The sequence below is a fragment of the Peromyscus eremicus genome, chromosome 13 (assembly GCF_949786415.1).
Source record: "Peromyscus eremicus chromosome 13, PerEre_H2_v1, whole genome shotgun sequence".
NCBI lineage: Eukaryota > Metazoa > Chordata > Mammalia > Rodentia > Cricetidae > Peromyscus > Peromyscus eremicus.
This window is the reverse complement of record NC_081429.1, coordinates 455,872-1,032,587: the sequence shown is the minus strand read 5'-3', so window position 1 is coordinate 1,032,587 and position 576,716 is coordinate 455,872. Positions and strand designations below refer to the sequence as shown.

At 41.0% G+C, this 576,716-nt stretch overlaps 2 protein-coding genes, 1 non-coding gene and 2 pseudogenes across 3 annotated transcripts; 3 read left to right on the top strand and 2 right to left on the bottom strand.

Moving 5' to 3' along the window:
• Nucleotides 1–2,050: 2,050 nt before the first annotated feature.
• On the top strand, nucleotides 2,051–198,174 carry Dner (delta/notch like EGF repeat containing). Its single transcript, XM_059278712.1, has 13 exons — nucleotides 2,051–2,068; nucleotides 4,051–4,383; nucleotides 6,970–7,064; nucleotides 9,231–9,397; nucleotides 38,695–38,840; nucleotides 83,819–83,972; nucleotides 102,348–102,461; nucleotides 130,290–130,514; nucleotides 156,432–156,554; nucleotides 169,804–169,917; nucleotides 179,086–179,217; nucleotides 190,882–191,128; nucleotides 198,058–198,174. Exons 1-13 carry the CDS (start codon nucleotides 2,051–2,053, stop codon nucleotides 198,167–198,169), a joined length of 1,980 nt encoding a protein of 659 aa, XP_059134695.1. The 3' UTR covers nucleotides 198,170–198,174.
• Nucleotides 62,515–62,595, top strand: Trnaa-agc (transfer RNA alanine (anticodon AGC)). Its single transcript has one exon. It is a non-coding gene; the product is annotated as a tRNA-Ala (tRNA).
• On the bottom strand, nucleotides 152,821–153,155 carry LOC131923389 (small ribosomal subunit protein eS26-like; annotated as a pseudogene).
• A 63,180-nt stretch (nucleotides 198,175–261,354) lies between the features above and the next one.
• Nucleotides 261,355–274,482, bottom strand: LOC131923588 (POU domain, class 5, transcription factor 1-like; annotated as a pseudogene).
• Nucleotides 274,483–281,329: 6,847 nt separating this feature from the next.
• On the top strand, nucleotides 281,330–518,896 carry Pid1 (phosphotyrosine interaction domain containing 1). The gene is made up of 3 exons (XM_059278109.1): nucleotides 281,330–281,575; nucleotides 394,125–394,271; nucleotides 516,788–518,896. The coding sequence occupies exons 1-3, from the start codon at nucleotides 281,546–281,548 to the stop codon at nucleotides 517,262–517,264; spliced, it is 654 nt and encodes a 217-aa protein (XP_059134092.1). The 5' UTR covers nucleotides 281,330–281,545; the 3' UTR covers nucleotides 517,265–518,896.
• Nucleotides 518,897–576,716: the final 57,820 nt, after the last annotated feature.

The window sequence follows — 576,716 nt, the reverse complement described above, 5'->3', positions numbered from 1 at the left end:
CATCGTAACAGTGGTTACCTTTGGAGAACAGGCAAAATAGGGACCAGGAAGGGACTGGGAAAAGTTATTCTTGCTCTTGGCTTTGGTGGTGGTTACGTAGACACCTGTTTGATGACACACACTGAACTGTGCATGATTGTTTGGGGCACTTGTATTATACATTGCAACTTAAAATGACATAGGGCCAGTGAGATGGCTTGGAGGGTAAATATACTTGTTAGCAAGTCCGATGACCTGAGTCTGATCCCTGGGTCCCACATGGTATAAGCAGAGAACCAGCTTCTGCAGGCTCTCCTCTGACTGCCATACATGTTCTATGACATACATGCATGGATGTCCCTCTTCCCTCACCACACAACAAATAAGTGAAAAAAAGGTTTCAAGTTTTTATGGCTAATGTAATACAATGTTAGATTATTTTGATCTATGAGAGGAGTTATAGGCAAGCACCACTGTGAGCAGCTACCTATCCCTAATTCTCTGCAGCTGCTGGGTGCCAGGCATTGGGGCTGGGGACATTCAAGTGAACGAAAGGTCAGGAAAAGAACCTGACTTCACAGGCTTATATTATAATAGAGGAAGACAGAAAGTAAATAAACTGTCTTTTAAATATGTTAGAAGATGCCAGACATTTTTGGGAAAATAAAGGAGGAGAGGAGGAGTCACTGTGACAAGGGGTGGACACTGCCTTATTAATGAGGATGCTTGGGGACATCCGTATCAGAAGATAGTAACTGAACCAAGATTTACAGGAAGCTCAGAGCAGCCACAAGAATCAAGGCTTTCTGTGCTGAGGACTAACCAGTTATAAAGGATCTGAGGCAGGGGAATGCCTGGAGGGCTGCAGAAACCACAACCAGGAGATAATGGAGGGAGGGAAGGGGTAGATAAAGAAGCCCAAGAGCTGGAGGCAGAGCATGTAGGATGGGGAGAGTCCATGAAGACTGCGGCTTCTGTTCTGAATCAGTCACTTGTTTAGCATCAACAAACATCAATTGTAAGATAACAAATGTGCCCTCTTAGAGACAAGGTGGCCATACACAATGGATGGCAGGTGGGACTTGTTCTCCTTACGAGGTTACTAGGTGTGAACTCTGCAGGGCAGATTTGATGGTTATTTGTGCTTTTAGCATTGATTTCTAGACATGGTGCAGTTCCAGTCACACAGCAAGCCCCCAGTCAATATCCATTGAGTGGTCCTCTTACTGCGCCTTTTTTCTAAACATGCATTTGAGGGCTGGGGAGTTGGCTCAGTGGGAGAAGTACTTGCCACACCAGCAAAATAATCTGAGTTTGAATCCCAACCCCTCAAGCTGTACCAGGTGGCTTGTGCCTGTGACCCCAGCACTGAGAGGCCACTAATGGATGGATCACTGGAGATTTCTGGCCAGCTAGTTCAGCCAAAACTGGTAAGCTCACGGGATCAGTGGAAGGAAGAGCTTGTCTCAAAGCCTAAAATGAAGAGTAATGAAAGAAGATACTTGACATTGACCTTTGGCCTCTACACACATGTTCGCACACATGCACTCACATGTGCATGCACATGAACATGTACAAACATACCACACACAGAACACAGATGCACAAAAACAACACACTTGAGGTGGTATTCATGATCTGAGTTTAATTCCTGTTAATTTTTGCTGTCTGAAGAAATGGAACACTTACCCTTTGCTTGATCCAAAGGGACTTTGGGGCATGGTAATTTAATGTCATATCTGTGGAAATGAATTACAAGACTCATTCTAGGCTGGGCTGTAGTGTGGCATTGTGCTGGTGTTTGTTAGTGGTGGCTCTTTCTCCTCCTCAACCCTTTCCCATCCCATCAATGACACAGGTTCAAGGTTGTAGGTTGTAAGGATGAGGCAGCTACCCTGCAGTGTTCTTCTGGAGCTCTGTGTGGTCATGTGAGGGGGGTGTGGTGGGCATCACACCCAGTGGCCTCGTGCCATAGGAAGGGTGGGTACATTCGCCTAAAGGTTCTTTGGAGGCTGCTGACTGAGGAGTGCCTGATGTCTCTGTGAGGAGACTGGGTCCCTCTGAGAGTGAGATGTCTCAGCAGCTTGTGGTAATGATGGAGCAGAGGGCCCAGAGTCTCTCTGTCCCCAGAATGGCAGTCCTCACCTCAATGACAACAATTCTGTCAGCTGCTTGATAGCAGCTTCTGGAATTAATTTCTGTATCGATCCCTTCTGATTTAAATGTAGTTCTGCCTTTTTTTGTGCATGTATCCAATCTTTCCTTTGTGACGAGGTCATCCTTGGATGATTTAAAAGTTGATTTCAGAAACATGGTTGTAATTGTCCCCTTTGTTCTAGCTAATTAAATTCTTCATTCCTCCTGTCAACTAATTCTTGAGGTGACATTCATTCCACTGGGCCATCCTAAAAATAAACTAGAAATGAGCCAACAATGGTAACAAAACATGTAGCCCATCCCCCATCACATGCTGTCCAAATAGCAACCAATCCATCCACTTTATTTCTCTCAACATTTTAAAAAAGCCTTGCTATCTCTCTTGATGTGCTAGAAATAGAGTGGTAAGTAGGGCACTGGAAAGGTCCTCATTCACAGAGCCCACTTTTTTTTGGGACAGAGGGAAAGGGATTCTTTTAGATTTCATAGTGAGCAAAGTCTTCACCTAGGGAAAGAACTGGACACGGTGGAGCAGGGAGCCATTGTGGAGTCTGAGAAAGAGACACCAGGCAGTGGACCAGCGCATGCCACGCCCCAAGGCAGGAGGCTTCTCAGAGCCAGAGACAAGACGTGTAATCCACCAAGAAGATACAAGGAAGAGTGGGAGGGGCAAACTCTGAAGGGAGGAAGGGATCAGATTAGGAAGGGCTGCGCCTTCTTGGAATGGTGTGTGGGTTTTACTTTGTGCCTATAGAATATAAATATTTAAAATTATTGACTATTTTGATATCCTCTTCAGAGAATAACCCGTCGGCTCTTAGAGATTCTGAGCAGGAACCACTGAGTGATAATGCAGTACTAATGAGGTATTTTTGGAGCTTCACTTCATTCAGTCCCTAATCTTCTTCCATCCCTGAAGGAGTCTATTGGAAATTGTCTGATGAGCATAATTAGCATAAGGAGCGCCATTTTTACCTCCTGAATTCTGGCCACACATACTTGTATGAACACATTTGAGCAAGAGAACTGAGAGTCCCCTTTCTATTCCATTGAGTCTATAGTGTATTCTATTCTGCAATCAGCTCTGAGAATTTGGGGTTTAGCAGTTGTGACTGAATTTTCCTTTATCACTGGGACAAATTGTCACTGAATAGTATAGAACATGAGCCCCAACTCTGGTACCAACTCTAGAGGAGCAGGCAGTCCTTGGGCTACTGTTCTGTGGTGTGTGTAGTGTGTTCCCAAGTACCAACAAATGGCTCTTCAGAGGTCAGCAGTGAAGGACAGATCAACATGGACACAATGAAGAGACAGAACCGTCTCTTCATCCTTCCCATCTACTGAGACCCGGTTTCTCTGGGATGACCCTGCAGAGTATGGGGCTAAACATTTCACAAAACTCAGCTGATGCTCCTACAACTCTCTCTTCCAGCCAGAGACTATCATAAGAAAGACAACTCTGGAAAGCATTAATTGAATAACACTATCTTAAAGATCTGCTTGAAAGATCAGGTAGGAAGTTGTGAGATATAGGCAAGCCAGAAATTGGACAATTATTTCTCATTCAGAAATCTTACAAAGGTTTAGGATGTGAAAAAGATTCCAATTTAGATCCACAAAGACATTTGTCATGACTGGCAGCTGATGACAAAATCCTTTATAAGGAGTCTTATTTTAAATTTTTTGTCTAAAAAAATCTACTCAATGATGTGTTTCTGAAATCTGTGTGGTTTAGGGTGTGTGTAGGGTTGGGGTAGGCTGTTCTTTATCATCTTTCTTTTGATGAGCTTTTGCAAAGGAGTATGTGCTCACAAGCAATAGTGTTAAGAGCTGTAACCCAGGGAGCTAATTTCCTATCAGCAACACCACATTCCTTGTGAGGGAATAATTGACCCATTTATGGTCTCCTTTCAGTTTGTTACAGATCCTTGTCTCAGCAACCCTTGTCACCATGGTAACTGCAGCAGCAGCAGCAGCAGCAGCAGCAGCAGCAGCAGCAGCAGCAGCAATGATAGCTACCTCTGCATTTGCAATGATGGCTATGAAGGTCTTAACTGTGAACAGCCACTTCCCAGTGTTCCGTCCTCTGGCTGGACAGAGTCCATGGTACCCAGACAGCTTCAGCCTGTCCCCGCCACCGAGGAGCCTGACATAATCCTGCCTCGCTCTCAGGCAACCATGACACTGCCAACCTGGCAGCCAAAAACAGGGCAGAAAGTTGTAGAAATGAAATGGGATCAAGTAGAGGTAAGAATATTGTATGGCATTTATTTTTTACCAGAGAAACCAGAAATGTCAAAACAATTCCAGTGGTTTTAATATAAGCAATAAAAGGAGAAGGCCTTTAAGTTAGTCACTGAGCAAACGATGTATGCAGCCTTACATCCATTTTTACTTGTATACATGACTTTTTAGCACTGGGTATTGAACCCAGAACTTTACAGATGCCAGACAAGTATTCTAGCACTGATCCACCCCCACAGCCTTTCCTTATTTTAGACAAGGTCAGGGTTGCTAAGGCTGACCTCCAACTTGCTATGCTGTCCAGGTGGGCATGTGACCCCCCCCAAGTCCAGATTATATGATGATTTTGTGAGCAAAAAAGAATTCAATAAAAAATAAATTGAATTATTTCCTGGAATGGTCTCTATGTTCCCTTCTGTGCATTAATTTTGGAATTAGGGAGCTAGTTCAATGTGGGGTTCACACAAGGCTGCCATATCATAGGCCTACACACTGTTGACCCAATTACCATGAATTCATGAGTGTTGTGGTCCTGTCATGTCTCAGAAGACACTATTTCACTCTGGTCCTCTCCAGTCACTGACTCTTACTGTCTTTTTGCTCCCTCTTCTGTGGGGGTCTTAAGACAAAGTTCAGTCTGGCCTGGAACTCACTATAGGGTCTAGACTAGCTTTAGACTTGTGTGGTCTTTCTTCCTCAGCCTCCCAAGTGCTGGAATTGCAGGCTTACACCATCACATCCTGCAATTAACTTAAAAATGTTGTTATTAGCATATGGTAATTTAGATAATAATGAGTTTATTATGGCATTTTCATATATATACATAATGTATTTTGCTCATATTCACCCCATTACTCTCTCTTGGCCCCTCCTGTAATCCCCCTCGCTATCCCAAATATCCCCCATCTACTTTCAGTCGTTTTTTGTATGCGACCCGGGCTTTCATCATGGTTGCCTACAAGAGGATGGGTGAGCGTTTGTTTATCAGAGCATGGGTACCATACCAGTGGGGGTCAGTCCCTCTCACTCCCTTCCGTCACTAATTGTGTGTAAACCTTCAGGTTGGTGGGATCCCATGAGCCCCTCCCAGCCCATGACAGGATGATGGTGAGCCTGGTCCTGTGCAGATGTCTGACAGGCAATCACAGCTACTGTGAGTTCAAGTGTACAGCAGCTGTGTAATACCTGAAGATCAGCGTACCCTTTACGCCGGGCTCCTACATTCATTCTGCCCCTTCTACTTCAGTGTTCCCTGGGCCTTTTTTAGAAGGAGGGAAATAGATAATTTATATTTGATCCAGCATCCAACAGTACTTATTCTCTGCACTTTGACCAATTTGGAGTCTCTGCAGTTACTTTTTATCACCAATGTGAGCTAGTAATACACAACAGTGTAACTTAAAAGTGTAGGTATCAGGGCTAGAAAGGTGGCTCTGCAGTTAAGAATGCTTGCTGCTCTTCCAGAGAACCTGAGTTCAATTCCTGTCACGTACATCAAAAGGCTCACAACTGCCTGTTACTTTGGCTCCAGGGGCCCTAACTCCCTCTTCTGGTCTCTTCAGGTACTATACACACACACACACACACACACACACACACACACACACACACACTCTAAAATAATGAAGTCTGGCTGGAGAGATGGCTCAGCAGTGAAGAGCTCTTGAATGCTCTTCCAGAGGTCCTGAGTTCAATTCCCAGCAACCACATGATGGTTCACAACCATCTATAATGGGATCAAATTCCTTCTTCTGTGTACATGAAGATAGTGTATTCATATACATAAAATACAAGAATAAATAAATCTTTAAAAAAGTCTTTCTTTACAAATGTAGATATAAGCTGGGTGTAACTCCTGTACTTAGAAGGTTGAGGCTTGAAGATCATATTTTCTGGCCAGCCTGGGTCTATGCAGTGAGACTCTTGAAAAAAACACAAAACTAAACTAAAACAATACTAACCAAAGCAAAACAAAAGAAAAACAACAACAAAAACCCCACCAAACCCCAAAATTCTAGTTGGGGAATGCAGCTCGGTGGTAGAGCACTTGTGTATGTTCCACCCTGGAATCAGTTCCTGGCACTGTGGTGTAGGGAAAGAGAAGGGCTACCTTCTTCCCCCACTGTCAGTAGGCAGGGCTCCTGGGCTCCTGACACCCTCAGTACAGAGCCCCATTCCCAGAAAGGCCTTTGCAGGGATGGAGGCTGTTGCTTCTAGGCAACAAGGTTCCGGCTAGTCCTTAGCTAGTCCTGCCTCTGTCCTTTAACAGGGTCAGCACAGAGCAGGAGCCAGTGGCTAACTGTCAAAGGAAGAGAGCAGCAAGTGACATCTGCTGTCTCCACTGAAGCATCTGTTTATCTGTTAACAATCCTGCCCATTTGCAGCCCACTCTCTGCAAGGCTGCGTGTCGCAAAATCAAATAGCAGTGCTTTCCTTTTCCTTTGAGTCTCCAAGGTTCCAATTGTCCCCTTCATGGTCAGGTGACAGTGTCATCACTGAGCCAAACAAAAGGGACACAGCTCTAGATTTGACTTTATGTTGTTATCTCCTACTATGGTTCCCCAGGGTAACGGGTCTTCTCTCTTCCAGGTGGTCCCTGATGTTGCCTGTGGGAATGCCAGTTCCAACAACTCTGCAGGTGGCCGCCTCGTGTCCTTTGAAGTGCCACAGAACACCTCCGTAAAGTAAGAATTTTCTTGGTTCAAACCTGTTAAGTCAATACTGTGCACAGTGTGCTGGGGCGTGTCTACTGTGCATTTGGTGTGTCGATGGCCAATCCTGTAGGAATCCTGATGAATCCCACGTAGGAACCTGGCCAATGCCGCTCGGAAAACAAGAGTGAGGAGGACCATGGTGGGAGGTCTGGTCAGCTGCACAGGCGCAGTGGGAAATAGGATCAGTCAAGTTAGAGCTGACAGAAGAAACCCAGAAGCCTTAGGAAAGATTTGGAGCCTCTCACCTCATCTCCAAGATGGCTTTTGCTTCCAAAAGTTTTAATAGATCATTAAATTCAATTGTGTAATTTACTCTAAATTAAAACAAAAAAATCTATGCTTCACAACTTTCTCTTTCAAAGCAGCATAGAGAAAGCGTTGGGTTCTCAACTTCAGCTGTCCAGTGGCCGACTGCCCATTGTCTCCTGGGAGATGGAAAAGAGACAAAGGAAAGCAGCTGTGGCTGGGCAGCCACCCGATGTGTACGGGTGATTTACACAGACGCAGGGAGGCTGGCATCTGCCCAGGGGCACACAGCTGGGAGTGCTCCAGACACACTGACTGATGAGTCTGTCCTTAGTTGCCATTAACTGTCACCCTTCCTACTCTAGCCACTACCCTCAGTTCCCTAGGGGACTTTAGAAGACAGGAGACATGTGGCTTTGTCCTGCTAGTTCTGTGCATCGGCTCTCTCCATTGTATGCATTGGCTCACTATTCACCTGTCCTGTGGATACTAACCAACTTTGCCTGCCTGGTGTTCCCAACAATGAGCTCACTGACAATGTCTACAGAAGGGACTTCACTAAACTGACCTGGCACATTCCCACCTCCCCTGGGAACCCAAGCAGTGAGGTCACTGTGACAGAGAAGAGCCTAGATAGGCACTGAAGTTCTTAGAGGAATGCTCCCATAGGCAGTGGTGGAGTATGAGGTCACTCACAGCTCTACCAGCAGGGGGAACCCCATGTTAAGTGTTTCAAGTCAGGAGCTTGGGAGCTGGTTTGAGGTGAACATGTTAGTTCATCACTGTTTTACTAAGTAGCTTATGTGTCTGCTCTTGCAGTGACATCCTCCAGCTTTCTTGAGTTGGTCATGTTGTCCACCATCATACCCTTTCTCAGTAGTCCTACTCTCATGCTCCTTCTCAACAAATCTGACATTCTCTGGACCTCTCTTGGGTGGCAGGAATGGACAGAAACCACAGTATAACCCAGGCTGAGCAAGACAGGAATGGCATGTGATCTGTGGGCACCCCAAATTCATGTGTGGGTGTTACTAGTCCCTTATATGGTACTTTCACTTATTCATGAATCCAGTCATTTACCAAGATGTTATTGAGCTCTGTGTCACAACTGGGGAGCTTGTGGTGGGGGAGAAGCTATGTGGGGTCTGCTGACTGAGGGAGGTAGGAACTGGGTCCTCTAAAGTACAAGGAGAAAAAGCAACTGCTGGCATGGTATGCTGGCACCATAGGAAGGAGCCTGGGGTCTCATAGCAGGGGTGATGCATAGGCTGGGGACATAATTCCCATGGGGAGAAGGAGCACAGGAAGCTTGGTGGCCAGGCAAAAACCCGGGAAGAGATGTGGGTAGCTTTTTGGTGTTGGAGCACTGGGTGGCAGGGACGCAGACGCTGGGACTGGAGCTGAGAGGGAGCTGGCAGGAGTTCACTGGCTTTAGATGATTTACTATTCTCTGAATCTTATCCTGCAAGCCTTGGGAAGATAGAAAGCCTGACACACTGCTTCCTGTGATAGCGTAGCTCAGAAGGATGGGTTGGATTGCAGTATGCATCTATGATAAATTTAAGCAGGATTCTTTTTACATTGATCTGTAAAAGAACTCAATCTGCCTTGTATTATTCATTATCATTAGCAAAAGATGGACTACTGACTAGTCACTTTGTGGTAGACTTTGAACAAGTGTGTGTGTGTGGGGGGTGGTAGACATTTCCGATAAGTGTGGTTACTTAGTGTGTACAAGGTGGGCGCTTGCTTATACAACCACTCCTTTGCTTTCCTAACACTTTGTGTGGCTGTACAGGCCATCTGTATTTTCATCTCGGATCTGCTGAATTGGTTCTAAGATGAATTTTAGCAAGAGCGACTTTGCATTGATTCAATTCTTGTTTTTAGAATTCGGCAGGATGCTACTGCTTCACTGATCTTGTTGTGGAAGGTCACAGCCACAGGCTTTCAGCAGTGCTCCCTCATAGATGGACGAAGCGTGACACCCCTCCAGGCTCCAGGGGGGCTTGTCCTGCTAGAGGAGATGCTGGCCTTGGGACCAAATCACTTCATTGGTGAGTTATGGAAACCTTGTCAATCCCACTTCTGACTCAGCCCAGACTTAGTTTGCTGTTTAGAGATGGTGCACAGGAATTTTGTCTAGAGAATACGGTGGGAGTTCTAGACAGCTCCTGTTGTGCTCTCCACTTGAAGAATGGTTTGAATTACAACCAGAACATCCTCCTAACACAGCACTTCCAGTGTGACTGTAGTGCAAAGAGCACGGGTGCTGGAATTCAGGAACTATGCTCTGAGTACTGACTCAGAAGTAACAGTGTATGTCTGCTCTCTTAGGGTACTCTTCCTCCCCGATCCATTGCCCTGCCATGCATCACTTCTACTTGGTTGAACCTATCTATCTCTGTAATTTTTACCTTCTCCAAATTACCATATAGCTAGGAAGTTGTTCTCAAATTCCCCTGCCCTGGAGAGCAAATGGTCTGGTTCAAAAGAGAAGTCATCAGCCTTTCTCCAGCCTTTCCCAGCCACTTTCTTGCTCCTCCAAAGGACAGCCTTTCCCCGGAGCAGTGTTCTGATATATACTGCCAGTTGGCTCAATCTGTCACTCAGAGTATACTATCTCTGGAGTCAGAACTTGTGACTCTAGCTTGTTAATGTCATTGATTGAAGACATGGGGACTTCATAAGAGCTTATTCCATTTTGTAGTTTTAGTGTGGAGACACAAGTTCAAGTCAGAACTCACTCATCAGAGTCCAGTGTACCCAAGCCTCTTGCTCTGGCTGTTAGAACCTTCTTGGGTCCAACAGTCCCCTCCACAAAGATGGGATCAGGCCACAGTTGTCTCAGGAGGGGTTGGAAGGGTGATATAATGTCATGTATATGAAATTGCAACATTACAAATATTAGTGATTATTCCAGGGTGATTACTTTTTCTGAGATATATTATTCTATAAAAATGAAAGTATGTGCTGAGGTTTATTCTCCAAGACGTGAGCTTGAAGCAGGCATTATGATGAAGACCAAAGGCCAAGAGGAAATGCGCAGCTTTATTTAGTGTCTGCTGCAGTTTATTTTTCAGTCACTTTCCTCTCATGAGAACATCCTTTCTCAAGCTTTGGCAATCCAGATATGGGGAGCAGGGCTTTCACTGGATGGAGACAAGGTCCAGAGACACTCTGAGGAATGGAAATGGCTAGAAAAAGAGGAGAGGCATTGAATTTCAGATCAATACTTGACTGTCACATGTGTTCTAGATAAACAGAGTTTGGGTGCTGAAGTCCTTGTCAAGATGCCAATCTGAATTTTATTCCCCAGGACATTCCAGGAACTGTTAGTTAATTCTGTATCTGTTGTTACAATTTATCTAAAAGGAAGTACTTGGTGTATTATGATAAATAATTTTATTTTGTATTTCTAATATTTATTTATGTGTGTGATTGTGTGGGTGTAGACATGTCACATGTGAAGGTTGGAAGACAGCCTGCAGAAGTGGATTCTCTCCTTCCACCTTGTGGGTCCCAGGATCCAACTCAGGTTGTCAAGACTCTGCAGCAAGTGACTTTTCCCACTGAGCCACCTCACCGACCCTAAATCGCTTTCTTTCATAGTGATCTGAAGTTTTCCCCTGTCGTGGATTAATTGCTCTTCTGTGACAGAGAACCATGTAATATTTTAAGAAAGCACATGAAGCATCCCGCTACTTTAAAATGTCATTGATATTATTTGACTTGAAATATTAGCTGACATTGCTTGTCACTTTGTAGCGTTACTATAGGTGGAGACTGATATTGTAAGTGGTGTGGGGTTAGTATGGAAGGACTCACCAGTGTTACTATGGACTTGTTTGGAGATGGGAGAGATTTCATGAACTCATGTACAAGTTGAGCTCATGTTGCCAATGAAAAATTCATAGAAAATATTTCTCATTCAAATGCAAAAAAGATACTTTAAAAATTAACTCCACATGTTAATAACCAAGGGATCCTTCCCTTCAGACTAGACTTTAGGTCATTGATTCTCAACTTTCCTAATGCTGCAACCCTTCAATACAGTTCCTCAATGTTGTGGTGATCTCTTGACCTTAAGATTATCTTGTTGCTACTTCATAACTGTAATTTTTCTACTGTTATATATTGTAATATAAATACCTGATATGCAGGATATCTGATATGTGACCCCCACATGTTGAGAACCCCTGCTTTGAGTTCTCATTAAGAGATAATAATTCTGGGTAACATTATTTCCATACACCATTTTGTCACTTTGGACACATGGGGTCTGATATCTTTTAACTTTGTCAGTGTTTTACTTGGCTGCCCAATAGAGACCACAGTTTTCTAGTATGGGTCTCTTTAGCAATGTTCTCTTTTTAAAAAAATAATTTTTAAAAAAGTTTATGTGTCTGTGTATGTATGCCACATGTGTGTTGGTGCCCAAAGAGGCCAGCAGAGGACTTTGGATTCCCTGGAGCTAGAGTTACAGCTGGTTGTGAGCCACCTGCTGTGTCCTGGGCCCTCTGGAAAAGCAGCACATACACTTAACCACTGACCCAAGCACTCAGCATCTCCTTCAGCCTTGTGTTTCTCTCTTTGAAGATAGCAGGCAGCCCTGTTTCATGCTCTTCCAAGTTAACACATGACCAGCTCCCCATCTGGAGTACCAGCGTTCTGTGTGTGCCAACCTCTTCACACAGTCTTTTATCTTAAAGAAACAAGGCAAATCTTTGGTCGACATTGCAGAAGCTTCATGCTTATTACATGGACATGCATTTAATACTTTTTGTTTTGTTAAGTTACTTATTAAAAACTTACTTTCATAGGTCTGGGGAGATGGCTCATTTGGTAAAGTGCTTGCCACGTAAACACGTGGAACTAAGTTTGATGTCCAATAACCACATAAAAGGCTGGGTGTGTCTGTGCATGTGGGTGGTCCCAGCACTAGGGAGGTGGAGACCTAAAGATCTGGTGACCCGCAAGTGTAGCTGAATTGGCACACTCCAGGTTCAGAGAGAGACTCTGTCTCAAAAAATAAGGTGGAAGGTGATTGAGTAAGACACTCAGTGTTTACCACTAGCTTCCACACAAATACACACAAATACACACACACACACACACACACACACACACACACACACACGATACATGTGGGTGCCTATGCACCAAGGCATGCACATGTATACATACACACACACACACACACACACACACACACACACGCACGCACGCACGCACGCAAACGCACGCACGCACGTATACACACACACACACACACACACACACACACACACACACACACGCACACAATACATGTGGGTGCCCATGCACCAAGGCATGCACATGGAGGCCAGAGGACAACCTTGTCTAGTTAGTTTTCTCCTCCTGTCTTTTCTGTGTATTTATTTTATTGAAACAGAATCTCATTAGGTAGCCCTGGCTGGCCTGGAATTTGATGTGTAGACCAGGCTGGCCTTGAACTCACACAGATCTGCCCTCCACTGCCTCCTGAGTGCTGGGATTAAAGGGATAGATCACCACACCTGGTCTCTTTCCATCTTTTCACATGGGTTTTGAGGTGCAACTCAGGTCATCAGGCTTACGTGGCAAGTGCTTTTACCCATGGAGCCCTCTCCCCACCCCTTACAGTACTTTTTCCAGGTGGTATTTCCACACGTGAATACGTTGTACGGTGTCTAAACCAGGCTGACTGTCTCTGTCTCATCAAGCACCTATTGTGACTATCAATAGTCACAAGCCTCCCCTCTGCTCTTCTGTTGAGTTTCTTATCATAAGCCTGATATTTGACTACAGAGGATGGTACGTGATGTATGTTCTTTGGACCTGTTTCATGATTCTCATGTTTAATATTTTTTACAGTTTTCCTTCATTACCATTGCCTTATTAATGTTTATACTGTATCATGGGAAGAAGGAAAGAGATGAAGTGGATGTCTATGAAATATATACACCTCCTGCTGTGCCTCTTCCATCAACCTCTTCCCTGAGTTGCCGTCAAATTCTGATGCCTCTGCTCTCTGCTTAATTATCCCTTCTGTTTTCCCCAAACATGCCTTTTTCAAATATGTACTTGGCTTTATGCATTGTTTGGGGGTAAATAACTCAATAACCTTTGCTTAACACTGTCTGCTCTGCAGGGAGTGCCAACAGTGCTCATTAGCTCTCCGGCGATCCATTGGCCCTGTGGTTTGTACTTCCACAGTCAAGTCCACAGATCCAGTCCTAGTTCCGTGGAACAGTGGCTTGCTGGTCTTGAATACAGTGTTTGTGTTTAATTTGAAGTTGCTTGGTGACTTGGGAGTGATGGATGATCTAGGGGTAAGAACCAAACTAGCCTTCTAGGGGTGTGGTCTCTGTTAGGATGTGGAAGGAATGGATTCAGGGCTCTCTTAGGGTGAAACCACAGAGGATCCCTTCCTCAGGCTTTGTCCTCTCTTGCCCCCTTCTTTCAGGTAGCGTTCTCTCCTTTGCATGGCAACACTTGGCTGTGCTCAATCACTGCTCAACTCAGCCCCACCTGGATAACCATCCTCCAGCTGCTTTCTACCTTAGATGCCAAAGCCATCTTCTGGACCCCATTTACATTTCCTCTCACAATACAACACCAAAACAATAAATTATCCTCTTTGGAGTCTTTCATAAGGAAAATGACTAGCCAAAGATTTTTCTCTTTGTGGGTCCTCAAAAAAATCTCCATGGATTCTCAAAAAAAAAAAAAAGCTCCCTTAACTCTTCTATTATCATTATTATGTTTATTTGTGTGTGTTTATGTGTATATGTGTGTGCAAGTTTGTGGGTGTATGTGTGTGTGTCTATGTGTCTAAGCATATGTGTATGTGGAGGCAGAGGTCAACTTTAGATTTTGTTACTCACGAACTATCCACTTTGTATTTTGAGACAGGGCCTCCAAGTTTTTAGGCTAGGATGATTGGCCAGCTTTGGGAAGTAAGCATGACCATACCCAGGAAGACCTTGAACTCCTGATCCTCCAGTCTCCATCTCTTATGTCCTGAGATTACAGGCACTTTTGTCCATCACCACACTTAGTTCATATAATGGTGGGGATGGAGCCAAAGTCCTCACATAGGCTGGGCAGTGGTGGCACACGCCTTTAATCCCAGCACTCGGGAGGCAGAGCCAGGTGGATCTCTGTGAGTTTGAGGCCAGCCTGGTCTACAGAGTGAGTTCCAGGAAAGGCGCAAAGCTACACAGAGAAACCCTGTCTCAAAAACAACAACCAAAAAAACCCAAAACCAAAACCAAAACCAAAAACAAAACAGCAAAACAAAACAAAACAAAACAAAACAAAAAACCCCAAAACAACCTCCCCCCCCCAAAAAAAACCCAAAAACATAGGCTAGGCAACAAAACAGCAAAACAAAACAAAACAAAACAAAACAAAACAAAAAACCCCAAAACAACCTCCCCCCACAAAAAAACCCCAAAAACATAGGCTAGGCAGTCGATGTACCAGCCAGACACATCTCTAGCCTGGGGCATCCAAATCTGTGGTTGGATTGCTGCTCACTCTTCCAGGAAGTTCACTGGTAGGAAATTCCCAGCCCTACCAGTGTACCATGTATTCTTCCCAACAACCACATCCTCCCCCAACTCCGGCTCCCTCCTCTTCTTCTAGCTCCTTCTTACAATGTCTGCATCAGACCTTTGGTATTCCTTCCCCTCTGACAGCCAGCATCCTACAACTGGGGAATGAATAGTCTTCATTTCCCGCCGCACTGTTCTTGGGGTGTTGGTTCTACGTATTAGGTGGACTGTGGGTGTCTAGAGAAGAGGGCCCACGTCACTCCTGCTTGCAGTTGGGATGGCCAAGGGTAGTCACCTGCCTGGTGAAATTCGGTTGCACAGCAGGGATTCCCTCGGTAAATGCCACTCAAGGAAACTTCCAGCTACAAAATGTCAGTCTTAACAATCTTTGTAGACTTTCATAACCCACCTCTGTGACATTTAAATGCCCTCCTTTTTTTTCATTGCATTGAAAGAATTTTAGAGGATCAAAAGAAAAAAAAAAGGAAAAAAAAGAAAAAGAAAAAAAAGGAGAGAAAAAAACTTTTGATCTTTCTTGTGGGAATGCTACATTTGTCTTTAAAGGTTTCTTGCTCAGGAGGTCAGGGTAGGAAAGGTTAGAAAGGTAGACTCATTAACATCTTCTTTTGATGAAAAACTTGAGATTCAAATCTGAAAATGCAAAAATGCTGTGTTTTCATGGTCATCTTAACTGCGATTGTATAAGGTCTGTTAGCTTCTACAGTACAAGTGGGGAGTGAAGCCCAGAACTTGGGACACATTAAAATACAAAGTAATAGTTATTAAAGACCAAAAGCAGAGGAAGTACAAAATCGCCCACCCCATGTATAATTTAGGTAAGTTCTTTCCCGCACTCATTTAGTTCACTAGAAAATGGCTGTGAGGAATAAGTTGTTTTTAAACCAAAACCACATTTCATATCATCAGCAAGTAGGGTCTTAAAAATATTCTTTCTATTGAGTATGAATATGTAAAAAAAGACTTAACCTTGAACTTCATGGTTTTCCAAGTACTGTCACAAACCGGCATTGTCATTTGATGGTATCCACGTTGATTGTGGTGATGATGAATGGAGCATACTGTGTGGAGTTCCACCTTGGATATGCACAACGCCACAGCTGGCAGGCTGAGGTTCCAGGGAGCCACAGCTGGCAGGCTGATTAAAAATGTGCAATAATAATCAAGAAGTGTGCTAGGGTAGAGTAAAGCCCATGTGAGCCTATGCGTGAAGTCACGTATACATAAAGTTGTCCATGCGAGGCACTAAGGGGATTCTATTGGTGAAATTATTTAGGCCACTCCACGTAGTTAAAAGGAGATTTATTTAATGGCGTAACTTACAAATTAAGGGATAGGTAGGTCACGGGGTCTGGGGAAGGTGTATCACAGTCCAGCGGTGTTCTCTGGAGCTCTGTTTTGTTTACCTCCACCATCCAGGGTCCTGGAACCAAGAGAGTGTTCGCCGATCCAGATCTCGGGTCCCCAGGCGCCTCCCTTGGCCCCGCCTTGTAGGCGTGACAGTTGCCGAAGTCTCAATGGGGGTTGGAACTTCCAGAACAAAGCTGGAATGGCTACCCACTACAGGATTCTGCAGTGTTTGAGTTCTGAATGTTTGACATTGCTTCAGAATTTCAGAGAACAAGCTGCAGATACTTCTGAATCTGGACACAGGGATCAGGTTGGGGATTTTCTTGGTTCCATGCAGCAAACATCAGGCCTTTTTTTCCTTTCTCTGCCTCTGCATTCTGCCTTATTCTCTTTCCTTTTTCCTCAGTCTTCTATCTAAGAAGTAAAGATAGTAAGATTTATGTATAGATTAATTTGGAAAAATTAAATACTAAGGAATTATTTTTATATTTTAAAGATTTATTTATTTTTTTCATGTAGCTCTGGTTGGCCTAAGATCAGGCTGGCCTTCAACTCACAGAGATCCACCTGCCTCTGCATCTGCTGGGATTAAAGGCATGCTCCACCATGCCTGGCTACTGTTAGTAAATTTTATTCCAGATTTTACCTGAAGATTTTAACTTAAAAAAAAACAAACAAACAAACAAAGAGAAACAACTTTTCCTGGTTCTTATAACTTAGAGACAACCCTTGGGACTCTGGCCAGCTAACCTCCAGAAACTTCTCTCAGCTTCTGTCAGTGATAATTTCAAGCAGGGTAGTAGTCTTCTGATCACCTCTTTTCAGCCAACTTTATGGGCTATTGGAGCTTTTCTTTGCTTTCTTCTTTCGTAGGAGCTAGGGCAGGAGAGAGGGATGGAGGAGGGACACAGGAGGCCTGAGAGAGGGAGAGGGAGCAAGGGCCAGAACTGAGGGCCAGAGAGAAGCACAGAGTGCTCCATGTATGGACTTACTGGACAGTGGTTTTCTTTCAGAGAAACAAAGCGATTTCCCATCTCTCTGACAAGACAAAAGGCTCTATTGTTTATTTCTTACTATGAAAGATAGATGGGAGAAAGGTAGAGGAAATGGAAATTTACTTCCTTACAGCCCCCTCCATTGACAGCCCTGTTAGAATGCTAACAGAGTGCTGTGAGGTCTGCTCGTAGATTCCTTCCTGGATATGGCATGCGCGTACAGAGTGAGGTTTGGAAAGGAGAACATGTTCATGTATACATGGTTATCTGCCTTTTGAACTTCATGTCTCACTGGCATTCCTTTATGTGAGTGGGTAGAAATTTATAGCATTATTTTAATGGCCATATGGCAGTCTGTTGAATCAAAATATAATTTATTTAAACAACATACTAGTGTTGAACAATTATTGAACAATAGCTTCCTTCCCTTACTCTGTTTCTGTCTTTCCTCCTTCCTTTCTTCCTCCCTCCCTCCCTCCTTTTCTTCTTTCTTCTCTCCCTCCCTTTTACTCTTCCCCTCCCTCTCTGCTTTCCTTCTTTCTCTCCCCTGGCCCCATCCCCTTTTCATTTCCTCCCTCTTTTCCTTCCTGCTTTCATGGCTTCCTTCTCTCCCTCCCTTCCCTCCTTCTCCCCCCCTCCCTCCTCTTTGGATCAAATTTCAAGCATAATTGTAACTGTAGCTTTATGTTATCTCACGACATATGTGGATTCAGTTCTACAGTACAGTATTTTCTGGATCAAAAGGGGTTCAGTTGCAATGGCATTGTTTGATACAGGTCCTCAAATTGTCCTTCACTCTCTTTCTGTTCCCACTCACAGCAGCCAACTTTTCCTCCATGCATGTTTGGTGAGATGCTGTTTCGACACCACCTGACTTTCCTCTCACACACCTCTCAGCATCTCCTCAGCAGCCTGACTTGTAGGATCTCTTCCAGAAGGAAAGTGGACAGAACAGTTTCTTGAAAAGGGCGACTTTAAGTCACAATATCACAGCAGGAAAATGGCCATTGTCATGGTCATCATTACGTTTGTGCACTGGAGTAAATGTGCAGAAGCAGAGGGGAGAGAGCAAGCTCTCATCTGTTCTCAGGGCACCATCACACTGTCCAGCTTCAGGGATGGGTGCTTCTGTGACACACAGAAGGCTTCAGTCCCTGACTGCAGTTCCCATCTTCTCCATTTATTTCACTTCCCCTCTGCTGTCTCCTGTAGGTAGATTTTAAGTTCCTTCTGTCATAGACCTCTTCCCAAGTCAGAAGTTTTCATGAGAATGTGACAAACATGGTCCATAAAAGACAAATGTTTGGAAAACCCATTAGGGAGGCTTTAGAGAGGAACACTGAGTTTTTCACAAAATCCTGATTGTTGTAATTTTTTTTCAAAGGTTGTGGGTATAAAACTCAGAGTAGTAAGTTAATGGTCCGAAGAAGGTCGTGTCAGAAGGAGAAAACCTTCCAGCCCTGGGTAAGGCATATAAATAACTAGGGCTGAGTTTTCAGAGGCCTCTGGTGCGTTCTCATGTCTGAGGCTCTTCCTGACATTTGAGTTTCTGAGTGCTGGGATATTTTTGGTTTCATGGGCATGCTTAACAAGCAACGCACTCACAGCTGTCTTGTTTAAATGCTGCAGTTGTGAGCCTGACCTACAAAAGTTATATTTGCTGGGTAGACAAATGGAAAAATCTCTTTAAATGAATACACTAACAAATTCCGTTAACCTATATGGTTAACAGTAGGAGACTCCAGAACACTACCCTATGAAACACCTGCAGTTCCCCACAGTCCTGCTTATCAACAAGCATCAGAGAATGGATTTCCATGCACAGGACACTGTTGTCCTACCAGGGATGCAAAGAAATATAAGATGCTATCTCTGACTTGAAAGGTTTCAGCTTCAGGCCCATGGGCTATCTATTCTTATTAAATAAGCCACATAATTCTTGTGGTGCCGTTGCCCAGTCTTGCTGATAAAGTTACATTCAAATAAATATAGTACAGTAGCCAAATAGTGAATTAAAATGCTTTGAATCTTGTCTTTGTGAGGGATTGTGGAGAGCAGAGGAAATGCAGCCCTGTTATGTAGCACATCACAATGACCTTGCTTTGAGGGGCTCCATGTGCTTGGCACACCTGCTTTCTGAAATCTTCGTTCTAACCTCCAAATCCCCACCCTCACCCCAGTCCTAGCCAAGTACCTAGTCTTGGTGGCTTTTCTGGTCTTTTCTCGTCTTGTGCTCAGTTCTTCGTTTGTGTGTCAGTGCGCACAAGGGGTGTTCGGTTGCACTTGGTTCTCTCTGTCCTGACTGTTGTCTAGATTTCCCTCTGCAAAGGGCTTGACCAGGAACTGATGCCACAGGCAAGAGTTCTTCTTGCGTACAATTGACATAAGGGGGAGCTAGAAAGATTCGCACAGCAAGCAAGTTGTCTTGGTGTGAGGATGCTGCTCATAGAGAGGTAGATGAAAAGGCAAAGACATGTTTATTAAATATTAGTGAATCATACAAAGAATTTAAGGGCTGCGTGCTTTTAGAAAGGGAGAATATATATTAGTTATTGTCTCCATCACCGTAACCAAATACCTGACAAGATGCAACGTAAGGGATGATGTGCTTATTTTGGTCCATCATGGTAGGAAAGGCATCGTTGCAAGACCACCTTCTGGGGGCCTAAGGATGCTTGCTCACCCCAGTAGCAAGTAGCAAGTAGATCAAGAAACAGACAGAGAAGAACGTTGGGGCTCTTCAGGCTTTCTCCTTTTCTTTCTTTAATTCATGTCCCTACCTATGGGTAGTGTGCATCCTACACTTCTGATGAGTCTTCTCAGTTAAACCCCTCCTGAGACCCCCACAGACACATCCACATGTGTGTTTTCCGGTGATTCTAAATTCAATCAAGGTGACAGAGAAAATGAACTACTACAGTTGCCAAGGGGAAAGGCAAGGCGTTAGACCTGAGGTACGCCATGACCTGGGCCTTGAACAAAAAGTAGAGAAGGGCACAAGTGACACCATGGTGGAGGGGGATGCCCATGGTGTTTGCTACCAGCAGATGAGTTGTCTGTGCCAGTGGATTTCAACAAGAAAGTTGGGAGGGGATGAGAAGTGTGGGTGGAACTGGAAAAGGGTCACTGTTGTATTTATCTCACAGGCAGGAGGAGGTGGTGACAAATAGCACCGATATATATTGTGAGTACCATGGAGTAGCTTTTGATGGTGAAAAAAAAGATAGGTATCAGGTGAGAGGGGCAGCAGGTATCAGGGATATTCTCATATTGGGGTTTGTGTGTGTGCTCATGGTGTGTGTGTGTGTGTGTGTGTGTGTGTGTGTGTGTGTGTGTTTGTGTTCTTATCAGCTGGCATATATCAAATCAAATTAGAGATAGAGACTCTTCTTTTGTTTAGTTTAGATGTGGTATTGATGTTCTGCAGCCAGTTGAAAATACAGGACCCCAGCTGGGGAGGAGGCAGGTGGGCTCTGTCTTGGCAGCCCTTTGCTGGGAGGCTGGAGCTGGAGTTCCTGGGAAAGAAGGAACACAGCAGGAAAGGGTGTAGGGGTTGGCGCTTAGAGACCTGCTGTTGTATGGCTGTGCCCAGAACGGGTCTAGGAAGCCAGGCAGAGACAAAGAGAAGGGTCTGAGGGTGTGGCTTCTCATATCTGTCAGCTTGATTCTTCTAGTCATCCAAGCCCAGGCCTTGAGTTCATCCTTTCCTTCCTTCCCCTTCCTAATCCATCCATCAGGAAGTGTTTGTTCTCAAACTTCATCAAACTTAACAGATCCCTCTGCCCTCACTGTGCGGCGGCCCAGCCCCAGTCTCTCGCACCCCGGCTGTCCTAGATCTTCCTGCTTAGCCTTCTTGTGTGTCCACCCTGTCCCCAACATCTGAGCCATATTGGGAGGGCTGTTTGCACAGTCCCTTTCTGCTCCCTGCTCTCAGTTCTTCACTGGCTCCTCTGTCCCTCAGAGCAGACGCTGAGGCCTAGCAGCCAATAAGGAAGACCCAGTGTGTCTGCCCTGTAAATAAATGTCTGGTCTGTTCTTCTCTGTGAGAAGCCCAGGAATCCTCCCAGGTATAGGCTCCTCCCTGTTGGAGTCCAATGATGCCTACTTGTCAGAACCTCTGTGTGACCACCTTCTCTGACAAAAACAGCTTCCTTCCTCCTCATTTGCACCCAAATGCTCTCTGAACCCCACTCTCTTCCTTGAGGATAATCACTTCCTTATGGAGGGTAGCCTTTCTACATCAGCGTTTGTTACTCGGGTTAGAATATAAGCGCCTTGAAGGCAGGGAGTGTGTATGCTTTGTTTAGTCTTATATCATACACACTTAGCGTAGTACATGTTTGGTAAGTATGCGGTTCCTGGTAAGCCAGCAGCGACATATTTTATAATTATGGAAACCCAGTTCAAATTTGCCTTTGAGAAATAATTAAAACACAACACAACACAAACAAAAAAACACTCCGCCCCATTGTACCCACATCCCACAAAAAATTTCCCAAACCCAGGGTCAAAGGTGACAAGTGAGTCCCACAGAACTGAAAGTTCAGAGGCAGATCTGGCTTTAGTAAGTGTCACCTTCAACTTTAATCAAATAATTTCCTGCAAGAAAAGTGACACGTGCCTGTAATACCAGGAGGCAGAGTCAGGAGGAGCACTGTAAGTTTGTGGCCAGCTGAGTGTCAGGCCACCCAAGGGTACACAGCAAGACCCTGTCTCAAAAAAAAAAAAAAAAAAAAAAGACAGTTCTGTGACATATTTGTCCTTGGTCTGGTTTTAGATTTTCTGTTGATACACAAGTGCAGTGCATCCATTCCTCCATCATCCATCCATCCATTCATCTATCTATCCACCCATACATATACACACGTAGGTGTATCTGAATACACACCTACACAAAGATGTCCACCCACATGAAGACCTGCATGCCTCAAGGGAAACAGGTAAACCTATGCACATATTTAGTTTAAAAGACTTTTAATTATAAAATATAATTATAATTATAAAATAGTATAGCAGATAATTATAAAATAGCATAGCTCATAGCATGCCCGAGTGAGTGTGTGGTCCACAGTGACACCTAAGGGAGGGCATTGCTTTAACAGAAGCAGAGCTTTTAGGATTGGAAATAGGACTAATGCTTTGGGGTGTGTGTGTGTGTGTGTGTGTGTGTGTGTGTGTGTGTGTGTGTGTGTGTTAAATAGTTAATATTCATGAATGCAAAACAATCAGCTAATTAACAAATTTGTATCCTGTTAATGAGATAGCTGTACTTTGAAAAGCATTTCATTTGGACTATTAACACAGAACTAAGCCTGGTTTTGAAGCATGCATTCCATACCAGGAGCTGGTTCTCTGCCTTTGGTGGCAAGCAGGTGGCTTACTAAGGTGGGGCCACAGTTGGGACTGGAAATAGAACCAGAGAGGAATGGGAGCCATATGATATTTCTTGTGGTGTTTTCTTTGTTTAGAATATAAACCAAGGTTGGCTTTGTCTTGCTTTGTTTCGCACCTCCATTTTACACACCGTTCACGACTCCGATTAGATATTCCAACAGAGAAGGCAGGCTGTTCAAACAAAGCTGAGTAGGGAATTGGGACTGTAAAGGTTGTAAGAGAGAGCAATAGAATTTCTAATGTGCTGCATTGACTCTAACAGAAAGGAGCGATGGTCAGATAGCCACCCCGAGGCTTTTGAAAGGACTAAGCAGGCACAAAACCTGCTCTGGACAGAGGGGGAGAACCCTTTCCAACGACGGTCACATTGAAATAAAGGACTGGACTTGGAGAGCTAAGAGGGAAGAACTCACTCTTCCTCTGCCAGCCTCCACCAGGGCTGGTGTGGTGTTTGTGGTCTGAAGCAGGCCCAGCGCACTATGAGGCTTTCTGCCCAGGCTGGGCTGGGGCTCGGGGTTCTGGGGGCTCCTGGGTGAGGATGAAGCTTGCTTCTCTGTGGACAGAGCAGTTACCGCTCACCACCTCCCCTGGAGCTGGGAGCTGGATTATTCACATCACTGCTGGCTTTCTTCTCAGGGTTCCTGTGTTGCTCCCCCACTCCACTGTTTTCTCATAACCTCAGGTTTGCTGTCCCCATACTCACTCACTGTGTTAGCCATTTTCTTCTGCTTACAGGGACCGAATACTTTATAAGCAGCCGCTTAAGAGAGGAAGGCTGACAGTTTGAGGGCATAGTTGGTCATGGCAGGGAAGGCGTGGCCAGAGCAGCCTATGGCAGCAGAGGTAGAAGTATAAGCTGCTTGCTCAGACCTTTTTAGACCAGTAAGCAGGGTGTGGCTGTAACCCCTAAGACCTGCCCCCAATGACCCATTTCCTCCTCGGGGTTCCACCTCCTCAGGCTTCCTCAACTTTGTGTTAGCTTTCTGTTGCAGTGATAAATGACCATGACCAAGGCAACGTATAGAAAGAAAGCATTTATTGTGGTTTCTGGTTCCAGAGGGTTAGAGTTCATAATGGTGGGGACAACATGACAGCAGGTGGCAGGCATGGCTGCAGGATCAGGGTTGTGAGAAGCCACATCTTAAACCATAAGCCTGGAGCAGACAGAGTGACCTGGAAGTTTCTAACCTCCAAGCTCACCCCAGCGAGGCACTTCCTGTAGCCAGGCTGTCCCACCTAAACATCCCCAGATGGTGCCACTCACTGGGGACCAAGTGTTCCATTCCTGATGGTCAAACTATTGTAAACTTCTCAAAAGAGCTTCCCAACCTGGGACCAAGCATTTAAAGGCAGGAGCCTGAGGGGAGACATTCCACACTGAAACTACAATCCTCAGGCTTATGCAGTTACGTATGTGTATTTCTCGGTCTTTATCCCAAATGCTTTCTGAATGTTCTGCTATGAGTTAGAAACCTGTTTGGTTCTGGCAATAGAATTGTGAGTATTTGATGAACTTAACACTCGTGGATCTTGTTTTAGTGGGGCAACAGCTATTAGTGAAACAAAGATTCAGTCAAACAGACAATTGTAATTCTGACCATCCATGGATATACAGTCTATAAAAGAAATGGACATAATGTTGATGTGAGGATCCTGCCTTGAAGGGTGACAACAAAGTTGATATGTTAACTAAGCAATGGGGACACTCTTCCAGGCAGGAAGTAGGAGATAGGTGTGCAAATGTCCTGAGGCTGGAGAGGACATATAATATCAGAGAAAATCCAAGGCTATAAGGTTGGAGCTCAAAGAAGGAACTGGAAAGTGGTAGAGATATGGTGGATATCAAACGTGTTCTGTGGGAGAGGCTGTTAAGTTCCCATGGCAGTAAGGAACTACTCTGTAGTATCTGAAAAACACATTCATCTTAATCTAGAACACCCATTGAAGCATCTGCATTTAACTCTGCAGAGAGGAGACTGCTGTCAAATGGAGTGTTTTCTTTCAGACTTCATCTTCAGGCAAGTAATGGTTACAATTGTGTTGGACCCTAAGTTACAGTTTATTGAATGGACTCTGTAAGCCATGTTGGGTCTTTATAAGCCAGATAAAAGAGGGCCTGAGTAGTGGTGTGATGGTTGGCTTTGGTTATCAACTTGACCTGGGGAGCCGGGCGGTGGTGGCACACACCTTTAATCCCAGCACTCGGGAGGCAGAGGCAGGCAGATCTCTGTGAGTTCGAGGCCAGCCTGATCTACAGAGAGAGATCCAGGACAACCAGAGCTACTCAGAGAAACCCTGTCTCGAGGAAAAAAAAAAATAATGACCTGGGGAGACAACTCAACTAGAGATAGTTGACATTGGTTGGCCTGTGGGTATGTCTATGGTGTCTTTGTTAACTGATGTGGGGAAACCCAACCCACTGTGGATGGCACCATTCTCTAGGCAAGGGGGTCCTAAAATGTGTAATAGTAGAGAAATGGAATTGAGTACAAGCAAGCAAGCAGCACATATGCATTCATTTCTCTCTGCTTTTAAGCGTGGGTATGATTTGACGAGCTATCTGATGTTCTTTTCTTGACTTTCTTATAGTGATGGACTGTAAACTGGAGGTCAAACCTGACAGAAACCCCTCTCGCCCACAAGTCACTTTTTGTCAGAGTATATTATCACACCAACTGAAGTGAAACCAGGATAGGTAGAGCCCTTTCTGGAGCCCCAGCAAGTGGAGCAGCTAGGGAAGGCTGCCTGGGAGCCTCTTGAGGCATGAAGTGAAGAGTAGGGCAGCCTCCATGATGAGAAATAACACCAATGTGAACCAAAAGTAACCCACTGAGTCAGACTTGCCCTCTTAACTTTCACACTGCCTTCCTCTTTCCTCCCTCAGATTATGGTGCACCATGAGTGCTTTGGTGCAGTGCATCAGTTCTATTTTCTAGCACAATAAATTCATGCATCAAAAAAAAATAAATAAAATTAAGCAGAATTCAAGAACCCACCACATCCCAGCTAGAAACCTCAGCAAATACATTCAAATAACTTCTTTCATATGACTTTGAAGTTACCTGACAGCCTGGTGGGTGACCACTTACACTTTGGATTTTGAGTTGAAGCAGAGGGGAGAGCTGTGAATAGAACTAAAGCAATCAAAAAGATCATGCTCAGGATGCTTCTAAGGGCCAGGAAAGCAAACATATCAATCAACAGCCTTTTGAGGAAACTCACCTGAAAACCCAGTTCCCTGACCACGCTTGTGAAATCACCTTCAGCCCAATTAAGTGTGTATTTATCATCTCCCTCCCATTAGCACATGTGATTAATTATTTTGGCATTCACTGTAATGCCATTAATGGAGAACCATTCATTAACTGGACATGGTGGCAGTTGTGTATGTGCTACAGTGATTTAACAAGTGACTTACTAGGATTTGATGAGCTCAAATTGCATGAATGGAAGATTAAACAATATATAATTCTGACTGATTATAAGAGAGTAATCAAACTGACATTGAAAAATAGATTACACACACGGAGAATTTCAATTGTACATTCTGTGTGAGCCAACAAAATTTCAAAGGAAAATACAAATTAATTTCCATGTTCTCCTAATGAGTTCTTAGGACTGGCATTTTTAAAAGATGTTCAATTCTGATGTGTTCTTCATGTACAATTTGAAATGGAGATCATTCACATGCTTAAATGGAGATTATTTGATGCCAGAAACAGGGACATGGATAGATTTGACAAGCCTCATTGTAAATTTTGCTTCAAATAAGGATTTTATGATTTGAGTATTTTTATAACATTATGCCTTTTATACTAGTTTGTTATTCTTATATAGGTTGCTTGTTGTCCTTTATAAAAAAAATGTCTTTTTAGCCCTGTGCTATCCTATGAGTTGTAGCTATCCATTGCTTATTTATATAAACACTTAAAAGGAATTATTTCACCCAACTCTAGGTTAGTGAACCAGTGAGTTTATTAGGGCTACTTACAGGGTCATGAATGATGATTCAAAGGCAACTGCATCATTAAAAGCTCACCCCCAGAATGGCTGATGACTTCTGAAGGCTGCATCTCTGGAAGACTCTTTGTTCTTACAGTCTTGTAGGCAGGTTGGCCAAACAGAGAATCTCCTCTCTCTGGCTATTCCTTTCTGCTTATATAACTCTGGAGAGTGGCTTTTGTGACTCATAAATTTCAGGAAATTACTGGGACTTGTGAGTTGTTTACTTTATGGGTCTTGATTAGCCTTTCTCTAGGGTGGACTGTTTTAATTTTCAGAAAAAGATCATATAACATGAGTATAAGTTATACTTTGATTTAAACATTATTTTTAGCTGGATGGTGGTGGCTTGTGCCTTTAATCCCAGCACTAAGGAGGCAGAGGCAGGTGGATCTCTGTGAGTTAAAGACCAGCCTGGTCAACAGAGCTAGTTGCAGGACAGCTTAGGCTACATAAAGAAACTCTGTCTCAAAAAACAAAAAACAAAAAACAAACAAACAAAAAAAAACCAAAACAGATAACCACATTATTTTTATTTATTTATTTATTTATTCTAGAAAGAATTTTAAAGGGTGAAAATCATTTTTAAAATTTCATTTCAAAGCTTTGACTTGAAGGACTGAGCTAAGGGAATATCTCAGTGGCTTTCTTGCTTGTACCCTGACACTGCTGGTTTTAAGGGGAACATATTTTTCTGGAGTCTTCTCAGGACTCGCACTGGGTTACATTCAGGATCTGCTCTGGCTCCCTTAAATTCATATGTCAAAACCTAATTTCCAGCTGTGGCATCAGGAGGCATGGACTTGGGGAGGTAATAGGTTGTCAGGGTGCAGTGCTCATAAATGCAATTAATGCTCATGTGAAGGGACACTTGTCTCCTGGAAGTCCCTTACCTCTTCTTGCATGTGAAGACACACTGAAAAGATGGCTACCGATAAATCGAGAGATGGCCTTCACCACACACCAACTTAGTTGGTGCCTTGAACTTTCCAGAGAGATCAATGTCTCTTGTTTCAAAGTTAATCGTCAGTGGTAGTTTTTCCAGAACCCCAAATACGAAGGCCTCATTTTACATGGATATTGTTTGTTCATATTACTGTTGATGATAATGGTGATGCTGATGGGGCTGGTGATGATGGAGGTAATAATGATGGTGGTTATTATGATGGTGATGATGACAATGATGATTTATGAAGTCCTTATCTATTTTTGTATCAAAATCTTTTCATATTATGACCCCCTGTCAAAATAACCACCTAGGAAATAGGTACCGTTACTATTTATATTCCAGAAAGGCACAAAAGTTACTTGAGTTCCTTCTCTTCTTCCTGGTCCCCTAGAAGGTGAGCCATTCTGATAATTGTCCTGCTGTGTATATAACAAACAAGAGGCAGAGAGGGTGTGGTAGAATTAGTATCTTGTTCCTATGAGGAGGTAACACAGTGATGATTTCCTCTAGACCAGATGGCTAATGTGGTAGAATAGGACAAGAGAGAATATTTCAATTCAGAGAAATTGTAACCTGATACCTGTAGCCAGAAGTTTCTCCAGTCCCACCTGGCCCTGTGGCCCCATAGCCATTTTTTAAATAATCACTCAGAGACTTAATATGAATTGCAAATTCTATGGCCTATTGGCTCAAGCGTTTTGCTAGCTAACTCTTACAACTTAACCCATAACTATTAATCTATGTATCACCACAGTGTTCCGTGGCTTTACCTGCATCCCATTACATGTTGCTCCTTGGACGGTGGTTTGGCGTCTCCCCAACTCCACCCTTCTTCTTGTCTTCAGTTTGAATGTACTGCCTATCCTTGTCCTGCCCTGCCATAGGCCAATGCAGCTTTATTTGTCAACCCATCAGAGCAACACATATTTATAGCATAAAGAAAGACATCCCATAGCAGATACCAGCCTTGGGAAAAGGAGTATTATAGCATGAATACCTTTCTGAAAAGAAGTTGAACAAAAATATAGCTGTTCAGGCAAGCCCCAAGTTAAACTTAGGGAAGACACTCCATCCATACCTCTTTGTTAACCTTTAAAGCCTATTCTTGGACATTGCAGTTTCAGAATTCTCTGTAGGTTGCATAGAGGATGCTGCCTGAGTAGAAAGGTAGTGGTAACATCGCTGTATATGACAGCAGTATGGGTTGAGAATAAAATTATATTCAAATGATAGCAAGTTGATTGTACATTTTCCTAGAATGTCTTCACATTATCCATTTCCCCCCCTTAAAGCATAATAATAATAATATATAATTCCTGTAGTCATTTGGCTAGGTGTAACCCATTTAGTGATTTAGAACAAGAACATTCAGAATGATGACTGCTGTTTATGTGCCATTGTGTCCCCTAATTCAGGAGTATATTTGCCTAGATCAGTGATTCCCAACATGTAGGTTGTGACTCCTTTGGGGGTTGAATGACCCTTTCACAGGGGTTGCATTTCAGATATTTATATTATGGTTCATAACAGTAGCAAAATTACAGTTATGAAGTAGCAACAAAAGTAATTTTATGGTTGGGGGTCACCACAACATGAGGAACTTTATCAAAGGGTCACAGGGTTAGGAAGGTTGAGAATCACTGGGCTAGATCTTACTCAGGAACCCACAGAAAATGAGATATTTTGTATGGGCAAACTGTCCCCTCAAACAACTTCCTCCTCTAAGCATCAAAACTCACAAGTGTGACTAGGGTGCAGCAGTGTGTGGAATGCTTGCCCTGCATGCACAAAGCCCTGGGTTGGTTCCCTAGCATCCAGGTGAAGGCAGTAGGAATTGGAAGTTCAAAGTCATCCTTGACTACCTGGTGGAGGCCAACTGTTGTCTCAAATACAAAACAAAACAAATCCCAGCAAAATATTACAAGCAGGTACAACAGTCACCAAGCTTTTAGGTAGAAACTGACTGAAAACTTTGTGTAGAGAAGATAAAAAGATTGCAATGAGGTCTTGAGTCCATGGTATGGCCACCAGGTTCTCCAATGGGTGCCAAATAACTGTATTAACACAGGGGGACATTTTTGAAAGAGCAATCCAGTACCTCCTCCCAATTTACCTCCTGATCTGGATTTCATTAATAAAACAGGCCTGAAGAGCAGTTGAGTTCTTGTATTCAAGGAGTGTTAGGTAGCCTTGTTTTGTTGGCCCCGAACTTGGTCTTGCCAAGCGCTTACACCCAGAAGGAAGCTCTTTCCTCCTGGCCCAAGACACTGTCAAAGAGTTGATTTCTTCCATTTTGCTTCCCGGTCTCCATGTGTTGGGTCACAGATGTAGGCAGACTCCTTCCTGACTTACTATGCTTTGCACTAAGCCCAGCCTGCCTTCTTAATAGGCCAGCACAGGTGTGCCATCCCACCCCAGTGCCTAATGGAACAAGACATGGTCATTGTGAGCTGGCTTTCCCAGTGTCAGAGTTAATGCCAGAGCCCTAGGTCAGCAGCTGGAAGCTGCTATTTGAAAACATCCATGCTTTGGGACTTCCTGAGTTGAGAACAGTATTTATAGGTTATAAGTTTGTGCCAAATGACTCCAAGCATTAATAGGCAAACTCGGTGCAATCTATTTTGAGCACCCACAGTTCAAGAATTTATGGTCGCAATTTTTATTTTCCATGTACCCTTTCCCTTTAAGAGCGAGGAAAATGATCTTGAACCAAACGACTGAAGTGAGATGTGCAAATCCCCTTTGCTATTAATCCCAATGAGGTGTTAACTACAAAGTCCATTTAAGACTCTTTAGCAATAGCTTTAGAGAAGAAGGCAGTAAAATAAACAGTTAATGGCCTGAAGCCAGCGTCCCCTGCACTTTAATTGATGCTTGACCACTGCATTCCAAGGATAATGGTTGGGCCCTCCTTCACTTCTCACTTGCACCTAGGGGGGCTGTTGTAAGAGGCCTGGTAATGATTGGAGAACACTTCCTTACTGTGTTAATGAGCACCCCTAGGCAGCAGCAAGAGCACTGTGTGTGTTTGTGTGTTGGGAGAACGGGGAGGCAGGAGAGGAGAAGTGGGGGGAGGGAGGGGGAGCCCAACTTTTATTTGTCATCCTAACTAGTTCCTTGGGGGGTGTTAACAGATCCCTGGATTGCCTTTGTAGGGTTGCTTTCTTTATGGTTTTAGACCTCAGTAGGGAAATCATCCAGCCACATACCAGATAGAAGTGAGCCACTCAACATCTGTTTTTCTCCAACCCTTTCTTTCCCTTTTCCAACATCTAAATGGCAAGTTGAGCTCTGCAGAGAGCTGGAGACTTACCCCCACCATGGACCAAAGTTTTCCTCCATAATACAGTCACAGTCCTAATCTGCTGTAGTTCTTCATGCTTTCTAAGAAATCTCATTGTGGCACATGGTGGCTCACACCTGTAGTTCAGGTACTTAAGAGCCGAGGCAGGAGGATTGCTGTGAATTCAAGGCTAGCCTGGGAACATCAGGGACCCTGTCTCAAATACCCAAACAAAGCACACAAGCAAATTAACTAGCAGACCAAAATCCAAACCACCATTCTACAAAAAAAAAGAAAGAAAGAAAGAAAGAAAGAAAAAGAAAAAGAAGAAAAAAGAAATAAAAATCTTAACTTTTCTCACCAATTCTACAATTGAAAATATTTTACAGGCATTTCTTTTTTAGTATAATTATGGACTGGTATTGATGCACAACTCAGTTTACAGGCTAAGTGTAGTGGGACATGCCTTTAGTCCTAGCATCTGGGAGGCAGAGGCAGGAGAATCTTTGTGAGTTTGAAGCTAGTCTTGTCTACAAAGTAAAATCCAGGACAGCCAGGATTACACAGAGAGACCCTGTCTCAAAAACCAAAAAGCAAGCAAACAACTTGCTTCACTTACAGAAACTGCGTTTCTGGTCTTGGTGCCTGCCGAGCCCCACTTTCTCGCTCCTCTCCCCTGGAGTTACTTCTCTGTTCCTGTACGTTTGTATCATCTGTGTTAGATGCCCCCTCAAACAGTTTCAGAGGTTCATCCATTATGATCGTGAAGGGAGCATGACTGCAGGCAGGTGTGGTGCTGATTCTGAGAGGGCTGCATCTTGCAGGCAACAGAAGGTCGACCGTCACACTGAGGGAAGCTTGAGAAAAAGAGACCTCAAAGCCCGCACCCGTAGTGACACACTTCCTCCAACAAATGCCACTCCCTTTGGGGGCCATTTTCTTTCAAACTACCACAGCGGGCCTATATTAGGAATTGCATTACCTCTCATCAGTGCAGAACACAGCTCTCATGAGCCTCAAAGGGGACGAGAGGCAGTTTATTCTGGAGTTGAATATGAGTGAGCATGGCCTGGGAACACGGATTCAGGTTCTCCCAAATATCATGTTCCAATGTGGTGACAGCTTCATGAATTTTTAGAGTAACAGAGGATAGCATAAATCAAGATGCTTTTCAAATACATTGGTGAGAACAGCAAATAAGTATATTCCCACAAAGCAAGGGAGTCTTTGCTATAGGACTCAGATGCTCTCATGACATTCTCAGCCTTTGGGTTGGTAGAAGCTAGAGCTCTATTTGTATATCCCCAAAGGATTTACCTAGTTTAAGCCTCAAGGATATTAGGTCAAAACACAGAGGTGGGCAATAAACAGCTATTTTGGGAGTTAACAGTAGCTCAAGATACAACATCCCAAAGCTCTACAATCATCGAGGTTCCAATAAGTCAATTAGTCATATAGAATGTTTGATGTAGGGGTGTATTTTTTTTTTCTGGGAACTTCATTTCATAATATGTTGATTTCATATCTTAAGAAAGGTACAGCAGTGCCATTACTCTGAGTTTCTTCTAAGAATGTAAAAGTGTCTGTAAAAGGGATCGCACTTGGCTTCTAGCAGCTCTCAAATGATCATAGCCCCAAAGAGCCTCCTTTCATGGAATGAATTCTGTTTCATTTCAGGGGGCACAGTTTCTGCCCTGGGTATGTGGAATTTCCCATTCACTCCTTTGCTCTGACTTAGCTGCTGTTTGATGGAAAAATTGAACAGCACTGCTTTTTCACTCTGGGGTATTCCAGGCATTTCCCCTAGACATCACCAAAGGGAGGTATGGAGGCCCAAATTACTCAGGGTCAGAGAATGAGCTTGCTTTACCCAGCAGGGCTGCATAAGGGGATGATTTGACCATAGGGTGTGGTTACCAGGTGATTGGAAGGGTCTAGACTTGGCTGTGCGGTGTGCTTTGATCTTGCAAGGGGGAGGTCTTTTGCCCCACCCCTTAGCATTGTTATAAAAAGCCCTTTTGAATAAGCAGGAAAGGCCATTGGGTATTGATCCAGGTCCTCCCAAAGCTATTCTGTGTTTCTGTCTTTCTCCTCTTTGCTATCTTTCTATCTAATATTTTCTTATTCCTCTCTCCTCCTCATAAGAACCCTTGAAAAGGTGAGAGCTGGCCTCCCATAGGGAGGAAAAAAAAAAATTAATGAAATTACACTCTGACCTGGTAGGAGCAACTAGCTACTGTTCTCATCATCACACTCAGGGTCTTGTACACAAGCTATTCATCCCAGTGACTCAGTTGAAGGGATTGGAGAACATGGCTCAGCAGCAACAGGTATCATCATGTAGTTTGAGAACACTATGTATGTGTTCATACGTGTGTATGTATGTGTATGCGTGTGTGTCTGTGTGGAGGCTCAAGGTTGACGTAAGGTATCCTCCTCAATTGCTCTCATTTTTTTCAATTTTATTTTATGTGTGTCAGTGTTTTGCCTGCAAATATGTCTGTGTACACGTGCATGCAGTGCCTATAGAGGCCAGAAGAGGACATGGATCCTCTGAGACTAGGTGCAGATGATGGTGAGCCTCCATGTGGGTGTTGGGAATCAAACCCAAGTCCTCTGCAAGAGAGGCCATTGCTCTCAACCCCTGTGCCACTAATCCCAATTGCTCTTGTTTCTTGAGACAATCTTTCATTGAGTCTGGAATTCACTGCCTTGGCTAGACTGGCTGGCCAGTAAGCCCCATAAATCATGCCCTATCTCCTCTCCAATGTGGGGGTTACAGGCAGATTCTCCATACCTCGCTTGCCCGCCCACCCCCACCTCTCTCCTTCTTAAGATGTGTTCTGAACTTAGGTCCCCAGGCTTGCACAGCTCACACTTTACTGACAGAATCCTCTCTCCACCCAGACCCCAGATTACAAAGTTTTATTTAAAGAAATGCCTCTAGTGCTAATTCAAAACAGAAGTGTTTTTTTTTTACGTGCCACACCTAAAAAGTCACAAATATGGGCAGCAGAGGAAGCTTTTAGCTTAGAAAGATGGTTTTTCAATAAGTAAAAGATGACAGGCAGTGTGGTCCTCAGGTAGAGAGAGTTTATAGATAACTCCTACATTTAACTGGGACAGGTATAGCTTCATCAATAGTTCAGTAAGGCCTTTAAGGCCCCAATACTCATGATGTTATTAAGCATATACAGCTAACGCAGAGTTCTTTCTTTCTGAGTTGCACTAAGAAATTCAGACATGTATAGTGAGTACTGGAGTAAACATCAGTTGCTTGGATTCCAAAAACATGTGAATAAAATATACTCTGAGAGGCTCATGTGAATGCCTCTCATTCTAAATGATTGTCACTTCAATTAACATTATGAAGTGACTTAGTTTTTCTACCGGATTCTTAACTGGAAGCACATGCCTGACTTACATTGGGGAATCTTTTTCTTTTTTAATTATGCATTTGTGTGGGTGTCTGTGTGTGTATGTGCATATGTGAGTGCCGGTGCCCTCGGGTCTGGCACTGGAGTTGTAGGCAGGTGTGAGCTGTGCAGTGGGTGCCGAGATCCGCACTCAAGAGCAGCAAACACTCTCATCACTGAGCCATCTCTCCAGCTCCCAGGAATCTTTTCCAAAAACACGTCTGCCAGCATCCTATTCCAAATCCCAGATTCTTTGTCATGTACGTTGGGGTCTGGAAATATGTAGTTTGGAGAATGTCCTGCAGGATATTGAAGCTTCTGTCCTCATTTCTGGGAACTGGCCCCATCCTATGCATGCTAGGCAATTCTCCTACCACTGAGCTTTCTGCATTTTATTTGAGACAAAGTCTTACTAAATTGCCCAGGCTGGCCTTGAACTTGTGATCTTCCCACCACAACCTCTTGAGTAGCTGGGATTATAGGCCTGTACTACAAGGCCTGGCTGAAGCTACTAGTTTCAACACTACTTAAGGAACCACTGCTTCTGACTGAAAAGTTTAGAGTGACAGGAAGCAGGGTGACTTGTCTTCGTTTTCTTAGCCTGCTTGGCCACCTCATTTGTAGAAGTGGACTCCATTAGTGCTCAGTGAGGAAACAGAAGCCAATTATGTAGAAAACGACACATTGTGTACTTTTAACTATGTACTTGTCTGAATTATTGCTGGCTAAATGAATTTAATAGTTGGACAGAATTTTGAAAAATAATCTTTGGAAGAAAACTTCTTCTGAATAATTGTAGAACATTATGAGTTCTAAATGTTTAGTGAACAGATGAAGTAGATTTTACAAAATTGAAAGTATTTAATGTGAAATCCGGGAACGAAGCAAAGACATGAAAAACATTTTTATGATGACTGATACCATATTTTGTCTCAATTATTTTATGTGTAGAAACGTCATTTGGGATAAGATCTCAATGTTTGTCAGTCACCTTTTGTCCAGCCAGGGTAATCCTAAATTGATAATTACCTAGGATTTGTGCATTCCAATGATTGCTGCTCTTCAGGATTTGAAGAGAACATGGACTGGTGTGACACTCAGTTGATGAAGTGACTCTGACCCTGAGAATTCATGTAATAAAAGCTGGGCATGGTGATGCGCACTTTCAATCCCAGAGGCTGGGAAGCAGGAACAGCCCAGGGCTTGCTGGTCACCCTGCCTAGCCTACTTTGTGTGTGCGAGGCAGGTGAGAGACCTTGACTAAAAATAAAGATGGAAAGTATCTGAGGAACAACACTTGAGGTTGTTGTAAGGCCTCCTCATGGACATGCATGACATGCCCCTATATACACGTGCCCCCCCCCCCACCTGAGTGGACATAGTACGTCTTTCATAAGGCATTCTGGAACTCTTTTTTTTTTGGCCACCATCTTTGCTGCTTTGGCTCTGTGTACCCATGTGGTCCCCATCCCTTCTCCAAGACGTGTTCTTTGCCACCAAGGAGGTGTCAGTAAGGGTGGCATAAGACAGAGTCATAAGACAAATAGTTGGGGACTGGTGCATGACGTAAACTTGAGCATGGGTAGACCCAGCCAAGCTCAGAATACACTGGAATATCAAGGGAAAGCCCCCAAGTGAGATGAGATCAGAGTAGGATCTCAGTGGTTTTCAGCGTTGGAGAAGGAGGGGTATTGCCAGCTAGAGAGAGTGGTAAAGTGTTAGCAGAGTTGAGATGCACAGGGTGTTTCTGCACAGTGCAGAGGCTCCATGGAGCAAGCCATTCACTTCCTTCCTCCCTAAAGTGTGTCTACAACAGAGGTTCAATAGGAAACACTAGGAAGAAAGCAACCTGCTCCCCATGGACTAAAACACCGCTCTACACCAGAAATCCACTTCTAGTCTCCACCGAGACACCAAGTTGGCACAATGTCTTTGTAGGGCACATAGGGAGCAGGTATAGTGTCAAGACTTGCCTGAATATTCAGGAAATAGAGGTGTGCAGTGCAGAAACTAACTTCCCACAGCTGTGAGGAATAGTTCTGAGAGCAGAGGGCTTCATCAGCATTCCTGACAACCCACTTGCTCTGTCAGGGACTCTGAGAACCACAGCACCTTGTAACTCCTTTCTTTCCCCAGTTCAAGGCCTGCTTCATGCTTTGCTCTGTGACTGCCCTCCACTTAGCATTTAAAAGAATGGGAAGTGAACCCAATATGTCAAGGAACACTTTGAACAAATCTGTGGTAATGAGTCTTAGGAAATAATACAGAGCACCCCCAGGGTGCAAGGGCATTTAAATTGAGAACACTATTTAGAAGGTTGCTGATTTCTCATCTACAGAGGCAACATGTGACCATCATTAAGGAGAGGATGGTAGCTGTCCTGCATGCAAGGCAGACCCATGGCATTCTGTTTCTTACCGTTTCTTATTTTACTTCAGTGTTCTCATGAGAAAAAAAAATGTAAGTCTGCGTACATCCCTGTGCCTCGGGACAATGAGAGGAGTAGATTGTTAAAAAAGCTTGAATATAGTAACCATGATACCCTTCTGGAACTATGTATTATAGGTATCTAGCCTGTCAAAGCCTGTATGAAGTTCTGATACCTGAAGCATAATAGAGAATCTTAAACTTAAAAACTCCATTACATGAAAATTAAATCATATGTGACTATGAAATGAATATAAGGCTTACACCCAACAATTAACTTTTTGCATGATATATATGTACATATATATATAAAACATATATAGCATATATAGATATAATATGTATAAAACAATGTTATATAGCCAGAAGCTCTCTTCATGTGTGTGTGAGTGTGTGTGAGTGTGTGTGTGTGTGTGTGTGTGTGTGTGTGTATGTGTGTGTGCCTTTGGAGACCAGAAGAGAGTGTCAGATCTCCTGGAGCTAGAGTAACAGGCAGATGTGAGTTTTCCAACATGGCACTCGTTGGGATGGGCTGATACAAGAAATTTCCAGAACTTTTGACTATCCAGAGTACCCAGGAGAGGAAGCAACGAGTAATACATGCATTTTCTCTGTGGGTGAATCTCAAAAATTATTATAGGACCAGCCTTAATAATAGTCTTCCCAGGGGCCCAGAAGAGAAACTATGAATGACGAGAATTATTTTCGGGAAATGAATCTAAGTACACCAAGCTCTTTGTCCATCTACTTTATTCCTCTGGGATAAATTCCTGTCTACACAGCTACAGTTCTGTACTCAAGCCTAGTTCCTTTCTCTCTATATTTATCTACTGTGCCCTCTAAGTTCTATCTTAATTCTCTCATCTTAATTCTGCCTTGTCTAGGTTCTTCTCATCTTGTTCTTACCCATCTAGTACTTCCCCATCTGGCTCTTCCTCATCTTCCATCTCGTCCTCAAGTTCTCTCTGGTCAAAATCCTCCTTATAGCTCTCAGTTCTCCCCAAGTCTCTGAGGTGTTCAGTTATAAACCCAAGCAGTAGCAATCCTCCCCCTCCAGCCAGGCCACCAGGCTTGAACTCCTACAGGGTCATAAAGGCAGGTAAGAATTTTCCTTAGGCAGTGACCCTCAGGCTTTCTTTTACAACCCCAAAAGGGAGTGGTTAAAGGAGGAGGTCAGCTGAGAGCTAATCATTGTTAGTATATCAGAAAGGGAATTTATGTGCTCAGTCTACATTCCTAGAAGTGGTTAGGTAAGAAGTTAGGAGTCTATCATGTTAGTAAGGCTGTATAAGAAAGGAGGGTCTCACCTTAAATTGCACAAGAAATAAAGCTATCTGCCTGACCTAGGAGACAGGTGTTGTTTCCATAAGGGTGTTACCTTAGTTCAGGAGATCATTTGGCCTTGGATGCTGGATAGGTATTTTAGATAAATACAGTGTTAGGAGTTCTTGGAACCACACATAGCATACAAGAAAATCATTTTAGGAACCAGCTAATATATATACAAAAGCTAAAATATCACCAAGACTTCTTAAGCCATGGCTTGACCTAGAGTAGCTTTTGTGATAGTAGTTGAATTCCATTACATTTTCCTGCTTGCAGCAGGTAAAGACCAGGGTGTAAACTCAGAGGTTGAGTTCTAAGATGAAGCACAGAGATGGGACTGGCAGACAAAGTGTCTCTCACAGGACAAGGGCAGGAGCAGAACGGAATGATGATGGACATGCCTGATGCTCCCCTTCTTTGTCCTTGGCAATTTCCCATGATGCTTGGAGGGATGTTGCATCTTAAGGACCTGAAGTCTGAATCAACAGAAGCTGTATGGCTTACTTTATTCCTCCATGTTATCGTGTTTATCTGACGTTCAGACTAAATTCAGCGTAGGCAAAATTCTAGTCTTGCAGAAAGTGTGTTGGAAGAGCTTGCTTTACATTTCTTGTTATCCTGTTTTCTTTTAGGTTTTGTGAATGATTCTGTTGCTAAGTCCATCGTGGCTTTGCGTTTAACTCTGGTGGTGAAGGCCAGCACCTGTGTGCCTGGGGACAGCCACTCCAATGACTTAGAGTGTTCAGGAAAAGGAAAATGTGCCACGAAGCCATCAGAGGTAAGGGACACATGGGAGCTTCTACATATTATTATAACTAAACAAATATGTATTTGTATATATGTGTAAGCAACATATAGATACATGAGTTTCCATGTGACTTTTAAAGTCACTGGAGTAAGTTCTGTGCAGAGATAGACCTTCTTGAGTTAGTACGAAGCTGAGGTTACTTCTGGTAGAAGAATCAAATGAAATGGAAGAAAGCAAAAGTCATCATGGTCATTTATTTCCCAGGATTTGAAACTGTGGCAATCCCTTCCTCAGGCTAGTTATGAAAGTGAAGGAACAGCAAGAGAAGGTGTGGAGAACAGGGTGACCCAGTAGATTTCATCTTTGAGGAGCCAGCATTATAAACACTATGGAGGACCCGAGCCCCGTTCCTCACTTTCTTTGGTAGCTGTGGTCACATGACACCAGGTCTCTTGTGAGTAGGGCAAAGGCCTGCAGATAGTTTTCTCTTCTGCCTTCTTTCCAGTATTGACAGGAATCAGCTATCAGACCAGCAAAGGGCCATGACAGTCACTGGGACCATCATCCCTGCGTCTCAGGCTCCCTTCAAACCTTTTTGGCAGATTGCCTCTAGACTCTAACTGAAGATCCCAGCAGGGGTGACAGTGTTATTAATCTGGGTGCCTGTTCCATTGGGGGTGCCCATTCCTCCCACTACTTCCTACTTCTGGCTCCAGCATATTCTTGTTTATTTTCTTCTCTCCATTTACATATACACTTCCACCAGAGTAATAGTTAAGCAAACATAGATTCTCCAAAAGCCACAAGGCTATCACTTGTTTTAGACAGATTTTAAGGGATAAATAGGTAAATTTTTTGGATAATGTAAGTATATTTCATAACTGAAGTGTGAACTTTAATGAGTGAAGGGAATGGGGCTAGCTGACAAAAGGAAGAGGCTTTCAAATAATACTTGTCACATGGAAAATGTGCAGTTTCACTGTTTTAGACATAATATTGCAATTGCTTAAATATGCCACTCTCTTGTAAGATGTTCCTGGAAGAGGCAGAGTGTGGTAAGGAACCTAAGTGAAAGTGGGAATGATAATTTCTGGTGAATCTTAGCAGACAGATGTGAGGATAAACCAATTCAAAGCTGTTATCCCTCCAGTAAAGGGAGAGAGAGGATGTGGGGTAACAGGAGGTGAGGCATGACCTACAAGCAGTACCTACAAAGCCAAGAGGGTCTTCCCTGTCTACCCCTTCAGGGCAGTCTGTTCCCTTTCTGAAGGGAAACTTCTCTTATCAATGCATTTTATGGGGGGGATCTAGAAGATACTGAATGTTCCCTCATGACATTGAGAGCTGGGCTGACAACTGTAGAGTAGAAGAGGAAGCGATGCAGAACCTACTCAGTGAAGTAGTCCCAGAAGAGAAGAGTGGGAAGTGATGGAAAGTGTCATGGCTTCCACATAAACCTGCAGCGAAGATGTGCACAGCTCCCATCCTTACTGTCCCCACCAAATTGTTCTGAGGCGTGATTAGTTCTGACAAAAAGCAGTGTCAATAAAAGAGAACTGTCTCAAAGGAGCACTGCCACTCTGGAAGTTTTATCTTATTTTTTTAAAATTAACTGACAAAGTAACAGATGTCCTTATGCCATTCTCATACATACCTCCTTTGTGGTTGACCTGCTCTTCCTGAAACTCTCTCTCCCATCTCCCCACTCCCTGCTTGCATCCTTCCACCTGCAGTATTCTCCTGTCACTTCCATATCACATGTGTTCTGTTACCTGTCCCTCTTCTTTCTCTTTCTCCCTCTCATGGGCCCCCTTTCTGGTTTCCTGGCCTCTGACCACACTCACTGCCACATAAACTGTAACAATCAGAAGCTGGGATCCACATGTGAAAGGGAACAGGCTGGTTCTGTTTTCCTGAGTGGAAGCTACCTCACTTAATATAATATCTTCCAGCTCCATTCATTTTCTGAAATTTTCATTTTTCTTTACAGTTGAATGTTTCTGTCGTGTGTGTATTTATCATATTTTTTATTATCCATCCGTTGATGAGTATCTAGGCTAATTTCATTTCCTGGCTATTGTGAATAGAGCAGCAATGACCATGGCTGAGCAAGTGTCTCTGTAGTAGGATCCGGAGTCCTTTGTGTATATGCCCAGGAATGGAATAGATGGGCCAGTGGCTGATGAAGTAGGAGGCTTCGTTCTGAGCTCTGTTTTCTAATGGCTGGCCCTTTAGGGAAATGTTTCACTAGAAGGTAGTCATCATGTTGCCATGACATGTTGTGGGTATGCACTGAGGATGTGGGACTCATGTGAGGAAACTCTAGCCAGGGGACTCTGCTTGTATTCAGATTCATTGAAAAGGCTGGAGAGGTATTTAGCACCTGGCAGATAACTTGGAAAACCTTGCCAAACACGGGATAAAAAGACTCAAAACCCTTGGTGCAGAGTCTGCACTCATCTTGGCAGATCTTTTCAGAACAAGCACATCTTCACTGGGGACATGGGCTTCTCTGAAGACTTCCAGCAGCCATCTCCTTCCCCAGATGCTGTCATCTCCTAGCACTAGGTCAGTGTGGAGTTCACTGCTATTGGCTTTGCATTTACCTTCAGAATGTTGTGATCAATTACCACATCTGAGTCATTTTGCATGTGTATCTGTGTGTACGTACACGTTCCTATGTATCTGTGTGCGTACACGTTCATGTGTATCAGTGTGTGCGTACACGTTCATGTGTATCTGTGTGTGGGTACACGTTCCTGTGTATCTGTGTGTGTGTACCTGTTCCTGTGTATCTGTGTGTGGGCACACGTTCCTGTGTATCTGTGTGTGCATACACGTTCCTGTGTATCTGTGTGTGTGTACCTGTTCCTGTGTATCTGTGTGTGGGCACACGTTCCTGTGTATCTGTGTGTGCATACACGTTTATGTGTATCTGTGTGTGCATACACGTTCCTGTGTATCTCTGTGTGTACATGTTCATGTGTATCTGTGTGTGTGTACATGTTCCTGTGTATCTGTGTGTGCGTACACGTTCATGTGTATCTGTGTGTGCGTACACGTTCATGTGTATCTGTGTGTGTGTACACGTTCCTGTGTATCTGTGTGTGTGTACACGTTCCTGTGTATTTGTGTGCGTACACGTTCCTGTGTATCTGTGTGTGTACATATTCCTGTGTATCTGTGTATGTGTACACGTTCATGTGTATCTATGTGCGTACATGTTCATGTGTATCTGTGCGTGTACACATTCATGTGTATCTGTGTGTGTGTACATGTTCCTGTTTATCTGTGTGTGTGTACATATTCATGTGTATCTGTGTGTGTGTACGTTCCTGTGTATCTGTGTGTGTGTACACGTTCATGTGTATCTGTGTGTGTGTACACGTTCATGTGTATCTGTATCCCCAGCCCCTGAGCCAATGATCACCATGTTTGTTTGAAACCTAACACCACCCGGTGTGTTGTTCTCTAGGAAGGAAATGCCTCCTCTAGTCAGCTACTAGCTATGGCAAGGACGGGGATTAGGAAGGTGGCTTATCTTTTTTGTGCGTACTTGAGATCTGTATCTCTGTCTGGGCACTGTCTGGGCAGATACAGTGACATAAGTAGCTGTAGCTTGTGTTTTCACAGGGTCATTGTGTTTCTTTTTATTGTTCCCTAAAGTCAGAAGTCACACAGTCCAGTCTTCTCTCCGTGCAAGAATCTACTTTATAGCACAAGAAAAATAGAACTGTATTTGGCGATTTTGTTTTATTGTTTCTAATCATTTTATATTATTTTATTAGATCATCCATCAAGATACAAACAATTCTGTTACTTTTACACCACTCTCACTGAGTAGTTGAGCTCATTTCCTTCCTGTCAGATGTATTTTGGTGAGGAGATATTTCTCAATCTTAGGTCTTATGGAAGGAATTTTAGAGCTGGCTACCAATTTCTCTTATTGAACTTTATTACCAAGGTTGTCCTGCTAACAGTGGTCACCTTTGATGATTGGCCCCTTGATTATCTGTGTGTGTGTGTGTGTGTGTGTGTGTGTGTGTGTGTGTACATGTATGTGTATGCTTGCACATATGGATGCCAGAAGTCAACCTGGGTAACATTCCTCCAGTGCTGTCTGCTTTGTTTCTTGAGACAGTGTCTTTCTCTAGCCTGGACCTCACCAAATATGCTGGCCTAGGTGGCCTGATCCCCAGGGAGCTGCCTATTTTTCCTGGCCAATACTAGCATTATAAGTGCTTGCCACCACATCTGTGGTTTTTTCTTTCTTTTTTTAAAAATGTGGGCTCTTGGGATCGAACTCAGGTCCTCATTCTTGTAAGACCAGCACTTTTATAACTGAGTATCTCCCCAGCTCCCCTTGATTATCTTACAGGTGTTCTTTCAAGAAGGCAGCATGGGGCTTTTTGAGTCTGCTTAGACCCAAACTACATGGTATGGACCTTGTCTTTGAATTGAAAGAGCTTTGTTAGAACTTTCTAACAATATGGAGCCAATAGGATGGCATGGGAATAAGTTTATGCCACTGTGAAATGTTGGCAAGTCCTAAATCTAGTGGCAGAAGCCTGAAAACTGGAGACTACAGAAATAATTGCAGTTGAGTCCCAAGACTGTGTGTTGCTGCAGAAACAGGGCAAAGAAAGTCGGAAGATATCTGCTGTTGGGATTCTCTCTGGCTTGGGGACGTCAACCTTTCATTCCAGACAGGTCTTCTCCTGACTGATGAGGCTCACTCACGAGAGCAACTTCCTACTCAGGACCTACTGATTTCAATGTAAACCTCATTCACAAACACCGTTCCAGAACAAGATCCATAATAACGGATGACTAGATATATCGGCATGGTGGCCCAGCCACATTGATGTGTGAAATCGACCATCACAAGATTCTCGCTATACCATTGATTCTCTGTTGCCTCTTTCTAGGTAGTTAATTGCCTTGTACACAAGTCTAAGGGTGTTTTAAAACATTCCATTGCCTAAGAACAGCCTGAAGCCATTGACAGAAGGTTGCCTTTCAGCCTGTCACTCAGACTCTGATGCTATAGTTAGGTGATTAAAGGGAAGGTAGACTGCAGGCAACAGTCCCATGAACAGAGTCCAGGAGTGTGTTCACCATCACCCCTTTCATGCTGATCCTCCATTGTGAGTGCGCACCATGTTTTCATTCAAGGATTGTCCCGTTAATAATGAACTCAAGACGGAAGTGACTGGATAGAACAATGACTGTCCTGTCATTTCCCACTTGTTGATTTTGTGTCCATCAAAGGTAAAGGGGTCAGGGCTCTGCTTTCAGGGAATCACCTAGAAGTTTCCCTAGCTCTTGCCTTAGGAATGAACCCGCTGTATTTTGGCTTTGAGGCTGGAATACCACAGCCACACACTGAGACTTTGCTTTGAGAGAGAACTCAGCTGGCATTGCTCTTGTGTCCTCAAGACCATGTCTTAGTTTGGTCTCCAGCTGTGGAACTGGAATCCTGACCTTGTGGCACCTCCCTCTCTACTCTTGAAGCAGTCACAGGTTTGTGCTCTCTGGAATCCTGTCTGACACATGGCCAGACTGAGTTCTTCTACGTGGCCTTGATTTATCATCCTGTATCATTGACTTGATATCCCTATTTTCTGTCCCACATAGCCTAGGTCGGTGACACTGCCCTTTTAGGACCCTTCTGGCCTTATGACTAATCCCTTTCCTTTCATGGAAGCTGGTGCTCTTTTGTTAGAGTTTCCAGGAAATCCCAGGTCCTGGGTTTGTTTATGTCAGAGTTTATTTGCAGAGAAATGACAGAGACTCACAGGTAGTGTTTCTAGCTTCTGCCTTCCTTCCCCAGCACCCCTCTGGCTTCTGCAGATCTCTGTGGTTTTGTTCTTGCTTATATTGATTTCTGTCTGAAAATTAACATACCTGCCTGCCCTCTGGATCCTGTTCTCCCGATTTCCCAACTAGAGTTAAAGTTCAGCTCCAAACATTTTTGTTTCCAGAAGTGTCACGGAGCAGTTTTTTCGAGTCTAGTTGTATTTTTCTTGTCTTTTGGGGGAACAGGGCTTTTGATTTGTGTTTGTGTTTTTACATGTCTGTCATGATTTGCACCTATCTCATGCCTGGGTTCTTGAGTGCCTGCTTTAGTTGCTAGGCTTCCCTAGGTTCTGGAGGACACAGATTGGGTCTGCAAAGACATGGCTTGGATGTTTAAAAGGAGTCAGAAGACCTTGGGAGCAGCATGCTGGAAGAGTTACTGATGGAGTGGAGCACAGAGATGCACGTGTTCACAGAACTTTGCCCAGAGAAATGTCTGTGATAGGCTTGAGAGTATGGGGCGGGGACATCCCCACAGTCCGTGATGGTAGGCTCCCTCATGTTAGCACTCGACTCTGAATCATTCTGCATCTAATGCAACAAGTAGCATAGCCTTTTGCATGTGGGAGCTGCTGCTGGATCCTGAGCTGAACAAGGAAGAGAAATTTAAGATCGGAGATGTGATAGGAACCAGTTCTTCAAGCTTTGAGGTAGATTGTAAACTCAGTTTTACATTTGACAAAAATAGGGATGCCACAAACAAATGGTGAGTTTTGAAAATATGGAGTCAGAAGAAAATACTCTCTGCTTGAAGACTCACAGTTAGCAGGAGCTGGAAAATTGTAGGCACCAGTGACAATTCAAACATTACAGCCCTTTCCCCACCATTTCAGAAAGAAACAGGTCAGAATGGTTTAACCTGTGACCTCTCTGATGCTGTCCTATTGGTTTGCAGCCATCACCATAGGTGAGCCTCTCATTAGGTGGCAGTGGCATGTGCAGGAAGGGCAGACAGTTGTCATAGTTACTCACCATCAATGAACTAAGAGCTAACTCTTCCGCATTATTAGTGCAAGGCAGAGACCCTCATGGGACCTTGAGAAAAAGGCCACTCTGACCTGGCAGGGTTGCGAGAAAGCAGTGGGGTGGAAGGGTAGATGAGGAACTCACAGAGAATCAAAGGAGTAGTCGCTGTTGCTTGAGTTTAGCATCGGAAGTCTAGCTGGCTGCCGATCACTGGGAATGCAGAAGGACCTTCACACTTTGTTTAGTGTGCAATGGGGTCAGGTTCCCCAGGCTCTGCCAGAACCCTGGAGAAATCTCTCCTTCAAGTAGGCATCAGGACGCAACAAAGAGGGTGCTAAGTAAAATAATGGATAATGGGAGACACATGCCTGATGAACCAGTTAATAGGTGATGTGTTAAAAAAAAAAGAGGAGAGACTTGCTCTTATTGTAAGATAGTGTTCTTGTAAAGAAGGAGGCCAAGTCTTTGTTTTTTATTTGTTTGTTTGTTTTTCCTACATAGAGTAAACAACTTAATAACAAGACTCATTAAAAACTTTGAGCCTGGACCAGGGAGATAGTTCAGAGAGTAAAGTAATTGCTGTTCAAGTCTTGAGGTCTTGAGTTCAAATCCCCAGTATCCACAAAAGAAGCTGGTTGTGTTAGTGTGTACCTATAATTCAGTGCTGGTGAGGGAGAGACATAAGGATTCTTCAGCCTGCTGACCAGTCAGTCTCATTGAATTGATGAGCTCCAGGTTCAGTGAGAGTCTCTGTCTCTGGCATACACACACACACACACACACACACACACACACACACACACACACATTAAAAATACCTTTGAACTAGAGGGTATATGCTTCGGAAGTGAGGCCAAGGTAAAATTACACATGTAAAACTGCCCAAACTAGTGTCAGATCCCCTAAAATTTAAAACAAATTCTAAGGAGAGGGTATCAAGTATATTTAAATAGCTTAAGACACCTTGCCTGGCCACACCCTCACAGGACTCAGCAGTGATAAAAGTCGGCCAAGGTGCTGGTGGTTCATTATTAGCAGATGAAAGGAGGTGAGATCTGAGATTTCACTTGCAGTGAGTACCCTGTGGACCTCAGAGAAGAAATGTTTTTGTGAATAATAAAAAATAAGTATTAGGAAACATATTAACCACAGGGATCATCAAAGTGAGTGTGGTCCAGCTGTCGCTTTTTCTTTTTAATGGGCGTGGCTAAGCTCGGCTAGGATTTCATCAACTTGTGTTTGAATTACCACTCTTGGTGCTAGTGTAACTAAAAAGTCATCTTTGCCTTTCATGTCCTAGAACAGAAGGATGACAGTATCACTGCCTGTGTCAAAATATGGCAGCATGCTTGAATCACTGATTCTAAATTATTTTGAGAGATGATTCTAAATGACATCTCAAAGGACAAACGTCTCAGTGTGCTTTCTAATGGGCATCAGTGTTTCGTGTAAGGTTGACTGTCTCCTGGGGCTAAGAATTGCAGAGACGTTGTGGAGGGCTGGTGTCATTCCAAACGTACTAGGGTGAAGATTATATTATTGGTTGGCATTTTGAGGGTCAGAGAATTTATAGTGGAGGTGTTTTTTAGAGGCCTCGCCACTTATTTTATTTTAAACAGCAAGAAAGCCAATATACAAGACAGATTGAAGTCCTTTGCTCAAGGCCTAAGAGCTAATTCATGGAGGAAGAGTGTGAAGAGAAATTCCTGGACTTGTGGCCCAGAGTTCCCCCTGTTGGGCCACACAACCTGTCTGTTCCTCCTGCCACATGTCGCCCCCCTCTAAAATTTATTTATAGTTTTATTTTGTTTTGTTTTTGAGACGGGTGCCTTGTAGCCCAGGCTGGCCTTGAACTCATTATGTAGCTGAGGATGACGATGAGTTCTTCCTTCACTCCCTCGTGCCCAGCCTATCACATCTTCTTTCAAGACACTCAGCTGACAGCAGACTCTATTGTGTTTTCAATGTCCTCATGTTATGATCACTGTTTATAAGGCAATCCAGGCCTACGATGGAAATACATGTTGGGTCACTTGGCATTACCTTATACGTTTAGACATGATATTTCTCAAGCATTCACGTGCACATGAATCCTGTAAGGAGGACCTTGTCAAACTGTATGATCTGACCCTGGGGGTCTGGAGTTGGGCCTGAGGTGATGTACAGAGGGAAAGAGCAGGACATTGAAGGCATGCTGTCACAGCTTCTTGGAGGGGCCAAGGAGACTGGACTGTTCTCTTCTATGATTTTCTTTGGCATATATTATACCAGGGGCTCAACTCTCTGGACCTTGTCTAGAACGAAGTTTGAGAAAATAATGTTTTATGTATTGTGACACAGGCTTCACAAAGAGAAGAAATGCCTTTTTCAGAATTGTGTCGGGGAATAACTAGAGTTCACTAATTTAATTCCTACTTTTGTGTGTGTCCATTGTCCTGTTTTTTTTTTTTTTTTTTTTTTTGTGTGTGTGTGTGTGTGTGCATGCGCATATGCAAGCTTGAATGCACATGTGAGCACGTGGAGGACAGAGGTTGACATCAGTCATTCTCTACCTTATTATTATTTAGAACAGAGCTTTTCACTGAACCTAGAGCTCCCCAGTGGCTAGGCTGGCCATTGACGTGCTGGCAAGCCCCAAGAACTTCCCATTTCTGCTTCTCTATGCTGAGATTATGGGGGTAACACTGCACTCAGATTAGAACTTGGGTCTCATGGTTGCATAGTGAGTGCTCTACCATCTCCCCAGCCCATAATCAACACAAGAGCAAGAAACGCAACACTAAAGGTCTAACTAGACTTTTTTGACTGAGAGATTTAAAAAAGCCTTCCCGGGAAGTCTGGCAGGAGTGCTTTCCCTGTTTCCGCCTCTCTGAAGTGCTGAATTTTCATTTTATATGTCAGTGAGCTGCTAGTCCTACTAGGAAGATGTGGGTAACCAGCTGTGTACCTGGAGGGCATTCACAGGAGGGCATTGTGCCCTTGCTTAGGGATCCAAGTGCTTGATCCTAGAGCTGAAATTAATTTGGTTGACCCCTTAGAGGGTTTTTTTACCCTCTTCAACATCCAGTCCCTCAGCTAGTGTGATCTGATGTTTAGTCTGTTAGGAGATCACCCCATTCCTTCTGTGACCTTACCTTACGGTCTAAACCTCTTCCCAAGCTGTGTAGTGTTGGTGGCTCCCTAGTGACCATTTGCTTGTGTCTGTAGACACAGCTGTTAGGAGATAGAACAGCTGAGCTAATTTGAAATGGGACAGGGCCACCAGCAGGCTCCAGCATTGGCTTCTAATGTGTCCATATGGCAGGCATTGTTGCAGGCTATCTTCATTGCGCTGACAGTCACACACCACTTAACGGTGGGGATATGATCTGAGGAATGTATTGCTAGATGGTTGGAATATCACACAGTGGCTTATGTTAACAAAGCCAGCTTTATTTATTGATTGATTGCTTTTTCCTAAGGTAGGGTCTTGCTGTGTAGCCCTGGCCATTGTGAACTTACTGTGTAGACCAGGCTGGCCTTGAACTTTAGAACAATCATCCTGCCTATGCCTTCTGAGTACTAGACCACAGGTGTATACTGGTACATGTTTGTATGTGTGTGAGAGAGAGACAGACACAGAGAGACAGAGACAGACAGACACACATACATACATACACACACACACACACACACACACACACACACACACAGAGAGGAGAGAGAGAGAGAGACTATGCTATGGCATACTTATGGAGGTCAGAGGACTTGTGGGAGTTGGTTCTTTCCTTTCACCATATAGGTCTCAGAAAGTTTTAAACTCAAGCAAATGCCTTTATCCACTGAGCCATCTTATCGACCTGGAAGACGGCTTTAATATCAGTAGGTGACACAGTCTTATGGATCACAATGGTATCTGCAGCCTATGTGACCAAATGCCACAGTGGAAGTGGAGCATGTGGCATGCCCATAATTCTTATACTTGGGTGGAAGAGACAGGCAGATGGCCAGTTGGTGGTCAGCTTTAGCTAACTAGCAAGATCTTGTCTGAAAGAAAACAGAACTGAACAAGACAAAAAACAGACAACTGCAAAGCCAAACAAAACACAATGATTCCGTTTATGACTGCAGGGGAGGGAGATCTACTGGCCTTGCTGAGCAAATCGGGTGCCCTTGCAGGCCTTCCGTGGCCCTTTTTTGCACTTGACCCATTTCTGCCTGCTGAGTTTCAGAGTCTCCTGCAAATGTCCTCTGGATGCCAAGTCAGTAGTTTGCTTTACAAAACTGTCTGGTGTCACCTAACTCAGCAGTTTTCAGGCTTTTATTTATTTATTTGTCTTGGTCTTAGGCCTCCATTACATTCTTAATGAAGCAGCTTTTGGAGGCTAGTTCGGTCTACTGGTACCTACTGTAGAAATAGACTGAAGAAAAAGTTATCAATCCATTATATTAATAAACTCATCACAAGTTCACATAAACAACACTTACTAAATGAAAAATAGCTATATTTCTCAAAACAATGATAAAAACATAGTTAGAGAGTGGCTTTTTTTTTTTCTCTTACAAAATTCTTCAAGGTCTAGATTCAAAGAAAGCAGCTGGAGTTTTACAGATTTACAGATTGCATTTCCATGCAATCTGTCACCATGTGGTGTTTTGGTTTCGGTCTGGGAAGAAAATCACCCTCCCGCAGGCATTTAGTTGGAAAGGGGACAAAAGTTTTAATAGCTTTTTCAATAATTGTGGATATTCTTGAAAAATCTACAGAACTTGACAAGTGGCGAATTCTTAAAGGTTAATTGAATGTGGTTGGGATCTGAAACTCTATCAATACACTTTTGTTACATGACAATCTGCTGGTCTGTGTACAACTATTTTGCTTATGAATGGGGCCCATGGTATCTCCCATCAATCATATGGAAAATATCACATCACTGAGTTATAACTAAGCTTCCAAATGTTGATACACTCCGTGATACCATATCAAGAAAGTCACAACTGTGGTTCATATCGCCACCAGTCTCATCAGAAAAGCCTTTCAGTATTGGGAATCTGCCAGGTATTAGTGGAAGATAACAACTTTCCATAACTCTCTAATTTGTCCTTGAAAGCTTGGGTTTTTATCTCTGACAACAAAAACTCTTGGTTATTGTCCTCAAAGTGACAGGCCGGCTTTGCTCATTTGAGAGAAAATGTCTGCACATAGGCAGGTTTGGGTAAATACAGTTGGCCTTTTTGTCATTATTTTAAGGAAAAGGGGAGTTGGGAGTGTTTGCTTGAGGTGACCTTTGGCCTGCCAAGGTATAAGGTGTGTTCCTCATTTACTTGCGGTTCTAGCAGAATGTTAAGATGTGTGCTGGAGGGCTGAGAGATTTCAGTCTTATAACCTTTACTCCCTCCAGGAGAACATTCTAGTAGACCTGACATTTTCCCTGCCATCCTGGATGATGGTGAAGCTCCCAAGACAACTGTGACAAACATTTGCCACGGACAATGGGTGATTTTTCTCACCATTATTTTGTATTTTTAGTACCAAGGCCAATATGAAAATGATTCGTCTTAATATTTCTATACTGTAGTTTTCACCTTCTGAATTCCTTGAAAGGGTCTTAGGAATGCCTCAGCTTGAGAGATTTCTGATGCTACATTTTGTGAATGTGTCCAGATCTTTTTTTCTGAGTATTTTCTTTTCCTTTCTCCTCTTCTTCCTCTTTCTTCTCCTTTTCCTCCTCCTGTTCCTCCTTATCCTCCTCATCTCCCTCCTCTTCTTCCTTCTCCATTGTCTGCTCCTTGAATGCATGTATTTTTTTCTTTGAGCTCCTGGTCAGTTTCTAAAAAAACTCCTTGGATACTTTCTCCATCTTTGTTTTCTTCTTGGGTCTTCCCTGCTCTATGCCCATCCTGGGGCAGCAGTTTGGACTCCTGGGCTGTCTTGTCTCCTGGATTAAATGTTCCCTGAAGCTCTGTTAAAGAGAGAAAATGAAAGCTAACCAATTAAAATGATGGAACGCTTCAAAAGTGTTTAAAACCACTTTCCTGCTGAATGGACATTGCAGGCTCCATTCAGGGGGAAGTAAGTAAAGAGTAAGCCTCACCTGGAGTCTGGCGCTCCCCTCCTAGGACATAGCTGAGAACTCCCTCTGGGTCAAGCTACAGGGAAGACAGGGATGGGGTAGGGAGGAAGCAGATCATAGAGGAGGATGGGGAGGGGATGGGGCACTGGTAACCTGTGTGGCTTGCTGTTTTAGTAAGTTTGGCTCTGAGGAGAGAGACAATGAGGCACGGAAGCCCAGGTGGAAAGAAGAGCATTTATTGTAGGGCACAGGGTGTGCTACAATGAAATCAGCCATAGGGAAGAGCAAAACAAAACATGGCCGTAACATATTAATGGACTACCACTGCCTCTGTCTAGTTTCAAAGACTTTTACCACCCCAAGATAAAGCCTCATGCCACTCAAGAACTCCCCGTTCCTCCATTCTCTACTTCTAGCAACCTCTGCCTCTGTCTCCATGGCTTTGTTATTCTGGAGGTTTTAAATGGAGTCATATTGAGTGGATCCTTTGTGTGTGACTTATTTCACTCTGTATTTCCTAGTTCATGCCTGTTTCAGAGTGGTTTAGTACTTCATTCCTTTAATGGCTGAATATATATGAATATATATGACTAATGTTCCATTGCAGGGGGTCACAAGTTCTTTGTCCCATATCCAAAATGCCAGCAGCTAAAAGTGGTTTGGATCTTTAGAACTTTGGGAGAAGAGACCCAAGTCTAATTAGGAGATTCCTTCATGTTTCACATACACCTTGTCCACATATCTTAAAGGAGATTTCATTTAATATTTTAAATAGCACTGAATGTTTTGACTGCCACCTCTCCATGAAGCCAGGTGTAGGGTTTTCCACCTACACCGCCATCCATGTCTGTACTCCACCTGATTTGGACTTTGGAGCTCTTTGGAGTTCAGACAGGGATGCTCACCATGGTTGGTTTATCGATTTATCACAGATGGGTTTTATGTTGTCCCCCGCTTTGCTTCTGGTAAATAGTGCTGCTATGAAAGTTGAATGTCTGTCTGTTTCCCTGTTCTCCTGAGGAGAGGAATGATTCTACCTCATAGGTAATTATGTGTTTGCACTTTTAAAGAGTGGCCATATTGTTATATACAGTAACAAAACTACTTGACAATGCTACCCAAAGAGTATGGGTGTTCATTTTCTCCACATCCTCACCAGATTTGATTCTTCACATTGACTGTGTGGTGTGTGAGGTGGCATCTCACTGTGGGTTTTCTTTCTTTCTTTCTTTCTTTCTTTCTTTCTTTCTTTCTTTCTTTCTGTCCTTCCTTCCTTCCTTCCTTCCTTCCTTCCTTCCTTCCTTCCTTCCTTTCTTCCTTTCTTCTTTTTATCTTAGTGTTCTATTGTTGAGAAAAGACACCATGACCAAGGCAGTTCTTATAAAAACAAAGCATTTAGCTGACGGCTTGCTTATAGTTTTAGAGAGCTAGTCATTATCATTATGGTGGGCATGCATAGTGCTGGATCTGTAGCTGAGAGCTTTCCTGATCCATCCACGCAGAGAGGTGGATGGAGACACTGAACCTATCCTGGACTTTTGAAACCTCCAAGCCCACTCCCCAGTGACACACCTCCTCCAACAAGGCCACACCTCCTAATCCTTCCAAATAATTCACCAGCCAACTGGGGACTAAGCATGTAAATATATGAGCCTATGGAGACCCATTCTCATTCACACCACCACATCTTCTTTCCTCCCTCCCTCCCTCCCTCCCTCCTTCCTTCTCTCCCTCCCTCCCTCCCTCCCTTCCTTTCTTCCTTCCTTCCTTCCTTCCTTCCTTCCTTTTGAGACAGGGTTTCACTATGTCATCCTGGCTGGTTTGGACCTTACTATGTAGATCAGGCTAGCCTCTGACTCATAGAGATCTACCTGACTGCCTCCTGAATAAAGTGATGAAAGGCATGTGCTGCCATGCTCAGCACTCATCTCTCCCTAATAATGAATGATGAATAACATGATTTATGCCTTTGGAAACACATTTTGAAATTCTGTATCCAAACTAAAACTGAGCTTACCTTTGTGTATGAGGCTGGACTGGGTGACAGACAGGATGACAAAAAGTGAAAGATGGCCCTTTGTTGAGTTTTGTGGGTTCAGCAACTCTTGGGATTCCAGATACTTTGCTTTGGCTCATGGCAGATGGTTCAGCCTCCCTGGGCTATGTGCAATACTGGTCTAGGCTGGGTTAGAGCTGGGATTCCTGCTTGGTCTAGCTGCAGGTTATGCTTGGCCTAAAAATCAAAGATTGGTTATTTTTAGGGAATAAGTAATAGGACAGAGATAGAAAAGATGATAAATTAATATTAATATTGCCTTAATGTTGAACTGGTCACCACCACCTCCCTGGGGAAGAGTCAGGACGCAGCATCTCCAACCTCTGTCAGACAGTCAAGACCATCATATGGATTTCTGTCCAAGAACAATACTGAGAGCCTGGCCCGAACCTGCTTGTCTGTTTCTTATTGGTCTTGGGATCGTTCCATGCTAACGTCCTTTCACATAATGGGCACTTTGTGGCTACTAAGATCAATGTTTCAGGCATTAGTCCCCTCCAAGTCACCACAGGGGATAGTTTCTGGTTTAATGGTTCTGAGTCAATAAGGGATGGAAAAGCTGACTCCAGAGGGAGAGGAGTTGGCTCCTCCTGGAACTCAGCAGCTGCTCAGTGATGGATAGAGTCAGCACGCTTACTCCAGGCCCTTCTGAGCTGTTGCCCCGAGTGCAATCCTTTCTGCTCCTGGCTGCTGTTGCTTTCCACACAGCCTCTGGGCAGGGAATCTGAGCGGGTCTCAAGCCTCAGGCTGAGGTGGTTATGTGATACGGGCAGTGGGATATCATTTAGAGCTTGACTGCAGAGAAAGGCTCAGAGGACTGTAGCTTGACAGCCTTCCAGGGGCCAGAAGAGGGCTTGGCAAATGTGGAATATTCCAGAATTGTGAAGAATTTGAAGGTCATTAATTATATAGAACATGAGAATGACCATTTAAACATTTTTGTGGCAACAATTGTGATGTTTTGGCAGGAAATGGGAAAACTGGAGCAAAGAGAATCAATCCCTATAGCTGCTTATACAACATCATTTATATACTTCATAAATAAATTGTATATGTGTATTCAGCTGTGTATCTACAAAAAAAAAATACAAAGAAGTTTGTTTTTTCTCCATAATCAATCCCTACAGTATACTGCAGTATTTTCCTGATTTCTGTAGAATGTTTTTTATTTCTTTCCTCTTGATCTTTTTCATTTCCTTATAAGCGTGTGTGTGTGTGTGTGTGTGTGTGTGTGTGTGTGTGTGTGTGTGTATAGACTAGAAGTCAATGTTGATGTCTTCCTTGATCACTTTCCACTTACTTTTTGAGACAGTCTCACTGAGCTTGGAGTTTGCTGATTGGGAAGACAGCTGGCTAGCCAGCCCTAGGAATCCTTCTGTTTCCGCTTGCCCAGTGTTGGGATTACAGGCATGCACCCAGCTGTTCATGTGGGCACTGGGGAGCAAACTCAGGCCTTCATTTTTTCACAGCAAGTACCCAACCCACTGAGCACCCTCACCAGTCTCTCCCCACAGGGTTCCTTCACTATGTTTTGGTTTTATCCTTCCTTCTGTACTTCTCGGGTCCCACTTTCATTTTGTATATCTGTAAGCACTGGAAAGTAAAGTGTAGAGCAGTAGTGAGTAGCATGGAGTCGAATGTAATTATAAAAAACAGGTAAATAAAGCATCAACGGGCAAAAGCATTGTATTCAGTAGAAAATAACACATTAAAGGGAGGAGCCAGATGTCAGTCATGAAGACGCAGGTGACAACAAACAGGCTTCTGAGGAGGCAGTGGCTGGGGCTTAGCCAGGGACACTGAGAGTTTGTCGTGGACTCCAGTCACTTTCCAGCCAGAGCTTGTCCCTCTGTTAGGATTTCTCCTGCATGCTAGAGTTTGGGGCTTAAAGGAGGAGGGCAGAGAAATTGTGCTTTCTAAAATCAGAAGCAGCAGCCGGTCTGACTTTCGCCTGAAGGGCTTTTTCAAGTTGCTAAAATAAGTGAAAAATGTGAGAAGTTGGGGCTTCCATATTTAGATCAGTATGACACTATCCCTCCATCTTCTATCCAGAATAATTCCATCTGCAAATTAATAAAATACACTCCATTGCATCCAGCTTGATTGATAGAGTCACGGGATGCTCACCAGACACCAGTTCCACAGCTGTGCCCTACAGGAAGGGTCTGTGATGCTCACGCTGGCTTCATCCAGATGTTTGGGTGGGAAGGTCGACGCTCTGGTTGTATTGTCCTGGCAGGAGTGGAGGTAGTTTAGAGAGGGAAACCACACTCTGCTTTCTAGCTATTGGATTACTGAACACTGGACCCTCCCCCACCCCAAATTAAACCTTCCCCAGGAGTCTCAGGCCTGGGAAGGGAAAGACCAAGGCTCAGGTTCCAGCCCATGGAAGAACTTGTCTCCTCCAAAGGGAGTTCACAAGGTTCTGACAACTTAATGGACCAGACCAGCTTGTCCTGTAGTAGGAATCAATGATGGGTGGGAACCACACTGTGACCAGGACTGCTTAGTTATGCCTACCCTCTCCTGTCCTCTAGTTAATTCTAAACTTCATGCCAGGACTGGGAAGATGGGATTGAAGGGGTCGTCCAGTGACCTCCTTATTTGTTCCTCTTCCTAAAGTGGCCATACTTAATAAATCTTTTATTCTCCTTCCCACTGTTGTCTCCTTAATTGGCATAGTAAGGATAAATGATGGCGCTTATCCTGTCAGGGCTACAAGAGTCCAGACCTTTATACTAAAAATTCTGATAATGTAGGATTTTTATTTAGACTGGAATCTAAACTTTAAAATGTTCATTGTGTTTCCAAGGATCCTGCCATGTTTAGCTTTGTTTTGAGCAGGAAGAAGCATCTGGAGGCCTCAGTTTTGTTGTCTAATTATAGTGAGAAGCAAAGGAGACAGCAAGTACCTAGGTGTTTTTTATTTTTTTATTTTGAGATAGGGTGTTAGGTGGTGCAGGTTGGCCTTGAACTCTGAATCTTCCTGCTCTACTACCCATATAGGCATGCATCATCATGTCCAACTAATACCTAACTTTTAAGGAGTTGGCTTAGGTGATACTGGCTTGCATATTGGTTCATAGACAAGTTTGAATCTTTGCACACCAGTAGAGGCCATTTGTCTCTGGGTAGATATCAGGATTCAAGGTCACTTGAAGGCTCCAGCACTTACTAGAATTCCATCACTGAATTCCCTGAAGCTCTAGCTCCTCCCCCGAACCCGCCCCCAGTGATAAGAATGGTGAAAGTGGTCATGTTACAGTCTGTGAGATGTAGACAGTGCTGGGTTAGTGAAACTCAGTATAGATGAAAAAAAAAAATCCTTGCAGAAATTAAAGGAGATCTCTTATGTGGGAATACTTTGCCAAGGCCAATGCCCAGACTTAAAACTGGTCAAAGTGTAGAGAATAAGAGTGCAGTTCTCAGCCCTAACTGACCCACATGATGGGGCATCCTTATCCATGCCCCTCCATTCCCCCGAAGACTCAGAGAACATCACCTGGAGAGGAGAGGGAAGAATGTAAGAACTGGAGGCTGGGCTGAAGAGCAGTGACATGCTGTCCTCTGGCCATGACATGGCCGTTGCACTACGAACTCATAGTAACTGTTGTTATCATACCAGAATCCTAGCATAGATGGGGGAGTGCGATGCCTGTGCGTCAGTAAGGAGATGGAGATAAACCACTCTGGAGACAGTTTCAGGGAACAGTGTCTGCTTCATTGCACCAGAGCAACCACTTATATAGTGGACACCTATCGACTGTCATTGGTGTCATTACCTCGGATTGGACAGTGAGTGCTACTCCCATCAGGCCAGCTACCAGCCACTTCAGAATTCAGTGTTCTGACTTCTGGGGCATGGCGTCTCATGCCTCTTACTTAGAAGCACAGTGTGCCAAGTAGGCCGGCTGCCAGGCCATGCCTGCATTTTCTCCTACAGGGGAAGAGCTCCCCAGGTCCCACCCCCAATGAAGGAGCTACTGGCAGCTGATGTCTACCGAGGGAGGGAGAAGCATTCTTCTTTGAGGGTACTGCTACTAATAATAGATTTCCCATGACTCCATGCATGGTTCCACACCCCCACGCATGGGCAGTACTAACCAGACTTAGTAGATTATTTTTTTAAAAAGAAAGAAGATGTGAAATTAGGAGGGGAACATGTTGGAGGCTATGGAGGAGTTAGAGGGAAAATGGGATTGTACATATGATCACATTTCATTGTATACATGTATAGAATTCTCAAGAGTGAACAGTTACAATAATAATAAAATAGAAAAATACTTCGTGATGGAGGCAGCACACATAACATACAGTCTACTAACAGTCACCACCCCATGACCTCTGTTATGCTTGGCATCCCCCTGCCTCTGATCATTTTTGTCTTGAACTACCCAAGGTGCTTCTGGCCACTACAACTGCCTTTAACTGACTACTATACTTGCACTTAATTTCCTTCTTGGAATTCTAATTTTAAAGCCTAATTGTTGGAGGAAAGTTGCTGCTTGCATTTTGGAAGCCAAGCCACCAGCATGTACTGTATTTGCTGGCTTTTATTTTTAAAGACATGTGCCACTGGCCACAGAAATCTCCAACCAGTTGTTTTACTTTTTTGCCATTTTTTCTGAGGTTCTGATTAGCTAACTGTATTTTTGTTGTGTACTTAAGAAATGAAAGTGCTGACAATTTTATCTAGAAATATTTGTTCAACTTTGTGATTATTCCTCAGAAGAGACCTAATACATGAGTGTTAAAAATATAGCAAATCTGTAGTTACCAGTGGGCAGTAAGGGCAGGAGATGGTGTACATTAAAAAAATTATTATGAAGGTCTACACTTAGGAAATATATTTTCAAAACACTCCTTTATTTCTTATTGTGTAACCTAGGCTAATTTGTAACTTATTATGTAGCCCAGGCTGGCCTGGAACTAGCAATCAAGACATGTTTGTAAGGAAATGAAAGTGATTAGGAGCTGGGGAGACGACTCTGTGTGTAAAGTGCTTGCTGTGAAAGCCTAAGGAAGCCTAAGGAAGTGAGTTCAAATGCCCCAAACCCATATACAGCTGACCCTACACATCTTAATACCATTGCCCCTATGGGGGAGACAGGAGGCCAAGGCAGGAGGATGATCAGAAGCTGTGGGCCAGTTTGCCTAGTGTATGTATTAGCAAAATGACCAATATACCATGTCTCAAATAAAATGATGGTGAGAATTGATGCCTGAGGTTATCCTCTGATCTCCACATGTGTACACACACACACACACACACACACACACACACACACACACACACACACACGGGAAGAGAGGGAGAGAAAAAGAGAGGGAGGGAGAGAAACATTAAAAACGTGACTGCCCTGGTTCTGTGCTGTTGAGCAGAAATCGGTGGGCTGAGAAGGCTCCTTGGGGTAGGTCCATGACTATCTGGGGTGGAAGAATCTTTTATCCAAATGTCTTTGAGCCATCAGCTTGGTAGGATGCTTGGATTTCTGTTTTTTCAGCTTAATTCCTTTGTAATAAAGGCATGGTTTTTTATTTAAATGCAAATGTCCCTGGAATGGTAACATAGTATGATGTCATTTACACTTAAAACTGGAATGCCTTTGCATCATCTGAGATTGGTTTTAGTAGGAGAGCAGGTCATTCTAGAAGGCAGATACAGCCTGGCAGAGTTGCCTAGGAGAACAGGGGCAGGTTTTAATAGGCTTGTCAGTGGATTCTAGCCTTGTGCTTGGGAAGGCTGGTGATGTTTCAGTACTCTTGAAAACTGTTAAACTGGGTAAACCAAAATCTTGTAAAGGTGCCCAAGAAGCTCATGGGTCATACAAATGGCCTTAAGCTTCATTGCTCAGCAGAAGTCCAGTTATACAGCATTCACAGCAGACAGGAATTAGAGCCAGTTCAGAGGATTCCCTTTGTTTTAAAACTTTTCCAACATAAGATTCTAAAAATTATAATGAGAAGAAAGAATTAGAGATTAGCCTGAAGATGGAGTACTGGAGTGTATGGCGGTCACACTCCAGGGTACCTTGGCCTTAGAGGCTTGCTTGTGTAAAATGAAGTAAGCTTAATGTGTCTCTTGTCACCAAGTGGATCTGTGTTGGCTCAAAAACTTCCACATCCAACAGCTGCATGGGACAGGCATCACCTTCTGCATCATCACCAGGGGATACAGAGGCTGTTGAAAATGAAACACAGGCTCCTTCTTCTGAACCAAGAACCTAATTCCAATATTCTTGTCTAGGTGTCCCAAATGACTGAAAAAAAGAACGATCTGCTTATAGTGGTTAAAAGATGATACATTAGGGGCCTGGAGAGATGGCTTAGCAGTTAGGAGCACTTACTTGTTGCTTTTGTAGAGGATCTAGGTTCAGGGTTTAGTTCCAAGTACCCACACGGTGGCTTGCAGCCACTTGTACCTCCAGTTCTAGGGATCTAACATTCTCTTCTGGCCTTCATAGGCACCAGGCACACCCATATGTACATACATGCAGGCAAAACACTCATTTACAAAAAAATAAAAAATAAAAAAAGGTTCATTAACCAAGAAAAGTTTGAAAGGAAAATATGAATAGTACTAAAGTTTCCATATTCCAAGTTGGTCTGCAGATTTCCTTCCCGGTTAGAACTGGAGGATCATGTTATGATCACAAAGAAGATATCTCTTTATGTGTACTTCAGAGATCACAAATAGTTAGAAAGCAAGCAGGATTTTATATATGAGTATTTGTTAATGAGTTTCTCTTAGAGATTATTAAAATGATTCATTTCTAATTATTCTGAAGAAACACATTTATTAGAGATAACCTGACTTTTGTCCACCATTAAAATGATGAAAGCAATAAGTTTAATGAGAAAAGATTAATTCAAATGAATGACAGGACCTTCCCCCTTTGTTGGTGTAATTTCAGTTTGTGTAGGTATGGATTCCATAAAGTAAGAGATTCCATGACTAGATCAAGGACTCTATAGGTAGTAAATATACGAAATTGAAAAGCATTTTTAAAAAGGTGTTTTTAGTTTTATTTTATGTATATAAATGTTTGTCTGCATGTATGTACATGTACCACATGTGTGCTTGATACCCAAGGAGAGCAGAGGGCACTGGAACACCTAGAACTGGAGTTACAGATGGTTGTGAATCTCTGTGTGGATGCTAGGAACCAAACTCGGGTCCTCTGTAAGAGCATTTAGTGCTCTTAACCACTGAGCAGTTATTCTAACCTCCATGAAGGTTTTTTTTTTTTTTTTTTACATGAGAAATATGTTCAGTCAAATCCATTAGTATCTAGAACCACATAACCTTTTAGACCTTACGTTTTGATATCAATATTCTATGTTTAGGTGAATATACTCATTTCTACTCTAACAAAGGAATGAAAATAGCATTACCCCCAAAGGGAGACTGAACTATTAGCTTTATTGTTTTTTCTTTGCTCACAATCTCTCTGTATTTGATTTGAGGCAATACACAAAGGGACATAAGCTGTAAAATTGCTTACTAAGAAGAAAATAGATGCAAAAGCTAAGGCAAAGGAGAATTGTAAGTCAAGATGGAATGGGAAGCCAGGTTAAACCTGTAACTGGTCAGAGGAGGCCTGTGTGATAGCTAGAGGTGGGAATGGGGCACACTCACACATGCTGGGTAGCTGTGGCCCATGGTCTTGTAGACCACATGTTTGGACAGATGAGGAGAGACAGGGATATGGGGTTGTAGGATGGAGAGAGGGCAAAGAACCTTGTATTGGAGTGGTGTGCTGAGAGTGCTTTGTTGTCAACGCTGGTACGACACAGGTAGAGGTCTTCCCCCTCCCACGTCCCCCTGCCATTCCTTAAATATGTGTCCTCCTTTTCTTTACTTTCTATTGTTACACACACACACACACACACACACACACACACACACACACACACACACACACAGAAGCACAAGCAATAAGTATGTAAATACAACCTGCTGAGTACATTCGGTGTTGTTTGTAGTGTGTTTTTAGGGCTGACTACTTGGTATCAGATAACTAATCAGGTGGCTTATTCATGGGGAAGACTAATGCTCTTTCTCTCTCAGCAATCCTTTAATGGCCTGCAGCTTTTTGTCTAGGGGTGGAACCCCGTGAGATTTCCCTGATCCAAGTTGGCATGTCAGCTGGTGTTGTCATTGTTCAGGTCATGTTTTTTTTTTTTTTTTTTTTAAAGATTTATTTATTTATTATTTATACAGAAGAGGGCGCCAGATCTCATTGCAGATGGCTGTAAGCCACCATGTGGGTGCTGGGAATTGAACTCGGGACCTCTGGAAGAGCAGTCGGTGCTCTTAACCTCTGAGCCATCTCTTCAGCCCCTGTTCAGGTCATGTTTAAGCAGCTGTGTTGTTGAGATTTCATGGGTGTAATGTAGCCAGAAGGTTTTTCTGGTTTTGCCTGGTCCCAAGGTTTAATATTAATTACCAATTGTATGGCATATGTCAAGCTTTTTGCTAGCTTGCTATTATAACTTAACCCATTTTTATTTATCTATAAATTGCCACATGGCTTTGTGGCTTACCCATATTTTCATATCTTGTTTTTCTTGGCGGCGGCTCACAGCATCTCTCTGTCTCTCTTTTCTTCTACCTCCCTCTCCTGTTGGAATGTACTGCCTAACCTTATTCTGCCTCACTATTGGCCAAACAGCTTTGTTTATAAACCAATCAGAGCAACACATTCACAGCATACAGAAAGACATCCCACAGCATTTACCCTTTTTTGTCTAAATCAAAAAGGAAGGTTTTGGGGTTGAGGATTTAGCTCAGTGGTAGAGCGCTTGCCTAGCAAGCACAAGGCCCTGGGTTCGATCCTCAGCTCCAAAAAAAAAAAAAAGGAAGGTTTTAACTTTAACCTAGTAAAATTATATATAGTGAAACAGTTATCAACCAAGAATTACAGTTACAATATCTAGTCTATTTATATTTGGCAAATTTAAAGAAAATATTTTATCTATCTTATATTTGTGAGTTTAAAGTTTCATATATAATTATCTTTTATCAGAACCAAGGAAAATTATAACTATCTAGTCTTCAATTACATCTAAGACCCCAAAAGGATATAATATTACCTAAGTAAACAGGAAGTGCATTATAAGCAACTTCCAAAAATCTAGACTGACAGAGTCAGCTGGCTGCCTGGACAATCATTCAAAGTTCCTCTGTAACATTGGGGCATCCATTTTTAGCCCATAAGCCTAGTCTCTCAATCATTTTTTCCTGTGTCCTGTAGAATGTCTGGCAGTCTCCTCCGTGAAGCAGGAAACTGAAGGACCGTTTTGCCTTGTTTTGGCAAATTCAGTGGTCATTTTTCTGTGAGTCCTGCATGTCCAGTCAATACAGCAAATTATCAGCAGTCCAGGCAAGAGCAATTTCTTTTTTTTCAATTTTTGCCAAGAAAAGATAAATTCCATATGGAGTGTCTTCAATGCCCATCTTTCTCTTTGAAGTAAATTGGTGCTGCCAGGAGCAGACATGTCTTATGTCTAGAAAGTCTAAGTTTTTAAAATATTTTAAATGCCATATTCTGTAGGTCTTTGAAGTGTTTGAAGATTACCTACCTAATTGAAATATATCTATGTATACCTATAAAACTTAACTAACATTACTCTAAGTTTGATTATCATGGATGACTAATTATTAATCTGCATTTCTCAACTATATACTACAGTTTCAAATGAGTTTCACAAACAAAATACTTTAAACAAGAGTAGAAATATACATACAGTATAACAAAATTAACTTTAAATTTTTATCAGTAAACTAAAATCCATAGCATTGTAAAACATTTCAAACAAGTTGTTGCTCTTTAAGAGTAGATTCAATAATCTACCCTTTCATCCTATCATATCTATATCATATCCTCCCTCCCATTTTTTTAGAAAGAGATTGTATTTATAATCAATATTTTGGGAATTTGCGCATAGCTTCTCATACTATTTCCTGCTGGTTGGGGGTGCTGGTAGTCTTATGGGGATCCTGAGAAAATTTGAGATAATGGTCAAGTCCTAGGAAGACCAGATGTAACCTTTGTTGATAGGTACCATCTGTTAAGGTTCAGGAGGTCTGGCTTGATCAAATCTGATCCATCTTAACCTGGAACAAATCCATAGCCTCTTGTTTCCTGTGGAAACAAAAGCAGAGCCTCCTTTTTAAAGTAACATATCCTTAGATCCAAATTTTGAAGTCAAGATACCTTTAAAATATACATATTGGTTTAACTCAGCAGCCTTTATAATCAAATGTCTCTCTCCAGTTAAAAATTCCAAAGACAATATAATAATATGCAATATCCAGATTCTTTGTGTAATTTTCATCCTTATGTGGCTTAACTTTTATATTACTCTTATTGTCTCTTTAAAGACTTTATTTTTTAAAACTATTTTTTATATAACTGTCTAGCCTCCTTTTTTTCTCTTTTTCAAGGCTACGTACATTTTTATACATAATGTTTTATACATAATAATAATAATAATAATAATACATTTTTATACATAATAATACATTTAGAGGTTTATTCCATCTGAGTCTGTCTTATTCTGAATCTATAATCCTTTTCTGGCCAGGAGAGATTTTAAACTGTAAAGCTACATGGCTAGGACAAAACGCGGTAGCCTTGGCTGCTGACTCCGCCCATTTCAGCTTCCCAATATGGTGGAGGTACCCAGGAGAGTCATGCGTACTGCCAACTCTGGGGTCCATGTTGCCTTCAGGTAGCATGCAGCTGGCGCATAAACCTTTTTTGTCTGTATGAGTAAAAGCTAAATAGGCCATGCAGCGTGCTGCGCACCTTGGAGACACCTCTGTGTACCGAAGCAGGCATCTGCCATGCTGTGCTCAAGCCCAAATGCTGTGGCGTCTCTGTACCTTGGCGTCTCTATATCTTGGTCCACATGAGACATGAAGTAGAAAGCTGTTCTTAGCTCAATTTTAGAATTTCTTTGTAAGTTCTCTCAAGTTTTAGGTGGAAAGTTGAACCAACACGTTGGGCAGCCAAATGTAGCTGGAAGGTTTCTCCGGTCTTGCCTGGCCCCAAGGTCCCACAGCCACTTATAAAATAATCATTCAGAGGCTTAATTTTAATTACCAATTGCATGGCCTATGGCAGGCTTCTTGCTAGCTAGTTCTTATAACTTAACCCATTTCTATTTATCTATAGGTTGCCACATGGCTTCATGGCTTACCCGTATTTTCACATCTTGCTTCTCCTGGTGGTGGCTCGCAGCATCTCTCTGCCTCTCCTTTCTTCTACCTCCCTCTCCTGTTGGAATGTACTGCCTAACCTTATTCTGCCTCACCATTGGCCAAATAGCTTTGTTTATCAATCAGTCAGAGCAACACATATTCACATCATACAGAAAGACATCCCACAGTAGTGTAGTGCCATGTTAGAAGACACAATCCTGCAACAGACTTCTTGGTCCTCTGGCTCATGTAAGCTTTCCAGCCTTTCCTCTGAGATGTCCAATGAGATGTTGTGTTGTATAAGTTAGGGCTGGACACCCCATGGTTAGTTGCTCTCTGTATTATGCCTTTCTGTAATGCTCTCTGTCTGTTACAAAGGGAAGCTTCTTTGATGAGAGGTGAGAGCTACACTTATCTATGGGTATAAGGATAAATATTTAGAATTTAGTTAGGATTTATACTGATTTAGGAAAGTGGCACTAGTATTTCTACAAAGGTTTGCAGTACCAGGCTTGACTTCCCTCCTGTTGAGTGGGGCCATAAGTCTAATTAGACAGCTATTGGTTTCTGCAATATATAAGTGCCACTATTGCACCTTTCAGAATATCTCGCCTTGCTGGCCACTAATGTGATTCGTAGACATCATAGCTGGGTAGAACTATTCATTGTTTCCTCCCTTGCCAGGTTGCATAGCACCTTCCTGTACTATAAAAGCTGCTCTTCAGAGAGAAAGCTTTCCAGTCAGATTCAGGTAAAGTCATCCAAGTCCTCTGCAGTGTGGGGTGTCTTCAGTAGCAGTAGGGACTTATCTTTAATCTCTGGAAGGCAACTAAGGGTCATAACAATAGCCTATATCGTCTTGGGAGTCTTTTGGACTCCCCTGACCCACAACTCAAAAGGATGTTTCTCATACTTGGTACTGGGGTTTTGTTAGACAGTCTATGCTTTTTGCAGGGAAGGCATTATCATCCTAAGTGGCATAACTCCATTTTATATATATGCACTTATACGTGTTCTATGTAATTTTAGGTAAATATAAAATAATATTCCATATGGTCTTTAAAAGCATTCCTAGTCTTTTTTTTTCAAGACAGGGTTTGTCTGTGCCTGTTTTGGTGCCTGTCCTGGGTAGACCAGGCTGGCCTCGAACTCACTGGGATTAAAGGCGTGTGCCACCACCGCTCAGCTTAAGTCATTCCTAGTCTTATTTATCACTCCTCCCTCCTTCTTTTTCTGTATTGTCCCTTCTTCCCACTTCCCAATTAAAATCTCTTGATTTTCCTCTTCATATCATCTGTATCCCGCTATTCTCCTCCTTGGAGCCCCTTTTCCAACCCTATGATCCTTTGTGCTTTCCTTGTTTCTGTGGTTATTCCAGGTTATATACTCATATCTGAAGATTTGGCATCAGTAACCTCACATGAGAGAGAACATGCAACGTTTGTCTTTCTGGGTCTGGATTAACTCACTCCATATATAATATACTCTAGGTCCATCCATTTACCTGCAAATTTCAATTTCTTTACAACAGAATTGTAGCTAGAGTTTTCCTGCCTGGCCCACAGTCAGGCAAATCTCTCTCACCTGCCAGTCCCACAGCCACTCAGACCCGACCAAGTAAACACAGAAACTTATGTTGCTTTCAAACTGTATGGCCGTGGCAGGCTTCTTGCTAACTGTTATTACAGCTTAAATTAATCCATTTCCTTTAATCTATACCTTGCCACATGGCTCGTGGCTTACTGGCATCTTCACAAGCTGTTTCTCATCGTGGCGGCTGGCAGTGTCTCTCTGACTCAGCCTTCCACTTCCCAGCTTTATTCTCCTCCTTGCCCCGCCTATACTTCCTGCCTAGCCAACGGCCAATCAGTGTTTTATTGATTAATTAGCAACACATTTGCCATACATCCCACAGCACAGAATAATATTCCATGGTGTATATGTACCACATTTTCATTATCTGCTCATCAGGTGAAGGATGTTTAGGTTGTTTCCCATTTCCTGGCTATTGTGAATAAAGCAGTAGTGAACATGGCTGACCAAGTATCTGCGGACTAGAAGAGAGTCCTTTGGGCAGATGCTAAGGAGTGATTTATCTGGGTCATGTGGTAGTTTTATTTTGATTTTTGTAAACTCTCCACACTTATTTCCAGAGTGGCTATATTAATTTTCAATCTGATCAAAAGGGAATGAGGGTTCTCAGCCCCTCACATCCTTGTCAGAATTTGTTGTCATTTATTTTCTTAATCTTAGCCATTCCAAGTTGCTTTAATTTGCATTCCCCTAATAGCTAAAGATGCTGAACATTTTTTGAGGAATTTCTTAGTCATTTTTATTTATTCTTTTGAGAACTGTCTGTTTAGATTGATGGCCCATTTTTTAACTGGGTCACTTTTCTTCTTGACTTTTTTTTTTTTTTGAGTTCTTTATATACCTTGGATATTAATCCTCTGTCAGATGTATAACTGTCAAAGATTCTCTCATTCTGTAAATCTCATTTTCACTCAGTGTGTTGTTTCTTTAGCCACACAAAAGCTTTATAGCTTTAGGAAGTCCTATTTGTCAGTTAGTGGCCCTAATTTCTGAGCAAATAGAGTCCTGTTCAGAAAGTTCCTTCCTATACCTACACTTTTTAGGAGACTTCCCATATTTTCTCCTAGAAGTTTCAGTGTTTCAGGTTTCGCATTCAGGTCTTTGATACATTTGAAGATGATTTTTGTTAAGGGTGATAGATAGGGGTCTAATTTCATTACTCTACATGAGGACATTCAGTGTTTCCAGTACCATTTGTTGAAGATGCTATTTTTTCTACAGCATGTTTTTGGCGTCTTTGTCAAATGTCACATGGCTGGTATTGTTTGGATCCTTTATTCTGTTCCATTTTGTGCCAGTATCACATTTTTGTTGTTGTTACAGCTCTATAATAGCATATAGCTCTGCAATAGCTTGGAATCTGTTATGGTAATCCCTCCAGACTCATTCTTTTTTGCACAGGATTGCTTTTGCTACACTTTAGATTTTAAGATGTTTAGAATCTTGAGTTTTGATTGGTGGCAAAAGTTCTGGGAATTCAATGATTTAATCCACAAAGTGACAAGTAGTCAAACTACAACTTGTCCGTAGCACCAATCCAGTGCATTCAGAGAGTTTGGCAGGCAGGTACCTGTGAGTTTCTTCTCTGCCAAGGGTGAAGGTGGGCAGGTCTTCATCTAACACAATCAGCATCCCTATGAGGACATAGACACACTGGGGAAAGACCATGTGAAGACACTCTGAGAAGGTGTGGTTTCTACAAGTCAAGCAGTCAGGTCTCAGAAGAAACCAGTCCTGCTTAACACCTTGTACCATAAATCTGTAAGAAATGTTTGTGATGGTCAGTCCACTCAGACTGTAGGGCTGTATAATGGTGGCCCTCACAGACAAGTATAGGGAGAGCAGGGAAAAACTCATGAGGTAGCTGTTCAACTCCAAGGGACATGAAGTCCCCTGCACAGCGTTCCTAGGGATTTGTGCTCCTCAACAGGACTCAACCCCAGGGTCACTGGATCCAAGAGCAGCATAGGCTTTGGGGTCATCCCCTTCAGATTCTGTGCAGTAGTGTTGTTCTCACCACCATTTTCAGGGTGCTGCCTATGATACCTCGTTTGTACTTGGTCAGCCGGTGTACCTCGTTTGTACTTGGTCAGCCGGTGTACCTCGTTTGCACTTGGTCAGCCGGTGTACCTCGTTTGTACTTGGTCAGCCGGTGTACCTCTGTATAAGAATGTCTCTACAATGAGATGGAATCTGCCCCCACCTGCCTGTGACTAGTCTCATGGCATGATCTGCTTCCAGTTGGCAAAACAATAACTACCAATTCTGTGAGGCCACCCAGAGGATTAGTGGGAGTGGTACTCATGTGATCTGTGGCCCATGGTGGGGTCTTCTCCACAGCATGAGAATTTGGTATTTGCCCTGTTCCTGTCGAATTCCCATCTTTAGAGGGTGTTCCCACAGGCTTATCATCTTTGCTTCCGTGGACAATAACCCCAGAAAGATGTCGAGCAGCTATGCATTCTCCTATAGTTCTTCCTCATTAATAATGTGCACATAACATTTCTATTTTCCTAAAGCTTTTTTCCCTTACATTTTTTTGATATAACAAAGAAAGAATTATGAGGCTAAATGGAATTTTAAAATGAAAAAAGTAGAATGGTGGCCTTGTGGGATCAAGGTTTTTTGTTTTTTTGTTTTTGAGGGGAGAGGAAATTCAATAAAAGATGAATTTTCAGTGATGTAAAGTCTAATTTTACTTTTGTTTAGATTAGAATGTGGCAGTAGACAAATACACAGCTGTTAGTGAATTGCAGATTAAGGCTGATGACATGGAAATCTCATGCCTCACCTCAGACACCCCAGGACTGCTGAGAATACTCCAGGTGCCTGGATGTGGTTGGAAAATGATCCTGAGCAATCCCATTCTGCAAAGACATGCATCTGGGTTTAGGGAAACTTTTTACAAAATTTCTTGCAAGTCATTTACTTTCTCCTCCCTCAAGGAATAAAGTTAACTCTATTGTCCTTTCAAAGGAATACATAGGATTCTCATTATTGAAATGTACCATTTTTCTATTATTTTAAAAAAGATTTATTTTATGTATATGAATATTTGGCCTGCATGTTTATGTTGAATGTATATCAGGGCTGATATCCTCGAAGGTCAGAAGAGGGCATCAGATTCCCTGGAACTAGAGTTGTAGACCTTTGTGACCCAACATGTAGGTGCTAGGAATTGAACCTGGATCCTCTGCAAAAGCAGCCGGTTCTTTTAGCCACTGAGCCTTTTATCTAGTCCCTTGTTGACTATTTGAAATTTTATATCTAAGCCAAAGGAGTAAATTCTGTGAATTCATGAATGTCATGCCTGGAACTTAAATGTTTATATGGTACATATGGTTTGGTTTAATGTTGGTTTTCAAGAAAATAAGCTGCTACATTGCAGTTTATCAGCTCAAATAGAAGAGCAATGGTGTCTAAGACTGATGTCAAAGTCGACGTATGGACTGTGAGCCCTAGGAGTGTGTTTTTGAAATTATAAATGTAATTAATCATAGAGCAGGATGACCTGGCCAGGAGACAGGACTGCAAACATGCTGTGCCTGGTGAGTGTTCCTTGAGCACTGTGCTCCCCCAAGAGGCATCAATTTGTCTCGTGGCCAGGTTCCAGACGCTCTTGTGTGGCCTCAGCTAAGGAAAAGACATTTATAGGCATTTTGACATTGTAAATAGAAACCTCTTAAATTTTGTATCCTAATAATCTTTTTCGTTTCTTGGAACATGAAGTCAGAGTTTTGAAAAAGGCTAAATTCAATCTAATCTAGGTGTGCTAGACCATCCTTCACTTTTTAACTGTAATTCATTTACACTTAGTCAAAGAAAGCTATGTTTGGTATTTTTAAAAAAGATTTATTTTTATGTTTATTATTTTATTTATTTAGTGGTGTGTGTCTGTGTCTCTGTGTGCGTTTGTGTCTGTCTCTGTGTGTGTATGTGTATCTGTGTTTGTATGTGTGTCTCTCTGTCTCTCTGTCTCTCTGTGTGTGTGTGTGTGTGTGTGTGTGTGTGTGTGTGTGTGTGTGTATCATGTAGAGGCCAAACGAGTATGTCAGGTGTTCTCCTTATCACTCTCTACCTATTCCTTTCAGTCTGGGTCTTTCCCTGAACCCTGGTCTTAAATTTTGAATCTTTCTGGCCAGATAGGAAGCCATCAAGACCTGCTGGGTTCTTATCTGTCCCTTTCTCATAGCTGAGGTTATTATTTCTGTGACGTCAAATTCTCATGTTGCATATACCACAGGCATTCTTAATTGCTGAGACATCTCTCTAATGTAATGGTTAGAATTTTTTATCCTGGTGTATCAACTCTGTAATTTCAGGTCCAGTGACTACCTAGTCTGATTTTCACAGCTGAAGGGGTGGGCTAATGGATTCTTTTTTTTTTTTTTTTTAAAGATTTATTTATTTATTATGTGTACAACATGTATGACTGTAGGCCAGAAGAGGGCGCCAGATCTCATTACAGATGGTTGTGAGCCACCATGTGGTTGCTGGGAATTGAACTCAGGACCTCTGGAAGAGCAGTCAGTGCTCTTAACCTCTGAGCCATCTCTCCAGCCCGGGCTAATGGATTCTTAGATGAAGATAATACAACAAGATTTTTGAAGTCTTTGTTGTCACTGATTCAGTGCCTTCAGGACATCTGTGTGGTTCAGGTTGGACTCTGGCTCCTGCTGTGTGGTTTTTATGAGTGACAGAAGCTAGTTGGGTCCTCACCTCCTAATCTAATGCTCATTCACAGTGACCCAACCTTTTTGCAAATAGATCTGCTGAAAGCCCTCATTCCTGGAATCATCTTTATAGACAGTGGTTCCTGGAACTCCTCCAAGAGCTAGGAGCAAGAAAATTCCAGACAATACTTCTCAGTGCTGCAGTTAGCATATTGAAGTCTTCAGAAAGTTTACTTTCAGCCATTGCAGACTGAAACTCTCCTCTTCCAGCGGAGGCTCAGGCTGGGTGTGCCCCATTTATGACCCCTGGCTGCTGGGGGAAGTAGAGCTGTGGCCACTCCTGTCTCCACCTTCCTTTGGCTGACCCCTCTCTTCAGGCACACAGGGCTGATTTGATGGAAATGTGCTCTGTTTTTTGATCCATGTCTACAAGGGGAAAATATGTCAGTCCCTTAGGCTGAGCCCAGCTTTTCCTGCACACAAGGATATGAAATAAATCTCTAGAGTGAGACTTACACAGGATGCTCCCCACCACTGTCCCCCAACAACAGCATCAGCTGGTTCCTCAGGGGTGAGCTGGACGCAGTGCTGAAGTGGGTATTTTTTTTTTTCTTGGTCCTTAGCCAGGCTCTCAAAATAAGAACAACACATTTCATTTTGGAAAATTTCAGCATATATGAAAGTAAGAGCAGTCTGGTACAGTGCTATGTCTGCATTGCTTGGCTCCACCCATCATCAACTCAGTAGACAAATTTTGACCTTGCCAACATCTAGATGCTTAACTGTGAATAACCCAGATGTTCTTTGGAATCTAGCTGGTCTCTCCTGTAAATCAGTGTTGGCTGGGAGAGTCCTTTTGAGCAGAATGGGTTGAAGCATCTTTGCTATGTTTTCACAGGTACAGGTATAACACAAATCTTAAAAGGTCTTATTAATAAAAAACACGGGAGCCAGATATTGGGGTGAATGCTGAAAGATCAGAGAAACAGAACAAGCCAAAGCTAACCTCACCTCGCCAATTCCTTAGCTGATCTTGCTTCCTCAAACTGGATACTTCTGTGTCCTCATCCGAATGGATCTCAGCTGAACTGCTCCCAAAAGCCTAAAAGCCTAAAAAGGCTCTAGTTCCTGGTCTTCATGCCTTATATACCTTTCTGCTTCCTGCCATCACTTCCTGGGATTAAAGGTGTGTGTCACCATGCCTGACTGTTTCCAGTGTGGCTTTGAACTTACAGAGATCCGAATGGATCTCTGCCTCCGGAATGCTAGGATTAAAGGCATGTGTGACCCCTGCCTAAATCCATGTTTAATATAGTGGCTGTTCTGTTCTCTGATCCCCAGATAAGTTTATTGGGGTGCACAATATATCAACCACACAGAGGGACCTGTTAGGCACTTCTTGGTTCAGGATGCCTTTTCAAATCCTTATTGCAGTTAGGCCCTTTGTATGGACCAGTGGTCCATACAAACCAGTGGATGTGTCTGTGATGATATATATGTATCATACCTATGTAGGAGAGATAGATGGATGGATGGATGGATGGACGGATGGACAGACGGACAGATGGACAGACAAACAGATAGATAGATGAGAGATAGAGAGATAGAGGGAGAGAGAGAGAGAGAGAGAGGGAGAGGAGACAGATTCTGCTCTTGTACAGAACCCTACTGCAGTATCTGCTTACTTATCTTAATTTCATGAAACACCAACATTCAGTATAACTGCGATCTTAAATTTATCATCTTTGGCAAAGGATAGATGAGGCTCTCTATATAAGTCAGTTCTTTTATTTCCATGACAAATACCTGAGAGAAACTTTTAAAGGAGGAACAACATATTTTGACTTATGTTTTCAGTCCATGGCTGCACAGTTCCCTCCCTCTTAGGCCTGTGGCAAAAGAGAAACATCCCAGTGGAAAGCACGAGGGGAGAAAGCTTCTCACCTTATAGAAACCAGAGAAACAGGACAGGGAAGAGAGAGAGAAGAGAGACCAGTGGCAAGAAATAGCCTTCAAGGACATGCTCCCAGTGACCTGTTTCCTAACTGACTGGGACCCATCTCTAGTTGCAACCACCTCTCAATAACAATATCAAATTATGAATTCACAAATGCATTCACCCCTGATGAAGGTTGATGCATGTTCCAGTTGCTTTCACTGGGGGCCAGGTCTTCCCCATACAAGCATTTTAAGGGAACTCTTCCTGTTCAGCCATAATAATTTGGCAAGTTTGTTCAATTGTACTTAGGCACTTGGTAGACAAGAGACATTTTTAACCAGTAGGAAAACTGTTTATGCCTTACATTGATACTTGATAAATGTGATGATATTCTCAAGAAAGTGAAGAGACTTGAGGCAGTGAACTGAAGGGGCAATCAGTAATGCAGAGTTAAAGGAGGCAGCCTGACAGGAAAGGAGTGGGTACAAATATGGAAAACCAGAGCAGGCACTGAATTTTTCTGCTGCCATTTGCTTGAGGTTATTTCCAAGTACGGATGAAGGGTTCTCTCAGTGCTATATGACACCTGAAGCTGCACTCAGTGTTACAGTCAACAGCTGTAAATAGAAAAGGACTTGGAATCCAACAATATGAGTTTAAGCTTTGACCTTGTACTTGCTATCTGAGACATTTTAAGTGATTTATCTGATTTATCTGTTGAGTCTGTTTGCATTTTATAAAATGGATCTAGCAATACCCACCTGACAGATATAGGGTAGGTTAATGAGATAATTCTATGTAAGCAAAGTTCACCAAGAATGAAATTCATTATCCAGGCAGCTGGTGTTTCTATGTTCACACTGATGCCATGGAGACATCAAAACTAAGTCTGGTTTCCTTGTACCTTTCTTATGGAGAAGGTAACATAGAATTTGGTCATTTCATATTTTTATTTTTAAATACTAATTTTTATTCTATGTGTTTGAGGGTTTTGCCTTCATGTATGTCTGTGCATTATGTATATCCCTGATGCCTAAGGATGCCAGAAGAGGGCATTGGATCCCTTTGAACTAGAGTTAGAGATCATTGTGAGCCACCATATGGATGTTAGAAATTGAACCCTGGTCCTCTGGAAGGGCTAGTGATCCATCTCTTTAGTCTCAAGTTCTTTTTAAAGAGAGAAATACAGTTGCTCAGAATGGTTATTTTTAGGCTGGCTTGTCTGTCCTCTGGCAGTGAGATTTTTGTGAAGTTGTAAAAAAGACAAAGGATGAGACATTCAAAGTAGGTTGGGGCCTTGACTGTCATGCTGGGGAGTACAGACTCACTCATATATTAAGCTCTGTATTATATAATATTTTCAGTGTTATATAATACTGAAAAGAAAAAAATCTCAGTCTAAGTCAGAATAGAGGCCTTCACAAGTCAGGTGACAGGAGCTGAGTTAGGAGAAAGAAGTAGTCACGTGGGCTGCAGAGCCCTATGGAGTAGTCAAACATGAGCTTCAAATGACTTACCATAGCTAACTCAAAAGGGCAATCTGGGTGCCTCATGTTGATAAGGAAAACATGTAGTTGCTGGGACTCACAACATGAGTGAGTTTCCCTGGGTCCTGAGTGAGCTTCCCTGGGTATGACTTGCTCATGGTGCTTCACATAGTTATGGCGTCTGCTGTTCTTGACCACATCCTCATAAGTAAATGCAATTGTAGGGATGCTTCTTATGGGGTCTTCCAATACTCAAATGATGATGTAAATTGAAGTAGCAACTCAGGGCAATTTTGTCAGGGGAACAAGAAAATGTAGCTGGGGTTCTGGCTCTGATGGCCAACTTAATTTAAGAGTAATGAAAAGCCATGATTGTACTGAGAAAGGATTTTTTTTTTTTGAGACAGAGTTTCTCTTATAGTCAAGGATGACTTTGAACTCATGATCCTCTTGTCTCCACCTACCAGGTGCTGCATTTACAGGTGTGTGCCACCTGGCTTTTTGTTTCTGTGAGACAGACAGGGTTTCACACTGTAGCCCAGGCTGTCCTCAAACTCATGGTAATCCTCCTGCCTTTATCTACTAGAATCATGCATGAACCACCATGCTCAGGCTAAATTCTACACCTGTATACTTCTTGAAGACATTGTCTTCTCCATTAGCCATTGAATGGGATCAAAGCTGATCTATACTCCACCATATTCCCTGTCCTCTCATATTGATCTACATTCCTTAGCACTATGTGGCAGGGTCTATCTGTTGCCATTCTAAGATCTTATCTTCCAAAGAATGTGTCCATTTCTTACATTGTAATATAAGCTCTACAAGCAGGCATAGTTTCTTTCTGTCCTTCACCATTTCTCTAGAACCCACAACATCGTGACACATGGTGGGTGCAAAGCACGCTTGCTGAATGAGTGTGATTAATAAATTTGTGCTGGGCAACATCTCTTTTCAACGATCTGATTGTTATTTTATAGCGTGGAATAAAGATACTGCACATCTTTGGAAAATCGCCTAAGATAGTAGGACTGACATCATTATAAGGAAACTGAAGGAGTGAACAAAATGTTCCTAAGTGGCTCTCCAGCTTCCAGTCTAAGGAGGCTGTAGGACCATTTGTTTCAGGGTTGGTTACATATAGGTAAACTGTGGTAAAGAGACAAGGCAACAGATTATCAAGCACCATTACTGTGCCAGTATCCTTTTGGGTCTCTTTTGGCACATCCTTCCCCAAGTTTTATATCATGACAGAGGCCAGAGCTTGTAAGGCTGTCTATCTCAATGATTCCCAACATTGACACCATCAACATTTGGGACTGGAACATTCCTTAAGGTGCACTGTACAATGTTTAGCAGCATCCCTAAACTCCATTCGTTAGAGGCTAATAGCAGGTCCCCAGTTGTAACCACCAGGGATCTCTCCAGATATTGATAATGTGTCCTGTTGGGTAAAAAGCTCCCAGAGAATTACTGCCCTGTATGATGTCACATCTGATTGTATTTTTCCACGTCTAATTACTCCCTGTCACTTGCTCTAATCTGGCCATATTGGCCTCTGGATCTTTCTTGAATGTTCTAGGCAAGTTCTTCTGGAAGTCTTTTCATTGCCCGTTGACTTTACTTGGGGTGATCCTTCCATGGACACCCCTCTTATCTTCATTCAGTCACCATCTAGCTCCAGTTGTTGTATTCCGGCACATCTTCTTTAAAAGCCTGGTCTTTCCAGCCCTCCCAGATCAGTTCTTGGACTGAAGTTGGTGCTCAGTGAGCTGTTGAATGAATGGGTGGGTAAGTGAATACACGTATTACTGAATATTCCTTTAATCTGGAACTCTTCGGTGTAAGCCATGGAGAAAGACTCATTAATATACAAATAGAATGTTTGACTTCAAGCTGTTGAGGAAAACTGATATTCTACCCTGAGTTTGAAAATTAATCTCTGAATGACACATTTCATATTACTTCAAAATTATGTTTACTTGTACATGAACAGTATTTTGACAAGGGTGCATCTTTTGGTAATTTAAGTGAGCTACTAACTTCAAAGACATCTGCTTTGTCTCAGCCTGGCAGCATTAATTGGACTCAGATTCACTTTCTCAAGGATATTTTATAGCTTTCAATGATTAAACAATAGTTTTCCATAAAAATATACCGACATAGTTTCTCTTATCATGAATATTCACAATTTCTTATAAGTCAGCAGTCTTGAAACTATAAAACAAACTTCTTTATCAATTGAGTTTGTTCTTTGATAATTTTACACATGTATATACTGCACTCTGATTGCTCCTCCCCATTGGGTCCCTCTCATCACTATCAACTCCCTTTCCTACAAGTCCCTTTTTCAGATTTGTGACTTTTGGTTTGGTTTTTCCAGACAGGGTTTCTCTGTGTAGTTTTGGTGCCTGTCCTGGATCTTGCTCTGTAGACCAGGCTGGCCTCCAACTCACAGAGATCTGCCTGGCTCTGCCTCCCGAGTGCTGGGATTAAAGGTGTGCGCCCCTGCCACTCGGCTTGGTTTGGTTTTATAACCCACTTGGTTTAATCAGGGCTGGGTGTGGCCATTGGATTGGAACCTGATGGGGTCAGTGCACAGCTGAAAGCAACAACTCCCCTCTCCGTGAGTCTGTCAAGAACCAGCACGAGGGTGCAGGCCCCTGAGCTCATTCATGCTCCCTCCAAACTAAATCTTTTAATAGTACAGGAGAGTTCATTGTCCATGCAGGCACTTGAACTTTACAGTGTGTGCTACAGAAGATGCAAAGATTTAACAAAAACATTTCATATTTATGGATATTTAAACATTTCCTTCCTTGCTCATCAAACAAAATTGAAATCCATTCAGTGTTTTGCTTTGTCAAAAAGCAATGGCTTTAGCAGTTTCTTATCACTTCTTTCAATGCTTAAAGTGAAGCAAACTAAAGCATGTGCCTCTGTTTTAGCTTTGAATTAAAATAAAAGCCAACTTGATAATATTTGATTTGGGGGTCTTAATAATTTATGTTTACAATCCACATGTTTTTTCATGGTACTCACTCAGTAAGTTAAAATGCATCTCTCAGATAACCAAGGCAATTTATCTGTAGTATAGAATGTCTGGATACAAACCAAGCAAATTCTAGACTACCGCTGCCTATACTAATGGTGTATGGCAATTTACCACCACAGGAGGCCTGTCTGTGTGGGTATCTGCTATATATTTCAAAAATGGTCACAAATTTTCCTCTGCACAAAGGGCTTGAGACACAAATCTTGCAAATATTGAATGTGTGTTCTCTTTTGCATTTGAGCAAAGAAAAGATTTTTCTCATAATATAGTTCTAGAGAAAGCAGTTTCCTATTTAAAAATCTCTGTTGCTAACAGTCCTCATGTAGCTTCAGCCAGTCACAGTATCTCTGCAAACACAACCAAGAGGAAAGCCAGCATCACGGAAAACCAGATGAGCCCAGAAACTCTTGCTAGAGTGCAGAGGGGGAGGTCTGTTCAACAGGAGGAGCTCTGAGAGGTGCTAGGTACCCAGGGCAGGGAACACAGCTTTCACTGAAGAAAGCCTGCTGCCTTGACTCCAGCTGTTCTGTGTCTAAAGAAGACCACGTCCTTGAACTAAAAAGGAGAGTTGGTTGCGAAAATCAAAACAGGAACTCATCCTGTTCCTGTAGCAGAAAGAAGCGACATAAGCCCTGGCAGTTTGATCATATTCGAGGTTGTATATATATATATATTTTTTTTTTTTGGCATGGCCTCTTGCTTCGTTGGCAAGTTGAAGACTACTGCTCCTCGATTCAGCCACTTGTTGTGAAGTGCCCTTTGATGGCATAAAACATGATCTCATGGGAAAGGGATAGGTTTTCTTAGAAAGCGAGTTTGCTGTGGGCAGAAGGGCAGAAATGGAAGTGTAACTATGAGTGGAACCAAAGCCAAATAAAAGCCATTTTGCAGAATGACTTCAGTGGGTATTCCAGGAACATAAAGATGAGTCAATGCTAGGAAATCTAGACATACAATTTATATAACAACAAGAGACAAATGAAAGCAATAATAATTTATACAGAACGTAAAATGGCATGATACAATTCAACATTCATTATAGCAGCCCATTATGGGGTAAATTCTTCAAACATCTTTGAGATCAAAATAAAACGACTGCTGATGTGACTGAGTTCCAGGGAAGGGTGACATTGTTATTTGCAGTCTATATAATTTTTTTGTTCTGTTTTGTGTTGTTCAGAAAGCCTTGAGACTTAACTGAAAACTGGCCCATGGTGAAAAGTCAGTGTGACAACTCGTAACAAAATTTTATTAGCATTTTATGTCAGGAATGATCAGTAGCGAGAACAGTGGGCATCAGAAGAATGGAATGAGGAAGCTCTCTTGTCACCTATTAGGAAATCTAAATGTATAGGAGTATTATCAAGAAATGTACCACAATGGTTAAACTGGATTGAGAGGTGAAGTATATTAAAGAGAAGTATGTGCAGATGTAACTGTCTTATTAAATAAGAAACACAGAGGCAAATGCAGAGTTAAAAGCCCAAGAGGTCAGAGCAGTAGCTAAGAGCTGAGACTAAAACCTTTTTCTTACCCCTCACTGCTGCTGCTGTCCTTCCCCTCAGAAAGAGACCTACTTCCTGTGTATCTTTTTATTGACTTTCTGTTCTGCTTTCTCATTGGTTGTAAACCCAACCACATGACCTCCTCATCACTACTTGTCTATACAGACCTCCAGGTCTTCTATGGTTGGTATTGAGATTAAAAGTGTGTGTCTCCATGTTGATGGTGTCCTTGAACACACAGAGATCTGCCTGTCATGTGGTCAGGATTAAGGGTGTGTGCTACCACTGCCAGACTTCTGCTATGGCTTGCTATTAGCTCTGACCCCCAGGCACTTTTATTTATTAACATACAAATAAAATCACATTTCAGCACAAATAAAATATCACCATAAGTACAGACAACTCTGTCTTCTTTCGGGGGCAAGGAAGGTATGGGTTGTGCTGATAGGGTACTGGATAGAGGTCCTGAAAGTATCTAAGATTAGTGGCTGTCTTAGTATTTCTATTGCGGCAATGAAACACCATGAAAGCAAGTTGGGAAGGAAAGGGTTTATTTGGCTTACACTTCAGCATTGCTGGACAGGAACCCAAAGAGGGCAGGATCCCTGAGGCAAGAGCTGATGCAGCGGCCATAGAGCGGAGCTGCTTACTGGTTTGCTTCCCATAGCTTGCTTAGCCCACCTTCTTATAGAGCCTAGGACCAACAGCCAGGGATGGCACTACTCACCATGGGTTGGGCCCTCCCTCATTGATCACTAAATGAGAAAATTCGATATAAATGTAATTAACGAGGCAATTCCATGTAATTTATCTGGTAATCAGGAGAGGTTTATTTCTGGGGTAACTTACAGCCAATAGGGGTTGGTTACAGGATCTGGGAGAGATGAGGTACCATCCAGTGGAGAAATCTGGCTTGGTCTACCATCCAGCTTCCAGGACCATGAGGTATCCAGAAGAACTAAGCGCGTAAGCACCTCGAGTCTTAAAGGCCTCCTTCTCAGCCACACCCCAGGGGCAGGACATAGGCAGGTGTGGCAGTTACCTGCTGTCACACTAGAGGCAGTATTTCAAGGTCAAAGCTGGAACCCACTACATCTCCCCACTTTTGTCTAAATAAGAAAATTCTAACCTAATACAAAACTATTTATAATAGGGATGGTTATCAAGTATTGTCCCGGAGGAATAAGGGATAATGACCTAGACAGGATGAAACTACACCAACAAAAACAATATCAAATAAGAAACACATACTAAAAAATCCAGAGGAGTCTGGAATATAGGTAAATGGCACATTGCAGAGATCATTCCAAAAGATATCCTACCTTGAAGAACCTGAATCTAATACTTAATATGTTCTAACTAAGATACAAGAAGATTGTAATTATAACTGTTAGTCTCCAATCTCAAGGCCAAAGCTGGAACAGCTACTCACTACAATGCCTAACAGCTGGATCTCGTGGAGGCATTTCCTCAAATGAGGTTTCTTCCTCTCTGATGACTCTAGCTTTTGTCAAATTGACACATAAAACCAGCCAGTACAGTGGTATGCCAATAATACCAGTTCTTAGTGGGCTAAGGCAGGAGAGTTATGAATTTAAGGCCAGCTTTTACAAGATTTTATCTCAAACAACAATAACAGCTATTAGGGCAGGTATCTGGGATAAGGGATGGGAAGAGAGGGTGGGCGGCAGAGATTGTAGGTGAGGCTTTGGAACAGTGGTGATAGAATGCCTGCCACAGGGCTGTGGAAATGGCCCAGTCACTATAATGAATGTCAGTATGAAGACCTGAATTTGATCCCCAGAACCTGTAGGCATAGTGGTGCTTGCTTGTAATCCCAGTGCTGGGAAAGTGGAGACAAGTAGATCCCTGGGGCTTGTTGGGAAGTCAGCCTAGCCTTTTTGGTGAGTCCCAGGCCAATGAAAGATCTGTCAAAAGAAGTAATGGACAGTGCCTGATAAACACACCAAAGGTATGGCTTCCACATGCATGTGCATACACTTGCACATTCACTTTCACACACGTGCACCTGCAGGACACTAACACTCTATCCACCCTCATCTCTTTCCATCTCCCCAGGAATACCTATCCATGTACAGGACTTGGGGAGAGAGCCAAGAAATGTGCTTTTGTTTAGATCTTTTTAAAAAAAATTATGTTAGCTAAGTAGCTTTATTCTTTGGATATAATAAAGGCAGGACATGACACAATAAGAAGGCAAATATAGATGTATTAAGCTATGGGTAAATTTTGAGGGCTATATAATCTTCCACATTGCCACTCTGGAAGACAGTAGTCACATACATTTCAAACTCATTACTCTTGGTGAACTTTTTTGACTATTCTTCGGGCACTACCATCCTTACGGACTTGAGGGCTTTAGTGGTAGCAAATCTCCATATTATATAGACAAACTTTTAATTTTTCAATTTTTATTATTTGATAATTTCATACACACATATAATACATTTTTACCAAAGCATTTCTCTCCTCCAGTCCCCCACTGCTTTTCTCTTCCAGCTCTCCCAGCTCTCTCTACGTTTTAAGCCATACAGTCCACTTAGCGCTGCCTGTGTACACAGTGTAGGAGCATTGCTTGGAGCCTCTCAGCAGTTTTACCCTTGAAGAAAGCTGACTCTCCTTCCCCCAGCAGCCATCAGTTGCCTATAGCTCCTCAGCTAGGGGTGGGACTTCATGGGCTTCTCCTCCGTCCATGCGGAGATTTTGGCTGACTTGATTTGTGCCAGTCTTGTGCATACAGTCACAGCTGCTAGGAGTTTGTGTGTGCAACAGTCCAGCAATGTCCAAGAAAAATAATTGTGTCACTGTAGAACTCCATTAACTTTGGCTCTTCCATGCTTTCCGCTACAATGTTCACTAATATTCTTCTCTTTGGCCTCCCCCATCTTCACCATGATCTACATGGTTTTGTCTAAGTGTTGGAGCCAGGTCTGTGTTTTCCTCATGCCTGTAGGAAGGTCCAGTTTTCATTTCCCTTTTTTTTCCTTTAATTGTTGTTACACACACACACACACACACACACACACACACACACACACACACACACACTCCTAAATATAAAAACACAACCTTCTCATCTGTATAAAGTTGTATGTATGTTTTCAGGACTGATCATTTGGTATTGGGAAGACGATTGCTCATACTCCCAGCATTCCTTAGGTGCCTGTAGTTCTTTGTCTAGGGTTGAGGCCTGACGAGCTTTCCTCCTTTTACATTAGTATGTCAATTGGTGTCATCTTTGTTCAGATCATCTTTAGGCAGTCATGTCAGTGAAATGTCTCTGACATTTCTAGGAGATACAATCTCACGTCCAATTTCCTGTTCCTCTGGCTCTCACAATCTTTCCATTCTCTCTTCTGTAATGATCCCTGAGCCTTAAACGCAAGAGTTGTATTGTAGATGTATTTGTAGTTACTGGGCTTTGCAACTCTGCATGTCAATTAATGGTTGTGGTTTTCTGTAATGGTCTCTGCTGCAAAGAGAAGTGTCCTTGATGTGGGGTGAGAAGTATACTTATCTGAGGATATAATGATAAATATTTAGAATACAGTTAGGGATTATGCTGGTTAATAGAGCGGTAGTTATAGGTTCTCCTCCAAGGTCTGTGACTTCATTAGGTAGCGGGCTCAGTTTCTAGTACCAAGCATGAGTCCCTCTTGATGAACAGGTCTTACATTCAACTAGAGAGCTGTTGGTCACTGTCATGTGCGCCTCTGTTGTACCTTTAAGGTTATCGTGCCATGCGGGTGGTTGTGGTTCATAGTCATCATACCTGCGAGTAGGACTGTTGGGTGCTTCCCTTCTGTGAATGCTTGCATGGCATTTCTGGCACCATGAAAGCTAGTCCTCAGGAAGAAGGGGTCAGGTCAGATTCAGTTCTGGTCCTCTGGCCCTTTGTCTGAAGTGCGTGGTGTTTTGAGCAATAGGGACTTAGGAAGGTCCAGTTTGATTTGGGCTTTTCGGCTACTTTAGAATAAACCTTTAATTCAAAGTCATTTTTTTTAGTCCAATGTTTGAGTTGTAGCACTGTATTAAGGTCATGTGTCTGTAATAAATGAAATGAAATGCTGCTTGAATCAGATCCTTTATATTTTCCCTTGCTCCCAGGGTCTCTTTGAGATCAATTTATAAAGTCATTCAGTGAGTCTGCTTGGTGCACTGGAAAGATGGGCCAAGTAGGCCATTTGGTTGTGAGCACTATCTATGCTGAGACTTTGAGCTGGTTGGCATGGTACCCAATTTGGATGGCATGGTGTACTATGGCAAAGCTGCCATTCCCATGGGTCAGCAAAACTTCACTTTTAGTTTAAAACAAGTTGTTCTTTCTATTTCTATTTTAGGTAGATTGAAAGTGGTTGGGATAAATATGAATAAGCTATAAAAATAAATGTCCAAAATTAAACTGCAAAGAGCCACGTACTATTTTTCACATAACAGGATTTAACCAGATTATGACATAAAGTTGGGGGATTAAATCACTCAGCACTGATGCCTTTATAAAAGGACAGGACTTTTGAACCTTCAGTTTTGCCCAAAGCATGTGTTTTAGAGTATTGTATTCAAGTATTACATCCTCTATTTTTGTGTCTTAGGCAACTTTTTCCTGCACCTGTGAGGACCAGTACATTGGCACATTCTGTGAAGAATTTGATGCTTGCCAGAGGAAACCCTGCCAGAACGAGGCGAGCTGTATCGATGCAAATGAGAAGCAGGATGGAAGCAATTTCACTTGCCACTGCCTTCCTGGTAAGGTTTACTCAGCCAGTAGCCAGCAGGTGTCTCTCTGGAGAATGTATGCACATCAATTACGGGTGGGCAAGCAATATTCTGTTCAGCTGCTGGACAAAAGGGTCTCATTTTAACTCATCAGTCTGCATACACTTAAGGACTGGGAGAAGGAAGTGGACGTAGGCCAAACACACCCTGGGCTTGCTTTCAGATGTTAGGGTGTTTTGATCAGGAAAATGATATTCTTAGTCAAGCAGTAAACTGTATGTTTCAGAAAACAATTGCACAAGTATGTCCTGAAATGGGGTGGTATTGCTCTAGGTGATTACATCAAGTCACTTAAGAAAAAATCTAGGATGAACCACACAAGTTGTTGTGCACAGGCACCCGAGCCTCCCATTTATGATCATTTTCTTTGGTTCATGTGTGAACCTCAGCCTGAGTTCCCAGCAGGCTGTTCTCCATTACAGGGCAAGTCTTATTAATATGGGGTATTCTCGAATGGAACATGAGATTTGAAATTCTCTAAGCATTTGAGCAGTTGATACTGTTGTGAAAAAGTGAAAGAATATTAAATTTTTCTCTTGCCATGTGAACAACTCAAATCACTTTTCTCCTTTTGCATCTCGTCCTGTTGCCAGTCTCTGCCACTGTGTGGGAACTTGGAGTGAGATAGGGGTTGAAACTGGAGGGGGGATGGGAGTCATAGAGGTTTGTTACTCCCTGTATGAAACACAGCCGAACAGTGTAGAAGTTTATCAACTGGAAAGGACAGTTCTTACTTATCAAATTTTAGGAATCAGATAGTAATTTGCCACATTTGTCAAGTCATTTTGTGTGTGTGTGTGTGTGTGTGTGTGTGTGTGTGTGTGTGTATGTGTATGTGATAGACCAGATGATACTATTTTTCTACATACACATTTCTAAAAGGTCATTGCATATTGTAGCTTCTATTTTCTGGCTATTTACAGGTTGATCACATGCGTCCTTTCACGGCAGTGCACATGGAACAATGTCATTCATTTGAACCATTATGCCTCCTACGTTTGCATGTCTGGGTTAGATTCTTCTCCAACCCACTCATCTGAATGCCACCTTGGTATCTCTATTTGGATGTTCCAGGCCCTCGTAAGCTCAGGCATTTCAAAACTGAACTCAGTGGCCCCAGCTCTACATAGCTCATCTTCCTGTCTTCCAGCCAGTCCTCTACAAGTTATCCTAGGTGCCCCTTGCCTTCTATTTCTTCACTGTTTTTACTTCCAAGTACCCTCTATTTTTACCACCTGTAACAGTCATTTTTTTCTTACTGTAACAAAGATACCTGAAGGAAAAGCTCAAGGGGAAGAACTTCTTCGGGTCCTGATTGCATGGTTGTTTGAATCCTTTATTCTTGGACTGTAGTTAGATAGACTTTGCTTTTATAGTTATTACATTTTATGCCTTATTTAAGATACTGCTTTCTTGTTTCTGATCATATTTTATTTCTTCTGTTAAGAAAACAGCTATTTCATAGTACCATATTTATCAACAGCTATGAGTTGTTTTACTGCACTGCTTGTTAATAAGGCAGTTGTAGTATTTCCTGAATATTGTGTCTTGCCATCCCTGCCCCACCCCCCAATTTTCCAAGGAATATCATGTTTACACCTAGGTGTCACCGCATGTTGTTCACAGATTAAACGGGGCTCAAGATGAAATGAATGCTTTCGCTGGTGTGAACACAGTGCTTTGAGTCTCTTTTTGGAGATGGGTTGCCTGTTTGAAGTTGTCCACCTGTAGGAAACTCTCATCCCACGGAAGCTTACTTTGTTTAGTGGGATTTTAAAACAGCTATAGAGTTACAGACACTATTTAAAAGCTTTTTTAAAATTCTTTGAAAGTTTCATATATACATACAATGAAATAGGATTGTATTCATCTCCCATTTACCCCCTCCAACTCCTCCGGGATCTCCCTCCACATGCTCCCCTCTCAACTTTATATCCTTTATGATCCTTTAAAAAAATAGTTTATTAAGTCCAGTTTGTCAGTGTTCTTAGTTACTTGAGTCAGTGTTGGTAGAAGAAAGAGTGACCCTACGGGATGTATTACAGCTTTTGCTAGCAGCAGCGGGATCAGCTTCTGATGAACTGAATGCCTAGCAGCTTGCAGAAGCCTCTTTATTGTTACACAAAAGGTACTTTTAAGTACGTCAATTTCTGCATACCAAACCTCTTATCTGATCCAGCAGTTGTCTGAAGGAAGAATCACCTAAGCAATTCTCAGACTTCTTGGTTTGCCAGGTATGTCTGGGGACTAAGTCATGCAAAGGCTATGAATGAATAATTTAGGGGAAAGCAGCACCATAAACCTCAGATAACAACCACTGACTATGTACAAAAGGTTTCTCAAAAGCCGAGGTGCCATCTTTCCGGGATTCATGGCAGATGTGTGGGTCTGTGGAATCTCTCTCTACTCCAGTTAGTGTGGCCCATGTGTGCATATGTGCAGGTCCATTCACAGGAGAAGGGACCTACCAGTGGCCGGACTCTCAATACAAAGAATGGTTTTCTCTCTCCATCAGTTGGGGCGTGACCTCACCCATCTGTGCTGGAATTCTGGCTCGCTTCGTTTTGTGCGGGTCTTGTGCAGTCAGCCAGTTCAAGAGATTTTTTTTTTTTTTTGATTCATGGGTAATCTAGAGATTATGAATATGGTGGGTTAGAATTTGAGTTGATTCAATAAGAAACACTTGTCTTTTTTGGTTTTTATTTGGTTTTTAAAACAATAGCTCGTAAGCAGGACTTTTCTAGTTGCTGAGAAGTCATGGCTTTCAGAAAAGCTATGTACACATCTGAACAATATAAAATGAGTTCTATATTATTGTTAAAATTTGTATCATGAGGAAAATGTTATTATCAAGTGTGATAGATATTACTCTTGAAACTGGCAATACTTTCAGAAAGAAGATTATCAAAGACATCAAATACTGCAGGAGAATCTAACAAGAGGTTCTGAATTTGGAATGAATTAAATCAGGTTTTGTCTAAATACTTGGTAATCTCCCATTGCCTGGTCCCCATGTGGGCCTTCTGATTTGAATTGATAAAATTAACTCTCTTTGGTTCTTGAGCCTGCCTGGGTTTGGGGAAGGAATACACACAACTCTCTCCATTATGTCAAACCCCCTGCTTTGGTAACACACAGGAAATATATGGGTAAAATGAAATTTAACTGTTTAAACCAAGACTATTCTTTCAAGCCTTCTAACATCAAGAATATGATTTTTCCTCAAAGGAGCCATTTCTTTTTTGTTTGTTTGTTTTTTGTTTTTGTTTTTGTTTTTTTTGTTTTGTTTTGTTTTTCCAGATAAGGTTTCTCTGTGTAGCTTTGCGCCTTTCCTGGAACTCGCTCTGTAGACCAGGCTGGCTTCGAACTCACAGAGGTCTGCCTGGCTCTGCCTCCCGAGTGCTGGGATTAAAGGCATGTGCCACCACTGCCTGGCGGCTGCTTCTTCTTCTTCTTCTTCTTCTTCTTCTTCTTCTTCTTCTTCTTCTTCTTCTTCTTCTTCTTCTTCTTTTTTATTAAAGAATAGCTGTGATATAAATTCACAACTGCCACTGCCAAAATATTATTAGCATTTTGCAAAAGATTTCCATAATGCCTCAAAGCACCACATTGTTCTGACTAATCGGTGATTTTAGACTATTTTTAAGAACTCATCATTGCTGAGGCAAGTGTAGCATGTGGGTCCCTCTACTGTTACCTTGGAAACATTGATTGCTAGAGGGTCAGTGCCTGTGAAGTTGGTACCTCCACCTGGGAACAAGTCCCCACATCTACTGTGAGTCCTCACACGCGATCCAAATGTGTTTAAGTGGATCATGGTGCTGTGCTTAAGGCTGCTTCCATGGTTTAGGCTAGAAGGCATTCGAGATCTTTCCTCTATATGTGTGAAGTCTGGAGGTTGAAGGACACATTCAAGGTCACAAGGCCTATGGGAGAAACAGATACAGCTCCATTACTCTGTGCCCATCTGTGAGCTTTTGTCTGCACACCAGTGGCTCCTCAGTTTTTCATTCACTCTGTATAGTAGAAGGTACTGGTGGTTCTAACTTCTCTGGTCTTCTCAGAAGCAGAGATGGCATCAGTTAGGACTAAGGGGGCAGGGATGGTAAAACCAAAATTATGTGGCTCACAGAGAATTTCAAGCTGGCCTTTCTGATTTACTGGTTATGTGACCATCCTAAACTTCCTTAAAGCCCTGGCAGGTTTCTTCATCTTTAAAATACAAGATGATGAAAGGATCATTCATTCACCCAACAGTTATTTATCAAATGCTTGCTACACATCAGGTGTTTTATGGGTTCTCTGAATACAGCTGCTCAAGTCCTTGTGCACGCAGAGGTCACAGTTTAGGGGTTGAGATGGCTAAACCATGTGCATGCATGTGTGTACTATGGTGTCTGTATGTGTGTATACATGTATGTTTGTGCGTATGTGTGTATACATGTATGTTTGTGCATATGTGTATATGTATGTGGTCAACAGAAAGAAATAGGGTGTGATTGGGTCAATGAGTGACACACTCATGAATGGAGTTGCTGTCCTTATAAAAGAGGTCCCTGCCTTCCTTTCTGCCATGTAAGGACAATAGAAAACATTGTGAGGAAGAGGACCTGACTAGATACCGAGTCTGCTGGCACCTTGATTTTGGACTATTTAGACTCCAGTTCTACCAGCATGATGCTGTTGGCATTTCATAGTTCCCCAGTGTCAGGCACCAGCTCACAGGGATCTTGTCCCACAGATGATGGGAGCCTTTGATGGCCAACTGCAGTGGCCCATGTGATGTCCCTCTTGGAAAGATCAGTCTGGAACTGGGGGAAGAATGGACACCAGAGCGCACACTGAGAAGATGGCTAGGAGGCCATTGGCCATCTAGGCAGCATATAAGCACAGCTGGCCCATTGCCTGTAGAAGTGACGAGAGGCTTTGACTGGGGATGTAGTTGAGGGTAGAGCTGATGATACTTGCTGGCCAGTTGGATAGGAAGTATGATTATAGTGAGAAATTGTGAATGCCTTCAAATTTTTAAAATAAGAGCTCATTGAGATATCATTCATATATTATTGAAATATATAATCCAATGGATTTTTTTTTAGTATATTCAGGGTTGGGTAACTATCATTACAATAAATTTTAGGACATTTCATCACCTCAAAATAGGCATTCATCACCTGATCCTACTACTTCCCCAAACTCCAGCTCTAGGCAACTTTCTGCCTCATAGATTTGCCTACTTTAGACATTTCATATAAATTCAGTTATATGATAGGTAATGTTTATAAGCAGTTTTTTCCCGTTGAATACAATGCTGCTATGCCTCATCCATGACATGACGTGGATGGGTACTGCTTTCTTCATAATTCCTGAGTCATTTTCCCCTGAGGAGACACACCATGCTTTGGTCATCCACTCATGTCCTTATGGCTGGAGGCTACTGTGGAAAATGCTGCTGTATTCTTCCCAAGTCTTGCTACACCATCTAATCTTCCATTTTGGTCCTTTCCTCTTCTCTACTATATTCCATGTCCCTCACCATCTCTCTTGCTTCTTATCTGCTAGGGACCCAGGTCTCTGTCTGAACCCTGCCCCTTTACACCATTAAGAATGCAGCAAATCGTCACTGCTTCTCTGTGTTCAGCCACTTTCTCTCCTTTCTTCCTTTTTCCTCCTCTCCCTTTGTCTTGATCTCTAGTTCCCTGTCTTCCTCCTCTCTCCTCCCCTCTTTCTTTGTCTTTGGTACATATTGATCTGTTTGACTGGTTGTTTTTTAAATGAAATCACCGGCTTGCTCACATCACATCATGGAGCTGCTTCTCCGAGGTCAGGCGTCAGTGTCATCTCCTTCTGGCCCTTTTTCTGCCCGCAGTGCTTATCTTTTTGGAAGCATTCTTTGTGTGGTTTGCAGAGCCTTTCTGTGTACATTCCCGAGTTCTCACAAGATCTCATCTCCCGCTTTCCTTTTTAGCCACTCTCCTGGGCCTTTGATAGCAATTTCTCATTCCGAGCTGTCACCACAAGACCCTCCTTCCAGTCTGTCACCAGACCCTCCTTCCAATCTGGCCTCTCACCTCAGCTTTGGCGCTATTATTGGACTTGGCATTGATGCATCTGCTCACTGCTGCTGACACTGCTGGTCTCCCTCATTGCTCAGGCTGGATGCTGGACCTTGACGGTTCTGCCTTTCTATCATTTATCCCTGGACACTCACCAATTCACCTTATTTATGGTGATTCCTTATCTGACTCTTTCTTCCTATTCCACCACAACAGCCCTGATTTAAGCTGCTGTCATCTGCTGCCTGAATGATAGTGACAAGCCTCTGCCTCCCTACATTCCATCTTTTCTTTGTTCACTGCTGCTTGTGATACTCGGGAAGCTCAGACTGGGGATGACAAAGGGGTGCTCTGGACTGAGAAGGGCAAAACTAGTGCCCAGATGATGTTGTTATTTTTCATGACCTTGGGGAAATGCTTTGATCTTACTGTGTCTCTATCCAAAGTAGGGTGGAAGGATGGTAGTCAATGGCCACAGTTGAATGACTGCTTTGGCAATACAGTAGATACCTGTGGCATGCTCAGACAGGTACTTGCCTGGTACATAGTCAGCACTCAAAGGTGCCAGCTGCCACATCTGTTGCCAAAGTGAGAGCAAAAGCCACTGCTTCCTTCAGTCAGAACTTGGACTTCAGCTCTCTGTGGTTCCTGTACTGGACCATTGGCAACACTTAGGACCTTCTCTCTCCTCTCCTAAGGCAGGAGAGCCAGGCTGCATACTGCCCCTGCCTCAAAGAGGGTCTGTTGGCCCTCATTGTTAGAATTCTGCCCTCACTCCAGCTGCATGACTGCACATGCACAGTTCATGAGTTAAGCAAGGGTCTTGTGTCTTACATCATCAGTGTGTGTTGGTGATCACGTATGCGCAACGTGGTCGCACAATCTGAGCATGCTCAGCGTGGCTCTGTAAGCCCACCTGTACCTTAAAGAGCTGTGACTCAGACCCCACCCTCTCTTTTTCTCTCTCTGTTCTGTTCTGCTCTCTCATTTTCCCTCTCTCTGCACATGCTTTCCTCCCCAGGCCTGGTTCTCTTGTCTCCCTCCCCCCAATAAAGCTCTAAAACTAATACTGGGTTCTGTCGTGACCGTGACCTTTCCATGTGGTAACCAGTGCTGTAACCAGCGCCACTTATCATTCATTTCATTGGTGCCATGACTCGAAGGAAGAAGAGGAGGTGGGTACAAGGGAACATATGCATACACAAACATACATGTACACATAGTCATGTTTATATTCTTATATATTCCATGTTTGTACCAGTGCAAATGGACATGCAACACATATACATATACATATATATATATATATATGTACATCATACACCTGAACACAGATATACACATACATTTATATGCATTCACATGCTCATGTATATACACACGAGAGAGAGAGAGAGAGAGAGAGAGAGAGAGAGAGAGAGAGAGACAGAGACAGAGACAGAGACAGAGAGACAGAGAGAAACACACACAAGCCCAGGATGAGTGGCCCATATGGGACACCTCTTTCTCTGGCCTTGGACATTGATACAAGAGAAAGGTGAAGAATAAATTTCTTTCTCCATCCCTTCATCCTGAGCTTGGTTTAAGGGCTCCTTTATGGCTCTTGAATATCATCCAGCCCAGAGGTATCCACCAGAGAAGGCTACTCAGACACAGGTTCAAGCCAGTAGAAAGTCTTTATTAGCTGGCCAGTGATAACACTGGGTATTCAGGACCCAAGTGCAGTCCCAAGCCTTTCTCAGGGTGGGATTTTAGATACAAACAAACAAAACAACAACATCAACAACAATCAAAACACATCCTAGATTGACACACCCCAGTTAGCAAGAACAGTTAGTCAGAAGCAGAACTTCAAAAGCCAAAAAGCAAGGTTAGTACATTTAGGGACTTTCCTGGAACTCTGGACTTGGATGGATTAGGTCTTTGCTCTCCTTTGGTACTTGTTGCTGATCATGTCCTAGGTTCCAAGGCCTGACTGGCACTTTCACCATGGCTTCACTCATGCTAAGGTCTGGGGACCTGTTATACTTTTTAAAAAAAAATTTTCCTTCAATAATCTGAATTATATACAAAAATTTTAAATGAATAGCATTAATATTTTATATTAAAAGAATACTTGCTGGTCACTTTCCTGTTTAGTAGATACACCATGTCAGAATAATCTGGAAGGGTTTTTTTTAATCTTTATATTTCAGTTTTAAGAGTGGTGTGTGAGTGTGTGTGTGTGTGTGTGTGTGTGTGTGTGTGTGTGTACATGTGTATTTGTCATGGGACATGTGTGGACATGAGAGGACATCTCAGGTGTCACTACTCATCTTCCACCTTGTTTGAGGCAGAGTGTCTTGGTGTTAGCCACTGTGTACACATGGCTTGTTGGCTCTTGAGCTGCTGGGAATTCTCCCATTTCCACATTCCATCTCATAGCAGCAGCACAAGATCACAGATCTCATAAAGCACCTCATCTGAGTGCTGGAGAATCTGAACACTTATTCAGCTGGTGGTTTACCCCGAGTCGTCTCTTCATACTGGAATGGTTCCTTAGACTTAAGCCTCTGGGCCCACCTGTGGTTTCTGCTTCAGCAAATGAAGGATGTTATTGCTCATTTGCCAGATGTTCCCAGATGATGCTAATGCTGATCACACTGAGAGGACCACTGTTCTAAATTGCCTGCAAGGAACTGGAGCTCAAATGATAATAGATAGGCACATTGCTCTGTGGACTTGAAATCCACAAATTCTTCATTCATTCACAAAACGCAGAGCCACTTGTGATACACTGGTGCCTAGGCATTGTACAAGCTTCTGTGGATTTAAAGGTACATTTGATAGACATTGGACCTGCTGGTTAGAGTTGATCTCATTCAATGTCTTGAGAGCTAGGCATCTTTATCCTCATTTTGGGCATTATGGGAATGAACGTTCTGAAGACTTGGATGAGCTCACTCAGCTTACCACCATGAACCAATGGTTTCCCAAACTATATCCTTTCTGCTCTCTCTACTTCCTGTGTATTTGGGTATTAGATATATTTGCTTTCTTTCAAACCTTGAGATTAAGTTTTTTTTTTTCACTTCTGCTGAATGCCAAGCTTTCTTTCATGCTTTTATTCACATCACACATTTCCATTTTAATTATATGCTACTGATTTGCCTTTTGTGAGCCATATGTATCTTTCTTTACCTTTGGTTTTTAACTTAGGTTTACATTTGTCCATACATGTTTGGTTTTCTCATGCCAGCCCATCTTTTTCTCTCTTTCTGAATAATTCCTGCCTTCCCACAATGAGATTGCATGTACCAAGATGGAATAGCTTGATGGTGCACAGATTCCTGCTATTTATTTATTGTCTGGCATGCGGATATTAGGCACTGCATCTCATCTCGGCAGCTGTGGCTAAGGTGCTGGCACCAGCTGCTCATTCCCAGAGGGTAAGATCTGAAGCTGGTAAGCTCTCTTGGTGGCATGAGGCTTTCCATTCAAGTCCAACAGCTTCACTCCACTGCACAGGCTGGATTATAAAAAGACTGGCTGTGCTAAAAATAGCTCTCACTTTAATTCCCACTTTGGAAGCTTCCAGAACAGTGCTCCAAAGAAACAATTAGATTCTCCCTCACAGAGCTAAAACATCAAGGGAAATGCTTTTCATTCTCAGTAGAAGAATCACGCAGTAACCTTCATCAGTACAGACAACTGTGTTGGGAAGGGTGGTCAATGTTTTCTTTTACAGATATAACTGATAAACTGATTTTGAAATAGTCTGACTCATTTAGGGAACTTTCCTTACATGCATGTGATTCATCCTTGATCTCTGAAAGGTTTCCTTTGTTTGGAGGGGTCAGGTAGTGCAGTCATAATGACAGATGGGTAGGCAAGGTAGATTTTATTATGTTGTCAGAAGTCAAAAGATACTACTTAGCTGTAGTTTTGTCTCAGTCATTCTGATACCAGATGGAAAAAGCCATTCTTTTTCCATACGCCATTAAATTTTAAGATGTATACTGAAATACAAAATAGTATAAAATCAAGTTTTCCAAATATATATTAGATAGCATGTAGTTTGTTAACACCTGGTGTGGTGATTTGAAAGAAAATGGTTCCCCAAAGGGAGTGGCACTATTAGGAAGTGTGGCCTTGTTGGAAGAAGTGTGTCACTATGGGGGTGGGCTTTGAGGTCTCTTTTGCTCAAGCTTAGCTCAGTGTAACACAGAGACCACTTCCTGTTGGTTGCAAGATGTAGGACTCTCAGCTGCTTCTCCAGCACCATGTCTGCCTGCATACCACCATGTCTCACCATTGATGATAATGGACTGAACCTCTGAATTGTAAGTGAGCCACTCCAATTAAATGTTTTACTTTATAAGGGTTGCCGTGGTCATAGTGTCTCTTTACAGCAAGAGAAACCCTAACAAAGACACCTGGTGAATGGGTTTACAGTCTGATGCTTTTCTTAAATGCACATGGTTATCTTCTGCCTGGTATTTCTGTCATGAGCAGGCTCTCTACCAGGGCGCACTTCCTGTCATATGTGCATTGATTCACCTAACATTACTCATGCTTAGACCTCTATAAAAGTACTGGGTGTTTGTTCCCTGGGTGTTCCCTGCATCTCTGAAGGCATTCTTGTGAATCTCCAAGTCACACTGTTTTATCTTTGTTATACTAGAATGTTTTCTAAAGAAAAAAAAAAAAAAAAAAGGCTGTGTGTGGTGGCTCATGCCTTTAATCCCAACAGTCAGGAGGCAGAGGAAGGCATATCTTTGTTATCTGTGAGTTCGAGGTCAGCCTAGTCTACAGAGTAAGTTCCAGGACAGCCAGAGAGCCAGGGCTGTTACACAGAGAAACTCTATCTTGAAAAACAAAAACAAAAACAAAAAAAAAAAAGAAAAGAAAAGAAAAGAAAAGAAAAAAGAGCAACCCTATGATTCTCAGGCAGTCTTTCCAAGCTACCCATTGTGAACCAATTACTTCATTCTGAATATCCCAATGGTAAATTCCTCAATTACTTAGAGTTTTAGAGTCAAATCGTGTAGTTTAAAATAGTCTCTGATTTGGAGCTATTATAAGGTACTCCTAGAATTCTGATTATTCAAAATGCTGTGAATATACTATCTCTAGTTTATAAAGGAGTGGTTCTGTGTAATGGAAGGAGGAGGGATTGGGATAAAAATAATGATTTTCAGTCTGAAAGGATAACATCCCTCTGACTTGGGGTTTCCAGCCCTGGCATTAGGGTCATTTTGGACCAGATAGTTCTTTGGGGTGGAGACTGTTGTATTTTTAGAATGTTTGGCAGTACTCTGTACCCACTAGATGTCAGTGGCATCCCTAGTGATCGGACATTGAACAGTGTCACCAGACATTCCAATTGACCCTGGGGGCGAATCAGCCCAGCTGAGAACCACCGACTTGAGGAATCTAACCTGATCAGGGACTCCTGAGGCAGAAAAAGGTGATGAGTTCTGTTCCTGCCATGTTAATTTGCCATGTTGCAGGGAACCATTGGATGAGGAGTTGGAGAAGCAGGACTGACATTCAGAAGTGGGCCAGCTTAACTTTCAGACTGACTGAATGGAGAGGGATCTCTGAGCAGGATGATTGGTCATTGCAATTTCCCAAGTTGGGGGTGCTGGCCACTGTAGCAAAAAGTAAGGTGATTTTTGGTAGTGCATGTCTTAGCCACTGTTTTATTGCTGTGAAGAGACCATGACCAAAGCAACTCTCATTAAAAAAAAAAGCATTTAATTGGGAGCTTGCTTACAGTTTCAGAGGTTTAGTCCATTATCACCATGGCGGGGAGCAGACAGACATGGTGCTGTAGCAGAGAGCTTTACATCCTGATCTACACAGGCAACAGGTAGAGAAAGTGATACTAAGACTGGTGTGAGCCCACCCCCAGTGACACACCACTTCTTCTGGCCACACCTCCTCCAACAAGGCCACACCCCTCCAACAAGGCCACACCTCCTCCAACAAGGCCACACCTCCTCCAACAAGGCCACACCTCTTAATCCTCCCCTAACAGTCTAACTGGGAACTAATCATGCAAATATATGAGCCTATGGGGGCATTCTCATTCAAACCACTGCTATAGTATATTTTGTGAGATAACCATTTTTCTTTTTCTTTTTTTAAAGGCAAAAACCAAAACCAAATAAATAAAACTCCCCATCTTTGTGTTTATTTTTAATGCCCATTAGGAGAAAGAGTAGAAAGCACACTTCACTTATTTGGTTTCTGGATATTGTTGCTTTGGAATAGGAAAAAAAAAAAACCAAACCTTAGTTAAAAGATGCAGTGAATTTAGAGAAAAACCTTAAATAAATGGGACTCATTCCTTGAACAATTATTTGTGTTGGGAAATGTTATAAGTTACAAATGTCAAGGGATTAATAAGACAAAGTCCTCATTCTCAAGAAGTTGAGAATACATGTGTAAGGCAAATCCATTCATGTTCATCAGATAGATGTACTTAGAAGTGAATGAATGAGAGAATCATCTCAAGTGATGGTAAGTGTAAGGAGACAGAGCATAGACTCTGGGAATAAAGCCTGCTCTTAGGATCTTCTATATGAGGAAGAAATAAATATATTCATATAGTGACAAGTAGGCATATACATCAAGTTCAAGGTAAAGGGTCAGAGCCGCAGGTCCAAGTCGCTGATTTCTGAGCTTAGACCTAATGGGCATGGCAGTCCCAAAAAAATACAGAGGCCAACTGCATAGCCATGTAGAGTGACCTGGCTGAGGTCTCAGATGTTCTAGAATGGTTTTGTGCCAAAGAAGACTATCAGAAATTGTCTTTTGTGGGACAACACAATGGATCAGTGGGTGAAGGCACTTGCTGCCAAGCCTGATGACCTGGGTTCCATCCTCAGGACCCACATGTTGGAAAGGAGAGAACTGACTCCTACAAATTACCTTCTGACCCCCCCCATTCACTGTGGCATTTGTATGCACAAACAGACAGACACACAAATTTTAAAAAATTAAAAAAGAAAGGAGTTATTCCTTTGTGTTTGTTCCCTTAGGAGAATTAAGTTTTAAATAGTGATTTCTGAGATCTGTTAAACATCTCAATGTGATCTAACAACCTCACACACATTTCAATTTAAACTTCATTAGCCAAAAACATAATAATCAGTTACCCAATTTAACATTGTGATTGGAATCATGTCTGAGAAGTTCTCTCAGACATCATCCATGTCTCTTCAGTTGTGATGTGTGTAATCTTGGCATTCTCACATACCAGATTAGCCTAACCAAAACCAAAGTGGTAATCCTGTAGATTGAACAGAACCAACGCTGTCCTTTCTGTAGTTGGTTTGTTTAGAACGTTTCTCATGGCTGTGACCTGGTCCCTAACTAGAAGCAGCTGAAGGGAGGAAGGCTGTACTCTGGTTCTCAGTTTGAGGGGTACAGTTTGTCGTGGAGGGAAGGCATGGTTCTCAGTTTGAGGGGTACAGTTTGTCGTGGAGGGGAAGGCATGGTTCTCAGTTTGAGGGGTACAGTTTGTCGTGGAGGGGAAGGCATGGTTCTCAGTTTGAGGGGTACAGTTTGTCGTGGAGGGGAAGGCGTGGCAACAGGCGGCTCTCCAGTGGTGGGTGCTGACAGCTGGGTCTTTTCACCTCCTCCCATATTGGTGGAAGAAGATACAGAAAGCAGACAGGAAGTGGGACTGGGATGAAAAAGACCTCAAGGTCTTATTCTGGTGGTTAAGCCCCTACAGCAAGCAGAACTATTGTCAGGAGACCAAGTGTTCAGACAGATGAGCTAACGGGGCATTTTTATGTTCAAATCACAACACACTTCTACCTCTTTCTGGGGTTAGAACTCCTGTAAGCAAAGGAAACACTTTATTGTTCTAAGCTATTTTCAGTTTTTGACCCACATAAACTGGAGCTTGCAGATTCACAAAACCTGGGAACCCATACAGGTCATGCCTTCCTTTTGGTCCTTTGCAACAACATGTGATTCTAAGTTCACAGTCTTCCAGTGCCTTGATTTCACAACTCATAGCCACTGGCTTTAAGAAACACCATCACTTCAGTACTCTGATAGTATTTGCAAGTCTGACAAAGGTTGAAGCTAATTAGCTTCCTCTATGTTTGATTGGATTTATGTGTGTGTGTGTGTGTGTGTGTGTGTGTGTGTGTGTGTGTGTGTGTGTGTGATGTACCCATGTGTACATGTTTGTATGGGTATGTGCATGTGTGTGGAAGTCAATGTTGAGTGTCTTCTTCAATCACTTCTTCCACCTTAATTTTTGAGATGTCTCTCACTGAATCTGGAGCTTACCACTTCATCTAGAGTACCTGGCCAGAAAGTTCCAGGGATCCTTCTATCTCTGCCTCCCATCCTTGGGATTTCTGGGCACACACTACCAGGCCTGGATTTATGTAGATCCTGGAGTCTGAATTGAGGTTTTCATTTCATTTCATTTCATTTCATTTCATTCAGACACCTTTCTGACTGACCCATCTCCCCAGCCTCTTCCATGATTCTTGAGGCAACTTCATTGTCTTTCTATTTGATCCTTTACTCTGTTATATAGTTTATTTCTAAATCTTTGCTGTCTTTATTTTCTGATCTTCCTGATGGACTTTTGTCTTGGCTAGCCACTTACTCAGCCTCCCCCTGAGTAAGTTGTTAGTAACAAGTTAGTTGTTTCTAACTTTCTTTAGTAATGTCTTTATAAGATGGCAATTCTAAGTTCATGCTACCCTTCTCTGGGTAGGGCAGGGCTATGCCTGTTTTCTTTTCTGTTTTTAATCCTGTATTCTTCTCATATCTTTATCTAGTCCCAGGCTAGTGTGAAGCAGATGCTAAAGACCAAGTTGTTTGGTGAGTTTAAGAACAGAATGAGGCCAAGTGGTTGCCGCATGGTGGTCAGTGGGGAGAGTGGACAAAGAGGAGGAAGGCAGGGGTCAGATCATCTTACCTTTCAGCCACTGACTAGTTTTCTTCTAAACCCTTTGGGAAGCCACTGGAGGGATTTACATATAGGTGTAGTAGTAACTAAATTACACCTTCAAATCTCTCTCTGGTTAATTCTATGTGGAGAATGGATTGAAAGAAAGCCAGTGTAAAGTGTTGGTCTGGGAAACTGTTGCTAGAGTCCTTAGAGACAGTGATGCCTGGGCCTAGATGACATAAAAGGTGTCATGGGGCTGTGGCAGTAATTTGGAAGGCTGGCCATAGTGCTTGTGACCCAGTTGTTAGGAGGAACCCTGCCACTGGCTAAGGACAAGAGCTTTCACACTCACCAATCCTTGTCTGTTATTGCCATTGTTTTGTGTAGATCTTACACTGGAAACCAGAGTGAAGCTTGTCATTGTCCTGCATTTTAGGGGAAATGTCAGTATTACTCACACCTGCTCTGCATAGCTCTGTGCCTTTACATATGTTTTCCACCACTCTTTGTTGACTGCCCACTTCAGGGAGGCTGAGGAAGTGGCTAGTCAGGTAGCATCAGAAAACAAAGACAGTGAAGATTTAGAAATCAACTATATAACAGAGTAGAGGATCAGACAGAAAGCTCAACAATAATTCCTGGCTCCCCATGACTAGCCTGGTGCGGACAGGCATCAAAACTGCTCTGTACACACACAGATGGATATTGTCTATCATCACTAGGATGCTAGCGGTTGCTAGGATGCTGGTAGTTACCAGGTATTTGCAGTATTGCCAGGGATGCTCTGTGTCTCATAACCTCATAATCCCAGCCTGCCTCTCTGTACTCCACCAACACTGCATGCCTCCATTATTGTTTTTCATTTGTAGAAACTCTGAGGATATGCCAGCAGACTCATAGATTACAAGTCTATCCATTTAATCACAATCTTTTCAATCATATTTTTCTGTTTCTTATACTTTCAAAATTCTCAAACACTTTAAAGCACAAGGGAAATAAAATAATGAGGTAGAGTTTACCTCAGACGAGAGTTCCCTCACTAGGGACCCACAACTGACCTTGGCATATGAAAACCATTCTTTCAGACCTTCTGAAGGGATGTAGAACTCCTGCATTGTCACCCACTCAGTGCCTGTGGCATCCCCAAGTCACTATGGAAGCCCAAACACCTAATATTAAAATATGAATTAATTTCTTTGATTGATTTCTTATAAAACCAGTATACAGTACTGGCTCATTGAACAGTACCTCAGATGAATTCCACTTATAGTTTCATATCATTAGGTCTATAAAAATAAGTGCATAGGGATATTTATATTTTCACACAACTGCAGTTCTTAAAAGATAAAATTTTGGTATTAATACATGTGGCTTAAAATGAGATCATTGAGAGTGGGAGGTGATGGGAGGGTAATGGGGTGAATATGATCAACATAGGATACCAGATAATATTACATAAAATATTAATAGCTTGAAACTAGGTGACAAGTGTGGAGGGCTAGATCTTAGTCTCCCCATGCTTAAGTATGTTTGAAATTTCAAATTGTCCAAAGCAATGGTCATTACAATTTTCTTCTATCATCTCTCTTCCCTCTTTTTTAAATGAGGCTGCTACTGTGTAGCCCAGGCTGGCCTGGACTTTGATATCCTCCTGCCTCACCTTCCCAAGTCTAAGATTACAGGCAGGACCCTGTTCTGGCTTCTGTCTAGGCTGCTTGGTGACTTAGGCACAGCTGTGTTTAAGGGCTTGGGCCCCAGGAGTCTGAATCCCTGGAGACTGTGCAAAGGGTTTAATCTTTCTATTCCTCAATTTCCTTGTTTGAAAAAGGGAAGGGATGGAACAGGAGAGCAGAGTGTATATATGGTAGACTAGTGTTGAACTCAGGGTTGCAATGGAGAGAAATTATCTCAGATAAACAAACAAACAAACAAAAAACCCCCAAGAAAACAAAAAACAAAAAACAAAAAAACAACCAAAGTACAAAGTACACGCTCTATGTGAACACTTTTTTTTTTAATTAGCCAAACATTGTTCGCAGCCTTCTCCTTGCAAGCATACTATCTCCCACTTTGAATCTAGAGCTTTCATTTGAAGCTACATTCTTGCTGTGATGTCATACTGAAAGATTCTCTTTGGAATTCTGAAGTAGCCTCTTGTCTTGGTGTCAGGCTTTTAGCTCAGAGGCTGGTGTCACTCCTATCCCTGTTGATAACTGGAACCCTCTTGGCTTGTTTGGGCGTGAGTGAGGAAGAGTCCTGGTTGGAGATGCTGAAATGATTGCCTCCATCCATTGTAATTCACACTTACAGGACAGGTAATTGGAGTTTAGACAGATCATCTCTCACTCACTTCATTGCCTGAGTTCTTCATGTCTCAGCTATATGTGCTGGCGATGGCCTTTCAAAACTAATAATCCAGAAAGGCAAGTTTTCATGTAGTCCAAGACATCATGGAAACATACAAAATACTACTGTATAATTATAATGGTGTCGAAGATATGTCTGTTTAAATTTATAATGGGAATTTTCTCTAGACTATCAATGATTTAGTCACTCAGATATCACCAATGAAGAGCACCATTTTTTGCCTTGTATTTTATATCTTGTATTTTCCATATTTTCCCTGAAGCATTGCCCACTCTAAGATGAGCATTTTTGTGTGCTGTTTTCTTTAAACTTGCCTCTCTGGAGGGCTTTGTTTTAAAAGAGAATTAAAAATCTGGGATTTATTTAAAGCCTTCAGGCTGCCCAAGGTGTTCTAGGAGATTTACAACCTGATTTTCCCACCGCTTGCCTGGGATTATGTCACTATCCCACAAGATCACCTGGGGGCTAGCTTCAGAGGAAAGGGAGAGCTGGATTTATTACTCAAATAAGTATTAAGAATAATATATTAATGTGATTATTGTTCTATGTGCCGCAATCTCTTAGTCTTTAAAATGAGAGCACTGGGTACAGAATTAACACAGGCAGCTACTTTTAGTTCTAAATATTAGACCCATTAAAACTATTTAATTCCTCTTGTATAGTGTGGTATGGTGGTGACTGAGGGAAGATAGCCCCCTCTCAGTCCCAGGGCACTTCATGTCAGAGGGATAATGTCCAAGGGACAGTGGAATTCAATCTTAGCTTTTACAGCTTCTGATAATATAAAACTCAGAGTTAGTATGGGAGAAAGCAATTTGCAAAGTGAGTACATTTTGAACCATAGCTCTAAGGTTCTGGTTATAGAACTACACAAGATCAAGGAGTGTCCGAGACACTCTTGTGCAAGGCTGTTGCCTCCAAGGGTGGACTCTGGTTGAGTCCCTCAATTTGGGGGTGGCTCTGGTGGTTTTAGAATACCAGGTCTTGGACAACAGGCATCTTCTTTTTCTGCAGGTTATACTGGAGAGCTTTGCCAGTCCAAGATTGATTACTGTGTCCTCGATCCTTGCAGAAATGGAGCCACATGTGTGTCCAGCCTCAGTGGGTTCACCTGCCAGTGTCTGGAAGGTAAGATTTGTAATTCTTGGGAAGCTTTTCATTTTCCATTCATAAACCCTTTTGATCAGTTTGGTACTTTTGGTTTCTAAACATTCCATACAAGAGAAACACACACACACACACACACACACACACACACACACACAATTTATAGAGCAGAACCAGAATATGAGCCCCTCAGTTTTGTTCTTTTATTTATTGAGAAATGGTCTTGTGTAGCCCAGGCTAGTCTAGAACTTGTTATGTAGCTGAAGATGACTTTAAATTCTGGATCTTTCTGCCTCTACTTCTTGAGTACTGAGATTATAGGTATGCACCACCATGTCCAACATGGGTTCTCTTTACTGCTGTGTTTGAATAATAGATACAATCTGTAGATGTAACAGTCTTATTAAATAAGAAACATAGAGGCAAATGCAGAGTTAAAAGCCCAAGAGGTCAGAGCAGTAGCTAAGAGCTGATACTATAAAACCTTTCTTACCCTTCGCTGTTGTCCTTCCCCTGAGAAAGAGAACCTACTTCCTGTGTGTCTGTCTTTTTATTGACTTTCTGTTCTGCCTTCTCATTAGTTGTAAACCCAACCACATGACCTCCTTGTCACTGCTTGTCTATACAGACCTCTAGGTCTCTATGGTTGGTATTGAGATTAAAGGCGTGTGTCTCCATGCTGATGGTGTCCTTGAACACACAGAGATCTGCCTGTCATGTGATTGGGATTAAGGGCGTGTGCTACCACTGCCAGACTTCTGCTTTGGCTTGCTATTAGCTCTGACCCCCAGGTAACTTTATTTATTAACATACAAATAAAATCACATTTCAGCACAAATAAAATACCACCATATTTCCCCCTTTCTATTTTAATAAAAAGAAAAAAGGAAAAAGTTATAACTAATATAAGAAAAACTATATATGAAAGTACAATAACTATGTACAATATATACAAGCAATAAATACCTAAACAATATCTAGTCCATTTGCATTTGACAAATTCAGAGAAAATAATTCCATTATCTATCCTATTTTTGTAAGTCCAAAATGTACTTGATTCACTTTCTATCCTAACTTATATTACTAACAGAACTATCTTATAACGTCTTTCAAATTTGTACACTTACACCTCTTTAGTGAGTTTCTTTTCTGAGATTCTTAACAAGGAAAACTATAACTATCTAATCTTTAACTAACTATAACTATCTAATCTTCAACTCTCTCAGAGACCCAAGAAGGAAATAATATTACCTAACAAAAATAAAAACAGGAAGTGCATGCAAGCAGCTTCCAAAAAAAAATGTGAGTTGACAGAAACAGCCAGCTGCTTGGATAGTCACCCAAGGTTTCTTCGCAGTGTTGGGCATCATCTTCAGCCTATAGGCTTAGAGTATCTGACAGACTTGTTTGTGAAGTAGGATGTACACAAGGTCAACAGTTCAACCTCACATTTGGTGAGAGCAGTCCATGTACCAGAAACACCTGAATTCCACTAGTGTCATGTCATAATTCAGGATTTTAAATTCTGGAAATTGTTGATGTTTTTTATTTTTTGAATTCAGCTGTCCATTCTTCTTGGCTTGTGTTTGTGGCTTTATCTTGGCATCCCATTTTTCTCCACATCCCTTTCTTTTCAGCTTGTGGGTGACTTCAACTCTTTTATTAAATGCCAGTCTACCGTTGAGAGGTTAGACTCCGTCAGCTTAGTTACTCTTTCAAGAATAACTGTTTCAGCTGCTGTTCCACTGCACATCAGAAGCCATCAGTCCACTGCCTGTTCAGCTGCCTTTGAAGAAAAGGACACTGTACCTTTTCCGGATTGCGAAGGCCACTTCAGGGATGGTGCCATATTGTCCTGGCCTCAGAAGATGCCTTTTGTTAAAGCCACAACCACAGTTGTTTTGGCAAGAATCGGTAGTCCTTTGTTTCATGTCCTGTCTGTCCATTTTTGTCCTGTTTGTCAGCAGTCAATTCGAGGATACTTTGTTGTCCAGTGGCTAACTTTTGCCACAATGAAAGTTAACTCCATATGCAATTTCTTCAATGCCCATATTTTCTCTGAAGTAGTTTGGTACTGCCAGGAGCCGACATGTCTCATAGTTATAACAAAAAAAGAAAAATTTTCAAAGTTATTAAAACATTTTAAATGCCATACTCTGTAGATCTCTGAAGGGTTTGAAGATGACCTGTCTATCTAAAATATATCTGCTCGATCTTGAAAACACACCTAATATGACTACAAGTTCGATTGTAATGTCTAACTACTAACTTTTATTTCTTTATATCCTAATAGTTGGTAATAATAACATTCAAGGATCAGCAAATTGCATTACATTGTTAAATGAATGGTATAAGTACAATATCTTGAACAAGATTAGAAATATACGTATAGCATTTTCTAACAATATCAATCTCAATATATATAATTTGTATACCATATACAAAAATCTAATCCAATGTTAAGTATTGTGATTGAGATTAAGGGCATGTGCTACCACTGCCAGACTTCTGCTTTGGCTTGCTATTAGCTCTGACCCCCAGGTAACTTTATTTATTAACATACAAATAAAATCACATTTTAACACAAATAAAATATCACCATAACAGTCTAATAATTTTGGTGATTTTCATACACACACACACACACACACACACACACACACACATTCACACTACATATATATGTAAAAATCACCAAAATTTGACACATATATATTTGACACACACATATATATTGACATACATATATATACATATAAAAAGGAACTAGCATAATAATAAAATAGAGCCTAATAGTGAAACTCCACTCAATATTTCTATTTTGCTTGACTTGTTTTAGTTCCCATACAAACTCACATTTAAACATCCAACGTATCTTGCCTTCTTTGTGCTTCACGGCAACTTTATGATGTCTTAGAAAAACTAAGCCACCTGGAGAGTCCTATCTTTAGGGCTGTTTTTATTTTAAAAGATGGGCTTGCTGCTAGGAAAGAGACAGGCAGGTGGTGGAAGGTAGAGTCTGGCATTGGGAATGGTTTTGTTCCCATTTCTGCTGTAAGGGGATTACTTTAGATCTTTAATGTTGTAAGAACAATGCTGTAGTAGAATTTTTCCATGCTTAAAACTGTCAAGTAGGCTCCTGATTCACAGATACAATACAGGCAACTACATAGCACATAACTCTGCAGAGGTTAAACACAGACCCTGCACAGAAGACATCTCCTTACTTCAAATCACCGGAAGCTGTCCCTGGCCAAGAGCCTGGCCCTCTTTTAATACCTGGGTTCCTGTGAGCTGCACCTGGGTTTAATTCCTACTCACTTAGTTAATCACCTACTCACATGGGCAGGATGGATGAATTACCCCCAGCCCCAATTTTGTGTGTTGGTAAAGCGTATGGTTCCCATAGTGAAGGGGTATCATACATATGCTTTATGAGCCTGCTCTTTACAGCACCTCCCACCCTCCTTTTATCTTTCTTTGGCAGTTCAGACAAACAGGAAAACTTGGAGGCATACCAGGACTGATGGCTGAGCAAGCAGCACCATTGTGACTCTACTACAAACACTCTGTAGTTTTTCAAAGCTTTGTCACGCTCCGGATGAGTCAGTTTCCACCTACCTCCTTTTAGACTTATTCCTTCAGTCAAGGTCAGGGTTCAGGGACATTATGGATCCACATGGGATTTTTGCAAAAAGAGTTTAGTCAACTCCCAAATGCTTTATCATTTCTTTGATATTTAGTAGAAAGGTACAACAAACTCCAGAGCCTTAAAGAGGAGAGATTGCACAGCTTGAGCTAGAACCGAGGGACTCAGCTGTCACTCATATATCGTTTTCCTTCTTGGCAGAGGCTTTTCTGAGTACTTGCTATTCATCAGGTGCTGTGCGAGGTACTGGATCTTGATGGTTGGAGCAGCCCAAAGGGTCCCTCCTGGGTCCAGTGTTGTTTGTTGAAGGCCTGAGGGCAGAGGTGATGCTGAGATGAGGGCTTGGAGGTAGTTTGTTGAAAGGGGGTAGGGTAAGGCTTATAGGGCTTCCCGGGCTGCAAGTGAGGAGTAGAGGGAGGCAGAGGCTTAGGGTTCGAGTCCAGCCCTTCCACTTACCTCTCTAGGCCCCTAGGACCCAGGCCCTGGGACACAGCCAGTCCCCGGGAACCCCTACCCAACTCTACCCCAGTTGCCAGCCAGCAGGGAAAACTCCTGTGGGAAGGCCCCCCACCAAAACCCCCCATCGGACCCTGCAATCCACAAGTCCCACACCCCGCCTCCATACCCATCTGCCTGTGACCCCAGTAACTTCCTGAGGTGTGGAAACCACATACCTTTGTATTCCATGGATAAGTAACTTTGCCTTCTGGGGCCTCAATATCACATCTACAAGATGATAAGGGTAAGTGTAGGGATTCAAGGGATCTCCTTCTGTTTTCAATAAAATCTAATGCAGATAAAAGAGGTTGGATATGCTCTCAACAATTATTTAATATTTTTGTCATTGTTCCATCATTAATTTGCCATTAAACCACTGGCAAATTTAAACCAAGTAATTTAATCGTTTTATTCTGGGACAGTATTGAACATAATGTAGAGAGAGATGAGAGTGTAAATAAGGAGAAAGGTCTGGGGACAGTTGCAGAAATCCAGGAAGTAGCTGACTCCCTGGAATTGAAGAACAGACTCTAGAAAGAAGTAAGCAGCTGATACTGTGAGGGAAGTTCAAGGGTAAAAGACAAGGCCTCTTGGGAAGGATTGACATGGAGAGCCGGGGGCAGTGAGAGAGAAATCTGTGGTTTCCATCCCTTTCAGGTTGTATTTCTTAATGGAGGAAACAGAAATGGGGATGTGGGTTTTATAGATGTTGTGTTCAAGGGGCCCTTTGCTCACACTAGTGAGATACCACTGAGGAAGAAGTACTGGTTAAGTTTAAACGAGCACCATTGACCTATAGTAGGGTAAGCCCTGTGTACCAGGTCTAGGATTCTTCTTCATCCCATGGTCGTTTGCATGCACCATGCTGTGGAAACTGTGGTATTCAGGCATTGAAAGGATGAGGGTGAGTTTCCCAGCAATCTTTTTATTCAGAGATCTCTCTCACTAAAGATTGACATGCTTTTGGGAAGGCCTGGAAGCTTTGTATCAGGAACATACAACTGGTGATGAGCATTTGAAAAAGCATTCCACTTTCTATTGAGAATTTTTAGTGTCCCATACATTGTACTTTGCTTATATTTTCCTTATCACTACCCTTCCCCATCGCTCTTCCCTACTCCCCACCTATCTCCAGAATAATTAGTTCCCTTCTGCTTTAATGCCATCTATTATCTATCTCATCTATCTATCTATCTATCTATCTATCTATCTATCTATCTATCTATCTATCTATCTATCTATTTAATCATCTATCTATCTATCCATCTATCTGTCTATCTAATAATCTATCATCTATCTATTTATCTATCTATCTATCTATCTATCTATCTATCTATCAGCTATCCATCCATCTACCCATCCACCCACTCCCCCCTCTCATTTATCTATTATCTATCATCTATCTATATACTGAGATTCTTTTTATGAGGGAAAACATGATATTTGTATTTCTGAATCTGGCTTATTTTGCTTAACATGATAGTCTCTGGTTGCATACATTTTCCTGAAAGTGTTACAGTTTTATCCTCTTTATGTCTATATTTCTTCTTAGGGTGGTTGGATAGTAACTAAATATGTAGAGCAGTTTGTCCTTGGAAAAGAGCCTGTGCCTCCAGGATCCTTCTCACATTAGCCACACACTAAAGCAATTCTGAAAAGTGTATTAAAGCATGAAATGTTTTGGAATTCTAAGCCAGCCCTTGACCTCCTTGCTTCCTTTCCACTTTGTCCTTTGTGTAGTGATGCTGATTTTGTCTCCTCCCTGTCATGCCTAACGAGTAGGAATTTTATTCATTCCCCTTGTTGCCCCCAAGCCTCCAGTAATCCTAGCTATGGATCATGTTTCCTGTTTCCTGTTAGAAAGAGGTTACTATTCAGTAAATGAATCACCCATAAAAGACAACACTTAGATGCTAATTACTTAGTCCACCAATTTGATCCTAAGTCAATTTCATGAAGCTCGTACTATTAATATTTTTATTTAATGGACTGGAACGAGGGCAAGCAGCTTGCTTCTGGTCACATAGCCAGAAACTGGAACCCAGGTGACTGGCCTCTAATGCTCTTTAACCACTTTAACCATCTCTGGACATATTCTTTAAAATAAGTCCTATGGTGTTTATTTTCTATATACATTTTGAGACAGAATATGTATCCCAGGATGACCTTGAACTCTTTATATAGATGAGGATAGTTTTGGACGTCTGAACCCCCTGCTCCCCCCACTCCCCGAGTGAGAGGATTTCAGATGTCCATCACCCTCTGTTTGATGCAGTGCTGGTGATTGAAGCCAGGATTTCCTGCATACTAGACAAGCTACTGAGCTACACCCCCAGCACCCGTGATACTTCTAAATTTTTTATTAGTTCTTTGAGAATTTGATACAATGTATTTTAATGACATTTACTCCCCATCTCTTTCCAGATCATTGCCCACACCCACTTCCCCATCCACCCAGCTTTATGCTCAAAAAACAAAACAAAAACAAAAACCACACAACCCCAAACCCCCCAAACCAAAAATCATCAAGGCCAATGTGTGCCGCTCAAATGTTCTTGGATGCCTGGCCTTCCACTGGAGTTTGGTCGACTCCGGAGCTCTCCACTCTCAGAGAGAAAACTCTCCCTCTTCCAGCAGCTAATAATTACCAATAGCACTATGGCTAGGGGCAGGAGTTTGCGCACAACTCCCCTGTCCATGCTGGGATTTGGTCTGGCTTGGGCTTGCACGCGTCTTGCACATACTGTCACAGGCTTGGGCTTGCACGCGTCTTGCACATACTGTCACAGGCTTGGGCTTGCACGCATCTTGCACATACTGTCACAGCTGCTAGGAGTTCCTGTGTGCAGCTGCCCTGAGGCTTGCTCCCCCTGACTATCTTTGTCACCATAAATATGAGTAAAGTAAATGCAGTTTGTTGAGTTCTTAAGCTTCTTTACTTCTCTACTATTTCAGTTCTTAAGTCTGGAAAAAGGAGACCCTCTCTTAAAAATAAATTATGGAATCTGCTCATAGCAGTCTTTTTCAGAAAGTCATGGTTTTCCTGTGGACAGGGCTTTCATCAATGCCTGCTGGTGTCCCTCACCCTATCTTCCTTCATACCTTTCCATATAAGGCTCCTTGTTCTTCTGATCTGGATGAGCATTCAGGGGGTGAAGTCTTTCCTGGGAACCGTCTCTCTGACGTCAGCTTTCTCCAAATGCCTTTTCCACAGCTCAGAATCAGGCACCAGGGAGACAGCTGTGTTGCCACCACTAACTGTCTTTTGGGGTGTATATGTTGATCTCTGACACTAAGATGTTTGTCTTCCATCACTGAATACATAGTTTTTAAAAATATTACTTTGTGTATGTGAGAATGAGCAAGTGTGAGTGCCCAAGGAGGTCAAAAGAGGGCAGCAGATCCCAAGGAACTGGAATTACAGGAACTTGTGAGCTGCCAGGTGTGGATGCTGAGAACCAAACTTGTGTTCTCTGGAGGAGAAGTACAAGCTCTTAATCACTGAACTATCTCTCCAGCCTCTGAATTCTGATTTTAATTAGGATTTCTACTTACCTTTCTCTAGGTCCATATTTGAGAAGTATTTCTCATTCTGATTATAATAGGGACTGTAAAAAATAAAATTACAAACAAGCATTTGCTTTTATTTACTTTATCGAGTGGTAACAATGGCAAAGACAAGGAAGAAAGCCTGGCATTTTAGCCTGTGGCTATGACATTCTCTTTCAGTGTTATTTCGTGTTTGCCTCAGAACTCTGAGATCCTTTAATTTGAAATTGGATGAATTTTAACCCTGAAGGTTTCTGATTATATATGTACCCTATCACTACATACCGACTTTTCAGTGTGTGGATATGTTTAAGCACACATGCAAATACAGTCTGGATGCTACCATTCATCCATCCATCTATCCACCCATCCATCCATCCATCCATCCATCCATCCATCCATCCATCCATCCATCCGTCTGTCCATCCAATCAACTTCAGCATCTCAACTCTCCCTGGGAAAGCTGAAAGACACCACAGAGATCAATAAGGAATAAAAATAATCAGTAGTGATAAAAGCCATAAGGGATGTCCATTGTGCTTGCAGATGTGACCATTCACATGGTACAGGGCACACCCAGTAGAATGGAGTCCCTTTGTAACATCTGTCTGTCACAGGAGGCTTATAGCAGCCAGAGACTAAAGTACAAATATGGGCTTCATGTGCTGTTTTCAGGAAACATTCTTTGATCCAATGACCCTAAAACATCAGTGTTGCTAAATAGTAAGGTGTTTATGAGCGTTAAACCCTTTCAGTATGTAGTCATAGATCATAGGATCTATGTGGACCACACTTGCTGTGTCACCATGAAGGCAAGTGCTGCAATTTGGTGGGGACCCCTATCTTCCATCTACTATCAGATGCAACTCGGCTTTTAAACTTATAGCACAGAAGCATCCCCACCTGATGTAAAGATAAGGTGGTGTTCTCTGGCCCTGAAAGCAGGAAACCCAAACCTGGGTTTAAAGATGAAGCTGTGGAGTCAAGTGGTTTTAAGTATGGATTTTAGGGTCACACTGTTTAGATCTGTGTCTAGACCCCAAAGTATTTGCTTCTCCTAGGCTCATTTTCCTCATTTCCAAAATAAGGATGCTATCAGCACACGAGTTACAAAGAATCCAAGACTCTAGCTCTATACATGAGAAGTAGGGAGTGCTGAATAAATTAGCTAGGATAATGACCATTAATTAGGCATGTTACCTTGGGGGAGTCATATGAAACTGTATCTCTTCCTGCCACCTGGTTATAAGATCTTGACAACTAATTACTACCTTTACTACCTTTCTAAATATCTTTGATTCTAATATATCATTTTAAGAGTCTCTTGATAAATGCATACATATATTTTGTTTTAGGTAATGTTCATAGTGGAAAGTTTAAGCATCATTAGAGGAGGCCTGGGGTCTAGACCTTTATATTAGCCCAGAGGTCTTGCAACAAGCTCTGTGGGTTTATCCAAACTGTTTTGTTTTCCCAAATTTTATAGCCTTGAGTACTCTAGCCATATAAACCCTCTTGTCCAACTCCAGTTTCAGTGGGAATGCTTTGTACCTTAAAAGGTTTATAGGAGCTCAGAGCACATGGTGCAGGAGTTGCATCTGAGCTAATATGTCCTGTTCAGGAACTAGACATATCATCTAATACTTGTTTAGGTATCAGAGCATTCTGGGAGTGGACTGCTTTCTGCAGTATTCTAAAGTGGATAATGGCTTGGTGAAAGCATTCTCTTAGGACCACATAAAACTGTGTGTATTTATATAAGAACTTACAATGTGTTCCCATAAACCTAACAGGATAGAATACATGTACTTCTTCCTCTCCTATTTGGCAGGGTCCCTGAGCCACCACTTTACTTAGGAACTATAGTAGCCAAGACCCTTGGTTTCCAAGTGGTGTAGAGTTTCACCTTTGGAAACAGAATAGGGCATTCACTAAGTCTTGCCAAGTGTGAGTGATGTTTGCTTTCTGTGTCTTGTTAATAGAGTTTAATTTTCCTTTTATGACAGAGTTATCCTTTTCTTATCTTTACTTTCCTCCCCTTTTATGCAGAGTCCAGGGTCTCTGAAACTGTTGAAATAGAAATACTGCACCGAGCTTTGTTTGCTCCCCCCCCCCCTTATCTGTGAGGACAACAGCTGCAGGGACATTTAGTGAGTGACTGGGTCCTGTCTCTCCTAGTTACCTTTTCCTTCCCCCTGGGAAATCCATGGTGATGGGCAGCTTCAAACTGACAGGTGGCAGTCTGGAGTTAGAATCTGGTGAACGAATGCATGGGTAATGATGATGATGATGTCCTTATGTTTTCCTTTTTTTTTTCCCCCAAAAGAAGTGGATGGGTGTAGTTGGAAATTTTCCTGTGTCCCACCTGGTCTGCAGCTTCTCAGACCCAAATAAACACACACAGAGCCTTATATTAACTATAACTGCTCAGCCATTAGCTCAGACTTATTACTGACTAGCTCTTACATTTAAATTAACCCATAATTCTTGTCTATGTTTAGCCATGTGGCTTGGTACCTTTTCTCAGTTCTGCCTTGTCATCTTGCTTCCTCTGTGTCTGGCTGGTGATTCCTCTCTTTGTCCTTCCTCTTCCCAGAATTCTCCTCTTCTGCTTATCCTGCCTATACTTCCTGCCTTGTAGCTGGAGTTTTTCTCTCTGGGTTCCATCAAGCCCCAGCAGCCCACTTATAAAATAAACACACAGACACTTATATTATTTAAACTGTTTGGCCTAATGGCTCAGGCTTCTAGCTATCTAGTTCTTACATCTTAAATTAACCCATTTCTATAAATCTATACCTTGCCACATGGCTCGTGGCTTACTAGTATCTTACATGTTGGTACTCATGGTGGTGGCTGGCAGCGTCTCCTGACTCAGCCTTCCTGTTCCCAGAATTCTCTTCTCTGCTTGTTCTGCCTATACTTCCTGCCTGGCTATAGGCCAATCAGCATTTTATTTATACAGAGTGATATCCACAGCACTGCCTGGCTGCTGGCCAATTAGCATTTTATTTATCAACCAATCAGAGCAACACACATTCACAGCATATAGAACAACATTCCACAGCAGATAGGGATTGGGGGGATAACTCAGCAGTTACAGTGTTTGCTGTGACGACCAGAGTTGGGATGCCCAGAACCCATGTAAATGTATGGTAGGCTTGGATACCCACTTGTAATTCTAGTACCTGAAAAGTGGAAACAGAAGGTTCCCTGAACAAGCTTGGTAGCTGGACTTGCTATAATTGGCAATCTCTGGGTTCAATCAAGGGACCATAATATATAATATATATATATATATAGTAGAGAGCAACTGAGGAAGACTCCTAAAGTCAGCCTTGGTACTTTACATACATGTATATGCTCCTGCATACATACATTGTGCTCCCATACAGTTGAACACATGTACATATACCTGCACATCATATATATGTGTATATATATATATATATATATATATATATATATATATATATATACATACATACATACATACATACACACACACACACACACACACACGAAAAAAGGGGGGAAGGATGGATTCACCTAGCATATACACATTAATTCAATTTCTGAAGATGTGTCTTCAGACCTGTGCTATCAACCCCACACAAAGAACTATAGGCAACTAAGGAATATTGAGAACAGGAGAAATAGTCTTCCTGAGGGAAGAGCACACCAATTAGTTCTATCAAATGGTCAGCCCTGAAAACATGCATACAAGTAACACTATACAGACTGAGCAGGTTATATTTATGAACATATATGCACACACACACACATATGCATGTAATAATGCAAAAAGAGGCCATGCTTTTGAAAGAGAGCAAGGAGGGGAACATGGGAGGGTATAGAGGGGGGAAGGAAGGAAGAAATGTAATAATATTATAATCTCAAAAAGATATATTCAGAGTTGTGGCTCATGGTGACACTGCAGTATCTGCAGTAACGTAGCAGTCATGTGATGCCTGCCATTTATTGAACGTGCACTGTGTCTTAAGCAGTGTGCTTGTCCTTTAAGGTTATTGATTCAGCATAACCTAGGAGTTAAAAGCTGAGACTCAAATCGTTGCTGCTACATGAGTTTGAGTCTGTGTTCATCACTTACTTCCGGGTGACCTTGGGCAAGTTGTTTCAATTCTCCAGGCCTCATTTTCCCATCTCTGCAGTACTGATAGTATAATTAGGAGCTACATGGCAGGGTTGATCTAAGGATTAAAGAAGTCATGAATTCACACTGCTTGGAACAATATTTAACAGAGTGTAAGTGATTAAAGGTATCTTTTAAATTCCCACAATGACTGTAAAAGGTAGGTGTTCTTGTACCACTTTAAGATGAATCCTATGGTTTTCTGGTCCTGGTGGACACAGGTGTTTGACTCTGACAGCCATGTTCTTCTTGTGTTCTGTCCTAGTTTCTTGTCTGTGGTGGTGATAAAATACCCTGACAAAAGGGCACTTAGGGAAGAAGTGTCTATTTTAGCTCCTAATTCCTGGTTATATAGTTCATCAGGGTGAGGATGTCAAGGCCATAAGAACTGAAGCTGCTCGTCATATTATATACACTGTCAAGAGCAGAGAGCAATGAAGGCATGCATGTTTAGTGCTCAGCAAGCTTTCTCTCCTCTTATACAGTCCAGAACCTGCACCCAGGGACTTGGGCTACATATAGTAGGCTGAGTTTTTCCCCATCAATTATCATAATGAAGACAATCCTCCACAGGTCTACCTGACCTAGACAATCTCTTACCTTGACTCTTGCTAGGAGGTTCTTCCCTGTGTCAAGCTGTCAGTTATCTATGCATCACATGACCAAGTCCTCTCTAAATATATTCTTTCTCTTGTGATGGCAGCTGGTGCATAGCCATGCTCCATCAGGGGACTCCTCTTTGAGGGCAATGATACTAACTGGGTTTGTGTCCCTCTGAGCACATAGCACTTACAGACAGATGAGGTGTTTGTTGAATGAATGAGTGAACAAATAACTCCTAACTGTCCCAACAATCTGTTTATCCTATAGAGGAAGCTCATGTTAGAGATGGATTAACAAGCAGTCACTGAAGCAAACAGGTGGCTCTTCCTGGTTAGAATTACAAACTTAGAGACAGCAGTGGGGAGGAGAGCTTGCATCTCATTAGCTGCTTCCAGTATCTCACTCATGCTTTGGGTCATCCAGAAACTCAAACAGACTTTAGAAGTACCCTCTCTAGCTCTCTTCTTGGTCAAGACTGTTGCTCTCTCCCAACACTGTGCTGTCCTGAGGTCCTTCTCTAGGTGCCTTAAGACACAGGGAATGCCTTCAATGCTGGTGTCTTAGTTCCCTGTTAGCAGTCACACCTGTTGCCACCCTCAAGGCCAAAGTCTTCAAATTCAACATACCCCATGCTGGTTACTGATCTACATTTTTGATTACCCTCCAAATCCTGCTGGCTTTGTCTGGCTTTCTCGAGCCTTTGAGGTTGTTGTCCTTTGGTTTTGATCTAGAGTTCACAATCATGATTTGTGACAGTCTGGTTAAAAGTTTATACTTCATACTGAGAATAGAAAGAATGTGGACACCATTGTTTTTTTCCAAAGAGATGCAGAGCTCCTTTGTACTAGAAACATAGCTAACTGAGAAAGTAAGTAAATTTTATTTTTTCCAAAGCAAGACTTATCTCTTATTACCTATTTTTCTTTTTATTATTAAGAAATTTTCTATTTCACATACCAATCACAAATCACCCTCTCCTCCCTCCTCCTGCACCCCAGGCTTCCCCTCCAACCCACCCCTCATTCCTACCTCCTCCAAGGCAAGGCCTCCCATGGGGAGTCAGTAGAGCCTGGTACCTTCAGTTGAGGCAGGTCCAAGCCCCACCCCCTGCACCAAGGCTGTGTAAGGTTTCCCACCATAGGCACTGGGCTCCAAAAAGCCTGTACATGCAACAGGGACAGGTCCTGATCCCACTGCCAGGGGCCCTTAAGCAGGTCAAGCTACACAACTGTCTCACCTATGCAGAGGGCCTAGTCCACTCCACAGCTATTGGTCCACAGTTCATGAGTTCCCACTAGTTTAGTTTGGTTGTCTCTATAGGTTTCCCCATTATGATCTTGAAGCCCCTTGCTCATGAATCTCTCTTCTCTCTTTGACTGGACTCCTGGACCTCAGTCTGATGCTTGGCTATGAATCTCTGCATCAGCTTCCATCAGTAACTGGATGAAGGCTCTATGGCCAGTTCAGGCACCCTCTCCACTATTGCTAGTAGTCTAAGGTGGGGTCATCCTTGTGGATTTCTGGGAAATTCCCTAGCACTCTGTTTCTCCCTATCCCCATGATGTCTCCCTCTATCATGGTATCTCTTTCCTTGCTCTCCTTTAGGGCACGGAGATGCAGAAGATGGGGCTGACTTAAGTCCTTAACTTGGAGAAAAATATCCTGTTCTGTGGAGCAAGGAGGTAGTCTGAAGTATCTGGTTGGGCTCTGAGTCCTACAAACTTCTTAAGGCAGGACACAGAGACCCAACCTGATATACAACTGACCAAGCAAGCAGTCTGGGCAAGCGAAACTGTTCAATTTATTAATTTTTGGTTAACTAAATCTTTTTTGATCCAACTTTGTCTCTTGTGATTTAACATCAGTTTGGTTGATACTTATGCTTCTCCTAAGCTAATTTTTTTTTTAGTTGTTTTTCTTTTCTCTTTTTCTATGGTCTCCTTTTGAATTTCCCCATTTATAAGTGATTGTAATTTAATTTGTATGAGGAATGTGTTATTTTAAGAATCAAGTCTGCAATGAATGAAGCTTCTGGTCATTGTGATTGCCAATCCATTGGCCATTTCCATTGCATTTTACCACAGTCTGCTTTTCTATGATAGCTGAGATGTTATATAGCATTTTAAATAATTACAAGCATTTATCCAGAATTACCAAAAACATGTATACTCAAGCAAGCTTAAAGAAGAACGTTTCATGATTCTGTTCCCAAAATACAATCATTTTAGATTTTAGGTAATGTCTTTGAAGAATCATTTTTAATGCCCTTTGAAGAGAAACTAAAATAGAATTTTAATGTCACATCTATTTATCATCTATCTATCTCATCTATCTATCTGTCTATCTATCTATCTATCTATCTATCTATCTATCTATCTATCTATCTATCTATCTATTTATCTATCTGGGGTCTTGCCATGTTAGACTGGTTTCAAACTCAAGTGACTGATTATCTTGCCTCAGGCTCTCAGGTAGCTAGGATGCCAGTGCTTGACCCCAGAACTACAGCCCGGGTTATCTCTCCAACCCTCCATGTATGACCAGAATCATTCCAGTATCTGTGGGAAGAAACTGCTGCAACCTGCAGGAAAACGTAAAGGAATTCAGCTACTATCACAAAAGCTACTACTTGGAAAAGTCAAGGACTTCTCCAAAGGTCAAGCCATGGCTTAAGAAGTCTTGGTGATATTTTAGCATACCTATCTACATAGATAGATAGATAGATAGATAGATAGATAGATAGATAGATAGATAGATATAGATATGCTGGTTCCTACAGTAATTTTCTTATAATGCTATGTGTGTTTTCAAGAATTCTAACAGTGTATTTATCTAAAATACCTATCAAGCATCCAAGGCCAAATGAACACATGTCCCCTAGGTCAGGAGGATAGCTTTATTGACCTTGTCCTTTAACACTCCTCTTTTGGGTTGTAAAAGAAAGGCTGATGGTCACTGCCTGAAGAAATTTTTTTTTTTTTTTTGGTTTTTTGAGACAGGGTTTCTCTGTGTAGCTTTGTGCCTTTCCTGGAACTCACTTGGTAGCCCAGGCTGGCCTCGAACTCACAGAGATCCGCTTGGCTCTGCCTCCCGAGTGCTGGGATTAAAGGCGTGCACCACCACCGCCCGGCTGTGAAGAAAATTCTTACTTGCCTTTATGACCCTGTAAGAATTCAAGCTTGGTGACCTTGCTCTGCCAGAGATTTGCTATTGCTTGGGTTTATAACTGGATTTCTGAGAGACTTAGGGGGAACAGAGAGTATAAGGAGACGAAGAGGAGTAGAGAGAGAGGAAAAAAGAGAATGGAAGAACTAGATGGGTAAGAACTGGAGAGAAATGGACTAGATAGGAAGAACTAGACTGAAGGGCTAAGAGTACTAGAGGAACAAGATAGAAGATGAGGAAGAGCCAGATGGGGAAGAATAAGATGAGAAAGGAGAGGGGAGAGGATCTAAGATGGGAAGGAACTAGATGGATGAGAACATAGATTGGGCAGAACTAAGATGAGAGAATTAAGATAGATCTTAGAGGGGTCAGCAGATAAATGTAGAGAGAAATCAGGCAAGAAAGGAACTAGGCATGAGAGCAGAACTGAAGCTGTATATGGAGAGAACTGACACAGAATAATAAAGTGTATGGACTAAGGAGTTTTGTGTACATAGATTCATTTCTTATCATCAAAGATTAATTATCAGCTGGTTGTAGATTCCTCCTAGACCCTGGGAGGAGACTATCGAGGGAGCAGACCCCCCTAATCCCCGATAGAAACAGTACAGCATCTCCCAGCAGCATCTCCCAGGATCTTCCAGCACCCCCCAGCATCCCCCAGTACCCCTCAGCATCTCCCAGCATCTCCCATGTATTCTATATCCCTCACTGAGAAATGACTCCTAAGTGAACCTTCTCCTTACTTTGCTGTAAGTACACTGGAGCACACTCAGAACTAAACTCTCTACCTTTATTCTGATTCAGTGATTATTTATGCACCTATAATCATAATATCTGATGACTAATATTCATCCTTTTCATATTTCCTCATTGTCATCTCCAAAATCCAATCCATATGTATTAGTTTTCTTTCTCTGACTACTCTATTGTGTAATGATTCTATTAGAGTATGTTCTCATCCCACATCTGTTCATTCTCATGCTCATTCACTCCACAAATATTTACTCATTGCCTCCAATAATTTAAGTACTGTGGCTGCTGAGACTTAGCAAAGAAGGGAGCCAACATTTTTCTTCTCATTGAGGGTGGAAAGACAGATGGCAGGTGAGCTGATACACAGATATGCCATTTCCAATAAGAAAAATGCTATGAAGATAGCAAGTGGGGTGTTGTGATAGAAATTCCGCTAGATTGGAGTCAGCAAGAGAGGCATGTATAATATGTGAGCCAAGAATGAGAGCACAAAGAGGCTGAGATGACTCAGCAAAGTGTCAATCATGCAGGCATGAGGATTCTAGTATGAATTCACAGCACCCACGTGGAAGCTTGGCACCATCATGAATATCTGTTACCTAATCCCAGGGGTATGGTATGGTGCAGGCAGGTGGGTCCTTAGAGCCTGTTGGACAGCCAGGTTGGATGAATAAATGAGCACCAGGTTCAGTGAGAGACTGTCTCATGAAATATGGTAGAGAGCCATAGAAGAAGATGCTTAGTGTTGACCTGTGATCTCACACACATGAGCTTAACATTTACACATAGGTGGGCACATCCACATGAACATGGACATCCAACAGAGAGAGGGGAGGGAGAGAGAACTAGCAAGAACTTCCAGAAAGGTAGCGAGGCTCTAGGACTAGCCTACTGTACTGTTTCTGGGAACTGAATGGAAGCCATTGGGCCCAGCTGCCAGAGAATGAAGCATCAGGCTGGATGGCAGAGTTAATGCACACAGGACATGCTGCCCATGGGAGGGACACTCAATGTTATTCTGAAGATGATTGGAAGTATGATAACATTTGCATTTTATGAAAGCTAGTCTCATAAATTGTGGGGAATTGGTTGTAGGGTTAAGCTAGACCAGGGAGTCTCACTGGAGGACACTTGTATTAAGGAAGAAATAGTAGTGGCTTTGGGGTAGGGGCCAGGGAACACCCCAAAGGTACTTGAGTTCAGGATATGTTTTGGCAACGGGAGCTACAAAAATCCCTGATTGATGGGCTGGATGTGGGGGTTCACAAAGGAAAGAATTAGATTCTCACTTGTTGCTTGAACCATTCCCCAAGGCTGCACAATCAGAGTTGTTCCACAGACTTACACACACACTTCCTCCATGTGACTTGCCTTTATACTATCAGTACAATTGCTAGTGTTGCTTTATTTCATATACTCATTAATATTGCAAAGCTATTTATATTTCTGATAGTACACAGAGTGACTTCCTTGTCTTGCAGTTTAAAATTTCTCAGAAATGATTTCTTTTGGTCTTAAATACCTGATTTTCATAATGTGTGTATCTCAAGGGTATTTTCTTTTTATTTGCATAATGCATATTCAGCAGACATTCATATCTATATTGGTTCAGATACAAAATTTGAAGGCAGAGTCAACTGGGTAAATTATGGTTTCTTGTTTTCCTGTTCTTAAATCAGCCTTTATTGCCTGGTAGGTTTTTTCCTGCAGGTCTGTTTTGTTTAACTTCCATTTTAGCCCTTGAATCCATCTTTTTTTTCCCTGCATTTTATTCTTTTGCAAAAGTCCTTTGAAATCACTTGTCTGGTGACATTGCTTCCACATGTTAGGGCTTGAGTTTTTCTCTGGAGCTATTCTGTTTTCTTTCCAACATTTCCTGATGTCTATGGCCTGAACAACTTGAGACCACCTATCACATACAAGAGGTGCCACTGTGGTCATTCTTTCTGCACGTGTTGGTTGATGTTCATTTCCTTCTCCCTAAGGAGGTTTGTAAATCCAAAGTTTTCTCTTCACCTCCTGGTTGGGACTCTGAATTTTGTTCTCATACAGTTTGCTAATCTTTGGGTATTTCAGAATTGCTACTTTAAAATTTTTATTAGTTCTTTAAGAGTTTCATACATTATATTTTGATCATATTACACTCTCATGAAACTCCACTCCTTTCTACACACATCCAATTTTGTATTCTTTTTTTATACACCCACTGAGTCCCAGTTAGTGTTGCCTATATAATCTGGGGCCACACACTGAAAGAAAACTAGTTCACCTTCTCCTGGCAGCTGTAAATTGCCAATAGTTCCTCAGTCAGAGGTGGGATTTCATGACCACTTTGCCCGCAGTGGAGAGATTTTTGTCTGACTTGAATTTGTATAGGTCTCATGCATGCTGTCACAGCTATTGTAGTTCATATGTGCAGCTTCCCTGTTGCAACTGGAAAACACTGTTTTGTTGTCATCATCCACCACCTCCAGCTCTTACAATCTTTCTGACTCCCCTTCCCCCAGTTATTCCTGAGCCTTGGGATGAGGGGCTATGATGTAGATACCACAGAACTTAATAGTAAAACCGTATTGCTGAAGACAGCACATACTTAAATCACAGAACATGGAGAGATCAGGCTGGTATGACTCTTAAGCTTCATCCTTGTTGTCTAGCTTTCATGATACTGGATGGGGCTCTGGAGTAAGCAACCACTTTCTGATTGGAATTAAGAAGGTCTGCTCCAAAAATGCAACCCATACCTGGTATCATTAGATGGGCCAAGAGCCTGTGACTAGACAGGTTCTAGGTCCTAGGGGAGAACCTACTACTTCTCCTCTGCTGAAGGAAGATAGTATGAGACCAATTGCTAATGACTTATTGTTATACCCATAGATCATTTCTCAAACCCCATCAGAGAAGCTTCTTTTTATAGTAGATGGTGATTAACACAGAGCACCACAACTCAAAATGGTGCAGAGAACAAGAGTCTACGGAGTACTCAGCAATACTACTGTTTATTAGTTGTTTTTTACTATTTATGGTTCAATACTCTACAGAGCTGTATTCCATTTGTTGTTCTGTGCATAGTTTTTTTGTTATTTTTAGAATTATTTTTTTCTGTGAATGTGGGTACACACAGGCCATAGTGAGTGTGATGAGGGAAGAACCACACTGGATATGGGCTGAGAACCCAATCTAAATAAAAAAGGAAAAGAAGCCAGAGAACCTGTTGAGCACTGGCATACATCTATCTCTGTTTCCTGGGTATGCACAATGGGATTAGCTGCCTCCTACTGCCATGCCTTGATGAACTGTAGCCTCTTAGACCATGAGCCAAAGTGAATACGTCATCCTTTAGATTGCCTCCTACAAACTGGGATTGCAAGCATGACTCTCTGTGGCTGGATCAGTCATGGTTTTGTATGCGAGAACTTTTAACTTGCCAAGTGCTTTTACACAGATTTTCCAGTGTGAGGCAGCACATGGAACTTAAGAACAGATTTCAGGTCAGATGAGGCTCCATTTAATGTTTAATTTTGTCATTTACATGTTAAATGTTTGTGGACTAATTTCCTAACATCAAGACTCCAAGCCTTCTGTAAGATTTCTATCTTTCAAAAATGAGGCTGAGATGTACAAGAGTGTTACTTGATGATACTGATATGTATTATCAATTCGAATTTGATTGCATTTCAAATAGTAGATAGGTTAAAAACTGCTATCATAGTGAAGGAGTTTGAGAAATTTACGTTTTGATGAGATCATGTATTGCAAATCCATGAACATGGTATAGCTCTTTTTTTTTTAAATTTGGCTATTTTAAACTTAAGTAGTATTTTATGGCTTTCTCTTATTAAATTCACTTCTACTTTATGTTTTAAAAATATTTATTTTTATTTTATTTGCATGAGTGTTTTGCCTACATGTATGTATGTGTATGCTTGGTGTCCACAGAGGCCTGACCATCAGGTACAGATGGTTGTCAATTGCCATTTGGGTTTTGGAAACCAAACTCTAGCCCCCACCAAGAGCAGCAAGTATTCTTAATCATCGAGCCATTTCTCAGGCCTCTTTTATGTTTTATTGATAATACTGTAAATTGCATTTAAATTTATTTTCAGTTGCTTATTGCTAGTGATTGCTAAGAATACAGTTGTTTTTGTATATTTGCTGTCCTGATAGTTTACTATTTTTACTCATGGTTCCATGGTTTTTGTTATAAACTCCTTTGATTTTCTTTGCATAAAATCATAGATTGCTAAATAATAGAATTACGCTGTTTTCCTTTGTAATGCTTTAAGCTTTTACCTGCCTTTTGCATATAGTGAAATGTTGAATGTAGGTGCAGAGGGTAGAATCCTTCCCTCATTCTTTACAATAGGGGGAAATATTTATTATTATACTGCTAAATATGTTACTGTCTGTAAGGTTTTGTACATGTACTTTCATTATAGAGGAAATGAGCTATTTTAGTTTCCTGAAGTTTTTTTGTTTTAGAGTAATGAATGAGTGATAAATTTTGTATAATGATTTTTTCCATACTTATTGAAATGACCACTTAATATAAAGTGTTATGAAAGGGATATCTTGTTTCAAATATTGTATCTACTCATTAATTTTGTCAATTTACTACATTAATCACTATGAAAAGAGTCTTTCTCATATGGCTTCTGGCAGTTTCTTTTTTTGGGGTTTTATTTTTTTATTAAGAGATTTTTCTATTCATTTTGCATACCAACCACAGATTCCCCTGTCCTCCCTCCTCCCACCCCCTCAGCCCTCCCCCCAACCCACCCCTCATTCCCACCTCCTCTAAGGCAAGGTCTCCCATGGAGAGTCAGCAGAGCCTGGTACACTCAGTTGAGGCAGGTCCAAGCCCCTCCTCCCTGCACCAAGGCTGCTCAAAGTATCCCACTATAGGCACTAGGCTCCAAAAAGCCAAATCATACAATAGGGATGGGGCCCATTCCCATTGCCAGGGCAACCCCTAAACAGTTCAAACTAAACAATTGTCTCGCTTATCCAGAGGGCCTAGTCCAGTACCATAGGAGCTCCTCAGCTATTGGTCCACAGTTCATGTGTCTCCACTAGTTTGGCTAGTTGTCTGTACTTTTTCCAATCATGGTCTTGATATCTCTTGCTCATAGAATCCCTCCTCTCTCTTGTCAATTGGATTCCTGGAGCTCTGCCTGGAACCCGGCTGTGGATCTCTGCATCTGCTTCCATCAGTCACTGGATGAGGGTTCTATGATGACAGTTAGGGTATTTAGCCATCCGATCACCAGAGTAGGTCAGCTCAGGCACCCTCTCGACCATTGCCAATAGTCTATGGTGGAGTCATCTTTGTGGATTCCTGGGAACCTGCCTAGCACTCTGCTTCTCCCTACCCCCATGGTGCCTTCATTTATCATAGTATCTCTTTCCTTGTTCTCCCATTCTGTTCCTGTTCCGGCTTGAAACTCCTGCTCCCCTAGGCTCTTATTCCCCTGTCCCTTGCCCTCCATTAACCCCCCTCACCCCCAATTTGCTCATGTAGATCTCATCCACTTCTCCATCGCTAGGCAATCCTTGCATCTTTCCTAGGGTCCTCCTTACTAGCTAGCCTCCCTGGAGCTGTGGGTTGCAGTCTGGCTATCCTTTGCTTTACATCTAGTATCCACTTATGATTGAGTACATACTATATTTGTCCTTCTGAGTCTGGGTTACCTCACTCAGGATGATATTTTCTAGTTCTATCCATTTGACTGCAAACCTCATGATGCCATTGTTTTTCTCTGCTGAGTAGTACTCCATTGTGTATATGTACCACATTTTCTTTATCCATTCTTCATTTGAGGGGCATCTAGGTTGTTTCCAGGTTCTGGCTATTACAAATAATGCTGCTATGAACATAGTCGAGAATATGTCCTTGTGGTATGATTGAACATTCCTTGGGTATATGCCCAAGAGTGGTATAGCTGTGTCTTGAGGAAGATTGATTCCCAATTTTCTGAGAAGCCGTCTGGCAGTTTCTTTTGTACTTGAAACTATCTTAATTAGATACCTACATATTTGGGATTGTTAGATCTTCCTAATGAATTACCTGCTTTCTATATTAAGAGTTCCTTTAATGTCTAATACATTTTTTTTTTTTTGTTGAAATAAGATCTTACTATGTAGCTCAAGCAGGCCTGGAACCCACTGTGGATGCATTGCCTTGTTATTTATTTACTTTTAATGTTTTTTTTCTCTTCTTTTGCCTTCAACTTTATGTGTTTTCATTTTGATAGTAGAGTTCTTCTAGAGAAGAACTTGCTATTTCTAATGCAATCTAAGAATCTCTGCCTTTCATTTTAGGTACTAGTCCATTTACATTTAATATAATTATTGATATGATTCACTAGACCTTGACTCCTTTTAATATTTTCTCTTAATATATTATTTTCAGTAGTTTGGCTATGATGTTAGCATGTGTTTTAATTTATCCTTCTTATGGTTCAATGAATATTTTGTCCATGGATTGATAATTTCCACCAAACTTAGGAAGAATTTAGCCATATGCATGTAGTCTAGATGAAAGGAAGTACAGAGGGATAAAGTACTAAAAGCAAAGGGTACAAAAAAAAAAATAAAAGCAAAGGGTACACGCCAACTCTTTCTTAAGGAAGTTTTTCATATGTAGATTCAGATTATTTACACTTATATCTCACTATCCAGAAATGGAGTGACAGGTCAATATATTACTATAGCAGATGCTATGAAGTGTAACTATTATTTCGTCTCTGTGTGAGCTGAAGTTCTCTAATGTAGGAAGTTGGGAGATGGTTACTATGATACTAGGTAATGAGTGAGGGTTCAGACAGATACCATTTCATCTCATTACTGGCTTCTTTACTATGTACTCTGTGTGATTGAATGTTAGAACAGAACCTTGATTTGAGAATCCTGGGTTCAAATCTGACTCTCCTTTTCTAACTGTATGCCTTAGGGCAAAGTCCTTGATTTTCCTGTCTACTTCCCCATTAGAAAATGAAGAAATAACAGCACTCATGGGGTTTATAAATCCTTGGAATGGTAAATATACTTCTAACTGCTTGCATGAGCAAGCGCAGTTTCAACAGACTCCTGTTGAACTTATGAAGAGTTTTTTTTTCTTCTGAGATTTTCTTTTCTTCTTGTATCTCTTCCCACAGCTGTTATCCCAAGAGCTCACCAACTTTGCCTTGCAGGGTGGCCCAATAACTGCATGTGTTTAAAGAACTGTGTGTGACCAGCTCTTGATTCCAGAAAACGCCCTTAGTCATGCTCAGGGATACAGCCCTGGGGAATTCTGGGCAAATGTGAAGTTTGATTATGTTCCAGAGATTGCTTAACAGGCCAGCTTCCTTCCAGTTTCCCTATGCACAGTCTCTTAGTATACATAGTAAAAGACTCACAGCTTAAAGGAAGTTGAATCCAACATTTATTGGGTACCACAGGTCACCGTACTTAGTCTCACCTAGTAGGAGTCTACCACATTTTGTAGGTAAGGAAATTGAACTGAAAATGATAAGATACTTTGTTCAAGGTCAGATAGCTTGTAAGGAAAGTCAAACTTTTTTTTTTTTTTTTTTTTTTTTTTTGGCTTTTCATTACTAGTATTACAAGCCTTATTCCTGTTCCCCTAGGAAGGTCATTTACAGGGCAGCTGAGGAGGAAGTGAGTCATTTACAAAAGGATGTCATATGAACAAGAAGATAACGATGGCTTGAGCAATGGAAGGAAATGCAGAATTTGCTAATCAAAGTAAAGGATTTTGAAAATCCGGCACAGCGTTCTCTTCTTCCTTTCATTCCTAAATGAAATACTTCGGGTGTCCTGCCTCCCAGCTGGACTGATAACCCTCACTGCAGCCCCCACCCCTTGTGTTTTCATTGCAGTTGGTGTCAGGGCCATGTACACGGTCTCTGGCTGCCACATACAAATGTGGCTACCTGTTGTTCCATAGTTAGCATTTGGGAGTTACTGTGCTTGCATCTTAGCTCCATAGTAATTCCAAATATCAGACATCATCAGTATCTGCATCCTACTCAATGCCAGAACAAGCCAGAGGGATTCAGTAGTAGCCCTGGGTCTAACAGATTAGCGGACAGAGGTGGCAATTGAACCCAGTTCTCTTTGTCTTCATCAGTTGGCTGTAGGTTTGTGGTTTTGTTTTTAAGAGTTCCTCTTTTGTTTTATTGGACTGTGCTTCCAAGTGCCATGCTGTTTGGGTACCACGGCTCTGTTGTGTTTCCAGAAGTCAGCTACTGTGTCACATCTAGCTTTGTTCATCAGGTTTGAGGCTGCTTTGTCTATATGGGGTCTTTTGTGCTTTCATATGAATTTCAGGGTTTTTTTTTTTTTGTTATTTTTCTGGGAATGTCATTGATATTTTGATGGTGATTGCATTAACCTGTCAGTCACTTTGAGTAGTATAGGTATTTTAACAATATTAATTCTTCCAATCTGTAAAATGGGAAACTTTTCCAATTTTTTGGTGTCTTTTAATTCCATTAATGTTTCCTATTTTTCTTTTGCTTTATAAAAATTTTCATACAGTATTTTGACTGTATTCCCCATTCCAATTCCTTCTAGGTCATCACACTCTCCCTGTCCATCCAACTATGTGTTCTTTCTCTTAAAAATACCAAAACAGCAAAAAGGCACAAATAAACCAACAAAAATATGAAGTCCATTTTGTGTTGGCCAACTTCTCCGGAGGCAATGAGGCCTGCCATAGAGTCTGGTTGATGTACCCACTGTCATTCCGTTGAAGAAAACAAATCTCCCATCTCTCAGAAGCTACCAATTGTGAATAGCTTCTTGGCTAGGGGTGGGGCTCCATGTGCACTTCCTCTACTCAGTGCTGGGATTTTATCTGACTCGGACCTGCGCAGCTCTTGTGCGCTGCCTCTGTATCTGTGAGTTCATCTATACACAAGCCCCATTGTGTCTGGAAGATGCTGCAGCTCTAATTTTTGAACTGTTTGGAGGAAGAGCCCCATCGTTTAATTTTCTTAAGTTAAAAGGTAAAACCCTAGGCCTCTGTCTGAATGCAACTTGTGGGTTGACTTGGTCATTTAACTTCCCAAACCTGTCTCTTCAGATTAGGAAAATGAGAACTATTTATTATTGTGGCACAACCAAATTGGATCTTTCTATTTCCAATGGCCATAGTGCGTTTTCTAGACCCAAATAGCAACAATTAGTTTTGTTCTAAAATTAAGATGTTTGAGATAGCTTTATTTTTTCACAAATAAATTGTTAAATAAGGATACTTCATAGTGATGCTGCCATGTTAATGAGTGTTTAAACATCTTCTTTTTAATCATAGCAGAATGGAATACATGAAGGATAGAAAAATATTCTACTCCAGGCGACTCTTCGGAGAATGCAAGCGTTATCAAGACTGATTGTATATTGTATTTTTAGTTTGGTTTCTAAAATATAAAAGCTAAGAGAAGTTTATAAAATATTGAATGTCATTTAATTTTTTTTCTATTTCTACTCAGTATAATTTTGAGCCAATTATGCCCACTTATGAGTTGTCCTTCAGATAATAAAATCTGGGACTATTTTTGTTGATTTAAAAGATTCACTATATTCTTAACAATAACTATAGAAGTTGTCAATATCACTAAGGAATTATGTATGAGTATAAATAAATATAAACTAAAACAAATGAGAAAAATAGATTATCAAAGGAAAAGTGTGCATGAATGTTATTTAGCTTTTATTTCTAAAATTTAAATATTTAATAAAATTTCAAATTAGTCTTAAAGTATTAAAAGAAGCTTACATTCATAACACTGTTAAATATACACTCCTGTGTGGATGAAGAGATGTGCAGACACACACACACACACACACACACACACACATATATATATATATATATACACACACACACACACACATACACGCACACACACATACATACATACATATATATATATATATATACCATATATATGTATATGTAATTTTTTTGGCCTGAGAAATGCCAAATTTTATATATACAAAACAATAAAAAACACTTACCTCACTTATCTGATAATCTCATTTAAAATTAAAATATGTAACAGCTTTACATAATATTATATCATAAAATATGCTTCCATGTATAATTTCTAGATAATAATTCAATTTTCTAAAATGCACAATTCAGCAATTTTAGTAAATCCACATAGGTGTGAAACTATTCACATGGATCATTTTTGAACATTTCCTTCAATCCAGTGAACCACCCACATCTGTTGTCCTCAATCTCTCTTCTTACCCCAGCCACAGCAATCATACATCTATTTTCTTTATTTACTTTTAAAAAATTATTTTTATTTTATGTTCATTGGTGTTTTGCCTATATGTATGTCTGTGTGAGGGTGTCAGATCTTGGAGTTACAGACAGTTGTGAGCTGCCATGTGGGTGCTGATAATTGAACCTGGGTCCTCTGGAAGAGCAGTCAGTGCTCTTAACCACTGAGCCATCTCTCCAGCCCCCTACTTTCTATATTTTCATGTGTTCTTTTTCTGGACATTTCTACTAAGTGGCATGATATGATATATAGTCTTCTGATATATGATCTTCTGAACATGTCTTTGTTCTTAGAGTGTCATGCTTTGGTGACTCACTCATCTTGTGGCTTATGTTGGTGTTTAGTAACTATTTCCAAATGGCGTTGCACTGTAAGGATAGATGTACCATGTTCGTTTACCCATCATCAGAATCAACATTTAAAATATATATATTGTCCATTGGGTTGAACACCTGAATACATTTATTAAAAACACTGACTTGTACATTTTGGAAGAATGAATTATAATCTAGAAATTATACACTTAAATGTATTATTTGTTTTCAAGAAATTGAATAGAAGACAAATGATAAGTATGGGTGCGATGTCTTCATTATTTACTATTTACATGTCTTCTCTCTTTTACACTTAGTGTTGTATCTTATACTTTTAGGTAATCATTGTCTACTTATTTTTGGCATATTTTAGATTATACATACACACATACATATAACTAGACACATGCCGTGTGCACATATACTACACATCCAAGCAATTTTTTGTGTTTATGTCTTGTGTTTCAATAAGTGTAGAAACACAGGATTTGATATTTTAACATAGGGTTACCAAATCTATGATAAACAATCTAATAGGTCTTAGTGGGTTGTGACCTGTCTGAATTAGTGATTGTATGCAAACATGTTCTAATTTTTTTTATTATTTTTACTCTTTGAGACAAGGTCTCATATATCCCATGTGTTCCCAAACTAGCTATATACCTGAGGATGGCCTTGAACCTCTGAAGCTTCTGCCTCTGCCTCCCTAGCACTGGGATTATAGGGCTTGAGCCATTATGATTAGTTTACATAGTGCTGAGGATTGAACTCGGGGCTTAGTCCTTGCTAGGCAGTTTACCCACTAAGCTATACCTCCAGCCCTGCTTTAAGAGTTCAAAGCTCTTCTATGCTTTCTTGCAGGATACTTTGGCGCTGCTTGTGAAGAGAAGGTAGACCCTTGCATGTCGTCTCCATGTCAGAACAATGGCACCTGCTATGTGGACGGTGTGCACTTCACCTGCAGCTGCAGCCCAGGCTTCACAGGGCCGACGTGCGCCCAGCTCGTGGACTTCTGTGCCCTCAGTCCATGTGCTCACGGCACATGCCGCAGCGTGGGCACCAGCTACAAGTGCCTCTGCGATCCAGGTTGGTTCTCTGTGTAGACAGTGGAGCTTTTCCTAGACCACTTGTTTGTGCATCTGAGCAAAAGACACCCACAGAGTGTGACATGCATAGAAGTGAATTCCACTGGTTTGTGCACACCTACTCGTCAGACTTACTCTAGGTAGAGCTTTAAACATGTCTTTTCTTTTACCCATGGGCTGTTCATGTTCACTGTGAGAAAATTGGAAAGTACAAGAAAGCAGGATGGAGAAATTTAACAAAAGACGGAATCTTCTAACACAATTTTAGTGTCCAGTGCACAATGCAGTCCATTTATCACTGCAGTGTTAACTCTTACTCCGTGTGTAGCATGTTATACTCAACTTCCTCAGTAAACGTTCAATAGCTTTATCATTTATTTCCCAAAAATACTTTGCATTCATGATACGATATTTAAATTGTGGAGGTTTGGAAACCCAGAAGTCAGAGTGATGACTTGTTCTCATTGATGTCTTCCTTATCTACTAGTTGTCTGCAGAGAACATGTGGGCAGCTCTCTCCTTTCTCTCATTTCCATTATGCCAACGTCTATCCGTGCATTACTTCTCCCCACATGTGACCCGGGTCAGTCAGTGTGGCTAGCCAGTACCTGTTTTCACTGATCCGTGACTGTGCTCTAGTACTGGGATGCCTGCTTTGTTATTCCATCTCTCTTCAGGGCCTGAGTTTCCCTCCTCTAAGTTCCAAAACTCATCCACAATATCACTTTCATCATTACAGTGTAACATAGTCACATACCTCATAGGGATGTTTTGTTACAACATACCACACATACATTGCTGGTCCATAGGGTTGAATAGCCTCTGGACATCCTAGATACCTTAGCATGTATGCGAACACTCTCAGTGATGCTTGCACAATGCACTACTTGAGATGTTTCTCCATCCTTCAGGGACAGGTAATATGCTAATGATTGTGATAGGTGACACTCTGCCCCAAGGACTAAGAGAAAGGTGTATATGTGTTTAAAGAGATTTTGAATCAACAACTGTACTGCTGAGCCATTGCTGAGTGGGTGACAATCTTCCTAGGTTCTTAGCTGGGTATGTCACATCTTTGGACTTTTCAGGGCTATATTTACCTGGAATACCACTGTAGATTCACTTTCTACCTGTGGCCTCAGACTCATTAGAGAACCTGAGCCAGACTCCAACCTCAGTGCTTCTGGGACTAAGGCCCCAATGCCTAGTTCAGAACTTCCAAAGGCCACGTCTCAGACTCAGAAATCAATTAAAAGAGTTAGTGGGAAATGCAGCTAAGCTTTCAAAAGGTGATGCAAAGTTTTTTGCATATAGACTCTTAATTCTCTGATTTTTCTAAGCAGCTGATATTTTGCCAAGTTCTTTCTTTCGTGCTCTGCAATACAGAGGAGGGGCTGTTTAATCTGCTTGGTAACAGCATTAGGAGTCTCCAGAGAAGCAGAACACACACACACACACACACACACACACACACACACACACACACACACACACACACAGGGTTATTTTAAGTAACTGGCTCATACAGTTGTGGGGACTGGCAAGTCCAAATCCGTAGGGGAAGCTGGCAGGCTGCAAAACCGGCATGACGTCTGTGTTGTGCTTTGAAGCTAAAATCCTTCATCTGCAATAACCCAAGTCTTTGCTCTTTAGGCCTCCAAGAGCTGGGCTGATTCCTCGCTCCATTGCATTGTCATCTGCTTTACTCAGTGACTACTGTTGTAAATTTTAATACCATCTAAGAGAAAATGCCTTCAAGGCCTGTGTATGTAGAGGAAATATCTGGATACCGTCATCTACCTAACTAGTCAGGCACAATTAATGATCACAGTAATATTTGCGGATTTTCTGTAAACCTTGAAGTGAAGTATCCTCAGGTCCCTGTGTAATGTCCCTGTCTTTTCTTTTCTTTTTTTTTTTCTTGGTTTTTCGAGACAGGGTTTCTCTGTGTAGCTTTGCGCCTTTCCTGGAACTCACTTTGTAGACCAGGCTGGCCTCGAACTCACAGAGATCCGCCTGGCTCTGCCTCCCGAGTGCTGGGATTAAAGGCATCCCTGTCTTTTCTGAGTCTTCGTCATCTACCTCCATGGGAGTCTTGGTTGACATGGTAGCATGTTGGGCCTGGTTTTCATGTGTGGGAACCCAAGCCCATGTGTAGTAGAGCTGTATGCTGGGGAAGGAGGCAGAACAGGGCTGTGCTATTCCCTACCTGATGAGCATACCCTTAGGACAGTTTGGTGTGTGCAGACTGAACAAGGTGCCATCATACTGGACAGAACCATGCCTCACACCTGGCACAACTAGGGCTCACCATGCCCAAGCTCTCTGGAGATGTCACAGCACATGGGGTCGCTCCCCCTCAGTGGCAACTGGAAGTGAACTATTGCTGTTAGGAGCTTCTCCATATTCTATTACCTGCCTGTTAGAGCTCTCTTTCCCTACAAGCCTCACAGAGAAGACCCAAGCAAGACAGACCAGAAAACAACGTCATTTTCTCTTTTGAATTCCTGTCTTAAACACATTAAAATCTCTGGCATATTTAGTACTTTAAAAAATTTTAAGTGGACTATAGTTATTTGTCTCTGTCTATTTCTGTCTCTGTCTCTCTGTGTGTATGTGTGTGTGTGCATGTATGTGTGTGTGTGTGCATCGTGCATGCGTGTGTGTAGCTGGAGTTTTTCTGCCTGGTCCACATCAGGACAAATCTTTCTCACCTGCCAGTCCCACAACCGCTCAGACCCAACCAAGTAAACACAGAGACTTATATTGCTTACAAACTGTATGACCGTACCAGACTTCTTGCTAATTGTTCTTGTATCTTAAATTAATCCATTTCTATAAATCTATACCTTGCCACATGGCTCGTGGCTTACCAGCATCTTCACATGCTGTTTGTCATGGCGGCGGCTGGCAGTGTCTCTGACTCAGCCTTCCACTTCCCAGAATTCTTCTCCTCCTTGTCCCACCTATACTTCTTCCTGCCTGACTACTAGCCAATCAGTGTTTTATTTACTAACCAATCAGAGCAACACATTTGCCATACAGACCATCCCACAGCGTGTATGTGTGTGTGTGTGTGTGTGTGTGTGTGTGTGTGTGTGTGTGTGTGAGAGAGAGAGAGAGAGAGAGAGAGAGAGAAAGAGAAAGAGAGAGAGGAGAGAGAGATTATCCTAAGCAGAAACATGCAACATACATCACTTAGTGTTTCTCTTTCTACTCTGAGAAATGCAGTTGGCAGCCATGGAAAGGCCATGCCTCTGATCTATTCACTATGAATATAAGACATTTATAGAGCATCCCTGGGCCTCAGTTTCCTTCTTGGGTAGGAAGTGTGAGGGAGGGATTCAGTGCAGCTCCTCTGCTTGTGTGGCATTAAGAGCTACCCTTTCAACCTTTCCAAATTTTAAGTGGACTATAGTTATTTGTCTCTGTCTGTTTCTGTCTTTGTCTCTCTGTGTGTGTGTGAGGATTCCAATGACATCTTTTGAGGCATAGTGGACTGAGACATCTCCCATTTACATTTTGCTTTCCCCTCTGTTCTCTGTTAAGGCTTCATCTGTGTCCACATTTAGATTGGTAGTCACCTGTGGTCTAGCACTATCCCTGAAGAGCCTTAAAACCCACAGAAAACATATCTTCTATTCCACAATACCTTCATTTGTTATGTACTCTCCAGTGGGGTCCTAGAATTGATCCCATGAGAGCCCGGTCACTGAATTTGGGACATCCAATTGCTTCCAGAGGGAATAATCTTTCAGGTGGTTGAGTGACTTTCTGTGAAATGAAAAAAGGCCTTTAAACATCTGGCAGGAATTTACATTGGAGGAAGTGAATATGACAGGTCTGTGAATGGGAAATTTCTTGTTTTAATTTTTTTGGAGCATGTAATTGCTTTACCACTCGTTTGCATAATAGTTGAATCTTGTAAGAATGGGTGAAATTGGGTGTCTGGCTGCAGGGCCGTGGGCTGGATCATCTTTACAGAGAGCAAACAGATCTTGTTTCATAAGTGGCAGCAGATTGAAATCATACCAGATTGGCAATTAGTTCTTATCTGAAAAAAACCAAAACCAACTGTGCTATTCTGATTACTGCAAATCAGGTGTGTCAGGTGCTTTCTGTTCAAGCTTCAGTTTCAGCTTACCATTCCCAGTGTTTCTGACGGCGTTTTAATACTAAATAATAAAATGCCACTGCTGAGTAATTGCTGAAATGTCATCTCCCAGTGACAGTTTTAAGTGACAAGGCACTCGTTCTTTAAAAAAAAAATTGCAAATTGAAATCTCCCAGAGGCTGGAGAAGTAAGGTCTTGGAAATGTTGCATGTATTAGATGTGAACATGTCAAGGGCACACTGTGGCCATTGCAGGTGGAACCCTGGCATCTTGTGACTCAGTACAATGGTGGCATCTTTTAGATGCTGTTTTAGAGTCAGTGCTGCAGATACCCAGTATCAGACGCAGTGGCTGACTGGAGGGACCCGGTTCAGCTTTCTTTTGACTGGTTTACCCTCCGGATGCATTGGAGTGAGCACTCTCCACTTGCTTGCTTGCCAGCCCCACCTCTGCAGGGGGATCTATCTTAAAGAACCGAAGCTACAAGGCATTAGAGTAGTTTGCATGCAAATATATGTATCAAATTAAAATTTTAAGATTATTATCTCTCATGACCATAAACTCAGTGTCAGTCAAATAGGCTCCTGGACCTGGCAGGGTGTTGGCCAAATTACCCAGCCAGTTCTCCACCAAGGGATCCAGTGACATCATCTAGACATAGACTGCAAAGTAAATAAAATTAGCCTCCTTCCAAACAAAGTCCTTTTGCTCTTGTCTTTAGAAATCATATTTATTGGACTCAGATACTATTTTGATACTTTTTGGACTCAGATACATTTGCCTCGCCTGTGGGCTGCATTTCTGCTGTATGGCTTGTGAGACACAGCTGGTGTTGCTTCCTATTGTGATTTTCAGGCTTGACCACATTGGTATTCAGCTAGCACTGCCCGGAAGCAGAATAAAGATAAGACCTAATGGTTAGGATACTCATAGTAATTGAACAGCAACAAGAAAATTAACACACCTATGAAGATAGGAAGGTATTTAGCTCACTAATGAGTGTCTGGATGTATTCAGATTCTGGGATAAGTACAGCAGGCAACTTTTATCTTTATTAGCCGGGGAACTTCCTCTGGTTTACTGGATGAAGACAGTTCCTATATTGACATGCTGTGATCTGCTCCAGCTTCCTGTTTATGAGAGGTATGGATTGTGTATGAGAGGTATAGATTGTGTAGGTATATATCTCTGATTCCCAATCCTGTGACACCCTTCCTGTGTCATATTCCAAAATGTAGTGCCTGTTTTTTTATCATCTGGACCCAAAAAGGAAGAAACAAAGGAAGTCTTGTTCAATCAGATGCATCTTCATTTATGGAGACCTGCCTTACTCTTCATAATCTGTACTCTGCCAAAAAACAATACCCACAAATAAAAACAATTTAGATCTCTACTTTGAAGTGTTGATGGAACTAAGAATTTTGGAAGAGAAGAGCAGCCGCTGACATCTTGCCTGTCACCTGCAGATGGATCCTAGAGTTATTAGGAGCCGGCTTAGTGCACATATCACGGAGTCCTGTTGCCTCCTGTTGGACATTAAGACAAGAGTGATGATATTAGACATCACTCAGAGGCCATGGCAGAGGAAGACAAAACAAGACCACATCAGAATTTTGTCTAAGACAAAATAAACATTAGCCTAGGCCTGGTGATACATGTTTATTATCCCTAGTACTTGGGGATGTTGAGACAGGAAGATTATAAGTTCAAGGCTTGCCTGGGCAAACAACTGAGATCTTGTCTCAAAATAGTGAAATGGGGTTGAAGATATAGCTCAATGGTAGAGCACTTGTCTAGCATGTATGAAGGTATAGGTTCAATCTCCAGTAATAAAACAAAATAAAACAACCCCAAGATAACCATGTAACAATAAGATGCTGAATATTATCTTTGCTCCGTTTCTACTGTCAACTTAGTTGCCAGTTGCTTCCTCATCAGTTACATGTACATACCAAATTGTCCTCACCATCTTGAACATTACATTTTCTGACTGAGGTGATGAATAGATAAGGGCCAGGGGCTGGACGGAGCTTTATAAGGGAAGTATTTCTTTATTCACCAGCCTTTATGATGTAAGACCCATGGCTGCCATTTCTCTGCCCTTGACTCCACTAGATGGGAATGAAAGACAGATGTGAATGTAGCTGATTAGGACCCAGAGCCTCTGTTGCCTCAGAATAAATAAAAAACAGGGTTAATCTGTCACCTTCATTCATTGAGGGTAATAATGACTGAAAAAATTAGGACTTTAACTGGAGTTTCTAAGTGCTGGTTGTCTTTGTAGCTCCCTCAGATTAACACATCAAATTGAGTCATTAGCCACACAAATTTGCTCTGTGAGTGGGGCAATGGCCTTTTCCAGGTTGGCTGTGCTTTGAGTTGCTTCTGTCTCTGAGAACTTACTTCATCCACACACTGTGCTAAATATTTGACATGTTTTCTCTTAAAGAAATCGAGGTATCTAGGAAATGGAGATGGCAGAAAATGGAGGAGATGGAATTCTCATGTTAATTTGTATTTGCTCAACATTACAGACCCCCTGTTCTTGACCAAAGGCTACACTTCTTGAAAGTCTAGTTGTGGAACCCCTGCTCCCACATTAGTTGTGACCTTGGCCTCTTTCTTTGATTGAACAATCACAAGAACAAACTTTCAGACTCCTCTGTCTCAGCATTGTTTATGAAAACCTGGGCACTTGAATTGAAGGTGGCCTTGGCTGTGGGTCAGTGAGTGACTCTTAGACAGTAGAAGTTCTTACATCCCAGCACAGAGGTGTCCACATCTAACACCACAGGGAACAGAACTCTTGTGAGTAGATAGGACCGCCCCCCTCCTTCCTGTCTTTGCTTCCCTCTGAAGATCCATCCATGTGCTGCTTTGAACTTGATACCGAGGGCTGCCTGACTTGGGAATTTATGACTGTATTTGGCCTGATGTCTGCTGGGTGCACCTAAATAAAGGAGCCTGCCTTTCTATGACTCAGAGCCTGCAGACCCAACCACGTGACAGATGCACTGCTCTATCAGCTCTGGGAGTTTCTCTTGATTGGCATGTCTCAAATCCAGGGTCCATGATACCTACTCATAATATCTCTTATCCTCTACATCTTTGAAAGTCTCCTGTATTGATTACTGTGAACCATGGACTCCTGATCTGGAAATATCATGGTCTCTGAAATATTCTTTTTTCTTCCTACTTTTGTTATTTTTAGTTTTCTGTCTTGAGATATCTTTGGTGTCCCAAGCTGTCCACAGCATGGCCTCTGTAGAAATGACTACCCATTATTGTCAATAAATAACAGTGGCTCTTTGGGACCTTGGAACATCAGCATTGGAGACCCTGTAACAACGGGTGTCATTGGTGATAGCCATCTCGTGATTGCCCATAGCTTGACTCCAGAGTCCATATTAGACAACAAACATGAGTATTCCTCTGCATGTCCTATTTTTCCAGCCTTCTAGCCTTCAATATGCTTGAAGATTCTTCTGTGATTGGATTTGTACAAAGACCTGAGGACAATGCCCTGCATTTCCCTTATTGTTTGCCATTGTGCCCCTTGCTTTTCAGTTTGAAAGCTCACTGTGGAAGCCCATGCTTTTACAGAATTGCCTCTATTTTAATGAAGATTCAGAGCACTTTGAGTTTGCCTGGAGAAGACTGATACATGACCCCTCCCTCCCTCCCTTTCTTTGTCTCTCTCCCTCTTCTTTCTTTTTATCATAGACCAGCTCTATGGTGATTATAGGACACCACGTGTTCCTCCCTCTCACTCAGTACCTCCTGTCCTCTTTTTAAAACTTCCACTTGGCTTTATAGGAGTTGACCAACAGACCTTTAAAACATAGTTATTTTATGTGTGTGAGTGTTTAGATTGAATGTATGTCTATGTACAACATACATGCCTGGTGCTCATGGAGGTCAAAGAGGGCATTGGGTCCCTGGAACTGAAACTATGAATGGTTGTGAGCTGCCCTTTGGGTGCAGGAAATTGAACTCAGGTCCTCTGGAAGAGTAGCCAGTGCTCTTACCTTTTGAATCATTGCTCCAGCTCCTGGACTTAGGTCTTAAAGACACGTTTCAGTTCATTTTTATCATTCCACATAATTTTATTATTAAAGATTCATTTATTTTTATTTTATGTGCACGGGTGTTTTACCTTCATGTATGTTTGTGCACCACATGTGTGCCTAACGCTTGTGGAGGTCAGAAAAGGGCACTGGGTCCCCTGGAACTGGAGTTAGGGACAGTTGTGGTGCTGTGACTAAAACCCGGTTTTTCAGAAGAACAATAAATGCTTTTAACTACTAAACGTTGCTCCAACCCACAGATAGATTTTTTTGATGGCACAGATTTAAAAAAAAAATCACAAAGCAAATGTTTGTGGTCTAGTTCACTGGTAATATATTGTTTTCAGGCTAGAGAAGCAGCAACTGAAGTGGTCTGGACTCAGAAGGATGTGGTGCCTTGGGCTGTGGTTTTGGAAAAGCTTTTTACCAACAACTCCTTAAAATTGCCTTTCCTGCCAGTTCTATGGCACCTGAAAGCTTTTTTATCTGGGTGGTCTTACTCCTTTAAGCTAGGCATTGTTTCTGGAAATGAAACCTTTGTATTAGTTATTGCTGCATAACAAACCACTGAGAAACTTGCTGGCTGAAAACAGCCATTTACTATTTCCGTCCTATGGGACGTCTTGGGGAGGCCCTAGCTGGACTCTCTTTGCTCTGTACAGCAGGGGCTGTGCCCACATTTGCTTTTGCGGTCAGTTGGCAAGTCAGCTGGTCCTGGGTGACCCCACTCATATTGCTGGACTGTTAGCTGGAGTGACGGGGGATAGGATTACATTTTTCTCATCTTCCAGCATCTTCAGTGCTGCTTCTTCACTTGACAGCTAGGTACCCAGAGCAGCAATGGAGGACTAGGCCTAATATACATGTAAAATGTAAAATTGCATGTATTTACTTATTCTGTGTATGGGAACCCGTGTGCCAGGAGCACGTGTGTAGAGGTCAGAAGCCAGCGTTTGAAGTCAGTGCTTTCCCTCCTGCCATGTGGGTCCTGGAGGTCAAACTCGGGTCATCAAGCTTGATGGCAAGTGCCTTTAGCTGAGGCACCTCGCTGCCTCCCCTCCCCCATGCACTTTGTAAAAAGCTGCTGCTTCTCTTGTTTGCAAATGCTCCGTTTGAGCTACTTGCAGGGCCAAGCTCAGCATGTACTGCGCACAGTAACACAAGCCTTGTATGATAGTCTTTCTCTAAGAGCAGATTTGAGGAGAAAGGAAGAAGAAGAAAACCTGTTCTTTTTGGTTAGTTGAGAAGGGGAGCGGAGGCCCCAAGGTTGAGGCAAGGCTAATGGGCCTTCTGGGACCCTCTGCTCTTCTCCCCCCCCCCCCCCCCCCCCCCCCCCCCCCCGACTCGGCTTGGTTTCATTATTTACCAGCCGCATGTTCTCCTGGAGTCAGCAATGATGTCCCTTTGAGCTTCCCTGCTTTGAGACTTCTTACACGTGATTTTTTATGTATCTTTAATTCAGTATTGGCAAATGGAACAGAACAGGGTGACTAAAATGACTGACTTGTAGTGCCAGTTTATTTACATTTTGAAATTTTCTTTCTAATCCAGTTATCCCATGGCAGTTTTGTTGGCTGAAATATCTCTATGATGGTCTTCAGCCAAAGCTGTGCCACTGAAGGTCAGGTTCAGCCCATCTGAGTTTCTGGCCGTTTGGGATAGTAGCCAAGCTGGGAGGGGCACACTAGCAAAAATGTTTATAAAAGAGTGAGAGAAGTTTCTTGGGTATTTAATAATTTTTTATTTTTATTTTTTGTATTCCACATATTTACCTGAGAATGGCAACAACTAACAAGAACATTAGAGGACTACAAATTTCATCGTGCCTCTGAATGTCCCACGTTAATTGACAGGGAAAATAGTGTATTCAGAAGGGAAAAAAATCATGGTCGACATTCTAGATACCATGTACCTAAATGATCTGGGATAACCCCGGTCACATTTTGTTCTCTGTCTCACAAGTCTGTGGCCTCAAACTGTATATGGAGAAGCCCCTTTTTACAGAGCTCAGGCAGTCAGTTTTACAAACTCAAAATTTCACAACTTTGTCAAATTTGGAGTTTGTGAAACTGACTGCCTTAGTTTGTAATTTCCTGACAATATTCTGAGAGGGAGGGAAGGAGGGAAGGAGGGAGGGAGGGAGGGAGGGAGGGAGGGAGGGAGGGAGAGAGAGAGAGAGAGAGAGAGAGAGAGAGAGAGAGAGAGAGAGAGAATGTATTAGGTATGTATGAAACCTGTTGTTCCGTCCCTGGTGCTCTGATAAAATAAACTCATATAATGCAACTTGAGGGAGAAAGGGTTTATTTTAGCTTACAGTTCCAGAACACGACCATCACTAAGGAGAAGACTAAGACAGCAGGTCACAGTCACATCACAGCCACAGTCAAGAGCAGAAAGAAATGAATGCTTAGTGCTTAGCCAGCTTGTGCTCAGCCGAGTTCACTTGGTACACGGTTTAGAACACTGCCCACAGTGGGTTGGGTCTTCCTGTATCAATCAATTACCTTAATTAAGACAATCCCTAACAGACAGGCACACAGGCCAACCCACTGTAGACATCATTCCTAGACACTCTCTGTGCAGGTGATTCTAGGTGGTGGTAAGGTGACAGGCAAGCTAGTCACCTTACCAGCTGTACACGGGAGGCCTGGGCCCCACCCTGAGAGTGACTGAGGTCTCAGCAGGACCTAAGAACATGCGTTATAACACATTCTCAGGTGAATCTGTTGCTTGCTGGCCTGGGAACTGTACCATGGGAACCTCTACTACAGTGCGGTGAGTGTAGCTACTTCAAGGTATATATAGTCTGAGTAGCACAAATCCTAAATTCTTGGGAGTAAATAGGTTTTGGATTTAAGATCTCTTTTTTTTTATTTTGGAATATTCGAAGATATGTAATGATAAATCTTAAGGATAGGACCCCAGTCTAAACACAGAAAAATACTTTATTTCCATACTTTTATAGTAAACTAGATATGACCTTATGCAATATTTTGTAATAAGTTTGTGCACTTTGCCTATGACCCATCACAAGATTGAGTGAGAAATTTTCGACTTGTGCTATCATGCTGATTCTGAGAATATTTCAAATTTTTGGAGCATTTTAGATTTCAGATGTTAGGATTAGGTCTTCTTAATCCATTGGCAAGGCAGTAAATTAAAATAAAATTTAATCGATTATGAAATAAATGAAAAGCAATTAATCATTTGAAAAATGCTCCCATGCCTTAATCTTTCACAGTTTGTGTCTATATATTATATATATTTATGTATATAAATAAAAATATATGTGTGTATAGACATCTCATCACCTCCATCATCTCTTTTGTGTGTTTGTCCAGCATTTAGCTGGAATATTCCACAGCTGGAAACCTCTAGCAGGGGAATCTTTTCTTTCTCAGATTTCCCCTCATCTTTGCCTAAACTGTAAACCAAACCACAACAGAACCATCTTTCAAATCACTTAAACAACACTGTCTTATTCGTTCCTTAACCTTCCTGTGTTAGTTTTAGTACTTAGAGGCATTCCCATTGAAAAATGATCTCTATAGAGTCCATGGGGTGAATAGTTTGCTTTACAATGAGTAATGTCCATTGCAGATGTCCCATATTCAAAGGACACATTTGTGAATTTATTTGTGAATGGTGGGAAAGGAATATTTGAATATCTAGTTTTGTTGTTAAAGGGAATAGTATTTCTTCTTTAAATACAGTTGGGTGGATTGATCCTCATCTTCTGTTACCATATATTCTTTTCATAAAAGACATCTTTTTATGGTGCCTCTGTGATTAAATTGTAAAGAAACCCCTCCCCCATGTAGCCAGTTTAGATTGTAGGCAGAATCCACCCTCTAGTGGCCAAATGCAACATGAAAAGGTCCTTAGAGTGAAAAAAGAGGAAGGATTGCATGTTTGTGGGTTTTTTGTTTTTTTTTTCATGTGACTAGGTTGTAACCTAGTTCTGAAGGCAATCTTAAGAGATGTCTTTTCAGGCCAGTGTTAATCAATATATTGCTAGATAATTCTCAATATGATAATCAAGTTTAAGATGAATCACCTTTACATAGGCAAGTGCTTCTGTGCGGCAGGTTCTCAGCAGAGCTCACTTGACTTTTGGTGCTCTTTGTAACCATGGCTGTGCTATCCACAAGACATCAGCTTTGTCCTTACATGTGATTTGGAAGGAGAATTCTGCTTGCTACTATAGATAGAATGCTGGTGGTTCGCTCTAGTCCAGTGCTATTAACATTTTTCCTTCAAATATAATTTATGATGTATATGTCAGAATTCTGCCCTCACTCCAGCTGCATGATCACATGTGTGCAGTCCAGGAGTTAAGCAAAAGGTCTTGCGTCTTACATCATCAGTTTGCGCTGGCAACTATGTACACCTGGCGTGGTCGTGCAATCAGCACATGTGTGGTGTAGTTCCATACTGGGGGCCTTTAAAAAAAACCAGCCACAAACCTCACCCTCCCTCTCTCCCATTCTGCTAAGCTCTCTCTCCCCCCACCCCACCATCTTTCTCCTCTTTCCTCCCCAGGCCTGGTCCTTTTTGTACCTCTTCCTAATAAAGCTCTCTGCTACTAAGCAATGGGTTCTGTCATGACCGTGACCTTCCCACCAGTAACCAGTGCTGCCACCAGTGCTGCTTATCATTCATTTCAGTATATACTTGATCTAGAGAAACTTCTGGGTTTTAAACAAAAACTTCCCTGCTGATTGAATAGTATAATCCTTGTTTTTAAACGTGTTTTCTTTATTAGCGATCCCTCTTGGTGTGGTGGGTGTTTCCTGTGTCTGAAGAAGGCTTGTCCTTCCCTTTATAGACTTGGAGAGTTCCTTTCATCTCATCTCTTAAAAAGTCTCTAATGAAGTCAGGCCTTTTCTCATTATTCACTGTTCGACCAGGGATTAGATGTGGTCATCGTTTCCCTTATAATGTGAGGCAGTATTTAAATTTGTCATAGTACATATATCAGGAAAGTGGGGATGATAATGTCCATTTTTCTATTTTGGAAAATGTTTTTTCAGGCATTTTAATGCATATTTGTTCAAACCAGACATTTGAAAAAAAAAAAAAAGGAACTCTTCTGCATTTATGAATTCACAGGTTACTCTGCCCTATGATTTCATTTCTTAGCAAATTTAATTCACCCCATTTGACCAGGTGTGTTCTCTATTTACTAATCTGTGTTCCTAAGGAGCATAAAATGTACCATTATAAAGAGAAAATGCAGAACGTGCGTTTGGGTATTGAGCAGTGAGTCAAAACTCTACTTCCAAGTGGGAAACCAGATCCATCCTGGAGTTTACTCTCAGGGGATGAAGCTGTAGAAAGGGGGGCGGGTTTGAAAAGTCAAAGATAAACAGTGTGTCTTGTACTAGAAAACAACTGGCCTTTGAGCCACTGGCTTGAGAGCTGGGCCAAGCAGTTGTGTACTATGGAATGCTGAGCTGGTATTGTCCATTTCTTTCAGTGAGGTTGTATGTGTGTGCTCCCTACGTAATGTGGTGTTTTAGAGCAATGGCATCTTTTAGCATTCAAATACTCAGAACTTTTACAGTGTGTGTGAACCTGATGCTCATTTCTGGAGCACGACTCCTAGGTTGTCAGTTTAGATAATATTTGTACCTTGGCCTGTTATGCCCAGATTTCGGGGAGCCCCAAAAGACCACCATAGAGACCAGATCCCATATGTAAAAGCAAAGAGCCTTTATTTTAAGCTCGGAGCTTGGTCTCTCTGTCTGTCTGACACAGTGAGCAGAGGGCCTGGAGCCAGGGCAGGGTGAGGTTTTTATTGCAGCAGAGGTTGAGGTGAGGGGATTTTCAGGGTTTAGGACCCTGCATGGCTGACGGTTTGCGCTGGGAATGTTTGGAATGCCAGATATTTCCCCTTAGATGCAGGCCCTCCCTGGGTGGGGTCAGCTTAAGGCTGTTCCTGGGTCCAGATGTTGCCGGTCACAGCAGCTGTGTCTGGGCCTCTAAGCCTGTCATGACAGCTGTGTGGTCAAGGTGTTTGGGGCCTTCCCACAGGGCCACAGGGCCACATCGCAAATGGATCAGGTGCTTATTGTGTGGCAGACATTATGCTAGGTGCATCCCTTGTGTTAGAACCTCATGGGCAGGGTCAAGTGTTTGTCCTCTTGATGACAGGACAGGAACCTCCTCCTTTTACAGGCGTCCTTTATTGTTGCAGATTGTGACATTGATGAAGATGTCACTCATTGGGACTAAGCTGCAGTCACATACCTGGGTGGCCTAGAGGTCCTCACATGTAAACACTCAGTGTCGACTTACAGAAAAATATCAAACAAAGAGAAAATGATATCAAGTACGATTTTGTTCACAAAGGATAACTTGGGAAGCACAAATCCTACAGTGTTGAAACACCTCTCAAACTCAGAAACCTCACCTGCCTCTACAGGTGACCCTCTAAGAACAGTGCCCAAGGACATTATACCAGGAGGTGATGCAGATCATTAGGAACCCTGACATGTCTGTGAGGGACCCTGCTCTCTGCCTGCTCAGATTTCATCATATTCTCAACTAATCTCTGGGCTTTCCCATCTGTATTTTTTTGTTTGTTTATTTCTTGTCTTCAAGTTGGCATCTCTGGGTCCTCCCCTCTCCTCCTCCCATTCCTATACATCCTCTGGCTTCTTGTTTTTATGAATTACTTAATTTTTATTAGTGTGTGTGCACACATGTGTACATGATGTACATGGGTATACATGCTATGGCATATGTGGAGGTCAGAGGAAAATGCCTCTACCTGTGGAGCCATCTTGCTAGCCCTACATATCTTAAAAGCTGTAGCAGGATCCATCTCTTTAGCATTTACTTCACTGTTTGGAAACAGAATCAGAATTCACCAAATACTCATGAAACAAACTCATTATTTTTCTCAGATCATTTGTTTTTCTGAGAAAAACTGTCAGTCCCTTTGGCTCACTTAAGGTTAGCTTCTAGAAAGTGCTTTGCATTCTTTCCTGCCCCCTCACTTTCTTCAGCCACTTCCCGCTAATGAATTTGACTATGTTCAGAAGTTTGTAGAACAGAAACTGGCCTCAGTTAATGCCCCCTCTTCCCCACAGAACATTGTTGCAGAAGTTCAAGATAAGACAAGGCAGGAGTCTGGCTTGACCCTCACACCTCCTCATACGCTACTCATCACCAGGTGTTTCTGGTTTACTTTTCAAGTTGCTCTTAGCAATGCACTGGCACCACCTTCATCCTTGATGGGATCCCTGCCCATCGTGGCAGCCTCCTCAATGGTCTCTCTCCTCCCAAGTGTTTGAAGTAATGTTCTGCCCTGTAAAATGAGGGCGTCACCCAGTATCTCTCAGTGCCCCGAAGCTCCCTGCCTTAAGTAAGTCTCATTTGAAAGCTCATTTTCATTAACATAATAGGATTATGTCCTCCATGCCTATCTCTCAACTACTTTGGGTGAGGTGGAGGATTTGATCTTCTGAGAACTGGCCTAGACTTGACTCTAAGCCATAGATGTTCCCATTTATCTGCTCACACTGGAAAGAGGGAAAGACTTAAAGTGTCCTTAAACCTCCGACTCACATCTCACTTACTGAAGTTTGACTACAAAGCAAACACAGGTAAAAAGAAGTTCTTTCAAGCTGCTTTTGCCCTAAATTCAGGTGGAGCTGGGGTCTGAGCAGCGAGTCTTGGCCTGTTTGGCCTGAGCATATGGCTACTGGGTATGGATGATCTTGCCAGGTTTTTTTTCTTTGAGGCAGCATGAAGCACGAATCGCCCCCTTCTTTCTCCAAGGTGACAGGAATGGATGAGTTGCTGGAATTTGTCACACAATGTGTGAAAGCCATCTGGCTACAAACAGAGCCTTAGAGTTTGGATTTTTCAGAGGGTGACAACATGATGTACCAGGCGAGGGAAAGAACTAAGGAGTAAACAGTGTGGCCTGCAGCCATCTTACATTGGTGTTTGAATCATGGGGAGCCTGTGGGGGAAGGCGAAGAGCCGGCCTTGGGAGGGCTTGCTTTCCAATGGAGTGAGAAGGATGAGCACCACTTCAGACCAGAGCAGCAGGTGTCTGGGAGCATTCTCTTCTCCACCACATCTGGGCTGCGGTCTCCTTGCCTGAAAAGTAGGGGTATTCCTTCCTGGAAAGTGGCTCCACCACCCCATTTGCTGGGGTGGGTGAGGCCAGAGCACCCCCAGTTCTCAGTGTTCTTTAGAGGTACAGAACCAGCAGTGTGTGTGTGTGTGTGTGTGTGTGTGTGTGTGTGTGTGTGTGTGTTCATCTGTTCATCAGAGGGATTTGTTAGATTGGCTTGTACAACTGGAAGATGGGATAGTCCAGAATGACTATTGATGTGGGAGAAGCAGAAAACTTACTAGCTTCAGTTCAGACAGCTATCTTATGCAGCCCCACACTGACACCAAAGGCCTACAGACTCCTTGGAGGGTTCTCTGCATTAAAACATGGAAGAAGCTGCAGCTTGATGTCTATGGGCAGTGGCAGCCGCACCTTCTCAGGGTGAGCTTGCACACAATGGCTGGCTTCCTATGTGTGGTGATGTGAATAAGAATGGCCCTCATAGGCTCATATGTTTAAATGCTTAGTCACCAGGGAGTGGAATTCTTTGAAAGGATTAGAAGGTATGGCCTTATTGAAGGAAGTGTATCATTGGGGTGGGCTTTGAGGTTTCAAAAGCCCATACTGAAATGATAAACGGCACTGTTTGTTTGGCGGAAGAGTCACGAGCCATGGTTACCAGAGTTAGAATGGGCTTTATTAGAAAGAAGAGGGGATAGGACGGAGAGAGAAGTCAGGCCTGGCAGAGAGGAAACAGAAAGAGAGGCGCAGAGAGAGCGTGTGTGTGTGTGTGTGTGTGTGTGTGTGGGGGGGAGTCTGTGCCTGGCCTTTTAAGGCGGGGACGCAGTTGCCCGCTGATGATGTAAGGCATTAAACTTGGAAGAGTGAGAGCAGGATCCTTACACATACCAGGCCCAGGCTCTCTCTCATTCTCTCTCTCTCATTCTTTCTCTCTCTCTCTCTCTCTCTCTCTCTCTCTCTCTCTCTCTCTCTGTCTCTCTCTCTGTCTCTCTCTCTCTCTCTCTCTCTCTCCTCTGTCTCTATCTCTCTCTCTCTCTACCTGTGGATCAGGATGTAGTTCTCAGCTACTGCTTCAGTGCCATGCATGCTGCCATCGTAGTCATGGACTAACCCTCTGAAATTGTAAGCAAGCCCTCAATTAAATACTTTCTTTCATAAGAGTTGCCTTGGTCATGGTGCCTCTTCATGGCAGTAGAACAGTAACTAAGACACTGTGCTTCCTCTTTAGTCCATCAGGTCCCCCAGCCTGTGGGGTGGTTTTATTCACATTCAGGGCCAGTCCTTTTCCTTCAGTTGTTCTTTTCTTTGTCCAACTTCTCTGATAACTTCCTCCTGCATACATGCTTCACTCACCCTGGAGGCATCTTTTAATACAGTCAACTTGATAATCAAGAGTGACCATCACATTCAGCCTGGTGGCAGAACTGCAGTAGACTTCTCAGGACCTCAGAACCACCAGTAGGGGTACTAGGCTTACTCTTGCCATTATCCCATTGGTTTGTGTAAACTTAGTTTCAGATGAATCCAGTGTTTATCTCCTTTTGTGGAATAGCAATGCTGGAGATACCCAGGGCTGGTATTATAATCAGATTTCAGTGGCAGATGAAATCTGGGGACTGATGCTAATTCCTTTTTCTCTGATAATTTCTTGTTCACTCTTTGCAACAATTTGGAACTTCATGTCCCCAGCTCCCTTCAAATCATTCTTACCTTAAAGAATCTAGGATGGTGGTTCTCAAATCAAACATCTATCCTTCACACAATGACCAGAGACAATTTGATAATCACACCTGGAGTAAGAAGGCTGCTGAAATCTAGCGTGTAGGAGTCAGGGGTGTGCTTAGCACCCTACAGTTCGCAAGAAAGTGCCCAACAGTGAAGTGTGATAGGCTCCAAAATATCAATGCAGTATCATATTTTCTGCCTCCACTTATATTTGCATATATTCCAGGGTCCCCAGTGGATGGCCTGACACCATGTGCCAAACTCTTTCTAAATGGTCATCTTCGGCAACGTCCAAGATCTGGAGATGCTCAAGTCCCTTGTAGAAAATAATATTGTATTTGCATATAGTCTATGTACTTCCTTTTGTATATTTAAAGCATCTCTGGGTATTTCATAATTCCTAATAGTATATAAACATTATATCATCAATGGTTGTTTTATTATTTTAGTTAGGGAGTATAACAAGAAAATAATTCTGTATATGTTCAGTCAAATACAACTTTCCTTCCAAATAGTATTTAGCTGTGGTAGACTGAGTCCTTGGATGTGGAACCTACAGATACAGAGGGTAGGCTATACTCTGGGGTTCAGCATGGGTACACTGGTATGATTCATGTCCCACACAGGATGAAGAGAGATGGTACTGAGAAGGGCGTGAGGTTTATAACTTACTGGTAGTTTATTTCTGTAACTTTCCATGGAAAGTTTTCAGGCCACAATTTACTTTGGTTTGTTAATGAAACTGCAAAAACTAAAACTTGAGATAAGGGGAGAGCACTGCAGAGACATAGTTAAGAATTATGTCTGAATAGGGATATTATGGACTGAATTAGATCCCTCCCCAAATTCATTTTTTGAAGCTGACTCCAGTGTGATTATCTATGGAGATAGTGCCCTTAAAGAGGTGATGAAAGAAGCTGGGAAGACAGCTCATGTATGAAGTGCTTGCTATGGAAACACAAGGACCTGAGCTTGGTGCTCACAACCTACCTGATGGCTCACACAGTGCCGGGGTTGGGGGCAGGGCTGGGTGGTGACAGGTGGATCCCTGGAGCTTACTGGCCAGCCAGGCAACACTGTCTCAAAAATCAAGGTGAATAGCCCTGAGGTTGACCTCTAGCCTCTGCACACATATACAAACCTGTGCACTCTATACAAACATGCACACGCATGAACACACATGTAAAGAGGTCATTAAATTTCAACAGGGTCCCAAGGGTGAGGTTGTAATACAGTACCTGTAGTACAATACCCTAGCAACCTTCGTAGGTAGAGGACACAGCAAGAGGTGGCTATCTGCCAGCTAAGGACAGATCAACCGGATGTCCTTGTTCTTGGACTTCCATTCTGCAGAACTGTGAGAATTAAGTTTCTATTATTTAACTGATCCAGTCCATGTTGTTTTGTTATGGCTGCCCTAGCAGATCGACACACTAGACTATGTGTTTTGGAACAACATGAGGAAGTAGGAAGAGCACATGGGATTTAGTGTATGGCCTTCTTTACCCTTAATTTCTCCTCTACAAATTGAAACTAGTTATGCTCTTTTGTTGTTGTTGTTTTGTTTTGGGGACAGGGTTTCATCAGGCCTATGCTGGCCTTGAACTCACTGTGTTGTTGAGGATGACTTTGGACTTTTCATCCTCCTGCCTCTGCCTCTCCAGTGCTGGGATTATAGGTGTCCACCACCACACCTAGTTCATGTAGTACTGGGGACGACATCCAGGGTTTTGTGCACAGGAGGCAAAGCACTCTACTAACTGAGCTACATATTTCCGTTTGGGTTTTGATAAAAATTTAACAACACACACAAAAGGCCTGTCTTAATTACTATTCTATTGCTGTGAAGAGACACTATGAACAAGGCAGATTATAACATAAAAGCATTTCATTGGGGCTTGCTTATCTTTTTGGAGAGTTAGTCCATGACTATCATGGCAGGTAGTGTGGTAGCAGGCAGGCATGGCACTGGAGCAGTAGCTGAGAGCTTACATCCTGATCCTCAGACAAGAAATAGGAAAAGAGAAACTGGGTCTGGTGTGGGCTTTTAAAACTTCAAAGCACACCCTCAGTGACATACCTCCTCCAAGAAGGCCACACCTCCTAATCCTTTCCAAACAGCACACCTACTGGGGACCAAACATTCCAATGCATGAGCCTGTGGGGGCCATTCTCATTTAAACCACCACAGGGCCTGACATCAAAGCAGGCACCACTCACTTGTTACTGCACTTGGAGAATCTTGCAAGTAGAGACCTTGCTATGCTTGCTATGTGGCTTTGTGTCTGGGGTACCTGGGACTCCTGGAATGTCATAGGCACGTGTGAGCTGTCAGGAGCATTTTGGATCCAGTAAAATTGTTCTGATTTGGTAGATTTCCCATCCAAGAAACTGTTGGCGTGGTTGTGAAACAGCAGCCATAGCCTCCGCCTTCTGTTCTAGCAGAGGAAGAAGTGTGAGGAACTCAGTTGATGATTTTAGACACTTCCAAATTGTAAGATGGAGCTCAGCTGAGGGTAGAGTGGTGACTTCACATTGCAAGGCTGGGGTGGTGGCTCATTTGGGGAAGTGCTGGCTGCACATACTTGAGGACCTGAGTTCAGATCCTCAGGACCCATGTAAAGAGCCAGGAACAGCAAGCAGCAGGTATCTACAGCCTAACATTGGGAGTGCGGGCAAGGGCAAGACAGGCCGATCTTCGGAGCTCACCAAATATCCAGTCTAGCTGATCTGGTAAGCTTCAGGTTCAATGAGAGACCTTGCCTGTGGCCTTCACATGCACACCCAGATGCAAACACGGATGCCCTGCTTCATCACTCTGCTTTATTCCCCTGAGACAGGGTCTCTCACTGAGCCTGGAGCTAGGCTGGTGGCCAGCAAGCCTCTTATTTCTCTGCCCCTGGCTGGCATGCTGAGGTCACAAGTGTGTGCTGCCATATTGTTTTTTTTAAATGTGGGTGTTAGGTTCCACACTCAAGTCCCTGTGCTTGTACAGCAAGTGCCCTTATCCACAGAACCATCTCTCTGGCCTCTTCTATTTTTTTTTTTTTTTTAGTTCCTTGGACTAGCCAAAGTTTTCAAACCCTAGGCTTACTGCCCTGGGCTAATTTGTTTGTCTGAATTAATTATCAGCAGGGGGTGGCCGCCTCATTTCTCAGAGCCCTTCTCTTTTGGAAGGAATGCCTTTTAATTCAAACAGTACAACGTAGGGCTCTTTGGCAACTAGTGTAAAGGGTGCCTTGACATTTCTGTAAAGGCATTTAAATGTTACTGTCTCCGAAGAAACAATTTTAGAATATGAAACCTTTACCCCCACCCCCACCTGGGCAAGGAAGAAAAACATCACCAGCTTAATTATATCTGTAAAATAACTTACACGTTTGCTTTTCATGATGCTACTAGAAGATAATGGTGCTACTTGCAAATTACAAAATAATTATGGATAATTTGATGAAACTTGCTTTGGATTTTTGTCGCTGTAAATGACACCTTACTTTAGAGGACAAGGGTACGTGGAAAGCCATATATTATCCTTCCTGATTGGTAAAAGATCTGCTGGGAGACAAACAGTTGGAACAATATTTCCCAGGAGAGCCTCACATGGGCATATCAAAGTCCTTTTGTAGGTGTGGGATCAAACCCAGTGCCAAGTACATGCATGCAAGCAATCTACCAACTGAACCATATCCTACTCTCATAACAAGACACTTAATTCTCTCTCTGCTCCTCTCTCTGTATGTGTGTGTGCGCACACATGCGCGCGCGCACACACACACGCACGCACGCACGCACGCACGCACGCACGCACGTACATGTGCACATATGTGCATGAGTGCGGAAGCCAGTTGTGTTATTCCTCAGGCACTGTCTACTTTTTTTTTTTTTTTTTTTTAGGACAAGGTGTCTAAGTTGGGGTTACTATTGTGATGAAACACCATGACTAAAAGCAAGTTGGGGAGGAAAGAGTTTATTTGGCTTATGCTTCCACATTACTGTTCATCATTGAAGGAAGTTAGGACAGGAACTCAAACAGGGTAGGAACCCGGAGGCAGGAGCGGATGCAGAGGTCCTGGAGGGGAGCTGCTTACTGGCTAGTTCTCCATGGCTTGCTTTGCCTGCTTTCTTATAGAACTCAGGACTCCCAGTCTAGGAATGGTACCACCTGCAATAGGCTGGGCCTCCCACATCAATTACTAATTAAGAAAATACTCTGCAGGCTTGTCTACAGCCTGATTTTTTTTTTTTATAGTATAGCTTCCATTTTATTTTTCCAAGGTGTTTCTTCTGTCCTTATGAAGCTGCCTCTTTACATGGGCTTTAGTCGAGGTTGAGGTGCAGCAACCAGCAGGTCTAACTCGTGGTGGGGGTGTTTGGTCCTTCTGGGCTCCAGGGTCAATTCCTGGCCACCTTGCTCTGAGTGACACAGCTCACACAGCAGAGCAGCATGATGTAGAGTTGGGGAAGCACATCAAAGACACTGGCTTTAGCTGTGTCCCTGACAGCAGCAGCCTCTGCAATGTTCTGAATGATGAACTTCTTAATGGCCTTGTCCTTGGGCATGCATCAGGCACAGTTCATGCAGCAAATTGGCTGTATATGGCTGAGGCCTTCTGTGGCACTGTTTTTTCTTCTTTTGGTCATCTTGAAGCCAAGACCCCAAAGAGCCTACAGCCTGATCTTATGGAGACATTTTTCTCAGTCAAAGTTCCCTCCTCTCAGACGAGTATAGCTTATGTCAAGTTGACATAAAACTAGCCAGCACACAGGATCTCTTGCTGGTCTGGAATGTGCCAATTAGGCTAGGCTGGCTGGCCAGCAAGCTGCAGGGATCCATCTGTTTCTACTTTCCTAGTACTGGATTTACAAATGTGTGCCTCCACGCCTGGCTTTTTTAATTTTAATTTTTTTTCTTAATGTGCATTCTGGGGAATAAACTCAGGTTCTTGTGTTCACAAGACAAGCAATTTACATTGGCTGAGCTATCTCCCCAGCCCCTAGTTCAGTATATGTAGAGTATTTATTGTGATAAGAAACATACAGCATGAAGGTATACTTTAAAGGTACATTGCAGAAGTGCTTGCCATGTGCACACTGCTATGCAGCACATCACTGAAACTACACTACACATTGGCCAGCAGCTCCCAATTTCTCTTTCTCACACCCCTGGAAATGTCTTTTCTATGTTTTGCTTCTGTGAGTTTGACCTCTAGCTGTAGGATTGTGCAGAGTTTGTCTTTCTGTCATACCTTGTATGATGTCTAGATGGTTCATGTTGTAGCCAATGATAAGATTTCCTTTTTCTTATATCCCAAATATCATTCTGTTGTGTGGACACAACACATTTTCTTTAGCCATTCAGCTGTTGGTGAATGGTTAGGTTGTTGCCATATTTGGGGTATTATGAATAGTGCTGCAATGGATGGAGGAGTGCTAATATTTCCCTGAGATTCTGCTTTTAATTCTAATGGATAAATACACAGAAAACAGGATAGCCTAACCATATAGCATTTTTATTTTTAACTCTTTAAGAACCTGCATATTCTTTTCCATGAAGCTGTACCATGTTATGCTCCCACCAACACTACACAAGAGTTCTATGATGGTTGAATTTAAATTTAACTATTAATGGTCAACTTAACATAATCTAGAACTACCTAGAAAGAAAGTCTCTGTCAAAGATTGTTTATGTCAGGTTACTCAATGGACATCTTGATTCCATCAATTAAAGTGTGAAGACCTACCTACTATGGGTGGCACCATTCCCTAGGAAGGAGAACTTGGGTTGTATAAGAATGGAGAAAGTAAGCTGAGCACTAGCATGCGTGCATTAATTCATTGCTCTTTGCTCTTGACTGTGGGTATTACTAGGTTCTTTGAGCCCCTACCTCCATGACTCTCCTGAGACAATAAATTCTGCCCTTGAATCATGAACCAAATAAACCCTTTCTCTCTTAAATTGTTTTTGTCTGCTGTTTTATCACAGCAACAGGAAAGGGAACAAAAATGGGTTCCAGTTTCTTCTCATTTTCAACAACTCTTGTAATTTTCTGTTGTTTTTCTTTCATAGATGGGCATCCTAACAGGTATGATGTGGTTTCTCAATGTAATTTTAATTTTTACCTCCTTGATCATTAATGATGGTGATGATCCCTTTATATACCTGTCCACTATTACAAGTATCTTATACTACACACAAAAATCATGTCATTTTTTAAAAAATAAGTGATTTAACATAAGATGTTAAACTATAAAACTCTTGGAAGAAAACAACTAGGAAATTCTTCATAGTTCTTGGCAATGATTTCTGGAATATGACATCAAAAAGCATAGGCCATGGTGCTGACTTATTCTATAGAGTGAGATAGTAGCTATTTACTGTTGGCAAGTTGTTGAGTTTCTGCTGTTACAGTGGAAACAGGTGCAGACAGTACATATATGGATGGATTTGGCAGCATCTTGATAAAGCTTTATTTGCGCAAACAGCCTGGGACAGAGTCTGCTTGTAGGCTGTTGCTTGCTGAAGACTAAGACTTTTGTGCCTGTGTACTGTTGGATGCTGAGCCAGCTCTCCTCAGTTGATGCCAGGAACAGCACCCCCACCCATCGTGACAAAATGCCAAATGTCCTCTAGAGGGCAAAATCACTGCTAGTTGTTGACCCTCTTACCTAATTGGCTGAGATAACCTGATAAATACTCTAAGGAGAGCTGTCCTAAGATAACAAAGCATAGGATAAGGTAGAAGAAGAGTCAAAAAACCTGTGGTGTATTTGTCTTAGGTAGGTCAAGGTTGCCTCAAAGGGACCATTATCACCACCTAAATTTGGAAAGTGGCTCAAAAATAACTGCAATGGTAACACAGTTGCAAAGTGCTCTGTTAATAATGCAAATATGAGCTTAACCTACTTTTGTGATCAGTACAAGAAACCACATCGAACACACTAGCATGTTCTAATGGAACTCTGAGTCTGAGGGCTTTCTGTGTGTCAGAAAGACTGGGGTGTGGGGTGGGGACAGCCAGCAAGTCCAATTCCCACTTGGGCAAAGGTTTATTTTTTCTGCTTATCTGAATTCAGAACAAACACAGTCAGAGGGAATTTTGAAAGCACTCACATGGTTCTCATTGTTTGGACAGGGCCAGACAAAAATGGCCTGTTTTCACAGCAAATTGGCAATAACACGTGTTTTGAAATTTGGAAACAGCGTAATGCCTCATTTCAGAGAATGGTGTCTTCTTGTCTTGTAGAATAAACACCTGTTTTGTAAAATAGGAGCATAAAAGCTGTCTTTATAAAAATTGTTGGGTTTCATTTCTATTATTCTTCAGTAATTAAAAAATTAAGTACAATTTGAAATCGTATAACATATAGATTTGTGTTTTTAAACAAACAAGTAAACAATAGCAAAACAATCTCACATCTCAACAGAGCTTCAGTTAGGTCCCTTTGAGCTCACTTTCTCTTTGGATTAGAGGGGAAAAAAAACTTCCTTCTTTAAGAAAATTTTCTTCAGATAAGTACATTTTTCTTACTAACAAGGAGAAATAGTGTGGAAATTGTCCTTGAAAGGAGCTAGTTGTCATCACGTGCTAGAAATGCTGCTATTTTCAATGTCTCTTATGACTAGAGTTGATACATTTGGTGACTGACTTTTCCAATGCCTAAAGCCTTGGAATCATAAGGGCCAGTAGGTGGCTAAGTAGATAATTTCTTCTTTTCTTGGGGCCATGAAAAAATATGTGAAGAATTGTATTCTCAACAATTCACATTTCCGTGTACTCCCAAGGACCTCACCCCTTAAGTCCCTCCTGCCTGGCCCCATAGCTTCTACTCAATACCAAGTTACCTTCTTTGCAGATCAGCAGAATGTAAGATTTTATGGGATGCTTCTGACAACAGCTTTTCCTCTCTGTCCCCCAGGTTACCATGGCCTCTACTGTGAGGAAGAATACAATGAGTGCCTGTCTGCTCCTTGCCTGAATGCTGCCACCTGCAGGGACCTCGTCAATGGTTATGAGTGTGTGTGCCTGGCAGAATACAAAGGTAAGCTATTACTTATGATTTCTTGGCTCTAAATGACCATATCGCATGGAGCTCTCAACTTAGCATGTAAGCTCCTAACTGGAGCATGGATTTGTTTATAATCAAAACCAAATACTGAGACTGGGATGGTGGATGGGTCCCAGAAGACCCATTTGTAAGTCTCAGACTCCCTTCTGATAAGCTGAGAAACGCTTCTGCCTTTTTTTTTTTCTTACATGCATCTTTGTGCAATGCATATAAAGGTAGACACTGAAAGGGTTGTTAATGTATGCTGGCAGAGACAGGTCAAAGGCTGTGGCTGGGAACAAGAAAGAAGAAAACATGCTGTTCTCTATGGCTTGTTGGGTAAAAACAGTATGCCCTTGGTGAGGGAGACTGGGGAGTCTCCTGTATTGGCAAAGATGTGAGTTCTTATTAAACAAGTCAGTTGGGAGGCAAATGTCAATTCATCTGATTGGATGCCTGTTAATGTCACTCTGGAAAAACAGCTGACATTGATGGGGTAGTTATAGTGTATGGATCATGTTCTAAGCATGCACGTGCATTAACTCATTGAATCTTGCTGGCAGCCCCACAGGACAGATTGGTAATATTATCTGTCATGAGCCAGCCTTTAGAAAGGTTCCTAAAGCCTTTCTCCCTGCCTTTACTTTGGCTTCTAGCCATGGTGTATGGATGGTGTGGCTTCATCTAAGCCCAGATGCTCAAGTGTGAGAGCCACAGCTCACAACAGCTACACCATGAATTCTGCTTGCTAGTCATTGCACAGTTCCCTAAGCCGGAACACCAGGGCTGGCTTTAGATTTTTGAAATACTTTTGTGGCCCTATTTATGTCCATTTCCCTTAACCTTTCAACTCCTTTCACTGCTTACTTGATGTCTTCCATCTGCCTTTTGCTGCTTCTCTTTCATGGACCCTCCTCTATTTTATGATCTTTCTGGAAAGCTCCAAGGACTGACACATATGAGGTGCTCAGTGAGAGCTCTGGATGCAGCTAAAGCTGACTAGGTCTTTATGCCCAGTGCATCTGCTGTTTCATTTGGAATGGGATACCCAGTGACAACCAAGAAGCATCCACTTCCTCAAAGCCACAAGGGCAGACATGTTGGCTTATCTTTATGACTTTTCAGCTTGGGCTCTATCAGAGCATGGAGAATGAGAGAATCCATTTGATTCTGAAAAGAAGAAGAAAAGAACAATGACTCTAGTGGTTTAATTAGTTCATCTCAATTGTGCCACAGGTCTGTTGAGCCTGGACAATCTCAAATCGATTTTGGCCAATGATACAGAGATTTCCAGATCCTTCAGTAATAGAGTTGATGCGGGCAACAGGCTTCAAACAACTAAAACTACCAATGTTCTTTAGTTTGTGGAACAGATCTCGCCTTTATAATTAGCAAAATCATTAAGCAGATGTATCCTGAACATGTATGTTCTTCTATCTCTTCTTCTATCCTTGACCTTTAGCTCACAATGGCCTTACTAAGCAAGAAAAATATAGTTGCATTTAAAAGCCTACCAATGTCCCTGAAAATTCTAAGGCTATGATGTTAACTTTTTCCATGTAGTTTCCATACATTTTCAGTGTTGTTGTCCATATTGTTGTTTCAAAATCACAGCATGTCTTCAGAAGCCCTGTATCAAACTCCTCATTCCAAACACATACCTGACTCTACCTCTATAGGATAAAAGAAAATTATTATGTGTAAAATCTTCAAATATACCCAGTTACCCTCCCCTCCCTCCCCTCCCCTGCTGTGAGCCATGACTCTCAAACTTGAGCTCACATCAGCTTCTGCCAGCAGGTTGTTATAGATCACTGCGCCTTAACTTTCCAGCTTTTTAATTCTAGGCTTAAAGTGGGGCCCAAGACTTTGCATTTCTGACATATTCTCAGGCGTACCATTGTGAACTCCTCCCTGTAAGTGTATCTGAAATGACAGTTGCTGGAATGTCATTTTGTCCCATGTTAGCTGGCCATGCTTCGTCTTGCTTGAGCTTAATGCTTGCCTGTGTGCTCTGAGTTAGGAGCTTCTGTCCGTCTGAGAAGTTCCCTCTAATTACCTTGCTGTTTGTACATCTGCAGTGTTGAGCATTTCTTTTACCATATAAATAAATGCATTCCTAGTGTAAGAAAGTGAAGATTCTAGAAAGAGAGCAGCTGAAGCCCAAATTCAATGTCCTTGATCCTTTGAGGGAAAAGGTAATAGGAAGATGAGGTTCTCAAGGGATGTTATAGGAGCTGGGGAGTCCAACTTCTAGTCAGAAGAGAAGGTTCAATTCCGGGGAGAGCTGAGAACTTATGGAACTGATAAGTGAGGGGTGCAAAGGACCCCTGAGTTCATGGAGTTGAAGGGTATGCTGTGAACACACCATACATGACCTCAGAGGGCTGCATCGCCACCTCATTTTGTAGACACTGGCTGCTCTTCAAGGGAGTTGCATAGTTTGGAGGCCCTAATCCTTTCTTGTGTGTCTGGAAGAGAATGGTTTTATCCTGTTCACACCAGTGGGCCCTGAGAAATCCAGACTGAGAGGCCTCTCTACTCTAGGCCACAGAAGACAGGACCCAGCTGGCTGTCAATACTGTCAATTTAAAAAGTGATGTGTCTTACTTAGAATGGAATTTGAATCTGGAGAGCACAAAGGTAGAACTCTTTTCTGATAGACATAAACATATGAGGAGATGGAGGTAATCGGAGGAAAAATGGTTGCTATGGAGAAAAGATCCAAGGGCTCTGAGGGCAGATGCTCCAGAAGGAGAAGGGTCAGGCCAAAGCAAGGCCGGCGCCAAGGACTATACAGGACCTCAGTAAGAGGAAGAAACCTGGCTTGCAAGTGGGATAGATTCAGGGTGCCCAGTGAACACAATGTGAGAGTTGTCATTTCCTGGTAGCCGTTCTAACTCCTAGCCTAAACAGAACATTCTATAAGATTTTTTCATGGGTTGTGCAGGTTGCATACAAAACAGAGAGAGGACTGGGAGATTGGGCAGCATGCAGCCATATTTGGAATGCTAAAGGACGGGGGTTAGAGGACCACCTAAATTTGAGGACAAAAGAAAGATAGTTCAGTTGGTGACGTGCTTACTTTGCAAATATGAGGACCTGCGTTCAATTTCCAGAACCCACATACACAGCAGGTGGGGTAGTACACTTCTGTAATCCTAGTTTTGGGGAGGCAGAGACAGGGGGATTGCTGGGACTCACAGGCCAGCCTGTCTAGCCTATTTGATGAATTCCAAGCTAATGAGAGACCTTATCTCAAATGAGATGGATGGCATTTCAGAGGCTGATACCTAAGGTTGTTTCTTGGTCTCTACATGCACACACACATACCTGTATACTCCCTGACATGAATATATAATACACATGTGCATAAAAACAAGAAATTGCCGTACACTCAATAATTCAGAAACCATGATATTTCGTACCCTCTCTGGGAATGTGTTTGTAAGAAGTGTCCTCAGGAGACATTTAGATAGTGAAGGGGAAGAACAGGAGGGATGTGGGTAGACTGATTTAAGTGCAGGGAGTGACCCAGATGGATGAGAGCAATGTGACTGTGGTAATTTAATGGTGAGGAGAGTCTCTTAGAATAGGCGCAACTGCTATATTAGCTGGCTGCTGCCACGCAGAGGCTTGCAATACACCAGTGGCTTAGGATATGTATTAGTTCTGTCGTCCCTCAGGGCACGAATAGCCTGAGCTCTAAGCTAAGGCTGGAATCCAGAAGGATAAGCTCATGAAGACCCCCAGGGCTGGACAGAATTCACATTCTTCCTTCGGGCTGTAGAATTCATGACAGCTTGCTTCATCCCTATTGCTCCAAATTTTCAGTGTCAGCAAAGGCCTGGGTCCCCTTAATGGCTTCCCCAGTCAGGGTAGGCCCACCTAGGATTTGCTTTCCAAGTAAGCCGATTAGGAACTTTAAATGTGTCTTAAAAAGCTCTGAACTTTGCTGTATGCTCTGGAATAGAAGTTCATATTCAGGGGGAGAGAATTACATGGGGACAGATCACAAGGGCTCATGGGGGGAGGGATTTAAATAGCCAAAGTAAAGTTCTATATCATTTTAATCAAGTCTCTATGAGGCGAAGGAGTCACACACGCCTGTTAAAGACCTCCTCCCTAAGAGCAGATAGCACATTAATTATCTTTTTTTTTTTTTTTTTTTTTTTTTTTTTTTTTTTGCTGGAGCAAAATACCTCACAATCTCAATTTAGGCTGCACCTTCACAGCTTCATGCACTGGCCTCTCAGAGCCTCCTTGCAGGAACTCCAGCCCTGTGTTAGTTATTGCCTGGTGTTAGTGACTCTCTGGGACTTCGGCACCAAATTCCGTGAACTCCTCAATCTTGCATTACCCATGCCTTCAGAACCAGTACCATGCAGTTGATGAGGTGCACCATGAAGTGGTGCTGTCAGTTTAGAATGAAGCCTGGCCCCCTTGGACTGTAGTTACACACACATCTTACCTAGGCAGTGGTTTTTGATCAGAGAACTGTAGCTAGAGTTTTCCTGCCTGGCCCATGGTCAGGGCAAATCTCTCTTACCTGTCAGTCCCACAGCCATTCAGACCCAACCAAGTAAACACAGAGACTTATATTGCTTACAAACTGTATGGCCGTGGCAGGCTTCTTGCTAACTGTTCTTACAGCTTAAATTAATCCATTTCTATAAATCTATACCTTGCCACATGGCTCGTGGCTTACTGGCATCTTCACATGCGGCTTGTCATGGTGGTGGCTGGCAGTGTCTCTCCCTCAGCCTTCCACTTCCCAGAATTCTTCTCCTTGTCCCGCCTATACTTCCTGCCTAGCCAATGGCCAATCAGTGATTTATTTACTGACCAATCAGCAACACACTTGACATACAGACCATCCCACAGCAGAGAATCTTCCCTTCCATGCTATTCACAGTTTAGTTCATGTCTTTCAACCAGATTTGCATTTTCACAAGGCACAGCTTTCCATGGGTGGGATGAGAGGAGTAGGCCGTAGCCATACCACAGCCGGGATACTCTCCTATCTTGAATTTCTTCTGCCAAACAAATGAATCCACTACCTTAGAAATTAGTCTCCCAAAAGTCCCCAGGGCACAGAGAGGATGCAGCCAGATTGTTTACCAGAATATAATATGGTTTGAGAACCAGTGTTCCTGGCAGTCTTTGTTTCTCTCTGAAATCTCATAAGCCAGGCTCCATGGTCGACACTTCCCTCCATATTCTGGTCTCATAAACTCCCGGTGGAATGGCCTGCTAAACTCTGTCCATAGCCTTCCCCAGATTTTTTAGTCCCCAATTCCAAACTCTTTCATGTTCATCTTGCAAACTAACCTCAAAAGCCTAAGAACTACTGTAGCTAGAGTTTTCCTGCCTGGCCCACAGTCAGGACAAATCTCTCTCACCTGCCAGTCCCACAGCCTCTCAGACCCGACCAAGTAAACACAGAGACTTATATTGCTTACAAACTGTATGGCCATGGCAGGCTTCTTGCTAACTGTTCTTACAGCTTAAATTAATCCATTTCTATAAATCTATACCTTGCCACGTGGTTCGTGGCTTACCAGCATCTTCACATGCTGTTTGTCCTGGTGGCAGCTGGCACTGTCTCTCCTACTCAGCCTTCCACTTCCCAGCTTTATTCTCCTCCTTGTCCCACCTATACTTCCTGCCTGGCCACTGGCCAATCAGTGATTTATTTATTGACCAATCAGCAACACACTTGACATACAGACCATCCCACAGCAAACTACCTGGTCAGATTTATCATAGAAACTACTCTATTTGTTTGGTACCAGTTTTCTATATTAATTCCTTTCCTCTTTGATGTGACAAGAGCAATATAAGGAAGAAAGGGTTTGTTCTGGCTCACAGTTTGAGGATGCAGTCCGTCATGGCAAAGAAAGTATGGTGGCAAGAAGATGAGGTAGCTGGTCACCTTGCATATGTACTCAAGCAGAGAGAAAATAAAATTCAAGCAACACTTTTAAATGGACTGGCAAGATGGTTCAGCGGGAAAAGGTGCTTGCCACACAAGCCTGGAAGCCAGGGAATTTAAAAATTAAGGATGCTAGAAAACATGGCCGGCTGAACAGAAAACAAAATGTTTGGATACATCTCAATGCATTCTACAGGAACAGTGACAATAAGAGCTCCGCTCTTCCCTGACTTTGCACGCTCCTCTACTTAGAGTTTCTTTTCTCTTCTGCTTTTCTTCCAAGTGTCCCGAGGACTGGTCCAGATAGCACCTTTATGTCCTTCCTTTTTATTTGTTTCTTAACCATTTTCAGCTGGCTCATGTCCAGGGAAACCCACAGGGAACACACTGAAAGCTTAGCTGTGACATCTATGAGTCTTCCCCTCCACCCCTTTCCTGACTTGGTGTCCTTTGTCCATTGATCACTGACCCACCATGTCATTGGCTCCGTCTGCAGCTCACTCTTGCCTCCCTCCCTTTTCTTTCCCTGTCTTCATTTAGTCCTGGCTCCTGGGACACCCTGGATGCTGTTAGGTTCTAGACCTCCATTCTTAGCTTCCCAGTCTCTCCTCTTTGCCCTCATCCATCCTATGTGTGCTTCCTTGTCTGTATCTGAAGTATTGATCTGCAAGCATGTGAGTTGACCTCTCCCATTGTCTTTCTATTTGTCTGGACAATCCCATTCGGCCTTGTGTCCCATTCCTTACTGGTTTCAGACTTCCCCTCCTGCCTCTTGACATCACGAACCCCAATGGCAGTGACTCCCTAGGTTTCTTCAGTTCTCTGCAGCCCTCATTATGGTGATGTGCACAAAGGAAGTCCTCAGAAGCCAAATTTACTTAAAACTGTTGCTTAGGCTGGGAGTGTAGCTCAGAGGGAGAGTGCTCCCCTAGTGTTCCCCTAGCATGTGCAGGATCCTGGGGTCAATCAATGCTATGACAACCCCCAAAACAGACGAGCAAAAAAAACCTGTTGTTAATCACATTAATTGAATAAAGAAAGCCAATTAGAACAGGTAAGATGTAAGTTTTTCCTGTGTTGCCTGTCACCTACATCAAGAGGAATGGAAGGGAGAGAGAAAGGGTGGGAAATGATGTAAATATAGTGTATTCATGTATGAAATTATCAACAAAGAAAATATATCAAGGTAGCAAAAGAAAATGTAAGTTTCTACTATGGGCATGATGCTGTTAGGCTTCCTTTCAGCCACAAATGTGGTGATTCTTCCTTCTTCATAATTTTAAAGCTAGTTAATGATGGATCTAAAATGACTTTTGTTTAGTGTTCATAGCCTCAGAAGTGTCAGAAAAATCAAGGTATAGCTTCATGTTGGATTCATTTTTATTCCTTTACAGCAGAATAAACTTAATGATTAACCAATACTTATTTGGGATTTTTGTGACAAAGGTTATTTATTGCTTTTGTGTGTTGTAAAACTATGAGCATTTTAATCATTGGTATGCTATTTTCATAACTAAAAACTGAAGTGTTTTCTTTCTAACCTTTGTCACCAAGAATCCCAAACAAATATTAGCTAATCATTAAAATTATTCTGCTATAAAGAAAATGGACAAAAATGTTCATGGTAGACTTATTTATCACAGTCCATTTAATTTTTATATTTCCTGGATTTTTTTTGGAGTGGATAACATCCCAGAAATTATATCACCATGTTAAAGGTGTGATGTAATCACACCTTTACTATTGAAGCAATGATATTTATTTATTCATTTAGTTTTAGGTAAAACTATATCTTTTGTTCCATACTACTTAAAGAGTGAACAGAGAATTCTGGACATTTTGTGTGCTTCTCCTGCACTGTGATCCATGCAGAAGTGAGTGAAGTCCAAGTTTTCCCAGCTCTGTCCATCACTTCACTAGGAGAACAGGCTGAGGCTGGTGTGCGCAATAAACTACATAAGGGACAATAAGTCTATGGTGGAGATGGCAATTGTCATTTCTGAAATGGTCTAGAAGATGGTGAGCTCAGTAACAATTGAAAAACTGGGGAAGTCTTCAAGGAGAAAGTGGGATTTGAATACAATAGGATGACACAAAGTAAAACTGAAGTGCTAAGACACAGCTGGGGTGGGTGTAACTCAGGGATAGAGTACTTACCTAGCAAGCTCAGGGTCCTAGGTTCAATCCTTGGCACTGCAAATCAATAAAAAAAAAAAAAACAGCAACAAAACAGCAATAGTCCTCCAAGAATAATTTTAGTTAATTGTCATTACCTAGTTTACTTTTCTGGGAGATAAAAAAATAAATGATTTTCAGTTTTCAAACACTAATTTGGGACAACAAAGATATATAATTGGCACATTGCTCTTTGTAGTCTAGATCATTTTAAAACTAGATTCAGGAAAGAGCCCTATTGGAATAGAATATTTTCCAGAAACATCATTGTCCATCCCTTAATCTGGGAAGTATGAATTATTATTCATTTTGACTGAATTGTAGTTTATTTTTGCTTGAGACTAAACATGTTTCATAATAGTGTGGGCTTAGTCCCTTGCCAATGGGTGATGCATATGTCAGTCCTCAGACTTCGCTTCAGTGTGGACCTGGTTCCCCTGACAAAGTAGGATGTTTTTGAGGCCCATTTGGAATTTGGAACGATGTCTCATTCCTCTGGCAATCTCACCTGCATGTCAGCCAAAGTACACTGTCTGTCTGTCATCGTTCTTGTGAGGACAGGGCTATGGTACTGTAGCTGCAATTTCTTCCACGAACTAAGATATGTGCTCTGCTCTGAAGGTGCTCAGAGATCTGTGGAGGAACCAAGGAGGAGAATGGATACATTGGAATTCGACCCAGGGAGTTCTGTGACAATGAAAATCACAGCAAGTTTTCAGTACACAATGTCTAAACCTGCTTTGTCTGGCAGAGTCAAGGTTCCCTTTATAGGGAAAGGGCATCTGTCTTGGGAATAGACTGAGGAGTTCAGTTTTGTCAGGCAAAGTCCAGCCCGGGAGGAGGTGAAGGTAGGTATGTTTGGTCAGGGAGTCAGGATGCCTGTGACAGTACTGGCTGAGCATCCGAAGGAATGGCAGGGAAGGTATGAAGGTGGCCCTAGAATCCAAGAGGAAGGCTTGAACAGGAGAAGCACCTGGGCATATCATGAGTAACGTGGCCATCTGCTCTCTATATTTAGTCTCTAGTGCAACACTACTCTGTTCTAATGACCTACAGGGCAATGTGGCTATCTTTTTTATAGAAGGATCACCAAGCTTAGACTAGAGAAATGCAAATGACTCAAGTGTGCACCAAGGACAGTGAGCTCTTCCCAATTCATAGGAAGCATGTTTCTGCTAAGATGAGCTTTTGTCCAGCCTTGCTGCTAAAAATCTCCTAATAAATGCTCGGGTAACTGGAATGCCTTGTCTATCAAAAAAGAAAAGTAACAGTGAATAAAATTATTGCCAAAGGAAAAGAAATTCTAATCCATGAAAGATTGCAATTGTATGCTTGTAACTTTGGGTGTTTTTATTAAGTCTATCTTCTTGGAGACTTTTAGGTCTGTGGATGTGGAATTCACAAGTCCCCATGGTTTAATCCCTAGGAACACATATACTGGCTGTGGTACTGTTCACTTGGAATTCCAGTACTTGAGAGGTAGAGGTAGGAGGATCAGAAGTTCAAGGTTATCATAGGCTACATAGTGAGTTTGAAACCAACCTGGGTTATGTGAGATTCTAATAAAAATATTAGATAGATGATAGCTAGCTAGCTAGATAGCTAGCTAGATAGCTAGATAGATAGATAGATAGATTTATGATGTATAAATTTTGGCCTAGAATTTGCTTTGTAACCTTATTTGGCAAATATAGTTAGTTTTATTGACCTGGCTGGACTGGCTAGCGATTGCTGGGTGCCCAGTGAGCAATGCCTTGTTGTAGCTATTCAGGTCTGTTGGACTTCACCCTGAACTTTGGTGGTGGCTTTACTTCACATTACAGCTGGGTCTTTTTGTTGTCTGGTTCCTATTGATCAGCCCAGTGGAAACTTATGATCTTTGAGATAAATATTTTGAAGCAGAGAGGACTCTGCTGCACCCTCTTTTAATTGATTTTAAAAATTATTTTGAGATTATAACATAATTACATCCTTTTCCCCTTCCCTCTTCTCTCTCCAATTCCTCCTATACATTCTCTTTGCTCTCTTTCAGATTCTTGGCTTCTTTTTTCTTTTACTGTTTATATAACTATATATGTTTATAAACATATATCAACACACATATACACATCTATATAGTTTCAAAATATATAAACACAACCTGCTCAGTTCATATAATGTTACTTGTATGTGGATGTTTTCAGGGCTGGCCATTTTGTGTTGGATATTCAATGGGTGTGTTATTACCTGAGGATCTCTCTCTCTCTCTCTCTCTCTCTCTCTCTCTCTCTCTCTCTCTCTCTCTCTCTCCTCTCTTAGAGTTCTTGAATTTGATATGGAGCCAAGTATAGCTTTAAACTTTTGTTTCTCTTGCCCCAAACTTTGGATTACTTGTGTATGCTGCCATGTCTAGTTTCTGTGGTGTTGGGGATCAAACACTGGGTGAGTTACATCCCCAGCCTCTAGAAATAGAAACTGCAGGAGAGATCCTGTACACCCAAACGAAGAAGAAAGTTTCACATTCCCCAGACAGGGAGATTCCCTTCAAGGCTCTGACACAGAGAGGGAGTTAGGTCATGTTATGAGTGACTGTTTCCTGCAGGTAAGGCAGCGAGGTACGAGAAAGCTGAGATCTGAAAAACACTTAAGAAAAACCCCAGGCGTGATGCTGAGCAATCCTTGAATATGGCAGGTGAGGCAGAACCAAAATCAAGGGCTGTCATTCTAAATGCTCTGCTCAAGTAGGGCATTTGTGTGGATGTAGGCAGGAAGTCCTGCTTTATTTTCTTCTGTCCCCCTTTCTTGAGCCTCATTTCTTAAGGCAGTGCCAAAGAAAGGAGAGGAGAAGGCCAGCAAGATGTCAGAGCCCACAGGATGAGTCACTGGGTGTGGCAGTCACTAGTGCAGCATGAGCTGCGGAAGGAAGTGGAGTGCAAGGGAAGTCAGCATCGGATCGCTGAGATTTGCTTTATGCTTCTTTTTCTTGAGGCAGTCAGGGAGAATGAGCATTTCATTGTTTGCGTCCTCACCTAGATCAGTATGTAATTTTTCTTCTACTCCAAAGGATGTAGGATGAAAAGAGGGAGATGGGAAAAGGGAGAGGGAGAGAGGGAAGGAGGGAGGGAGGGAGGGAGGGAGGGGAAGAAATCTGTGCATCCATCTTGTACTCTGGCCTTCTAGCAGATATCCCACCTCCCAAGTAGTACTGGGTTTTTCATTTATTAATTAAAAAATAATATATATTTATTGTGAAAAAGGTGGGAGGGGTAAATAAAGCAGAAACACATAGCTGTGAAATGAAAGCAGTCTGTTCTGGAAGTAATCCAACCTCACTCAGACATTTGTATGTACACAGGCAAACATCCTATTTTTCCTTTTATACAAGTGAAGTTTTCCATTTTCTCCAACACTTAAACAATTAATTACATTTATTTATTTGTGTGTGTGGGCATGTATGTCACAAGTACATGCAAGGAGGTCAGAGGATATAGCTTGTGGGAATTAGTTCTCTCCTTCTACATGTGGGTTCTGGGAATTGAACTCATATGCCCAGGCATGGTGGCAAGCCCCTTTACCTGCTAAGTCATCTCATTGACCCCTTAGATCTTTATGCCTTGTCTTTGTTCAGTGGGTGCTGAACTCCATGTGTGGCTCTGAGGTAAACTCTCCTGCAAGTGGATGCTTTGAATAGGGATCACCTGCGGATCTGAGTACCAACTCCTTTCCTTTGCTGCCTCAGTTTCCCCTCCATGAGATAGGGAATGAGGGCCTCTGTCTCCTGGGTGTTGCAGTGAGGAATAAATCAGACATAAGGCACACAGAGAGGGCTTGAGACATGTGCTGTCAGGGTGCCTAAAAACTTTAGCATGTGTTGATTTACTTTTGAGTGTGAAGTCCAAGCTTGGAGAGGTCCCCTCTCCCCTCTTCTTGTCTCCAAGTAGAGCTCGGACCCTTGGAACATCTGGCTCCTAATTTTCCCTTTGTTGTCATTCAACAATGTTGAAATGATGTGGGATGTCCTCCTGCATGCTGTGAATATGTGCTGCTCTCATTGGTTGATGAATAAAGCTGCTTTGGCCTATGGCATGGCAGAAAATAGCTAGGCAGGAAAGCCAAACTGAATACAGGGAGAAACGGTGGTGTTGAGGGAGACGCCATCCAGTCACCCAATGAGCAAGGTACCAGCAGACCGGTAACACCATGGCCACATGGCAAAATATAGATTAATAGAAATGGGTTAATTTAACTTGTGAGAGCTAGTTAGTAATAAGCCAATGGGCCAAACATTTATAATTAATATAAGCCTCTGAGTGATTGTTTTATAAGCGGCTACAGGACTGGGTAGGATGCAGAAAAGCCTCCAGCTACATTGAAATGTTTCTCAGGCTAACTTTTTTTTTGAGACTCAGCATTTGCCATCGAGATTTTTTTTTAAATTCATTGAGAATTCTATATATACACACAATAAAATACTATCATATATACTCCATCTCCTCCCAAATTCTCCCATGTCTGCCCAATACTTCCCTCTAACTTCATGTTTTCCTTTTCTTTCTCTGTTTTTGGGTAACTCATTGAAGTCAATTACTGCTGCCCATATGTGCATGCGTGTGGGGGCCCATCCATAGGAAAAAAAATCTTAACTTTCAGGTTTTGGATTTCTATGTCATAGGCTTTGGGATATGCAGAGAAAATGCAGATAAAATTTCTTAGTAGAGCCTATGGACAGGGGTTAAATTTGTTATTTTCTAATAAGGCACATTTTTATAATATTCTAAAGTAAGGAGTGTACACATACATACTCATGTGCATACAAGAACAGATGTACACATACACATGCACACATAGACACCCATGCACAAACAAGCACACACACAAACACCCACACGTAGACATGCATTCACAGACGTGCACACACCCACACAAATACACACACAGGCATACACACACACACAATACATACATGCACACATAGACATGCACACACATGCACACACATACATGACACACACACAGAGGCACATACACATGCACACATATACAAACAAGAACCTGTCCTAATACTGTCACATGTGGTGAAGCACCTTCCTTTTGAAGACTACAGGGATCGGAGAGTACTCCATGGGTCACCCTTTCTTATTCGCTTTTCTGCAGGAACACACTGTGAACTGTACAAGGACCCCTGTGCTAACATCAGCTGTCTGAACGGAGGTACCTGTGACAGCGAGGGCCTGAATGGCACATGCATCTGTGCACCAGGGTTCACAGGTGAGCAATCCATGAGTGTGTTTTCAAACTCACAACATAGTCCCCACTGTTGCCGAGGCCAGACAACCCCCAAACCCTCTGCCATGAGCAATTGCAAAGCAGGGGTGCTGTTGAGAGATGTCAGGAGACATGGCTTCAATGAGATCTATTTTAAAACAATAGACTATGTTGTCATTAAACTAGGTGCTTCTGAATCCAGCATTTGTCGTTTAGATTTGCTGACACTGCCATCACTGCACACTTGCAGAGTAGGAGCCTTTATGAGAACACTTGGCAGTGTTAGTGTTAATGTGGTATGAAGTGGGCAGGATCGAGTGTTTTCTGTGTGAACTCCATTCAGACACTGTTTTATTTTTATTGAATGCTGTAAAAGTAACAGAATTTTGAGAACTATAGTCAGTGGGTGGTGTTGGGGAAGGAAGGTTTCAGGATCAAATGGGAATGTGGGGACAGACTGGAGTGGTAGCTAGAGTGGGCTGGGACAGTTGCGGACACAGGAGCTGGGGTCACCCTAGTCTTGATGGCTTCTGAACACTGTCAGGGAGTGGCTTCTATATTGGGGGAATCTAAGCTAACATGTTTTTTGTTTTTGTCCAAGCCCCCACCCTCCTGAGCTCAGGGAGCTTGCAAATCTGTAAATGTAGAAGTAAAATGTTGGGCTGGAGAGATGGCTCAGTGGTTAAGGGCACTGACTGCTCTTCCAGAGGTCCTGAGTTCAATTCCCAGCAACCACATGGTGGCTCACAACCACTTGCAATTAGATCTGGTGCCCTCTTCTGGCCTGCAAGGACACATGCAGGCAGAACACTGTATACATAATAAATAAATAAACCTTAAAAAAAATTAAAAAAAAAAAGAAATAAAATGTTATGTTGGATGTGTGTGCTGAGATGTTCTCAGTTTTTATCAGATTCTCAAAGGAAGTCTGAAACCATGAGAGTCCAGAGTATTCCAAATATTAACCTTGATTTCCCCCGTAGAACTCAGAAGTCTTGAAAACTAAAGAATAAGATCAGGGGCTGGGAACACAGCTTAGTAGGTAAAATGCTTACTGTATAAGCACGAGGACTTGAGTGATGTCACTGGGACCCACATACAAAAGCTGAGCAAGGGGCACACTTGTCCTCCCAGAGCTGGGAAGGGGAGACAGGCAAGTCCCCTGAGCTCAATGACCAGCTAACCTAGCCACTTGGTAAGTTCCAGGCCAGTGGAAGACCCTGTCTCAAAGCAGAAGGTGATTGGTACCTGAAGAACAACATTCAAGGTTGTCCCTTGGGGCCCACATACATGAGCACACGTGAACATTCATGCCCAAACACATGCGTGTCCATATGTTCATGCACATACATGATACACACATACATGCACATAAAAAGAACACAAGGTGTATTCTTTTGGTATGTTGTTAAGTCACTAAGGTGGAGGATTCCTCCACTATGGGTCCGGGAGAAGACGGCACGTGGAAGAAGGCAGATGCTCTGCAGAGAATCACATGGCGTCCTCTGCTGGGGACTACCTAGCTAGGCTTGACCTTTCCTTCCAGGACACTGTGACCCCCTTGAAACTCTACAGCACTTTGCAGAGTCCACTCTCTAGTCCTTCCCGGGGAAGCCAGCAGCTGGCAGGGGATCACCTTCTGAGTTTTCTTCTATTTATCTGTTTCACACCCTGTGTTTTCCTTCCGGGTTGTCCCGAGACTGAGAAGTGGGCTTGCTCCAGAAAATGATTTGCAGATGGTTTTGTTTATCTGGTGCTTTATAAACACAGAGAGACATTTATATATCAGGTAGTAGAGGCAAAAATATATTGGGGGCAGATTTCTGGGTCTTTTCCAGATATTTCTATCTTACCAGTAATAAAAAATAAAGCATAGAAGACATTAGGAGATATAAAGCTATTGAAATAACTCACTGGTTAACATCATACTGCTGGGAAATAACATTATTAATATATTGACATACAAGAGTTTTCCTGAAAGTCTATGAATAGAAGAGGATCCCAGGTCTTTATTTTTAAAGCATTTTTATTGGTTGGCTTGTAGTTCATTCTATGAGATGTCATGATTTATTTTTAATTCATTTTCAATTTTATTTTTGGGAGTTAAGAATGTTTCCAAATTACAAATAATAATGAAAGGGATGTTTTTACACGTGTATTTTTCTATACATGCTCCCCGCCCCTTTAGTACAATTCTCTAGGAATAGAAACCCAGGGGTCCAGGAGAACAGATTATTATATATATGTTATATATGATATATGTGTATATCACATATATATATATTATATATAATACAAATGCCAACTTTCATACCTAATGACATGACTGTTTTTTCCTTGTCTTGACACAGACACTCCAGATTTGTCGTTCTGGTAGGCAACAGTGTTATTTTTAATTTGTAGGTCTGATGCTCAAAGAGTTGAGAGCTTTAAAAACATATTTCTTGTCATTTGTGTTCCTTATTTTATGAACGCCCTTCTCATAACTTTGTCTTTTCTGCTGGGCCATTCACACTGATTTTTCTTTCTAGCCACTTAGTTTGAGTGCACTGCCTTTTATCGATCAAGGCTATAAATATTTTTCCTTTGTTACTTGCCTTTCAAATGTGTATAGAGCATTTTGTTTTCCATGAATCATATTTCAGCTTTACATAATTAAATCTTAATTTCTCCCTTCTTTTTGTTCTTGTTTATCAAATGCTTTAGCTACTGAGGCTTCATTAATATCCTCTTATATCATTATAACCATGTATGAGTTATTTTTGAGTATTTAAATCTTTATTGTATTTGAAATTTACTTTGATAATTTTCTAGGTGAGAAAATGGAATATTTACTGCAGAATACTTATTGAATCTCCAACTGCCTATTTAGTAAACTGTCTTAGAGATATCAAGCACATACCAAACTCATAGATTGTCCTTTGTTTTCTGATTTAAGTGTTTAAATGTTAGATATCATTTCAGATGATATTATTGCCACTATAATTTACTCTGTCTGGAAACTGTGGAATAATTTTGATCCCTTGAATGAATGTATGTACACCATGTGTGCCTAGTGCCCACAGAGACCAGAAGATAGTGTAGGATCCTCTGGGTCTGGAGTTGTAGGTAGTTGTGAGCTACCATGTGGGTGCTGGGAATTGAACCCAGGTCCTCTGGAGCCATCTCTCCAGTCCCTGACTCCCCCGCTTTTTTTTCTTGTTTACCTGCCTCTCTCTTAATGTGTCTGAGATTTAATAAGACTTGCAATTGGCAAACTAGTGAGTGTTTGAGAACCTCTTCATTAGTGGAGCAGAGTGAGTTAGATAAATAATAGTCATCTAAGTAAATACTCAATCCAATGTCCCATTTCCCTCCAAACTGAGAGAGCTTTCCTGCTCTTCAAGCCTGGCATTCCACACAGTTCTCTCCAAAGGACCATCACCCAGCATTCATCCTCTCCATCTTTCAGTTATTGGCTTGGCATCCACCCTTTCCTCCAAGGCTTTGTTAATCTGTTAGCTGTATAGTGAGAGCTCCCTATGGCCTTAGCTTGAGTTTCTCTATGGCAACATGATGATAAACATTTTTGTTTTTTTTAAAATTTTTGTTATCTGAATATCCTCCATGGCAAAAGGTTTCTTCATGTCTTTTGTACATTTTCTAATCCTGTCACACCGTATCAAGGCCTCCTGCTATCAGCATAGTTCATGGTTACTGATGGCTTTGTCACTAACTGAGATGGTGTTCATTAGGTTTTCCACCATCATTTCATGTTCCCTCCTGTACCATGCTGCACTGTGTGGAAGGAAGTCACTTGGCATAGCCAACCCTTAATGAGTAGGGGCTATGCTCCCCTATGAGGGTGGGGTAGCTAAAGGACTATTTGGAATTCTTCCCCATGAGAGATTTATTTATTCTTTCCCATTTATTAGTTTGTTCAATCATTTATTTATATGAATTAGTGTACTTAGTGTATGACTTGTGTTACAGGACACTTTTTAGTTTGTTTTATTGCTCACAATGTTCCCACTTTGGGCACTTGGAGGTCTTTCATTTGACTCCTGTGCCCCTTCCACATATCCCTGTGTGTGTGTGGGAGCTGCTGCTTGGTTGTGTTGTGTTTCAGCACTTGCATACTTCCTGATGTTTTAAGACTCTTTGGTCTCATCTTATTTATTTCCTGCCCTCATCCTGGAGTCATCCATTTCTCCAAGGTCCCCTGGCTCCTTATTGGAGAATGATTGAAATAAATATCTGGGCCCTAAAAGTACTTGCTGCTGTAAGATGTTACTGTTTTCAGAGCCTCTTGGCTGACAAGTAAGAGAGTCTATGTATATATACTAATATGGGCATATGGTGCACATACATCTTACTATGCAGCGCTCTATACCTATATTAAGTTTAATGGGAATTCATAGTGATTTCCAAACTCTAATCCTGCATCACCGGGATCATTTTGGTCTTTAATTTATCCATACCAGCCTCAACACACAATAATAGCAATGTATTAGTGGTTCCCAGTATCCATTCACTTCATAATTCAATTCCAACATGTGCAGTATCAAAATTGCTACCTTATGTTCTTTTAGAAAATCACTTTTCAAACTAGAATACAGGGTCTGCTTACAGTTCATTTTCATTTAGTTTAGCCAGGCCTAAGCCAGACATAGTGGTTCAAGCCTATATTCATAGCACTCCAGAGGTAGAGGCAGGAGGATCACAAGTTCAAGATCATCCTTGGCTACATAATGAGTTCAAGGCCAGTCTGGGCTTCATCAGACCCTGTCTCAAACAACAACAGCAACATCCCACTGCAACTCATTTTCAAAGTTACTAGGTCAGCAGCTCCCCTTCTCTTCAGTGAGGCTTCTCTGGTCTAGTTACTTTTCTTCATAGACTGCGTTCCATCATGGACTTTTCCAACTAGATGTTACTTATTTTTTTCCTTTTAAATGTTGCTTCATTAGTTAAGAAGGCCATCTGTTTCTCTTTCATTGAACTGTTTTTGAACCTTGGTCAAAAATCAGTTGGCAATATTTGCGTGGGTCTATTTTGAGTTCTTCTTTCTTCTTTGTTTATTGATGCGTCTGTTCGATTGCCATGCAGCCTTGATACCTGAAATTTACTGTAACCACATGGCTGTTGAAAGTGGCTGACAGACTCCTACCACTTTATCCTCTCTGCACCCTTTTCTCCAAATTTGTTTGGATGCTGGCCATTGTATGTTAACATGGTGAGTGATATGACCATATTTTTTTTAAATGCTAATCTTTTTATGTTGATCATTTTTGTTTTGACCCTCTACTGTAGTGATTGTTATGTCCTGCTCTTAAGATGGGACACTTAGTGGCTTCACTGATGCACTGTGGGTAGTGAACCTTGAATTCCTTCTCATCTGATGCAAGTTTGGGAGCTGTTGGTCTCTCACTCTAGTTGCCAGGGTTCTAGAATTCAATGCACACACACTATTTGATAGCAAACTCTAGTGAGATAGCATCATTCTGGGATACAGTGTACTTTAGTATTTCACATGCTTTATTTAGCTGAGGGGCACTATCTTCTGTAGTAGCATTCCCTACATATGATATTGGCTTTCATCAGTTCCAATCTTTGTCTCCTTAGCTCAGTGAAACCATTGTGTTTGAGATCTGGCTGCAGGTGGAAGTCCAGGGAGACTGTGATGCTTAGCTGCCATGTTTTGCTTCTTGCAGCCTAGGACTGCATGGTGTCTAGTTATTAAAAGAGTTTTATTTTTCATATATTTCATTCAGTCTTCTAGTTTATAGGTGTAGTGAAGACAGGTTCCAGTTTTTTCACTGTGATAGGAAAAGTTCTAAATAATGGTTTTGAACCTTGCTTCACCTACAATAAAATTCTATTAAAGCATGAAGGAACAAGCTAAAGAGTCTGCCCAGAGCCTGGCATGTGTTTAATGTAGATATTGTGGTTGCAGGGATTGTCATCTATACCTTTGAGCATAGACTCTGCTAACTCAAACCATAATGACTTTGGATAGTATTTGGTTGTTTTACATTTCCTAATTTACCCAAGGAAAGCATTATAAATGAATCAAATGATTATAGCCTTCTCTAAGTACTACCCAATATACATATTATCCACATTGCATCTTAGAAAACAGTAGGTTGAGGGCATGGTAAATGGCTCAGCTTGTCAAGTGCTTGCCGTGTAAGTGCCCGAGTTTGGATCTTCAGCACCAGTGTGAAAAGTGGGGCACTGGGAAGGGAAAGGCAGAGAAAGCAGGGGGGTCCCCATGGCTTACTAACTATCTAGCCAGTCTAGCTAGTTAGTGAGTTCTGGATTCAGTGAGAGACCTTGTCTCAAAGAATAAGATGGAGGCTAGAGAAATGGCTGAGCAGATAAAAGCACTGGCTGTTTTCCCAGAGGACCTGAGTTTGCTGTCCAGAGACCACATGGTGGTTCACAACCATTTATAACTTCAGTTCCAGGGAACCGATACCTTCTTCTGGCCTCTTCTGGCACCAGGTATGCATGTGGTACACAGACATATATGAAGGCAAAACACTTATACACATTAAGAGAAAGGGACAATGATAGAGAAAGATGCTAAACTTCAACCTCTGGCTTCCACATATATGTAAACCTACAGGCATCTACATGCACATGTGTGTATACACGAGTGCAGAAAGAGATACAGGGAGTGGGGAGGAGAGAGAGAGGGGGAGAGAGAGAGAGAGAACAATAGATTGAGAGGAAATTGTAAAAGACTTGTTCAGGTCTAATTTGTTATCCTTAGTCAAGGAGAAAAGTCGTTTTGCATCTCTTCACAAATGCTTTCCAAGAATAGCAGTCATTTAAGAGCATTGCATTTTTTTTCTAATTTAGGTGAAAGAAAATAATAAGCAAGTCAGCTAGAAAGACAACTGTCTCAGACCCACAAAATCTTAGACTCATTAAACTGACAATTAGAAAATACACACACAACTAGCACTAAGAGCCCTTCTAGTGAAATAAGACAAAATGCATGTTGACTGGAAATAATGTCAGTGTGTTAAAATGCATGGAAAGACTGATGCTTGCCTGGGTGTGGTGGGGCCTTGCTTGCAATCTCAACACTTGGGAAGCTGAAGCTTGAGGCCTGCCATGAGTTTAAGGTCATGTGGTACACAGAGGGTGTGGCATTGACCTTGGGCTTGCTGGAGCAGAGTAGGGCTTTGGGGTGTGCCCAACCGTGACTGTGAAGGTTGGGAAGAGCCAGGCTGTTTTTTATCACCATTGCTGTTCAGGTCATGGGTGTCTCATTTTAGAATTTTCAATGTCTGGATTCCCAGCTGAAGCAAGCTATTGTTCAGTAAATATCTCCATTAAGGCTGGTTTCCTAAATGGGTGGGAAGTGGCACTATTTATCTGTCAGAGCTTTGATTTTTGTCCTTCATTCAGCCTTTCTCAATTGATGTGTTTTTCAACCAGTCTACTATGTGATGCCATCTGTAATGGTGTAGTCAGTCAATGCCCTTCTCCTCTTAGAGTGATCACCCCACTGAGACAGAGAGATCACATTTTAAACAGGTTAAAACAGGTTAGCGTGAGACAACCAATTTTTGTCCTTTCTATTGATATAATTTACTATCTTTATTGCAAGAACCAAATTTACCCGACGTGACTGGATTGCAATCATTTTAGGATGACCCAGAGACAGTGAGTGTTGTTCGACAGATTTGACTTGCAGTAGTGGGATGCCAGGTACACAAAGAGTGTGAAACAGAACAGACATGAAATCTTTCAGTGTGAGATTCTTCCTCTGAAATGATCTGTGAGGAACATGTGGTAGTTTTATAATGTGAAGTAAACCAACAATAGATAGAAAAGCAATTTAATGCTAAATAATCCTGGAAGTAATTACCTGAAGACACCGAAATGTTGCCTTCTGAAGATGGGAACAAAATATTTGGTTTTGCTGTTAGTTGATTGTGATGATTAGAGTAGTGTTGTTTTTTTCTTTTTTTCTTCCCTTTCTGTATGTATCTAAGCAAATGAGGGCTTATTTTTAAAAATCGTCTTTTCCATTTTTTTCCTTTTAAGAGAGATTGCCTTGGTGTAAAGTATCCTCTTCAGCTTTGATGAGAGGCCCTTAGGTTTAAAGAGTGTATTCATCTTGTATCTGTTCCTTGTGATGGCTGTAAAATTGTTCAAGGATGTCTTTTGTTTATGAAATTTTTGCCAGCAAGATACTTCCTATATGGGGATGTTTGAATCACAGTGATATTGGCTTGTATGCTAGTTTGGCATGTTACAGCAGGTTCTGTAGGCAGGTCAGAAAGTCCAGGATGTTGGGTCTCAGCAGGGTCTGGCCATTTTTGTTGGGGAAGAACATACTGGAGTGGATGTTAGCACCCTTTGGACCACCAGGAAGGAGTGTGTCAGATTTAGGCTAATCTCATGTTTTAATCATCACTCTAATCAGGCCTGATGCTCCCCCTGAGATTTTCAGTCCCTTTCCTGCAGAATCCAAGCATATAGAGGGATTAAGAAAGGAGAATCAGTTTTCACAAAGGACTAAAACTGGTATACAACTGTGTCCACTAAAGAGCCAGTGTCCAAACCAGCACACTCAAATACTTGGCTACAAAATAATCATAAACTGTGAGTGTTTTGCTTCCTGGAACTTCAGAAAATAGCATGAAATTCAGCTACTGACTCCAAAGTAGAGTAGACTTATCAACATTGGGAACCTATGTTTGCTTTTCAGGTCAACCTCCAAAGGTTTATTCAGATGTGAGAATAACTTTACTTCTTCTGGACTCAAAGAGAAAGTCTTCTTAGCAATGCCTTTTCTTTATTCAGTTTTACTTAAGTGAAAAATTCCTTGTCTGGAATTTTCCAAGAGTCCTTTACTTTGTACAAATAATAGGTAGGGCTCTGTGGCTGGAGGTCATGATCATCAGCCTGTGTTCTTGTCTGTCTTTCTTTCTTTCTTTCTTTCTTTCTTTCTTTCTTTCTTTCTTTCTTTCTCTCTCTCTCTTTCTCTCTCCCTCCCTCCCTCCCTCCCTCCCTCCCTCCCTCTCTCTCTCTCTTTCTCTCTTTCTCTCTTTCTTTCTTTCTTTCTTTCTTTCTTTCTTTCTTTCTTTCTTTCTTTCTTTCTTTTTTTTTCAAGGAACTCATGGGAATATGGGTACAGCCAATCACTGTTACTTTTCTTTAACCTCCTAGGTGAAGAGTGTGACATTGACATCAATGAATGTGACAGTAACCCTTGTCACCATGCTGGAACCTGCTTGGATCAGCCCAATGGTTATACCTGCCACTGCCCCCATGGCTGGGTGGGAGCAAACTGTGAAATCCGTAAGTATTTCAGCTGTGAGCTACTTAGTGTAGGTTTTTCCTTCAGCAAGAAGAGGATACTAACTATGACCAGAAAGCCCCCATATCAATGACAGTGAAGCCATGAGACTCAGAAGGACCACTTCAGTTGTCCCTGTCTCCAGAGTCCAAGTGGTACTTTTGTCTCTTGCTGTCCAGCATGCCTGCTCCTTGAGATTGTGTGCAGCCTTTCCACTGGCGATGAGCATCTTCAGATGTCATCCAAAGTTCACTGCTACTCAGTCAGCCAAAAAATGTGCTTAACAGACAAGTATTAAAATACTGAAAAAAATGCATTCTCTGTTCTGGAAAGTTTAAAAAGCAACACAGGATTTGAATTCATGTTGCCTCTTGTTTTCAAATGTCTTTGAATATAGCAGGTTCCTTCAGTTGTTTGAAGAAGAAAAGTCCAGTAAGGATGAACATGGAAAGAAGAGCTGAAAAGCAATGGGCTGTGGGTGAATAAACTGAACTTTGGATATGTCAGGATCAGGGTTTGATGTACTAGAACAGTGTAGTACCCTGATGGAGGTGACAGTGACTGACATGGGATTTTGTTTTTATCTGTTTTGAAAACTGACCGATATTCACCATTGAGAGGCATTTTCTTATTTACTCAGGGCAGAAAAGCTTCATCTTATTCAACCAGGCTGGCTTGGGGAGTGCTGTCTCCCAATTCTAGATGATTCTCTTCATTGGAATGGTGTTCAAAAAGTGTTTCTTCCTGAACCTTCTCACTGCTGACTGTACTCTTTGAGGGATAAGAGTAACTAGGGCTTAGGGGGATGGCTCAGCCAGGAAAGTGCTTTCTGGACAAGTATGCAGACTGAGTTTAGATCCTACATAAGAAGCCATATATTTATAACCCTAATGCTTTGAGGCAAACATATGAGGATCCTTCAGGTTTGTTTGCCAGTTAATTTAGCCAAATCCGTGATCCACAGGTTCCAATCATAGACCCTGTCTCAAAAACAAACAAACAAACAAACAAACAAACAACAAAATCAAAGTGGGTGGCTCCTGAGGAAAACCACCTGAGGTTGAGCTCTCCCGGTCAAGGTGTGGTCCCTTCATCTTTGACATCAGTGTCTCAGCTCTAGTCCATTCTGTAAGATGGTCTGACAAGGTGGCAAAACTGTGCAATCTTTTCTTGATAGACAAGTTCCTCTTCTGGCCATAGCAGGACTTTGGGCATTCCCTTCATCCAGAAAGAGAGTCCTGGGCAAATTACAATTTGTTGGAGTCTACTGTTATAATAGTATGATAGCCAAAAGGAGAGACACAAATATCTCTCTTTAGTGTACTTTCTTTCATAACAAAATGGTTACAATTTGTTTTTAGACCTCCATCTTGAGGGATTTGATGTGAAAATTCCTGAAATATGCCCATGCCTGAGACAACTATTATAAAAAGAAGAGCCAAGATTAGAAGATAGTATCTGGTAACCATGCATAAGAACCACCTCACCATAGCATCTCGGCTTCAGTTACTTTTGAAAGGGTTGGCACAAGTGACTCCATTTTTGTTGGCTGTAAGAGATGGTCTTACTATGAAATCCAGACCAGCCTTAGACTCATAATCTTTCTGCATTAGCCTCTCTGGTGAAACTGGCTGAGCATGACATTATTTCCATTCTGATAATTTCCTCTGTTATCTTAGAACAATCTTCTGTGAAGACATTACTGATTAGGAGATATGCTTGAACATCAGAAGATGAGTCTGTTTGTGATCATTCCCTAAATTTGTAAGAGGTCTGAAGTTTTTATTTTTGTCAGTGATGTAGATGTATTATTCTACCAAGCCAAAGATTCTAAATTTTATTTCAAGAGTAGAAGCTTAGCTAATGTATAAGGAACTTTGGTGTAGTTCTTCTATGGACTGATGCTAACTGTTGCTGCCTTTTTTGTATGTTAAACATGCAAACAATGGTCTCCTGAATTGATAAAGCTAGTATGTTTCCATCTAGAACCGGGATGGATGTTAATCCTTCCTAGGATGATGTTCATGTACTCCTAATTGGGTATAGCAATCTGGGTTCACATTTACCACTTTTAGGCCTTGAAATCTATTGTTTCATGAGTCCCTGGCTTTGAGGGTTGCTGATAAGAGATCTAAGGTTATTCTGGTGTTTCTGCACTTGTAGGGAGTTGTTTCTCTTACAGCTTTTAATAGTGTTGCTTTGCATTGTATTTTTGACATCTTGAATGTAATCTGTTGAGGAGATGTACTTTTCTAGTCAGTCCATTTGGGGTTCTAGATGCCTCTAGTGTTTGAATGTCTGATTCTTTTCCCAGACTTGGGAATTTTCTGCTATAATTTTGTTGGCTATAATTGCTATGCCTTTAGTGTTCATCTCAATTCCTTCAGCCCTTAGATTCTCAGGTTTGGTCTCTTGACCATATTCTAGAGTTTTTAGATCTTGTGGTCGTGCTCTTTTAATTTATTTACTTTTTGTTATAGATGTTTGATTGTAGTGTTTCTTCAACCTGCCCTCTACCCCTTAGAGTCTTTTTTTCCTGCTTGGTTGTGGCTATTGGTCATGCATTCCATTGTTGTTTTTAAATTTGATTTTTGAGGATTTTTTTGTTTCCAACATTCCCATTTGTTTATTTTTTCAGAATCTCCATTTGCTTGCTGAGACTTTCTTCTGTGCTGCTGACTTTTTCATCCACATGGCTGATGTTCTGTTCGTTTTCCTCTCATTTTCCCTCTATGTTGCTGACTTTCCTCTCCAGGCCCTGGACTAGATTCATCTCTTTGTTTATATTCTTTCACAAATCACTCATTATTCTTACCAGAAATATTTTGAAGTCTCCACCTGGTACTTTAGCCAGGTGAGTTCAGTGGGTTCAGTGGTTGTGGAGTTAGGATCATTTGGAGGAGTCAAGTTGCCTTGGTTTCTTAAGTTCCTTACACTTCTTTGTTGCAATCTATGCATCTATTGGTTTGAATATCTCTTCTGTGTTTGGGAAGTGTGTTGTGTTTTTATTATACAGCCTATTTTGAAGGCTCAATTCCCCAGTACAAGTAGGTGGGAAGAGAACAAACTGTTTTGAGAAACAATTATATCACACTATATAAAATACAGAAATAAACTTAAAAATCAGATATAGCACATCAATTCATCATCAATGAATATAAAACTGAAAATGGCAAAACCACTGTAGAATATGACACGATGCTAAAAAACTACCTGTAATAAATAAGTGTGAAATAGTAAATGAATGAGATAAGGGAAGGAGTCGAGAAGGGAGCAAAATAGGAGAGAGAAGCAAGGTTAAATCATCAGAAGGAGAAAGAAGGGAGGTGGGTGGAGAAAGCTGGAGAGAGGAGCAAGAGAAAGTAATTTAAAGCAAAGGAAAATAAAAAGTGATTTCTCATTAATGACAGAGCTCAGAAGGTAAATTAGGAAGCTATAAGGGGAATAAAATATTAAAAAATGATAGTATTAAAAGTAATGAATTCAGAATACTACTAAATGTAGTTGGTTGTTTTTTTTACTCTTTGACTCTTTTAGGGGCCCACCACCCGGCTCCCAAATAAACGCATGGAGTCTTTTTCTTTCTTAAAAATGCCCAGCCTTAGCTTGGCTTGTTTCTGGCCAGCTTTTCTTATCTTAAATTATCCATCTACCTTTTGCCTCTGGGCTTTCTCCTTTTCTTACTTTTTTTTTTTTTTTTTCTCGAGACAGGGTTTCTCTGTGTAGCTTTGCGCCTTTCCTGGAACTCACTTGGTAGCCCAGGCTGGCCTCGAACTCACAGAGATCCGCCTGCCTCTGCCTCCCGAGTGCTGGGATTAAAGGCGTGCGCCACTACTGCCCGGCCCTTTTCTTACTTTTATAACCTTACTTTCACTCTTACTCCATGGTTGGTTGTGTGGCTGGGTGGCTGGCCCCTAGTGTCCTTCTCTCCTTGTTCTCTTGCTCTTCTTTTCCCAGATTTCTCCTTCTAGTTATTCTCTCTGCCTGCCAGCCCTGCCTACCCTTTTTCCTGTCTCCCTATTGGCTGTTCAGCTTTTTATTAGATCAATTGAGTGTTTTAGACAGTCAAAGTAACATAGCTTTACAGAGTTAAAAAGATACAACATAAAAGAATGCAACACATATTTACATCATTAAACAAATGTTCCACAGCATATACAAATATAACACATCTTAATATTCTACAACAACTAAATGTAGAAAGAAATGAAAAAGCAGGAAACAGAGAGGACAAAATAGAGAAAAATAGAAAAAAGAAAAATATTCCCTTTTAATGGAAAAATTTATAGACAGAATTAGATAAAGACATGGAGGGGAATAACAAATAAAAGCATAAAAACTCTTAAAAATACAACAAAGTAAGACTCATCTAAATACATACACAGTAAGAGGGTGGGGACTGGCGAGTTGGCTGAGCTGTTAAGAGAACTGGCTGCTTTTTCAGAAGGCACAGGTGGTTTGGTTCCCAGCTCCTACACGCCAGCTCACAACAGTCTTTAATTCTGGTTCCTGGGAATCTGGACCCTATTCTGGGTTCCATGAGCTCTGCATGTATATGGTACACATACACACATGCACACAAAACACCTATACATGTAAAATAAAAGTCTCAATAAGGGAGCATTTCAGGGCTTACCAAGAAAGAACAGAATGATGAAGTGTTGGGCCAGCTTATTTGTTGGTCCTTGAAAATTAGAGTGATGGAGGTGGATGTCAGTTAAACTGTGGGCTCCTTAAAGTCTGAAGAGTAGTCTTGATGGAAGCAATTTTCATTGCACAGGGACCTCTCTCTGTGGACCATATTCAGCTTTCCTTTCCGTATAATGTACAGACTCACTGTCTCTTGAGACTCCCCAGGTCTTAGTCCTCAAGTGGCTGATGTTTGAGTTGGAGATGTCCCCCAAGTGCATAGGTGTGTAGGAGGCAGTCATGGCACCAAGACTGGTCTAGGCAGAGGCCCATCTTCATACTTTCAAGACCTCCTGAGTCTGAATCATCCTGCTGGAGGAAAATGGCTCTGCGAATCCTGGGTACCCCGTTCTGGAACTTTAGAGTTCTCAAGGTTGACAGCTGTGAAGGACAGACATGTGGCTTTAGAATTTGATCAACTCACTGGCCTCAAGTTTAGCATCATCAAACTCCATGCTCAGAGCTCAGCTGATGAGCTCTGTCCACAGTCACCAAAGGCAGGCTACCTCTCCATATGCACCTCCCAGCCTTAGCCAAGCCCTGCTGTCCCTGTCCTTTCCTTTGTCATAATCTACTCCTCTCCTGTTCTCTAGAATTGCCTCTCCAGGCCTTCCTCACCCAGGGGCAATGGCAGGCCAAATGGAGAGACTCCCTGACCTGGGGATGTTCTCTGCCCCCACTGTAGCTCAGTTATTTTATGTGTCAGCGTGTTTTGTCTGCATGCTTGTATGTGCATACCTAGTACCTGAAGAGGCTACGGATCCCCTGAACTGGTGTTACAAACTGTTTCGAGCCACCCTGTAGGTGCTGAGAATAGAATCTGGGTCCTCAGCAAGAGCTGCAAGTGCTCTTACCCACTGAGGCATTTCTCCAGCCTCCTGTCACTCACTGTTTTAGCACGAGAATCTCTCTCAAGATGCTACCTGGCTGCTGCCCCACAAGTCATACAGGGTGACAATACAGCATTTATCTCTACTGCTGACCCACTTATTAGAAGAGCCCACACCATTTATTGAAGATACTTTCTGTTTTCCTTTGGCACAGAATAGAGAACACAGAAATTAACCCAACTACAGCCAAGCAGTTTTATTATGTTTGATTACTGAAGTGTGATGCTTTAGAACCAGCCAGATACTACTACTTACTACACATCATCTTGGGCATATTGTTCTTTGTAAGGTCTCAGTAGCTTCCCATATAACATGGAGATGTCAGTGACATCTATAAATGAGCAACACTTGAAATGCATAGAGTTGTGTCCAGCATAGACAGAACTCTCAATAAATGCCAGCCTAAAATTAATAACCAAAAACTTTTGTACCAAGTATAACTCTCTGGTGTCGCTGTCACTGGGGTACCTTAATGGCATCTCCAATTCATTACTCATGAAACAGAGCTGTGCATTTCCGGCTTGCACCTGGTCCCTCTGAGGTGACTCCTACTCAGCCACAGCACCTCATGCATCCAGTCACACAAGCCAGGAAAGTGGGAGTGAGGAATCATTCTTTCCACATCAAGGGCCCGCACAATCGAATTCCCTCTCCAATGTCATACTCACTTGCTGTTCTGTGACTCTCTCCCCACCACCCCAGCCCAAGCCACCATCAGCTCTGCCCCATACCAGAGTAGCCCCTAAACTGGCTTCTGTACTCACCCTTCCAAGCAGGGTTCTCAACCTTCCTACTGATGAGACCCTTTAATACAGTTCCTCATGTTGTAGTGATCCCTCAGCCATAAAATTATTTCATTGTTACTTTATAACTGTAATTTTGCTGTGGTTACAAACCATAATGTAAATATCTGATATACAATCCCCCAACAGAGTCATGACCCATAGGTTGACAACCACTGCTTCAAAGCCTTTCTTTACATGCATCCAGGCACATCTTCTCAGTGTGTCTGTGAGCATTCAGATCCTTACATCCAGCCATGCCCAGGACTGTTAAAATAAGAAATTCCTCAAGATCCAAGGCTATGCTACTTGCCTGGGTAGGGTGCCCTAGGGAGGTGCCTCTCCCTTCACTGGGCCCCTCAGCCTCAGTCTCCTCATGCTGACCTTTGATCCCTTGTCCAGCTCTTCTGCTACAGGCCTGGCCTTATTCTGATGCTTTGCCTGGGCTTGTCTTCCCTCTGCTCTTCCTCATCCCGGTTTATGTCTAGTGTCCCCCATTGCGCAAGCTCTCTTGACATAGTTAAATGACCCCCCCCCCCGTCCCCTTCCCTGCTTCTGTACAGCCTCTCCCATGCTGTCTTGGCATACCTGTTCTTTCACTATTTGATGGCAGTTTGCTAATGCTTGTATCTGTCAAAGGACCCAAGGCTCCAAGAGCTCACTTCTCCCCCCGACTTTCTTCCTGCTTTACCACCGCACACAGTGAGCACTCAAGCCATAGGTGTTCTGTGAATGGGTTTTTATGAAGGAGTAGTGTGTTCCTCTTCTGTCTTAGTCAGTGTTCTATTGCTGCGAAGAGACACCATGACCTCAGCAACTCTTATAAAGGAAAGTATTTAATTGGTGCTTGCTTATAGTTTCAGAAGTTTAATCCATTATCATCATGGCAGGAAGCATGGTGGCATGTAGGCAGACATGGTTATGGAGAAAGAGCAGAGATTTCTATATCCAGATCCACAGGTGGCAGGAAGAGAGTGACTCTGGGCCTGGCTTGGGCTTCTGAAACCTCCAAGCCCACCCCCAGTGACACACGTCCTCCAACAGGGCCACACATCCTAATTCTTTCAAACAGTACCACTTCCTGTGAGCCTAGGGGGACCATTTCATTCAAATCAGCACACTTTCCCATCTATCCATAATTTGAAGATCAACAATGACTGTTAATTTTTCTCAGGCTTATTGATACTTTCATTGGACAGCTCACCTTCAGCCATGGAAAATATGACATAATCTGAAATCTTACTTTGTGGTTGGAGGCAGCAGATGGCCTTAAGAATTGTTTAATTATTAGATGACATCATCACAAACATGCTCCCTTCCAGTCTCTTTTGAAATAACACAGATGAGTAAATTTGCCAGCTATGTTCACCAAGATAAATTACAAAATAGGTATGGACAATTTATTTTAGAATAAATGATGCAAATAAGCCGAAGTCTGATTTGAATCAATTGGTTTTGTCACCAGCTTGCCTGTTTCACCTTGAGCAGCTCTGCGCAGCTCCCAGCAGCTCCAAAATGTTCAGTGTAAATGTCCTTCGAAAACACAGAACTTCAGACAAATTTAAACAAAAATGCAAATGATCCTTGAAACTTACAAGTGGGACATTTATGAAATTTTCCCCAAACAGCTCTCGAGCGAGCATTCCTGGTTGCACACCTGCTGGGGCCCATGAGATAATCCCATTCTGCATGTTCAGGTTTAAGATTTCTTCTCCAGGCTGGACAGTAGCCAACACAGTAAATGATTCGTGCAATGGGACTCAGGGGATGTAGAAAATCGATGCCTTACGAAGATGGAGCCTGGATGGGAGATGGCGTTTGCAGCCACCTGGCGAGGGTACGTTTGATGTCTCTCAGACTGAGTGTTAGAATATAAAGGTCCAGGCTGGCTACCAAGCCAATTAGCTTGCAAAGCAGCTGCCTTCACTTCTGTCAAGAACATTTCAGATGACAGTAAAGATGAATCTAGCTTTAAAGATGAGGGCAGAGGATAAAGAAAAACAGGTTTTTTTTTTTGTTTGTTTTTTTGTTTTGAGAATTGTGATAGATTTCTCCTTAATGTCTAAACACCTTGGAATGCAAACACTTGAGAAGTGGTGCAAATGGAGGGACATGCAAACACGTGGGATGATGCTCTACTGACCACGCAATGAGGCACAATGTTTTCTTCACAGTAGTTCTCATGTGGGTGTGAACTTGTGCATGCACATAGTCAATATGGTATTTACACACAGAGCATGCATAAAGCTCAAAAGCCCTCCAAGTACTCCTGTGAGGGCTGGAGAGATGGCTCCGTGGATGAAAGTACCTGCTGCCAAGGCTGACGACCTGAGTATTACACCCAGGATTCACATGGTAGAAGGAGAGGACTGATACCGTGGTGGAAGTTGTCCTTTGACTTTTACTCATGTGCTGTGACATGTGTGCATGAACTCTTGAGTGCACACACACACACACACACACACACACACACACACACACACACAGATAAACATAATTAAAAAAAATTCTGGTACTCCCTGGCCGTCAGATCTGAGCACTTTACGAGCTGGAGCAGAAACCACCCTGGCCACCCTTGTGTTGATGCTAAATGGATGATAAAACATGTTCTGTTGTGCTTTGGACTCCAGCCTGCTGCTGAATTTTTAAGGGAATGAATGCTATAATACTTGGAAATCAAGTGAATCACACTTACTTTTTCAGCCAGAAAACAGAGTTGTCTCTCCAAGCAGGCAGTAGGTATTGCCAAAAGAAAGGGCTGCTGACTTGGGGACTGAGCCTCAGTTCTGGTTTCACAAAACACTTTCTGCCATCCATGGAGACTGTTTCTTTGCAGTGTGTTATGTTGCTCTCCTCGTCTTCTCACTCGCTGAGGAGTGAGTACCCTGGGGATAAGGCAGCTTTTTGAGCAGTCTTGGATGGTAATGTCAAACCAGATGTCACAGGCCTCTGCGAGAGATTCAGGGATCAGATGATCTGGCTGTAGGCTCAGAAGATTCTTCATTCATCCCATCTCTTTCTAGAAGCTTCAAGACCAAGAGCAGGGCCCACTTATCTGTTAGACTTCTAGGAAATAGGTCTGCAGGCCTGGCCCCTTGTCTGCCTGTCCATGTCCTCTCCTTTAGGATGTCCTTTTCAGGGTCATATTCTTGATTTCAAGGTCGATTCTCAGAGGCCATGATCACTGAAGCTGTAAATGAGTGTGTGACAGTACTCTCACATAATCAGGTTGGTGAAAGGTGCCTGAAGGTGTGTTCTTTTTCCCACTCTTCTCTGAATCCTCTATCTAGACACCAGGAAAAGTCCTACCATGGCAGCGATGACCCTGCAGGGTAATGGTGCTGGCGATGGTATCACTACAATAAAGAAAGCCCAGCTCCTTTTGATTTGCAGTTTCCTTTGCATCCTGTTCATAATAGTTAGACATCACCTGACATTGTGGACCAGTGCCAGTCACAGAGGTGACATCCAGTCCTTGTCCCTGGTGACAGAGGCTGATGGAAGGTCAGGGGCAGCTGATGTTTTATAATCCTCAGCCCAGAGCATCTGCCTCACAGGACAGTGTACTCTTCTCTGTCCTTCCTTCTTCCAGCATCGCAGCGGTCCCTTCTGAAGGACCCCCACCCCCAGCCGAGTGCCTTTTCTCATTTTGCTTTTTCACAGTTTTCCAGCTTATGCTCACAACAGATCATTGGGGCAGGTGTTGATGCTTCTCTGTTGCACATGAAGGGACAGAGGCTCAGGGAGATGGATCAAATGTTGGAGCTGAGATAAAGTGAGGATGTTATGATGAGAAGGCCTATGCTCTTTCAACTGCTATGTGGAGACTCTCTTATGGGTGTTTATACCAATAACTTACTGTTCATTTCTTAATCATAGAAAGAATAGGTCATTTCTAAAAATGATAGAAAAGTATACAAAAGACCCTAAAATCCCCTATAACCCTGTCTTCTAGAGGCAATCACTGTTGATGCATACTGGACACACAGACCTCAGCTTCTGTCTTGCTTCCACTAAAGGGATGTCAGTTTCCTAGGCTGTTTCTCTCATGAGGGTGAGGTGGGAAAAATTATATATGTTCTGGTAGTTATTAAAGGAGATGTTTCTAAAGATTTTAGCCCACCTAGGGAAGCAGTGTAAACTTGCTAGTGTTATGACCTACTTTGAGCTTTTCAATATCCAAGTGATTATTTTAAACTCACTGTGATTGCTGAGTCTTTTCACCACATGAGCAGGTCAATTTAGCTGCATTCTTTTATTTCTTTGTACTATTAAATGAATATCTTTCTTTCTGCCTCACCAAGAGTTGAATATTTGGATTGTCTTCCTCCTTTTGACGCTTGTAAATTGTTTTAGGGTTGGTGGGGTGAGAAGAGGACATGAGAGTTGGGGGACTTCATCTTTATCTGCAACATATTATTTCATTTTAAAAACATGTGAAAGAAATATAAAGCCAAATGATAAGCCATTAATATTTATTGACTCTGAGAGGTAAGTACATAGGGCCTGACCTTATTTTCTGAGCTGTTTGTAAATGTGTGATGGTTGATTATTTAATACTTAAATATTATTAACCCAGGATGAATGTTACTGTACACAGAGCTTTGCACATTTACAGGGCTATGTCCTCAGCAGGGAGTCTAAAGTGGCTAAAGCTGGGGTCAAGTTCTACCACTAAGTTCACAAGAAGGATCAAGCATCAATTTTCAGCCTCTGTTTCTGTGTTCTTATCAATTGTGGTTTCCATCATTTTGAAATAATATTTGCAACAGGTAGAAGAATTGTGTTTTGAAATTGACTCTGGAGTTAATTTCTTTTCTGGTCATGACACAATATCTGAAGAGAAGCACCTTCAGGAAGGGAGGGTTTATTTGGCTCTTCATTGGAAGGGAGACAGTCCATCATGGTGGGGGAAAGCACATGAGGTTAGGAAGCAGAGTGTGAACAGGAAGTGGGGCTGGGGTGTATAATCTCAAGCCCACCTTCCCCCAGTGACTCTAGATTTCTAGTAAAGCTCCACCTCTTAAAGGTTCCGCGTCCTTCCCAAACACGGCCATCAACTGAGAACCAAGTGTTCTAGCACATGGTCCTTCGGTGACATTACACATCCAATCAAAGTAGGTGTTTTCTTGGTTTATCTTTGTAATTTGTCAGTGACCTTTAATGTTAAAGATATTAAATCTTGATTTGGATTATTCACAGAAAATAATCTTTCTTAGTTTAGATGACCCTCATGTGGAGTTAGTGCTGTAGCATGCTGACTGCTACAATTCATTCCTTGCCACGTCTCTGTCTCTGCCTTCAGACCTGCAGTGGAAGTCTGGGCACATGGCTGAGAGCCTCACCAACATGCCCCGGCACTCACTCTACATCATCATCGGAGCCCTCTGTGTGGCCTTTGTGCTCATGCTCATCATCCTGATTGTGGGTATCTGCCGCATCAGCCGCATTGAGTACCAAGGCTCCTCCCGGCCGGCCTATGAGGAATTCTACAACTGCCGCAGCATTGACAGCGAGTTCAGCAATGCCATTGCATCCATCCGGCATGCCAGGTAAGCTCTGGGGGTCTGCAGTAAGGGAGACATCACACCTGGGCTCCAGGGTTACGCTATCCTTAAGACTTCACAGCCACAAGGGAGGGTTTTCAAAAATAAAACACGGGCTGAACAAGGTACTGAAGACAGAGTTCTAGCCCATTTCATGAGCAACCCTTTAAACCTGTGGCTAGTTATGTTTACATTGAATATATTCATTCATCTAATTTGTATTGATCTGCAACTGTACACATATGATTCTTCTTCACTGCATTGGACATTTTTTAAAAATATGTATCTGTGTGCATGTGTATGTATGGATGTCTGTGCATGTCATTGTGTGTGTGTGTGTGTGTGTGTGTGTGTGTGTGTGTGTGTGTGTGTGTGTGTGTGAAGGCCTGAGAGCAACCTGTGACATCCTGAGATGCTGTCTAGTTCCATTGAGACAGACGGGGTTTCTCAAATTAGAAACCTGGAGCTCACCAATTAGGCCGGATTGGCCAACCAGTATGCCCTAGGAATCTTTCTATCTCTGCCTCCCCAGTGCTGGGATTACAGGCCCATGCCACCAGGCCTAGCATTTTTAGGTGGGTTCTGGGATTGAAATTAAGTCCCGTGTGTGGCAAGGCAAGTGTTTTACTGAGACATCCCCTCAGCCTGATAATTTCTTTCTTGCTTTTAAAGCAGTCAATATGAATATAGACTATGCTCTTGGATTCCAGTGTCTACAAAAGTCATGATGAATCACTGTCATCTGATGCTTAGAGTTTGTGTTTTGGAATCCAGTGTCCTTTCCTGGAGGAAATTCAGGAATTGGTGTGTGAGAGGGAGAGCAGAAGCGTAGTGTGATTGGAAGTCTCATTACTACATTCCCTGACTATATTCCATCCAGGTCACTCAACCTTCCACAAGCACAGTTCCCTCCACTCCCCCTCCTTAAAGAACATGGCAATTATTAAATTATAGATATTATTCTATAAGTAGATAATTACATATTTACTTCTCCCAGATCTATCTATGATGTTGGTCAAGAAGGTCAGCTAATAACTCACTGACTTTTGTAAGGGATGCCATTCCAAAATTAGTAGAAAAATTATTTCCTATGAGTTGATGGAATAATCTGAAACATACAATTCAGAAAGTCAGTGTACTGAGTTTAGTTTTTAAAAATAAAGATACACTTTAGGTTTTATTCGTGTGTGTGTGTGTGTGTGTGTGTGTGTGTGTGTGTGTACATGTGCCTGTGTGAAGATGTACATAAAACCCACAAGAGGGTGTTGTATCTCCTGGAGCTGGAGTTACAGGTGGTTTGGAGCTGCCTAGAATCAAACTCCAGTTCTCTGCGAGAGCAGCAAGGGCTCTTAACCACGGAGACATTTCTCCAGCTCCCTGGAATTGGTATTGAGAGCAGAACCTGTGGAAACTGCTGGCAGTATTATTTTTATTAGGATGATGTATCAGTAAAGACACAGCAGTCCCCAAATCTGTAGTGTGGCAGCAGAAGATAAGAGCTTCAGAGTCTTCCTCCCCCAAAGGAAGTCCCCAAATCCAAGTTTCACACCTTACAGTGACTGTTGCAACAGAAACAGGAATAGAGCCTGGTTCCAGAGAGAGGATCCAGAGATGTGAATTTGGATGACTTGGAACATCTGCCCCAATGCCTCACCAGGAGCTGCACCCTGGGGTACTTGTGGCTGTGAGGGAGAGGAACCAGTAGACTCAGGACCCACCTCATGGCTGCTCACCTAGATGCTTCCTCTCAGGGTCAGCTCAGGCAACTCAATTTCCAGGAAGCCCAGGACCAATCCACACAAGCCCCACTGTTTGCTGGAGTCTCTCCTTTCAGTTCTGTCTCTCCAACAGGTCCTGGCACATAGCAAATGTCACTAAAATCTGAAGTCTGACAGGAAAGAATGACCTCAGTTTGTGTTGGCATAGTATGTTTTGTCTTGTCTGAATCCCCAGTACTAGCTCAGTACATGGTCCCAGGCAACAGGACTAGTTCCAATATCTTAAATCGCTGGGCTGGAGACAGAGGATTCAAAAAAGAGTGGAGAACTAACAGGTTTCTTTGGTGCTGAAGTCTCCTCTCTTGTGCTCCCAGAAGAGCTTAGCTCATAGGGGGAAGCAAGGGTATATAGCTTTATACTTGGTTGTTTGGGAGACCCAGAAATAAGAGTCTCTCTCTCCCGGAGGATCTGTGGCTAAGTTCCTTTGTAATCCCCCTAACTGGACAAATATGGCATTTCAGGCCCAGACCATTTGAGAGGGATGCTATGGAGCATGATATTTATACAGCTCTCTGGGAAGATAACTGAATACTCAGGCAGGCAAGAAGGGATTGATAGCATTCACAAACCTGATTCCTATTTGTTGCCCATCTTTATCAAAATTCGCAGTGCATAATGCTAGCCATCGACCTCCAGTGTCCTTTATTAAGTACAGAGGAAACAGTCCACAGGAAGGCCACACCTTTCCAGGAATCTAGAATTCAGGGTAAGTTCTTGCCTGAAGGGCTCTGCAGCTTACAACCTGATCTGCAGCCTGTCCCAAAGAGGCTGTAGCCAGACCTCTGGCAAATTGGTCTTCTTTGTTCTCTGTTCCTGGAAACTCTACGAAGAGCTTGGCCAAACTTAGTCCTTTTGATGTTCCCTTTTCTCTAGTTTCCAAATGCCCATTTCACAGGCTGTTTCCTGGATGCTAGCCTGGAAGTGATGCTTGGAAGTTGGAATGACCACAGCCCAGTGGCCACACAAGATACATTCCAAATGGGTCACCTGAGATGTTCATGTGTGACCAAGAAAACATCTGGTGTCTCTGATGTCAGCTATCAGCTGGATTGAGAAGGCATTTCCTCTCCTTTGTCCCAGAAGCCACCTGTCCCACAGCTGCTTTGCCTACACTCAGGTAGCAAAGTGATTGTCACTATCAGCAGGGGCAGACACATGGCTCACCACATCTGGGCAGTGAGGTTACCTCTTGGTGCCCGGGTCTACCACCTAGAAGTGTTTACCCACAGAAAATAGGAAAAGGAGAACACAAAGACATTCTTTTGTCCTTAAATAACAAACTTTCAGATTCAGGCCTTGCTTATGATCAAATCCACCTGACATTCTTTATGGTGTGCTTTTATGGGACATTGAGCTGTGAGAATGTGGTTTTTTCCTGCCTTATTTATGACTGGCAGTAGTATCTTTTGTTCCTTCAGAGAATGAGTTAGATGCACAGGACTTATTACCAATTATGTTTAACTATGTTTAAGATACTGATGTGACATTGATAGTATTTGTACTGAGACCAACTAGGGTGGGCCACCCGTAGCCCATTGGCTGCATAAGGCTCAGGAGAGCTATAAATGTAGTCCAATACAAAATTGTAAACTTACTTAAAACACTATATATATATATATAATCTATATATCCCTTTTGTTTGTTTGTTTTGGTAAATTGTGTGGTTCTTGAGTGTGAACTTTGTAGGTGAAAATGTAGTACAGAGAAGTGAAAAGGTAGGGTACCTCTCTTGAGAGCCTCTGGAGAGACCAGCAAAGGAGATATGAAAGGCAGCTAGCATTTCAGCATGACTGTTAATAGACATTCATTCACCACCTTGAGAGGTGTAGGAGAGTCAAGGATCTTGTCTCAGCTTATGGGTGCTTACAAACCTTAGTGTCTGTAACAGACACACTGTTTTAGCTTCCATATGGTAGACGTGCACTTGGGATTTAACTTTGTAGCTCATTCAAGGAAACAATTTTACACTAATTAGGGAATTGAAGTACAGGGATGGCAGCTCCCAATGGTACACTCTTCTTGTCTTAGGAGTGTTAGTCTGACCTCCACCAGCTTTTGTCACCAGCGTGGCACTTTCTGACCCAGGCAGATGACTTCATTGGCATTGTGCCACATAACCAAGTGAGTCTGGACACAAGGCAGGATGCCCTGTTCACTCATCCTCTTTGCACGTGTGCAAGTGAGAGGGCCTAGCCTTTGGCTGTCATGCTCAGGGCACCTACAACACTTTCTCAAACTTTCCTTATTGGTCTTCAGCTCCATGGTGACACTGAAGTTCTCAGTCATTTGAATTACTGCTTGTTAAAACATGGCACAAAATGGAGACATTTAGTTTTCCAGATTTTAAGAAGACAGATATTTTTTCAAATGGAAACCACATAACAAGTGGCTTTAAGGTGTGCATTGAATCTGTTCAGTTGTTCCTATTGCCAAACAATTGATTAATCAGCTAATGAATATGATTTATCTCACATCAAAGTTCCTACAAGAAAGCATCCCAGGGCCACTGGAGCTAGGCAGGGGAAGCTCTGAGTTGTTAGCTTTTCTTCTAAATCATCACTGTTATTACAAGTGCATCTAGCTAGTTTATGAAAAATAATTTGTCAAAATTTTCTACCACAGAGTAGCCTCCTCTGCTTTCACTTGGGAAAAAAGTATAGAATTTAACAATTGTTACAGTGTGGCCACTTTTCCTATCCTAGGATTGCATGGGCCTTATCCAAGCAGATTAAAGGCTATATGCTGAGGTCCGAATCCACATCAGTGTTGGCACAGTTTGTGGGTGTTCAGTAAGGCCTTGCAATCCAGAAACAGTTCTACTTAGGGCCTTTTTAATATTGTAATGGTCACTGTGGGTCGGTGTTGGCAGAATGCATTAACTCTGGCCCTGAGTTTTGCATGGTGCCCCCTTTGAGCTCTTGAAGGCCAGTCAGTCTTGAGTTCATTGGAAAGCAACTGATGAAAGTTTAAAAATCAAAGATCATTTCAGGCATGGTGGCAACTACACCTGGAATCCCAGGACTTGAGAGGCTGAAGCAGGAGGATTATGGTTGTAGAATATGATTTTAAGGTGTGTTACTTTTGTTTATGTTGCATTTGTTTAACTCTGTGAAGCTGTGTTACTGTGCCTGTCTAAAACACCTGATGGCATAATAAAGAACTGAATGACCAATAGTGAGGCAAGAGAAAGGATAGTCAGGGTTGGCAGGCAGAGAGAATATATAAAAGGAGAAATCTGGGAGGAGAAAAAGAAGTAGACAGAGAAGGAGGAGGACTCCAGGGGCTAGCCACCCAGCTACATAGCAAGCCATAGAGTAAGAGTAAGATTACATAAGTAAGAGAATGAGAAAAGCCCAGAGGCAAAAGGTAGATGGGATATGTTAAGGAAAGCTGGCAAGAAATAAGCCAAGCTAAGGATACGCATTCATAATTAAGAATAAGCCTCTGTGTGTGATTTATTTGGGAGCTGGGTGGCAGGCCCCCCAAAAATAACAGAAACAAAACAGCAGCTCACGATGAGTTTGAGGCCAGCCAGAACTGTATAGTAAATCCCAGACCAGCCTAGGCTACCGAGCAAGATCTTTTCTTGAACCCATCCATCTTCCAACCCCCAAATCTTACTTGAAGAGTACTCTCTTTCTCATTCCCCGCTTGCTCCTACTTTTTACCTTTGTATGTGAGAAAGCCAACATTCAAAAGGTAGCAAAGAAATAGAGAAGAGGATAGAGGGAGGGAGCCATGGTAGATAAGTCCCTCTGACTCCTTCAGGACCCATCTTAACCTTTTCAAAATTTAAGGTGGTTGTTTTTGAAATCTCTTGTTAATGTGCCCTGTTGGAAGTAAAATAATTTATTTTTCAAAGCCATATAGAAGAAGAAACAATGGTAGGTTCCCATGGAAGACTTTAAACTGTTTCACTCCAGAGGCTTTGGGGAAAGTGAGCTCTCGAGTGGGAAGAGACCACCTAGAAGTTGAACTGGCCATGTTTTAATAATTACTCTCTGAAGACTGGTTTGGCAGAAAGTCTTGCTCTTGGAGTTTTGACTCCTCTGGCTTCTGGGCATCAGTCCTGCTGCTGAGGAGACACTGATATGCATAAACCTGTTGGGACAATAGCTTGGTACTCAGAGAAAAAGAACGCTCCTGGGGGCTGAGAGAACTGAAGAGTAGGATTTGATGGCAAGCCCCGGCAGCACTTGTGGACAAACACCTCAGTGTTTTAGGTCATTGCCTTCTGCTGTGTTTTTTGTGTTGGGATTTCAGATGACCTCAGAGCCTTTACAGTTTACTCCCTCCAAGACCCCAGGAGAGAGGCTGTCTGAGTGCTACTCGGGGACCATTGCCATTGTGTATGCTAGTCATGAGAGTGGATATAAAAAACTGTCTTTCCAGATACTTATGGGTCTTAAAGAAAAAGAGAAATCGATACATGTTTTCTTAAATCTGGTGTGGCACTGTCCTGCCTAATTTAACTTGGATGCTTTAACACTAATCCATTTTGTCTCCTGAACTAAAGACTAATGTTTATTTCCATTCAGTGTTAATATCAGGATGCCTTAAGTTTTTATACATGCTAAAGAATATACTTTAGAGTGTTTTTATAGTTCCATTAGATTCTTGAATGTTATTTTTTGTGTGAAATATATATATGTAGATATGTGACTATACATATATGCTTCTATGAGTGTATATGTGCTACACGTAGGCATGTGGGTATTGTGTGTGTGTGTGTGTGTGTATGTGTGTGTGTGTTGTATGTAGTTTATGCATTATGTTGTATGTAGGTATGTGTGTATATGTGTGAGTGGTGTGTGTTATGTGTAGGCCAGAAGTCCATGTGCAGCGACTTTCTTGGTTGTTCTGCCTATTAATTTTTCAGACAGGGTCTTTCACTGAACCTAGAGCTCACCTCAGCTCACCAACTGGCTAGGCTGGGTGGTCAGTAAGACCTGGGATCCGTCTTTTCCCCTCCTTGCCTCCAGTACTGGGTTACACCAGCACCACTGCCCCAGGTTTTACATGGGCACAGGAGGACCAAACTTAGTCCTCATGTGTATGCAGCAGGTACTTGATGGAAATGATTCATAACACTCACCTTTACTAGAACTTGGAGTCTAATACTCATGTAACTAGAATCTTCTCTGACTGTGATTTCAGGTTTGGGAAGAAATCTCGGCCTGCGATGTACGACGTGACTCCTATTGCCTACGAGGATTACAGCCCCGATGACAAGCCCTTGGTCACACTGATTAAAACAAAAGATTTGTAATCTTCTTTTTTTGGGATTATTTTTCAAAAAAGATGAGATACTAAGATCATTTAAATATTTTTAAGAAAATTAAAAAGCTTAAGAAATTTAAAATGTTAGCTGCTCACAAGTTTTCAGTAGACTACCGAAGAACTAAGGTTCTGCAGCTTTTAGTTTGAAAAAAGTATTTTAAAAAACCCAGAATTTGTGAAATCCATAGACCATGTTTTAATGTACCTTCAGCTCTCAACACTGTCTGCTTCAACAAGTATGGGCTCTTTTGACAGTAGACCTACCATGAAACCCAGATGGACTTCTGTGGTTGTTACAGAGTAAGTCTTACATAGGAAGAGTTTCTTGTGATGTGTGAGTGCCAGCTTTCTGAGTAGAGTTAGGAAAATAAGTAGAGTATGATGCATAATTCAGTATAATCGTTACTTACTATGACGTGCTGTCTGAGATGTCTGTTTTGTGAAAAAGAAAACTAGTTAAATTTATTATTCCTAACCCGAATGAAATTAGCCTCTGCCTTATTTTGTGCATGGGTAAGTAACTTATTTTCTGTACCGTTTTGTTGAATTCTGAGGAAATGTTGTTCTTTCAAGTTTTAGTCATTTTTGTAACAATCCTTGAACTTGACCTTGTAAACACAAACAAGGGAAGGGCCTAGGGAGGCAAATACTGATCAGTTTCAACCAATTTTTTTCTTTTAAAAATCAAGTGTTTTTCTTTTTAATTGTAGTGGATTAAATTACATTGCAGGTGTTTCTTGCTAAGAGGTAGTGACATGTAAGAGGTGCTGGGCCCTTCTGTAGTGTTTCTCATAGTGCACCTTTATTTATACCCAAGACATTTTTTTGTGGCTGTATTTGATTGATATGTGCTTCTTATGATTCTTGCTAATTTCAAAGAATATTGAATAAACGTTAGCAGGGCGAGGATCTACTTGTCTCATTCTTTGAAAATTAACCTAAAATGTTTCAGATATGATATTGGCTGTCAACCCATCCAACTGTTTGTCATTTAAGAAGCCCGAGGGACAGCTTGGATATGGTTTGAATGTATCTCTAAGAAGTTTGTGTGTTAAAGATATGATCTCCAAGAATTGACATGGGGCCGTTAAGAGAGTGGAGGCCTAGGTTGAAGTCTTTAAGTTTGGGAGCTGCCTTTGAAAAGGACTAAGGTAGTTCTCATGAAAACCCGTTATAAGACAGTTCAAATCCTGAGTGTCTTTCTGGCTTCCTTTATGACACCATGACTCCCAGCGTTAAGACACTGTCCACCATGCTTCCTTCACAGAAGGCTACCTGATCTTAGAATTTGAGCCTCTCAAATTAAGCTAAATAGGCCTGTCTTTCTTTATAAAACTAGCTCACTCAGGTACTTTGTTTTATGACTAACACAGCATCTCTATGGTTGCTAGGGCCATTCTCTGCACTCTGTGAATCTTTATTACTTCCCGGTGGTCGGTGCTGTTTGTCAACATGAAGAGTGGGACGAGAATCAGAGAAATCCTTGTCTAAAGCCATGAATCTACATTGAATGAATCTACATGAAATGCAGGTTGTGTCAATGTTGAGGGACCTGAGATCCAAGGATCTGTCCATTCATAATGGGCAGGTACTTCAAGAAATATCTTTCCTGCTGCTCTCCTTTGTAGGTGGAATGGAATTGCCCCAGAGAATGACTCCTCACCCTTAGAAACATGAAGGCAGTTCAGAGTCTCTCTGCACCCAATTTCACTCTTCTCCAATCCCTACATTGAAGTTCCACTATCATTTTCAGGGGAAAATTGCATCTTTAACTTGACATGGAACCATTTGGTAAGGTCAAAAGACATCTGGAAATCAGGTGCGAGGGTGGGCATTAAGGAAAAAGTAATTTCAGATGCTTCTCTATCCCTTTCTACCCTCAGAACATCTGTCCCTAATCTGACAAATGACTTAGCAGCACACCTACACTCTAATTATTAAACAATGCAGTGCAATATGCTAATATTCTAAGTGTTTGGAAATAAAATAAGAATAAAATATTAACACTCTTAGTTACATAACTTCTGGAAACATACTGCAGAGTTATTTTATATAAAGACACCTGGATGGATGAAAGGAGAGGGCTTGGCAAAGCTGGCTTAATACAATTCCATTTCTCTTGATTTCTCCAGGGTGCTCCAGGGCAGTGTCCATAGGGCTGCATGTCCTCTCAGGTCATTTCCGCCCTCTCTGATTTTTAAAACTATCTGTGTCTCTCTGTCTCTGTACGTCCGTGGCTGTCTCTGTCTCTCCCTGTCTGTGTGTATGTTGTATGCAGGTGTGTGCTGTGCATGTGGAGACCACAGAAAGGTATCGGGTGTCCTGCTCTTTCACCCTCCACCTTTTCCTCTTGAGACAAGCTCTGGAACTCACCAATGTTTTGGCAGGCTGGCCAGCCAGCAAGCCCCAGGGATCCTCCTGTTACCCCCTCTTGCAGCACTGGCCTTGCGGGAAAATGAGGCCATACCTTGCTCTTACCTCGTTGCTGGGGATCCAAACTCAGGTTCCCATGCTTAAACAGTAAGTGCTTTTACCCACTGACCCATCCCCCCAACCATGACAGATACTTCACTGAGCACTAGTTCTGGGTTGGACAGATATGAACAGCAAAAGCCACAGGAAAGAATTCTTGCTTCCAAGTCTGGTTTGCTTTATAACAAACCTTCGCTTAGTAGGCAAATACATATATAATTACCCATCTAAGAACAAACTGAAGGGAAGATGAACTCTGATCTGTGGCAATGTATTTATAGCAGAGTAAATTAAAACTTTGCTTTAATCATTTACTTGAAAATGGCTTTGGGCAAGTAACCGAGTGTACTTAAGCTCTACAATTTGGAAAAGAGATTTTGATAATGATCAAGCAGATAGCATGTATATTGTGTTCCCACCTCCAATGTATGTGAAGCATTCAGCATGTCTGTTGTTACTATGGTTGCTCGTGCTTTTATTTTTAGATGTGGCTATTATCACAAAATAGGTTAATACACCCTTTTTGATGGTAAGTGCTTACGGCCCACAGTGTGTTCTGATATGCTCACAGTGCTACAGTAGGGAGCATATTCTCTAAGGTCTCAAGTCCTCCAGAGCCATACTGAATCTGTCACTCTGTACCACTCGTGAAGTCAGCATTTGATAAGCTAGACAAACTGTGGTTGGGGCTGTAGGAGCTTTTGATGGCTTCTGACTTCGTGGAGTCAAATCAACCTTGTTCTATTCATATGCTCCCACAATGCTGTGTGGACAGTCATAGCTCTAGTCTACAAATGGTGCAGCAGTGTCTCCAGCCCACTGGGGGGGGGGGGGTTGTCTAAGTTCGCCTTTCTTGCAGTGAAATGGAAGTGACACACACCAGTAAGTTGCTCTTCAAGGTCCTTGGCAATTGGGTGCTCGTTTCTTGATATACCTACAGTTTCCACTTAGCACAAAGAGGCTTAGAATTCCTGTCCTCAGATTACCAACTTTTATCTTTGTCAAATAGTCATTCTACCTTAGTAGCTTCTAATTCCATGAGGCTATGTATATAAATCATAATTTATTTATAAATTATTTAGTCTGGTTATCATCCCCACCAGAACTAGGGGTCTGGTTAGATCCTTTCCTCAAATGATGTTCTACAGCAAGCTTTAAAAAAATTTTAGGCACAAGTGCACTGAATTAGAATTTTTAATCGTGATAGATTTTATAGTTTATTAACAGGGACAGATGTGAAGGATTACAGCACAGAAAAATGTATGTTAACTAATTGGAAAGTTTTAAGTAGCTATTCATAACCACTCTGTACTGTAGGCTGCCTCCACCCCAGCCATTTCTTGACCCCCCCCTTCCTAATGCATCAGAGAACTAGCAATGCCAAGCATCATCTTTCTCAGCCCTTTGCTTTTCGAGCTGAACACATACATGGCTTTGGTGTGGGTCAGTGGGACCTTTAAGGAAATCTCCTGGGACTTCCTAAAAGTATTTCACACACACACCCCAAGGAGTGATGGGGCTACTAGAGAATCCTTGAATGTTTCCAAGTAAGGGGAACTGAAACTCTCTTCTGCTAAACAGAAAGGACCTTTGTGTTCATCACAGTAGGACTCATCATTCCTATTATGACTCCACTGTTACTCAACTGCTCCTTCCCCAAAGTGAAGAAGAAGAGTAAAAGTAGTTCATTTAGACCAGGTGTTGGTAAACTCTGGATCCCATACTCACTCTTCCAAGGCAAGTCTCAACTGAGGTGATTTCTCAGATCTCCCTTGTTTTCGATGTCCTTAACAGTTCTGAGTAGTATTGGCCAAGTATTGTATGTATTGTCCTTCTGTTACACTTGTGGATATTTGGCTCACAACTAACCAGGGTCTATGGTTTTGGGGAGGAGGACACAGAGATCAAATGTAGGTTTCATCGTATCCTATCAAGGGCACCCACCTATCAACACGGCTTACCTACATTACCTGCTGAAGCAGCGCTTACCAAGCGTCTATACCACAAAGGTACTCTACTTCACCCTCTTCTCCATTGCACTCTTTGTCTGCGCCACCTCCATTTAGGTAATGTCCATTTAGGAGTTATATCTACCTCATTAAGGGCAGTATCTCCATAAATTATTTGAAATTCTGCTTGGGAGATTTATCTATTCTCTCTCTTATCTGGTGACTTATTATACCAGTATGGATTTACAGTTGTTAACATTTCGGAGTGTAACCCAACACTGTCTTGTTGACATTGGCAATTTTATTACTGATTTGGCATCTCCCAGCACAGTGTGTGTGTTTCCATGCACACCATGTTTTGCTTTCTGGAATAAGAAAATGCTCAAGGTCAGTCTTTCCTATTTCTGCCCCAACCTCAAATCAACCATGGTTCTTTTGATGTTAGTCAGTAGCTCCTATGGAAGGGTACTTTCCAATTTGATTAAGAAAAAATGTTCCCTATCCCCTAGAGAATTCTTTTCATTAGCAGACTTAAATACAAAAAAGGACTCTATTATTTTGTTGTTCACTGATGAACATCTTGTGAGCTCTTGTTTCTTCCTTGCTATCCAAATAGCTACATCTTAGTTAGGCAAGTTGAAAATACTGACTCGTTGAACCTTTGTAAAGTTGGCTAGCCTCTGTCTGAGCAACTTCAACAGTAGAGGTGGTCTATAGGATAGGTGAGTACACACCTCTCAGAGCCAGCACAGTGCATATATACTTCAAGTATGGGTTACTGCTCTCTCCTCACATGGCAAATCCCTCCACAGAGTGACTCTCCTTTATTAAACTTTAATAAGTTCCCCAGCATGTGGCACTATCTTCAACACTCAGCACATCTTTTGTTCTAATTGATCGAATAGCACAGAGAAAAATGGGATACAGATGAGAGAGAGAAGATTGTATGTCAGAGAACAATCAATATGCTATAGTCTTTGAATGAAGGCAAACCTCACACTAACATGGTACCATTGGGCATGTGCAAAGCCTTGGCAAGTTTTCTGTTCCTTGCATCTGTTGATCTGGTGTGGGTATTGAGGTTAATAAAAGAATATTACTATTTAAGTTGCTTCAATTAATTATGTTCTCATACAAACTACTATACCTTGTGTGTGTGATTTCGTATTATTCATGGCTTAAAGGCACCTCTGTCTCTCTCCCCTCCCCTTCCCCCCTCTCATATACACACACACACACACACACAAAATCAGTGTTCTGGTTTACATTGAAAACTCACACTGTCCATATGACAGCAAGTGGCTAAAATGGAAGTGAAGCCTTCTAGATCAAGGGGCATACTCCTGTCCTCATTGTAACCCTGCCATTGATAATGAAAGTCAGTTCCCACATATAACCTATTTGCCCAACTACTTTTGCTTCACTTTCCTTTGCAATACACACTGCTCTACAGCTAAACCATCAAAGAAGGCAGATGAGCACTGTGTGGAGTGAGTGCAGTGTGCAAGGAGTAGTACTTCATTGTGGAAATGAAGTCTGTTTGAATTTGTTCAATATAAGAACACCTGATGAAGTGGTGGCTTCATGGTGCATTCCAGGCACCTGGGGGATATTTAGATTTGAGATCTCAGGACTAGATTAGTGATTTTCAAAACTATTTTTTTAAAGGACTTTGTTCTCTTATGATTACATTTCATGGAAGTATGGTGTTAAAAAAAAACAACTAAATCAGCAAGATTCTCTCTTGAACCTGATTGAGGGGCTCTGGTGCTCAGTTTCTCTGACCTCTTCTTGCCATACCTAATTTCAGTGGTTTCTAAGGGGCCATAATGAGGTCAGTCACCAAGGCTTCCTATCCTTCAGCTCATCACTCATCTAACAGGCACTAACAGAGCAGTGTGCTCAGCATGTATGAAGCTGGTGCCTACAGCCAACCAAGTCAGCTATAATTACTGACAACCAAGTGGACATGGTGATGTAGGAGGCTAAAATTAATACAGACATATAAACAGGTCATATCAGGCCCTGCTAACAGGATATCACAAAAACTCCCAGCTAGAAGGCCCAGGTAGAGCCTATGGAGGTGAGGAAAGTTTAAAGTTTCCCTGCTGTGTGACAACTATGTCAGAACCTGAAGAAGGGGAAGAGATGACTCATGTAGAGGGTAGGGAAGATGTGTGGAGTCTCAGGTGGGCTCACATTCTCTCTGAGGAGCTGAAGGTCAGCCAGGTTGCAGAATCAGTGGCAGTCAGAAGCAGGCACAGCTGCACAGCCAGCAGCTTCTCTTCTGTGAATGTGTCTCCCCTAGAGCAAGATAAGCATGATTTAGAAAGTTTCATACAAGAGTGTTTACAATTATTTTATGTACAGTAGTCCCCAAGATGCTACAAAGGCACTTAAAAGTAAAGGACAACGTGTGAGACACACAGCAGTGCATCTGCATCCTGAAGGTGTGAACACCAAAAGAGCAGGTCTCATCAGACAGACTTCCATTCCTGTGAAATGCCAGACTCAGGAAAATCAAATTATGATAAAAATCCAAATGGCATTTGCCTTTGGATACTGAAGGTGGGAGTAAGGAAGACTGGAAAAGGGGCCTGTGGGTGGAAATAGTCCATACTGGAATTTTACTGACAGTAAGAAGAAAAATACACTTGTCACATGCCATCCAAGGATAGATGTGATATCTAAATAAGTATTAAAACACCAAGAAAGTTTAAAAAAATAGGACCAGTGAAAAAATTCGATAGAGTGGGTAACATTGAGGACAGAGAGGTGGGTTGAGGCAGAGGACTTCTAGAAGGTAGGAAGGAACAGGATAGGGAGAGGGAAATGCCCCATGCTGGGGGAAGGGAGGCCGCAGTGCAGGGCTTTGTGTTGAACTGTGGCTGGGGAGATGTTGAGTGATTAGAGAGTTTGCTCTGGAAACCTGATGCCCTGAGTTAACCATATAAAACAGATGCAGTGGGCTACGAATGTATGAGCCTAGCATTCTCCTCTGAAGGGATGGATGAAAGAGGCAGGAGAGTCACTGGGAGTTCATGGGACAGCTAGCCTGGCCTCTGCACCTGGGATTGTCCCCGACCTCTCTATGTGCACCATGGCAGATGCATCCCAGCACTTATATGCAGGTGAACACACACACACACACAGAGGAGACAGAGACAGAGACAGAGACAGAGAGACAGAAAGAGAGAGAGACAGAGACAGAGAGAGACAGAGAGAGAGAGACAGAGACAGAGAGACAGAGAGAGAGAGAGAGAGAGGAGAGAGAAAGAGAGAGATTGAATAGGGTGTCTTAGGAACTTCAGTTGCTGGTCAGAGTGAGGAGCTTCCTGGTTTTATAATGTTAAGTTTTGCCCAAATGAATTTCCACATTGGTTATTTAAATTTTCTAATCTGCAGATTAAAATTTCTCCCACAAACACATTTCCTGGCTGTGGTAGGGCAAGGGAGGCCAACAGACGATCAATTGTCATTTTCCTACTGGCTTCATTGAAAACTCCAAAGTGCTAAAGAGAATGTTCACGAAATTGAAATCCTTTTCTTATTAAACTACCCTGTGTGGAAAACACTCCATGGGCAAATTATCTTTTAATAAGGCAATTTCCTGCTTTCTCAACCCAAAAGGCCCCTGAACAATTTGAAATTCAAATATTGTGGCTTCCTTATACTGAAGCCAAGCAACGCTTGCAAGCTTTCTGAAATGTGGCTCCCACTAGGAATTTCAAGTTAACTCCTGGGGGAATGCTCTTTCTCACAGATGAGCTTCTGTGGAGCCTTGATGCAAAGAGAATGTGAAGCACACAAAGAGGTCCTTAGTTGAGCCAAGTTTGAGGCAGACTTAACCCCAACACGCATGTTGGTGTATCCTACTGCTTACAAAGACATTCTATGTCTGTCGTCTGTCTGTCTGTCTGTCTCTCTCTGTCTCTGTCTCTTTCTCTCTCCCTCCCTCCCTCTCTCTCTCTCTCTCTCTCTCTCTCTCTCTCTCTCTCTCACACACACACACACACACACACACACACACACACACACACACCACTTAGGCTGGTCTGTTCTTATGCCTTGGCCATCTTATGCCTTACAAAATGCCATACATACCCCCTTAGCCTCTTAGTACTGGATACCAGCAGTACCTCTCAGTTAAGGTGACCAAAACTGACCCTGGAGATTGTCAAGTAGCCTTTGGGTAGTAAATCACATCCGAGTGAGAAACACTGAGCAGACACAGTGTCCTTCCCTTAAAGCCTTTTCATGTTGTCCATTTGTCCCCTCATTCTGTCTCATTCATTCCACTCATTCTGCCCATTCAGACCACAAATCTACCTGGAACCCTACTGTGTCCCCATTGGGTAGGTTCTCAAATGCCCCGCCACTTATGGGTGTGGCACTCTTGTGTAGGTATGGATGCTGGCAGTGTGCTACTAACTCTGAAGAGTTGGCTCTGAAAAACATCTTGCTTCTTGATGGTTTAGAGATCCAAGGTTTTCTTTGTAAGAACATGTCATGTACCCACTAGTCCAATGAAGATTCTCAGCATTTATTAAAGCCAGCTTCATACTGGATGGAGTTCTAAGAGGTTTGTGCAAATTTTATCCTTTAATCCTCACAGTGACCCTTTGAGATAGGAATCCTTATTACTTTCTGTCTTGAGAGAGGAAACTAAGATCTAGAGAGTTTATATAGCTTCCCAAGGCCCCACAGTTTTAAAGACATGGAGCCATTTTAGAAACCTCTTTCTAGTCACCACTCACCTGCCCATCTACCCAGGAGTGTTCAGCTTTTTGACTTTGCAACATGACATTGCCATTTCCAAATTTGCTGGGAACCACTCTGGTTAGCTTAAACTGTCAACTTGACCCAAACTAGACTCACCTGAGAAGAAAGTCTCAAGTGAGGAATTATGCAGATCGGGAATTACATGGACATGCCTGTGGGAAACCATCTTGATTACTGAGATGGAAGGTCTCACCGTGGTTGTGGGTGGGACCTTTTCATGGGCTGGGCCTGAATTGAAGAAGAGTGAAAAAAACAAAAACAAAAACTAGCTGAGCAGAAGCAGCAGCCAGCAGGTGATGTGGGTGCATTAGGTTTTCTCTGCTGCCGACTGTGGATGTGATGTGACCAGCTGTCTCAGCGCTGGCCTCTGTGACCGCCCTGCAACGGTGGATTGTAACTTGGAGCTGTGAGTCAAATGAACCCTTTCCTCCTCTAAGTTGCTTTTGGTCAGGATATTTCAATCACAGTAACAGAAAGGAAACAAGGACAGGTGCTTTTGCAGCTATCCTGGGAATCCTCTTTCTAAATGTATCATGCAGTAAATATTCACAGAATACCTACTATGTGTTGTCAAACCAGTCTGTCAAGCTTTGCTGTATAAGAGATGTTAGAAACACCAGGAGGGCAGATGGGCTGGGAAGTGCCCACAGCCATGGAGATGACAAGGTTTGCCTAGGAGTGTGGCTCTGCATCTCTGAATAGCTCTGAGTACAGGGAAGTCATGCTGAGTCTCAGATGACAAGACAGAGAATAAGAATTAACTCTAGGTTTCCTGTGCCAGTTGTCTGTGCAGAGGGCACTGGGTTACCAGAACGTCACATACTGACTTGGCTAAACTGTTGTGGACAGCTGAGATGTTTGGAAGCATGTTGCTCAACCCTCACTTTGCAGATCAACTAGGGGAGGCCCAGGAAGAGGGAATGATGGCTTTGCTAAGATTTATGGGACAGGGTGCTATTAAAAACCACCAAGAGACTCATGAGCTAGAAGGAGTAATTCCACATTTACTGGCACATCATTCACATCTCATAACCCACTCACTTTTCCTCCCTGGTCTCCGTTGGCCACACAGAGGTCAGCTGGGTTCATGGAAGACAGAGGTGGGACAGAGGGACATGGCTAAGGTTCCCAGAGAGATAATTTAGCTCTGTAGTTTATCATATGAACACAGTATGATACAACTCACAGAGTCTCCCAGAAACATCAGCTCAGTGATCAGGGGATCATAGACAAAATACTTGAGCACAGGACAGTGTTCCTCCACAGGGAGGAGGTGGCAGAGACTAGGGTGTGTAAGAGCCAGGCACTGCTTCCTGTGTGTTAAAGGTTGCAGCCCACACCATGAGCAGGGCCTTTGTGTCAAAAAATTGGATGAAAAAAGCACTTAAAATATGGTTGTCAGTTAACTGTGTTGTTGTGCTGACTGTTGTCCATAAAAATCCCCATTAGTGAACTTGGGGTTATCAAGCCACTGACAACAGAACCTGTGCTGAGCTCCATGCCCTCAGGGAGCGGGTAGGGCCCTCACTGTGTTTTCAAAGTGTCCCCACCCCCACCCCTCATAATGAGGAAACTGCAAGTGCCCAAAACAAGGTTTAGTAAATTAGAAAAATTTTGCAACACAGTTACACATGTAAATCTGGCTATAACTGAAATCACCCTTTAACTCCTGGTTCCCAAGTTGAAATCACTGATTATACATTTAATTAATGTATATTAAAAACAAATCTTGTGAGGTTGAAGAGATGGCTCAGCTGCTAAGAGCACCAGTTGCTCTTTCAGAGGACTCAGGTTGGACTCCCAGAACCCACATGGCAGCGCACAAATGTCCATAATTCCAGGCCTACTAGGGGGTCTACCACCCTTTTCTGGCCTCTGTGAGCATCAGGCACACGTGGGATACATAGATACACATGCAGGCAAAACACCTGTATGCATACAATTTAAAAAATTAAAAAACTACCAAAGCAAAAAGGTGTTCTCAAGATGAAATAACTATATGGGACTCTTTTCTATGCTAAGGAAATAGTCTGAGGAGCCTTGAGGATCAAGGTTGCTTTGGTAACTCTCTGTTAGACTTTTGGGAAAGCCTCTCTGGTGATTGACATTTAGTTGATCCATCTGAAGTCTGGAGGACATGGGGGCATCTGTGATCAGAAGCTTCCAGACTGTTCTCTCACTGGCTTCTTGTGTACCTTCCCTTGGAACCGAGCTGGGCTCTGGTCGTGGCTCAGGGGCTGAGCACTTCCCACTGGTCTGTGGGAGGTCCTGGGTTCCATCCTCACCACAGCTGCTCTCTGGCCATTGCCTCAGAGAGTGCAGCAGCTTCTTGTTCCTCGTTCCTCTCCTGTGCCTGGTAGGACAGCAGTGATGAAAGGTTGGTAGATAGGGCTTGTTCAACATGCATCCCCAACCTTCGGTGGTTCCATGGGGTGGGGGAGCTCAGAGTTGTCTAGTACAAAGCTGACCACTGAGGGACTTTGTTCTTAGTAGTCAGTGGCTCTAAATTGTATGAATCACTACATTTTTCAAGGAATTTACCACCTCCCTCCAGATTTATATTATTGTAAAAACACTGCATATTATAATACTAAGTACTATACTTTACTCTCTATATATAAATTATATATGTATATATATAATTTTTTTTTTTTTTTTTTTTTTTTTTTTTTTTTACAGCATGTGCTTCTCCCTGAAATACGGCCAGGCACACAGCTTGTGATTTACTTTGGCACTACATTTACCCCTGTGTGTGGCCACCTAATGATTTTCTGGCCATTTGTCCATTTATTTTCAATAAAGGCCACAAATCTCTATTAATCATTAAAATCTCCTATGATTGACTTAGGGAAAGTTGTAAGGCATACGTGTGTATTCCACCATTTAATGAGGTTGTCAAGTTCTACTATGCTTACCTCCAGGTCCCCAGGGTCAGTCAGAACGGACATGGTGCAGACACACAATGAAAGATGATGGGTAATTAACTATCCTGTAGCTGCTGTCTAAGGTTTTAATGGTGTATCAACAGGTGGATAGTAAGGGGATTTCCAATGTCCCACCTTCACTAGACTCTTGTGCCCACCTCTGGGTACATCTCTGCCAGCCTCACTGCTTCCTCAGCCAGCTGACTAGATGTGGGTTTTTTAGGAGGGCATACCAAGTCTGCCCATAGAGTTATCTTTCTTACCATCTGCCCCGCCTATCTCTTTTCCCAGATGCCAAAACATTCTTTTATCTCACTTCAGACATCACACTTTCCTTCCAGGAGGCCTTCCTCTTTGTCTTCCCACCTTTTAGATTTGTTAAGATTATTGAGGCCAGCATCTGTCTCACTCATCTGCTGCACAGATTTGGCTAGTGTAGAGCTCAGAACACATTGGAATGTGTCAAGGAATGTCTGGTGAATGACCCCAATGGGTGGCAAGAGGGGAAGGAAGAGCATCTGTACCCTGAGGAGTTCAGACCCTGTCTCATCAACTCTCCAGGGTGGCCTGGCACTGTGACACCATCCCTGCTGGCCAGATGGTGTCCTCACACATGGAGGCCTTGTGGGTGGATAGCTGCCACATGAGTCACTGTGGCCACTGATTGCTGCCAGCGATCTCAGGCAGCCTCATGAACTGGGCTGTTTGCCCCAGGAAGGATCTTGTGGCTTCCAAGGTTCTGAGAGAACCTCAGTGAAGAAACAGAATTTCATAGTCTTAACCTCAGAGGCAATGAACATCTTGGAGATCTTTCTGGGTTGTAATTGATCATGTGCTCAGGAGGAAGGCACCAGAAGTGAGTGAGGGCTCTCGCTCTCTCTCTCCCTCTCTCTCTCTCTCTCTCTCTCTCAGACATTCATTTCCTGTCTTGGATTTGGTGTCTGTTGAAATGAGAGCTAGTCTGTGTTGAATAGGGCAGAGCAGAACCTACCTTAGTTTTCCATGGCTACCTGTTTTATGGGTAGAAATCCGAAGGAAATAGTAACCAAATAGGAAAATGCATGCTGGGAAAAAAACCTTCTGTTTACAGAACTGTAGGGATGGGTCACAAGCATATAAACCAGGGCAGAAGCACCCAGAAATCCCACCTGGTACTAACTTAATCATTTGTAAATCACAAATGACTTTAGATATTCTTGAGCTCTAGGAGGGTAGATCTGTGGAATGATTTCCTTAGCATGGCTGTGGCCACTGATGAAGTAAATCAAGGTACCAGCCAGTGGTTACTCTCCTGGGAATTTGCAGTGATGGCCACTTGTCAGTATTTTCTCTGCCACCCTGGCCTTTCTGTCTAGAAAAGAAACTGAGTCCCACATCTGGCTTTTCTCTTTTCATCATTTTAATGTTTGTTGCTCCTACTAACATAGGGTATTTTCTTCGACTGAGCTTACAACTTTACACTCTAGAGCCTGTAGTATCTGGGTAGTTTCCCATGGCCCCAATGCAAAAGTGACTGGCTTATTTTAAATAACCCTACGTATCTGCCACAACTTTCAGATTGCTTCTTTTCTGGTAAAGCTACTCATTTTTCAAACCTTTCTTTTATGCTTTTTCTTCCTAAGTCTCACTGTAAACCTGGCTGAGAGCATCCAGCAATAACCACACTACAGCTTAACTGTGAAACTGCCTTGAAATTAAACTGCCTCCACCAAGTTAGTCTGTCACCTTGATACTTAGCCTTCCCCAAAGTTTCAGGACATAAACAACATGTAGACAATAGTTTGCCTGAATGTAAAAGAAGTAGCTGATAGACTATTGATCAACAGAGTCCTTGTTCCCAAGTGTAATCTTTGCTGTTTGCATGTGATTGCCATTTCTGTCTTCTGCATTCAGAATCACCCATTAAGTTCTGCCAGAGGATTCTAAGACTTTTCTAACTTGTATCTACAGACTCTACTAAATTCCTTCTTAAAGCCAGTTCCAAAAGTTTAAGAACCTCATAATCAGGTAGTCACAGCAAAGACCCTACCTGGTTGCTGCCAGCTTTCACATTAGTTACTTTTATCATCACCGTATCCAAATATGTGAGAGAAAGAACTTACCGATGAAGTGTTTACTTTGCTTATGCTTTCAAAGGGAATGTGTGGATGAACAGTTCATATTGTGGTGAAGAGCAAACAGAGGAAGAAAGAGCTGCTGATGCTCACCTCATTTTCTCCTTTAATTCCTTCTAGACTCCAGCCCATGGGATGATGCCACCCATACTCAGGGTGACTTTCCCCCTTTCCTGTTAATCATGTCTAGAAACACCCTCAGAGATACTTTGAGAGGTATGACTCACTAATCTTCCTGAGTGATTAAAAAAATCCATTCAAGTTGACAATGAAGATTAAGCACAGAATATCACTGACAAAACTTGAACTCAAAGGAGCATCTTGATTTTGAAGTGCTGCTCGGGTCCCGTCGAATCCAAAGACTTTCTCTGAAGTCCTGTTCTTAAACTTGGCTATTAAGGTTTGGTGGGGAAGAGAAGTGAAGTAGATAAAATTCAGAACAAATATGAATTTAGACAAAGAACAAGTAAGTCCTTTAAAAGTATGTCTTATGAAATATTTAGGGCATGCTTATACTAAACAATTTATTAGTTGTTATCTAAAATTCTAGTTTACCTAAGCCTCCTGCATTTTATTTTCCAGTTCTGTAAAGGTCTAACATTGAAATCACCTGGGAGACTAAAAAACACGGTCAGCTAGGAGAGTTGAATGGCTGCCAGGGCATGGAGAGTCACTTTTCTTTGGGGGAGAGTGGCCAATGTTTATAAACAACAACTATCTATGTATTTCTGCTGTAACTATTATTTTAATCCAGACATGGACTGGAACCTGTGGACTGTTTTCTTTCCCTGCAGACTGGGCCTGAATTTGGTCTGTTGCTCACACTCCAGAAATTCCTCTGGAAGACGTCAGTCCCAACTCTTACGCCATCTCATGCCTGCACATCCTTCGCAGTCTGTCCCTAGTGATTCAGCATTGTGACTGTCAGATGTGTGCATGTCACTTGGGGTCATGGTTGCTCTGTGTTCGGGCTACAGTGCTGGCTTAGCAAGGAGCTCACATGAGCTGACCATACATGCTAAGGAACAGAAAAACTTTACAGAGTGGTCTGGTCAGTTAGGAAACTGGCTCACCCAGGGAATTGCTAGTGTTTACTGAGTTGTAAATAACATTGAACAGAGATTTTCTTCTAATAGTTTCAAAATAACCTGACATAGCCTACTAAGTGCTTTGAGGAAATTTCAGTGGAGGACAAAGTAAACTCAGTTGGTTTTGCTAATAAGATAAATAATTCCCCAACTTTCAGATTGGCAGAAGCCCCACTGGCTTTCTCCAGGACTCCACAATATCCTTAAAACCAGCCTTATGGAGAGGTTAAAGATGTAAACCAGGGAGAATAGGAGCATTGAGTTTGGAAGCCTAACCCCCAGTGGAATCTAGACCTTGGGGTCCCTGAGTTTAAAGTGGAATAATATAACAGGAGTCCAGGGCTGCAACTTTGAGTACACTTGAAAGCCAACTGCAGACTTACCCAATGACCCGTTTCATTTCCTGATTGCAGGGTGACACAGTCTAGAGGGAGCCACTGTGGCTGGCTGGATCATTACCAGCTCATGGGGGTTAAAACACACCCAAGCCTCATTAGCAGAATGAGGGATGAAATTTCCCCTGCCCTTGATGGAGGCAGCAGCAGTGACCCTGGGTGACCTAGCATGGCTACTGCTCCTGGTCTGACAAAGATGAATAAGAGTGCCAGTTCTGCTTTTGATGAGACCTGATGAGGTGATGCCTGCATTTTCTCAAGGTCATAAGTAAACACTTTGCCTTTGCCAGAAACCAACATACAAACACAAACTCAGAAGAAACATGGGTGTTAGGAACAGCCTGTCTGTTGACACATGAACAGCTACCCCATATGGAGAAAGAAACCCTTCTCTCAGACCCTGTGGTGCTTATTTTTAACTCACAGTATCTGATGTGAATGCCATTCAATTAAAATCAAATACTCTTTTAAGCTCATATCCTCCCCATCACAGAAGTAAAACCGTACTGTGGTTTATTGCTCAGGAATGAGCCATATGCTACAGTACAAGAGGAAAGTGCCGGGAGACAATATGGAGACTGTGGATTGAGGGAAAGGAGTGGAAAGAGGCACAAAGAGGCTGTTTTAGTTCTTGCCTGTGGCTGTGATAGACACTGTGACTAAGAGCAACTTGGTGAGAAAAGGGTTCATTTGGCTTATACTTCCAGGTACCACCAGTCTGTCATTGAAGGGAGACAGGGCAGGAAGTGAAGCTCAAGCCACGGAGGAAAGCTGCTTACCAGCATATTCTCCAGCTCATGCTCATCTACCTTTCTTTCTTTCTTTTTAAAAGACTTACTTATTTTTATTTTGTGTGTGTGGGTGTTTTGTCTGCTTATATATGTCTGTGTACCATGTGCATGCCTGATACCCTCAGAGGCCAGAAGAGGGTATCAGTCCTCTGGACCTGTAGTTACAAATGATTATGAGCCTTCATGTGGGACTTGGAATCAAGCTTCATCTTCTGGAAGAGCAGCCAATACCCTTAACCAGCAAGCCATCTCACTGGCCCTTTGCCATCTTTCTCCCAGTGCAGATGCCACTGACGTCAGCATGGTTGGTTGTTTTCCAGCCTTCCACACCACACTGTGGATTCCTTTGTTGAAGCAGAATGTCTATCTTGGTAGCCACAGGCTTCGGTACACAGGAAGAGCTCCATTCAATTAGTTACATGGGACTGAATGGGACCTTTCATTGCTTAGAGGAAGGCAGAGGTGTTAGCATTTGAGGAGGATACAGAATATGGTGTCTAGGCAGGACAGTCAGCCCTATGGGCAGATCATGTGAGATTGCTTCGTGTTAGGGATGGGTAGAGATGCTCCCGCTTCTGCAACTTGCTCCAAAAGGCTCCTCTCCCTGCACATGATATTAATGACTGTTAATGACAGTAAATATAATTATAATGATATTCATAAGTATTTGAAATACTTGGCTCAGTGCCTGTAACAACTTGGGGGTCATTTCCCATTTATATCTTGCCATGAATCTAATTTAAAATTAACAAACCAATCACCAACAACAAAATTCATAGATTAGATAGGCATTTTGTTTTCTTTATTATGCCTCTGAGGCTGTGTGTGTAGGTTTCCAATTCTATATATAGGCAAATCCCCCATCTCTGAGTTAATTTTCCTCTTAAGAAGACTAGAGCTAGAAGAAAAGGGAAGCCTCCTTGAGTAGTAAGAAATAAAGATTTCAGTAAAGATATGATACACAGACATGCACAGGAACTATCTACACCTTTTATGGAGATCTTGCCTTCTGCCTCTGCCCCTATACATCTTAATGTGGGGAGAAGGCAGTGCTGGAGGATGGAGGAGATGTAAATACTGGTGGCTATGGTTGGTGGACAGGTGGCTTCTACCTAGTACTTCCATGTCAAGAAGCTTTAGATAATGGGAGAGACCCCATATGGAGATAGATCATGGACCTAGACCATATCCTCTAAGAGGTCACGTCAACTTTAGAAGGACCATCTTGCTGAGGATGCTCATTGCAAATAGGAAAAGCAATCTCCTTAAGAGACAGTGACCATCATTCTCAGATATAAGGATTCAGATATAACAGGTGTGGTTTCCTTCTCTATATTTAGTTACAAAAAGGCATCTGTATTTTACTGAATCCAATCTAGTTTGATTTAGTCTTAGTCTTCCAAGGAAGAGTCTGGAGTTTTAGGAGTGAACTATTAAGTCCACCAGAAGATAGAGGACTAGGGGGACAGGTGACTGCCCAAAGCCTCTTAGTCAATAAAAGACAGGTAGGTCCCAGGCACTCACAGACACTTCTAATGTGGGTCACTAGCCTCCTAGTCCCTCATAAGCCAGATCAATCCAACAGTCCAGTGGCTCCCAGTGAGGCTCAGCCGAGAAGTTGCCACATATCCATACAACTGTGCAACCTTTGCATTGGTCACATCAACACCACTAACATTAAGGAAGCTAATATAAGAGAGTGCTGTCTCCAACTCTGGTGCTCCAAGAATGCCAAAACCAAAGAGGAAGTGAAACCACCAAACCAGATGTAAGTGAACAAATAAAGAAATGGGGAACCCAGAAGGGGGAAACAAATGAACCCTCTAACCACACATGAGGCCAAGACTCAGTGAATTACGAGAGTCTCAGCCTTATGAAGAACCCAAAGGTTATTTCTACAAGCATTGGATGAAGGAGGCTGCTGGGTCAAGTAATGGGTAGGTGCTGGGGTATAAAAGTTAATTAGATCTCAACTCACTTCACAGTTATGAGACTTTTAGCTGTTGAATCACCACAGGCCTCTGTACAAGGCACAGGTGCCATTAGGAAGAAAGTGACTCCATAGCTTGTGGGGTCAGTGAAGATACATCACACATTCCCAGATAGTCTTTGAAATGTAGATAGAATTGACTCCAGCCTCTTAGTTCATGAGATGCAAGAGCTCCTACCATGTTCAGAGCTTCTGTTGATTTCCAGTGTCTCATGGGTTCATGGTTACTTTTAACTCTGGAAACCTAACAGATGTGTGACCTGAAGTCTATGTGCTTTGCTTCTTTTTCTCTGCTTAGCTCTACCCTGAAATTGAGGTCATTCATTTTGTATAAAAACCTCCCACACAAGCAGGAATTATATTAATAGATAATGGTTTGGAGTGAGTCTCTGAAAAACATGAGTGTAGCATCTCCAGTAGAATTGGCCCTGGCTAGAAAAAAATCTCACATGGCTACTTTATCAAATGAAAACCAGTGATCCACTCAGGGTACCTGAGGGTACACTGGAACTTAATGAAGAGGTGAGGACACAAGTTTTATATTTAAATGACTCAAGATATACCATCACTGAGTCCTTAAAGCCTTTAGGCATCTCATTGTGAGTATCCTCTCGGTCCTTGCTGGTGCCCTTCTCAGGAGATCCCTACCTTCCTCCATGTTGCCAGTCATCTTTCCTCAAGGGCTTCTTTCCCACGTCAGGCCCATTGTTCATCAGGCTCAGTGTTAGCAGCACAATTGACACATGGCAAGATGCACTCATTTTAAGAGTACACCTTTGTGAGACTGACAAGAGTTTGAGTTCATTTGAGCATGACAATAAGGATAGAGAACACAGCCCTCGTCCTGCAGAAGGCTTCCTCATGACCCTCAGTGGTCAGTATCCTCCACTCTCTCCAGGCCTTCAAGGACTTGTCTGCCACTCTAGCTTAGATACAGCTGATTTTATGATACACACATGGGATAATACAGGATGATGCTTTTCGGTGTGGTTATGAATCTCTTTATGAGATTTAATGATGCCATTGTTTGTTCCCTTAACCTACTTAATATTATAATAATGCACTGAACAAACATACCATGTTTACTGGGTAAGTTTATGAACATTTAGACTTTCACTTTCTGAACTGTTCCATAAAAAGTTATAAACAGATGTATACATACTTTTATGAAAAAATATGTTCTCACTTTAAGAAACAATTGAAAGAGGAATAACTGGATATGGTAGGATTAACCTTATACAAAGTTACTAAACTATTGTCCAAAGATGTTGGACAAAAGATTGAATAAGAGACTAAGAGGATCCTGCCCTCACTCCTGCACATGTGCAGCTTCAAGTCTTGAGTCTTACATCATCGGGGGTGCTGGTGACTACATAAGTGCCTTAAAAAGTGGGATGCAGACCCCAAGCTCTTTCTCTGCTCTCTGCTCTCTCTCTGTTCCCTGCTCTGCTCTGCTCCCTCCCTGCCACTATCTTTCTCTCTCTCCAGGCCTGGCTCTCTTCTTTCTCCTGCCCCCTTTCCCTCTTAATAAAGCTCTGAATACTAATACTGGGTTCTGTCGTGACCATGACCTTTCCATGCCTTCACCAGCACCGTTTATCATCCTTTCAGAGATCATTTGGTATACATCTACACCAAAATGGAATGTGTTCTGGCTTTTAAACTGTAGCCATTCTGTTTGGATGTGCAAATACCACATATTACTTTAACTTGAAGAATGATTTGAGCTTGGCCATTTGTCGATATTCTTTGTGAAGGGTCTAATCAAAGCTTTTGCCTTTCTTAAACTTGAGCTATCTTTTTATTATTAATTTGTAGGAGTTCTTTGAGTATTCCAGACATTAGCCTATTATCCTTTGTCTGTTCTAGAAACACTTTCAGCAGCACATTTTTTGATGTTCTATTGAAGAGTGTTACATTCCTATTTTTTCATTTATTCCAAATTATAATTTCCATGTTGTGATTTAGAAGTTTGTTTGTTTGTTTGTTTGTTTTTTTTTTGGTTTTTCAAGACAGGGTTTCTCTGTGTAGTTTTGCGCTTTTTCCTGGAACTCACTCTGTAGTCCAGGCTGGCCTCGAACTCACAGAGATCCACTTGGCTCTGCCTCCCGAGTGCTGGGATTAAAGGCGTGCGCCACCACCGCCCGGCTGATTTAGAAGTTTTATCTCTAAGAAATCTCTGCCTTCTTGCAAATCATGAAGATCTTTTTTGGCCTTCCTTAGATGTTCTTGCAGACAGGCCTTTGCATGTAGGTCTAAGTGATGTGGCCAGAGCCCAAGTTCATCTTGTTTTTCTCTCTCAAATGAACTTTTGGCTAGAAAATAATTTTAAATAGTTTAGTATCTTTGCCAAAAATCAGCTAATATATTTTATTTTATCTGTACTTAACTGTATGTGTGTGGTAGGAGTGGTACCTTTGAAGATTGGATGTCAGGTTCCTTGGAGCTGGAGTTATAGACGGTTGTGAGTGGCCTGACATGGGTGCTAAGAACTGAACCTTGGTCCTCTATAAGAAGAGTAAAAGCTCTTAGCTCTTAAGTGCTGAGCCATCCCTCCAGCCCCTTTTCTTATCATAAGGCCACTGTGTCATTAAGAAATCTTGTATTCGATTTGAACTCAGGTAGCCAATCCTGCCCCTTTCTTTCAAAACTGTTTTGGCAATCCTGGGTCCTTTTATTTCCATGTGCATTTCAGAACCAGCCAATGAAAGTCAAAAGACAAACCTTCTGGGATTTTGCATGGGGTTGTCTTCCATCTACAGATAAATTCGGATAGAAATGACATTTCACCAATATTAAGACTTTCAATATACTCAATTTTTCTTGGCAACAGTATACAGTATTACAATTATAATACTTCTGTATGTTTTATTAAATCTTCGGGTAATTATTCTATACTTTTATAAAAGCTAATGCTTGAAATTTCAGTGACAAACTCAGCAGTGATTATGTAGAAAGATAATTGATTTTTAAATTAATTTTGCTTGTTGCATTCTTGACAGATTTGTTCATTGGCCTAGTAGTTTGTCCAAACTTTAGGAATTTTTCAAAAGCAGCCTCATGGCACCTACAAATAAAGGATATTTTCTCTTTCCTTTTCATTCGTCCTGCCTTTTGTTTCCTGATGAACTGCTTATGGCCTCCAAGACAGTGTTACATTGACACAGTCTAAGTGTTTATCCTTGTCACATTTCTGGTCATAAAGAAAAAAACATGCAAAACTTTACCATCAACCATGACCTTAACTGTGCATATTCCACATAATGCTTTTATCAGATTTTGAAAAGTTCTTTCTATTTCTTATTTATAAGAGTTATCAATATTTTTTCATAAATATGTGTTCAATTTAACCAAAATTTCTCTCTTACATAGGGAAGTGATTCTTCACTTTTACCTTTTAAATAAGATTGCATGTTTATTGATCGATTTTCCTGAAGTTGTGTTAAAGCTTCATTTCAGAGGATCAACTATACTTGACCATGAGATACTATTCTTTATTGGGGTTTATATCTTTAGATTAAAGATTTGAGGGCTTACATTTATGAGAGATATCAGTTTGTTAGTTTTTTCTTTTAAAAATTTTTGTGTTTATTGTTTTTATGAGCCACCTGATGTGGGTGCTGAGAATCAAACCCTGGTTCTCGTGAACAGCAGTACATGCTCTTAACTAATGAGTCATCTTTCTGTCTCTTGCTTTTTTTTTTTAATTTACAATGTCATAAAGTGCTGTGGGATGTTCTGTATGGCAAATGTGTTGCTCTGATTGGTCAATAAATAAAACACTGATTGGCCAGTGGCTAGGCAGGAAGTATAGGCGGGACAAGGAGGAGAATAAAGCTGGGAAGTGGAAGACTGAGTCAGAGACACTGCCAGCCGCCACAATGACAAACAGCATGTGAAGATGCCGGTAAGCCACGAGCCATGTGGCAAGGTGTAGATTAATAGAAATGGATTAATTTAAGCTGTAAGAACAGTTAGCAAGGAGCCTGGTTACAGCCATACAGTTTGTAAGCAATATAAGTCTCTGTGTTTACTTGGTTGGGTCTGAGCGGCTGTGCGACTGGCAGGTGAGAGAGATTTGTCCTGACTGTGGGCCAGGCAGGAAAACTCTAGCTACAATAAAGTGATTATGTTAATCTTTTGGTGTCTTCCATCATAAAACTGTTTTCTTATTTTCATAGTTAAGAAATTAAAAAAAACATATATATATTAAGACAGGGTTTCTCTGTGTAGTTTTGGTGCCTGTCCTGAATCTCACTCTATAGATCAGGCTGGCCTTGAACTCACAGAGATTCTCCTGGCTCTGCCTCCCAAGTACTGGGATTAAAGGCCTGCACCACCGCTGCCTGGCCCCTTGCTCTTTTCTTATAATGTATTTCTCTGGCTTTGGTGCCAGGGGATGCTAGCATGCTCTAGTGAACTGAGAAGTTTTCCTTCCTGTACTTTTTATTTTTTCTCTATGGACAATTTAAAAATTATAAATTTAGTTTGTTTGAATTCAGTAGCTATAAGCCTCTCAGGTTGGTTTTGTCTTTTGGCATGTGTTATACATATGTCCTCTAAGGAATAGACCACTGCCATAGAAATATTGAAGTATTTAACACAAGATTCTATTTTTAAAGATTTATTTATTTATTTTATGTGTATGAGTGCTCTATTTACATGTACAACCTTCTGCCAGAAGAGAGCATCAGGTCCCACTATAGATATTTGTGAGCCGCCATGTGGTTGCTGGCAAGTGAACCCAGGTCCTCTGGAAGAGCAACCAGTGCTCTTAACCACTGAACCACATCTCTTCAGCACCCCCCCTTTAAAAAAATTATTTATTTATTAGCACAAGATTCTTAATGCTCATCACCTCACTATCATGCTAGTTACTTTTCTCACCACTGCGACCAAATACGAGAACTAGACAGGAGTGGGAATGAGCGTTTGTTTCGGCTCGTGTTTCAGTGTATCATGGTCAGGAAGGTATGACCAGTGAGGGGTGTGGGGATAGTTGTGAGAGTCCGTGGAGGAGGAGCTCTCATCTTGGCAGGTCAAGAATCAGAGGGAAACCAAAACAAGGCTGAGTTACAACCTTCAAGGCTCCCTTATTAGCCTAGTCAGCCACCCAGGCTCTTGTTGTGGAATATTACTACTTTTGTTTATGCTCTGAAACATTTGTTCAATGATGCAAAGATGTGTTATATTTGTTTGATTAAATAAAAATTACCTGTTGTCAGGAGGCTGAGTCAGCAAGTAGCTGACAGGAAGTGGTAGGGAGGAGCCAAGTGGAGAAGGACTTTTAAGTGGGGGCAAAGAGAAGCAGAAACAGGAGGGCTTTTCCAGGGAGACATGAGCAAGGAGGCTTGTCTTGCTATTTAGCCTCTCTAAGGAGCCGAATTTCACCTCAACTTTTGAGTCTTGAGTTCTTTAGTGGGACAGAAATTTAGATAAGTTCCCTTGTAGCTTTGAAAGAGTCAGTGCCCGAGGGAACAGAATTTCCCCAGGCTGTGTGTGTCTTGCAGCCCGACCAGTGCTGGTATAGCAGGTGGAGTTGCAGCTGCTGATTAGGGCAGCCATGGCTAAAAAGGCAGCATCAGTTTACAAAGAGGACAACAATGTAGGTTGTCTTTTTTCTTTCACAAACATTAACATTCTCCCTTTCTTCCACTGGGTTCCTTTGATTATGCATCCTCTACATTATTTTCCTCATGCTAATCCTGCTTGGGTTTGTTTCAGCTTCTTGAACCTGTGGGTTTATAATTCAAGAAATTCTGAAGAGTTAGCCATTTAAAAATTGCTTTACCCAGGAGGAGTCAGAGCCAGGAGGATCTGTGTAAGTTTGAGGCCAGCCTGGTCTACAGAGTGAGATCCAGGACAGGCTCCAAAACTACACAGAGAAACCCTGTCTCAAAAAACAAAACAACAACAAAAAACAAACAAACAAACAAAAATTCCTTTTGTCCATATTTCACTCTCTTCCTTCTTTGTGTGGCTTCAGTTACAGTGTGGCTCTCATAGGTCACTAAGTCTTCTTTCATGTGTTTGCTTTTCTTCTGGGGCTTAAGTTTGGGTGTTTGTTAGGCCTTCTAGTTCATAATATGATCATTTGATGTGTCTAATGTTTTGCTTATGTGTACAATGTATTTCATATTTCAGACTTTTTTTATGTGAAGCAATTAATTTAATTATCTCTTCTTTTTTCACATCCTGTGATACATGTTTTCCTTTGCTTTGTTTGCTTTGCTTTGGTTCTCATTCATGGCTTCCGGCTCATCATACCCATAGCCCTCATGACTAGAGGATGAGGTTTGGCTGCTTTTGACCTCAGAAGGAGGTCTCAGAAAGTAAATCAATCCCCCTCAGCCCCCTGTGTGTGTGTTTCTCTCTTGCTCTTTCTTTTTCTCCCTGTTCCTGTTTTCTTTTCTCCCTCTCCTCCTCTCCCCCTTCATCTCCTCCTTTCTCCCTTCCTTCTTCCTTCTGTTCATTTTACTTCCCAAGGCAGGCCATGGAGACTCCAAAGTGGGTCAGAGAAACTAAATGCACTCGAATCACCCCTAGCCCCTTTTCTAGCTTAGACCTGGCTATAAAGACATTCTCTGATAATAAGAACCCCATTTCAGAAGTGCTCCTGTCCCTTGCCCCAGAGGAAGGAGCACTGCACAGAGAAACTGGGAAGGTTAGTTTTAACTGTCAGTCTAACACTAGAATCACTGGAGAAGGGAGTCTTAATTGAGAGATTGCCCAGATCAGTCTGGCCCATAGGTATGTCTGTGAGAGAGTGTCTTAATTGTTAACTGACCCAGCCCACTGTGGGTAGCACCATTCCCTGGGCATGGGGTCTTGGCTGTATAAGAGTGGAGGGAGCTGGCTGAGAATAAGCCAGCAGACAACATGAGCTCATTTGTTTCTCTCTGTTCTTTACTGTAGATGTGATATGATGAGTTGTCTCTAGCTTCTTCTGCCTTTGTGATTTCCTTGCAATGATGGACTGTAGTCTGTTATTGTAAATTGAACAAACCATTTCCTGAACAGACAAGCTTGTTAGGTTATTCCACTTAGTCTGCTAGCAATGAGCTATATAATATAAAATCTCCATAAGTTGTAGCTATATAATATAATATAATATAATATAATATAATATAATATAATATAATATAATTAATATAACAATATAATATAACATAACATAACATAACATAATATAATATAATATAATATAATATAATATAATATAATATAATATAGTATCTTGATAAACCCCAAAAAGTCAAGGCTCAGGGAGCTACAGGGTAGTTGAACATGTGGAGATTGTAGAAAAGGGGTTCACACACAGAAGCCCCATGTCCCTCCCTCATACCTCATCCCAAGCACCTATTCACCTCTATCCGTTGTAACATCCTTTATCCAAAATTAGAGACATGTTTCTCTAAGCCTAAGCAGGGGTGATGAGAACCTTGATTTGTAGGCAGCATGTTAAAAACATGAGTAAGATAAATAACACATATAAATTAACAATAAAAAGATAACTTAATTTTACCAAAGGCAAAAGCTTAGACACTTCAAAAAAGAATACCAGTAAATAGCCAAGAAACCACAGGAAAGATTATCAAACAATCTTCACATTAAAATAATAGCGTGCCATAGTTGGACAACCAAATAGAAAGGCCACAATTTAAAAGTCAGGACATACTCCATTTTTGGCCAAATGTACGCAAACAGACTCAGGTGAGTTTCTTAAACATCTCCTTATCCAGCCTCTCTGGAAAAAAGTTCAGCAGTTTCTTCCAAGATTAAATCCCATCATGTACAATAATTTCACTTCTAGGTGTTTCCTAAAGAAAACTAAGAAGGCTAGCACAGCTAAGACTTATTTTATTGCTCTAAAAACTGAGCATTTTGCTAAGACACCCTAAGAGGAACATATTTTCATCAAGGATCTACAGCCATGTCTGTATCAAAACTATATTCATCAGGGTTTCCCAGAAAAAGTCAATTAGAGATTCCCCCCCTCCCCCTCCCCATCAGTCTGTCTGTTTCTCTTCCTTTGTCTCTACCACATCTGTCTCTGTCTTTATTTCTATCTCTGTCCCTTTTAAAGAGGTGGCTCATGAAATTATTATTATTAATCGCTGGCTACTTGATGATGGGGAGAAGTCCCCACAACTAGATGGATTCTGGAAATTTTCAATGTTGATTACTGTGGAGTGAGGGCAGAAGGGAAACCATATTTATCTTAGACAATTATATGTTCACGTGTTTAGTTATTGAAAGAATAATTGGACTCATTTATTGCCATTGTGTTAGTGTGATGTGTACTAATTTATCATTTCTGTCATTAGGAGTTATTTCTGCTTATTTGTATTTTCCCAAGTTATGAGTCAAATTATCTTGTTTCAATGTGGTACTAGTACTTTTACAGTATTGTGTGTCTGGGGCTTGTTATCGCCTTTATAGTATTACCCCCTGGCATAGCTTGTGGTTATATTACTTATGAATAAGATTATACGTCAAAGTATTTATTTTAATTAATTCATCAGTTAGAGATAGAGTCCTACTATGTTAGTCAGGCTGGCTCTGAACTATTGAGCTCAGATAATCTTGCCTCAGCCTCCTGCATAGCTGGAATTACAGGCATCTATCACTATGCCTGGCTTAAAATGAAATAAAAAAAAATTGGCTGGGAGCGGTGGCAACAGTGACCTAAAGCTCCAGTCCCAGGGGAACTGATACCCTCTCTGTGGGTACCCACCTACTCTGTGGGTACTCACTTGCAAAGACCCTCACATATGGATACACACATATACACATGATTACAAATAAATCTTTTAAGACAGTTTATGCTATATTGGGACAGCTTTAGGATACTTACCATATGATTAGTTGTCCTACTCTTAATCTGTATTTTTTATATCAAATGATTGTGATGGTTAACACAGTACCCCCTAATGGCTGGTCAGAATGCAGGTGTCTCACTGCCCTTGTGTGTTCTGAAAGTGGCTGGGATTATGGTTCTGTAATGGTTGTTCATTGTTGGGGAACGACTCTACTGGTAAACCACTTGGTATGATCAGTGGGTCCAAGGGTTGTTTAATGATGACATCTGGCTCACAGTCCCTCCTTTTCTCCCTCCTTCCCCCTTCCTCTTTCTCTCTCTCTCCTCCACAAATTCCAGCTGCTTCCCTACACTCTAATTGATGTCTCCTTTACTCATCAGAACCCTATGCTCTGCTTGGAATTGATATTCCTTTCATAGAAGCCAAGGTTTCTCTAGACAGAAAACCAGGGCAATGCCAGTTGTCTGATATCTGAAACATAGCTGTTTCATATATTTTGTCCAGTTTTCTAGCTGTTTACAAAGGAGGTCTTGAATTTAATCCCTATCACTGCATAGGAGGTACAAGTAGAAGCCCGTGCCTTTTAGAGAAATTTACTTTTCATTCTGCTTAGTGTTATGGTCTAGATGAGATGTCTCCCATAATTTCTGGCATTTGAATTGGTCCCCAGTTGGTGGTACTGTTTGGGGAGGCTTAGGAGGTGTGGTCTCATTGGAAGAGGTATGCCGCTGGAGGGGGGCTTTGAGAGTTTTAAAGACTGGTGCCATTTCTAGTTCAGTCTCTTGCTTTCTGCTTGTGGCTCAAGATAAAAGCTCTCAGCTTCAGCTCTAGCTGCCGTATTTCCTTGCTACAGCCTCCCCACCATGACAGACTCTTATTCCTCGGGAATTGTAAGCCCAAATAAACCTTTCTCCTATGAGTTGCCTTGGTCTTGGTGTTTTATCACAGCAATAGAAAAGTGACTAATGTACTTAGAGATCATCTTTGCATACCTTGCTCTCCTTGTTTGATGAAAACAAATGGTTATCCCTGGCTTTAGCAATGAAGAAATAGCATGACTATCCCTTTCTTCCTCTCTTTTTTTAAAAATAACATTTCTCATAGTTTTCACTCTCACTATGTCTTCTCTGCTCTTTCCCCTCTAAGGAAGCCAAATTCACTTTTAATCTGTCTTTTAATTTTCATCAAAGGTTTTTCAAAGACATTTGGATATGGTTCTGAATGAGATGGAGAATTTTCTAGCCTAAGAAAGTTGGAAAGGACTTTTGGCCCAAGAAAGAAAAATTAAAATGGCAGGTTGGCATGTGCATCCAAAAGTCATGGTTGTAGCTGTAGGTCCTTGGGCAGCTGAAATTGGTGGAAACATGTATTGGAAGAGCTTAAGTGCAGTTGGAAACCACATGCGATTTCATGAAGTTAGAATGAGTGAACTGGACCTACAGTGATATCATCTCTATGGAGATACAGAGAACCTCAAAGGTGAATTTGGGAGTTAAAGTTGGTAGATGCAGGCTGTTGGAGGAGACTGAGATGATGCTGTGCAGGGGATTCCCAGCTTGGGTGACGGGGCTGATGGTCACCACACTGCACAGCTGGAGAGTCTGGAGGAGTCCACATGAAGAGAGAGTTACCGAGTCCAGTTCCAAATGCAGTGTGTAAGCTGGCTGTGGAGAGAGAGAATATGGATTTTGAAAGATAGATGGGTTATTATAATTCAAAATAATGCCAGCAAGTTTCCAACAGATGACACTGTTTTCCCACTGTAGGTTTGTGAAAGCATGCGGCCCTGAGCAGACTTAGGTTCATTGTCAAACAGCAGCTTCCTATGCTGCTTGTAGGACCAGGAACCTATATTAACAAGGTCTGAAGTTGATTCCTATACCTGTTAAGTTAAAAAAAAGCTCAACATTTTTTGTTTTGTTTTGAGACAGGGTTTCTCTGTGTAACAGTCCTGGCTGTCCTGGAAGAACCCACTTTGTAGAGTAGGCTGGCTTTGAACTCCAGAGATCCACCTATCTCTGCCTCCTGAATGCTGAGATTGAAGCTATGTGCCACCACCGCCCAGCTCTTAATTTTTTATATAATTAGATGAAGCAAAAACTTTTATATCAAAGTTGGATATGGCAACTCAATTACAGGAAAAGAGTCCCAAGAACAGGCAAGAGTCAGAGACTCACTTGTTCTTATATTCAGGAGTCCCATAAAAATAATAAGCTAACTGCTGTAATATATACACGGAGGACCTGCTGCAGACCCGTGTGGCCCTGGGCTTGCTGCTTCAGTCTCCATGAGCTCATGTGTGCCTTGCTTAGTTGATTCAGAGGCCCTTGTTCTCTTGGTGTCCTCTATCCCCTCTGGCTCTTACAATCTTTCTGGCTCCTCTTCCATGGGATTCTCTGAGCTCTGAGGGGAGGGATTTGATGGAGAACTCCCATTTAGACCCCCTCTCCACATAATATCTGGCTGGTGGGGTCTCTGTATCTGTTTCCCGTTGCTGTCCGTTGCTGTCCTTTTGTAAATCGTTGCTGCCTTTTAAGCCACAGCTCTCTGAATCAGCAACTGCAGCTCTGGCACTACCAGCAGCGATTAGGCCACCAGGGCCATAGCCAGAAGGAATTCTGTTCCCTCCAGCTCCAACTCTTGCAGACCTACGAAGGGAGCTTAACTAAACCTCTGTCCCTCTAAAGAACTCAAAATTCAAAGGTTAAGGTGGAATTCTGCTCTTCAGAGAGGCTGAATAGCAAGTAGCTCACCTCCTCTCCTTGTCCACCCATAAAATCTATTTTCCCTTCCCAGGGAGATCTGTGCACCATCCCCACAGGTTGGGAGTTAAAAAAAAATAGAGATCATATCCTACTACAAAATAATTTAAAGGAGCTAAGTATAAATTATGATTAGATTTCAACACATTGGACTTTTAAAAGATATGGAAAGTAAGGGGCTGGAAGATGGCATAGTGATTAACAGCGCTTGTTGCGCTTGCAGAGGACCTGGGTTCAGTTCCCAACACTCATATGGTGGCTCATGATTATCTATGCCTCTCATTCCAGGGCCTCTAATGCCTTCTTGAGCTGACTTACACACACACACACACACACACACACACACACACACACACACACACGCAAGCAAAAACAATCATACACATACATAAATCTAAAAATGGTTTTAATAATATAGAAAATAATAATAACTAATATGATTGAATACATCCAGTGCCTATTATCAGTGTTTTGATAGATAAATTCATTTCATCTTCCCCAGAGTTCTGCCTAAGGTAGAGACTATCATCACTCCAATTCATAGATGGGGAACTGAAGCTCAGAGGTCCTGAAGTCATCACCTGGTAAAAGTAAGAGCTGAGATTCAAACACATGCATGTAGCCACAGGAACCTGGACACTGTAACAAAGAAGAGCAGAAGCAAGGAGGCTATCAAGGCAAGAGTGAAGTTAAGTCCTGGGGAATATTATTTTAAGGTGTGTTACTTCTGTTTATGTTGCGTTTGTTTAACACTGTGAAGCTGTGTTACTGTGCCTGTCTAGAACAGCTGATGGAATAAAGATCTGAACAGCCAATAGCAAGGCAGGAGAAAGGATAGGTGTGGCTGGCAGGCAGGCAGAAATAATTAATGAAAGGAGAAATTTGGGAGAGGAGAGATCTAGCAGAGAAAAGAGGGAAGACATCAGGGGCCAGCCACCCAGCTACACAACCAGCAATGGAATAAGAAAGAAAGGTACACAAAAATAGAGAAAGGTAAAAAGCCCAGAGGCAAAAGACAGACAGGTTAATTTAAAGTTAAGAAAAGCTAGCAAGAAACAAGACAAGCTGAGGCCGGGCATTTATAATTAAGAATAAGTCTCCGTGTGTGATTTATCTGGGAACTAGGTGACAGGCCCCCAAAAGAGCCAAAAGAGCCCAAAGAGTGAAAAACAACCAACAATAGTTAAGCTACAAAGAAAATTACTCACATAAACTGTCTTTGGCTAACAGAAAATTATGCAAGTTTCAGAGAACCCAAATAATTATGATGGCATTGTAAACTAGATTTTGACCCAAATTTTATGTCCTGTGAGTGCTCTGATATCATCACTCACTCAAGATTTACCTGAAGGCAGCACACACACACACACACACACACACACACACACACTCTGTAAACATGAACACATCAGGAAGCAGAGGGCACAAGATATGATTAAACAGTTAAATGTAAAAACATGATGTCACGTAAAGATGAGAAATAAAGAGCATAAAATGGAAAATAAAAAATAAAGAGCATAAAATGGAAAATAAAAAGGCACAAGGAAAGTTGTGAGGTTCCTTAAAATGTTCTGGTAAGAAAACAAATTGAGGACTCACTGGTACTAAGAATCATCTGAGGGGCTGGGAGCTACTGTGAACAGCTTACTCCTAGATCCTGTGGGCTCATTGCCAGCTGCTGTGAAGGTTCCCTGGAGGGGAAACCAGCTGTTGTTAAAGGCTTTTGATGAAATTCGGAGAGAGGGGATAACAGCACAGTCTGTTGTAAAATGGATATTGCCTAGGTTATTTAAATAAAAACCCCTATAGGCCTTTTCACCATGTTGGTCTTAAAATGTAAAATTTTTGCAAGCACTTATTGTTCCCAAACCAAGAAGGCTAGCTAGCTGGCTGAATGAGACACAGGCTCAGTGGAGCAATAAATGAATAGGGGAGGCCCAGCTGCTTGGAGACCTGCTCTGGAGAATTGGGAAAGAGCTGCCCAGGCACTGGGTTCATCCAGTTGGCTGAAGAAGTCCACCCCCAGGGATGGCAGGAACCACAGTGAAGGTGATCAGTATATGTCTGTGCTTGCCTTTCAGCTTAGCATTTTAAGAGAGGAAATTGGAGTCAGCCTAGCTGAAGGCTAAATCTATAGTATGGTTGCAATCAATCACTTGGCAGAGGCAATTGTTAGGTGTCCAGTGATGTGGGTGGTCACACATAAGAAAAGCAAACTGCAGTTCTGCCTCCAAGAGCAACAGAGTCACAATCAGTCCAGTTCCACTCAGAGTAACCCAAGGAGGAATGAAATTTAAAGCTGGACAACATGAAGATGTAAGGAAGCCCATAGAAATACTAACACCAAACTCAATTAACGAGATATAGGCAAGAAGGGAGGAACAGAAGTTTGCAAAGACTAAGCAGAGCAGAGAGTTCTCGATTCATGGGCCTGATGCTGACAGGGTATGTGGTGCCTTTGTTGGAATGTTAGAGCCAGAAGGTAAGAGTGCAATCATGGTCTTACTGTAGCTGGGGTTGCCTGCTCTGGACATACACCATGACTGTCATCTGTCAAACATGGATCAGGGAAGGACACATAGGTTTCTATTCCTCCATGCTAAACTATTGGTTATTGTGGATTCTGTGGGAGGGCAGCTTTTGTCTGCAGTCGAGTACCCACTGGTGAGTCCACTAGTCTCCACTGGGAGGTTCTGTGTCAATGGTTACATAGATGGTCCTGTTTAAACTCATAGACTCACAAACAAAACAAAAAGGTGTGGATGTGAGGAAGAGCTGTAGGGAAAGAAAGGGTGAGGGGGAGATAATGGTGTGGAGCAAGGTGAGAGTAGCCAGAATGCAATATATACATGTTTGAAGTTATCAAAAAACAGACTTACTAAAAGTTAAGAAAATGTTTCTACAACATAAGGAATAATCTGATTCAAAGGCAGCTGATATCCACATCCTCCAAGGATTAAAGATATTTTTGTTTAGAACAATGCCTTAAAATACATTCCAATAATCTCCTAGTTGAAGGATGATAAATAGCAGATATTTAATCTGCTAGAAAATACTATTTGTAATTTCATACCTATCACCCTCAATACTTGATTCTGTGTCATGGACCAGTAAGTAGGTGGTTCATAAATGTCTGCGCAAATTAATATATATTTGAATGTCAGGTATATCACGTTTGTGCAGAGAAACACAATTCAACAGGTATTACTTTTGTTAAAAAATCCATAGGAGGAAGTGAATTAAAATTTAAAGTATGTTTATATATATTTTAAAAAGTGAAAACAGAACAGTTTGGGTACATAAAATAATCAGCATAATTATTCAGTAAAGAAAAACACTGAGGTGAGTTAGCGAAAACCAAAAGTTGAGCCATATACCTTCCTTTTTTATTACTTTGAATTTGAAGATATTCCTCAAAACAGACATTTTTTTTTCTTTTTTTTTTTTTGAGACAAGATTTCTCTGTGTAGCTTTGGAGCCTGTCCTGGAACTCACTCTGTAAACCAGGCTGGCCTCGAACTCACAGAGATCTGCCTTCCTCTGCCTCCCAAGAGCTGGGATTAAAGGCTGTGCCACCACTGCCAGGCTCAAAACACCAACACAATTCTTCACAGACCTGGAAAGAATAATACTCAACTTCATATGGAAAAACAAAAAACCCAGGATAGCCAAAAGAATCCTGTACAATAACACAACCTCTGGAGGCATCATGATCCCTGACTTCAAGCTCTACTATAGAGCTACAGTAATAAAAACAGCTTGACACTGGCATAAAAACCGACATGTGGACCAATGGAATCGAATTGAAGACCCTAACATTAATCCGCACACCTATGAACATATAATTTTTGACAAAGAAGCCAAAAGTGCACAATGGAAAAAAGAAAGCATCTTCAACAAATGGTGCTGGCATAACTGGATATCAACATGTAGAAGGCTGCAAATAGATCCATATCTGTCACCGTGCACAAAACTTAAGTCCAAGTGGATCTAGGACCTCAACATAAATCCAGCTACTCTGAACGTGCTAGAAGAGAAAGTAGAAAGTAGTCTTGAACGCATTGGCATAGGAGATCACTTCCTAAATATAACACCAGTAGCACAGACACTGAGAGAAACAATCAATCAATGGGACCTCTTGAAACTGAGAAGCTTTTGTAGAGCAAAGGATACGGTCATCAAAACAGACATTCTTAAAGGGCTTCTGGTTCTGTGTCTAAGTTAAAGTGCTGTACTAAACATGTAGGATCAGAGAATCGTCAGCTCCTGCCGTGCTGCACTGAGCCTCAACCTGCACTGATAGAGATGCAGTCTTGACAGACTGAATGATTGAGAATTTGGCTCATAGGATATTGGGTTTTTTGTTTTCTTCTTATAGTAAGTTAGTGACACAGTTCAGGGACAGTGTCTGGAATTTTGTAAATCGCCTCTGTTCCTGGGTCAGGATGGCTGTACTAGCTCTAACTTGCCTGCCTTTTTTTGTCCCTGACTGGAGACCAATATGTCTAAGGTTGCTCCTCCCATCTCTCTGGGGATTGGGTCCTATTCTCTAGCAGCTCTGACCATATCCTTGCGTTATCTCCTCTAATTCCCCCTATGAATAATTTCTTTACTTCACCTTAGTTTTTAAGTGTATGTGTATGTATGATCATGTGGTACATGTGTGTATATGGAGGAGAGAAATTTATTGAGTCTCTTGAGTAATTTCTCTGTCCACTTTTTTATGCTTTTACTTACTCTTTGAGAATTTTATGCACTATATTTTGATCATATTCTTTTCCCTTCTAGATCCTTCTCCACCTCCTAACTCACTTAACGTCATATTCTTTCTCTCTCTTAAAAACAAAAACAAAACAAAAGAATCCCCCCTCCACAACACACAACACAGATACTGTTTTGTGTTGAATAACTACTGAGCATTAGGCCTACCACAGCATGTGAATATACCCAGTGTCGCTTCATTAAAAACTGATTTTCCCTCTCCCAGAAGCTATCAGTTGCTAATAGTGTCTTGGCCAGGAGTGGAGCTTTGTGCCCACTTCCTCTCCTCCATTCTGGTAGTTTGTCTGGCTTGAGCTTGGGCAGATCCTGTATAAGCTGTCAGTATCAGTGAGTGCATATGCTTATCTTCCTAGTTGTGTTTAGAAAATGCTGTTTTCAGCCAGGTGGTGGTGGCACATGCCTTTAATGCCAGCACTCAGGAGGTAGAGCCAGGTGGATCTCTGTGAGTTCGAGGCCAGCCTGGGCTCCAGAGTGAGTTCCAGGAAAGGTGCAAAGCTACACAGAGAAACCCTGTCTTGAAAAACCAAATAATAATAATAATAATAATAATAATAATAATAATAACAACAACAACAACAAAATAAATAAATAAATAAATAAATAAAAGAAAATGCTGTTTTCTTGAATCATCTACTACCTGTAGCTCTTACAATCTTTCCACCTCTCCTTTCCATAAGTTCCTGAGCTTTGAAGGGATAGGTAACAATAAAGACATCACATTTAGGGTTGAGCAACTCTAAAGTTTCTTGTTTCTCTCTCTCTCTGACCATCCAATTGTGCATCTCTGTTAACCATCGTCTACTGCAGGAACAAGCTCCTCTGATGAAGGTTGAGTGGTGTGCTGATCTACGGGTATTGAAATACAGCATTAGGTATCATTTTATTGCTATGTTCCTTTAGCAGAATAATAGTAGTAGGTGTCCCTCTAGGGTTCAAAACCTATCTAGTCTCACTAGTCTTGGGCTAAAAGTATCAGATATGAATTCCATTTCATGGAACAGGTCTTAAATCCAATAAAAAGGTATTTGGTTACTCCCATAATATTTATACCACTGTTGCACCAGTGAGTATGCTTACAGGCAAGCTATTATTTTAACACACATAGGGTGAGATTGATGATTACTTTTCTCCTCTGCAAGAGTATATAGCACCTTCTAGCATAGGAATGCTAGTCAGCAGTGGTGAAGCTTCCAGTATCAGCTAGATTTCTTCTTGTTCTATGATATTAGCATGTTATATGCTCAGCAATAGGGTCTTGGCTGTCAAGTTGTGGAGGGTAGCCAATATCTTTGGCAATAAGTATCCTGTAATGTTTGCAGGGTTTGAGATGTAATCTATTCCTGGTACTGGGGTTATTATTTGGCCACATATGCTGTCGAGTGGGACATTGTCTCTCCCATTATATGGTTATTTCTTTTAGACCCCTTTTATGTATGTATATATTTTAGGAAGCTTCTACAGTAGTTGGTTTTCATACAGCTCTTCAGACAGGGTCTCTATTTGGCCCATTACTTCCTGAGTAGGCCAGGCAGGGTGACCAGAGAGCTATGTAGATCTACCTGTGCTAGGATTACAAGCAAGAGCAGAAAGCCTGGCTTCTTAAATGTGGGTTCTGGGGACCAAACTCATGTTCTTATGCTTGCATACAAGAACTTTACTAACAGCTGTCTCTTCAGCTTGCTCTGTGTGACACTTCTGATGAATAGGTTCCACTCATACCTCTGAGCCTGATCTGTATGGATTCTACTGATTCTTCTTTAAAGTTCTGCTCTCCTGCCTCTGCCATCCACTCCTTCAAATGGATGGCAACCCAGCTCAAAGTAGATTTCTCTTGAGTGACTGACCTTTCTCTCCTGGTGGTCTATTACAGCTCTCTCTACATCATTTCTAGAGTACCCAGCAGGCTATTTACCAGCACAATTTTGGACCATCCTCTAACAGCAAGTCAGATTTACTTTAATTTTTTGGAAATGGAAACTTTTTCAAAGACATCATAAGAGAACCATCTTTTCTGTCCAGGCACACTAGTGGAAGCCCATGAACTGTGGACTAATAGCTGTAGAGCCCCCACAGGACTAGACTAGGACCTCTGGATACAGGAGACAGTTGTTTAGCTTGAACTGTTTGGGGGGCCCCCAGGCAGGGGGATCAGGATCCATCCCTGGTACATAGGCCAGCTTTTTTGGAGCCCAGTGCCTAGGGTGTGACACCTTGCACAGCCTTGGTGCAGGGGCGGGGCTTGGACCTGCCTCAGCTGAGTGTGCCAGGCTCTGCTGACTCCTCATAGGAGAACTTGACTTGGAAAATGTGGGGATGGGGGTTGTGTTGGGGGGGAAGGCTGGGGGTGGGAAGAAGGGGGATCTGTGGTTGGTATGTAAAGTGAATAGAAAATTTCTTAATAATAAAAAAGAGGCCCATCTGGACCAGAGGTGAGTGCCTGGGGTTATACCCAGAGAGGCCTGCCCCTAGGTCCCATCCCTGGGCACCAGCCATTCCAGGGAAGACCTGCTCAACTTGGCCCCAGGTTATGGCCATTGGGCAGGACCCCCCCCCAAGGTTCCCCTTCTCCAAGACCCCCAGCAGACCCTGCAATCTCCACGCCCTGCCCCTACATCCATCTGCCTGAGACCCCAGCCACTGCCTGAGACTCAGAGACCATTCCCTAGCTCCCATCCAGCCCAGAGCTTCCATCTGGACCAGAGAGAGGCTTCCTGAATCTGTCAGCTCTGTCTGGACCAAGAGGGCTGATAAGACCAAGAACGAATCCACGAGGAGATGGGCAGATGTCAAGGCAGAAGTACATACAACAAAATAAAGAGCAATACAGCATCACCAGAACCTAGCCCTCCTCCAACAGCTAGACCTGAACATCACAAAATGAAAGAAGCAGAAGAAAGCAACCTTATGAATAACATCATGAAGATGCTAGAGGCTTATAAAGAAGAAATCAAAAATGAAATGGAGGAACAGACAAACAAAAAATGGGAAGAACGCTATAAAAAACTAGAGGAAAGGACAAATAAAGCAGAAGAAAACAATACATCCCTGAAAGAAAATCATGAAAAAGCAATGAAACAGATGAGGAAAACAGTCCAAGACCTGAAAAGGGAAATAGAAAAAAATGAAGAAGACACAAACAGAGGGAATGCTGGAAATAGAAAATCTGAGTAAATGAACAGGAATTTCAGATGTAAGTATAACCAACAGAATGCAAGAGATGGAAGAGAGAATCTCTGGCATTGAAGATATGATAGAAGAAATAGATTCACCAGTCAAAGAAAACACTAAAGCCAACAAAGTCATGATCCAAAATATCCAAGAAATTTGGGACACCATGAAAAGACCAAACCTACGAATAATAGGGATAGAGGAAAGAGAAGAATACCAACTCAAAGGCACAGAAAATATATTCAACAAGATCATAGAAGAAAACTTTCCCAACTTAAAGAAGGAAATGCCTATGAAGATACAAGAAGCCTATAGAACACCAAACAGACTAGACCCCCAAAAAAAGTCCCCTCGTCACATAATAATTAAACAACTAAATGTACAGAATAAAGAAAGAATATTAAGCAAAGGAAAAATGCTAAGTGACTTATAAAGGCAAACCCATCAGAATAACACCCGATTTCTCAATGGAGACTTTGAAAGCCAGAAGGACCTGGACAGATGTAATGCAGACGCTAAGAGACCATGGATACCACCTAGACTAATATACTCAGCAAAACTTTCAATCATCATAGACGGAGTGAACAAGACATTCCAAGACAAAGCCAGATTTAAACAATACTTATCCACAAACCCATCCCTACAGAAAGCATTAGAAAGAAAATTCCAACCTAAGAAAGTCAGACACACCCTTGAAAACACAGGCAATAGATAACACCACAGCAGTAAACCACAAAGAAGAGAAGTACACACACACTACCACCAAAGAAAATAACAGGAATACACTACCAAAGAATAAAAGGCTGGGAAAAGACTTTCCAATCAAATGGTCTTAAGAAGCAAGCGGGTGTAGCCGTCCTAATATCCAGCAAAATAGACTTCAAACTAAAATCAATCAAAAGAGATCAAGAAGGGCATTACATACTCATCACAGGAAAGATCCACCAAGATGAAGTTTCAATTCTGAACATTTATGCCCCAAACACAAGGGTACTCACATATGTAAAAGAAACATTACTAAAGCTTAAATTACATATAAAACCCCACACATTAATAGTGGGAGACTTCAACACCCCACTTTCACCACTGGACAGATCTCCCAAATTGAAACTTAACCGAGAAATAAAGGACTTAACTGATATTATGACTCAAATGGACTTAACCAATATCTATAGAACATTCCATCCTAACAAAGAAGAATATACCTTCTAAGCACCCCATGGAAGCTTCTCTAAAATCGACCACATACTTGGCCACAAAGCAAATCTCAACAGATACAAAATAATTGGAATAACCTCCTGCGTTCTATCAGACCACCATGGTTTAAAGTTAGGTTTCAACAACAACAAAAACTACAGAAAACCTACAATCTCATGGAAACTGAATAATGCTCAACTGAATCACCAATGGGTTAAGGAAGAAATAAAGAAAGAAATTAAAGACTTCCTAGAGATCAATGACAATGAATACACCACATACCCAAACTTATGGGAAACTATGAAAGCAGTGCTAAGAGGAAAATTCATAGCACTAAATGCCCACATAAAGAAGTTGGAGAAATCTCACACTAGTGACTTAACAGCACACCTGAAAAGCTCTAGAACAAGAAGCAAAGTCTCCCAGGAAGAATACATGCCAGGAAATTATCAAATTGAGAGCTGAAATCAATAAAATAGAAACAAAGAGAACAATACAAAAAATTAATGAAACAAAGAGTTGGTTCTTTGAGAAAATCAACAAAATAGACAAGCCATTATCCAAACTAACCAAAAGACAGAGAGAGAATCCAAATTAACAAAATCAGAAATGAAAAGGGGGGATATAACAACAGACAATAAGGAAATCCAGAGAATCATCAGATCATACTTCCAAAACCTCTACTCCACAAAATTGGAAAATCTAAAAGAAATGGATAATTTTCTGGATAGGTACCACATACCTAAGTTAAATCAAGACCAGATAAACTATTTAAATAGCCCAATAACCCTGAAGGAAATAGAATCAGTCATTAAAAGTCTCCCAACCAAAAAAAGCTCAGGACCAGATGGTTTCAGCACAGAATTCTACCAGATCTTCAAAGAAGAGTTAATACCAATACTCTTTAAATTGTTCCACATAATAGAAGCAGAAGGAATATTACCAAACTCCTTCTATGAGGCTACAATTACCCTGATTCCTAAACCAAACAAAGATGCAACAAAGAAAGAGAACTACATACCAATCTCCCTCATGAACACTGATACAAAAATACTCAATAAAATACTGGCAAACAGACTCTAAGAACACATCAAAACAATTATCCACCATGATCAAGTAGGCTTCATCCCGGGAATGCAAGGGTGGTTCAACATATGAAAGTCTGTCAATGTAATACACCATATAAACAAACTCAAAGAAAAAAACATATGATCATCTCACTAGGTGCAGAGAAGGCATTTGACAAAATCCAACACCCCTTCATGATAAAGGTCTTGGAGCGATCAGGAATACAGGGAACATACCTAAACATAATAAAGGCAATTTACAACAAGCCAACCGCTAACATCAAATTAAATGGAGAGAAACTCAAAGTGATTCCAAAATCAGGGACAAGGCAAGGCTGTCCGCTCTCCATACTTACTCAATATAGTACTTGAAGTTCTAGTCAGAGCAATAAGACAACATAAGGAGATTAAGGGGATACAAATTGGAAAGGAAGAAGTCAAGCTTTCTCTATTTGCAGATGACATGATAGCATACATGAGTGATCCCAAAAATTCAACCAAGGAACTGATACAGCTTATAAACACCTTCAGCAACATAGCAGGATACAAGATCAACTCAAAAAAATCAGTAGCCCTCCTATATACAATTGACAAACAGGCTGAGAAGGAAATCAGAGATACATCGCCCTTTATAATAGCCACAAATGACATAAAATACCTTGGGGGTAACTCTAACTAAGTAAGTGAAGGACCTATATGACAAGAACTTTAAGTCCCTGAAAAAAAAATTGAAGAAGATGTCAGAAAATGGAAAGATCTCCCATGCTCATGGATAGGCAGGATTAACATAGTAAAAATGGCAATCTTACCAAAAGCAATCTACAGATTCAATGCAATCCCCATTAAATACCAACACAATTCTTCACAGACCTGGAAAGAATAATAGTCAACTTTATATGGAAAAACAAAAAAACCCAGGATAGCCAAAGGAATTCTGTACAATAAAACAATCTCTGGAGGCATCATGATCCCTGACTTCAAGCTCTACTATAGAACTACAGTAATAAAAACAGCTTGGTACTGGCATAAAAACTGACATGTGGACCAATGGAATCGAATTGAAGACCTGGACATTAATCTGCACACCTATGAACATATAATTTTTGACAAGCCAAAACTGTACAATGGAAAAAAGAAAGCATCTTCAACAAATGGTGCTGGCATAACTGGATATCAACATGTAGAAGGCTGCAAATAGATCCATATCTGTCACAAAACTTAAGTCCAAGTGGATCAAGGACCTCAACATAAATCCAATTACTCTGAACCTGCTAGAAGAGAAAGTAGGAAGTAGTCTTGAACGCATTGGCATAGGAGATCACTTCCTAAATATAATACCAGTAGCACAGACACTGAGAGAAACAATCAATCAGTTTCTCTTGAAACTGAGAAGCTTTTGTAAAGCAAAGGACACGATCAGCAAGACAAAGCGATAGCCTACAGAATGGGAAAAGGTCTTCACCAACCCCACATCTAACAGAGGGCTGATATCCAGAATATATAAGGAACTCAAGAAATTAGACATCAAAATGCCCAACAGTCCAATTAAGAAATGGGCTATAGAACTAAACAGAGAATTCTCAACAGAGGAAGCTCAAATGGCTGAAAGACATTTAAGGAGTTGCTCAACATCCCTAATCATCAGGGAAATGCAAATCAAAATGACTCTGAGATACCACCTTACACCTGTCAGAATGGCTAAGATCAAAAACACTGAAGACAGCTTATGCTGGAGAGGATGTGGAGCAAGGGGAACTCTCCTCCACTGCTGGTGGGAATGCAAGCTTGTACAGCCACTTTAGAAATCAATATGGCGCTTTCTTAGAAAATTGGGAATCAATCTCCCCCAAGACCCAGCTATACGACTCTTGGGCATATACCCAGGGAATGCTCAATCATACCGCAAGGGCACTTGCTCAGCTATGTTCATATCAGCATTGTTTGTAATAGCCAGAACCTGGAAACAACCTAGATGCCCTTCAACTGAAGAATGGATAAATAAAATGTGGTACATATACACAATGAAGTACTACTCAGCAGAGAAAAACAATGACATCATGAGGTTTGCAGGCAAATGGATAGAACTAGAAAATATCATCCTGAGTGAGGTAACCCAGACTCAGAAGGACAAACATGGTATGTGCTCACTCACAGGAGGATACTAGATGTAAAACAAAGATGACTAGACTGCTACTCACAACTCCAGGGAGGCTACCTAAAAAACAGAACCCTAAAATGACACAGGGATTGCCCAATGACAGAGAAATGGATGAGATCTACATGAACAACCTGGACGTGAGTGGGGTAATGAAGGGCAAGGTTTGAGGGAAAGAGAGCTTAGGGGAGCAGGAGATCCCAGCTGGATCAAGAACAGAGAGGGAGAACAAGGAATAAGAGACCCTGATAAATGAAGACCCCATGAGAATAGGAAGAAGCAAAGTGCTAGAGAGGTCCCCAGAATTCCACAAAGATACCTCCACAATAGATTACTGGCAATGGTCGAGAGAAAGCCTGAACTGACCTACTCTGGTGATAGGATGGCCAAACACCCTAACTGTCGTGCTAGAATTCTCATCCAATGACTGAGGGAAGTGGATGCAAAGATCCACAGCCAGGCCCCAGGTGGAGCTCCAGGAGTCCCATTGGCGAGAAAGAGGAGGGATTGTATGAGCGAGAAGTGTTGAGACCAAGATTGTTAAAAGCACAGGGACAAATAGCCAAACTAATGGAAACACATGAACTATGAACCAAGAGCTGAGGAGCCCCCAACTGGATCAGGCCCTCTGGATCAGTGAGACAGTTGATTAGCTTGAACTGTTTGGGAGGCACCCAGGCAGCGGGACCAGGACCTGTCCTTAGTGCATGAGCTGGCTGTTTGGAACCTGAGGCTTATGCAGGGACACTCACTTAGCCTGGGAGGAGGGGACTGGACCTGCCTGGACTGAATCTACCAGGTTGAGCTGAATCCCCAGGGGAGTCTTTGCCCTGGAGAAGATAGGAATGGGGGATGAACTGGGGGGAAGGTGCAGGGGGAGGAGGGGGAAGGACAGGGGAATCCATGGCTGATATGTAAAATTAAATTAAAAAAAATAAAAATAAAAATAAAAAAGAGGACCATCTTTTCATCAAGGTTCTAGAGCTATGCCCATGTGCTGTGGGATGGTCTGTATGTCAAATTGCTCTAATTGGTCAATAAATAAAACACTGGCCAGTGGCCAGGCAGGAAGTATAGGCGGGACTAATAGATAGGAGAATTGAGAGAATAGGAAGGCGGAGGGAGACACTGCCAGCCACTGCCATGACAAGAAGCATGTGAAGATGCCGGTAAGCCACATGCCACGTGGCACAGTATAGATTTATAGAAATGGATTAATTCAAGATATGAGAACAGTTAGCAAGAAGCCTGCCACGGCCATACAGTTTGTAAGCAATATACGTCTCTGTGTTTACTTGGTTGGGTCTGAGCAGCTGTGGGACTGGCGGGTGTCAGAGATTTGTCCTGACCATGGGCCAGGCAGGAAAACTCTAGCTACACCCATGTCAAAAGCTGTATTGTCAGGATTTTCCAGAAAAACACAAGTTCATTTGTTTTTCTGTATCTCTCTTTCTCTCTCTTCCTCCCTTTCTCCTCTTTCTTCTCTCTTCCTATTCCTCTCATCTCCAACTCTATTTCCATCTCTGTCTCTCTCCTTTAAAGAATTGACTCATGAGATTATATGGTTCTGAGGGCTTGAGAACAAGCCCCAAATCTGTAGGCCATGTGTATAGCAGAACCCGTTGATAACTCAGATAAAATACATTCATCCTTCCACATTCCATAGGGTATCTTCTGGGAAGTGTACTCAAGGGCAACTGCTTACAATCAGATATCAGAGAACCTGTTGGGGGAAAAACGGTACCTTGCTAAGAAAATATTCTGGAAAATATATTCTCTTTGGCTTCCAAATCTGGCTCAAACTTGATATGAAATATAATAGTGACAGAAGAAAAATCTAACCAATGGAGAATGGGAGATGTAAGCAATGTTTAAGATATGAAAATGTTTAAGATGTGGTTGGAGGAAATATATGGCTAAAGTGATATATATATATATTTTGTTTTTCGAGACAGGGTTTCTCTGTGTAGCTTTGTGCCTTTCCTGGATCTCACTCTGTAGACCAGGCTGGCCTCGAACTCACAGAGATCCACCTGGCTCTGCCTCCCGAGTGCTGGGATTAAAGGCGTGTGCCACCACCGCCCGGCCTAAAGTGATATTTTTATATGGACTTGGGGATTTCCTTTAGATTGTCAAGAGAAAGTGAATATATTACATAAATAGGCTTAGAAGAACATGCATGGATGAGGGAATTGGATAAATATGGAGGCTTGATAAAGAGATTCTAAAGGAGTTTTTCTTGAGATAACAATACACCAGTGATGCAAAAACTCAGTTTAAGTCAGAATAAGTGGGCACAGGTCTTAATTCAAAATCAGACATACTAGTTTCTTCTTGCCTCAGAAGTGGTTCTCTATCCTCAGACTAATGGCTTGTAATGAGCAGAACCAGCAGCAAACAGAGCAGTTAGGAATTGGGACTTAGTTGAAATTCAAAAAGAGTTTGAGGGGAGACCATGGGGAAGGGACTGAATTGAAACTAAAGAGTTGCCTCTTGCTATGGTAGAACATCTTTGGCATGGTATGAGACTGGAATGTTTCCTGACATGACTGCCACTGCCTTTGGATGATGGGAGACCCAAAGGGATTGAGCAAGGTCCTGGATATTAAGTCTGTGACAGTATATTGCTGCTGTCAGGAGTAAGATGGTCTCTGAAAGAGGAAATGTGACATCCTGAAGAGCTGATAACTAACTGTAGACTGATAGGACTTCATAGAAATCCTTAGATAAAAATCATAGTTAAAAGAATGTCCATTAGAGGTTGATAGAGCAAATAGACCATCTAGAGCACTATTAGGAGTCGGAAGCTCAGAATCTGCTAAGGTTTGAGTGGCTAAATAAGGATGGAGGGTGTATATTTGATGTGTTGAGTGAGAGGGTTGGATAGAGTCCAATTGCTAGGGGCAGACAATGAGATTGTAACTGGTGACAGCGGAGAAAAAAATTGTGTACATTGTCTCCAGCAAAAAGAATGGTAATGAAGTTGATTTTTTTCTATAGTTTCTCCATCAAATGAGGGGGAAAAGGTAGAAATGAAGTAATAAAGACATTTAGAAATTTCTGATGGCTTTATTCTATAAGAAGTAAGGAGAATAAACTCCTTGGAGTTCAGAGTTCCCCTTCAAGAATGGTTGGTCCATCTGACCCCAGAGAGATGAAAGCATGGCCAGGAGACTGGTGACCAGCAAACACTTTCCCAGTTTTGAAAAAGGAATTCTGCAAATTGCACATTGAGAAATCAGGTTTCAGTCTAGAGAACGCTTCTAAAATAGAATATTAAACAGATGGCTGTGAGCTCCGAGAAGAGGAAGCACTGAGTCATTAGGAGAAGTCACGCCAGAATCAGAATCATCCTTTTTTATTTCTTAATGCCCCTACATCAGTGGAGCGGGGAACATTGGGGGAAATCTTTAGAACAGCCTGTTTTGATTTCAACAGAGATTTTCCAAATACAAATGATGCCTGGCAGACAGAGTAATGCAATGTTAGTTGAGTTTGGGGATATTCAGGTGAAATTGTGGCTGGTTGAATACTTCCAAAGGAAATGTTGATTAATAGGCTGATGTTAACTGGAGGAAATACTGAAGAGAGATGTGTGGCTTGGTCCTTGGCTCACATCAACATTTTACCAATTGCTTGGCTAAGAACATTAACGAGGCCACATCATTTGCAGATGATATAAGCTGAACAAAAAGAATGAATATGACAGATGCAAGAATTGAGACTCAAAATTATTTTGACACTAGGCAGACACCATAAAGATAAAATTTAATGAAGGTAAATATAAAATTCTATACTTAGAACCTCAGAGGAGCAGAATGTTAATGACCTGTCCAAATTTCTGAGCCCTTACCCTCTTAACAGCAGTTGTAGACTCCAGCTGTTTTATAGCTGAGGCATGGGTCTAATATTTCCCTGGCTTTAGGTAGGAATCCAAAAAATCTTCAATCAGCACTTCCAGCCATGCTTTTAGACTGATGTTGAAGTCATGACCGCAGTCCTTGCTCCTACTAGAAGTCTACAGTAACTAAGCATTCCACCTTATCCTGGATCCCATGGCCCTGGTCTCTAGTCTGATACACTGTGTCTCTGAGTGTGATGCTCAACATTGTCTATTTTTATTTGCATGTTGTTTGACAGCCTGATAGACAGAATCCCTATATATCAGCACTGCTTTAATGAATGATCTTGAACTTGGATTCTTTGGTGAACTTTGTAGTATGTGGTTGAGAAGTCAGGTACAATATTATAATGCACTTGACACTGTTTTTTTCCCCCTAGGCTGGATGTAGATTTAGGGCCAACTCATAAAAGTACTCAGCTAGGCTGAAATTGAAACTTGACTATGATTTCCGTAGAAATATGTGTGAAGTAAATGAAGATGAGAGCTGGTGCATATAGACCTATGGGAAGTCTAGATAGGATGCCAGGACATGAGCCAGGGCAGTCAGCTTTACAGAAGAAAAATGTGGTGGGCAATTTTCAGAAGGAATTGATCCACAATGCTTAGCACTGCCATGAAGTCACACATGATCAAAGGCCTAAAACATTTCAAGTGGATTTTTCAACAGCCACATCACAAATGTTACTGATCAATAAAGCTTCTGTGAAAATAGAGGAAAAATCTGATTGCCACAGGTCAAGGACAGAGGTTTGAGAAAAGAAGGTGGTGGGATTGCCTATACATTTGAATACCAGGAGAGTGTTTAGATGAGTCACTAGAAAATGATGAAGGGCTGGATCAAAGCACATTCTGCTTATATGTGTGGCAGGGAAAATGCCACTAGATGGAGAATTAGAGGTTCAAATAGAAAGCACATTTGTCTGGAAACAAGCCTGTACACATCATCAACACTGCCTCTCTTCTCTCTCTTCCTTTTCCTTACTTTCACCCTTCCATCCCTTTTCCACCCTTCTTTTCTCTGGAGTCAGAGCCCATAATTTATATTGTTCTATATGTATAATCAAAGTGACTACAGTTGCGATGAGTATTTTCAGTGTGATGTTATGGCTGGATTAAGGTATAAACTAGTGTTGAGTAGAAGCTGCTCAAAATGAATATTAGTAACAGAATTACAGTGACATAATCACTCTGCTCTGTATGAGACACTTACAGAAATAGTTCAAGTGAAACATGTGCTGCCCAAGATGTACTTGAAACAGTGATAGTGTCCAGACAGATGGATGAGGGCTTTGCAAGGCATACTACCTACATGTGGGAACTTCAGACAATGTTCAAGCTGCATTTCTATTACATGCATTTCTGTTGTTGTGATAAAATGCCCTGGCTAAAAGCAACTCAAGGAAGAAAGGGGTTTATTTCAGCATATAGTTCCAGGTTACAGTCCATCATTTGAGGGAGTCAAGACAGGGACTTCAAGAAGCTAGTCACATCATATCGTCAGTCAAGAACAAAGAGAAATGAAAGCAGACATGTTCTCTTGCTTGCTTGCTTATGCTCAGCTCTCTTTCCCCTAATCTTACACAGCTCAGGAATCCATTCCTAAGGAATGGTGCTGCCCACAGTGGATTGGGTCTTTTCTCATCAAATAACATATTACGACAATCCCCTACAGAACAACCTAATATTGACAATCCTTCACTGAGAGTCTTCTGAGCTAATTTTAGGCTACTTCAAGTTGATAGTTAAAGATAACTATTATAGATTGGGACCTTTCTCTTCAAAAGAGAACAACAGACTGAGGGAGGAAATCAGACCAGACTTGTGCTGTGGTCTCTGAGATATCCCTGTTGGACCTATGTTGTGGAATATTATTTTAAGGTGTGTGACTTTTGTTTATGTTGCATTTGTTTAATTCTGTGAAGCTGTGTTACTGTACGTGTGTGAAACATCTGATGGTCTAATGAAGAACTGAATGGTCAATAGCAAGGCAGGAGAAAGGATAGGCAGGGCTGGCAGGCAGAGAGAATATAGAGAGAAAAAAAAGAGTTGAAGGAGTGAAAAGAGAAGAGAGACTAGCAGCCAGAGGAGGAGGAGCATTCCAGGGGCCAGCCACCCAGCTACACAGCAAGCCATGGTGTAAGAATAAGATTAACAGAAGTAAAAGAATGGGAAAAGCCCAAAGGAAAAAGGTAGTTGGGATAATTTAAGTTAAGAAAAACTGGCTAGAAATAAGTCAAACTAAGGCCAGGCATTTGTATGTAATTAAGAATAAGCCTCCGTGTGTGATTTATTTGGGAGCTGAGTGGTGGATCCCCCCGCCTAAAGAGCAAAAGAGCTAGAACAACCAACAACAGACCTAAATGAAACTGAATTGAGGTTGGTGTTTAGGAGGAGTATACATGCTTATTCTCCGAATTGTTACTTACTCACTGCTGGAAATAGGAGTTAAATAATATAGCATCAGGGAGCGATGATTCCTCTGAGTCTCAATGTAGCTTTAAGATATTGCCTTAAAATTCAGACAAATACTTGCTAATATTGTTACTGGTGGTCTTCTCAACTGTTCATTATTGAAGTAGAAATAAAATAAAGTGGATCTAGTTCTGGACCCCATGTTCCTTCCCTAGTGTTGGCTTTACTCACACCATAGGGAGGCTTGAGTCAGGTGAGTGGCTTTAGAGAGGAGGGATGGAGAAATGGACCTTGAATGGCAACCTGCAAACCTAGTTTATGCTACAAATCTCTTGGATACTGTCCCAATTCTGAAGGAGCACTCCTCCTAAGGGCTCAAAACAAAGATTAAACCCTGCAAGTCTTTAGAGACCTATAACATCATAAACACAGTCTTTGAGAATTTTAAGCACTTTCAATGTTGCTCTCATAAACACTGGCTGATAAAATTTCTCTCCCCTCATCTCCTCCTTTCCCGGTCACTTCCCTTCTCCCCCAAATCCACTGCTCCCTTCAGAAAAGAGCAGCCTTTGTCCAGCCTTGATATGAGGGTTTGTGCCTAGTCTTATTGCATCATGTTATGCCATGTTCAGTTGATATCTCTTCCTTCCTTTTTAACTTTCTGTCTCTATTTTTTAAACATTTCCCTGCTTCTCTTGTAGTTCATCTGTATGTCTTGGAATTCTAAACTGCCTGTACAATGAGGCAAGGTAGTTTAGTGTTGGTGTGGCTAAGGGGTGGGGAAGAAGGTACTCATGTTTGCTAATTATCCCACTCTTCCCCCACCCCTCCCTGGTCCAAAAGTTCTTTTGAGAAAGAAATGAGGTATTTTTGTTAGTATGGCTTTATGAAATCTGTGCCTTTTTAACAGTCCATCTGGGTGTTATTTTGACTTTTTTTTTTTTATTAAAAATCTAACTGGCCTGTTACCCAGTGATCAGTTACAACCCTGCTTCATTTATTCAGCACATACTTACTGAGTCTTTGCTGTATAAATAAGGCGTTATTAGGGAAGGCAGAGCAGGCTCTATTCCCTCTTCACTAATCTGCTTCCATACATCTATCAGGAAGGGAGTCACATGTGGTTTTCATCAACGGGTGGTGGCATAAAGGGGAGGAGACCCAAGAACTTTTCTAGCTGTTACCTTTGGACTTTGTGCCAACCCCTTTGTGGGTCAACCCCTCCCTATTTACTTATAGTGCAATTAACCATGGGATCTCTACATGTTAGGTGCACAGAGGCTCAGCCTACAGGAGCACTTGATTTAGTTTATTGGCACTCAGTTGCATCTTTTACCTGGTACCTGTTCATCCTCTGCACTTTGGCCAGTGAACTTTTGGTCAGATCCTGTGGGGAGGGGCCAGTTGGAATTGCTGAAATATTTGGAAGGTACAAGCTGATTTTTTTTTTTTTTTTTTTTTTCGAGACAGGGTTTCTCTGTGTAGCTTTGCGCCTTTTCCTGGAACTCACTTGGTAGCCCAGGCTGGCCTCGAACTCACAGAGATCCGCCTGGCTCTGCCTCCCGAGTGCTGGGATTAAAGGCGTGCGCCACCACCGCCCGGCTGGTACAAGCTGATTTTAATGTGAGTAATCTGCCCCCTTCTCTTTGTAGGGGAAGAAACCAGTTCTCCAATTCACTTCCCAAATTGGCATTCATAGCTCTGCCACCCTCATCATTCTTGGGGGTAAATGCTGCAAAAATATTTTCTAAGTTCTGCAATTTTTGCACTTGAAGGACTTACCACCTCTTGTTTTGCTCTGCAATAAGGAAAGCTCTTCTCTAGTGGGCTAGACTCCGTGAATGAGTGTGCATGTGAGAAAAATCGTTAAAATGAAGTATTTTCTGTGGCTCAATTACTATTTTCATGTCTTTTCTACATATAGACTGATCTGTTGGTTTTGCTTTGTTTCTTGTTGCCATCATGAAATTGATTGAGAATTTTTGTTTGATCTTATTTTACTGTGATGCACTCCAGTGATCATTGATTATATGTTTTCAAAGCATCATTTCATTAAAATTGGTTTCAGCAAAAGCACATTTAAGAAAAGAATCTGAGACCAGCACCAGGCATGTTGTGGTACTGGACTGAAAAAGAAGACACCACCCCATAGCATCAACTCATTTTGTCCTTTCAAAGTTGACATCACCAAGAGAGAATCATTTCATGTTTATCCAAGAAAATGCGTGAGTGCTTCAGCAATCTCAGCATGAAGACATGATATAAAAACTTTGTAGATAAAAGGAAAGACATGTAGTAAGCCTGATGGAAGTCAAATTAAATTAAGATAGAAGTAGAAAGGTCTAGTACTTCATCCTAAGAAGCGACTTTTCATTAAATGATGTCTTGGATTTGATTGTCTCAGCCCTTTCCCCTGTCACCCTATAGTTATGTGGGTCATGAACATAAGTGTGCAGAGGCAAAGGTGAGTGAGAACTGTATGAGTTTTGCTACACTGGTGAATACTGGAAGGCCAATGAGTTGAGCTACTGCGTTGGTTACTCTCTGTTACTGTGACAAAATGCCCAACAAAGGCTGCCTAAGGGAGGAAGAGTTTATTCTAGCTTACAGTGTGAGGTGTCAATCATGGTAGGGAAACCATGGCAGAAGGGGCCTGAGGTGACTGGTCACATTGCATCTGCAGCCTGGAAGCAGGAAGAGATGAATACTGGTGCCTTCCCTGCCCACTTCTCCCTTTGTATGCAACCCAGGATCCCAGTCCATGCAGCAATGCTCCCACATTTAATGTGGGTCTTCTACCTCATGTAACCTAGTCTAGAAAATTCCTCACAGATATTCTCTTATGTTTGTCTAGGTGGCTCTAGTTCATGCCAAGATGACAAGCAATATGAACCATCACTATAATGTTACCTCTTCTCTGGCTGTCATCTGGGTCTAGGAAGCTGTTTCTGATTTATCATAAAACAAAGTTCATCAAGTCTTTGTGACATGTGAGTCACAATTACATTTATGCTCTTCCTGTGGAGCATTTAATCTGGATATTCTCTCTCTCACTGGCATTAAAGGCCCTGGCTAAGGTTTATCACCAGCCAGCATTACAGTTTCCTACATTTGTGCATTATATTTACAAATACTATGAATATACATGTATCTCTGCTTAAATACAGGCTAAAAGTTAAATATGTAGGATGTAATTTTCAAAGTTGATATATTATGCTCTTTACAAAGTTATTGTGTGTGTATGTGTGCAGGTGAGTGTGTGTGTTTATATATGTCTGTAGGACATGTGGTTCTAAGCACCATCCACTTCAAATTTTGAGATGGAACCTCTCCTTACTTGGGAACTCAACAAATAGGCCATCCAGTGCTGTATTTGCAAGCACATACACCATATCTTAGCTCTTATTTTTTTTTATGTGGATTCTGGAAGATTGAATTTAAGTTTTCTTTTCTTTTTCTTTTTTTTTTTTTTTTTTTGTTTTATGAGACAGGGTTTCTCTGTGTAGCTTTTTTGCACCTTTCCTGGATCTCGCTCTGTAGACCAGGCTGGCCTTGAACTCACAAAGATCCACCTGCCTCTGCCTCCCGAATGCTGGGATTAAAGGCGTGTGCCACCACCGCCCGGCTGAATTTAAGTTTTCATACCTATAACACAAGCACTTTACTAACCGAGGTATCACCCCAGGTTCCCATGCATTTTTAAAATAGGTACTTTGGGATCTTTGTTCTATTTCTGGTAATTTCTATTGCCTTCTTTGTTCCTTAACTTCTGTGAAGGGTGAGTGAATTATAGTCCCACCTTGAAAGTTGCTCTCGCTGCCTTTGTGTTGGTCTCCTTTCAACTCCGTTTTCGTCTACTGTGGAAGCATCTCTGACTACCACTGACTAGTAGATTTTTTTCTACTATTTTCTCTATTTTCTACTCCTTATTAGGGTCTTGCTGTTTGCTTATATGCTTTTTTTTTCTTAGCATAGATCTTTAGGCACTAGGTTGATTGTAGAAGGCAAAGTTGAAGGATTCATTGGGGGAGGGTGACTTTAAAAATAATGACAAAGCTGTGTTTTATAACATCCTTAATAAAAAGCCATTACAAACAGCCATTGATGACATTAAAAAATATGGTTATTATTTTTTTCTTAAAATAACAGAGGAAATTCCATCCAAATGGGAACTAATTCAAACACATTTTTCTGCCTTTCAGAATATTTAAAATAGGGGATAGAAATCCAAATACCTCATATGTGTTCATAAAGGCTATGTTTTAACAAGACCGCATTCTAGGTTCACTGAAAAAAAAAAACCCTCAATTGAATTTAATTTGATTTCTGTAATGGCTGAAGATTCTCCAGACCTGGCATAAGGCAATAGATTGTCAGTAATAGATGACAAAATTCACAGACTATCTCAGATGAACCAAATACTGCTCATTACAGAAAAGGAATGCAGCAAGAGGGAGGATTTTCACTAACTACTGGGGATTCTCTAATTATGCTGTTATTTAAACTTCAAATGTATAGTAATTTTGGCTAAGGGCTTTGGGTTTTCTTGACTCATGAGTGATAATTTTCTTTGTTTTTTGTTTTTGGTGTGACTAGGTAATGAGCAGGAGAAATTCTGCTTAAGTTGAACTTTCCTTGGTTTTAGTCTATCACAATCATCTCAAATGGTAGTAAGAGTTAAACTATGCTGTTCCTAGAATGTGTATAGTGAATTTGTATAGTCTAGTACTTAAGAACGTGACCTTATTTAGAAGTAGGGTCATTGAAAATATAATTATTGAAGATTAGGTTACAGTGGATACAGATTGCAGATACAGAGATGTGTGTGTGGAAAACCTTGTAAAAAATAGGAAGAAGGCAACCATCCTGGAGCGAAGCAATGCTTGGGACAGGCCTTAATTAATGACCCCTAGAACCAGTGCACACTGTTATTTTCTGTTATTCTAAGCTGCCTAGCTTGAGTATTTTGTTAGGCCAGCCACAGGGAGCAAGTATGAAAGACAGCCCATCCAACAGAAGGACTTGCACTAAGGAGGCAGCTAGCTTCTTAGAAAACACAACATGGATTCATTTTATATTCCTTCCATGTTACCCGATATGCACTGAATTGAATCCCCTAAAGCTCGTATTTCAGTGGTTTTAAGAGTTTTCAATATATAGTATTATGCCATCTAAAATAAGAGATCATTTTACTTCTTTCTTTCTGATACTTCCTCTTGCCTAGTTGTGTCTGGAAGTCCCGATTGGCTAGTGCTCCCTTCCGGTGCTGTGTTGAATTGAGGCGGCAGACAATGGGCACAGAGGATGTGCTCTACATCTTAAAGTGAAAGTTTTCACTACAGAGTGTGATGATAGCAGTGGGCTGGGACCAAACCAAGGGCGTCACATACACTAGGCAAGCACTCAGTCACTGAGCTATTCCTGCAGTCTATTGTGCTGAGGAATGTTCCTTTTCTGCCTAAGTTATTAATAACATACTTTCCCACAAAAGATTATCAAGTTCTGTTAAATGTTTCTCCTTTGAAATATCTCAAATATTCATTGAGATGATGCAATTCCAAATGCTATATGGTACATCATATCAATTTATTTGCTGTGGCAGACAGTTCTGCATTCTATGGATAAATTCCACTTGGTCATAGTGTTGGATCATTTTAATGTGCTGGGAGTGTGGGTTGCTAAAATTTTCTTGAGGATTTTCATATCTATATTCATTACCTTACTAGACTGTACCTTTTTCTTATAAAATGTTTGGTTGATATGAAGATAATGCTGGCCTCATAAAAATACTAGAAATGTTCTATCTTCTACTTAAAAAAATTAGAAAATGTTGGCATTAATTCTCCTTTAGATGTTTGGTAGAATTCACCTAGAGAGTCATTAAGTCCCAGGATTTACTTTGTTAAAAAGGTTATGGACACTAGTTTAACATGCTTGTTTGTCGGCAGAAATGTAAATAATTGAAACTATTATGGGAAAGAATATAGATATTCTTCAGAAAACTCTGGAAGCTAGGGGCTGGAGAGATTGCTCAGTGGTTAAGCGTATATACTGCTCTTGTAGAGGACCCAAGTTCAGTTTCCAGCACCCACATCCGGTGGCTCACAGCCACCTGCAACTCTGCCACTAAGTGTTTCAATGCCCTCTTCTGACTTCTGTAGGCATATACTCTTGTGCATTTACCTACACACATATATAGAGATATAGATATAATTAAAAACAGACAAATAAAACCCCTGAAAACAGAAACTACTGTCTGATGTAGACATCTGTGGGTATATTCTGACATATACCACAGGTATTGAAATCAGATCTCAAAGAAACATTGTTCACTATAGAGTATATTGTAAAAGCCGAGACACAGAAGCAACATTAATATTCATGAATGGATGAATGAATGTTTAAAAAGTTATACCTGTAAAAGAATATTTTTCAGTCTTACAAAGTAAGGAAATTTAATCATTTGAGATAGCATAGCTTAATCTAGGGACTGTTATGCTAAGTGAAATGAAGCAGACAAATACTACACGGTACCACGTGTGATGAATCTCAAATAGTTAATGTCACAGAAGGGAGTGGAAAGGTAGTTATTCAGGACTTGGAAGCAATGAGTTGAGAGATATTAATCAAAGGGTATATGGTTTTGTTCTCACAAGATTAAAAAGTCAAAGAGATCTGCCATACAGAACTGCCTATACATGAAAACACTGTACTACAAACTAAAACTTTTTCCCAGAGGTAGATTTATGTTAATCATTCTTACGATAAAAGCTAATGATAACAATGGAAGATAAAAGAGTGAAAAGCAGTCTTTGGTGAAGATAGATAAGTCTACAGTATAAATTTTGATGAAATTTCATAAGATAAGATGTACACATGCCACCAAAATTATTACATTATATATTAATTATGCAGTGTTTTTCATGTGAAAATATTAAAATTTTTGTCAGTAGTATGGTATTAACAAGTCAAAAATAATAATATGAAACAGAAATGAATGAATAATTCAACAATTAGCCAACCAATAAATACCTTGAGTGTTAATACTGGAAACTAAAAAAAATATTATTTTAAGAAATTTAAAAGGAAGCTATTAGGACAGGCAGATGGACATTGGACCCTGTGGGAAGGTGGGCACCTGCAAACCAAGACTGGAGGCTTTGGAAGAAGCCACACCTACTGAAAGCTTTCCAGCAGAAAAATGCACCCTCTGTGGTTTTAACCATATAGTCTATAGTATTTTGTTATCATAGCATTATAAACCTAACACATCAGTTATTGTTTAATCTTCTTTGTAGATCAGGGTTTGCTGAGTTATGCCTACTTTGTGACAAATATAGACCAGACCCAAAGTAAACTTTAAATTTCAGCATATGTATATATAGTACTTATTTGTTTATTTATTTTGCTTTTACAATCTGATCAAAGTTTCCCCTTCCTCCTCTCCTCTCAGTCCCTCTCCCCCACCTCCCCTCTCTCCCTACCCCATCCACTCTTCCTCCTCCTCCATTTCTCTTCAGAAAAGGGCAGGCCATCCATGGATATTAACCAGCCATGGTATATTAAGTTACAGTGAGACTAGGCACCTCGTCTATTATTAAGGCTGGATGAGGCAACGCAGTAGGAGGAAAGGGTCCCAAAAGCAGGCAACAGAGTCAGAGACAGCCCCTGCTCCCACTGTTAGGAGCCCCACAAGAAGAGCAAGCTACACAACTGTCACATATACACAGAGGGCCTCGGTCAGTCCCATGCAGGCTCCCTGGTTGTTGTTCCAGTCTCTGTGAGTTCTTAGGAGCCCAGGTTAGTTGATTCTGTGAGGTTTTTTTTTGTGGTATCTTTGACCCTTCTGGCTTCTACAATCCTTCCCTTGCCCCATCCTACGTAATGTTTGTCTGTGGATTTCTCAGGCTAGACATTTTATATCTTCTAAGAGATCAACACAAAAGATTATCCAGTCATGGAAGCAGTTAAGATGTTTATTTCCAATGAAACAAATTTCTTATTCCAATACTGACTACTTCTCAAGAAGAAACAAAATTCCTTATTTGAAATAGTCTACAATTTTTCATAGCACTAGTGTGTCTTAGGTTGTGGGGAGTTAACTGTGAGGATACATGGAATTGGTCAGTTTTCTATTGTATTCATTTTTTAGCATGGGGTCTGTTGTTGGGATTACGTGGTCCATGGTGGATGACAACTGCAGGCACATACAGTCAATGAAGGGACATTCTGTGTCATGTGAGCATGGCTAGGATGTGAAGGGGCACCCAACATTCAAGGGCCTCAGTGCATCCCAACCCTACTTCAGCTCTCTGTCTCTGCAGTCCTAATGCAGAATAACATAGTACTGGGTCACAGTTCACCTATACTCCAAGTAAACCTCAAAATTTATTAGTCTGATATTTTCTCTTGATTTATCATATGTCTAAAGGAGACAATATTCTAAGGAAGGTTTTCCATAACTAAAATATCTGCTAGTTGAAAATCACTCACCATAGCTAGCCATCCAATGCTGGCAGTACTTCTGATACTGCTGTGGCTTTGCTTGTTCCTCTGTGAGCCCGTATTCACCCCAAATTCTACCTGCATGGTGGATTGTATAAGAATAATCCAAACTGTATAAGACTAAACTACTTTCCAAGTCTATTTCACGAGACACTAAGCCCCCTTATAGCAGAGGTTTTTTTTTTTTTTTTTTTTTTTGATGCAAGTTGGCTAAATAAAGCATGAATACTTGTTTGTATGCGTGTGTACACACATGTTCAATTACAGGAAATGACAAGCTTAAACAACAACCACAACAAAAGTACCAAGGCAGAGTCACAGCAAGAATCAAGAACTACTCAATGGAAAGGCAGAGAAATAGGCAGCTCCTGGCAGGTGCAGGAATTACTTGAGTAATGAAAGCTTTACTGCAGAAGTATCTCTCTCCCAGATTCACATCTCCAACATTCTTATTGTACTAGGAAGGGATTAATTAGCCACCTCTATTGGGTCACTGCCCATTTCATGGCTAGAAATAAAAGGTCCTTGTAGAGAAACCATTTCACTCAGTTGAGCCCATTTCCCCAGAGAAATGAAGAATATGAGTTTTCAGAAGGCGGAAGAGGTAGCCAAAGGCAACAGATGGGGACTTCGAGTTTCTTAGCATAGGAAAGTCATATTTAAGTAGCATAGTTTTGTTTTGTCAGCCTTAACCAGTGCACATCCCTACAGCGCTCCCTTCCAACTGGCAGTTGGGGCACTAACACTTCCCATTGGGCAGGAAGTGTCCCCTTTGCTGTGCTTTGTCAGCCAGGTATCATCTGGTCTCTCTTTAAAGACCATCCTGGATACTCCTGGATCTGGCCTTGAATTTATGTCACAAACTGCTGCTAAAGCACATGAAGATCTTTTGGCACAATGAAGACTTGTTCATGTAAATATTATTATTACTAGTCATTATCAGAAACAAGGAACATCTTGATAGCATAAAAAGAGAGCCAGCTTAGCTTGGGTGCCAAGGGAAGCAGCTGCATGAAGTGGGAATGGAATTCTGAGCCTCTAGACAAGCTAGAGAAATGTTCTTCACGTTGGATTTTAGTAGACTTTCCCAGCAAGTAAGATGGTGAGCTGCAGGGAGGTTCTAGGTGGTGGGGTGTGGATTCACTTACTTTATAACAAAGTAGTGTTAACTCTGCAAAGACATCTGTGATGATAAATTTGATTTTCAGATTGATTGGGTTGAGATGGGTTAAGATTAGCAAGGAAGAACTTTATATCTTTGAGGTCATTTCTGTAGAAGATAAACTAGATGGAAAGACCCACCGTGAATATGGGTGGCAGCATCATATGGGCTGGAGGACCGAGGAGAAAAATGATGGTGCATGTCCTCTGGCTTCCCAGTTTTCTGGTCTACAACACCTTCCTCAAGATGTTTAGAAACCTCTGAAATCAGGAGCTCCGGTAAATATTCCTCCCTGGAGCAGTGTTGCCCAGATATTTTTGTCACAACAATGGGAAACTGACTAACAGAACTCCTAGAGAAAATGTTGATTGCATTCCATCTTCCTATTGAGACTTCCACATGAGACTGTGATTCTGTGGCAGAATATCTAAGCTTTCCTTGGGTCTGGGGAAAAGAGTTCACTTGAACTTCTTTCTTCTGGTATCCCAAAGATCTAGGGAATTGAGGTCTGACCAGAAAGAGGTCCACCAGTGTCTGTTGTTATAGTGAAACACCATGACCAAAAGCAGCTTGGGGAGGAAAGGGTTTATTTGGCTTATGTATCCCGAATGACAGCCTGTTATCAAAGGCAGTCAGGGCAGGAAGTCAATCAGGGCAGCAACCTGGAGGCAGGAGCTGATGCAGAAGCCATGAAGGGTGCTGCTTACTGACTTGCTCCTTACCACTTGTTTAGTTTGCTTTCTTACAACACTCAGGACACTTCTTGTCCAGGGTGGTACCACCCATATTAGACTGATCTCTCTCACATCAATGGACTACTAATCAAGGAAATGCTCTACAGGCTTGCCTCCAATCCAATTTTATGGAGATATTTTCTCAATTGAGATTCCTACTCTCAGATGACTATAGCTTTTGTCAAGTTGACATAAAACCAGACTGGATAGCAGGTGCCACGAATCTTCCAAGGTCACAGCAAAGTTATTTTTCCTATGATGGACATACCAAAATCACAAAATCTAGCCAAATTTAATATGATGTCTCATTGTTTAATGTTTTCTGCATGATATCTAGAGGTGCCAACATGCAAAGGAGAAATGAAGTTAGTTGTATATAAAAGACACAGAACACAGCTCCACCACTCAGTGTGGCATGTGTGGTGCTTTGACCTCTCTTCTGAGGAAGTTGTATGTAAAACAAAGAACTCTGTAGCTGCATCATGAAGTTTGGAGGAGGGAGATGCTGCTGGGAGTTTAATGCAGCACTGGTATAACTTTGTGGCTCCATGAAATAGAATGCAGAGCAAGTAGCAAGAAATAATAGTGTCCTTAAACAGACTATGCTGTCAAGCCATAGAGGGTTGGGTGGAGCCTGAGGACTGTATGGCTGTTCCAGGGAGTACCTGAGGTACACATAGCACAGAGAGACAAATCTGGGGGCGGACTAGAAAGGCTGAGCCCTTGACCTGAAAGCAATCTCAAGGACAAGTTCAGGAGTGAACTCCATGAAAGGAAATTCACTTTCTCTGCTCCTGAGTTTGGCTGACATTTAATGGCAGAGATCATCTGGTGACATTTTGAAGTCCAAACAAGTTTGATCATTAATTCTTTCTGAGTCCCAAATCATGCAGAATATGTTATTTTCTTGGGAGAACAATATCAGTCCCTATTTAATTCAGTGGCTCTGATTTTCATTAGATAAAAGTTTGAGTGGATAAAAGCCATTCACCTGTATTAACGGAGTTTTCCTGTCCCGACTTCCTGGTCCCAAATAAACACATAGAGGCTTATATTAATTACAAATACTCAGCCAATAGCTCAGGTTTATTACTAACTAGGTCTTACATTTAAATTAATCCACTTCTATTAATCTATGTATTGCAACATGGTTTGTGCATGTCCTCTAGCATGTCTTGCTTCCTAGGCAGCTGGCTCCAGTCTCTCTGACTCTGCCCTTCTTCCCCTCAGCATTTTCAGTTTGGCTTTCCTGCCTAGCCTTATCCTGCCTTGTATAGGTCAATCAGCTTTTTTATTAACCAACAAGAGTAATACATTGTCACAGCGTAAAGAAGGATTATTCCACAGTACACCTGATCTTCCTACTGCCCCAGAACAATAAGCCAAGAATGCATATACAAAATGTAAATGCTGAGGTAATTTCTTTGGAGCCACAGTCTTTAAAGTATTAGGACACTTTTTCCCCCCAATACAGACAGGGTTAGAGCTCAGAAAAAGGGAGTGGATTTTGTCTGGAATGAAGGTGGGAAGTGGTAGTGAGTAGAGAGGTTAATGACAGAACTTGAAGTGTTCTGGGGAAGCCCAGAAATGCTTATTGGAGAATTTTTATTACATTTTCCTTCTAAATGTCCTTCCCCATTTCTTTGCAAAAAGTTTTTTGTAGGATCTAAGTGACTTGCAAACATACTTTGTGACATTGTGGTTGGATCTCTTTGGAACTTGGAGCAATAAGCCACTGGTCTCAAAGTAGTATGAGAAAGAGTAAGGAAGTCAAAATGACTCAGAGTGGATATGTCTTATCTGGTCATGCCATTTTAGCCAGATGTCACCCTATATCTAGCCCCATGTAGACTGACTCATATATATTATTTCATTTAATCCTTACAAAGGTTCAGCAAGGCAGAGACTGGTATGTTTTCTGTTGAATATGTGTCTGTGATCTCCTTCCTTGGCTAAGAGGCTGTTTGCATCTTTTAGGTTAGGATAGCATTTTATTTGATCACTTTAACTTATATTTTCTTTAAATTTAAAAATCATCCCCTGACAATTTCATATATGTATAAAATGTTTTTTGATCATTTTTTCACCCTTCCATTATCCCCTCTTCCTGCTGTCCAACGATTCCTCTCTTGCTATAATAATGTCTTTCTTCTTGTGTGATCCACTGAATTTAATTAAGGTTGCCCACATGAGCATAAGTGAATGGCTGTTTACTGGAACATGGGCAACTCAATGGTGGTTACACCATGGGAGAAAATAATTCTCATTCCCCAGTAGCCATTAATTGCCTTTGGCTCCCCAGGGAGGTGGGGCCTAACAAGCCCCTCCCTACCCATGATTGAATGATGAAGGGTTGCTGTAGAATATGATTTTAAGGTGTGTTACTTTTGTTTACGTTGCATTTGTTTAATTCTGTGAAGCTATGCTACTGTGCCTGTGTGAAACACCTGATGGTCTAATAAAGAACTGAACAGTCAATAGCAAGGCAGGAGAAAGGATAGGTGGGGCTGGCAGGCAGAGAGAATATATAGCAGGAGAAATCTGCAAAAAGGAGATCTAGGAGCTGGAGAAGGAGGAGGACTCCAGGGGCCAGCCACCCAGCTACACAGCAAGCCATGGAATAAGAAACGAAGAAGGGTATACAGAAATAGAAAAGGAAAAGCCCAGAGGCAAAAGGCAGATGGGATAATTTAAAGTTAAGAAAAGCTGGCTAGAAACTAAGCCAAGCTAAGGCCGGGTGTTCATAAGTAATAAGCCTCTGTGTGTGAATTTCTTTGGGAGCTGGGTGACGAGTTCCCCAAAAGAACAAAAGAGTAAAAACCCCAACAACAAAGGGTCCCATCCTAAGCAGGTCTTCTATAAATAACCACCACTGCTGTACATTTGTCTCACATCCCGAGGACACTTAACTTAGATTTTTTTCCAAAATGAATGTGCTAGATAGAAAGCACCTATGGATATTTGTTTAATTTGACTGAACTGAGGACGGAATGTGGTTGAAGTTATAGGTCTAAGCTAGGTTGTAGAGACTTGAATGACAAATCAAGTTTGGATCTCATTTTTAACCATTGAGGTGGCTGGAGAAAAGATAAGGCAGGCTAAAGCAATGTAAGATTTTTGAGTCAAAGAAATACATTCTGTTGAGGTAAGTGGTAAGCCTCCAGCAGCTAAGTTACATCTAATATGGTGTCTCGCATGAATGTGTGGCTGGCACATTATTTTGATGGTCTGGTTTATGATACCAAGGATCACTCTAGCACGAGAATCTAAAAGCTAAAGTTTCTCTTGGAACTATCTTTTACTGAAGAAGATGCATGTAGCAAGGCTTATAAAACTCTGAGGAAAATTGCTATTTTTAACATTTAAACTTACAAACACAATTTGTTATGATTTTGTGCTTCTGAGGTAGGCCTTGCATAGTTCCCTAATCCTTTCTCTACTGCGATACTTCCTTCCAATCTGTTTATTTATTTTATCTAAGTTGACGGGGCTAGCATTGTAGTACCTCAGAAATCATCAGCTAAGGAGATATGTGATACCCCACTCTCAAAACCCTCCCTCACTTTCATAGAGTAATAAGAGTTCAAAACTAATTTCAGTTTTTCTGAGAACTTAACAGAAACCATGCATTTTCCTGTGATAAGATCATCTGAGCAAACCAAAGTAGCTTATTTGCCTTTGGCAAGTATTTTATTAGCTTAATGTGTTAATTATGTTCATCTCTTATTGATTGACAGCTCCAAAAAACAGTTATACATGTCTCAGAAAAAGGAAATAAAATAACTAAATTTTATTTTTTAAAAAAATGAGTCCCAGACTTTTTTATTTAAGAACAAAATGACGAGTGACGGGCTCAAGATCAACAGCATCACTGAACTTCATCTCCCCTGCCACCCCAACGCTTTTTGGGCTTCCATCCCTCCTCAGTAAATGAACTTAACCCCGGAGCTATGGTGGCTCCAGGTTCTCGTTGTCCCGAAGCTGTGGTGGCTCCAGGTTCTATTCATCCCAAAGCTGTGGTGGCTCCAGGTTCTCCTCGTCCCGCAGCTGTGGTGGCTCCAGGTTCTCCTCGTCCCAAAGCTGTGGTGGCTCCAGGTTCTCCTCGTCCCAAAGCTGTGGTGGCTCCAGGTTCTCCTCGTCCCGAAGCTGTGGTGGCTCCAGGTTCTCCTCGTCCCGAAGCTGTGGTGGCTCCAGGTTCTCCTCGTCCCGAAGCTGTGGTGGCTCCAGGTTCTCCTCGTCCCGAAGCTGTGGTGGCTCCAGGTTCTCTTCGTCTACCTCCTTTCCTTTGGCTCAGCTAATCTCATCCCTAGGCTAGGCTGGCGCCTCTGTTTGAGAGCCCAGAGCAGTGTCAGGAACACAGAGAAAGGCCTTACCCTCAGGAAAAGGAACTGAAGCGTAGAATGTGGTGAAGTGGGGCTCCCATAGCCTGGGGCAACAAAATAGGGCCCTGGAAGCTCAAGGAAAGGATACAGCCCCCCACATGTTCTCAATGCTCATCCACTTTCTCTTGCTGGCCTGAACCAGGATCTCTGCTTTGCATATCTCCTGAAGTTTCTCATTGTTGTCTGCTTCCTCTACCCAATTCTCCAGCAAGGGCCGCAGCTTACACATGTTCTAGAAGCTGAGCTGCAGGACCTCAAAACGGCAAATGGTGGTCTGGCTGAACACCTTTCCAAAGAGAATCACCCAGGGTGAGCCCCACATCGGCCTGGGCATACCCTTAGGTGATCCTCTTCTGCTTCAACAGCTTTGCAAACTGTTCTAGTTCCTTCTGCGTGGCTGTCATGTCCTGGGACTCCTGGGGACTTGGTTTTACCTTCTCCAACTTCATGTCACTGGAGCGGACAGTACAGGGCCCAGGAAGGGTCCCCTCTGAGTTGCTCTCTAATCCTGCTCCTGCCTGGCCCTCAGGCTGCGGAGTATCTAGGTCCACTTGTGGCATTAGACCTAGTCCAACCTGAGGTCCACAGTATGCCATCCCTCCACAGAACTCATATGGCAGGAGACAAGGGGATAACCCTAACACCTCTGAGCCTGGTTCAACCCCTGGCACGATTCCAGGCTCACCTGGAGGCCCTTGGAAGCTTAGCCAGGACCAAGGGTCCACCCAGCCAGCTCCAGCCCTCCTGACCCATCATCACCTCTACCTGGTGGGGATGAGAAGGCAAAGTCTGAAGCCAGGTGACTTGGGAAGGGTGGGCACCCCAAGCCGGGGGTCTGACTTGTTATTGTGCTGGCAGTTGAGTGGTAAATATATTTTCAAGCAAATGCTCTTAGAGAAACACTTGTTTCAACATGTCACTGGGGAAGAACTTTTGAGAAGATGCATGCATTCCCCAAACTTTTATCGAAGGGAACATTCGAGTATGAATGTTAAGGTGATCTCAAGACCAAGCCTTGGGTCTCTCTCACTGCTATACTTGGCTAAGCCTTCTCCCTGCTGCCGTTGTTTATGCCACTGACTGAGAATACATCTCCCTGAAACTTCTGTTAACACAGAGAATGCCTGCCGGTGAATCAAAGCACATGAGGCCTCTTTGCTTTTGGCACATCAGAGCAGGTGATCAAAGGATACTTGATTGCAAAGAACCCTGATTGAGGTAGTTACAGAGACAACAAAGAGAAGCCCATGGCGTTTGCTAGGAGCCTGCCAGTGTGTCCTTTCAGGACTCATCATCAGGGCTTCATCAGAACATAATTTTCTGCATTTCCTGCCTCGTTTTTGTTTCTGGCATGCCGTCTTTATGACACTGATGTATCTGAGCCCCACTGTTCCTCCTGAGAATTTAGGACCCTCAAGCATGGAGGAGACCTCAACAGAAAGTACACAGCCAGTTTGCCTGGGTGGAGCCACTGCAGCTCACTTTTATCCAGTATTTTCTCCAGTGTAATGAAAGAAAACAGTGAAAATGAAAAACAATATCCTTATGAAAGGAAAGAAATTGCTGTTATTGGAATCAGAACAAGGAACGCAGACTGCCCTTCAGCAAGGGCAGTCTCATGTCATTCACAGCTCATTCTTGAAAACTGGAACGTAGAGGACACATGACTGTGTCTAGAGCGAGAGAACAACACATAGAGAACACAAACCTTCTGCATGATGAAATAGAAGAGGTAAAAAACGTTGAGAGTATGTTTTCCTAGTCTCTTGCTTCTATTTTTGCTGAAACAAGCTCAAAGTCTGTAGCATGAAATAAGAATTTGGGGAAAGCTGAGGGAAATAATGAAAACTCGAAGCAGAACAAGTGTCCCATTTCAAAAGACAGGATGTGCGTGGTGGCATTACCTCAGAACCCACCGGGAGGAGTTTTCTAAGGCCAGATTTTAAGAGGACCATGTCTTGTTAGTCTCTCTTCTTGGATGCTGCTAATGTATAAGGAAATACTCCTCTCTAATTGGTTCATAAAATACCTCATACAACATGTCCTTGCATTCTAGCCCTGTTTTGTGTGGTCAGTGAGAGATGTGTTTTCTCTTCCTACTTGACTTCTTGTGGTTGTTCACATGTTTAAAAAAAATGACCACTATAAAATTTAGGAAAGTTGAGTTCAGCCAATCCAAACTGCTTGTCTGCTTTCTGGTCTGCCAAAATGTGAACAAGCTGTTTGTAACACAAACTCCCTCTACCACAGACTGAGCAGAGCCATTCACCATGCTTCCCTGTGTTGACGGACTGTGCCCTATGCAACCAGCAATGGAAAAAAACATCTCTTAAGCAGTTTTGTCATCAATGTAAGTTACTATCTAATGAATGAAAGGATGAAACAATAAACACAAAGTTCTAGTTCACTGTGAATGGAATAAAAAAAACAGGTTTTCTTTTAAAGTGACATAAAATATAGGATGAAAACATATTCCCAAAATATTTTATGAAATTGCAAGTGGAATTTTAAGGCAATAACTCTATACTTTTGAAACAAAGTAGTTAAAAACTGAAGTAGATAAATATCCATAACAAGTTATTGAAAGAAAAATCAATAGTGAGAAAAAATAAAATCTAAGAGTAAAGGAGTCTAGAAATATGACTACAGTAGTGAGCATTAATTTAAGAATGAGTGTATGATACATGTACGTATGGATGCTGCATTTGAGAAAAACAAGAGATGAAAATGTATTGAAATATTACTGATTAAAGTATGCAGTGTGTCAGTGTGTTGAAAATGAGATAAGGCCAAGACATCAATGTCATTAGAGAGAAATTAACAAAATGGCTGAATTCAATAGAAAATTATTCTATGTAGATCACATTAAGAGAACTAGTAAGTAACTGGAAGAGGGGTCATGTTATCCCAATAATATGGCCACAAAGTCATATATCATGTATTGTTTGAAATATAAGGAGCAAAATTATATGTGTGTGTTTGTATGTGACATTTTGACCCTGGAATTAATTTTGGAAAATAAAGACACAGAGAATCTAAATAACTACAAAGATTAAAAGATTTATTATGCTTTGTAGTCTCAGAAATAAAATATATTTTACTTCAAGTACTTTTGAAATATTCTTAAAGTAGTTTCTTTAACACATAAACAAAATAGTAAATTGTAATTCTTTCTAGTAGAGTATTGGAAAATCATAATGTAGCACAAACAGAAATACATAATATGAAGTTGACAAATGGGGTGTCAAAAATGCTTTCTAAATAAATATGCATTTATAGATAATTCTAAGAAAAATGTATAGTATCTATAAAAATACAATCAGAAAAATAATGGCCTTAAAGGTTTTGACATTCAACACTAAAATTTAATTTTACCTATGATTACAAGAGTAAAGCTTTTGAGAAAAGGTTTCTAATAGAATCTAGTAAGACTATGTGATTCTGATGATAATGTGACATTCCATACTTTATTGCTAATTCTGTTATTTTCAAAATCCTTGCAGACACTTTGCCAATGAGTCACGAAAGCATTCAGAACATTACACAATCTTTGCAGAATATTTCCTGAGAGTGAGACACATTGGAAAAATTGAGAAATTTAACTCGACACTGTTGCATTTGTGTTAGGAAAGTTTGTGGGACTGCTTCAGTGGTGAAGCACTCTGGACATCCAATCAGGAAGTGGATCAGTTCTGTGGGCAGTGCCAAGTTCTGTGGGCCATGCCAAGTCACAGAGGGAGTGAACTCACGATGATGACAACAGAGCACCAGTGGCAGGACACAGGCCTGGGGTGTGGTGGGCAGGTCCAAGAGCAGAAGAACTCCAGAACTGCACTGCCAGGCAGGCCAGTTTCCTTGCCTCATCCTTTACCTGTCCTGTGTGTATGCTTTTGGGACAGCAGAGCACTTTAAAGTCTGGGTCACTGGCTGTGTGACTGTAGAGTCCTTTGTTTCTACTTCACCTTCCATAGAGATAAAAATAGGGAATGCTGGAGGGTTTCGGGAGATGGCTCAGTCAGTAAAGTGCCTGCCCCATGGGCATGAGAACCTGAGTTAAAATCTTCAGCACCCATAAATCTGGTATGATCGCATGCTTCTGGAATTCTAGGGTGTGTAATGCGGGGGCTAGGAAAAGATTCCTAGAGCTCATTGGCCAGCAAGCCTAGCCAAAGAGGTGAGCTCCAGGGTTAGTGAGGGACCCTATCTCAAAAGATAAGGTGAAGAACAATTGATAAAAAAATCTCTGTCCTTCACACACATGAGCACCCCCCACACACACATGTGCACACACACATGAACATACACAAAATATCTGAGGTTATTGATGGGACTAATGAGATAGTACACATACCCATTATGTGTATCTCAGTATCTGGAACATCCTGCTATTAAACCTTGTCTGCTATTTGTTACAATACGTCTGCTGGGGACTCTAAAGGTCTATCCCTAGCTAACCATGAGCTCGCCAGGTGAGTTTGGACACAACTGTTAATCTCTCAGGGAGTTGAGATGGATTAGATGAGCTCTTCTAGCAGGCTTAGAAATTTACTGAGACAATTTTTGTCTAGTCTAATGCCAAGATCTAAAAGGACTGAAGCCAGACATACCTATCTGTAAATTCCACATGAATTTATAGCAATGCAATCGGGCATATTATTTACCTCTCTCCATTTCTTCATTGACAGCATGGCACTGATAAAGATCTTTTACAAAGATTCTAGGAGAGGGTAGCTGTATAATGTACTAGCAAAGCCAAGGCAAGGGTAGAGTTCAGTAGAAGGTTGCTATTGTTGGCAGGATCCTAACATAGGTAGAACCACACTGTTTTAGATTTTCTTTCTTTCTTTCTTTCTTTCTTTCTTTCTTTCTTTCTTTCTAGTAACAGGGATGTTACTCTAATTTTTATTGTCCACACATACTATCTATAATTTATGTTGGGAATTCAAATATTTTTGTAGGATTTTTTTGCTACTAGATAGGTTTAGAATTTTGAAGAATCCTAATAGGAATTTTTTTTTGCCACAAAAAATCTTAGAGCCTATTCCTTATACATTGAAGTCATGGCTAGAGGAGGAGTAAGTAGGTATTGGGCAGCAGTGAGGGTCAAAGGTGAGAGAATCACTTGGAAATGCCACAGAGTAGATAGAAACCAAGTCACTAAGGAAAAACCAAGTGGAATTCTGTCAAAGTGTGATCACGTGTTTGGAATTGGTCAGTTTCAGGACCAATGGATGGTACCACCATTAGCCATATGGCAGCCAGGCTTTCAAGCAACTGAAGATTCAGTGTTTCATGTGATGGAATGGTAATTCCTTTTTAATTGGTTTGTCTTATACCAATGTATCAGCTGTCTGTTTGTCTATCTATACTATCTATCTATCTATCTATCTATCTATCTATCTATCTATCTATCTTCTACCTATCTTCCACCTATCTGTCTATCACCTATCATTTATCTATCTTCTATCATTTATCCATCTACAATCTATCAGCTATCTATGATAGTGGTGCACACATATGTTGGTGATATATATGAATATATTTATGCTAACAGGTTATGATCTAAAATAACACAATTTTTTACTCCCATGCTTTTACCCTTTTCCACCCTTTCTTCCACACACTGTACTTGGAAAACCCCAAGGGGCAAATCCCACATTAGCTACTCTTAGTCTAAAAATAGATTTAAATGGTGGTGAAAAACTCAAAAGAGTCACAGGACTTAAGGAATTAATTCCATTAGCATTATTGATGTGCCACATTATATTCTTTTAATAGGATCATTAGCTGAAGGATAGAATAATAAAAAATTAAAGCTAGAACAAAGCTTGGCAGTAAATGAACCCAGATCATTTATTTCAAAGATGATGAAATGGAGCCTGAGAGGGGTTAAGTGGCTTGGTCAAAGTCACTTGGTAACTGAGTAGGCTGGGGTTGATACCCAGTCCTGGACTCTGAACACATCAATGCATTATCATCCCAGGCTAAAGTTCTTAATCTTCCTCAGTTTCATGATGACATCACAGGACACTGATTGTTTGGGGAACACCAAACACTTATGAGGTTTATAAGTTTGTGTGAAATACATTGTAGGGAAGAAAGCAAGGACCCTGCTTATATGCTCTTGTCCTTAATAATGAGCCTTTGTCGGGGAGAGATTGGGACTTCAAAACTGTGACATGACAGCTTCATTCTTAAGGTCAATAATTCACCAGAGAGTAAAACCATAGAAACTTCATCACTATAGCCTTTAATTCAACACAGAGTTCTAAAATCTGATTTTCAGATATGCTGAAAAAAATCACATAGCAAGAAGAGATGTCTAGCTGTGTATAAAGTCCCTCTGGAAAAAGCCAGAGGAACTCTCAAATGTGACTGCAACTGTCTCAGTGGGAACATGGAGAGCCCATTGTTTAATCTTGTAATGTGTTGTTAGTGGAAGAGAATGAAATCTTACATAGAAATATTTTTAAAAATTTAAAAAGTACAGAACATTTTGTTTATTTCCAGACACAGTGGGACTGCTTGTGAGGATTTGGTTTCTGGAGAGTCTGGGGGATCATAACTGAGAACATATCTGTCTGAATTTGGAATCCGAGCTCCAGATTATAGACAATCAAAGCACAATTAAAAACCACCCATGAACTGGGCGGTGGTGGCGCACACCTTTAATCCCAGCACTCGGGAGGCAGAGCCAGGCGGATCTCTGTGAGTTTGAGGCCAGCCTGGGCTACCAAGTGAATTCCAGGAGAGGCGCAAAGCTACACAGAGAAACCCTGTCTCAAAAAACCAAAAAAAAAAAAAACAAAAAAAAAAACAAACCAAAAAACAAAAAACAAAAAAACAAAAAAACCGCCGGGCGGTGGTGGCGCACGCCTTTAATCCCAGCACGCGGGAGGCAGAGCCAGGCGGATCTCTGTGAGTTCGAGGCCAGCCTGGGCTACCAAGTGAGTTCCAGGAAAGGCGCAAAGCTACACAGAGAAACCCTGTCTCGAAAAACCAAAAAAACAAAACAAAACAAAACAAAACAAAACAAAACAAAAAAACCACCCATGAACCTTCTTCAGAGACAGCCATCGTGAGAGTTTGATAGATTCTTTTCTTTTGTTATTTCTTTCTTTGACTATAAAATTACTTTTATTATTTCTTCCTTTATCATTATTCTCTTCCTTAGGCTTTTATTCTTATTACTGATGTAATTCTTTTCAAAACTATAGAAAAGATGGAAACCAAGGTGTGTGTGTGTGTGTGTGTGTGTGTGTGTGTGCGCGCGCGCGCACTCATCCATGCCTGTGGGTGCATACATGTGAGTATGTGGGAGGAAGTAGGGTATTTGGAGACAGACAATGGAAATTTTTGACTGCCTGAATAGTGTTTTGAATAATGTCTTCCTTCCTTCCCTCCCTCCCTCCCTCCCTCCCTCCTTCCCTTTCTCTCTTCCTTCCTCCTTCTTTTCTTTCTTTCACTGGGTCTCACTATATAGCCCAGGCTTGCCTGACACTTATAGTCCAGTGAAACTCACAAAGATCTGCCTGCCTCTGCCTTATAGGCACTGTGACTAGAAGTGTGTACCACTATATCTGACCTCGAAAGGACTTTTTCAATGGTATTTGACAATGGGAAGGAAGCAGCTTTTATGACACACAGATACATTTTTTCATCATGACATGTTACACACATGCACACACATTGACAAAACAAATACTTTAAAAAGTTTTACCTTGTGTGTGGAACCCCTTGATATCTTCAATTCTATTTTTTTTATTCCTGAGGTAATGATTATTTTTTCAGTGCTGACCAATCATGATTTGCTAAACTGATTTCATAACCTTTTAAAATGGATAGAAAACTTTGAGTTTGAGGAAGCAGGAAAACCAATGGTCTATGAAGGAGGCTGGTTAAAGTGAACATCTTCATTTTGTATTTTATTATTGACCCACAGAACCTACCCCCAACACACTTCCCACCAAGCAGAATCAGCCTGCAATTCTGACTTTCATGGGGAATATATGACGTGCCAATTATTTTTAATCCGTTTTTTACCTAGGGTGTGAATTAAATTTTATCTGTGAGAAATAAAACCAGGATGGTACTGGAAATACCACTTAACTTCTGGAACTGTATTTCTCCATGGACAAAGGTGCCCAGGAGATGGTGATGGACAGGACTGAAAACTGAATGTCTAGACATGCCACATAATGAAGTTTGGGTCAGTAATGTACTGCATATATGCCAGTAACAGTGTGTGGAAGCAGTACTTAACTACTTTTATCTATTTACCTTTACAGCTCTACAGCTGATGTGTATATGACACTCCAGTGTGCCACACGGATGTTCAAGTGTTTCCTTCCCAGACTGTGTAGAGTAGCCTTACATCTTCTGGGTGGTGCAGGGTGATCTCTGCAGCAGGGAGAGCTCTGTAGCAGGGAGATCTCTGCAGCAGGGTATGTACTTTCCTCACTTGCTGATCTCTTGGCAGTAGGATCCAAAGAAACAGGACAGAGGTGTCACACTTTCAAAGCTTTTAGAAAATGCACTATACTAAGGCATGATTGACATGACTTTTAAAGAAATGTCTTAAGTGTATATTTTAATGAGTTTTGACTCATTACTACCATAGTCAAATGACAGGCCATTTCTGGGCTGGACGCATGGCTTAGTGCTTAAAAACACTTGATTGATGCTCTATCATGAGGACTGGAGTTTGGATCCAGGTACCCACATCAAGTGGCTTACAAACACCCAAAAACCCTGTTCCAAGGGATCTGATGCCCTTTTCCAGTCTCTGCAGGCACCCCCCCAAAAAAAAACCCATATACACAGACATGATGTAAGCATATACTCATACAGACACAACACATTAATAATAAAAATTAAAAAATGAACCTTAGAAAAGAAACGGACCATTCTTGTCACACCAGAAGCCTCCCTTATCTCCATTTGTATTCTTAGCCTGCTGGCAACACCCATCAACCCTCAGAAACAGCTAACTTCTCCCTCTATGTACGTTCATAAGCTTTGTCTTTTAAAGACTTTACTATTAATGGGATGGCATAATTGAAAGGACTGGTATTTGGTACAAGATACCCAAGACTAAGTCCTCAACACAAAGGAGATTTATTGGTGCCAGAGGGACAGAGGGCAGTAAATAAGAGACAACCACAGGGAGACAGAGAGCAAGGGGGGAAGGGGAAGGGGTATTTGTCCCAGAGGGACAAAGGACTGCCTCTGGATAGAGAGGAGACGGATGTGCCCATAGGAAATTGGCAGTTTATAGACGTAAAGGAGGAAACCCCATGTTAGGATGAGGTGTTTAATTTTGATTAAATAGGTTAATTAGAGAAGCCACAAGGGGGCTTTTGATTGCTGAACTTCAATAGTTGAATAGCTGGATCTTGGTGGTCAGTCTCAGGGGGAGGAAGTGGCCAAATAAATAGATCTTGGTGGCTAGCTTTAGGAATGTAAACTAACAGTTTTTAGCAAGGAAGAGGGAATGGGGGGAGGGCAAGGCCTGCCAGAGTCATGTTTGCCATGCTCAGACTGGCTAGGGTCCCTTCATTAACCTTGTGTCTAGCTTCTTTTTTGCTCAGTTCAGTATTTTAAAGTTCAACTATGTTGCTTCATAGGCTAGTGGTTTCTCCTTTTTCACTGCCAAGAACTATTCCACTGTAGGGATATACCATGACATAGTAAGACATTTATCTCTTGATTACTCTCATACTTGGGTGGTTTCCAATTTGGCCAGTGATGAATAAAGCTACTATAAATACTTGTGGCTTTATGTAGACATATGTTCTCATATTTTTCTTGAGTAAATACCTAGAAGTGGGATTGCTGGGTCATATGATAAGCATATGCTCAGTGTTATGGAAAACTGCTAAGCTATTTTCTGAAATAGTTGTGACATTTTATATTCTAAATGGTAACACGAAAGAGTCCCAGGCAGCCCACTCCTTTTTTCTTTTTTTCCTTCTTAGATTCTCAAGAGGGAGGCTTAGAGAATGGAATTGAGACATCTTTTCTGAGGATGTCATGTATATTCCTATGATTGTTGCATACAACATTGGTGATAGGCTAGTGTTCATTTTTAACGTAAAAATGTTTAAATTTTACCTTGTGATTTTTTTGTCTTTGATCTGCCGGTTATTTAAGAGTGTGTTGTTCAATTTCTAAATGTCACCAAACATTCGATGAGAAGGCGCCCTCTGTCACAGACTTGTGAGTCAATCTTATGTGCTCAGAGAGCCACTCCCTTCAGAGCCAAGTATTGGATTGGTCCTCAGCTCTCCAGGCCACGCAGGTGAGTTATCTGCAGCATAATTTTGGTTCTCCCAGTACCGGGGAGTTGGAGAGTCTGTGTGGGTGTGTGCTTGTGAAGACTGGGCACTGCTGCTGTACACAGCACTCTGGAAAACACACTGGGTTTCAGGTCGTTTTCTTGTAAGGGGTAGACTTGTTTTGTGGGGGCTGAGAGAATATCGGCTCTTCTGAGAACTCAAGATCTGATTGTGTCCCCAAGTACTAGGATGTCACTCCCCCCACCATTTGAGATTTAAATTTGGGCTGGAGAGATGGCTCAGCCGTTAAAGGCTAGGCTCACAACCAAAAATATAAGAGATTTAAATTTGACGAGGCATCACCTAGAGTGGTGGCTTCATACTCCCCTGGGACCCCGCTCTCTTCATAGTGAAGTCTGAGGTGGACCCTCGGGGTTTGCACAGATGACTCTGTTTTGTTTGGTTTGCTTGTTTTTGTTTTTGAGGCAGGGTCTTACTATTCTTCCTAGGACTTCCTGTGCAGCCCAGGCCGGCCTCAAACTTTTGATCCTCCGGCCTCAGCTTGTCAAGTTCTAGGGTTACAGGTGTGCATTTCCATTCCATGCTGTCTGTCTTTTGTGCCTCACCTTAGTCACCAGCAGCATTTTCCTGTCCTTCTCCAACATATCCAGCAGTGGCACTTGATTCCACAGGCCACATAGCCACCACTTTCCCTCAGTCTCTCCTTTTTGGTGCCTGAGCACCACACCCAGATGTAGAATGTGTTAAAGATGAATGTTATCTGTCATCCACAAGGCTACCAGTTTTACATAAACCATGCCCTTCTGATAAAAAATGTGTTTTTGTATAAGTATGTGTATGTGTGCTGTTTGTGCGCTCTCTCTCTCTCTCTCTCTCTCTCTCTCTCTCTCTCTCTCTCTCTCTCTCTCTCTCTCTTTCTCTGTGTGTGTGTGTGTGTATGTGTGTATGTGTGTGTGTATGGGCATATGCACGTGAGGACCAAAGGCATCTGGTGTCTTTTTGATGGTTCTTAATATTATACATTTATCGAGACAGCATCTTTCACAGTCAGCTGCAGAAATCCTGCCTCTGCCTCCAGAGGAGGCAGCTGATGCCTCCACGCCCACTTGGCTTTCGTACAAGCACTGGGTGTCTGCACTCTTGTTCTCAGGCCTGTTCTTTGACCACTGAAGTATCTCCGAAGAGTTTTGTTTGTTTGTTTGTTTTCACAGCTGGGAATTGAACCTAGGGCCTTGCAAGTGCTAGGCAGGGGCTCGACCACTGAGCTACATTCCTAGTCTCCTCTTCTACTTTTTGTATTGGAATATCCTCGTGAGTCCCATGAGGAAGAACAGAGACTAACCATCTAGCCAGGCATGCCATGTTTGCCAGCACCAGTTCACAACAGGGCTGAGTCCAGAAGTTCTGAGCTCAGCAAAGGATAAGAGTCAGGAAGGATCCTTCTTATCATGGAGATGTTTTTTCTAGACAGCCTCATTTCTACAAGTCATACTCAACACATTTCTTACAGGTTTTGGAATAAGTAATTCTTGGCTTTGGTGGTGGAAGTGAGAAGAAAGAGAGAAAAAATAGAAGCTGTGTGGAATCAGCTCAGATGGAGAATGGATGAGGTAGGGGAAAGTCTAAAACGTGTCATCCCTCAAGTGTCTGTGGGAATGTATTTAGGGTCAGTTGGTCAGGACATGGTAGAGAGAGAAAAAGTCGTCTGCCAGGAACATGGGTGTCCAGAGCTGATCCTTTCTGATTTAGGTGTGGTTACTGCAGACCAAAGCATTGCTCTCCAGTTCACTCCTAACTTGCCCTTCTCCGACTGCAGAAGTCCTATTTATCCACCTAGTAGAAAGGTGTTAAGGTTTAGGTATAAAATGAACCCAATGGCTCCCTTTGGTCCCCAGATGGTGGTGCTGTTGAGAAGTAATTAGATTATTCAAAGGGGCTAACTTCCTTTGTGGATGAATCCATTGATAAGGAATTGGCTCAGTAGTTGCTTGGGTCTTATTAGAGGAAATAGGTTGCTGCATGCTTGCCTTTAAGGGTATATCTTATTTCCTGTCCATTTCTGTCTCTTGCTTTGCTTGCTGGTTGCATGAGGTAAGCTGCCTGTTTGTAGTCTTGTATATTGTTAAAGGACCAGCCTTAATAATATACTTCCCAGGGGCTCAGAAGAGAGACTATGAATGATGAGAACTATTTTTGGGAAATGCATCTAAGTACACCAAGCTCTTTGTCCATCTACTTTATTCCTCTGGGATAAAGTCCTATCTACACAGCTTCAGTTCTGTACTCAAGCCTAGTTCCTTTCTTGCCTGATTTCTCTCTACCTTTGTCTGTTGTCCCCTCTACGTTTTATTTTAATTCTCTCATCTTAGTTCTGCCTCATCTAGGTCTTTCTCATCTCATTCTTACCTATCTAGAACTTTCCCATCTGGCTCTTCCTCATCTTCCATCCTGACCTCCAGTTCTCTAGTTAAAAATCCTCTCCAGCCAAAATCCTCAATATCCTCTCTTTGTTCTCCTTATACCTCAGTTCCCCCCAGTCTCTGAGATGTTCAGTTATAAACCCAAGCCATAATGATCCTCTGGCAGAGCAAGGTCACCAGGCTTGAGTTCTTACGGGAGTCATAAAGGCAGATAAGAATTCTCCTCAGGCAGTGGCCATCAGGCTTTCTTTTACAACCCAAATGAGTGCTAATGATCGGTTAGTCAAGAAGGGAATTTATGTGCTCAATCTACATTCCTAGAAGTGGTTAGGTAAGAAATTAGGGGGTCAATTAGTAAGGCTATAAGGAAGGAGGGTCTCACCCTAAATTTGCATAAGAAATAAAGCTATCCTCCTGACCTAGGAAACAGTTGTTTCATTTGGCTTTGGATGCTTGATAGCTACTTTAGATAAATACACTGTTAGGAGTTCTTGGAAACATGCATAACATTACAAGAAAATCACTGTAGGGACCAGTTAATATATATACAAAAGCCATAATATCAGCAAGACTTCTTAAGCCATGGCTTGACCTTTGGAGAAGTCCTTGACTTTTCCAAGTAGTAGCTTTTGTGGTAATAGCTGAATTCCATTATGTTTTCCTGTGGCTTGTGGCATTGTATGGAACAGAAGAATGCGGGGGCCAGTTTATGTTTAGAAAATGTGGCTCTGATAAAATATCCAATAATGAGTCTACTAAAACATGGCTGACACAGGATGTCCAAGGAACCCCAAAATAAACAGCAATGAAATGTTATATAACCATTTTTGGCAGAGCACCATTTTTGTGTGACTTTAAATAGACACGGCTTTGAGGTCTAAGTATCTTCACCTTTGCAGGCCTGTCTATATATGTTTATTTATAGGCCTGTGTGGCCTGTGTGCCAGTCTGTACGCATCTGTGCCCAACTGTGGGTAGCCTATGTGTGCTAGTATTTGCCTGGGTGCTTGATGGCAACTGCCTGTCCAGCAGCCTTCATCTTTTTTTAAAAGATTTTTTAAATTTTATTATTACTGTTTAGCAATGGGAAAATGCAATTTACACCAACAGCCATATGGGCAGGGGAACACAGGGAGTTAATTAGCTATTTGTATAGGATGGATTACTTACTAAAAAAAATAAGAATCTCCAAAACAAAGGACAGTGGTAAATTTCACACTACCCTCCCCCAATGATCCCAGCATGTGATAATGCCAGGCAGTGGCCCATGGGCATGTGGTAGTGGGAACTAATTTATGGAAGAAAAAACCACAAACCACAGAAAATTTAAAGAACCCCTTTCCCCCATACACACACACTCAGATACATAGTAGGATTACAGAGTGTTCAATACAATTAATTGAAGAGGAAGGATAGGATTCCAGCAGCCTTCATCTTGAGTGAATAAAGTATGCATTAACTAAGGCTTTCTGATTTTACTTTCACCTCCCTGGCCTCCCATAACTCTCTGTTTTTCTTGGCATCAGACCTTGGACCTCACACTCTTCTACCACAGGCTCCTATTACCACGATGTTTTGCCTTACCTCTGGCCAAAAATGATAGAGCCAGGGACCACAGACTGAAAGCTTGGAAACCATGAGCTAAAACAAGTCGTTGTTCCTTTAAGTTCTCAGGTATCTTGGTTGCATGATGAAAGGCTAGCTGACACAGACAGGGCCTTGTCCAGAAGCAGCAGGAAAGGCAACAGATAAAAGAGCAGATAATACCACACGGACTGCAAATCATGCCAGAAACAAAATTCTCCTTGACCATTCTTTGGCCAAGACTCAGCCCACTTACCATCTTTCTTAAGAGTCATTTGCTAGAGAAACTGGTGGGACCTGGAAGCCTGACCCTCCAGATAAGAGACTAGGATAGAAGTGTGGATGCAGGATGCTTGGCAGAGCAGAACTGAGCCAAGAAAGGAAGAGGGTCTTTCTGGTGGACTTCAATTGTTGACAATTCTTTTATTTCTGTTGGTTTCTAGGAAGTGTTGAGATGGGTGTGAAGATTGATGGGAAAGTCTGTTGTTGGTGATGCTTTCCCCATTAGTTGTCTTTCACCCCCTGACATACCACCTGAACACCAGTGGATTGAAAGTCTCTGAATTCTGTGTCATAACTCGGCATGGTCTCAGCTAAGCAGTTCTTATGCTGCCGTGCCTGAGATTACTCTTGAGCTGTTCTCTTCTAACAGCTGGAGCTGTGTATTCTAAGTTGAACTTATACCCGAGTATTTCCTTTTGGCCTGACTTCTCTCTGTGGTTCCTGTCATTAAAAGGCTTGTCTTGGCTTCCTTACAATATAGTTGCGGGTTCCGAGTAGGTGAGAGCAGAGCTGCCAGGTCTTTGGGGCCCTATGTTTGGATGTTCCATGCATTAAGCTGCCAACTAAATCACATGTGCAGCTCAGAATGAAGGAGAGTGTGTAGATTCTACCTTGTGAAGAGCATGATGACCTGAGTGTGGATCCTCCAAATTCATGAAAAGTTGAACACAGTAGCTCATGGGTCTGTAAACCCAGTCTACACCTATAAGGAGATGGAGGAGGGGTTGACACAGAAAAGTCCCCAGAACTTCTGGGGGCCAGCTAGTGTGGCTTCTGCAGCAGCAAACAGGACAGACCTTATCTCAAAAATAGTGAAAGATGAAGACCAACACTTAAGGTTTCCCTCTGACTCTTTTACATGTATGTTGTGGCACACACATGCCTCCACTCATATTCACACATATCACATACACAACACACACACACACACACACACACACACACACACACTACCTCTTGATTAGAGAAATAGGCAAGTTGCAATGCACAGGGGTATGGCTCTCTGTGCAGAGAGAGATCTGTGGCCATCTTTCAAAATTACCTGTTACATGATTAAAACTGACCCGAAAACAAGGGACTCACAAGTAGTTGTGTTTCAGCATACACATTAACTAGTCCTTAATTTTTAACCAAGTTTGAAAAGATGAACAATGAATGTTTCCTTTTAAAGGAAGAATGGACCATCTTAATATTCCAATCAACATCTGCCACTAATGTGGGCACAAAAGCCAGTGGCTCTGTCACTACAGGAAGTTTTTAATGGTTTAATACATCTTATTCATTTCTTTAAGATTTATTTTTATGTGTGTGTATATGTGTGCATCTGTGTGAGTATATGCCATCTATGTGCAAGTACCAAAGGAGGCCAGAAGAAGGAGTCAAGTTCCCTGGAGCTGAAGTTTACAGGCAGTTGCACGCTATCAGATGTAGATCATGCTCTCTTCTGGGAGAGCAGCAAATGCTCTTAACTCCTGAAACATCTCTCTAGCCCCTGAATTTTCTGATTTTCTTTTAAATTCATATCTACAACTGTTTTAGTAACTTGGAAATAAGGTCAATAAAGCCCCAAGAAAGACTTTCTTATGCTTGCTCTTGCTAAATATGCAACCATAATAAATTCCCTTGGCCATCTGTTTAAATTAGAACTGTAAGTTAGCTTTCATAGGGGCTGTCATTTTTATTTGAGAAACTAAATGGAATAATGAAATCTTACAAATATTTCAAGTGGGAATGACTTAACCTCAGGAAGCATGGGCTACTTCATGAGAATCTTATTATTCCAGTAACAAAAAGGGAAAGAAATATAATAGGGACACAAACTGATGTTTTCTGTATACCTACCATGGCAGGACAGGTTGTATATTATAATCCTAAGTATTGGGGTTATTATCACTCTTTTGCAGACTATCCATCTGAATTTCCACAAGGCAAATGACTTACTAGGGATGGGTAGTTACAAGGCCAGGATTCCCTTTACATCTTCCCCTTTACCTAGCTTATTTCCAATGTTTATTCTGATTCACATATATTTTATATATGTATTAAAATTATGCATTTTATTTAGCTTACTTTAAAAACATAATTGTACCCCAAATACTTCTTAGCTCCCGCACTTCACAGTCATAATCTTAGTGGCAGCATGGTATTTTAACACATTTTTGGAATGTTGGACCAAAATTTGTTTCATCATTATCCTGATGTGAACATCTAGGTTGCTTAGATTAGGGCTTAGAACTCTGAATTAGATCAAATTTGGTTTAGTAAAATTGCTGAAGGTGTTTGTAATGATTTTGTGGATCGCATGTCTTTTTTCCCCCCTTTGTCACTTTCCTTGAGCGTGTTTTTATTAACATGATTAGACCTGTTTAGATCATTGGCAGCGATTAAATATGTTAAATTAGACACGTACTTCTGTATCTCATGTTTTCACTCACAAAAACCAAGCACCTTTTGCATACTTCAAGAATGGTTCCTTGCCAAGAACAAATAAACCTGTTTGTCCCTTTAAAGAGCACTTTTTGAATGATCATGATGGGCCAGCTTAGAAGTACCAGGACCTCGCTGTGAGGGACCTATAGGCACATCCCTACTCTGGCCAGTAGATGGCTCTGTTTCATTCACCCTCCTCTGCAGGTTCCTCCTGAATGGGAACGCTTGGGAAACCTAAGAGTGGGAGCCAGCCCTTTTGTCCCACCCTACCGTCCTATACCTGACCCTCTTCCCTTCAGTCACCTAGTTTCCTGATTCACTGCCTAGGAGAAGCTGGAACAAGTGATTTGGGTATAAATACATCCTTAGTTTCACAAAGTAGGAACTGGTGGTGACTGAAAGCATTCTCCCCTGAGCTGAAGCCGATGCCTCTTTTTCTTTAAATAGCACCATGCTTACAACTAGAGGCTGCATTCCTGAGTCATAACAATTAATTACATTCGGAGGTGAGAAGACGGGATTTAACGCTCTAATGCGATTTGAATTTAGGCTGTTATCTCATCCTGCTGCTATTTAAAACAAATCATTTTCCCCTATGGAAGTATCTGCAACCAAGGATGGTTTCAAAGCTCGTCTGAAGACATCCCTGGCAACTGGAGATTCCTATTTTAGCTGCCTGAGGGGTTTCATGTGTATGTTTGGAATTGCTAGATTTTATTAAATGAAGTGAATCTCTTTCAATTTGGCGACGTGATTAAGGAGAAGTAGGAGATCAGAAGGATGTATTTTATCAGGAATTTTCTAGGTGTTATAAGTATGCCAGGGAACTAGTTACTAGAAAAGGGAAAAAAATTCTCATCTGAAAATGCTGACCAACCGTATCAGCAAAGCTGGAAGGTACATTTACACACAGGGCTTTGGTACCTACCTACACAGGGTGAGCAGGTGTTTTGTTTTGTTTCGTTTTGTTTTAAGACAGGTTCATAGCAAGGATATGGAACTCTGGAAGTGATAGGAAGGTCCAAGTTAGCAGGAGAGCCATGTGGATGTCTGGTGAGATAAAGACCAGCTTGTGGCAACACTGTGGCTTTGCCATTGGCTCAGTGGGACACCTGAGGTCCTAGATTTACCTGGGATGTATATTATATAGTGACTTCAAGATCCAAAAGCCTGGAGCCTTGGGTATGAGGAGCTCTTCACATGGCCCTGTGCACCTTGGGAAATGGGGCATCTATCCAACTGAGGAGTAGACTCTGGAATACTTCATTCTGTGGAAAGTACTCTTCCCCATTCAGGATGAGGGACAAGACCAGTTCTTCCCTGTCCAGGAACTGATGTTGACTTCACAAGGGTAATTAGGTTGTGTGAGGTCTTATAATGCTTTCATACCAGCCCTGCTGACCTCTGGACCTTCCCTTGCAGTAGTTTGGGGCCATGTTCTCCCTTCTCCTCTATTTGTTCTGCTTTGGAAACTCTACTGCACACACCTTGTTCCCACATTGTTCCTCAGTGCTGCAGGCCCAGGTACCCATTCTAACTCTGTCAACCTCCCCAGAACCCCTATGCCAGATGGGTTTGCATCCCAAGGTGTATCAATGGCCAGGAACTCCCACCTCCATGCCATCTGAGTGCATTGTTCAAGCCCCTCTTTGGTCTTGTGACCTGGATAGGTGACCCAAACTTCACATGCCTCATTAGTTCCACTGATGCTCTGGGGGTAGTCACTCTCATCTTGCCCAGAGGATGGGGAGAGCAGGAACTGTACGGGTGCTTTGTGAAGTGTAGGGCTGGACTGGGGACCTCCAGACCTGGGAGGCCAGTATGGTGGCCGCATGGGTACTGAGAGGTCCTTTGGCACCTGGCAGATCTGGGGATGCTTGTTGGTGAGCTAGAATGTGACTTCTCTCTTAAGGCTCCCAGGTCCTTTATCCAGCAGAGTCCCACACCATACTAATGCCTCTTGTCTTCAAGTCTTTCTGCAGGCATTTCCAAAGGCCCCATTGAGGACACTCTCCTCTGCTTTTTTCCATACACCAACCCTCTTGCTTTTCTTCCCAACACTTCCAGTGGGTCTTTCCTCCATCACCACCATCTCCCTCACGTAATGTAAGCTCAGGAGAAGGGTATGCTCTCGTTTTCTGAGCACCACATCTCAAGAACTTAGAGAAGCAGGTGGAGCATAACAGGCGCTTAGTTAACAAGGGACAGAAGTGTATCCCAGCATCATGCCATGTGATTTCCCAAGTGATTTCGAGACTCCTAGTGAATGGAACCCGGTGGGGCATCACTCTCTTGCAACCAGGCCCCTTTTTCCCAGCCACTTTTGTGCCTTCTCCCAGATCCCAACGTGGGGTCTTGACCAGCTTCTTGTCTCTGCTTGTCCCTCTCCACTGTTTGCCGGCTGCCAGGGGTCTGCAGGGTGCAGACTCCACAGCCCAGGGCGCCGGTTCCCCGCTGCAGACGCCCGCCCGGGCATGCTCAGAGCGCGCAGGTCCGGGTGGTGGCGGGGGGAGGAGGGAGCGGCCACCGCGCTGGGCCCCGGGCGGAGCTGCGCAATCTCGTCTGAGCTGCGCACCGACTGGCGGCGGGAGCTGAGCCCACAAGTTGCAGGCAGCGGAGCGCCACCTCGTCCCGTTCGCAGCCCCTGCGCCCACCGGCTGCGGCCGGTGCCAGGACGCTCAGCCCTCAGACGCTGATCCCAGATGTGACAGCGGGATCGCCGCCCCTTCTCCTTCCCAGCAGGATCCACAGAGTCTCGTCTGCTTCTCCGCTGCCCAAACCCTAAGGCTGGAAGATGTGGCAGCCGGCTACTGAGCGCCTGCAGGTAAGGGGCACCCGAGAGGCTTGGGACCAGCCTGGAGGAGGAGGTGCTGGGCTGACATATCCACAGTGATGCTTTGGCCCATTTCCAGAGATTTAAAACCCTACCTCTCCCTGACCCCCCAATTCTGTAAGATGCATCTACGGGAACTGGATGCTGTGGGATCATCCAGAGCCCTGCACCCATCCAGGGTCAAGGGATGGTGAAACTAATCAAGGGGCTGCCTCCAGCCTTACAACTTTTGGCTTGGAGGTGTTGTTGCGCGTGGTGATAATAAATAGCGTTAGACTGTTAGACTTTCTGAACAGCATTTAAGATTGCATCTCACTGACACAATTTACTCGTCTGGGGTTAGGATATTTGAATCTCTCTCTCTCTCTCTCTCTCTCTCTCTCTCTCTCTCTCTCTCTCTCTCTCTCTCTCTCCTCTCTAGGAAAAGACAGAACAAATGATTTGTGAAAGCATGCATTTTGCCAATATAGTTTGGAAATGTCAAGCTTGGTTTGGCTTGGTCGTGGTATGAGACGTATTTTCTTTTCCCCTTATTGATTGGCACTCTCCTCCTTCATGTTCTCTGAATCCAATCTCCTACAGATATTTGAAAGGCAAAAGTTAATTTCTACCAGGAATGACGATGTCCCAGGTCATCCCACCAAAAGTTTTTCATTGCTGTCCCCTGAAATGTCACAGGGTCTTTGATTCAAGTTCTGAAGCTAGGGAGCTGGAAGAGGGGAGGTAACACAGGAAAGAAGGGAGTTTTCCCAGATCTGACTCATCCAGTGACACTTTGGTCCTTGGGATGGCCCTGGCTGGAAGGTTTGATGACTGCCATTTGCTCACAGATGCTCTCCAGGGGAACAGCAGCAGCTAGTCTCTAAATCCTACAGCTAGACTTTTGGCAGACTCAGGGCCACACTGTTGCGTAGTAAACTTTGAAGAAGTGTTTAAGCAGTAAAAGTACAGCATGGTTGGAGGTTGAGTATCGCCAGGAGACTTACTTTGGAGAGGCCAGGATACTAGCTGACTTGGGACGTTTCTCAAACAACATCTTAAGCTCCAAACACAGACCATCAGATGCTCAGCAAAACCAACTCCGCCTCCCAGCCCTTATATTATACCCAGCCTTAGCCTGCAGGGGGCATTGCATTTTGCAGAACTAGATTACCCTCACCCCACAAAAAACCCTTTCCAATGTTCCTCAGGACTGCAACTTGGAGGGAGCATGTTCTCACTTATAGAGCCCTAGATTCCAGGCCAATTCTTTCAGGTCTCAAACAGATTAAATCAAAACCTTTGGCTAACTTTGGAGATGAAGAGGTGGTGCCCAGTCTCCTGACCCCCTCTCTAGTTTATTAAGAGAACATCAGAGTGCCTTGGGGCAACTGGCACAAGGTAATTTAAATATATTTGTAAGTGGTATCAGATGTCAGTGGTGCATTCGAATTATTCCTCTGGTTCAAGGCCTGAATTCAATTCCAGAGAATCAGAATGAGTGAGTGGAGGTGGTGGTTGCCATCCAAATGCTGAGAATAGGTCTTGGAAATCCTTTCAGAGATGTGGTCACAGGCCCTCAAGGTGCTGTGTATTGCCTGGCACTCTGTGCCTCTGAACCATTTTTATTTATTGAAGTTATTCTTACTGGCCTATTTCATTCCTCTCAGCTCTGCAGCAAATGACCCTTAGCTTGCAAGTGGTCTGCCTTTAATCCCCCTGTGGATATTTCTCCTTGATTGACATGTTTCCTTGTACTTATGTGAAACATACACATGTATTTTGGTGTGAGCATTTTGTAGTTTGGGTATGCTATGAATCTGCTTTTATTTAAGGTGCCATGCTGAAAGAGCCTGGATTTTAGGTTTCTGGAAACTGTAGTAAACACTGTGCAACAGCTAGTCACTGTTGGAGGGGTTTATCTACAGCCAGTACCACTATGTGGCTCCAAATTTAAAAATCTTATCTCAGATCTAGAGATCTGTAAAAGTGAGCCAAATGGGGAGCATGTTCTTCATGCTCATGGCTTCTTCCCAAATTGCTCCTAGATTCTTCTTAAAGACATACAGTTTATAGGTTTTTGGTTTTTGCATCTTTGAGAGGGAGTTCTGGAGGCTGAGTTGGTGAGACAGCTGCTTGTAATAAGTTACTGATGCTGCTTGCCTGGGTCTCTCTGTCAAGTGGTTACCTCTATCATGTCTCTGCTGTCTCAGATGATTTTCAGCCTCCTTTAGTCCTCAAGATACAATCATACAGACATAATGGTTTCTGGTTCTGATGTTTCCATGCCCAGATACAAAAGGCATGGATATGGCAGTGGGGATGGTATTGGGTGGGGAAACTGCCCGCGAGCACGCTTTTCAGCAGATCTCAAGCCCTGCTCTCTGCTTTCAGATATCTTCAGTCTTACATACTCACTTATTTTTTTTCCCTCACTGATTTTCAATACAAACATTTTGAGAGGATCCAGAGCACAGGAAATACTTCAAGGAAGCATTCCATAAACTTCCCAATAGGACCAGGCCATCCATCAGTTGTATAAACACCTAGACACAGAAGAAGTCCAAGAGCAAAGAACAGCATCTTTTCTTAATTGATTTTTATCAGTTCCCATTGGAAAGCTCAGGGGATCTGGGAATGTGGCCCAACTTTCCTGAGCCCAGACATTCACCCTCTGACTGACCGTCTGTTCAGTGAATACAGTGAGGGATCAGGAGCTTGGAGAATCTTCCATCAGACTGAATTATTATTGTCATCATTATCTACTTGCTAACAACAACAACAACAACAAAAATGCTGCTTCTCTTTTCTGATTTGAAATTTAATTCTTTGACCCAAATTCAGTCCAGACGAATGGACCTGTTGCCCTGGGCAGGGCTGAGCTGGGTAATTTCTCATTCAGTCACAAGAACTGTGGCCACTTCATCTGCTCCCTTGAATGTTAAACTGCTGTGTTGCACTCAAGTTCTTTCCTGGGTGCTTCTGCCATTGAACATATAATAGGATCAAAAGGAACATGAAGACTTAAATCGTCATCCCAATTTTTTAAAAATGTAAATATGAACTTCTCCTTTTTCATGTTCTCCTATGCAAAGTTGACTTTTTTTTTCTTGTAGAGACTCACGAGAGTTACAGATTTTTAAAGAGGCTGTTTGAGGCAGGATCTTTTCAGACAAGTGGAGGGGGCTTTCAGTAGAAAAGGCTAAGTCTTTTTTTTTTTTTTCAAATAGAGATATTACTTCAGCTTTGATACTCCAAAATCTGTCTGGGTTTTCTGATAGATTTAATGATTGCTTCCAATGGTCTTTAGAAAGACCAAACCTAACCAGGTAAGGGTGTTAGTTATGTGTTATAAGTGACACATAAGCCCCCAGAGGAGAAGAAGGATCGTGATTGAAAGACTGTCAAAGAAGGCCAACACATCATGGAGTCTCCATCTTCACAATGCCTAGCAGATAAGTTCTAGCAAATTCTATGACTGTGTATAAAGCACCTTCTCATAAGATACTCCGTAAAGGTTCCAATTGAGTCATTTCTGGGAGATCACATCTTTTCCATTTTTATCCCTACATCTGTGTTTTGTTTTCTCAAGACTGTTTTCTCTTAGTCTCTTCACACTCTTTCAGCCTGTGTCTTGGACAAAATGAGGAAGTGTAGAAAGAAAACCATGGCCACTCAGAAAACCATCCTTGCCTGGCCTTACTTTTGGTTTCCTGTTAAACTTCTGGCTGATAAAGAGGTTGACCTTTTCTACTTGCCCTTCCCAGGGAGATCCATGCGTCCCTCTTTAGGTCCTCCTTGTTAGGCAACTTTTCTGGAGCTGTGGGTTGTAGTCTGGCTATCCCTTGCTTCACATGGAAGTGAATGAGATCTCCATGAATAAACTGGTGGTGGTGGGAGCAATGAAGGGTAGGGTATGGGGAATCAGAACATAAGGAAATGGGGTGGTCGAGCTGGGACAGGGATGGAGTGGGAGAGCAATGAAAGAGATGTCATGATAGAGGGAGACATCATGGGGATGGGGAGAAACCGGGTGCTAGGGAAGTTCCCAGGATGACCCCAGCTTAGACTACCAGCAATAGTGGAGAGGGTGCCCGAGCCGGCTTACCCCAGTAATCAGATTAGTGAATACCCTAACTGTCATCATAGAGCCTTTCTCTAGTAACTGATGGAAGCAGATGCAGAGATCCACAGCCAAACACCAGGCCGAGCTCCAGGAGTCCAGTTGAAGAGAGGGAAGAGGGATTCTATGAGCAAGGGGCATTGAGATCATGATGGGGAGACATACAAAGACAACCAAACCAAACTAGTGGGAACTTACGAAATTTAGACCAATACCTGTGGAGCCTCCATGGGACTGGACTAGGCCCTCTGCATAACTGAGACAGTTGTGTAGCTTGATCTGCTTAAGGGCCCCCCTGGCAGTAGGATCAGGATCCATCCCTGGTGCGTGAGCAGGCTTTTTGGAGCCTACTACCTATAGTGGGACACCTAGCACAGCCTTGAGGCAGGGGGAGGGACTTGGACCTGCCTCTACTGAAGGTACCAGGCTCTGCTGACTCCCTATGGGAGGCCTTGCCTTCTTGCAGGAGGGAATGGAAGGTGGGTTGGTGGGTGGGGGAGGCTGGAGGGGTGAGAGGAGGGAAGAGGGCAATCTGTGATTGGTATGTAAAATGAAGAAAAAAATTTGTTAATAATAATAATAAAAAAGGTTGATCTTTGCTGGTGCTGTGACAGTATAGGTGACAGAGTGACTTTAAAGGGGGATTTCTCTTGGTTCATGGTTTGAGGGAATACAGCCCACTGTATTGGAGAAGATGTGTTGGCACAGCTGACTCCATGGTAGGGGCACATGCTGCTAGGATTCTCCACCTTTCATATCTCAGAGAGACGGTAAGCAGAGAGAGGATGAGAGATGGGGTCCCCGCTCCCTACTCAGTGGCCTGCTTCTTCTAGCTAGGCCCCACTTCTCACAATGGATCCACTAGCTGGGGACCAAGCAGCCAAGCACATAAACCTATCGGGGGCGTTTCCCATCTAAACCATGACCAAAGTTTTCCATTAAAAGGTTTCTTGAGGGTTTCGGTGGCCGGGATGGTGGTGGTGGTGATATTGTGTCCCCCAATATATTGTGCATCCTAATAAACTTATCTGGGGACAGAGAACAGAACAGCCACTAGATAGACATAGAGGCCAGAAAATGGTGATACACACACCTTTAATCCTAGCATTCTGGAGGCAGAGATCCATCCAGATCTCTGTGAGTTCAAAGCCACACTGGAAACAGCAACTAGGCATGGTGACACATACGGTTAGTCCCAGGAAATGATGGCAGGAAGCAGAAAAGTATGTAAGGCATGAGGACCAGGAGCTGGAATTTTTTTAAAGCTTTTAGGCTTTTAGGCAGTTCAGCTGAGATTTGTTCAGATGAGGACTCAGAGGCTTTCAGTCTGAGGAAACAGGATCACCTGAGAACTTGGCAAGATGAGATTGGATGTGGTTTGTTCTGTTTCTCTGATCTTTCCCCGTTCACCCTAATACCTGGCTCTGGGTTTGTTTTTATTAATAAGGTCTTTTAAGATTCATGTTATAGAGAAGAGTATATTGTTCCCCAGAATTGCCTTTTGCTTGTCCTGGTGCATCATGTCTGGTGTATCTTTTCCTGATGCTGAGTGGATTGTTCCAGATTGATGTCTCGGTTGTTATGGCAGTTTTGCTTGTCCCCTGAGAAGCGACAGTGACGAACCAGCTATCACAGCAGCTGGAGACCATTAGACCTGGCTCATCAGGCGGACTGAGACCTTGGGCAGTTGGATACCTTGCCAGGCAGAACCAAACTGACAGCAGGAACAACAGACCAGGGTGAGGAGGTGATAGCAGCCAACTTGTCCAGCACCTATTCTCTCTGGGTGGCACTACATTGAGTTTTATACCAACTATCCAGATCATTTATATCCCATGGCTGGTTTTATTCCCGTTTTGAAGATGAAGAGATGAGAGGCCAGAGAGCTGAAATGATTTGGCCAGGGTCAAGTAGCAAGAAATGGACCGAGCTAGAGTTTGACCTGGGAGGTTTGATGCAAGCCTCACCTCCTACCCAATTCACTAATTTGTGGGAGTGCGAGACAAGGAAGGGTGTGATGGACATGTTGGTGCTGATGCTGCAAATACATAAGATGAGAACGATGATTGCCTTTTGCTCAGAGAGCTCTCTACCCCCTTCTCTGGTACGAGGGATTGAATTTAGGGCCTCACACACACACTTTAGGTAAATGTTCTACTGCTAAGCTGCATCCTCGGCCCTTATTCATTCATTTGTTTGTTTGTTTGTTTGTTCAGTGTGAGACTTATGTATCCGAGGCTGTAGCCTTGAACTCCTGGTCTTCCTGCTGTACTTTTTTTTTTTTTTTTTTGCTTTTTGAGACAAGGTTTCTCTGTGTAGCTTTAGAGCCTGTCCTGGATCTCGCTCTGTAGACCAGGCTGGCCTCAAACTCACAAAGATCCAACTGACTCTGCCTCCTGAGTGCTGGGATTAAAGGCGTGCGCCGCCGCCGCCGCCGCCGCCGCCGCCGCCGCCGCCGCCGCCGCCGCCACCACCACCACCACCACCACCACCACCCAGCATTTCCTGCTGTACTTTGTCAGCTCTGGGATTGCAGGCTTATGCCACTACATCCATTTTATGTGGTGCTGGGGGTCAAGCCTGGGGGGCTTAATGCATGCTACGCAAATACTTAACCAACTGGGCTACATCCCCAGACACTACTTATATTTTTTATTTTGGGCCATGGTCTTATCCAGTAGTCTAGGCTAACTCTGAACTCACTCTGTAGCCCAGGCTAGCCTGAGGTTTGTGAGCCTCCTGCTTCTGCCTTCTGAGTACCTGTGGTGTCAGTCTGTACTTCCATCCCAGGCTGGCTTTCGCATTTCGTATTGCGGCAATGTGGTTGGCTATGTTAGCCCAGGGCTCCTTAAGGTTTGATGATTTAGGTCTTTGAGAGAAGTAAGCTACTCGGTCACATGATGGTTGGAATTCCCCAGTGTTCTTTGAGATGCTTTCCCAATGGAGCTCATGGTATTTATCCAGATAGTCTGCCTGAGTTCAGGTAAGACATGGAGGAAAAGAGGCTGGAAAGATCCAGAACTTGTGCTTCAAAAAACAAACCTTCTCCTCAGAGACCCTGCCCTCCCACCAAGTTCACCCCAAAGTTTGCACTTTTTGCATCTCTTATAGCAAAGCACAAAGCTCTATGCCTTCTCCTCCGTGAAGAGAACTTAGTGCGGCTGGTCGTTAATCAGACATGAGTTCCCCTCTCTTAGACATTCGCTGTTTTATATCATTGACTTCCTTCAAGCCAGTCAGCAAAATCCCCACTAAATGATTTGCGAAACACTGGCATTGGAAGATTCCGAGTCCTCTGGCTCCTCATTGCTCAATGGCTGTTTCTTATTGACTGTTCCGGTTTATCTTCCAGCATTGGGCAACCTCTGCATTTTGTTTGATGTTCTAGATTATTTCTCTCCTCCCTTCCCTGCACATTGACTCCATTCTGCCCTGTCCCTTAGCCCTGGAGGAGACACTGGTGGAGTCAGCCTGCAGCCCTGAAGCCACTAGAAATCAGGCTGTCTTTTACAGGACTGCTCTGTGACTCCCTGAATAGCAGTGGGCCACCTTATTGGCCAGTAAATAAAACTAGTTCAGAGGTGCTCAATGGCTACAGTGTGCCTCTGGATCCCCAGGGGCTCAGATCTAAACAGAGGCTCCGTAGAAGGAGAACACGAAAAAATAGTTGTGGTGTTTGTTCACAGCCTTCCTCACAGTCCAGTGTAATTAGCTTACCATCACCTTACATTAACTAAAAACCAAGTTCTGATCCCAGTTTAGCAGCTAATTAGTGATACACCACCATAGTGTGTTGACCAGATCTGACCTCTGGGTAGGCTTGAGAACTGAGAACGGAAGGTGTCATAGAAGAGAGACAGAGTTACTTCATACATGAGGCACTTTTCAGTACCTCCAGTGTCTCAGCAAGGTCTCCTTTTCCATGGCTGATGACCCAGACACCTTCTGTAACCTTCTGTGATCTCACCTTGATAAGGGGCCTTCTGGTAATAATGTTATTGAGCAGACTGTCCCAGAAATCAGGCATCATTTGGCTAAAAAGTAACCAAAGAAGTGAACCTGTCTCTTCATAAATAAATTTGATTAAGTTGTTTATCAACAAGGCTATAGTTTAGACTGTATGTTTTTGTACATATGTATGCTTATTCATGTGTGTATAGGTCTATGTATGTGCACTTGAACATGGAGGCCACAGGTCAACCTTGGAAGCTGTTCCTCAGGAACCATCACCTTGAGTTCTTTGAGACAGAGTCTCTCATTGAGTCTATAAAGCTGGCTGACCAGTGAGCTCCATGGCTCCTCCTGTCTCTACCTTCCTAGTATTGTGATTAAAAGCACATGCCGTTTTGGAGGACAGACTTGGATCCTGCTTAAGTGGCAGGAGCTTTCCTGCCTGAACTGTCTCTCCAGCCCTATTGTTTAGTTTTATAACTTCTCTAGTTTTGCTTTCTCCATTTATGCCACAGAAGTAGCCTCTTTGCCAAGGTTTCAGAACACAAGGTACCCCCATTGGACAGAAACATGTTTCTTGAGACTGATAATGTTAGATAGTACTGTCACTGTATCTGTGTCTGAGGTTTTGTGCTCTTTCCCATCCGTCATTATTGCACACCTTCCAGATCCCAAGCCTCCTGCAGGGTGAAGGTGAGTAGAGGGAGCTTCTAGAAAAGAAGGATATCATTGTATACTTTGGAGGACTCTTTTTTTTTTTTTTTTTTAAATCTCCAAGTTGGACTTAGTATTATTTTGTCCCCTGGTGTGTGTTGCAGCTTTCACTGTTTCTGATGGTTCTGGCTTCGTAAGCCAGAGGCTGTGTAGATGGTGTAAATTTCTTGGTGGTTGAGCCTCACTTGGGAAAGCTCTTTTAATCTTGTCTAATGAGAAAGTGTGAGCCATTGCACAGAGTTATCCTCACAGCTGGGAGTTGAGAACATGGGTCCAGTGTTCAGCTCTGCCCCTCTCTCATGTACTTCTGAGAGTGAGGGTGGGGCTGGGAGTTGAATTGTGTCTTGGGAGGGGGTGGGCTGTCACACACTCCGTGGCCCTGACCACTGGGCTCTCTGTTTTAAAGAGACCTAGCTGTGAGTGTTGTGGAAATAAGCCTTTGTTGAGATATTGCTATATCCTTGGTTTCTGCCATATCACAAACATCTCCAGGGATATCATATAAGAGATGATTCTTCATGGAAACAACCTAGATGCCCTTCAACTGAAGAATGGATAAACAAAATGTGGTACATATACACAATGGAATACTACTCATCAGAGAAAAACAATGACATCATGAGGTTTGCAGGCAAATGGATGGATCTAGAAAAAAATCATCCTGAGTGAGGTAACCCAGACTCAGAAAGACAAACATGGTATGTACTCATTCATAGAAGGATACTAGATGTGGAACAAGGATGACTGGACTGCTACTCACATCACCAGGGAGGCTACCTGGAAAACAGGACCCCAAGAAAGACACGGGTATCACCCAATGACGGAGAAATGGAAGAGATCTACATGAACAGCCTGGACATGAGTGGGGGTAATGAAGGGCGAGGGTTGAGGGAAAGAGAGCTTGGGGGAGCGGGAGATCCCAGCTGGATCAACAACAGAGAGGGAGAACAAGGAATAAGAGACCATGATAAATGAAGACCCCATGAGAATAGGAAGAAGCAAAGTGCTAGAGAGGCCCACAGAAATCCACAAAGATACCCCCACAACAGACTGCTGGCAATGGTCGAGAGACAGCCTGAACTGACCTACTCTGGTGATGGGATGGCCAAACACCCTAACTGTTGTGCTAGAAACCCCATCCAGCGACTGAGGGATCTGGATGCAGAGATCCATGGCTAGGCCCCGGGTGGAGCTCTGGGAGTCCAATTAGCGAGAAAGAAGAGGGTTTATATGAGTGAGAATTGTTGAGACCAAGGTTGGATAAAGCACAGGGACAAATAACCAAACGAATGGAAACACATGAACTATGAACCAATGGCTGAGGGGTCCCCAACTGGATCAGGCCCTCTGAATGGGTGAGACAGTTGATTGGCTTGATCTGTTTGGGAGGCATCCAGGCAGTGGGACCGGGTCCTGTGCTCATTGCATGAGTTGGCTGTTTGAAACCTGGGGCCTATGCAGGGTCGCTTGGCTCGGCCTGGGAGGAGGGGACTGGACCTACCTGGACTGAGTCTACCAGGTTGATCTCAGTCTGCGGGGAAGGCTTTGCCCTGGAGGAGGTAGGAATGAGGGGTGGGCTGGGGGGAAGGTGAGGGGGGCGGGAGGGGGGAGAACAAGGGAATCCGTGGCTGATATGTAGAACTGAATTGTACTGCAAAATAATAATAATAAAAAAAAAGAGATGATTCTTAGAAAGTCCTGTGTAAATTGGGGTCGGGAGCCATGTATCCAGGGGAAATTTTTAGCTCTTACGGAATTCTAAAAGTTTCCAAGTCCACACTTGCTCTCAGTTATCTGTGGTCACTCTCAGGTATTCACAGCTGGAAGAATAAAGCTTTTAGGTGCTCTCAGGGATATGGTGCCCAAAAGAGCAGTAAGCCAATGGCATTGTGGTCGGGAACTATGGGCCATGCTTTCTTACATCCTGGTGATGCTCACTCATGAGCTGTCATTTGCCAGGGGATTTATTATTAGTGAATTTTACATTTCCTGCCAGTTTCAATTAATGTAGGGAGACAACAAAAATATTATATCCATTTGTTGCAGGCTTATATTCATAGACAATGGTTATTATTAATAGTGATAGTGGTAACAGCAGCCAGTTTTTTTACATAACACTATGCATGTCAGTTCCTTTGTTTTGCTGTGATAAAATGTCATGACCAGAAGCAACTTATAGAAGAAAGAATTTATTTTGGCTTATGGTTCCAGACACCCCCACCCCCAGAGAGAGAGAGAGAGAGAGAGAGAGAGAGAGAGAGAGAGAGAGAGAGAGAGAGGGAGGGAGGGAGGGAGGGAGGGAGGGAGAGAGAGAGAGAGAGAGAGAGAGAGAGAGAGAGAGAGAGAGAGAGAGAGAGAGAGAGAGAGAGGGCGCACATAATGGTTGGGGAGACGTGGCAACAGATTACTAGAGCAGGAAGCTGAGAGATCACATCTTCAACTGTGAACAGGAAGCAGTAAGTGAACTGGAAATGGGGGTTAGGCTATACACTCCCAGTGACTTTTACTTCACCAAACAGGATACACCTTCCCAGACAGCACCACCATCCGGGCACCAAATATTCAAATATCTGAGCTTATGGGGACATTCTCATTCAAAACACTGACCAAACCACTGACTTTCTGGAACTTCCTTATCCTCTCGGTACTCCTTGGAGGAAGAGTTGGAGCGTGTATCTGGCTTTCTGCTTTCAAGGCCTGCAACCTATGTTTTGTGCTTCTGTGTCATGTAGAAAATGTTTTGCTATGTATGGAAAGTATGTTGAACCCCTGAGAAAATCCCAAGAGACAGAGGATTTTCCTCCTTTAATGGTGATAGAATGGATGGCCACTGATGATGGTTAGTTCGTTAGTTATCCTCAGTCCTGCAGTATTACCTTCTGTTAACACAGCCATGCCTTGGTCGGGAAAGGTGGTCTGGACACACCCATCTCATCACATATGGTCTAAGGCTTTTCAGAGATCAAGTTGGAGCCACTATAATGTAGAAGAAAATCTCCTCCAGATGGCTTACCTTTAGGAATAACAAATGAAGTTTCTTGAGGGAATAACCTTTCCCCCTTTTCTATCTTCTTCCTGTCCTGAGCATAAATGAGATGTCCAAATTTCTCTTTACATAAGGACATCAGTCTCGTTAGATCAGAGAGCTACTTTACTCTAGGATGGTGTCCTATTAACTAATTACAGGCAAGATCTCCCAATATCCAAACGAAGTCACTTTCTGAGATACTGGTTTCAGTGTAGGATTACTCTTCCCCTGTGTTCCCTGTGTTTTCCTTTCCTCAATCCACAACACTTACTAAGATGCTTACTCTTGACTTCTCCCATCCACTAATGTATTTATTCCTCCTTGGTCAACCATTAAAACAAGCAAGAACAAAAAATGTTTCAAAGTAGAAGTACAAATAGGAGATGTGGGCTACATCTGCTGCATGCTATGGCTACTATTTTATACTTGATTGGATTTACAATTGTGTAAAAATATCTGCTTAAGGGAACAGGCAATTTAAAGGTATGTATAGAAGAAGTTAATAATCTTGTGCTGTACACCATTCCCAATTCTACTCATGAAGGAAGTCCTTTGTGGTCTCTGTGTGTTCTGGCTTAGTGGTTGTCTCCTGGCTTACTTTTTCCAGGCATATGTAAGTTTTTCAAATGCATTTTATCCCAGTCCCTCCTTTTGAGGGGAGTGGTTTGCTTTTTTGGTTAGTACATATAGGTTCCAGTTCACTCCCTTTAGTACCTATACAGAATTCTGTGATGGGGCTGTAATTTGTCTAGTCATTCCTTTGTGAGGGAGTGCTTAGGGTATGTCCGCATTCTTTTGTGCTTTTATGTAAATCATTGTTTTAAGAATTTCTCCATATTGGGCTGGGGAGGTAGCTCAGGCTTGGCTAGCATATGTGGAATGCTGTGTTCAGTCTCCAGTACTGTAAGGGCCATTGTAAAGTTATATAAATGGAAACATTACTGCAATCAAAACGATGGCCATTGCATCACATCCAAAATCTTTGAGTTAGAGAAGGATTTTACAGAATAATGACAAAAACACAATCAATAGCAAATTGGACTATATCCAACTTTTAAAAACTCATGCTTTTTACAAGAGACTGATGAGAGAATGGAAAAGATAAGAGATAAAATATTTGCATGTCATGTGTACAATAAAGGGCTTGGAATCTGGATATATAAGAAAATAAATTGTCAGAACTTAATAATGGGATAAATAACTTCATTAAAATAGGCATATTGTTTGCACAAAAAGTCATATGGTTTGCAGAAAAACACATGAAAAGATGTTCAATAACATTAATCATTGGGAAAATGAAAATTAAAGCCACAGGAAGTATCACTAAAAAACACTGGAAAAGCTAAAATTATGAAGGCTTTGCCTGGGCCAGAGGGATGGCTCAGTAGGTACAGGTGGATTCCTCCAAGCCTGACAACTTGAGCTACATCTCCAGAACCCACATGGTAGAAGGTGAAGACAGACACCTGTAAGTTATCTTCTGTCCTCCACATGTATCTTGTGGTATGTACTCTCTCCACGTCCCACAAAGTAAGTAAATAAAATCTAAAACAGACACATAAGGCTGAAACCAGGCCAAGTGTGGGCGAGGGTATGGAGGAATCAGAACTTCCAGCACTATGGTGGGAAGGTCAAGAGAGCGATGTTGTCTGAGAATGGACTGAGAAGAAGGGATGAGGAAGGGGATTGGGGAAGTTTAGGAGTAATAGTGTGTCCATGTCTTGATTATAGCGGTGGTTTTCCAGGGTTTATGCATGACTCATGCTATACCTAATAGTGTGGTTTATTTTATAGTAACTATCCCTACAAAACCCTTTTAAAAGATGTATGTGCATATAAGTATATAAGAGAGTGTGTGTAAGTGTGCATGCATGTGTATAAGATTGTATGCGAAGTCTTGTACTAGCTATTAAAGGGGCTAGCAAAGCATTCTTTATTTTGCTATCAATCCCAAATCCTGAGAATTCTCTGTGGCTTCCATTTTCTTCCCAGTTGAAATGCAGACTCTATTTAGACTAGAATCTAAATAATGAACTTTTTTCTTTTTTTCATATAGTTCTTTACATTGAAAATGTCTCAGTTATTGAAATGACTTTTTTAGTTCCCCCCCCCCTCCTTTCTTTTTTGTCAAAGTCTTACTCTGTAGCCCATGATGGTCAAACTTTTGGTGCTGTAGCCCCCTGCCCCCGCCCTCCCTTTCCACCCCAAGGGCTGGGATCACAGGCACTGGGATGAAATGACATCTTCAGATCCATTCTTGTTTACCTAAAGATCTTACGGTAAAACCTGTGGTTGGACAAGAAATCCAGATCAGAGGTGGAAAGTTAGATTTGTAGTCTTACTAATAGTCCATTCTTCATGGCCCTGCTTCTCATTCAAGCTCCATGCTCATGTGTTTGGCACTTTTCCTAATATACTGGTTTTTCCCAGCTGGCTCAGTTCTCAGGGGCATTTTAAAGCTCAGTATCCCAATGCTCAGCTCCATTCCTGTTGTCTGTAGACACAGAGAGTATTGCTGCTGAAAGGGTACATACACTGCTTTTGCCCCTGTGGCCCTCTAGGTCATCTCCTGTTTTTTCTCTCAGGATAGGAAGCACATAGAGAATGCATCAACGAAATCAGTAGTGGCTCTGGATGTTAACGTGTGACTCACAGTAATGTGCCCAGCAGATGGAAGGGCTGGATTCCTCGAGAAATAACTCAGGAGCACAACAACTGAAGCACGTAGACAGGACGGAGCAGCTGGATCACCGACCACTGACCCACAGTGAAAAGCAGTCCCACAAATGGCTTTAAGCTAAAGGTTTGAAAGTGTTAAGAGTCGAGGATTGCACTCAACTTCCCTTACACCAGAGGCAATATGGCTCTGAGAAGTACGTAAAGAGGCCATGTGGCCGATTGTCCAATCTGGGGTGATAGTGACATGCCAGAGACACTGCGTGTAATTAACTGGAAGAAGAATAAAGCTAGGTGTCCCAGGTAGAGTATAGCATGATAAGTGTTTGCTCTTAACTATGTTCCCTTTAGAGTGCAGGCAAGAGTCAGTCCTTGCCTTCCACCATATGGGCTGCAGACAGCTACTTCAGGTTGTCAGGCTTGGGTGCAAATACCTTTTTTTTTTTTTTTTTTAACCTGCTGAGCTATTTCTCTGGCCCAGGTCAAAGTCTTTTTAATGAGATAGACTGAGAAGAAAGAGGAAAGAGAAGTAAGAAGGTCAGGAAGAGGGAACAAAGTCGAGTTCAGGAGCTAAAGCCTGCACACCCACTGACAGGAAGAGACAGAAGGGTGATGGGGACCACACATTTAGCTGGCATCGAATCTGAAACACATATGACTCAGAGTGAGAAGTCATGTGTTAAATGCAAGTCTTGTGTGTTTATATGTCAAGCACAGACATTCTAGCACTCATCTGCTCAGGGGCTAAAAGCTTGTAGATCACCTGGTTGTTTTTAGCCTAACATCGCTCTGCACATAATAATTCTAGAGACTGGCTGGAACACACACACACACACACACACACACACACACACACACACACTCATTCTCAAAGCCACAGTTGGAGACAAATGTGAAATGGTAAGAATTGCTTGTGTCACAGGCTGTTGACTGGGGAAAGATGACACAGTTTTGAATAGGACACTCAAGCAGACACACCTTGCCTGCTTACTCACTGGGGATTGCCTCAAGGACTGTTTTGTGTTTGTGTGTATATTTTCTCAACCTGAAAATGGGGGATAATAACACTTAGCTCTTAGCTGTCATGGATGTTAACTGAAGTATATGGTCTATAAAGAGCTTTGCATGGTCTCTACTACACCATTGGGGTCAGTATATATTAATTTAGCTCCAAGGGAAAACACAGAAAAGAAATATACAACTTTAGAATTGAGTAGAGAGTAGAGATTTGGTGTTTCCCATGGGGCACAAGTTCAGCAAGTTGCTCACATGGATCTTGCTACAAAGAGTTCAGAATTTGAACTAGTTTGGGAAGCCATAGATGAAACAAAGCGAGTGTGGTCATGTAAGACAGGACTTCTCATAGTCTTAGAGGCCAGAGCTCCATGTGTTTCCAAGAGAGAGAGGATAGCCCCAGATCCTCAACAGTGGGAACTTCCACAGCCCATGGAGCCTCAGTACAGAGCATGGACTCCTTAAGTTGACACCATATGGACCTGAGGTTTGGCTCCAGCTTCAGAAATACTGCCTTTGGCTCTTTCAGTTCATATAAAAATTTTACAAATTAGTTTCTCGGGTTGAAAGATTACAGGAATTTATAAGGCATTTATAAGATTTCTGATCCTCTTGAAAATTGGAGGGTCAGAGGCAGAGCTTGTATTTTCCTTTGGCAGAATGCATGGAGTCTCCAGCTTGTCTCAGGCTGCATTGGTGTGTTTCATTAGATTACATAGGCTGGTGGTCCTTGTAGGCTCCTGAGCTAGGCATCCTGATCTAGTTAAACTCTTTCACGTGACATGAAAAATGAACTTCAGATTTGATTCACTTAATATTGAAGTCAGGACCAGATTGCTTGCTTTCCTGAGTTTAGATAGTGTGAATTAAGATGGCTTGTTTGTCATCATCCATTGCTCTTTAGTACTATCCTGGTAGTCCCCTCTTCTCTGGGGATGTGTGTTCTGGAGTTCATGTGGCTGGAACGGGCACACCCCCCGCCAAGCCCTCTTTTCCTGGACAAGCACTGGCCCAGAGCTGGAAGTGTGGCTACTTGTCAGATTTCCTAAGCCAAAGTCTAGGGAGGGCTTTGTAGGCAGAAGCAAGTGGCTTCTTTGAACTAGAGGAAGGCCACTTCTCTTCTATTTACCACTCCAGGCAACTGAACTTCTTACAGTCATGGTACTGGCCTATTTTGACAGATGCTAAACAGTGGAATAGAGGTATTCTCAAAGAGGAGAAATCTGAAGGTGAGTGGATAGTTTTTAATGTGGTGGATTTCAATATGTATATTATTAGCCTATGCAGAACCATTCAGAAAACCCCAATTGGAAGACATCCTCAAGATGACCACCCTTTCATACTTAGAGAACCCCTCTTTTCATTAGAAAGATGCTGATTAGCAATTTGCAGACATTTTCTGGTCATCCTGGGAGCCTCCTGGCTTCCATTTTGACTTATCCTCACTGCCACCCATGGCTGTGACAGTTTAGATTCTACTTTTAGCAAGCAGAGTCCCTAGAATTAAGTCACACAGTGACTTGAGTTCTGTAGCAATGATAATCTCTTGCCCTCAATCATCTTCTTGCCCTATAGAAATACCTTTCTTAGTTCTGGAAGTTTCTGTTATCTGTTTGAGATGGATAAAGTTATCTAATTGTACCATTAAAACAGCTATCTGTTCCTCCTTGCCATTAAAATATACACTTCACTAACTTTTCGTAAATTATTGCACATTATAATTACACTCAAATCTATCTTCTTTCTATGTGTTTGCCTATCTATACTTCTGATTTAGATACTTTTTTTTTTGTTGCTGTGATAAAATACCATGAACAAAGGCAGCTTAGGGGCTTACTTTGGCTTACAGTTCCAGAGAGTTAAGTGACTACAATGGTGAGAAAGGCATGGTGGCAGAAGCAGGAAGCTGAGAGGTAACATCTCAACCACACACAGGGAGCAGAGAAAGAGAGAGCAGGAAGCTGGGCAAGGTATAAGCTGTCAGAGTCTCTCTCTAGCGGCATACTTCCTCTAACATGGCTCCATAGCCTAACAATTTCCTTCCAAACAGCGCCACCAGCTGGGCACAGAGTATTCAAATCCATGAGCCTGTGGTGACATTTTTCATTCAAACCACAACACCATCTATCTATATTATTGAATCTATTTTCCCATAGTGGCTTTAAAACGCTGGAAAATCTTCTGAAATATTTTATGCAAAAGCTTCTTATTACAAGAACAAACGCAAAAGGGTGAGGTTGTCCAGAGAATAAAAAGCCCTAGCTAATGCACAAATCCAAACTACACATTTGCATTACATCCTTATATAGTTCTGCAAAGGTTAGCTTTGGATTAATATAGGGAAAATCATTTTTTGGAGTAATTTTTAATAAAAGACAAAAAATGCAATTAAAACAAGACCAGAATTAAATTCCTCAAACACCAGTCACGTAGCAAAAGGAGGGCTATAGTCACATTTGAAAACTTAAAGTTGTAATTAAAATTACGGAGGGGGACAAAGACTTTCATCTCTGAATGTCCTGGTAGCTCAAGTAAGATAAACAACAAGGGTTACTTAGTCTTGCTACATCATATTAGAGCACCGATCAGTTCACCCCAAGCCCCATTTTGAATGGAATGCGTCATAGGGTTCTTTTTTTCCTTCTCTCTGTGTAGTGTGTGTATGTCTCATACTGGGATTGAATTTAGAGCCTTCTACACGTGACTCTAGATCCCCAGTGTGTCATTTGGTTCTTTGTAGGAGATGCTGTCCCTCAGACTTGGACGATGGTGTCACTTGTAGTTTTCACCAAAGTTGTCCCTAGGAATTAAAAAAATAATTCAATAGAAACACTGAAATACTTATGTGGAAGTAGAAGTGACATCTGGTTTTTGTTTGTTTGTTTGTTTCTGCTCAGTTTCATTCCCCATCTTCCATTAACAGCACCCTGATTGAAAAGCTTTCTATTTTTCTCCTACTCCAGACTGGAGACTGGTGTGTGTGTGTGTGTGTGTGTGTGTGTGTGTGTGTGTGTGTGTGTGTGTGTGTTGAGGCTCAGGGGGTGGGGGTGGCGGTTTCCTGCCCATTAACATGTGGTCCTTTGGCTGTGGGTCAGTGGGAGCCCCAAACTAGATTAGTCCCCGAAGCTGGAATCCTTAATGCAGTGACACAGAAGTTGAAAGGAGCCCTGAGCTCATCCTGAGGCCAGGGACCTTGGTATGTGAGCTACAGCTGGTGTCATGATTTGCAACCACAGAGTTCTGATGAACACACAGGTAGAACTTTCCCTTGAAGATCAGTGTTTAGTTTTTGTTTCCTTTCCTAGAAAGTCATACATGGAGCTGAGTGTTCCTGTGGGGAAGAGAAAAGGGGTGACACATTCTTCCTATGATCGTGTCCTTACTTTATTAATTAACTGACGAAACATAATCCTAAATCAGCCATATTCCTGGCCCATGGCTTCCCTGGTCTGGCACATCCCTGGGAGAAGATTTCTATCCACGTTTATCAGGGTGTGGGCCTATTCTTGGCATCTGCTATAAATCTTAAGGTTTTTATAACTTGGCTGTTTCTCCCACCTTCTTGCCAAGTCTCTGTGCTGAAAAAGCGAGTGTCACCACTATAAGTAATGATGCTTTTACTGCATCCAAAACAAAATCAAGCAGCCTTGGTGTGCATCACACAGGGAACCTCCTCTAGTTTCTGAGTCTGTAATGGGAACAGTATTAAGCATGCAAACAGCTGCTTGGGCCAAAATTGTCAAAAAGACACCATCTCAGGCTGTTTGGGTTCCATTACTCGAGGAACATTTGTGGTCGCTGGTTAACAATGTGAGTGGCTCTGTAAGTTCATGTGAGGACGATGTAGATTCTTTAGGCCAAAAAGTTAAATACCTCTGTCTTTGGCAGTCCTGGCCTTCTGGAAAGAGACTATGATATTCCCTAGTCTTCAAGAGCCACTTTTCTACTTTGATTTAATGCAAGGCGGAAATCTTCAAAACAAAGCTCTCTGGATCCAGGAAAGTTCATCTGGCATAAGTTAGTTTGGCGGGTCCTCCACCCTGCTTCCCACTCACCCTCTGTCTACTGTCTAGGAGCGAGATGCTTCATAGAAACTGAATGGTGCTGCAGAAAAGTACGACTTTGGGGAAGTACACAAGCAAAGCAGATTCAAATTAGTATTCCCTTAGAGGGGGTATCCTGGGAGGAATTACATTTAAATATTCAGGTGTAGAATCTGGCCTAGATCTGTTGTAGGAAGTTGATATGAGTGTTACAGTTCAGTACATATTCTGGAAGAAATGCAGTCTGGAGAATGAAGAGTCCGACGTTTGAAAACACCTACTGATTTGTGTTTCTGTGTCTCTGCTGTGTTCATGGTAAATAGCATAATGCAGATCTATCTGCTGCTTGGCCCAGAGAACTGGCATTTTTCCTCATAACATAATTGAATGCCTTTGCTGAACAGAGGTTGACCCTTGAGCTCTACGTTTGCTCTGAACAGAGGGTATGCACACTGGCAGGCTGCTCAGGAGTAGGAACAACATCCAATAAAAACTTGGAAGGAGTCCTTTGGAAATAAAAGTTAATTTGCATTTACAAGGGTCCCTCCCGGTTTTATAAAGGAGGTGGAATTGCTCTGAAGTTTGGGTCCACTTCTGTCCTCATGCTTCTCTCCTCTCTCCTCACTTTCAGTGAAGTTCAGTCTATCCCTAAATTTCTTTGCATTCTCTAGAGAACTGCTGAGCCTTTTGGATATTTTTTTAATCCCAAGGGGCGATCGCCACCTCTTCTTTCTCTCCTCTTGCTTTTTCAGCAGCTGTGGGCTCGTGGTGGGCTGGAAGTCACAATCACATTGAATGAAAACAAATTTGGCTGTTGCTTCAAAGCTATTGCTTTGTTGTTTTTCTTTCTTTTACTGTTTTTTTCTTTTGGCTTTTAGTTAGGAGGGTATTATGTTTGTATTAGATGGCCATCAAAACTTATTTCTTGGGCTATAGCAGAAGGGAAAATGCTGGAATGTGACTTAGTGGTAGAGTGTTTGACTATCATGTCTGAGACTTTGGGGTTCCATCACCAGTCTTGCAATAACAGGAAGAACCAAAGGTGGTGTGTATGTGGAGGGGGAGGGGCGGGACTGGGAGGTACTGTTGATTTTGTGTAAAATGTACCTAAATCTATCTGGTAACTTAGTGGGTGCTTATTTTCCTTTAGGAACTGATACTTTTTAATCCTTTAATTTCAACAATTGGCCTCTGAATTAGGAAGTTTAATTTGATCTAAAATCTTTTTAAAAAAATGTATTTATTATTTTTGTTTTGTTTTTAAACTTTCTTTTTATTTATTTTTTATGTCTTTCTCATCATGCATCTTGATCCCATTCATTTCCCCATCCCTTTGTATCACCCTCTGCCCTTGCAACATCCCCTCAAAATAAAATAAAATTTAAGAGAAAACAAGACAAAACAAAACAAAAAACACAAAAAGAAAAAAAATCTCATCATGGAAGCTGTAGTGTGACATAATAAGTCATGAAGTAAACGCTTTCATCCATATATCTTTATGTGCAAATGTTCGTTGTAAAGAGTCATTGCTCTGGTTTGAGGCCTCTGGTTTCTGCTACACTATCGATACTGGGTCCTCACTGGGACTCCTCTTGGACATCCTGTAGTTGCCCTGTGTTGTGGAGATCCTACAGCTTTGGGTCTGCAGGACCGGCCCCTTCACATGCTTCGGCAGATCATAGATGAGGTGGATCCTGGGTAGTTGCAGGATTGGTCAGCCTGACAGCTCTCCCCTGTTTTTCACCACAAGGGTGAGCTCTCCAGCATTGCCCTGGCTAGTTCACCCCTTGCAGTGATGAGCAAGGGGCAGGGCCAGTTCTCCTGCTTTCACATCTTCAGGGTCATCTCTCCCACACTACACCTACAGGACCACCTCTACTGTGTTCACAGGTGCAGGATCCACTCTCCCAAGTGCTGCAGCTGGTAAGGGGCAGGAACAGCTCTCCTGCTCTTATGATCTCAGGGCCAGCTCTCCCACCTGCCACAGGCAGAGGTGGGGGGGTAGGAGGGGGTGAGGAGATCTCTTGCCCATCCACACCACCACATGGCAGATGAGGGGTGGGGCCAGATCTTCCATGCTCATGTTCTTGGGGTGATTCACCCACAATCCTGTCAATAGGGTCAGCTCTACTGTGCTGCTGAGGCAAGGTACAGGGTCCACTTTCCCGAGTGCTGCAACTGGTAAGGGGGAGGGTCGGCTCCCTCATCATCTGTTGCAGGTGGTGAGGGGTGAGGGGTGAAGGGTGAGGGGCAAGGGGCATGGAGCTATGGGGTTTGATCTAAACTCTTAATGCTTGTGGTCAATAAGAGAAGGCATGATAGAATGGTAACTTTTTATCTCTTTCATTTCTTTGTGTATCTTAGACTGGGAGGGATTTTTATGTGACCTAACAATTTCATAATTATTAGCACTGGAAAAATATCACATTGTAAATATGAGCAGAATCCAGATTAGGAAATTAAAATAAGATTAAATTTAACCATAGTAGAAAGCAAACTCATGGCTCTGTGAGAGCCATATTCTGGGGACTCAGTAGAATAGACTCCATCAAAGCATTCTTGTTGTTCACTAGTAATCCTTAACCTTGGAACTTTAGGTCTCGTGGAGTTACATTAAGACATTTATTAACCTTCTCTTATAGGTAGTCAGGAGCTAGGCTGTGTATTTCCAGGTTCTTGGTCTCTTATTTAAGAATGAAATAAAAGCCCTTTAGTGATTGGAAAGTAATGAGGAAATTTTATTTAAAGCAAAGTGATAGAACAAATGAGAAAGAAACACACAGTCAAGAATGCCATATGAATGAGGGCACTCAAGGACCTGGATGATTGGGCTTATAGAGTTCAGGAGAGGGCTGAGGGTGCTTACTAGGGGAATAGTTTGGGTGAATCTCTATTTTGATTGACAGATATAGATACTGTTAATCAGATATATTTACTCACCACTGCACACATCACTCCCTATAATGCATCCTATTTTAGTCATATACATACCCAATTATGCATGGGCATATTAGAGGTTCTCCCTAAAAGTTCACTTTGAGGCCATAGTTTGCCTCACTGTACATGCATCCCCAAACCATTTTAGGGTTTTCTTATGGTTCCTGGATTGTGTGCCAGATGTGCTTGAATAGAAACAGCATTATATTTCTAAGGGGAGTAATGTACTTCCATTGTTTAAAGCAGGTATAGGTGCAGCTTGATGCAGATATGAGGTCCTATGTGGTTAACAAGTTGCTAGGTGCATTGTTCAGAGAAGGATGCATGCATAGTCCAAGCCAAGTAGAGTCCCAGGTTCTAAACTACCTCCTATGCCTCACTTTAACATATTTTATTTTTCCTATGAGCTGAGAAAATAGATCTTATGATGTGCTGGTTACTTTTCAAATCATCTAGCTTCACTAAAAGGAATAATTTCTGGATATCCTTATATATTCATAGTGGCTGCCAGATTACCTGAATATTTTCATTCATTGAGTATCAAAATTCCAAGTGCGGGTCAGTAACATTTTGATTTTTTTAAAACTTAAAACAAAAATTCTAAACTTCTTTCTATATTTCATCTAAGCACTCAGATGCAATTTTTTATTGAATGATGAATTTTTATTGACTATCTGTGTCCCCACATAGATACAAGTGCCAATTGTAAAGAAACATTTTGCTTTATCGAAGTCCTGCAAGAAAATAATTATGGCCCATGGATTTATAAGCAGAGGGACATAAAAGGGAGCTCTAGGTGTTTTTCTCTGTTCTGTGAGGAATTTGAATATGATGGCTGATGTTTGAGTGGCCCTTTTAGATCAGTGTGGGAGAATGTCTGCTAGACATAATAGAGCATTCATACCCTATACCTGTTGCCTGACATGACCTATGCAAGATCAAGCCCGTCAACATTCTAGCATGGAGTGAGAAGGAGTTAATGAGCCCTACCTCCAACTAAGCAGCCATAGACAGTTGACAGATTCAGTGGAAAGGAGAGTCAGTTTTCCCTAAGGATGTGGCTCCTTGTAGCTCTATCACATGCCAGTGCATGACCCCGCACTCCCAAGTATATAGACAACACAAATTGGAATCAATGAGCTGCTGAGTAAACAAAGGTGGAAAAAAAAGAGGACATGAAACTGAGGGGACATGGGGGGTAGGAATGGATCTGGGAGCAGTTAAAGGGAGCAATGTGTATGTGGGTGAACATAATTAAAATGCATTGTATGAAATTCTCCAAGAATCAATAAAAGTATTTAAAAATATATTATATGCAGATTTAAAATTCTTAAACAATAGAGTAAAACAAAACAACAGAGAGACAGACAAGGAAAAAAAAAGAATATAGTAGTCCAGCAGGTCCCTGCTGTCACAGCACACTAACCTCAAACTTCATTTATATGATTGGGGCAACTGTATTCGTCTTTTTCAACTGTTATTTCCTTCTACTTTTGCATCTGAAACTACCTCCAGTGATTCACTACACTTTCTACAGGCCTTCCTTGAATTTCACGTTCCATCTGTGTTGTAGACATGGTGACTATGAAAGTTATCCAGCCTCTGTTTTTTTTTTGAGGGGGGGGGGCGTTTCTTTTTTTCTGAGTAGAACTTCCCGCTGTGATGCAGACTTCCTCCTATCCATGAGCTGATGGTTCACAGTATCTGTGGTTTGGAGTTTCTTCATGTTGAGAACTCCCACCACTTTCTTTTCTCCTCCATCCCAGCAAACCTTCTCCATGTATAAGTTACTAAATTCCTTCTGTAGAAAATGTGAGAACTGACTTTCTTAGGAGATTTCTTATCCCATCTGACCCAGCTAGAGACTGGATGTGAAGTGATAGAACGTGGAATAATCAGAAAACAGCAAAAATTTAGACTATTTTAAAGATTCCTTGAGCTGAAGGACTTAGGGCAGATTTGAAAAGTGTTCCCCATGCCTAGTACAGGTGTGTGTGTGTGTGTGTGTGTGTGTGTGTGTGTGTGTGTGTGTGTGTTTGTGTGTGTGTATGTCTATGTTTGTACTTTTTGGAATCCACTCATGTTTGTGCTTGTTTGGTGGATGGTTCCTCCTTTGAAACTATTTATTGCTGCTAAGGTTTGCGGCACAGCCAGTCCTACAGATAATAAATGGGTGTGTGTGCCCACAGCACAGCATAAATAGAGTAACTGACTTCAGTTTGTTTATTGTTAGGTTGGTATGCAAGCAGTGGGGCTTCACTCCTCAATTACATGTATGTGTCTTTCTGGGGAGTGGGAATACAGAATACGGGAACTTGAAAATGGACTTGGTGTTCCCTCATTTTCCTGTAAGCATTTTTTTCTTCAGATGTTACATGAATGAAGATTGCATCAATTTGCATAATTTCCACTGTAATGTTATTTCATGGCCTAAGTGCTGACAGCTATGGAGTTTGAAACATGATTTCTTTGGATGGGCTGGCTGAATTGGCTCCCTGACGAATATGAATTTGAAAGATAGCTGGTAATTACTTAAATGAGAAGGATTTATTTGGAGCTGCCCTGGGTGAAGCCTTCCCACTCCTTAAACCCCAGACTGTCCAGACAGGAATTGTTCATGACTATTATGTGCAGATTTTATTTTTATTCTTACAGAAAAGGAGAACAAACAACCTTGTTTTTTTTGTATTTTAATTTTAATTTTTTCAGTCCAGCCACAATAGAAGCCCTTGTCACAATCTGGTAATAAAACAAACAAATGCTACACCAAAGATAGCTTACAACCATCTAAACCAAAAGCAAAACGTGGAGGAGTGCATTATAAAACATGGAAGTATTCCTCTTGGCCAACATGGGCCTATAGGATAGGAAAAAGAGAGATGATACACCAATAAATTGTCAGGAATCCTCAACCCCATTAGGTGTTCTCTTTATGACTTTGGGCAATTTATACAAACCTATGAGCCCTGGTTTCCACAGTCATTAAAATAAACAGAATAATAACTACTTCACGCGGTTTTGAGTATGAGATGAGATCACACAAGTACAAATATTTGTAAAATACACTTAAGTGTTTATTAGCAGTGAACTAATTAAAGGAGTGACGTGTACTCCCCACACTTCCAGCCTAGTTTTCCTTGTAAGTAGCTCCTACAAATTTGCATTCGAGATAACAGGGATGTTTATAAGGATGTATCAGATGTTTTGGCCCAATGTGCAAAGATCTATTCTGATAAAAATGAGAACCTTTCTCATACAGTCCAGATTTTTTGCTGTTGTTGCTAGAAACTCATGAGAAGGAAGGAAGGCAAAGGAGACACACTGTACCTTTTTCCTTTTTGACCTTGCAAATGAGAGGTAAGAAGTGCTTAAAAAGTCCATGACAATTAAAGCATTGTTTCCATGTCAGCCCTGCCTGGAACAGTAACAGCTTGTGCTTAAGATTTATTTTATTTTAAATTTATGTGTATATGTGAATGTTTCTGAGTATGTCTGCCACATGTGTGCCGTGCCCAGAGATACTAGAAGGGAATTAGCTCTCCTAAAGTTAAGAGTGTGAGCTACTCAATATGTGTGCTAGAAAATGAACTTAGGTCCTCTGGAAGAGCAGCAAGCACTCTTAATCACCACCTTTCCAGCCCTGGGGCCCGTGTTTAAGGAATAAACATGACAAGGTCCTCTGCTGGGAACCAACCCATAGAAAGCAAGTGTAAGAGACTTAGTCATGGGGAGAATTTTGCACAAGTAGGTTTTGTAGAACATTATTCAAGAGACTATGCCAACACCTTAATTAATTTAGATAGCTGTTAAGTATAAAGGAAAATTTGTTTCCTGGTCGAGATAAACAGATCTACATGTCAGATTTTGATATTAGGCAACTGAGAAACAAATTAACCATTCCTGTTTATTGCATGAGGCTTCTCTGCCCTTGTCATTTTGGAGTTTTTCAGGATGATTCCTATTGTTTTGAGTTCCCAAGTCACTAATACCATGACAGGCCCCTCAGCTAACACAGTCAGAAGTAAACATACACTGTTATGGTTGTCACAGGAATCTTCTGAGAGTCATTCAGAGGTCAAAGTTTAGGATCTGTAGCTCTCATGAGAAAGTGAGAAAGGAGAAGTATATGCCTCAGGTCCTCTTAAGGATTGTTCACAGGCGTGTGCACCCACACATACTTGTGCACACACATGCTCTCAGAATATACCCCCTCATACATTTAAAAAACAAAAACAAAACCAAGGTCATGGCTTTTGTGGATTAGATATTATGCACTGATTGTGGAGATAAAAGGGAAATTTTACATTTTGCAGCAAATACATTACTTGGCAAATGTAAAATGTAATCAAAAGTGCACCACCAGTCTTTTTATAAAAAACTGCCTAATTTAGTTGAGTCAAGATGGAGAAAAAGTGGAGCATTTTGAAGGGTTGATCCTCTTTTGTCTAATGATATTGTCTGTAGGGTAGGAATTTCAGGAAAGAGGATCATGAGTAATTTTGGATAAATGCAGTTGCGTTTGGTGGCTTCAAGGGACTCCCTGCAGCTTCCACCCCACCCCTGTTTTTCACAGCTGCCTGCAGTTGTTTGTATGATGATAAGTCAGGGATACATTATTATTGTTGTTGCCATTGTTTTCTCTATTTGAAAAAACAAAACAAAGCAATGCTAGACTACTTAAAGGTTTGACCATAAAAAAAGCCATGGAGGGTGGGGCCATGGAGGGTGGGGCCCTCTTGGCCTCTGCTGCCCTCTAGGTAAGGATCGTGCCTTTGGTGCTTGGCGTGGGGACTCCAAATGTTCCTAAAATTGTGGTTATGTAAGATTTCACTCCCGCTGTTGAGAACTGAAAAGTAACATATTTTGTTTACCCAGTACTGCTTTCTCTTTATTCCCATGTTTGTATTATAAATGAGTGATTTAGATTTAAAAAAAGTACATGTGAGGCTCTGTGCCAAGGCCTAGCGCCAAACATGAATTTTGTGATTAAAGTATGCAATATTAATCTTTGCTTGACAAAAGGATGGTTTTGTTGTTCTTATTAACATTTAGCTAATCAAAAAGAAAGGCATTAGAACTAAAATGCATGAGCTAGGAAGGAAAGAGAGTTGCTCTGCTGGGCTCTGACCAGTGTAGATGTGACCTTGATCTTGTGAAAACAGATTTTTATTCCTTTTGGTATGGAAGGAATGCAGCTAAAGATGATTGAGATTAATGCTATGTCTTCCTGTTTCTCATTCTCTTTGATATTTTCCCTTGTGTGGTGAGATTATCCATTTTCCATTATTGCTTTTTCATCTCAGAGCTTTAATATTTAAATGATATCTATCTATAATATGTAAGGTACAAAAGTGAAGAAAAGGCAATATTTATTTATTAGATCAGTGTGACTATTTTTCCTGAGCTTGATTTCTGAGCCACACTCTATACTGGGTGTTGTTTTTGTTCTCTGGGAGCTCACAGCCTTGGGGTGCACTAGACCTGTGAATGAGTGACCATAGTGCAATGACATTAGTGCTGCCATAAACCAGAGAAGGAGAGTTATGAGCCCTGTCCTGTGCAGAAACTCTCCACAGAGCAAGAAAACTCACACAGAGGAGAGGATCCTCCACAGAACATGGGAACCCTCAACAGAGAAGGGGACCTGCCATTGAGTAGGTGAACCCTTCACAGAGGATAGACCACCACAGAATAGGGAAAATCTCCACAGAGAACACAGATTCTTCAAAGAGTAGTCTAACCATCCACAGAAGAGGGGAACCTCCACAGCGTAAGATGTGTGAGACATTTTGTAGCCACAGGAAAGAGCCTGGGCCCATCTCTGAACTCAGGCTTGTCCAGATTATAGTGGACTGGATAGCATGAGGATGATGGAGTAGAAGGACGTGGAATCTCAGATAGAATGTAGGAACAATTGGAATGATTCTTCTGTGGGATATTTCTGACCATGGACTTTATCTTTTAGGCACAAGAGAAAGCAGTAAGCTAAAGGAGACAAAAATTTTATAGATGTTAATTTTAGGAAGACAATTTTTATAGTAGTATAGAAAAATGGATTAAGAAAGCAGAGCAAATACTTAGGAGGCAATTGCAAATGTAGCAGGCTGAAAAGGATGAAGCCATCATTATGAGCAGTGACCCAAGTGAGGTGGCAGGTATGGCAGAAGCTAGAAGAACAAGATGCAATGACAGCATGTGAGAAGGCAAGGGCATAGTGAGGAGGGTGGTAGGGACTAGGGATTGGACAAAAGAGTGGTGTGTGTGTGTGTGTGTGTGTGTGTGTGTGTGTGTGTGTGTGTGAGACTATGAATAGAAGCAGCCAGATTCCGGAGGCAAGGGAGAAGGTTGCAGTGATTGTGAGACAGTCTGGGTGCAAAACCATGACTGCTTTAGTTTGGGGACATATAGGACATATTAAATGATATAAGCTAACTCATGGCACACTTGTGAGTCCTGGTCTCAGGCAGCTTCTCATCAGACAGAAAAGGAAAGCTGTATTTCAATTGCTGGGTTAAATATCCCTTTATACCTCATGATCCAAAGGCTCTGTCTCCCCAATGATAGCTCTATACTTGGTTTGTGCTTCAGTTGCCTGTTGTTACAAGTGAAGAAAACTGACACTAATGAAGGTTAATGAGTTTGCTAAAAGTGCTGAAAACTGAGGCAAATCAGATCAATATTATATGGTTATGTTTGATTCTTGGAAGAAGACAACTTTGATAAGTTAAGAGCTGAAAAATTAAAAACACATTCTAACATCAGCGGATCAGTTGTGAAGTATTTTGGTTCTTATTTGGCCTTTAAGACTTTCTCTATATGAAAATAATTTAAGCTTGACTTACAAACAGTGCTATGTGTGTATATATGTGCTTGTTTATATGTATGTGCATGTGTGTATGTGTGTACATATGTATGTGTTGCCTAAAATCCTCACTCAATTTTTAGGAAAAAAATAGTTTGAGTCTCTTCCAGAGTTATAACGGAGGAACTGGACATATTGAAAACTTGTGCTTACGTAAAGAATACTTTTGCATATTAATTTTGTACGTCATATGCAATATTTATACTTATTATACCTAGGTAAACAGAATTTTATGGCTTTTCTAGGAAGGGGAATTTTTCATTTTGACTGAAGATGAAAGTGAGATTCATCCTATAAAACAATAAAATGCAAGCTCCACAAGTCAGATACAAGGTGATTGTTGAGTGATGGTAGCTGCTTCTTTGGCTGTAAATTCACAGTTCTGTTACTACATGACAACAGCAGAGCCTCCCCCTATATCATCCTGTACAATTAGCACAAATTAATAATATGGCAGGAAAATAAACCACTGAGACAAGAGAAAAAGGAGTTGATAAAAGCAGACCCTAAGATGACAGAGTTGGAACAGTGATGACAAATTAGCTGTTAATGAACATTCCCAAGGAACAGGAGTTGCATTCCTGCTGCTACAATAAAATACCAAACAAAAGCAACTTAGAGAAGGAAGAGCTTGTTTTGGTTCCAAGTTTGACACAAAGAAGTTGGCAGCAGGAGCTTGAAGCAGCTGGTCACCTTGCATCTGCAGTCAGGAAGTAGAGAGAAATGAAGGCTTCAGTTCTCTCCTTTCTAATCTAGGAAATGGTGCCATCCACCTTAAGGATGGGTCCTTCCCACCTGGGTTAACTCAACCAAAATCATCTTTCACCACATAGCCAGGGACTTGTTTCCTAGGTAATTCTAGACCTTGGCAAGTTGACAATTGATTTTAACCATCACAGACACAAAGAACAATATTTTAATGAATAATGTATAAAACTTTTCCAGATTTGCTAGAAAATATTAATTTTCAGATCTAAGACTCTCCCCCCAAAACCCAATAAGAGAAAAATATCCAACAAAACCACATGTAGATAAAGTAGAGTTAAAATTCCAAGAATCACAATGATGAGGGAGGAAATCTGGAAAGAAGTTATAGTAAACAATGTACTCTATGTCAGAGAGTGGTGACAGAGATGACCACATATAGAAGTCAGCAGCAGTACCTTGGTGTGTGTGTTGAAGGAGAACAACATTCTGTTAGCTCACACCTGTCTATCTGGGGAGATACCATACATATGTGAAAATAGGATTTTCTCCTTCTTTGTTTGGTGTGTTAGTCAGCTTTGTATCACTGCAGCCTAACAATTGAGGCAGAGAATGTATAAAAAGTAAAGGTTTATTTAGCTTACAGTGTTGGAGGCTCAAAGTCCAAGATCAGGTGGGTCCTTGACTTGTATCTTGATTAGGGCAAGCATAGAAGCTTGTTCTTATGGGAGCTCATTGAGGGGCAACAGCTATATCTCAAACAGTAGGAGAAGTTGGGGCGATGTGCCAGTAGCCAGGCAGGAAGTATAGGTGGGGCGAGCAGATTAAAGGAATGCTTGGAAGAGGAAGAGCAGAGTTGGGAGTCACCAGCCAGAAACAGAGAAGGCAAGATGACAAGACAGAACTGAGAAAAGGTACCAAGCTATTTGGCTAAACATAGATAAGAATTATGGGTTAATTTAAATGTAAGAGGTAGTCAGTAATAAGCCTGAGCTAATAGCCAAGCAGTTAAAATTAATATAAGCCTTTATGTGTTTACTTGGGGAGTACAAGTAGGAGAGATTTGTCCTGACCACTAGCTGGCCGGGACACAGGAAAACTTTTACTACAGTGATGTCCCACAATTTTTACCAAAAGCATTCCCTATGTCTATGGACCTCCCATTATGCCCCATCTCTAAAAACTTCATAATATCTCATTAATACTGACACTCTCAGGGCCAGCCTTTATACATGTAACTTTGGAGGCCCTCTATGGCCAAAACATTTGGGAACTAGTGAGTTAAAGAAAATAATATTCACTATTGTTTGATTTCTCAGTCATTGAAAATTTCTAAAAAGTGCTCCCTCTCATCCATCAACTTGCAAGTGTTTGGGTGTTTTTGTTATTGACATAGACCACAAAATACTCATTCATAGATTGTCTCAAGGGATTTTGTTTGTGAAATACTTCTGGGAATGTTCAACATCAGGAATGGAATTTGACTACATTTATTCCTTATGTTTATTTTTATGATATTCTAGTTGAAGTGATTTTGGGAAATAATTAGCAATATAGCCTTTTGAGTCTATAATCATGGAAACATGTAGTTTTATCTATATTGCCTTTTCTTTCCTCTAATAACACACTTTCAGAGCTGAACGGTTTTGGATTATTGCCAGGTGAAACATTTTCCAGCAGGGCTAAACTCTTCAGTGCTGCTTTGTTAGGCTATTTAGATATACATGAAAATAGAATTCCCACCTAGAGTTTTCAATGCATATTTTATGAGAGTAACAGTGCCAGGAATATAGATTGAATTGCATTACAATAAAATTGTTACCTTTTGGGTCTCTATTTCATCAGTATTTATGTATACTCTTATGTGTAGCTATATACAAGGTATTGCAAAGTAAATGCAACAAAAAGCGAGTCATGAAAGTAGTTCAGAACAAATTGCAAATGACTTGAGCATCTAATTAAAGAAGAACTTCAGTGTTTCAACTTTAATTCAGTGAAGGATTAAGTGCTTAGTCCTTCTCTGTGACTGAATGATGATCTTGTCTTGGAGGGTGCCAGGGACACAGAGCTTAAGAGGTAACTTATTTTGTTTTGTATTTATTTGCTGTTCCTATCTCTTATTCCTAAATCCTAAAAGTCTAATGTGTTTCCTCCTATGGCTGAGTTTGAGTTCCTCCCAGACTCCTAGTGCTTCAACACTGATTGACCTGGGTGGTCATTTAGTGTTACAAGGGTAATTAAAAAATATAATGGGGACCTGAGCATGTAGCTCAGCTGGTGGAACCCTTGCCTAGCATCCTTGGAGCCCTGGGTTCAATCCCTGGCACTACATAACCTGGGAATGATAGCACATGCCTCTAACCCTTGTACTTAGAAAGATCAGATATTCAACTTTCATAGCAAGTTCAAGGTCAACTGAGGATACATGAGACCCTCTCAAAGAAAAATTCTACCCCTCCAGAAAAAAATCATAGTGGACATTCATGTATTTGTATTTTTCTCTATCTTATTCCCTCAAGGAATTTGCAAGTCCCAGTCTCTTTTCCCTCTGAGCCGAAGTCTCCTAAGATACTTCCAGCAGTGGCTGTCTACTTGACAATTCCTGGAGCAATCTTCAGTGTCAGTCCTTTGAAATCATGTTAGAAATGCATATTCCAGATCTGAGACTTGCGGGTGGGGTTTCCAATCAGCCCTAGAGAAGCTACCTATCATGGAAGTCTGCAGCTCCAAGAAGGTTGAGAATCACTGTGCAGGAGATAGGAAAAACTTTCTGAATGGCCATTTCTATTCTGTTGACCACTCAGCAATGGGAGTGAAGTGGAATCCAGGGGTTCCAGCTAGGTTGGGAATAGATTAGGATGAGAACCATGTTTCAGGTTAGTGGAGAATATTAGGCAATTTAACAAAAGTTGGGAGTGACTCGTATTTACTGAATGTTTTTCGGTGGATCAAGCCTTCTGGAGTCTTTAGCTCCTTTCATGCTTGATAGCGTCCCTCAGGTCTGTACCATCTTTACTCAGGTCTGTACCATCATCCCTCAGGTCTGTACCATCATCCCTCAGGTCTGTACCACCATCCCTCAGGTCTGTACCACCATCCCTCAGGTCTGTACCACCATCCCTCAGGTCTGTACCACCATCCCTCAGGTCTGTACCACCATCCCTCAGGTCTGGACCATCATCCCTCAGGTCTGTACCACCATCCCTCAGGTCTGTACCACCATCCCTCAGGTCTGGACCATCATCCCTCAGGTCTGTACCACCATCCCTCAGGTTTGTACCATTATCACACAGGTCTGTGCTGTCATCCCTCAGGTCTGTACCATCATCCCTCAGGTCTGTACCATCATCCCTCAGGTCTGTACCATCACCACTCAGGTCTGTACCACCATCCCTCAGGTCTGTACCATCATCCCTCAGGTCTGTACCATCACCACTCAGGTCTGTACCATCATCACTGAGGCCTGTACCATCACCACTCAGGTCTGTACCATCGTCACTCAGGTCTGTACCATTATCACACAGGTCTGTGCTGTCATCTCTCAGGTCTGTATCATCTTTACTCAGGTCTGTACCATCATCACTGAGGACTGTACCATCATTACTCAGGTCTGTACTATCATCACTCAAGTCTGTATCATCTTTACTCAGGTCTGTACCATCATCACTATTGTTTTACAACAAGGAAGAAGAAGTTGGCCACTGTCAAGTTTAGTAATGGTTCTAGGATTTTGATGCTGGTCAGTTAGTACTAACTTTGGTGCCATGAGCCCCAAGTGGTACTACTTAAGACTTCCAACTGGCCTGTCATCTCCTATCCCTGTTTACGTAGCCACTATAAGGCCATAGACTTGTCTGTTTCTTTAAAAGTTATGCAAGAAGTGGAGCCAAATTTCATATGCTTGTAGATAAACTCCTGTCTTATCCATTTATTTGTGGCTTATGCCACCTCCCCTTTAGATGAATATCTAAAGCTACCTTGATCAAGGAGCATAAACATTACATTTATTGCTTTTGTAAACAAATATTTACAGATTCTTTTCTTCGGAAAGTTCATTTCATTGTGGAAGTAACAAATTCAACTGATCTTCAGGCTCTGGTTTGTGGTTTTGAAGCTTTCCAAGATCAACTGAGCGGCGATGTGATTTGGCATTTTGAATAGCAGAGGCGGTATCTATGCAGTTGGATGATTTTAAGAGCAGTTACCGCTTGAATGGAGACCCCTTCCTCCTGATTGAAGCTCTCCTTCCCTACTTTCAAAGCTTTATTGGATGATGAAAGATAGCTTTTAAGGTTTCATTCATGAGAACTGAGGACTCTACTTTACCTCTAAGGCATTTTGTTTTCTTAACTACTGCCAATTAAAAAGGAGGACATGATGTTTTAAATAAGACATGGTATACTAAGTAGAGAGGAAGAGGTTCCCTAAATTACATTTTAATGTGACCATATGGCAATAGGAAAGTAAAAAATTGAAAGTAACCTTCAAAGTTACAAGTTAGTTTTATGTAAGGCCCGTCATTCCCATCATGCAGATTCAATTTAGCAGAGGAGAATAAAAGAAGGACATTGATTTAAAAGGGAACAATTGATTTCACTCTGTTGTACGTCAGTATAAATGAATTACAGTGCCAATATAAATTAACTCCAGTATTAGTAATTCCACAGACTTCCTTCCCACAGTCCACTTCAATAATTGGATGTTTGTCAGGCATTCCTAAAATTAAGAAAAGTGTGGTGTGTGTGTGTGTGTGTGTGTGTGTGTGTGTGTGTGTGTGTGTGTGTAGGTGTTCATGTGTGTAGTTGTGGAGAGGGGACAGGAAAGTATGTAGTTATTTCAGAAATGTCAGTCATTACCCCTTTCTGCTAGGGTAGGTTTCAATTTTAAGCAGACTCCCCATAGAAGAGGCATAGTTTCCCTTTCGTTCCTTTCCCTTGTTTCTCATACCACATGCAGTCACAAACATAGGAATAGCTTTGTCCTTGACTTTTTCAAATACTTTTTTCTATTGCATGAAGAGTGTTACTGTAGATTGCTGTCATCCCCCCTCTTTTTCACATAAAACCTGTGTACTGTTTAGCAGTTTGATGAGACAGAGCTTTTAGAGGTCACACAGTTTTTATTTTTCTACCCCAAATCACAGGAAGGTTGTGAGTTTGAAGCCACAGTGGGGTACATAATGAGCTCATTGCCAGCTTGAGCTATACAGTGAGACTCTGTGTCAAAGAAACAAGGACTTGGCTAGGGCTCAGTGGTACAACACTTTCTAGCATGTGAAAAGCCCTGGGTTCAATTCCCCACACTACAAAATACAGCTCTGCAAGATTTTACTCCTTTAAAAATATTAAGAAGAAAAATCTTCTTTTATTTTGCTATTTTTACCACAGTCCACTTCCTGTGTCCAATAATGCATAGGTCCCTTGTTCTTCTCCCCTCAAAATGCCTAGAAGCCATCATGTTGCGTCTTTCCATTAAGGTCCTTTTGACCTGTGCTCTCATGCTCCAAACTGGACTGCTTATTAGTGAGTTTCCTCACATGATATAATCTCTTATCTCTCTAGCTTATCCATTTAAAGTAGCTGATAGACCATAATGAATGTACCCCTAAGCAAGGACTGCGACAGCACGTATCAGATCCTATGGCAATGGAGGAAAATAACACCACCCGTGTTCTTGTGGTCACCTCATTACTTCATGCCAGCCTTTGTAGAAGATGTTTGCGAGTCAAAAACAAAACAAAACTAGTGACGATAAGCCTCCAAATTAAAAATGAAAACCACTGGGCGGTGGTGGTGCACGCCTTTAATCCCAGCACTCAGGAGGCAGAGCCAGGCAGATCTCTGTGAGTTCGAGGCCAGCCTGGTCTATAGAGTGAGATCCAGGAAAGGCGCAAAACTACACAGAGAAACCCTGTCTCAAAAACCAAAAAAAAAAAAAAAAAAAAAAAAAAAAAAAGGAAAACCACGCACAATAGGAAACGTCTGTTTGCTGCTACTGTCCCCTTTACATCCTTCTCTTGCCCCACGTTGTCCTGGAAGCTACCTCCTGATGTCTCAGTTACCTGACTCAGGTGTGGTCCCTCAGTTTTGTTTTCCTGAGTGGAAGTTACAGAACCAGAGCTTCTGGGCAGCTCCCCTGCTCTGTCTGAAGTACCTCCTGCAGTGGAAGCAGCGTGCACTGATTTCTCCAATCTTGATTTTAGTTCCCTTCTTCTTAGGGGAGGAAGTCACTCCTGAGAGCTCCTTCCCCTTCCTGTGTCGAGCTGTGTACTGAGGCTTGGGTCAGGAGGGGCTTCCGGAAAAACTACCCTTGTAGGAGAGGAGGGGCAGAGGAAGAATAGAATTTCCAGCAGAGTGGAGGGTGAAGGGAGAGAAAGAGACTGGAGAGGTCTAGAGGGGCCAAAGGAAGCTGAGAGTCAGAGTGAGAGATGACAGTGTTCCCACTGATGTAACGGGCTTGATGAGCTGGACTTGCAGGATGTAGGAAATTGGACTTGTGGTCATCAGTGATGTAGGAGTAATGGTTAATATTTGTTGAGGGTTTGGTATGTCACACCCATGCTGGGTGCCCCGAATATTTCACCTGTTACACTAACAAGAGTCTTTCAGGCTAGAGCCCTTGATGTGGCATAACCACCAGAAACTCCAGGCTTGCCGATGTGGTTCTCCGGGAGTTTTATTCAGTCAACACTTGTCTGTAGTCATCAAAATTTCCTCATTGTCTTCTCATCTCCCAAATCCCTGAAACCTGAGAATGCTGTGTGTATTTGTTGGTGCTGATATAGTAAATTATTGAAAATACAGTGGCTTAAAATAATACAGAGGTGTTATGTAGATGGGTCATGTAATCAGAAATCTAAAATGGGTTTCACTAGACTTAAATGCCTGTATCTTGGAGTTTCTTCTGGAGGCTCATGAGGAGGATGGGTTTCTTTGCCTTTTACAGCTTCTAGAAGCTTGGGGTGCCTTTCTGTATTCAACCACAGCCAGGTTTTTCCAACATGGCATCCGTCTGTGTTGAGTGCTACACTTCCTGTTTCCATATATAGAAGACTCCTGTGCTTACTCAGGGCTCTGGTATGAATTCAGTATGAAATGTACCCCAGAGTTTTGGGTTTAGAACTTGGCTCCTAGCTCATGATGTTATTTTGGGGGTTCTGGAAACTTTGAGAGATAGGATCTAGTTGGAGGTAAGTCATGGAGGATAGCTTGTTTTTGATGAAGTGATCTCTCCCCCTTTCTCCCTTCCTTCTCTCTCTCATTCTCCCTCTCTCTTCTTTCTCCTTCCCTTCTTAGTCTCTCTTCCCCTCCTTTACTCCCTCCTCCCCTTCTTTCTCCTTCCTGTCTGCTTCTCCTTCCTTCATTTCCCCCTGTTCTGCTCAAGTGCAAAGACCAGATGACCATGGACTGAGCTCCCTGAAACTGTGAGCCAAGCTGGAGCCCTCCTCCTCAGAATAGTTTTTCTTAGGTATTTTGGTCACAGCTATGCAAAAACTAGCTAACACAGGCCCTCTCAGAAGTGGTGGGATGACTGCTCAATTTTAAAATCATGTGATCGGCAATCTCAGTTTCATACCCAAACCCATTCCCACCCTGTATCTCCATACAACTTATCAGTAGGCTTCAGGGGTTGGGATGCGGGTGTTTTCCAGGGATCAGTGTATGATTCTGCCCATTCTGATATATCACAAGGCAAAAGGAACTTTGATGCAATTAAGATCATGATGCTTAAAAATAAGATTATCCTGGATCACCCAAACTATTGGAATCACATAAATTCTTCCAAGGAGAGAACTTTCTCTGCCTGGAGTCAGAGATGTGGTGGAGGGGAAGGTGACTAATGACACACAGCTTCTGAGTCAGCCTGTGCACTGCTGCTAACTGAATTTGTTTGTATTCCCAATCTGTCTGTCTAGCATTTACAGAAGGACTTGGCTTTCTTTTCATCCTCTTTCGAGCCCAAGGCCCGACTTTATACTCTAGCAGCCAGATACTCATTTTTTTTTTCTCTGTGGACCTCCCTTCTGAAGTCCAACCAGTTTCCCGTGGCTTGTTTCAGTGTCTCCAAGGTTTCGGTTCTGTATGCTCTGCCTAGACTCATATTCTGTCCCAGGATCTCTTTTCCCTCTTCATCTTTCAAAGTTACTTTTGAGTCTTCAAAACTCTGACTGCTCTGGCTTCTGGGCAGATAAACCCTGTAGCATCTGTAATCTTTGGCCAAGTGTCATCTTAAGTATTAGACATTTACCATTATTTTGTGATCATTTCCTTGCAGTGACTTGTAAGTCATTGCCTTTTGAGGGTGGGGGTGCCTCTTGGGGTGTTTTTGTCAACCACACAACAAGTTTTGCTGTAACCATCAATACCTGTAACTAACTGAGTAACATAAAGTATTCTTATGAGAAAGCAAGTTTTATAGGTATTTCCTTGTGGTATAATTTTGTCTCCAGATTCAGTGCACTGGTCACTTTTAGGATTTGGACTTGAAAACCCTCTATTTCTATACTTCATCTTTTCAACTTGATTTTCAGTTCTATCAACCCCCACTCACCTCCTACACCATGCTCATGTGCAGATACCTGGAGTTACTCAGGGATTCCAAGACCTTGTCACATGCCAATCATTCTTGAATCCCTGAAAGTTCGATATTAGAATACTTCATACAATTCTCATCCTTGCAATCTCTTTGTACATGTAAAATCTCTCATTCTGCTTTGAACAACTAACAACTAATCTGGTCAGAATAATTCAAATTATATTATGAAATAAAATATTATTAAATAGATTAGTTAACAGACAATCCTATTTCAATAATTTGAGTAGTAATACAGACTATTAACCATTTGCTTTTTTTTAAATTTTGTAACAAAATCAAGCTAAGGGCTGGTGGTTTATGAAGAAACCCATTGCCTTCCCCTCGTGCCCTCTCTGACAGTAGGGGCCTTGGTACTTCTCAGTTGAATTGGTTCAATTCTGCTTTATGAAGAAATGGAACACTGGGCAATTTCTGTGGCCACCAGATGAGAAGCCAACTTGAGCACCACATCCTCCCAATTTCAGTTTAGAATGATTTTTTTCTTACTTCAATTTGCAATGAAATAGTTTCCACATACCTTTCACGTAACTCATTTTTTTTTTCTTATAGTTTCCTTCCTGTGTGAGTCTCAAAGGAGCACATACAGCTTTGTAGAAAGCACATGAAAATGTATATGTTTGGGTGGAATGGAGGTAGATGAAGTTTGGTGGGAGAGGGGAATGTTGGGAGATGTCCTCTTGCTGATCACCATCTCTATATACAGGATTAAGGAGTGCTACATTTGCATGTGTCTGCTCCAGATCCAGTTGTTAAACTTAATGGCTCATGAGATGGCATTAGGTGGTGACTGGATTGTAAGTGCTCTTCTCATGTGTGGGATTAATGGCTTTCCACACTGTTTAGCTCACCTGACCTACCTTCTGCTGTGAAAGGATATTTCTCACTTCTAGAGGCTGTAGCCCTCACCAGGAAGCTGAACTGCTGATACCTTGATCTTGAACTTCCCAACCTTCAGAACTGGAGAAGAATAAATTCCTGTGTTTTTGCTTTCCTTTCTATTTTAAACCGTATTTATTTATTTTATGTACATGGATGTTTTGTCTGTATATATGTCTGTGTACCATGTGCATTCCCTGTGCCCACAGAATCCAGAAGAGAACATAATATGCTCTGGAACTGGAGTTACAGACAGTTGTGAGTCATCATACGGAGTGCTGGGAATTGAGCCCAGGTCCTCTGGAAGAGCAACTAGTGTTCTTAACCACTGAGCCATCTGTCCAGCCCCTCCTGTTCTTTTTTAATTAACTAGACTGTGGCATTTTTATAGCAGCATAAATGCACTAAGACAAAGAGGGAAAAGAGAAGTGGGAGGTGGATTCTATGTCTAGAATATAAAGATGCAGTGGTAGAAGCATATATTATGAAACATCACCGGGGACTTTTATCAAAGTTTGGGAATTCCAGTGTAGTTGCAAGAATTCTCCTTTACCATTAAAATCCAAGTGGCCCCAAAGCCACACAACTTTGGGATTATTTCTTGCTCTACTATTTAGTCAGGGAAGTAGCCCTAGGTAGGTGTCCCAGAGTGCCTGATCTCCATTGTGTTTATCTGTAAAATTGGATCAATACTTTCCTTGAAGGGCTAGAAAGCATATAAGTTGAACGTGAGTTACCTGGAAGGTATTCAGCAAATGGGTTCTATGCGGAATAATCAATGTGATGGGAGATAAGACATACTCATATGATGACTTATTTGCAGGGTGAATATATTTCACACAAAGGAATGAAATTACAATAAAAGGCCAATTTGGGGCTTGAGTGATTCTCCTATAAACCAAAGGGAGGGTTAGGATCTGAGGTGCCTTACTTGAAACAGACCTTGCTTATATTCATGGGTGTCCTTGTTGGTTATATTGGCTGCCAGTGGAAGTTTACTCTGAGGCCTTCTCATCCAGTTTCCATGTGGAAAGAGGTGGAAAGGTGCGTGCATTTTGTCCCTTGTTCCTGTTTTGGCTTCTGCTCTGGGTAAGACTACCTGATATGGCTAATTCTGTCCATGTAAGGCTTCCATGGTTGATAAGAAGGTTAAATGGTGCTTGGTAGATGTGTCAATCAGTAAGATGCTTATCATGCAAGCATTGTTTTGAGTTGGAGCCCCAGAACCCAAGTAAGAAAGTCTGGCACAGTGACACATGTTGGTGACACTCCATCCCAGGACTGGTAGATTCTTGGGGCTCACTGACCAGCCAGCTTAGCCTACAGATGCAAGGCAATGAAAGACAGTCTCAAGATCAAAGGTAGGTGGATACCAAGGAATGACACTGAGGCTGACTTTTGGCTTGTGTGTGTGTGTGTGTGTGTGTGTGTGTGTGTGTGTGTATGTGTGTGTGTGTGTATAACTTGAGGAGGATGGATTTACTTTGGCTCACTCTTGGAAGATATATACAGTCATCATGAAAGGAAAGATATGGTGGCAGGAGCTTGAGGCAGTAAATATTGTGTTCAACTTGCTTTTTCCTATTTGAGTCCAGGACCTCAGCCTGTGGTGTGGTCTACCCACACTTTAGGTGGGTCTTCCCACATAAATTAAAACTACATAATCCCTCAAATGCATGCCCAGGGTCTTTTCTCCTAGGTGATCCTAGATCCTGTCTAGTTGACAATATTAACTATGACAGAAGCTAGGAAAAATTTAGTGACTTGCATGTTTGTATTATGAGAAAGCACTAGGACACTTTTCAGTATAATAAATACTATTGTTCCATGAAAGAAATAGAAACAAGTTAAGAGAAAAATATCATGTATTTTATATACCTATATACTATATTTTATATAGTTTAAGTATATATATGTTTATACCAATACACAAATACATATACTCCATAAAAATGATGTGTATGTAAAAAGCATGTTTCTTTATAAATTTAATTGTGCTGGTTTTGAAAAACAGGTTCTGATCTGATATAAAAAATAAAAAAATACTTTTTTAATTTAATTCCAGTAACTCAGAAAAAACATCACAAGCAAATATTACAAAAGCCCCAAAGGCAGCAATAAATTCCTCTTGTTGATTTAGATTCCATTAGGGCCCAGACTCTTGAAACAAATGGTGGAATCATTGCGCTGACAAACTGGATAAGTGAAGGGCACTTTATCCCAAAGGAGCTCATAGAAGTTATCCACAGGAAAACTTCCAATTGTAAAAAGAGATAAACATGTTTGGATCTGAGTGGTGTTTAATGTGAATGTACAGTGAAGGCCAGGAAGGGTTCATGTTGCAAAGCACAGGACTTACTGAGGAGTTCCTGTACTTTCAAACCCTTGAGCTATCTCCATCACTGGCCAAAGCTTACTGCTCTAGCTCCCTCCCTTCTGTCCTCTTTCCTCTCTCTTCCCTTTCCCTTCACCCTCTCCTCTATTCCCTTCCCCTTCCCCCTCTTTTCCTTCTTTTATCCCTCATTTTCTGCCCCTTCCCTTCCCTCTCTCCCTCTCCTTCTCTCTCTTCCTCCCTAACCCTTTCAATAGCATAGTACATTATGGGACATGCTTTTGGCACCAACTCACAGTTCTAAATACCTTTAAATTATCCGTGGATACATCTAAACTCTCCCTGGCAGTTTATTGGAAATGATTATTTTGTTTTAGATTGTTGTTCATTCCCAGGTCAAGGTTAAACATCACTGTTAAAGCAGTGTATACACAATGAACTCAAACGTCAGAAAAATATTAACTGGGACCGTTGTTTTGCTTTACAAAGGCTAAGGCAGAGCTTTCTCCCAGCATGCTTCGTGTTTTCATAAAAGTCCTAATATGTACCATATGTGTAAATAAAAGAGCTAAATAAAATTTAATGGATCACCTGAGTCAAGTTATTGACTAAAACTTCTGCTTTATTCCAAGTTCAGATTGCAGAATCTGAACATCACATTGTAGGGTGCATGAGATGGGAATCTCACCTTTGAAAATTGGAAGATGAAATGTTGCTCCACCTGTAAGTGGCATATATGGGAGGAACCAAGTGGTATGTAAGACATATCTACTTGAAAGCCCATGGATAGTCCACATATGAGTTGTCTTGATTTTTGATTGAGTAGAAATTAAATAAGAACTCATTTATCATCATCAAGTGACCCCTGTTGTTTGAGACAATGTAACACATCTAATCACTTTTTAAGTTGGGGTCTGAATATAACTGATGGACAGCTTGAAAAACTGCAGTACAGAATGAAGCTGTGTGAGCCATGTGGCTTCAAGGTTACCTTGATGGTAGACGTCCATGTAAGATGTGCTACTATAGAAGAAACCACATGGCTCCAGAGTAAAGCATGGATTTCATTTCTGATTATTCACGGATTCATTCATTTTCTTACAAATTGTGACTTAGGCTTCCCTGAATGTCACTGAGGCAAATTCAAGAGACTATGCCTTCCTTTGCGTTTTGAAGAGACGCCACACCATTGCACTCCAGGGGCTGTTGTGTTTTTGAAATAAGGATTATTTCTCACATTAAGTAATGCTAAAAACTGTCAAGGGATATGGTCTCTCCCCATGGAGAACTGAATGTTTTACAGGCTTTTAAACTCCTGTTTTGCTTATACTAACAGTAGCTCTTATGGTTGGCATTCACTCACTAATGACCTTCCTGTGGGTAGAGAGATCCTCCTGTGAGTCTCTAAGATAATTTTGGGAAAGCAACTACCACATGGTTTTAACAGATAAATCTTTGCTTAAGCAATTAAATTATTGCTTTAATAGACACATTTTGTTTAACCATAAAGAGTGTGAAATTATCTATCTAGATGTGTTTCAGATGCTTATAGATTTTCCATACCTTTACAATAAAGAATGTGTCCACTGAGAAATAGTTTTAGAGTAGAAGACACACCCAGATATACCCAAAGATCTTTTAGACTCTTTAGTATATTGTCATTTAGTCTGTAGTTTTTCAACATGCTTTAAAAATAGAAATATACCTATTTTCAATATCTATATGTATGTATATCTGTATATACATACATATATAAAATAGTAAAGGAAAATTTAATCAAATTCTTTTGTGATTATATTTTCAGTTTAAATATATGTGCCTCTTGACAAGAAAGTAAAGGTAAGTATGAATTGTTGCTAACTGTTGGATTGTTCTAGATCTACTAATTTAAATGACCCTGTGTGACTTGTGGTGTTAGGGTGATTAGCTGCAGGTCCTTCCCATTATGAATTAACAATGCTGGAATAAATGTGAGTAAACCTCATAGAAACCCTTCACGCAGTGGTTTAAACAAATAGGGATTCAAACCTCTACATTATTCATTTTTTTATTACACCTGTGTTGGTTAGTTTTCTGTCAGCTTGGCACAAGCTCAAGTCATTTGGAAAGAGGAACTCAACTGAGAAAATGCCTTCATAAGACTGGCCTCTGGGCAAGTGTGTCAAGCATTTTCTTGATTAATGAAAGATGTGGGAGCGCTCAGCTCACTGTGGGTGGTGCCAACCCTAGTCAGGCTGTCCTGAGTTGTATAAGAGTACAGCTGAGTAAGCTATGAGGAGCAAGCCAGTAAAAAGCACTCTTCCACGGCCTCTGCTTGAATTCCTACCTCCAAGTTTCTGCCCCGCCTCCCTCAGTGATGGAGTATTACCTAGAATGTATAAGATGAAATGCTCTTTCCTCTCTAAGTTGCTTTCAGTCATGGTGTTTTATCACAGCAATAGAAATCTCAAGACACACCTATTTATTTGTGTGTGTGTGTGTGTGTGTGTGTGTGTGTGTGTGTGTGTGTGTGAGCACTAGAGTGCTACTGCACATATGTGGAGGACAGAGGACAACTTGCAGGAGTCTGTTTTCTCCTTCCACTGTGGGGGGCCTGGAGACTGAACTCGGGTTGTCAGGCTCAGCAGTAAGTACCTCACCTTACCCACTGAGCCACCTCTCTAGCTTAGTATTTTGAAAATTAACAAAGTAAACATGCCAATTTTTAAAACAAGTCAAAGACACATACAGGTGATACCTGAAAAAAATCAATAGTGAATAGTACCCATTTTAAAATACACAAACTCCTTAATAAATCAGTAAATTAAAATGAAAAAAATTAAAACAGAATTGTAGAGATGAGCAGTTGCAGGTCCAGGTCTGTTAGCTCCTTGTACATGCCATTAGAAAGGAAGGTATGCTCTACGTTTTCACACTGCCACGTTTGGTATGTTGATCATCATTCTCGTGTGCTTACATGAGGAAGCTGCAGCATTTCCAGGAAGAACATTTATATTCAATGAAGAAGGAATAAAATATGATATTTTTATGAGGGAAGTTAGTGATTGCTCTGGTCTTCCTAGTACATTTCTGTTAATGTTATGTTTCCCCCTCCTTCCCTTCACGTATATGTATGTGTGGTGTGCATGTGTGTGTGTTCACAGGTTCATGGGTGTGTGTGTGTGTGTGTGTGTATGTGTGTGTGTGTGTGTGTGTATGTGTGTGTGTGTGTGTGTGTGTAGAAGCCTGAAGTTGGTGTCAGGAGTCTTAACTCTTCCACTATTCTTTTAGACAGTCCCAGAGCTTTCGGATGTGTCTAGACTGTCTAGTCAGCTTGCTCAGGCTTCCCCCACCTCTGCCTTCTGGGGCTGGAATTACAGGCTAGCTGTTATACCCACCCAGCATTTATGTGGGTTCTGGGGATTAGAATTCTGGGCCTCTTGCTGGCATGCCATGTATTATAGCTGCTGAGCCATCTCCCCACCCCTGCATTCTTTTGTCTCTTGGCATCCTATTGGCTAGAATGATATCCCAACCCTACCAAGCTTTCATAGCACCACTAATCTCTGAGAGGGAAGACCAAGGAAAGTGGGAATAGATAATTGCGTCCAGTGATGACATGTGCAAGGTTAGTGGAGTACAGTTTGTTACAACTGACATGCCATTGGGGGATGTGCATATGTGCAGGTCGAAATGCCTTAATTTGGTGCTGTGAGGGTGAGAGCATTCAGTAGCTTTCCCTCATCACTGTTCATGATGGCAACTGCTGACTACAGGCAGCTCTTAAGTCCTTGGAGTATGGCTATTGTGACTAAAGAATCGGTTTTTAAAATTATATTTAACTTTAATTTAAATAGTCATATGTGGCTACCAGTTTGGACCACACAAATTACACAACTCATCTGAATTATTTTGGAACATGAGATTAACATTTGGAGATGAAACCTTTTGTAATTATGTGTGATTTTTTAAAATTATAATTTAATTACAATACTTTTCTCCCTCTCCAAACCCTCACATATACGCTCTCCTACTCTTCTTCAAACCCATGACCTCTTTTTTCACTAGTTGTTATTGCATGCATATATATATATATATATGTGTGTGTGTGTGTGTGTGTGTGTGTGTGTGTGTGTGTGTGTTCCTAAATAGAATCTGTTCAATCTATATAATGTTAGTAGTATATATGTTTTCATGGCTGACCGTTCGGCGTTGAACACCCAGCTGGTATTCTCTTCCATGGGAGGACCACCTCTACTGCTCCCCGTTTTCCTCAGTTGTCTGTAGTTCTTTGTATAGGGTTGTAGCCTCGTAAAACTCTGGCATGTTCACTGGCATCCTCCTTGTTCAGTTCATGTTTGGGCAGTCATGTTGGTGAGACTTTATGGATGTAGTTTCTGATATTAGAAGGAGACACAATCTCACAGCCAACTCTCTGATCCTCTGGGCCTTACAATCTTTCTGAACCTCTTCTGCAATGTTCCCAGAGCTTTAGGTGTGGGAGTGTTTTGTAGATGTATCCATTACTGGGTGCCACAAGTCTGTGTTTTGATTGGCTGTGGTTTTCTGTAGTGGTCTCCATCTGTTGGAAGAGAAGCTTCCTTGGTGAGGAGTAAGGACTATGCTTATCTGTGAGTATAAGAACAAATATTTATATGGTGGTGTTAAGGATTATGCTGGTTTAGTAAATTAGTGATCATAAAGTCTCCTACAATAACCATGAATTTACTAGCTTGGAGTAGTTAGCTAGGTTTCCAGTAACAGGCACGGTCTTCCTCTTGTTGAGTGGCTCTTAAGTCCAATTAGAGAGTTGTCGGTTACTGCCTAAATATGAGTGCCTCCACTGCACCCATAGGTTGATTGTGCTGTGCTGGCTGTTGTTATTCATGGGCATCATAACTGGATAGAGCCGTTGGTTCTTAGAAAGCATGCACATTTCCAAACAGTCTTTCATTCTATATATGTTTTTATTTTGCATTTATCTGTAATTGCTTTATATTTCTTTGCTCAAGCACTGATCTCTAAATTCTAATCTGGAGACTGCTCTTATAGTTAGGAAAATTTAGCACAATTATAAGAAAAAAATATGTACCAACAGTTCATTTCCTTCTGTGGCACCATTTTAATGCCATTGCAATGACAATGGAGCAAAATGATTCTTACAGGGACCACTGACCTCCTTGAGTTCTACTGTTATATAAACTACCAGTACACCTCCCGCACCCCACATCACGAAATGGTCCCAACCTCAGAAACATGTGAGTTTATTTTGGATTTAATTTTATTCTTGGCAAGTTTCATGAGAAAGAAATATTTGAGGAGCCTGGGGAGCTTGGAGTGTTGAGAGACCTTCCCAGCTCCGGTTTCTTCAGACACTTGGGTGTTGGTGAGCAGCCTGCCAGTGCTCTTTGGACAGAGCTCCGATGAAGTGAACATGGCCAAGCTGGAAGAGTACAGACTTCAGATGTGTTAATAGGAAACATCACAGGCCCTCAGAGGTCTAGCGACTTGGGTGGTGTCACATGGGTTTGGGAGGCATCATGCTGGGTTGAGTTTTGCCAGGATATATGACAGCAAATCATTTTGGCCATCCAAATTAGACTGTTCCAGTGACTTTTAAGTCCAACCATATATCCCTCGATTTATGCATGATAATTCAGAAATAAGTAATAAAACTGAGGGGGAATTCTATATGTTTAAAAGAAACTATTAAACTAATTCTTTAAAAAAAAAAGAAAGAAAGTACATGGAAAATCCTTAACTTTGACCAGGCCACAAACTTACATGGGAAGAGAACATTGCTGTTTAAGTGCCAAGACGATAGTAGCTGATGTACAGTGGGAATTGGTACCAGAACTCCCAGTGGGTACCAATACTCATAGGCAAATAGTTCTTTACATAAAATGGTGTACTATTTGCAATTATTTACTTATTACATAGACATATTCTTCTGTGTGCTTAAAATCATCTCTAGATTACTTATAATTGTAAATAAAATCTAAATGATATGTCAGTTGTACTGTTTTTGGAACACAACAGGAAAATGTCTGTATTCAACTGTCATAGGTCTAATTGTGCAGTATATGAACAATACATCACCTGAACTGAGTGCTGAAGAGAAATGAGTGCTAATGATAGGTGAAATGGCAGGAGGTCACAGCAGGGTGTGCCCACATTTCTTCATTAATGTGGATTCAGCATAGGACATGGCATGTAGCAGATTGAAGTTTTGCTTCTTTGGAATTTTCTAGATTTGAAAAAAAAAGCACTTTCATCTATGGTTGGCTGAATCCAAGGATTCAGAACCTAAGAATATGTAAAGCTACATAGAATACTATGAAGAGTGGCTGGCTTATCAGTTAAAACAATAATGCTAAGATTCATAGCAGCACTCTGTAAACAGAGACATGCTCAAAGGGTTAATGCTGGAGTGACTTAAGACACCATCCACAGGAGGATGGGTAAGGTTGAGGGAACAAATGAGAGATAATGAAATAGCAGAGACATGTACCAGTGGGAAGCACTTGTTGCCTCTAATCTTTAAAAAGGCCCAGGAGATCTCTGGTCTTGGAGGGGAGGCTCCTGAGTAGAAGTTATGTTCCTGGGTATAGGAGAATACCCTTGGAAAGAACCCTGGCCCAGGTAGAAGGGCAAGAGATTCAGTAGTATTCTTGTAGTAGCTTTTTCCCAGAAGTTTCTCATCCATTTCCTGACTCTTTTTACAAGTCTGTGGTCAAGTCAAGAGTGCAGTATTCAAAGATGAAGGATGACTCTTGAGGGTCAAGGAAAGTGACTAGCATGGTGCTATCCTGTGTACAGTACCATTGTGCATCAAGGCTGCTGAACTCCTCCACACACTTAGTAATTTCATCTTCTCGAAGGCTCTGATTACTACTAATGAGAAGGTTGAAGCTCAAGGAAGACCCATAATAGGTTCCAGTGCCCTGGCCCCTTTCCAGACTTCCATATCCAAGGTTAACTACTGTGCTTGTAGGGATGTATCTGTGGTTAAAGGCCACCAAGCATTGTATAACAATCATGATTGTAACAAGAGGAGGAACATTACACGTAGTATCCCAATAGAGTCTTATAATATTCCTTGAGGAGACAAAGTATTAGTTTTGGGGCAAATGACTAACTTCCAAACAATCTCAGGCTTAACATTTGAATTTAGGGTTTTTAATTCTGAATCCATTGGTCAGTAAACTGTACTACATTGCTCACTAGAAAATGTTGGCAGTAGAAACAGTTTTACTAAGTTAAGCCCAAACCTGAAGCAACATAGAAAAATCAAAATCAGCTAGTCTATAATGTCTATCTATTGTTAATCTCTTACTTTATGTAACATGGTGATTTTTCATTTTGCCCATTTGAAGAGCTTACAAATAATGATGGTCTGTATTTGTGGGGGCACTGGAGAAGTGGCTTAGTGGTTAAGAGCACTTGTTGTTCTTACAGAGGACCCAGGTTTGAGTCCTATCACCACGTGGTAACTCGGTGGTAACTACAGTTCCAAGGCATCTGACTCCCTTTTCTGGGTTCTATAGGCATTGCATGCATGTGGTTCAGAGATACATGTAGGCAAAACACCCATGCACATGAAATAAAAATAAACCTTTTAAGAATAGAAAGTTTAAAAAGGTTCAAGTAGCCAGGCAGTGGTAGTGCATGCCTTTAATACCAGCACTCAGGAGGCAAAGACAGGGGATCTCTGAGTTTGAGGCCAGCCTGGTCTACAGAGTGAGTTGCAGGATAGCCAAGACTACACAGAGAAACCCTGTCTCAAACAAAACAAAACAAAATAAAAAGGTTCAAATAAATAATGCATGAACCAAAACCAAAAAGAAAATCTTTAAGTAAGTGGGTAGTGATTTCCAGAAAAAATCATATGAAACATCAAATTCTAAAATTAATTCCAAGTAAGTCACATAGTTACATGATAAATATTTTTTTTTAATTTATAGAGAAAAGCAGGAGCTGAGCTGAATGGAAGAATGGCTGCCACCCTAGACTCTTGTACTCCAGGAAGCAGTTGCCCTGTTGAGTTTAGGATGTGCTTTCTCATCCAGTTTCGTAATAGCCCATTGCTAGAAGTTACAGATGAGATAGTTGAAGCTCCCAAGTCTTCTAGTGGCTCCTTAGCAGATGATGATTCAGCCCAGGGAGAACCTTTAGATTTCTGACTCCAGATTCCACAGCTGACCCACCCTGAGGTTTTGTGATTTTCTTTTCATCTTGACTATTAAAACAACATAAAGGAAAAAATGAGAAGTTTCTATACAGAAGACTTATTATATTGTTATCAGATTAATAATAATGTAGCATGAAGCAAACAGTAGAACAGATCAGGGAATGGATTTACATGTGGCACAATGGTCAAAGGGTTTAATTTTATAACGTAATTTAGTTGACACACATGTAACACCATGTTGCTAAATTGACAAGGGACATAATAAATATTAAGATATGATGCCTGGTTATGCTTTCTTCAAAAAGTGAGCTAATTGATAATAAAATATATGCGAATTAAGATATTAACTAAATGTCATTTTACATGCTCCAAAATGAATAATTTAAAAAATTCCTTAGGCTAATGCTAGGAAATAATAAGACCCTTGGTGTAGTGACTATGGAATACATGTATTCTCTTCAGAAAAGCAATTTGGTGACAGTTATAAGGTATCATAGAATTTCCACACACTTAGACCCAGCAATTCCACTCATGGGAATTTATCCTGGGGCCATTATTAAAAGGACAACAAATTCATGTGTAAGAAAAGGTTCACTGTGGCAATAGTTACAGTGGAGAGAAACTGGAAGCCATTTGAAGGCCCTCAGAGAAGTGACACAAACTATGGGATTGTGTGCCTGAGGATTCTGTCAAGAAACATAACTGGTGTGTGCGGATGCGGCCGTAAATGGAGAGGGGAATGAGAGGCAGAGAGAGAAAAGGGCAAGGAGGCAGACCGAATGGAATTGGTTGATGTGATAATGCAGGAGACCCATAGACCCAGGACAGCTGATACAGTGGGTTCCAGTGAGTCCTGATCTGAGGTTGTGAAAGAGGATGTGCTTGCTTGAAGTTGTTAGGTTTAAAGAACAATTATTTCTCATCAAGCTTGCATTGTAGCAAGACTTTCAACATACTAGATGAGTCTCACCTATGGGGGGGGGCGGAGAAAAATTAGCTTTACTCAGTTTACCTCCCTCAATGAGTTGCTTACCCTAGTAGGTTGCTTACTCTAACATATGCAAACTGAAATGCATGTTCTCTAAGAGAATTGAAAGATGAGTGAAGATGCCAGTTAGATGCATATTGTACCATTTCATAGCAACACAAGAAACAAGTCCAAGCTGAACAGCTGATTCAGTGGGACAGAGTCAGGAATATCGTTTGAAAATATTTTGTCGTAGAAACAATCAAGTGACATTCTGGAGGGTGGGGAAGGAAGCTGAAATTTTTGTTTTTTAATTTTCTTTAGCTAAAAAAAAATCAAGACAGTTACATAGTCAAATCATAGCAAATAAACTCCTGGTGAAAACATTGACACTTTTAATCTAAATGGCTTCCTTATTGAGTTTTCCAATTACTGTTTTATTTATTTGGTTTTAATTTTATGCCGAGGGGAATACAAACCTATAACAACACCTCATTAATTTGCACTAATGGGGAGGTAGAGTGCTGATTGGTATGTGAGAGCATGCTATTTAGACACACACAATGCTAATATATCTGTGGTCTTAGAAAATATCCAAGTCAATGGGATGGAGCCCACTGAACTTTGAAGTTACTTCTTGTTTTCCCAGCTGGACCCTGAGTGCTACCACCTCCTGGTAGGACTCTCACCACTGACTGTTCCTTGGCACTGTCTTCCAACTGGATTGCTTTTGGTCCTTTGGAGAGCAGGGTCTGTTGGTGTTCTGGCAGCCAACCTGTGTGGAGTTGGGGCCAACCTCCAGCTCTCTGTAACTTGCCCTTCTGTGAGGATGGAAAACTGTGCTTGTGAGTTAAGGAATCTCTAAGGGTTTCTAGGTCTGGGACTCTCTCCTGGCTAATTGTTAGTTCTACACAAACCATCCAGTCCTGTGCCTTAGTTTCTCTATATAAATGGTTTATTGGCATCACAGAGTTTAATGACAGTTGTGTATAGATTGCTGAGCACTGCATATATCCCCATGTTTATTATTATTATTGTCCTCCATCAGACGCTTATTAGTTATGTTGCTCATCTCTGTCTATCCATCATCTATCTATCTATCTATCTATCTATCTATCTATCTATCTATCTATCCATCCATCCATCCATCCACCCACCCACCCACCCACCCACCCACCCACCCACCCGTCCGTCCATCCATCCATCCATCCATCCATCCATCTATCTATCTATCTATCTATCTATCTATCTATCTATCTATCTATCTGTCATCTATTTACCTACCTAACTACCCATAAATCTACATGTCTTTATCATTGATGTATTCATCTATACCTCTATCTATGTGCCTATTGACCTAAGTATTTACTATGTATCTACCCATGTATCTACCTGTCTGTCTGTCAGTCTGTCTGTCATCTATCACTTATCATCTCTTTCCTCTCCCTCTCTCCCTCTCTCTCTCTTTCTCCTCTCCCTCTCCTTCTCCCCCTCTCTCTCCATATATCTATCTCTCTTTATATCCATTTATCTATCTATCTATTTATTTACCTAGGAAACATAATTGTGGAGAATTTCTGTTCCAGTGACAAGAATTTCATAAAATCAGCTATAAAAATCTATATTATGTGTCATGTATTCATTTGTATTGAACTGTTTACTTTCCCAACACCTGCTATATTCTAGGCACTGTTTCAGACCTCTTGTTTTGGCCACTGAAAATGAGTTAGTATGTCACTGGAGGACTGTAATCACCACTCAATGAAAACAAAGAGCTGTTGTAGACATGACAGATTTGGGAGTACATGGTAGTGGTAACCTACAGTTGTTTACAGTGAGGCCAGATCTTCTAGGGCATCCTTAGTAGAGCAAAGAGGATAGGTAAGGGCTTTGAGGAGAGGAAGACATGCTTAAAGAATGGGCTGGTTTCAGGGTACTGGGAGGTGCATGAGGAGAGCGGATGATGCCTTCAAGTGAGAACAGGGACTGTGCTCACAACTACCTTGCAATGCTGTGATGAGCAGGCTTTCCTTAAAACAAAACAAAATAAAAAACCATGATTTTATTTTTAATTATGTGTTTCTCAATGTGTGTCTGTGTGGGGATGTATGCACATGAGTGCAGGCCCCTGCCAAAGTCTGGGGAGTCAGATCCCATGGACCTGGAGTATATGCAGTTGTGGGCCTCTGCCTGTGGGGTCTGGGAATTGAGCTCTGGTCCTCTATAGTAGGGATTCTTAACAGCTTAGCCATCTCTGCCATCTCCCATGCTGAGCAGATTTTCTGATGGCGAAAGGAAGTTATTGCAAACATCTGAAAAAGTGAAGTTTAAATGAATGAGTCAGTATGTTCGAGGCTTGGTGATAACTCTTACGAGTTTCGTGTTGGGTGTCTCTGAATTCTGTGCTGCTTTTGGAAGGCTTGTTTGTTAATACACGGCATCCTGGCTGCTCTCAAAAGCTGCCAACCATGTACTCACCATGACCTTCTTGAGAGGGGACTTCCTCCCTATCTCCAGATGGAGCTATCTGCTCCCCCACCCCCACCCTCTAATCTCTAACCCCAGTGACTTTGACAAATCTCATTCACTTCAGAGCCAGGGCCAAAGAATGGATTATTTCTGAGTGTATTTACTTGATGCTGCTCCCTCTCCAGCAAGGCACTATCATTAATTACAGAAGAACAAACAAAGCAAATCCTCAGCAGCTGAGCTTCCTGTTTTCAAAGACTCATAAACCTCATCTGCATAAAATAAATTAAATTTGGAGCTTACCTAGCACACACATTCATTCTGATGGATCTTTCCTCATGCCACATTACTGTCTGCATCTCGTCCTGCAGAGTTGTCCTCCAGCTCTGATGGATCTGAAGAGCCTTGTGGGTCCTGGAAGAAGTGAGTTCCATCCTCACTTGGCTGCTTCATCCATGAGGCTGATGGAAAGTAAAGGGCACATGTGGCCAGCCTTTCTCCACAGCTTGGAATATAGAGTCCAGGGCTGTATAATGTGGTCTTAGCCTTTTCTGCTTTTTCAGTACTAGTGATTGAATGCAGGACCCTTTGAATGCCAAATTCCTAAACACGAAGTCTCCTACCTAGTTACAGCCCCTAGCCCCTCTCATTTATCTATTCCAAAGCTGAGTCTGGGTTAGTGTGGTGGTTCACACCTGAGATAGGAGGATTGCCATGAGTTTGAGACTAGCCTGGGATAAATACTTCTGAGTGGCCTATGAGATTATATATAATTATATTTTGTATCTATATATCTATATATCTATCTATATATATGTATATATGTGTGTGTACATGTACATATGTATGTATATCTATTTATTTATGAAAAGAAAAAAAGAAACAGAAAAAGAAACAGAAAAAAGAAACAGAAAAAAAGTGAATCTATTCTTGAGATCCACTGATGTTATATTCTAATAGAGAGTTCTAAGTAAAAACAAACAAACAAAGACAAAATATACTAGTTTTGTGCATTTTGAAAAATCTTCCTTCCTTTAAAATGTTTTTGTTTTGAATGAGAGCTTGAAGGTTCCCCTTTCAGGAGAAAATTAAAGGGATAATGACAGCAAAAACACCGTTTGTGGCTCTGCGTTCTGTGTTTCCCCTTCTGGCAGCAGTTTCCTCGTCTGAAAAGCAGGCATGCCAGGTTCTGTGAGGACGGGGTGGGAGGAATCACAGCGGAATGGGACAAATGTCTCAGCGGGTCAAGCTTTTGCCATACAAGCCTGACGACTTGAGCGTGGGTCCCCAAACCCTTGTGAAAGCCTGATGCAGTACTGCAAGTGTCCTGCCCAGAGACTGAAACAGGAGACTTGCGGGAGGCTATGGCCAGTAGCCTGGCTTATGCAGCAGTCTTAACAAGCTGGGAGGCAAAACCGACACCCAGGGTTGTCCTCTGACCTCTTGGTTGTGCTTCAGCACGGACACAATTACATGTACACTCATGTATCACACACATATACACTCACAGATGCACAAGATGTCAGCAACAGCAGGAAATATAGTTTTATTAATTTTATGAGAATTTGGCACTTTGAGAGGATTGTATATTTTTTTGAAAAATTGAATCGAAGTATTTAATATACTGAGACTTGAATTCATTGCATTTCTACTATTTTGCTTTTGTTTATGTGTGATGGTATGTGTGACGGTGTGTGTGTGTGTGTGTGTGTGTGTGTGTGTGTGTATGTGATGATGTGTGCCCGCGTATGCGAAATTATATGATGGTGTGTGTGATGGTGTGTGCATGTGTATGTTTGTGAAGATGTGTGATGCTATGTGTGTGCACATATGTGAAGGTGTGTGTGGTGGTATTGTGTTCCCCCAAATATTGTGCATGCTAATAAACTTATCTGGGGTCAGAGACAGAACAGCCACAATATTAAACATAGAAGTTAGGCAGTGGTAGCACACGCCTTTAATCCTAGCATTCCAGAGGCAGAAATCTATGTGTTCAAGGATATAGCTAAGCATGGTGACTCACACCTTTAATCCCAGGGAGTGGTGGTAGAAAGCAGAAAGGTATATAAAGTGTGAGGACCAGAAACTAAGGGCATTTGGCTGGTTAAGCATTCAGACTTCTAGCAGCAGTTCAGCTGAAAGCCATTGGGATGAGGACTCAGAAGCTTCCAGTCTGAGGAAACAAGACCAGCTAAGAAGTTGGCAAGGTGAGATAGCTGTGGCTTGTTCTGTCTCTCTGATCTTCCAGCATTGACCCAATAACTGGCCTCGGGTTTGATCCTATTAATAAAAACTTTTAAGATTCATGCCACAGGTGTGTGAAGATGTATGATGATGTGTGTGTGAGTGTTATGTATGTACACACGAGGGTGGATGCACATGCCTTTGTTCACCATATAGAGGCTGGAGGAGGACACTGGCTGTCCCACTCTATGACTCTCTACCTTATTTATTTGAGGCAGGGTTTCTCCATGAATCTGGAGCTAGGTTGGTGTTCAAAAACCCAATGATCTTACTGTCCACAGTCCTGCCTTCTCCCTCAGCACTGAGGTTAAAGACACATGTGGCCATACATTGCTTTTTACGTGAGGTACTGGGATCCAAACTATGGTCCTCATGCTGTGTGGAAAATGCTTTGACACATTTAGCCATATTGCCAGCTCCTCCATCAACTTTCTGATCTTCTCTCCGATACTCACAGTCATATGGATGCTGGCTATCATTGTGTAGTCTATTAACTTTTCATTGGCAACCATCTCTGTTGCTCCCTCACACCATCATTTCAAGAGGCAAAGACACAAGAACTCATGATGTCCAGCAGTTTGGCTAATGACATGGTGCTAGGTACAAACATAGATTGACAGTGTCTACATGGTCTCAGAGGAAAAACCGTGGGCAAGTGTCTGCTCCTTCCATGTATCCATCAACAACACCGTTGCTAGACCTGTTGAAAGACTCCAGGCAGGGATCATATTTGCCACCAACCGTTGTTAAAAGCTATCTTTCTAGTTTGTTTTGCTGCTGCTTAGGAGCTGTGATGAGGGCCACAAGGCCAAGTTTCAAAGACTCCACCTTATGAAGGCCTTTCTTACAGCCACGTGCCCAGCTGAATGAGGTGGCTCACTGAGGAAGCCATCCTCTTCCATAGGAGAATATTGTCCTCTTCCTGGTGATCAGTGACTTTCAAGCCAGGTCCAGCAGAGATATTTCAGGTGCCCCACATGTGCTTTGATGGTAAAAGGCCTTTGCATTATTTAGAAAACATAACAGAGTGGTATTAGAGATGGCTGACCATGTCAGCAACAGAGTTTTAGTGCATTTGTAAATGGCCAGTACATTGATGGAGACCTATGTGTGTGCTTACATCTATTATTTTCTGGCTTCATAATACAGTTTCTACTGTCATATTTGTGCACACATTTGGGCTATGATATAATGTGTGCCTCATCAGAGCTTAGTCCTGCACAGTGAGGCTCTGGGTTCAAGCCTGGCCTTGTCTATACACAGAGCATTTTCTTGGTAACACCCCACTGAGGCTTGAGTCAGGACTTGGGGGGGCAGGGTTGGGAGAGCTACAAGGAAGTTTCAAAAGTGCCTGTTAGGCCCTGACTTTGCTCACGGTCATGTGTTTTTTTTTTTTTGTTTGTTTGTTTTTGTTTTTGTTTTTCATGCTATAGCCAGGTGGTACTTGCTTATAAACCCAGAACTGGGTAGTTGGAAGATCATAAGTTAATTTCAAGGACTACCAGGACTAAATAGTCAGACTCTTCTCAAAAAAGAAGTGAGCAACAACAAAACCCATAACAGAAAACTGAAGCCTCTGTGCTTTACTGTAGTTAATTGAATAAGCACTTAATTTTTTTTTTACAGAATTATACTATACACCACTGAAAGACAAATGACACAATGGGGAAAATATATTGCAAAACATTTGACAAGCTCACAGTCTATTTTATTAATATATGATTTGATAGCCTCTGTGGAAAAGACAAGCATGGCCCAAATAAACAGTCACAGAGAGAAAGTGTAAGTTTGCAGTAAACATGCTGAAAGATGTTGTTCTTCATTTGACTTAAGAACTATGTTCTAGTTAGCTTTAAACCCCAACTTGCCGCAACCTAGACTCCCATGAGAAGAGAACTTCAGCTGAAGAATTGCCTTGATCAAATTGACCTGTGGGCATATTAATATGGAAATGTCTTGATTATTAATTGTTAGATGAGAGCCCAGCCCACTGTGGGTGGCACTACTCCTTAGGCAAGTGATCTGGAACATTCAGTATAGCCTGCTCATCATCCAGCAAGTGGCATCCTCTGTGGTTCTTGCCTCACTTCTTGGGTGTGAAGTAAGCTCCTGGATCACAGAAAATACTCTGTGGAACAGCACACAGGCAGCATGGCTGCCTTTGCTCTCTGCTTTGGACTGTGGATGCTATATGACTATCTGCTGGAGTTCCTGCCTTGACTTCCTTAAAATGATGGTCAGTAACCTGGAATTGAAAGCAAAATAAACTCTTTCCCTCCTTGAGTCACTTTTGGTTAGGGTGTTTGTCATAGCAACAGAAATTAAACAAGAACAAATTGTAAAATAGAACAATAGTGACATCTTGATCCTCTCATCCCGCTACTGCCCATTCAACCTTGTATGTCTACCCCCAAGGTCCTGGGATGGCCCAACACCAGCCTAGCTTTTATATGAGTGGTTCCAATCACTAGTCCTCATACTTGTGAGGCAAGTGCTTTATCCACTAAGCCATTTCCCCAGCCTTGTCTCCTTTCCACAGTGACCATGTAGATATTTAAGTGATAAAGAGAGTTTAAAATTGTCAGTATAATTGTGGTATTTGACAATTAATTTACTGACATGATTTTTTTTTTGGATCAGCAGTCCTTGGCTAGCTAGCCTAAAGAGAACAACAAATTGCACGATAATATATTAAGTTTTTAATTGACTAAGTTCATGTATGTCTGAACCTATTTACATATATATATATATATATATATATATATATATATATATATATATATATGTTGTGTGGAGGACTGGCATGACGATGTAATGTTTATCTTGGAGAGAGACAGGAGTGTGTGGTGGGTGGAATTTTGGAGAAGGAGCTGTCAGTAGAATAGACTATGTGGTCAGCATGTTACTGAGAAGCTGGCTGGGGGAGGAATTGTGAACAGAATGTTATTCTTGCAAAGGGCCTGGAGGCTGACTCAACACTTCCTCTGCCTTTCTGGGCTCCGTGTTTTGCCTCTGTATTTGGCTCAGATACTCTAAATTTAATTTCCCTAATTGAAAAAAGCCAGTTCTTAAATCGGATGGATGGTGCGGACAGACGTATTCCTTGAGAGAAATGTCACTCAGAATAACCAGAGATCCTGTTGAGGTTGAATGAGTTTATGGGTGTGTGGTTGACCAGGCATAGAAGGAAGGTTTAGGTTGCCCCAGTATGTTGGGCCCATGATCTCCTCAGTCTCTTCTCAAACACTTTGGAAGTTTGCCTTGGATCTGTGAAGTATAAAGGCTCAGTGGGGGTTAATTTACTTGCCCACTGTTTTCAGGTTAGTAGGTCATGGAGCCTAGATCGGAATAACTTACTCCCTAACTCAGGTGTTTTCTCTCTTCCTTTGGTCTCCTTTGTTCATTTTGTGGTATTTAATGACCCACTGAGTATATGTATTCCTGTCTCTTGGCATCATTACTCTTTATTGCTGGCTACAAAGGCGATCATATTTGAGCAGAGGGTTTCAAGAAAAAGTTTAGGAGCTGCAGGTCCAGGGATGGGGTAGGTGAGTGTGGATTTTGTTGTGAGGAGGGGTGACACACAAGGAAGGGATATGGGTAGAAATCCTGCCTTCTGATTCTCTTTTTCACTTACCTTGCTGTGCTGTGGTAATGACGAACTCTTAGTGTCCTCACTTTTTAGATAATAGAGTAATAGTATCTCTCATAGGGTTATGTGGTGAGTGAAAGGGGAAACCTGTGAAGTGCTTGGTATAGTTTCTGCGTGTTACCTCTTACCCGCCCTGTGGTGCAGACATTTAGAAGGCAGTAGTGACTCGTAGGTCCAATTCTTACAACAAAACCTTTTAGGACACTGGAGGTGAGAAGGGAGCTTCAGGATGTCTTTGTGGCAATTTTACATAGATACCGCTGTGTGGAAATAACAATGTAACACAGAACGTCAGAGAAAGCCTCTGTCCAAACTTAGACCCACTCTTCATCCCCAAGTAGAGCACAGAAAGCCACCTTGGGCTCTGGTCTCTCTTTCTTTGTGTGAAATTCTTACAGATTTTACTCTTTCTACTGCATGAGACTCTGGGATACTTTTATTTTGATGGAAGTTGAGAAAGAAAGAAACCTTACAGCGTATGAATGCTATAACCACTGTCTGTGATGGATTACTGCTTCATCTTCAGGTGAACTTCAAAAGTTGTACTTTGAAAGGGAATTATAAATTTCTCTTGAAGGAACTTTTAGACACTTAACCTAAGGGCAAGGAGGCAATTCTATCTTAAACACAACACAGGAGCACAGTATTGTAGCATAAAAAGAAACCAAATAGATAGCAGTCTCAACTGAACATTTCTTCATTTTCTGCTCTCTGCCCCTGAAAGCCCAAATTCCAAAGAAAAGAGACCATAATAAAGACTCGGCTTAAAAAACAAACTGGGTGGGTCTGGATTTGTTACATATTAAACCAGTCTAATGCATTCTTTATTTGTGAAATCGTAAAATTAAAATTGATTCCAGAAGAGTGAGTTTGAGACCCATTAACACTCTTATTCATTAGAGAAGTCTGCAGGATTGTGTCCAACTTCAAATTCAGGAAGAAACTCACCAATTAGAACATATGATTTACTTGAAAATTCTTATTAATCAAAATTCACTAAAAGGATGGAGATGCAGTTAGGTGGTATAGCGCTTGCTCATCATGCACAAAGCCCTGGCATGTGCTGATAGTATTCAACATTTTTCTCCAAGTTGTACTGTATTATGATGCTTTTGCTTGAAAAGTTGCTGTTTTAATAACTTCCTTCATGAAGAATACCATCAAGGTGGGTCCAGAAGCAGATGAGATTATCTGTCACCCAAAAGGTTCCACAAAGCCCAGGAATCATAGTTTAGTGCAGGAGATATGGAGAGTTGCCCACTGCATATGAAAATACTCTGGTTTTGGGACAGAGACTCATGGATTACCCAGTAGCTTTTGAGAACATTTCTAGGCCTAGTACAATTTATGTTCACACAAGTAATAGACATGATCAACTGACTGCTGGATATTACTTATATACACAGTTTAAGAAAATCACTAATCCATAAGTAATTATTTTTCATATATCATAGACAACTGAAGATTTAGCATTCAGAAAGATCACCTGTGTAGTTAGACCAATGTCTCTGGCACAATGTCTGTCCACAAATGGCCACTGTTAGAAGAAGAGTGACAGTGGATGACACAGAGCCCTCATTTCTCAGCAGCTTGCTAGAGACATTACTGTCATTTTTAGAAACTCTTTGCTGCTCAGCTTTCTGATTTGTGGGTGACTTCTTTTTCTCAGTCTTCCATGTTTTTGACACATTTCTGTGTACACTGTCTTTTATGTGATCATTTCATTCTGCTTCAATCTACTTCTCACACTCTTAGGGGAGTAGATAATACACTGCCATGATAAATAGGTTTTTTTTCATTATAAGGCCATTTTATTTTTAAAGGGATTTTAGAAAATACTAGTTAATGTGATTTTTCAGCAATGGCTGTCTACAGCCACAGAAAGCTTGATTAAATTTTAATTAAAGAAGACTTAATTAAATCCGATTGGGTGAAGCAAATGGAAAAAGTGATTAACCCTCCTTAACAGTTTCCACCAATCCTCTGCTCAGCCTTTAGGTGTCTCCCCTGGAAGGGACTGCTGTTGGTAGCAGATACCCACATCTGTCTGGAGGGATGAATCCGTTCCCTGATTTCAAAGTTCACTGGTGGTCTCTACATCGTATTGGAAACATAGGATTCAGTCATTTTCCCAACAAAACATTGATGCCTAAAGAAAAAAACTAAAAAGCTATATTACTTGAACTTTATATTTACTCATGCAGTAAAAGATATAGAGCACAGTGTCCTGAAGTCTCCTCCCTCTTCCCCGCTGATTTCTCTAATTTAGGATGACTCTCTCATTCACATTTCCATAGTCTCACCGTTTTTCTAAGTTCAAACATTTCATTTCTTATACCAAACATTTTTGGAGGACATTTGAAATAGAAAAAAAGGGCAAGAAGTAAAACTTTAGGATTCATGCCAATATAAAATATAGTCACCATTTTTTGGGGAGATATCTTGGGGTTTTGATTAATAGTTATGTAGGGTGGCTTTCACATTGGTCCTTCCTTTTCTTCTGTAGTGATCTTTTCTGGTACCTTTCACCAGTCTAATCATGGGCATCTTTATGAATGTTCTAGATGTTCATTATTTCTACTGCTAAGTAACCATAATTGAGCAGGCATGGGGGAACTACTTCCAGTCAGTATTAAAGATACATTGCTTGACCCTTCTGGCTCCTACACTCCTGGCCCACAGAATCAGCCCTTTGCAGGGGCTCAAAGAGACTGAAGGGGCAGTTATGGAGCCTGCATGGTCTGCTTTAGGTCCTCTGAATATTCTTTGTGGTTGTTTAGCTTGGGGTTTTTGTGGGACTCCTAACAGAGGGAGTTGGGAGCATCTCTGACTCTTTTGCCTGTCTTGGGACCGTTTTCCTCCTACTGAGTTGCCTCATCCAGCCTTGATATTAGGATTTGTACTTAGTTTTACTGCATCTTCTTATGCTGTGTTCAGTTGATATCCCTGGGAGGCCTACCCTTTTCTGAAGGGAAATGGAGGAGCAATAGATCTGGGGGAGAGGGGAAGTGTATGTGGGGGAACTGGGAGGAGTGGAGGCTGCAGTTGGGATGTATTATATGAGAGAAGAATAAATGATTAAAAAATTGATACATTTATCTAGGAGAGAAAAGGGAGGTATAAGTGTTACAGCTCAGGTGGAAAGGTATTCTGGCAATCAGGTGCCAAGGAATACCACAAGTCACACTGCACAACAAACCTCACACAAGAGTGTTATATGAATCTTAAATGGGTCTTATAATATAAAAAAAACAAACTCAGAGCTAGATATTGGGGTAAATTCTGGAAGATCAGAGAGACAAAGGAACAAGTCACTGTCATGTCTCACCTCGCCAACTCTACGAATCCTCTGTTGAATGCCTCTGAGTCCTCAGCTGAAAAGCCTTTAGTTTCTGTCTCCTCCCATTTTATATACCTTTTTCTGCCCAGCCATATCACTTCCTTCCTAGTGCTGGGATTAAAGGCTTGTGTGCTTCCTAAGCAAAGGCATGAGATCTCAAGTGCTGGGATTAAAGGTGTGTGCCGCCACTGTCTGACTGTTTCTCTCCCAGTCTGAATCAATCTCATATAGTCCAGGGTGGCTTTGAACTCACAGAGATCCAGATGGATCTCCGTCTCCTGAGTACTAGGATTAAAGGTGTGTGCCACCACTGCCTGGCCTCTATGTTTAATCTAGTGGCTTGTTCTGTTCTCTGATCTTCAGGCAAATTTTATTAGGGTACACAATATATTACCACACAAGAGATTTATTGGGAGAGAAAAGTCCAGGAGGGTGGCTGCCTCTGCTTGAGTGAGAAGCAGCAGAGAACGAAGCACAACACAGGGTTTCTTGGCTGGGGTGGGGGGCAGAACTTTCCAGAGTGGCCTAGGATTGGAGGGATTATGTGGCCTGATCTTGGGGCAGCCTCAGAGATTGGTAGGATTTTTTTCCTGTAGGGTGGGATCTGGCCACTCTCTCATCTGGAGGGGCTGCGAATGGCAGTTAGGGCTCTAAGCGAAGTCTAGGTGGTGGGGCCTGACCAGTGGATCTCCTCAGGTTGGGGCCTGGCTGCTCCTGTGCCTCAAGGAGTCAGGCCAGGCCTCAGGGGATCCTTGCCGCCAGCCAGAGTAGTCTAGGAGCCTGGCAGTCAGGGGCTGGGTTACAAGGAGTATGAGAGCATGACAGGGCCCTCTTGCTGCCCAAGTTGGTGTGAATAGCCAATGTGAGGAACCTTTCTACTTTCATTGGAAGGCAGCTCAAAGGTGATGAAAGATGTTATCTCAAAACCCCAGACTATTGACTCTAGAAAATGTATTTAACAGGCCAGTCTAGGTTGCAGTGGTTAATAGGCTCTAAAATATAACATAAAATATAAAATATAACATTTTAAGTCCTTTAGATGTTGATTTTTCAAGAACCATCCAAAGCCAGATTCCCAGACAGGCAATGACTCTCTCCCATATGGTGATTGGGTGACCCAGTCTACCACCCTGTGGTTTCATGTGTGAACCTAGGCACAAGCAGAAAGACATCATGAAGAGGATGTACTGCTATTTCTTTAACATTTTAAAGTCTCTGCTCCCAATAGACATGCCATTCTTTGCTATTGTTCTTTTGACACAGGGTCCCACACTGGCCTCAAACTGTGTAGCTGAAGCTAGCCCCAAACTCCCGATTTTCTTGCCTTTACCTCCCAAGTTCTGGGATTGTAAGTATGTACTACCATGCCTGGAGCATGTTTTTTATGTTTGCATTCATTTGTCTAGAAGTCAGTCATTGGTTCATACTGAATTTCAGATGGGGGGAATATAATTCAGCTTAGTGCCCAGAAAGGAGGGCAATGGATTTTAGGGACCAGCCAACATTCCTTCCATAGACACTGCTGGGGTAGGGTACACACTGGCTGGCCAGAAGGCCACACTTGCCTTACCATGCATTTCATTTGGCCAGAACAGTGCTTGTAGAATTTTTTTTTAATGTCATCAAGCTCCTACAGACCAGTACATTGCATATTATATGTCATTTTCTCAGATGTGGCCTTCGAATTTTGAGAGTGACAGCATCAACTCCATATTCTTGCTTGGCACTATTCTATAATTGAGTAAGACCCTCTTTTTTAGAGGGGTCATGTATTCTTTCATCACACCTAGAAACTATTATTCTAGCCTCATTTTTACCTCTCACTTATAGCCTTGAAAGCCAGGTATTAATTTTCATTTACCAAATAATCCTACTTACACTAGATCGTTTCCTCTCATCTTTATTACTATGTGATCTAACTCGAGAATTGAAAATCAGAGTGTGGTTTACAGCCCATTGCTACTTCTCTCTTCTTTTCTTGTCCCCTCTTATGACATCATAGGAAACACAAGGCACATTTACTTTGACAAATATGGTCAAAAAATAATAACATCCTTATTGGTTAGGATATATTTCAGTTACTTCATAAAATTGTAAATACTATTAGAAGGAAGGAAGACAAGGTGAGGCAGGAGAGGAAGAAAATGCATGCTGTTCTTACGGTGTGAAACTTCCAAGTCTCTGATTAAAATCCTGGCTACCTTCTGTATGCATATGTTTTTTTTTTTTTTTTTTTTTTTGATTTTTCGAGACAGGGTTTCTCTGTGTAGCTTTGCGCCTTTCCTGGAACTCACTTGGTAGCCCAGGCTGGCCTCGAACTCACAGAGATCCGCCTGGCTCTGCCTCCCGAGTGCTGGGATTAAAGGCGTGCGCCACCACCGCCTGGCCTGTATGCATATGTTTTATAAGCTCTATTGCAAATGGGATCATTGTCATCTAGAATCAGAGGGCAGGGATTTATGGTTTTTTTTTTTTGTAGAAGTTGTTACTTGGGTTTTCTATACATGTAAGGTAAACTTTGTGAAGGTTTCCAGATGGGAAGTGGTAAAAGAAGCATGCTATGGAGGTGAACTGAAAAGCATTCTTCCCTTTTGGTTGAGATGTCTGTTCCTTGTAGCTCAGGAAGCTGCTGTATTAATCATGCCATGAGTAACCCCCATTCCCCTGCCTCTGTGTGTGTCTGGGCACTTGTTCTTGAACAGTACAAAGGAGTATAAGAGAATGTAAGAGTCTCTGGGGGCTTCTTTGAATGGACCTAGGCACTGAACTTATAGACAAGAAAATTGAATGAAACTATCTCTCTTCCACTGTAGAGGTTTGCACAGAATGATTAGATATTTTTGGAGGAAGAGAGAAAGATGGAGAGGGAGATACAGAGGAGGAGAGGGTGGGGGAAGGGGAGGAGATGGAGCCAGAGAGAACCCTCATCCCAGGAAGTAGAAATTGCAGTGCTTGCCTAGAGTGGTAGACAGCATGTCTAGCTGAGGGATGTCTCAGTGACTTAATCCCTCAGCTTATGTATGGGAGCAGAGATGATAGTTATCACAATTTGCTGTTTATTAAACACATTGTCATAGCCCCATGAGGGCAGGTGGCTAGGAATCGCACTGGTCATAGGCACCATTCCTTGAGAGGTATCTGAGGCTATAAAGGTGAGTGTGATACTTTTTAATCCTTGCTATGGAAGGATCTAAAGATGTAGGTGCTGAGGTTGTAGCTAAGCCTACTGTGTGAGAATTCCTCTAGGCAGGCAGTGGCATCTGGACTTTCAACAAAGGCATCTTACCTTACACACACAGCTTGCAGCGCATTTAATAATAGCACCTGAGAACCTCTGGGCTGAGACATTTGCCCACAGATAAATAGCTGATAAATAGCTTAAAAGGGAAAGCAAAACTCATCAGAAGAGGCTTTGGTGTCATGCTTAAAGAGACCCAAACCATTGTTCCATCAAGCCACCATCACAACATGGTCCTCTCCACCTTGCTTTTGGAAGTGTGGTCTTGGGAAGGCAGCATCCATCAGACCTGAAAGCTTGATAGACATGAAGAGCATCATGTGCCAGCTGCAGTTTACTGACCCAGAATGTGTTTTAGCAGTGTCCCCTAAGTGATTCATGTGTGGGTAAAGTTTGAGGGTCACTGTCTTCCTTATCTACTGTTGGAAGCCAGATATTTTTTTAGAGAGATAAGTAGGCTCAGAGTTGTGTTTGTAAACACGAATGGATGGAGTGCTGCCTAGCAGAGCACAAACCTGGGGCTCAGTTGAGCAGAAGGGCTGTAGGTAGAACTAGTGGTATCCATCAAATAGAATCTTGGCATTGGTTGCTTTTGTAAAGCTATCAATAGTAATTTCACTTAGGATGTTGGGGTTGAAGAACTACAAAAGAATCCACTTAGCCTAAATTATAAAAACACAGTAGAATATTCCTTATGGATGAAATCTTATCCAACACTTTTTGATCATGAAGAAATTTATCTTTCAAAATCTCTGAGGTATGTGTGGCAATTTATAAACTGAATTTAAAAATTTAAAAGATCATAGAGTCAGTCTGTTTAACTCAAATAAGTTTTTATGCCCTGGCTATATTGTTCATCACTCACATGCCCTTCCTAACAACCTTGAGGTAGACTATAATGAATGTTGAAATGTAACAAATATATTAACAATTGGCTCTTTAGTTGCTAGCATCCTTGATCTCTTTTTTTTTTTTTTTAACATGGGAATTTTTCACCCCCCTGTAAGCAAGACTTTCTGATTTGCTTTTAGAAAGACTCTCAAGAGTCCAGCCTGGAAATAAATTTGAGTAACAAAATTCAGCTTGGCAAGTGGTTTTGTATATATTTAAATTTTGTTGTTGTTGTTCTTATTAAGGAAAATCTACATTTTCCCCAAAGTACACAGGATCTATTTCGGCATCAGCCAGCAAATGAGACGGTAATTGGTGTGTAAGCCGTTCATTCTCCAAGTTTTCTCACGGGGCATAATTTGTCTCTTATTTGTCAGGGATGGGTTCTGCAAGACAACACTTCCATTCATGATGGGCACAGCAAATGCACTAAAACATTATCATAGCTGGGATTAATGGTCCACTATGGATTTATGTCAAGAATGTTAATGATTTGTTTGTGAATAAGTGGGCCTGTCGCATGGTGAAACAGTAGCCTGCAGAATTGCTGAATGGACAGTTTGCTTGCACAGGATTCTTGCAGGAAATAAATCCTCTTGCCAGCCCCTGTGACTCTCTAAAGTAGCTACTGTGTGGGATCTGAAAGGTGGCATTTACCTCACCAAGTCCTGTGCTTGCTGCTGTTGCTCTCAAAACTTGAAATTTTGTTCACTGAGAATGGAGGAACTAATCTTTAGAGTACTGAATATGATTCTGTTATTTTTTTTCTAATTTAAGTTTGTGAGAAAAAAGTCAATTTAATCTCTTATTAATTAAAGTCCCCTCCCCCCACCTCACCAGGATTTTCTGAAGTATGAATTTGTAGTAGGTTTTGTTAGGTGCAAGTTAGTTACGGCCAAGTGGAGTCTAGCAAATGAGGAATAGATGATCAAGATTATGTAATGATTAATACATAATAAACGCACAGATTTAAAAAAACTCCAGTTTGTGTGATTCTGTGTGTATGTGTGCATGTATAACTTGCATGAATGTTTAGGATGAAGTTTAATGATATGTATTTTAGCTACTTTTTAAACATTTGCCTCTTAAGGAACCATGCATAAGAGAAACACTTTCACAGAGACAACTAACCTAGGCTCACAGGAGCTCACAGACACTGGACCAACAGCTAAGGAGCCCACATGGGACCGATCTATGCCTTCTACTTAGATTTGACAGTTGTATAGCTTGGTCTACTTGTGAGATTCCTGGTAGTGGGAGAGGGATTGTCCCTGATGCTTTGACAGGCTTTTGGGAACCTATTCCTCACACTGGGTTGCTTTATGAAGCCTTAGTATGAGGCGAGGAGCTTAGTCCATCCTCAACTTGATATGCTATGCTTTGTTGACACCCATGGGAGGCCTGAACAGAAACAGAGAAGTGGATTAGGGGAGGTGGAGGGGGGTGGGGGAGGGGATATGAGGAGAGGAGGGGGGAAACTAGTAGGGATGTAAAATAAATGAATAAATTTAATTAATAAAAAATATTATTTTTTTAAGAATTGAAAAAAAGAGAAAGGCTTTCTGTTAAGAAGAAATTTAAAGTAAAATGCTATTCTATTTATGTGAAAAGATTAATTTTTCTTTTCTCTTTGGAATGGAATTAGAGTGTGTTTGCCTGGGAATACATCTCAGTAGTCTGTCAGATGCTTGCCTTGCAACTGTGAACATCTGAGTTTGAACCCAGAACTATATAAAACTGTGGCATGGTGGGTGAGACTCATGGTGTAACCTGAGCACTGGGGAGGTGGAGACAAGAGACCCCAGCCTCAGGGACTAGCCAGTCTAGCCTAGTTGATGAGCTCCAGGCCAATGAGAGACTCTGTTTCAAAGAGGTGGACAACATTCCTGACAATGTCACCTGAGGTTGTCCTTGAGCTTCTGCATAGACACTCACACGTGTACATGACACCCCCTCTCCCATACATTTCAAAAAGAATTAACATAAGTAAAGTTTTTGTTGAAGGTTACTGGAAGGCTCTTTAATAAAACCTCAAAGCCATTTTGAATAAAGTTCTACCATTTGATCTAAGAAGTTTCACACTGGCTGACATGGAGAATCCTCACACCCAGGCTTCTCTATAAGCAGAAGCAATGCCTACTGTCTATTCAGCAATAATGCTGCCTGCATAGCCAGAGACCATGCTGATCCCATTCCCTTGGTCCTTAGAGCAGTCTCCTGATTATAAAGCCACTGTATGTAGTCTTGAATAAGTAGTGCTAGTTCCTAACTGTAAGCATAGTCTGCTGTGCAAGAAACCACAGGCCAAAGCCTGTGTGGTCTCTCCCCTTATATCCCTCTCTTCTTGACTACATTGTGGTTTCCAGGCAGGTAGATGGGCTTGTTGGATGAAGTTAAAAAAAAATCATGGGCTCAGATAAGGAGTATAGAACTCCTCAACATGGTGTGAAAATCTTACATGAGGTCATAGCTTCTTGGATTTCATCCAATTCTTTAGAGAGCAAAGATGTTTTTGTTTGTTTGTTTGGTTTGGTTTTGGTAGTACTGGGGTGTTGGGGCTTGAACCTAGGGCCTCATGCATGTGAGATGTAAGGCAAGTACTCTACCAGTTAGCAACAATCCTAGCTTGATCAATTTTATCATTTGCTAGATTACCAACTCCAGGCATTTGTCTAATCATGCAGGGGTTGATGATCACATACTGTTTTTCAATTAACATCATTATCATTGTCATTTTTTTTTTGTACAGTAAACATGGTGCTGAAGTTAAGGGACTCAAATTCCTAAGTATTTAGATTTAAGTCATTTGAATGACTGTCTCACCCTTGCCTGCCCTTAACTGCAGCCTAGCATTAAACAGCAGACAGATATGTGGACTTGACTTCCTCTGATCATTCTGAAATTCAGCAATTTCAGTAGGGAGAGCTTTCCTAAGGTTAAGAAGGGAATAAACATGTTTATCAAATTTATTAAATTCTATTTTCATCTCTAATGGCTTTCAATACTGTTCATTGCATTAGACTCTACTGTTCTAAGAGATCTGGACACTAGACTATTACAATAGTATCCACATATTCATTATTTTGTTATTTATTATAATTTTTGGTTTGGGATAGAGCAAATTACTGAAGGGTGTTTTAAGCATCTACCCTGCACAAGGCATTAGTGTCCAAGCTTTGAAGAAGGGAAGAGGCACAAACCCCAGGTTGGATGCTAGAAGAACTGAGAATGTCCATCTATATTTTGATCATGATCAGGGTTCAATGGGAACAGAGTTCCTTTATTTCCCACTGTGTGTGTCTCCAGCTCTTGAATGTTGACACAGGAGACACTCCAAGGTAATGATATGCCACTAGAAATGCAGAATCATAGCCTAGTGTACTAGCTATGGAAATGATACGCATATGGATTTATACCCTTTGTTTCCCTCCTGTTTCTGTATCTTGCCTGAAGGAATTCATTCCTCCATCTCCCCCATAGATGCAATTTTAGTAAGAATGAGTCTGTAGAGAATAGGAATACCATCCTCTACCTCACTTCTGTTATGGGAGTGAATGGTTCTCTCCAGCATGGGTGTTTATCAGAAAAACCAGCAGATGGAAATGAAGACCCTTTCTTCTACCCAAGCACTCTTGTAACAATCATCCCAGAGGCATCTAAAATGCAAGGGCTCTGGACATTGTAAAGCGATGACCCATACTCCTGGATTTCTAAGCTCAGGCTGGACACTTGTTCTGGATATAGTATCTGAGTTTTATTTAGATTTTCAATTCAGCCTGAAGTCTAAAATGACTTTATAAGTCATTGTCCTTGTGGGTGGAATGAAGAACACTGATTGAAATCTCTTTGAGGTTGGGAGGGAAATGGATCAAATTCATGGGCAGCGTCATGAAATCATGTCACAAATGGATGGCCCTTAGAATAAACCATGTCTTTATATTCACACTGAGAAGAAAACAGTCCTATTAAAGCACCTAAGAGTGATGATAAGAATTGAAGGCTAAAGCTTGTGTGGGAAGGTCAGGTTTATGTTATACATTATATTATTATTGGTGGTAGTATTTATTAGTATTAGTGTTAATATTACTTAAAAGATTTATATTTATTTTGAATTATATGTGTGTATGTGTCTGTGTGTGGATATGTTCATTTATGTGCAGGTGCCTGCGGAAGCAAGAGGCATCAGATGGCCCTCGAGCTAAGTTATAAATGGTCGCAGGCTGCTGGATTTTTGTACTGGGAACCAAACTGAGGCACTCTGCAAGAGCAGCACTGCTAATTCCTCCAGCCCAATATTATTTTATTATTTACATTTCACCTGAGCCAGGATTTGGGGATTTGCAGATACTTTCTGAATCGATCAATAGCCCCCGGAAATACTCTTTCAGTTACTGCCTCAGCTCAATACTTCTGGAAATTTTAAGCTCATGACCAGTCCCTTGTCTGTTATTCATTTTCACAGGAATGACATTCATAACTCAGGGCAGACATGGTCATGGCATAGATTAAATAATGATGCTATCAAAGAAACTGGCCTGAATTGCAATAAAAATTTTTCTTCATGGTTCAAAGAGAGAATTGAATAAAAGGCAAATGGATATCTACCCTGAATTTTGAGCTTCTTCATTCTCTAATACATTTTGGAATGTAGCCTTTTAGTTCAGAACCGGTGATGAAAATTTCATATTCTTCTTTTTTAATGCTTTTGGACAGCTAAATGAGAAGCTAGATTTTCTTTTGGGTTTAAGTGATCTTGTCTCTTTTTGAAATCCTAAACAATTATTTTTCAGATTTCCTGTGACCAAAGAAACATTCTAAGTACCAGCTTCAATTTTATTTCTCTTTATATAATACTAGGTAGCAGAGAGCAAAGCCAGTCCCTCCCAGCCCCCCAAAATACTAATATTGTGTAAACTATAGTCATGTGACTGGAGCTGAATTAATAAACATTTTGATATTGATTATCAGAAAATAAAATGCCATAGAAACCAAAGTGAATGTAATTTTTCATTAGGGAAATGCAAATCAAAACCACAGTGGGATGCCCACTCACACATTAGGTTTCTCTCTCTCTCTCTCTCTCTCTCTCTCTCTCTCCTGTTCTCTGGATGTAGTGGGCTTGAAACTCTATAAATGATGCTGCAGGGTCAAGAGGATCGGTGGGGATGCTTTAGTGAGCAGTCAGTTCCGTTCTTCAATTTCATTAGCAAATGATTGTTCCATTTTCTCCAATCAGACTGTCTGTCTGGTTAAGTGTGGGGACTGGAATAGAGTTCAAAATCAGGCCTGTTTCTTTTCATCTTTGAATCTGATAGTTCTACCAGGTTGAGGTTCCAAGCTCAACTTTTTAAAAATCAGAAATAGATGTGGGTAATTTTTGTTGTTTGTTTTAGTGCATGGTAATAACTTTATAGTAATGGACCTCATGATATAGAATGGCATGAAGAAGAAATGAAACCTATGAAGACTCAGTATTAACACTTAGGCATCTGCACTGTCCCTAGACCTTCAGATATAGACAGCCACGTGTCTTCACTTTGTGACTACTGTATACCATTTAATGGAATTCTACAATTAATACATTGGTTTCTCTAGTTGCATTTTTAATGGCAGAAAATACATTTAAAAGACTGTTAAATGGTTCAGGGAAAACAATTTCATCCTAGTGGTAGAGGTAATTAAGTCAAAGAAAAGAAGACAATGTTGTTGATGGCTCTAAGTGCAGGCAATTGAGAGACTGGCTGTACAGGCAGCACCATGGGAACTCAGCAGTGGAACTGGAAAGTCTCCCCCAGCAGCAGATGTAGCTGTTCCCAGTTATACTATGGGGTACATAATGTATAGAGACTTAGCCCAGCATTGTAACAACTGACAACAGATACGAGCCCTAGGCAGGGGTGAGTTCCTTTATCAAATCTATATTGTATGGGGTCCATAGTCAGGCTATTTCAGCCATCTATAATTTTGTTTATGATATTTTAGTAAAAAGGAGGAAAAAGATATGCTTTCCTAAACTACTTCCCCATGAAGATCCCTGTGATTACTTGGTTGCAGTAGAGAAGGGGGAGCATTCTGATGTGCTTTCATGAGAAAGAATTTTAATAGCCACATAGACATCTGCCAAAGCCTCTCTTTCCATTGGGACTTGGATATGTTGGGTGAATGAAAGAGCTGAATTCTGACCAAACCAAATAGCTGCCCATGTGAACAATATTCCTTCTCCAAGTTGTAGGGCTACAGCTTTCATCAGAGTAGTGTGAGCTTCAAGTCCACCTTCTAAAGATGTTGATGTGAAGTACAAATATTGAAGCATTAGAAGTACTAAAGTATCTGTATATATAAAAATACATATAGGAATATTTTACTATTTGATTACATATTTTGCTATTTGAATTAAAGTTTTTGATGTATGATATGTGTTTAATTATGCAGACAGACTCTGGCTTCAACATTCTGAAAACTTGATCGGAATGCTGTTGAAATTGGCCTTGATAGAAAAATACCCATATGTTCATATAGCTATTTAATTAGGAATTTCCCACTTATGTCAAAGATGCATTTTATATGGAATGTAAAGGCACTTTTAAGCTCAACCATGAGATAATATACAGATTACACAAATTCAAAATTTTTATGCTTAAGGAAGTACACCCTTAGGGGTGGGGAGGTGGCTCAGCAGATGAAGCACCTGCCACTCCGTTTTGAGGCTCTGAGTTCAGATCCCCAGAAACCATGTAAATCCCTATAATCCCAGGAGGCAGGAGGTAAAGGATAGGTGTTCCACTACAACAAGCTAATTAGTTGGCCTAGCTAAAATAGAAAGCTATGGTGAGAGACCCAACCTCAATAATAAGGTGGAGAGTGATCGAGGAAGACATTCAGCATCAGTCCACCATATGCATGCACCCATGTGATCATGTGCATGCATACGCAGGCACCTACACACACACACACACACACACACACACACATCCATATGCCTAAAAAGTAAGTATATCCCAATGAACCCCTGGGTGCTATGCTAGGTAATCAACAGTAGAACCAATACGACTGTGGTGACAAGTGACTGAACTCTTACTTTCCAGGGGCTGTCATTCTCATTCTGGAAAGAAATAGCAAACATCCCAACCGTTAAAACAAACTACCATAGTAGAGTAGTATAGAATCAGGCAATGCTGTGCTGTACAGGAAATAAAATGAGGCAATGTGATTCTGGGGAGGTGGTTGTTTTAATTCAGAGAAAGTTGGCTATCTGAGAAGGTGCTCACTGAAACATGAATATTCATAAGGAGGCTGTCTCATGTGCCTGGTGGGACATATGTTGCAGGCAGAAGTAACAACATCTCAAGGGCCTTATGTTGAAAACAAGCTTGGTTATGGTGTTTAGACCACAGGGAGAGAACAAAACTCGGGAGGAAAATGGGTTTGAGAAAGTGGTAAAGAGTTAGATCTTGCCAAGCCATAGTTGGGAGTTTGGAAGCTCTGCTCATCACCATGATAGGGAGTTTAGAATTTTACCTTATGAGTGACAGGTAGCTCATGGTGGGTCTTAAAGAGTTGACATAGGATTAGTTCTCATAGGAAGAGAATGTCTGACTGTTGCTTAAAGGATAGGTTGTAGTGAACAAGAAAGGGGACAAGAGACAATTGTGAGATTGCTATACTAACTCTAGCTAAGAGATGATGGCCACGAGAATGGAGTCAATGAATGATAATTGGTTTGGGGGATTGCTTTGATTAGAGAACCAGTAGGAATTATCAGTAGATAGGGTATAGACTCTCAGAGAAAGAAACTGTCCCTTAGGATTTTAGCTTAAACAAACCAGTGAATGTTGGTACCATTCATGGAGAAAGCAAGGACTCCAGGGAAGACATGATGGCAGATGGCATTTATTTTCTTTTTAAAAAGAGTGATGTATTCTTCAGACATTGCTTTTGAGATCCTGACTCAGGCACTCAGAACAGAAGGCATATGTATTAGGGCAGAGGTCTTACCTAGATAGATGTATTTGAAATACAGCTGAGGGTTCAAAGCAAGGAGCCAAATGTGATGGTTCAGGACAGAGAAGAGGTATGAGAACAGGTCCTTTGATGGGTCTTCCTGCATTTGACCTTGTAATGCTGTGTTACTGTATCAACTGTTGCTGAGGACAGATGCTGAATCAAATTATTGCATTCTCTGAGTGTTTTGTAAATCACCCGTCATAACATGCAAATGCAACATTGTGAAATCTTCATGCAAAGATCCTCTTGTGCTTCATTTCCTTTGTAGTGCAATGGGAAATATGATAAACTCTGGGAACACTCGATTTCCCAAAAATATTTGTTTGAAAACCGAAGACAGCTCTGTCAATGTGACAATATTTTATAACCTCATTACTTTTGAACCTGAAAGTCCTTGTTATTAGGAAATGGCTGGAATTCCAGGAAGGGCTCCTTGGAAAATTTTCCAGGAAGAAAACTTTCATTTCTGTTGTTTCTTGTTACCACCAGTTTATAGTCCTGGGTTTGAGCTAGAACACTTGATTGCTTTAGCTGTTCAGAGTATTGGCTTTTTTTTAAAAAAGTGAAATGCCTTTGAAACACTTATAACATAATCATAATAGGAATAACATGATGATCCAATAAATATCAACATTGTAATTTGAGGAACTAAAAAATAAAATTCTACATCCTAGGCAAGGCATTTGCATTCTTGTCCACCCACATTGTGAACCTAGAATGAAAAGCAGGTGGGCTGTGTTGACTGTCCTCTGTTGTAGTTTCAGAAGATACCTTTGTTTCACGATGGTACCCACCATTTGTCTTCTTTTACCATCCAGTACAATGTGGTTAGTGCTAAACATGTTGTCTTCTCATCTCTTTAACTGGGCTGCATTTAAAATGTAAGATGAAACTTTTATTTTTCCTACATATTAAAAAGGAAGTTTACAACTTACAGTCTACAACCATAACCAAATAATAATCACCAAGTAGTACAGTATAGTGCTATTGACAAATTTATATAACGAATCGTCCCCTTTAAGATTCCTATTGAGAGTTCTTATTTGTTTTTTTTTTTAAGTCTAAACTTACTGTTATTAAGAATAAACAAAGATGCAATATAGAAACCATGGGCACAAAGATGCAATAGAAACCGTGGGCACAAAGATATATTATACAAACAAACCATGACACGGTTTTTACTTTTGGTAAGAGGATCCGATATATCCAGTGCTGGAGAGGTGGTTGGGTGGGTAAATGAACTTGCCACCAAGCCTGTTAACCAGGGTTCCATTCTTAAGATACACATGGTGAGAGAAGAGAACTGACTCCCACAAGTTGTTCTATGACCTATACAGGAGCTCCATGGTACACTAGGTTACTTATTTATTTATCCAAATAAATATGCAATTTTTAAAAGGAGAAGATATTTAATTCTTAAAGTCAGCTTTGTGGGCTGCCCATCACCACTGCAGAATGACTGGACCCTCTATGGAACTATGGTGTTAGGCTTCAACCTCTAGGCAAGGGCACTGGCCTAAGGGATAGCAGCAAACAATGAGCCCAGAAGTTAGTAGTTCTTGTTTTCTACATGATAAATGGTTCCTAAACAGTGAACATTTTTTTCCTGTTATTTGTTTTTTTAAGAGTTGGAGTCTTATGACATCAATGCCTAACAATTTTTCACTGGAGAGAAGAGGTGATTTTTCAGTGTGTGCTTTCAAACAAAAACAAAATAAAACCTAAGGAGCCTTTTCTTTTACTTAGTAATTTTACTGACTTTTTTTGCGAACATTCTTTGAGCCACCAAGAGTTACCAGCTTTGATTTTTTATCAACTTAAATGGCATTGATATTTATATAATTCAATTCTTCTTACACTTCTTCTTCCTACATGCCTCGTCTAGCTCTTAAAGTGGCATGCATATACTCTCTAATATTATTTGTTCTTTCTGGTTTGCATTCTGATGCATTTCATGTTCTCTTTTGATTGTATTTTATTTGTCACACACAGTCTCATAGGTTTTACAGGTCAAAGAAAAAAAGTTGCCTGCACTCAGGTAACTGCCTGTGTCAGCATGTCCTGCATGGTCTCTTCACAAGTTGTGTAAGTAGCATATGACATTGATTGTATGCAGCCCAGATTGAGAAACTTTAGTGAGTTAATTCAAACCATTTCTGTATATCTTATGACTGAATTACTTAAACTATTCTGATCATATTATTTTGAGCATTCTAAAGTTTTCATTACTTCCTACTACATGCTTTAATGAAGTTTATTCTCTTCAGTGATTCAGAATTATAATTTTTCTCTGAAAATAAGGATTATGTAATTTATAAATAAAAAATTTATAAATAAATGGTGATTTATTCCAAGCATAAGTCAGTTTTCTTTTCTTTCTCTATTTTCCAGACTTTAAATCATTTAAGGGTTCTATATTCAGGCTATTATTAAGTTATTGTTTTTGGATTATGTGTATTTGCTTTCAAGACACAGTTTTAACTTTTTAGATTCACTTTGCTAGCTAACTGCTTTGCAGATCAGTTTTCTTTTTTTTTTTTTTTTTTTTTTTTGGTTTTTCGAGACAGGGTTTCTCTGTGTAGCTTTGCGCCTTTCCTGGAACTCGCTTTGGAGACCAGTCTGGCCTCGAACTCACAGAGATCCGCCTGCCTCTGCCTCCCGAGTGCTGGGATTAAAGGCGTGCGCCACCACCGCCCGGCTCAGTTTTCTTATATTACAATTTTATAATGCTTGGGTTTGAATATTACTACTTCTTTTAACTACACTTTTAGTACATCTATGTGAAAAGAAATGTGGGTGATAAATATTGCAATCAATATAAATGATCTATTTTTAATTATTTTATTTTTTAATGATCTAATTTTATACAACTCTTACAAGCAGCATGATATTGATTGTAAACTAGGTGCATTTACGTGCATTACTATAATTGATGTGTTTAAAACCCTTTAAGTGGAATTATGACAAAAATATAAAGAGTTCCACAAAAATTGAAAAAGTTTTTAAGTACACCAGTTATAAATAATGCATATACATGGATCCAATTTATGATCAATATCATTCTGGATCATTAAGATCTACAAAGTGAGTTCCAAGAAAGGTGCAAAGCTACACAGAGAAACCCTGTCTCAAAAAACAAACAAACAAACAAACAAACAAAAAAGGCAGATGCCAATTTAATGATATATGGAACTGACATGCTCTAAGCCCTATGTAGTTATTTTAAAAGTTAAAAATTATCTCTAATATATATTACTAAGCTAAAAGAAATCAAATAGGGAAGATTGTATATAGTACTTTATCACTTAAGGAAAACTATCAAATTAAGAATGGAAAACATTGAATATATATATATGTAAGAACTTCAGAGTCATGTGAGTGTTCACATAGGCAAGACATAACACAATTTCTAAAAATGAAGGAAATCTGATAGGATATCGTTGCTGTTTTTAGTAATTATTGACTTCAGGTAATATTTTACAGTAAAGAAGCTGTTGACATTCTGAGCTAATTTTGTGCATGCACTATATATTCATGATGAACACAAATACATTCAACATATATACAAATAATAAATTTTGGATCTTCTCAAATTCTGTATACCATGTCTTTTCTCTTGCTACTCAGTTGTTCTGGCTTGTACATATGCTCACATACATGAACAAATACACAGAACAATATGTATTATAATCTGTTCATTTCATAAACATTATAAAGTTAAAAGTGAGCTCACCATCATTTTAATGTCATCAATGACCCTCAGTTTTAGTAGATATGGAGCCTAGGATAAAATGTAAGCCTTGCAGTCATAAACTTGAGTGGGAAATACCTCAGCATGTACTATAATCCTCATTGTTGAACATTCTGCTGATTTTTTGAATAGTTTCTTTTAGAAGATGTCATCATATACACTATCAACTTTATAAAATTAGTTTCTAAAACTCCCTTCACTTCTTCCTGTAGGAAGTGGTATGTACATGAAAGCCTGCTTTCACATTTGTCTTTCCGGAGATGTCTTTTTTCCCTCATGGCAGTTTGTACTTTTCAAATGCTCTGTGCTGCTCTTTGCCCAGTTTTAAAAAGAATAGCTAAACTCAAAAAATTTTCACTTTATGACTACATTGTAGCCATAGATCTTACGTCTTATGTTTCTTTAATCCAATTAGAGTGGGGGTTCTGTGTCATTCCATTTTCTTTTTAACTTCTGAACATAAGATTAACCATCTTGAAATTAGTTTTCAAAAAGTCAGAAGGAACTCCAAACCCTTGGAAAAGCCGTGGGTCAGCTCTCAGCTTAGAACAACAAATTAAATTTAATTCCCTCCTAGCGTTTTCATTAGACTTTCTGAGCTGTAACTTGGTACCGAGGGACTAAAGATTATTTTTGTTATACATGGGGGCAGTAAGTCCTCTTTGACAGCATCTTTCCATTTTGCAACTTGAATGTACCTTCTTAATATTTCTTGCCCTCTTGGGGAGTCACTTGGAAAATAACATATGGCTTCGCTGTTCGATTTGTGAAAAGAGTGTTTAGTTTGGCTGGGGAGCAAATTGTACTTGACATCAAATTTACTTGTTTTTCTTTCAGGAAGATCTCCTCTGAAAGGTCATTTTCCAATAAGGCTACATATAATTTTATTAAGTGCATACTATTTATTATGTGCCAATTAAATTCTTCACGCACACTCATGGAGCACACAGCAACAACAAACACAGTCCTCTTCCAAAATCCCCCTGGACTTGACTCACGGGGCAGTGATATTATCATGCTTGTTTACACGTGGTCTTTGTGGTTAGCTAACAAGGACTAGGGATATGTTGCTTTGTTTCTCGTTGGGAGACCAAAGCTAATTCCCCTTCCCTCCTTGAACTTGGGTTGGCTTTTGAGACTTGACAAGAGAATGTGACAGGAATGACTTGCTGTGACTTCAGGAATTGAGGAGGAAGAAACCTGGCAGCAGCTGTCTGTGCCCCTACCTTGTGGAATGTGTTCCCTGGAGCTCTGAGTAACCAGAGAAGTTTGATCAACCTGATAACATATCAGAGAAGTCAAGGGCACATAATCTGGCCAGGGTCTCACTTGAACACGGTCTTCTGGGAATTTTGAGGTTCAAAATTCTAAACATATAATACTTATCTGCTTATAATGATTTGGGTCAGGGACTGATGATATAGGCCTGGTGGTAGACTGCTTGCTTGGCATGTATGGGGCTCTAGTTTGATTCTCAGCATATCATAAAACCAAGTGTGGTGGCATACACTTGTTATCGTAGTACTCATGAGGTGGAGGCAGGAAGATAAGAAATTCAAGCCATCCTTGATTACCTGGAGTGTTTTAATCTGGTTTGTGCTAATGTGTCTCCATCTAAGATAAACACTACAATGATTTGGTTTTGCAAAGCCATATGTGTGGCTGGTGAGAGGTGGACCTGGATGCTGACTTCATGTTCTAATTGTCTGATACTCAATGTGCCTCTCAAACTCACATGACCCTCTCTCTCCTCAGTTGACAGGATTTATTTGACTTCAATTTGACTCAAAAAGTCTTTCAAAAATCTTAATCCAGTTTAGAAGTGTTGCTTCACGTATGCATAGCATTCCCTGGTGCTTGAACCTATTAATTTTGGTTGAAGTATTAAGGGTGAACATAAGCTCATGAATGAACTTGTTGAATGGATTGAAAAAATACCACTAAGCCTTTTTAGGTTTTAGTTGCAGGGTGTGTGTGAGCTGTTGAGCTCAATTTATTCATTTAAGGCCTGATGAGCTGCTTAGGGATGCAACATTTCATGTTCTTTCTTGAGAAACCTTTGCATGCAGAGCTGAGCTCTGTGCTGTAGCATCCCTGAGAGGAGAACTAGGTTGTGGAAGAATGTCAATCCACTTCCTCAAGGGAACATATTGGCAAGCTTAGAACTGCTGGGCCCTGTGGCTGAGGTGTGGACTCCCTAGCTATGTGTTAGGCACTTCCTCTAGCCAAGTTGTTTTGTTTCTATTGGGAAACAACTACCTTATTCCTCCCAGAAATTATTTGATAATGGAGACACCTGGGAGATTCAGGTTTCCTTGAATGGATCAAGGTCAGGGAAGCTTCCATATGTCAGCCATGCCAGAAAAACCCAAGGAATAACTTCTGATTCTTCTTCAATCTCACTTTTTTCCCTTATAGCTCCGCTCCAGGGTTATTTTATACTTTTCTCTCATACAATGACATTTTAATATGTTATGCTGTATCCTGGGTTAAATACCATAGTTGTATAACAAGACTTTATTATTATCTTACTTTACTGCAATAGTAAGAATTTTAAATCACCAAGGAGAGTTTTTAGCCCATTGGGAGATGATGTGGCTCCTGTTCACTGGATCATTTCATAAAGTGAAAATTTTATAAGTAACCTAGCTGCATCATATCATTGAATGAGACTGAAAAAAAAGCAATCACAAAGCCTCCAAAGCCAAAAGCAGTAATGGGCTTAGGAAATTAAAGGGAAGGCTTGTAAGCAAGAATTCTGTGGGCTGTGCTAACAATAGTCATCTGTAGACACTTGAATACAACAGATCACACTCCTTCTCTTGACTTTCAACAGATAAACCTCTTCCCCCAGAATTCTCTGTTCACTAAAACACTAGGAGATAAGAAGTTGGTGATCATGTGCCATGTCCCCTATGGCTACTCAGTGACAGACTAGCTTTGTGCCTTAGTTCATTTTCATAGCATTCAGTGAGCCCTGTTATGTTCTGTGTCATATCCAGTGCTGGCATATTCCTAGGATAGATAGGCATGTCTTTCTCCTCCTGCAGTCTACGAGGTAGTCCTGTGCTTGTCTAGTTCTGTCATTTGTATAATGCAACCACCAGTGTTTAGATACTGAATACCTCTCCCACATTTTATAGCCTATGCTAACTAAAGTATTTATTCTCTTTTGTTATTAAGTTTTCATACCTCATTAGGTAGCACATTTATTTGAAAGGAAATATTTATGCCCTTGACTTCCATAGGACACTAATGTCACTTGCCATAAATGAAAGAAAAAAATACAAATAAAAATGGTGGGGGAAGTTCTTAAATTATTATTTCTGAGGTCCCTAAACATGGAGTCAGTATACTAAAAGGAGGATCAGCATGTAAGATGTTCACAGAATATTGGCATACTATTGACCACATTCTGTCTGATACCATCATAAAAAGGAATTCAAGTAAAAATATACTTTTCACTATTAGGCAAGATAAACACATACAAAACCACATCTACTCACTCCCTAGAGTCAGCTCCTGTGGCACAGGGTCTCACCCACATTTTAGAATCATTGGTCGTACTAAGCCTGGTTCATTGAATATTCTTTTCTTACCTGGCCTCAACATCAGTAGACAACCACCTACTACTTGAGGCTCTGCATTCTTTTTCCTGTACCTCTGCCAAGCATTAAGCCTGACACAGACCATTTGCATGAGTGAATGAAGTGTCTTTATTTTTCACACTTGAACTTATGGGGCCCATAGGCAGTGCTTGTGAGGACTGTTCTTGGTATAATCCTGGGAATACACATTGGGCAAGAGCATTGTACTTAGCTGCCTCATACTTTGGCTGAGGGACATTCTTATGTAGGAGCAACTTACAAAGCTCACCTCGTTGCTCTGTGTTGTGGCAAATAAAATGTATGTGAAGAGATATGTAGGAACTTGTGCAGTTTTCTTTATGGCTTAGATATGATCTTGAGGCAGGCAAGTATGGGGAATAGTTTATCAACCTGGGACTCTACTTGGCTTGGGCCATGCACGTGCCCCTCTTCTAATAATGCCCTTGCCAGTGTGAAACCCCTTCCTAGACATACTATGTGCACATACTGCTTTCTGCACAATGTACCTAGCAACCTGCTAGTAACTTAGGATCTCCCACCTGCATTTGGCTATATGCCTACATCACTCTGTACAATAGAATCAGTTTTTCTTCACATTAACAACCCTCAAACTTAGACAGGCTAGTATTTGTCATTGGGAAAAATTTAATAGGAAAGAATAGACTTCACATAAATATTTTTAGTTAATTTATTTATTTTACATAAAAACATATTTTCCCCTCCCTTCTCTCCTCTCATTACTTCTCTCCACCTCCCCACCCCCACCCCAATCAACTCTTCCTCTGTTTCTGTTCAGAAAGGGGCAGGCCTCTCATGGGGATCAACAAAGCATGGCATATCAAGTTGTAGTAAGACTAAGCACCTTCCCTTGTATTAGGGCTGGGCAAGACAATCAAGTTTAATAAACAGGTTCCCAAGAGCTAGCCTTAGCATTAGGGACAGCCCTTTATCCCATTGTTAGGAGTCCCACAAGTAGACCAAGCTACACAACCATCACACATATATAGAGAGCCTAGGTTGTTCCCATGCAGGCTCCCTGGTTGTTGGTCTAGACTCAAGGAGTTCCTATGAGCCAGGTTAGTTATTTCTATGGGTTTTCCTGTGATGTTCTTGACCCCTCTGGCTTCTACAGTCCTTCCTCCTTCTCTTCAGCAAGATTCACTGTGCTCAGCCTAATGTTTGGCTGTGAGTCTCTGCATCTGTTTCCATCAGTTACTGGATGAAGGATCTCTGATGACAATTGGAGTAGTCACCACTCTGATCACCGGAAATGGCCAGTTCAAACTACATACCCACCATTTTTAGGAGTCTTAGCTACTGGTCACCCTTGTAGATTTGTGGAGTTGCCCTTGCATCAGGTTTCTACCTGACCCTGAAATGTCCCCCACTTTCCAGTCATTTCTTTCAGTACTCTCTCCCTTCATCTACCCCTTAACATCATCCCTCATATTCTCATCCACTCCTGCCCCCAGTCCACCCAGGAGATCTCCTCTATTCCCCTTCCCAGGAAGATCCATGCATCTCCTATTGGTCCCTCATTACCTAGCCTCTCTGGGTCTGTGGATTATAGCATGGTTTTCCCTTACTTTATAGTTAATATCCACTTATGAGTGAATACATACCATGTTTGTTTTTCTGGGTCTGAGTTATCTCACTCAGGAAGATTTTTTTCTAGTTCCATCCATTTGCCTTCAAATTTCTTGATGTCATTGTTTTTAACAGCTGAGTTATACTCCATTGTGTAAATGTACCACATTTTCTTTATCCATTCTTCAGTTGAGGGGGATCTAGGTTATGTCCATGTTCTGGCTATTTCAAATAAAGTTCCTATGAACATAGTTTAGCAAGTGTCCATGTGGTATGACTGAGCATCCTTTGGGTATATGCTTTTCTTCTAGCCTTCTGCCTAGCCCTTCTCTCACCTCCCCTTTCCCTCTGTTTCTCTGGCCCTCCCTTTCTTTCTCTTTCTTTTCTTTACCTCTTCCTTGCCTTTGTTCCCCAGGGGAAAGATAAATGCATTCCAGAGTCTCCAATCATGCACACATTTCCTTTGTGGGTCCTGGTGCTGGTGGAGTATAGGTGACCATGAGAATGAATGGAAGCCAGTCCTACAAAGCTAAAGGAGGGGTGGTTCTCAAGATGAGGACTCTGGAACAAATGAATGATTTAGACTTCAGTTACCCCATCTGGGTGGTTGTGGTGACTTATATTCAGTACTATGTAATTTATGTCATGTGTCAGAATGGATGAGGTAACTGGGTTTAAAAGCCAGGATCATGGTTGGGGGGGATGTATCAGCAGGTAAAGTGCTTGCCGTGCAAGCTTGTATTTGATATCTCAGAACCTACATGCAAAGCCTAATAGAAAAGTTTGTTAATCTTGCCTCAAAGTACCTTTAATGACACCCAAAATAGTGCTTGATGAAGTATCTGCACACCATGACACATGGACTATCACAATGGCTTACAAGCAGCAGAAACGGATTTTTTCTCCTAGTGAAGGAGGCGAGAAATTCAAGTGTCAACAGAGTTCGTTTCCTCTGCTGAAGAATGTATTCCATGCCTTTTGCTCTGCTTCTGATGGTGGCTGGTGATCTTTAGCATTCCTTGGCTTGTAGACACATCCTTGTAGTCCTTACATGATGTATTTACAATAGAGTCCATCTTAATCTAGGATAGCCTTGCTTTTACTTGATTATTTCTATGACTGCCCTCTGTCCAAATAATGTCACATATAAAGCAGCCACGCAGAGAGCAAGGGAACAGTTGGCTAAAGGAGTGCAGTGAGATTAGCCAACAGTGGGGACTGCCCACTTGGCTTTGTGGTCGTGAACTGCACATAAGAGTCATTTGGCTTGTTTGTATTTATCCAGCCAGGGGCAGCTGTGTGCATGCATCTATGACTTAAGTGGAAAGTTGTTTTGCTAGTGTTCTTTTCCAAGGGAATTTGATGTAGTCATCATTAAACATATGTGGAACATATAAGGGAATTTGATGTAGTCATCACTAAACATATATGGAACATATAAAGGAATTTGATGCAGTCATCATTAAACATATGTGGAACATATAAGGGAATTTGATGCAGTCATCATTAAACATATATGGAAAGGTCTTGCTATGATTATTGATCTTGGAAAGTAAGCTGGGTAAGAAAGACTAGGGAAATGAGGGTGAGTCACAGGGACAGATGGTAGAAGAATAAATTGAGGTCACTGAGTGCTGTGGATATCGCTCTATATAAATAAACACTGATTGGCCAATAGCCAGACAGGAAGTATAGGCGAGACTAACAGAGAGGAGAATTGAGGAAACAGGAAGGGAAGGGAGAGATTGCCTGGAGCCGCCGCCGCCAGGACAAGAAAGATGTAAGGTACCGATAAGCCACAGGCCACGTGGCAAAGTATAGATTAATAGAAATGGTCTAAATATAAGAGTAAGAGCTAGACAATAATAGTCCTGAGCTAATGGCCAAGCAGTTTAAATAATGTAAGAGTCTGTGTGTTTATTTTATAAGTGGGCTTCGGGACTGGCGGGGATTGGCAGGAGCTGGAGAGAAATTCTCCAGCTACAACTGAGTGAAGATGGTGGGAGTACATGGCATTCCTGAGAGTCAGCTGAAAAAAACAGTAGATGGTGGACAGTATTGGGTGCTTAATACGGAGCTGTGGCCAGGGTTCTCTAATTAATTGCTCAAAGTTCAAATGTGTTTCCCCAAATTACTCTGGCACAGTTCTGGGAGGCATCTTTTATAACTTAAAAACATATATTCCATATGTTTTAGAGAATTTGTTTCCAAGCAGAACTTAGAAGATATAGAGAACATATACACACACGCCAGTGTGCACACATGCACTCATGCATACATGAGCACACACCTCCTATATCTATCTTTCTTCTCCAAATGCGCAGCTGTTCCCATTATCAACATCTTCCCCAAGAGTACTTCATCTACCACAACTGATGGATCTCTTTTGACACATCATAATCACCCAGAGGTCATAGTTTACACCAGACTTCATTCTTTTGCATGCCTCTGGATTTGAACACATTTGTAATGACACATAACTGCCACCCCAGATAGTCCCACTTCTCTAAAGAGCCTCTCTCCCTCTCAGTGTCTGATGACCACTGATCTATTTTGTTTCTATAGCTTTCAGTTTTCCAGAATGTCACAGAGTTGGAATCTTTATAGTAGGCAGCTCACTCAGATTAGCTCCTTCACTTAGCCGTATGCATGTGAGTTTTCGTTTTCTTCTCCAACTACGCCATTCAATCTTCTTTCTGCAGGTGAAGTCAAGGGGTGATTAACTTCCTTGCAAAATGTAATGGGTGCATGTCAGCAAGCCTCACTGTAGTTCTTAGGTCTTCATCACTTGAGTGACAGACATTTATGGTAATGTCTACAGAGGGACATAAAGCAGAGTGTCATTTCTTAGCTGTTCTGTTGTAGTTCGGTGGTCCATGACTTTAAATGCATATTTTGCATGCCAAGGATACGGAAGGGATTTGAATCTCTTCATGTTTAGTGGTGATGTCTTGGAGAAATATCCAGAGAAATGACACCAAGGTAACTTCCTCTCTTCACTCTCATATTGCTATTTAAAAGAAGAGCTGATTTCAAAAGATATTGATAATAGATAGGTTAATCTTGTCACATCCTTACCTCAAATACTTATTGGCTTCTCAGACTCTATGGAATATTCTCTTTTGACCTAATCCATATCTATTGTTTTAAATATTAATTTCTGTAGTCACCTTTTTGTATTGTCTATTTCATCCAAACTAGACTGCCCACCACTGCTTCTCAAATACATATTTGTTTCTGCCATGTATTTGAGATCCCTCTTCTGAAAGCTTTCTTCTGTCATATTGTAAGCATATTGCTAGCATAAACTTAGGAAGCAATAATTATCTACCCAATGCCATCTGTATGCTCATCGATTGCACACTTCACATGGCTTATTAAATTCTAACAAACTTTAATGTCCATAACACTTGAAATCTACTGGACTCTAAGCTATGTCCTTATACACATCAGTCATGTTGGCAGTCTAGAACACAATGAGCCATTTGAAGATTTTGCAACAACTGAGGAAGCAGAAGTTTAAAAGAGGAAGAGGGTGTCTGATTTGGAATCTGTCCATAAAGTGCATGTGGTTGTAGCCATCGAGTTTGTTAGCACTGGAAAATCAGCCAGGCCCTTTGATGGGGTGTGTGTGTTTGGCCCAGATTTTGATTTATGTTGACTGAGAGTAGAACTCTTGAGAGACTCTGCTGAGCAGAAAAGGGACAAAGTGAGACTGGTCAGATTGAGCTGTTTCTCAGCAAAGGACCTTGTGACCAAGGAGAATCCAGCCTCCCATATTGCTTCAATTGGGGCCAAATTCAGGACAAACAAATGACAGGCATGCCTGTAGCTGCCTTGTAAATCAACCCAGCAGGATGTGTTCTAACAGAGTGAGATAAAACCTGCCATTTACCTTGTAGCTAGCTAGATACCTTTGCTTTGGGAGAGTTTACAAAAAACAAAATTGAGAACTTGGAATCTTGTGTGATTGAGTTTTACAAGGTCGCATTAAAGGAAAAAATACAAATTCTGAGGTTATTAATGACAAGCATTCCATAGTTTCTAAAAGATGTTATCATGTCTTTATAAATACTATAAAAACTTCAGTATGTCTTTCATCTTAAACTTCCATTTGAGTGTCCTGCAGTCCCAATGGCTTCTCTCTTTCTGGATGGTAGTTCTCTTCATCACTTAATTTTGAGCATTCTTGGCTGTGATGAACATCAGCAGCTATGGGCATCTGTTAATGTCTGAGCAGGGACAGAGTGGTTGGGCTGTTTCCTGATCACCCAGTAGGGTTGATAAGAATCATTTTAGCTCCTGGTTTGTAGGCTCTTTCCAAAAGAACTATGCTATTCATTGTCCAGTTTTGTTTGTTTGTTTGTTGTTTTTTCCTTTCTGCCTGGCTTAGGGGAACCCCAGGGCACACACACTTTCACTGTGTGAATATAAGTGTGGCACAGCACCTCAGTCAGAGGAGAGACAGCACTGGATCCTAAGTGGCAAGATTTGCTGTGACTTGGGACCCAGAGGGTGAATGAGAGTCTCACCTTCCATTCCCAGACACACCCAACACGGAGGGGTGAGTGGAGAGCAAGTCAGTAGTCAAAGGGTACATACACAATGTCTTTGGACCACATTTTCATATCTGACCTTTTCTGAGAGTGTCTGGTTGGGTTGTCTCTGTGAACTCAGACAGAGGGTCACTCTGACGTCAGCTTGGCTCTTCTCCTGATTACTTGTGTGTTCTTTTTGCTCTCCCTTGACTCATGCTTACTGAACATGGTTGGTTCTGCACCTTCTCTCATACCTCTTTCTTATGTTTTAGATCATATAAGATCCTTTCCTCTGAACTCCTTGAGAGTAAACAGTCTTACCCACAGTCTGTCTCTAGTATTTGACACTGAAGTGGTAAAAATGAGTCTTGATTTGAAAAGATTAAATGCCTTTATAAATAATAAAATATAGTTTACTGAGTCCAACTAAGAAATATACATACATGTTTTTTAAAATTTCTTAATCCAATTAAGAAATATACATACATACATGAACAGCCTGGTTTTTCAAAAGAAATATTTATAGTGACTTATTAAAGAAAATGAACCATAGAATTTAGGACATAGAATTTGAGGAGGGCTCAAATAACTCACAAAGGTCTCCGATAATGATTAAAGGTGAGGAAACAAGATAATCACCACTAACAAAAAAAATTATTACCCAAATATTTTTCCTTTAAAAATAATCACTGAAGAAATACTTGTATATAGAACTCTTTAATTGCAGTACTTTTTGAGGTCATCTGCTCACTGGTTTGTTCTAGAGAGTGCTAATGACTACCAGAAAGGGTACCAGCAGCAGATGGCTCAGTGTGTGCAACTCACAGGACTGGCAGCTCTACTCAGATGAGGTTCCATTGTGGCCCCTCCCATGATAATACAAGGTCCTCAGCAAATTTCTTCTTTTTTAAAAAATTCTATTTATTTATTTATTTATTTATTTGCTTACTTACTTATTTATTCATTAGCTTTTGATAGAAATTAAAACAGTAATAAGGAAGGGTTTAATAATTGGTTAACCATTTTGATTGAATAGATATACACTCTCAAGATGGAGTTAGGGAAATCAATTACAAAACAACCTCTAAGGAAAGGTAACTGTCAGAGATGTAGCCATAGGCCCTAGGTTATATATCTCCATCACTGAAAAAAAAAGTTTATAAAGAAAGCCAGGAGAGAATGTAGCCTGGGCTTCAGTTCATGTCGGGGTTGACAGGAACTCTATATGGAAATTTGTGGGGGAAGGATGGCAGATTTAAGACCTGTTGAAATTGAGTGGCTTTCAAGGGGGCTAAGTTATTTAATCTTTTTGTTCTCCAGTTTGACCTCTGTAAAGTTGTTTTATTGTAGTACCCACCTCAGAGGATGGTAGTAGATATTTTCTGAATCACAACAGCTAAATTATCCATGGAGATACAAGTATCTGGGTGACAACCAGGATGATGATGAAGATGAAGATGATGATGATGATGATGATGATGACAATGATGATGATGATGACGATGATGAGGAAGAGGGGGGTGATGAAAGTGCTCTGAGGTTTTAGTAGATCCTTTCCCTAGCTTGTCTGACCAACACTTTACATATCAATCCTTTCCTTATTGAAGCCAGTAAGAATAATCTATAAAACTCACCCATTTCTAAACAAACAATAGGTCACTGCTGAGATAGAAGATTCAAAAAATATTTTAAAACATCAATGCAATAAAGAGAGGAAAAAAATACACAATGAAGAAGTGAGAAAATGGAAACAGCAAAAAATAAAAGACAACCTTCCCCTCAACAAAAACAAACCAAAGGATGTCATGAGGAACTAATACTGAACAGTCAGGCAATGAGTATGATTAATCCTATAGTGCTGATAGCTTGGTTTACAATTATGGATAAGTTGAAGACAGGCTATGCGCTTGCTGGATCTTACCTGCTTCATGCTTGTGTAGCCCTGTGATGGGCTGATACTATGGTCATCTCTGTCTATAGATGGCGAACTGAAGTTTGATGGGTTAAGTAGGCTTAACCAAGCTTGTGCATTTAATAAAAAGTGGGACAGAGATTTAAGATTGGCTAACCTGAAGTAGGGATATCTCATCAGAAGTAAAGCTACTCACAAACAAGCTTACCTATGGGTTTTTTTCTGACCCATAGTAGATAGTTTTGCTGTCTTTTGTTAATTGCCTGATCAAAGAGAAATAAAAACCATGGAAATACCTTATAAATTAAATATTTGGTTTATAAGGCTTATATAGTGTCTTTCTCTTCATCATAGTAAGATTGACTAAAATAGAAGCAGCAATGGATGATATAAGAGCTTCAGACATTTACCCAGAATGGTTGAAATGAAGCTTGACTAATCTACAGACAGCATTATGGGGGAAGATCTTGTACTATTAAGTATCATTGGCATTATCAGTGTCAGCAAGAGTTTGTGAGACTTTCTACAATGTGAGCTTTTGAATGTGGGGACTTGGATACCTAATTGAAGTAGCCTATAGTGAAGGCTGCACTGGCAATGCATGCTGGATTAAGGAATTGAAAATTATATGCCTCCAGGGCAAAGTCAGCTGGGTGTGTGACTGAGCTGAGCCAAATGGAACCAATTAATGTTGACTTGGTTGTGGATTAAGCTTTGTTTACCAAGTCCATTCGCTGGTGGGAAGTCAAGTTTCTTTATCATTCTTGTTTGTAATTTAATTTGCTAATTGGCTTTTTAAAGTTTGTGGGAACTTTGGGTTAAGCTGTAGAAACCCAGATTTTATGAGCATGTTGGATGCAACTAAGGAAATGTAAAAGTTGTTTTAAATTTACATGCTAACTAGGCACCTGTTTTCAATTTGTTGCCTTGAAAGATGTTACTTTTTGGAATAAGTTCAGGGAGCCAGAGTTGTATTTGAAGCAGAAGATGGAAGGAAGCAGGCACTGGGATGCTGAAATCCATCTTAACAAGTCACATAATTTCCCTGGCTCTCACTCTTTCTGTTGCAATCAATAGGGGATTTTATGGGAGATGTGGTACCCAAATTTCCTACATCCACCTATGGAGCTGCAAATAGAGTAAATTCCAATAGTACCATAAAAATAATTCCTTGTAATGATTCTAAATCATAGATGCATGGGTCATGTTCCAGGTCAGCATGTGGAGGATGGAAGCCATGGTGAATAAGAGTATTATATGTTTTAGAGCAAAATTTAATGTTTAAAACCAGTATAGCTTAAGAAAGGATCTGTGTGGCCCAGGATGGGTGTGTATGAGAATCACTTAGTGCTTTCTCTCATGTCATGATGCTGTATCTCCAGATAGTGCTGAACCTGTTTGCTCACCCAGTATTTTTACTCACTTATGTTGTAAAATACTCTTTTTGGCCCACTTTTTAAAAGTTGCTTATTATGTGGATGTATTTATCAGTTTTTCCCTGTTTCTTGGAAATACGGCATCCTTGTTTATGGAGACCTGGGATGGTTTTATTTACAAACTAATTGGATTATTAACAAGAGTAACCTTGTTTAAAACATTGTTTTTGACAAGAAAAAAAGGACCTTTTTCTCCTCATTAGTAGTGACTTGGCCACTTAAGAACCAACTCCTTGTTTATCCAATGTCTGTTGTTTTAACTGCGGCACAGCAGCTGCACCTTAATCTACTATTTTGGCCAGCAATTGTGGCTCCACAGTTACTGGCCTGCTTCTCTGGCAGTGGACTGGCCAGTCAGGCCACAGCCTGGTGGAAATTCTGTTCCTGCAGGCACTGGATCTGCCTCTTCCACTGAAGGTAGCTTTAACTAAATCTCTATCATTCTATTTATAAGTAAGACTTGAGATTCAGAGGCTGAGGTGAAAACCTGCTAGCTGAGAGGGGTTGAAGAGCACCTAGCTAATTTTCTCTCCATGTTGGCGTCTCCTAAATAGAGTGTCCTTTTGTTCCACCAAACAAACAAACAAACAAAAACCTGTGTTACTCCACAACCCTCTTTACTTTTTCCTGTCCATCTCTCTATCTCTTCCAGGTGCCTCTGATGCACTATGATTACTTTCCATCAACTAGCTGCTAACTCAGCCTCCTAACCCAAGGTTAATTTTATTTAATTAACACAGATGCAAACTTAGGGTTTATAATGTGATCAAATATCCCCCAACAAATATCTGCTCAAGCTTTAGGCTGTGGGACATGTGAAAATCAGTGAAAAAAGTCTTTTTCATACTGGGAGGTAAATATGTAGTGGACCCACTATGTGTGTCGGTTAACTTTGAGTGATGTCTACAAGCATGTTCTGGTTTTTGTTTGTTTTTTGTTTTTGGTGTGTTTCAAATTAATTTCAAAGTTGGTTAGTTAAGTCAGCAAGCAGTAATTTATTGTGCCAGAATCCTTCAGTTTGGACAGGACTCCAGGAGGCAGCTGGAGCAGTTCATTTGGAATCTATGGTCTGCTTCAAGATGGCAGCTTCAAGAGCTGATGGTGTTTTAGAGGAACAGCTGCCTTTCAAAATGATTTTCCATGGTTGTGAATCGGTACTGTGATGTTAGTGAGGACCTAAGTTGGACTATCCTGCTTAGTCCCTATGTATGCCTGCCCCTGGGGCTGTTTGTGATTCATCATAGCATGACAGCTGGATTTCCAGTTTACTGCTTGCACTGGGAGGGACCTAGACATCTTTTCTGATGGTAGGTATATCAAATAAGTCATAACTAATTTGACATCTTTTCCCTTGCCTATGTAAGTTGTTTATTTTAGTACCCATTGGTATTTCTTACAGTGTTCCTTAACTTGTACTGCTCTTTTGTTATTATTTAATGTACTTTCAATGGGTATAAATTTTAGTTCTTGGTCAAGGATGAGAGGCATTTTAGGGTTTATAATGGAAATGTTTGTAGCAGAACAAAAGAATACATAAAGCATAAATGTAGTATTTCAGTTTCATAAGTGGTGGGGAGGTCTCTGGGGGAGAAAAGTGTCATGAAGGCTCAACTGAAGGGACAAATTATAGAAGAAGAGTTTGAGGAACAGTGAATTAATTCAAAGATAGAATCATTTGTCCTCTCTTCCACAGAGCAGATTCCAGCGCAGTCCCAGGAGTCAAATGTCACGACCCATCTTTTTATACCTGAGGCTCTTTCACTCACCCTTCTTCCACAGCATCTTTCAGCTGATTGTAAGAGGCCTGCTTCTCTTCCTCCCTTACCTAACACCGAGACACTGGGGCTGTATGTCACATACTTACAAAATGGCCCACAATCAACATTCAGTAGCCTGAGTTAGAATGGAAGAAGGAGCTTTGTCTTAGTTTGAGGGTCTTCCGGAAGCAGTCCCTGAGATAAAGGATTGAGTACAAATTGATGCTTCTTCAGTATAGGAAGCACTGGTGCAGATGAAGGAAGTGGATGGGGAAGATACTAATTAAAGGGGTGCTCTAAAGCTAGCCACAATACGGACGTGAGGGGAGTGTGATCCTTAGAAAAAGATTCAGAAATATGAAAAATAAAACAACAAACAAACAAAACTTCACCATCCCTAACTCAGAGTTAACCCAATTGAAGTGCCTGGCAGCTGAGGTGGGAATCCACACTCTCATTTTCTTACCCATTGGTTGAGGACTCCAGGGATGTGAATTAAATTGTACCTTTTTCTATGGCTTTGGAAGGAGTCTTAGGTGCACAGGCAAGGGCATTCTTAGTGTTGGCTCTATTCTGTCTTTGTGCTTTATCATTAAAACAATGAGGATGAATGACCTCTGTTTGGAAATGGGTGACTCTCAATGGCAATATCCCTGGTTGAAGTTCTGCTTTGTGAAAACAGGAAGCACAGCTGTCCTGTTTAACTTTGTGTGCCTCAAAGGGTGGCTGACTCAGTAAATAAGAGGATTAATGAATTTGGTTTTATAACCCTGCAAGGGAATTTAAGATGTGTGTTTTTTATTGTGTCAATTCAAGGGAAAATTGAGTTGTGGAATAGAATATTTGTTTAACTATGTAAAGATGTGTTGCAAAAATAATTGTTTAACTATGTAAAAATGTGTTGCTTTTGTTTATGCTGTGTTTAATTATGTAAAGGTATGTTGCTTTTGTTTATGCTGCATTTTTTTTTAACTATGTAAAGATGTGTTGCTGTTTCACCTTGCCTGCCTAAGGTACCTTATTGATCTAATAAAAAGCTGAATGGCTGATAGCTATGTAGAGGAGGGCTAGATGGGTCTGGTAGGCAGAGAGAAAAAGGAGCCAGTCAGCCAAACATGGAGGAAGCAGGAAAAGCAGGATGAACAGTACATAAATGAGGTAAACAAGCCTTGGGGCAGCACATAGATTAATAGAAATGGATTAATTTAAGTTTAAAAAGCTAGCTAGAAACAAGCCTAAGCTAAGGCCAAGCATTCATCATTAATAATGTCTCTGTGTCATGATTTGGAGGCTGGCAGTCAAAGAAAGCTTAGCTACAGACATGGGGGTTGGTAATGAACCCTGGCAGGTGTTTAGGTGCCTTGGCTTTTATAACCTCATAGAAATAAACCAACTAACTACAAAGTAAATCTGTTGTTGGCAGCTTGAGCTGCTTATTGAACCACTTTTATTTTTTGTGACTATGCAGCCTAGAGTTCATGCCCACTAAGTTCACACCCTCAGGCCAGCCTAATTACCACTGGGGTCTAGTCTTGGGTATTTAGGTTTAGGTAGATTCAAGAGATGTAAAAACAAGCAATATTGATGAATGATGAGCAATGAAATGTCTTTGCTTAGGTGAGCAACCTTGGTGGGTCTGTCTTCCCTTCCCTTCCTGTGAGATGAACTGTGCCCACTGCTTTTGACATATGTTTTCAAATACTACATGCTATTACATCAGAATGTCACTGTATTTGAAGAAAAGGCTGAAAAAGAGGGAATGAAATTACAGTGAGGTCATTCTCAAGGGTCCTAATCCAACATGACTAATCTCTTCACAAAAAGAAAATTTGGACACAGAGCCAGAAACAGAGGAAAGATAATGTGCAAACACACAGGAGAAAAAAAAGGACCACATATTTGGATCAATGCAGCTACAAGCCCAGTTTTGCTAGGGATTTCTGATAGCTGGAAGAGGCAAGGGAGGCTTGTTCGCTAGAGCTGTCAGTGATTATGTATGATTCTGTTGACACCTGCTCTCCTACTTCTAACCCTTAGATTGAAAATACAACAAAGTCATTGTTTAAGCCAACTAGTTTCTGGTATTCCACTACACAAGATCTTTCCATCCCCCCACCCCCACCCCCTGCTCCTTTTTGTCAAAATCTTTTTCAAATAGTTGTCCTCCCCTCTTCTGACTTTTTGTACCCTTCCTTTTGCATGCTGTCCCTGTCGACATTTTATGTGTACTCTGAGTTCTCCCTGAACATGCTACACTCACTCCATTCAGAGGAAGGCTATAAAGCTTCCGCCTTGGATGGTACAAACTTCCTCATTTTCTCACTGCTGTGGTTTGAGCTCTTTGCTGACAAAATGGGAGCTGTTCCTGTTGCTGCAGCTAAGAAAGACTAGCTACGGGGCAGCCTGCACCTTCTGCGTGCATCTGTATACTACTACAGAGTCTGCCTTGTCAGAGGGAATTTGTGAGATTTCATTGGACTTGAGTGTATTGTAGCCATTGCTCAAAGTCCCCATGGCACAGAGCATTCAGCATCATTGCAGTGAGTCTGTGTACTTGGTTGTAAATTTGGACCAAATGCATTGTCAAGGTGATTTCTAAGATGGATTAGGGCAACAAAGAGATGGAAGGGGATCAAGTGGGAGGAGAATTGCATGACTTGGGTGTTGTTTGCCTGGAGACATTGCTTTAACATTCTGATTGCACTCTGCCTAACTCACGTGTTTATTCCTTTACTTATTAAACATTCATTTGGTGATGATCATGAGCTATTTTGTTTGGGACTGTTGAGATGAAAAGGAGCCAATGTATAAACAGAGCTGTGGGATGTCTAGCCACAGAAATACTAATTATTGTCCAGCCACAAGGCAAGGAGGGAAGCTGGTTCTGCCTGGGCCACAAGGTGAGAGAATGCAGAGAAGTCTAATTAATGTGATGGCAATTGAGAGGAGTGTCAGCGAAAAAGTAGAGTTGCTGTATCTGGAAATGTGTGCAACTTTTACTTTAAATAAAGGAAACTCCCCTCCAGGCATCATGTCTAGCAATTAAATCCTCCTCTATAGATGATTTTGCAGCACGATGACCTCCACTGAGTCCTTATCAGAGTGAACTCTGGATTGCCAAAGCTCTGGCATGTCACCTTTCTGACCACTTGAAGCCCAAGGACAAAATTATTTTTAGTTTCCTTCCAAACTGCCAGAAAGATGCTCATTCCTGCATAGCCTTGTACATGAGTCTCGTCTAGCACAAACCAAGTGGAAGAAAAACCAAATGTGTGTGAACAGAAATGTAATTGTGTTTATAGCACTTGTGGGCATGTGTTGAGTTCTGATGAGCAAGAGGTTCACAGTCACCATGAGGCAAAGCCTTTCTACTCAGAATGTGAAGGTGACCTTGAGCCTGTTCCTGGGGAACTGAAATGAAGTCCTTTGGGGAAAATGTGAGAAGGTGTTTGGAATCTTAAGCTCATAATATTTGGTCTGATTTCTGAAGCTTCCATTGTCTTTTATTCTTTTCATTAAAAAAAAAATGTTTGCTCAGATTTGTCCTGAGTCTCTGTCCTGAGCTCTTGCTCTTTCAGAGGAAGATAAGCACACTATGTCCTTTCTCCCTGTGCCCTAGCTTTGATTGGGTTTTCAAAGGAGGCCCATTGTTTTCTGAAGCTCTCCTCTATCAAAGAAGGACATGGATGGGATCTACTTCATCTGTGCCTCAGCTGCTATTGTTACAAATAACTTACATGACACTTTGCATGAAATCCATGTGCACTGGCTTTTTAAATGATAGGAAATACAAATTAACAAAGAGAAGTAAGAAAAAAAATTACAAGCAGTCCAACAGCCTAGGAATAGCTCATATTCATATGTTTGCATCTGTGTTTCCAGACATTTGTAAGTAGTTGTCTAGAAGGGAAATGATAAAGACTTGTGTGTGTGTGTGTGTGTGTGTGTGTGTGTGTGTCTCTGTGTGCATGTGTATATGTGTAAGGGCATGTCTGTGTGTATGTGCATGCTATGTCTATTTGTGTGTCTGAATATGTCTGTCTCTGTGTGTATGTGTGTGTCTACATGTGTGTCTCTGTGTGTGTGCATGTGTATAAATGTGTTTGTGTAAGTGTGTGCATGTGTGTATCTGTATGTGTGTGTGTATCAGTTACTACTCTAGCTATAAAATGAGCACTGTGAGGAATGAAAATTTATTTGCCCTGCTTTTGTTAAAGTATTATTAGAAATGTAAATGTAAATAATCTTTACATTGTATCTGATAGTTGATAAAAGATCACACACACACACACACACACACACACACACACACACACACCCCTTAATTTTCCAGGAAAGATGTTTTATGAAAAGGCAGGAAAGGCTCAGAGAAGTATATACAACCTAACCATAGTCTAATATTTTGATGTGTAGTAGAGCTAGTATTTTGGGAGTTCCAATACCTTCTAATTCATAGTATGAGTACATTAACATTACAAAAATGAGGTATGTTAGCCAGTTCTAAATGGTGGAGTGACAGCTTCTTTGTCTTCTTTAGACTGAAGTAGCAGAAGAGACCTATGAGGGCATGGGCATGTTGATTAAAAACTGAGGCAGCCATCAGCTATATGGACAGGTGATAGGAGTCACCTGGAAGGTACTTCTCAGTACTGTGTAATTCCTCAAGAGGGTTGCAGGTCTATTTTCAACATTGACTTATGAAGGAGGGTAGTGTTGATGTCTATGAGAAAAAGTGGTGGAGGAGGGAGGGTTGCTGACCACACTAGATACGGGTTGGCATCCAGAGGGATAAAAGTATCTAGTAGGAAAAAGTCAAGATTTAGAGGGACTGGCAGACAATGCTGATGTGTGCTTTAGGACACTTAACACATGCGTTCCAAACATTCTTTGATGTACTTTGTTTTTTAACTTACTAAAAATAAGAGTTTTACTACTGGCTTCTGTCTAAGATGTAGAAAGCTGGAAAAAGCATTGCCTTCATTTTATTGACAAGAAAAAAATCATAGAATTAATGAAAACATACCTTCTCTTAGATACATAGACGTACTCATCACCATCTACTCCATAAAGAAGTTTCTCTGATGAGGGTTGAAGTTATACTAGTCTATGGTTATAACAATAAGTTATTAGGAACCAGTTTAATACCATGTCCCTTTAGCAGAATAATAGTAATAGGTTGTTACCTATCACCCATGTCATGGCTAAGCCTAGGTTCTTGGACCCAATAATGGTGACAGATTTGAGTTTCAACTTATGGAGCAGGCTTAAAATTCAATCAGGAAGTTATTAGTTACTTCCATGACGTTAGTGCCACTGTTACACCAGGAGGCACATCTTGTCAGTCACTATTGTTGCTCATAGAGTTAACAGATGATTACTTTTCTTCTTCAATAGTATACATAGCACCTTCCAGCAGTATGGAAGCTAGTCAGTAGGGGTGAAGCTTCCAGGTGAGTACTAACTTGATATTTTCATGTTCTGTGTCTTAAGCATGTGATATATTCAGCCATAGGGTCTTTCTGTCAAGTTGCATAGGGTGACCAAAAACATTGAAAATAGCCTGTAATATTTAGGGGTCAACTTGATAACCCTGATGAACAACTACAAAAAAACTAATACATTCTTAGTTCTGCAATTTTCTATTTGTTAGCCTGTGGCATCCAGTGGTGGTTTTGTAACCCTATTATAGGGTAACTCTGTTCCCCACTCTCCCCATCCTTCCCACTGTTTCCACCCTATCACTGATCCACTATCAGTTCCTTCCTACACATTAACATATATTTCCTAGAATAGGATACACTGTTCTCAGAGTAACTGTTTAATGGGTCATCCATTACAGTATTACAGTGAATATCAACATTTTATTCCCTTTCATTTTTCTAATGCACTTAAAAAATCTTTTAAACCTATTTTTTAAATCTTCCATCTAATAAGGAAAACTTGGCTGTTTTTAGATTTTACTTTTTTTTTAACTTCTTTTAAGTATTTAATTTTTATTTAATTGGATCATTATGCTGTTAAATGTCTGCTCTGCTATATTAAATATCTTTTCCTACTACAGAATTCCATAGTGTAGAATGTGATACTCTTTTTTATATATAATTTTTACATACCAATCTGTTCTCCCTCCCTCCTCTTTTCCTGCTTCCCTCACCTACCCCCATCCCACCTCCATCTTCTCCTCATAGAGAGTAAGGCCTCCCTTGGGTAGTCAACACAAGCTGTTATACCATGTTGGGGATAGACCTAGCCCTCCCTCCTGCATCACGCCTGGGTAAGGCATTTGCACCATAGAGAATGGGCTAAAAAGCCAGTTCATGTACCCAGGGTAAGTCCTGGTCCCATTGCCAGGGGACTCACAAACACATCAAGCCACACAACTTTGACCCACATTCAGAGGGCCTAGATTTGACTTTTAAAAATATAACTTGTTCTACGTGCATATATCCTAATCATCAAATTGTTTGCTTCTAAACTGTACAAGATTTGTACAATGATCTTATGTTGCTCAACCTTGGTAGACTCAGTCATTGACTTAAATAGTAGTTTTTGATTAATGTGGGCTTGTCTTAGGTGACTCATTGGAAATACAGACGGTTTTACTTTTTACTTTTCTAATATGGAACCTATTAATTCCTTTTGCTTGTTTATTGCACTGGCTAAAGCCTGTGGTACTTGAGTATATGGAAATGTCACTCATGCTACTACCGGCTTATCATATCATGTCAGTTCTGCATAGATTTTGGTCACTTGATTTATCTCCTCATGGTGAGTTTTAATTCCTTGCCATTTTGCATGCCCAGTGAGGTTTCACTAGCTATAAGACATTTTGAATGATTTTTGTTGGATGCTGGCTAGAGAGTTTTTCCTTGTGTGTTCTGATTCTTCCACTCTCTATTGTTTATTTCATGAATTACCTGAAGACAAGCTGATCTTTTGGAATCTTCTTTTGAAGATTTGCAGGGAGCAACAGGGTTGCATGTAGTCTGAGTCATAATTATTACCCACCTTCCTTGAATGCTGCATCCACAGCCCTGTGTCTCCTGAGTTTCCACCTTAACTGGAATGAATAGACAGCTTGTACAGGCTCTGTGTGCATATCAGAAAGTACAATCTCTAATCCTTTCCAGCAGTTCTTTTCCAGCCTGGTTTGTTTCCTTTCATGCATATGCTGATCCCCTCTTAGATGAATATTTAAGAGAGTCCTTGCAAGCCTTACAGAATGATTTCTCTTTGTGCATTTCTCCTCTTTATTTCCCCAGGTTTGACCTCTGTCCCCTTAGCTGGAGAATAGTGAGTGCTGGACTCTCACTGTTTTTGTCCTCTCTGCACTGTGGCCTATAAAGGTCTTCAAGGCAGTAAGCTAGTTAGTAGGGTGACCTGTGTCACTGGGTTGCATCTCTTAGAGCTTGCCTCCTTCATTGACAGGTCTGCAAGGTGGTAAGATAGTCAGTAGTGTAATCTATCTCACTGGGTCATATCTTTGAGGGATCACCTACTTTGTTGACAGAGGGCCATTGCCTCAGTTTGTTGTTTCATAGTTTTTCAAAGTTGTCTTATTACTTTAAGTGGAGATTGCTCTCATTCCTGTTAACCCATGCTACTTGAAAGCAGAAGTAAAAACACAGAGTTTACCTAGTTGTTTCAGGGTTTCTGTTGCTGTGAAGAGACACCATGACCACAGCAACTCTTATAAAAGAAAAACATTTAATTGGGATGGTTGTATCTTTGGAGGTTCAGTCCATTATCATCATGGTGTTACATGGTGGCATGAAGGCAGACATAATGCTGGAGAAGGAGCTGAGAGTGGAGAAGTTACATCTTGATCCACAGGTGAGAGGAAGTGAACTGACTTACTGGGTGTGGCTTGAGCATATATGAGACCTCAAAGCCTGCCCCCACAGTGACACACTTCCTCCAACAAGGCTGTACCTACTCTGACAAAGTCACACCTTCTGGTAATGCCATGCTCTATGAGCAGTTAAACTACCACACTAGTTAAATTCTATTCAGTCAAACAAAATATACCACCAGTAGTGAAAAAGAGTTACCTGCTTAGAGAGGGTTGAAGTGTATATTCCTGCCCACTTGTATTGAGTGTAATGATGGGCAGCAATATTGGCCTGTTTGTTTTATTGCTTCTTTATATCTTCCACTCAGATACTCTCTATTAAATTTTTATAATTTAAATACAACAATTTAATTCAGCCATGCTTGAAATTTCTTTTATGAGAGGGTAAAAGTTTTATTCTGTGTTCTGGTGTTTGTCATTTTTTACACCCAAAATTGCAAATCCAAATGCTTTTAAGGGTCAACCAAATAATGGATAGGAATGAATTGAGGAAGACATAAAATGACTATTAAAAAGCTACTGGTACTTATTCAGGAAAAGAAATCTTGCCCTGGGGGTAAGGGGAGACTGTGGTCAATTACAGAGGAAAGCCCAGGGTCAGTAGAGGCAAAGGCAATAGCCAGCAAGAGCTAATTATTGCCTTGAGGGAATGCATGTTGTTTTGCAGACCTGTTGACTTTTTAAGAGAAGTAGAAAGCAGATTTTAATTATGTATCTAACAGTTTTTGAATAGCTTCAAATTTTAATCACAATGCAATCTTTGAATCAACTAGCATATAACCTGCAGGCCAAACATGCCTCTGGAATAATAGCTTGCAACCCATGCTTAGCAATAGAAGAACTGCTCACAATTAAAAGACTAGAAAACTAACTTTTACTCAGAGAAATAGTTTAGAAGGTAACAGAAATGACTTAGGAATGGAGCATGCCTTTTTTGTTACTGATCTGAGAGATCCATACGGACAGAGACACACATACTCTACACATACACACAGTAGACTCTCCTTATCTCTGATGTCACTCTTTGTTGTTTTGGTCATTCCCATAAATTGCTGTGTATGTTGCTGTGACAAAATATCTAACTGAAGCAACTGATGGAAGAAAGGGTTTTATCTTAGATCACAGTTGAAGGGACAGTCTGTCATGTCAATAGGAGCTGGAAGTGGGGTCACATTGAGTCTTCAGTCTGAATTCAGAGAACAGTAATTATGCCCAGGCCTTCCTGTCCTTTTTCTGTAGCCTAGGACCTCATTCCAGGGAATGGTGCTACTTACTGTTAGGGTGGGTCTTTATATATCCATTAAACTAATTAACATAATTCAGACATGCTCAGGGACTAGTTAATTTCTTACAGCATAGCCTAGAAAAAAAAGCCTCTGAATTAGTGGTTCTCAACCTGTGGGTCATGACCCCAAAAGACCATTGGAAAACACAGATATTTACATCATGACTCATAACAGTAGCAAATTACAGTTTTGAAGTAGCAATGAAAATAATTTTATGGCTGGAGGTCACCACAACATGAGGAACAGTATTTAAGGGTCACAGCACTGGGAAGGTTGAAAACCACTGTTCTAGATGATTCCAGAACCTTTCAGGTTAATAATTAATACTATCACAAACAGTCAACAACAGACCAAACATATTAACTGGGAAATTTCATAAGTAAAGAAAAGATAAATTTCCAATTGTGTTTCATTCTAAGAGGCATGGTGGACTCTCAGTATATGCATGAATGTGTACTGGCCTTTTGTATTATGCAGTATACACTACCCAGCTGTTAATAGTTTTGTGGCCCCCTTGATCCTTCAGTTTGACTGTGGGAAGGTGTTACAGTACTCTGTGTTTATCAGCCACCGTCCTACAGTCTAACAAGAGTGATGCTGGCAGTTCAGACCCACTGAGGAGAGATGCAAGGGTGTTTCCATTTAGTAGAAAGAGAAAAGTAGAGTGCTTTGAGATTGTAACATCTTGTTATAATCATTCCCTTGTATTAATTATGATTCTTAATCTCTTACTGTGCCAGTTTACAGATTAACTTCATGATAGGTATGCATGTGAAAGAAAAACCAGTTTGTCCAGGATTCAAATTCACCTATAGCTTCATTCATCCACTGGGAATCTTGGAATGTATGCCCTCCTGTGAATAAGGGAGGGATAGTCCAAGAATTCAAACATAATTTAATTAATATGTATATGCACACATACATATATGAACATGTATGAGTGTATGTTTATTTATATACACACATATATTTATATGCACACACTTGACATAGGCACATACAACCATCAATTCTCTGAATGAGGAGCCTCTCCTTGCCTAGAGTTTTTTACATGGGCTTGCTGACTGGGCATGTAGATATTTATGTGTTTCTCGCATGTACTTTCCTGAGTAATTCTGTGGTGTTGAAAAAATAAAAATGCTTCTACAGTCCAAATTGTAAATAAATTTGGGTGTGTAAACTCAACTATTTTCAGTTAGTTTAATAAAGATAGGCAGGCTTTTCAATGTACGGGTGTTTAGGTGCAGGCTTTTGAAATGAAGCCTGAATTGTTTTGAGTAAGATGTTCAATGGGAATGATTGACTTGGAACATGAAAGTAAATGTCAATATCCCATAGGTCTTTCTTTTCTTGAAACAATAGTCTAACAAAATATATTAAAAAGCTAATTCTTGAAGTCAAATGGTCCAATTTTATATTTGTTTCCTAGATTAGGGGAGATTATCCAATATGTATTTATTTTAAAAAAGGACAAATTAAATAGACAGAAAGTACCCTTTACATTAAAAATATTTAAATAAAAATACAATTTAGTTAGGTAAAAATTTCCTTTATTCACTCTTGATTACTTCTAATTATGTACAGATTATTTGCTATTTATTTTAAAAGCTATTTTGATTTTAGGCTTTTTCTGTGAACTGAATGAACAAAATATTTGGAAATGTAAAAATAGGCAAAATGTCTCATAAAAGTGACCAAAAAGCACCACCATGATTTCTTTTCTCGTATTTGGTGTCAGAATATACTTTATTTAAAGTGGAACAAGAGTGAACCCCCCGGGAGCATCATTCTTCTTATGGATGCTTTTGGCTGTAGTTCCAAAGCCTGTCTATGGATTTCGAGTACTTGTACAAATTAGAATTTGCTCAGAATACTGAAGTTTCCCATTACTCTCATCCCCCACTTATTCTTTCTGGTCCTCTTCAGAACATTTAGCATTTTTGAAGCTTCATTAGGGCACTGCTGAACTGGTAATGCAGAAGTTACAACTGACCACTGGGATTGGCTTTAAGAGGTAAGGTGAGTGAAAGATTAAAATTGTGAATCCATCCTAGTTTGAGAATAGAGTTTCTGGAATCTCATGAAAAGGGGAATAGGACTTGCCTTCCAGAGATGCTTTATGTTTTGGATACTGAATCAATACAAAGGTGAGATACACCCAATTTGAATTGGTAAAATATGTAAATCCTTGCTACCTAAACTCTGAGAGATTAATGTCTGAATAGGAGTAGAAAGTGATGCCAACTGTAAAATTATACAGGGCACGGTGATTACCCCATCCACATAATGGGGTTTGATTTAGAGGCTCTATTTTGGGATCACACATAAAGCACCAAATGCAGAAAGCTGAGCTTTGTTTCATTTGTCTAGGGCAGTGCCCTAATTTTCCCCATTATTCACTTCCCCTTATGAGTGACACATTTTCTTTATGGAGCTCTGTGCAGCTTCAGTGTAGAGTCAGCAGCCTTTCCAGGCTCCACTATGCCGTTCCTCCTTTGTTGCTTTTAAATAATGCTACTGGATTGCGTGCTTTGAAGTTGCATTATCTTTACTGCACCTGTTTAGCTGTGTGACGAGTCAGTGGTAGCCTTTGTTGACATGTCCGAGTCTAGCACTGGAAAGTTGATGGACTTGAGGAGACTGAGTCTCGGGTGAGGGACAAGGCCATGGAGTTCTGACAGAGTTGGGAATCACACTTAGGTCTTCCTAATGTAGTAAAGCCATTGTCATCAATTCATTGTCATTGCTGGTACACTATGTGGCTATCTCTTGAGACCTGGAAATTATCTTGCTGTGGCACAGTTCTGAGAACTTCATCTGAGACACAACTGCGAAATTACATGACCTATTTTATATCATGGCTTCTTATACACTTTGTACTTGTGAAATATTTTTACCAAGAAATTTTTTGTGACCTTTATGGATATGTGTATGTAAAATAGGCATGGAAGTCAACTGGTTACTGGTAAACCATAAAGATTATTTTGAAATAATTCCCTGGCAGACACATAATTTTATTATTTATTAAAGATGAAAACAATTTCAACTAATAATTAGGTAGACATGCTTATTTATTTTTACAAAGTAGATATATCTTGACTGAATGTGTGATACTGAGGACATAGAGTAGCTTCAACATTTTTCAGTGTTGATTGATATTTTAATTTTCTAATTGCCAATGTTGAGAATGCTAGTTTGTTTTGTATAAACACATAGTACAAAATGGCAGAAATGTACTTAAGGCCATGTTAGAGACTGCCGAAAATTCTGTCCTTATTACAAGGCAACAACCCAAGCATTCTTTTTTTGTTTTGTTTTGTTTTGTTTTTTGAGTCAGGGTTTCCCTGTGTAGTTTTGGTGCCTGTTCTGGATCTTGCTCTGTAGACCAGGCTGGCCTTGAACTCACAAAGATCTGCCTGGCTCTTCCTCCCGAGTGCTGGGATTAAAGGCATATGCCACCACCACCTGGCCCAAGCATTCATTTTTAAAATCAAATATTCTAGTACTACTGTGATAAATGTTGAGGAATGACTAGGTAGGAGAATATAGGAAGTTGTGCAGACTATCATATTTATATGAGAACAGAAAGCTTTGAATGTATGTTACAAACACTACAATCCATTACGTATGAGAGTCTCTAGTATGAGCCAAGGTGGTTTTAGGCAGTCTATTGGTGTTACACAGTGTGAAGGTATGTGCAGGGCAAAGTGTACATGTTGTGTGTTTAGAACCAAGGTGTAATGAGATCGTGCTACACATGGTAGACTGCTGTCAGCAACACCTGCATTTCATTACATCTTTGATTTTGAATTAGGTTTGATCATTGCACACTCATAAGCTTTTTTCCTATTGCCAATTTTGGTGAACCCCATATTCAGTTACTTGACCAGATATAAGGTTGCAAGCCAATTTATGAAGCAGTGTTTTAACAAAAATAGTATGTTTGTGTTTTGATGATTTAAAAATGTAATCTCATATCAATTTTGTTAGGGGCTGCATTTTATTTTCGTGGATATATTTATTTCATTACAAAATAATTTGTATTGTGTTATTTTTATTTACAAGGAACAGGTATCTGGATTAAGCCCACTAAAGCAGGAAAAAAAATGTACTGATTCATATTGTAAGAGCATCAGACACATCTGAACTGAGGAGCTGAAAGATACCAAGGGACTGTCTCTCCACATCACAGATTTTCTGTTCTCTATGGGTTTTCAGTCTAAGACTGACCTTGAAGGATAAGAAGGTTTCATTACCTATCTAACAGCTAATGTGTTTCTCTCCTAGAAGAGTCTTTTCAGCCAATCTTGAGTTTCCTATAAACCAATGCTTTTAGACATGGTACTCAGTCAGCCTATGACATGTGTAATTTCCAAAGTCCAGGATATAAATATTGGTGAAGTTTCCCCTAGGAAGGGAGCAGCCAAGTGTTCTTAGCAGAAATAGCTCCCATACTTACAATTGTACCCAAGACTTATAATAGCATGGTCAAAGTCAGATTTTATATTAATTTGTCATAAAAGACGAATCACTGCAGACACAACAGCTCATCAAGTATCTACATGATTTCCCCTCTTTATCTTCATCTTTTTCCATAGGAGGCAAAGAGGAAAAAACTATTAGCAGACAGAATTTCTATTTAAAGAATCATTTTCTTATCTTAGCTTTTTTGATCTGTCTTAAAGAGATCACCCAGGCTTGGTATTTGTCATGTGATTTGAATCTCTACAAACTGGCAGGAACCTCCAAACAGAGATTGACATTTTATTTCTTCTCCTGTTGTCCTGACCCCATATTCATCTGAGCACAATTATTCAGAAGGGGTGTGTGGCATGAATCAGTGAGTGACAGTTTGACCGGAGCCTGGCTGGCTGTGGACACCCAGGCTCTGAAGAGTTAGGTGGCTGAGGGTAATACAACCTAGCATGCTGAAGTTATTTTCCTACTCCTAATTTTGTCTTTCCTACCTTAAAATATGTTTTAAAATTTTTATTTATGTATGTATATTCCTGTGAGTGCAGGTGTCATGGAGGCTGCTGAGGCCTCAGACTGTCTGGGGCTTAGTTACAGGGGTTTGTGAACCATGATGTATATGCTAAGTGCTGAATTTGGGTGCTCTGGAAGAGCAGCAAGCTCAAACACTGGGTTCAGTCTCCACCTCTACAAAATAATGATAATAAGACTTGGGTGGTGTGTGTGTGTGTGTGTGTGTGTGTGTGTGTGTGTGTGTGTGTGTGTTTGTGTGTGTGTGAGTTCTCTGCTTTGGTGGAGTATTTGCTAGTACTCTAAATCACTGAGCCACCTCTCCAGCCCTTGGGTTTTCTTTTCAACTGTTCGGGTTTATTTTTTTTTTATTTTGCTCCCTTGCTGGTTAATTACAGGTTAGCAAAGGAACCTGTTGGCAGCTTCTAATCTCCTATGATAATGGCAGTAGTTTGGTGGTATTGTGTTCCCCAAAATATTGTGTACCCTAATAAACTTATCTGGGGTCAGAGACAGAACAGCCACTACATACAAAGGCTAGAAAATGGTGGCACTCACACCTTTAATCCTAGCATTCCAGAGGCAGAAATCCATCTGGGATCTCTTTGAGTTCAAGGCCACATTGGATACAGCCAAGCATGGTGACTCACGCCTTTAATCCTAGAAAGCAAGTCTTTAATCCCAGGGAGTGATGGTAGAAGGCAGAAAGATATATAAGGCGTGAGGACCAGGAACTAGAAGCATTTGGCTGGTTAAGCATTTGGCTGGTTAAGCTTTTAGGTTTTGAGCAGCAGAGTTCAGCTGAGAGCCATTCGGATACGAGGACACAGAGGCTTCCAGTCTGAGGAAACAAGATCAGCTGAGAAGTTGGCCAAGCTGAGGTTAGCTGTGGCTTGTTCTGCTTCTCTGACCTTCCGGTGTTCACCCCAATACTTGGCTCTGGGTTTGTTTTATTAATAAAAACTCTTTAAGATTCATGCTACAGTAGTGCCATGAAGACAATCTCCAAACTTCTAAGTAGTGTGACTATCTCACCTTCCTGAAAAGGAACCCACAGTTAGTGTCATTTTAGGAACTTCCTGTGTGTCAGGAGTCAGAACGAGACAATGTGGATCAATGGCTTCTTGAAGCTCCTGGAGTCTCACTGCACCATGGTAGAAGAGATTGGTGGCAACAGGCCCCTGCTCAATAGTTGATCTTCTGAGTGTCTCTTCTATTTATCTTCCTCATCTTTCTGCCCTAGTTTCTTTCTCAGAGGAAGCTTCTTTCTGACTTTATTCTTATGCTCAGTGACCCCCCATGATGTTCTTCAGAGAACCTACACCACTCTGCATTCCCAAACTCTACATTCCCAGTGGACAGAAACCATCGATAGGAGCCACACGGAGGCTTTCAGCCTCACATGAAAACTTGAGTCCTCCTCTCCCTTCCCCTTCCTTCCCCTCCTTTCCTGTCCCCTCCCCTCCTGTCCTGTTCCCTCTCATCTGTCTAACACTCTAGGAAATGTAAGGACAAATCTCTCTTCCATATCAGAGTTGGTCATTTTGTTTCCTAAAAGGTGGCTGCATCCATCAAGTTTCAACCAGAGACACAGAACTAGTAGGATATAAAGATCCCCCACAGAGGAATTCATGTTTGCAGTCTTGGGAGCTGGCTAGGTAAGCCAGAAGTGGAGACTGTAAGGCAGGCTGTCAGGAAGAATGGGCTAGGACTCCAGGACTTGGGGCTAGTACACAGTAGATATATTCTTCCTCACTGGGGAAGCCTGAGTTCAACTCTTAAAAGTCTTTTAGTAGATAATCCCACTTGGATTATCTAGGACAGTCTTACTTACTACAAACCTTCAGTTCTGTCTGCAAAACACCCTCACAGCAACAGCTGGGTGAATGTCAGGTTCAATAACTGGGCACTGTGGTGTCTGCCCACCAAAGTCCTCATTTGAAGATTCCTAAAATACGTACTTTGACATGCTATGAATTCCCAAACCTCTGCACCTTGCCATGAGTTATATGAAGTAGTTAAAGAACTGTTTGGGGCCAGGCAACAGTGGCGCTTGCCTTTAATCCCAGCACTTGGTAGGCAGAGCTAGATGGATCTCTGTGAGTTCTAGGCCAGCCTGGTCTACAGAGCGAGATCCAGGACAGGCACCAAAACTACACAGAGAAATCCAGTCTCAAAAAAATCGAAACCAACCAACCAACCAAACAAACAAACAAAAAGAACTGTCTGGGACAGTTTATTCTTAAATAAATATACTTATACACATACAGTATTGAAAAACAATGGGAGGTCCAGGAAGGACAACTTGGATAAGGTAGCTAGAAGATAAGTCTATGAACTTTGATTTAGAGGTCATCACTTTAAATCTGTGGTTTTTTTCCTTTTAATTTTTCTTTCAATAAATTAGTTTCCCTACCTTCCATAATGTTCCTTGGATCTCTGTGGTTATTGAGGCATCATTTTAGGTCCCTCTGATAGTTCATGGAATTAAACAGCTTGTGCATCTGTGGTTCTTATGTTCTTGAGAAAGACACACAGGAAAACAAAAACAACTACAAGATTATATAGAGGTGATAAGGTGTGGTGAATGATAAGAATAATAAGGGGAGGGGAGAGACAGTGCTGAGTATATGTGTGCAGAGTTATCTACATAATATGCAGGCTCCAGTGCAAAATGCAAATTCAATGTCTCCTAATCAGAGCATAGGAAAAACACATAAAGCTTTCTGCTTGGCTCATGAATCTCTTTCTGGGAATGTCCTCATGGTTTCTTATCATTATTTACTATTTAATTCTGCTCCAAGGAAAGAAAGCAGAAGCTCTAGATGACTGATGAGCTTCTATGGTGCAATGCTCACATTCAGTGCAAAGGTAGGGTAGAGTAACAGCGTGCAGTTGGCATTTCTTAGTTGAGCCTGTGGTTTGCTTTGATTCAAAGAATGAAGGGGCCTGCCCATTTGAATTTTATTTCTTAATATATGTGGATTGTGCCTCACCTTGGGCCAGGTGATGAGCAGGGAAGGACTGCAGGGGCAGTAACTGTGGTTCTTCCACCTCTCCCTTTCTTCCTGGGCTGTTATTTCAGTGCAGGCTGTTGCCCGGTACAGTGAAGGGATACCAGGGAAAGCATAGGAGAGGACTGCTGATCCCTTGTGTTTCTAGAACACAGCAGACTTTGCACTTGAAGAAAATTCTGGCTCCTAAGGGTGGCCTCTTGGGTTGTCTGTATCCCTGCTTCCTCAGTCATATGTTTAACCTCTTATCTTATACTCACCTCGACTTTTGATGCATTCTACATATCTGGTCTCATCAGAATTCTCAATCATAGGCCATCACTGATACAAGAGGGAAATGAAATGGGGATTGAGGAAGTCCTTGTTGTTACTGTCTCCTGAATGGCCATGCTCTACCCTGCCATGCAGTGTCACTTGCAAAACACCAATCCAAAGATATAATTGTTAAGAATTTTGAAACAAGAGTACTAAGCCAAGCAAGAAATCCTGTGAGGGTTTGGCTCTCTTGAGCATGAGGTTCTGTGTGCTTTGCAGGTTGCATGCTCATGAAATTAGAGGTGTGTATGTGTATGTGTACATGCATGTACACACTTTCAGATAGTACCGATGGTAGGGATATGTGACAAAGGCTTTTATGAAAGTAAGGAAGCCAGCCTTCCAGACACCTTGGGTAGAGGCAGCATGTTTAGAAGTTGCAGGACACGTGTGTCTTTGGTGTATTCTCAAACACCAAGGAGGCCACAGTGGCTGGATCCATAATTGAAAGCATGGGGTTGAGAGATAAAACCAGTGAGACAGTGAAACTCTGAGTTATGGATAGCCCTAGCAGCTAAAGTAAGAGCTGTAGGTTTTTCTATGATGAGATGAGGATACTTGGGAGAGTTTTAGTAAAGGTATGGCATACCATACCATATCTGGAGTTTAGAAGAATCCATTTGGCTTCAGTGTGGTGATAATTCATGTAGGGAGAAAGTTGGAAGTGAAGGAAACAGTTTGGATGCTGTTACAATAGTCTAAATGAAGATAAAACCTAGGGCCGGGTGGTATAATGTCCTGGTTAGTTTCTATTGACAGTGTGACAGGATCTAAAGTCACCTGGGAAGAGGAAACCTTAACTGAAGAAGTACCTCAACCATACTGATCTGTGGCCATGTCTGTGAGAAATGGTCTTGATTAATGACTGATGTGGGAGGCCCTGCCTACTGTGTGCAGCACTATCCCCAGGCAGCTGGACTTGAACAAGGCAGTGAGTAAGCCAGTAAGCAATATTCCTGCATGGTTACTGCCTCCAGATTCCTGTTCTGAGTTCCTGTCCTGATTTTCCTGAGTGACAGACTGTGATCTGGAAGTATAAGCTGAAATAAACCTTTTCCTCCCGAAGTTGCTTTTGGTCAGAGCATTTTATCACAGTAACAGAAAGGAAATTAGAACACCCAGAGAGCAATGGTTAAACACAGTCACATTTGGAACAGTTTTCAAAACTGATGCATTGGACTGCCTGTGCAGAAGATATGTCCCTAGAATCCTGGCTGGAGACAACAGAGAAGAACAGTCCACTGAGTAGAAAATTTCCCAAGGCCAGTTCAGGAAAGAGCTTGGTAGGGCAGAGAACAGAAGCCTTATGTGCTTTCCTCCATTGAGCACCTCTTTTGTCCTTTCCTGATCATCCTTCCTGGGAAAGCTGAATCTACACAGATTATGTCTCTAAGAATCCATACACATGATGCCTTGGAAAAGCTTCTCAGATGATCAAGTTCTGGGTGAGATGACACCACTATGAACTTGGGTCTTCTTGTCTCTGCTGGAGACTAGCTGTTCCCCACAGCTTCATTTTAGTTCAGTCTTCATAGGATTTTGCCCTCTTCGTTGAGTAAGTATCTCTTAGCCTTACTTACTATAACAGAGTTATTAAGACAAAATGTTTGCTACTAAGTTTGATGTGCAATTGAATCAAGATACACTTCTAAGTGATTTAATGTTCTTGTCTTATTTCTCTGTGTTTTTAGCACTTCCAGACCATGTTGAAGTCTAAATTGAATGTCCTAACACTGAAAAAGGAACCTATACCAGCAGTCATCTTCCATGAGCCAGAAGCCATTGAACTATGTACCACCACACCACTGATGAAGACAAGGACTCATAGTGGCTGCAAGGTAGAGGACACAGAGCCAACAGAGCTTCTCTTGTGGGCCAGCCACAAGCATTTGTGACATGAGGGTCTTGTTCCTAAGTGGCATTCATGTTTCAAGAAGGCAAATATTACATGATTAGCAATTAATGAATGATATTAGTTTGAACTCACATCCTGATTATTTTCTCTCAATAATATAACATTCCTCATAATTTGGGGGTCATTCATTAACCATATAGGTTTTAGTATGTGTGAATAGAATAGTATTCTTATTGTTCTTTCAGTGACTATATGGAACTTTAAATTTCATAAAGGAAGTCTTATTTTATAAGAATGATTTTCCATGCATTGGTGTGTGTGTGTGTGTGTGGGTGTGTGTGTGTGTGTGTGCCTGTGTGTATGCATGCAGGTGCTCGTGGAGACTGGATGAGCATTGACAGATCCCTTGGAGCTGGAGTTTCAGGCAGTTATGAGCTGCTGGATATGAGTGCTGGGATCCAAACACCAGTCTTCTGCAAGAGCAGCAAGTGCTCTTGATCATTAAACCATTTCCCTTGTCCACAGGGAGCTGTGTCTTTCATGGTAGGTCCTCCTCTTGTATTTACAATCTGAATAAAACATATCTTAAAGAATGAAAATATCCAATGCCAAACCAAAGCAAAAACAAAATACTTCTCCAATACTTGAAACTTCCAAGTCTCTTTGGGGGTTATTTTGCATTTTTTTCTTTGCTTCCGCTCTCAAATTTTATACAATATTCATGCCTCAGAATCTGTAGAAAACAAAAGCACTTTTTTCATTCATACAAACTACAGTGCTGACATGGGAACAAAACTAGAGACAAAATGTCCAATTTTGGTAAGTTTTTAGATTTTTTTTCTCATGTTCTTTTTTGCTTCAGTGAGTGAAAATAGAAATAAGTTTAGAGATAACCAAAATATGTTTTGTGCATATTTGCTATCAGGAGCTTGTTTAGGGTGGAGAAAATATAATAAGGAGAAGGGAGAACACATATTTGTTTATGATCTTTTTAAAACCTCTTGGATCCACCCCTCTCCTCATTTCTTGTTGTTGGAGAAGCAGGTCCTGCATAGCTGTGGTCAGGTTGGAACCTGCAGCACTCTGGAGTGATGGTAGTCACACAAACCCTCACATACATCCTTTCATTCCACACATACTTACTGTATGCTCAGTGCCTGCCAGACTCAGGAGCAGAATGTGGACAAGACCCACAACATCTTTATGGAATTTTAACGGCTAGTTTCAAGTCAGGGGAGGAGACAATGCATGTACAAGCCATTGACTGGTGAGAGCCAATTTGTAAAGAGCTTCCAGGCAGATCCTTCTAGGTAATCAGAACAAGGAATGCTGAATCTTCCAAGTGAATGTGGGTTTGCTGTCATTTTGAAGGGAAGGAAATGGGCCAGTGTACTTGGGAGACTGAGGAAGATTTGAGTGTCAAACTAGACAGAGTTTCATGGTCATGCCAAGGAGTTTCGATATTGTTCAAATTATAATGAGGATTTAGGCAAGTAAGTTCAGACTCCATTTTTAAAAGAGTAAATTTGATGAGGTAACCCTCCCTTCCAAGAGCAGTTGACTGGGTGGGGAGAATGTATGCAATGGCCTTGGGTCCACCATGTGAGAGCAGTTGACTGGGTGGGGAGAATGGATGCTATGGCCTTGGGTCCACCATGTGTAACACTACTGGTGAAGAGCCAAAACTAGAAAAGTACTGATGACATTTGGAAAGTGACTGGAAATCAAACTCGTGCACACCCTTTAGGAGATGTGCTCATGTCTTTGTGAATTCTGTTCCTGTTAGAGAAGATGGTGACTTGAAGCAAGATGAAGCAAGTAGAAACAGATAGGAGGACAGCTTAGTTTGATGGAGTCTACAGTGTGCACTTAAAATGCAAGGGAGAGTTAGATAAATGTTACAGAATGAAAATGGTGTACTGGTACACTCATTTAATCCTGTCACATGGGAGGCAGAGACAGGTGGATCTCTGAGAGTTTGATGCCAGCCTGGTCTAAATGGTGAGTTCCAGGACAGACAGAGCTAAACAGTGAGACCCTGGCTTGAAAACAAAACAAAAGAAGTCATAGAAACCTCAACCACACATGAAAGTGTGTGTGTGTATGTGTGTGTGTGTGTGTGTGTGTGTGTGTGTGTGTGTGTGTGTCTGTGAGAGAGAGACAGAGAGAGACAGAGAGAAACAGAGACAGGGAGAAAGGGGTGATAGGAAGGAGGGGAAGAGAGTAAAAAGGGAGAGACAGAGAGGGGAAGGGAGGGAGGGACTGAGGGACAGAGGGGAGTAGAGGTGGGGCATTTTCTAGGAGAATAAAGAAATAAGACTGTAAAACTTTCATTTTTCTGGAGAGTGTATAGAGTTTGGTATTCATCTTTTTTCCATGTACATGTACTGCCCTTAAGCTGTGCTCATTTATTTCACTTCTAGAAGGATATTGAGGGTCTGAGGATCTGGGGAGATGGGAATCTGGGGAAATGGTTCAGTAGTTAAAGAGCACTTACTGTTTTTGTAGAGACCAGAATTTGGTTTTCAGCACCCATTTCAAGCAGCCTACAACCACTTGTAACTCTAGTTCTAGGGCAGTGGTTCTCAACCTGCAGGTTGTGACCCTTCTAGGGGGGAGGTTGATTGATTCTTTCACAGGGGTCACACGACATATCAGATATCCTGCGTAGAAGATATTTACATTTCAATTCACAACAGTAGCAAATTATAGCTATGAAGTAGCAATGAAAATAATTTTATGGTTGGGGGGATATCCCAACTTAAGGAAATGTATTAAAGGGTTGCAACATTAGGAAGGCTGAGGATCACTGCTCTAGGGGATCTGATGCCCTCTTAGGGCATCCACAGTTACCTTCACTCACAGATGCAATGCTCATACACATATACATATAACTAATTTTTTAAAAAAGAAATTGGGAAGAAGAGGATTTCAGGTAAGAATATTTCAGGGAGGCTAGCAGTGTGTGTGGCCAGCATGACAAAGGTAAGTCATCCGTGATCTGAGCTAAATCCAGGGAAGAGTTTCTGTAGCCAAGGTGGAAAACATCCCATTAGATCATCAAAGAAACATATGAACTCTGCATCCTTAGAAATGGTGGAGATTCAAGGCCTAGATACTGGTACTCCTAGAATCAGGAGTCAGGGCCAACAGCTCTTCAGGTCTCTGAGCATTTCCATTTTATCTGACCATTCTATCTTAAGGAAGAAAGTCCTCAACATGTGATTCTCCAGCTGAATGCTATTGACTTAATACCCCTAAATTTTTACTGTCAATATACTGGAACTGCCTTTTTTTTTTAAATTTTCAAGGACAATTCCATCCTTGTTTTCAAAGTCATATTCCTTTGTTTATTTTTCAAAGGGTAGATCTTGGAAATTCTGACATTTCTATTTTAAAATCCCCAAACCTCCCCCTGTTTCCCCCCAGTCATCTTCAAGAACAAAGTCCTGTGTTTCCTTTCTGCTTCTTGCCAGTGAGTAACTCAGCTCACAAGATGCCAGCTGCAGAAGGAACTCTCTCTCCGACTCCTGAGTCCTAGGAATAATGAGTGTAATGTAGCGCTGGGCAGCTGCAGGGCCAGGGTTTGGGACCCTCTGTCTTTACACAGAACTGGTTCTTTTTTCCTAATAGCTCCCGAGATATACTTGCATAACTTTTACTTTGAGAAGGGAAAGAGGCAGGAAGAATCAAAAGGGAGGGGAGTTGAGAATGGGTGAAGGTTAGCATCATTGAGACCCTTGCTCATCTCAGATATCCTGATTCCCTCTGATCTGTATTCTCAGTGGGTCCTGGAGAGATTGCCCTGCCAAGCTATTCATGTTTCAGGCAGCTGGGTCTTTGTGTGTTCTCTATTGCCGCCACTTTCTTTTTCTTTAGTGGAGTTTTTTCTTTCTTTCTTTTTCTTTTTCTTTTCTTTTTTAACCAGATAGCCCCTTGCACCCCCCTAGGACTCTCACTGGAGCGTCTTTGAGCATCATAGACCATATGGGATTTTGCAGCCGGGTGACTACTTGTTGTTCCTCTCTCCTACATCATGGGATTCTGGGTGCCTTTGCCTTCTTACACACATTTATTGGGTCAGCACAACTTAAAAGTTCACTGTATGTGGGAGTCATGGAGAAAGGGATCGTAGGAAATGCAGTGTACAAACAAGCAGAGGGAATAGGAGTGCTCAAGTCAGTTAATCTCAAGTACTTTTTTCTGTTTTATTTTTTGTAAAAGGTCTTCTCGATCCTCATGGTGGGTTACTGTTTATTTACTTAGAGAGAATGTGTGCACATGTGTGCGTGCAATGCCTAGCATGCAGAAGTCAGAGGACAACTTCTTGGGAGTTAGTTCTCTCCTTCCACCACATGGGTCCTGAGGATGGAACCCAGGTTGTATCTGTCTTGGCACCAGGTATCATTATCTGCTGAGCCATATTGATAACCCAATCACAAGGACTTTTTAAAACGTGTATGTATATTAGAATTCCCGAGTTCTTCTTCCTAGGAACTAAGCTTTAGTGATGGAGCAAGAGCCTGCACTCTAAAATATACCCTGAAATTTACCTGAAGGTAGACTATTTGGTGCTTGAGAACTTTACCCACAGATGGGTGTGATGGAGTGATATAAATGTAAGTAACCTGGGCACTGACTGACTGGCACATTATGGTCTGAATGGATTTGACAAAACAGGCTAAGACATCTAAGGGTTGAGACAGGGTTCTGGAGTTTCTGGACAGACCTGTGTGCTCTGTGCCTCTGTGTGGCTTATCCTCAAGGGGGTGCTGTCCTACTTTGCACAGACTCACTTCCAGTTCCACTCCCCTCAGTTCTGAAAACCGGAATAAAATAGAGATTATGTCGTTATGATAATGGTGATGATGAGCAGTGACAAAAATACTAATGCAAGAATTGTGATTCTGGAGAGCAGCTGTTTGTCAACACATCTAATGTGTTTACTGTGTCTGTGAGCCTTTCCTTGTATAGAATGAGTTCATCCTCTTGACAACTCAGTGGGTTAAGGACCATGTGCACCCCCATATCACAGATGAGCTAGTTGAGGCAAGAAGGCATTCCTTATCCTGTCTTTGGCACCCAGTGAATAACTGACAGAATCCAGGTTTGTCCCCGTCTCTGTAGTAATGAACTCTGGTGCTTCTTCACCACCAGATTTGTGGCTACACCCCTCCGTAGGTCTCTTTTGAAACTTCTTGACCATTTGTACCATCAAATTTGAAGTCACTGTTTTTTTATACGTAGCTAAGTTTCTACACTGCTTAGGGGCCAGAGCCAGGCTGAATGTCTATTGTGGATACTTTTTCCATTCTCTATTTTTACTGAATTATAATTTTAATTATAAAATTTAATTGGGTACTATATGTAATGATCAAATCATAGCACTTAACATTTCCATCCACATAAATATAAAAAGTTATTAACACATGAATTGCTCAAACATATGCAGTACTATGTATACTTCAGTAATTATATATGATATGTAGTGATCAAATCATGCTAATTAATGCTTTCAACTTTTTATCATTGCTGTGTGTTTAGAGCCATGTAAGTCCTCTCTAATATTTATCTGTGAAGTATTTAATAGGTGACTATGAGCGGTAGCCATCCCACTGTTCTGTGAACATCAGAGTTTATTGCTTCTGTCTGAGTAACTGCTTTCAAATATTCATTATCCCATCTCCCCCCTCCCTCCTCAGCCTCTGCAAATCACCACTGTACATTGCCATGGATTCATTATGTTTCAATAGTCACATAAGATGTATGTGTTAGTTCTCCATTGCTCTGACAAAATATTTGATATTGACAATGTGGAAGGAGGAAAGAATAGTTTTGGTTCATGGTTTCAGACCGTAATTGCTTGTCCGTGCTGCTTTGGGGTAGTAGCAAAGCTGAACATCATGACAGGAAAAACGTGGTGGAATGAGAGATGAGAGAGGGGAAGGAGGGGGAAGAGAAGGGGCCATGTTTCCAGGACTCCCCAAGAGCATGCATGCCCTCTTCTTCCTACCTCTTCCAACTATGGCTTACATATTAAACCTTTTACCACCTCCTGATAATGTCCTCACCTGGGACCACACCTTACATGTGATTACCAGGCGCCATTTAAAATCTTAACCTCAGTTGGTAAAGTACATGCTGAGCAAGTATGAATTTGGGTACTCAGCACACATGCAAAAGGCTAGGCATGGTTGTACTTGCCTGTAACCCCAGCACTAAGTGGGTGAAGGACAGCTTCAGAGAAAGATGGATTTTTGAAGCTCATTGACCTTCCAGCCTGCCTGAATCATTGAGTTTCAGGTTCAGTGAGAGACCTTGTCTCAAAAAATAAAGATAAAAAACAATTGAGGAAAGACACTTGATGTTGACCACTGGCCTTCATATCTATGTGTACATATGTGTACCTGCATAAACACATTCATACTCACACACATTAGCACACACTAAGTAGTGAACCCACCAGACACTACCACCACATACACACACCACACAGTAACAATTTAAAAATCCAAACCATAATAATAGAGAACGTGTATTTTCATCTGTTTCTTATTTTACTCAATATAACATCCCCCAGTTGCATACATTTTGCTTTAAAAGATAGCATTTCATTATTTTATGGTTGAAAAACATTCCACTTTCTATATCTGCCATATTTTATTTACTGATTTATCTATTCACTGTTGGGCAACTAGGTTGATCCCTTATCTTAGTTGTTCTTGGGACAGGTGAAGCAACAATGTGAGTGTGCAGATCTCTCACTAAACTGTTGATATCCTTTTCCTTTGTATCCATATTCCGAAGTGGTATGGCTGCCTCATATGGCAGGTGAGGTTTATGTTCCTTGAGGACCATCCATACAGTTCTTCATAACAGCTTTACTATTTCACATTTCTGTTCACAGTATAGAGCATTGTCTTTCTTCCACATCCTTGCCACCATCTTTCGTTTTTAGATCAGAACCATTCTAGCTGAGGTGAGGGTCCATCTCATTGCAGTTTGGGCTTACATTTCACAGCTGCTAATACAGTTGGTTAGAGTTTATGAAATTATCACTTTCTTCCATGGAGAAGTATTTATTTATATCCCTGTCCCATTTTAAAGTTGGATTATTTGGAGTTTGTTTGTTAATTGCATTTTTAAGTTCTGTATACCAACCCTTTGCAAGATGAATGTTTTGAAACATTTTTTCTCGTTCTGTAGGTTGTCTCTCTACTGTTTGTTTTCTGTGCTGTGCTAAGTAAGAGACCAAAGACACAGGAAGAAAAGCAAGTAGAAAGAGTGTGTTATCTGATCGTCATGCTTATCTAAGGGTGCAGAGCTCAGGAACTTATCTTATTTAATTGGCGTAGCATTTTATCTTTTCTTACAAAAATCACATGGCAGCTCAAAACTGTCTGGCTCCAGTTCCAGGGGATCCACACCCTCACATGAACATACATGCAGGCAAAACACCAATGCACATGAAATAAAATTAAATTTAAAAATTAAAGAAAAAAAAGCAAAATCAAGATGGCAGTGTGCTGTGTATCATCTGGCTTTACTCAAAGCATATCAGGAGTTCAGGTTCTCAAATTCAGTTTTCTAAAAAAATGGCATAGTCTATACTTCAAAGCAATATACTTTATTATAAAATACATTATATATAACATGAAATACTATATGTGTGACATAAAATTTACTAGGGAAATTCATATACATATACATAGCATGCCCATACAGCCTTGTGGATGCTTGCTCTGCAAAACCCAATCCACGGAGCTCCTCTGCTGGTTCCTAGCACTTACAAGTTTGAGCTAAAATATCAGCAGTTTGGTGGTGGGGGATTGAAGCATTTCCTACATCATTTGTCTCTTATTTAAAGCATTTTATAAAGCTCATGGTTGGTGGTCATTTCAGAGTACAAGGATTTCTATAAAGTGAAGGAGCATGATGCGAGGGAGCATCTCAATGGAAGAATGCAGGTCAAAGTGCAGGAAGGTGGGTCACAGGAAGGTAGTGCCACGGAAGCCCTGTTTGGAGCTGAGTTTGTCTGACCTGCCTCTGGATTTACCTTGTCTTCACCCTACAACTTCTCAGTGCATCTGGAAGTTATGAAGGGTGGATGGTCTGCTGGGCCCTGTTCCCTGCTTTGAACACTGGTGATGTATGAGGGAATGGGTGACTTTTTCCCCATTCTCTTCCCTACTATCCACACAGGGAGTGCCCCTGTCTTCTCTCTGAAGCTTGAGGAGTGTCTGACATCCTTTGTCCCTTCATCTTTCATGGAAAGCCACATCACTTAAGCCTGCTGTCTCACTGAAATCCTGACATAAACCCTCTTCTCCCTTTCCCTGAGGGCACTGAGCTGACACTGCAGAAAGCCCCATCTGCCGACTTGGATGTCCTCTTCTCACTGTGAGGTCAGAAACTATCCAGCAAACTGGTTTTCAACAGAGTTAATTGTTCATAAGCCATCAAAATGTGTATGTCACTTTTCCTGAGATTCTTTGAATTCAAGTGCAATAGCAATACTCCCCTAGCTTTCAGGAAGGTTGTGTGTAGGCAGAAGTTTCTCTCCTGTCTGCCTGTTCCCAAATACCCAGGGAGTCGCTTCTTAGATAATTGACTCTGAGGCTTAATATTGCTTATAAATGCTCAGCTGGTAGCTCAGGCTTATTACTATGTAGCTCTTACACTTAAATTAACCCATAATTCTTATCTATGTTTAGCCATGTGGCTTGGCACCTTTTCTCAATACAGCATTCTCATCTTGCTTTCTCTGCATCTGGCTAGTGACTCCTTGACTCCACCTTCCTTCTTCCCAGCATTCTCAGTTTGACTTTCCTACTTAACTTCCTACCCAGCTACTAACCAATCAGTGTTTTATTAAACCAGTTCAAGTGACAAGTCTTTACAGTGTACAAGAGGATTATTCTACAGCTGTTGTGTGTGTCTTTGATAGGATTTCTATAGCTGTGATAAAAAAAAAAACCACCATGGCCAAAAGCAACTTGGGAAGGAAAGGGTTTATCTATTTTACACTTCCAGGTAATAGTACATCAATGAGGGAAGTCAGGGCAGGAACTCAAGCAGGGTAGATACCTGGAGGCAGGAACTCAAGCATGGACCACGGAGGGGTGCTGTTTAATTGCTTGTTCCTCATGGCTTGTTCAGCCTGTTTTCTTATACCATCCAGGATGACCTGGACCCTCCCACATCAATCACTAATTAAGAAAATGCCCTATAGACTTGCCTATAACCTCTTCTCACCAAGGCATTTTCTTAATTGAGATTCCCTCTTCTAAAATGACTCTAGCTTATGTCAACTTGACATAAAACCAGGCAGCACGATGTGGTTCATTTATTGTTTCATGGGACTGAACAGAGACATTTCTGAGCTGGAGAGGTTTTACTGGCAATTCCTAAACCTTACCATGTAGTAGTCATGTAAAATGGCCAGTCCAAGAGGTGAAGTTCAGCAATTGAACTTGTGATAAAGGCTCCTGACTTGAACTTAAACAAACTTGAAATCAGCACCACATGTGTCTGTTTCCTACATTTGAGCTTTTGTGTTTATGTGGCTGGGTGTGTATTTAATTAGAAGTATAGTCATGCTCTGGCACATTTTTCTCATTTTAAACAAAAGCTCATTTTTTTTTACCCATTAACACCATTCACACACAAGAATCCAGTGATTATGTAGATTTTCCTTTTCAAAATAAGCTTCTTATTTGAATATCAAGACAGAATTCAAGTAAAACAAAGAAGTCGTATTAGTCACTTTTGTGTCACTGTCACCAAATAACTGACATAAACAACTTACGAGGAAGAAAGGTTTATTTTGTTCATGACTGCATGGGGTTGTATCTGTGCCTGCTTGGCTCCTGTGCAAATGGACAGAACTCTTGGCAGCAGAACCCTGTGTTGGGACACTCACATCATGGGATACAGGAAGTAGAAAGAAGGAATAAAGAAATAACCAACGCAATATGTGGAATGTCTTTCCAGTGAACTATTTCCTTCATCTCAAACTTACATCCTATCTTTCACCACTCCCCAAATACTACTGTCATATTATGAGTCCATCAAGGGATTTATCAATCCACCCTGTCAGAACCCTTGTGATCTAATATTTTCTGGAAACGCCATCATAGACACACCCAGAGATGTGGTTTATGGATCTTCTAGACATTACTCAATCTAATGGAGTTAACGATGGACAGCAGCAGTCACAAACAGCTATGTGTAGAGTACATTTAGGCCCATGCTTCTTATTGTTACTGTTCCTTTAAGTCAGAGTGCGTAGTAGCTAATCCATGTTTCCTTTCTTCTTTCTAAGATTCCCTTGTAAGCAAGTCTAAGCACTCCAGCTTCTTGTCTCTTTAAATTTAAGAAGGGAGGGAAAAGCTGACAGTGGCCAAAAGCTATTATCTAATGGATAAGCTTTAATTTTTTAATTTTTAAATTATTATTGTCAGGGGCCACACAGAGGTCAGAGGACAATTTGTAAATTTGATTTTTCTTTCTCTTTCCAGTTTTATATGGGTTCTAGAAATTGAACTCAGCTCCCAAGTTTGTACTGCACTTTTTACTCAGTAAAAACTCCCCAAGTTTTTAACTGACCCATCTTATGGACCCTAAAACTTTTATTCTTTTTGTTCCCTTGTACTCTTTACTCCATGTGGAGACTTGTGAATTTCTTGAAGTTTTCCTTCCTTGATTCTGCTCTCTTTTCCTCACTTCCTCTCTCCTCCCTACCTCCTTTTCTAGTTTTCTTTCCTCATTTATATCACAGACTTCCGAGTGGTCTGGACACTAATGAAAAACAAAGAATCTTGGATGCTATGGGCTAAAATAACAGAAAAAATTGAACTATCTTAACCTACTAAAACTTATTTGGATTCTCATCTGTAAATTCTAACAGGAGGGTCGACTGTGATGTACTCCAGGCCTTCCCCTGGAGGTCTTGCTTTATATAATCAGACTTCTGCTTGTCCTCATGTCTAGAGTTCTTCTTAGGCTAGATTTTCTTATGTTAACACAAACTGGCTTCAGAGTTCCAGGCTCCAAGTCTGCCCAACAACAGAGCACTGCAGAAGGCAGTCTTAGAATGATCCCATCTTTCTAAGCAATTGCTTTTGTACGTACTCAGATCGTATTGGATGTGTCACATGTCCACCCTGAGAGCAGTGTTATGTTTAGAGCACAGAGTGCTCTTGATGCTTGTGTGCCATTGAGGTGTTCTGCTCTGGACCTGGGAGGGGATCCAGTTTCCCTGGACAAGGGAGTCAGGTTTGTTAGAAAGGGGAAAATACGTGCTGCGGGAAGATGTGCCACCGTTGCCCAAACGCTTTTTTTTCCTTTCATTTTACATACCGACCACAGTTCCCCCTCCCTCCCCATCTCCTGCTCCCCCCAACACCTTCCCTCTACATCCCCCATCCACTCATTAGAGAGGGTGTGCCCAACATTTTAAAGTGTACTTTTTTAAACTTGGGTTCTGGCTATTGAACTCAAGTTCTTGAGCTTACAAGCCAAGACCTTTACTGACTAAGGTATCTTGCCAGCTCAGGGATACTTATTATTTCTGTAAAACTATGAAAAGAAGAAGGAGAAGGAGAAGGAGAAGGAGAAGGAGAAGGAGAAGGAGAAGGAGAAGGAGAAGGAGAAGGAGAAGAAGAAGAAGAAGAAGAAGAAGAAGAAGAAGAAGAAGAAGAAGAAGAAGAAGAAGAAGATCCATGGCTCTCTCTTGACTGTGGGTACAATGTGAGGAACTATATGCGTTCTCAGTGCTTTGACATCCTTGCTATGATGAACAGTACCCTAGAATCAGGAGCCAAAAGAAATTCTTACCCCCTTAAAAAATAAAATAACAACTCCCAGCTTCTGTTTAGAATATTAGAAAAAATGCACTCTGAGTTATAAGTATTCCATGGTAACAAGGTGTGGGTAAAACTTTTGATGTGATTTTTTAAAATTTTTTGCTTACTTTCATTTTTCCTAAGTTTTGATATTAAATCAACATACCTTTTGAAATAGGTTCTAAAAGTTGATAAGGAAAAAAATTCTTGGTACTTGAGAAGTTTGCCTAGAATGTTATATGCAAGAAACTCTATCCTAAGCAGCATTTTTTGAAGACAGCTCCCTCTAAGCCAGTGACTTGGACATTTGTCTCTTCTTTCTGCCCAGATCAGAATTTCCATAGTTTCAAGGCAATTGACCTTTTCTGTCTAATTTGTGGCTTGTCTTGTGTCAGACTTGCTGGTATGCTTAGCATAATAATTGCAGGCTTACTCAAGTGCACATGAAAGGATTCTGTTCTGGGTTTCTGAAGGCTGCTTTGTGGCTTCAAACAACAGAAGTGTATTCTCTCAACATTCTGGGAACCAGAAGTCAAAAATCAGCTTCACTGGGCAGACGTCATTAAGGTATTAGCAGAGCTGTGCCCTGCTGAAGGCTCCAGGGGAAAATCCATCACCTTTTCAGCTTGTGGAGGCTGCAGATGTTCTTGGCTTGTGAACCCATCACTCCAGCCTTTGCCTGTGTGGCCACACTGCCTTTTTTCCTTCAATGCCTTCTGCCTCTCCCCTCTCTTACAAGGATATGTGTAGCTGGGTTTAGTGCCCATTAAATAATCCAGGATAATTCACCCCCTCAAAGTCATTAATTTAATCAAATCTGCAATGATCCTTCTTATAAAATAACATTTAGAGGTTGAAGGGTTGGAATCTAGTGTCTTTGAGTGGCATTATTGAGCCCGCCAGAGATGACCATGTAATGGGGAAATTTTAGAGATTCAGGAAGTTTCATGATTGTGTCTCAAAACCCATGTATTGTCTCCTGATCCCTCAAGGACACCAGAATTGCATGGTGTTCAGGTACCTTGTATGAGATCAGACAGTATCTTCATATGACCTATGCAGAGTTTTCTAAACACTTAAAATTATCTTTGGATTTCTTATGATATCTCATATAGTTCCAGTGCTACCCAAGTTGTTGTTTTTCTGTGTTGGCTATGGAATAATGACATTGTCAGAACAGAGGTGTTGGGTTTATTGCTTTTAAAAGATATTTTGATCAGCAATTGAGTGGATCTATGTATGCAGAACCTATGAATGTTGAGGGTACACCATGTAGTATCCATTAAATATATGAATATGCATGGTATATAATAAATATAAATAATGTTTATAAATAGTTCATTTTTTAGATTAAGTTTGCCATTTCTTGAGCCTAAAAAATTCTTCCATTGGGCTATTAAATCTAGAAAAGTAAGGAAGATTCTTCTCTGAAAGAAGCATTTTGTCTTTATATTGGTTGAGATTGCTTTGTCTTATTTATTTCCTTTCTGAAAAAGACATTCTTTAAAATTCTATATGGTGTGTGTGGGAGCTACAGAGATGGCTTAGGGGTTAACAGCATACACTGCTCTTATAAAGGTCCCTGGTTTGGTTCAAAGAACCACATGGTGGCTTACAACCACATGTAACTCTAGTTCCAGGGAATCTAATGCCCCTTTCTGGCCTCCACAGACACACATATGGTGCATATACACACATGCAGGCACTCATATATAAAATAAAAATTAAACAAAATCTTTAAAAATTAATACAAAAATCTATATGGAACATGGGTTTCATATCCTGGGTTATGAGCATTACAGGTCATGGATCAGTGTTATGAATATGTTAAACATTGGCAAAAAAAATCAACCTCACAGTTCTACTACAGGGATGTGACTTGATGTTTTCCCAGAAAATCTTGAAGCATCATTTTGGAAAGCAGCATGGAAAATATGCACATGATGGAAAGCCCAGAGTAGCCAGCCCTCTGTTAGGAAGTTACCCCCCTACCCTCCAGAGATTCCTTGTTTGGACAGTTCAGTTTGTTGGCTTAGCTCTGAATATTTTAATTTAATTATTATCTGAATTTTTAATTTATTTCCCTAGAAAGTTTGTTAATGGTTCTGCTTGCTTCCTGTATTTATTCTATGTATATAATATAGTTCCTGTATGGTATATTCCAGTGGCTAGGCAGCTTGCAGTAACACCACATAGAAAATCAATTAAAGTGCCATAAACTCATTAATATCGTATTTTAGGCTTCTGTAGAAGTGTGAATCATGTAAGCTCTTAGAGACTCTTTGAAGGTTAACAACTTCAAAACTAAAGTCCAGTTTAGTCAACTAGAATTTTTGAAGATTTTCTTGTTTATACATTTCTGAGTCAACGCTCTTAATGATGTTTCTTTTTCCCAGTGTTCCATTCACTTGTTGCGTGAGAGGTATCTGTGCAGAGGAAATGGTCTGTGAGCAATGTCAGCTTGCTATTTTAAGGCTAGTTGAATTTATTGTTTACTTAGTGAAAAAGTGTTAGTGAAGCATTACATTAGGTAACTGCAGACTGCTGAAGTAGCCTCATGTAAGCTCTGATTTGGTCTCCATTGTTTTTATTCCTTCAGTTGTAATCATAGCAAAGTTATAGTCACAGATAAAAATATCTAATAATATGAAAAACTAATCATAGAATATTTTTAGTTTTGCTCCTCATAAACATAGTTATTTTAGGTATTTTTCCTCATATTTATTTTTGTATTTCCAAATAGTCTCCCCACCCCCTCATGTTACATAATACCTCCTGGCTCTCTATTTTGGTAGGTAGATTTGGGTCTGTAACAACCCTACCCATTCTCTTTCTGATAGCTTTCCTATGTAATTATTTCTGGAAGTTCAGTTAAGCCATTATCTGTGAGGTAACTATAGTGCCTATCAATGCATTGTGATTTTATTTGCTATCTTACACAGTTTAAAACAATGTGTATTATTTTTAGAATTGACAGTTTTGTATTTTCGTATCAAATTTTTATTTGATTATCCTACAAGGCCCTGGCAGGTTTAGCATATACCTATCAGTATGCTACCAACTTAACAATTCCATCATAGAACTGTGTTCTCTGTCATCTCACAGACACCTCTCCTTCATTAATCTTTGTCTTCCTCCTGAGTAGATATTTTGTCTCTAGGCCAGTACAATGCTGTGACTTGGGGACTCTCTGCAACTGTCTATGTTGTTGGTTATTCTCATTTTCTCTTTATAACTTCATTATGCTAGAGTACATTACCAAGAAATAAGTCTCATTCTTTGAACATATACAAACACTTCTTTGATCTTTTGGAAAACTCGGCTGAGTATATGAATATTGATTGTCCTGTCATTTGGATCTTAAGTATCACCCACAGGTTTATGTGATGGAGTCTTGCTTTCTACCCTGGTACTAATTGGAAATAGTAGAAACTTTAAGAAGGGGATCATAGTGGCAGAGCTTTAGGACAGTGTGGGGTGCTCTTGTAAGGAATTGTAGATCCTGGGATTTTGTTTGTTTGTTTGTTTGTTTGCCTCATTCTCCCTGGCAATGAGTTTTACAGTTTTATTTCTCCACAAACATTAGCAATATGTTGCCTCTTAGGCCCAAATGTAATAAGGCCAATGAGGTAGAAGAAACCTCCACTATTGTGAGCCAAAATGAGCCTTTACTTTTCATAAATTAATATTTTTAGATATTCATTATAGAAATGGAAAGGTAAAAATGTTTCCTGCTTTTATGAAGAGACTAATCCTTGACATCTACCTGCCTCCTCAGGTATCTTTTAAGAAAATCATTTGACTTAGATACTGTTATTCCTTTGCATTTGATGCTTTCATTCCATACACTGCAAGCTTTTCGAATCTCCTGTTTTGGTTTTGGTACTTTGAAGTATCATGATGATGCACATGAACTTTCCTTCAGTTCATCCGGTCTGGCGGTTGTCTCTCTAATTTGGAGACTCTGAGTCCTTGGTAGTTTAAGCAAACTGAAGTAAAATCCTGGCCCCCTTTCCTAAGTCCAGAAACCTTTTGAGAAATATGGACATGGGATACAGATGGAGAAGCTATTCCTCAGTTTACCAAAACTGCTTTGGATGATGTGGCTCCTATGTATAGATTCAGCCAGCTGTCTACAACTTCTGAATCTCTGCCACAACCTCTGCCATGTGACTGTGTTCCTTCCCTTTCATTTTATTCTTTCTTTATAGAACTTCAAATTTTTCATTATGATCAACTTGGTAGAGTTTGGGAGAGGGGGAAGATAAATATTGAAAGTCCTTGCCATCTGTGCTCACAATCCCTGTCTGAACTATTAAAACCTCCCTAAAATTAATTTAAGCTATTTGAACCTTTCTTTTAAAAATATTTTTATTGGTGATGGAAACAATGAGGTTTAATCTCACACTTGAATATATATTTATAAAGCACCTGGAACTTTTGCCATAACCAGACCTATATAAATAAAGAAAGGTTACTATGGAAATCCAGACAACCCCCCCACCTTGGTTGAATGTAAAAACTAATGGAGTTTAAGCCAACATGGTGGTGAGGAAGATACAGATGTTCAAGTCTCAGTGAATAACCACTGGTCCTAAAGAGGTCATAAAATGCTTTTTAAATGTGAGGAGTTATTTCTTATTATATCTCTGGGTTTCAGCTTCTGACAACCCAGCAAGCAGGAGATAAATGCAGCTGTGACAGTGGGTGCAGATGTGTTTCTCCTTGGTGTACTGGATGCTCATTCCTTTGTTTTTACTGAAAATAGTTTACATTCATTTATTTGGCAGGCAAAATGATGTCTGGGCTCCTGTGCATACTCAGTTCTGTAAATGAGACATTAGTCAGATTGGCATTCATGAGTCACCAGGCATCTTCATAAGCCAAATCCAGGGATTATAAAGTCATTTACTCAGGAAGTAATGGGATAAAGGAAATTTATCATTCTGGGAGCCAGGAAAGTTACCTTCTGAGCTAATGACCTCACCAAAGCTAGAGGGTTTTTTTATTATTATTTTTCCTATGTGTGGGGGTTCCATGTTGATGGATCATGCATTCTGAAAAATTGTTTCTGTGACACTCAGGAGCAGTGCTAAAAATCTTTTGTCACCACCTGCTACATCTGCAATGTCTGCTAAGGCCTGGAGGTGTCATTTATTACCACAAAGGCATTTTCCTACTACAGTGTTTACAGGATGCACGCTTTCCCAGCAGAGAGAGCACCAGGTCATTCAAGGTTTACCTCCCTGTCTTCCATTTTGTTACCCTCCTTCTCTTTTCGAAGTTAATTCAAAGTCTTTGTATACCTTGATCTTTCCTCCAGCCCCATCCCCTACATGCCCAGGTTAGGAACACCACAGGAAAAGGCTCTTCAGGGCTCTAGGCATACATGTGCTGTAAAACAAACTCTTATTGCTAGGGCAGTAGTGGTGCATGCCTTTAATCCTGGCACTCCAGAAGCAGAGGCAGGCAGATATTTGTGAGTTCAAGGCCAGCCTGGTCTACAGACTGAGTTTCAGGATGGCCAGGGCTGTTACACAGAGAAACCCTTTCTCAGAAAACAAACAAATTCCTATCATGATGACTTCAGTAACCTCCTTTCTATAGGAAAAACTTGGTGTATTCACAGTCACTACATAAAGAGATTTTGGCATTTCAGCCAAGGAAGCAGGAATACTTTTTACTAGGAACCCCTAGTTCCTATATCTGTCAGGACCCTAGAAGAATCTTTTTACTAGGCAACACAGAGCCACCATCCACACTCCCTTATGAACCAGAGGGGAAACAGAAACCATGGAACAATACACCCACTCAACAAAGACAAGAGCAGATAGAATTAAAATCAGCATTTAGAATTATGATTGTCTCAAACCCAGATGTCTAGAATCTAGTGTAAAAATGCAGCAAGACCTTGGACAATGTGTCTCCACAAGAGCCCAACAACCCTACCACAGTAGACCCTGAGGGTTGAAACACAGCTGAAGCACAAGAAAAAGCCCTGAAAATAACCTTTATGAATATGATAGAGGAAATTAATAAATCACTTAATCTATGAAAACCTAAACAAAAGTAGAAGAAAATGAATAAAACAGTTCAAGATCTGAAAGTAAAAAGAGAATCATTAAGAAAACCCAAACTCAAGTTTTCATTGTGTCTTAGATAGGGTTTATTGCTTTGAAGAGACATCATGACCACAGAAATTCTTATAAAGGAAAACATTTAACTGGGTTTGGCTTACAATGCAGAGGTTTAGTCTGTTACCAATCATCATGGCAGGAAGCATGGTGGTATGTGGCAGACATGGTGCTAAAGGAGCTGAGAGTTCTATATCTGGATCTGCAAGCAGCAGAAAGAGAATGAAGAACACTTCTTCCAACAAGGTCACACCTCCTAATAGTGCCACTCCCTTGAGGCCTGTGAGGGCTATTTTATTCAAACTACCACATATTTCATTTGGAAATGAAAAATGTAGGAAGTTGAATAGGAACTTCAGAAACAAGCCTCACCAATAGAATGCAAGAGAGGGAAGAAAGAATCTCAGATATTAAAGACATGATGGCAGAAGTAGATACTTCAGTCAAAGAAAATGTTACATATACAAACATTCAGATAATTGGGACACAATGAAAGGACCAAATTTAAAAATAATAGGAATCGAGGAAGGAGACAAAATCCAGGTCAAAGACACAAAAAATATTTTCAACAAAAGAACAAAATTTCCCTAACCTAGAGAAAGAGATGTAGCTAGAGTTTTCCTGCCTGGCCCACAGTCAGGACAAATCTCTGTCACCTGCCAGTCCCACAGCCGCTCAGACCCAACAAAATAAACACAGAGACTTATATTGCTTACAAACTGTATGGCTGTGGCAGGCTTCTGCTAACTGTTCTTACATCTTAAACTAATCCATTTCTATAAATCTATACCTTGCCACGTGACTTATCGGCATCTTCACATGCTGCTTGTCATGGTGACGTCTGGCAGTGTCTCACCCCTCCTTCCTGTTCTCTCAGTTCTTCTCTCTGTTAGTCCTGCCTACACTTCCTGCCTGGCCACTGGCCAATCAGTGTTTTATTTATTGACCAATCAGAGCACATACAGACCATTCCACAGCAAGGAGATGCAGAACATCAAATGGACTAGACCACAAAAGGAAATCCTCTTGGCACACAATAAAGCATTAAACACACAAAACAAAGAATTTTAAAAGCTGCAAGAGAAAAAGACCAAGTAACATATAAAGACAAACCTATTAGAATAACACCTGACTTCTGAATGGAGACTCTAAAAGCTAGAAGGACCTGGACAGATGTTCTACAGACTTAAGACACCACAGATACCAGCCCAGACTTCTATACCCAGCAAAACCTTCAGTCATAATACATTGAGAAAATAAGACATTCCATGATAAAAGCCAAATTTAAGCAAAATCTTTCTACAAATCCAAGACTACAGAAAGGGCTAGAAGAAAACACTGCAGCCTAAAGAGATTAACCACATCCAAGAAAACACAAGAATAAATAGTCCCAGACCAGCAAATCAAAAGAGGGGACACACACACACACACACACACACACACACACACACACCAATCAAAACAACAATAAAAAACCTACCACAAATACCATCACAACAAAGTAACAGGAACCCACAAAAACTTCTCATTGATACCTCTCACCATCAATGTACTCAATTCCTTAATAAAAAGACTAATAAAATGGATACGAAAAACCAGAATGGATCCATCCTTCTGCTACATCTAGGAAACACACTTTAACCTAAAAAACAGACAAAGGATAAAAAGGTAAAAGGATGGAAAGAGATATTCCAGGCAAATGGACCTGAGAAGCAAGCTCACATAGCCATTTTTAATATCTGACAAAAATGACTTCAATCTAAAACTAATCAGAAGAGATAAGGTTTTACATATTCGTCAAAGGAAAAATCCACCAAGAACATATCAAAATTCTTAACATCACCAAACATAAGGACACCCAAGTTCATAAAAACAAACAAACAAAAACTACTACAGCTTAAATCACATTGATCCCACACACTAATGGTGGGGGACTTCAATACCCCACTGTTGCCAATAGATAAGTCATCCAGACAAAAACTAAATAGAGAAATGTTGGAGTTAACTAACATTATAAACCAAATGAATCTACCAGATATTTCACAAACACAAAAAAGTGTCTTCTTTTCAGAACCTTTGTGAACTTTCTTCAAAATTGACCACATACTTGTACAGAAGCAAGTCTCAACAGATACAAGAAAATTGAAATGCACTGTATCGTATCAGACCACCAGGGATTAAAACTAGATATGAACAATAACAGAAACAACAGAAAGTTTACAAACTCAAGGAAACTGAACAATCATTGAAAAATGGGCCAAGACAGAAATTGAGAATGAAATTAAAGACTTTCTAGAATTGAATGAAAATGAATACACAACATATCCAAACTTATGGGATGTACTAGAAATGGTTCTAAGAAGCAAGTTCATAGCACTAAGTGACTACATAAAAACTTTGAAGAGCCGGGCGGTGGTGGCGCACGCCTTTAATCCCAGCACTCGGGAGGCAGAGCCAGGCGGATCTCTGGGAGTTCGAGGCCAGCCTGGGCTACCAAGTGAGTCCCAGGAAAGGCGCAAAGCTACACAGAGAAACCCTGTCTCAAAAAACCAAAAAAAAAAAAAAAACTTTGAAGAGATCACATACTAGTAATTAACATCACACCTGAAGCTGTAGAACAAAAAGAAGAAATCACACCCAAAGGAGTAGACAGCAAGAAGTAATCAGGGATGAAATTAATAAAATAGAAACAACAACAACAAAACAATAGGAAGAATCAATGAAACAAAGAGTTGATTCTTTGAGAAAATCAGTAAGATTGATAAACCCTAATCCAAACTAACTAAAAGGTGGAAAGAGAATATCCAACTTAACAAAATTAAAAATAAATAGGGGAACATAACCACAGACATTGAGGAATAGACCATTTTTGGGCATATAACCAAAAGTCACATCATCCTACCACAGAGAAACTTATTCAACCATGTCCATTGCTGCTCTATGGGTAATAGCTACACACTGGAAACAACCTAGATGTCCCTCAATAGAAGAGTGGATACAGAAAATTTGATACATTTACATAATTGGGTATTACCTCTTAAAAAATGAAATCATGAAATTCACAGATGGATGGATAGAACTTAAGAAAAGTCATTCTGAATGAGTCTCAGAAAAGACAAATATGTTATGTATTCACTTATGTGTGGATATTAGCTGTTGAGCCAATGATAACCAAGCTACAATCTGTACAACCACAGAGGTTAGAAGTAGCACAAGGGACTGAGGGGAAGGTGGGACAGATAGAGCTTCCTAGTAAAAGGAAATAGAATAGACAGTTATGCACGAGTAGGGGTGCTGGAACAGGATATCAAGTGGAGAGGGGTGAGGGGTCAAGGAAGGGAATACTGGAAGAGACAGCTAAAATTAAGGACCATTTGAGGGGTAGTACGGAAACCTAATGCAGTAGAAACTTCCTAAAATATGTACCTATATGAAGAATAATTGAAATCACTAAATAATGGGGGACAGAGCCCCAACTGGGAACCTCTTTTCACCAAATGAAGCTTCCAGCACCACGACTGGATTATATGTAATTGAGTTGTTAGACTAAGGGCTCCCATAGAAATTTGCAAACTACTCAAACTGTTGCTCTCTACAATCTGATGGCAAGGCCCCATTGCTGAAGACAAACAACTCATTGAACATGGAGAAAGTGAACTGGTGACTACATAGAGCCTTCACCCTTATATCCTAGTTATCTTTGGTATAGGAAGATACTCTGCCAAAGGACAAGCATAAACACTAACCCAGCTACAAACCCTTTGATCTCCAGTGCTGTCCTGCCTGCAAGATATGCTAGTGCGGTGGGGGCACAAAGCCTGTGGGAGTAACCAACCAATACCGGTTTTGACTGAAGGCCCACTCCACGAGATGGAACCTGTACCTGGCATTGCTTGGGTGACCAAGAACATGAGACTAGATAGCCCAGGGATCTAGGATAAAAGAAAACACTAGTGTTCTAAAACAACAGCAAAATGTAACAATAAAAAAATGACTCCTAATGACATTCTGCTATACTCGTAGATCAGTTCCTTGCTCAGCCATCATCAGGGAAGCTTCCTCCTGTAGCAGATGGGAACAAATGCACAGACTCATAGCCACATATACAGAGAATGAGAAACCTTGGAACACTCAGCCCTAAATGGGATGTCTCCATCAATCCCCTCCCCTTGGGGCTCAGGGAACTCTGGGGAACAGGAAGCAGAAAGAGTGCAAGAGCAGGAGTGATAGGGAACACCAAGGAAACAAGGCCTCTAAATCACTGTGATCGACACACATATGAACTCACTGAGGCAGCATTCACGGGGCCTGCACAGGTTTGTACCTCGTAGGGTCTTAGAGCTGAAAAAAGTGGACATATGTCTCCATCCCTGACCCAGAAAACAATTCCCAATTGATAACCATTTCCAAATGTAAATTTAGTTTCCTCCAAGGGAGTCTCACTGGGGCAGCAAACTACTCTTACATGCCCAGCAGTAGATGGACAACAGAAAATGAACTCAATAGATTCTTTGGAGATTCCTCATCTCATAATGTTGTGTCAGGGCTCTTCCTATTTTACTTTAATTTTATCTTACTATTTTACATTTTTATTTTATTTATATATATGTTTTTCTTCTCTCTTTTAACCCTACAGATCCTTTTTGTATATATTATGGCTTCCAGATTCATATTTTTCTGGGATTCCTAAGTGGGTCTCTGATTCTTGTGCCTTCTCTTTTCCTTCTGTTTGTTTGTTTTGTCCAATCTTGATGCATTAGTTTTCATCGTGTTATGCTACTTTATGTTATGTTACATTATTATTATCCTATAGAAGCCTGTTTGCTTTCTAATGAGAGACAGTAACAGGGAGGATCTGGATGGGAGGGGAGGTGGAGAGGAGCTGGGAAGATTAGAATGAGGGGAAACTCTAATCAGAATGTATTATGTGAGAAAAAAACTCTATTATCAATAGGGGAAAAAGAGAGAGAATGAGATTCTGTGTTTCTTTTCATGAAATGTGACCTCCCAAAAGAGTTAGAGCAAACAGGTAACCTGCCACATATCTACTGGGGTTGCTTTGACACAGAATCACAGGACTGAAATGAAGACCTAGTAGAACACTAAGAATTTAGTTTATTGAGTTTGGCCACTACAGTTCCCTACTCTGGATTCTGTACATGGCTTTTCTTTTTAAATAATATGCTTCCTTAAAATAAAGCACTGCTTCTAATTACAAATATATTAGCACACAGGCTAAACTCATATGCTGATTATTAGGTATTATGTATATTTTCAAATGGTTAAGTCAGGAGCAAAGAATATTGTGTATGTATATTGTTGGTTGTAGTGGGGTCATATCAAGGATGAGGTAAGACCTTTCCTGAATGATAGTGGACACAGAACCAGGTTTCTCATGGGATTGATAGCTTCACTACTGTTCCACTGATTTCTTTTCAGGTACCCTTGGGTCACCATTTGCCATCCCATAACAAGGAAGAAAACTGATTAGATGTCAGCAGAAAAATATTCATATCACTATTTGTTATTGTTTGTGTTTGTATACATTTTTATAGAATATGACGATAGAGAAATGGCTTGGCATTGGAAGAACCCTTTTTATTCTTCCAGAGGACCTGGATTCACTTCTCAACATTCACATGGCAGATCATTATCCTTTTAACTCTAGTTCCAGGGGATCCGATACCCTCTTCTAGTCTCCGCAGGCACCAGGCATGCAAAGGGTACACATATGTACATGCAGGCAAACCACCCATACACATAAAAATAATCTCAAATTTATCATTCAGTTGCAGGAATCTCATCTGGGCTTTGTTAAAAGTAGACTGTATCATACAGAAATATGGATTTCTAATATCAGAAAATAGTAGATTGTGTTGTAGGCAGATATGAGCTGAGTGGTCATGTGGCTTAGGTGCCCCCTCTACTCCACTGTAGATCTTAGGGCACTTTTAGCCATTTGTGTGTGACAATGTACATCTAGCAGGTGAATTGGCCAAGGCATTTTTGTCTATCTATATAGTAAACATTAGAAACACCGAGCTTGTATTATATGTCTGAAGATAACATAACTACTGATAGAAATGCATGTTTTCTTCTCAAATACGTGATCTTGTTATGCACCTGCTGGGTATATGGTATGTATTTTGGAGATGATGGCCCAAGAGTTCTGGCTGAGGAAGAGGAAAGATGCCTTTTGATTTTGTACAAGAACATGCTACGCTCATCCATAATTACCTGCTGTTGCTTTAGGAAATAGTAACATGCCATGTTAGATAGTTGGATCTAGAACAAAGCCCTCTTCTGAATCCCAGGTCATGAGTGAGACTCAATGACATTAACAAATGAGTGTTAAAGCAGCACAGGCATTGAGCTCTCTTGGTGTCTGGACTAATGCTTCAGTGATACTGTTCCTCTCTACTGTATCAGAATGAATTGTATGGATATGGAGGACTTAAAAGGAAATGTGGCTTGTGTAGCTTTAGCTACACTCTAAGATTTATTGGCAAGTGGGAACCAGTTTCTGTAGCCACAGTGGGTCATCAATTCTATATTTGAAGATAAGATTCTTGGTTTTTTTTCTAGGAACAATCTTCTCATGGTGTGGGGAGCTTAAAACAAAAAATTATGATAGTTATTTATCAAATAATATCATATGTTCCTGAAAGAGAAAGATGCTACATTGTGTCATCTCTAAAATATGGAAATCTATAGATTGTGTTTAAGTAAGAAAATGCATTTTCACTGTAGTTATAGACTAGATTATTCATTTAGTTAATTAATCTGTAGCATTTATTTTTACCATTAGCATTAGATTCACTAAAGATTCTGGCATCATTGTAAAGGAAGTGTCATTGGGGACACTGTTTCTTTTTCCCTTTTTATAAACATGGCTGAGTGCTTTGACAGTGATAATAATGCAAGAGAAAGAATACATGTATCGAGGTTGGGGAGATGACTGAGTGGGTGAAGTTCTGGGGAACAAAACATGAAAACCTGAGTTTGCATTCCCAGCACCTGTGTAAAAGCTGGGGATCATGGTGGTGTCGGGCTGTAGTCTCTGTGCTGGGGAGGTAGAGACAACTGGGTCCTTGGAGCTTGCTGGCTAGCCAGCCTAGCTGAATTTGTTATCTCTAGCTTCAGTAAGAGACTGTGCCTCAAAAACTAAGGTAGAGACAGTGTAGAATACAACTAAAGTGTTAACCTGTGGTTCCTTCATGAGCACTCATCCCTAAACACACAGACACACCTACACCCCTACACACACACACCCCTACACACACACACACACACACACACACACACACACTCCTACACACACACACACACACACTCCTACACACACACACACACACACACACACACACACACACACACACACACAGAGAGAGAGAGAGAGAGAGAGAGAGTGAGAGTCTCACATACACACATATAGATAAAAACCTGTCTATTGTGCACTCAGTCAGTCAGAACGCTTGGTTGAAGAAAGTTTTTTTTTTCTTTTTTGTTGCCCCTCCTTTCTAGTTTATACTTATTTTTCTTCTTCTTTGGTGTCTTTCTTCTCTTACTTTTTTTTTTTTTTTTTTTTTTTTTACCATTTCCAACATCTTCCTTTGCCCCTTTCTTACTTCTTCCTGTACTCTGTCTCCCAAATGTCCAACAAAAGCACCAAAGGTTGGGTCCTACTATCCAATCATACCCCTCACCTAGATCAGAATGAATCATTTTGGCCTGGAGGGAGGAACAGTCTCAACTGAGATGTGGTGAAGCTGGGCCTAGCATCAGGGCTGCTAGTCACCTCAAAACTTGAACTATTAAAGGTAATCAGATATTCTAAGGAAGCAGGGGGAGAGAGTGGACCCTGGGAAATAGTGACATTGTCTGCTCAAATAACAGATGAGAATGAAGTCTGCATATATGTCACACTCAGTGACCATGAGACCATCAGATCAGCAGCAGCACTGTGTCTGGTGTCTCTTGCAGTCTTGGTTGAATGCTGACCTGAGTCAGCTGACTGTGCTCTAGTGAGTGCTAAGAGGCTGTGTGGGGAATTCTGCAAGCAGCTCTTGGGATCTGTGTTGAAGAACAAAGGGTCTCAGTCAGCTCTTAGTGATAAGCAGATAGAGGAGACAAATCCCAGGAACTAAAGTTCAGGCTGTTTGTGTGGATAAACCCGGGGACTTTAGAGCACACCTAGTCTGCTCCACTAGCCTTTCCATCTGGCACATGTCACTGTTGCTTCCCTCCTTCTTCAGAGGTTCTGAGATGGAACAGGGACCTTTTGCTGTCATTTAGTCTCTGAGTCCCCCTGTCATCTTTTTCTTCTTTTCTCAGTGTGTGGAGAAGCCACACCCTTTGCTTTTGTCTAGCCCTCTTCACACACCTGTAGAAGGCAGAGGCTTTGTCTATTCTAGGTAGAGAAGTTGATGGGGATACTTGGGTCCCAGAAAAATCTCTTCTAGTTTCTCAAGCTGAACAATGGGAAGTTCATCTAGTACATCTTTCAATCATCTTGATGTGTCTATATTTGTAAATCAGCCAAAGTGCTTTGCTATGGAAAACATACTCTTGGCATTGGTTTATGGAGCTTAAATTACCTGCATAATTAAGACAGATACATTTGCCCTAAGTCCACTTACCCTGTCTGCTCCTACATAGTGCAGCTAGACTGCCTTTAATGTTACTTAGTTTATTATTATTATGTTTGAGACTGTCAGCGTGACAGGATAGATTTCTCTTCTGGGACATTGTATATGTCCCACCCTTTGTTCATTTTTCTGTCTTGATTCAGGAAATATTTTGTTTAAACCATTAATATTTCATTGGAAACATCAGGCAGGACTTGGTGTCCTTGATTTGAAATCTAGTTGGTATTAAATATTAGTCCTCTGGTGAGAGGTAAATGTCATCTTTACTGCGAAGAATTAGCTATGTTTTTATGGCAAGGGATGATAAAAGCATAAGTGAAGACACTTTGTTTTCCAAGACAGGACCTCAGGTTCTTTTTATTGAAGCATACTAGTCCCAATTAAGCTATTTAGTCACACAAATATGCATAGCATATTTGACAGCGATCGCTCTATTCCCTCTGCTCCTTTGTTCCTGGCATTCTCTCAAATGTATTAAATGGAGCAGCTACTTAGGATGAATCAGAAAAGGGCATCGCCTTGCACATCTTATTTTCCTTGAAATTGATGACTTACACAGAGATTTTGTGATGGAAGGGAAAGGATCATGAACTTAATTTAATAAAGCTCTTAAATGCATAAAAAATGTAAAAAAGGGACTTGCCCTTTTCTTGTATTCTCCTCTCTATTATGGGTGAGGTAAAGCAATGTAGTAGAAAATCCCCATTTGTTTTGAGGGAGCTGAAGATTCCTGCTGCATAGGCTCTAGTCCATGCTTCATTTCTTCACTAGAAACATGTCTACTGTTTACTATGAGGATGTGTAATGGATGTTGCTGTGAGGCATATGAACCTGAAGCTTAATGGTCCCCTTACCGTTGTTTCCCATTTCTTCCATGCCTGTCACTGCTTTTCTCCATTGCTGCTGCATAGAGTTTTGCGTTAAAGGAGAGTGAAGAATTTTGAGGGAATTATTTGCTGAGTTTCCTCAGGAAATCAAATAGCTCTAATAGCTTCCTTTGTTAATGTGTGTCCCTGAGGCTCTGGATAACCAGCCAGTAGATCTAAATCAAAGGGAGAAAGTGCCAATCCTTAATTGATTTTTTTAATGGAGGGTAAACAGTCCATTATCTATTGTCCTAAACTCACATAGAAAGACTGAAGAAGCTGTTTTCATAAGTGGATGATTTACTTGGGGGCATGATTATGTGGCTAAGTCTAGGAGGGAAGAGTATTGCAATTCTACAATTCTTCTCTTTATTTTTATTTAATAACCAGCAAGGTATCAACAAACATAGCTGTATAGACCAAGGTAAAGTGTCATATGTTGCCTATTGTTATGAAAAGTTACATTAGAGTCAGTGATGTCAAAGAACAAACAGGCTGCCATAGCTTCTGAGGCTCAGAAATCTGGTGTGGCCAAGTTGGCAGTCTCTGCCTCAGGGTTGTTCTTGAAGTTGATGGGAGAGTGGTCTCCACTGCAAGTTCACCTGACAGCAAGTCTCCTGCCAAGTACATTAAGGATTATTGGCAGGACTGGCTTTTCTTGACGTTGGTGGCCTGATAATTTCTGTTTCTTGTTGGCCCTGAGCCAGGGCTGTTCTCGGTTCCTTGCTACAGGAGTGTCTTCCTGGGGTTTGGCACAGCATTATAACTGGCTTCCATTCTAGTAATTGAGTGAAAAAACAATAGAGGGACAGACTGACAGAAAAGAGACTCTTTGTGTGGAACCAGAACTTGGGAGTAAGCTACTGAAAGCAAGTCACAGCCATGTTCAGCCCATACTCGAGGGGAGACTATAGACCATAGGTTTAGGGAGGTGAGGCTATTGAGTGCTACCTTAGAAATTGCATGCTACAATGCTGACTAGTCTTTGTGATGCCATTCTATTCACCAACCAACAAAAAGAAAGCAAACATGTTGCTAATAATTTTTAGTTCTGTGTTTCACTCACCTACCCTTCTTTCTTGAAACATAGTCCATTCTGCTTCAGGCCTTACACACTCTTTTGAGCATCCTTCCTGACTTAGTGAGATGAATCCACATATCACATCAGTCCCCCCTATACACATTTGTACCTCCAAGTCAACACTGCTTTGGATTTCTGGAAATACTGGAGACTGATCTCACTATAGTCCTAGGATTGCTGTAATGAGTATAGAGTGTTTAGCTGCCTGCCTCTGCTCCAGGGTCTCTTGTGTTAGCTGTTAGCTGTTGGCTGGACAGGGATCACAAATGCAAGCTTACCTGCCTGCAATTTTGTATAGTGCTTTGATTCAGGTAGCACTTAGAAAGGGCTGACACCTTTGAAACAAGGCAGTCTCTTTGGGTATAAATTTGTATCTCGCATAGCTTCTACTTTCTAGTGACACTTTACCTTGGTCTTTCTGTAAGTAGAGCAATCATCATCATTGGGACTGGAGGATGTATTTTCTAATTAATTTAGTCTTTGTTGAGATGAGAAATCTCCTCTAGGCAGGTGATGTAGGGGCTTTTCTCTTCTTTATACCTCTGTAGACTGGCTGTCTTGATAACATAGGAGGCTAATATATCCTGAGGCAACAATCACAGGGTCCATCCATCTAGTTAACCTGGAGTCCATCCCCAATCCAGACTTTTGGATCCAGAAGCAAATTCTATTTCTAGCTTTCAGGAGTTGCCTATCCTTGAACCTCACCACCTGGGTCTGTCTCAAAACATTTGGAGAGTGGGAGGAATAGTCACCTGACAAGATAGTGAGTATTCAGTAAAGTAGTGGCTCTATGTTTCCCACTCTTATTTTGATTTGCTTTAAATTCTTTCAACTCAAATACTAAAATGTTTCTGTAACATGAATCCTAATTGATCTTATAATAAAAACCCAGAGCCAGATACTGGTGTAAATGCTGAAAGATCAGAGGAAACAAACCACAGCCACTTCTCACCTCGCCAATTCCTCAGCTGAAAAGGGAAGATCCTGTCTCCACAAATCCTCAGACTGAATACCCCTGAGTCCTCAGCCGATAGGATGAACTCCTGTCTCCTGCCACCTTGTATTCCTTTCTCTGCCCAGTCATAACATTTCCTGTCTCAACCTCTCTAGTGCTGGGATTAAAGGTGTGTGGCTCCTAAGTACAGGGATAAAAGGTATGTGACACCACTGCCTGGCTCTGTTTCTCTTTTGGACTGGATTAATCTAGTATAGTCCAGGGTGACTTTAAACTCACAGAGATCCAGACGGATCTCTGCCTCCCAAGTGCTAGGATTGAAGGTGTGTGTCACCACTGCCTGAGCTCTATGTTTAATCTAGTGGCTGTCTTTGTCCTCTGATCTTCAGGCAAACTTTATTTGTTAAGAGTACACACAAAATATCACATGTTTGTGTTATTGTTTTTCACTCCTGACCTTTTTCATACATTCTATAAAATTTACCACTTTAACCAGTGTAGAGAATACTGCCCAGTGGCATTCAGTACACTCAGCACTGTGCCACCCTCTCCTCATCTTAATCACCACCTTACAAGGAAACCTCATTGCAATTGAGCAGTCTTTTTTCATCTGCTCTGCCCACAGCCCCTGGCAACCACTAATCTACTTTCTGTCTCCATGAATTTGCCTATTCTGGATGTTCCATAAAAAAGAATTGTGCAAATACATGCTCTTTTGTGTTTGGTTTCTTTCTCTGAGCATAATGTTTTCAAGGTGTCTTGATTGTTTTTGTTTTATGTAACCGTTTCACTAATGTGTGTTAGTCACAGGAAGAATTGAACAGGAGAAAATAATTTGAAGTGTATGCTCTCAGAATGGTGGGTAAGGGCAAGATTATCTTTGTGGGAAGAGGAGACACATGAGCCAACAAAGCCTGAGAGGAAAGAAAACCAGGGAGGTGCCAGTCAAGGCCAGCTTCCACTGAGCAAAGTCCTCCCCTCCCTTCTCCCTACTTCTCTCCTCCCTCTCTTCTTTTTCCAGCTTCTAGTTTCTGCCTCTGTCTTCTCCTCCCATTTGTTCATTCTTCCTTTCTACCTTCGTCTTTCTCTTTTGTTTCTTCTTCCTCTCTCTCTGTGCCCCTTGTAGAGAAGCACATACAAAATGGCTTAGTGCTCGAAATTCCCTCTTGTGGGGGTTTATTCCAACAGCAGAGTAAAAGTCATGTGCATTAAAAGTCTTGACATAAGAAATTGGTTTTTAAAATGTATGATGTGTCACTTGAAAGAATACTATAAAATCATTAAATTATGCTTGATAAAGTAATAACACAGGGTATATTTAGAACTAAAAGGATCTTTTCACAAGCTAGTACTCCATGTCTCTCTAAGATGTTAATAAGTCAGATAGTATTACAAAACCCGAGACACATTCTTATGCAGAAAAAAAATTTAAGGTGGTACAATAAAAATGACAGCAGTTATCATCTAGAACAATTACGGTGGATTAATTTTATTTTTTATTGTGCTTTCATTAGCTTCAAACTTTTCTGTAATGTGCATGCACTAACTTCAAGATTCTGATAGGAAGCTAACACTGTTATTGAAAGTACACTAATAGCATAGCTCAGTCCTCAATAACAAAAGCAGGAATCTTTGTTATATAGAAAGATCACTTGTGTACTATGTCCTCAGTGTGATGTTTTGCTTCTCCACTTCCTTGTGATGTCTGGTAGTGTCTGGATGTATTTTCGCTTGTCACACTAGGTAGGTGTTACTGGCATTGAGTAGGTGGAGGCCAGAGATACTGCTAAACATGTTGAATTCATATACCAGGCTTCCTCACAGTCTTCAATATGAAAAATGTCAAGGATGAGGAACTCACTAATTTGCTACTTAAAAGTATTTTAAATTAGTTCATTGAATAATGTCAACAGCCATGGAAGAGGGCAAATCAATTGGATCATCTTTAACAGGTATGGAGAATTAATTTCCCTTCATGTCACCTGCAATACTACCCTTACCTAAATCTGTATGAATCTGGAGTGAAGTCAAATTGCTGTGTGCTCTTACACATCACCTTGAACACTGATGTTCAACCTGCAATGTGTAGCTCAGAAAGAAGCCAGGTGATTTATTTGAGGTTAGGCAGTTGATGGTAATTTAGGTCATAGCATTCTATGGAAGAAATTAATAAAGGTAATTGCCAGATAGAGAGCATTCAAGTCTCATAGAATTGGTAGCATATTGGCCTAGGGAAGAGTGCCACCTACTGAATCATGTTTGTGCTTTCTCTGGTTCTAATTTATGCAGGGCTTATGCTTGAAATGTTAACTTCCGGTTATTGAACTGGGGCATCGAGAGTTACCATTAGGTGTTCCTTCTAGAACTTTAAAGAAAACTTAGTAGTAAAGAGTACTTGTTAGCAGTGAAATGTGCAATTAGAAACAGCTATGAAGAATTCCACACCAATCTAGCCCCTGAGGTCACTAGCTGGACAGATCCTGAAGATACTCATTTATACAGATAGTACCTGGAGGTTTCTTTTGAGTAGAATGCTGTGAATCAGACTCATTTTTACCACAACTACCAGAAACAGTTAAAAATTCACTGTATCATTTCCTGGTGTTACCAAGGACAAAAATGTTAAAGCACGTAGATAGCCTGGGCTACAATAAAAGCATTCATACTTTATCCTTTGAGATATCAGCTTTGATCTTTCTCCTCTGTGTGTTTTTAAAAAGACATTTTATATTCCCTTTATGTGTGGGGTTTTTTTGAGGGGGGGGCTTTAGCCCTTTTCAAAAATTTCAGCAGTGCAGTATATAAATTATGATATGTCTGTTTAATAATGGTTGTGGTTTTCAGTAATTTGAAAAAATCATTTTCAACTACTTACTTAATTGGATGGGTCAGACAATTTGTTGCCATGGTGAATTTCCTTATTGAGATTAAAGGGTTTGTCTCATAAAATTATATGCCTCTGTTTAATATGTTAATTCATGCTTCCAATTAAAAATTTAATTACATAATGAGGCCTCGATTAATTTCTAACCTGAATCCAAAATCTAATTCACATAAATTCAGAATAGTATATATTAGAGTCAAATTAAGAATTTCTAATTGGAAACTTTTTTAAAGTTTTGTTACTCTGTGTATTAACACGATGGGCTTGGGTTGTAGCTCAGTGATACAGTATTCATATGCATATGCATGAAGCCCTGGGTTCAATCCTCCACATGTGGTGGGAGAATCTGAACCTTAGCACATGTGAGTTCTCAGACAAGGGACCCAAGAACACACAGCAAAAGCAAATGCTGTTTTTTTTCCATATTTATTTATTTGTAATGAATTGTACAACTCAAAAGACAGTTTTGTAATGTGAACCATTCACTTTATTTCCCTGTTATATGAAATTTGTTTATTTATTTATTTATTTGTTTATTTATTTTAATATAATATTTCATTAAAAAAGATTTTTTCCTTTTATATACCAACCCTTGTTCCCTCCCACTCCTCTTCTCCTGCTTCCCCCATATTCCCATTCCACCCTCATCCCCTCCTCATAGAGAGTAAGGCCTCCCTTGAGTAGTCAACACAAGCTGTTATACCATATTGGGGCCAGACCTAGCCCCTCCCTCCTGCATCAAGGCTGAGTAAGGCATTGCACCTTAGGGAATGGAGGTCTAAAAAGCCAGTTTGGGAGGGGAAGGGAGGTGAGAACATGGGAGAGAGATGGGGAGGGAGAGCAATGAAAGAGATGTCTTGACAAAGTGTACCATTAAGGGGATGGGGAGAAATCTGCAGCTAGGGAAAACCCCAGGAACTCACAAGATTGTCCCCAGCTAAAACTCATAACAATGGTGGAGAGGGTTCTAGAACTAGCTTTCTCCTGCAGTCATATTGGTGTCTACCCTAATTGTCATCATAGAGCCTATATCCAGTGGTTGATGAAAGCAGATGCAGAGACCCACAGCTAAGCACTTGGCCAAGATCCTGGAGTTCAGTTGAAGAGAGGGAGGAAGGATTTGAAGAGTAAGGGGGGTCAGAATCATGGTGGGAAAAACCACAGAAATAGCTGACCCAAGCTAATGGGAACTCATGGACTCTGGACTGACAGCTAGGGAGCCCACATGGGACCGAACTAGGCCCTCTGAAAGTGGATGAAAGTTGCATGGCTTGATGTGTTTGTGGGTCCCCTGGCAATGGAACCAGGACTAATTCCAAGTGGGCCATATTTTTAAGATGATTGGCTTTCCTGCTGTCACACCTGGAGAAGAGAGAGCTGAGGTCTTTGAAGTTCATTATGGTTATGATGTTTAGAAAACAGAAACTGCCATATCTGTGTCTTAGCTCTTTACCCTTGGATTAAGAATATGTCCTTACATAGCCTTGCATTCTTCTAATTGATTTTGAGCCATCTGACCCTCAGTATGCCTTCAAAAGGAATTGGTCCCACCAAGAGCTATTAAATAAATGAATCAGGTCACCATGTTTCTAAAAAGAAAGAATCTAAATATTAAGGAAATTGGGTCCTAGAATTAGAAAGATGATCAGGGTCTTCTGGCCTTTTTATAAGATGGCTTGAGACTCCATTGGAGGGTGTGTGTTCCTGGATGTGAGGATGCTCCTGCTGTACCTTAGAGAACTAGCCCTCTTGTCAATGTACCTTAACAAGGAATAATTTTGAGACAGATAAACATTATTTCCTCCAAGACTGAGCATCATCGCTCCTTGAGTAAAACACCATCCTCCTTTTTTAAAAAGAAAATATTATTTCCTTTTAAAACACAAATTTTAATTGTGTGTGTGTGTGTGTGTGTGTGTGTGTGTGTGTGTGTGTGTGTGTGTGTAGCCAGAAGGTGGAGCCAGAAGAGGGCATTGGATGGTCTGTAACTGAAGTTATAGATGGTTCAGAGCCATCATGTGGGTGCTGGAAACCAAACCTAGGTTTCCTACAAGAGCAGCAAGTGTTCTTAACCACTGAGCCATCTCTCTAGCCCTACTAAACTCTTTTAATAATAGCATGTTGCTTGGTTAAAACTTTGTCATATGTCAAACTTAAAACTATATCAGTTCTTGAGATCTGTAGAGATCATGGCTTTTAATCGCTAAGTAAGGTTGATTAGTGAAATCCAAGTCAGATAAGAACATTTTTATAGTGACTTTTGAGAGAATGGACCCTTTGCCTGGTGTATTAAATTATTCCAAAGTCTAGCTAGAATGGTAACTTTATCATGTGTGAAGATACTCATTTTACATGATTTTACCCTTTAAAAAATCAGTATTTAAATTAAAGCACCGTGTTCAGATGTTATGGGTTGAATTGTGATGTCTCAAAATTAGTGTGTTGAAGTACCAACTTCTATTGCCTCAGAATGTAGCCTTATTTAGAAGTAAGGTTGTAGTCATTGTCATGAGTAACGAAGGTCATTTTGTAGTGGAAAGAGACCCTTATTAAATAAGATTAGTCTGTATAAAAAGAGTTGGGCACACAAATATAGGGAGGAGGCCAGGTGTTGGACAGACATACACACATGGAGAAGGTCATGTGATAGAGTTACAATGAGGACTGCTGGAATCTAGACCTGAAACCAATCTTCCACTGCCTAGCTTGAGAATACCTTGGCCTTAGATATCTGGATATCTAGCTTCTTGAACTATGAGATCATAAGCTTCATTTTGTCACACTTAAGAAGTGTTACCTTCATCAGCTATGATGGACATTCTATTTCTGGTTGAGTTCTGCTAACACCATGAGCGTCATCTCCATGCCAGAAGCTGGTCTCGGTGCCAATGACACAAAGCAAGTTCAGTCTCCCAGAAACAGTCTAGTAGGACAGACATGGGTTAGGAAGCTTGATGTCTGAAATGATTGATCTTATCAACTTGACAGGATCTGGGGTTGCCTAGGAGACAACCTGTGAGGTTGTCTGTGAGGGAGTGTTTCGACTGGGTTAATTGAAGTGAGAAAACTAACACTGACTGTGGATGGCACCATCCCATGGGCTGGGGTTTAAAACTAAATAAAAAGGAGAAAGTGAGCTGAACACAAGACTCTCCTCTGCTCCTGGTTGTAGATGCAGTGTGACCAGTCACCTCACGCTCCTGCTGCCCTATGTTCTTGGTTCTGGTGGAGAGGATCTCCTCACACTGTGAACCACAGTTGTTTTTGTCAAGTCCTTTTGCCACAGAAATGTAAGACATAACCAATGCAATGTTCTTCCAACTTCCTAGTCACCAACTTCAAATAAACCCATGAAATTGCCTGTAGGACACACAGGTTTCTTGCCCAGACGTATACCACAATGACTCTTTTGTGTATGTGTTATGTATGTATACGTGTTTGAGCATGCATGTGAGTGTGGAGGTCTGAGATCATCCTGCCATGTTGTTCCTTAGGAACTGTCTACTTGGATTTTAGGGCGGGGCCATTCACTCACTGATGCAGCTAGGCTGAGTGGCCAGCAAGCAGTCATCCAAATGACTCCTTATCAAGACTTGTATGACTCTCAGAGCCACTCAGAGCTGTGACTCTCCAGTTTAGTTGTAACTAAGGCTCAAACATATTACCTTTAACTCCTTTTAAAAGCCATCAGTAAGAAAACTGCTTGATTCTGTCAATGACCCTGAACAGATACAGCACTGGCAGAGGCTACTTAAGATCAAAACAAAACGTCCTTGAGAAAGGTTTCCTTTTCTTCAGGTTTTGGATGGAACCAGTCAGAGCTCCTTTGCTCTAATTTGTGCCAGTGATGTTGCTGGCAGGTTGCCATGGTTACCTGAGCTTGCTGGGCAACAGGGTAGATTTTCATTGTAATGAAAATGAACACCACAGCAGTGGCCATGGGTGCTGCTCTTCAAGGCAGCTGCCTTCCTCATTAGCCCAGGCAGTCACCCACCTCACAAGAGAAACCTTTCATTTGGTTAGCTCTACTCTTTTTAAGTGAAGGCACCAACTAATTGATGTGGGAAGAGAGACCAGTAATGTTATTGTTAAGAATGTGTTTTATAATAATACTTTCCTATAGATCATCACTACACCAAAATACTAATAAATAAAAGCCCACTACACAGCTAAGAGTTTGATTCAGTTTTATTACCTAGAACCCAATATGTTATGAAGTTGAGGAGAGCTACCAGGCAGTGAAATGAAATTAAAGTTCTTATTACCATAGTGACCTTTCAGTTTGGGTGTGGAGAAGTACCTGTGATTGCCAAGATTGAATTTGAAGTCAATGAATTTTCTATAGAGCCATGTATAGCCTGGAGGGAAGACAGCAAAAGCTGCTGGGCTTCAGAATAAAGAGGGTTCCGATTCAAATTTGGCTCTATAGCCATAAAACTGTATTGCAAAAATCACTCATTCCCTTGACCCCCAGGGGCTTCATCCTTATAATTATGACATAAATACCCATTTTGCAGGATGTTTGCAAAAATTAGCTATCACTAACATTAATGACCCGAGACACTACAGCAGATATGTAGTGTTTATTCTCATTTATTTTCTACGTTTACTAAAACATTTAGATTAAACTCAGATCAGAAGAAGACTTCCAGCCCTCACTGTGTTGTTTGTTTGATGCCCTTCTGAGGCTTGTGTGATCTAGGTGTTGCTCTCTAGGGGTAAATTCACTCTATTTATACAAAAAGACTGTTGGATTTTGAACAGTTTCTTGTCAAAAACTCCCCATTTAACAATGAGAGTAATAAATAAATCCTTCTGTGCATCTCAGATTGAAACACTTGTAATCTGGTGTAATTATATGACTGAAATGCAACAGCTATTTAAAGGGAGACTAGTATTTGGATCAAGGCTGAGAAATATTTTCTAGCCAATGGATTTTAAAGGGAAGTTACATTTGGAGGCAGTATTGTGGAATGAGGCTGCAAAGGTCAGATCTTCTTACTGTCTTCACCCTCAACTGTGAAGAGGATTTTAAATTTGGGGGACTTTGAAGTAGAACTCCCAATCTATGTGCCTTTTGTTAAGAGATTGTTTAGAAACTTACTTACTATAAACATTCTATAATAATGACATCCTGGGGGAAGCAGGGATGCAGACCAAGCTCTACATGTCACTGTCTATGAAAGATGTAAAACTACCTCAACAGATCAGCACACCTGAGGGAAGTTTACATGCCGCCATAGGAGCATCAAGAAGGCTGGATGAGGGAACCAAAGAATAAGGCTGGTGGGTCTTGCCAACACTTTTTGAGAAACAGAAAGAGACAGAGGCAGAGGGAGAGATGGAAAAGAAAGGCAGACAGATAGAAAGATAGGTAGACTGACTTAGGTAGAGATGAAGATAGATTGACCTACAGGCAGACATTGTTTCTGGCATATAGGTTTTCCCCAACCAAATAGCGGGCTGTGACAGTATGTTATACTTTTTCATGATGAAGAGCGGTGGTTCTCAGGATATAGAGTTGGGGTGCATGCTAGTCCACCAGGGGACATCTGACACTTTCGGAAGACATTGTTGGTTCTTTCACTTGAGGAAGTACTGAAGGCATCTGGTGGGTAGAGCCCAGGGATGCTTCAAGAAGGGATGATTTGGCCCCAGATGTCTACAGTGCCATGGCTGAGAAGCTCCAGTCACTGGGATAGGAAAAAGTAGCCTTCAGGCTGTGCCATATCTTTTCTCTCTGACCACTGTACTCATAATACCAATACTGTCTTCTGATGCTTTTGTTAGTATTTTTGACTATATCAAGCAAAGAATGTTTTATATGCTGGTGGATGTTCTGTTTCATTCTTTGGACATAAACTAAGAACCTCTGCGATTTTCAGCAACCTGTGCATTGCTCAGCTTTGGGGTGTGGGAAAAATAGAGTAGGAGTAATAATGCTTAGTTACAATTCCTATGTTCATTCTACAGAGCAGAAAGCAGGAATTTCAGATCCTAGCAGTCAAAGTGAAAAGTAACAAAATCCTTTCCCACTCTCTCCCAACTCTGAGCTAGACAGCATTTCCTAGTCCTGGGTAAGAGAGTATTCCATAAATCTGCACACAACCAATGAAATGTGGGCAGAGGTGGTGCATTCCTTGTCCACACGGCCTATTAAATGTGTGGGCTGTTTTGCTCTCTTTTTTCCCCATGACATCCTAATAAGAAGGGCTCTGGTAATCTCGAAGAGGATGGAGCCATAAGCTAAGAGCATCCCCAATTCTGACTTGATAAGGGAATGCTGCCAGTAAGCTTAGCTCTTTATGTGGAATGAAGAAATGAAAATTAAAAATTCCTTGTGTTAAGATACTGAATTGTTAGGTAATAGCTAAAGAAGCTTCCTCACCCTGACTACTAAGACAAGTGTATGCACCAGGGGTATGGCTTGCGGCTGTCTTTGGTTATGTGCAGAAATCCACTCAATCAAGTGGGCAACAGTCAATACCTTTACAAAATTGGTGCCTTTGAATATGCTCACGTCTTATTTGCACACCCTTTCATCTGAATCCTGTTGAAAGATTGAAGTATACATTGAACCCTTTCATCAGTGATATACACGATAGAGGAATGCTTTTACAGCTCAAACTGTCATTTTAGTAATTTCAGGTTCCTTCGCCTTGCTTGAAGATTCATGAATCCACATATTATTGCCTAAATGTTAAGTGCTACATGGGATTTAGTTGGGTGAAAAAAGTAGAATACACAGGATTTTTTTTTATCAGACTATTCCCAGTTGGTTGGGCATCTCAGGAGGCAATGCTTATTACTTTCCTGGTTGTAATTTAACTTGTTAAATTGCCTCCAGACTCATCTTTCTCTTGTAGCACAATGGGAAAACCCTAGAGCTTTAGCTCTGAATATGTTCCTCTTTCATTTCTCCTGCCCCAAAGCCTACCTCCTTTTGAGGCTGTATCATTCTTATTTCATAGGAAACTGGGGCTGGAACATCTTAGAGGTTTCCATTTTGTAAATTTTGTTTTTTGAAACATGTTCTGTCACCTCTGGTGAGTGTGGTTCTCTCTGTGCATTTCAAACGCATGCTATGGTCATGTTTTAAGGTCATTGTGGAAGGCTGTGGGGAGAAATGAGGCCTTATAACTATGCACAGAATCAAGCTGGTAAACACATTTCCAGTGGCTTATCCACTGTTGCTCCCTTAGTTGCACCAAGGATTGTGGAACCATAGCTACTGCAGAATCCCAGCAGAGGCTTTTCTCCTGGGCACAGTCTGCTTGTGATTCTCCCACAAAGAAGGCTTTTAGTGGTCAACCCATTGGCTTTGTGGAACCCAACTCCCATGGCATGCCACACATGTGGAAAAATGCCCACACAATGTACACACCAAATATGATTATTCACGCAGTGTTCCATGTTAAAGTTTTTGGCAAACCTACTTTTATTTGGTCTTTATAATATTTTATTTATTTTTGTTTAATGTGCAACGGTGTTTATCTACATGAATGTCTGTGAGAAGGTGTGTTAGATCCCCTGGAGGTAGAGTTACAGACGGTTGTTAGCTGCCATCTGTGTTCTGAGAACTCCTCTGGAAGAGTAGTCAGTGCTCTTAACTGCTGAGCCATCTCTCCAGCCCCTATTTGGTCTTTATAGATAGCCATCATTGATAAGTAGGTAAAAAGTGGTATAACCATCAAATGGAATACTGTTTGGCATTTGGAAGACATGCAAGATAAGTACTTGCTACAGAACTCATGAACCTTGAAAATATTATGTTAAATGAGAGAAGTTTGGCTGTTGAGAGTCCTAGGGCCTGCTGTCCGAAAGGTGGAAAGGAAAGAAATTGGTGACATAGCTTATAATGTGCAGGCTGGGAAATTGATGAAGGTGTAGCTGTTACTCTAAGTCTGAAAACCTGAGACTCTGAAGAGCTGAAAACAGGGAACTGCTGCTATCTCAGCCCAAGACTCATGCACAGGGAATCAGAATGTAGGTTTCTTCTCACTTTTTGTGGTATTAAGTTTCCCAAGAGACTGACTGTGGTCTACCCATACAGGGGAGGGATTTACTCCATCCACTCATCCATGAGCTAATCTCTCTCTCTAACACACACACAGCTATCTTCAATCAAGTGTCAGTTAAGTGGATGTAGAAAAATGAGCTGTCAAATTCTACTTTTTCCCAATAAGCTCAAGGTCGTTGACTCTCTTTGTGCAGTTCCTTTGCCACCTTGCCATTTTCAAGTGGTCTCGTGGGAAGATTTCATTCAGCTTAAGGAGAACTTCCACCATTCCTTAGACAGCAAGAGTGGCTGTCATCTGTGTCGGCTTTAAATAAGGAATGGATACTGTGAGCATAAGCACTGACGTTATCTTACCTACTGACTGGGAACTAACTTAAATTATTTAAACTCTTTGGGTATTGCTCCTGTTCGGAAGAAGGCAGAGCAGTAGAAGACACGCTGCCTTGACAGCATACTGATGATGCAAGTTCAGACAAGTAAGTTGATTTATTTAAACCATAGATCTTCCCACCCCCACCCCGGGGTCTTAAATTGCAGCCCAAGCTATTCTGGATTGATTATCCTTCTGCCTCCACCCTTTGAATTCTGGGATATCTTTTTTTTTTTTAAATTATTGCTATAAAAGAAAAAACCCAGTGTCTTGCAAGTATCAAGATGGTAAATGAAGTGGTACATGTAAGAGAGCTTTGTTATAGAAGGCTACATGCAAATAAAATCACTATGGCCACAGCACGCATTTTGAGAGTGAATTTGTTTCCTTAGAAACTAGCTGCATGACCTCTCCCAGCTTCATATCCAGTGGTGTTCTTGGGTAGGTAAAGCCCTGTAAATAATATTTCAAAAAGACAGTTCAGGTAAAGAAGATAAATTATGTGTAATGACTTTGAAGACAGCCTGAGAAGTAGTTTGCCCAGCTGGAACTGATTTGAGCAGGTAAAGGTTGTTTCATAACATTGGCTGAAGATATGTGTGTTGAGGACTCTTGCTCCTGATATAGACCCGATTTCTTTCAATCATTTCATTACTCAAAATCTTGGGAGCTCTTTTTTTTTTTCTCATTCAAAAATATAGCACTTCCTTAGAAAAGACCACACCCTTCTCTGCAGGACTGAGGTAATTTCCTGTCTGCATATGTTACTTCAAATCCTTTTATGTTGAAGACATTGTCCCAAGAACAACATGGTAGAATTATTTGAATGGCTAGTGGGCACACATGTAGTTTTTTATTCTGCTTTCATGTGTGCAGTGTGGTTAACAAATTCTCTGTTGGAGATATTAACCATTCCTTTTGTTCTTATAAAAACTGTTGAAGCCGGGCGGTGGTGGCGCATGCCTTTAATCCCAGCACTCGGGAGGCAGAGCCAGGCGGATCTCTATGAGTTCGAGGCCAGCCTGGGCTACCAAGTGAGTCCCAGGAAAGGCGCAAAGCTACACAGAGAAACCCTGTCTCGAAAAACCAAAAAAAAAAAAAAAAAACTGTTGAATGTCAAAACATAGGATGCAGAGGGTTGCCTGTCACCTTCGTCAAAGAAATATTGGGGCAGCAGGTTATTAAATGCCTTAGTCTTAGTTTCAGAGCCAGTTAGTGACAGAATCAAGATCTTTTATTCCTCATAGTGCTAAGGGTATGGCCTTGTCATTCCTCTGATGTCTAATGGAAAGGAGACTCCTTTGTTAAGCATAGAGAGCAAAGAACACTAATCTAGTGCTGCTTTCAATATTTATTCTTGCCAATCCTTAGTGAGAGAGACATCCCAGGAAATATATTACCATGTTGCTTTCTCTGTACACAGGGAAAATGAAAGTGATAAATGATTTGCATGAAGAAGGCCCTAAATAATGATAAATGAACAAACCACATCTTCTTTTCATCTATTAGTTCATCTATTTACAGATTTATCTCATCTAGTATATATAGGCTACTTACTCTATGCTATGTTCTTATTTAGTGTTTGAAGATACAGATACAAAGAAAGTAGGAATTATTCTGGCTTTATGAAGCTTCTAATAGAAAAAAAGAATGGGGTGGTATATAAGAAACCACAAATTACTATAATTGCAAGGAGAATAAATGCTTGAAGAAAAGACTGGGGTGGCAGGACATCACTTTAAATCATGGATCTCTAGGAGGTTCCTGGAAATAAACCTTTAGCTAAGACCAGAAATATGCAAGCATGGAAGGTTCTGGAAGCTTGGTGGCCAAGAAAGAGGATGTGCAAAGATCCAAAGGCAGCAACGGTCTAGACATGTTTCAGAAACAAATATATAAAATAAGCCAGTGAGTGCTAGGACACAGTGATGATTGGCAGTTATCATTGATAATCTGTATAGTTGACTTTGGAGATCATACAGAAGATTTTTATCTGTGTCATCTAGCATGGAAGTTATTAAAAGCTCTAAGCAGAAGGCAGTAACATCAGAGAAATGAAAGATGGAGACAGGCAGGGCTATATCAGAGACCCATTAGGAGATCATGGTGATAATCAAGGCTGATGGTAATGTTGCCTTTGATGTGGAGAGAGCTGGCAAGAGGGACATGAAATGTTTCAGCTGGACTATGAAGACAGACCTCAATGGGCGTGGGATTGAAGGAAAGAAGACTATAAAACTGTCCAAATTTGGGTGTGAGGGATTGGTGAGTGACTTGATAACTAGAGGAAACAAAGCTTTGTTCATTTGCGACAGAGAGAATAGTGGAAGAGCAATCCTTTGCTTGCTGAGTTTGCATGTGTCCTGTGAAAATCAGTAAGTCTTAACTGTGTTGATTCAGAGCTCGGAATGAAGGGCTTACCTGAAATTTACAAACAGGCCAATGGAAGGGAAGCAAGAGTACACCAGGGAACCGGTGTGCACATATCAGAGCTATCCGCTTAGGGGAGCTTTAGACTCTTCTTATCACTCTGACTAAACACCTGACAGAAGCAACTTAGGGAGGGCAGGTTGATTTTGCCCACTGTATCAGTCCCTGTAGTTGGGAAGGCCTGGTACAGTTCAGAGTGGCTAGCTACAGCTCATGCCAGAGGCTCCTTATGTCTTGGTGGATCAGGAAGCAGAGAGCTAAGGCCAGAAGCAGAAGTGGATATTGCCTTGAGGCATGGCCCTAGTGACTCACCGCAGATAACTAAACCATACCTTCTACATAAATGTCCCACACCTTCTACAAATTGTAACCAAAGTGACAGAGCACTACAATACATGAGTCTTTGGGTACTTTATACCCAAACATACACCCTAACATAACATAGGTTGTAGAAAAGCAGGTAGATGATGTCATCTAGGAGTAATGCAATTGAGAAGAGAGCTGGACTTAGTTGACTATCCCATTGGGATGTGAATTATGGGAAAACACATCTGTGAAGGATCACAGTGGGGGCAACAAGGCTGAAAGAAGGTAGTGCCTAGGATTCAGAAGGAACACCTCCCATCATACACTGGGAAAGGGCAACAGGGCAAAAGTCAAAAGGCCAAGAGGATGTAATGGAGGAATACAAAGTCAGATGTTTATGGATGCTGTTGAAGGCAGGGGCAGGGGTTGGTGCCATCAAAATAATAGATTTCCCAGCTCAACCCTGGAAAAACACCACAGCCAAAGTGTGGGGATTGGATTTTGTTCATCTGATGGCTCATTATTAAACTGTATAGAATTCCTCTACTGAATATTTTCAAGTATTAAAATGACTTTTAAAAAAGTCACTGGAAAGCTAGTTGTAATGGAGAAATGATGAAATATTGAGCATGGCAAATTCTCATCTGGATTTGGGACCAATAGAAAGCCCATCAAACATGGTAAAGGAAAGGCTGCTTCCGACTTGCTGAGTTTAGGGAGTTAATGAAATAAAATATTCAAAATAGATTTTTTTCCAGCACATCTAGGTGAAAGAGGGTATGTCTGGTGTCCTGCTGCTGTAACCAGTGTTCCCATAGTTTCCCGACAGACTTTTTGAGTCTTACGTACGAATAGGGCAATATCTAAAGAATAAGACTTAGGTGAAAGATTTCAGAGGCACAGATTGGGAAGTAATACCATTTGAAGGATCCCAAACCATGCATTTCCTCTCTTTAAGTTCTTCTCTGAAACCTGTAATTCAAGACAAATCTATGGAACCTGGTAATTATTGTTTAGGATTCCTACTGAGGAAAGCAGCTGCGGGCTTTGCTGAATTGGTAGAACTGGTCACACAAAGGAGCAGGACGACAAGAAAACTGAAGTCTGAATCGGATGTGAGCACTACATAGGCTGTTATTTGGAAAAAAAAAAAAGAAGTTTACAAATTTAAGCTTTCTCTTCTCATACTATCATAATGAAAAATAACAGATGCAAGAACATCTCTACCACCGAAGTTAAATTAGGTCTATCCCTGATTGACTGAGAGTGGCAGACTACATAGATCTCACTAAAAGTTGTGGAAAGACCAGTGTGCACTCTTGTAGAGATTGCTGAGATGCAGACCTTGCCATCAGAGGGTTCACAGTGAGAATAGGAAGACAAGACAGGTAACTACAAACAAGGTGATTTCTGTCTCTGTTAGCAAGATGCATGTGTTCTAGAAGCTCAGGCGTGGAATGGAGGCTTTTAGAGGAGAGGATGTGATGGTGTGAACTAAGTCATACCAGCTGTTACATTAGTGGTATAGGGAGGGGTCATCTGGCACTCACATGAAAGTGAAGATAGTAAAGTGACATGAGTTGATTTGTAAAATTGATGGAGACTGTGCTGCCAAACCAAGGGGCTATGGAAGGACCCCCTCCCGGTAGTTATGCATCTTGGGAGATCTCTGGCTCTAATGAGTGTGGGAAGCAGGGCTTTAGGCAGAGAGACTAGGAGAATGGTCCAGAGGAGGTAGATGAGAATATAACTGGTGGAAATATAGTTGCATCCTTCAAACAGAACCACCTGTGAAGAATGAGAAACCCCCGGGTTCAGAGAAACTGAACCAATAGCATGTGTGTATGTGTGTGGCTCCTCCCATCTCCTTTCTCCACCCGTCCCCCAGTCTCCACTCTCCTCTCCTATCCTCTTCTCCCCCCCCCCCCGCCCCCTTCCTCTCTTCCTCTCCCTTTCTGTATGCTTATTCTGAGGAGAGATTTAAATGAACTGTGTTTTGTGGTTGTGGAGGCCGAGTCCCAAGTTAATGGGGTTGGGGCTGCAGCAGGATTGCCCAGGGAATGGGTGCTGGTTGCTGTTTCGGTTCAAGGCTTACCTATTAGCAGAATTCTCCCATCTTCTTGAGACAGTCGGTTATGGGCTCTTCAAGCTTCCAACTGATGGAGTGAGGCCCACTCATATTAGGGAGAATCATGTGCTTTACTGTGAAAAATACCTTCACATGAGTGTCTAGAGTAATACTAAACAATATAGCTAAGTGCTATGGCCTAGCCAAATTATGTGCTTTACTGTGAAAAATACCTTCACATGAGTGTCTAGAGTAATACTAAACAATATAGCTAAGTGCTATGGCCTAGCCAAATTTACCCATAAAATTAGCCATCACCTTTACTTGTTTATGTTTGGTTGGCTTGTATGAGCTGACTAGAAATCAGACTTCAAACTCTGAGGCTCTCTCCAATGGTTAGATTTGAATCCCAGCCTCCCATTGCCTATGTATTTTACACAAATAACAATAGCCTTTCTGTGTTTCACTCTCCTCATTTGTAAAATGATGTGGTGTGTGTGTGTGTGTGTGTGTGTGTGTGTGTGTTTATGGTTAAAGTCCTAGGTGACCTAACACAGTGTTGTGTCAATACCTGAGTCCCTCCTGGTTTCTTTGTGGATGGAATGATGATACTAGACTACGTAACATGGGTCTGTTCCAGCTCAGAGCCAGGATACACTTATTCTCCCATTGACAAAGAGTTAAGAAAATACTGCATAATTTAAGAATTTAAAATTTGAATCTATGGGGTATCTTTGTTAACCCAATATAGTCACAGGGTGTGCAGAAGGTTAAGTTTGGGTGACTGATTCAAGTCACACAATCAGGTTATATCATTCTTGTGTCAGGATACAACACTATGCAACAAGCACATTTCTTCAATGCACTAAATTATTTCTCATAACTTATGTCACGTTTTGACTTAATATGCCTGGAAAGAAATTTTATATGGGGCCTGATGTGAAAGGCCCCATATCTTAGCACATGCAACTCAGTTTTGGGTATGTAGTTCACCTACACAGAGACTGGTGAAGGGGGTCATACTGTTCATACTTTGAAGTATTGCTCATGCTATAAAATTGCTTCTTATAACATATTGCTTGTGCCACAAGGCTGGATTGGTGGATTATATAGAAGGACAGTTTTTGAGACATACTGACATCTATGGCTGAGTATAGGGTTTCATTTTTCCCCTTCAGGTGTGAGATAAGCAGAAGACAGAAGGCTCATTTTTTTTTCTCCAAGAAATTCTATTTTAGAAACACTTTATCCCTTCCACTTAGCAGAAGCATTTTTAGATGTGAAGAGTATTGATCCAGTTGAGTATATTGCTAACAAAGGTCAGATGTTTTCATCATGAACTGCAACATGAGGGGAAATTACTTTGCAAGTCATCAGAAGAATTTTCTTTTCTTTTCTTTCTTTTTTGGAGGGATGCTGGTGTGTGTGTGTGTGTGTGTGTGTGTGTGTGTGTGTGTGTGTGTGTGTCCATCTGTATGTAGAGCCCAGAGGTTGACATCAGTATTTTTCTCAACCACTCTCCACCTTATTTTTTGAGGCAGGGTCTCTCATTGAAGCTGCAGTTCAGTGATTAAGCTAGACTGGCTGGCCAGTGAGCCCTAGAGATCCTACCCCTGGCTTCTCCAGGCTGGTGTAAAATGTGAATGTTCTTTCTCCTACCCTCTGGCTTTTTATCCAAGTGCTGAGAACCAAATTCATGTCACCATGCTTTTGTGACAAGTCCTCTGCTGACTAGCCCATGTCTCCAGTCCCTTGAGACATTTTCCTGTTAACAGTGAACTGGGGAGCAATGGCCAATAAAGTCTAAACTTATTTGTTAAAATGTCCTGTCTGCCTGGAGCAGGGCTTCACTTAGTTTTTGTTTTGCATAAGATGAAGTAACTGCAGTGGTGATGATAATGGTAATAATGGGTATATGTGAGTCAATGAAAACCAAGAGCTTCTGCAGGTGAAATAGTTCTAGCATTGAGATCCAAGAAGTTCCTGCTACAGCCAGTACAGATTCCTGCATCCATTATAACTTTCTGATCTACTGCAGACAGTTTTAGGCATTTTATGACATCAGATACTCATCTTTTACTGCAATCACAGCAGTTGAAATGTGATATTCATCTAAGGTGAATTTGGCCAGCTTTTTCCTCCTTTTTTTTTTGCAGAACTCCACTAGAATTTTGGTCTCTGACATTTTGAGCCAATTTTCAAAAGATTATTTCCAAATTAGTTTAAATCACTTTCATTGACATTTGATGCCATTTAACTATTCATAAGATTAGGACAGAAGGGCTCACTGCTGCCCTTGGACCTGAGGCTTTAAGTCTACTTTACTTCTTAATCAATATATTTTTATTAGAAGACTTAAAAGGGATTTAATGTGCATTCATTAAAATTCTGACTTCTCATTTTAGAAGGTTGTTTTCATTGTTTTGGCAACATGAAATATTCAATTTGTACAGATAAAGAAAGACCAGAAAGATACTCATTTCCTGTGAGTTAAATTGAAGTATGGGGAGTTAAATTGAAGTAAAGTAGTTTGCTTTTTATTGTAATGATAAACACCATGATCAAAAACAACTCGGGGAGGAAAGGGTTTGGTTTACACATCCAGGTCACTATCTACCATTGAGAGAAATCAGTTCAGGAACTCAAGGAAGGAATCTGGAGGTAGAAACTAAAGGCAGGGTTTTGCTTCCCCTGGCTTGCTGCTTTTTTTGTATACCCCAGGACCACCTGCCCAGGGGTGACACAATCTACTGGACTTTCCACATTCATCATTAATCAAAAAATGCTCCCAGAGTCTTGTCTACAGGCATTTTCTCAGTTGAGGCTCCCTCTTCCCAAATGACTAGATTGCATCAAGTTGATGAGAAACCAACCAGCATAGAGCAAAAAGTGGTATTGTTTGAATTCCTTTGGCTGCGTTGATTTCTTTCTCCCATGCTTGTGTGTTTTCTGCAAAAAAGATTTCAAACAAACATGTAACATTTTAACTTCAAATTTCTTGGCCAGAACGCATCACCACAGGCTGAGTACTTCTTAATGGAAAAATGACAATCTGAAATGCCCTAGAATCCAGTACTTTCTGAGTGTCCTCATGATGCCTCATGTGAAAAAGTCTACACATGATATCCTGTAATGGGTCAGTTAAAATGTAGATGAACTAAAAGGTTTTACATCACATTACCTTTATGATAAGTGAATACAATTATATGGAATATAAATAAATTCTGTCTTTAGACTGGGGCCCTTCTTCAAGATAAATCATTATGCATATGCAAATATTCCCAACTGCATATGCAAATATTCCCAAATCTGTCTGGTTTGGCTTGATTCAGCATCATGGCCAGGAAGGTTTGCAGGTTATAAAAACTGTGGTGCCTATCATAAGACTAGGAAAATGTGTGTAAGACTGCAGGGTCTTCCTGATGTGTTAACTGAACCTTTTCAGCCTAAGAGTGCTGTCAAACTCAGAGGCACTGATTGGGGTCTGAGGTTGCCTTGTGGAGTGAAAGGCCAGGCCATTGCCCAACAAATGAGGAGTGCACTCTCAAAGACCCTCTCCATCCCAACAATAAAACAGCTAGAGGTGATACCTTAGGTTACCAAGAAACTAATGAAAGGGCTCCTTTGCACATTCTGCAGGAAAAGCTCAAACAGGAGGCTTATTGAAAGGGAGGTATGTGGTTTGTAATGCAGACAGCTGCGATGATGGCTGGGTCTACACTGTGCTGAGGCCAACAGCCCTGGCCAGACCAGCCCTGCAGCTGCTGTTTGTTCAGCATATTCAGATCTGCTGGGTTGGCTTTTCCTGCCCTTCACCAACCCAGGAGGCCAGGCCTGGCCAAGGAGGAGTCTACTCCAGGAGTCACATCTGTTTCTTTTGGATGCATGTGCTCTAATTAAAGATATAAAATACAATTATGGCAAAAAAAAATGGAAAACAGATATCATGTCATCAGCTTTCTGTTGAAGTATGTCTCTACTATGCCTCTCCGTACTCAGTGATTTAGGGTTGCTATTGAGAGTGGTTCTGAGCCACCCATCTCTTCTCACCCAATACCTTCTGTGACAGCAGGTACATACCAGCAAGGCAAGTGGGTGGGAGGTAATGATGCAGCTTGTGTCTAGGCCTGGCCTACATGGGAATCAGTACCACATCCTTCACTGCATTCACAAGTGTGCTGCTGACACACAAGGGCTTTTTCTTCTCTAATTGCCTGGAAAATTTCATGTTGTTTTCCTGATTCCATGCCATGAACACACAAATGCACAGTGTATGAGAAAGAACTCAGGAACTTCTGTAGCCTAAAGATTTGAGTTCACACATATCTCAAATATCCCTCGATATTTCAAAGGATCTGCTCAAGTAGATGATTTGGCTGTCAAATTGCCATGATGGCTTTCACTGTAATGTTTACCTCTGTTCTTTTTCACTGTTTTGTTTTTTGAGGCAGAGTCTCACTCTGTAGTCCATCCAGAGTGACCTGGAATTCCCAATACAGACAAGGCTGGCCTCAAACCACAACATTCTACTTGCCTCAACCTTCCAAGTTCTGGATCACAGACATTAGTCAAACACACTTGGCAGACTTTCATTTTATTCTTTTAACCAAAAAAGTTTAAAGACTTAAATCTGTTGTCTGTTTTTATCACTGTACAGTTACTAAGACCTACAAGTTTAGGTATTAGTAACTACCTAAACTAAACGTCCTTGTGACATTTCATTACTAGAGCTGTCACTGCACTGCCATGACCATGTGATGTACCCTAAACATTTCTTACAGTTTCTACTATAGCATCGTAGTATCTAATTGATAAGCTATATTTTGCTTTTTAAAAAACATGTTAGTCAGTTTTTGTTACTACAAAACTAGTCAGTTGCTCTAGTTTCATATCTGTTACTGTGACAAACAGCCTGAAACAAAACAGCTTTGACAAGAAAGGGTTTATTTTAGTTTACAATTCCAGATTCCAGTTCAGTGTTGTGGAGCAGTCAAAGCCTTGCATCCACAGTTAAGAGCAGAGGGAGAGAGAAAATAAACACAGAGATCTGTGTTTACTTGCTTTCATCTAGCCTTTTCCTGTCTTACATAGTTTGGCCCTTTGTGCCTAGGGAATAGTGCTGTCCACACTGCATTGTGTCTTCCCACCTCAATTAACAAGATAATTCTACATAGACATGCCCATGGGTCAACCTGGTCTGAATAATTCTTCGGTTGAGACTGTTCTCAGGTAGTTCTAGGTTGTAGCAAGTTGACAATTAAAAACTATCACACCAGGAACACAACATAAAAGGAGGACTTATATTTGTTTTAGCTCATAGGCTTAGAGGTTTTGATCTGAGGTCAGCTGGTTATGTGTTCCTGGGCCTGTGATATGCCAGAACAAGATAAGAAGACACAGTAGAGGCAAGATACCCCCCCCCAACAGAAGCCAAGAAGAAGAAAGTAATAACATGAAATGTCCAAAGCCAAGATTTATCCTTCAAGGACATACACCCACAGCAACTCACATATGTCCCTTCTTGCACATTCCACCACCTCTCAGTCATTTATTAAAAATTAGAATCCTTGGCTGGATCAAGCCATTGGTTTTGTCAGAGCCTTCATAGGCTAATGTCCTCTGCAAATACTCCAAAAGACACACCTGGAGGAGGGCTTTGTGATCTGCTAGGCATCTCACAGTCTACGCAAATTGTCAATCAAAATTAACCATCATGAGACCATCCTGTCTACAACTTCCTACCAAACAATTTCTAAACCATAATTAATCTTCAAATAAAGAAAACAAAAGATCCTGATCCCATCTAATAAGATGTAACTGTCCGGAGTATCATTTTAAACATTCTAAATTGCTTCCTTGAAGTCTCAATCGTTCTAGTAGTGGTTGAAAGTTTAACCAGTTTCCAAAGTCTCCTTCAGGAAAACTCTTAGCTCTGTCTTTGTGTTAATAAAAATAATAAGAAAGAATGAAAAGAAATAAAAGTTATATTCTTTCAATACACCGTGCCACAGATTAAATATTTCCACTCCAAAAGGAAGGACTAGAAGAAGAATGAGGGAAGGTTTGAACCAAAGCAAGATGAAACCTAGCAAAGCAAACACTAAATCCTGAAGCATTGTGTCCAGTATCCAGGTCCAATGGTGGTATAATGCGTGTTCCTAAGGGCTTTGACAACTCCTATCCAATGGTTTGACAACTGAGGCCCACACAATTCTCCTTGGGCGGCTTTCTTCACTGCCTTCAGCTTCCTTGGTCAATGAACCATGACCTTCAAACTTCCTAAGTAACATCATTGGTGTTATTTGCTGTTTCACACATTGACCTCACTGGTCTTCTGACCTTGTTAAATACTACATGGCTTCCTAGATTTTCATTAGAAATCTAGGTAGATAGCTCCATGATTGCATAATCCTTGCTTCCTGCGTTCCTGCCACACCAGTACCTTGTGGATGACACCAAAGTCTGCCACGAGCTCCACAAGTAACTGGGCTCTCTTGAACTATGGCCATAACATCATTTGTTCAGCTGGGCAAGGGAATATAGTGACACCAATCCTAGAAACAATTTTCTTGGTCTTTATTCACAACTGAACCCTAAGGAACACAGCCCTATCTCTGCATTCCTATTGGCATTCTGGTCCTCTGTTTTACAAGGCTCTTAGATTTTTCTCAATCCAATTAAGCTGACAAGGTTAACCATCACAGGAATGCCCCAGATTTTGCTAATATTACATTAAAAATACAGTTTCCTTTTTTTAATATTGAGCCCAATGCGTGGCATACTCTGGAGAATTCAAGGTTTTCTTTCTTCCTACTGCCAGAAGGACAATATCCTGCTTATCACTCGCACAACAGTGTCCAGACTTTTAGCATGGACAGTGTTAACACCTGCTCCTGCCCCTCCAGCTTCCATTTCATCATCCTTCGTTCTCACTGTACATTTCACAGTTCTTAGAACCCCAGTGTCTCCTTCACCTCCACACTTTTGCTTGTGTGGATCCTTCTTTACCAAGTCTCATGGACATCATCCTTCAGGTCTCTGGAAAGACCCCATTTCCCTCAGGAAGCATGGCCTACTCTTTCCAAGTAGAGCTAAATTGGCTCTCTTGGAACCAGGGACTCCCTCTATTCCAGATCTTTCCTTGTTATGCCAAAACGTGCTGTGCTGTTGCAAACTATGCAAGCAGTGGTGGGCTCCTGTTTGCTAACCAGTACATTGATGTCATCTGTCTCTCAGTGTTGTGTGCACCAAGGTGGCAGGGTGTGTGGTGGCCACCTGGTGAGTTATATGGGATCACTAGTAAACAGAGTTAATGATACAGCAAAGCCACAGCTGGAAAAGGCACTTTACAAAGCTCTGCCTCTGGTCCTTTGGATTTCTGAGATTAAACACTAATACTACATGGGAGTATAGTCCACTTAGGAAAGTTTCTATTCAGTTACTACAGTGAGACATAAAACAGTCTTTGTTATCACTTGCCTTTCTATTTTAATTTCAAGAAAATGTATAGTTCTTGCTTATCAAGGTAAAGAAAATTAAGCAGGGTAAAGCATTTGTGTGGCATGTTAGATTGGGGGGGCAGGAAGTGTGTTTATGGATGTGTGAATATATGAGGCTGTGAGTGTGTGTGTGTGTGTGTGTGTGTGTGGTTTGTGGATTTCTGGACATTTTCTTTTAAGATGATATAACTGTACATCTGCTGAAATAGTCAAATAGTAAATGCTTGAGAGGAGAGCTTTTCAACTTTAATGTTTCCACAAGACACCTGGGACTTCTGTCAAAATGTAGATTCTAGGTTAGTTGCTCTGGCAAGTGTCCTGCAAGTCTGCATTTTCTCACCAGCTTCCAGGGGAAGTCAGTGCTACAGGCCATAGAGCACACTGAGACTAGGCAGCATTAGCAGTCATGTGGTGTGTTTCATTATTTCCAATAGATGAGACTTAAGTGCAAACCCGTTTTCTTCTGCTTCAAATGCTAACATAAAGGAACTACTGTCAACTCGACTATGGGAAACTAGTGTAAAATGGACAGTCATCAGTCTCATCTCATGCAGAATATTTTCGGGGTCTGTTCGAATTTATGTTATATATATATTATATATAATATATTTATATATTATATATAACACATATAAATATATTATAAATAATATATATTATATAATAATATATATTATATATAATATATAACATATATAATAATATATAATATAATATATATTTATATATGTTATATATATTTATATTATATATATATTACCTTCCTTCGACTTGGTGAAGAAGAGAATACCCTTTTAGGGGAATATCTATCATTGTACCCAGAGGCTAGGAAATCTCATTCAGTGATTCCAAAAACAACCTTCTATGTATTAACATGTAGGGTTAATGTTGGTTGCCAATTTGATTGTATCAACAAATGCCTCAGAGAATTAGGAAATCCAACCCAGAAAGATACACTGTAGATGTGGGTGGCCATAGGTTTGGAGTCCTGGTGAAAGAGCAAACAGGAGAGATGAGAGAGCCCACAGTGTTGGCAGGTATTTTCCTCTGGCTCCTGGCTGCCACAACATAGCAGATTTTGCTACATGCTTCTGTTGCCATGCTTTCTGCTTCATCTCAGCATCACAGTGATGAATCTAGCCCACCATGGGCTGGAACCCCTGAAGCTGAGTTCTGAAACAAATCCTCCTGCTTTAAGTTTTTTTCTCAGGTGTTTGTCCCAATGTTGGAAAGTCTGATCAATGCATAGGTCTACTGCAATGAAGTGCATCTTATTTATGGCTTAACACTGTAGTATGGTGATATTTCATTTGTACAGAGATGTGATTTATTTGTATGTTAATAAATAAAGTTGCCTGGGAGTCAGAGCTAATAGCAAGCCATAACAGAAGCCGGGCGGTGGTGGCATACACCTTTAATCCCGATCACATGACAGACAGATCTCTGTGTGTTCAAGGATACAGCCAGCATGGAGACACACGCCTTTAATCTCAGTACCAACCATAGAAGACCTGGAGGTCTGTATAGACAGGCAGTGACGAGGAGGTCATGTGGTTGGGTTTACAACCAATGAGAAGGAAGAACAGAAAGTCAATAAAAAAGACAGATACACAGGTCTCTTTCTGAGGGGAAGGACGGCAGCAGGAGTGAAGGGTAAGAAAGGTTTTTTATTATCAGCTCTTAGCTACTGCTCTGACCTCTTTTAACACTGCATTTGGTTCTGTGTTACTTATTTAATAAGACGGTTACATCTGCACTGTAGATATGTATACTCTAATGGTTCTGGAAGTCAGAAACTAGGATCAAGGCATTGGCAGGGCCATGTGCCATGTTCTTGATGAGGGCTCTGAAGAAGACTCCTTTCTTCTAGCTTGTGGTGTGTCCAGGTGTCTTCAGCTTGTGGTAGCATCTGCAGCTCCATCCCTAAGTATTCTTCCTTCTTGTATGTCCTTGATTTTTGAATCTCCTTCAGTGTAATCTTTAGGAGGCAGGGCACAGTTGGAGGAAATGAGTCCCTGGGATGTGCACTTTGAGAGTTATAGTCTGGACTTGCTTTCTGTCCCTTCTCTGTTTCTACTCTATGAAGATGTGAGCAAGAAGCCTCCCTCTGCTTCCACCATAGCTGTGAGTGGGTCTTGTTGCTGTCATGATGGTCTGTATCCTCAAGCTGTGATCTGAAATGAATCCTTCCTTCTCTATATTGATTTTGACAGATACTTTGTCACAGTGACAAGCACAGTGACATGGGAGGGCCTCATGACATAATCATCTCCAAGATGCCTCACCTCTTGTTACTATTATATTTGTGACTACATTTCAACACTTGAATATTGAGCAGACCTACCACTCAGATTATAGCAATGGGTGTGAGAGAGTAATTTGTGCATTCTGTTCTATGCAGAGCTCAGCTGTTTCATGCCTGTGTATCAAAGGAGAGGAGATGAGGCAGGTACCTGTGTCATAGTCCTTGCTCCTCATGAGGGAATTGGCACAAGGGAGCAACAGTGAACTGTTCCTGCATTTTCTTTTTGTAATGCTGAGGATTTTACCAATGGCATCACTCATGTCCCTGTGCTAAGTAACTATTCAGCATCCTACAACTGAGGTCTATCCCCAGCCCTTCAGTCACTGGATCAAACAGAGTCCACACAAAAGACTTCTTTGAAGCTGTTGTTTAATCTTTCTGCTATGAGATGCCTGACACTGAGTGTTGTAGCTGGAGAATTTCTCTCCAGCTCCCGCCAAGTCCCACCATTCCTGGAGCCCACTTATAAAATACACATACAGACTCTTACATTATTTAAACTGCTTGGCCATTAGCTCAGGCCTATCTTTGTCTAGCTCTTACTCTTATATTTAGCCCGTTTCTATTAATCTATACTTTGTCACATGGCTCATGGCTTATGGATACCTTACATCTTCCTTGTCCTGGTGGCAGCTGTAGGCAGTGTGTCCCTCTGTCTTCCTGTTCCCTCAATTTTCCTTTTTGTTAGTCCCACCTATACTTCCTGTCTAGCTACTGGCCAATCAGTGTTTATTTGTACAGAGCGATATCTACAGCACTTCCCCTTTTCTTCTTTTTTAAAAAGGAAGGTTTTAACTTTAACATAGTAAAATTACATATAACAAAACAATTATCGAGCAAGAATTACAGTTACAATATTAAAGAAAATATTCTATCTATCTTATATTTGTGAGTTTAAGGTTTTATATCTAACTTATCTTTTATCATAACTAAGGAAAATTGTAACTATCTAGCTTTAATTACATCAAAGACCTCAGAAGGATATAATATTTCCTGAGAAATGGGAGAAGGATGCAAGCAACTTTCGGGACTCTTGCAGGGTAGACAGAGACAGCTGACAGCCTGGACAGTCACCTCATGTTCCTTTGTAAAATTGGGGCATCTGTCTTTAGCCCACAGGGCTAGAGTTTCTCGGTCATTTTTTTAGTGTTCTATAGAATGTCTGGCAGTCTCCTCTGCGAAGCAGGAACCTGAAGGACCATCTTGTCAAGCGAAGTTTAGTGGTCATCCTTCCATGGGTCCTGCATGTCCAGTCGATCAAAGAGTCCAGGCAAGAACAGTTTCTTGTCCAAATGGCTATCTTTGCCAAGGTGAAGATAAACTCCATATGGAGTGTCTTCGATGCTCATCCTCCTCTCTGTAGTAAATCCGGTGCTGCCAGGAGCAGACATGTCTCACTGTCCAGAAAATCTAAATTTTTAAAAGTATTTTAAATGCCATATTCTGTAGGTCTTTGAAGTATTTGAAGATTACTTATCTATCTGAAATATATCTATGTATACATAGAAAACTTAACTAACATGGCCATAAGTATGATTATCATAGATGACTAATTATTAATCTATTTAATTATCCATTTTAATCTAAATGAGTTACATAAACATAATACCTCAAACGAGAATGGAAATATATATACAGTATAACAAAATTAAGTTTAAACTTGTATCAATAAACTAAAATCTATACCAATGTAAAACATTTTAAACATAAACTAAAATCTATACCAAATGTAAAACATTTTAAACAAGTTGTTTTTTAATGGTAGGTTTATTAATCTACCCTACAGAGTGTCACTGGTGACTGACTCTTGTGTGTGAGACATTTCCTACAGAGTTTATTTTTTCTTTGTTTATTCATTCATTCGTCCTTTTTTTTTTTTTTTTGTTTTTTCGAGACAGAGTTTCTCTGTGTAGCTTTGCGCCTTTCCTGGAACTCACTTGGTAGCCCAGGCTGGCCTCGAACTCACAGAGATCCACCAGCCTCTGCCTCCTGAGTGCTGGGATTAAAGGCGTGCGCCACCACCGCCCGGCCCTATTCCTCCTTTAATCTATTCCTTTAAGTCTATAGCTGGCTTTATATATGTCTTTCTACCTCCCCCCACTTTTCTAACTGCCAAATGTCCAAGCCATTGTGCTATATACACCATTTGTACTTCATCTCATTCTAGAAAGTTCTAAAGGTTTTTCAAGACTATGGATTATAGTACATGGAGAGTCTTGTTTTGTTGTTCATGTGCTACTTAGATGCAGAAGAATTCAGATGATTGCCTCTTCCCATGTGGAGGTAAACTGGAAAAGGTCATTCTATAGATCTGAAATCCACTTATCAGTGGTCACTTGATAGCAGAAGGCAGGAGTGTTTGCCTTGCACAAATTAAGTTCCATTTAAAATTTTACGTTATTTTATGTGTAGGGGTATTTTGCCTACACTGTGTACCACTTGCGTGCCTGATGCCCTTGGGGTCAAAAGAGCATGTAAGATCACCTAGAACTGGAGTTGCAGCCGATTATAAGCCACCATGTGGGTGCTGGGAACTGAATCTGGGTCCTCTGGAAGAACAACCAGTACTCTTAACTGCTGAGCCATGTTGCCAGCCTCAAGTTCCATTTTTAACCACTTGCTTCCTTGGCTAGGTTATTTCCAGAGAGCAAGATATCAGATGGCAAAAAAAAAACCCAAAACAAAACGAAACGAAACAAAACAAAACAAAACAAAACCCAACCCCTCTTCATTGTACCACTTTACCTGAGTGTTCTGAGGTTGTTTGCCTCTAGCTGGAGACTCTGTTCTTACTGTCTACAGCACTGGCTGGTTAGCACAAGCATGGAGTTCTGGGGGTGACACTGTTTCTTTACAAATCCAGTTCCACAGCCCACCCTGAGCCATCCCACAGCATTGATCTTCTTTATTTGGGGCTTTGTTTTTGGGCTGTGGTATACGTTGAAACCACTTTTTCCAAAGATCAATGTCATTGCATAGGCGGGCTTCCCACACTGTAACTGTATCCCCAGAAAGGCATATTCAATTTACTCCTTGGTGGACAATGAAAGCTAAACCAGAATCCAGTGACTCCAAACTGCTCCCTTTAAAGATGAGACTATGTATCTTATGCCAGACTTATTACTAATGAAATATAACATCACTACGGGAAAACCTTCTACTTTGTTTTTTCCAACTATTTGGTCCTGGCATCTGAACTTGAATTTACGGGTAAGTAGCAGATCCTTTAGCAGGAATAATTTAGGTAGACTTTTTCTTTCTTCAGATATTTCTCTATATATTTTTACTTATGTGGGTTATAGTGCACAGAAAATGGTGGATATAGTATGGCAGAAGTAAAACGATGTCTGTGTTTAGAGCGGATTTGGCCTCTGCTTCTCACTAGTATGTGAATTTGGAAAAATCACTTCTTTCCTTTGTGCTTCAATATTCTCGTCCACGAAATAGGACCAATTAGAGTTTCCATGTCATCGGGTTAGTTGGGTGGCTAAGTAGGAAATATGTGTCGAGTTATAAACCCAGACTTGCCCTAAAGCTGCCCTACCCAACAGAGATATAACATGAACATTATGGTGTTTTTTAAAAGTGTTTTAGTAGCCACACTAAAAAGGTGAGCAGAAACATGAAATTCATTTTAATGTTTATTCACTACCAAATATCAAAATAGTTTTATTTCAGCATGTAATCTACATAAAATGATTTATGGTATGTATCACTTTACTTTTCTCTGGTCACCATCCCCAGTGATTCTGATTTCCTTGGTCTGGGTGTGGAAACAGGGGTTTTCAGGTTTGTGGTTTAAGACATAGATAAAGAATCTTAGATATTTGTACCAGGTGTAGGATACCTCCCATTGAGTAAATTGGTCAGGGGTGTCCTAGAGAACCCCCAAAACCCAATACAGACTACTGACATTGCTTTTGGTTGCCCACCAGAACTTGATAGTAATACCTGGTTGCTAGAAGTAACATGTACTCTGGTCACAGAACATAGAGACAGGAATCTGGTACTAATCTGGATGATTCCTCCTTGCTGGCCAGCCTTCACAGTTCCAGAAGACTATACGAAGTCTGCCTGGAAGAAAAGTCTTTAATAGCCTTATCCAGTTGTGAACCCTGCCACTTACAATAATGACAAGCCTGGCAAGATATGACCATGGGTGCAGAGAATAAGTGACTTATGGAGTGCCCACCCCTAAATGGGACTATTATTTATTAAGTGGTGCAATGTTATTCATTAAGTTGCTCTATTTACCTTGCGAGAAAAGCTACAAGGTAAAACAAAATCCACTATAAGATTTTATTAAGGGAAGGGAACAGAAGGGATGTGCTTAGGCCTCTGAGAATGATCATGCAGGAAAAAGGGGGGAGGGATACGTGGAATCCACTTTTATAGGTACCCCCCCCCCCCCCGCACATGTGCATATAGGCTTATGTAGCTACACCACACATGCACATAGATTATGTGATCACACTGTGCGCAAATTACGTGATCACGCAGGGCATGGATTATATAGGATTAAATAGGACGTAAGGCCCTGGGATGACTAAACGTCTTGCCTGGCTACTGGACAGCACATGTACAGTCATGTAGCTGGGGGAGTGGCTAGAAATTCTAACAGGGACATCCTTATCATACACTCTCCCTAGCACCACTAATGCCATGAGACTTGAGGAACAACATGAGTGAGAAAACAGAATGACAGGGACTGGGACAGAATAATGCCTTCTGAACATGACAGGGCTATTACATTCCTGAACTCCCAGCAGCTGTGCTTATTTGCACAAGACCTACACATGATCAAGCCAGTCAATATTCTAGCATGGATGGGGGAAGTGCACATGAGGTCCCCCTTAGAAGCTGTTGACAGTTGATGGCTGCTGGAGAAATGAGAGCCAATTTTCTCTAAAGGTATGTCCTGAGGTAGGTTGACCATACTCTCGTAGATGCTCCTACATCTGTGCACATCAGCATAGCCCTAATTGGACTTAGTGGGACAGCTGGTAAGTGGCAGTCATGCCATCAGTGACTTGTCCTAGAGATGAGCTAATGCTTTGATTCCAGTCACTCTGATGTTCTCTTGAGTAGATATGTATTTGCTGAAAAAGATGTCTGATGTATACTTGGTCTGGGCCTGGCTGGATGTTTGAAGGATGGAACATGCTTTTTTTTGGGGGGGGGTGTTGAGACAGAGTTTCTCCATGTAGTTTTGGTGCCTGTCCTGGATCTCACTCTGTAGACCAGGCTGGCCTTGAACTCATAGAGATCTGCTGCCTGGCTCTGCCTCCCGAGTGCTGGGATTAAAGGTGTGTGCCACCGCTGCCTGGCTGGAACATGCTTTTAAGGGTCCTATTCATTAAGGGCAAATGCCAGCCCCTTCTGATACTAGTACTGTCTGAGGCTTGGGTTTCTCATTTGTAGCTGGGGTAGCCTTTGGTATGAAGCCAAGCTTTCTTGAGGGCTGTTGGTATGAATTATTGGGCAGGCAGCAGCATTGAGCTCGGGCTCTGATATCCTTCCTGTGCATTCTCTTGGGCTCTGTGTTCACTCATGGGTTCAGGTGATCAAGGACTTGCAATTCTCACTGGAGCATTTGAGCAACTCCAAGACGTGGTGCCTGGGATGCTCATTCACTTGCCCCGCCCCCATTCACATGATACAGATTTTCCTTTCCTAGCTCAGATCTCAGGGGCTTAGTCAAATCCTCCTTCAAACTGACTGTTTCCTCTGTCCAGAGGGGGGTGTTAGGCTTAGCTTTGCTGAACTGGGAGTTCAGGGTTTAGCTGCCGGCAGCTGGAAGGACTCCCTCTGTTGCTGACTGAATCTCCTCTTCAGAGAGGAAGCTTCCTTTGCATGTGCTGCTGGAGTAAGTGAGTGGGTCCAGATCACATGGGGAGCCTAGCTAAAGGAAGTGCCTCTGATATCCCGGACTTACGGAAATTCCTTCTTCTTATTCTAAAACTAAGATAAATGGAGCTGCAGCATGTCACAACAGCACAGTGAGGAGTGAGCCTTCTTGCACAAGTGTGCTTTGAATGTCTATTGGTCACTGAGCCATTTTGAAGTTTTTATTTATTAAAACAAGCTTGCCACAAACAGTCCTGAAGCACTGTTTACATTTCTTCATACCCTCTTTGGATCACTAACATGTGATTTGTGAAGTTCTCACTGTTATTGTCACAACAGCTGATCTTTATTTGATCTCACAATGTATGGAACTTATATTAAGCTCTTTCCACAACATGAATTTATGCCCCACCCATATATCACTCTCAAGGAATACATGAAAACACAAATGTGTGCCCAGCATAGGTTTTTCAGGAAGCAGTACTCTGGAGGCCCTTTTACTTAGTACTCCTGTGAAGATTGTGCTTTAGTCATTCAGGAGTGGAAAACATTCAGCTCATCATGTCTGTGTGTAATTTGTGCAATGACTAAAAAGCTTATAAATGTCCCTGTCTTTGGACTTGTTGGAGAGACTCTTGTTTCTGTACCATTTCTCAAGTTTTCTCTCTGTGTATATGCGTACATATGTGTATATGTAAGTATATATGTATGTATGTGTATTTGCATGTGTATATGTGTGTATTATGTGAATGTGGATGTGTGTGTGTGTGTGTGTGTGTGTGTGTGTGTGTGTGTGTGTGTGTACTTTCCAGTGCATGTACCTGAATGGATGTGGCCTTGTATCATTAGGAAGAGAAATTATGGATGCTGGAGAAATGGCTCAGTGGTTAACAGCACTTGGTCTACCAGAAGACCTAGGTTGGTTCCTAGCGTCTGTATCACATGGCTCACTGTTGCCTATAACTCTAGCTTCAGGACATCTGATGTCCTCTTCTGGCTTCTGAGGCAAGTACACACACACACACACACACACACACACACACACACACACACACATAAAAATAAGAAAATAAATCTAAAAGAAATTAATTAAAAATAAGAAACATGAAAAAAAGTATATTAGCAATTAAGGGGGAAAAAAGACAGCACGAGAACCTGAAAACCTCCATGGGCATTCCTGAATGACCACTGCTAGTGAGTCTACAAGTTGCAAGCTTACTGTAACCTTTAGCAATGGCCCAGAAGTTCAGAGAAAATGCAAGCATAGATAGGATGGTATGTGGTCCATTCCTAATGAACCACACAGTCTACACTGTCTTGGGATAAACTTGTGTCCAGTAAATTTGGACGTTGAAAATTAAAACATATCTGGTTGGTTATTCAAGACTAGCCGAACACTGTAATATTCCATGGCTCAGTGTTAACATTCTTGCTTGTGTTTGTATCGTACTTGTGTCTTACATATTGTCTTCATCGGACATTTCTGAGAAGTCTTTGCATTCACGTTATTCCTTTGTGAAGCTAATCAGAGACTACTTCACAGGGGGCTGTGTAGCACTTCCCAGGTAATTTAGTAGACCGGTTGTGGTTGTCTGGAACAGAAGGTCGTCTGTGGCAGGTGACTCAAATCTCCGTCATTCATTCATTTATGATTAAGGACAACACATTTGATAACATTATTTCTGAGGAGGTAGTGGAGAGATGAATTAGCTACTTGCTTCCAGAAACCCAGGCTCTCATAGAAAAGATAAGTAACCAATTCAGGTAGAGTTGCTTGTACACAGAATTAAAATGCCCAGTAAGAAGCTGGCTAGTGTTAGAGATCATCTTGTTCCTGGTGAGGTAATGACAGGTTCTGGGAGTTGCTTGCCAAATCACCATCATTCTTGGCAAAGTCCATATGTAACTTCAGCATATTTGTTCTAGGCTTGTTTTCATAAATAGTGGCCAAACACGCCTGGTTCAGAATGTGGGCCACTTCCTACATGCAGCCAAGGCTAGTGTAGCTATCTATGGAGAGTTCTTCTTCAAGGTACAGGGCCCCAGCTCCTGCCATCCAGGCAGTGATTTGGTGTGACTCAGAACTTTGGCTTCTTCCCCTGAATCATTTGCACTTTTGGCGATAGTGGAAGAGAGACAGAAGAGATCAAGTCCCTTCACTACAAGTGGCTCATATCAGTGCTTCTCTTGTTGCATTGACATGTGACAGTCATGTGATCCATCTTACTGCAGGGACTGAGGACTGTCCTATAGCAGACTATCCCAGCTTCAGATGTTAATGGACACTGGACTATCTTTCACACCTAGAGACTTAATATTATCAAAACCTGTGATCTAGAGAGCAAGTGCTATTGCTTGGGATCAATGTTCCACAAGCATCACTTTAAGAGGTATTATCATGCGGGGTATCTGGCTCTGTGAATAAAGGCATTTGCAGCCAAGCCTCACAACATGAGCTTGATTCTTGTAATTCTTATGTTGCAAAGAGAGAACTATCTATTCCCACTGGTTCTCCTTGGACCTACATATACATACATTGACTGACATGGACACAGGCAATCACACACATACACACACACACACACACACACACACACACACACACACACACACACCCCTCACAAATAAATAAATGTGAAAAAAGAAATTATAGCCCTGGAGAGACTTAATTCCTTTGAAATTTGGTATCTGCTGGGCAATATTGACTCTCCCTACCTGGAAGACCTCCTGTCTCTCAGAGGTGGTATATTTTTTTTCCCAAAGCCTCAAGGAATGTTGCCTTGGACAGTGTGCTATGTGGATGGAAATAAGTTTACTGGCCTGGATCTTTCCAGGTCCCCTGTATGTGATATTTTTGCCTACTTTTGAGTACTTTACTTTCTGCTAAATTGAGGCCTTCTGGAACAAATACCATATAGAACACGACCTGGAGGTGGGGAGGTCTTTTCCTGTGGATTCCATTAAGGTGACAAACAGTTAAGTCTTCTGAACATAAAAGTTTCCCCACACCATGGTGAGAACAGCACATTGCAAAGCACCGGAAACCATGCATGGCACTTCTCATGGAACAATTTGGCTTATTTTCCAGAAGAAAGCTGTCTGGTCTAAACTGGTTTGGGAGGCAGCAGCTCTGCAGCTGTCTCCCTTGCTCCTCACCTCTGGCCCCACCTGCTCCTTCCTCCTTTGTGCACCACAACCCAAAACATTGTACTTTTAATTTCCCCTGGCTACTGTCACAAATCAAAACAAAGTAATTAGCTTAAAACACAATCTTATTTATACATTTCTTTTTTGTAAATCCACAAATTTTATTTATTTTTAAATTTAACTTTAGAATATTTTTATATGGCATCATATAAATCATAAACTGAATAGTGTGAATTTCTTCAGATCTGACATCTGCTGTTGCTCTCACAGAGCTCAGATCCAGGGGGTCAGCACACTTACAATCCTTCCTGAGGGATTGAAAGAGAAGACACGTGTTTGCCTTTTCCAACTTCTAGAGGCCACATATATCCCCCTGGTATGTGGCCACTTATGGAGCTTAGAAGCACGCGGTATGACACGTGATACTGTCTTGCAGTGTTGCACGGGTGTCAGCAAGCTGCCACTTTCAGCCAGCACACAGCCAGGAGGCTAGACAACTGACACTCCACAAGTACTCTGTTGTTACGCTGTGTTGCTTAGTAGGTTAGGCATATTGATTGCATTTTGACTGAAGGATTTTTTTTTTTTTACATGCAATGTGTTTGCTGGTATATAGTACTATCATAAGTCAAATGGCATCTCAAATACCTTCGTGACCTCGGGCAGCTGTCCTTTGCATTTTGTAATAGACATAATAGTGAGACTGGCTCATAAATGATGCTTAATTCAAATCACATGGAACATACATACCCCTTTCCCATACTATTTGGCATAGTCAGCTGTTGATATTTACTGGATTATTGTTGCTGAACACCCAGGACATAGTGGTGTACTATACAGATCATTTTTTGCATGTGCCTGTGTTGGGTTTGGCATTGTCTAGGTGCAGGTAGAGTTGTTTGTTAGTTGCTTATAAGATATTTAGAAGCATCAGTACTGTCCTTATTTGCATTTTCCATCCTGTGCTGAGCCTGAATGTCAGTGTTTCCATGATGAATATCCAGGGATACTATGTCTGCTTCAAGGCAAGAGCTCTCATCCATCCTCCTCAAGTTCTCTGTGGGGAGGAAGCCCTTGCTGGTCAATTTCAGCAATTACTTGGGACTGTGCAAAGCACAGTGTATGTATTAGGTAAGAGATCACTGAGGGATTATTGAGTGTGGACAGAGCAGCTCTATTTCTAAGATGTGGATGGTGCTATTTAAATGAACAAGGGCTGTCTAGTTGCCAGACCTGATGCTGCGATGCCAGGCTTCTTGAACACCTGGGTTGCCAAGGAGCAGGTAAGCATGGGGAAGAGTTTCTGCCTTGGACTCTTTTACTATCAATCATTGATAGCAGACAAACCCTGAATCTGCTTCAATTTCAACGTATCTCTATTACCAAAGCAGACCTAAGATGAATTCCATCTGTGCACTGAGTCTTTTAATGGAAGAGACATCTAGAAATATAGACAATCTCAGAACTGCATCTATATGAGTGAGGTTGGGGGTTGGGTTCTGTACATTCTGTACAAGCAGGTAGAAGACAAGAGAATTTGGGATGCATGTATTTTTACATATTATTTATTTATTGCCTGTGTCAGAAGCAAGAACAAACCAATTCTGTATTGTTCATATTATATACCTATACTCTTGTTGTATGTGAGTAGCCTGACGGGCTTTACCATCTGTGAACACATGCATGTGGCCCTTTAGAAATCATCACTTCCTTTGTGCTTTTTCTAATTTGATTTTCTGGAAATATATTTGATTTGAATTTTTTTTAAAGAATTGACTGACTCTAGATTGTCAGCACTGGGAGAGGGAGATGGCTCATGAGATAAAGGTGCTTGCCACACAAGCCTGATGACCTGAGTTTGATCCTCACAACATCCTTAAAAAGCTGGGGGAAGTTGTTTACATCTGTAATCCCAGCACTTCTGCAGGGAGATGGGAGACAGAGGCAGGAGAATTACCCTGAAGAGCAAGCTTGCCAACAATAATGCAAGTTGGCAATGGAAACCACGGGAGACATCCTGCCTTGAAATAAGATTGAAGCAAAGGATGGAATCCTGAAAAGTTGTCATCTGATCTTTTTATGCTTGCTATGATACATGTGTGCCCTCCCCACATACATCCCAAATTAATTAATTAAAAATTGTAAGTAAGCATGTGGAGTTAAAAATGTTAACCTACATGATCTTACTATGACTTATTACACTTTTTATTTTGGAGCATAAAATAGATATAAGAAAGTGTTAGTCATCTGGAGCTGCTCTAACAAATTCTACAGATTTGTGGCTTCAACGGCAGAACTTACTTCTCCCAGTTTGAAAGTTGGGGTGTCTGAGATCAGGGTGCTACAAATTCTCTTGTCTGTCGAGGGACTCTTCCTTGTTTGTGGGTGGCTAACTAACATCTTGTGTCCTCAAATAGCATGGAACAGAGAAGGAGGAGAAGCATGCTGCCTACCTAGTGCTATACTTAGAAGGGCACTAACCCCATTGTGAGGGCTCCTCCCTCATGACCTCTTTGCCTCTGAAAGTCTCACCCCTGATGTCATCACATTCGAGTTCCATAATCAATTTTGGAGGAGGAAAACCTTCCCTGTAGACCAGAGTAAGGTGTCTCGCCTTGACGTTATAAGGAGAGAAACTTCTATGAAAGGCAGAAGGGATAATCTCTACTCTTAAGTGTTGAAGGAGTCAGTTTTAATCATTTTTTCTTTTTCAGTTTGATCCTTGTAGTCAGGAGAAGTTTTTTTTTTTTTTTTCTTTAACTATGTGGCAAGTCTACCAGGTAGGAATCTAAACTTTTAAGTGCTTCTTGGAGTCTCTTCTCTTGCTGAATTTCAACTCACAGTACCACTTAACAGTGGGCTTAAACTCTCCATTGTGTCTACTCCATGTTTACAACTAAACAGGTACAATTTCTTTTACACATTTCTAATATAGCTTAACATTTATTTATTTATTTATTTATTTATTTATTTATTTATTTATTTATTTATTGTGTGTGTGTGTGTGTGTGTGTGTGTGTGTGTGTGTGTGTACCACATAATGTATGTGGTTGGAGAACAACATGTGGAAGTCAGTTCTCTCTTTCCATCATGTAGGTTCTAGCACTTGACCTTAGGTTGTCAGGTTTGGTTTCCAGTGCCTCTATCCACCTAGCCATCTTGTGGCCCACCCTCCCATACTTTCTTCAGCAATAAGCAAAGCTTATATTAGTGCCATGCCTTTTGGTGTTGTTTCCTTCCTCAAAATGGCCTTTGTCAGAGACAGCAGGTGAAAAGTTTCCTGTGCAAGTCGTTAATAAACCCATATGTGCTGCCTCTACATCTGCTGTCTCCACAATGTGTGGTGGTGCAGGGGCTAAAACAATATTTGGTTGTGTTATTTCTACTCTTTATTTTTGCTGCTCTTCTGCAGACTCTATCCTTTTTTTTCCTTTTGGATTTAAAATCACATTTTTTCTCCTTTTATAAACACATATTCTAGAAACATTTTCCATGATCACTAACTTACTGATTCAAGAGTTCATGATTGGGAACAAGGAATGTGAAACTTGGATTTTAAGCTGATGGACTGGGATATAGTTCAGTTGGTATGTTTGCTGTGGGATGTTCTGTATGTTAAATGTGTTGCTCTGATTGGTTAATAAATAAAACACTGATTGGCCAGTAGCTAGGCAGGAAGTATAGGTGCAACAAGGAGAGAGGAGAATTCTGGGAAGTGGAAGGCTGAGGCAGAGGGACGCTGCCAGCCACCATGATGAGAAGCAGATGTTAAGATACCGGTAAGCCACGAGCCACATGGCAACTTATAGATTAATAGAAATGGGTTAATTTAAGATATAAGAACAGTTAGCAAGAAGCCTGCCATGGTCATAGAGTTTGTAAATAATATAAGTGTCTATGTGTTTATTTTATAAGTGGACTGTCAGACTGCTGGGGCTTGATGGGACCCGGAGAGAAAACTCCAGCTACATATGTTAATTAGGGTTTCTATTGCTATGATAAAACATCATGACCAAAAGTAAGTGAAGAAAGGGTTTATACGAAGAAGAAGGAGTTTATTTCATGTTATACTTCCAGAAATAGTCCATCATCAAGAGAAGTCAGGGCAGGAGCTGATGCAGAAGCCATGGAGGAGGGCTACTTACTGGCTTGGTCCCCATTGCTTGCCCAGCTCGCTTTCTTATACCATCCAGGACCCCTTGCCTAGGGATAGCACCACTCACAGTGAGCTGGGTCCTCCCACATCTATTATCAATTAAGAAAATGCTTGATAGACTTGCCTACAGGCCAATCCTATGGAGATATTTTCTCAATTAAGACGTCTTCTTACCAGATGACCCTAGTTTGTGTCAAGTTGACACAAAACTAGGCAGCACTAGTTTAACTAGTTGGTGAAGTAGTCATCTAGCATGGGCAAAGCCCTCTGTTCGGTCTCCAGTACTGTATAAACTGGGAGTGGTGGTGCATGCCTGTAATCCCAGCACTGGGGAAAGAGGTAGAGGTGGGAGGATCAGAAGTTCAATACTACCCTTGTCTGTATAGCCAGGTCAAAGTCAGCCTAGGTTACATGAGATACCTTCTCCAAAAAGAACCCCAACCAAACAAAAATATTAAATTAAATGTTTCTACTTTGAATGTCAATGGTAGAAAGATGCAAAGCATTATTAGAGAGGAATAAGAATTCTGGTTCTTGGACATTTTCAGGTACAAGCCAGTTCCCCTAGTGAGGCCCCAGGGTGTTGGTTGAGGCCTGTCTGACCATGCTGACAGGCAAAAGAACAGATAAGTCCTTAGAATCCCTTTAGCATCAGAGAAATGTGGTGGAGCATAAAGTCAAAGAATGATGATGGAGTGTCATTCAGGAAAAAGAAGAAAGTAGTTTGGAAAAAGAATGGATTTGGAGAGCAAATTACTCTGGGCTGCCAAAGCACAGAGCCCATTATTACCTTACTAGCTCTGAATGTGAACTTATGGTGCACTGTGGGGAGAGATACTCAGAAGGAATGTGGGAGCAAGTTTCCAGAAAGTGGAAGAGATCAAAAAGAGGAGAGGTGTGTATGTAGTTCTGGAGGTAGCCACAGGAATAGGCAGGAGATTGAGAAAGGGTTTTGCTTAGGGAGTAAATTGTACTAAAGCAAGTTCCATTTTACTGAGTAAACTGCAAATAAAAGAAATAAATGAGTAAATGCATTAAAAGCATAATCGTGCTTCCTCAATTCAAATTAATCACATTTTTTTCTAAAGTAGAATAGGAAAAGGTAAGGTGTATCCTTCTCTCTGGTTTTGAAACAACCATCTGCTTAAGTCCAGAAGGGTAATTGGAATGCAAATATGGCTACCTCATATATAGATGATTAGACTATTTGGCTTGTAGACAAAATTGTAAGCTTTATGTAAGTGCACCATAAATGTCTGTTGGAATGAAATATTTTCCCAAACTCTACAAAAGAGTAACTACTATTTGAACCACAAGAAATATGTTTCTTCAGAGACAAATAGAAAGTTATGGGCACTTAGTGGTCACTTACTTTACAGCTATTGAGGAATATTTTCACATGCTTTCAATATCTGAACATTGGACAAAGGGGCTTTATTCCTAGGTCCTGAAAAGTCTTGTTATAAAGAGACCATTCTCTTTCACAAGTATCTACAGGATACTCCTGTCTGCTGCTTTTCTCTTTCATGTTATACAGGTAGGTACTCATTAGTGAAAAGAATTCTGAAGGAACACTTGTCTATCTCATTCAGTTTACAACTGGGGAAAGGAGCCAAAAACAATGTCAAAGATCCTTCCTTTTGGGATTTTAGACTGAGACTAGAACCTGTGTTTTGCACACACCCCACACCTGCTGTCAGCTGTTAGCCTCTTAGAACAATGGTTCTTAACCTTCCTAATGCTGCAACCCTTTAATATAGTTCCTCGTGTTTTGGTGACCCCAACCATAAAATTATTTTTGTTGCTACTTCATAACTGTAATTTTGCTATTTTTATGAATTGTGATATAAATATCTGTGTTTTGTGATTGTCTTAGGCAACTCCTGTGAAAGGGTTGTTTTTCCAGCCAAGGGTTTGTGACCTACAGGTTGAGAATCACTGTCTTAGAGGCCCAGCCCTTTACCACTAGGTAGGAGACTCAGGCTATGGTGGCTCAATGATGACTCTGCACTGAACAAAATTTCTTGGATTCATACCATTGCATGTTCTAAGTAAGAAAAACCTTGACAATATAAGACTGACCTTCCAGAATTTTGTCTCTGATTGATTCAGATAAACTTTCTATTCCATCTCACTTACCTCCAAGTTTGACTATTGAGAGCAAGGTTTCTAAGGGCTTCCTTCCTTTTACCTACCTCCTCTGTGGAATCAGACAGATGATATCTCAAAGCAGTCCTGTCCTTTACACCTTTGGTAAAGCTCAAGAAAGAATCTTTAATCATGTTAATAAATGAAAGAAGAATTTATAAATGTTGTTTACCAAAGAAAATGGTGGTCAGTTTTACATACTACAATTAACCTAAGGAATATAGGAGCCATTCCTTGCCATATGTTCAATGACACTTCACTCTATATTATACACTTTTTTTCTTTTCAAAATAATTCTGTTTGACATTGTCAATTAAATGAGTTCTTTTACACATAAACACTATAGGTTTCATAATATCTGATACTTATTGTTTTGGAGGAGCCATTGGGAAAGAAACACACCCACATCTAATTTAAGGTATGAGTTTCTCTGATGTAATGACTAATTTAGTTTTCACCTTTACACAGTCTAGTATCACCTGGGAAGGGTGTTTCAATGGGGGATCTTCTAGGTTAGAAGGCTGACTTGAGGCCATGTCTATGGGGGATTATATATTGATATTGTTATTTGAGGTGGGAAAACTGCCACTATGGGTGGTAACATTTCCTAGGAAGGAGTTTCTGAACTGTGTATGATTGGAGATAGCAAGCTGAGCACCAGCATGGATGCATTCATTGCTCTGTTTCTGATTATAGATGTGATATGACCAATTCCCTCAGGGACCTGCAGCTATGACTTTCCTGCTCTGATAGACTTTTTTAAATTTATTTATTTATTTATTTATTTATTTATTTATTTATTTTTGAGCCAGGGTTTCTCTGTGTAGCTTTGGAGCCTTTCCTGGAACTCACTCTTAGCCCAGGTTGGTCTCGAACTCATAGAGATCCCCCTGGCTCTGCCTCCTGAGTGCTGGGATTAAAGGTGTGCACCACCACCACCACCCAGCTGCTATGATAGACTTTAACCTGGAACTTTGAGCTAAAATAAAGTCATTCTCCATTGTGTTGCTATTGTCAGTGTATTTTATTACAGCACCCATAAATTAAGCCAAGAAACCTCGTAGATATACAACCCAAGACAGCTCTCAGCTACAGCAACCCTTCTTTATATGCTCAAGCTTTTAATCCGATAGTTTCAGACCTTGAGTTAGATGGAGTATGTTCCCTCAGAGTGTTCTAAGTGTAGCATTCTCTTTTGTGACAGAGACAATGGATGATGGGTAAGAACAAGGTATTTGTTTCTTCTGAGGCACAGTTACGCCAAGTCAGACTTCTCCAAGGGAGGTTTCCAAGAAAGCAGCCACATACCAGTGTAGTGTGAGTCTCCCCAAAGAGGTCAAATGAACTGCATTTTCACTTACATTCCATGCTTTTCCCCATTGCAAAATCCTTGAAGCCTTCATTTTGTCTTGCTACAGTGGTGAACTTCCAACATGGATGTTTGGGGTTTTCTTTTTTAATCAAACACAGGATGACTTGGACAGGCTATTTTCACAGCTGAGATCTTATTGCCGGGGATTTATAGTGTCTTTCATATGTTCCTACTTTGGTCTTTTCTGCTGACTTATTTAGCTTTCCTGACATATTCAAATGCCTTCTAAGCAAGACCCTTATCTTGAGATCCAACTGTGGAGTTGTTAGGATAAGGACACATGCCAGGGATGAAGAGACACAGCTCAGAAACTATTTTCTTTTCTGATAAGCACAGGCATGATGCTTTTTCTTCCATGGCAATATAATCCAGACCTGAATCTCTGAGAGCTTTGAGTATTTAGGGTTCTGGTGCTTTCAGTATGACCGTGTGATCATCTTTGGAAAGCCTTACTTCATTATCTTTAGCTGAACTACTAGGTGGGAAAGATAAAGAAGGTGAAGCTTAAGTCAGGGCTGAATTCCTCACATTGTCTTCTCTGTACTCTGTGGCACACTTAGTGATCGCTCCAGGACTTAGATGTCAACTGTTGGAGATTAAGCCATCTTCATTGATGACATGTTAAGGGGAAATTGCTGAATAAAGAGCCTTCTGTATGAAGACTGGAAATTATCTTCACTTCATTTAGCAAGAATATTGCCTCCAAAACAAATTATTTAGATCAATGCTGACACTGTCCAAAAAGCAGCATACCCCTTTACTCAGTAAAATGAGAATATTAGCAAATGCTGACATTATAATTCCCTTCCTTAATTTATGTTTTCCAAAGTAAAAGAGGCAAATAGCTGCCATTTCCTTAGCTCCAATCTTGAAGCAAACATCTGTATAAGTTCTAAGTGTAATTCTTTTTTTTTTTTAAGATATATTTATTTTATGTATGAGTGCTCTATCTGTATCACCCCTTTATGCCAGAAGAGGGCATCAGATCCCCCGCTATAGATGGTTGTGAGCCACCATGTGGTTGCTGGGAATTGATCTCTGGAAGAGCAGCCAGTGCGCTTAACCACAGAGCCATCTCTCCAGGCCCTCTAACTGTAATTCTATTACACATATGGCTGTTTTGCTTATAGACAATTGGACAGTTTTGCTCATTGAATTGGAGATTTATATGCAGATGTTTCTCTCTGAGTTACTTCTGGGACTATTCTTCAGAATTATCTGACAGGCTTCTAGATGTTTCCAGTGAATTCAGAGTGAAATGCAAGAAGCTATTATGGTTTACTTTATCTTACATTGGCTTGTTGCTAACATGGGTTTGTTTTCCTTACCTAAAAATGTGCAAAGCAAATTGGATAGAGCCAAATCCAGGAATGGCCAGAGAAATGAGTCATTATCACACACCTAAGAGTGAACAGTAGCTTTATGGCTACAAATCAAAGATGTTTTAGGACCCTGCCTTTATCTAGAAGTGTTTTTAGTCTGTGCCCTTCCAGCAAGGGCTGATGAGTCTATTTGAAGTTGGAGGAGTTGGGTGCAGCATGACTAGGGTGTGTTGTGCACAATGAGCTGACAGGTCCCAGTGTCTATAATGAACATCTCTGTATGAATGGTTTCTGATATGAAAAGAAATTTGCTTATCAATGCAAGGAAAGCCATTGGGATGCTAATTTTATGTAAACGTCTTTTCACTTTCTAATTCACGCCTCCCCCAAATGAAGTATAATTGGGTGTCTAAAGGAACAAGCATAGAAAGTAATTTTAAAGTAACTTGTTAATCAAAAATGACTCCAAATTTGTACAGTTAAAAAAAAAAAAAGAGGCTATGACACTTTTGTCTCCAAACGCAAAACAGCTAATTCCCCCTAAATATCACTTGAAGGAGGCTTACTTATTGTGACATATAAATCTCAGGGGTGCTTTAAGTTATCCCATTGGAGAACGCAACCCCATTTTGTGGGGTACTTTTTTCTTTTCTTTGGACTTTGAGATGCAGAAGCCCAAGCATGAAACAAAGGGCCAAACTTTTGCTAGGTTAATCGTTCTAAATGCTGATTGCTGAGTTGTGTGTCTCTCAGCAAAGAAACCAGTGTTTTTCAGGGTTTAAGTGAATAGAGAAGACCAGGAAGTGTAGCTTTGCTGCACTTTGGGGTGGGAGAGAATCATGTTTTCCATTACTGGAATCATGAGGATAAACCACGTACTATATGAACTGAAGTTTTCAGAAAACAGCTGCACCTACATTAAACATTCTACAAGGCTGGCTGATGATCAGAACATCAGATTCACAAGAGGAGTCACAGGTCCAGAGACACATTATCTAAGGCTACTGTTAGCACCCTAAGTAACTGTTTATTGCCTACCTCTGTGTGTGACATAATATCCTTGTGACTATTAGGTTAATCCTACCAGAATGTACTAACAGGCCTCTAGCTTCCATCAATGCAGAGGTTGAGAATGTCATCAGACAGCATCTGAGGTTCCCTGTTGCTGTTGATAAAGCAATTTAAGGGAGAAAGGGTTTACTTTAGCCCACAGTTCACTGTACATTGTGGTGGGGAAATCAAAGAAGCAAGAGCTAAATCAGCTGGTGATGCTAAGTCAAAAGGAGAGGAGCAATGAGTGCATTGCTGCTTCTCAGCCCCCTCTCTGCTTACACAACTTAGGATCCCAGCCAAGGGAATGGTGCCACCCACAGCAAGCAGGCCTTCCTACTTCTATTAAAGTAATCCAGATAATCCCTTCCTTTCTGGAATGCAGTTGGTTATACTCATAATGGTTGTAACATTATTGCACCAGTGGGCACACTTACCTGGCAGATTGGTATTATATATAATATGAAGGCTCCATCACAGGGTCAGACCACTAATGTCTTTTTTCTCCCAGCATCTTGCAGAGCACCTTCCTACACCAGGAAAGGAGGAATTATATGATGTAGTCTACAATTTTTCTCTTTTATAAAGAATCAAAGTTGACTACCCATATATGATTCTGAGTTCATCCTATCACTTTCTCATTTCCGTTGGTGTAGTGGAGTTGATGACAGATCTTAGGTCTAAAAGTGGCTGCTTGTATCTCTCTTTACCCTCCATTACCACTGCAGCTAGTGAGATGTAGAAAGCTAACTCTCTAGTCTAGAGGGAGAGACATAAAACACAAAGATCAGAGCCTGACACAAGTCTGACTGAGACCCACCTGCCCAGCTGAATTCTGCAGGTACCTGAGAAATGAATGTTTCTGTGGACCACTGACATTTTTGTTACATAGCAACAATTAGCTGAAGAAGGGTAGCTAGATAAGAAAAACCAGAGAAGGAGAGATAGAATCAAGATTTTGAAAGGAGAACTTAGAAGAGAGAAAATAGCACAAACTACTGCAGGGTGGGTGTGCTGATAGTGAAGGGAGGCCCCACAGTGTGTTACCCCAACATCACTTTTAGCCTTGATAGGAAATGGAGAGCAGAGTTGAGTGCTCAGGGGAATAGATGTCAAGTTAGATGAGGGTGAGCACATCATGAAGTTTCATCTAGATTTACAGACTGTGCTCACCCCTTTTGGAAGGAAGAAATGGATTGAGAGAGGTATGCAAAGGTCTCTTACTAAAATAATTTTCACATGTAATGTATTCAATTTTCATTTTGTGAGAGGACATATTTAAGACCGAGTCTAAATGATTTGACTTTCTGCAGATATTTAGTTGTGTCCTTGAGATCTGTGTGAGTTCCAGACAGTGAGGTGAATACAGGAACCTTTAGGAGCCTTCCTAGTGAGCCCTGAGGGGAAAGCTGAGAGACTATTGACTATTAACGGGACTCTTAGATACTACCCACTCCTCATAGCCCTTATTATTTAGTTGACTGGGAAACTATACCTGTTACTTCTTTACTGGAATGATTTTTGAGGTGGACACCTTTTCTCAGAAACCAGAGAGAAAATGTAAGGAAGATTCCTCAAGAAGGCCCATCAGCCATTGGGGATCTCTTGGGCTGGTTTCCCAGCATTACTGTATTCTCTTTTGCAAGATGGATACAAGGATCAGGAAGTCAGTTTAATTAGCAGAATTTCCAGAAGCTCTCCCTCACTAATTTCAATTTTTTTCCCTCTGTGTTGGACCATCTGAAACCCTCATCTGACAGCACATTTCTTAGAATCATAGTTCTGTCTTCTGCCCTTAAAGAAGAGACCCTTCAATACCATGACACTAAACAGCTGCTTAAATATTGAGCTGAACTAAAGTGTTAGCTTGAGGGTTATAAATCCATATTTGAGGTAAGTTAAGAAATACTTTGCTCCTGAACTTGTTAGTCCTGTCTGTGGATGTAATAGGCAGTCGTCAAGACAGGACCTATATACAGGCTGGGGTAGTTAGCATCAACTTCAAAAAGAGCTAATGGCTTTCAAATAACTTAGCTGAATGTGCAGTGAGATATGATGTATCCTCAGTATATGTCTGCAGTGAGAGTAACATGTTAATCTGAGGATACTAATAATTCCTGTGAGACAGAAACCTGATACTAATAGATGCTGTGTTCATCAGACTTCTAGGCTGTGTGACGAGATGCCAGAGCTAAAAAACTTAAGGGGAAAAAAATTATTTTTGTTCACAGTTTCAGCCCATCATGGTGGGGCGATGTGATAGAGCAAAACAGTCCTAGCACGGTAGACAGGAAAAAAGGAGGGAGGGAGGGAGAGAGAGAGAGACAGAGACAGAGAGACAGAAAGAACAGAGAAAGAGAGAAAATAAATAAATGAATGAATGATTGAATGAATGAATGAATGAATATGTGAAAATGTCTGTGCTTTTTGGACTCTTCCTTTTTTTTTTCACTACAGCCTACAGGACAGTACTACCCACACCCACACTCAGGACTGGTCTTTTCTCCTCAGTCCTTTCTGGAATTTTCCTCACTGGCACACCCAGAAAAGTACTATACTAATCTCTCTGGTCTTGGGGTCAAGAAAGCTGCTAATTGGCCCTTCTCAATCAGTCACGCTGTCAGTCAAGGTGAAGGCTCTCACTGCAGTTTACTGTGTAATATGGCTGGTTCTCATATCACCTGATAAATACAACTAAAAAAATTGGGGCTGCTTAACCTTAGACATTTCAGCTTAAAAACATGGGGATTTATTTCTTACCATAATGAAACTGGGAATTTGAAGATCCAAGTGCCAATGAGGGGCTGCTTCCCAGAAGGCCATCTTTTCCCCCCTATACTCCCATAAGGCAGAGGTGTTAAGGATCTCTCTAAGGCCTCTTTTATAAGGGCACTGATCCTGTTTGTGAAGGCCCCACCATCATGACCTAATCTCTCAATGGCAGCACCTTGTAAAAACCACCATTTTGGGAGGACCATGGGCATCCAGGTTTGATGGTGTTTCCTAAAAATGGAGCTACTTATCAGTTTCTTGTTGTTGTTGTTTGTTTGTTTGTTTGTTTCTCCCCCAGAGGAAATTTCAGTGCACATTCCCACATTCCTTTGTGGTCTTCTTTTACATATTCTGTGCTTCTTTTTTTTTTTTTTTTTTTTACCCTGATACAGGGTTTCTCTGTGTAACCCTGGCTGTCCTGGAACTCACTCTGTAGATCAGGCTGGTCTCAAACCTGCAGAGATCTGCCTGCCTTTATCTCCCAAGTGCTGGGATTAAAGGCATGTTCCACTACTCTCTGGCTTCTGTACTTTAGTACACTTGCTTCTGGAAGGCAATTTAATCCCCATTCTCCAGGATGACAGAAACTATTTTAATCCAATGAGCAACAGTGTTATGTCCATTGTTTGTAAACTGTTTTGTGTTTATTTTCATATTATAGCACTAGTATTTACAGATAGCTTGGGAGAGAATTACCTCTTTGAACAACAGAGAGAATGGGTAAAAGACATGTAGGCAGACTGTCCAGTGAGAGAGTTCAAATGTGGTTCAATTTAGAAGGGTGTGATCCAGAGGGACTAAAAATAGTTCTCTATTTCACTCTCTCTATCCTGCTCTCTTAAAAGGTCAAAATTATTTAGCAGTTCTACTGTGTCTGCCACATAGTACTTGCTCAATAAGTACTTCCATGGGTAAGTTATGTAATGAATATATTGCATCTATACATCCATGAATGAATGATGTTAGCTCATCAGCTGACTCATCTCTCATTTCTTTGCTTAAGCTCTGACTTTCTGATTTAGAGCACCCAGGAGGATTAGCTGCAGAAAACCAAAAGTGCTAAGTATATTAGGCAGGAAGGTGGATAGTTTAAGATTGGTGGAGGAGCTGGAAAGGTGGGACTTTTTTGTACTGCATGAGAATGCTCTGGTCTTGGGGTCAAAAAAGCTGCAAGCCACCAGCTTTACACCTGTACTGCAGCAGCTCCCTGCCTTCGTGAATTGGCAGGGAGATACAGCCAAAGCAGCCAGAACTGACATCTAGCTCCTTCCCCCATGTCGGAGAGAATAACAAGTAGCAGAACCTAAATCTTGAATTCAAATATTAAATGAATAAGGCGATTAAAATGAATTTAATCAGATCAACCTATTACTTGACCGACTGCAGTTTCCTCCTCCTTGTACTGTGTTGTATAGATTCTATTCACTTATTTCTAAGTTGATTAACTTACTTGATTAGACATGGCATAACGGGGCAGATTGCCATCCTATGAAGTGACTGACATTCAGCACCGGCTAGTTTGAGATCTTTATTGTGGGAGATCTGAAAGGAGGGTCTGAATTGCACTTAGGCCCTGCATAGTAATTACCTTTGTGATCAGATCTGGTGGAGATAAATGAGCAGCTTTTGACCAGGAAATAGCAATGGAAATTGCTCACATATGTTTCATATTTGGTGTGCAAAAGTCTTTCAATCAGTGAGGTTCTTTACTTACTTAGAGAACCACAGGCCCACAACCCATCACAATTTTGATCTTCTTACTCATTCATTCTCCTTTCTACCCTCTGCCTTCATCTATCTGCTGTGGAACACTTCACTGTTGTATACACAGAATATACCTTCTGTGAGCTGATAACTATTTCAGCTGGCAAAACAGAACTCACCACTGCAGTCTCAAATCTTAGAAACAAAGGAACCTTTCCTCAACAATCACCAAGAGTTAGCTCTTTAGTAGTCAAGTATTAAGTGTATCACCTTGGTATAATTAATTAAGCATTCCATAGATGTTCAGCCTTGTTTCTGCTGTTAATTAATATGCCTCCTAGCATTTCAAAGATTTCATACAATGAAATTAGCAAGAAGAGTTTCTTTGTGTAAAGCGCTGGGGAAGCTTTTTATGTTTTTACTTAATTAGTGTGACAATAAGAATCCCTCACCAGGAAACACTGGAGTCTAGGATGAAGGTTATTCCAAAGCCTGGCTTTTTTTTTTTTTTTTTTATTACCTTTTGCCTCTAAAGGAGCCCAGTCTACACAAGGCTGATACAGTATCTCAGAAGAGATCAAACAAACCCAAGAGATCTATGTGACTGAGGACAACATGTAACTCTGAGGAACAAGACATTCCATATCCAGTGCTTTTTCAAAGTTTATGAGTATTTTCAGACAACATTAAATATCTAGAGCATTGGGAGTTCATTCAAGTCATAGCTGCAGGCTGTCAGCATTTTATTTGTACAATGTAAAATTCTCTTCATTTTACTTGTACAAAACTTTCCAAACAACAGAAATTTTCTGGATGGATGTGATTTGTGTCTGTAATCACAGATCTTGCAGTGGGAGTTGGGGTGGGGTGAGACAGGGTGACGCTGTGAGTCTGAGGCTAGCCTGGGGTACAGAAACTTCTTAAAGATAAATAAATAAATGCAATTGGAAATTCAAAGAAGAAACCATCCAAAACTAAACATTTAAAGCTGGAAATACATTATTTGATATATACCCATCATAGTTTTGACTAGGTCCAGAATGTAAATATAAGTAAATAGTATAAAACAGGATATGGACTATATCCTGTTTTATACTATTTACTTATATTTACATATCTCCAAAATGTTCATTTGTAAGGAAATCCATTGCCATTTTCAATGTTGTTAATTTAAAAATAAATGTATGTATTTTAAATAAAAGACAAATTTCTTCTAAATTTATTTTCTAGAAACTGTTTCCTCATTCACTAAATAATTTCAAGGTTGTCCAATTAATGCTTTCTTCTGGAGATGACGTGCAAGTGAATTTAGTTCTGTGGTCTGATGGGCCAGTTGAACAGAGGAAGGACAAAGGGACATATGCAATTGATAAGAGTTTCTTTTCCATCTGTCATAGGTTACTTGTGTCCTTATTTGTCACAAATGCAGATCAGGTGCATGTAAGCCATGCTTTTAATGGGTCTGTAGCCACCATGTGAACCTGAGCACTGTGACTAGCTAGGTCTCTTATTATCCAGTTCAGTACAATAAACATCTATTGAATACCAATATCTGGTATAGAATTTGTGAGAATGAAGGACAGATGAGATATTTTTGAAGATTGATTCTCCTATGGAGACAGAGAAATCTAGACTCATTCCCTAAATTTTCTTAATGAACTTCCTGAAGGACCACGAAGTTATATCAAATTGTGTCATTAAGTTTCCCTCATGAAGATAACACTTGTTCTTTCTTATTCTCACAAGGATTTGTAGTGGAGGAGGGAAGAGATGTATGCAATTGTGCTCTTAAAGCTGTCTGTGCTGTTAACATAATTGCAATAGGCACTGCCATTTTCAGAGTTTATAGAGAAAATATTTCAGGTCACTGCTTGGGAAATTTTGTAGTTCAGCTTTGAAACTTAAGCCTTGGGAAGTTTTGATTTAAGTTTCTTTTGTATCTATTCTAGAAATGAAAATGCATAAAGAAATGAGAAGAAGAAAACATCTTTTTAAAAATAAGTGATTCTATTTCCTACTAACACAAACCATCTCCTTTAAACTACTAAGGAAAATAAAGTAATATTTGTCTTGGGCCATATCCTACTGGAAAATTGAGCTGCTTGCTCATTGTGAATGGTGTCATTTTAGTATATGAGACAAAGCATGCTTTGCTCAAATGACTGGAGGGTTAATACTGTTTCCTGCCTGACTTAACATTCAGTTAAGAGTGTGCTGAGAAGACCCTGTTCTCCCTTTGCTTTTGGAAGTTTTCCTATCTTGGCTCTGTGTTTGGAGAGTTCTTTTCGTAAATAGTCATAAAATTGCTGTGGTGGTTGAAGATTGGTTGGCTTATTTTTACTTCATAGTCTGAGTGTCCACATTTGTTGTTAATCAGGAACATGATTCTATGTGGAGCAAGGAAAAGATAAAATTTCTCATGGCAGGTTGGGATGAGACAGGACCAGTTTGCATGCCTGTAAGCCAACCAGCTGAGTTAAATCATTACTTCAGGCTTCATCATGTTAGGTTAACCTGGAGACACTGAGAAATGTCAACACCATTTCCAGCTACAAAAAAGAGGGATTTCCTCCCCTCCCATTTACTAGTATTGGAAACAATTAACATGTCCTAAGATTCGCCAAGAGACTTTTCACTTTGCACGCTACAGTAGCCACAAAAGTATTGGCTAGATGATGCTTAGAACAATGAATAATGAGGAGACAGCTGTTAGCAGGAACACGTGTATTCTTTGGCCTACATTCTGACCTTGTCATATTTTTTTTTCTCTTTGTGAGGGATAGTGGCTTGGACAAGGAAGATCAGGGAAACCTCCTTGTGTATAGTTCTATTTTTGGACTTAAGATGCTACACCCACAGTAATAAACACTGTCTGGTCAGTCAATAGAATGTAGATATTTAAAGGGTCCCCTTGGTGGTAAGTTATTTCAAAAGCCTCCTTTCTCAAACCATTCAGTAAAGTAAATGTTTCCTCGCTTACAGACTTCATGTGGTAGGTTTCTCAACATCTCTGCCTGGGTAGAATGGTGTGAGTAATGTAAGCAGCCGACATCTGTTGAGCTCCCTGGCTACTTTGTCACTGTCCAGTTGACCCTTCATCACTCTGCTGTAACGTTTGTTACAATGACAGGACCCCTGTGACACTGACAATTTTAGTGAAATGTTAGCTTTCTGTTGCTACGATTAAACACTGTAGCCAAAGCAGCTTATAGAAGGAAGTGTTTATTTGAGCTTATGATTCCAAAGGGATAACAATCCATTATGGAGGATATCTTAGGGTTGTTGCTGCGATGAAACACCATGACCAGAAGCAACTTGGGGAGTTAAGGGTTTGTTTGGCTTACACTTCCACATCTCTCTTCACCATGGAATGAAGTCAGGGCAAGAACTCAAATAGGGCAGGAATCTGGAGGCAGGAGCTGGTACAGAGGCCATGGAGGGGTACTATTTACTGGCTTGCTCAGCCTGCTTTCTTATAGAACCCAGGACCACCAGCCTAGGATGCCACCAACAACAATGGTTTGGGCTCTCCACCCATCAATCACTAATTAAGAAAATGCTCTACAGGCTTGTCTATATCCTGGTCTTATAGAGCAGTGTTTCTCCACCTTCCTAATGCTCTGACCCTTTAATACATTCATTATGTTGTGGTGACCCCCAACCATAAACTTATTTTCGTTGCTACTTCATAACTGTAATTTTGATCCTGTTATGAATTGTCACATAAATATCTGTATTTTCTGGATGGTCTTAGGTGACTGCTATGAAAGGTTCATTTGACTCCCCAAAGGGGTTGTGACCCTCAGGTTGAGAACTACAGTTATAGAGGAATTTTTCTCAGTGATGACTCTCTGATGACAATAGCTTGTGTCAAGTTGATATAAAGCTAGCTTGAATAGAGAAGTGGCAGACACAGGGCAGCTGGAACAGGAAGCTGAGGGTGCACACCTTGAACCACAGCACAAAATAGAGAGAGCAAACTGGGAGTAGGGTGAAGCTTTCTCAAAGTCTTCCTCCTTAGTGACATACGTCCTGCAGCAAGGCCATACCTGCCAAACCTACCCAAACAGCACCATCAACTTGGGACCTAGTAGTCAAACATCCTCTGAGCCTGTGGGGGATATTCTTGTTTAAACCACTATGTCTAGCTAACACATGTAACTATGAATGATCTAATTGAAATGGTTTGATGGTTTGTCTGGGATTAAAAGCAGATACTCTACTTAGGATAAACATTCCACTTCTAGACAGGTGAGTCTCCATGAGTACCCTTGGGTCAGTTTCATTCTCATGGAACCACAAAAAAGGTAAATCATAGAATAGCTTGTAATAATTGCAAAGGATAATACACACAGATTTTGACTATCTTACTGAAGAGATGGTCTGAATCAAATATTTGTCCTGTATAATCACACTTTTTCTTACCTTCTAAATAATTGATGTATGCTCCTCAATGACATTCACCTCAAGCTCTTTGGCCTAACAGTAACTTTTCTGGCTGACATTAGTTTGGTTTTTGGCCATAAGCTGTTTTCCAGGTCTAATTTCATTTCCTATTCCTGGTAATATTGGGTCCATCTTCTCTTTCCTTAGGATGGCCAGCAGTAAATAGTAGCATAGCTAACTGGTCATCCTGACCTTGTTTTTTTGGTGTGAGTGTGGTAGGCAGTCCATTGCTAAGTATGCTCAGCCACTCTAGTGAACACTGGATTGATCAATCTGATTGATTGATTGGAAGTTTGTTTGAATGGATGGATTCACAATAGTTGTTCTTACAAAGTAAGACATTCATTGGACCAGGTAGGTTTTTCTGAACAGTGGGACAAGATTATACCTACAGGGTCGCCTTTCCTCCAGGGTGCCTTTTCAAAACCTGTTACTCTTGGATACTCTTTTATAACCCATAGTTTCTATTGTCTGATCTACTCACTTACTTTGTGAAATCACATAGAATGGAATATATATATTTTGTTTAACATCTTGCATGGATAGCAATTGATATGTATTATTTAATAAATTCAAAGGTGAACCCAGTGGCTTTTGCTGCTATTACAAGTTACTGCAAATTTGGCAGCTTAGAGGGATCCCAATTATTATCTCACAGCCTTCGTGAGTCAGAAGTTATAATGGTCTGGGTCAAGTGCATTGCTATGGTCCTCAAAACCTGAAATTAATGACAGGTGAACTGGGTTCCAAATTGCAGGTATGAAGAGGCCACTTCAAGGATGTTCACACTGTGGGCAGAGTCCAGCTCCTTTGGGTGTAGGACTGACTACATATTTCCTAAGTGGCTGTCAGCCAGGGGTGTCGCTCCACTCTTGGAGACTACCTACATTCCTTGTCACATGCCCTGCACCACCTTTGAATTAATAGTGCTGCTAGAGACTCTCCGGTCCTCCTACCCCCTCTGCCATAAAGTTCTTTGCTTAAGAGGTTTGCTAATGTGATTAGACCTTGTGTGTAATGTGGACAGTTTACCTTTCTTAAAGTCTGTGATGGGTCCCTTGAGGCCACTCTTCTGCCAAGACATCTAATGATCTTACTAGGATAACACAAGTGATGGTCAGGTGATCCATCTCTGGATTCAGACTGCTCAGAGCAGAGGACGCTGGAGAAAGGAATGCCTGCATACTTGCTTGTGACCAGTTGGGAGAGGAATGCATCCCACCACAATCACACCCCTTCTGTTCTACAAAAGCAGTTCTGGGTGTTGGGAATGCCCAAGACATCCCTTGTCTCCATGGATTCCATGGCAGCTCCAGATGTAGAAATAGCATTTGGAGACTGCCCTATTAAGGTTTCTATTGCTGCAATGAAACACCATGACCAAAAAAAAAGTTGGGGAGGAAACAGTTTGTTTGGCTTACATTTCCACATTGTAGTCCATCCCTGAAGGAAGCCAGGACTGGAACTCGAACAGGGAAGGAACCTGGAGGCAGGATCTGATGCAGAGGCTATGAAGGGGTGCTGCTTACTGGCTTGCTCCCCGTGATCTTCTCAGCCTGCTTTCTTATAGAACCCAGAACCAGCCCAGGGGTAGCACTACCCACAATGGACTGGGCCCTCCCACATCAATTACTAATTAAGACAATGCCCTACAGGCTGGCCTACAACCTGATCTTATGGAGGCATTTTCTTAATTGAAGTTCCATTCTCTCAGATGACTTTAGCCTGTGTCAAGTTAGCATAAACTATCCAGCACAGAGACTATTGAAATTTCATTCACATTTTTCTGTTGGGTTAAACCTATAATTCTATGTTGCCATCATTTGACAGATTAAATACTTTGAGAAGCCAGCTGGACCTACTAGACAGAAAATGTCCCTTGATGCTCTTTGCTTTTCCCAGACTCCCTTGATGTTGAGTACCCTGTGATATTTTCCCAAGGTCGTGAGCACCATGCAGTAGATGGAAACAGGCACTGTCTCCTGCACATAACATCACCTTTTTTTGTCCAAGGCTTAACTTTTAGCAGCATGGTTTCTTACCTTCTCTTAATGAGATAAACACCATTAGTGCTATGTAACAACATATTTTTATAAGGCAGAAAGCCTCATTTTATAATTCAGGACAAGGAAGCTCAGGTCATCTCATACATGACACTGTCTCAATGCCCTAGTGAATTCAGCAGGCTGCCAAATAGTGCCTCTAAAATGTCACTTGCATCAATAGGCCATTCCTCTCCTAAGCTTGTCAGTGGCTCTCCAGTGGCTGCTAAATCAGTCTGAAGCCTCCTGACCAAATTTATTTTCCCTTGCTCCCTAGATTAAAGCCTTTGCTATAGCCAGATTCTGTCTCAATATTTTCTCTCAAGTCTTACTTCTGAGCCATTTACACACCTTAGCACTGCACATTTTGTGTGGCATTATAATTACATCTTTTTGTATTTGGTTTTCCCTGCATGGCATGAAACTTCTTAAGCATATTAATATGTCTCAACTCCCTTCGTTCCTTCAGTGTCTTGCAAAAGTTTGCTCTCTAGTAAGCACTAAGGGAATAGTGGTTAAGTGGATTTGAATGAATCTATCAACTATTCAATATTCATGCATTCATTCATTTGGTGTTTATTACATCCTTATTTTCTTCTTGTACTTTGCTAATAGCTACAAGAAGCAAGACTAGATAGTGGCATCTGCCATAGAGATGATCCTGGGCTATTGGAAGAGGACATGCATTGGATAATCCTGTAATATCTCTAATTTTAGTGTTGATGAGGATGAAGGATTGTACATAGACTGCTTAATTTCATCTGATGCCTTAGAGATGATGTTTGTGTTGCTTTTGAATACAGAAAGCATTCACAGAATGTGTCCAGCAGCTAGGATGGGACTGGGCAGCCACTCCAGGGGGAAAGAGTAGACAGGATGTATACAAGCACAGAAGTGTATAAGGGGAGTGCTCAGGGCAATGCATTAAATTTATTTGACCATAAAGACTAGGACAAAAATGTGGCTGCAAAGAGAGGGAGAAATTATGTAATAAAAACCTCAAGTGCCTTGAACTTCTTCCAGGAGACAGTGAACAAGTACTGCAGGAATTTAAGGAAGGAGCAAGATAAGATTTCAGATCTTGCTTTTATTTGTTCTTCCACATGAACCCTGAAAGCTGAGAATCTGCTTGAGTCTGCTCTTGGTCAGGTGAATGGTGCAAGCATAAGCTCTCTGGTGTTCCTAGGTCATGTATAGGTCATAGAGGGCAGACTGGAGGAAGAGTAGGAAAGAAAGACCCTAACTTTGTCCTGTCCCTTCCTTGTTGAAGGGCTGCACAGATACCTCCTTTGGCCAGCACAATCCTGGCACATGTCCCTGGATCTACCTCGTGTCTTCCATGTCAAGGATTCTCACCCAACACTTTCCTTCTTTTTGCCTCCTGTAGCTTCAAACTTACTCTGGAATTTTCATAAATGTTTGTGTCTGACCCGCCCCCCCCCACACACACAGTTCAGTCCCTACTATACAATAGATACTGAATATACGTGGTCACCGAGCCCAAGTTAAAAGCCCAATGTTCTTTTAACTTTGGATATATTGATTATTAAAAGCTCATAAAATTTTGACTCATTGTATTTCTCTCCATGCTTTTATGAATCTTCTCAAATGAAATGATGTAAGATATTGAAAATCTTGTTCTTAGAAGGATAGAAGTATCCATTACTTAACCTTGACTAGATGGTCTCTAGGCTCAACACTCAGTAAAGACCTGTGCCTGAGTGAAACACTAGGGAAATGAACCAAAGAAACCAAGCAGGGCTAATTTAAACCAAAAGATGGAGGGCACAGAAGGAAAGAGAATCCACAGAGGGATTTTTTATGAGACTTTTCAGAACTGTCCCTTTTTTGTTCCTTAGGAAAAGTCCAAAGTTAAAAAATTATTTAATAGGGATATTTGTTTTTATTAGGGAAATGCCTTTACTTTGTTGGAAGAGTCCTTCGTGTTAGAGATTGAGTCGCTGAGGGAACACTTTGTATAAAACAAGTGTGTGAATAAGCTATGTCTCAAAGAGGCTTTTCTGGGATTAAACTGTAATCCAGAGACTAACTCTTTGTCCATCTATTTAGGTTTATGCTCATCCTAGGATGTGATTTATAAATTTAATCTGGGTTTGGATGAACAATGACTTGAAAAACAAATGGAACAAGGTCTTTTGAATAATGGCTGCTGAGAGGGAGTGTGGGGATATGAGATGAAGATGAGAGAGAGGGGGAGAGAGAGAGAGAGAGAGAGAGAGAGAGAGAGAGAGAGAGAGAGAGAGAGAGAGAGAGAGAGAGAGAGGAGTGTTTTCTTTAAGGATTCTATCCCCAAGCTCCAGCAGATGGCCTCACACCCAGGCACATGCTGGCAACACTAACTGAACTCAGTGAGGAAAAATAAACAAACAAACAAACCAATAAATAAATGTACACATGGAATTGAGAGGGAATAGTGTGAAGGACTGAGTGTGGACTTGATCAAAACATATTATATACATGTGTGAAATTCTCAAACAAAAATTTTAAACATTTTCAGCTTATTTTATTCCTTTTTATAATTTAAATTAGTATTCTCACAGGCTCTTGATATTGTTAAACAAGTTTGTCTTGGAAAGTAACATGGCTTGTTTTGTTTAAACAAATACTATAAAATGATTTTACTTAAACTACACTTCATTATTTTTGTCTATTTTCCTGATTATTCTCTGAAAATCAACTTTTCTGCTCTATAATGATATTGAAGAACAATAAAAATTAATTATGATCACTGAGCATAGTAATATACATCATTAATCCAGCAATGGGAGGCAGAGGCAAGCACAGCTCTGTGAGTTCAGTATGACTCTACACAGTGAGTTCTGGGCTGCACAGGATTATGTAGTGAGACCCTATCTTAAAAAAATTAAATTATGCCGGGCGGTGGTGGTGCACACCTTTAATCCCAGCACTCAGGAGGCAGAGGTAGGTGGATCTCTATGAGTTCAAGGCCAGCCTGGTCTACGAAGTGAGTTCCAGGAAAGGCGCAAAGCTACGCAGAGAAACCCTGTCTCGAAAAACCAAAACAACAACAAAAAAATTAAATTATAATCTGGAAGCAGTGCATGTTTAATTTGCTAACCAGAAAATAGGATAAATTTTTTTAAGTTTTGACTTTCTGAAAAAACATTTTTAAGACCCACTGGAATATATAGATTTATTACTACATTATTTACTCTTATGCAACAAGAATAGGAACTCTTAGATTAGATATCTATTTTTCCTCTAAAGATAATACCTTTGTGGTTCACAGAATACCTCTATTTCCTCACAATTTCATAAGTTCTCTCTGTCTCTATATTTCGCTGTCTCCACCTCCACCCCCAAGTTCACTTAATGCTGCTAGCATGTGTTTGTGTGTGAGGCTGTCTACTGGAGCATTGATAGATCTCAGAGACTACATTCTCAAAGAAAACTGACTCTTTCTCCCACAACTTTCTAAATATAGATCACTTCAAAGACTTTGTTCTGTATGTTTGTTTTATTTAGAAAAGTTGACACACCAAAATTACTACCCCAGGATCACAGTGTATTTTTGGCATAATAGGTGGGAATAAAAATATCAGATATAACCTTTGGCATCCATATCTATGAAGTATGGAAGAAGACTGGAAGACGCATATTTGTGGACTGTCAACATGAAGATCTTAGAAGTACAAAAATGAATTACTTGAGAGAGAATACCTATGAGGCAAGGTTAGACAGGAGGCAAAAGTGCGGCAAGAAAACATGATCTAAAAGATGGAGAAATGAGGTGGTACCATCTGTAGAACCAAGAGTGTGACAGAACTCGTGAAAGATAGAGGTTGATTCAAGAGAGGGAATGAGGAACGAAGGCTTGGAATCAACAATGGGCATGTTATTGGAGATCAGGGAGAATAGTTGGGGATTTTCAGAACAGGAGTTACCCCTAGGCAATTAAGAAGGTATTGGGTGTTGGAGAAAGAGAGCAGTGATTCTCAAAAATCTACTCAGGACTCGTCTTTTTAAACACATGGGCTACTGTGTCCTACAAAGAAACTTATTGAGAAGGTCTAATGTATGTGAGGAGAGCCATCTATGGAATTCACCCTGCCTGATACTGAATAGTGGGTGATCTGACCTCTTGTTGAGAAATGCTATGCCAGAAGCAGCTGGTGTATCCTAAAACTTCTGGAGGTAGAAGGGTATATAAAGGGTAGGAGTGGAAATCTAGCTATCTATCAGGGAGTGGTTCTGAGTTAACACAAGTTATTACCAGGGGTACAGAGACATGTGCAATACCTGCACCCTTAAAACACTTCTCAGGAGAAAAGAACTTAGGAGTTGCGTTGGTTTTCTGTGAGTGACAGTGAGCGGCAGAGACTAATGAAATGTGCAGCAAGTGCCCTGTGGTGGTTTGTTTTTCTGAACTTATTCTTTATATAACAGGCATCCTTTGTTGCATATTGCATACTTATGTGACTATCATCAATACAGCATGAGTCTAGTTACTTTTTAGAGTTTCCTTGGATTTATGGGATTAAACATCAAAGTTCATATATTTAAGATTATGGAGTTGTTCACTGAAAGCAGCCAGTCCATATTTACTGATATATATATATATATATATATATGTACAAGCTTTGATGAAAAATGTGAAAGCAATGAAAAATCGTAGTGACGCATTTTCCTAAAATACCGATATAGACAAATATCACAATGTATATATCTTATGTAATTATAAATTTTACACATTTAGCTACATGGACAGAAAAAAACATATTAATGTTTGAACTAATTTGTCAAACATTATTTTTAAGGGTTTTCCATCAATAAGTGTAAAAGACTGAAATCTCAGTGTATATTTTGACATCTTCTAACAAACTTTTGATCTCTTAAAGGAAAAAGAGATGTCACTTGTTTTTTTCTCCATTTCTACAACAGGTAAATGTCTTCCCACACTTGGGATCTGTATAGGCATACCTACCTGAAGAGTTTATGGAGAATTATGAGATGACAGTTAATGAAGAAAAAGCCATTGTCATCTCCTAAGTATTTCATTGCATAAATGTATATTAGATTTTACCAATGAGCCAAAGTGTGTTTCTAAAATATTATTAAAAGCTCCCATGGAATTCGGATTTCTTAGGTTCACTTCTCATTCTCTCTCCCTCTCCTTTCTTCTTTTAACCCCATTTTCATGCATCTGCATTTTAACTGCAGCTTCTTTGTCGTTTGTCTTTTAACGACTCTTTCTTCCATTGAGGGATGTTTTGCTCTGGGTCCTTTTCTGAGAAAACCTAAAGGAGAAATCAGGTATCTTAAACACTGTTACCTGAACAGATTGTAATGCTCTGGAAGATTCTTTTGCCACCGTTATATGCAGGTTTTACCATCTGACTTGCTGTTTTATAGGCCCTGTGAAACCAAGCTGTAAATCTGACAGTTTGTCAGCCTGCAAGCCATTGATTCATGCTTCAATCATTTCTCTTTTGAAGGAGACTTAACAGCTCTACATTTAATTTAGATGATGTGGGGTGCTAAGTATGGCCATAGGATTGGAAAACATGCATGAATTTTTCCCAGTAGTGTGGGAATGATAGTGTGTGTGTGTGTGTGTGTGTGTGTGTGTGTGTGTGTGTGTATTTGTACATATTCTACTTCCATGGATCATTTTCTAGCCCCTAAAAAAGTAAGGTTTATCTTGTTAAAAGCTTGTTTTCTCTCAGAAAACAAGAGCCAACGACTTTAACAGATTCTGAAATATTCTAGCTTCTTACAAAATTATTTCATATGACAAATGTTTATCAACTCAGATGAGTTGCTTTCATTCCTATTTTGGTTAAATCCAAAGGTTTGATATTAGTAATGAATTTTGGATTTGCATGCTGATGTTGAGAAAGGGCAGTTCCAGCTGTGTTGGACTTCATGATATCTAGGCTGTTCACCGAATATTTATGTTAGGACAGCACACATCTTCTCTTCCCTCTGGGTGGGCAGTGGTAGCTGTACTCAGAACTGGACAGGAATGGTCTGTGAGAGGCTTGTCCATTCTAAATATCGCTAGCATGATGCATGGGCCACAACAGAATCAGCTGCCTTTTAATAAAGCTTAGTTTTGGCAATAAATTGTCTTTTTAAAGTCACGATCTATGACTCTTTGCCCGAATTATAGCTTAAAGATGGCAGCAATTGCCCAGTTTGTAAAAATAACTGCATTGTAGGCCCTGTAATTCAGTTTAATCTACCTTGCTGAGTAGTTATGTCTATACCACAGAGATAATGGAGAGATCTTTTAAGCTTCAATTCCAATTTGTGCACTGTGATACTGTGGTAGCTCCTTGCATCCCAGACGTTCTTTTTGCACTTGATTATGAGCCTTTTTCCCTGATTAAACCTCTCACATATCTGTTAACAATTATGTGTAAAACATGTATCAAGTTTGATGAACATCTTGGCTTTGAAAACAGTAGACACAAAACTGCTACATCTGTAAGAATACCTCCTTCCCTCCCTCCCTCCCTCCCTCCCTCCCTCCCTCCCTCCCTCCCTCCCTCCCTCCTTCCCTCCCTCCTTCCCCTCTCCCTCCCTTCCTTCCTTAACCTCTAGAACAATTTTATTGGAGTTTAAAAGAAAAATCTCAGGTCTAGCAAGCTGTAAATCCTGTCAGCTGCCTGGAGGAGACCAGAGAAGAACAGGAAAAAAAATGCCATGCCGTTGATTTAAACCAGCATAGAGGCCAGCCACATGGTCCTAGGCAGCCATGGGGCAGGAAAGAAAGCTTTAGAGAAAGAGTGAAGCCCACCATGTTAGAAAACATTCTTAGGAAAGAGGTCCAAAGAAAAGAAAAGATTGGGGTTTTCTGAGTAATTTAGAAAACCTCATATTGATAGATCACCCTTAATGGAAAGTACAGCCAAGACTACAAGTAGAACTAAATTCTTTAACTAGGCTTGGGGAAACTATTCATAGCCTTATGGAGTTAGTAGACATCTACACATTAGAATTATAATTGTTAAAATGTTGAGGTTTTTTAATGAGCTCCATTTCAGCAGAAGATATACAGCATTTTTGTTCTTTTGGCTTTGTTGACCTATTATTGTTTATGAACCTCTAAAATGAAGGACATCTTGTTCACAATGCACTGATGAGTTGTGTTATTTGATTGCTAATAGGATGCACACACCCCTACTATGTTTTGAAAATGTAGGTGTTATTGACAAGAGGGGCATGGATTTATTATTTTTGTGGATTTATGTATGATCCTCTGGGTATCTAAAATTATGAAGAGTGATATTGAGTCCATATGAGAGTGTCAAATAAGAAAATGTCAGTATTATGGCAGTGACAGACATTAAATTACTTTTAGAAGGATGATGTGAAAAATGTTTTCTCTCAGTTCAGTGTAAAGAGATCTTTCAAAGCTAAGCAGAGATTCCTATTTGGGAGGAGTCAGAGCAGATGCAATAGGCTATTCTTTATTCTTCCCCTGTATCTTCATCCCACAGTTACCAAGTTGGTTATGATTATAAAATAGGAAATGCCGAAGAGTTTTCTCTTCTTCAATAGACCCTTATTTTCCAAACATTCTGTTATAATCTTGCAGTTACAATCTCCTCCTGAGGTTTAGTAGCCTCAAATAGAACTTTACATGCCTGTAAGTTTATGCATAGAAAGATGGTAAAGCCAAAACATATGTATCTAGAAAATGCTATAGAATGGCCAACTGGATTCCATTTGTCCTGCTTCTTTATCAGTAAATGGGCTGATCTCAGGACCTGGTTTACATGACTGTTGTTGATGTAAATCATAGAATCCTTAACAGAGGGCCTGGTGCCTCACAAGTGTGCTCAACCAGCTACAGCTATTACATCACCTTCACAATGCCAGCACCTGAAACAGGTGTAATGTAGAGCCACTTAAACTCCTGTTGCATTGTAGATCAGAAGGCATTGTGGTATGTGGAAATTGTGACTCTCCCAAGGTCAGTTCAGAGATAATCATCCTGGATCCCCATGGCTAAAACTTTAACTCATAGATAATTCAGCTCTCACCAGTAGTAAGTTCTAAAACTGTAACAAGTCCTTGGCCATCAACATCATATTAATACCTGCAGCTCTCTGCCTCACTGTCTAAGTTCAAATCAACCCTAAAGCATATTTCTCTCTTGCAAAGATTAAAAAAAGTTTTCAACTGTGTTTATTATAAATTTATCTGATTAATGATTTGTTTTTAGAAGATGGGATATGGGAGAAAATGTGTAATTTCTCTGCTTAGACTGGCTTCCTTTTCTAATGGGCCTTAAATATACTTTCACATTAAAGTCCAGAGGAGAATTTGGGTTATGACTACTTAAGGATTAACATTTTTAAAACGCTTTTCAAACTTGGAGGTGGGCCTGAGGAGTTTGAGAAAGGTTAGAAGAGAGCAGGCTATCTGAAGAGATTCCAAGACCCTTGAGAGGCAGGTGGTCCTAAATGCCAGGCACAGGAATTACCAGGTTTTACTGAACACAGTAGTTGCCCTATGGACAGCTTCCTTAGTTAGCCTCTCCAGATATCTCTCTTTGTTTACCAAGTGAAGACTTTAATCCTACCTAAAGGGGTCATTTGGGTAGGAAAATGGACAATGCCTAGAAAGCTCCAGTTCTCAGTCTGACCTCTGCCAGACATCCCTTTTTTGAATCAAGTTCTTGTGACCACAGGACACATCACCTCATCAGTGTTTAATGGTGCTAGACTATTGTTTAGATCCAGATGTACTTTTGATCTCAGGGATACTAGAAGGCCTTATTTATTTATTTATTTATTTAAGTTTTCTATAAAAGGATGAAAAACACAAGATTTGTCATTCCTAAATACTTATAGCTGACAAAATATCACACTGGAAAGGACCAGGACACCATATTTCAATTGCCAGTCACCTTCTATGGTAAGTTCTTATCTTCCAAAGGAAACAAAGCTTGAGTTAGAGATGAGCTGTAGCTTTTTATAAAGGTAAACTGAGGTACTGTGAAATTATTTCAAGAGTTTACTTGAGCATATATAATAGTTTACAAATGATAAACTCTGAAATCAGAAGTAGTTCCTGAATCCCCTGGGGATTTTGTGGAAGAGATCCTGAGATAGGGCAGAGCCACCACAGAGTGGCTATAATTCTGCCATTGTTAAATGTGGTCTACTGTATCAGAAAGCTCCTCATGATAGATGTGTATGTAGGTTGGTGATATCTGATGGGTTCAGCTTAAGTTCCTTGTCTAATATAGGCATTTATAAAAGTTAATTCTAGTTAAGTTTTGCTTATGCTTTCAATTGAGAGGTTTGAGTTGCTTGAGAAATCCAGCTGGTTTTGTCTGTTAGGAGATCATTTGAAGCTGGAGAATGTAATTTTGTAAAACATCTTGATTTTGGGCTGCATGCTTCATGGCAGGTACAGGTGAGGGGTGGAGACAAATGTCACAAGTCAAGAATCAAAGACAAGCAATGAAGCTACCTAGTTCCTGACACTCAGAGCTTTCTTTTGATTGACTACTCTCCCTTGAGTGGCCCTAACATCCTCTATGGATTTCTTTCTTAATGCCAGATATCTGTTCTGGCTCCATTAGCACAGATCATATGGCAGTCACCATGGTGGGTGACTTCACTGTTGACAAAGACTTCTAAGATGTAGTAGAGAGAACTGTGACCATCTTTACGATGTGCTCAGGGCAGTGGACAGTGGAACCAGGAGCCACATGACATGGAGGACTAAAGCCTGTTGGGGAGTTCATGGCAGGCTTTGGAGGTGACTTATCTGAAGAAGTCTGGATAGGGAGACTCTGTTACATAGAATACTGAAGGCCACTTCAGCAAATGTAATGCCACCATTAATGGCCAAGAAGATGAGATGTGACCCAGTACATGCACAGAGAGTGAGAAGTCCAGTATGCCTTTCCCAGGGAGGCCATAGCCTAGAGAAGAGATGGGCGCAGGTGGATGGATGCTAAGGAAAACATCTTTTACCTTGCTGCTGAATTTATTTCTTCCATAGGAGGGGAGGTACTTTAAATCTTTCTCACTAGTGACCTCACACAGGACAGAAGTGGGCAGGGTGAGGGGTGTTCAAGGAGGTAAGGAGACTAGATGTGGAACATTAAGTCTAACATTGAGGCTGAAGGAAGAATGAAGACTTCAGAGGGGACCAGTTGCCTCAGTTCCATGTATGAACAGACTAGTACAATGTATGCACTTCCCATCCTCTGCTCTTATCATCACCTGCCACCTGACACCCAGTTAAAATCAGTGCAAGTCTTCTATAAGCTCACCAAGCCTGTAATAACTTTAAACCAAAGAAAGAATTGTTGAAAGGTAATCATGGCATATATTTAATAAGTTGAGTAGAATCAGATCATATGGAGCAGTGGTTCTCAACCTCCCTAATGCTGTGATCCTTTAATACAACTCCTTATGTTGTGGTGATTCCCAACCATAAGATTATCTTTGTTACTACTTCAGAGCTGTAATTTTGCTACTGTTATGAATTGTGATGTAAATATCTGATATGCAGGATATCTGCTCTGTGACCCCTGTGTCATTTGACCTCTAAAGAGGTCATGACCCACAGGTTGAGAACCACTGAAACAGAGCTAAACGAAAACCTGTAAAGATATTTGTAGGTCTTAATGAGTCTAATACTAATGGATTGACCAAACCCATACTTGGTGCTGCTTGTTCTGCTGGCTTGCTGTGATGAAACCTCTGGCATCTAGTGTTCTATGGGGAAGGGTTACAAAGTGACACTCAGAAAGGATTCTTGGGTTTGGCTGCTATGCTAGCTCCCCTAAGTGTAAACTTGTTCTTTTTCAGATATCTGTGTCTGAGAAGCCAGGGGATCAGGGTGTTCAAGTCCACTTCTAATAGCACCATGCTTGGTAAAATGGTGCAGCTTAACAAAGTGGATCTTGGTTCTTCAGACTTCAGTGGGGTTACTAAAGCCACTATTATTTTGTGAATGATTTAGGCTGTTTTCATATACATAAAAATGAGAATGGCTTTAAGTTCTTGGCTGTCTCCTGCACGTCCTGCAGATGTAGCTACTCTGACCAGCTTCTTTGGACCCCTCAAACCCCACTGAATGCTTTCTGTGTGTTTCCTGGACAGTTGTGTGGTAATCCTCAACTCAACCCCCATCTTTGAAATCAGAAACTGTTGTTTGTTTGTTTTTGTAATTCCACCACCTGGAACAGTCTAAGGTTGGGCATTTGACAGATAGATGAATATATAGAGTCTTGGGTTCTACCATATGCCAGCTCCTGTAGTTCTGTTTAGTTGTTGGTTTGGTTTATTTTTCAATTAGTTGTGTGGCTTACAGCTTTGGTTAGGTGATTGTTTTCACTCAACTGCAATGGTATTAGAGGCAGTAAGACTGTGAATCATGGGGATTGACTTGGGTTACAAGTATAAATAAAATACATAATTTCTTTACTCATGATTATATCTCAGCTGTGGTGAAAGTAATCTGTCCACGTGACAATAAATTATATATGTAAAAGGGGCTACAGCCCTCATGTGCATGTATGAAGGAGGCGTGGCATGATAGGCTCAGGTTTAGATGAAGATGAAGATAGCAGGTAGAACTGGAAGATAGGGTGAAGGAAGCATCCTGCATTTGACTTGCATTCTCCTGACTCAGTCTCTGATTATTCAGACACAACCTTCTTTTCATTCAAATATTGTATGCATGTATATGTCTGTGTGTGTTTGTATATTTATGCTATTGGATATGAGTATAAAACAAAGATTTAAGGAGATGTGATCCACTAGAATTAGTATTCTGCCTGATAGATACTTTCCACATGCTATACACCCAGCAGGTTTTACTTTTTAATCACATTTTCATGAAGAATTTAATTGATCACAACAGGAAGCTTAGACACCAGCTTTGCTCAGTGAGAATAGTGTTTCCTTCCCCATCTAAGAACTGGGCTAGTCATACGACTTGTTAATCATAGAAAGGTAACTCTAGAATCCCGGATTCTTGATGCTGATCCAAAGAAGTGTCCCTGTCAGGTATACAAATGAGTAGTTAAGTTAAAAGCAAAGTCTGACAGCCCTAGTAGTTGCCTCTCAGCCAAGGTCTCTCTTGCTAAGCTCCCAGAGACTGTTCACGCTCATCTTGCAAGTTGTTATACTGAAAATCAAACTGTCAATATGGGGCCGATGACTGGTACCTAGTTATCACTCTCTTGGGCCTTCATGCCTCACAAGGCTACTCTAGGCTCATTAAATTTCACAGTTTTCATAGCCACCATCTGTTCATTACAAGGAATTGCCATACCATTCCAGGACTCTAGCACATTTTCCACTAAGCACTTTATAAATTCTATATTATACAGGCTCTCCTCAGAATTAACATATAGGAAAGTCAATTTTATTATTCTTTAATTGTGTTTTTACTCCAAAGCCTTCATTTAGAAGATTCCAGTATGGTCCTGTTCCACGGCCTTCCAATATTCCTGTTCACAAAAAAAAAAGAGAGGCCGGGTGGTGGTGGCGCATGCCTTTAATCCCAGCACTCAGGAGGCAGAGCCAGGCAGATCTCTGTGAGTTCAAGGCCAGCCTGGTCTCCAAAGCGAGTTCCAGGAAAGGCGCAAAGCTGCACAGAGAAACCCTGTCTTGAAAAACCAAAAAAAAAAAAAAAAAAAAAAAGAGAGAGAGAGAGCAGCCATACTCCAAATCATTTTAAGTCATTCATGGTAGCTGGCAGTTAGGATGTGACTCCTCACATATAACAAACTTCCCATCCTGGTACCTTCACAACATAACAATTTCGTCAAAAATTAGGGAATTTAAATGTAAAGACTTAATCTTGAGAATTGCTCACATTTTAGTGAAGTGGAAAGTTCAACTCTTCTTTTAAAGAAAGTTCCTTGAAAGCTATGGTTTACATGTAGCTCAGGCTAGTCTCTGATGCTCTAGACTGCCTGGAAGATACACGAATTCAGCTTCTCCGTAATTCAATTCATTATTTTTCTCACATTTTTTTTTTCTACTGTGAGTTACTATCCACTCCCTATGTCAAGTGTCAAGCTTCCTGACCTAGTCTTGTCATTCCCCCATGTGATCATATATATCTGGTTGGTGAGGGATCAGGGTGGTTTTGTGTCTTATCGATTGTGAACAAGGCATCCTTTCACTCCTGTGGCAGCCTCTTCCCCCACCTGCCTCAATGCTCCAGTCCATTTGCTCGCTACAAACAGAAAGATCCTTCTGCAGTTAGACAGCATGCTCTCTGCTGACCTGAAGCTCTGCAGTGGTTATCAAAATGAGTTTTAGATCAGTCACACAGTTCTACACATCACCGACATACTCATTTCTTTTCCAGCCTCAGCATTTCTTCCCAAACCTTGGTTCTTCAGGACTCAATCTTGAATCCTCTCCCAGGAGATGTTAACCTATTCCTGAACCTGGCTTTGGAACCCCGCTCTGAGCCCATGGTACCCATGACTCACCCAACACCGGACCTGACACACGGGTTGTATATGATACTTGTGTCACTGTCTTGTTCGCTCCATATGAGCTACATAAAACCTGTTCCTTGTTATATTCTTATGCCTTGGATAATGCGAGCTCATTATTCTCAGTAAATATGTATCCACTGAAGAAAAATTTACTTTGGAAGAACATAATGAAGAGACAGGAGAAGTCTTTAATAGACTTTACAGTTGGTTTCCCAAATGATACTTCCTGGAACCCCATATGAAGTGAAGACATGGTCCCTGGGCTAAATTCTTAGCTTGCACTGGTTGATGGAGTCCTCAGTTCCTAAGTGCTTTATCATGGATGGGGGAAAAGGAAACTCGAGTGTAAGCCTATGCAATGTCCTTTGGACTTTGGAGCTAGTCAAATTGAGTTGCCTCTCTGAGACTCAGATTCTGCCATCGATCAACAGTGATAATGACCTTGAAATGTATACAGGAAGTTGTATGTGAAACCACCTACCATAGTGTATAGAACATAGTAGGTGTTTGATTTTCTGGATGACAATGCATGATAGTTGTAAAAACTGGCAGTTAATCTTGCTCAAGGCTTTTCAATTATCTTTTTCAAGAATTCAAGTCACTGAGGGAATATGATTGAACAATCTGTCTTAGTGTTTTCATTCTGCTTTGAAAACTAACCACACAACTTATAATGACTTGGCATCCCTCCCTCTGTTTTTTCATCATCAGCATCCCTCAGCATCCCTTCTCCCCTTTTCCCTCCCCTTCCTTCCCTCTTTCATTCTCTCTCTCCCTCCCTCTTTCCCCACCCACACCCACATGTGTTCACTTACTTCTTTCAGTTCTACTGTTTCTTATCCACTTCCTAATTTCTCACCTGTTCCTCCTTTTGTATCTTTAAAGATATTTAATTTAACATTAATACAAAGATATATAATATGATTGGGTTCAATCAACTCACCACCACCCCAATACCTCTCCTATCCCCCCTGCCTTTTCTTTGCCACTTCCTTTTGTATCTTATTCTACTGAAAATGGTCAAGAAAATGGGTAAGTCTGTCTCCAAGGTAGTTTTTATTTTTATGGTTAGTTGCTGCTATCCTTGTTGTTTGTCTGGTTTTTGTGTTGTTTTGCATTAAAGGATCTTGAAATAGTTTTGAATTATATTTATAAAATTTATATTGAGACTGCAGAGAAAAGAACATCAGTGTTGTTACCCTAACACGTAATTTCACAGCTGTCTTCCTTTTGAAGTGCTAGCAAGTTTCCCCCTTGGCTGTGTTACTTTTCATGGATTTCTAAGGCTTTCAGACTGTAAGCTGTGGTTATGGAGGGTTTGGAGGGTTTTTTTTTTTTCTTTGTAGACATATTTTCTGGTCAACAAATGAATCTTTTTTTTTTTTTTTTTATTTTTCGAGACAGGGTTTCTCTGTGTAGCTTTGCGCCTCTCCTGGAACTCACTTGGTAGCCCAGGCTGGCCTTGAACTCACAGAGATCCGCCTGGCTCTGCCTCCCGAGTGCTGGGATTAAAGGCGTGCGCCACCACCGCCCGGCTAACAAATGAATCTTATGAACACAATATAATAATCAGTGGCAGGAAAACTCCATTTCCTTCTTCAAGTAGCCCACTTTTTATTCTTCAGCTTTATCTCCCCATGTGAGTAACCTACTGAATGCAGTTAAGGCTTCTCCACTGACCTGGCATCCTTATCAGGTGTCCCTACAGGTTCCAGGACAGAAAGATCCATAGCACTAAAATTGGGTGAGCCACCAGGGGAGTCACCTGAGAGGTGTCTGTCATATGGGCATCTTCGAAATACAGCCAGCTTGATCTTCTGAATGTCTGTTTAGTGCGAGAGCATCCTCTTCTCTACATTGACACTTACCCGAGTTGTATCCAGTAATGAGACCATAGGGTGCTAATGCTGAGGAACATAGCTGTTGCAAGGTTCCCCAAACAACAGAAGAGACACCATCAGAGAACTGCTGTCATGAGCTCATCTCTCCTTTTGAGAATGTGGTATTTTCTATTAAAGAAACAGAACTTATGAAAACCGTTCAGTTTAGATTCTGATTTTAGATTGTGCTTTTTTTTTTAAATTTTCCAAGCTGATTTCCAACAATATTCTATTATATATGCACCCTGAGGTGATGCCATGCAAAGTACTACTGGGAACCAGTTCTCTGGTATTTTGGGTCTTCATAGACAGTTTTTTTGCAAGCCATGGGAATTGTGAGTATTCTGGTCACTCTCCTACTAAGGGACCCACAACCATCCACCTCAGCACAGTTGGCCTTGCTAATTGTACCTTAATTCAGAGGAAGATAGAACTTTGCATTGCTAATTGCCCTTGAATTCTTTTGTAAACACATAGTTCAGCAAGAAGTCTTTGTCCCATTTCTGTGGCTTCTTGCATACCGATCTTAACTTTCCTCTGCTCCTCTTTGGCTTTCTGTGAGTGGGAGTGGAAAATTCAGTGCATTCTCTGTACTGCCATAATTTAGAGCATTTTTCTTATGTGTGTGATCTCAAATACCTTCTCAACATCTCTCTGGAAAATTGAAACAAAAACTTGGAGGTGGGGAAAGCAGAGGGAGAGAATTCTACCATTGGGTAGAATCTACAATATCATTTTAGCTAGATTTCAATTTTCTAGTGTTATTTCTAACATAATCTTTAGGTGTTTTACTTGCAAGATTGACTTTTTCCTACATAATTGTAGCCACCGCAGAACAGGGCATTCCCTCCGTGTGATTGAATGGTGTTTTCATTATGCACCTGTAATTCAATGAAGCAAAAAGACAAAGGCTTGTTTATAGGGGAAGGTGCACTGGACAGAGCCAAAGATGAAAAATGAATGCTTTTATTAACTTTTGCATTGTGCTGGGTTGAAGATTTTGTCTGTTTCTGGTGTTGCTATAGCAGCATTCAGCTTATCTCAAGGTCAGCAAAAATATAATCATTTCTGCGTGTTTTGATAAAGTGGTGTCTATTGCTTTATACTTGGGAAAAACTTAGATAAATGTTGTTAGAAAAAAGTTGATAATTCCATCTTGAAATAAATAACTTTGCCTCCTCGAGGCATACAAAGAGCAGGTAATTCTCCATCTCTTTTCTTTACCTTTGGGAATGAAATATCAGGAAAACAGATCTCTAATATTAAAGTATATCAGAATATAGACCATTAGAGATATTGAGGTAAAATTATTTTAATCACACTGGCAGGACAATTTGTCAAACTGGAAATTGATTTTAGCAAGAAATGTGTGAACACCTCGATTACCAGATTGCTTGCTAGCTATATTGGGAAGAGGCAAAAGAGAGACACATCAGGCAGAAAGATTAATTTGGTTCTTGGCTGTAATCAGAGGAATTGCTTTTCATTTTTTTTTTTTTAGAGGAGACTCATTTATGCTATATTATATTGAGGCTTTATTGATGTGTTTGCTAGATTTTGCATTTCCTAAAGATAGACCACTTAGTCATATAGATTGTTCTTCTTTGAAGAGAAATATGTTCAGATGATAGGTAGGTAGTGTGCCCAGTAAGAGGTAGTATCTATCTGTCATCTATGGCCATGATACTGCTGTATAACAAATCACTCTAATCTCACTAGCTTGCTATGTATTGATATCATGTTTATAAATGATAAGGTATTTGGAGATTATCCGGGGTGCATGGGTCAGTCGTTCCCGAGTTAGGCTTCAAGGCTGTCTCAGCACTCTCATTGTTTAACTAGTTTGGCTTACTACAACATTTTCAATAAGATTACTGATATTAGCCACAGAAGAAAAGTGTCTGTGAAGAGACAAAGTAGGTCACTCAGCATGATTGTATACAGCTATCACTGCCTTTGATGGATTAATTTTTAGCTGAAATTCTAGGTTTTCTGGGTTTGCAGTCTAACTCTACCCAACCAGTAGTTTCCACTTAGAAAAGTGGCCCAGTCTCAGAGCCTTGCTTCTGACATGAACAACAGACACATGACTTATAAGATTAGGTCCTAGTTGAATGCCAAACATGGAAATGTTGGCCAACTTTTAAAACAGTGAGGCTGTGTGGCTGTGAAAGTTCAAAATCCAAGTCTGTGGCTATATTCTCAGACTGTTTAGAACAGAATCAGGTGATATATTTATAATTTTTCTCAGTTAAGGGCTAGATCATCATCAATTTATCAAATTATGTATTTTGTATATCAACTTATATACATATAAATAATTTAAAGAATGCCTTTATCAAATTTTCTTGTTTGGAGGAGGGCAGGGCTTGAACCAAGAACCTTGTTCGTCTAAGCATATGCTCTACTACTGAGCTCAACCCCCCAGTCTGTAGTTTTCTTTCATTTTGGCATTCATTTATAGTTGTGGTCATAGCACTACTCAAGAAGTGCTACTAAAAGCAGCATTCTTATTTGGAAAGTAAGGTGTGAACTTCTGTTGGACAGGGGGGTGTTCCTGAGGCTGGTCATCCCTCCTGTAGAGATAACCTGGAAGGCTGATAGGACAACATAAGCTTCCAGGAGCTCTTGGCTCTGGTTTGTAACTGTAGTAAAGGAGATGGGATGCTTTTCTCATGAAGGCAGAGAATTTTACCATTTTGTTCACTGCCTCCAATATGCAAACAACAGTCTGCTGTGGTTTCAGTACCCGCGAAGTGTTTGCTTTCAGATGGGCAAAGGCTTGTTTTGCTTTCTGTGACCACCTGGTATATTTATGTTTTCGGAATTCACAGATTTTGAGACTGTCATTTTGTAGAATTCAAAGTCAACTATTTCTCCTAATAGATGTAAAATCTCAGGCAAGAAATGAAGCTGAGAAAGATCCACTCAGGAAACAAGAGAACTTAATATAATTTCAGTCGAACTTGTATGCATATTATAAATTTATATATGTGTTTTTCCTGCGTTGCAGATGTTTTAATTGACAGAAATCTGCCTTCCATCCATATGTGGTTCTATTACCTTTAGGGTTACAAATACTCTGCTAGATTCGTGTGGCACAGGCTTCTGCTGCTAGAAGCCATTGATAACTAAAGCACCACTTTAAATAATTTACTCTGTTTCACAGCAGTTATATTTGGAACATTGGACAGCATAAAAACAAAGCCATGTTTTGGCACTACAACCATCTATTGAACACTATTGTTACTTATAAAGAAAACTCTCAAATGGCTCCACACTAAAGTTTGGGTTGCTTTCATTATTCTGAGCTCACCATCAACATTTGCAGGGAGCCAACTGCTGCAATTTTAATTGAACACCATTTCCTTTCACATCAACTCAAGGCCAGGGAGCCTCTAGGTAATTCTCAGACCAGGTTTATCTCCCTCCCGAAAATGAGCTCTACCTCCAGGTAAAATTAGAAGACAAATTACCAAGTAAATTTAATTCATGGATGAAGGCTTCCGGGGAGAAAATGGACCAACATGAAAATCTGCTTTAAAAGCAACACGTGCTTTATTCATGTCCATTTGTTTTTTTCTCCCCAAGCTAAGGTTCGTCTGACAGCAATTAGATGGGAAGGTCCCTGGTAGCAGAATAGCTGGTCAATCAGCTCCTGGGAGAAGCAGGATCTGTTACAAGATCTTACTGCTGGCAAATTGGCTAAAAGGGGACTCTTCAAAATAGAATACTTAATTGCAGAGTTTTCTTCTATATCCATTGCTATAAAGATCTGAAATTTTTGGATTAATATATATTATTAATTTGTTAATATATTATAACAATTAATTAATTCATTCATATTTCTATGTGCATTTTTCTAGGACTTACAAGAAGCTGATTTTGAACACCCCTCTGAGAAGTTGTAATTCTTAGTCCACATATATGTACAGTCACTAAATGCATGAACTGTGTTTACTCCTTTTGTTGAGGAATTAATTGGGCATTATGATGTTGTTTAACCACATCAGCAAAATTTGGAGGAAGGATGAGGAGGGTGGGAACTTCCCAATGTCTTTAGATAGGATGACAAAGAGAGGTAAAAACTTGTGGGACTCTGATCCCTTGGTGCCCTGTCTCTCAGCTGAACTTGAGTAATAAAGTATGTTCTAGCCAACTAGGCAACTAGGACTTTTCTGAAGGAAGATCCCTGGTCAAGACATGGTTTTAGATAGTGAGTAAATCAACTGAGGTCATGTTGCAAAAGGATTGCAAAAACATTGTTAAATGGAATACATGGAAGAAAGGAAGAGAACTGAGGACTCCTGAAGAATCTACATTGTCTATAAAGCTGGCCTACACCAGTTTGTGACAGAGGAAAGATAAGGAAAATGTGGTGTATATATGCATATCCATATCCATGTACATATACATATCCATCATACACACACACACACACACACACACACACACACACACACACACACACACGTGCATACTCACATGCATACAATAGAACTTTTTTGTCCATAAAGAACTGACTAATGTTTGCAGGAAAACAGATGCAACAGGAGAGTTCTGTTGAGTAAAATAATCCAGTCTAAGAAAGACCAGCATCTCATTTTGCTTTCATTTGTAGTTGCTAAATTTCATACAGACAGGTAAAATTGTGTATGTATATATGACATGAACTCTTTTATAAAGGATTTGGCTACACCTGCATGTAGTCTCAGTGTTGGTGAGGAAGAGATGAGAGGGTCCCTGGGGTCTGCTAGCCAGCCAGCCTAGCCTAATCAGTAACTATAGATGAAGCAAGAGAAGCTTCTCAAAGAAGAGCAATTGAGGAAGATACTTGACATCAACCACTAGGATCCACACATAGACCCTCACATGTACATGTGTACATGCATACATACATGCACACATACATATATTCTATGATTCAGATAATAACAAGCAGTCAGAAACTTCAGTGCCCTAAAGGTACTGTTATCAGCTCTCTTTATTCTGCATGTTTTTCCGTTTTAATGAGCTAAAATTTGTTCTGTTAACTTTTGGTTATTTTTGTTTTCATCAAAATTTAGGGAGATCTTACTTCCTAATGCAGTAGGAAGAAGAAAAGCAAAGAGTTTCACACCTAAATAGTCACTGAGAGTAAAGTCCATAGAGTCCACTGATCTTGAGATGGGACATTCTATTCTAAGATTCCTAATGGCCACATTTTTTTTTTGTCTCTGTGGTGACCTGTGTATAGGTATACTGTGTAGCTATGCCAGCATACATGAACACATGTACACACTATGCTCAGTTACAGTGCTTATGTAGAGGGACCATAGCTTCATAGGACCTTTCCAAACACACAACTATTTGGCAGCTACAAAAAGGCAATGTTGATAAGGATCCATGATGCAGTTCAATAGAGCCCAAGAACATCTCTGAATACGTACAGTCTATCTGAACTCCTAATAAGGAGCTTGCAGCGACAGCAATCTTGAGCCTTCTGCATGCATCATAGGACCAGGATAGCATCAGAACCCTGCTGGAGAGCCTATCTATCCATTTTGACAACCAGAGAATTCTCCAGGGCTTTCTTCTGTCACGGCCCTTGTTCAGCATTGTGATGCAGGAGGGAGATGTGTGCTCTAATGGGGAATTCACAGACAGGGATGATGCACTGTTGTTTGTCTGCCTGGAATCTTACAGCCTCTTCAGGGACCATACTTCTGTGAAGAGACACATAGCAGATAACCTGAAAACTGGGATCTCTTAAATCCGAGGAAGTTTTATAGACAAATGGCTTTACTGTTTGGGCATGTTTCTATAGTTTCTTTCTGCAATCAATATGTATAGGGCTTTGACACCATGGAGTTCATTATACATATGAGATGCATGCAGATATAAATGTTAATCTAAATACAGTATATGTATGTTTATCTATATATCTATATCTAGATAGATGATAGATAGATAGATAGATAGATAGATAGATAGATAGATAGATAGATGACTCCCAAGGGGATAATGAAGTAAAGTAGTTCTTAGGGTACATGGTGATTCCAGGAAAACATGGTTTAACACCATGCCCCTGCGGTGGTGCAGCAAATGTTTTTAGAGTTATATGTGTTCTCTGTGTATGGCTTTGTGTGATTTCCCCCTCTGAATTAAAAATAGTATAAAGACGGTAAAAAGCTTTTGTGATCTGAATGCAGTGAAACCAGGCCCAAGATTTCCAATTGGTTAAACTTATAAAATAAATTCCAATATGTCTCCCACACAATAGTAAATTCCTGGCTACCTGGTCCCCTAACACTCAGCTACTAGGTTGTCAGAATCCATTTAGGAGAACGATTCTTTTATGGTGTGTTTCTGCTCTTTTGCTAGTATTGCCTTGCAATTCAAATAAATTCAGGCTTCTGACCAGGACTGCCATTATCATCGGTTTTATTCATTATCATTCTGGACATTCTGGGCAATCAAGGGAGATGTAAAACAAAAGGAAATACAAACGTTGGAAAGAACATATAAACAGTCTTCATGGAAACAAGAGTCAGAGAAATTAAATGGGTCATTTGTGAAGGAAGCCATATGGATCACCAAAAAGCACACAAAAATACACCATCTTATAGGCAACTAAAACACTAATAGGACAACACTTTTTATTTGTCAATTTAGTGAAAGTGGTAACAATGACAGCTGCCCTTGTTGAAAAGTATCTGATACCTGGAAAGACTCTCATATGTTGTTATGGGATATGGCATGGATTAGATGTCCCAGAAGGGCAATTAAATATACATATCGAAATCTTAAACATTTTCATGTTTGTTGCTACAGCAAAACTGCTCCTAGGAATTTGCTATAGGCATGTCTCTCTGCATTGCTAAACACTTTGAAAATCTAATGAAACCACTGAATCCTCTCTTGGAAAGATATAAGCATGTGATGCAACCGAATCTGCATTTAATCTCTTACACTGTATAGGGATTGACAAACTTCAGCAAAATGGTAATTACTCATAGCACGTGAATTACTGTGACAATTGGAAGAGATCCATAAAGCTCAAATATGTGTAACTACATATTTAATAGATTCCATAAGTAAAATTCTGTCCAAATGTATTGTATTCCTTTATATTTTTATTTATTTACTTTAAAAATGTTGAGACAGGTAGCTTAAGTAGCCCAGGATGGCAGGGAACTCTTTATGTAGTTTATGATCTTAAACTCCTGGTCTTGCTACCTCTGTCACCTAATTTTAAGCAAGGTATATGTAACCACACACTAACATACCTCATACCGATAGAAAACGAAAAATGATTGTCAGGATCCAGTCTACAGTGGGATGAGTCTCATGGGTGTCTTTAACCTGAAGATCTTCATTCTTTCTTTTCCTTTATATTTTTAAAGTTTAAGCAATGCCCTTGGGGTAACTACTTTCTCGTTGTTGGGACAGAATACCGATGGAACAACTCGATGAATAAAATGTCTGTTTTGTCTCACTTATTTCAGCCCTTCGTATCAGGAAGGGCATAGTGTTGTGGCACAGCTTGGTTTATGGTGCCAGGAGTGCTTTGATGGCTCTTCATCAGGCAGGAGACAGGGAATATAGACAGCTAGACCTGAATTTAGGGGTGTATTTCAAAGTTCTGACCTAAAGTCTCCACAGTCTTCAAAATAGTGCCATGAGCTCAGGAACTAACATTCAAAACCTGAGCCTTTGGAGGACATTGCAGCTTCAAAGTATAGCACACTCACCATCCCCATTTGAGGTTGTCCTGCTTTTCCTTGATAAAGTTTGGGTGACTGACAGGCAGCTAGCACATCTTTGCAGCATCTGTTACTGTATCATTTGGTTGGGGTCAGATTGTCCCCTGTAAATGTATCTCTCCATTCATAATTACTAAATTACTAAGACTCTCTTGGAAAAGTGCCTTGTGCCTTTGTGAATATTTATCTCCTCATCAAGCAGCCATCCCTAGTTTTAACATCTATTGTTTTTTTTTAACTGAAAGTTGGCTGCCACATTGCGACTTTGTAGTTTCATCCCCTCTATTACCTTTCTTAACATCATGAGAACTTCACTTTTCCTTCCAGCTGTTCACTCATTTATGAAAATAAGTACTGACCCTGATTCTCCTTGTGTGTAATTGCCATCATCATCATAAATATTGGTAGCCAGACAGCCCTTGTTTGGTCGATAGTGCCTTCATGCTGCCGCTGTCCTTTAGAAACACCATAGTCATTCTATCTTCCTACTTTCTGGCACAGTGCAATGTTCTGGAATGGTCTCAGTTTTTACTGTTAGTCCTGGAACCAGGCAGACCTTTTTACTGCGGCATGCCACTGTTCACAGGGTACTGGACACAGCTAAGAAACATGTGTACATGTGTGTGTGCACACATGTGCACGAAACCTACCTATGTGTTGATACCAGTATCTATCTGCCTACATACATTGAAAGCCATGGCTTAATTTTAATTCCTCAGACCCTCCAGGATTTTGCCTTCCACATTGGCTTCCAACAGGGAGAAACTTAGTTCTTCATTTGCTATTTTAACTTGCAGCTCTAAGCAAGCACAAAGTAGGTACAGGACCTCACATCTTCACCGCTTTAAAAAGCAAACAGCAAATAAAATTTCCTTTGCCCCGCAGTTTTTCTTGCTTAAGCCTGAGGACAGGATATCTGAGTGAAACATTTTTTTTTGTTGTTGTTGTTTTTGTTTTGTTTTGTTTTGTTTTGTTTTTGGCCCCTTCACTTTGGTTTCTTGTTTCTTTTGCAATCAGTGAGACTCTCCCGGTTTTGTTTTGTTTTGTTTCTCTTACTAAGAAATTTTCTATTCATTTTACATACCAACCACAGATACTCCCCTCCTCCCTCTTCCTGTCCCCCAGCCTTCCCCCCAACCCTCCCCTGATTCCCACCTCCTCCAAGGCAAGGTCTCCCATGGGGAGTCAGCAGAGCCTGGTACATTCTGTTGAGGCAGGTCCAAGCCCCTCCCCCTGCACTAAGGCTGCACAAGGTGTCACACCTAAGGCACTGGGCTCCAAAAAGCTGGCTCATGCACCAGGGAGAGATCCCGATCCCCCAAACAGTTCAAGATAAACCTATTTAGAGAGCCTAGTCCAGTACCATGGGGGCTCCTCAGCTATTGGTCCACAGTTCATGGGCTTCCACTAGTTTGGCTGGCTGTCTCTGTACATTTTCCCATCATGATCTTGATGTCCCTTGCTTATAGAATCCCTCCTCTCTCTCATCAATTGGACTCCTGGAGCTTGGCCTGGTGCCCAGCTGTGGATCTCTGCTTGTTTTTATCCCACTTTGAACTCTTTCTCCCCATTCCTGTTGCCTGTATTAATCTCAGTTTTCCCTGATTTTAAAAGCTGGTATTTCCCTAAGTGTGTGCTCTGTTCTCACATCACTGTGAGATTTAAATCCCATTACCAGCCACCCCCTGTTGGAAACCAGTCCCGGTTCTTTTTGAGTTTCCTTTTTTCTAACTGAGCAAATTCATAAAAATATGTGCCTTTACTTCCTCTTCTTGTTTATACAGAGCAGTAACTTTTTGGTTTGCTTTGATTAACATTATAATATAGCCCATAAGTCATTCTCTATGAATAAATTCCTTTTCATAGTATACTATAGTACATATAATATATTTTTGTAATAGCATCTTAGATGAATGTAGTGTAATTTATCAAAAAGCTTTGTTTTATATGAGCATGAAGGTTTTTATGTGTCTTATAATTATAAGTGATGATGTAATGGATAAAGTCATGATGGCGCATTCTTATATTGATGAGACATCTCTGGCAAATCCCTAGGTGTAGCATCGCTAAGGAAGAAGGCAGAAGGGAATTGCACATGAACAATTCCATTCTAAAGTGTCACACCAATCATCAATCATTTGCAATCCAATCATCAAAAAATGAGAGTGACCTCTTTCTCCTATTCTTGACATCAAGAAAGCGAGCAAGGAGTAGTATATTGGAGGATTTGAATGGAGAAAATGGAGAGGAAACATGATGGGATTATACCCCCCAAATTAAAAAACAACAACAATTCTTTGAGAGATTAAAACCAGGAAAGTGGTAAAAAAAAAAACAAAAAACAGAAGACCAAACCAAGTGTGGCTTTTTACAATATTTCTGCTCCATCTTCTGTGATTTTCTATGAGGCTTAAGTATAAGGGTTATATTGTAGATGTGTCTGTTGAGGTTGGGAACCCCACAGTTCCTTATTCTTTTGATAAATGTAGATCTCTCTAATAGTCTTTATCATTGCAAAAGGGAGCTTCTTTGAGAGAAGGATTGGGAGCTAGACTTACTTATCTGTGGGCATAAAGATAAGCATTGAGAAATTATGTTGATTTAGGACAGTGACAGTAGTAGCTTCTCCTCTCAGGAACAGACCTAGCTTGGAAAAAAGGGAATAAAAAAATCAAGTTTTAACAAAACTTCAGTGAAAATTTTTGTCAAGGTTTCATTTGAACTTGCCTTTACTGCTCTGGAATACATGGCAATTCATGATTGTTTACTATCGGTACCTCTCCTTTTTGATGTCTACCTCCATAGGACAACAATTAAGAGCTATGGACCTTGTAACTGATTGCTTTGTGTATTTATCACTTCTTACCCAATATTGTACCAATATTAGTCTTTTCAAGAATTGAGTGCCTTATGTGGTCTCTTTCTGATAAGCTGTATGCTAAGGGAAATTAATAGAAAATATTCCAAGGTCTGAGACTGGGAACATTTCCCCCCTATCACAGAGCCTGTCCCCTGAAACCGTTCCTCAGGGTGACTCTCAAGCAGTGTGCTTGATATTGATTTATCATTAAGAAAATATGTCCATTCGAGGGCCTACAGCAGGCTTCTGAACTTCTGTCCCACTTTCAATATACCCCACTGATGAGGAAGCAGAGGGAGAAGTAATAGCCTTGTCATGAGATAAATTCTTCTGGTACCACTGGGTGGATCAGCTCTGGGTCTGACCAACCTGAGGTTAGCTCTCTAGATGAGACCCAATGAGGGAATGTGGGTTTCAGCACGGTGTCATTTTTATTAAGTGTCTTTGTCCTCAGGGGCATACTTCAGTGCCTTTTAGATAAATTGCTTCCGTCTTTGACAGTGACAGTGACAATATTTCCAAGCTTCACATATCCAAGATCCAAATGACAGGACAAATTGCACATTGGAATTGCTTGGTAAGTGCAAGATAGGATGTAAAAATCTCATCTATCTGCCTTGCTGAAACAAGTTAATAGAATATAAATAGAATAAGCAAATTTGTCACTTAAACATGTAATTGTGAAGCATATGCAGTGGTTAACAGCAGAATTTCACACACACACACACACACACACACACACACACACACACACACACACGACTTCATTGTAGTTAAAATAGAACTTAATTATTCCTGGATATCAAGTCTCATTTAATTTGCTACCCCTATAGTATACATTTTACAAAGATACTATATCTCTCAGTAAAGTTCCCATGAATCTGTTTTTAGGTTTTGTCAGTGGAACCCATGAAAATGTTGAAGTTATAAAATATTCCTCAAAATTTGTGAATGACCTTTGGAAAAATTACTGAAATATTACCTAACAAGGGCTTGATCATAAATATGCTATGGATAAATATGCACTTGAGAAAATTTATTGTTTTTAGCATTGTTGGTACTGTTAAAAACAGTTTCCTGACTAAGTAGACAGATACCTTAAGGAATAGTACCTACCTTTCTTATGAATATTGTTTTGCTTCACTTAAACATTACTGACTTAGATGCTAGTCACAATCAAAAAATACCCACACAGCAACCTAATGCTTAACTAAATAACTGGCCACTATAGTGCAGTCAAACTCATATAGACTCTCCACCATTACAGTACGACTCATAGAAATTAGATCATGGAATGACATGCTGAGTTACAGGGGACATTCTTCTGCAAGTTGAGAGACAGACACAAGTGCTACTTCTGTTCACTGGTGGACCCTGAAGCATCTGCTGACTTCTCATTGGAAATGGGTGATTTGGTTTAGATCAGTAGTTTCCACCATGATCACTGACAGATATACATTTTCTATCATATATCCTATGCTTTGAACTGTTTCCTTGCCCCCCAAGCCTCAACATGTAAATGAAATTTATTATTTGCTAAATTATATACCGGCATGTCACAGGAAAGATACTGTCAGCAAACACTTTTTAAAAGACCTTTTTGGAACATTAAAAATAATTAAGAGATTGATTATTCCTTTCACTATTTTGCCGAGTTACTCTGAGATTCAGAAAGACTAAATGGAAGTTCCTCAACTCTTGGGAGGGTTAGATTCCTAAACCAGATAAGGCACTCCAGAGGGGCTTGCTGGGAGCCTGCTGGGTGCCTATTGGTAGGTTGACCTGCTGTCTGAAGGGATCATCCTTGTGAGGACAGATGGAATGCAGCTGATGGTGGCAAGAGTTTTGAATCTTACTGTCTAAACTTAAGTCCTGGCCCCCATCTAGTTTGGACAAATTGCTTCATTTCTCTGAAGTCTGCTAGTCTGTAGAAACAATGTCATAATATTCCTTACATAATGCAGGGTCATGATCTGTATGAACACTTCACCAAGCACCTTGTATAAAGGAAGCCCTGGGTGACTGTCACTAATACATTCCAATTGCCGTGGCTGCTTTGGGGTCTCAGGATTCAGGAATTATAAGAATGGTCTTCACTCACCATTCTTCTAGAATCTTCCATACTTGTTCTTTTGTAGACAAAAATTTCATAGTTTTCACTATGAATGTCATTATCTTTTAATACTGCCTTTATAAATTAGAGCACATGATACATGTCCATCACTAGCAGATCTGTTTGCCGTTTGGGCTGTAAAATGATTGGCCTCACAGGGCCAATCCTTATATAAAGATGACAATCCTCACAGGGTCCAGTGGAGTTCTGTTCCTCTTTGACCAGCAAGAAAAGAGAAGATTCAAGCTGAGTTCATAAATAATCCCTATGTTTTCTCATTCTCCATTCTCTGAAGTATGCCAGTAGAAATCAATGTGAGAGCAAAGGAGTTTCACTGTGGCCTTTGACCCAGGGTTAACAGTGGCTCTTGTTTTTCTCATCTTCTGTCTTGTAACCCAAAGGCTATGAGGCTATCCAGCTATGTTTTCTCTGCCTTCTGTTCCTACCATGCTATTTTATAGCTATTTTATATCAGGCAGAGAAAGGCAGTCTCCTACAGAGCACGGAAGAAGAGCAAGATCTTTCATATCCCAAGGGAAGCTTCTAGGGAGCTTTTGTTCTTGATGGGCCATTTCTTTTTTAAGAACTCCAGAAGTACACCGGACTTATGCCCAGGTTATAGTACTGGACTCATACAGTTTGGAAGGCTGAAAATTCCTTGGTTGCCAGACTGTGTGGATTCTAACACTACCATCCATCCATCTTGCATCTTTGTTAGGGGCTAAGGTCACTACTGTTCACAGCTTGTCCCATCTAGATAGAAGTGGGACAGGTTCTAAGCAGCACGAGGTATAGACTGGCCTCCGGGAAGGAGGAAGGGTGTCGGCTGAAATGAGGACAGACCTCAGGAACCAGGGCTTGTTTAGCCACAGCTGAGCAAGAATGGTTATTCATGAATGGAGAGCTGGTGGGCAGGTTGGACAGCTCATTCTTGGGAAGGAGAGGTTCCAAGGACAAGGGCTCTGTGGAGACACTGTCAGTACTACACACACTCTTTGGGTCCCTCACACACACAGCCTGTGTACTATCACGTGTTACGAATGTCCTCAGATAGTCTCTTCAGTTGGGTTGTACAAAGCTCGCTGACACTCTCTGCAGATACCCGTTTGGGGTGTGAGTTTGTGCCATTAAATGACACATAAGGACAAGTTTTCCTTTCACTGCCTTTTGTTTATTGCTCTTAGAATGATTCATTTACACTCGGTTTTTTACCCCACGCCTGTCTCTCTGACCACAGAAGAGATTCCAGTATTTATGGACTGAGGCTAGCTTTTAATCCTCAAGAAGGCTGCTGTTCTTGTCATCTTACAAAGTCTCTTTATTTATCTCCCCTGGAAGGTAAAGAACTAAAAAGAAAAAGTCTGTACATAAGTTTGGACAGATTTAGTGACCAGTTTTGAAAGTTGGAATTTTTTGTAACTCAATGGCCCCAGAAGATTGTACGTCTCATCGACAGGGCTGAGAAGGAACCCACTCATCAAGGAAACATTCATCTCTTTCATACATCACCTCTCTCTCATCACCTGCATCTGACACTGTTTATAGTTGTGTTGGTGGTAGAAATCGTGCAGTAGCACACTAAGCTTTGTGTTCTCAGTGCCATGTAGCAGAGAGGATGGCAAGCCTCCCATGGAAGGTATCTAGGGCATGGAATGTTCTCTCTATACTGCTGATGTAGATGTATACACCTGAAATACTCCATGCTCTAGAGTTTCTGTTTGCCAATACCTAGCTACTTCTTGACCCAGTATACACAGGGCATGTGGCTAGATACACACTTGTTAACCCCAGTGGCGAGAATAAGACCACTATTACAATTGGAGCAAAATTTGAAGTAAGCTTGATTTTTGTTGGGGTGCACCCAAGAGCTTGCCAGTGACTGTGTCCTAAGTCAGGTTAAAGAGAGCAGCCCCGGGGTTGGAGATTTAGCTCAGTGGTAGAGTGCTTGCCTAGCAAGCGCAAGGCCCTAGGTTCAGTCCTGAGCTCCCTACCCACCCCCCAATAAAAAGAGAGAGCAGCCCCAAATCCATCTCTTGGGTTCCTTTTAAGGAGTAAAATCATGAGTAGTTGCAAGCAGATTTACAGAAGACAGACAATGGGGCAATAAGGAAATGCAGAAAAAAAAATCTCGAAAGACATCGCATGTCACCATGTGATTAGGAAGGGTTCAGAGAGGGTCTGGGAGGGTCAGGGAGGACCAGGGTATTCTCAAAAACAGGTCAAGGTCATGGGTTGGGAAAGACCAGGTTCCTAGAAACAAAGAACTCAGCCCTTACAGTAAATCAAAACTTATTTTTTATAATACACATAATGGCTCCTGCCTTTAAAATGGTGTCAAGCAGGTTCCTCACAGTGTCATTGAATTTTGGCCACTTTGAGAAACTGAGTTTATTTTTAATTCTTTAAATTAACAGACTATAGCTGTACATCTTCACAGGGTCCAGGAGGAATGTTTTGTACATTTCTACATTGAGTAACTATCAGATATTTATAAATATTCCAGCTATTTAACATTTATCATTTTTTCATAATAAGAATATTCAAAATCCTATCTTTTAGCTATTTTGGGCTATCTGATACAATGCATTTGACTGCAGTCACTCATCTATATAGTAGTATATGGAATATTTGATTTATTCTATCTGGCTGTCACTTTGGACACTTTAACCAGGCCCCTACCACTCTCCAAGCTTCTGCTTGTGATTATCCTGCTCTCTATTTCTGTAATTTTGGCCTTTTAAGATTCCACATTCTCGCCGTTTGTGAGAGTTGCAAAAATAAGAATACTGTCTTTATTTTTAAAATGTCTGGATGTATATGAATCTGGACAAGAGTTCCTTTACAGAAGTGCCTGACAATTGAATCCTGTTAGTCGTTTGGAAAGGCTGATGTCATCTTAGATGCCAGTAACCATTTCAGGACAGAGATAATGAAAACATGGAGGGACACGAACAAATGGGGATGTCAGTCATCTGATAGTAAAATGGTCAATGGAAAATCAGACTCTTCTATGTCCAGTTCTTCACAGATGACTAAGCTGTTGCTCACACCCCACAGATTTTATGTACAAAGTGTGTTCCTAGGACTACTATCTGAATTATTCTGGGTACATCTCCTGTCTGTATCTAAGTTCTGCACTTTAAACAGAGTTAGTAATAATAATATCCCATCCCAACATCCAAAAGCAGGTGTGATGACACACACACACTTCAATCCCGGCACTGGGAATGTAGAGGTAGGTACATCTCTTTGAATTCAAGGCCAGTCTGGTCTACCTAACAAGTTCAAGGCACTCTGGAACTACATATTGAGACCCTGTTGAAAAAAAAAATCCCATCCTAGCCCACGGAGTTGTCAATGAATTTGATAAATTTGTTGCTTTTACCATCACATGTGATGCAAACATCTTTTGTAACTCTTTAGTTCCCTTGGGTTTTGATTTTGCTGTGGACATATATGTAAGTGATGACTTAAGACCTTTAACACATACTATTTAGTGGCTCCTTTTCTGTCATTGGTGAGAGTAGACACTAGTTTAACCTGAATAGATTCTATACATGTGTCATGCTTTACCTCAATGCTTTAAAATTCCCTTTTATCTATAGATAATTAAGTAGCTTTTATTAGGTGAAGTTTTTTTTATTTTACTTATTTATATTCCATGTATGAGTACTCTGCATGTATACATGCTCTGTATGCCAGAAGAAGGCCTCAGATCCTATTATAGATGATCATGAGCCACCATGTGGTTGCTGGGAAATGAACTCAGGACCTCTGGAAGCTAGTGCTCTTAACCCCTGAGCCATCTCTCTAGCCCCAAGTAGCTTTTATTATTATCTCATCAAAACCTTTGAGTTTCTAATCTCTGATTCATTCTTCTCTAAACACACTTCCAAAATAAAAGTGTTTTCCTTAAAAATCTTTACCTTATGGATAATAAACATAAGGAGAGTTACATTTTTTTCTTGGCTGGCTGTCAGAATTTTACTACTAGGAAATTGCTTTTGAGTTCAGTGAGTCATCTACAGCTTTTAATGAAGTTTTTGAAAATGTACCTTTTAATTTTCTTGCAGCTGGATTCTCTGTATAACTTTTAGAAAGGTGTGTGTGTGTGTGTGTGTGTGTGTGTGTGTGTGTGTGTGTGTGTAAATGAAAGCAGATTTTCATCTGCTTTCAAATGTAAAATGATTATTTCTAGTTTCGGTGAACAGGATGAATGTATTTTCTCTTTAGGCACCCAAACTAATTGTTTTCTTCTTTTGGGTTTTTTTTTTTTTAATACATACAACATGAAAATGACCATCTTAAACCACTGTTTCATAATATTTTTATTGATTATTTGGGAATTTCACATCATGCACTTCGAACACACTCACTTCCCAGTCCTCCCAGGTCTGCCGCCCACCTTTTTGGAACCTCACCCCACCCCCCAAAAAAAGGAAGAAGAAGAAACAAAAGAACAAAACAACAAAAAGCCAAGTCTGATTTGTGTTGTCCATATATTCATGAAAGTCAAACTCTGTGGCTAGTACCTTAAAGAAAACTGAGTCCTTCCCGATCCCCATCCCCACAAGAATCCATCAATTGTGGAGAGCTAGACTTCAGCGTCCTTATCAAAATTTTTAAGAGTTCCCTTCGATGGATCTTAAGCATGTTTTGAGTACACACGTCAGTAGTATTAATTCAGGCAAATGTTCTAGCACCATCACCGCCACTGAGCAATCTAACTCCCCCAGGCTTGTAAGACGAAAAGCTCAGGACCTCTCAAGCAAGAGCAGCCCATTGCTGTGTTGCACAACCCCATCTCCCACCACTTTAGTTTCTGTCTCTGTGATTTTCACTGTTTTAATATAAGATAAGTCACAGTGTTTATCTATTTTAAGACTGGTTTGTTCTATTGAACACTAACATTCTCAGAGTTTATCCATGTGGTAGCATATGTAAGAACTTCTCCCCTTGGGACTAAATACTATTACGTTGTGTGTGTGTGTGTATTCACTTGAATGGCTCTTTCCACATTTTATCTCTAAGGCAGAATGGGTTCTTTGATCATGAGCATACAAATAATCTCATTAAAATCCTGCTATTTGCTCTTTTGAGAAGAAGAATGAATGAGTCATATGAATCAAAATATGTGTTAACTTTTTGATGAGCCTCCATAGTGTTTGATAAAGGTTGAATATATTCATGATTAAAGGCCAGTCCTCTGGTTGGCTCTGTTGAGACATGACAGTACTTTGGAGAAGGTGGGAATTAGTAGGGACGTGAAATATTTCTCATGTGAGCAATTTTATAGTTCTTGAGAGAAGATTATAAAAGGCTCAACCTTAGCTGTCCCTACCCCCTTGTCTTTTCTGCTCCTGATCAGCATCTGATCTCTTCATTGTAGTTGGACTTTTTCGTTGGGACTGCTAGCTCCCCGGTAATGACATGGAGAGTTATTATTAATTATAAAATCTCAGCTGATAGCTTGGGCTTGTCTTTAGTTAGCTCTTATAACTTAAATTAAGCCATTTCTATTTATCTATGTGCTGCCCCAAGGCTCATTTACCTCACCTATATACTGCCCATTTTGCTTTTTCTGTGTCTGGCTGGTGACTCCTTGCCTTCTTCCCAGCGTCCTATGTTCCTTAAAATCCTGCCTAGCTATTGGCCATTCAACCTTTTATTAAACCAATCAGAATGACACATCTTAACAGTGTATAGAGAAATATTCCACAACACTTCCTTTTATATGATACTCTGCCCAGATATGCCTATCAGTTGCCCTTACCAGAGGCCAATCAATGCTCCCCTGCCCCTCTCCGTACCCTTTATCACCATTTTGTACTTTAAACTCCCAAACTTTGGGCTAGGGCAACCTCCTTTATACATGAGTAGGCTGGGCTGGGCGTCCTTCCTTGTTTCCTTTCTGATGGGATGAAACACTCTGACCAAAAGCAACTTAGGGTAGGAAAGGATTTATTGGCTTACAATTCCAGGTCACAGTGCATCATTGAGGGACATCAAGGCAGGAGCTCAAGCAACAATTTTTTTTTTTTTTTTTTTTTGGTTTTTCGAGACAGGGTTTCTCTGTGTAGCTTTGCGCCTTTCCTGGAACTCACTTGGTAGCCCAGGCGGGCCTCGAACTCACAGAGATCCGCCTGGCTCTGCCTCCCGAGTGCTGGGATTAAAGGCGTGCGCCACCACCGCCCGGCTTCAAGCAACAATTTAAAGCAGAAGCCATGGAGGAATTCTGTTTGCTGGTTCATTTGCTGGCTTATGCTTAGCTGGCCTTTGTCTATAGGCTTGGGACTGCCTGTTCAGGGAACAGACTCAGCCCAGAGTGACCTGGGCCCTTCTATATCAATTAATAATCAAAATAACCCCCCAAACATGCCCATAGGCCAATCTAATTCAGGCAATCCATCAATTGAGACCTATCTCAGGTGACTCAGGGCTGTGTCAAGTTGACACCAGGTATTTTACTTCCTGATGAAAAACTGCCAAAGGCATTAGTGTCATTACTGTCTTAAATCCTCCAAAATGGCAGAAGGACTATTTCTTTCCTTGCCAATACCTGTAATCATCCATTACTTTGGTGACAGTCATAGTAATGTATTTGAAGTATTAATAGTATCTCCTTGCAATTCTGATTATATTTCTCAAATAATTAGTGTCCAAGTTAAGTTTCAATTGCTGTAATAGAAGTCCATGACCAAAAGTAACTTGAGGATGAAAGGATTTATTTGGCTTACATATCCTAAGGACATGTAAGGATCTCAAGGTAAGAACTCAGGGCAGGAACCTGGAGGCAAGAACTGAAGTTGAGGCCATGGAGGCATACTACTTACTAGCTTGCTACTCCTAGATTGCTGGTTTTGCTTTCTTATACCCTCTTGGACCATTTGTCTGGGAGTGAGACTGCCCACAAAGGGCTGGGAGTTTCCACATGTATTATCAATCAAAAAAATGCCCAGCAAGCTAATTTAATAGGTGCATTTTCTCAAATGAGATTCACTTTTCTTAGAGGACTCTAGCTTGTGTCAAGTTGATGAAAAACCAACAGTTAGCAATGCTGAACATCTTTTTACATGCTAGTGGACATGTGTCCATCTTCTGCATTCAAAAGTCTGTGAAAGTTCTGTGTCTTAGTCTCCTGAGTGCTGGGATTGAAGATGTACACTGCCAGGCCCAGCAAGACTACTTTTTAAAAGGGAAATGCTTGTTTCAGAGAGAACCAGTACACAAAAGGTTGCACTAGAACCCCATTTTTGTGTTCTAAAGTTTTTGTATGTAGTCCCTGTGGTCCTACTAGCATAACCATTGACTTGGAGCCATTGTGCCAAATGTCAGCTCTCAGTTCTAGCCCCTTTCCATGAATCTTTTTCTAGGATCCCCTTTCTCACATTAATGGTATTAAGATCTCCATGTCTAAATTTAAACTCAATTTCACACAATTTTGCACTGTTAACTGACCACTGTAGTTTGTGTGTGTGTGTGTGTGTGTGTGTGTGTGTGTGTGTGTGTGTGTGTGTGTTTTAACTCTTTGGGGGCCTGCCACTCAGCTCCCAAATAAATACACAGAGACTTATTCTTACTTATGAATGCCTGGCCTTAGCTTGGCTTATTTCCAGCCAGCTTTTCTTAACTTAAATTATCCCATCTACCTTTTGCCTCTGGGCTTTTATCTTTCTCTATTCTATATACCTCTCTTTCCTTCTTACTCTGAGACTGGTTGCATGGCTTGGTGGCTCATCCCTGGTGTCCTCCTCTCTTCTTCCCTTTCTCTCTTTTCTCCCTCATCTCTCTCTTTATTCTCTCTGCCTGCCAGCCCCACCTGTTGCTCTCTCCTGCCTAGCTATTGGCCGGTCAGCTCTTTATTAGACCAATTAGGTGTTTTAGACAAGCAAAGCAACACAGCTTCACAGAGTTAAACAAATGCAACATAGAAGAATACAACACATCTTTGCATCATTAAACAAATATTCCACAGCATAAGGGAATATAAAACATCTTTACTATTCCACAACAAACCACTTAGTTTCATTCATTTAATGTCTACATTGCAGTGGCAACAGTTCTACCCATTCTGATGAGAAAAACAATACTATATACCTCTTGGGAGATTATGAACAAGGGCACATGAAATCAGAGGACAACTAGGGGAAGTCAGTTCTCTCCTGCCATCATGTAGGTTCAGGGACTGAACTAGTCTTCAGGCTTGGCCGAAAGTGCCTTTATGAGCTAAAACCTTTTGCCTTCCCAAGGTTTTTAAAAAAGACAGTATCTGAATCCTTTCGAATTATTTTTCCTCCTTTCAATAATGCTTATCTAGCTATTTGATAACCTTGCATTACTCTCCCCTAATCTCTCAGCTACAGTCTCATAACCAGATGCCCATCATTTCACAAACTATTTTGGCTGAAAAATAGCTAGGCATTATCTTATTTTCAAAACTTCTCAGTAGAAGGGGGAAATGATGCTTCAGGCTGTAATTTGGACAGAACACTTTTTTGTCTCTTTGGTATTTGCTCGAAGCAAGCAGCATAAAGGAAATCAGAAATGGAAGGATTTGGGGAAAGGATCCAGTACAGAGATAAGCTTCATACAGGCTTTGTTTTGCTGATGTACCGGCCTCCTGATTTCCTGCTGTCCTTGAGCACTCACATTTCCAATTTGATTGAAAGTAAACTTCTAGTGACCTGTGATTTCAAAGAAATGCCAAATTAAAGTTCATCATCATTGGTCACTTTTAATTTAAAAGGGGTTTGAAAGAGTGAAGGAATTCTTCTGGTATTAGATTTTAAAAATCCAACTCTATTTAAAGAGTTTTGATGCATTTGCCCCAGAGGAAACTTGCTAGGAAGGAAAGGAAGAAATCCTGCTTCTCTGGGGTCAAGGAGTATGCACACCTCCCTGGTGGCCCTGCCACTTTAGTGTGTATCATGTCTCTTGTCTCTCAGCCTATCAGAGTGAGTGCAGTTCTGACTTCCCCCTTTGCTTCCTATCTCCCATCTGCAGGTCACCTATCTGGGCAAAGTCTCCACCACAGGCATGCAGTTTTTATCTGGCTGCACCGAGAAGCCAGTCATTGAGCTCTGGAAGAAACACACACTGGCCCGAGAAGACGTTTTTCCAGCCAATGCCCTCCTAGAGATCCGTCCATTCCAAGTGTGGCTTCATCACCTTGACCACAAGGGTGAGGCGACGGTGCACATGGATACCTTCCAGGTAGCTCGCATTGCCTACTGCACAGCTGACCACAACGTGAGCCCCAACATCTTCGCCTGGGTGTACAGAGAGATCAATGATGACCTGTCTTACCAAATGGACTGCCACGCTGTGCAATGCGAGAGCAAGCTGGAGGCCAAGAAGCTGGCACATGCCATGATGGAGGCCTTCAGGAAGACTTTCCACAGTATGAAGAGTGATGGGCGGATCCATAGGAGCAGCTCTTCTGAAGAGGCTTCCCAGGAATTAGAATCTGATGATGGCTGAAGGAATTTAAGATGTTCCAGGGAAGGCAGCAATTGGGCAAAGAATTTCAGAAGATAGATGCATTTGCAATGATTCAAATTTGGTATGAAAAGACTGCCAAAACTATTGGCTGACCATGCTTTTTAAATTCAGAAGAGCAATTCTAAATCTAAAGAAATGTATCATTAATTATGTGACATTGAAATCTGCTGCTGCTGCGACCATGAGGAGAGTGGGTGTATGGGCGGGGAGGAAGGTTCCAGACTGTCTTCTCGGTTTTTTTCTCCTATTCCAACACTTCCTGGTGGGAGATCTCTACGCCTATTTTCATCATTCTCAGGCAAATGCTCTGTGGCTGTAGTCTGATGGACTGTTCCAATCTGCCTTATGAAATCCAACAAGAATGTTAGGCTAGTGGGTGGTGGGCTGGTGGGTGGTGTGGGGAGGTGATGCTAGTGTGGAGGTCGCAGGATGGAAGGGACATGTCCAGTCCATGTGACTGACTGATTGCTCCTCTCTCTTGGCATGTTTGCAGACACTCTCCTCAGTACTGGTGAATCAGCAGAGCTTGGATTGAGCTTTACAACTAACAGCACGCTAGATGGCAGTTAATTCGCAGTTAAAAATAATGCTTTGATTTACGTGAGCATATCAAGTAGTACCCTCCTATTGTATTTACTTCATTTATTTTCTTAGAATCCTTGCAACTAATGATCATGTTCCTCCTTCTGCCCCACCATGTTCTTTCTCCTTCCAGCCTCCCTAAAAGGGACAGAAGCTCAACACACTTCAGGACTCCAACAGGGAAGAAAATAACAATTAATTCAATAAACAGTCAGCAGACCTACCAGAAGTCTCAGACATCAGAAACCCTAGAACAAAAGGGGAATGGGTTGCCCAAGTCTATAGAGGTTGCCCTTATTAAGTCCTGATATATAGTAACTTACTTGGTTAAGTCCTATTGGATGACTCCTTCATGGAAAGTTTAAACTCTGACATGGCATTGCCTGGGAAGTCTTGCTTCATCATTCAACCTTGAACTCATGTAGGGAATGAGGGAAATCAAGTCAGTTTGCCCATGTCTATCTGGAAACCTAAAGGGAAATGTGACCTTGTTGTCCTGAAGTCAGTAATAGCTTAGAGTCAGAATAAGCCCTTTGACTGTCAGTTCTGAAGAGAAATTATCATTGATAGCTTGAGATCTCTCAATTTCAAGATCTTTGCATATCATAATCATGGAAAGTAGTTGTTAAAATATACACATTTAAGATGAATAGATACATTAAGAGGGCACATGAGCCACCTTTTCAAGTGATGTTGCTCTTTTAAAGGGTGTGTTTTATTTCTGGTGATGCTAAGGGCAACGGGGCACCTTAGAAGCCTTAAGTGAAAGCTAATATAATCCAGACAGCAATGGTGTTGGTATTTTAGTCTGTGTACCCATGTGTCCATGTATGTGTTTGTGTGTGTGTGTATGTCCCCTGTGTGGGTCCAGTTTCAAGGCATGTACAATAAGCATGGAGTCGTTTGGTGAGGACTCACCTCCTGAAGATATGCTTGTTGCTTTTTGACAATTGTAAACTATTCTTTAGATAAATGCATTCACTCTTTAATAAAAATATGTTTGTGTTAATAAAGCCAGGATGTTTCATACTTTATATGAATTTCCCTTTTTTAAGGAATGGAAATTTGACATGTAAAATAAATAAAACTTGGTAAACAGGGCAATTTTATCTTTTTTTTAATTGATCATACATAGGACATTCCTTGTGTTTTGAGATCTTTTTCAATTTGTTTTTCATAGATGACTGCCCCTTAATTGAGACAATAATGTTACTAATAATGTGTTGACCTTGCTTAATGGGATGGACTTATTTCAGAGAAGAATGTTTCCAAACATTTTGCAAATAATTGCTCTTTAAAACCCCCTGTTCATCATTTGTAGAACCCATCCTGAAATCCTGAAAGGTAAGCCTAGAATGATTCCTTTGGAGAATGGATAAAAATGTCTCTCCAGGCCATGATCTCTTAGAATGGCCACATATTAATAAAAGGCAAAGAAACTGGCTGTGAAGAAATGTCCTTCTTGGAATCAATAAGGAACAGAAAGGCTTTGAAGGAGATAATGTGAGTGACTGCTGAACAGATGGACTCAAATGTTGGTTATTCCCTAATTCTGATCGAAATGGCACTTCTCTGGAGTTGAAGTTCTCCCAATTTTAAGTTCACACTCTTGTCCTTGAATTTAAAAGGAACAAAAGAGTGAAGAAGGGGAGGAAGGGGGAGATAGGAATGAAGGGGTGAAAGGAAAAAGGAAGTAAAGTGGAAAGGAAAGTAAGAATAAGAAGGAAAGAACCCAGCCATTACATCTCAAGATGATGTCGCCTTCCTCGCTCAGATGTGTATGAGGTTATTTATACAAAAGATTTTTGCTAAAAATTTGTTTTGAGGACAAAGAATGGCATGCTCTGTGACTAGCTTGGATAATATCAGCTTGAGGATTCTAGGTGGAAGATGTGTAAGTAATTGAAAGATAAACTTGTAATGTTATCTTTGAATAATCTTAGGAAGTCTTCTAGATAGCCAGTTGTCACTCCTCTAAAAGGGAGGACCAGCCTTTCATCCTGTTTTAAGTGTGTCTAGTCTCCTGTACTACAGTCTCTGTTAGTGGCCACAGGCTCTGCTTTTGTGATCATTAACTCCAACGCAAGTCAAACAGACCCACTGGTAATATGGAGATTACTTTAGAATTGAGGGACTCACCCAGGGCTCAGCCAGGCCTTTTACTGAGATCCCTGTGAGGGTGTTGCAAGGTTGTTGCTGTGTTCAGGCAAGATCCATCTTCTTTAGATTTTCATTTCCTCTCCAAACCTAGCTTATTTTACATTAAAATACTAAAACATTCTAAATAAACTTTTTAAAAAATTTGTTTTTTAAGTGTTTAACAAGGACAGAATTTTAAAAGCCAAGTTTCCAAGAGATTTTGGTGGATCACAAATAACAAAGTTTTGATCAAGTTCTTTTCCTGGCTATGGGCAATGGACAAGATCCCCTGGTTATCCTAAATCAAGATGTCCCTTTGAGTCTGTTTTCTAGGACATGCTAAAACTAAATGAAAAACTAAGGAGATGACTCAGCAGTTAAGAATGACTGTTGATCTTGCAAAGGACCCAGGTTTCCTTCCCAGCCCCCACATCAGCTGGGTCACAAACACATGTAAGTGAAGCTGCATGAGATCTGACGCCCTGTTATGGCTTCTACAGGCACTAAATGCACATAAAATAATTTAAAAACCTGAACAATAACAACAAAACCCCAAACTCTCTAAATCAAGACTTTTTGCTACAGGATTCTATACTTTTGTGTTGTTCACCATGGTTTCCAACTATATTTTTATTTATATAGTTAAGCAAATGTCTATTTAAATCTCTTGGGTGTTAAGTTGTCTTTAAAATAGTAGAAACTGTCTTTGCTGTTGTTATTGTTCATGTTTTGTCTCCGGCTTCTGTGGCAGGTACCAGGAGGAACTAATTAAGTTTCTGTTAGAGTGCTACTGAATAGATGGAAGGATGCATAGGGAAGAATCACCATGTCTTGGATTCATAGGTTTGAGGATAAAATCCTGGAATTATGGAAGGCTCCCCAAAGTTTTCCCACTTTCCTCAAAGATGTGCAAATAGCTTTTTACTGAAGTTAAGCATTGGCCCTTACTACTTACAAAAATAAATTGGGAATGTATGTATTGATGGGGAGAAAAACAAAGTTAGATGAACCATACAGCTGAAATATAATGTGCATGACCTAAGGAAACACACAAGCATGATACTTGTGCTTAGCAGATTACAGAACACTGGTCATGTAGTGGTTTCTGCTTATTTCTGTTGTTTTTATCAATGGTTTGTTGAAGGAGGACATGTTTTCATTCTCACAGTATGACACATAAAGATTCAGCTGGCTCATAAGAACATATTATAGAAACATTTTATTTCCTTCTATCACTTATTTTTTTCTCTTTTATTTCCTTCTTCTGTCATCTTTACTCCCTTCTTCCCATCTTCTTCCTTTCTGCCTTAACTGTCTATATTTTACATCTCAGGCTTCTTCACATTTTAGGAGGGAAGAGAATATGCACTCCGAATCTGAGACCACACATGCTGTAGCTCATGGTCCAGTAATGCAAAGTTTGACACTATTGTAGGAAACCACATGCATTAGTTACTTTCTGTTGTGGTGTGAACCCATGAGCTTTTTGTCACCCTGACACAAGTTAGCTAGGATTATCTGGGAAGAGACAACCTCAATTGAGCAAATGCCTCCATCAGATTGGCCTGTATGCAATTCTGGGGGGGGGGGGCGTTTTTTTGATTAATGGTTGATATGGGCTCGCCAAGCCCACTATGAGCTGTGCCATCCCTGAGCAGGTGGTCCTGAGTTGTAGAAGGAAGCAGACTGAGCAAGCCATAGAAATTAAGCCAATAAGCAGCGTTCTCCCATGGCTTCTGCTTCAGTTTCTGCCTTGACTTCTTGCTCTGACTTCCCTCAAAGATGGGCTATGAGAAACATAGCTAAATAAACCCTTTCCTTATCAAGTTCTCTTGGGAAGAATATTTTATCACGGCCAACACAAGGCAAACTAATACACTGTGATAAAACACTCCGACAAAGCCGGGCGGTGGTGGTGCACGCCTTTAATCCCAGCACTTGGGAGGCAGAGGCAGGCGGATCTCTGTGAGTTTGAGGCCAGCCTGGTCTCCAAAGCGAGTTCCAGGAAAGGCGCAAAGCTACACAGAGAAACCCTGTCTCGAAAAAAACAAAACAAAACAAAACAAAACAAAACAACAACAAAACACTCAGACAAAAGCAACTTGGGCAAGAAAAAGAGTTTATTTTGCCTATGGTTCCAGATGGATAGAGTCCATCATATCAAGGAAGGCATGGCAGGAGGAACATGGGGGTAAGAGAAGGCAGTACTCAAGAAGCAGAGTGAAAGAGCAGGGGTGGGGTGAGAAACCCCAAGTGAAATACTCCCCCGCCCCAGGAAGGCTCCACTTCCGGAAGGTTTCGTTACTTCCCTAATCAGTTTCGCCAACCAGTGACCAAGCATTTAAATACACAAGTCTATGGAGGACATTTCTCATTCAAACTACAACATTGCAGACTATCTCTAGTTTCTCTTATTTAAGGTTTTAGTCAGATGGGACATGATGGTGCTTTCATCATGCACAACTTAATATTTCTTAAGGATTCCTAAAATGTACTTTTCCCATCTCCCAGAAGATCCTAAACTAATTTTCAGTGAAGATGAAGAACTTGTAGCCATGAGAGGTAACTCCAAAATTCTTATTGTTCTTCAACAATTTCTGTGAGATACCAAGGAACAACTTCATGGAATATATTGTTCAGTAAAAACAAGTATTCTTTCCTTTTCTTAAGAGTTGTCAAGTGATAATAGTCTCCCTAAGAGGATGTGTGTGGTGTAGAATACCAGCCTTAATAATAAAAACAATTGAAATGACACAAGCCAACGGCCAGGGACAAAACTCTAAACCATCTCAATATGGACAGTTAAAAATAAAACATATTTGTTGAAAATGAATTCAAGACCAGGTCTTGGACCTTTTGAGCAAAGCTGATGTTTACAAAGAGATTTGGGGCTGTTTATTTTGGAGTTTCCCAACAAAATCATCTGAGATTTTGTATACTTCATCAAGACTGAGTCTTCAACAAGAATATGAACAAATTTTGCTTGAAAATTTGGTTTTCAAACATTCTCATATTCTGCCTAAATCTTCCCTGGCTTTACTTAGAGGATACTACTAGAAGCTACTCATATGCTCAGAAAATGGAATTCAGAAAATCTGTGTTTGCAAAACACAAAACAAACACTAAAAATGACTAGCCCCTCCCCCATTTCTCACAGATATAAAGGCAGCTGTCGAAATAACTGACACCTATTTTTTCTGCTCAATAAGCTTTGAAGTCTTTTCTTTGCTAATAGGCTATTTTCCCCTTCAACTATCAAGACACTAAGTCAATGTATAGAATTTTAAGTTGGTAACTTATTGATAACACATGTGTATTAGATGTGACAATCATCATCAGTGGTGTGGTTCATATTTCAAGATCAATATTGTGGACTTTTTCAGGTTAGTATGAGCTGTAGTTACATCAACCCAATGCCAATTTAAACAATCAGCTCTATTTCAATGGCACGGGCATTCTAGCATTGACTCCACCTAGCTTGTGTCCTATATAGGAGTCTTTAGTAAATGGAGTCAAGTAGGTATGTTAAAACAGTTGAAGTACCCAGGGCTGGTGCTAGAGGAGGTGGCAGTTTAGAGATGGGGGAGCCATTTTTCATCCACTAGCATGGAAAGGGTGCCTTCTACCCACTGGGTGCACTTTTTCACTTTCGAAAACACAGATTTTCTGAATTCCATTTTCTGAGCATATGAGTAGCTTCTAGTAGTATCCTCCAAGTAAAGCCAGGGAAGATAGTCTTTAAAATAGCACCTCTGAGTGCTACCTGCATCCTGGTTCTGGGGGAGAGGAGGTGGTTGATAGTAGAGCTATTCTTCTCTTTTTATATACATTATTTTTATTTATTTATTTATTTATTTATTTATTTATTTATAATAGGGCTTTTATCTATTTATTATTATTATTATTATTAAGAGATTTTCTATTCATTTTACATACCAACCACAGATTCCCCTCTCCTCCCTCCTCCTGTCCCCCAGCCTTCCCCTTGAACCCACCTCCTACAAGACAAAGTCTCCCATGGGGAGTCAGCAGAGCCTGGTACATACAGATGAGGCAGGTCCAAGCCCCTCCTCCCCTGCATCAAGGCTGTGCAAAGTGTCCCACCCATAGGTACTGGGTCCAAAAAGCTGGCTTATGTATCAGGGACAGGTCCCGATCTCACTGCCTGGGGGACCCCTAAACAGTTCAAGCTAAACACAACCGTCTCACCTATCCAGAGGACCTAGTCCAGTACCATGGGGGCTCCTCAGCTATTGGTCCACAGTTCATGTGTTTCTACTAGTTTGGCTGGCTGTCTCTGTACATTTTCCCATCATGATCTCAATATCCCTTGCTCATGGATTCCCTCCTCTCTCTCATCAATTGGTCTCCTGGAGTTTGGCCTGGCACCCAGCCATGGATCTCTGCATCTGCTTCCATCAGTCACTGGATGAGAGCTCTATGATGATAGGGTATTCACCCATCTGATCACTGGAGTAGGCCAGTTCAGGCACCCTCTCAACTATTGCCAGTAGTCTAATATGGCATCATCCTTGTGGATTCCTGGGAACTTCCCTAGAACTCTGTTTCTCCCTATTCCCATGATGTCTTCATTTATCATGGTATGTCTTTTCTTGCTCTCCCACTCTGTCTCTGTTCTAGCTTAAACCTCCCATTCCCCTATGTTCTCATCCCCCAGGAAATCAGTATGGCAGTTTCTCAGAAAAGTGGGAATCAATCTTCCTCAAGACACAGCTATACCACTCTTGGGCATATACCCAAGGAATGCTCAATCATGCCACAAGGACACAGGCTCAACTATGTTCATTGCAGCATTATTCATAATAGCCCGAACCTGGAAACAACCCTAGATGCCCCTCAATTGAAGAATGGATTAAGAAAATGTGGTACATATACACAATGGAGTACTACTCAGCAAAGAAAAACAATGACATGAAATTTGCAGGCAAATGAATGGAACTAGAAAATATCATCCTGAGTGAAGTAATCCAGACTCAAAAGGACAAACATGGTATGTACTCAATCATAAGTGGATACTAGATGTAAAGCAAAGGATAACCAGACTGCAACCCATAGCTCTAGGGAGGCTAGCCAGCAGGGAGGACCCTAGGAAGGACGCATGGATTGCCCAGAGAAGGAGAAATAGATGAGATCTACATGAGCAAATTGGGGGCGAGGGGGGATAATGGAGAGACTATTCTTCTTGAGAGCAATCACTTGTTGAATTTTCTTCTTCTTATTGCCTATCATTAACTCCCACAACCACTTCTTAAAGAGTTGGGGAAAGAAATAGAGGTGACATTTTAAACACACAAGCTGTGCCTACAGGCGCACCTCAAGGGACATTTATGTAGGAATATGCCTCCTCTGGTTGAAAAAAGTTCAATCAGAATTCAAGATCAGATGCACTGAATGTCAAACACAGACCACTTTACTCCACCACAAGCTTTGACAGCCAAGGGAAGGACCACCAGTGACTGAGATCATCTGTCTGGATGAGAGCCACCTTAGCATCTTAGGAGCCGTGGTATGAAAAAGTGTTTTTAAGAATAGAATCATTGTTTCCTTAGTGATATTTCTTCCCTGTCACTCTAGAGAAAAAGGTGTGATACAGCCCATATGTTAGAAATAAGACAAAATTTAGGAAGAATTAATTCATTCCCAGGACCCCAGGGATGAAGTTTGTAAGGCCCATGACAGAATGAGCTAGAACCAGGAGATAAAACCCGTCAGCACTCTTACTCCAGGAGTCTAAACTCTAAGGTACAATTCTCTATTTTTCCTTATTCTATGTTAATCTTGCTCTTGTCACCGGTCCTGTTGGACTGTGATAGGGAGGGGCTCATCTCATGAGAGGCATCAGAAAGTTGTGAAGGAGAAAGCAGAAAGCCATGCTTCATCTAAAGCCTGGTTTCAATAGAACCAGCCCTAATCACTTCTGGACATCAGACATTGATTATTTAATTTTGGAATGCCAAAGGACATACAGGAAGCTCCTCAGAGTGGGACTCTGAACACAGCCCCCAACCCCACCACTCCTTGCCCCACAGAGCTTCTGTAAATCCCTAGCCCAAATTTGATTTGCCCAGACTTTTATTTAAAATCCTTCATGCCCCGTCAGTGTCTTTAAGAGACACTACTAGTCAGCACCTTCACATCTGCCTTCCTGCCCTCCTTCCTTAATTTTACATTTTAGTGTAATATCTAAGCTCCTTTTCAAGCTGGTGCTCACTTACCACACCACGGTTATGTTCAAACCCTGAGTCAGTATTGTTCTGAGTGAAGAACTTATTGTCTTTGGTCTCATTTGTAATGTGGGAATGATGGATGCTTGATTGAGATGCAGTGAGATTGAGAATGCAGCCTGGGATCCATGTATTTCAGATGTACACTTACAAAGCCTTTTTTTTTTTTTTTTTTTTTTTTGGTGGTTTCCTATTTTCCTCTTACTTGTTTGTAGAGAAATGTTAGCTAATATAAACAACTCTTTGAAATTCTCAGGAGGGTCTGGCTTGGCTTTGGCACACCCCCCATTTGATGCCATTTCATGCCCCCCACTCTGTGCTTATGGCTTCTTCTTTTAAACTCCAAAAAATAGGAGAAGATACTTCCACAGTTGTGTTTGCTTAACACTGTTAATACTTCGAAATCAATTCCACTCCTGGCTTGTGAGCTTCCAGGCAATGCTGTCCAGGAACCCCATGTTATCTGCTTCCCATATAATTTAAAATTTTCCAACAGGCAAATTAAACACTTCAAAAAGAAATAAGTGAAGTCCATTTTTTTAATTGCACACTCTACCTCAATATATCAACACAAACCTCAACATAAACTACAGCATCTATTAAATAGATGTTTGATTCTTATGTGGCCTTTGAAATCTTGCACATGTATTATATTTTGTTTTGCATTGGTTATGTGATTAGTAGTCACCATGCTTTATTGCACAGATCACAAGGGTAAGAACACAGCTTGGTCTTCCATGCACAGAACCCATCCCAGTGGCTGACCAGAAGAAGGAACTTATATCTTGTCAGTGAGTAATATTTAGATCATGAGAAACCACTGCAGGTATGGCCGTGGGCTCATTGTCTGGGGCTACATGATGAAGTAGCACAGATATGGTGGCATAACCCAGAGAAATATATTGCCTCATAAATCTGGAGACTGGATGAATGAGATCACATAGTCTCAAGGTTAATTTCTTCTAAGACTTTGAGGAAGCCTCTGCTTCCCGCCTCTCTCCTGACTTCTTGTCTCATGTTGGCAAGCAGTGAGTACTTAGCTTCCGTTGTACCATTCTAGAGTTTCCTGCCTTGGTGTGTGTGTGTGTGTGTGTGTGTGTGTGTGTGTGTGTGTGTGTGTATGTGTGTGTGTGTGTGTGTGTGTGTGTGTGTGTGTGTGTGTGATATGTATCCAATTTCTTCCTTTTATAAGGACATTAGTCATCAGATTAGAGTCTTGCTGTGTAATTATTTTCTCTCAACTGAGTAGGAAATACTTCTGTAGAGAGGAGGGAGGATTGTAAGATTCAGGAAGCTGAGGGAATTTACTAGGTTCTGGAAGCTCATAGGTTTTAGGAAGCTCAGGAAGTGAGGAAAAGAACATTACAAGCTCCTCAAGGTCCCTCCCCATAGTTACAAAGGCAGTGAACCAAGCTGGCAGGGGAAGACTTTCTCTTCAGTGGAATGGCTTATAATGTAGCAGAGGGTGGGATGGTGAATGTAGATATGTGTAAATGCTCCAGGAATGTAGCTTCCATGAGTCATTGCTGTGGTGGGGTGGGCTTTGTGGTGATAAAGATTCATGAGAGCCATTCTTGCTCCTGTAAGCAATGACAATAAACTCATATGATTTGCCAAGTTAGATGTAGGTAGAATCCTTTCTTTGACCTGTCATTGGTGCCCTATCTGGGGTAAATATACTTTTTATATCTCTATAGGATTTATAAGATTCTTTTTGGAACTGAGACCAATTCTCAGATACTGTGGATTAATGAGAAGGTGGAAACCCAAGTCAGCCTATGATAACTTGTCCCTGGGATTATGGCTTAGAGAGACAGGGCTCCATTTCAGGCCTTTTAATTCCAAATTCAACATATTTTCCTTTGCTGCCTTTCAGGGACTTTTCATTGTCTGGGCTTATTCATCTTGGCCATCAAGAGCAGTGCTTGGATTGTTAAGAACAACTAAGGATGCCTTTGTAGCATACTTTAGTTAAATGACTCCTAGGGCTGAGGGCATGATTCTAGGTGTCAATTATCTGCTGCATAGCTAAGAACGTGAGTTCAGATCCCTAGTACCCACCTCAAAGCTGGGTATGGCAGGACCCAGTAAGGTAGAAGCAGGTAGATTCCTGGAGTTTAATGGCCAGACAGCTTTGCCAATCTATAAGCTCCAGGTTTAATGAGAAACTGTTTCCAAAATTAATGTGGAAAGTAACTGTGGGAGACATGTGATATAGATCTTTGGCATCTACACTATGTGCATGCATGACACATTCACATAGCCACATAAACATATATCACTCTCACACCCACAGAAATAAATAAAATGAATAAAACAAGTGTTTCTGTGACATAGGTATAGTGGCATACCCTGATAATCCCAGTATCTGGTAGGCTTTATGAATTTGATGCTAGCCTAGGCTACATAGAGAGTTCTAGCCAATCTGAATTTCATAGCAAAACCCTTACTCAAAAAGGAAAACAGAAACAAAATCCCTCTTGAAGTAAAACAAACATGGTTCTGAAATACTCACACTTTACAAAAACAACAACAACAATAACAAAAAAACAAAAACAAACAAAAAACCTTGTAGACGAATTTCTAAATGGTCTTATTAAATAAAAAAACATGGAGCCAGATATAGAGGTGAAAAGCTGAGAGATCATGGAAATAGGGAAAGCCACAGCTAACCTCACCTCACCAACTGCACAGCTTCCAATGAGACCTACTCCTGTCTACCCACACCTACATACCTTTCTGTTCTGTTCTCTCATTCGCTCTCTCAGCCCAACTACATCATTTCCTCTTCCTGCCCATCTCTGTCACATACTGTCTGTCTGTACAGACCTCCAGACCTCTATGGTTGATACTAGGATTAAAGGCATGTGTCATCATGTCTGGCTCTGTTCCCCAGTATGGCCTTGAACTTATAGAGATCCAGACAGATCCCTGCCTGCCAAGTGATAGGATGAAAGGTGTGTGCTACTGTTGCCTGACTTCTATGTTTATTATATATAGTGGCTGGCTTTTTCCTCTGATCCTCAGGTAAATTTTATTGGGGAACACAGATAAAATATCACCACAAAAACCAAACCAAAACAAAACAAAGCCAAAAAACCAAACCAAATAAAACAAAACACCAAGAATTCCTTGGACTTATGCTTTCCTGTCTTTCATTTTATTTCTTTTTTTGTCTGTCTAGCCATTGTTGTTTTCAATTGTTGGTTGATGGAAATGTAACAGTGAAGGGAAAGTAGTTGGAGGATTTCAGAAATACAGTTCAAAGAAGGCAGGATGGCTCCTTTCTATGTGACAACATTAGCCAACTTTTTTTTTTTTAATAAAGATTTATTTATTTATGATGTACACAGAAGAGGGCACCAGATCTCATTACAGATGGTTGTGAGCCACCATGTGGTTGCTGAGAATTGAACTCAGGACCTCTGGAAGAACAGCCAGTGCTCTTAACCTCTGAGCCATCTCTCCCAGTAGCCAACTTTTTAAAGCCATGTTTCCCAGGCCAAGCCAACCCTACTTTAAGCCAATGCCCAGAAAATTCCCTTGTGGTGATCCTTGTTATTTTAGAGGGAACTGCTATTTCCAAGCATCTCCATATGATCCAACTAAAATCCCCACATCACAAAGGGAAGAATCTTTTGAAGGCCAGAATTTGGGATTTGCCAATGATATTGAGGTTGTATGGCATTGCTGCATCTGCAGCCTGAGGTCACATGGGTAGGCCTCTTCTTCACCACACTGAAAAATTAGATTCCTTTGCCTCACAAGGAAGAGAGTCTTTTGCCAATATTTGCTCCAACGGCACTCTGTTCTGATAAACTCAGATCAGCACTGAATTAGCCAGCACCCTGTTAGCTGCTGTGGAGCTAGGAGAATTTATTCCTGTAGACTGCTTTTCCAGGCTGGTTATTTAATTCCTTCTGTTAAAGATCAGACTTTGTTAGATTAAAGTTTCTGTTTTTTAATAAGTTGCCCTCTTTCCTTCCTAATATGGTCTCCTGTCAGAGACTTGGGAAAAGTTTTCTTTTTTCCCCTCTGAAAATTTAATGAGCCTTGCAATTCATTTCAGCTTAATAATTTTGGACATGCTAGAGCTGGTCTCTCTTAGGTGAACCCAAGTGATGCTGAGTTGTAGCGTCTCTAGTGGTGGATGTTTAAGAGGAGGGTTTAAAGATATGGGACTTGAGGTATCCTGCCTTCCTTTAAGGGCTTCCTAAAGCTTTTGTTTAAAGGCAGGAGGTGTACTAGAATAAGAACTCAAAAGACCATTTCTGTGGGCCCTCTCTGGATATGTTCCTATGGCAGAGTTAGGAGCAAGATGGTGATGGATAGATCATTTCGTTAATACTCAATGCAGTGACCTCTCTGGGCTATGGGACTCTATAGACCAGAGGCAATAGCTGGGCTGACGATAAATCAGAGAAGGTAGGCTTTATTCCATATATATTTCTATTGGCGTATATTCATTATATGAATTGGTAGATTTCATAAAGGCAATCTCATGCAAGTATACCATGTACTTGTCCATATTCAGACCCCACCCTCCCCTTACAGGCACTTCCTCCTGTTATTTCCATTCCTTCCTCCAGACAGCTTCATTTCTACTTTCAAATTCTATAGTACATACATGGTTCTACATACCTGTATATAACCTTGGATCCACAAATGAAAGAAACTGTGGTATTTGTCTTTTGGAGTTTGGCTAATTTACTTAATAGAATGTTCTCCAGTTGCATCCATCTTCCTATCAGAGCCAAAATAATACAAGCGTGATGTCACTGAATCCAGGTAGAACCCTGTTAGTAAGCTGTCATTCGGTCACTATGGATGAAAAGTTGGTGCTGCGAAGTTTAAGGATGCGCAACATCATCTACAAAGACCAGGAGACACATGTAACTGAGACTAGGACACTCTGATCCACAGCCTGACATTCATTTACAAGCATCACAAAGACTCTGGCATCTTCCAGTTTGTCCTCTTGGTCTCTCCTAGGTGACACTTCCATTTTCCAGCAGATTAGGTTTCAGCTCAAATTAGAGAATACAGAACTTATGATCTAGGTCAGCTATTGCTGGACTAGCTGTTGTGACCACCTCCAGTCTTAACTTTTGAGCTGGAATGACAACCCAGAGTGGTTCATTCCCATTTAAACTCTTCAGAATGTCAACGATGCATCCTCTGGACCATTTCTTAGAACTTAGTTTCTAAACGTATCCATTACATCAATCAGAAATCTAAGTGTTAAGTCAGAATTATGTTAATATTTAAATAAGATAAAAATAGAAATGAATACCTGAAAGCATATCATATACCCAACATTAAACTTGCTTTTTTATTTGTTTTGTTTTGTTTTTTTGAGACAGTGTCTCACCATGTAACTCTGGCTGGCCTAGAACTCACTATATGAATCAGGCTCGCCTCGAACTCATAGAGATCCGCCTGCTTCTGCCTCCCCTAAGCTAGGATTAAAGGCGTGTGCCACCACACCATACTATGATTTCTTTATTTCTTTTTTTTTTAAAAAAGATTTATTTATTTGTTATGTATACAGTGTTCTGTCTGCATATACACCTGCAGGTCAGAAGAGGGCACCAGATCTCATTATGGATGGTTGTGAGCCATCATGTGGTTGCTGGGAATTGAACTCAGGACCTCTAGAAGAGCAGCCAGTACTCTTAACCTCTGAGCCATCTCTCCAGCCCCAGACTATGCTTTTTATGTCATGTTCTAATTCTATGCCTCACAAAAGTCAGATGCAGAGCAATTATCCTTATCTTTATTTGTATTGAGGGAGAGCTAGGTGACACTTTACTAAGAGTTCATCCTTGAGAGTTGATCTGACCTCCAAGCCTGACATTATATCTAGCTGCTAAGTTAAGGAAAAACCCTGACATTGTATCTAGCTGCTAGGAAAAGCCCTTGCATAGGGCACACAGTGCACACTAGTCTAGAGTTGTGAGGAAGATGTTTCTGATCTGGCTCTCTTCTAGAGCACACCTATCCTAGCAGTACCTTTCTTCTTGGTTAAATTACAACCTGGAGTCCACACCAAAGCCTTCATTATTGAAAGAAGGAGAGTATCCTAGTTAGCTTTACCTGTCACCTTGACACAGTTGTAGATTTATCTGATGGAGTCTCAATGGAGGGATTGCAAAAATCAGATTGGCCTGCGTCCATCCCTGTGAGTGATTATCTTGATTGGTGATTGATGTGGGAGTGCCCAGCCCACTGTGTGGTACCATTCCTAGGTCTTGGATAACATAAGAAAGCCAGCTGAGCATGAGCCAGAAAGTTAGCTGGAGTGATCTGATAAGCAGTGTTCATGCATCCAGGTTCCTGCCCTGAATTTCCTCAACAATGGATTGTGACCTAAAAGTGTAAGTCAAGTTAACCCTTTCCTCCCCTGAGTTGCTTTTTGTCAGAATGTTTTATCATAGTGACAGGAAGGAAGCTATACCGGGGTGGGGGGTGGGGGAAGAGGAGAGGAAAGAACCAGAAAACTAAATAATATCTCAGGCTTCTTTATGTATTTTAATAACATAGTGATAGAAATGTTTATCAGATAAGAATATTGAGGGCAAAGTGATTGATTTCTCTCACTTTATGCAAAGCTAGACTGAGATTCAGACACTACTCATTCTTAGTATGGTGGGTCCTGGAAGCCAGGGCAGGGTTTATCTTTTCATTACTTGGAATGTGAGCATTTTGTAACACTATTCTTTTAGTTTTTGTTATTTTTTCAGCTTGTGTATTCAGTGGTAAAAATGCAGAATACATTGGGAAATAAGGACTGTAGGGGTAGGGAGAGACTACATGTTTGGCATACTACTGATGTCCATACATTTAGAACACAGAAAAAAAATACTGAAGGTATAAAACATATAGCTGAATCTGAACTCATGAATCTTTGTTTTTGAGACTCCTTTATTGCAACAAGTGTGCTGTTTCACATAATGCCACCTAATCAAATGTTGCATCTGCTCCAACTAACTTGGAATGGCATTGTGATAACTTTTATAACTTTAGTAAGATGTTGACCATAATTTACTGTTCAGTTAAACTTTGTGATTTCCAGGATCTCTAATAGCTGTCATCAATTTTTTTGTGCAAGTCACCCAGAGAATGTACTCTTGTTTGTTCAGATCGTCTCCTTTTCATGTGTTTAACTGTGCCTTCTTAACTTTAAGAACAGATGTTAAAATTTACAATCCAATTGTTATTCCAGGGAGAAACCTGACAGCTCTGTTGTGTGGTATTCTCTTCTGCAGTTTTATTTCAAAGTCTATGGGAATTGTTTAGAATAGAGGAAAGGAAGGGGTAGGTCCAGGGCTTTTGTTAGGGTCACTCTTCCAGTGCTGGTGTGACTAAGAAATGAGTGTTGTGTGTTCCCAAAATTTCCCCATTTGCTAATGAGTATGTTATCATACCTTATGAAATTATAAATGAAAATTATTTAAAGTGCATGTATGAATATCTAGAATTCATTTAAAAGTTACTTCCTTCTGGGTGCTGCAGAAAGGATTCAGTTAATGAAGGGCTCTCCTTGTAAGCATGAGGATCTGAGTTCCATGCCCCAAATCCACATTAAAAACTAAACAAAATGAGCAATCAAAAAATAGGGTTGGTGGTAGATGCTCGCAACCCCAAAGCTGGGTGGGGAGGCAGAAACAGGCAGAGACAGGCAGATCCTGTAGCTTGCTGGACAGTCAGCTAGCCTAACCTATTTGGCAGCATCCAGGCCAGTGAGAGACCACTTCTCAAAGAAGGTAGATGGCATCTGAGGGAAGGACAGCTGAGGTTATCTGCTTCTTTCCACATGCCTATATTCATGTATGCATACTTAAAAAGTTACTTCTGTTGCTCTTTCATTTTTGGAAAAAAATAAGGAAAGAAAAAGAATCACATTGTTAGCTTCCCTAGTGAAAATTATCTTCAGAAGACACAATATGCTATGAGGTACACATTAACAGCAGGAAATCTATGAAGCCATTTCTGTTAAAAAATATGCCATCTGGCAAGAAACAGTTTGTGGGAATGTGTACCATTGTGATTGTGTTATCTGAGGTTAATAATGATGGTAACTGCATTGTCTAAGTTGTTTTCTAACAGGAAATGGAGCATCATTTGGGAAGAGAGATTATCGATAGCTTCAGGTTAAGATTTGTGTATTTGAAACTAAGAGGGACTGAACCAAGCCTGTGGAGTTTTCCCCATGTGCTAGAGAATATGCAGGAAATGCGGTGAGTTGGTGGGGGAGGGGGTGGTGCTTGCATGTTGATATGACTCAGAAATCTGCTCCTTATGTTTGCTATACACAGAGCTGTGATGATTTCTATCCAGGTTCTGCAGTGCTCCGTGTCTCACTATCCAGGTCATCTCCCACTTATTTTGAGCTCACACACATCTGAGGCCTTTCACATGTTGTCTTCTGAGCTTGAAGCAGTCCCAGCTCTCTGGCTCCAGTTTCTCAGTCTTACACTCAACCCCATGCCATAAGCAAAGATTCTTCAGCCTTTTGAGGTGACAAAAATCTTACATTACACCCAGCTTGAATGCACAACAAATATTTTTGTTTCTGCACTTACCATAGCTGTCATTGTGTTTTGGGGGCATGACTATGAGTAACTGCTTCATGATTATCTACTGCTATGATAAAACACCATGACGAAGGTAACTTATACAAAACAACATTTAATGGGGGCTTATAGTTTCAGGGTGAGTTCATGACTATCATGATGGGGAGAATGGCAGCTCTCAGCAGTAGCTGGGAGCTCGCATCTTATTCACAGATTGGAGGTAGAGGGATAGAGATAACTGGGAATGGTGAGGGCCACACCTCTTAATTCTACCCAAATAGTTCCACCAATTGGGCACCGAGTAGTCAAACATATGAGCCTGTGGGTTCCATTCTCATTCAAACCTCCACAATTAGAAATATCTAGCCTGAGTTCCTTGAGTGCCTACCACATGTTTGTTATTAGAGGAGACCCATTCAGCTCTTCTGGGTGAATTAATGACTTGGATTTGGAATGGTGATAACTGGTCTTGGACCATCATCCTTTGTTTATTGCTGACTTCCATAAGCTGGCAGTGACTTTGCTAGTGTGTGTCATTGTTTGCTGGCTACATTCAAGCACAAAGGGTGACTGTAGAATAGAGATTGTATTTGCCTGAATGTATCCTGGACTGTGTTGGAGATCAAAGATAGCATGACTGATCCCTTAGCCAATAGCATCAGAGTGCTTCAAAGATATTTCTACTTGCAAAGGTTAGAAAAGAGCATTGACAAGAGTCAAAGCCTGGATGTAGAAAACAGTGTACAAATTGTTCTGAATTTAGCTATCTATCTACAACATCACATATGGTTCTAATTTAGCACCAACCCTGTGCCCAAAGAGAATGATAATGATCAGAATTACAAATTGTGGGAAGTAGAAAAGGTCTTGGAAAAATAGCTTGCTTCTTTTTTTTTTTTCACCTATAGTCTCTGGGTTTGGCCCCTGCTTCTTAGAAAAATGATTGCCACTTCCTAGGAATAGATGACTGAGAAGCAGGTGACCCAAGCTAACCTCCCAACCTTTCAAGACCTCAGGATTTTCTTTTCTATTTGTAAAGTAAGGCTATCCTGGATAATGTTTAAATTTCCTTTGGATCCTGAATTATTCATTATTCACAAGTAATCCTTTATAATTCCCAGCCTATGTATTTTCCTGGACATCATTTCTAAGTCCAAACCTTCCAATACATAGTTTGATATGGAAAAATCAGCATTAATAATGGGTGGTACTGATAGATATCTTATTACATGCTAGTCAAAGTTCTGAATTAGAGACAGCAAGAAACTTAATCCCAATGACTTTAGGTGTGGCATTGTTATTAATTTCTTTTCACATATGGGAAGTCTGACACTTAGAAAATGTGCCCCAAATCTCCTAGAAACTAAGGGAGCTGGTCAGGATTTGAACCTAGACATCCTGGTTTCAGAGTTCATGCTAACTTGGTTTAGAGGCAATTTTCTACACCAAGTGAACTTGGGTTTTTTGTTTATTTGTTAATAAATTGTTTCTTTTCCAAAAGAGATTTCAAATGCCTCACTAATAAAAACACTATACCATTTACAAAATGTATGAAGTATAAAAGTAATAAAGGGGATATATAACTGGATAATGTCAATATGGAAATTCTCATGACTATTTTACTAAAGATGCACTTAATACTTGTTCTGAGTGTTCCAATAGTGAGTGGAGATATCGGAGGGAAGGAGGATGAAAAAGGTGGGGGAGATTAAACAGAAAGATAGAATGATAGAAAGGAATAAGTAAGTAAGTAAGTAAGTAAGTAAATAAAAGGAGGAAGGAAGGGAGGAAGGAAGGAAGAGAGGAAGGAAGGGAAGAGATATGAGAAAGAGGGAGGGAGAGAAGGAGGGAAGGAATGGGAAGAGAAAAAGAAGAAAGAAGGGAAAAGAACCAAACCACCTAGAAACCTCATCCATCTGATACAAAATTAAGAAAATAAAATATTTTGTGTGCTCTGCAGAAATTATTCTCTAAGACAGAAGAATGACTTTTGCTATACTAAGGAGTTAAAAGAAATAAGACAAAAATGATTAGTCACAATAGGCATTCCTCTAAACTTTAAGACACAGAACTCAATTTTATTCTTACCCTTAAAATATTATTTCAGTAATTTCACAAGATCATATGGTCTTCTACAGCATCTTCTCTTTCTATTCTTCTTTGTAATCACATGTATTCAGCCATATTGGAGAACATGACCACATACTAGGGAACATGGCCAGTTATGATCTCAGCTTTCTTTTGTCCTGGGCAAGACAGTTGACTCTCTGAAGCTATCTATAGTGCATTTTCAATTTTCGGGACATGTCTGACATCCATAATGCAAGTATCTTATCTGTGAATTTTCAAAAGTGCCCATGTGCCCTCACAAACTCCTCTGGAGTCAGAGCATCACTTCTGATTATGTCACTTCATGCCACCCCCCTCCTTGTCGTTAAGAATAAACTACAAGTTATTTGAATCTGCAGCCTAACACGGTCATGGCCATAGTCATGGTCATGGTCAAGGTTACTCTCTCTAGTGTAAAACCTCCTGGGAGTTTAGTATCGCACAACCTTTCTAATCCATATGCAGGATGCATATGCTCCCTAAGGGCAGCTGTCCTCATGCTCATCCCTACAGTTAAACATTCCTTTCTATATTAACCAAGAGTATAAATAACCCTTCTTCTATCCAACTCAGTGACTGGTACTGTCATAAACAAAATTTTACTATTTCCTCATGGGACCTGATAGATTAAACAAATAATCTCATAATTAAATGTATAGCATGTTTTGGTAAGTTCAAAGATGATCAGTGCTGATTGTGAAGTTGATTGGATTAAGACACACTTAGGACATTAGTAAAGCATGCTTCTGTGCATGGTTGTCAAGGTGTTTGCAGAGATAGCTGTCATGTGGAACAGTAACTGAAAAAGACCCACCCTGAATGCAGATGACATCCAAGGGCCTGGAGCCTGACTGGAGTAACACTGGAATGAGAAGGCTAGCTATACATGTGAACGCTACTGTACCACAATTGACTGTGAATCTAAGATTCTAGGAAAGTTTATCCTGTGTGTGACTTGTCTGTAACAGGAATCTTAAAAGTTCTTATTAATAAAATCAAACCTGAGCCAGGTATTGGGGTGAAATGCTGGATGGTCAGAGAGACAGAACAAGCCACAGCTAACCTCACCTGGCCAACTTCTCAGCTGGTCTTGTTTCCTCAGACTGGAAACTTCTGTGTCCGCATATCCGAATGCTCTCAGCTGAACTGTGCTGCTAGAAGCCTGAAAGCTTAACCAGCCAAATGCTTAACCAGCCAAATGCTTCTAGTTTCTGGTCCTCACGCCTTATATACCTTTCTGCTTTCTACCACCACTCCCTGGGATTAAAGGCTTGCTTTCTGGGATTAAAGGTGTGTGTCACCATGCCTGGCCATTTCCAGTGTGGCCTTGAACTCACAGAGATACAGAGGGATTTCTCCTCTGGAATGCTAGGATTAAAGGTGTGAGTGCCACCATTTTCTAGCCTTTGTATCTTGTCTCTGACGCCAGATAAGTTTATTAGGGTGCACAATATTTTGGGGAACACAATACTACCACACTTGTCCACATTTCTTTTTTGTATAAGGACACCAGTCATGTTGAATGAGAGGCCAATCCTATTCCAGGATTGTTTACCACTCTAGCTGATGGTGTGAACTTGGGAGACTGGAGCCTAAAATGAGGCAGACTAAAGTCTTATGCAATAGCCAACTTTATTCAGAGCATCAAACAGTTTACACTATGAGGGTTAAGAGTCATGTAAGTAAAGTGTCCAATCATAAGGATAAGCTGCATGCAGCAGGCAACCCTGATGTGGTGGGGAAGTTGCATGTGACAAACCATGTTTTTCCATAAAGGCATAAACAAATAACAATAGCTAATTATAATTCATAGTCTGAAGTAAACTCACTCCTATCCAGTACATCTTGTCCGGTTTTCTTGGAGTTTTCTCACAAGCACTCAGAATCCCCCTTGCATGACTCCATTCTTGGACCACGTTCTGACACATATGATTTCACATACTAAATAAAAAGCCTGCAAGGATGGAGTCTTGGGAGATATTTAAGTTTTGGAGCTTATGAGGATAGAGCCCTTCTTGTGGGATTAGCATCGTAAACAGACAGTGGAGATCTTGTTTCTCTTTTCTTTCTGTCAGATGAGGCTACAAGAAGAAAGCTCTTTGAAGCCAGAAAGAGATCCCACACTAGGAATCAAATTGGCTGGTAACTTTCTTGGGACTTCCTAGTTTCCAGAACCATGAAATGAGTGCTGTATAATTTATTTAGTTCAGAACATTTAGTTGAGGCATTTGAGCTAACTAGAGCAGTGTTTGGTACCAGAAGATCTTCTGGTGGAACCAGAAGGTCACAGAGCATTATTCTCAAGTTAAGATCTAATGGAGTTTGTCTTTAGCATTTAGATTTGCTTGACATCCATTACCTGTTTGTGTCTTCTGATTGTTCCAGTCTGGAATATGATTATCTAGTCTGTGCCTGTCACAGCAATTTATTTATTCTGGAAACAATTTATCTGCTATACAATGGAAGGAAAGTTGCTCTGAATGAATTATGTCTTGAGTGACATGAGAGGATGGCTTCAATGACAGAAATGCATTTTGTCACAGTGTCACAAGTTTGAAGGTTGGAGGTCTAGGACAAAGGTGTCTGCATGGTCAGGTTCAAATGAGGGCTTTATCTCTTATTTTGTATATCATTGCCTTCTTACTGTGCTTGTTGAAGAGAAGGTCAATAAAGGGAAGGAGTAAATTATGTGACGGGGAAAAGAAGAGGGATGAGTATAAATGAAGATAAGGAAAAGCTTCCTAATGTCTCTGCCTATAAGATACAAATTCCATTATGAGTTTCTCCTCCTTAGGTAAATTGCCTCCAAAAGGCCCATATCCAAATGCTATGACGTTGGCTTAGACCTTCAGTGTATGGATCCAGAAAAGGTGCAAACATTCCATACATGATGTTCAGTTTCTTCCTTTTGTAATGTGTATACATATATATGCCTGCTTATTTTTAACACTGTAAGTAATATTATGTATTTCTGTAGTTTGTAAGGTATAACTTGAAGAATCCTAGTATTTCTTGAAAATATTATAGGAAATCTACAAGGTGAAAACTGCTAAAACATCTGCATTTAACTGTTTGACATTTCTACTGAAAATAAAAGAAGCAATGCTGGGTGAAACTGCTGGCATTGTAGTCTGAATGAGAGCAATACACTGTAGTCTTCGCTGTCATAGACTCACAAAGATCTCTCCTTGTTAGTGAGAATATTCACAACAAAGAAGAAATCATGGCTAGTTAGCATTAACTTTTGTGTGTTCTTTGAGTATATATCTTTTTAATACCCTATCAATAAAATAAGAAGAAAATTTGAAGCACTTTTGATAAATATACAGATGTGAACTTCATATTTATAAAGTATCTTTGCATGGAAAAATAGTTGACAGAAGAAAGGGGTTATTGAGGTTTCAACATCTGAGAAATGGTTTCTCAGAAATGAATTGTGAGCCTGCCATATCAAGAAAGATATTTCATGATATTTGTTGTCAAAGATAATATTGAAATAATTAATAAAAAATTATAATTTTGGAAAAATTAATCCACTATTGTGAGCATAACACCATTCCAATACCTATTGTCATGTCTGATGAGTTAAGTGTTATGTAAATAATATGATTTCTCAATATCACACAACACAATATATTAGTATTTGAAAAATCTTCATCAGTCAGTGAACCAGATGACCGATGCAAGATGCTACAGAGTCACACATGGAGAAGAATCAGGCACAGTATGTTAGGCTGATGGATTTTAGTGCACCAGAGGTACAAAGTTCATTTCTGTGTTTTCATATTCCACACTACAACCAACCTGAAGGAAACAACAGTTTTCCTTGCAGTTTTATAAGATTAAGAAGAATATGGATAATCTTTTGGAAAGGTCTATAGTGCTCCTTTGGTATTTGACAGAGGTTGGTTCTAAGACTCACAGTCTATACCTAAATTTCTGTTATCCTAGTGTTAAATATAAAGTGGTGTAGTATTTACACATGACCACAGGTATTTTCCTGTATCATATAATACTCATCTCCAGATTACTTGTAATACCCAACATAATGATGTTTAGGAAGAAATGACCATTCATATCATACAAACACAACTGCTTTGTTCTCCAAATCTTTCATCCATTTGGAACATATGAACTGAGGGCTGATGATATTAAAATAAATTTTCTCTTCCAAATACTTATCTGTTTGACACCAAAGTCCCTTCATATACTTCAGGCAAAACAATGTATCTCAGCTGATTAAATGCAGGAACACATCATAAGTCCAACATTTTTTTCCCTGTCACATCAGCATAAAAAGATTTAAAAGACATATAACAGAGCCATTCTTGTCACTGCATTTTTTTGTTTGCAAAATACTAAAAAATAAAATATACACATTTTACTATTTATCTTAGTCAGGATTTCTATTGTGAAGAGACACTATGACCATCGTAATTCTTATAAAGGAAAACATTTAATTGGGGGCTGACTTACAGTGTCAGAGGTTTAGTCCATCGTCATCATGGCAGGAAGCATGGTGACATGCATGCAGACAAACGTGGTGCTGGCGAGGCAGCTGATTGTTCTATATCAGACAGCAGGAAGAAAGTGAGACGGAGGGCCTGGCTTGAGCATTTGAAACCTAAAAGCTGCATGCTCCCCCCCACCCCCACCCCCGCCGCCGCCCCAGTGGCACATTTCTTCCAACAAGACCTCACCTCCTAATAGTACCATTCTCTTTGAGCCTATGAGAGCCATTTTCATTTGAACCACCACACTATTCATTAAATTTAGTAAGATTGTTATTAATTTTTAACCGTATTAATAAACTTTTAATAACCTTTTGTGTGATTTGTTTGTTAAATATCAATAGATACAACCCATAGAAGCAAAAGTCTTGAGTCATTCTCAATAATCATTAGAGTAAAAGAGTCTTGAGCCCAAAAGTCCTTATGTTTTAGAATGACCCATTCTATCTAATTTTACTGATGACAGATTTTTTGAATTTCACCTTAGTATTTACCATATTGCTTTCCTGTTGGAGACAATTTCAGGAAGAAAATGAACCATTAATCCACACATAAGATATCTACTATAACATTGACAAAATCTGTGTGCCTTTTTTTTGTACTAAGGGTTGAACCTTGCATCTTACAATTGCTAAGCAACATTCCACCATTAAGCTTTCTCCTCAGCCCATATGTCATTTTCATGTTAGAATTTTCTGCTTTCAAGTTGCCAAAAGAAAACAGAATAGTGTTTGACATTTTTTTCTTTATTATTAAATTATGTTTGTGGCTTGATGCTGTGCTCTCAGTAACATGAGGGTTCTGGAAGACCTCAGCTGTTTTTAGCTTAACTCACTGTGCCCCAGTGTGGTCATCCGTATGCTGTGGAAACAGAAAGGCATAGCAAACATTTCCTTCAAAGAATTTGCTTTGAGAAAGTTTCCCTGCTCCTCAATTCCAATGTCACCAAATGTGAGTTCCACATTATATGTCCCCTTTTCTTTCCCAGGAATCAAACCTTTCACATGACCTCAGCCACCCCATCTCAACACACACACACACACACACACACACACACACACACACACACACACACATCACATAACATCACAAGATATGTATGAAGGAGAAGAAATGTCTCGGAAACATTTAAAAGTGAAAGGAAAAAGTGGAGGAGTTTACAAGGCTACTTAAGCAGAATACTTTCCCTTCAGTCTATATGCTGTGGAAACATATAGAGCTTTGCTCTGCTGCCTCAGCCTGAGCAAACATGGTTTTAATTTTGAATACTACCTGTTTCAAAATGATTTTCCATAAAAAATAAAGGTAATGGATTCCATATTCAGATTCAGTACATCTTCAAGAAACATAAGATATAGAACCCAGGAAGGTAATGAAATGTGAGGAAAACTTCAAAGCAACACCACCCCCCGTCCCCTCTTCCCCCCACAAGGAAACACTCCATTTCACATCTTGGCTGTTTTTCTAACCATGAGAGAGATCAGTCATGAAACAGGTGTGAACTGGAGAGTCAGTGGAATTGAGCGCTGTCCACTCTTTGGTTTCAGGTGGATTTCCTTTTCCCTTTCAAGAAATTTAGAGCTGGAGCGCTGTGACTTTAGATTCTTCTGGACTTCATTGAGAGTGCGTGCTGAGCTGTCTTTCCATCCTGCCATGGAATCACTGCCTCCCTCGTGTGACATCAACACTTTGGAGAGAGCTTTCGGGTGTGAGGAGGGGAGTAGCTCCAGCTGCGGACTTCTATGATCATCTTTGTTCACAACGCTTGATTCTAATGACTGGTGGAAATGAAGATGGGGCTTTCCATTAAGATGAATCTGGATTTGGTTTATTAAACTTGAACAGATGTCAAATGCACACAGATTGAAGACTGACGATCAGGTCTGTGGCTGAAGATGTTCAAGCAATAGTGACGACATTGATGAGAGATGGACAAAAAAATAGTTTTCAGCTACAGAAAATCAGTTTAGAGGCTGGAAGGAACCGTCTAGGTTACTGCTCTCTAAAGACCCATCCAGAGCTAGAACATTTGTTTTCCCTGCTTCAAAGGCATACCCTTTCTCTGATGGGGTGCTAGGCAAAGCTGAGCTATTTTATTATTTTGAAAAGTCTTTTAAAATGAGTTGAATTTGGCCATTTTGGCCAAGTTGGTCTTGAACTTAAGGTCCTCTTGACTCAGCAAGTGTGTGCCCTTGCTACAGGTATAAGAATGAACCTTTGCATAATCAAAACAGAAAGGTTAGTCTTTTGCTTTCATATTTTCCTCTTTATCTGTTTATTTTGTGGTGCTGGGGATTGAACCAAGGGCCTCATGAATGCCAGGTAAGTACTGTACCATGGAGGTACTCTCCCAGCACAGTCTTTAAATTTAAGATCTGCTAATATTTAGCAACTTGGCTAATGGATGTATCACACTCTTGTGATGCCATAAACGTGCCAGGGCAGGGACAGAAAAGTTCCAGAAGCAGGAGACAGAGAAAGAAAGGGCAGTGATACTAAAAGACATTAGGTGGACACATTGATAAGGATTTTGATGTCATGAAGTTTGCCCTTGTAATACCCCTAGCCCAGAAATGTAATAGTAGTTCCATCAAAGTTTATGACCCTATACATCTGGGTGAAAATCCCAATTCTACCACTAATTAACTAGGTGTTGGGTGTGTGAAACCTTTGTATTATCTTCACACTTTTTCTTCTAATATAAAATTATTTTAGAACTGCAATTTTCCTTACTTAAGAAGCAGGAAAACACTTTCTACTGCAGTCTGCAGACACTCTTTCTCTCTCTCTACTTTCTCAGCTTGTTGATACTTTATTTGCTATTTCAATGTTCTGCTTTTTTGAGCTTGGCATCTTTATGAAGTATCAGAGGACCATAATCACCCTTTATCATGTACACATGTCCACCTCACCCCTGAATCCACACTTAAGCCCTAACTCTGGAATGGAGGAAGGACTTTTGTGCAAGGTTGATGGCTACAGGCCTGTCTCAGGCAGGCAGGAAGCTGTATAAGGTGATAGGAAAGAGTCCAAACATGAATGAGAGGAAAGAGACTAAACATGAATGAGAGGAATGAAATAAAACATGAAAGAGAGGAAAGATACCAAATATGAATGAGAAGAAAGGTACCAAACATGAATGAGAGGAAAGAGACCAAATGATGAATGAGAAAAGTGACTGAACAAGAATAAGAGGAAAGAAACTAAACATGAATGAGAAAAAAACAGACCAAATAGTGAATGAGAGGGAAAAAACTAAACATGAATAAAAGGAATGAGTCCAAGTATGAGTGAAAGGAAAGAGATCAAATACACTTTGATCTCTATTTAGTAGATTTAATCTATAAAACTAAAATTCTAAGATAAAATTGTGACAAATTTTAAGATGGTGACTTGAGAACATTAATATCAAGAATAAGATTCCTTATTTTTGAACATAGAAATTTGGGGAACCATAGTGACTGCTCTTGATATATCTTTGATATCAAGGCTCTTCCATTTTCTTTCCAAGGAGAATCGCACATCATAGCATTTCCTGTAGCTTCAAAGTAGAGGTTCTCCATCTTCTTTTATTATCCAGACTTTTTTTTTTTTTTTTTTTTTTGGAAAGCTAGGGACTTCTATTGACCTGTCTCAGAATACATGGGAGTACATTTTATGAATTACATTTAAAATACATCCTTCTACATGATCCCATTTTGAGTAGAGATTATTGTGCAACATAGATATAGAAATATCAGGAGGCTTGTACTCAGCAGAGTTCTTTTCACAGAATAGTTCAGCTAGATGTGATTCTAGTAGCAATGTCTTCAATGTGCTTTTCCTGCTTTTGTATCATAAATCCTGTACACAATCTTGGGTTGATCAATATTCAGATTGAGTTTAATGAAAGATCATTCCACAGCATAAGCTAAACAAGAGCCTGTCCATCAGAGGTCCCCAAAGAGAAAGCAACTTTGAAGCTTTGGACCTCTGATTGTCCTAGAGAATATGAGAGATGTGGGATCATTCCTGGATGGGTTTCTTGGCATAAATAATACAGTTTTTTTTTAAAAAAAGTATAAATAAAATAAAAATATGAAATAATAGCTATAAAAATAATTAGTGCCTCATTTTTTCTGAATTCCTGGAATAGTATTTTGTTTTGTTTGTTTTTGGAGACAGGGTTTTTTCGTGTAACAGCCCCTGACTGTTATGGAACTCTCTCTGTATACCAGGCTGGCCTCAAACTCACAGAGATCCTCTTGCCTCTGGCTTCAAGTGCTGGGATTAAAGGCATGAGCCACCACCACCAGGTCAGGAATAGTATTTTAGGATGAAAAGAAAAAAAAATAGAGAGGCTTACTAGATTTCAGACAGAATTTTACCAAAAAGTTGTAAATATTTTCCTCCAACAATATTAATATAGTTATAACCAAGAATGACTAATGGTTGAAGACCATTCTGTTGAAACTGTCACATGATGAACAAGTATGGGGACTTCTATAGATACTTCCTTGTTTTGTATTCAATAGTACACTTGACTTTTTATGGTCATAGTAGAATGGGTTAAGTTATCAAGAGATGGGAATACAGTTTAGCTGCTGGTTGAAGTATTTATATTACTCTCTAGGAAGTTGGTACCAAAGAAATGGAAGTAAATGCACTGAGTAAAAACCAAGAATGCTCTTTTGAAGTATCTGGTAAGATATGTTATTTGACCGATTATAGAAGCAGCCTCCCAGGAAAGAGGGTAAGAACCCATTTTAAAACTTTTCTTTTACCATCATATCAATTCATTCATCAGGGGATCATAAAATGTGACTGCAAATGTTTCCCAGCTGCTTAATAGAAAGAATGTATGTTGGAGAAAAAAATAACACTATTTTGTTTGGTACATATATTTAGCTTTGTACTTATAGTATAGAAGAAAATAAGCAAATGGGGTCTGGGAGCATCTCTTCTTCTATCTATTACATTAAATAAAAAGTAAAAATAGAAGTATGGTCAAAGTGAAAATGCTATTTAAGAAAAAATAAGCATTATTTGCTGTCAGTTCTGTCTTTGTTTATTTGGGGTCCTAAGCAGATTAATCTTGATCATCTTTTTAAAAATGAATGTTTATTAGTAATAGTTGTATGTGGGGGACACAGGTATATGTATAGGTCAAAGGATAACTCTCTCTTTCTACCTTGACTTATGTGAGCATACATGGGTGGAGCTTTACTCACTGAGCCATCTGGTTGACCCTAGGTAATCTCTAGAGTCTTTCAACTCATTAGTTTACTTTAATATAAATTCAACTTTTCTTTTTGTCTCTATGCCATTCCTCATGTAATACTTTGATGTTACTTACTTATTGCTTATCTCTGGTACCTCATATTCTCCATTTCTGATAATATTAAGAATACAATCTTTTGCACTTCCAAGAAGGCTTAAGGTGGCAAGTAACCTTTCTGAGTTTAAGCAGGCCATGGTATGTTTCTTCCTGCCTATGATATGTTCTCTTGTCTATCTCCAATTAATGTGAATGATCTCACTTCCTGCTTGCACAGCTGAGAAGGAGTCACACAATTCAAAGGAAAATCAGTTTCCAGTTCTCCGTACTGACATCAGTAATTCCCTGCCTCTTTGAGAATTGGCAGTTAAGGTGTAACGTAATATCTGGAAGAGAGAAAATGCAACCTTGCATGAAGTTAACTTCCTGTACTACTATGATGTGGCATGACGTTCTCCAACTCTGAAGTACTTTAAGCCAGCTGTCTCCTTACACACTCAGTATTTCCATTATTTAATAAGATGAGTTGTTTCATAGATCATTTATAAGGTTGCTAGAAATACCCTGACTTCAAGCCCTGGAGATGCCATGTGTTTTAGGCTTTAGATGCTGAAAAAAAAGTTAATATTTATGAAAATGGTTCCAGCCAACATGTTCATACCTGGGTTCCTCTCAACATCTCTAGCCCAAGCATTTTGCACTCATTTCTAGTTTCTCTGAGTTAAGGCTGAGTTAGGGTTCAGTGTTTACATCATAAAGAATTCCTCAAAACAAAGTTCTTTTGTAAGCATAGGAAAAAGAAGGAAGATAGGTAGCTAGAATATGACAAGAAACAGTTTTTTTCTATAGTTGGCTTTCAGTAAGTACTAGGTGGGGTGCTAATGGTTTTAATAACTCAATTATTTATTGATTATGCAAGAATCATTACATAATGAACAAGTTATGCAATACATACATTACTAAGCTAATTGTTAAGGCCACCATGAGAACAATTTCACTAAACCATGCTTTTAATGATTCAGGAAAATTGTTCTTCAGCAGCAGCTCAACTGCATGAAAAGGATGGAACTTGATCCTAATCTCTTACCCTTCACAAATATCAATTCCAAATGGATCAATGTCCTCAATGTAAGATGTGGTACCTTGAAATTGCTAGAGGAAAAAGTAGGGAGTCCATTTCAAGATAGAGGCACAGAGCCTGGAGAGATGTCTCAGTGCTTAGGAGTCCCGGGCTAGATACTCTTCCAGAGGATACGGTTCAGTTCCCAGTACCTACAGGGAGACTCACAATCCATTTGTAACTCCAGTTCCAGGGGATTTGACAACCTCTTATATCTCTGTAGGATATATGTGGTATACATATGTACATGCCGGAAAAACACTTATGCATATAATTAATTAGTTAATTAATTAATTAATTAAAAAGAAATTTTGAAAGACATAGACATAGGTAAGAATTTTTTGAATAGGAGTCTGAATACTCAGGAAGTAAAGTCAATGATTGACAAGTAGGATTTAATGATATATGGCAATAGTAGAGTATACATTATATGAAGACAGAGGGCAGAAATGCTAGGGATGGAAAGGTATAAGAAGTGATAGGGTAAGGAGAGTGGCAGAAAGCAGGAAATGTTAGCCCAAACTAAAGATGCATAGAAAGTCTTATGACAATCTACTACTTGGTAAGATAATAACGACTATAATTTAAAAAGGAGTTTAAATGGTAACCTGCATAGGTGGGCGATGGTGCTCCCACAAGACCTGAGTTATAAGCTATTACACAAAAATAGCAATGTCAAAAATACAACCCTAAGGATTGTTGATTATGGAGTCTCTAGAGTTCCACTAAACAATGTAGGCTGTTTCCTCTGCTCTTGGCTGCCCACGAGAACTAGATGGTAAGACACTATTGCAGAAGACACAGCATGCTTTGCTTGTAGATGTAGAGAAATCAGGCTGGAGTCAAACTGGAAATTTCTTCTCTGCTGGCCAACTTTCACAGCACTGGAAGTGTAGTGTGAGTTGCTGGAGGACAAAAGACTTCAATGGTCTTATCCAGAAGTAGACCCTGCATGCTACAGTGCCAGCCTTCCAGGCTTGATGTACCCATGGGTACAAAAGTAGTATGACTCTTATAAGGATAGTCACCATATTTCTGATTTGTTTTGAGGCCCATTCCTTAGGAGGGAATTCACAAATGGTACCATAAACATGCCTATGGCTTAGGAAGTCTTTCAACTAGAGTCTTTCAACTCATTAGTTTACTAGTTTTCTAGGCTAGACCTGACAAGGCTTGGCTTCCAATTATGGTTGAGCTGAGGTTCCACAAACTCTGGATATTCTCTTCCTTGACCAGAAGCTATTTGGAAGCAGATAATTCTGGTGGTAAATAATGAGGATGCATGAAAGCAGGCCAAGCTGAGCAACTGTCTCATCTTGGCCTGTACACGCTTTATGACATCTGCTTGGCCTATGAAAACCATACAGCTAACTCAACTGCCTCTAAAGAAGGAATTGTAAAGACACAGCAAGTGGATACTATAATTCCCTACAGGGAATCTATTACTGCTGCTTTGCTGAACAAATATGCTGTTCAAATACCTTCTAAATATTTGCATTTATTCTCTTAGATTAGTGTTGCTCTCAACCTTGACCAGAGAAACTTTGTTTGAAGTGGGCAGTGGTTTATGCAGAGACTCACAATTGATCAACATGTAAAAATAGATGACAGCTGAGTGCTCAGCCCTACATGGGACATCTATATACTCCTCTACTATAAAGCTAAGGGGACAACTGTAAGAACCTGAAGGTGAGGATGATTGCTGTGAGATGCTGTCATCTACACATAATCTGGATGAACTCACCAGAGCTGAAGTTACAAGCACAAGAACTGTCCAAAACTGAACCCACCAGCATTCCAGGATGGAAGGGAAAGGACACACGAAGCCCCACCCCTAGCTGAGGAGCTATTGGTAGTTACTGAATGCTGGAGGAGGGGAGTCATTTTTTTTTCCAAGAGTATAACCAGACATGAAAATAGGAGGAGGTGTTGAGAAGAAGGGGGCTTCCAAAGGGAATGGGAGGGAGATGAGAGAAAGAAATGGGGGTGAATATGGTCAGAAGACATTGTATACATTCCTGAAATTGTTAAAGAATAAATTTTAAAAGTATTTTTAAAAAACTTTCTGTGAAACTAAGACCTAGGGTAGATTATAGATGGTACTTATGAAGTCACAAATCCTCACACTAAAATGTTGGATTCATTGCTTCTTGGAAATGTCCTTTATGCTTCAGGAAGAGTGCATTGCAGCAGTAACATCTACTCTACAAATATGCCCTGGTTTGTCTCCTGGCTTTGCTACATTCACAGGACCTCATAAATAGGATCAGCTTACCCAACCTTGCCAAGGCACACTTTAATCATTTCTGCTCAGGGACCGTACTAGTCACATAAAGGGATCTATTATGCTCTAGTCAATAGGAATAGATTGAGAATCATCTAGGAGATATGACTCTGAGTGTGCCTGTGAAGGTGTGTCCAGAAAAGTTGGACAATATCTTCAAACTATGAGTTAAAATAAGCCCTTCCTTCTCTAAATTGCTTTCATAAGACATCCTGTTGTAGCAATGAGGAAAATAACTAATGCCCACTTTTTAGCTCATAGTTACTACGTGGCATCTATCACTCTCACTGCTGTATTGTTTATCTGTGGTCTAGCTTGACAACAGGACTTTATATGTCATTGTATCATAGCTACTCATCAGGAAAAAAGGATGCATAACAGATATTTGTCATTTTGTGGCTACCCATAATTTAAACATGTTCTGTGTTTGGCAGGAATCATACGAGTTACACAAGACACACGAACAAAGATACTCTTTCCCTCAACTTTTTGGCAGTTGAAGTGGAAATTGGGAAATTCAAACTGATTAAATGAGTTTGGGTAAATGACGTCAAAAGCCTCTGGAGATTGTTTCCTGGGGCTGTGACAGGAAGGGAGCCATAGTAGGCTATGTTATTTGGGAGTTATACATAAGCATGGTAGGACAGTAGCCAGTGTCTCTCTCTCTCTCTCTCTCTCTCTCTCTCTGTGTGTGTGTGTGTGTGTGTATTTGAAAACTTGGTTCTCCAAATATTTTACAAAATATTTTATGAAAATCTTACAGGGCAATTCTTTCACAATATAAACAAAGCTGAATGATGTTCAGCTGAAGCATATTTCAAATGCCAATGAAAACAGTTGACAGGTGATCAGTTTTTCTAGGCTAGACCTGACAAGGCTTGGCTTCCAATTATGGTTGAGCTGAGGTTCCACAAACTCTGGATATTCTCTTCCTTGACCAGAAGCTATTTGGAAGCAGGTAATTCTGGTGGTAAATAATGAGGATGCACGAAAGCAGGCCAAGCTGAGCAACTGTCTCATCTTGGCCTGTACACGCTTTATGACATCTGCTTGGCCTATGAAAACCATACAACTAACTCAACTGCCTCTAAAGAAGGAATTGTAAAGACACAGCAAGTGGATACTATAATGACTATATTCACATTCATCAGAAGAGATGAACAGAGGAGACCAGAACAATGGATTGGTCACACATGGGTTTTTCAGTGTCTTTCCTATTAAAGGATTTGTGTATTCAAGTCAGTGTTTCTTCCTACTTTTTCTAACAGAGATCCTCAATTTATGGTTATGAAATTTTTTTTTTTTTTTGGTTTTTCGAGACAGGGTTTCTCTGTGCAGCTTTGCGCCTTTCCTGGAACTCACTTGGTAGCCCAGGCTGGCCTCGAACTCACAGAGATCCGCCTGGCTCTGCCTCCCAAGTGCTGGGATTAAAGGCGTGCGCCACCACCGCCCGGCGGTTATGAAATTTTTAAGATGGAGAATTATCTTTTCTTCCAGAGTTAGGGGGAATCTTAGATTGCCACCTGGTTCAGAAATAAAGAACCACAATAAAAATATAGTATTTTCTAGTGTATAGCAGCTAGAAATATTGAGAGAGGTACAGACAATGGAGGCCTGGAGTATGAAGTTCCAGAGGGACTATGAGGTCTATTCATGGGAAATTTTGGATTAGAATCTGTGAAAGTGAACCCTTGCTTTACTGGGACAACTGACATTGGTTAACTGGGTCTGAAGAATCCACTGTGATTAACAAGAGATCAGTATCATGAGGTGAAATCTGGGTTTGCACACAAAAGCTGTGATACAGTGGGAACCAAGTCTGCACCTCAAGCTGGCAGCCAGACTTGATCATGCACAATCAAGGCCTCTAACCCCCACAAAGTCCTGGTTTGGTATCATGAAGCTGCGTGATTGAAAGGGTCCTGGTGAGCACCTGAAGCTTGGGACTGTGAGACCCTAGGAGAGGACACTGGTCAAGGTGCAGCCTTAGTAGCAGTAGAGGTGACAAGATATTGAGGTTCTAGAACCATGTGACACCTACTAATAACAGCAGCAAATATGGAATGGAGTAGGCCTGATAGGCTGTATGCTGTGTGTGGTAGAGCCAGAAGTAGAACTGTCTAAGCCCTTTGAAGCTCAGAAGATCACAAGTGAGTCCCAGATGTCAAACATTGAGCTAAACCTCCATTCTTTGGTTTTGCTTAAGTGTGATTGTTTCATGTCCAGATTCTTCCCCTTTAGAGTAAGAAAGTATTTAATTTATTTTTCATTTTACAGGGACCCACAGTTAAGATATTTTGTGTTTTAAAATAGAACTTTGTGGGCTGGAGAGATGGCTCAGCCGTTAAAGGCTAGGCTCACAACCAAAAATATAAAATAGAACTTTGTGTTTTAAGTCTTTGGAATATTTTAAAGACTGGGGCTTTTGAAAAGTTGTACTGTATTTTATATTGTATTATTAATGTGGCATGTTAGAAACAAATAAGAAATGTTAGGTTATGATTATGATTTAAGGAAATGTATTTCTGTGTCAAATTAGACAAGATATGAAATGTCCTGGTTAATTTTGTTATCAACTTGACATACCCAGAAAGAGGGAGCCTCAATTAAAGAATTGCCTCAATTAGATTCACCTACGGGCATGCCTGTGGGACATTTTCCTGATTGTCAACTGATGCAAGGGTACCCAATGCTCTTTGGGTAATAACCTTCCTGGGAAGTTGTGCCTATGCTGTATAAGAAAGGTAGTTGAATAAGAGCCTGGGAGCAAGCCAATAAGTAACAGTCCTCTATGATTTCTGCTTCATTTCTTACCTCCAGTTTCCTTCTTGAGTGTCTGCTCTGATTTCCCTCAGTGATAGGCTGTGATGTGGAAATACAAACCTTCCTTCCCAAGTAGCTTTTGGTCAATGTTTTACCATGGCAGCAGACACAAAACTAGAATAAGACCCATAGGTGGAGGAAGATTGCAGAGTGGCTAAAGTGTCTAAAAAAAAATTACCCCTATGGTGATATTTTATTTGTACTGAAATGTGATTTTATTTGTATGTTAATAAATAAAGTTGCCTGGGGGTCAGAGCTAATAGCAAGCCATAGCAGAGCCTGGCGTTGGTGGCGCATGCCTTTAATCCCAGCTCTTGGGAGGCAGAGCTAGGTGGATCTCTGTGTGTTCAAGGATACAGCCAGCATGGAGACACACACCTTTAATCTCAATACCAACCATAGAAGACCTGGACGTCTGTACAGACGGGCAGTGATGAGGAGGTCATGTGGTTGGGTTTACAACCAATGAGAAGGCAGAACAGAAAGACAAACACACAGGAAGTAGGTCTCTTGGCTGAAGAGGATAGCTGCTGCAGTGAAGGTTAAGGCTCTTAGCTCTGACCTCTTGGGCTTTCATCTTTGCATTGGCTCTGTGTTTCTTATTTAATAAAACAGTTACTTCTACACAGCCCCATAAAGAACACAGAGTTCTTCATTTTTATTTTCAGAGACAAAATAAAGACCAGAGCAGTATGTGTGGGAATGGATTCCAAGAATGCTAGAACGAATGTGGAAGAATATAAACATTGATCAGAGTAATTTATTTTAAAAGGTAAGAAATGTGAGAGATTCTAGATTCAGTACTCCACAGCAGCAGGGGTGGTTTTCAATGTTGGCTTAGTCTGTTTGATGGTCCATTCTAAATGAATTTTGGATGGACAAATTCTTTTATATAACAAAGAGAGGGGGGAAAGGGTGAATTTATTGTGTGTAATTAATTCTTCATTCTCCTATACATTGTATGACTGGACAGAAGACATACTCTTTGTAAGGTCTTGGAAACCTGCTGTGGTGAAACCATTAGTCTAAACAGTATTTCCATGGTGTCTTCTGAATGTTGAGGACTGCTGCTATCTGAAATAGATGAAGTTTAAGTGGACTTTCTGATTTTGAGGCTATTGAAGTATGTATGGTGTTAGACATCCACAAAGATCCTGTGATCCCAGAAGTGTAGTAGAAAGGTAACCATATTTTAGGATCAAGATGGGAAAGTAACCATCCTGACACAGAATGAGCTGTGACTGTGATTTGTTTATCACAAGGTACCAGGAGCAAAAGCAGAAGGAAGGTTATTAAAATAGCTGTTAGGTTTGTACAACTTAATATATAAGAGTGTGTGTGTGTGTGTGTGTGTGTGTGTGTGTGTGTGTGTGTGTGTAGTTGGGGGTGACTTAGGTCTTCTTGCCTGGAACAGCTCTTTATCAAATTCCCAAGTGTGAGTCAGCTCACAGATCTAATGATAGGTAGGGTAAAGTGGAGGCATGGGTGCTCATAAGGCAGAGCCTACTGGCAACTACACATGGTGTAAATATGACTCTTCATTGGATCTTCTTCTAATGACTTGCAGCTATTGAATAAGGTCATGCTGACAGCTTTAGAGGTTGGGTAATCCAGTCTCAGAGAGCATCAGGAAATAAACTTTACTCATGTTTAAAGGACAAATGGTCCAAGAAAAATGAAAATTTGACTGAGTTGGCTTCACAATAGACTTACCTCTAACACCACTCTACAGCTATTTCTCTAGCAACTAAACATGATTGTACAAGTCTTTAGGGGTATTCTATTTAAAGACTACAATTAAAGTTTCAACTGTTTGTCAGTTATTAAATATACAATTATGAGTAGTAGAAGCAATAGAACTACCCTAAATTGCTAGTACTTTCTATGGAATACAGATGCCAAAATTACCATTTCTCTGTCTATTTTCATATAAGAACTTTAAAATCCTATAGAATTCAGACTCAAACAATTTAAGTTAAGAATAATTCTTCAAATGAAATACAATTGACTGTATTAAAAAACTGAAGAAGACCAAATAATGTTAAAAATAAAAACTGAATTAGCCGGGCGGTGGTGGCGCACGCCTTTAATCCCAGCACTCGGGAGGCAGAGCCAGGCGGATCTCTGTGAGTTCGAGGCCAGCCTGGGCTACCAAGTGAGTTCCAGGAAAGGCGCAAAGCTACACAGAGAATCCCTGTCTCGAAAAACCAAAAAAAAAAAAAAAAAAAAAAAAAACAACCTGAATTATAATTTACCTAAAGAACAGTAAGTGTAATTGAGAAAATACAGTTTGAGGAAAAGAGAAAATTTAGAAAATAATGCAAAAATAAAATTTGAATAAAACAGTAAAAAGTATCTGAAAGAAGTGGTTGAAATGAAAGACAAGCCAAAAGTATATTTATGTGTATAATTTGAGTCCCAAGTCATATTAAAAAATACCCAATGAAACAGAAACAGTATTTAAAAGCATAATGTGTCATTTCTGCCTTTGGAAATGTCTAAGGATGGTCCAATCAGATAAACTATTAAGCAACTAACAACCACTACTCTAAAAAAAAACCACACACACACAAGAAACAATTACTATAGAGATGGCAGAAGCACACTGGTTGTAATGGAGTTCAAGTTTGGAAGCAAGAGTGTATAATATAAACTACCTGCTTTGTTCTTTCAGCTTGAGAAAGGCTCATGTGTAGACATATTGGTGGGAAAATGGCAGTGGTTTTGGTTAGAACAACCAGGGAGTTATGGTTGGGAGAATGATCACTACTAGGGAAAATAATCTTCCTGGGTAAGTAAAAAGCCAGAGAAAGACTGTTGACTGACATTTCCAAGTGGCATTTTACCCACAAGTGGCTGTAGTCTTATCAGCACAGATTAGCCCTTAAACTATTCTCATTTGAAATTTGAACTGAGCAGAACCAGTCTAACCAAGGTAAGTGCCTGGTAAAACTAGCAGACAAGAGCCTAGAATAACTGTACAATCAAAATATAACCCTTTTCCACTAAGTTCCAGATTGATTTAAGAAGAAGGGACAGAAAGATTCTAAAAGTGGTAGTGACTTCTTTATCAAAACAGCTTTTTCCAAGCAGACAGGGCCACTGTACACCTTTGCTCACAGGAGCTATGACTGCGTGTACAAAGGCCTGCACAGGAGCAGGTTGGCCAAAGTTCCAGCATATGTGGAGAAGGGGCCCACAGTCTCTCCACTGTAGGGGATGTTGGAAATAGATGTTTTCTTGGATAGAGAGTCTGTTTTGTGGATCCAGCTAGTGATAGGCAACCTATATGCCAGTAGGTGGTTTAATATCCACATGAACAAGTTGCATTTAAGAGCACTCAATAGGTTTAATAAGAAGAGCACATGAAGTTAGAATGGAAAAGTAGTGTGGAGGAGAGAAGAGGTGAACATGGCTGGAGAGGAATGGCAGTGGATCTGAATAAAACTCATAAGACTGAAACAAATAGTTTCCAAAACGACAGAATGGAGGGGGCAGAAGAGAAGCCCTGTGATAAGATAAATGTACAGAAGGAATACATTTGAACACAATAGAAGCAAAGTAATATAAAGAACAAATAGATTATAAGGGTTAGAACTTTCAGGATTATTATTAAAGATATGTACTTATGGGTTTGAAATACCAGCTCTCAGACAGGCCAACACAAAGAAGGCATCTAGCCCTATCAAGAAAAAGAACAAATTACATAAAATTACATGACAGATCAAATAAAAGGTGACGTCTCAGTGATGATGGAGCTGAAAAGAGAAGCATCTTTTATGTGCTAAGAGAGAACTATTATCCCATATTACTTTCAGAAAAGAAGACCAGACACAGTGTCTACTTACCAAGAAAACCAAACAAAATGATCAATTTGGAGCCATTTCTTGGAGGAATGATTAAAGATTATAAAGAATAAAGAAAATGCTTTAAGACCCCTAGGGAGAAAATGCAAAATAACTTCAAAGTGAAAAACTGAGATTCTTATCAGGTGTCTCAAAAACAACATCCAGTTTGGCTGATAACAGCAGAGCAGTTCCCAGGACTTCAAGAGTTGAAAATGAAACCAAGAATGACAAATTTGGTGATGTCATCTTTCAAGCATCAGCTCTGTAGAAAAGTGGTTCTGAACATTCAGAGATCAAGGCATTTTATATTCATGATCCCATCTTTAAGAATTTACTGTAAGATGTATTTCAATGACACAAGAGAAGGCTTTGAAAACAGCCACAATCAAAGAGCTACTGAAAAGAGACTCAAAGTGAAGACAAACACACACACTACATGATACATGCTTCATATTTTATGTTGCATTGGCATAATGGAATGAAGATACAGAAATGTAGAGGAAAAGGGAATTTAATAAAACTATTGTTTTATAAGCAACCCATTATGCTAACAAAGGAGAATATGAACATTGAGAAAAGGAACCAGAGTAAGAACAATAAAAAGTGATAGGTACAAATTATTATTTGTATGAAAAAGCAAACTTCCTTAGTTACAACAGGTGATAAATACTCATAGTTTCCTCTGCTTCATAGGGTGAGGAAAGTGAATTATTGGAGTCTAGGAGATTCAGACTAGCCTGGGTAATAATAGCATGGCATATTTCAAAAAACAAAGTGAACAATAAAACCTTAAAATACAAAATAAAGGAATGCTGGAGAGAAAAAAGTTTTTTCTTTTCTTTTCTTTTTTTCTCAAATGGTCATTTAACAGTGACCTCTGGACACTATGTCCTGGAAATCTGGTCCTGTTTTTGTTTTTGCCAACCAGATCTGACTGGAATTTAACCACAAGGAACCATCCTGTAAACACAGAGTGACAGACAGGCTATAAAATTGCTCATCTGAATTTTTCAATATTAATGTTATGAAAATACAAAGAAAACAAAACCCCTCTTGAACCATTGCAAATCAAATATGATTAAAAAGGTAAAATAAGTGGATGCAATAAATTATGTTGGACTTTTTGGTTGATGTTCTAAAGCTCATTATATCTGAATGAGCTCTGTGGAATTAGAATATCTATCAATCATATTAATTCTCTGATATTGATAATTTTACTATAAATTCTATCTTTCAAGAAATACTACATTTAGTGTAAAGAAACATATAACTTCCTCTCAAGTGATTAGGTAAAGAGAAAGAAGAAGAAGGAGAAGAAGAAAGAGAGGAGGGATGGGGAAGTAGAGGAGAAAGTGGAAAAAGAGAAGGCTAAAAGGTCTCTGACTGAAGGGTATCAATGTTTTTGCACTATTATTTCAACTTCTATGTGGGTTTAAAGAAGTGCTAAAAAGAGAAAAAAACTCCAAATTACTGCTATAGGGAAAAATAGCTTGTAATGACAAAGGAATCCACACAATACAAGTCCTGAAAAGTTCCTGGGTGGTAATTACAACCCAATATCCCCATCCATTCACTTACCACTTTTGCCACCAGAGAAGATAAATTGGCTTTGCATAATCCATGGATAACTGAAAGTTTAATCAGGGATGGTGTTAATTAAAACTGTTGTTACATATATGTTGTTCATACTTAAAAGGAAAGATCAGTGGAGCCCTGTGACCTGTCACATAGCTACTGATTGGCAATTGTTTTTCTCTTTGAGGAAGAAGAGATCCCAGGGGAGCAATATGAATGGTTGCCTTTCCTTGAAGTTGTGTAAGCCATGTGCTTTGTCCTATTCTAACATCAGAACCAGTAGGAATGTTGTTTTAAGTCAATGGGAATGTGGACAGGATATTGGAAAGTAGTATTGCTATAATTGACTGTGTTCTTAGCATCTACCTGTATCTCCTGAATTACCTGTGTCAGGTATGCACGTATGTATTTTAATTGGTTTCCCTTTTGTCTCTATTCCTGCCTAACTGTTAACTACAGGATACATTGAACAACACTGGTGCTTTGTTCCAAGTGCCTGACATAAGCATAGGCATGATTCAGAAGCAGAAGATGCTACACTTTGCATGGCTTACAGTAACTCAAAATGTGATAAGCATCCCCCCTGGGGCAGGTGATATGATTGTATTTCCATTTAGAAGTGCTGTGTCTGAAATTTACTGTGTGGAGAGTGGGGTGGGGGTATTATTTTCTAAAATTTAAGAATGGGAAGCCAAGCAGAGTGGTGTCAGGTACTAGCACTTAGAAGCCTGAGGTAGGAGGATCACAGCTTGAAATTAGCTAGGGCTACATTATAAGATCCTTTCTCAAACCATCTACCATTTTATATATGTCTCTCTCTCTCTCTCATTCATATATATTATATGTATCATATAATATATATATAATAAAGAATGGATGAAAGGAAGAATGAATAGGTTTAGTCCATGTTTGAAGGTAGTTTGTGACAGAATTTGTCATTTTCCTACCCATCTCCTAAGCTTTGAAATGCAGAAGGATATCAATGCATGTGATACTGAGGGAATGTTTGATGTTGGCCACTGCATAATCCAGCATTCAGAGGCATAGTCTTGGAAGGCTATGGGATTATGGCTGCTAATTATTTTCCAGAAGTAGTTCTTTATCTCTCTCTCTGTCTCTCTCTCTCTGTCTCTCTCTCTCTGTCTCTCTCTCTCTGTCTCTCTCTCTCTCTCTCTGTCTCTCTGTCTCTCTCTCTGTCTCTCTCTCTGTCTCTGTCTCTCTCTCTCTCTCTCTCTCTCTCTCTCTCTCTCTCTCTCTCTCTCTGTTTCTCTTTCTCCCTACCTCTCTATCAATCTATCTATCTATCTGTTTGTTTTTATATCCTGACCACAGTTTTCCATCCCTCCTCTCTTCCTAGGCCCTCCCCCCATCCACTCCTCCTCCTCCATTTCTCTTCAGAAAGGGGCAGAAGAGCCATGGATATCAACCAGCCATGGTATATCAACTTGCAGTGAGACTAGGCACCTCCTCTCCTATTGAGGTTGCATGAGGCAACCTGGTAGGAGGAAAGGGTCCCAAAAGAAGACAACAGAGTCAGAGACAGCCCCTGTTCCCACTGTTAGGAGTCCCACAAAAAGACTGTGGTGGGTTTAAAGAAAATGGTTCCCGGCCGGGCAGTGGTGGCACACGCCTTTAATCCCAGCACTCGGGAGGCAGAGGCAGGCGGATCTCTGTGTGTTCGAGGCCAGCCTGGACTACCAAGTGAGTTCCAGGAAAGGCGCAAAGCTACACAGAGAAACCCTGTTTCGAGAAAAAAAAAAAAAAAAAGAAGAAGAAGAAGAAAATGGTTTCCAAAGGGAGCAGCACTATTAGGAGGTGTGGCTTTGTTGAAGTAGGTGTGGCCTTGTTGGAGAAAGTACGTCATTGTTGGAGTGGGTTTGGAGATCTCCTATGCTCAAGCTACTCCTAGGGTCAGCGACCATTTCCTGTTGCCTTCTGATCAAGATGTAACCAGCACCTTGTCTGCTTGCACACTGCCATGCTCCTTGCCATGATGATAATGGCCTGAACCTCTGAAACTGTAAGTAAGTCGCCCCAATTAAATGTTATCCTTTATAAGATTTACCATGGTCATGATGTCTCTTTAAAGTAATAGAAACTCTAAGACAAAGACCAAGCTACACAATGGTAACATATATGCAGAGGGCCTAAGTCAGTCCCATGCAGGCTCCCTGGTTCTTAGTTCAGTCTCTGTGAGCCCCTATGAGTCCAGGTTAGTTATTCTGTGGGTTTTCTTGCGGTGTCCTTGACCTCTCTGGCTCCTACAACAGGAGTAGTTTTGAATTCTACTAATCATTTGTTGAACCACTAGTATCATTCCAAACAACTTAACATATTTGTAATTATTAAAATGTGTAAAGTACACACTAAGATTCTGAAGGAAAAAGAATCTCACAAATTCATTGTATTTCTGCTATGAATGGTTGAGATTTTTGAATAATTCAGAGTCATTGGCAATTCTGCACTGCAACCTCATGCATAGAGCAGATAGATTCTTGTATGTTGCTGTTTTCCATGTTCAGTTTAGTTTTCCTGTCTTCACGTCTGAAGCTAGATCGGAGCACACAGCCACGTTTCCCTCTCTGGAAAGTGAAAGATAGTGAGAGAGGGCAAGGGATTTTTTTTTTTTCAAAGTAGCTATTTCTTGCATTTGATTTTTGAAAGTTATAGATATACAGCCACATTTAGCCATGAGAAAGGGTGGGAAGCAGAGCTTCCTTTGGGATAATTTGTGCCTTCGTCTGAGTCAGGAGATTCTATTTGCTAGAGAAAGAAGGGACTATGGGATCTTGGGATAACCAGTTTGTTGTGCCCCATTTGGAGAGAATTGCCTTCTGTCCCCAGGAACTCAAATCCCTGATGAGTCATGAGAGCTTTGTGAACTTCATCTTATCCTCTGTGCAAATATTTGAAACCACAGGCTGCGTTTTAAGGGAGTGATGATTAATATGTACGTCTCTCCTACCTCCTCCTTCAACTTTTCAGTGTCCCTAATACATCTGAATGATAGTTCCATTTTTAAAAGTTTGGTTTTCTCATATTACAATTACATAACAACAAATTTGCACTTCACATGGAGTTACTAGAGTCTATAATAAATTAAAGGAGAGGCTAGACTTGCTTACATGAAAGATTGTTTAAACTCCAAATAATCTTTGTTCTTCACTGCTTGCAACAGTTTGCTTATACACAAAGGAGGTTCACTTAAGTTATTTTCACTCAAGGGCTTGAAGTGGCTCAAAATTAAAAAAAAAAAAACAACCCAAACCAACAACAACATAGTTATATTAAAGCCAAAAGCAATTTCCCTCAGAAGAGAAAAATGCAAGATGAATTTGATGAAGGAATGGCATTGAGGATAGAACAGAGAATCATACAATCAGAACTTGAGGCCAAAGAAGAATAATGCAAATGAGCACAGAGGTCTACACTAAGCCTACTCACAGCTAATCATAGAGATATGCTCAGATGCTCAAAGAGTAAGGCTGTGTGTGTGTGTGTGTGTGTGTGTGTGTGTGTGTGTGTGTGTGTGTGTTTAAGGAGAGCATGATTGATCTTTAGGAGGTAGGAGGAATTTGGAGGAGGAGAAGCTGGGAGGAGTTGGAGTGACTGGAAAGCCTGCAAGTAATTGAAGCACACTGTACATGTAAAAAAATCTCAAAGAATAAATGAAAATTAAAAAAAAAGGAAGTCTGCCCAATACAGCATGGTATTAGGTTTTCAAAAAAGCAAACAAGGGTGAAGAAGCAAGGATGCACTTACTTTTCTTTGAATGACTAATAAAATAGAAATGCTCTCCTAGAGTAGATAGCTGCATACTTGAAGCTTACCAGGAATAGTCAAAGAATTGTTATTCTTGCAAAACTATTCATGTTCATATTCATAAGGAGTGCTATGAAGAGCTTAGAATTTTAGATTCTTACAACTTGTCATCTATAAACTCTCACTTGTTCTTATTATTTAGCTTTATAGACTTTGAAAATTTGATAAAGGCGGACTTTTGGCCAAGCTCATTTTGAAATATTGAATAAAGGAAAGCTATAAGACTTGATGTGATTTGTGTTTAATCTGATTTCCGGCTCAATTTTGTATTATCTGGTCAAATTCTCTAAATTCCCAAACTAATTATATCTTTATGTGTACTTTATGTATGAAAACACATGTACTGCTATGTGTTCCTGTCTGTATAGGCCAGAGGTTGACACTAGGTGTCTTTCTCAATCACCCTTCACTTTAATTTTTAATAATAGTTTAATTATTCTTTGAGAATTCCATATAATAGATATTGATCATATTCACTTTCCTCTTATAATTCCACCTACACCCACACTTTCCACACTCACTTCGTTGCCCAGAATCCACCCTTCTTCCTAGAGTCCTAGTCTTGCTCTCCAGCCCAATCTCTTCCTGCCCAGTTATAGGCCAGTCAGTTCTTTATTAACCAATGAGGGTAATACATATTTACAGTGTACAAAGATTGTTCCACAGCAATCCTCTGCTACATAGCATGCTTGGGGCTAGCCTGGGCTACCAGAGACCCTACCTTAAAACAAAATACAATGAACAAATACAAACAAACAAAACCAGAATGTGTTATCTCTAGAATAAGGGGTGAAAAACCCAAACCAAAACCTTTGTTTTCCATGGGATCTGGTCATAGACTATGGAGGTATTAGCACTATGTTTAAGGTTACTTATGTAATTTTATAAGTAGTATAAAATACTATGAACACAATTGACAAATCATGGACACAACAGAAACTTCCAACAGTGCTGGGGTGAGGAGATGATGGGTGGATTCACACAGAGCTGGATGAATGGGCAACAGTGCCTGACTTAAGGTTGATAAACATGGTCATGAATTTGCTGTGTGGCCTTCTACTTGGAAAGATGTTAGAACTGCATACAAAGTGAATTATGGTATAAGCATTGTAATAATTTTTGTCTACAATTAAAAAGACAAAATAAGCAATGACTTGATACTGAAGAAGTAGTAGTATAGAAAGGTGATACTAATGGCAAGTTTAAAGTCTCAGTGATTCATGCAGAAGGATATTGATGAGATCAAGAGGTTGAAAGGAGTTCTGACTGTATGTGAGCCAAATCCCTGCTTTATACTATGTTTATCAAGACTATTTACTATGGACTCAACAGGTTATATTTGGGTATAAATATGTATATACAAATACATATATGCATGCAATAAAAATCAGTGTAAAAAGAGGCTATGAATTTGAAGAAGAGTGGGGAAGAGGGTTCAGAAGGAGAAAAGGGAAGGGAGAAATGTAAATAAAATACAACCTCAAGGGGCTGGAGAGATGGCTCATGAGTTAAGAGCTCAGGCTGCTCTTCTAGAGGTCCTGAGTACAATTCCCAGTAACCACATGGTGGCTCACAACCATCTCTAGTGGGATCTGATGCCCTCTTCTAGCATAAAGATGTACATGCAGATTGAGCACTCATTCATAAAATAAATTAATAAATCTTTAAAAAAATACAACCACAAAAATAAACAAATAAAAACTATTTTGGAAGATGATATCTTGAAAAATAATCCTTATATTTTGGAATCACTCTAGTTTTAAAGAAATATTTCAACTTTAGTACAAAGGGATCTCCTGTGTCCTTAACTTAGTTTCTCTTTGTAAGAATGATTCTTGGTTATCATAAGGAATTTGCTATTAACAACTCCTTTTACACTGGTATGGTGCATACATCATAGTTGATGAGTTCAGTTATATTGGTGGATTACTATCAACTAAAGTCTATGCTTGTTTCTAATTTACTTGGTTTTTACCTAAGGACATTTTTGTCCCTTCTTTTCTAGACTCCCATCCAGGATCTCACAGTATTTACACAGCACACATTCTTGGGTTTCTCTTTGAGGTGAAAGTTGATTAATTTTGGTGATTAAAATAGTTATGATCAATATTCATTGGGTACTTACAAAAAATAATTTCAGCTGCAGTTTGATGCCTTTATCATGTTTAGGCTAGGGTTATAAGTATTAAGAGGGGGATCTCAAAATTTTATTTTTGTGTTTATATTTGTGTGTAGATATGCATACATCAGTGCAGGCATGCATGGAGACTAAAAAACTCCTGTATCTGGAGTTACACACAGTTGTGAGCCACTAGATGTGGATGCAGAGAACTGAACTTGGGTGCTTTGGGAGATCAGTGAACACAACCACTCTCATGAAGAAAATGCCACCTTTTCACATCATAACAAGAATGCATGACCAATCACTGCTGATGTTGACTTCAATCATCCATCTAAGGGAGTGGTCCTTAGGCTTCTCCATTGTAACACTATGTTCATACCCCCTTTCCTTCCCACACTGTCCTTTTTGGAAGGAAGTCACAATGCAGAACCCACGCTTAACTTCACCTTCCTGAGGATCCAGTATTTATATAAAAATTATTTAGAATCACATATAGACTTATCTCATCTTCTCATATGCCACCATTTATTATACATTTGTATAGATATGTGGATATTATTTTATGCTTTGGAGGCAACCCATTGTTGAGCAGATGATAATTAATTCTTAATTATGCACTGTGAATTTCATTTATATAAATATAACACTGTCTAAAAGATGCCTTTAGGGCTAAAAGCCAGGATTTCTGAACTGATGTGTATATTTCATATCAGAAAGGTGGTGTTGACAAAGCATCTTGTTTATGTATCAACATTTCTATATTTGTATACTATAGCTTACATATTTTGTAGTATTTAGATTATACAGCTTTTTATGTATAAAATTATAGATATTTACTGATGAGGAGTGTTCCTGAGAGCAAGTGAGAAAATCCCAAGTAGGCAAGGAGAAAAAGTCAAAAACAGGGCAAGCTCAAAGATTGGCACAAGCTGAAGAGTAGCAAGTAACAGACACACTGAATGTGGTGTAGAAGAGCACAAAATTCAGGTCTTGTGTGTGTGTGTGTGTGTGTGTGTGTGTGTGTGTGTGTGTGTTTGCATGTGAGTGGTGCACATATTTGTTGGTACATGCAAATGAAGATCAGCTACTGAGACAGGGTATGATCTTTCTGGATCATTCTCTATTTTATATAACAGAATCAGGGTCTCTCACTAAAGCTGGAGCTGGCGTTCAGTTAGTCTAACCAGCCAGCTATATAGCTGGGGATCCTTTTTCCCCACATGAGCATGACGATATACATGGACCATATATTTGGACCACTGGTCCTCACACATGCACAGGCTTGAGCTATCTCTTCAGTTCTGAAGTTTACATTAAATTCACAATTCCTAAAAATTAACCTGCCCAAAACCAAAATCCTCAGAAGGAATCATACACAATTTAATGTTTGAGACATATAGTTAGTAATCATTTTAAGGAGACATTTGTTTCTGTTAAATATTTGGGAACAAAGGAATTGGACAATGCCAACCTTATCTGAAGGTTGTAAGTTCAATAAATATTAAACAAACATGTGCATTAAGCATAAAAAGAAAAATAAAATGCCTGTAACTTGTCTTACTGGGCTATAACACTAAATCCAGACTGTGGTCATATCAAATAATAAGTTCAGAGGCATAATTTCTTACCCATTCTGTGGGTATCAATAATTATAAAAAGTAATTGTAGATCTCAGAGGAAAATGAGCCAAGTCAAGAAAGTACTGATTGTAAAGCTCTTTCTTCAAACTTTCACTCTAGATGGATCTTTTGTTTAGTTACTATAAGACATCGAAAGTCCCAGGGAATTCCTCCATGAAATGACTAAGATGAATTGAAATGTCAACATTTGTGAGTCATCTTTATTCACAGACTTGCAAGACAATGACCCTCAACTCTTTAAATAGCATGGACTATTAGAACTCTGTGGCTAAACTTTGAAGAAATCTATACATAGGCCCCCAACAAGAGAGTACAAAGCATCAAGCGGGCACACAAACTCTTGCTAAAGTACTTAAGAAGTCTGGAATTTACTTACATAAGCAGGGAGCTGCAGAGAGGGCTGAGTTTGTCTGAGCTGAAGTGGCCTGAATTGACCTCTGAGTTAAAGGAGATTTATATTATGTCACGTGTGCATGTGTGAGAGATGCCGGGGTTTATCCTTTTACACTGCCAGGTAGAGATTGAGGTTATTTGTTAATGAAGTCTCCCCAAGTGCCTGCCTTGGGAGATTTCTACCAGAGTCCAGAACAGATTCTACAAGCAGCTAAGGATACTAATCTGAGGGATATCAAATGAATCTAAACACACTGAGTTCTTTACTCCATTCACTTTATTCTTCTAAGTCAATCCTATCTACACAGTTTCAGTTTTGTCCTTACATTCAGCTCCTCTCTGTGCCCAGTTTTCCTGTCCTCATAGTCTTAATAAGCTCTTATGCTTTTGACCTGATCTTCACCCTCTGTTCCTTTGTCCCCCATCTATATCCTTTTTTACCCCGACCCTGATAAACTCTACAAGAGATCTGCTTTACCCTCTACAGAACCTCTGTCTTCCTCTCTTCTCTCTGGCCAAAAGGTTCTGTGTCTGTCCCTGGAATTCCATTCCAGTCTTTACTGCACCTGGTTATGCAAAAAGCCCTATGGTCCTCAGCCAAACTCTCTGCTGTGCCCCTAGGCATGGAGGAAGGGCTTCATTTGCACAAGAAGCAAAGCTATGCATCTCCAGCCAGCTTGTCACCTAGGCTCAGCAGGGAAGTTAATTACCTAGAGACTCAGCATTTGAGAAGCTTAGCTGTTTGCTAAAAGGTCTGTAGTATTTGGGCTCCCAAGAATTTCATAGCAGAAGACAGCCGAAATATTAAAAGCTGGATAACACCAAATATTCCATAATAAATGGCTTGCCTTTTGACAGACCCTTGGCCAGTCAAAGTATAGCTTTAATACACAGCTGAATCTCTATAATATATTCTTGCAACCTGCAAGAATTTGTAGTCTCAAGACATTGCCCAGACTGTGCTAAGCACTGAACTTATTGGCATTAAGTGGCTTGATGAACGCTTCAATGTAGTGCAACTCAACAAGTTTTGTAATTACTTCTTACTGATCACACTAACAATATACACACAAAATTTACTATTTTATGTTAAGAAATGCTGTAATATTTGTTAAAAATCAAAATTAGTAGTCAGACTGTGAGAAAAACAAAACTATAAATTTAAGATTTTTTTGGGTGAGATGATGAAGAAATATCTTCTGCCCTTGTTTCTCATAGCACTGTGCACTGTGTATTGGTTCAGTCAACTGAAGAACTAAGGCCTATTGGGCTACAGAAGAAAGTCTTAGTTAGATGAAAGGGGATATATCAAGCACCTTCAGTATAGCAACCGCAGTAGCATATGATAGTAACAGAAATAAATGCCCTCTTACAACTCCTTCAGTGATACTCAGACACAGGACTTGACTCAGCAAGTCCCACACTGTTCTGCATAGTTTAGAATAGCTGTCAGTAGAGCTGAAATGAGCTTGATTCTCTGTAAGTCAGAAATGATTTCTATGACATTCCAAGGATTTTATGCAGCTAAGCCACATATCCGTGTAAAAATTTCCTGAATTCAGGAACACCCAGGCAAATGAGGATGATAGTCACATTTTCATGACCAGCTTTCATGAGCTTTACATTCAGCTTCTCTGAAAATTATTCTCCCCAGAGCAGCTCCTGATAAAGATTATGTAAAGATGGGCACTTGTCCATTCACTGACTTGAAGAAATGTGGAAGTCATATCAGACAGGAACTGCTCATTAAACTATTTCATATGCATTTATGTTTAAAATGTTGTTAAAGTGATAATATCAAAACTCTACAATGGATTTCCTCATGTTCCTCCCTCAGCTCCCACAATTATATCCCATGTTCAAGTTGGTTTCATTTTGAGGCCAACCCACTGCCCCATACTAGGTCAATGTATTTTCATTAGGAAGTATTTCAAAGTACATACGTAAAAACGTAAGGACTTTTAGGCAAGCATGAGTATCATAGGATGATCACACTACAGCAGCTAAAAGTAAAATCAGAAGCTTTCACATTTGCTAGAAACTATTTCAAAAGATATAAAATTATATAAACAGCTGTAACAAATATCAAATGCTGTAGTTAAGAATGAATGGATGCCAAAACTTAATGTTTTAAGCTGAGTGTGGTGGCTCATGCCTGCCATCACAGTACTTGGGAGAGAGATGAAGGTGGATTGACAGTGTAAGGACATACATGGTTACATAGGAATTCAAGGCCATCTGGGCTACATAAGATCCCATTTTTAGAAAATACCAAACAACACCCCAAACAAAATACAAATACCTTATTATCTTACTATCATCTATGATATTACATGTGAAGTAGAATGTTTTCCAAATTTAATTTTTTTGAGAGTGGATATTAAAATTTAGTTAATTTTAACTAAATATTAAAATTAAGTAGGAAGTTACTTACCAAAGATTTATAAGAAAATATAAAGATCACAGGGGTCATAGAAAACATTTCTGCGGTCTCTATCTCCTTTTTCAAATTTTATTTTTTTTGTTTTTTTGACTTTTTGATACAGGGTTTCTCTGTGTAGCCCTGGCTGTCCTGGAACTAACTTTGTAGACCAGGCTGGCCTCAAACTCACAGAGCTCCACCTGCCTCTGCCTCCTGAGTGCTGGGATTAAAGGCATGTGCCACCACTGCCCCGCAAGGTAAATTTTGATTATGTCACTTAAAATAGTTGAAAATGAAGTTGACTAAATATAAATGACATCATATGGAGTTTTTCTGATTAATTTATTGGATTGGTACATAAACACACAGACACATCAGTATCTAAGCAATCTTTGTAAAATTCGTTTATAAATTAAGCTATAAAAACCCAAAAGGACCTAGTTAGCTAATATTCAATAATTTCTACTAGTCCTGAAAACTTTAGAAAAGGTTCTAACAAATAAGGAAAAATTTAATATCAAAGAAGAAATTTAAAATACTGACATTTTAAAGGAATTATGTGCTCACAAAACACATTATTTCACTGTTTATAGAATTAAAATAAGAGCTATAACTCAGCTAGTAGAGTGCTTGCCTAGCACTTGTGAAGCCCAGTTTTGAGACCCAGCACTTCATATATCTACAAGATCATCAGAATAACAAGGTGTGATAACTCAAAATCATCCTACGTGAGGAGTTCAAGGCTGTCCCAGCGCACACCAGATCTGGCATTACACTGGCAATCCTCTTGTTTTAACCTCTCAAGTGTTAGGATTACAAGTGCCTGCCTCCATACCTGGTAATCTAAGATCATCTGGAACTCTCTACTCTACAGCCTTAGGCCTCAGGTGCTAGGGTTACAAATGTGTGTCACCACACAGCCGTTGAATCATTTTAAAAGTATGTTTTCTCCATTTTCTTATTCCCATGTGATTTTTGCCTTCATTCTTAGAAGAGTTTGCACTGGCCACACTGGAAGATGGAAGCCATACCCTGTATCATTCCTTTTCTTTACATTTGCATTCAATCCTGCTGAATGTTCTTGAATGTTCAGACACAAAGCTTTCACACTGGGTGTTTCTCCTTTTTTTATTATTTTCTTTTATAATTAATTTAAGTTTACATATCTGCCACGGATTCCCCTTTCCTCCCTCCTCCTCCCCCAGCACCCCCCCCCCCCCAATATATCCCCCATTCCCACCTCTTCCAAGGCAAGGTCTCCCCTGGGGATTCAGCTCAGTCTGGTAGATTCAGTTGAGGCAAGTCCAGTCCCTTCCTCCCTACACCAAGGCTAAGAAAAATGTCTCAGAATAGGGCCTAGGTTCCAAGAAGCCAGCTCATGCACTAAGGACAGGTCCCTGTTGAAAGGTTTACAACACGCCCCCACGGTTAGGCGTGTTCGCATATAGCCAGGCCCGGGTCAGGGCATCTCGCGTGACCAAGATCCGTGATGTCCCACTAGCCACGTAAGCGTGCAACGTGGCCATGTGATCTATGCACTTGCGTGTAGTAGTGACGCTGATCTGTCCATGCTCAGCCTTTAAAATCAGGTGCCATGTTCCCGGTTCCTTCTTCTCCACACACGTGCTTCCCGCAGGCCTGTTCACTCTCTGTCCCTTTACCTTTAATAAAACTCTTTGTTAGCGGATTCTGTCGTGTTTCGTGGCATTTCCTTGCAGGGTAAGAACACAACACAGCCGAAAAACTAACACCTGTCCCACTGCCTGGGGGCCTCCTAGATAGTTCAAGCTAATCAACTGTCTCATTTATCCAGAGGGCCTGGATGGGTATTTCTCAAACATGGGTTGGCTTCTGTTTCTGACCTGCTCTGGGAAATGATGGGAGTGAAGTTCATGGCTGTTCAGCTTTTGCCATTTCCTTCCAGGGAGAGCCAGGTTTTATGAGCATTTCAACCAGGTACTTGACAGCTCATCTAGGCAGCACAGGGCAAACATCCATATGGGGACAGTTCTGTGTCACTTGCTAATTTACTTCAGGTGGATGGTCACTCTGTTTTTTTGTCAGCTGGTGCAAAAAGAGAACTCTTCACCTCTAGCCAGCCAACTCCTGCAGACCTCCATCTGGCTCCTTGAGGGGAACATTTACAACCAGAATAAAATGTGTCCAGTGGGTAGGAGCAGCACTTGACTTGCAGGAAAGGAGGTCATGGATGTTTCTTAAGATGTACTTCAATTTGGACACAGCAATTCCAGAGACAGGGCACATCTCCACTTTTATCGATCACCGGCAATTCTGAATGACATAACTCTTCCTCAAAGACTGGCTGTGAATTTCAACAGCTGCTGCATGTGCAGGAAGATGACAGAGTCAATTTGGCTTCCCGGGAAGAGTGTTACCACTGTTCGTGGAGAAGATTACAAAAGCATGTCTAATCTAATTGTCTCCCAGTAACACAGTCACTTCAAACAGACTGGCTAGCAGATTCCTTCTTGGATTTTTAAATGGTGCCCTCTGGGTAATCTAGAGAGTGGCTTGTCATGTTGCTGTGATGTCTAAATAGTGATAGTGTTCTGGGCATTCACTTTTCAGGACCTTCCATTGTTTCCCTGTGGGACGCTAGAGGGTGTGTACATTGCTACAGAATATTTGGGAGTAGGTCAGAATGGTACATTATTAAAACCAAATTCCTTGTCCTCTTCTCTTCTCCCGCCCTCCCACTCCCCCTTCTTCAGATAGGCTCTCATGCAGCTGAAGATGACCTTGAACTCCTGATCCTCTTGTCTCCACTTTCTTTGTTTTTTTTTTTTTTTTTTTTTTTTTTTTTGTTTTGTTTTGTTTTGTTTTTTGAGACAGGGTTTCTCTGTGTAGCTTTGCGCCTTTCCTAGATCTCGCTCTGTAGACCAGGCTGGCCTCGAACTCACAGAGATCCGCCTGGCTCTGCCTCCCGAGTGCTGGGATTAAAGGCATGCGCCACCACCGCCCATCTTTGTCTCCACTTTCTAAGTGCTGGGACTAGAGCTGTGCACCACTATGCCAAGCTCTGTGTGAGTACTTCTTACCTAAGGCTAGAACGTAACTCTCTGTAATATTTGTGATCCCAAATCACATCTAGTCACCTATAAATTAGCCTTTCCAAGATTACCATGGGTTGTGAGGATTTTCTAACATCAAAATGTCAACATTAGGTGTCTAAAACTTGAATTATAAATACCTGTCTGTTAATTTCCCCTGCAAATCATAACTTACATTACTGGTAAAGTTAGGAATAATAATACTGGATAATGTACAAAAGAAAAGGAGAAAACCTTTAGTTTCTTGGTTTTTGGCTTTTTAGTGGTGGTGTTTAGTCTTAGCTGAAGACCAGACAGGATATTTGACCTGTGGCATTGAATGGAATTGAGAGAATTTTCCAGCAGAGGTGACTCTGATAACTCTGCACTCACTGCATGTAAGTGGAAATCTGCCTATGTAACACCCTAAGGGCAACACTGAAACTGTCACCTTTTCTTAAAAGCTGAATTTTGCAATGGAAAGAACTCAAACATGAGGGGTGTTTGGAATGTTTTCTTAATCCCAACCTTCTTAGATAACATTGCTATAGAAAGTTGACTACTCCATGTCCCCAAGGACTGTACAGAAAATGGACTCAATCCAGCAGCCTAAAGTTCTCTTATGGTTGGGGGTCTCATTAATTCTCTGGGACGCTTAACAACTATCTCTACTTGGGTGTTGTGACAAAAGAAAAGGATTGTGCTGGGCGGTGGTGGCGCATGCCTTTAATCCCAGCACTCGGGAGGCAGAGCCAGGCGGATCTCTGTGAGTTCGAGGCCATCCTGGACTACCAAGTGAGTCCCAGGAAAGGCGCAAAGCTACACAGAGAAGCCCTGTCTCGAAAAAAACCAAAAAAAAAAAAAAAAAAAAAAAAAAAAAAAAAAGAAAAGGATTGTATCACTGTCCTAAAAGCTGCAAGTTCTAAAACAGTATTGACAAGGCTAATTATTTCTGAAGAAGGTGAAGGGAGAATCGGTTCCAGGCATTTTCCTTTGGCTTCTGAATCCTCTTTGATCCTTTCCTGTGTGCTTTCCAGTCTCCAAATTCCTCCATTTGCTATGGTACCAGTCGTATTGGGATAAAGCCCACGCAAAGACTATCAGCACCTTAAGAGTCTTCTCTTCAAATAAAGTCATGTTCTGAGGTGCTGGACCTTAGAGAGAGTCTCAGCCAGTGAATCCCAGGGAAGGATAGAATTCAGCCTAAATGCAGCTTCCATTTTAGGTTCTCATGTGATGTATGAAAGAGAGCATCTCCCAGAAAAAGTTCTCACCTCTACAAATGCTTCCGATGGGAATGGTCAGATACCAATCATAGCCCTGCTGTACCAAGACAGTGAAGATGAGTTGCTCAGAAATAGAGGGAAACCACTCAAAGGCAGCCCAGGTGACATAAGGCTTATTGAAACTTATTAATAGAGAATAAGTTAACAGGTGACACAAACGTAATGATAGTCAGATAGCCAGTGGTGGCATCAATAACAAGGAGGGTTCAGGTGGAGTGGGTAGGATGGTGGTGGAGTCCTTGGCCTCTCTACTTGGCTCTATTATGATCATGTTTCCCACTGGGAGACAGATCTTAAGGCTTATACTACATAAGGAGCACCACCTTTTGCTTTTTTCCTTTGTCCTTTTATGACCAACATTCCAAGGAGTAGCTGACCTTGCTTGTGGCCAGGTTCTCTAGACAACAGTAGTCTTCCCTATATACAAGAAAAGGTGCCACTCATCTCAATCATTTTCATTGACCCCTTTATTTGGCAAGTATAGTGAGAATACGAAGGTTTATTTGAGGGACAAGGCACTTGGTTCTGCTTGTCTTTGTAATCTGTAGTTGTTTCCTGATTTTTAAATGCAAACTGCTCTTGATGTTTCTGAGGCTCTGAGCCCAACAGGCCCTATGCTTCCTAAGAGCCCACATATGCCTTTTCATGTGCTTCTTGAGCAGAAGTGGGCTGTGCCCCTTTAAGCCTACCTTTCCACATTGTCTTCAAATGCCAGGATGAAATGACAACAGCTAAGCTTGCCTGCCAGGGCAGACTTCCATCTTCTCCAGCGCAGGTGTTCTTAGCTGGAGTGACCATTTCTCCTCTTAAATCTTTTCTTTGATTGGAGTTCTTTTTCAACTCCTGGGTCTATGCAGAAGCACCATAAATCTAAAGTTAGTAATGTAATAACTTTTTCTCTGGCTCTAAAAGCAGAATGGGATTTGGAGAACATGATAGAACACTAACTTCTTAGGCCCAGAGCTATAAATATGAGCTTGAGCCATGATAACGCTTCACAGATTATGAAGTTGATGACCTTCCCTTCTGAAGGGTGTGTGTATTTTTCTCTTGACCAATGAATAAATTAAGCATATGAAAAAGTATCCCTTGCCTGGTAATAGTTCCTGCCTAAGGTGTGACATCCTGGGAAAAGCTTAAAAGAAGAATTGCGTATCTTTAAATCAGTCTATAGGCCTAGTCTTTGCAAAAGCTATCTTTCTAGCCCAGACTACCGAGGCCTGTGCCTCTACTGACTTTACACAAATAAGCTAAAGTCTACAAATCACTTACTTTAGGCCTGGCATGCATAGCCCTAACTCTTGAAGCAGCCATTTGTCTGTGGACACAGACACCACCAATTGCAGTAACTTTCCAACCCAAGAATTCCCGGTGACATACAAATCAATCTAACTCACCTAACCAGGTGTCAAAGGTCAGTTAACAACTCAGGTTTCCGCTGACCTCATGGGTCCCTGAAAAGTCCAGAGGTTTGTTCAAATACAGCAACTTCAGAATTACTGAAAAATCATGAATCTCATGTTTCCCTACATGTTTCCAAGTATTGTTTTGGTCCAGATTCTACTTCCACATTAAGGCTCTGCTCTGGATGTAAAAGGTCAGATTTGAGAGAGATCCAACCAAGAGCTCTTTCTTTTCACCTGATCTCTGAACTGTGAAGTATGAGAGACCAAATGCCATCTTAATTTCTAGTTATGCTGATTTTGGAGAATGTGACACAGGCCTGGTGGTTTCTCAAGTAAAATCAAAGAAGTAGAAGTACCCATGTCACAGGAGAACTGAGAGTCATAGTTGATGTCAGGATAATGTTTTAGAGTAAGGTGGAACACTCCTGCTTCTGCACAGGTAGCTCTGAGGAGCATAATGAAAAAAAGAGGTAGAGCTACACGAACCCGGTTCTCTGGGGAAGGAATAAGATGGGCTTGATCTACAGCAGAGTCCCCTCTGTGTGGTAATACTCTCAGGCATTTGGAGGAAGAGATCCCTGCCAACCACTTCCATTGACTCCCCAAAGAACAAACAAACAAACAATATCAATGAAATAGAAATGTTCTACAGTCTGTATTTTATAGCAGCTCTTTTCACCCATATATGAGACCACTTTTTTTTTTTTTTCTTTTTAAGGATGTTTACTTTCTTGGGCTGTCTTGGAGATCCAGGGATCTTAAATGCACTGTCACACTGGGGCTGTTGACTCTTGGGAAATGCCTCTGTTCTATGACCAACAATGAAAATGTCAGATGCAGTAAATGCTTCCTGACCTGGAATGTGCCTTGAGTTTATGATTGAGATAGGGTGAAGCCACAGAGTAAATATGGCTCTTCTTACTAGTTTTATCAGAATATCTAGAGGGGGGAAAAGTCACAACCACAGAGCCACATGATACACAGCCATAAAATGTAATTATATTTTGGAATCCTACAAAGCAAAAATGTCATGGACTTTTAAGTAAGATAGAAGATTTTCAGTGAAATTGCCCAATCATTTGCTGCCTTGGGCTCTTTTTCTGGTGCCTCTAGGAACACACATTCACTTTATGTTGGTGTAAATGGGCCTGTCATTTGATTGATACCAGAGAAAGTGCTACCATGGTGGAAGAGGAGTTTTTTGTTTTTTGGGTTTTTTTTTTTTTGTTTGTTTTTTTGTTTTTTTGGATTCAAATAAGTATTTTAGGCAAACCTCATTTGTGGTGGTATTTTACTTGTACTGAAATGTGATTTTAATTGTATGTTAATAAATAAAGTTGCCTGGGGGTCAGAGTTATAGAGCCATAGCAAGTGCATGGCGGTGGTGGCGCACGCCTTTAAGGACCTGGAGGGCGGTACATACAGGCAATGACAAGGCAGTCACGTGTTTAGTTTACAACCAATGAGAAGGCAGAACATCTAGACTATTTAAAGACATACACACAGGAAGTAGGCCTCTTTTTCGGAGAGCTCTCTTGGCTGAAGCAGGATAGCTGAAGCAGGAAGGGTAAGGCTCTTAGTTCTGACCTCTTGGCTTTCTTCTCTGAATCGGCTCTGTGTTTCTTATTTAATAAGACAGTTGGTTACATCTACACTCATTTTCTAGCCAAATGGCATCCTACAAGTAACCTGAAATGGGTTCAATTTCCATAGGGAAAAATGTAAGGAACATGACATAGTATCTATTGAAGATGTGGCATAGAGCATAGGATGTTATAGAGATTATACTGTCTCAATGCATTTGTTTATCCCAGCAGCACAAATTTACTCATTCATTCATAATTATATACCATTATTATGTAAATATATAACTACATAGTGGTCAATAATTTTAATGTAACAAAATGAATGTTATATGTTTGTAAACCCAGACCCTTTACTCTTAGTCCAAATTCCACCCAGATTTAATGCAAGTTAGGTTCTTCAAGCCCACGGGGCATTACTGTATACTGGAACACACACACAGAAAGAGATGACATGGTCTCTGCTGAGCCTCACTCAACATAGAAGCAGGGTGGTCTTTAGCAACCAAAGAAAAGCCAAGAGAAGTGGGTAATCAATTCCAGAATTTTCTAGTGCAGGATAGAATGAGATTTGTACAACACAGTCCCAGAGGGTATTCACTATAAAAGCACTCAGGTCCTAAGTTCTCAGAAACAGA

Excerpts from the sequence above, each read along its gene's own strand:
- Dner (XM_059278712.1), top strand. Across the intron at positions 130,515-156,431 it reads CAAGTGCCTCTGCGATCCAG|GTTACCATGGCCTCTACTGT; the intron begins GTTGGTTCTCTG and ends TCTGTCCCCCAG. Across the intron at positions 191,129-198,057 it reads GCATCCATCCGGCATGCCAG|GTTTGGGAAGAAATCTCGGC; the intron begins GTAAGCTCTGGG and ends CTGTGATTTCAG.
- Pid1 (XM_059278109.1), top strand. The coding sequence starts at position 281,546 with ATGTGGCAGCCGGCTACTGAGCGCCTGCAG. Across the intron at positions 281,576-394,124 it reads CGGCTACTGAGCGCCTGCAG|CACTTCCAGACCATGTTGAA; the intron begins GTAAGGGGCACC and ends CTGTGTTTTTAG. Across the intron at positions 394,272-516,787 it reads GGACTCATAGTGGCTGCAAG|GTCACCTATCTGGGCAAAGT; the intron begins GTAGAGGACACA and ends TCCCATCTGCAG.